The sequence below is a fragment of the Rattus norvegicus genome, chromosome 1 (assembly GCF_036323735.1).
Source record: "Rattus norvegicus strain BN/NHsdMcwi chromosome 1, GRCr8, whole genome shotgun sequence".
Taxonomy (NCBI): Eukaryota; Metazoa; Chordata; class Mammalia; order Rodentia; family Muridae; genus Rattus; species Rattus norvegicus.
The window spans coordinates 240,374,194-240,906,248 of NC_086019.1; the positions used below are offsets into that span (position 1 = coordinate 240,374,194).

At 40.0% G+C, this 532,055-nt stretch overlaps 3 protein-coding genes, 1 long non-coding RNA gene, 1 other non-coding gene and 3 pseudogenes across 20 annotated transcripts; 4 read left to right on the forward strand and 4 right to left on the reverse strand.

Annotated features, from left to right (window-relative positions):
• Positions 1–5,227: 5,227 nt before the first annotated feature.
• Positions 5,228–91,679, forward strand: LOC102548095 (uncharacterized). Of its 9 annotated transcripts, XR_010063235.1 has the most exons (10): positions 5,228–5,834; positions 6,158–6,334; positions 9,468–9,593; positions 14,107–14,231; positions 16,855–16,949; positions 39,137–39,235; positions 69,914–69,960; positions 73,878–74,021; positions 75,588–82,167; positions 90,988–91,679. It is a non-coding gene; the product is annotated as an uncharacterized LOC102548095 (long non-coding RNA). The 9 variants fall into 9 exon arrangements; XR_005499650.2 differs by lacking the exon at positions 73,878–74,021 and having other exon boundaries at positions 5,229–5,834; XR_010063237.1 differs by lacking the exons at positions 14,107–14,231; positions 16,855–16,949.
• Positions 76,509–349,279, reverse strand: Rnls (renalase, FAD-dependent amine oxidase). Of its 6 annotated transcripts, none has more exons than XM_006231294.3 (8): positions 348,513–349,279; positions 347,714–347,819; positions 347,089–347,231; positions 334,975–335,133; positions 150,204–150,377; positions 112,575–112,750; positions 80,556–80,709; positions 76,509–77,154 (listed from the first exon to the last, which is right to left on the reverse strand). In XM_006231294.3, exons 1-7 carry the CDS (start codon positions 348,628–348,630, stop codon positions 80,557–80,559), a joined length of 1,029 nt encoding a protein of 342 aa, XP_006231356.1. In that variant the 5' UTR covers positions 348,631–349,279; the 3' UTR covers positions 76,509–77,154; position 80,556. The 6 variants fall into 6 exon arrangements, 4 of the variants coding, with proteins under 4 accessions (XP_006231356.1, NP_001014189.1, NP_001386617.1 ...); NM_001014167.2 differs by having other exon boundaries at positions 80,650–80,709; positions 348,513–348,850; XR_010055152.1 differs by lacking the exon at positions 76,509–77,154 and adding an exon at positions 107,296–107,477 and having other exon boundaries at positions 80,553–80,709.
• On the forward strand, positions 137,486–137,622 carry LOC120100359 (small nucleolar RNA SNORA8). The gene has a single exon (XR_005500126.1). It is a non-coding gene; the product is annotated as a small nucleolar RNA SNORA8 (small nucleolar RNA).
• LOC120100496 (U4 spliceosomal RNA) lies at positions 236,776–236,856 on the forward strand (annotated as a pseudogene).
• Positions 249,305–250,592, forward strand: Rps4x-ps1 (ribosomal protein S4, X-linked, pseudogene 1; annotated as a pseudogene). The gene has a single exon (NR_131253.1). The product of NR_131253.1 is annotated as a ribosomal protein S4, X-linked, pseudogene 1 (transcript).
• Positions 349,280–350,323: 1,044 nt separating the features above from the next.
• Lipo1 (lipase, member O1) lies at positions 350,324–364,224 on the reverse strand. 2 transcript variants are annotated; one of them, XM_006231302.5, is made up of 10 exons: positions 364,131–364,224; positions 362,869–362,974; positions 361,110–361,227; positions 360,162–360,360; positions 358,558–358,667; positions 356,916–357,052; positions 354,996–355,139; positions 353,721–353,792; positions 352,258–352,329; positions 350,324–351,636 (listed from the first exon to the last, which is right to left on the reverse strand). In XM_006231302.5, exons 2-10 carry the CDS (start codon positions 362,965–362,967, stop codon positions 351,394–351,396), a joined length of 1,194 nt encoding a protein of 397 aa, XP_006231364.1. In that variant the 5' UTR covers positions 362,968–362,974; positions 364,131–364,224; the 3' UTR covers positions 350,324–351,393. The 2 variants fall into 2 exon arrangements, with proteins under 2 accessions (XP_006231364.1, XP_008758576.1); XM_008760354.4 differs by lacking the exon at positions 364,131–364,224 and having other exon boundaries at positions 350,346–351,636; positions 362,869–363,163.
• Positions 364,225–402,456: 38,232 nt separating this feature from the next.
• Lipj (lipase family member J) lies at positions 402,457–415,804 on the reverse strand. The gene is made up of 9 exons (XM_006231304.4): positions 415,703–415,804; positions 415,366–415,489; positions 414,103–414,301; positions 410,902–411,011; positions 408,830–408,966; positions 406,926–407,069; positions 406,402–406,473; positions 403,752–403,823; positions 402,457–402,905 (listed from the first exon to the last, which is right to left on the reverse strand). The coding sequence occupies exons 1-9, from the start codon at positions 415,802–415,804 to the stop codon at positions 402,666–402,668; spliced, it is 1,200 nt and encodes a 399-aa protein (XP_006231366.1). The 3' UTR covers positions 402,457–402,665.
• A 34,708-nt stretch (positions 415,805–450,512) lies between these two features.
• Positions 450,513–471,507, reverse strand: LOC134484831 (tear acid lipase-like protein; annotated as a pseudogene).
• Positions 471,508–532,055: the final 60,548 nt, after the last annotated feature.

A 532,055-nucleotide genomic window follows, 5' to 3' on the forward strand; every position in this document is an offset into this window, starting at 1 on the left:
TTCTAGACAGAACACATTTAGAGAAAGACTATTCTCATTATTGTTGTTAAGACGAAGTTCTTTGAGTCCCCTTGAGGTGAATGTTAGTTGGCAAGCTGAGTGAACTCTCCATTCATGGTGGGACAAAAGAGTGATTTAGCTAAAGTTTCAGAAGTCATGAGATTTACACACAACATCAGATATGGTGAATTTAAATGCATTTTAATAATAGCTGAGCCACATTTTCCAAGAAAGCTGCCAAGTGATGTTGCCTGAAACAAACTTGTCCAATCTCTCTCTCTCTCTCTCTCTCTCTCTCTCTCTCTCTCTCTCTCTCTCTCTCCCTCCTCTCTCTCTCTCCTCTCTCCTCTCTCCTCTTCTCCCTCCCCCACTCCCCCTTTATAATTTTTTCTTTATTTTGGCTGGTTTTCATAAAAATCAGACCTGAATTACTTTTTAATGTCTTCCAACATGCAAACAAAATCTTTGCTTTAGAATTCAATTTTGGATTAAGACGGGCTTCAGATCCATGATGACTGGTGTCCATCAAAAGAGAGAAGAAACACAAAGATAGAGCTGTTGCCTAAAAATGCCAGGTGATGGTGAAATACACATCGGGATGCACTGTTGGCCAAGGATAGCAAGCACTTCCGGAAAGAGCTAGGGAAGGTGGGGACACATCTTATCAGAGAGAGAGAGAGAGAGAGAGAGAGAGAGAGAGAGAGAGAATCAGAGAGACAAAGACACAGAGAGATGGAAACAGAGACAGAGAGACAGAGAGATACACACACAGAGACAGAGAAGGATACAAAGAAACACAGAGAGATAGAGACAGAGACAGAGAGACAGAGAGAAACCATGGTTTTTGTGGTTGTTTTTAAAAAATATCTAAACTACTATGACATGGTTCTTTTTGGCTGCTGTAAGGCACTTCTGTAGAAATTACGTTGGATAGCTTAGAAGTATTCGGTACAGGCAACTCTGCTGTTGTCTAGAAGCTCTGTGATCATCTTAACAAGACAGCTTTCATTCTGTAGATCAAAAGTGAACTTAAATGACACTTTTAATATGTGATGGTTGTCTTTGGTGACAAGGACCTCTTAGGCTGCCATTTTGTATTATTTCATTGATACCCAGATTACTGTTTTTCTTTTTCCCCCTCCACAAGATTATGAAAACCAACTTGAAGAGTAAATGCGGAAAGCTGCCTGGTCATGCAGATGTAATGTAATTTTTATGCTTGTCCCACTATTCCACACTGTTCCTCAGTGACTGAAGACGGCTTCCAAAAATGCTTGAGCAATCCGCATATCTCTGAACTAATTGTACCATGCCCCAAGGCCACAGATTTGCAGAACAGCTCTCTTGGACAGTGAGTTCTGGTATTTTTGTTTAAAATCTCCCCGTCAAAGCTTACGGCCACACCTTGACTATATTACACAGAACTGTTTGCCTGTTTAACTCATATCATCACTTCCCTGGGAGGGGCTGGGGCCTATTTTTCATCTTGTGGGGAGGTGAAGAAACTGCTTAGTAAGTAAGTAATCAGTATCAAGGCAGCACAGCCATCCCTACAAATTATGACCCCCGCCAGGCTCTGAAGACAAAGAAGATGTTCAGTTGTGCAATTTTCCACTCTTCTAATAATAGTGCAGGTCAACTTAGTCCTAGCTCGATGTTATAATCCAAACAATATTTCAGTCCATGTGGAGTGAAGCTTAGGACTCACCCGGGCCACTGTGTTTGGAGACAAGCCATGGTGACTCTGACCGTTTTGACCTTCCCAGCATTTGTTTCCTGTCCCTCCTGTGCCTCATGACACATAGTCACAGAGCCATAGTAGCAATATTGTATTTTTCTTTTTCTTCTTGGCTCTTCTTAAGAAGGACCAGTTCAACTTACCAGGATAGACCTGTCAAAAGGTCATCTTGTTTGACAGCAGCTCTCTAATTCAAGTAGAGTAGAATCAAGTTTCTATCTCTTCTATTTAACTAGGAATTGGCATCTTTCTGTTCCCAAACCAAAGCGATGTGGCTTCTTTCCTGTGGAAAGAGTTATTATTGAGCTCTGCGTAGAACTCTGCAGATTTTGTTTCTTTATTTTTTTAATTAAGCGAGACACCGAGAAAATACAGCAATGTGTTTTTCTGATGACCAATTTCGAATTAAATTTTTTTCAAATCCTCAAGTATTACTATAATTCTTAATGTAAATACTAATAATATCTCTAAGCGGTGTAGTGTAGACTTCATCACATCTCTTTAGAAACAGCCTTTAATTTTATAATTTTATGTGTATGAGGGTTTGTGTCTATATATGTGTATGTATATGCATCATATATATGTCTGGTGCCTACGGAAACCAGAAAAGGGCCCTGGACTCTCTGGAGCTGGACTTATGGGTGCGTATGAGCTGCCATATGGGTGATCCAAACCCAATCTGGGTCCTCCGCAAAAGCAGCAGGAACTCAAGTATACCATACTACTTGTGTTTCCTTAAAACAAACAAACAAAAACAGCAACAACAACAAACGAAATTTCTGACCAAACAGAAGCATTTTTGTGAACTTAACTTGTTGATTTTGTTCTTCTTGTGGATTCTCTTACAGATAAATCACTTATATCTGGTCTTTTTTGAACATGGTCCTTATCCCCTTCATTACACTTTGTACTTAGAACTGTTTAATCATTGAATACTTTCAAGGTAAAATTATAAAACTTTGGCTTCTCATTCCAAGCCCCCCACAATTCTTTTTCTTCCCATTTTATTTTTCCATCCCTTTGTCCACCACCCATCTACTCATCCATCCATCCATCCATCCATCCATCCATCCATCCATCCATCCATCATCCATCCATCTTATCCATCCATCCATCCATCCATCCATCCATCCATCCATCCATCATCCATCCATCTTATCCATCCATCCATCCATCCATCCCATCCATCCATCCATCCATCCATCCATCCATCCATCCAATACAATTCATGCTGTACTTTGTGCAGAGGACGTACTGTGACCCAGACAGGCCTAGTCTCTCTCCTCACAGTTTGCTGACTGGTGAATGGCAGTGAGCTGGCATACCAAACTTGCTCACATGGTACAACATGCTCTGTGAGAGCAATAGCAGGGCCTCTCTGCAGAGGAAGGAGCATGTAGTTTGAATCTGACCTGGGAGTAAGAAGTTTTCTATTCTTCTATCACTTGGTGAGTGGGATAAGAGAAGGGAAGCCCTGGGGAGAGGTAGCATGCACATTTAGAACTGAAGAAAGGTAAAGCATCTGGAGGGTAGAGTGCGGTCGGGATGGGGCAGGGAAGATTAGGATCAGGAGGAAGAAACAAGAGCCTGATCCCACTGTGAGTTAGGGCTGTCAGTGAAACACCACAGTCAGGTTTTCAATGAGGGGGACTAACAAGATTCGTGTTTTAAAAAGCTTTATTCTTTGTGTCTTATGGGCAGTGGACAAGAGAGTGAGGGAAGCTAGAAATTCAGTGACAAGCTCCAATTTTACAAGAGACGATGGCACAGACCCGTAATGTGGCAGAAGAGACATGAGATGCGGGCAGATTAGAAGGACTTAGATGTAGTCTGGTCCCCAATGTGCCACATAATTCATTTTATGTATTTATGGGTTGAAATTCTTCTTATGTTGATGTCAGTTCTACCTGAAGCCTTTGACCCTCAACCAGAAGAACCTGCCTGAGCCCTTGCAAGATGCTTGCTCTGCACCTTTTGCTTCACCCAGAGAACGGACTTAGGCTTTGTTTTTTCATGCATCCTTGTCTGATGAAAGAAATGAACGACTGAGTGCTTCCCATCCTATCTGTGAAACAAACTCTAAAATTCTAAAAGCCTTTAGAATTTTTCCAATCAATGATCAAATGGGATCTTGTCTTAGTTCTGAAAATTCTCCAGTTGTTTGTTTGGTTTTTCAGGTCTACATTGTGAAGCTATTTAACCAATCTAAGGATTCATTCCATTCCACTGCTTATAAATATAGTTATTCATTTACTAAATATATTTATTCAAAGCCTTCTGTCTTACAGGCTAGATTCTTGATTTCTTTTTCTTTCTTATTATTTTTTTTGGCTTTCTCATACATATCATTGTGGATATCATGTTTTCAACATGATAATTAAGAGTACCAGAAGTTTTTTTTCCCCTGATATAAACACACGGTACTCAAATGAGCCATCTCAGGGAACAAGAATTAACAGAGGTACAGAACGGTTCCTTTGGCTCTCTAGGTGGAATGCTAGCCTTTAATAGTTGGCACAAGCCTCGCACAAAAGACCCAAATTTGAGTATTTGAGTGTCGGCTGGATCAAGTTAATCCTGCTCTGTTTTTTGAAACAGTTCCTGCTGTTTACGCAGTAGAAGCAGAACTAAACAGTACCAGATCCTCCTCCAAAGGCACTGCTCAGAAGAGCGAGGGACACAATGGAGGACCCTTAATGTAAAGAAACATTTTGGCTCTGCTTGTCATCTCCCTAGCTCTCAGCCTGCCCTCACCCGGGACCCCACCCTGCTGGAACCGGCCGAGGACTAACCCTGGCTGGCAGGGTTGCTTTTGAGTTCCAGGATCCTTCTAAACTGTGCTTGCTGTAAATGATTTTTATGCTAACATTGCATTGAAGTCCCTTTTTTGGCAAATGAATTGCCATATAAGATTAAAAATAATTTGGAGCGCAGGATTTCTACCAGGAATTGATCAAACAATGTACTGTCGTGAGCTGGTTCCAAATTCCTAATGCATCTATCTGCTTTATACAGGCCCTGCTTTATAGAGCTACAATCCCCTGTTTGTCCGAGTTCAGTCTGCCTGTGTGTTGGAAGAATTACACCCCTTTATTTCTGGCCTGGAGGGCTTCTTTCCAAGTTTTTTTGGGGGTGGGGGATCTCTCCAATAAGAAGTCACAGAAGCTTTAAATAATACGGTTGCTACAAGCATCCTTGTTGAACATTTAGCGAGCTATCCCGTTGCCTTTCCTGATCAAGGCAGATGTTAAACAGCCGCCTCCATGCTCCTGCCAGAGCAGCCATCTTGAGTTCAGACGCTTTTTCCGAGTTTCTCTTGAAAGTTCCCAATTAAACACATCTGGTTCCCAGCAGAAACCGGATGTCTTGTTTGTTTGTTTAATTATTTTTATCTGAAGTTGCATCACGATCCAGTGGGTCTTTTTGTAGAGAGTTTTAGGCTCATCTGGATGCTGTGCTTAGCCTTTAACTATGATCCTAGACACCCCCCCCCTCAAATTGACTGTGCCTGGTCTAAGGTTTGGTATTTCTTTATTTTATTTTTGTTACTGGATTTTTATATTCTTAGGTTATTTTAATGTGCAAGTAGCAAAATCTTAAGCAGATCTTGCTTAAAGGAAAGCGAGACTCATTGCCTTTTATAAATTGAAGAGTAGAGGTAAGTGCTGTGGCCTTCAGAATTCAAAGGGACCGTGGGACCCGTGTCCGTTTCTTGGCCCCGTTTCCTGGTGGTGGCAGCTTGGTCCCATCCATCACAGGCAATAGTGTACCACATCCTCTCAGTTTCAGGTCTTGCCAGAACAAAAACTCTTGAGTTTTCTTCTTAAGGTCTCCACGAAGAACGTGAACATAGCTGTCACTGTTTCGGAAGTGATCACTGTGGCTGGCGTCCGGAAGCAAGGGCAAAGAGTGATACACATAACTGGGAAGACACACCCATCTTAGTCCTTCCCTACATCATCAGCCGGGCTATTAGAGCAACTCGTTCTCCTTCATTCACCCTATAGAAGACCCAGGCTGGGGTGGAAGGGAGATCTGAGTTGTAAAGTCGTTTATAATATAGTCATCAGGGTCTCAATGAACAAGCACCACAGAGGTGGGTGTGATGCTTTTATACTCACTGGTGTTAATTTTTCTTTTCAGCTATATGGTATTTGTGCTCACTTTAAAAAACTTTTTTTTTTATTTTATGTGCATGAGTGTTTTACCTGCATGTATGTCTTGAACCATGTACATGCCTAGTACCTGTAGAGGGGTTGGATCCCCTGAAGTTAGAGATGACTGTGAACCGCCCTGTGGGTGCTGGGAAGTGAACTTCTGGTGCTCTTAACATCGGAGCCCTCTCTCCTGTCCCTCTGCTCAGTCTCATTCTTCACCTTTATCCTTGTTTTTCTTTTTACTTTACGCCGTATCTCAAAGACTCTATCAAGAAGTGTATCTGTCTCCAGAGAACTGTGCTTCTGGTCGTCTACTGACAAGGGGAAGAAGCTGAGGAGGTGATGTTACCAGAGCTACTTTGCTGGCATTGGTGAGGATTCCCAGGAAGGCTTCAGGGTGTTGCCATGCAGTCCAGAGGCTACTGTCCTCACGTTGAGAGTAAGTGTGCTTTTCACACGGCATGGGGGGGGGGTTGTTATTAAGTAAGATGCACGGAATGCTTTCAAGGCCAGCACTGTGGTATACTTCGCTGGATATCACTCTCGAGATGTGCTATGGATGGATCCCGTACCCTGGTACTAGAGCCTGGAAAATAAGGAGAAAGCAACAGACAGCCCGAAGCAATACAGGGTAGGCAAGAGCAGGCAGGAGCGGTACAGGTGACTCTGGTGCGCTTCAGGTCCTCTAGAAGGGTTGACACATTCTGCAGAAATCATTTTTTTTCATTAATTGGGTAAAGACATTGAAATATTTTGTTTGTTTCATGATCTTAAACTAAAAGCTTAGATAGCACCCTCCCCCCTTTCCCCCCAAAATATCTTAGGTTCCCAGTGATCAGAAACAATCCTCTTTGAGGACTGAATTGTTATCAGATATATAGAAAACTCAAGAAACCTTTGGTTCAGAGCAGGAAGTCTTGAGTGTGTGTTACTGGTTAGCAGGATACATTGCAGGCTATTTAGCAAAAGTCAGTCTCAGCTCCAAAGAGAAGCTTGAGTTTCGAAGACATTCTCAGAGCAGAGCACTCACAGAGAGAGCAAAAATACTTTGCAGCTTGTCTAAACTCGGAGAAGAAATTCAGTCTACCATGAGAAGAAACTCTTGTTGTCTTCAAATAAAAGGAAGAAAAGAAAGAAGGAAGAAAAGAGGAGAGAGAGAGGAGGGGGGCTAAGCAGAGAGATATAAAGAGATATAAAGACTCTCCATTTTCTAGTTTCCAGCTGTGTGATTAGTGACTCAGGGCTGGGCTCTGGCGCTGACTGATGTGATCTGGAAGTGTGCCCTGCCCAGCCGTGGCAACCCACTTCAGCACACACTAAAGGCAGTCAGTGTTAACCCAAGCACCCAGCCTCATGTCTGTCAGAATTTAAGCTAAGTATGGCATATGGGATTAGAGAGGGATCACAGAACCTCAGATGTTTCCAAGAAAAATGAATAATATAAGGTTAGGCCCTAGATGGTCTGATTCTCATTAATTCCTTCCTTCCACAATGGTGGGCGGGCGGCTGGGGCTGTGGCCTACACATGGGAAGCACACTCTGCTGGCGTTTTGTTCTATTCTCCAGGCCCCTCTTAGGCACCAGAAATATTCGTTTTCTGGCATGAGCAGGGATTTAGAGCTTCGGTGTCCAATTTGCTCTTTTGATGGTTTGAACAGCTGGCTGAACCCTTGACTGGAGCAATAGAAACCGGCTCTTGGATGGATTCTGTGGGGCTTAGCTCCCCAGCGCTGTAGCTTTAGTTTTGCTTCTCCGGTAGAGCACACCCAGCTGACTTCTTCCTCAGTTCTCCCGTCTTCAGCTGACCTGAACATGGTGGCCAGATGCAACTTCTCAAGTCCCCATTAAAATTGATGATCTTTACCTGTGGGACCAGAGTCAGCTCTGTGGCCAGTAGAGCCTCTGAACGTTTTCGTCTTGATAGACCATGACGTATCCCATCCCCACCGTACAAACACCGCCCTCACGTGCCTACACCCAGATCTTAGCCACCCCAGTGTCTCCAACCTGGCATGTTCCCTTTGTGCTTTTCCCCATCCACCTGTCCTTGCCAGGCACTTCCGGTTGCAAGGCACCTGTAACAGATCGTTCATCTCAGCAGGTAGCTGTATCCTGCCTCTCCCTTGTTTTACAGCATGTTTTCTTTTTCTTTTTCTTTTCTTTTTTTTTTAATTAACTTGAGTATTTCTTATTTACATTTCGAGTGTTATTCCCTTTCCCGGTTTCCGGGCCAACATCCCCCTAACCCCTCCCCTCCCCTTCTTTACGGGTGTTCCCCTCTCCATCCTCCCCCCATTGCCGCCCTCCCCCCAACAATCACGTTCACTGGGGGTTCAGTCTTAGCAGGACCCAGGGCTTCCCCTTCCACTGGTGCTCTTACTAGGATATTCATTGCTACCTATGAGGTCAGAGTCCAGGGTCAGTCCATGTATAGTCTTTAGGTAGTGGCTTAGTCCCTGGAAGCTCTGGTTGCTTGGCATTGTTGTTCATATGGGGTCTCGAGCCCCTTCAAGCTCTTCCAGTTCTTTCTCTGATTCCTTCAACGGGGGTCCTATTCTCAGTTCAGTGGTTTGCTGCTGGCATTCGCCTCTGTATTTGCTGTATTCTGGCTGTGTCTCTCAGGAGCGATCTACATCCGGCTCCTGTCGGTCTGCACTTCTTTGCTTCATCCGTCTTGTCTAATTGGGTGGCTGTATATGTATGGGCCACATGTGGGGCAGGCTCTGAATGGGTGTTCCTTCAGTCTCTGTTTTAATCTTTGCCTCTCCCTTCCCTGCCAAGGGTATTCTTTTTCCTCATTTAAAGAAGGAGTGAAGCATTCACATTTTGATCATCCGTCTTGAGTTTCATTTGTTCTAGGCATCTAGGGTAATTCAAGCATTTGGGCTAATAGCCACTTATCAATGAGTGCATACCGTGTGTGTTTTTCTGTGATTGGGTTAGCTCACTCAGGATGATATTTTCCAGTTCCAACCATTTGCCTACGAATTTCATAAAGTCGTTGTTTTTGATAGCTGAGTAATATTCCATTGTGTAGATGTACCACATTTTCTGTATCCATTCCTCTGTTGAAGGGCATCTGGGTTCTTTCCAGCTTCTGGCTATTAGAAATAAGGTACAGCATGTTTTCTTAACATGCTCACCTTGATGAAGCTGTGGATGTCTTCCTCCCTCTTGTGTCTCAGAGGGATGCACACATAACATGTATTTAATAATTATTCCTCAACTAAATCGAGCACGTTGCTAAATGGTATTGAGTGTCACTGAGTTGGTTTTTTTTTTTTTTTTTTTTTTGGAAATCTGAATAAAGGACAGGTTAGAAAATACCAACCCACTCCCATCCTTGCTCGTACCAAATCTGAATTTGATTTATTAGTAGGTCAATGTGCCCTGGATACCACTTACTCTAATCTATGCTGAAAAAGATAGTAGAACCAGTTTACAGCAACAGCTCTTTTCCAAGTGCTCACCCATCCTTTGCTTAGAAGCTGACAGTGACTTCCTCCTGGCATGCACATAAGTGACCCATGGCTCCTTTTATTTCTGTGGTCTTACGATTCTTCTCTCACCAGCTCCCACCAGAGATACATCTGCCTGATTTCTCCTCATCCTGCATCATTCATGAGGCAAGACCCAGCAACCTCTGCTCACAGGACTGCTTTCCTGTCTTGTAAAGACAACACCTCCATCTTCCGAAGGTTTGTGTTTAGTGCCTTTATGAAGGCCATGGAAAAGTGCCTTTTATAAAATTTCTATTGTGATCCCCCCCGGGGGGGGGGAACCAGCGATCTGACTTACCATTCACTGTCTGTGGCCTTTGAGATTAAAAATAAATTAAATAAATAAATGAGGCGAGCATATTCAAAGCATCGGCTGCACATCGATCGCTTCCAGCTTGTGTTACTTCCTCTTGAACCCTAATCCTATGATTGTTGGTATCTCCGTGCTATTGCTCTGAGGCCTGAGCCCACCCTTTAAGAAAATCTCCTCAGGGATGAGAAAGCCAGGAAGTAAGTGTGGCCACTGAGCTGAATTAGCACCCTGATGTCTTAGCACAGACTCCCACCACCTGCCTCTTGAGCAAGCTGGGATCCATCCAAGGTTCTAGGAGATCAAAGGCAGACCGAGAATGCCGACTTTTATGGGAGTCACATAGCATAAGCTCTCTAGTTGGAAGATTGATTCACAGTTGGGAGGTTGAAATCCCAGGGAGGGGACAGAGCTAATGGTAGCCATTCCCAAGTACCACACAAGCTGGGAGCACTCTCAGGCTTCATTCACTCTTGGATCCTCCTTGGTTTAAAAGGAGGTGAGTGCTGAGGGATTCCTGGTGGGCAGGGTGAAGATGTAGGGTGTGATTTGACCTAGGGGCTGCAAAGGATAAAGGTGGTTTCCTCTGTGCTTCCCTTATGCATGGATGGCACATGTGAGGAAGCATTTATGTGGGTGCCATACAGATGTCAAAAGAACATTAGCATTAGAAGAGCCAGGAGAGACCAGTTTTCTTTAGCTGAGAAACTGAGGACTAATAGCGATATACAAAAATCCATCTTGTATTTCTTATTCATGCTTTCATCTATTTGGTAAATAGCTATTTAATACTTACTCTCTGAAATCCCCATACATTTGTAAGAGAAGAGCTGAGAGCTGAAGTCAGAGTGTCTTATTCCTGGCCCAGTATTGTTTTCCTCCATGAAGTTTATTTAGCCAGTGTGTTCACTGGGCATGACCTAGCCATTTCTTGAGGACCTACTAATCACCTACTAAGACGAATGCATGTTATCTAATATAATTATCTAAGCCACTTCTTGTACCGTCCTGATAGATAAGTGTCATTATCTCTTCTTTATGATGAGGAAGCTGAGACCCAGAGAGGTCCAGGGAAAACTCTGTTGGGATCCTACAGTTAACAAGTGGCAGAATTACCATTCAGCTGAAGGTCTACAAAGTCTAGCCTCTTCATTGTGGTGCATTTGCTTCTCGAGTCCTCCCAGACTCCATAGGCCCCTCGTCTAGCAAGCCTTTGGGTGTGCACTCCCCACCTGGCATGTCCTTCTTCCTTTTACCTCTGTATTCTCACTTGTCCTTCAGGTCTCATCTTGATTAGCTCATGCTTCAGAATGTTTAAAGATGATGAAACTGGGCCATGAAGGTTCAGTTTAGCTGAGCTTGCTATTCCGAGAACCACCATCCCTTCAAACGTCTTTTATCGGGTCTGATTTTTACTAACAAGCCCGGGTCAGGTTGGCAAACAGTACCCCTCTAAAACCCTTTGTTACAGGCCCATCACAAAAAGAATTCAGCCTTTGACCTGCCCTCCGTTCTCTTGTCTTGAATAAACCACTACTTGCCTCGGAGGTGACTGTTTACTCTTATCTAGCCAGGGAGTGCGAGCACTGAGGAGTCAGATAATCCAAGGAGGGAAGAAGCTGCATTGCACGGATCAGTGGTTTTCAAGGAATTAGAATGAAATACATTTAATATAAATACTGTACTAAGCATAATGCAGTTTTCTTGCTGGTGTGTGCTGCTGGCTTTGTGCACAGTAATTATCACTTACCAGGAGCCAAGGCATTAAGGAACCAATGACGGAAAGCCACCAGTCAGTCACCTGCCAGGTGATTTTGACCAGTACTTTTCCATTTTGGAGCATTCTCTCTTCCTCTGTAAAACAAATGCGTTCTGTCAGCTTGGTCCCAGCACAGAGTACGTCCCCTAGGCCTGAATCTGCATCAGACATCACTAATCAACTGAGGTGCATTTTTCTTTGCTCCAGGCCAACCTCAGAACTCCGCCCCCTCAACTCAACCTCTCAGTAACTACTCTCAGTGGACTGGAGTAGGCATGTGAAATGTGACCCATTTTCTGTCACTGTATCATGGCCCCAGTTTTGAGAGGTGCCTGGGTTGGATGCTTATCCAGTAGAAAGCTGAGTGGTGGAGGGTTTGGAGTAGTGTCGTGTACTAAGTGTTTCCCCATTCCATTGAGACTTGCTTCCCTTCTCCATGTGATTGACACAATGACTGAAAACTATTCGAGAACCGTATGTGAATCCTGCGTTGGGGTAGAGGTGTCCAAGTGGATGGACAAGGAAGGTTGGGCAAGTTCAGCTTTGTGTCTGAGCTTGACATCAGGCTAACTTCTCTTTGATGCTGTCTAATAGAAATATTAAAGGAGATCAAGCTCATAGTTCGTATCCTAATTCCCCAAGCTGGACAATGGCTGGGGGTGGAGGCAAGGTGATCCAGAAAACTGCTGGTGGATTATTGACTCCTCGGTGTCAAGCACACTGCTGTAGTTATCTTTTAGATCCATACCCCAATTCCACACCTAACAGGCTACTTCACCTCTGACACATCCAACTGTGTTACTATACAGATGTTTTAAGAGCTCATCTGGAATACTGTTGCCGTTCTTCTTATTGTTGTAAAATCGCAGCTTAGCGCGATGTCTGATGAACAACATATGCTAATATGCATTGATCTGGTTTTATTTATTTTTGTTTCATGGTTTATTTTGTTCCAAGAAATTGAACCCATGCTACTTGAGTTCTGCATCATTCAGCTACAGCCCTAACCCTGAATGATTTTCATTGACAAATAACTATCAGATGTACCTGCCTTTGGAGGGACCCATCCGATTGAACAGAGAAATAGATACGGTAAAATTTGTCCACAAGACGCTCAGGGATAAATAGGTCAGAGTTAGTATAACGGCTCTGAAGACACTGGAAAGAGCTGGAGTCACATGCCCCAGGAGGAAGTGCTAGTTAGTTGGTTTAGAAGGGACCACCCCATGCCCCACCCTCAGCTTTGTTTCTTTGTGTTGCCCTGGCTGTCTTGGAACTTGATAAGTAGACCAGGCTGGCCTTGAACTCAGAGAACTGTCTGTCTCTCTCCCAAATGTGGGAATCAAAGTCATGAGCCACCACACCCAACTCTTGTTTGTATCTTTAAAATAGTCACTATACTTATTTGTTTGTTTTGTTTTGAGACAGGATCTCATGCTGCTGTGCTGCAGGTGTCCTGGCCCTTGCTACGTAGTTTAAGCTGGCCTTGGACATCTGGCAATCTGCCGGTCTCTAGTTCCAGAATGCTAGAATCCTAAGTGTGGGCTTCTATGCCTGGATTCCTTAGCATGAATTTTCAAAAAAGAAAACGAAATCCAATTTATAATCTGTCATGGTGGTGCATGCCTTTAATTCCAGCACTCCGGAGGCAGAAGCAGGTGAATCTTTGTGAGTTGGAGGCCAACCTGGTCTACAGAGTGAGTTCCAGGACAACCAGGGTTACACAGAGAAACCAAACCCTGTTTCAAAAAACTGAACAACAACAACAACAAGTAAACCCCAAAACCACCAAGACAAAAATTCCCCCAGATCAAAGCACAACCCCTCAACTTATAGTAAATTACTATAATTGCTCTACTAGTCTTAATTTCTTAGTGTATCTAATATGTAAATGAGATACTATCATCTAAATCTATGCATAGGAAAACATTATATATGTCTGATCATATGTGTGCATAAATAGATTAGGTACCATCTCTAATTTTAGTCACCCATGGAGAATCTTGGGACATTCCCCTTGGGCATATAATTACCAGTCGTGGGGAAGCTTAATTTCTTCAAATTCCAGAAGTGATAGACAAAGATATATTTTCCTTAGGGAAATTCACTAACCTACATAGCATAGAACTAAAGTTCCTCTTTGTCAAAGATAGAGGTAGCTCAGCATCTCCCATTAGGCTGGGTAATTTTTTGGCCAATTTTTTTCTCCTATAAAAATTAGTATACATTATATTACTAATATAATATATTACATTAACTATATATACTAATATAATGTGTTGGTATATATTACATTATATATTAATAAGTATATACATATGTATACACATATATAGTCACACATACACACATATACAGATATACAAATTTATACATCATGTATTAGTATACAAAATAATGGATTTCATTATGGCACACATAGTTCATTTCAATCACATTCACCATCCTGTTACCTTCTCTTGTCCCCTTCCCAATTCCCACTGATCCTCTCCCCCCACCTTTCCTATTTTCAGATCGTGTGTGTGTGTGTGTGTGTGTGTGTGTGTGTGTGTGTGTGTGTGTAACTGAGTTTAATAAGAGTCAATTATGAGAGCATGTATGAGCAAGGAGTTATTTCTAGACTCATGGACAACTTACCACAGGTACTCCACTGAGGAAAATGTCTCTACATCCCCCATCATTCGTTAACTGCTCAAAGAGGGGTAGTGGGGCCTCAAGAGTCCAGCCTTGCTCTACGCCATGATGCTTCCGGCTCCATCTTGTTCAGGTAATCGCAGCTGCTGTAAGTTCAATGGCCGTGTCAGAGCACTCAGTGCTCTATGCCACTTTGCTCATTTTTCTGGTTTTCATGTCCTTCGGATATTGTCCCTGAACCCTGGGTTGGGGTGGGGGGTGATAGACATGTCCCATCCAGGGCTAAGCACTCAGCACTCACTTTCTTTGTCCTTTGACTGCTTTTGTGCCTCTGCAGTAAATGCCACCTTGTGCACAAAGAAATTCTGACTAAAGTTGACAGCAGCCCTAATCTGCAGGTATAAACAGAAATATTTAGAGGGCAGTTTGGTGGACTTAAGGAGTTCATTTAGTAAAGCAATAGTAATATCTTAAAGGGAATTCTAAAGTTTCCCACTTTTGGAAGCATATTCTCAATATACTCATATATACTTTTATATAAATACTCACTCACTTCTTTCTTTCTTTCTTTCTTTCTTTCTTTCTTTCTTTCTTTCTTCTCTCTCTCTCTCTCTCTCTTTCTTTCTTTCTTTCTTTCTTTCCTCCCTTCTTTCTTTCTTTCTTTCTTTCTTTCAGTGTCTCACTATATAGCCTTAACTGTCATGGAACCTGTTACATAGCCCAGGCTAGCCTCAAATTCAGAGAGATGTGCTTATCTCTCCCTTCCTGCTGCTGGGATCAAAGGTGTAAGCCACCACAGCCATATGGAAGCACGTTTTTATTTCATTGCTTCTTCAAACACTGTGAGTCAAGCTTAAGGGACTATCACCCAAGTATGATTAGTGGGAAACCAAGACCTAGGAAGGATATGTCTCTTGCCTAAGGGGGCACAACTTCTGGGCTAGAGCTTGAGTTAGACTTCAGGGTCACAATGTCTCCTGCCTCTCCTTCTCTCCAGACACTTATCCATATTTTAGACTTCCCAGTAGTTTCTTTCCGAACAGCATCAAGGAAAAGCAGTTTTAGCGACTCAATGAGTTGGTAAGAAACTTTTATTGTGCGCACATCCTTATGCCCTATGTCAAACATGTGACTCGTGTTGTAGCCACAAGAAAACGATGTGGAAATGAGAGCACGGATATTCCCACAAATGGTATCTGGGACATATGTGGGGTGTGACTGTGGACAGAGATGGAGGAGCAGCATGGGATACTTAATAAAACACACAGGACAGAACTGGGCTTTTAGTTGAAGCACGATCTCCAATTTGCTGCCAACTAAAATAAACAAGTAGGAAACAGGCCAAACCACTGTGAGACATGCCTCTCCAAGACGTGAACATAATGTGAAAGCAGGAATTTAGATACTGCTTTGTAAAAAACAGCTACAGGAAGCCATGCTTCCATGGAGACATGACATGCAGGCTTTCATTCTGCCATGGCATAGTTCTGTGGGAACCGTTATCAAACACTGCCCCACTTCTCCTGGGGACCAGGGTATGTGATAGATCTGTTCTCCTGGCTGCACACTACCAGGACCTATGTCAGCATCCCGAGATGCCGTATCTACATGTCCGAAAGCCTGTGCTGCTATACAAGTCTTGGCTTCTCTGTCTTGTCAAAAGGTGTCTCCTGTTTGATGAGAGGTAGCATTTTACACGACCGCGGAAACAATATCCCTTCTCACATGGGTTCTCTGTAGAATAGTGATTTTAAATTCATCAGCCTCTGCCATTGCACACACACTTGTACACACACACTCACACACACACATATCCACCCTACACACACACTCACACACACACACACACACCACATACAGGCACAGACAGAGATACAGACACACACACACATCTACCACACCATGCACACACATACATACACACCACATACAGACACAGATGACACACACACACACATATATTTACACACACACATCCACCACACACACACCCACAGAACATACACACACACACATATATATTTACACACACACACACACATCCACCACACACACACCCACAGAACACACACACATACACACACACATATCCACCCTACACACACACTCACACACACACCACATACAGGCACAGACAGAGATACAGACACACACACACACATCTACCACACCATGCACACACATACATACACACCACATACAGACACAGATGACACACACACACACACATATATTTACACACACACACACATCCACCACACACACACCCACAGAACACACACACACATACACACACACACACACACACACACACACACACGCTCGATGACAGAGTTTTCACGTGGAAGGAGATCCTTTTTACCAGCAGCTTTGTCCGTTGGCTTGGCGTTAGTTGCTAGAAAACTGAGCTAATTTTATTGTCTATTTTAGCCTCACAATTTAGGGATTTTAGCGATTCCATGAATAAAAGCATCCATTTTTTTATCTCTTTTTTATTTTAACATATCATTAAAATAATAACTGAAAACATTGGTCGAGCCTTTCTTTTCTGCCAAAAACCCAAACTGGTATGTTACAACCATTATCTCATCTAATCTCCCAACGACTCCCATGAGATCAAGCATATCATTATCGTCATTTACAGATTTAGAGGCCCCACTCTTGGTGAGGATAAAGGACGCCGAGGTCATCCAGAAGGTATCCTTTTGGAGACACCAATCGCTAAATTGCCATTGATTTGCTCCATGTTAAAACAGGCACTATGTGGGCTGGAGGAAATGCTCAGTGGATAAAAGAGCTGGCTGGGGAAACGTGAGGACTGGCGTTCGTACCCCTAGAACCCATGTACCGGGTGAGTAGAACAACCTGCCTGTAATCCCAGCATTAGGGACAATGAAGCAGCAGAAGGAAGCTCGGCTAGTCAGACAAGCTGGAATTTGTGGCCTTTGGGTTCTGGGAGAGACCCTGTCTCAATAAATAAAGGACAATTGAGAACAACTCCTGATGTCAATTTTGGGCCTGCAGTTGTACATGTGTGCACCCCCACCTCCCCACACACCAAGAATCATGTGACCAGGATATTAATGGAGTGATGAATATAAGAATATTTGTGTCGCTGTCACCATTGTAGGTTCCTGTGAGGAATGGTGGCATGCACTTCCTGACATTTTCACGGGCCACTTCTTACATATACAGCTACGATAACAAAAGACAAAACCCGAGTTTAATCTTCACATAACAGATCCTACAATGATACACTACTCTCAGAAACCTGTGGAGAAGAATTCTGCAAGGTTCTTTCCTATTTAGCTGGCGAATCAAAGGAATTGCAGTTTCAGTAATATTGTTCTCTGTTTAATTTCTCACTCATGCAACAGTAGTTATAGCTTAACACAACTAATCTAGGGTTTCTATGTTGTACAGTTTTATAAGTAACTATTTGGCTAAATAAAATTAAATGCAACGATTTAACTCAAACACCGAGAGGTTATATCGGACTAAAGGGTGGTCCTTTAAAACTAAACGCTTATACTGTTGTCCTGGTCTTTTCACCTCAGTAAGACTTCATAAATGTTATCATTAAATGTGTTTTATATATGTTTACAAGTAAAGAGACAGAAAATTTGCCCTATTTAAAAAATGTGGGGGTTTGGTAATGGTTTCGGGGATAAGGTGTTTGCTGAGCACTGTGAAGGTCTGAGTTTGGATCGTTGGTTCCCGTCTAAAAGCCAAACGTAGTGGTGAAGATCTGTAACCCAGCTGGGGAAGGAGGCAATGGCAGGGATAGGTGGACCCTGGGCAAGCAAGCTAGCTTATATGTCAACTCCTTCACATATGTGTGTGCGCGTGCGCATACACACACACACACACTCACACACACACACACACTCACACACACACACACACACTCATACACACACACATTGTTGAACCAAGTTGTGTGCAGTTTTTCTAACTTTAAAAGATATTTATTTCATTGTTGTGTGGGCATGTGTGTGCACATATGCACATACTCGTGAGTGTATCTATGTGTACCTGTGAGTACAGGAAGCTCCATAGGTCAGAAGAGGCATTGTATCCCCTGGATCGGGATTGTAAGTGGTCATACCTCTGGGTTCCAGGATCTCTGCAAGAACAGTAAGTCTCCCAACTGCTGCATGGTCTCTTCGGCTCAATTTCCCTAACCTTTAAACTGTGAAGTTTCACTTCGAGACTTGCTTAGGGGCATAAAAATTGGGAACATTCGCTCATTGCCAGACATTACTATCTAAGATATTTGTGCAATTCAATGCCAAGGACATCCAAATAGACAATTTTAGCTCATTATCTACTTCTGGTTCATGAAAAAAAAATGTGGTTATAAAATGTTAGTTTCAATCTCCAGCAAGTAGCTAAGCTTTGCGATATTAACCCTTGTAATTGATGCTTATCCTAACTGACCATGCGTCTCTGGATACAGTTGGAGGATTTCAGTTATCTAAGACTCAGGAAGTCTCTGCTTCAGCTGGGCCTTCAAATCATGTTTTCAGAACACAAAGAACATTTGATAAAGTTGGAGAGAAATATTTTTCAAAACTATGTCACCAGGCAGCTTGGGAGCAATTTCACAGAACCATCCTCCAGGGTATGAATTTAACCTTTGATCTCTGAAATGAAGGTCAACCAATTTGTTTTTACTTGAGATATCTTATAATCAATTCGATGTCTGCGTAAATCAGTTCCCAGAGAAGAGGCTGTGTTTGCGGATAAATGATGCTTTTCACCCTCCCAGTTTTAGTCATTTAACCCTCTCGTCTCTGAATTAAAGTCCACTGCTCTTCTTAACCTTTTTCTTTTCTTTTGTGTGTGGTAGAAAAAAAGGCATCTAACTTAAAATACAGCATTTTAGGAGGAGAAAACACTAGACCATTGTCCAAAGGATAAAACTAAAACCAAACCCAAAACCTGATGTTTTAGTTATTTTTCCTTTCTAAAAGACAGATATACAAAATATATTGTTTGTTAAATTTTTACTTTTATTGTTTTTTAATTTGTCAGTACACCTGAAGTGTTTCTGGCAGTCATCAACACTTATGTCCTGGTTAGCAAAGGATAGAATATAAACTAAACAAAAAACACAGACTGTGTTTATAAATAAAACTTTATTGGTACACGACTATGCCCATTCTTTCAGATATTATCCCTGTCTTCTAGTTGCTGACTAGTTGCAATAGGATGTGCACTCCACAAAGCATAGCAGTTTCTCTTCAACTCTTTACAGAAAATGCCAGCTCCAGGTTTTAACCAAAAGAGGCTTGGAGAGGTTTTGGAAAGAAATCCTTACTCCATACACTGTGATGGCTTGCAGCTAAAGGAAAGCATAGATTAATTTGAACCCAAATATTCATTTGTAGGAAGAGTCTTAGAGTGGCATCAAGAAGATGGAAGGAGGGGCTGGGGACTTAGCTCAGTGGTAGAGCGCTTGCCTAGGAAGCGCAAGGCCCTGGGTTCGGTCCCCAGCTCCGAAAAAGAAGAACCAAAAAAAAAAAAAAAAAAAAGATGGAAGGAATAACTATTTGGGAGGCATTGTAGTGACTGTAGCGAGACAAATAACTAAATTTATTCCTCGGATTTTGTAACAGCCTATCTAATAAAAATATGCCCCAGTGGAGATGGACCCCGAATTCTCAGCTAATGTTGGCCACTGGGGAATACAGGCTTTCTCTGCAACAGATGTGTGGCTTAAAGTTCACCAGGAGTGCACTGCAGAGAGAGCACAGCACATCTTGTTCTGTCAGGGGATCAGCACTGGCCTGTAAATAGAATAACTAATTTAGTTACAGGACGTAGGCAAACTGTGGGGGTTGGGGGGAGGAGAGGAGTGCTAGGACCGAGGGCGGGACTCAGTTTAACTGTTTCTGGGTAAGGGTCTACTTCTTAAATAAGGAGAAAAGTCAAACGCGGTTTGGATCAGTCTTCTCCAGTCATCCTGGATGGCTAGCTGCCAGCCATCCAACCTACAAAGGTGCTCACTGCAAATGCATTTAGTTCAGGCATGGATGCTCAACATACCTTAAAATTGCCCCACATGAAGTTCTACCCTTCCCTTATCTTAGGCATGAAGTGCCCGCACTGACGACCATACACTTCCCCAATCTCCCTCTCCGACTCACACTTTTGAGTGTTCTTCCTGGATTTTTATTTCTCCCTTAGAAGAAAAGCACATATTCTACTTTTTATGGGACATTGCTTTATCAGGGTAAGGGAGACAACTCAGTTGGTAAAGTTCTTGGTGTGCATACATGAAGGCCCGAGTTCAAACCCCAGCACCCACGTAAAAAGCTAGGTGTGGTGGTGAGTACTTGAGAGGCCAGGGCTGGGGAGGGTGAGGCAGACTGATTCCCAGGGCTTGTTGAGCAGACCCTCTAGCCTACTGGGAATCTCAGATCCTAGGTATGGATGTTGTCTCAAGAGCCAGGTGGATGGCTCTGGAGGAATGACACTTGAGATTGACCTCTGGCCACCACATGCATACACACACACACACACACACACACACACACACACACACACACACACACACACACAAACCAAAACTATTGTTTTATTATCTTAAAGACTTTCTTTCACACTGGCTCTTTCCAAATGTAATTAAATATAGAATGGAAAAGAAATATTTTTTCCTCAACTCTACTATTCTCTTTTGCCATGTTCCAAGCTTTGATGTTTGTTGGCAAGGGTAGGACTAAGTTGTGCTGCGATAAAAAATGATTTTTATACCTCATGATATGTTCACTGGACCACAGGCCCAGGGACCCTCTTTGAGAATTTCTTATCCATTCTGTGCGTGTTCCAATTGTTGGGTTTTCTCATCTAAATGCAGGCTCTCCTCCTGAACCACTGTGGGAGTCAGGAAGAAGGATGAGGACAGCGGAGAGGGGGAGGAGAAGGGAGAAGAGGAGGAGGAGAAAAGAAGTAGGGGGAGGAAAAGGACAATGGAGGAGAAGAGCAGAGGAAGGAGAAACGGAGAGAAAGAAGAGATTCAAGATTCAAGCACAGGCTTTTCACCACTTTGGTCTAGAAAGACTGCAAATGTATAACTGAACGGTAGCATGGCCTCTCCTCAAATGCAGGGGCCTTGAGAAACGGCATCTGACTCTTACCTGGAGGATGAATGATCGGCATTGGAGATGGAGCCTCGCGTAATTCAACTTCCCACCTTTGAGTTTTCTCCATGTCACCTACCTTCCTGTCAGTTCCTCTATTTTACAACGGGAGCCCTTGTCACCACCTGAAAGTGCCTTTGGTTTCATTTTTGTCTAGTATCATGGTGTCTTGGGGGTTGGTTATCTAGCCCTGTTTTCTCTGATCCTTCAGTTTTGATTCCTTTGTAAAACCTGACCCAGATGTTATCATTGATCTCTCTGAATTGCCCTCTTGGTCTGTGCTGTGTTAGGTAGGCGGCACCTAAGACCTGCCCGTTAATGGCTTGGTGTCTAGTCTTTATGCTAAGAGAAGGTAGTGAAACCTCTGAGGGGGCAGGTGAATGGCTTTAGGCTATTAAGGGCGTGCCCTTAATGCCCTTAAAAGGATTGTCTTCCCTTTTTGTCTTTTCTCTCTCTGGCCACGGGGTTGATGGTTTTACTCCCCTCTGATGTGGTAGGCATGCTACAGAATGGCAACCAAATGAGGCAACTGGTTGATCCGAGCCTGAGCCCTCCTAAACAATGATCCAGAGTAAACTCTTCTGCTCAGAAGTGGAGCGGCTCAGGCGCCTGTTACAGGGAAGCCTTCCTCCCTCCATTTATGCTTCTTTTCCCAGAATCCTTCACTAACTTCTCTTACCCTCCTTCCTGCTAATATAGATGGTCAGGCAGACCAGGCTGTTCTCTCACTTCTCCATGTGCTCTTTCTGTGAAGCTCCAGCCTTCAGTGCGAGCATCCAGCACCCAAATGTTCAGCCAACCCACCCATCCATCGCTTTCCCCAGATCTAGGATTAAACTTTGCTTTACTGAGTTTCTACTTTGTTTTTAAAATGAATATGAATACATACTCTCTGAGAAGCAGACCTTCTTTTGACCTAGCCATTTCAGTTAATGGAACTGCCTGGGAACACTCTGGACCAAAGTGAAGAGTACTCTGGCTTAAGTGGACTAAAAACATAAATTCATTACATCTAGTGGCAAGAAGGGTGCATCAGTTCTGCTTGCAAATGCGTCTCTCGGCCCTGAGTTCGCTTCTCTAGTTACAAGAACTCTGCCCATTCTTAGAGACAAGCTGACTCCTCTCAGCCCCGGCTATGTGGCAGCACCATTCTGATGCCCACTGGGACTATTTCAATGGCTACTCATCAGAGATAAAGGATATCCTAATATTATTAGTAAAGGCTGAAAAATCATCTATGCAAAATGGTTGGGACTGGAAATAATTTTGACTTCACTTTTAAATTTGATAGTATTTGTACATCTATGCAAATATCTGAACTGTAAACTTTATATCTATCTATATTTAAGATATTTGGGGAATGAGATCTAATTATAAACGAAAAGATTTATACAACTCTTGTCAGCTCTCTGTCCTTGTGATGAAATTCTTGAGACAATCCCACTTGGCTCCTAGTCCCAAAGATTTTTCTTGGTTCTATTGTTTCTGGGCCTTGGGTGAAGAGTAGCATCGTGCCAAGGAGTTAGTGGTGGAGCAAGCCTGCCTGCTTCTCAGTAGCCAAGGAAGGAGGTGGGTGGTGGTGAGAGAGAGAGAGAGATGGAGGGGGGGAGGTGAGGAGAGGAGGAGGAGGAGGAAGAGGAGGAGGAAGAAGAGGAGGAAGAGGAGGAAGAGGAGGAGGAAGAGGAGGAGGAGGAAGTAAGGAAAAGAGGAGGTAGGGAGAAAGGGAAGGAAGGAGAGATGGGAGAATACCTTCAAGGATTCATGTCCAGTGATTCACTTCCTTCGAGGCATACACGTCTCCACCACCTCACAAAAGCCATTTCAGTTCTGACTCCTTCAGTGGGTGAATTCGCTGGTGAAGGTAGAGCCCTCCAGATCCATCACCCAGAGAGGCTTGACCTTTGAAAACTGCCCTGGGGCCTAAGTTTCAACTTAGGAGCTTTGGGGAGACATTTTGGATCCAAACCATAACAAATTAAAACATATCGTCTGAAGGGAGCTTAACTCAATATTATTTTGTGTGACTGTTCTGATGGCAATCCATCAAAATAAAATCAGGTGTTAAATTTTCCACTGTGGCATCATGCCAGTCCCCAAAGTGTTTCCAGATTTTGGATTTTAAGATTAGAGATGCTCAGCCAGTGTTTCTGACGAGGAGACTGAGGCCAAGTGCGTTGCCAGGGTGACACAGCAACCAAGAGGCAAAGGCAGTGTTTCTCCTCCTGACAGTCTGACTCCTATCTGCTTCCTGAAGCCGTTTCTGATCCCTCCTCCCTGACGCCATTTTTGCCCATAACCTTCAACCTCATCCCAGCCTGCTCTGGCTTTGAACTATGCACTGTTGTCTTGCTATCTCCTCAGACTTCTCATGGACGGCTGTAAAGTCTTACAATCATCCTCTTCCTCTCTGGTCCATTCCAGCTCATATGCAGCTTCCCTTTCTTACATCCCACCCACCAGAGCTTCTTTGTGGTACTCATTGGCAGAATGGTTCCTGAGCGTCCGCTGGGGTGAGAAAATTAAAAGCAAGAATCAGAAAGAAAATTGAACTCAGAAGACAGAGAGGCCTGAGCATGAATTCTAGCTTATGTGCCCACCTGAGCCAGCTGGGGGAATTTACTTAACCTAGATATTCATAAGTTTTTCCTACACATAATCTCTTTCCACTCGAGAGAAACTTTTGTAACACTTTTATATGAAACAGACACACAAATCAAGCATTTATAAATGATAATTCATAAAGAAATTTATTTAAAAAATTCCTTGGATGCACCTAATTTTATTTATTAAAGGGGAAAGTAAATTTGCATACTAATGGGATAGATTTATTTTTACATAAAGAATTAAGTCTTGGTTTAATGTTTGATACTGCAGGATATAGAGCAGCCACATTGTTTTTCGGAGTTGATTGATATTTTGATTTTATAATCATCAACGCTGAGAATGTCACTTTGCATAAACACACAGTACAAAACAGCAGAAGTATGTTTAGGAACATGTTAGAGATTCTTGGAAATTCTACCGTCATTCCAAGCCAAAATTCATCTAATGGTGTGTGTTTGTGTGTGTGTGTGTGTGTGTGTGTGTGTAACTTAAGCCAGCAGCTCAAACTGCATTTTTTAAAACTAAATATTCTAATACAATACAAAGATACACTAACTTGATACATATTGAGGCAGGGTGTTAAATATTAAAGAACATTTAAAGTATTTTTATTTTAAATAATATTGAGAATAAATTCAAAAGTGAGATTAAGTCTTTTCCTTTCTGTAACTAAGCCATCATGTTGCTGTAAGAGCAAATGGGGTTGTATGCACAGTACAAAACACTGCGATTCATAAATGTGTAACAGTCTTACATATGAGCTGAGGGATGTCAGGCACCATTCACTGTTGCTGTGTGGTGTGTGAACATGCTCAGTGAAAAGCACTCAGATCGAGGCTGCCGTGAAGTCACATGGTATAGCATGGGTAGCCTATGCCTGAGACACCTCGGATTCATTATGCATTTGGTTCTGCAAGTTGAGTTGTTATGAGTTCAGAAAACCTTTCAGTGTTGCCATGTTTACTGTTACCTCCACCTTCAGTTATGTGACTCTATGTGGAGATCATAATTCACAGTTTACGATGCTGAAACTGGATCCATCCACGAGAAGCTGAACTGTGTCCCCTCGAAATTCATATGCAGAAGTCCCAGAATCGTAAGCACCTAATTATGTAGCTGTATTTGTAAGGCCATACAGGAAATTGAGTTTAGATGAGGTCCCTACTTGTGCCCCAAGCACAGCATCTTATCTCCTCCAAGGAGGCATTCAGACTCACGTATGGTCATGTGAAGGCACCAGAAACCAGGTAGAAGGGATACAGAAGATCTACCCAACCCACCTTTACCTGTTAACTGTAATTTCTGATTTCCACTTTCAGAGACTGTGGGGAAACAAAGCTCTGTTGTTTATAGAATCCAGCCTATGGTATATTTTTATGGAAGCCTTTGGTAATGGAGCCTCAGTTCCCTCTTCTGTATAATGGGTGTGTGGAGTGATCCCATGACTATAAATTATTAACAGGGTGGCAGGCACTCCTCTGTACAGCAATCATCAACAGAATATTCTATTTCCTAAAGGTGACACTTTAGAGTAGCAGTGCTGCCCTTGGTAATAGTTTAAGGCCAACCCCTCTAACCACTGGGAAATGAGCAAGCTGAGACCAGCTTAGAGCGACAGGAGCTACAAAGGGCAGATTCGAAGACCAAGGCACTGGCAAGACACCAAGTGATTGACAGCCATTGAGATATGTCACACTGATCAGCAAATGGCAGGAAAACCTATACAAGCAGTGAAGCGAAGGGTGGCACGCATGTGACCTGCCACCTGGCACTGTTGGGACAGATCAAGGAGCTGGAGAGACCCCACAGGACCTCATGCTTCTGCCTCCTTGTGCTTGGTCTCCTTTCCTCCCCCTTCTGTTCTTGAGTAGATTCATGTTTGTGTTCATAAGTAACCTGTAGTGGTTCCAAGACTCCCCTTTCCTTGCTCAGGTCAGAGGGTTAAGTTGAAAGTTTTTGAATCTCTTGAGTGAGACCTGGGGTTTATCTCTCCTGGTGCCACCTGCCTACCTCTACACCCATTTTAATCCAGGGATCTGATTGCCATAGGCTTGGAGCGTCAGATCTGAGGGGATCAGTGTAACTTCTAGGAGGAGACTGTCCTTGTCAGCTTAAAATGTTAACTTGACAGAGCCTAGGGTCACCAGAAAAGGGAATCTCAACCAAGGGATTTCCCAGATTAGATTGGCTGGTGGTTTTGTCTAATTGGGGATTATCTTGATTGTTAATTGGTCATGAGCCAAACCATTGTGGGCTGCACCATTCGCTAGACAGGCAGTCCTGAGTTGTTTAAGAAAACTGGCTCCGTATGAGCCAGCAAGCGGCATTCCTCCATAGTTTCTGCTTAAGATCCCTGCTTTAAATTCTTGCTCTGGCTTTCTGTATTCTATATCCTATAAGCTGAAATGAACTCTTCCCTCAAGTTGCCTTTTGTTGGTATGTTTTATCATACAAACAGAGACAAAACTAGACTGTTTGGTGGCTAGATAGCAGGTCCACACAGATGGCCACCACACCCATGTTGACAAGTAGGTAATTAGAGACAGAAACCCAAGAAACACGCCCCCCCATCCCCCCACCCCCGTTCTCTGATCATTGACTGTAGAATCAATTATCTGCATAGCAGCTGAAATGAAAAAGGAACAGAGCCCTTAAGGAGAGATGAAATCATTTTCCAATCAAGGGGTCCCTCCTTGCTGTTCCTGGACTTGATACTCTTATAGAACCCATGTTCCTACATGTGGTGGTTTGAATAAGAATGGCCCACATAGGTTCATATATTTGAATGCTTGGTCATCAGGGAGTGGTGCTACTTTAGAGGGATTTAGGAGGTGTGGCCCTGCTTTGGAGTAGGTGTAACCTTGCTAGGAGCAGATGTGGCTTTGTGGGGAGTAGGTGTGGCCTTGTAGAGGGAAGTGAGTCACTGGGAGTGGGCTTTGAGATTTCAAAAGCCCAAGCCAGGCCCAGTATCTGTCTCTTCCTGCTGCCTGCAGATCCAGTCGTAGGACTTTCAACTACTTCTCTAGCACCATGCATGCTTGCACGCATGAACTAAACCCTTGGAATTATAAGCAAGCCCCAGCTAAATGCTTTCTTTTAGAAGGTCATGGCATCTCTTCATAGCAATAGAACAATGACTAAGACAATTGCTACAATTCTAAGTTACAGGCACAGGTGGGACTTGTTAAATCTGAAGTACTAAGAGAGAGTAGTAATAACAGTGTTTACTAGAGGACAGGGTGACACTGTGTGTCAGGAAGTCTGACAAACACTAAAGAGCCTCCATTCTCCAGGTACTCTCCGCAGCTCACAAGCAATCTACATTTTAGTGATGTGGAGATCAAGGCCTAGTAAGCTGGAGATCCAGGCCTAGTAAGCAACTTGCATAACGCTTCATGGGTAGGAAGTGGCAGAGCCTGAAAATCCAAACCAGTAGCCCAGGCTACTTCCTCACTCTACCACTCAGTCCTGCCCCTCCACCTCTGCAAGTGGCAGGCCACACTGGATGGCAGTCAACAGGCCGTTAGCAAAAGCCAATCTCTAGGGAACCAGAGAGACAATTTATCGTGTTGAAGGAAGGGGACAGGCACACCAACAGGGTAAATGTCTTTCCTCTGCAACTGACAGAGGGGCACACTTTGCTACCCCCAGGCTGCCAAGGGCAGGAACGGAGCTGACCATTCATCAATGTTCAATCTGCCAGTAGTCTTCCTATAACATTGAGTTCCCACTCCAGGGGAAACCCTGCGTTGAGTGAAAGGTCTAAAACCATTCATTCAAGGCTTCTAAGGGAGCATCTGTTGGTGGAAATCTATTTACTGATCTGCCTTCTCCCAGGTTTAGAGCGAGGTGATGAAATAAAAGATCAAGCACACTTGGATGTCAGGCAAACCATTACTGTTTTAGCACAAGTATATCCCACTGCACATGTGGGACACACTTTCACTCTGCCCTCTCATTACTTACCTGAAACTCAGATTCTACTGGGCATCGTGAATTTCTATTTGCCAAATCTGACAACCCTGCCAGGCCTCTGAGAAGCCAATTAATTCCCTTCCTTCAGAATCACCAGCTCTATCCTTAACTAATGAAGGGCAGACTCTTAGGCATGGTCTACAGGCTGTTCACTCTACATTGTTCCTTTAAGAAATATTTTTAAAGGTTGTGGGCTTTGTAAATAGTAACAGCAGTGATACTAATAATCCCCTCAGGATTCAGGGAAACGTCTTGAGGGTCTGAGGGGAATCAACTTTCCACTGAAATTCCCGGAAACTCGTCAAGACAATTTGTATTCAATAGAAAGCATCAGAATCTTGCAGCCAGGGCATCTTTCAAGAGGAAGTGGGAGTCAGCCAGCCTAGACCCTGACCTCCCTGCAATGCAGGCTGCTGCTCCCTGGGGATTAGGACTGAATTCCAATCTCTGTAGCTTCATGTTGGCTGTTGGGTGCAGGGGAAGGAGAGGAAGTGCAACTGGGAAGAGGAAGGAGGAGGCTTCGGTTCCCTCTCACAGCCCTTTGGCTTCTCTCTCATCTGCATGTCTGAGAGTCCACCGCTAGCACAGAGACTTAGTTGCTTGCCCCTGTGTTTTCTCTTGGTCCCTGGCACAACAAATCCAGCCATCTACTGAAGAAATACATGGGTCTTTCTAGGTAGTGCCTGTATAAGCAGCAACAGGCCAGCTGTCAGAGGAGCCTCGGAAAAACGAAGCCACTAAGTATCTCCAATATTTGCAAGTGGCGAGCGTATGTCAGTGGGCGTGCACAGCGGTGAATACAGGGACCTATTGTGTTCTGGAGCCCTGAAGCTGGCTGAAGGCCTGGTAGCTAAGGGTGGGGCAGGATTCCACTCACCACTACAACTCAACAGATGTTTTAGTGTATGTGTGTGCACATCTGTGTGTATGTGCTTACAGGTGTACCTGTGGGAGTATATGTATATGTGGATGTGCATATATGTGGACATACATGCACATGTGGGTCTGTGTGGGTGTGCAACTTTGGAAGCCAAAGGACAACTTTGGGTTTCATCCCACAAGCACTACCTTTTAAAATTTAAGACAGGGTGCCTCACTGGCCTGAAGCTTACTAAGCCTACTGGACTGGTTGGTCAGTGGGCCTAGGAATCCACCTACTTTTACCTCCCAAGTGCTGGGATTCTAGATACATGTCACTATACATGGATTCTGGAGACCAAATTGAGTTCTCCATGCTTGCAAATCGTGCACCTTCCTGACTAAGCTATCTTCCCGGTCCTTAACACACTCTTATTGAGTTTGCAGGTTCAACAACCCCTGCTCAGTCTATAGCAGTTATAAAGATAAAACTGATTTCTCCTGTCAAAGGATTTAAAGTCTAACAGGACCAAGACACACACATAGTAAAACAATAGGCTTAACAGGTGTCCCAGAAGAGCTAAAGGTTTTAAGATGCTCAAGACGAGGACAAATGGCCCAAGGGGAGATCAGAAACAGTTAATGAGTGAGGTATGGAGGTGCAGACCTGCAATTCCAGCACTCCGAAGACAGAGGCAGTGTCAGCCGTTCATGGACATCCTCAGCTATAGTGATTGTAAAGTTAGCCTGGGTTACATGAGAACCTATCTAAAAAGGAAAAGAAAAGAAACAGTTAGTGCAGTTATACCATAAACAGCTATAATAATCAGGGTCCTATAGGAGAATAATAGCATTGGCAGAATAAACATAATTCCAAGAACAGACTTATTAGACTGTACACACACACACACACACACACGCACGCACGCACGCACGCACGCACGCACGCACACACACACACGCACGCACGCGCACGCGGTATGAGTAGTCTAATAATGGTTCTCTGCACACTGGAGAGGGTGGAAGCCCTGCAGTTTCTCAGTCCTCAATGCTGGGTATCTCAGTAATCCTATCATGCTACTACAGACCTGGAAGATTTCTGGAGAGACCCTGGTCTTTAGTCCACATTAGAAAGCTTCTGATAACTAGACCAGCAGCTACACAGTAGATGCATTTACCAGCAAGAAGGGAAGGCAGGCCACAACAAATACTGCTTTCTCCTCAGACCTCTTTATACCTGGGTCACTGCTGGAAGGTGCTACTCATGCCATGGGAGGATCTTCCACTTTAGTTAATCCTTCTAGATACATGTCCCTCTCAAAGAGGTGTCTCTTAGTTGATTTCAGATTCAAACAAGTGAACACTCAAGCTTAGCCATTACAGAGACATTCAAGACTCACCATGCAGTGCGAGTGACATTTCCCTAGGATGGCCATAGAACAGAGGCATATTTGACAACTCTGCCTTTGTAGGTCATATAAGACCAATTCAGCCTTTAAGTAGATCCAAAGTGAATTCCATAATTGGTAAGCAGATACATGTGACCAACTCTGTCCTGGGTGATGCCAATGCCTAAGAGGGAAATTAATGCAAAACAACAAAGCCATGTTGCCAGACACAGGGCTGTGTGATTTTCTCAGTATGAGTGAGTATGAATTTTCTGAATTATCATCTCAGCATCAGAAAGGTAGTCAGGACAACTGATATGACCCCATTCCCTGACCCCTCCTGACACAGGATCTGTTCCAGTTGTATGGTGGAATACCAGCACACTACAGCATTCTCCCCAGTTATTCTCTGTGAGGCACTGTTTTTCTTATCATTCAGTATAACGGTTAATTTGATCATCAACTTGATTAGAGTTGGAACAGTCTCTGAAATACGCATGTGTTCAGGTCTGTGAGGGCATTTCCATGGAGGACTGACTGAAGGGAGATCCTGCCCAGCTCTGGGTCCAGAAATGAAGATGTCTGAGGGAAAGGCAGTGCTGTTTGCCCCCTTTCGCTTCTTACTGGCCACTGGGTCCTTATTGTCACTGTTGACGCCATTCTTTGCTCATAGCAGAAGCCACCTGATGTTAATCCCAGCTCTTTCAGTCCTCTGCTGTGGCTGAAGACCAAGGTCATATAAGGAGCCTCTAAACCTTCAGCACAGATTGGGCCCTTGAGGTACGTAGCTCGAATGACTGAGTAGCTACAGGTATTCAGTCTCTCCATCATGCAGATGGCAGTGTTGGACTACCCAGCCGGTAAGCCAACCTAGGAAATCCCATGCTATTTTATTTACAGTTTTAGGTCTGCATACACTCCAGCTCCTGTGGAGAGGGAGAGCAAAGTCCTTTCTCTCCATCTGGGTGCCAGGAATTAAAGTCAGATGGAAAGGTTCCATGACACCACCTTTGCCCACTGAGCTATCCCACCACCCATCAATCCTCCCTCACAACATTCATTCATTCTATTGCTTCTATAGAACCAATATGAACTAACTGTGTGACTACTCACTCCTTTCCTCTACTTGTCTGGTTAAACAATGAAAGTCTATCATTATAGATTGCACTATAAATCAGGTTTTGCATCTGAGAGCTATGTGCCCATTGGAGATCTTGTTTTAACCACGGACTAATATATAGCCAAGGGTATCACATCCACTCTACTGAAAATGTATGCACAGCAAACAGCAAGATTTTCGTTTCTTTTCTTCTCTTTCTTTGTTATTATTTTCTTGTTGTGTTTTATTAGTTTGTTGGTTTTTGTGGTGGTATCCGGCCAATGTCTACCACCTCTTTGGGAAGTTCTGGTCTTTAAATAGAACATTAAGGTGTTGATTGATGCTAAATAACCCTATTATGTTAAGTCCTTCATATAGGGCACAGTTTCTGCAATGCTCTGGCGCTCTGTGTGTACCACTGTTTGATAACAGCTGATATGTACTTAATGGTGTCTTTAGGTTCTGAAGGAAAAAAAAGGCTCTGGCTCTTTTAAAAAAGAGGTAGGGGCTCTGGCAGCCGGGCACAATTCCAACAGAAAGGACTTTCCAAGCTGAGGAAGTCTTGGTAAAGGGGGGAAGGGATGGCCTGCCTTTTGGGGGCCCAAGCAACTGTTTCCTGATTCAGCAAAAAAAAAGATTATAGGGAGAGACGAGCCTTGATGGCTCCATTTTCTTTTCAGCTAATCCTCAAGGGATGGAAAATGTTTTCTTTAACCTGCAGGTGAAAATAAAGGGTTGTGCTGCCAACAGGGAGGAAACGCCAAGGGCCACGGAACACAAATGTTAGTCAGGGGTGGTGGTGCAGATCAGGGGCTGAGCAGGCTCTCAGACAGATCCCTCATCTCTTCCTGCTACAGTTTCCTCATACCCTGGGAAATGGTATCCAGCTATTAGTCCACAAGGCTGCTATAGCTCACTGGCTCAGCAGCTACCTTCGGGCAAGCCTCAGTGTGAACACAGCAGACTGGGCTTGCTGGTCTGGGTCAATACCACAGTGAGTCCATATGTGGTAGCCTGAGGCAATGGCTCAAGAGCAGTCAGTTGTTCCTGCAGGAGCCACCCCACTGAAGCACAGTTGAGTAGAGAGCTATCTTATCTCTAAGCTTTAATGTTTATAAGGGAGTGAGATGGAACAAGGCAAAGTAGTCATTGACAGTTGCAAGGGCTTAAAAAAGATACTCAAGTTATGCTTGCTTTTTTTTCTCTTGCATGGACTTTATTGAGATGTGTTGCTTGCCTATGTTGATAGTTTGCAAGTCATTAAATCATATATTTAGATGTTTTAACAGATTTTTAAAATTTGTTTTTCTCTTTCTCCCTCTGTCTCCACAATTGGATGTCTAAAACCATAGATAATACCAAATTCCATATACACTCTCCCCTATGTGTCCAGACCTATAATAAAGTGTGTTGCAAAAGTTAAATATAGTATGAAATTAATGATAACTAATAATAAATTAGAATCATAATAATATTTAGTAATAAAGTCTGTGAATTTATTCTTTTCTTCAAGAACTTCCATCAAATATTAGTTCTTTTAGATTATAGAAATAGCCATACCCAAGGCTGGGCACTTACCACAGAAATGACCACACCCGAGACCAGGCATCTACTACAGAAATAACCATAACCAAGGCTAGGCATCTACTACAGAAATAGCCGTACCCAAGGCTGGCATTTACCACAGAAATAACCATATCCAAGGCTGAACATCCACAACAGAAATGGCCATACTCAAGCCTGGACTTCCACAACAGAAATGACTATACTCAGACCAGTGATTCTACTACAGAAACAACCACATCCAAGGTCCCAAATCTACTAAAGAAATGACTGTCCTGGGGCCTTCTGGGAGTTAACCAACATGTGTCAAGCAACAGAAATGTCAGAGTAACATTGCAATATGTGTAGTGATAGCATCATGTTATTTCACTTCACAATGAATACTATTCCCTCTTAAATACTGAGGTCCAAGCTAATTTCAACCTATTCTAAAACAATGATTCTTTCAAAGAAGGCAGGCCTGTGAAAAAATGCAGAGTGGTGCTTTTTTGTATTGCAAATGTAACTGACATGTGGTAAAAGCCAGATTGCACTTTTAGTATTTGCCAGTGAATAAATCAAGCAGCCAACAGATAGTCACTTAGTACCTGCTTCATGCAAGAATGTGTGTAGGAACAAGAAGGCACTGCCTTCCCTTAAATGTAAATTAATGAACAAAATAGTATCTCTCTTCGAGGACGATGCAGTTGGAGCTCTCTAAAGGTTAATGGAAGGGCTGGAGAGATAGCTCAGTCAATAAAGTGCTTGCCTTATAAGTATGGGAACCTGGATTCCATTTCCAGAAACCACATGAAAATGGAGGCCAAAGTAGCCCCAAGGCTGTCCATCCCCAACAGGTGGCCACACACATTTCCATACAAGTAGGTCTACATATACTTGAACATACATATACTGCATGTGCATACACTTGATTAAAAAACAACAACAAAAAGCCAATGAACAATTTTGGCCCAAATGATACTTGCTCCCCTGAAGATAACAGAGGAGAATTTTGGGAAGACTGCAGGGAAGATTTTTCTTAGGATATAGATATGGAGGGCTGCATTGATGGCTTGGCGGTTAAGAGCACTGACTGCTCTTCCAGAGGTCCTGAGTTCAAATCCCGTCAACCACATGGTGGCTCACAACCATGTTTAATGGCATCCCATGCCCTCTTCTGGTGGGTCTACAGAGATTTTAATAAATCTCAAAAAAATATGTGTGGAGTGAGTTATTTTTTTTTAATTTATATGATGGCAGGCAGGCATAGCTTCCTAGCAAATCAGCTGCCTGCAATACAAACCAGACTGTATTTTGCATATTTATCAGCTAATGAATTCAACAGTCTATAAGCATTTCTTGAGTATCTGCACTGGACACAAACCACGCTGGATTTAAAAGTTTGATTTAGAAGAATTGGTTCTCAGTCTATGGAGTGTGGACTCTTTGGGGAGTCAAACAACCCTTTCAAAGGGGTCGCGTATCAGATGCTTAACATTATAATTCATAACAGTAGCAGGATCACAGTTATGAAATAGCATCGAAAGTAGTTTTATGGTTGGGGGTCACCACAACATGAAGAACTGTATTAAAGGGTTGCAGCATTAAGAGGGGTGAGAACCGCTGGCTTAATTGCAATCACCTGCTAACACCCAATGTGCAAAATGAACTCACTCTATGTTCACTTCCAAGTCATGGAATCAGAACCATCAATAAAGAGTTTTGGTTCCTTACGAAAGATTATTGGGTGTTCCATGGAGCTACCCAGTTTTACAAGGCTGGAAGCAAGTCATATGAAGTGCCACAGGGGAGAAAGGAAGATGTTTGGAAATACTTTTTTTCTGCTTAGGCCCTGAGATTGCAAGGGTTTTCTTGGTTCTATGGAAATTCTCCAACTGCCTTGGGGATTTCTAGGTTTCTAAGAAGCCTTAGCTGACTATTAACCCAACACACAGGTCAAGGCAGTCTTCCTGTGCCAAGTGTGTGTGGGGGAATGTCCTCATAGGAGGCTCCTCATCCTTCCTTGAACTAGGGCTTCTGAACTGGGTCATCAGCTCTGATCCTCATCGTCCGGGTTGTGGTGCTCCAAGTTCAGCATAAGCAAATAAATATCAATGAATAGCTTAATGATTTTCATAAGGTTGCATATTTTCAAGGCAAGAGGCTCTCCTGAAATGTTTGATCTGTTCTGTATGAATCTGCTCTCCAAATGGCCAGCACATGTCGAGGCCTGGTGTCCTCTGGGTTACAGGAGGATGCTTTTGATGGGTTAACCGCAGAGTAACTGAACTCTTTTTCAAGTGCCTTTCAAAAGTTCCTTTGTCCTGGTGTGGATCTTGCTACTTGGATTGGATCAGCAAAGATTGCTCCTGGCAATGGGTTCTAGTATAGTCTCCCTCTGACCTGAGTTTGGCCCTGGTTAATACCATCTGAAATCTGATGTCCCCAAAATTCTGAGTGTAAGCAACAGGCAGTTATGAAACAGTTGTCCTAACTCTAGCTGGGTCATCATTGTTCCAATGCTCTCCTCACAACCTCTTAAAGCCAAGTGACATCAGAATTTTCAGACCGAGGAAGGCTGGTCTTGTTACTAACAGAAGCATCTCAGCAACTGATGCCACCACTGGTGAGTGTCATTTACTCATTTACATGATATGTCGTGCTAAGTATTTGTGACAAGATTGCTGCAGCCACAATGCAAAGTACTAGCCAATACACAATGGCCATGAGAGCATTAACCATTATGTAATCACGGTGAGTTACTGAGTACTAACCACTGTACTAACTGCTATACAATCAGGATGAGTTACTGGGAAGCTTGTACCAAGAGCTGAAGATAGAGACTTATGCATGTTAGGCTTCACTGCTCAACACTAAACGATACCTCCCAGCCCTTACAAGAAAAAATATTTTGAGATAGGGTCTCACTAAATTACTCAAATGGGCTTTGAACTCCTTCCTCCTGCTCCAAGGAGTTGGAATTACAGAGAAGCACCATGAGTTCTAACTGAAAGCCAAAGTTTCAAGGCAAATTTCTTAACAATAGCCATCCAAAACAACAGAAGAAGTGTATTAAGGAAGAGGATTTAAGAAGATAAAGGTATCTTCCCCTTGTTTTCTGTTTTTAATATTAAAATATTTTTAATCACCAATTATATTGCTATTGGGCACAATTCTCTATATAATACTTTACGACACTTCCTCTCTTACCTGTGTGATCCCGGCATCTTGGTTTCTCGTCTCCTTTCTGATTTCTTCAGTGAGTCAGGTGCTAATAGCTGTGGGTTAGTTCTGCAAACATCTATTAAGTGGTGAGTCTTTGTCGGTCTAGTCTTTAAAAAAGCCCAGTTTGCTACCTGCCCCTTTCTGCTCACTCTTTTTCTTAACATTAGCTGAATCCTTAGCTGAATCCCATGGAAGGCAAAGTTTTATGTGTGTGTGTGACTTACTTTTTCCGGTTACTAATGCTCAGTTCTCTTCAGTGGTGATTGTGCTCCCCTTTAAGTGCCTTGCTGAGTTCAGACAAGTCTTTAAACTGTGTTTTCTATTTTGCTTTATTGAATTAGCGAGTAGCCATCCAGCCACCTCGTCCTGAAAGCTGTGAGTCCCGAGTCTTAATAGACTCCTTTCTCTTCCTTATCTTCTTCCTCCTCCAATCAACTGTCCCTCCCCATCAACCCTCCTCCTCCACCACCATCCATCCATCCATCCATCCATCCATCCATCCATCCATCCATCCATCCAATCAACTACCTCTCCCCACCCATCCTCCTCCTCCATCCGATTAACCACTCCTCTCCACCAACCGTCCTCCTCCATCAGTGTTACAGCCTGCTCTCAGTTGTGCCTCTTTTCAGCCACTGACACCTTCTTCTTTGCATCTGGGAAAGCCACGATGACGATGACCCTGTTTCAAATCTCTCTGTCTCACTCTCATTCTTCCTCAAACCTGTGCTTTCCCCTTAGACAGAATCTTCGATTTTTAAAATCTAAATTAAAATTTAATAATTAATAAATCATAGAAGCATGAGTCATACCAGCTGGTAAGGTTGTTTTTTTTTTTTCCCCATTACAAGTTGGGGTAGGATTTTCCTGACCATTTCTATATGTAATATGTTAGTTTGGTTAGCAACTCATATAGTTGATGCTTTGGTACTAAGCAACCCTCAGATGCCACCTAAAACTCATTGTATGATATTTTCATACGCACCTTGGATTGCTTGCAAATATTTGGCATTTCTGCACATATGTCCATATATGGGATTGATTCTCATTCATTCTGTCCTTACCTGACTTTGACATTATACTGTGATGGCTTTAATATATCTGGAAAAATTCCTCTATTCTCTGAAATGACGAAGGCTATTATTTCCTCTTTTAATTTCCAGAATGAACATTATGTGAGCTATCTCTGGATATAATATCCCCCTCTACCCCGCCCCCTTATGGGCTACATGTTCCCGTAGAATCAAGTTCTTTTAAATTAATTTCCATAATCTCTGCTTTCTAAAATCTGGGCAGGGCGGCTGGGCTCCGGGTGGAGCACGAGGTGATCCCAGAGCTGGGGAGGCTGAGGCAGTAGAATGTAAAACCGAGGGCAGCCTTGGCTACATAGGGAGACACTGCCTCAAGAACCAAACCCCACAGAACAACAAACAACACAGTGTATCTAAGGTTCCAACTACATTGGCCTAGAGTTGTCCCCATGACTCTGTTTGGCTTTTTAAATGTTTACCTTTTCTGTCTCGATGTCCTCTTTCATATCTAAGACCGTTTATTTCTCCCTCTTAACAAATCAACCATGCCAAGAATTTGTCTGTTTGATTACTTTAGGGGGAAGGTGTGGGGGAAACAATTAACTTTTTATTTCCTTGATCAGATGATCGGCCATTGATTCTTGACGCCACAGTGGCTGCAATCTTTGGAAACTCAAATCCACTTAAAAAACCCCACTGATGGTCTCCTGTCACATCGGAGCTCCCATGCCTTTGCAGTCAGTTTCTCCCTCTGGTTGCCCTTCCTGTTACACTCCCAACAGCATCACATTCCTCCCAGCCCTCAAATGTCAGGCAGATGTGTACTCTGTGCCTTTGTGTAGAGGTCTCATTCCTCCTCCTGTTTTCCACTCAGTTTTGAAATTCCAGCTCAAGTTTTCCTTTCCTGAGAGGGTTTTCCTGGCCCTTTCCTCCTCGCTCTCTCTATAGCGAAGACTTCCTTCTCCGTGCTTTTGCCCACGCATCTTACCTTTTCCATTGTTCATCATACTTTGGTGGTGCCTGCCCCTGGCCCCTGTGGACCAGTACATCCACTGTTAATTTCTGTATCTCTGGGACTTTAAACTAATTTTTCTCATCCCCTGTAAGTTCTCTTTTTTGAGAAGGCAATACAAATATTAGAATAAAGGTGACACCTGGCCTCTTTCTTTTATTTTAAGAAGTGTCGTCCACCAACCCTAGGTAAGATGCTATTCATTTCCTTTTGCCTGTCTTGTCAACAGGAGCTTGAATGAGGATTGCACCATTTGTATGCTAATATCGTGAACTTTACAATTTCTGAAGCAAATATCTCTTCTTATGTGGTCCAGGCTATAGATTGGGCATGACGGACATCTATAATCCCAGAACATGATAATCCTATCCGAGGCAGGAATATTATGAATTGTAGACCAAACTATGTTACTTAATGAGTGTGAAGCCAGCGCAGGCCACAGTGGACTCTGTCTCAAACCAACTGCACGTTATTCTATATCTGGACATTTTGGTGAACTTTATACAACACTCAGATCTAAGGGTTTGCTTATAAACTCACACATTATTTAAATCAGAAGGAATAACAATGTGTTATGATCAACACGAATACATTTTAAACCATCATTTGTCAAAATATTGTAGGTAAACAATGTAAAGAAAATTTTGTCACAGATTATAGGTTTTCTCAAGTAGGAAATTAAGGCCTAACAATTGACTTAGATGAGCACAAAATAAGCCACTCTTTATAAGAGACAGTGTGTGGTTGTGAAACTCAACAGTTTTATTTTATTTATTTATTCTTTGGTAGGTTTGAATATCTTATCTCTAAAGGAGTCCTCCAGTAGGGCGATAATCTGTGTAAGTCTCTGCAGCAAAATGGTCAGGGGGGTAGCTGATCGTCCAGGTTCTTGTAAGAACTGAATCACATGATGTGTGGACAACTGCCTGGATTAGTGTCAGAAACAGAACAAATACTTAGACATGATGTGCGTGACAGGAAAACACAAACACACCCATTTGGCAAATGATAAATTCACATTTGCAGGATTCTTACTGAGGCATCCAGTGTCCACCTAATTAAAGGACATCTCATTCTCCTTGAAGCTCTGCTTACTAGCTGAAGTTTTCAGAGCCTCACAAGACCCTCTCCTAATCCATTTGTATTTTCATTGTTTCAGACAAAGGACAATCAGTCACACGTTGGATTCCTGGAGTGTTGTGATATGGATTGAGCATACTCCGTTCAGAGACGCTGAATGATCAATGGAATATTTTTGGTGAGTGGAGTTTGCATTTCCCCCAAAGTTAAAACCTGAATGCCATTCTGTCGGTCTGCTCAGCAATGCTTCTTACCTGGGATCAGCACATTGACATTTAAATCATAAGAAAAATCTGCTTTTATTTAATATCTTTGTCCCTCTATGAACTGTGAGGGAAAGAGAAGTTGTCAAGCCTGTGTACAACCCAAAGCATTTGCCAAAATCCCTTTAAAGTAATAATCTTTAGGCAAGACCAGTAGCACTCTCTTGTTTCAGTTCACTGTGTGTGTGGTGGGGGGGATCTTCCCTGTGTTTTCTGCTTCCACCCAAACTGCACAGTAATTAAAAATCCTTTCATCTCTCCAGTTAGGCATCACACTACATGCCTGTCACCTGGCCACTCTGCTATCTAAATCAGGCGTTGGGGAAATAAAAGAAAAAAAAAATCAAGGTTAGTGTGAACAGCTGGCAAATGCATTTGACCAGGCCTGCTGAACTGCAGCCTGAAGCTTGGCCCAAGCCCAGACAGATAAAGCCTTAGCAGAGCTCTAGATTTCTACAGAATTTGTGTGCAGAATGTAAAGACTGGCTCCGTCTGCTGCTGGTGCTTTCAGCACCACTGGGGGCTTAACTTGCTCTGGACAGGAAGACAGTAGAGTGGGGTTAGATGGACCTCGGGGGTCCTTTCGCTTCTGGCCCACTTCAACCTATCCATCAAAATGCTGACCTATATTCCAGTGACACACATCGGATCCAAGCAGGACAAACTACCCAGGGTCTCGTCCCCCCTCCCAGTTAGGCAAACGGGCAGCCACATCTGTGTGCAGGGTTCTTTCTCCTCAGACTGGTGACATGAAGGGACTAGGAGGAGGGTTGTTCGGAGGCAAGTCCAGTGCAGCGTGAACAACACTGCCTTCTCTCCAGGAAAGCAGCAGTAAGCAACAGGGGTGGGAGGGGGTGTGTGAAAGAAAGACAGGTTTTTGGATCTCCAGACCCCCTCCCCCCAAAGCCATTGTTTTTTAAAATGCTTTCCTGTGTTTCTGGAGAGTGGGCAGATGGCAAGATCCCAGAAGTGTAAAACAGCTACAAGAAACAAGATGATTCAGACAGAGGGAGTATGTGTAAATCATCTCAATATTAATCAAGGCCTCAAGACACCATCACCCACCACCTACCGCCTTGCAAGTTTGTGTGCGTTCATACACACACACACACACACACACACACACACACACACACACACTTGCATCTGTGTAGACATGCATCTCCCTCTATTTCTGTTCCCCCGGAAGTAGGAGCTTTCACCGAACCGGTGCTGTTTTGTGTTTTGCCAAGGCTGTTGACCAACAAGCCACTGTGATCCCCTCTCTTGTCTCTGCCTCCCCTGCCTCAGCGCTGAAGTTATAGGTCCACTTGGCCACATTCAGCTTTTTATGTGTGTGCTGGGGATTGGAACTCAGGTCCTCACATTTACGAAGTAAGTGCTCCAAGCCACCTAGCCATCTCCTGGGCCCATCTTTATGTGTTCACGTCTTGTTTCACTTTTAGAAGGGTGCCATGTACAGTCAGAGCTCTTTTTGAGGCTTTGGATGGGAAGATGGCCGCCATTTTTACACTTCACTTATTTTGTGAACTGGCTCAATGGAAGACATGTGGTTGGGACCAACTCATTGTCAGTAGAAGAAGAAAGAGAACGTGGAACCCCTAGGGAGGAAGCCAGAGCTGAGACTAGCGCCACAACCAAAAGCCAGGGATGGTGCCCTCTAAAGCACAGGAACCATGCCTAAGAGAGATATTTTCAAGTGGGCCTGTGGTTTACCACAGTGTCCTCGTGATCAGTACAGTGGTCAGATGTCAGGCGTAACTGAAAGTACGTTCATTTTCCCACAGTGGAGAGAGCAGCACAAAAGAAGAAAAAAATTGCTCATATGAAACAAATACTTTTCCATTTTAGAGCTTGACTGGTGCAGGCTTGAAAATGTAGCATCACCCATGTGACCTTTCTGAGGAAAGCTGGAGAGGCAGCAACAGTTGCTGCCTTTGATTAATTAGCAGAACATTAAGGTCTCCGCCCCTTATTTTCTCCAAATAGTCTTTCACAGTGTGAGTGCTCAGGCCCCATTGTTTGCTCAGCTCAATAGATCTGGGGGCAAGGGTTGCACCTTCCTGTTTCTATGGGGCTGATGGGGCTGGTAGGGAGAAGAATTGCAGGCCAGTGATCTCAGTGTAAGCTTCAGGATCATAGCTAGCTACCAACGATAGTCCTCAGACTTTCCCAATTCAACCGGCAGTGCAGATTACGTAATCATCTCTTCACACTGCATGGGTATAGGAGGAGCTCTGGGATCCAAAGAGTTAAATTGTCATCTGCAATGGAATAAATGGTTGAACCACAAATTTATCCTGTGCTCGCCTACTGATGTGTTACCCTGTGTTCATGCATTTCCCCCCTTTCAGATATTATTATCTTTTATGATATCATATCTTAAAATGGCTCCTCTGTCATTTTGGAGCAAGGTCTCCTTGGTTCACCACCAGAAATGGAGCAGAGTGCTTTTTGTATTCACATATGTCACATAAGCCCTGGGAATACAAGGTGACAATGTACAGCAATGAACCACTCACTGCCTAGGAGACAGGAAGGAAGCAGTATGTTCTAGGCAGCCCCACATCCCACCTTAGATGCCTTTTCTTTCTGTCTGGATCCTTAGCAAAATCAAGCATCCAGACCTGATCTTTCCATCTTCCCACACCGGGAGCACCTTGAGCATCCAGTGTGAAATTTCCTGCTGACTTTGTTTTGGCTGGATTGCTAGCTACATGTGGGAGAATTTAGCTCAAACAGCACAAAGCTAATAGCCTGCTTCTGTGCAGTCAAAGGGAGATCAGTAGAAAAAAGGTGACGTCATGGATATTCCAGGGACTTCAGGTCTGCTGTGCAAAGTGGCTTCTTCACTACACGTAAGTCAGAACCTGGATTGGAGACAAAAACAACTCCCCCTTCACATAAATAGCTGCTCCGGGACTCAAAAATATTCTAAGCACAACGGCTCAGAAATAGTCCCTTTTCCTTGGAGATCCGTCTGATTTCCCGAGTCCAATCACAAACTTCTTAACAGCGTGTCATGAACCTCTCAGCGCATTCTTTTTCTTCAAAGCTCCCCGGCTCGCCAGTGTGCAGCCAGTGAAGTGCTACACCGTAAATAAGCATACACAAGACGTGCTAAAATCCACCCTCCACCGCTCCTGCCTTTTCCTCCAGGGGTACCACCACTCTGCCAGCGGCGTGGGATTTGCTGCATTACCTCTGAATCTAGCTTTTTTTTCCCTCTCTTCCTTTTCTTTGAAACTTGAACGTGTCCAGCATCTAATGTGGAGTATGTAATGGATTTATCTTGTTTATACAAATCACATTTTTGTCTCCATGCACCTTTCTTCCCACTGTCTCTCAGAGATCCCACTGTGGAAATAAGGAGGGTAGGTACATAGACAGATCCTTTCAAACAGCAAGCACAGCTTCACCTATTCAGGACTACAGAAAATCAGTGCATTAGATAATTTACCATGGCTCTAATGCCAGTGTTTCCTCTGATGCCTTTAAGTTGTGAACAGGCATCCATTTTACATGTGTAGCCAGCCATGAAGCCTAGCCTAGGAGTACAGGTTACTGCTATGATCAATAAATGTTGCACAACATGCCATGACATGTGTTTGAATTAATTTTTTTTTACTGTATGGTAATAAAGGCACGTGTGGTAAACAGTTGACTCAAGTCACTGTCCTTATTATTTCCTTACAAACCATGGTAGCAGGAGGGCTGTTTGGGAGTCAACGAGATGCTTCAGAGGGTAGAGGGCTTGTCTCCGAACCTGAGAGTCTGGATTCCGGGAAACTACATGATGGGGGCAGAGAGTTGAAGCCTTCAAGGTGTTTTCTGACTTCCACATGAAAGCTGTTGGACACACACACTCACACACACACACAAACACAGAGAGAGAGAGAGAGAGAGAGAGAGAAAGAGAGAGAGAGAGAGAGAGAGACAGAGACAGAGACAGAGACAGAGAGACAGGGAGAGAGAGACAGAGAGAGAGACAGAGAGAGAGACAGAGAGAGGATGATGATGATGATAGATGATAGATAGATAGATAGATAGATAGATAGATAGATAGATTAGGTTTATAGAGATCATGAGCAATCAACCATTAAAGGCTATACTCACACCAAAAAAGTACATGAGGTACATGAGGAATAAGGTCATGGGAACAGCTACATCCTACTCTGGGCCAGCATCCATACTCTGTAAGCCATTGATACACACACACACACACACACACACACACAGAGAGAGAGAGAGAGAGAGAGAGAGAGAGAGAGAGAGAGAGAGAGAGAGAGAGAGAGCAATAGCATGGAAAAGAACACTACTAACACCTGAGGCTGTGAAGGTACATCCCAAGGTGCGGGATGAGTAGAGATTGCCTTGACTAAGAATCCATACCATCTAGAACTAGAGTTAAATGATTCAATGCTCTCTGCTGAATGTAGTCTCTGGCCTAGCAGCAAAGGTATCAACTATAGAAATGTAGTCTTTTTTTTTTTTTTTTATTAACTTGAGTATTTCTTATATACATTTCAAGTGTTATTCCCTTTCCCGGTTTCTGGGCAAACATCCCCCTCCCCCCTCCCCTTCTCTATAGGTGTTCCCCTCCCCATCCTCCCCCCTTGATGCCCTCCCCCCAACAATCTAGTTCACTGGGGGTTCAGTCTTAGCAGGACCCAGGGCTTCCCCTTCCACTGGTGATCTTACTAGGATATTCATTGCTACCTATGAGGTCAGAGTCCAGGGTCAGTCCATGTATAGTCTTTAGGTAGTGGCTTAGTCCCTGGAAGCTCTGGTTGCTTGGCATTGTTGTACATATGGGGTCTCGAGCCCCTTCAAGCTCTTCCAGTTCTTTCTCTGATTCCTTCAACGGGGGACCTATTCTCAGTTCAGTGGTTTGCTGCTGGCATATGCCTCTGTGTTTGCTGTATTCTGGCTGTGTCTCTCAGGAGAGACCTACATCCGGCTCCTGTCGGTCTGCACTTCTTTGCTTCATGAATCTTTTCTAATTGGATGACTGTATATGCATGGGCCACATGTGGGGCAGGCTCTGAATGGGTGTTCCTTCTGTGTCTGTTTTAATCTTTGCCTCTCCCTTCCCTGCCAAGGGTATTCTTGTTCCCCTTTTAAAGAAGGAGTGAAGCATTCACATTTTGATCATCCGTCTAGAGTTTCATTTGTTCTAGGCATCTAGGGTAATTCAAGCATTTGGGCTAATAGCCACTTATCAATGAATGCATACCATGTGTGTTTTTCTGTGATTGGGTTAGCTCACTCAGGATGATATTTTCCAGTTCCAACCATTTGCCTATGAATTTCATAAAGTCATTGTTTTTGATAGCTGAGTAATATTCCATTGTGTAGATGTACCACATTTTCTGTATCCATTCCTCTGTTGAAGGGCATCTGGGTTCTTTCCAGCTTCTGGCTATTATAAATAAGGCTGCGATAAACATAGTACAGCACGTGTCTTTTTTATATGTTGGGGATCTTTTGGGTATATGCCCAAGAGAGGTATAGCTGGATCCTCAGGCAGTTCAATGTCCAATTTTCTGAGGAACTTCCAGACTGATTTCCAGAATGGTTGTACCAGTCTGCAATCCCACCAACAATGGAGGAGTGTTCCTCTTTCTCCACATCCTCGCCAGCATCTGCTGTAACCTGAGTTTTTGATCTTAGCCATTCTCACTGGTGTGAGGTGAAATCTCAGGGTTGTTTTGATTTGCTTTTCCCTTATGACTAAAGATGTTGAACATTTCTTTACGTGTTTCTCAGCCATTCGGCATTCCTCAGCTGTGAATTCTTTGTTTAGCTCTGAACCCCATTTTTTAATAGGGTTATATGTCTCCCTGTGGTCTAACTTCTTGAGTTCTTTGTATATTTTGGATATAAGGCCTCTATCTGTTGTAGGATTGGTAAAGATCTTTTTCCCAATCTGTTGGTTGCCGTTTTGTCCTAACCACAGTGTCCTTTGCCTTACAGAAGCTTTGCAGTTTTATGAGATCCCATTTGTCAATTCTTGATCTTAGAGCATAAGCCATTGGTGTTTTGTTCCAGATGCTTCACTAGTTTTTCTTCTATTAGTTTGAGTGTATCTGGTTTGATGTGGAGGTCCTTGATCCACTTGGACTTAAGCTTTGTACAGGGTGATAAGCATGGATCAATCTGCATTCTTCTACATGTTGACCTCCAGTTGAACCAGCACCATTTGCTGAAAATGCTATCTTTTTTCCATTTGATGGTTTTGGCTCCTTTGTCAAAAATCAAGTGCCCATAGGTGTGTGGGTTCATTTCTGGGTCTTCAATTCTGTTCCATTGGTCTATCTGTCTGTCTCTATACCAATACCACGCAGTTTTTATCGCTATTGCTCTGTAATACTGCTTGAGTTCAGGGATAGTGATTCCCCCTGAAGTCCTTTTATTGTTGAGGATAGTTTTAGCTATCCTGGGTTTTTTGTTATTCCAGATGAATTTGCAAATTGTTCTGTCTAACTCTTTGAAGAATTGGATTGGTATTTTGATGGGGATTGCATTGAATCTGTAGATCGCTTTTGGTAAAATGGCCATTTTTACTATATTAATCCTGTCAATCCATGAGCATGGGAGATCTTTCCATCTTCTGAGGACTTCTTCAATTTCTTTCTTCAGAGTCTTGAAGTTCTTATTGTACAAATCTTTTACTTGCTTGGTTAAAGTCACACCGAGGTACTTTATATTATTTGGGTCTATTATGAAGGGTGTCGTTTCCCTAATTTCTTTCTCGGCTTGTTTCTCTTTTGTGTAGAGGAAGGCTACTGATTTATTTGAGTTAATTTTATACCCAGCCACTTTGCTGAAGTTGTTTATCAGCTTTAGTAGTTCTCTGGTGGAACTTTTGGGATCACTTAAATATACTATCATATCATCTGCAAATAGTGATATTTTGACTTCTTCTTTTCCGATCTGTATCCCCTTGACCTCCTTTTGTTGTCTGATTGCTCTGGCTGGAACTTCAAGAACTATATTGAATAAGTAGGGAGAGAGTGGGCAGCCTTGTCTAGTCCCTGATTTTAGTGGGATTGCTTCAAGTTTCTCTCCATTTAGTTTAATGTTAGCAACTGGTTTGCTGTATATGGCTTTTACTATGTTTTGGTATGGGCCTTGAATTCCTATTCTTTCCAGGACTTTTATCATGAAGGGGTGTTGAATTTTGTCAAATGCTTTCTCAGCATCTAATGAAATGATCATGTGGTTTTGTTCTTTCAGTTTGTTTATATAATGGATCACATTGATGGTTTTCCGTATATTAAACCATCCCTGCATGCCTGGGATGAAGCCTACTTGATCATGGTGGATGATTGTTTTGATGTGCTCTTGGATTCGGTTTGCCAGAATTTTATTGAGTATTTTTGCGTCGATATTCATAAGGGAAATTGGTCTGAAGTTCTCTTTCTTTGTTGGGTCTTTGTGTGGTTTAGGTGTAAGAGTAATTGTGGCTTCATAGAAGGAATTCGGTAGTGATCCATCTGTTTCAATTTTGTGGAATAGTTTGGATAATATTGGTATGAGGTCTTCTATGAAGGTTTGATAGAATTCTGCACTAAACCCATCTGGACCTGAGCTCTTTTTGGTTCGGAGACCTTTAATGACTGCTTCTATTTCCTTAGGAGTTATGGGGTTGTTTAACTGGTTTATCTGTTCCTGATTTAACTTCAGTACCTGGTATCTGTCTAGAAAATTGTCCATTTCCTGCAGATTTTCAAGTTTTGTTGAATATAGGCTTTTATAGTAAGATCTGATGATTTTTTGAATTTCCTCTGAATCTGTAGTTATGTCTCCCTTTTCATTTCTGATTTTGTTAATTTGGATACACTCTCTGTGTCCTCTCATTAGTCTGGCTAAGGGTTTATCTATCTTGTTGATTTTCTCAAAGAACCAACTTTTGGTTCTGTTAATTCTTTCTATGGTCCTTTTTGTTTCTACTTGGTTGATTTCAGCTCTGAGTTTGATTATTTCCTGCCTTCTACTCCTCCTGGGTGTATTTGCTTCTTTTTGTTCTAGAGATTTTAGGTGTGCTCTCAAGCTGGTGACATATGCTCTTTCTTGTTTCTTTCTACAGGCACTCAGCGCTATGAGTTTTCCTCTTAGCACAGCTTTCATTGTGTCCCATAAGTTTGGGTATGTTGTATCTTCATTTTCATTTAATTCTAAAAAGTCTTTAATTTCTTTCTTTATTTCTTCCTTGACCAGGTTATCATTGAGTAGAGCATTGTTCAATTTCCACGTATGTGTGGGCATTCTTCCCTTATTGTTATTGAAGACCAGTTTTAGGCCGTGGTGGTCCGATAGCACGCATGGGATTATTTCTATCTTTCTGTACCTGTTGAGGCCCGTTTCTTGACCAATTATATGGTCAATTTTGGAGAAAGTATCATGAGGAGCTGAGAAGAAGGTATATCCTTTTGCTTTAGGGTAGAATGTTCTATAAATATCTGTTAAGTCCATTTGGCTCATGACTTTTCTTAGTCTGTCTACATCTCTGTTTAATTTCTGTTTCCATGATCTGTCCATTGATGAGAGTGGGGTGTTGAAGTCTCCTACTATTATTGTGTGAGGTGCAATGTGTGTTTTGAGCTTTAGTAAGGTTTCTTTTATGTATGTAGGTGCCCTTGTATTTGGGGCATAGATATTTAGGATTGAGAGTTCATCTTGGTGGATTTTTCCTTTGATGAATATGAAGTGTCCTTCCTTATCTTTTTTGATGAATTTTAGTTGAAAATTGATTTTATTTGATATTAGAATGGCTACTCCAGCTTGCTTCTTCCGACCATTTGCTTGGAAAGTTGTTTTCCAGCCTTTCACTCTGAGGTAGTGTCTGTCTTTGTCTCTGCGGTGTGTTTCCTGTAGGCAGCAGAATGCAGGGTCCTCGTTGCGTATCCAGTTTGTTAATCTATGTCTTTTTATTGGGGAGTTGAGGCCATTGATGTTGAGAGATATTAAGGAATAGTGATTATTGCTTCCTGTTATATTCATATTTGGATGTGAGGTTATGTTTATGTGCTTTTCTTCTCTTTGTTTTGTTGCCAAGACGATTAGTTTCTTGCTTCTTCTAGGGTATAGCTTGCCTCCTTATGTTGGGCTTTACCATTTATTATCCTTTGTAGTGCTGGATTTGTAGAAAGATATTGTGTAAATTTGGTTTTGTCATGGAATATCTTGTTTTCTCCATCTATGTTAATTGAGAGTTTTGCAGGATACAGTAACCTGGGCTGGCATTTGTGTTCTCTTAGGGTCTGTATGACATCAGTCCAGGATCTTCTGGCCTTCATAGTTTCTGGCGAAAAGTCTGGTGTAATTCTGATAGGTCTGCCTTTATATGTTACTTGACCTTTTTCCCTTACTGCTTTTAATATTCTTTCTTTATTTTGTGTGTTTGGTGTTTTGACTATTACGTGACGGGAGGTGTTTCTTTTCTGTTCCAATATATTTGGAGTTCTGTCGGCTTCTTGTATGCCTATGGGTATCTCTTTTTTAGGTTAGGGAAGTTTTCTTCTATGATTTTGTTGAAGATATTAAGTGGTCCTTTGAGCTGGGAGTCTTCACTCTCTTCTATACCTATTATCCTTAGGTTTAATCTTCTCATTGCGTCCTGGATTTCCTGTATGTTTTGGACCAGTAGCTTTTTCTGCTTTACATTATCTTTGACAGTTGAGTCAATGATATGTATGGAATCTTCTGCTCCTGAGATTCTCTCTTCCATCTCTTGTATTCTGTTGGTGAAGCTCATATCTACAGCTCCTTGTCTCTTCTTTTGGTTTTCTATATCCAGGGTTGTTTCCATGTGTTCTTCCATGATTGCTTCTATTTCCATTTTTAATTCCTTCAACTATTTGATCGTGTTTTCTTGGAATTCTTTCAGGGATTTTTGTGACTCATCTCTATGGGCTTCTACTTGTTTATTTATGATTTCCTGGAATTCTTTCAGGGATTTTGTTACTCCTCTCTATGGGCTTCTACTTGTTTATTTATGATTTCCTGGAATTCTTTCAGGGATTTTTGTGATTCCTCTCTGTAGGCTTCTACTTGTTCTCTAAGGGAGTTCTTCACATCTTTCTTGAAGTCCTCCAGCATCCTGATCAAATATGATTTTGAAAGTAGATCTTGCCTTTCTGGTTTGTTTGGATATTCCGTGTTTACTTTGGTGGGAGAATTGGGCTCCGATGATGCCATGTAGTCTTGGTTTCTGTTGCTTGGGTTCCTGCACTTGCCTTTCGCCATCAGATTGTCTCTAGTGTTACTTTGTTCTGCTATTTCTGACAGTGGCTAGAGTGTCCTATAAGCCTGTGTGTCAGGAGTGCTGTAGACCTCTTTTCCTGTTTTCTTTCAGCCAGTATGGGGACAGAGTGTTCTGCTTTCGGGCGTGTAGTTTTTCCTATCTACAGGCCCTCAGCTGTTCCTGTGGGCCTGTGTCTGGTGTTCACCAGGCAGGTCACTTGCAGCAGAAAAGTTGGTCTTACCTGTGGTCCCGAGGCTCAAGTTTGCTCGTGGGGTGCTGCCTACGAGCTCTCCGCGGAGGCAGCAACCAGGAAGATCCGCGCCGCCCTTTCTGGGAGCCTCCGTGCACCAGGGTTCCAGATGGCGTTTGGTGTTTTCCTCTGGCGTCAGAGATGTGTGCAGAGTGCAGTCTCTTCTCAGAAATGTAGTCTTAACACCCCTCACCCCTAAATCTGTTACAACCAGAACACATTACAGGATCCTTAATGGTTTCTATGACTACTTTGATTTGAGAGGCATTGTCCCACTTGGCTGGCTCTCTTCTGCTCAACTTGGGCGAGCGGGTCTCAGAGTAGTGTTGGCAGAGAGCTTACTAGAATGCAGATTCTAATGCCTTATCATGACCCTTGTGAATGAGGAACTGAGGGCACACCCCCTCAATCTGTGGGCTAAGAGGCTCTCCTGTTCACCCCAAGGCCATTATGTTGATCCATAATCTAGGTCAATATTCCCTCAGCTTTCAGATGTATTCAAATCACCTCGAAGCTTTAAACCTGTTCAGGCTATACTCCAAGAGGAGAGACACTGCAATGAATAGTTTTTAAAACTCCCGAGGGAGTTTCAATGTGCAGCCAAATTTGAAAGCAGATGTTGTTGAAACTTTAGTGAGAATTGGTGGAAACACGGAGTTCCAGAACCTCCCCTATTTCAGTAATTGTGGGCTCCAGGCAACAGGGACCAGAACCACTCATGGTGCGGCTCAAAATGTGATCCAAAGACCAGTGAGATCAGCCTCCCCCTTCCCAGACTTGCTGATCCACACAGAACTGCTGACAGTCTGTAGATGAAGCCCAGAAAAAACCCTCCCAATGACCCTAGTGCATGCCGAAGATTAAGACTCCCTAGTCTAAACTGCCTTCTCAGTTCTTTGGGGAGGGGGCAGAGGAGTAAGAGGCTGGGCCTGATAATGTTAGCCATATAGAGTGAGACACAAATGACCAGGCTGGATGTGTTAATGGAACATATCCAACACTGGTGAGGTTGAGGCATGAGTTTGAGATGAAACTGTGCTTCAGAAAACAAATACCAATAACAACAAACCAAAATAACGAAACCAATAACAAACAAAGCCAAAAAGCCATCCAACCAACCAACCAACCAACCAGTCAACCAACCAACTAAAAATACACAAATGAACTGGCACAAAAGAAATTATGGCCCTTAAAATGCAGACCTTTGTTTTTTTCCTCCTCTGGTTCATGCGGCTGTTCAGTGTGTCTGACTTTACCCACTCTTGCCCACTATGAGTGGATTGTAGTGAAGAGAAGAGAGAAGTTTAAATGTTTAAATGTACCTTTAAGGCAACCATGCATCACAAATTTCCAGTAGCCTTAAATAGAATCTTTTTTATGCCCCCAAAGCCATACCCAGGATGTGCCCTGACTCCATTATTTAACTTATTTAACCAGTAGCTACTGATACTTATTATCAGGCATACTATGGATTCAACATGGCATCAGGGATGCTAGTAAGCATCTAGACAAACCATCGCTGATTTGAATCATGATGTCATGGTAAGCACTGTTAGGGAGCCCCACAGTATATGAGAGAGAGTATTATGTAAGGCTTGTATTAGTCTTAAGTGACACGTAAGGTGGGACCTGAAGTGTGGAGGCTAATCAGGCAGAACAGTAGGAAGCCATATTAAAGGAGAAATTTGTGGGAAGCCTCCGAGGCCGGAAAGTACTTAGTGAGTACGAGCTACTCGGAGATGATGGGTGTGGAAGCTGAGGGAAATGAGGTTAGAGAGGGCAGAGGCAGGGTCATGCAGGAAATCGGTAAGGAGAGGGTGTTTCATTCTGAGCAAAGACAAAACTGCACACAAATGACATTGCCTGGTTTCATCCGTGACGTCAGAGATTGGTTGCGTCTAGTACCTCAGTAAACTCTGGTTTGCAATGTTCTGTGTGGTCTACTGATGTCTCTGAGTCCCGATATCCTAATCTATAAAATGGGAAGAATACAAGGGATGTAATGAGTAAGTAGGTTAAAGCTTGGCACATGAGTATCCGTTGTGAGTAGAATAACGTGATCCCCGAAGGATATCGACAGCCTCATTTTTAGAACCCAAGAACGCATTACACTACTTGGCAAGGAGGCCCTGCGGTTTCTGGTTGCTGAGATGACTTTAGAAAGATTATCTGGGTGCTGATTTGAGTGGTGGGGGATGGGGAGAATCTGAGGGGACTGGAGGAAGGGGAACCATAATCAGAATATTTTGTATGACAAATATTTTCAATTATAAAAAGATTATCATAATTATGTGAAAGGGGGTAGGAACATCCCAAGAATCCTTTTGAAGTTGCAGAGGGAGTCAGTGATAGAGAAATTCAAACAGAGATTGTATTCTTTTTTTTTTTTTTGGTATTAATTTCCTTTTCGCTGCTGTGATAACTCTGACAGAAGCAAATTAAGGAAAAAGTTTATTCTAGTTCACACTTCAGGGGTACAGGGTATCACAGGGGAGCTGAGGTGATGGGAGCAGGAAGCTGATGGACGTGTGTATTTACCATCAAAAGGAAGTGGATGACAGCACACACATTCTGACTGTTGTGACTTCCCTGGAACCGTGAGCCAAATCAGCTTCTTCTCCCCTAAGTCACTTTTGTCAGAGTATTTTTATCACAACAAACAGGAAATGACCTTAATATAGAAGTTGGTAATGATTGGTGAGGTTGTTACTATGCTACACCTGACTACAGGGTCCTTGGGCCTTTGGAACTGTTTTGTGGCTGGAATGTGAGAGTTTGGTGTTTTGGGTTAGAAAAAACCTTGAAAGCTGGACTCAGGGCAGAACGGGCCATTCTTGTGACATCTTGGATGACAGGAATGCCAAGAGAAACACAAGAGTAAAGGCTTCAATTCTTAGGTTCCAGAGGTGAGGAGGGACTCTGTCAGGAATTGTGGCAGGGGCCGTTCATGTGCTATTTGGCCAAGAATCTGACTGTGGTCTGCACATTTCCTTGAAAACCCAAGTGCAGCTGAAATCAAGAGGCAATGGACTCAGTTGCTTGGCATGTAGGGCCCTCAAGACAGGAGAACAGGCAGACTGCTGCTGAGAAGTCAGCTGTGGTTGCTAAAGAGATCAACGGTATTGAGGGGAAGCCTCCTGTGCTGTGCTGGGACAAGGAAGGTGTCCTAAAGGAAAAACACTGCTTAGAGATTCCATTGTATGAAGATTCAAATCTGTTTAGAAGGAAAAAGCCTCAGCTGAAGGGATTCCCTGTTCCTTAAAATGAAATGCCTAAGAAAGTATTCAAGCTGAGGTCAGGTGTGTCAGTGTCAGAGTCCCTGCAGAGTGACCCTGAGAAGCTACAGTGTAAAACTGAGAAGGTGAAGCCTCTGTCTCAGTGGAGACCCTAGGGTCTTGGAGATCCCAAGCATGGGATAGTGTAAAGAGAGTTGTAAGCACGGAATGTTAAGCAGGGACTCTATGACATGGAGGGACAGGCTATGGAAGGCCTTCGGAGGCCAGCTTATTTCATTATTCATCCCAGACGCAAGGTTTGGCATCCTCCCTTCTGGAGTTTGGTTTTCTTTGGTGTAATTATTTCTCCCCAAGTCTTCCATTTAAAAGAAAAAAAGTGTTGTATCCTGGAGGGACATAACAGTTGAGAGATTTAGGACTTTTGAAGTGTTGGAATTGTTAAAGGCTATGGGGACTTTAAAAACACGAATGTATTTCCATCAAGAGACATATATGAAATATTGGTGAGAAGGGGTAGAGGTTATGGTTTAAAAGTGATGTTTTTGGGGGTGCCAAGTTGACAAGGGGTGGAGCTGTGACATTATCAGTGATCAGCACAACACAACTTAGAATCATCTGAGGGAATGTCTCGATGAAGTTCATTGATTTGACAAGACCTCCCCACGGTGAGCTGGACCCTTCTCTGGACTGGAGATACAGTGTGAGGATGGAGAAGGGAGCTGGGCACGAGCTTGTAAGCATTCTCTGTGACCAGTTGCCTCGAGCCCCTGCCATTGGGCTCCTGCAGTGACGAGGTGTGACCTGGGACTGTGAGCCAAGTAAACCCTCTCTTCCTTAAGTTCCTTTTATCAGAATGTTTTATCACAGATCCAGGAAAAGAAACTAAGACCGACTCAACCAGCAACTGCTACTAGCTTCGCAGGCAGAAGGGGCCCCAAGGCAAGGAATGCAAGCAGCCTGTGGAAATTGGAAAAGGAAGATAGTGGATTGTCATCTGCAGCCTCCAGGGAAGTACATAGCCCTGCTCACACCTTGATGCCCGGACAACAAGATTTCTGACCCCTCACAACTGTAAGATAATAAAAGTGTGTTTAAAGCCACTAACTTTCGATGGTAAATTTTAATCAACTGCCTTAATGAATGTATTTTATAAACATGTTAATGAATGTATGCTACATAATGAATTTATGCTAACATACATGTGCGTTACATGTATGTCTAGTCTCTATAGGACATAGAGGGTCAGGTTGAACTCTGGCGAATGGTGTACGTTGGTGACATTAAATGATTCCAACTAAGAAAAACAATTACAGGAGCAGAAGGAAAGGACCCAGTGCCAGAACTTGGAATCTTTTGATGTCTGGGCCTTGAACACGCAAAGCCCTTAGGTTTCAGTGGATTTTTTTTCCTGAAGCTTTGGCCATATATAGCTTCGCTAAGGATAAAAGCAGTTTGAAGGGAACATTTGGGCAATGTCTCAGGGCAGCCAGCTTGAGCAATTTCAAAACCACCACCCTGAGGATGGGACGGTGAATGTGATTTCCCGCTGTGTCTTAGAGTCCCATTCCCATTCAGGCAAGAGTCTCAGGGCTCTGTCTCTGGGGCAGGAGTTAAGTACAGACACTGATCACAAAGTTGCTTCATAAGTCTCTGGCTTTAACATGACAGTGACCATCTGTCCTACCCAATCCCCGAGGGGTACATTAGAGGGAGCAGCACATGGACACTCAGGCTAGCACAAGCAGGGTGCCTAAGTCTAAATGGAAAGACTTTTCCCGGGTTATCCTCACTGGGCCCAGGGGTGGGAACTGGGGACAGAATGCCAGATGGGCTCAGAGGCTACAAAGAGTGGGTGTGGGATCATTTGTTTCCATAGAAACGTGTCTATGGGATGTCTGTAGGGCTTTTGGAACTTGGCACCAGTCTTGCGCTGAAAACCGCACAGTTACTTTTCACAGTATTTCTGATGCCTTTTTAGTACCCATGGAGTTTTCTAGTAGCTGTCCTGTCTCTGGCTGGAATTTACAGACGTCGTGTAAAAATCCGATGGCGGCTTTAGGTCTGAGCCAGATTTCTGCCTCTCCGCGAAGAGAGGGCCTCAGCTCTTGTGCACTGGAGAACGAGGAGCTTGGGCTCCAGCACTTAAGGCATTTTCCTGCCTCTTCCCTCCTGCTTCTGGCTGAGACTGTACCCCTGGAGGCCTGGCTCTCAGCCAGATGTAAGCTAAGCCGTGCTAAGGTGTTAGGTGGCAAAGGCTCATGGGTTATTAATCCCTGTAAGAGTTTTCCACATTCAACAAAGTTTTGTTATTAAATCAGAGAACATTAAAAAATCACCACCACAGCATAAACCAACTTCTCCATGTTCCCTATAAATCTTTATCTTTATAAGTGAGTATAGCTCATGACCGTGCTATATATGAAATTTTGTTCACACAGGACATTTTTACACCTTCTCACATTTAAAAATACTGCACTTCCTCCATTATATTAGTTTGAAAGTACCCTTTGGAACATCTGGCCATAATTTCCCTCCTAGTGATCCAGTGATTCTCCATTTCTGCCATTTCCTGGGGACCCCAGTGTCACTTGATCCCTGGCTCTAGGCATGCCTGGTCCCCTCCTGGTGAATAAGCAGTTTACGTTCAGAGTGAGTTCACTAGAGTCTGCCGTATCGCAGGCAGGAAAAGGATTCCTGTTGGTCTCTGCTGGGAAAGTAGACCCCGCAAGACGGCAGTTTAGGAGGTTGGAGACGGCTGCCCCACCCCCGGGGGATGGAGCAAAGATTCAGCCGAGGGAGGCTTGTGAAGCAGATGAGCAGAATGAAAGATTTCCCTCGAGTCCCTGAGTCCATGCACGTTACTACTCATGATTTCTGTGAGCCACCCCAGAATTTTTTTATTTTTAATATTTTGCTTAAGCTAGCGCTGTTTCATTTTTATCGCTTACAAAAAGGAAAAAAAAAAGAACCCAAACTAATTACAGTAATGATAGCAATTTTGATCTTGCTGAACATTTGCTTTGTGTCAGGAACGCTGTTTCTACTTGAGTTCAAATCTCGTCTACTCAGTGAGCTAGCTTGAAAGCTTGCTAATTTTCCCAGGATACTTTGCCTTAGTGGTCTGGGGTTTGAATCCTGATCTGCCTGATGCTTCCGTCTCTGGTTTTAACTATTCCCTAATGTATCCGCCCAACGTAAGTATGTTGCTGTAGAAGTGGACTACGGAGAGGGAGAGCCAGCATGCTCCCCAAGAGGATGCCTTAAACAGGAAGACAGTCAAGAAAGAAGAAATTGTAAAGACAAGGTTTGCCTGCTCAGTGCTCTGTGGCATCTTCTTGGTGCCCAGCTCTTAATTGGTTATAGCACCTCCGAGGAGTCTCATCTTTTCTCTAACAGCAAGGAAAACCAGTGTTGAGTCCTGTTCCAGTCCATGTGTGTGCGAGGTGCGTGTGGTTTAAGAGGGTGACTTTACGAGGCTTCTCCTCTAGCCATCAGCAGTATCCTTTGCCTTGAGACAGTATACTTTCAGGCAGTTCAAACTCACGCCTGTCACTCACGCACAGGTTCGCTGTCTCTACAATGTCATTGGCTCTCATTCTGGGCCTGTCCTAATCCCGACCAATCAAGAACCACAGTTGCCTCTTTCAAGATCCCAGTAGCGTTTGATGATTCGCCCTAATAGCATCACACATTAAAACCAGAGTAGAGACTCACACCCCTGCCTCCCTCCATAGCTCAAAAGACTTAGCGAAGGCTTAATGGGGCACTGGATCTTGGAGGCTGTGAGATTTTTGTGTGCATCTAATTGAAAAAAATGTATGTTCATCTATCGTGATACAACACCTATTGGCAGCCATACTATTTTACAAGGCTGTTTCTTCCCATGTCTCCCTTTAAGGATGCCATGGTTTCAGGAATTGATGGGATTAGTTACACACTCGGAAAGGAGCCTAACATCAAGTAGTTATTTGCTGCTGCCAAGATGTGGGCTTGCCATTTTCCTTAGCTGCAGTACATCTTGTCGGGAGCATCCGCCCAGTACAGAGAAAGGAACCATGTTATGTGTTGATCAAAGGTGGCTAGCAAGAGCCGTGCATCTGTAGAACTTCTCTTTCCTCTGGATGGGTATATAGCAGTGACAGTTTTTGCTGCATCACAAAGATGTCTCAGGATAAAGAATAGAATTTCAGGAAACCCAGATAAAACTAGCCTCTGGGGGATTAACAACAAACAAAAACACACAGGCAAATGATCGGAGAGAAAGGCAGAGCTCTCAGCAGAAAGCTTTTTCTAAGGAAATGGCCACAATTTCCCTTTTACATAATTGCCATAAATGCACAGCCAAATTAAATGTGTCATAGATAAAATTACCAACCGAAGTACCACCCGGCTGTCTCCTGTGAGCTGAGAGTTTGCGAATGCAGTGTTCTCCGGCGAGCGTCGCAAATCCACATAATGTTCCCGAGTGCTAAATTTGGAGCTCTGATTTAGCTGACAGATGTTTAAAATCACATTGGATTGGACAACTCCCCGAGGAGGACACAGCTGCAGATGTGAAAGAGAACAAGCTAAGGGCTTTAGGAACAGCTTCTCTTCCCTATCAGCCTTCTTCGATGGGGCTCTGTGGGAGAAGGATCATTTCTGTGCTGAATTCACCAACCCCCAACCTCCTGTTGAACTGACGCTGAGATGAACGCAGAGGCTGCACACTGGACAAAGTGTAGGATGCTACACTTCACCTGAGCTGGTCACACGGGGGCTGTGGGCTCCTTGAAAACAGGCAGGTAGCCACCATACCTTGGAGCCTGGCTTGCTCCTTTGGTAACATCTTATGATCAGAAATGAATGTAATTCTGAAAATCGAGACTTCTGCATCAGTATTTAACTGGCAACCTCTTCTTGGGCAAGGTTGAAATGCTCTCCCCAATTCCCCACACTTAAATCTCCAACAGCGCTTCCTTCGTTTTTTGGAAAACAACAAAATTAAAATTATTCTAGGTTTCTGTTTTTTTTTTCTTCAAAAACACATATTTTAGGCCTGTGTCGAGACTCAGACTGAAATGGATTTGTTTTTAAAAAAAATGTCTGAGTATTTGATGTGGGAGACTAGTGACCTTTGGTATTTTGTATAAAAAAAATGTTTGATGTCTCAAATTTCCCTACTGAACTTGTATTGTTGCTGTTTTTTTTCTGTGATTTTTTTCCATGCTCTACCATCCCCCACATTCAAAACAAGCTCTTTAATTACTCAACAGAGCTCATCCTCACAGCCACCTCAGATGAATGTCACTCACATCATGATGTCGAGATTGAGTAAATCTAATTCAAACCAAAAAAATGTTTAAGACAGAGCCCAAGAGACACTGTCATTGTTGGGGGAATTTACACTGGGGTAACACCGTGTACACCAATACGTCACCCAGAATGCAAGTGTCTAACAGCATGACCCTCCGAGACTACAGAACTCCCTCACAGGAAGTAGGTGGCAGGGTCGGTAGGTATGATTCAGACCCTTTGTTCCTTGGGATGAACAGATACGATGTCAAATGGCTGACAGGCTGAGAACACAGCAAATCCAGGCAAAACCGATGAATCCCTGGAGCCTTGTCTATGTTCAGCCTGTGCAGCCAAAGCTAGCACTGGGGGCAAATGTGGAGTAAACAGGGAAAGAAGAAGCAAAGTGTAAACACCGGTAAGGGAAGCTCACACAGGGTCTTGTGCTACAAATTGTGAATGCCATACTTCGTGACTCACTGAAGGAAGCCCATTTTATGCCATGATTTAATCTATGATACACTATCTTTCAAACCACGGATCTACTCAATCTGTAGCAGAAAGTTAGACACTGCGTCTTTACCAGAGTTTGAATGGGAGAAGGGGAAAGATGATTAAACTCTCATGAGGATCTGTATGTTTTGCTTTATGACAACAAATACTTATTTTTTTCACTCTAAAAAATTTTGGTAAAATAATTGAACCACATGATAATCACAAAAGTAATTCTGTTGGCTAAGGACTCTGTGGAACATATGACTCATTAGGGAAGACCTTTGGCCACTGGAGTACAGGTTTCTGGGTCTCATAAATCAAAGTATGTCCATGAGGATAAAGTGGAACAAAAGATAGCAATAATATTTTGAGAAGGCGAGAAGAGGTTCGGGGTGCAAAAACGTTGTTAGTTTCTTGACAGGACAAAAAGGGTAGGGTATTAATGTCGTTTACTCACTGTAGTTTGTGGTGATTCCTGACATAGAGCCCTTTGTGTATCTTCAGAGGACTTTGTACAGTGCAGATAAATGCATAGGACTGTGGACTCTGGATCCATTAGATAAAGTATAATTCACGTGGTTGAAAGAACAACTTTTACAGTCAGCTTTAAACTGGAATCCATTACTCATGGGCTCTGATGTCTTTGATTTAGATACTTAACTTTTCTGAGCCTCAGCCTCCATGGTTGTATGAAGTAGATCATATATCATGTTCCTCTAACACTGTTGTGGGAAGTACACCAGGTGGTATGTGGAAAGTATGCAGCCTAGGTGTCATTTTATCAGTGTCTATGGCCATTACTGGGAGGTTTCTATATGAAATTCAACCGTGACTTAATGATGATGTTCCTGTGATGCCCCAGTCATAGCTGCCAGGTAAGGAAAGGGCTTAATAGCAACAATCCTATCCCGATTAGCTGACCAGAAAGCCACAATAGGACCTGCTTGATCATCTGTGTAGAGGTATTCCCACCTTGGGAATTTTAGGAAGCTCAGACATTATATAGGAAAGAGAGGCTCATCCCTTTACTGTAACTGGGGAGCTCTGATACAGTGATGAGCCCCCACTTTACCTTTGGGTTTCAGCAAGACAGAATGTTGAGCTCTACTGTCTACAAGGAAACTGGTGGGTTTCTCCTCCACTTTTAAGGCTCCCCAGGGCTCTGGGAGAGGATCCAACCTCTCCCCCCTATTTTTATCTTCTAAGGCCAGGGTTTAGATAGGCTTCTTCTTCTTCTTGTGGCATTCCCTGGCCCAGTGGCCTTCCTCCTTACAATAAGCACACTGGTTCTTTCTTAAGTGGGGACATTATCAATCTTTAGGGACCCCTTTACCTCCTTTGGAAGCCTGTTTTCTGGTGCTGTCTGATTAATAAAGTCTAGAACTACCATTGCATTTGCTTCTGCCGATTCGGGGTCCATGGGGGTGTACTGTTGGAATGCTTGTCCTGAAGACTTGAGTTATTTTATATTTGTAAGCACTGTGCAGCAAATGTTATTACCGTCTGTTTTACACAGGCGTATTTAGCCTGTGGCCCACGGGCTGAAAGATGGCTTAACACAAAATTATAAATGTACTGAAAACATGATAAGATTAAGTTTAATCTCTACTTTCATTTTTATTAGATTCAGGGCATGGGGTCTTATTGAGGTCCTTTAGACATCTGGAGCTGAGTTTTGTGCAGGACGAGAGACATGGCTTAATTTTACTTCTCCTCTATAGCTATCTAGGTTGGCCAGAATCATTTGTCAAATATGCTGTTCTTTCTCCAGTATTCATTTTTTACTTTATTGGCAAACATCAGGTGTCCAAAGGCATGTAGACTTAGGTCAGGGTCTTCAGTTCTATTTCACTGACAAATATGTGTTTTTATGTCAATGCCATATTGTTTTTATTACTATAGAGCGATAGTACAATTCAAAACCAGGAAAGATGACATCTCCAGTAGTTATTTTATTGTTCAGGGTTGTTTAAGGTATTCTACCTTAATATGTGTGTATGTGTGTGCGTGCATGTGTGTGTGTGTGTGTGTGTGTGTGTGTGTTTGTGCGCACACGCGTGCTTGTGTGCGTGCGTGTTTCCATATGAGGTTTAAGGTTGTTTTTCGATTTCTATGGATAATTATATCGGAAATTTGACGGGGCATTGCATTGAATCTGTGGTTTGCTTCTTGTGGGATGAACATTTTCAATTTGGGGAATCATTACCCGTCTTAGCAATAGAGGTGGCGATAATCACGATGTGGCAATCACAAGTGAAGGTACAGAGGCTAATGAAGCATGGGCCCCAGCCTTGGTCCTTAAATGCATCTCTTGGAGGCCCTGGGTTGAGTTCAATGGTCATCATTTTCTAGTTTCTTGCTGAATGAATCTCATGATCTTCTTTCACCTTGTCCCCTGACTTCAGAGGCTTCAGGCTCTACAGAATCTAGGTCCGCCTCGAATATACCATTGAGAAACTGGGAATCACGGCGATAAATATGTCTAAGACTATAGACTTTGGATTCAGAAGGACTTGAGCTAAGTCTCGACTTACTTACTTAGTAACTTGGTCAATTTAAGAAAATCACATCTGCTCTCTTCACACTAGTAGCTTCATGCATCCAAGGATTAGAATGTCAGGAAGCCCTTTTCACCCCTACAGTCTGGGATTGGAAGCAGGCGTTCATACGTGCTGTCTGCGTGCTCGACTCCTAACCCACATCCCAGCCTAGCAATGCTCTCTCAACAGGGTGGTTCTAAATATAAAACCAGATCATGCAGAAAGACACACTTAATACTGATTATTATAACTGAGTTATCTTTCCATTTTTAGTAAAAGGGTGTCTGAGTTTGTTTTAAGTGTTCTAGCAAGGGAATTAGTCAGTCCTCCCCACTAGGGCAAGGACAGTTTTCTTTTATATTTCAAGATCCGGCAGGATGCAGCTTGAGGAAGACAGTTCTTGGGTAGAAGAAGCTGCTGCACTAACCAGACCCAGGGTCACTTGTGAGAGAGCCATTTCCTTCCTCTAGGGGGCAATATTTGCTATGGGTCTGCCACTGGGCCAAGCTGAGGCCATTTCCTGTTCTGTATTGGCTTTTCCTCTTTAGGCCTCCTTCCTTCTTCCTCTCTCATTGCAGGGGCCAGCTCCACTTCATTGTCTGAGCTCTCTGCCAACTCCTGCTCTCTGTCTTCTTTGTTCTTCATGGATGTTTTCTCTTCTACATCTGATTTGGTCTTGGTGTCTGCTTTCCGAGGACCCAACCTGATACACCAGACATTCTGTGTTTGATGACTCACAAATCTTTTAGGTCAGGGCTCTGATGGTTCGCAGATGTAGGATGATACATTGCTACAGACTCAATAAACAGCATATACGAGCCACAACAAAAGAGTAGCTAGATCACAGGAGAACCATCCTGCCAAAACATGCTTTAAACCTATCCAAAGAGCACATGAAGCCCACGAACTTGTAGGCAAGCTAACGAGAAAGTCGGACTTTCCTATTTCGAGTTTGGAGATGACTACAGCACAGTCAATAGTGGATGTTCTCAGAAAGGAGGCAAAAGAGGGCAAGAGGGGAGAAGGGACTCTAGGCAAGTGGTTGGGAAGGAATGTGCTCTAGGGTTTTCTTATGGAGCCAGGAGAAGAAGCCTGGCAATGCTGGGATAAATGTCATGGGAGAAACTGAATCACAGGCTGTGACGTAAGGGTTCCTAGTAAGTAGAAACTTCTGTGAATGATCAGTGATGGTCAGAGGTGCATCAAACTATCTTCTATTATATGTAATTTTTCTAGACTTTCTGAGCTTCCTCTTCATCCTTCTATCAAAACAACATTACCTGCCACCTGCCACAGATTCTGGGTTGGATTTCGGTATCAGCCATCATACTTTGAGGGCTTCTTGATGGTGCCACTACTGGCCTTTGGGACAAGATTGTCCTTTATTGTGCAGAAGAGTCACAATTTTCAGACTGCATCCTTGACCCTTGCCTAGTCAACGTTGGTGGGAGGCCCTCTCAGCCACTGTGGTTAGAAGAAAGCTCTCGACACATTTCCAGAAGCCCTCCCCACCATCGTACATGTGACTTCCTGACTGATGGAGTTAAAAAGGGAATTGAAACCAAGTAGACACAGCTTTGTTGTGCAAGGGGAAGAGTTGGGAAGCATAGAGGTTGGCTGCTTATATCATATCTCATATGTATTTTTCTCACTAGAGTGATAGTTACAAATTGGATCAAGCTCACTTAATCCTAACAACATTGATTTATTTAGCCAAAACTGCTTGGTTAGGACCCAGCCTTGGAATCAGATCTCAGTGGGGCTCCATCTCTTGGCATTAATTCTCATTGTGTTGACTTTATTAATGACCCTTCAGTGAGGTCTCAGGAACTCCAGGCTTGCTCCAAATGATGCCCAGGTTCTAGCAAATCTTACACTTAGGTCTTCTGCTCAAGTCTTGAGAGAAGCTACCACAAGGTTTCAAGCTCTGTGTCTGGCAGTGCAAGTTTCTTTCATGAGTATTTTACTGGTGACCCAGTTGTCATGACCAACAATTTCGGACGCACCAGTTTTTAGCTTAGAGATTATGCCTCGTCCCACCCTTAACCACAGGAAATAAGGGTAACGAAAGGAAGGGGACTCAAACAAAATCTCTGAAAGAAAAGGCAGTTGGTATTATAACGGTGAGAAAACATTTATCATAATCAGTGTTGAAGGTCATAAAACAAGATCATTGAAAGTTAGGGAGCTGTAACCCTTTTAGGGGAAGAATACAATACAAAATAAATTGTTTCTCATTTATCTGGTCACTTTAAAAAGTATTTAACAGCCAGAAGATTGAATTAAAGGTTTTTCATGTACAAGAGCCTAGTTTGGTATTTACAAAGAGTACATATGAACTGACTTCAAAATCAAGGGTATTTACAATGGAAATCCTATGTAAAGTGGGCATTGCATATGAAAATATTCTATTAGTTTCTCCTCCCTAATCTCCTATATTATATATATTTTTACTGCTTATTTGATGATTTGGCAGAAACACAAAGTGGCAGTGACATCATGCACAACCAATGTCATGCTGAGGCCTGGCCTGCCTCCCACCTAGAGGGAGTACATACTATAACAGGAAGCTCTGGATTTACAAGATACTTTGATACACCTTTTGGATGGCTGCCCCTCAATGGGCCAAGGACTGAAGTTATGAATGTCTGAGGGCCATCTGTACCAGGGTCACAGAGGTGGGAAACAGGGTCTGAGAAGTCCCTTTATTCATGGTTTAAGAAATCCTCACAGGGTCCAATCGGAATGTTCCGTCAATGTGAAGAATTGCTGCTATACGTGATAAATTTATGATAGACAAAGTTACTTGAATAATGACATTTTGTGTATAGTAAAGTTTGATGCCTGGCCAGCTACTTAAATTCTTTATATTTCCAATGAAGCACTAAGAAGTGGAGGTGTTTTAAAAAATTCACTTGCAAGCATATCTTCAAAATCTTTAGGTCATTTTAGTTTGAGGGAAGGATATTACCTATGAGAAGAGAAGAAAGAACAAAAGAAAAGGACGTTTCTTTGTGTTGAAGTTTCATCCAATGTGAAACTTTGCTTCCAGCAGAAAGAGGGAGGCACATGGCACTTAGGAAATAAGTGTCACACGTCTGGGAAAGCTGAAATGTGCTCTAGTCTTGAAAGCCCCTCCCCCAACATCACAGTTGTAACTGATGGGGAAGACTCTTCCCAGCGCAGGCGCACAGAGCTTTCTCTGCACTGTCACTCTGTGGTCTGCAAGGCCAGCAAAGACCACCAGGGTTGCAGTTTCCATGAGTTATTATGGGTGGCAGACAGGGCCGGTCAATGATACCGATGCTCCTGGGTTATCACCTTCTCTGTAAATACTCTCTCACCCCCATTCCTGTTAGGAACACCAATAAAAACTCCTTGGTTGGTGCAATTGTTACTTTGGTCTGTTTTAAGTTGCCTTTATTGAGTGAGTAGGGCTGTGTGTGTGTGTATGTGTGTGTGTGTGTGTGTGTGTGTGTGTGTGTGTGTGTGTGTGTAGGTCCAAGAACAATCTGTGAGAGTTCTCTCCTTTTACCATGTGTGCTGCTAGGATGGGAATCAGGCGGCAAGTGTCCCTACTGCTGAGCTATCTTGCTGGCACGACTTCTGATGGCTATGACACTGTTCTGTGAAAGAAACTCAAGCTCTGTCTATTTAGCATCCTTGGGAAACAGCTCAACATGGCCAGGTAGCAAACGTGCCATGATGCTTGCTGAGTTGAACCCATAGCTGGAATTTAATGGAGGAGGAAGTCTGTGTATTTCTAACTCGTTCCTTGCTTGTTGGAGGGAAACCACATTTTCCAAATGCTAATACTTTAACAGGAAACACAGGATGCCAACTATCAAGTGAATGGGAAGTCCTTTTCTGGATGGTTTTGTTCCGGAGGAGTTTTCTCATTTAAATACACAATGCACAGATCTCTGCTTTGGAGGACAGAACAAGCCATTCCTTTGAAATTTCTTCCCTCGTCTGCTGTAAAGTGAGACTGTGCCTGAGGTGGCCTCTGTGCTGCTGTTGGACAAGCTGCTGGTCAAGGGTTGATGGTCTATGTGACACGTTGAGGTCTAGCAAAGACTGAGCTGGAAGTGGGGAGTCACTATGAGGTTGTGGTGGAACACTATGAGGTTGTGGGGGGTCACTGGGAGATGACAGGCCTCACTATGAAGTTGTGGAGGGGTCATTTGATGTGATAGGGGTCACTATGAGATGACTTGAAAGAATGGAATACGTTGGTGCAATTGCTAGTTGGGTGTGTTTTAAGTTCTCTTTCTCGGGAAATTAACTATATCATGGGGTCACTGAGAGTTCATGGGGGTCACTATGAGGTGATGAGAATCACTAAGAGATCATAGGGGTCACTATGAAGTGGTGGTGCGCACTATGAGGTTGGGGTTACTATGAGGTATCAGGTGCACTGTGAGGATGTGGAAGTCATTGTGAGGTGAACGGGGATCGCTATGAGGTGACCAGGGTTAGTTACTATGATGCTGTGGGGGTCACTGAGAGTTCATGGAGTCACTACAAGGTAATGGGGTCACTGGAAGGTCATGGGGGTGACTATGAGGCTGTGGTCACAATTCTGTACACAGAGTTAAGCAATTGAGTGTTTTCAATTGAAGTGGAAGAAGCTTGGCTTCCAATGCTGTAGAAACCTCTGAGTCCAGATGGGGATATCTAGTTCTGTTCTCTGGTGAGCAGATGCCTGTGTGGGCTTCATGGTTTGCACATCTAAGATTTGCATCAAGGGTGGAGTCGCTTGGTAAGGACCATTTTCAGCTCAAGTAATCCCACTTTCAGTTCCCCATGAGCCACTCTTGTTGCTGCTAAACAGAGACGAATGCTGGGTGTCTCTGAACTGGAGAGTGCTCCTCTAAGTCTCCATGTATAATATATCTGGGGTAACCCTCAAAGACCTGGGGACCACTGATGCTGGGCGAGTCTTTGTTTCTCTTCTTGGTTGCAGAACACTTCTGTGCTAGCATACAAGAAAACCACAGGATCATGTCTGTGCCATTCAGTTCAGTAGGCTCTCAGGATTACGGAGTGCCTAGGAGGATCCAGCTTGTCTCATGTGGGTTTATTCATTCGATCCTGTTTCATTTCAACTTACGACAACCGGAATCTCTCGTCTGAATCACGCATGAGTTACATGCAGGTTTGATCTGGCATGAGGAAGAGTCTCAACCTAACATCCCATTTCAGCCTGAAAAGAAGGTCGCGTTATACCTGTTTCCTCAAGAATACATCTTAGCGGGTTGGGGATTTAGCTCAGTGGTAGAGCGCTTGCCTAGCAAGCGCAAGGCCCTGGGTTCGGTCCCCAGCTCCGAAAAAAAGAAAAAAAAATGAATACATCTTAGCACCTGGGCATGGTGGCACATGCATGTAATCCCAGCACTCTGAAGGCCGAGGCTGAACCAAGAGGTCAAGGTCTGAATTGGCTTGTCCCACACCAGCCTGGGCTATAGGAGAATCTGTGTTAAAAACCAAAACCCAAAGCCATAACATTCCACAAAACAAAAGAAGCAAAGAAAGGTTTTTTTAGCAAGTGAAGCTCTTGGTTCTCAGGAGTGGCTGTGGACTGCCCTCCTTCTGCCGAGGAGCCCTAAACCACACATAGTTTGCTGCACCCTGCAGTGCCTTTCAGAGAATGCGATGGATGCAGTGTGTACTGGAGATGTGCAGAGAGCTGCTCCAGGCTCAGCCCAGGAGGGAAGGAGGGACTGTTACAGCCGGGGTATTCACTGAGTCACGTTCCCAAAAGCCTGTCCCTTCTAAGGCTGATCTTTGACCCAGTATCTTCACATCTTACTATTTGGGCCAAGAGAAAGCTGTTGGGCCTGAGCTTGAAGAAGGCCTAGAGCCACGATGCATTTTATATGCATACTTTCTAGGAACGCTTTCCCACATGAGCCTGAGTGCGCCTGGGACACAGGGCATGGGAGCAAGGTTTGTGAAATGATGTTACTCCTTTCCCGTGTCATGAATCTACATTCTTACTTTCTTTAAATCATATATATATATGTATATGTGTATATATGTAAATGTGTATATGTATATGATTTTAGTTAAAAATGAAGAAGCGTTTTGGATTATTAAACGGTTGCAACAGCGTATGTGTGTTTCAAAGCCCATGTTTGAAAAACAAGAGTGCACTGTGTGTATAAGCTGTTTCCTGTGGTCCTTTATTATAATGTGACTTCCATGAACTTTCTCCTGGGTCTGATTTTAATCCAAGTAGCGTGCATTTACAGTTGCTTTTGGTACATTTTTAAAAATTTCTTTCTTGGAGGGAGTTATAATTTTAAACCTAAGATAAAAAAAAACGTTTCCAGAAATTCTGCAGAGCAGCACTTTGAACACCGTACATTTCTAGATGAATTGGGGTCCCCTTTCTGGGTTATCAGTCTTGTTGATAAAAGTATTTAAAAACAGACTCAGAAGGCGGCTCGCGGGCATCCTTGTTGGAGTTGGAAAGAAAACAACAGAGGACACGGACTGTAAATCTTGGCAGCAGCTAGGAGAAGAGAGAGCCGTGGCTTTAGGAGTTAGGTTGGTATGTTCAGTAATGGAGGACACCAGCAGCTACATGGTAGCAAGCAGCCCTAGCTTCAGAGAGGGAGGGAGGAAAGGCCACAACGCCAGAAAAACATGCGTGGGCTTGTAACTAAGAGATAGGAAATGAGAAGACACACTCTTCTGAGCTGGGACAGAAAAAGGACCCTGCTTAACGAAGCTGCATACCAGTAGCTCCTTTAGTGACCACGCTGAGGAGGGGGGGGGGGTTCTGGGAGAGAAAAGTACATTATCTCATTAAGCGGATAATGATTGCTCTCCTACCTTTAGCGTGGCTTTAGGTGAATCAGGCTTCCTGAGGGGCGGTCCCTTGGCTGGGTGATTGACAGGCCTACTTGAATTACCTCTTAAGAGAGGAGACAGTTGCACAGAATGTTCTAATCTTGGGAGAGATCAGAACATCGCGTTTCCACCCAGGGCCAGAGGTGGATTCCATTAGTGAGACAACCATCCTCAGTGGCTTTTAAAGTCTCCTTTAACACAGATATCCTTGCTTAACTTTAATCTGAATTTCTAGTTTAGTCTCTTTTACATCTCTGATCCCTTTCAATCTATCCATTTGTTTACCTGCCTTTCTATATGTCTAACTGTTTTACTTTAGAACCATCAGACAGTTAACTCTGGATAGAATTTAACTTCCTCCCTCAGTTCTGTGGCAGTTTAAAGAAAAGAGTACTTTTTTCCCTTTTTTATTCAGGCTACATCGTGAAGACCCTAGACCTAAAAGTCCAAGTTAGCAAATGGTGGGTAGACCTCTTTTCTAGTGATTCTATCTCCTTCCTTTATCCAAGCTCTGGCATCCCTGATGCTGACCTTGATTTGATATCACACAGCCAGGTCACCTCCAGACCTTCCAGTATCATGATCACTAGAACCTTCCCTCTGTCAGCAACCTTAAAAGCTGACGGAGGCGGAGGAATTCTCACCTGCAGAAACTTTTTCTCTGGCTCCCGAATTCTGTGGGGTGTGTGTGTGTGAGAGAGAGGGAGGGAGAGGGGGAGAGAGGGGAAGAAAGGAGAGGGAGAGGGAGAGGGAGAAGGAGAGAGGGAGAGGGAGAGGGAGAGGGAGAGGGAGAGGGAGAGGGAGAGGGAGAGGGAGAGGGAGAGGGAGAGGGAGAGGGGGAGGGGGAGAGGGAGAGGGAGAGGGAGAGGGAGAGGGAGAGGGAGAGGGAGAGGGAGAGGGAGAGGGAGAGGGAGAGGGAGAGGGAGAGGGAGAGGGAGAGGGAGAGGGAGAGGGATACTTTGAGGGCAATGAACCTCTGCACAGGTAACTGTGCTTCATAACCCAGGAGCCTCTACTCTGTCCTCCCATCTTTATGCTGTGGCCCAGCCAAGGAGGGAAGTGCAGTTGGAATGACCTTTTCTCACTGGCTGGTGAGCTCACACTACATTGGAAAGTTTTGCCTGAAATCTCTTTGTGGTGTATGCCCATGCCACCTGAATGCCTTTGATCTTGTCAGAAGCCAGTATCATCTTAAGAAATGTTTCTTCTGTTTCCAGTCTTCATCTCGCCTCCCAGAGTATTTTAATCACACATTACACGCACTTTATAGTTTTTAAAAATGTACTTTGATTGAAATGTAATTAAATCATCCCCCCATTTCTCTTTCCAACCTCTCCTACAAGCATGCACTCTCACATGCTTTTAGACGGAGAGCATACAGTAGTGTATTGTGAATTACTCTTAACACTATGAGGAATAAACATGCTGTCAGAGTGCATTTGAAAGTGATTGCGTTACGTTTTGTTGTTTTGATCTACCAAAATCTATTCAACTGTCTCCTGTTGGTGTTGTTTCGGTGATTTCCAGCTTTTCTTTATTATGCCTAGTTCTTAATTATGTTGTAGATAAATGATAAATCATTCTTTTAAATTTTAATATATTCTTCTCTCATACATTACATCCCAGCCACAGTTCCCCCTCCATCCCCTCCCCTCAAACCCTCACCCACTCTTTCTCCATTTCTTTTTCAGAAAAGCGCAGGCCTCCCCTGGATATCAACCGTGCATATCAAGCTCTGGTAAGACCAGGCACCTCCCCTTGTATTAAGGCTGGAAGAGGCAGCCCAGTCTGAGGAAAAGGGTCCCACAACAGATAAATGAGTCAGAGGCAGCTCCTCCTCTCGCTGTGAGGAATCCCATAAGAAGTGGAAGCTGCACAAACATAAGGAATGTGCAGAGGGCCTAGGCTGACCCAGGCAGGTTTCCTGGCTGATGTCTCACTCTCTGTGAGGCCCCTTGAGCCCAGCTTTGTTGATGTTAAGGGTTTTCTTGTGGTGTCTTTGATCTCCTCTGTCTCCTGCAATCCTATCACCCCCCACACACCCATGCTTCAACAGGGTTCCCCAAGCTCCGCCTAATGTTTAACTGTAGGTCTCTGCACCTGTCTTCATCAGCTGCTGGTCTATCCTTGGTTTAAAAAGAGAGACTTCTTAAGATATAACAGTACTGAATTAAAAGTTATTCTGTTAAATACATTGAATGGGATGAGGAACCGTAGGAAGACAGGAGAGGGATAACAACTGGACTGTAAAAAAAAAAGATAAAAGACAATAAAAAATGCAAGCAGAAAAAAAATCCTAAAGTATACATTGACAATGCAGAGCAAAGAAATGTTGTGAACACTTCTACTTCCACTAATATTTTTTCAGTTCTTCATAGCATTCCACGTTTTTAAAAAGTTATAAATATGATATGCTGAAAGTTGCATAATATTATGGTTTCTTACATGTTTTGGTTTACCCATGACTCAAACCAGGATTTTAAACACACACACACACACACACACACACACACACATATATGTAATTTTATAACTCATGAGACAAAACATGGTTTTATATATTTGTGAATCTGTATATTTACTGCAATGTTTTAGCATTTTAATTATCCTTACTAAGTGAGATACCAAGAGGAAAAGAACTAGGTTGAGTGTAACTCCTCTGCAGGAGGGCCTCACAATCTTGCTGATTCATAATGTTCTTTCCTTGAAGCACAAGTAATATGTTGTTAGGATAAAAATCACAATTTTTAAAGACAAATAGTTTGCAAAGTTTCTTCGATAACTTGCTGCACAGTTCTTTTGCTTCTCATTGGTCTTGTACCCTCCCACCATCACAGGGAGTACTACATTACAGATAATGGCTTAGGGCGGTTGTGACCACTCTTAAGCCAGCCGTAGACTAATGTATCTAGCTTGTCTTTACAGTGGACCAAAACTACATGCTTTTTACCTGGTTGTTGCTTTAACCTGTTAATAATTTCTAGATTAAATTAGAATTATGTTTTAGGGTTAAAAGAAAGCCCACCATAGAGCTCTCTATATACTTTCTTAGGTTCATTCCTTTGAATATTAATTATGTTTCTTTGTTGACATGATGTGCAAGCTGTGTTTGTATTGCTTATTATAGCATGTAGAAAACCATGGGCTGTTGAATATTTATAGCTCACCTTTATTCACTTCTCATTAGCCTCAAAGTGAAATCTCTTGTCTTCTAAGTCTAACTATGTGGACCACAGGAATCCTTGTGTCTTTTCTTTCCAACATCTTAAGTATTTTCTGTGTCTCGGTATGGGACACCCAAGTTTAGAGACTCTCGGTACCTTCTCTGTGATGCTTTTGATTTGCTCTTCGCTGGGATGTTTGCTAGTTTATAATCGTCTACTTTTCCTAAGGTGATTCATCTTTTCTAAAATTTTCACAAGGCTTTATAAATAACAAAATGAAATTTTATAATTCCAGGACCTATTGAAATAATTGTAGACCTTCACAATTTCAGCTATTAATAGATTCTTTTAGCTTTTCCCTATAATATGCAGCAAATTAGTTCTTCCAGGATGAACAGCCTGCCTCAACTGAGAAACGCATTCCACTTCCTCATCCATAATGTGTTCGCTACGTTGCCATTTTCTTTTTTCTTGATAATTTACTTCTTTTTATCTTTTTAGATTCATTGGTGTCTTGCCTGCATGGATGTCTGTATGAGTGTTGTCGGAGTTAAAGACAGTTTAAAGCTGCCATGTGGGTGCTGGGAATTGAACATGGGTCGTTTGGTAGAGCAGCCAGTGCTCTTAACGCCTGAGCCATGTCTCCAGCCCTACTAATTTCCTGTTTTCTAGCAGGATATTAGTTCATGGGAAATGGTCCTGATTACTTCAGGACAGGCCAGGTAAGCATACTTTCTACAGTGTTTAAAGCCCTTGGTGTAAGGCTGATCTGGCAATTGTCTCACTCCAGGCCTAACAGTTTTTAGAACGACTTTTTAAGAGAAAGAATAGAGAAAATAAAATATCATCCAGTGAATTCTGATTGCCCACTGCTAGATGAATTCCAGCAGCAAACTATGCCACCAAAGCACTGTGCTGATAAAAGTTTTCTAGGAGAGTCTGGGTGCCCTGCCCTCCTGCCTCTCTGGCACACATACCAAGGACACAGACAAAGCCTGTTTTGAGGATTCTGTGCCAAGGTCAGCTTCTAAAGTCGAGGTGTGCTCATCTTCAGTCTTTGGTCATTTAACGCACATTCACTGAAGGACCTACTGTGCTGCGGCTCTGCTAGGTTTAACGATGGATGTCAGTCAGCTAAGTCAGATGTGAGAGTTGTCTTTGGAGAGCTTATGTACTTACAAGTAAGACTCACTTTTAAAATATTTAATTTATTTTTAGTGTGTGTGTGTGTGTGTGTGTGTTATATGTAGAGTCGTGCATGTACTTGTGTGTGCTTCAGAAGGCAATATTAGGTCTTTTTTTTCCTCAGTGACTTCACTTTATTTTCTTTCTTTTTTTTATTGGTTATTTTATTTGTTTACATTTCAAATGCTGTCCCCCTTCCCGATTTCCCCTCTACAAGCTCCTTATCCCATTCCCATCCCTCCACCCTACCCACCCACCCATCCACTCCCACCTAATGGAAGCTGGAGCTCACCATTGGCTAGACAGGATGACTAGCAAGCCCTAGGGATGTTCTTGGTTTTTTGTTTTTTGTTTTTAAATTTCATGTATGTGTACTGTAATTACAAACTTCTTCTTGTCCCTCAAACTTCTCCCACATTCCTAATTCCCTCTCCAACTTCAAATTCACTGCTTCTTTTCTTTACAAACATGCATGTACATGCACGCGTGCACACACATACACACAGGTTCACACACATGCACACACACACACATGCACCCCCTACACACAAATAAATAGATAAACACGACATGCTAAGTCCATTTAGAATTGCCTGTGTGCACATGTTTTTAGAGCTGACCACTTGATATTGGAAAACTAATTAGAGGGTAACTGTTTTTGTTTGTTTGTTTGTTTCTTTTTTTTTTTTAATGCGGGCACTGGGAATTGAATTAAAGTCTTTGTCCTTGTATGGCAAGTACTTTGGTGATAGGGTAATCTCTCCAGATCCTCTGGTTACATTTTGTAAAAGCTCAATTACAAAGTATGGTGTCATATCCTAATTGTTGATGTCTCAATGCCTTTGACCTATTCGTTTAATGGGTGTTAGGTGCAATTCTGGACCCTGAAGATTCTAAGGTAAAAGGCAATACGTTTCTCTAGAGTGTACCACATTTGAATGAAGTGCCAATTCCTCATATTTGCAAAAACCTATTTGATTTCATTGTGTTGTCTAAACCCATAAGCAGCAAAAGAGAACAGAAAAAAAGAACCCATCATTTTATAAAGATCTTACCTTAATAGATGGCATAGTATAGAATAGTTAAAAATTACCTCAACTGAATTCTCCAGGTAACTCAATTATTTGGATTTTAAATAAGCATCAGTATATTTAATCCCAGATTTTCAAGTAGATCAGAAGGCAGACTCAGCAGGTTTCTGTACCCAGGTGCAATTTTCTGCCCACTTTTCTTGCTTCTTCTGCAGAAATCTTTAACTGGAAAGCAGCAAGGAATGGTATGAAGTACATATGTTTACTTTTCTCAGGGGTGGAACAGCTTTCTGCTTTCCCTTCTCTCACAACGATGGGCATTAGCTCACTGCAAGGACTTTCTGAAACCAAATGTCATTGATCAGATGCTCCACGAGGAGCACGTAGCTTTTGCAGTGCCATCCTTTACTGAGGACAAGGTAGGTCTGCTTTGGTTGTGTGGGGTCATTCAGCCACAATCATGCTTTCTTTTGGTGCCTTTAGACATTACAAAAAGAAATGGTGCTTGGCTGAATTCATTCACTCACTGGATAGGGAGATGTTTACTAAGCACTTTCTATGATCTGAGCCCAGCTTTGTTCATCTTTTAGCTTTGTTGACGAGTAAATACTGAACCAGTGAGTGAGTGAGTGGTGTGTGTGTGTGTGTGTGAGAGAGAGAGAGAGAGAGAGAGAGAGAGAGAGAGAGAGAGGAGAGAGAGAGAGAGAGAGAGAGAGAGAGAGAGAGAGAGAGAGAGAGAGAAGCTGGGTATGGTGTGAGCTTTTGAAATCTCCAAGTCCACCCCCAGTGAAACTTCGCCTAATCCTTCCTAGACAATTCCACCAACAGGAAATCATCCCATCCAAACCACCCAGGTTTCAAAAGAAACATGTTAATTCCAGTTCACTTTCTCTACTTTCTGCTTGTGGTTCAAGACAGAAGCCCTCAGCTCCTAGCTCCTACCGCCCGCCATGCATCTGCTCTGCCATGATGGGCTCTAACACTGCAACTGTGAGGCCAAACAATCTTTTTCCTTCTATAAGCTGATCCATGTGCTTTGTCACAGCAATATCAAAGTCACTAAAACATCCACTATTGGTGCACACACTCCTACACATCTGCCTCTCCATGGCTCAGGTAAAAACTGAGGGAAATTGACCTTTACAGCCTTCCAGACACAGCAAAGATCTACTTGATCCTTCCTCCTGCTTCCTTCCTTCATCAGGGATGTAGCATTGACTCAGTCTTCAGAGGTAAAAGGAGTCTGGTGAGATTTAGTCATTGCCTCAAGGTCATACAGTGAGGAAGGAACAAAATCCTTTCAATCATTAAAACAGATTTTACTCCAGGGGACGGTACAGGCTTGCCTGAAAGGAGGAATGGATCCATGTGTGGATGTGAGATAAACTGGTTCACTCTGGCTTCCTATCGATTATGTGATCTCCGCCCCCACCCCCCGCCCCAACAATACTATTATTCCTTATGTCACGAGACTCATGGAAGCTGATAACAAGCTTTCAGAACCGTGGACAGAAGAAATTGCTTCTCTGTACACAGCATCTAGCCTCAGGTATTTCAGATAGCACCAAAAATCTAATGGCCAGCTCCTTTGCCTTTGCCCTGAATCCTACTCCCTGGGTTTTGCTTTCCCCAGATAGACTCTTAGGGTGGGGACTGATTTATATTTTAAGTATCCACTATAGACCTGGCTATACTTTTGCCATATATGTCAGGAAAAGTAAGCCACTAGTATAAAGAAATTACCCACTTTTTGAAGTGATTAGCCCTGAGATCACTGAGAGCTACAGGCAGTTTTTAAAGCTTTATATTAGATTTCGCTTGGCTTTTGGAAATCAGAAACCAGAGCTGTGAATAATAATATTAGGTGTTTAAATTATTAGAAACAATGGTAACAACCGCCACAAAATCCTGACATGCGAAAGCAAGGAAAAACACAATGGATCACACTTTTGATACTGGATTTACACCTGGAAATTAATTTTCAGGAAGAAGCAAGAGAAACTACTGGGAAGGAAGAAACGAAAGAAGGCAGAAAAGAAGAGAATGAAGCAAGGGGGATGAATAGACAAGAGACACATGGACGGAAGGAAGGACGGACATAAAGTGAGATAAGTACTGCTGGATGGTAATTCAGGGTCATTAGGATGAAGCTATTCCCATGGCAAGTGTCTTCCTGAGCACCACCCCCTCCTCTCACCACAAAGTGATAAACCAGCCAGGGGAAATGAGAGGAGTACAAATCACTTAGCCAGTACTTATGGGATTTTACTTAGACCCCCATACGTATTATGCCAGGATTAGTGTCAGCCCTCTGAAAATGCAAAAGCAGTAAGACGACCACATGGTGTGGACTGTACCCCCCGATGACTATTTCAGCCAGCTGTAATTATCATGTTCATCTGGAAGCTGAGTGGTTCCAGTAATAGAAATGGGTCACGGGAAGTGTGGGTTATTGTCCTGGTATGTCATTATATGACCTTGGTTGGCCGAGCTCTAGGCCTTGGTTTCTTTATTTGTTAAATGTGGACATGAATTTCCTGTCCTGACTATTTCACAGGGGCACTGGGGAGATGAGGCATGGAAGGTTATGTACCCACATACTTCGATGAAGATGAAATGCCAGGAAAATGTAAAACTGACCTTGGGCCTTTTCACTTAAAAAAGTGGTGGGTAGGTGGGAGAGGGGGTTGGTAGGATGGTATTATGTGCAGAAGGCTTGGTGACTCAAAGAAGCATCTTTTTTCTCCCCAGTAATATCTAGTCTGGGATTATTACTGCTTTCTTGGTGATTTTCAGGCATTCCCTTCTCCTTCAGAAACGCCAAAGGAGCAAACACTATTCTGCTGCTGTAATTTGTCACCCTTGCAGCCTGAGCAAGATGCACAGAGACGGTTCAGTAATTAAGCTTTTCAACGGGCATCATAAAGGTTTATTCTGGCAAAGGCTATATTTATCAGCTAACAAGTATTAAATCACCCCACTGCTCAAGCCGTTTCTCACTTGAATATGCTCCTTTCAAAACACAGCAGCTTTCCCTGCCTGGCTTGACTAATAAAAGTCCTCACTTGGAAATACGGTGGCAATGTGTGGTCTTGTGAAGTAGACGTGCACCCCAGCACTGTTTTAAGCTTGGTTGACTCCCATCTTCCTGAGGGGGTAATGGTGGACTTCTTTGCCCTGCAGTCTTTTATAGCATCCTTCCAATAGCTACTAGAACATGGACTTCCTTAGCTATTTCTTCGAAAGGGGAAGAAGCAGGTGGAAGTTCAAATGCAGCAGGGGTCTTCAGCATGACTGAAACAGTGAGGTGACAATGATCTCGGTTCTGAGGAGGATGGAGTCTCTGCTCACATTGGAACATCTTAACAAAATTGTAGAATAATATGCTTAGAATGAACAGCTATGAAATATCTTAGGAATGTCTTGCAAGAATGATTCCACTACTAACCCATCTCCCTCTTTACAAGTTTTTTCCCTCCCTTGTAGGATATAAGTATTCCATTGTTCATAAAGGTTCGAGACATTTTCTGTCCAATGACTTCAGATGTATATCTGTTTAAAACAAAATAGTAAAAACAACTGAATGAATTTTTTAGGTATTTGAAGAGAAAATAAAGACAAATATTAATCAAACATGGACAAGAATCATGCAATAAATCAATTTTCATTATTTTACATCAGAAACTGCAATTTATTTATCCTTTCTATGCTTTCAAATGGAGTGACATTAGCCATATGCAGGCACTTTTGTGTTTTAGTTTTGCCCATTCATTGATAAAAGGCGAGCTATCCTCACATGCCAGAAGAACAGATCCAAATTTGTTGATAAACCAGAGGATTCTGCTAGTGCTTGTGTAGGTATGCATTTTGCATACGTAACATACACGAAAGTGAATGTAATTTAAGCACTACCAAGGGACAAACTCTTTGGATAAATGCTTCCTAGTTTAGGAGCTGAGACAATTATTTCTTTGCTTTCAAAACGAAATAGGGGCTGGAGGTGTATCTCAGTACATAGGGTACTTGCCTACCATGCAGAAAGCCCTGGGCTTAGAACCCAGCATCACATGAACGGTGCATGGTGGTTTGGATGGTTTGAATGAGAAAGGCACCCATATATTTGGGTGAAATGGCACATATAGTCAAGTGTTTGCTTCCCAGTTGGTGGAACTGTTAGGAAGGACTAGGAAGTATGTCCTTATTGGAAGAGGTTTGCCAACTCTAGGAGGGTTTTGAAGTTTCAAAAACCCATGTCAGTTAGCTCTCTACCTCTTGGTCGTGCCTCAAGATATAAGCTCTCAGATATTGTCCCAGTGCCATGCCTGCCTTCCTGCTGCTCCTCGCCATGATGGTCATGGACTCATTCTCTGAAATTGTGAGCCCCAATAAACTCTTTTTGTTCTGCAAGTTGTCTTGTTCATGCTGCTTCAATACAGCAACAGGAAAGTAACCAAGATAGTAGTATACACAGCATTTAAGAGGCACATATAGGAGGATAATAAACTCAAGGTCATCTTTGGTTAATAGCAAATTTGAGGCCAGCCTTAAATCTTTTAAAAAATTATTTAAAAATTAAAATTTCAGCTTCTTCTTTTCTTCTTCTTCTTCTTTTCTTCTTCTTCTTCTTCTTCTTCTTCTTCTTCTTCTTCTTCTTCTTCTTCTTCTTCTTCTTCTTCTTCTTCTCCTTCTCCTTCTCCTTCTCCTTCTCCTTCTCCTTCTCCTTCTCCTTCTTCTTCCTCCTCCTCCTCCTCCTCCTCTTCTTCTTCTTCATCATCATCATCAATCATCAAAAAATAAAATTACACCATTTTCCCCTTCCCCTTTCCTTCCTCAAACTCCTCTCTTATCCAATCTCCACTCTCAATTTCATGGTCTCTTGTCTTCATATATTGTTACGTGTATGTATAAATACATAAATAATACTTGCTAAGTCTGTTGTTTAGTATTGCTTTCTGGTTGTGATCTCAGAGCTGACCACTTGGAATTGATAATCAGGTAGGAGGCTTCCCTCTGGGAAATACCAATTTTCTGTCTCTCGGCATTCCTTAGTTTACTGTGGCTCAGTGTTCAGGGGTGGGGCTCCATGGGATTCCCCTATCATGTCTATTGGTGTCCTTGTTCAGGTCTCATTTAGACAGTCACACTATTGAGGTATCATGGGCATATCTTCCCTGTTATTTCTAGGAGACACAATTTCACAGCAGATTTCTTGGTCTTTTGGCTTTTACAATCTTTCTGCCTCCTCTGATGTTCCCTGAGCTTTAGGAACAGCCATTGTATTGTAGTTGTAGCCCCAGGGGCCAAGCACCTCATGATCAGTTGCTCTTAGCATTTTGGCCAGTTGTAGTTTTCAGTGGTCTCCATCTGACAAAGAAAGACTTCCTTGATGAGGGATAAATACAGTTCAGATGAAGTTATGCTATTTAGGCAGGCAATGCTACTACAAGAGCCATAGACTAACAACAAAACACCTCCAGCCATGGGAAAAATCCCATTTGAATTGTTGGCCAGGGGAATCCCTAAACACTATATCCTATTGTTGTTGCCCTTTGCTGCCTCCGGAGATTGAAGGCGAGACTCTGTTGTTGAAGACACTATACACTTTGGAAGTAGGACATAGAAGATAAGGGTAGGGTCTGGCCTGAACGTCTCCTCCGTGAGACGAGTTCTCACAGTACTGGAAGGTGCTATGTAAGCTGGCCAAAAGGAGACGGAAGGAATCACTAGTCGTCTCTGTTTGTGATACCCATGAACACAGCAATGATCAGCAAGGCACGATATCCCCAAGGCTGCAATAGAAGCAGTCCTATCGTGGTAGTAACCAACTGCTGTCTAATAGGACTCAAACCGTCTCAGCAAGATGAAACTCATGTCTAATACTGGAAACTTAGCGGACTCCCCAGATTTCATAAGGTTATAGATTTTAGAGAAGAGCCCATGACTACCACTTTACTACACGAGCATGACTTATAACAGGATTAGCAACATTTAACCTTACACCCACACAATCTATTTTTAAAAGGCAAAAATAGCATTATTTTGCTTTCCAAATTAACAACACACAGCTTGCTTGAAAATCTTAGGTTCAATTTCTCTCAAGCCAGCCATCATGGGACCAAACCCTGAAGTACATGGGTGACATGCCAAACTGCTATGTTAGGGACTATTGAGTGGTTTGAAATGTATCTATTTTCTGTTTAGGAGGGTTTTTGTTGAACAACAGGAAATTCATTATCTATGACATAGTCCGAGTACCATAACGGACAGCAGCAGCCACAGGGGACCTGGTGTTAAAGATTGATAGACTTCCTCTCAGTTTCTGTTTAACTTTTATCTCACATGTGAAGACTGGAGTTTGCCTTAAGGGTAAAAAAGCATTGTGTGACTTGAAAAATGAAGATGATTCATGTCATTTTTCTGACAACCTACAGGGGGTCCCTTTGTGGCTCGAGCAGTTCTTCAAACTGTAGTCTATGGGACTGACTACTCAGAGTCTTAATAACTCAGAAAGTAAACGAGAAACAGAAGTTATTTCATGTTTTGGAGAAATCTTGCATTTCAATTATATGTGTGAGGCTGTAAGATGAGGTTTGGTAGTGATTGTTGAAAACTGAAGTTTTCAAATGGATAATAAAGGTTTCCCATGAAAGAGAACTTTGATTTAGAATAATTCTGGAGCTGGGTTATTTGTGACTTATAAGCACCATTTTGCTTCCATAAGGCTTGATAATGAAAAGTCAGAAAATTGGGGAAGAAGTAGTCTAAGAAATTATCATTCTTTTATGGGTGGTAGCTATCAATTATAATAGTTTTTATATTTCATATTAAAAATGACAGAACATGAAGACATTTTCCCAAACAATTTCTCTCCATAGAAAGGAAAATAGAACAATTAATAATATGATTGTGAAAACAAAAATCGCAAAGTAACTGTAGAAAACAAAAACACAGACACTAAATATAACTCTTTAAAGCTTCCACGACACTCAGGGCAGAGGCAACGCAGCCATCGAAGTTGGAGTGAGTGAATCCATCCCCTCCACACACCAGGAAAGGGTTGAGATGAAGAGTCATCTGGCCGGGACTGTTGGCAGCTGAGTTTGTAACCTGAAGAAGAAAAAGAAAGAGAAAAAAATTATTGGGGCTGACATTCAGCCATGGTAATGCCCACCAGGCTTTTGCTACCTGGAGAAATTAAAACCTAGAATATCCCAGAGGTTCCTCTTGTCAAAATACTTAAAATTATTTCAATTATCAAATAACTGAAAATGTACCAATTCTCTGGATTTGTAGATACTATGGCTTGAATGCTTATTGACCATCTCCAAATTCCTGTGTGCACTCCTATGCTAGAGAGTTTTATGCCGACTTGACACAAACTAAAGTCATCTGAGAAGAAAAAAACCTCAATTAACAATAACCTGGGCTTGTGTGACAGTGACCTGGGATAAGGCAGGCACCCAAGAACCAATGGGGGTGACCTTAGTTGTGACTCACAGCATTGGGAATATGGAGCCTGAAGAGGCTACCTCCTGTATTCCAGTAGGAACCCCAGTGGAGAAATAGGGACACCAATCCACCCATAAAACTTTTGACCCAAAATTTATTCTGTCTATAAGCAATACAGGGATGGGGGATAGAGGAGAGACCGAGGGGACCAATAGCCAGCCCAACTTGAGACCTATTACAGGGGCAAACACCAATCCCTGACACTATGACACTATTAATGATACTCTGCTATGCTTGTAGACAGGAGTCTAGCATGGCTGTCCTCTGAGAGGCTCCACCCAGCAGCTGACTCAGACAGGTGCAGACACCCACAGCCAAACAGTGGATGGAGCTTGGGGACTCTTATGGAAGAATAGGGGGAAGGACTGTGGGCCCTGAAGGGTATAGGAACTTCACAGGACCAATAGAGTCAACTAACTTGGACCCTTGGGGCTCTCACAGAGTGAACCATCCAAAGAGCATACATGGGCTGGACCTAGGCTTCTCCACTCATATGTAGCAGATGTGCAACCTAACCTTCATGTGGGTCCCAAATGACTGGAGTGGGGGCTCTCCCAAAAGCTGTTGCCTATCTGTGGGATATGTTCTTCTAGCTGGGCTGCCTTGTCTGACCTTAGTGGGAGAGGGTAGGCTTAGCCATGCAGAGGCTTGAAGTGCCAGGGTGGTAGATATTTAGGGGCCCCCACCTGCTAGAGGAGAAGGGATGGATGGGGGAAGGATTATGGGAGGGGGAGGCTGGGAAGCAGGCAGTTGGTGGGATGTAAAGTGAATAAGCACAAACAAACAAACAAACAAACAAACAAGGAATAACCTGGGCTTATAGGGACCCAGAGAGATGGAACTGCAAAACAGAGAGTGTGTATGGGATGGACCTAGGCTCTTAGCACATACATAAGTTGTGCAGCTAGGTTTTTATGGGGGACTCCTAACAGCAGGAGCAGAGGCTGTATCTGACTCTGTTGCCTGCCTTTGAATCACTTTCAGCTAACTGGGCTGCCTTACTTTGCCACAATGGGAGAAGATGCACCTAATTCTACTGGAACTCAGCATGCCAAGGTGGGTTGAAATCCATCACCAAAAAGCCATATTATGTTAAAAAAGAAGAACAGAAGAAAAAGCCTTCATAAGAGCAAGCTGTAGGCAAGTCTGAAGGGCATTTTCTTATTTAGTGATGGATTGGGGAGAGCCAAGCCCATTGTGGGTTGTGAAATCCCTGGATTGCTATCCTGGATTCTACAAGAAAGCAGGCTGTGCAAGCCATGAGGAATAGTAAGTCAGTACACAGCATCCATCATGGCCTCTGCATCAGCTCCTGCCTCCAGGTTCCTGCCCTGTTTGAGTTCCTGTCCTGACTTCTTTTGATGATAAATGGTGATGTGGAAGTGTAAGCTAAATAAACCCTTTCCTTCCCAACTTTCTTTGTGCCACAGTGTTTCACAGAGCAATAGTAACCCTAGTTAGACAGTTCCTAACTACAGTGGTGATGGTATTTGAGGAAAGGACCTTTTAGAATGTGAAAGGCTTTGTGTAAGATCAGTGCCCTTATACATGCCCAACCAAGCTTGTTGACAGCTTCTAACATGGGAGCTAAATTCCACCAACTATGAAGAAGGCAGAACTTCAACAGACACTGAGCCTGCCATAGCTTTGGCCTTGGCTATCCCACCCTCTGTGAGAAACATGCTTCTTTCACAAATATGCCCTCTTCACCCAGTCTGCTACACTGTTAAGTAGGCTAAACACACCCCCACCTTTTCTTCTTTTTTTCTCATGTACTTTCTGAGTACTGTTCTCAGAAGTCTTCTCTCAGCACTGGGGAGTTGAATTTTAAAACATCACATCCCTGACATCATGACTTTGGCAGTCAAGGTTGTTCCAAGGGAAATAATAGCATATGTAACTGTCTAGTCTATAGGTCACTTTGCGTGTGTGTGTGTTCGTGCACACAGTGGGATAATATAGAGGAAGGGACATGGCAAAGAGGACAGACAGACTTTCAAATATTAAAATATAGTAACTATTACATAAATACACCCATTGAATATGTAGAACTTACTACTTAATGGGAGAAGAATAAGCTGAAGGTAGAGATTTATTTTAATAACAAGGTCTATAATATTTGAAATGATGGAGGTGGACATTATTTCCAGGAATAAGTATCCACAGGATCAGTTGGATGATGTCATTAAGCCTGTACAGCTAAGAGAATAAGTGGGAGTTAAATTTAGTATGTTGGGCACTGAGATGGTTGGCTACTGAGACATGCTAACCTCCATAGAGTACCAGCATAGACATATTTGCAACAGTAGGAACTCATTCGTCCTTCATGGCACAGCCTTTTCATACAAAGCATTACATGGTGACTCTCTCTATCCATTGGCTTCATGGAGGGTACTGCAGTAGAGGCTAGAAGGACTTGTTCTCTATAACACTAGGAAAAGAATGAACACATATAACTCATGCTATTTGGACTATGGTGTGGAGACTTTAGTTTCTAGAGCAAGGTAGAATTTATTTTGAGTGTGTACATCTGTGTGTGTATGTGGTATGTTAATGTGTACACGTGGGTATGTACATGTGGAGGCAAGAGGTTAACAGAGGAAGTCCTCTATCCTTCTCACTTTCTGTGGTTTTAGACAGGGTCTTTCCCAAATCCTGCATGGCCATTCAGGAGGGATGGTGTGACACAGTTTCTGCCCCAGGAGCAGAGCCAGCAGGGTGTGGGCCTCCACAAGTGTTGACAGTTGCTAGGTGCAGGACTTGTTTATATATTTTACTTTATGTTCTTTCAAGGGAATGTCTTCCAAGGTTAATGAATCCATGATAATCAGAAACAGCAGGAATACAGGAGGAGGGGGTGTGTCTAATGTCTTTACCAAAAGGTAAATGCTGTGACCTTCAGGATAGCCCTTAAGGCTGTGGAAAGAACTCTGAAAACACAAGTTCAAGAATATATAATTTCTCAATTATGCAAAATATAAGGACACAATATGAATTATCTGAGGGGCTTCATGTATCTAAAAGAGCAGAGGCAGCTGTAATATGAGCCATTTTGTTAAGAGATAATGAGATTTAGGGAATGGTGATCTTAGAGCTGGATCCCACCCAGCAAGCTTATTGTCTGTGCTTTCAAAGACAGGCAGATCTCTGATTTATTGCTGTGTTTAAAAAACTGTGGGGGTTGGGGATTTAGCTCAGTGGTAGAGTGCTTGCCTAGCAAGCACAAGGCCCTGGGTTCGGTCCCCAGCTCCTAAAAAAAGAAAATAAAAATAAAAATAAAAAAACTGTACTTGCTGTCTTTTTCTAAGACTTCAAGTCATTCTTTTTGCTTGTCTCAAACACCTTTTCCTCAGAACATCTCTCTAAGCTCTGAGGCTGGTTCTTAGCATTTCCCTAAACTTGTAGCTCACAAATTTGACTAGGGTGGGTGGCCCTACTCATTTAACACAAACATTACAGAATGGTCTGCTCCTGGCTTCTTATTTGTATGCTGGTGATATCAATTATGGCCTTTGTGTTTATACAGCAAGAACACTTACCAATTAAGCTACCTAGTCATCCATTAAACTCTTTTAGAACAGTGGTTCTCAACCTTCCTAATGCTATGACCCTTTAATACAGTTCCTCATGTTATGGTGACCTCTAACCATAGAATTATCTTCATTACTTCCTCATCCCTGTAATTTTTATTATTGTTATGAATAATAATTCAAATATCTGATATGTGGATGACTTGAGGTGACCCTGGTGAAAGGGTAGTTTGACCTCTAAAGGGGTTGTGACCCACATGTGACAGAAAAGCTTTATGGAGGTACCCTTGTTTATGTGCTATATTTTGTCTCCCTGTTCCCTCAGTACTGGAGATTGAGTCCACAGGCTTCAGCATCCTGGGCAAGTGTTCTATCACAAAGCCGTTTCTAACCCTTCTATTTTGTTTTAACAAGATATAAAGACCTTGAGAACCCCATGTTACCCATACACAAATACAATGCCTACAGACTCATATTCATACTTTTCTGGAGGATACTTTATAGAAACATATACACAAAGATGATAAACTTGAACCCTTTGAAATAAAGAACTTTGGGTAGCAAAGTAGCACATTTTGGGGACAGAGAAGCACAGAATTGGGTATCCAAATAGAGCTTTCAACTTGTGCTTGGGTAGGATTTTAATAAATTGAATTACTTGATTTGTCAGTGAAACCTTAGGGAAGGGAGGAAACTTCTTTTTTTTTTTTTTTTTTTTTTTTTGGAGCTGGGGACCGAACCCAGGGCCTTGCGCTTCCTAGGTAAGCGCTCTACCACTGAGCTAAATCCCCAGCCCCGGGAGGAAACTTCTAAGGTCTTAGTGGCAATATTTTCAAAATGTTTCAAGTCTGAAAGTAAGGGAATCATAATTAGCTTAGAAACAGGATATATGGTAAAGAGAACACTGGCAGGGCCTAAGACTGGCCTGGGGTAAGCTGTCTGTTATGATGTCTCTCCATTATGGGGAAGTCTTGAGAATTTTCATTTTACTCTACAGGTGGATTTAAATCATGCAGAAAAAAATCTTGCCTTTTCTGCTTTGAATTTATACATCTGACTCATCTGTGTTTATAGTCATGACACATTAGCTATCCTGAGCAGGCACGAGTCCTTTCTGGACATCCGTGTCACACATATGAAACAGAAGTCTGCATTTCCACAGGGCTGTTTCAGCCCTGACATATATTTTAAATACAACTATTGAGATGTGGTTCCTGGCTGTGGCTAAAAGCATAGCCAAAGGCTTTACCATTGTGAGAGATTGTGGTTTTCACAATGGCAAGATCCTCTCTTGCAAGGCTCTCTGCTTTCTTCATATTGGCTGAATTCACTTGCCAACACACACCCCATGCTTTCATGTTTTCCTTTCTGGGTAATTGCAGAATGGTTGATTCCACCTTCAATGCAATGGGGCTGATTTCATCCAAACTGCTGGCTGGCTAGTCAGTGGCCCACTTTTCAGCCTTGTGATCTGGCATCAGGCATTTAGTATTCAGTAAATTAAATTATACGGCACTGACCGATTACCAGCTCTCGACTGAGCATAACATTTTCCCTCAAGCTCCCTTCTGCTTACCCTTGGTAAGTCTAAGAGTTGTAGGTTCATTATGGAGATGGCGACTGGAAGGTACTACAACCAACACAAGTGGGGATTTAATGAGTGCCTATTCTTCATAGGCTCCCACCTAGGTGGATATAGATTAGTGAATTATCTCCTGTAGGTGATTTTCTGGATAAGTTTTAACTATTTAAAATGTTTTGTTTTAAAAATTATATATAGTATACTGGGTTTTGCCAACCTGACACAAACCTAGACACACCTAGGAAGAAGAAATCTTAATTGAGAAAATGTCTCCATATGATTAGCCTATAGGGAAGTCTGTGGGGGTATTTTCTTACTATTTGATTGATGTGGGAGGGCATAGCACATTTGGATGATACCATCGCTGGTCAGGTGATCTTGGGATATAAAATAAGGCAGGCTGAACAAGCCAAAAAGCAACAGTCCTCCATGACTTCTACCTCAACTCTTTCCCTGCTTGAGTTCCTGCCCTGAGTTCCCTCAGCTATTGACTATTACCTGGAAGTATAAGATGGAAAAAATTCTTTCCTTTCAAAGTTGCTTTTAGTCATGGTGGTTTGCCAAACCAATAGCAACCCTAGACAGACAGACAGATGGACGGACACACACTATTTTAATCATAATTATAAATACATCTTTTCTAAACATAAAGAGTTAATAGATATACTTGAATAAGCCTTTCCGAAGACTCAGTCATACTCAGGATCTGACTCCACTGACGCCACAGAGCTGTTCACATCTGCTGTTCACGCTCTTCTCCGGACAATCCATCCTCCCTCAGTACTGTCTAGAGCGGGTTCTCAGCCTGTATGTTATGACCCCTTCAGAGGGGAGTCAAATGACCTTTTCATAAGGGTGGCCCGGGACCATCAGAAAACTCATATATTTACATTATCATTCATAACAATAGCAAAATTACAGTTATGAAGTAGCAATGCAAATAATTTTATGATTGGGGGAGGGGTCACCACAACATGAAGAACTGTAGTAAAGGGTTACAGTTTTAGCAAGGTTGATGGGAAACATAGTTTTCTCATGAGTGTCTTTTGGGTTCTGTTGGGGTTTTCCTTTGAGCCACTGATGTCTCCTCTGCAAGTTCAGATCATACATAGTGGAAAAAGACTGTAAATGGAGTTTCTCTAGAGTGAAACAAAAGTTCCCAGGCAGCAGCCAGACTGCTTAAATAATTAAATAATTTGTGGTTCAGGGGCTGCCCACTTTAATGAGAAAATAACCAACTTCACGTGTATGAAAACTGTCTCCCAACTCCTCTATGGTATCTCGTAATTGGGGAAATAAGACAAATATTAAATAGGTTAGGAGGGGAGACATAGTGAAATGCATAAGAAGTAGCCAAAGCCCATGAGTACAAAAAAAGATAATAAAGTAGAGGAAGGACCCTTGAGGCAGGGCCTGTCCTGCACCTCATTGTCTGGGCTTTACTGCATTCGGCCATACTGGTCGAAGCTCTTCATTTTCTCAGCTCGTCTAAATGAACAGCATCGTGTAGAGCTGACAGGAATAGCTGCTGATCAGAGACTCGACCTCTTCACCTACAAAGGCAAATGCCCTGAATCCAGAACCAAGTCTGGTTTTCTCCAGACCACTCATCTGGGAAGACAAGTTTCTCCAACTGTCACAGTGTATCAGGGGTGGCATGTACAGGGACATCAGGAATCAACTGTGGCATTTTTTCCCACTGAGCTCAAGAAGTGGCTGCACCAGCTTTGCCTCAGTGCTCTAGGCAGCCACTATGAGCTGACTGGAGCTGGCAGTGGTTAGGGATCCTATACATCAACCATATGTCAGAAGCTAATGAGCAAACATGCAATCAGAAATGCAGGAATGGATCACTTGCTTCCTGCTCCCCTTTCTTCTCACTAAAGTTAGGATAGCCTCATGCTTTTCCTTCCTCCAAATTAGAGAGCTTTGAGTGTGAAGAAAAAAGATTGTAGCAGAGTCACTTTCTCATGTTAGCAGCTCAATTACAGTTCCTTCTAAAATCTTCTAACCTCCCCTACAGACTACCACCCTCCCGTAGAATGTCATGCCAGAGCTCTGACTGCACACAGAAATAAAGGTTTGTCTGCAGGTATAGTTCTGCAGAAGCACATATTACAAAGATCAGAAAGTGTGGGCAAAATAGAGTTGGAAATGATGACTCCTAACCTACGGTGCTCAGAGCCAGGGACTCACAGGGCCCTGAGTATCACTGGAGAGCCATTAGCAGCTCCATGGTCCCAGACCCTGCTTTCATCTGCAGTGACTCATTCTTTGCAGTCGAAGCCTTGGACTTTGTGTTGCACGTCCCGGAAGGTAGCTGCTTCTAAAGAGATGGTCTTGATATAAATTTAAAAAAAGTGATTGGGGATGTAGAGTTCTTTTTTTTTTTAATCAGTCCATCATGTTGGTACAGAGGGAGTGTCTTTGTGGTCTCATCGTCTGTGCCTGCACCTTTGTGAAAGAACCTATTATGGTGGAAATACAATTCTTGACCCCACTGAAAAAATTATTTGCACCAGAGGAAGGTATTTCTGTAGAATTTTCAGGTTTTTCCTTATAATACTTCAAAGCCTTTTTTTATTGTGAAAAAAATCATGTGCCAATTACTTCAAAACATAAGCAGCAGATATGAAATCTGTATGGTTCCACCAATATGTTCCTGACAGCACCCGGTAGTCCTCCTAACCCACAGGGAATGTATTCCTAGATACCCAGTGGAGAACAGTGGGCAAAGATCACTTATGGTTTTGCTTCCATAATTAATTTACCATGGGTAACTGAAGAGGAAAATTATCCCAGAAGCAAACAATTTGTACATCTAATGTGACAGGCTGCTCTGAATAGCTCAACATGATCTCATGTGTCCTCGCATCTTTCCAGAATGGGAGTCACCTCTAGTTCAATGAATCCATGCTTACAAGGTAATTTTTATATGAATTAGCACTACCTGCCTCACGGCTGTTCTTCATGTAAATTTTATTACAATACTTCAATTGCCTTACTTTAATATTATTTTTAATATTCTACTGTGTCTGTTATAGAAAAATAACATCAGTATATAGTTACAGAAAAAAACCAGTATATATAGGCAGAATTGTTATTTTCAATTTCAGTCATTCACTGGGGGTCTTTGTAAGCACTATTCATCGATAATGGAGGGAATATAGGATGAGCTATTCATATAAAAATTAACCTTGTAAGAGATTGAATAATTTTACCATTCTTATATTACATTTATTTTTACATTTACTATTCTTATATTACATTCCAGTGTGTCACATTGATTCCTTTGGACATGCATGAGTCTTGATAGCACAGATGTCTAAGCCCTCCCTTGTGATTTTAATAGTAATATGTTACCTTTCAAAACAATCTTGATTCATTCTAATAGACCTATTGATGGTGACTTAAATTTTATCTGAATCCAGGGACTCCTGTTGTTTCCTAGTTGTATGTTCACTTGCCTGAGGTGACTGACTATTAATATCCTTCTTGCCTTGCATTTCCCCTATACTATGTTTGTCTGAGGTATTGACCACATAGGCAATAGTGCAAAGCTATGAAGGTTGAGATGGATGGAATTGTTTCCACAGTTCCTTGTCTTCTCTAGCATGTGGCCGTGACACCAGACTGAGGTAGCCATGATGGTCCATGTGTAAAAGGCTTGTTCCTCAGCATATGGTGGGGCAACTATTTCTAGACGGATCTGTAGGAGGAAGTTAGCTCATTGGGCATGTTTGAACTTGTATCTTTCTTGTGCTGCTCAGTTGCTGTGAGGTGTCTTATATGGCTGTCTTAGTTTAAAGACTAAGTCTCTGTGAAGAGATACCATGACCACTGTAATTCTTATTGGGGCTGGCTTACAGTTTCAGAGGTTTATTTAGTCCATTATCATCATGGTGGGAAGGATGACAATGTGCAGGCAGACTTGGTGCTGGAGAAGGAGCTGAGAGTTTTACAAATTGATCCCAAGGCAGCTGGAGACTGTGCTAGCATGGGTGTAGCATGAAGTATATATGACCTCAAAGCTCACCTCCACAGTGACACACTTCCTCCAACAAGGCCACACCTACTCCAACAAGGCCACACTTCCTAACAGTGCCATTTCCTATGGCCAAGCATTCAAATATATGAATCTATAGGGAGCCATTCCTATTCAAACCAACACAATGGCCTTCCCACCATGAATACTATCTTTTCCAGATGACCATGGACTGGAGTTTCTTAAACCAGAAGACATTTCCCCTACAAAAGCTATTTTCTCAGGTATTTTACCACAGAGCCACAAAGTTAACTAACAGTACAAGTAAACATGTTTGTTGAATGTAAACACGTTGACCTGAATTTCGAAAGCTGGGAAACCTAATTGTTTACACTATTATTACCACATTGTAGTTACGTTTCAGTGAAGTCAAAGATTTTACAGAGTGTTGTTGAGGGTATACAAGCAACAAAAGTTTCTGGGAAAGTTTTAGGGATCAGAGAGCAAAGAGATCACTTTTTCCGGGTGATACAGCCAATCAACGCCCAGACCTTTAAAAATTCTTCCTTAAAGATTCTCTATATGCTTATGTTTTTCTGTTACACTAGCAACAATACACACATGGAGCTTAACAGCTCCATATCTCTATTTATCACCATATCATTAAAATTACCCATCAACCACACACTTATTAATATTGAAAAGTAACCCAGAACTAGAAATAATGACATTCATCATACATTTTTGTCCATTTAAAAATCTATTTCTGTTTGTTCTAGGGAAACTCAAGACGGATGATCAAAATGTGCATGCTTCACTCCTTCTTTAAATGAGGAAAAAGAATACCCTTGGCAGGGAAGGGAGAGGCAAAGATTAAAACAGAGACTGAAGGAACACCCATTCAGAGCCTGCCCCACATGTGGCCCATACATATACAGCCACCCAATTAGACAAGATGGATGAAGCAAAGAAGTGCAGACCGACAGGAGCCGGATGTAGATCGCCCCTGAGAGACACAGCCAGAATATAGCAAACACAGAGGCGAATGCCAGCAGCAAACCACTGAATTGAGAATAGGTCCCCTGTTGAAGGAATCAAAGAAAGAACTGGAAGAGCTTGAAGGGGCTCGAGACCCCAAAAGTACAACAATGCCAAGCAACCAGAGCTTCCAGGGACTAAGCCACTACCTAAAGACTATACATGGACTGACCCTGGACTCTGACCCCATAGGTAGCAATGCATATCCTAGTAAGAGCACCAGTGGAAGGGGAAGCCCTGGGTCCTGCTAAGACTGAACCCCCAGTGAACTAGTCTACGGGGGGAGGGCGGCAATGGGGGGAGGGTTGGGAGGGGAACACCCATAAGGAAGGGGAGGGGGGAGGGGGATGTTTGCCCGGAAACCGGAAAAGGGAATAACACTCGAAATGTATATAAGAAATACTCAAGTTAATAAAAAAAACAAAAAAACAAAAAAAATCTATTTCTGTGAATTCACCACATCTGACTACTGACTTCTAAGAATCCCAGTGCCATCTCCTCTCCTGCTGTATGATTTAATATTCATAAAGAGTTTTATCACCTTGCAGGCACCTTCCTGTGGAGAAGGTGAATTTTAATCGGGCTGTCTGTGTTCTGTTCGTCACCTCATCTTTCCTCTGGTCTTCTCATGTCTCTAATGTTCTATAATATTTAATGGTGATTTCATAAGCCCGTTTCTTTGTCACACCTTAGAGAACATCTTACTCATATTTCAGATGCTTGGCTGCGAAGCTTTGTGTATAGTGTGACAGAGCTGCTGCAAAATTACTTCTGGCTATAATATGTCCTCGGTGTGGAAGGGAATGGTGCGGTTTGGTCAATTCTCTGTGGGGCTGTTTACTTTATTGGTATTTGTCTATCCAATGTTAATAAAGTATTGGGCAGATGCAGGATGAATGTACCACAAATCAATGATATTATCCATGTAGTAGTAGCTTCAGTTATCACAAACTGCACAGGACATACGTTGCTGACTTCGTGAGTTTGATTGCTGAGGTCTACACTGGGTCTCTTTTAATGTTCTGAAAGTACTGGAGCAGCTCATTTGGGTAAACTCTATTCAGAAGAAACATACAATAAAGAACAGCATATGGCTTCCCCCTGCACCGTCTCAATTAGAACAGACGACACAATAGTCACAACACACATCCCTTTAGAATTTTTAATTTAGTGGAAAATTGCTGGGCCCTTCAGCAACTTTTGGTATATTAACTCATTAATTACTCAAATATTTGTCTTGTTTCTAGGTGCCGTTGGACACTGTGAAAGATGGGAAGGTACGAAAACCATTTCCCTTCTCTAGGGTGAGTTCAGAGTTTATTTTCCTCTGAATATAAATGTCCTGATGCAGTCCCCTAGCAAACCCGACTGCTTGAGCCTATAGGATGCAGAGAGGCAAAAGCATTTTCAAGTGGTGAATCCAGAGAAAGAGTGAAGACTGTTCCCAACTCATCACCCTTCCCTTGTGGGTGATCAATGCCTAATTCTCCACCCAATCAACCCTCCTGCATCCCTTCTCCCATTCCCTATCAGTTCTTCTTGATGACCCTGAAGTCTGGCCCTTGACATATCTTTCTGGTTCCCACGCATGTTGAGTGGACCCAGAAGCCTTTTGTCTGAGCTGTGAGATTAAGGTTAAAAAGGATTTGGGGTTTGTGAAATGACCTTCTTTCTACTTTTGAGTGTACGAAAATAAAAGGGTTGAGTTTGTGCTCTAAAGAGATACAATGGTAGATTATAAAAAGCAGAGGTAGTTTTAGAGACAGCTTAATTGAGGTTAAAATTAAATACGGCAAAAATGCTCTTGTTATGCAGACAACCCTGCATAACCAGTCACATAACCACTATTATGAACACTGTGGAGAACATTTCAGTCTCCGCACTCTATTCCTTCATGCTCCTTAGCAGGTAATTCTGTCCCCATGGTCATTTGTCACTATATAAGTTCCTTTACTAGAGAGACATATAAACAGACTTTGAATGTGACTTCATCCATTTAGATGAGTGTTTCTGTAATTTACTAACATCGTTAATATTTTCTTTTTATAACTGAGTCTTTCATTTATTTATGAACAATAAAATTTTACCTACTTTAGGTAATGAATATTTGGGTTATTTCTAGTTTGAGGAAATTACTAATAAAGCTGGAATGCTAATTAGAAGATGGTTTTGGTGTGAGCATGTTCATTTTTGGATTCATTGGTGTACACAGCACCCATTTAACTTTGCAAGAAGTTGCAACTTACTTCTAAGGGAAGGTATGACACCTTGCTTTTACATTAGTGGCATGCCAGAAGAACTAGAGTTCCTTCACGTCTGTTTCAGACTTTGCCAGCTTCAGATTTTTTTATATGAGGCATTTTTTTAGGTGAGTAATAATCTCTTAATTAAGGTTTTAAACTGCTTGCCCCTAAGAGCCAATGATGTTCAGTATTGTGCACATGTGTGCACATGTGTGTGTTGGCATGTGTGCGTGTGTGAACTGCACATGTGCTTACTTTCTATTTACTCTTCTGTGTATGTGGTAAACAACATAAAACTCACTGCTAGGTACACCCATTGGAAAACACGAATCCACCTTATTTTTGTAGCACTTTTATGAACATTTTAAAATTATATATATATTTTTTTTTTTATTAACTTGAGTATTTCTTATATACATTTTGAGTGTTATTCCCTTTTCCGGTTTCCGGGCAAACATCCCCCTCCCCCCTCCCCTTCCTTATGGGTGTTCCCCTCCCAACCCTCCCCCCATTGCCGCCCTCAGCCCAACAGTCTAGTTCACTGGGGGTTCAGTCTTAGCAGGACCCAGGGCTTCCCCTTCCACTGGTGCTCTTACTAGGATATTCATTGCTACCTATGAGGTCAGAGTCCAGGGTCAGTCCATGTATAGTCTTTAGGTAGTGGCTTAGTCCCTGGAAGCTCTGGTTGCTTGGCATTGTTGTTCATATGGGGTCTCGAGCCCCTTCAAGCTCTTCCAGTTCTTTCTCTGATTCCTTCAACGGGGGTCCTATTCTCAGTTCAGTGGTTTGCTGCTGCCATTCGCCTCTGTATTTGCTGTATTCTGGCTGTGTCTCTCAGGAGCGATCTACATCCGGCTCCTGTCGGTCTGCACTTCTTTGCTTCATCCATCTTGTCTAATTGGGTGGCTGTATATGTATGGGCCACATGTGGGGCAGGCTCTGAATGGGTGTTCCTTCAGTCTCTGTTTTAATCTTTGCCTCACTCTTCCCTGCCAAGGGTATTCTTGTTCCCCTTTTAAAGAAGGAGTGAAGCATTCACATTTTGATCATCCGTCTTGAGTTTCATTTGTTCTAGGCATCTAGGGTAATTCAAGCATTTGGGCTAATAGCCACTTATTAATGAGTGCATACCATGTATGTCTTTCTGTGATTGGGTTAGCTCACTCAGGATGATATAAAATTATATTTTTATTGTTAAAAATAATTTTAAATTTAAATATATTTTGATTATATTCTCCTACCCTCAAGTCCTTTCAGATCTTCTCCCCTCCCTATCCACCCAATATTTCTTAAAAAACAAAAAAAAATATGAAAACCTCCAACCCAAGAAAAAATAATAAAACAACATCCAAATAAACAAACAAAGCAAAAAATGACAAATCCGTAACCAAATAAAAACAGACAAAAGAGTGTGGAGTCCATTGAATGTTGGTCAGCTATTCCTGAACATGAGACCTACCCTAGGATGGGTACTATTCCCAGTATTGTGTCTAGATCTGCCCAGAGTAGAGAGGCCATATGAGATAGAGAGGCCAAACCTTTGTGATTCGCTTCTTCCATTTAGCATGATGCTTTTGGGCTTTTCTATGAGATAGCATCTACCAGTGGTTCATCCAGTTTTACATGTGAACTGTATTCCAGTGTGTTGTTGTAAAAATATAAAAATAAAAAAGTAAGGTGTCTTTTACCCCACTAGGTCCACACTGCGGTGCCTCAAAATATTTGCTAGATATCTTGGCAGAAACACATCCCAGCCGTGCACTTTCCTACATTCAAACCTTCACATAAAAGAACACACAACACAATAATCTTTGACCCAGTAGATAAGATGTAATTGCTCACTTAACATACAAAGCCCAGTACCATCCATCCCTTGAGAACATTAATAACAACCTGTAAATACACAGAGCAGAATCTTAACATCACCTGCCATCTTGCCCTGCCACGGCTTCTCTGCCCCTCTCTCCCTCCTGTCTCTCCTTTCTCTCTGTCTCCTCCTCCTCCTTCAAACTTCTCTCCCACCCATCCTTCCTTCTCCTCCAATGACAGGCCTCCTTCTATCCTGTACCTGCCCCTCACCTGTACTTTACAAATTCAATGGAGAGGTGGTTCTGGTGAAGTCACCAGAGTTCTGAGTCCTTGACTAGGAAGCTGTCCTTGGGGCAGTAAAATTAGCATCAAAATACAGATAACTTCAGGGCAAACCACAACACCAGTGTATGGATATTCCACATTCCATCAGCTGAAAAACATTTGGGCTGTTTATAAATTTGGCTATTTTGAACATTGCTGCCTAGAATATCTGAAGATATTCAGTTGACTTTTTTGAAAATGATGTCATCACAATTTACTTCTGTTTAACTTATTAAGGAGCCACCCACTGTTTTCTTAGGAAATAGAATCACTGCATATTTCTTACAGAAAAGCACACATATTCCACTTTTCTGCATCCTCACAAACTCATTGTTTTATATTAAGAAATTATAGTTATCCTCAATGCAAACCATTATTTTATGTAATTAATGTATGCTAATAAATTTATAGCTCTAATGGTTGTAGGTTCACTGTCTCACTGTGGTGTTGCTACGCACTTCCTTAATGGATAATGATACTGAGTATATTTTCATGTATTCATCTGTATTTCTTGGGCATTGTGTTGATTCAAGTCCTTTGTTTATTTTTAAATTGAGCTTTCCTATCCCTGTTGAGTTGTAGGAGTGAGTTCTTTATGTATCCTCCATGCAGATTCTTTTTTTTTTTTTTTTTTTTTTTTTTTGGTTCTTTTTTTCGGAGCTGGGGACCGAACCCAGGGCCTTGTGCTTCCTAGGCAAGCGCTCTGCCACTGAGCCAAATCCCCAACCCCCTCCATGCAGATTCTTATTGGGCATGTGACCCATCAATTTTTTCTCTCATTTCGTCTTTTTACTATTTTTTCTTTTTACAAATTGTTATTATTTTATTTTATTTCGTGAGTGTTTTACCTGCACACACATCTGTGCACTGAGTGTTCTAAAATAAACATTTGATTTCTGAAATAGTTAAAATCGTATTTTCTTTTATTGCTAATGTGTGTGTGTGTGTGTGTGTGAGTGATATGTACAAAACAACTGTTAAATAAAAGGTCATGAGAATTTACCCCTGTGTGATTTCCTAGCGATTTTAATATGCATCACGAAGCAGAAACCAGCTTCATTCTCTTGCCTACTTAGGTGAAACTGTTCCAGGGCCCATGCTGGTGAGACTCCTTTTTTTCTCCATTTAATGGACGTTGGAACATTGTCTGAAGTCAGCTGATCACATGTGGGTTTGCTTCAGGACTCGTGTTTATGCAGCGTCAGACACGCCCATCCTTCTGCTGGTCCTACTTTGACTTGGTAGCGACAGCTTTACAGTAGTTTTGAAACTGTAAACTGTGACTCTTCCAATTTAGTTCTTCTTTTAATAGATTGTTTTGTGTTATTTAGGGAACACTTAGAATTCTATATGAAAAAATGTTGAATCAATTTTGTAAATATAGTATTCATTTTATTTATAGGCCTGTGTGTGTGTGTGTGTGTGTGTGTGTGTGTGCGTGTGTGTGTGTGTGCGTGTGTGTGTGTGTGTGTGTGTATACACACACATAAATAGGGTGCGGGTGGAATCCAGAGGCATTGGATCCCCTGAAGTTGGAATTGCAGGTGGTTGTGAGCTACCAGACTGGGTCCTCTGTGAAAGCACCACCCACTCTTCACCTCTGACCCACCTTTGTCGCCTTGTGAATTGGGTTTTTCTCTACTCTGCTGGCAACTGGCATCTGAATACAGATAGCAGTGGATTGGAGCATCTCTTTGGTTGTATACCTCTCACCAGGATCTTCTTTTCATTATGGAATCTTTTGGTTCATGAGGTCATTGTTCCTTTCTTTCAACAATATAGTTCTTGTGTAAATTTCTCTTGACCCCATGATTAATGCAAATATCTTCTTTTAGTGTCATGTTCTTCAAATCTTTTGCCTACTTTTAAGCAACTGTACCATTTGTATTTTTTAAATTATTGATTTGTGAGAATTCCTTATACATTTGGGATACTAAACATTTATTAGACATGTGCTTCCCTAACGTTTTATTTTTCAGTTTTCTTTTTTAAAATATTTATTTATTTATTTACACTCCAGATTTTATTCCCTTTCTGGCCCCACCCACCCCCACCCCTGGGCAGTTCCACATCCCATACCACAGTTTCCTTTTTATTCTCCTTATGGTGCCTTTCAAATATATTGCTTTTAATATTCAGTAGACACAATTTATCATTTTCTTTTTTAACAGTTTGTGCTTTTTCTATTCTATCTAAAAATGCTTATGAAACCCAAGGTCATACATAGCTTCTCCTATGTTTTCAGTTAGAAATTTTATAGCTTAAGGCTGTGTGTTTAGGTCCCTGGTCCACTTTCAGCTCATCCATGAGGGGATGTAACATGAGGGGATGAATCTAAAGTGAAGTGCACCAGTTTCTGTTTCACTGCTTACTCGTTAGGTCACGAGAGGCACAGTCTGCATCAGAAACCAGCGCTTCCTCATTTAAAGCAGAGATAATATTTACTTCCTGATATCAGGACTGATGTGGAGCATCAGATAGGAACAGTGCATCAGGCATGTCTAAAATCAGAGTATAAATGCTAACTATGATCACATCTAGCTGACACCAGGAAAGAAAGAATGTGATGACAATTCACCAGCAGTTATACAGGACAGAAAAGGAATGGCTTTTAAGTAGAGTATATTTCAATTCCAACTTTCCTGCATAGATCTGTAGTTGCCCTGGGTTCTGCAACCCTTCACTCACTGACCTACACAGTCGATGAGGAGCTAAGTAAACCTCTTCGAGCCAGAAAGGAGGAGGTCCGTTATAAACAGATCTCTGTGACTTACACCAAGTAAGGGACTAAAAAGTGGGAAGGGGAGGGGAAAAGGAATGGAGAGTGGGAGGAAGGAGGGAGGAGGGGGAAAGGAAAGAGAGAAAGCAGAGGAACGAGACAGAATAAGCATTAGACTATCACAGAAGTCTGACAACAGATGACAGAAAGGAGAGGGTAGAGAGAGGGTGGAGGGTGGAGAATGGGAGAGGGGAAATGGAGCCGCTGCTGCTGCTGAAGTCTTCTGACGGTGGCAGTATGTCTCGGGGGGTGGGGGGGCAGAGCAGTAGCAGACAGGGACAGAACAGTTCCTGTGCTGAACACCCACACAGCTCAACATGGGGGCAAACCAGAGTGCTGGACTCAGCGTTTCTCTACAGCTCTTCCATATTCCAGCCACATCCTACTTTTCTGCGAAACAAACTACTAACTGTTCCTTAGGTGTGCCTTTAGCTCTGGGAAAGCTTGTGCAGTGTAGAACAGTGCGCCACTATCACGGCCTTTTCCTGTCTGAACTCTACATCTTGTAATACTCGGCTACAATTCGGTTTTAAAAAGCAGCTTCTATGGTTTTATTTCGCCAAGTCGGCTCTGTACTTCCGACTAGCACTTTGCATGCCTTTTGTGTCATGGTGTACTTCACTGTGATTCTACGCAGAGTGTACTCTTTCTGACTGACTATGTGGGACCTTGCTGAAGAATCAGAGATGCCTCAGAATCCTGTACAATGATGCACAGTTAGAACTCAACAATGTGTACTGAATGCACACATGGAGATATATATGTATATACATATATATATATACATATACACACACACTCACGCACACACACACACACCAATTTCCAATGTAGTATAAGTAGATGTTATTAACTGAACTTGTTAGTTTTATAGCATAACACTGATGTTTAGTCTAAATAGATCACATAGACATCATTTTCAAGAAATACTGCTGGAATAGGACCTACTTCTAGTGTGTCCACACCCACGTAATGGCACATAACATCCGGTATTAATACTGGGTTCAGATGAATATGCATATATGTAATATATGACATTTTCTTCTCATTAGACATTGAAACATTTCCTATGAAGTATTACCATTTAGAATAATTTAGTAATTTTGAGTACGTGTGATAATGGCCAATGGAAGGGTGAGGCCCAGTGGTGTCGGAGAAAAAAATGACTTCATTAAATGTACACGTTCAAACATTTAATAGTTCATATATTATGGAATTTTGTGAAAACTGGAGATATTTAACTGTATAAAGTTAAATTACACTGTGACTGCACATTTTAAATCAAGGGTGAGATTTCTCAGAATGATATCACAACAGGCTTTGCTGAAGGGACTGAAGTAAGAGGCCTGCCCGCTACGTGAAAGATGATTCAGTGGAATGTCTAAAAGTGACACTTGCCAGTCTTCCTGTTGTTGCTAGATTGGCTCATAGTCCATCTCTCTCAACATGCAAAAAAATCTATGAACAGATGCTGTATAAGCAAGAGTGGTTTGTGGCCATAATTTCATGCTAGGCAGTGCTGGTTCAGGGCACAGATATGTTAAATTATCAAATACCAGGTACAGGCTAGTTTAGGGGAATGGCAAAAGGGGGGCCAGTTCAGATAGGGAGGAAGTGGGGGAGAAGTACAAAGGGTCAGGAATTTGAAAGTAGGTGTGTAGCAGTGGGGAAGGGGAAATTGAGGGTAGCCACTAGAAAGTCCTAGATGCCAGGGATCCAAGAAGTTCCAAGGGCCCAACAGGGAGGACATCAGCTGAAATACCCAGCAAAGGGGAGAGAGAACCTGTAGAGACCATATCCAGTGGACAGGCACTGCCCCGGTTGAGGGATGGGGCCATCCACCCACCTCAAAAATATTAATCCAGATTTTCCTCCTGTCAAAAGGAAATTCAGGGATAAAGAGTGGAGCAGAGACTGAAGGGAAAGGCCATCTAGAGACTGCCCCACCTAGGAATCCATCCCATCTGCAGACACTAAACCCAGACACTACTGATGATGGCAAGAAGTGCTTACTGAGAGGAGCCTGGTAAGGCTGTCCCTGAGAGGCTCTGTTAGAGCCAGACCAATACAGATGCGGATGTACACAGTCAAACATTGGACTGAGCATGGGAACCCCAATGGGGAAGTTAGGGCAAGGACTGTAGGAGATGAGGGGGTTTGCAACCCCATAGGAAGAACAACAATATCAACCAACCAGACCCCAGGGACTAAATCACTAACCAAAGAGTACGCAGGGGGTACCCATGGCTATAGCTGGTTATGTAGCAGAGGATGCCTTATCTGGCATCATTGGGCAGGGAGCCCCTTGGTCCTGTGGAGGCTTGATGCCCCAGAACAGGGGAACACTGTGCTGCTGAGGCAGGAGTGGGTGGGTGGGTGAGCACACTCATAGAGACAGGTGGAGGGAGGGAGGGGAAACTGGGAAGGGGGATATAAATATATTTATATAAATATATAAATATATAATATATAAATATATAATATATACATATAAATAAATAAACTAAATAATAAATAAGTATTTATATATAAATAAATAAACTAACCAATAAAAAAAGAAAATGACAGAGTGATAAAGACAGAATTCTATTGCCGTCACATGTCCTATTCTGATGCTGTCCAAGAGCTCCTCATAGGCCCTGGCCAAATGTCAAAGTCTCTGGCACCAAATAAGTTCCGAAATATCCCGGTTTGGAACTACTTATGCATATGAAACTAGAAGAGAGAAGGTCTCAAAAGAGATGAGAATTAAATAAATGAGAGGAAGAGTAGGATGTGTTGAGAGGTGATGAAGAAGCACTGGCAGTAGCTACTCCTCTGTGGCACCTCCTCGTGTCTCACCATCATGGTCAGTGGTGATGGAGAAGTTGCTCTCTATAGTGTCTGCACCACATGTACATGGTGCTATCAGTATTCACTCTGTCAAACTCTATGGGGAAGGTTTCCCTACTGATTTGCTCCTGTGAGGACTCTGAGGCTAAAAGGTGCAATCTCTTTGACCAATGTTACTCTGATTTCAGAGTTTCAAGATCATAACTGTAACACATTATTACCAATGTAGAAATCATAAAGACCTCATACCAATACTATCCAAAATATTCCACAAAATTGAAACAGACAGAGGACTACCTAATTCCTTCTATGAAGCCACAATTACTCTTCTACTTAAACCACACAAAGACCCAACAAAGAAAGAGAACTTCAGACCAATTTCCCTTATGAATATCGACGCAAAAATACTCAATAAAATTCTGGCAAACCGAATCCAAGAGCACATCAAAACAATCATCCATCATGATCAAGTAGGCTTCATCCCAGGCATGCAGGGATGGTTTAATATACGGAAAACCATCAACGTGATCCATTATATAAACAAACTGAAAGAACAAAACCACATGATCATTTCATTAGATGCTGAGAAAGCATTTGACAAAATTCAACACCCCTTCATGATAAAAGTCCTGGAAAGAATAGGAATTCAAGGCCCATACCTGAACATGGTAAAAGCCATATACAGCAAACCAGTTGCTAACATTAAACTAAATGGAGAGAAACTTGAAGCAATCCCACTAAAATCAGGGACTAGACAAGGCTGCCCACTCTCTCCCTACTTATTCAATATAGTTCTTGAAGTTCTAGCCAGAGCAATCAGACAACAAAAGGAGATTAAAGGGATACAGATTTGAAAGGAAGAAGTCAAAATACCACTATTTGCAGATGATATGATAGTATATTTAAGTGATCCCAAAAGTTCCACCAGAGAACTACTAAAGCTGATAAACAACTTCAGCAAAGTGGCTGGGCATAAAATTAACTCAAATAAATTAGTAGCCTTCCTCTACACAAAAGAGAAACAAGCCAAGAAAAAATTAGAGAAATGACACCCTTCATAATAGACCCAAATAATATAAAATACCTTGGTGTGACTTTAACCAAGCAAGTGAAAGATCTGTACGATAAGAACTTCAAGCCTCTGAAGAAAGAAATTGAAGAAGACCTCAGAAGATGGAAAGATCTCCCATGCTCATGGATTGGCAGGATTAATATAGTAAAAATGGCCATTTTACGAAAAGCGATCTACAGATTCAATGCAATCCCCATCAAAATTCCAATCCAATTCTTCATAGAGTTAGACAGAACAATTTGCAAATTCATCTGGAATAAAAAAAACTCCCCAGGATAGCTAAAACTATCCTCAACAATAAAAGGACTTTGGGGGGAATCACTATCCCTGTACTCAAGCAGTCTTACAGAGCAATAGTGATAAAAACTGTATGGTATTGGTACAGAGACAGGCAGATAGACCAGTGGAATATAATTGGAGACCCAGAAATGAACCCATACACCTGTGGTCACTTGATTTTTGACAAAGGAGCCAAAACCATCCAATGGAAAAAGATAGCATTTTTAGCAAATGACACTGGTTCAACTGGAGGTCAGCATGTAGAAGAATGCAGATCGATCTATTTTTATCACCCTGTACAAAGCTTAAGTTCAAGTGCATCAAGGACCATCAAGGATCAAGGATCATCAAACCAGATACACTCAAACTAATAGAAGAAAAAGTGGGGAAGAATCTCGAACACATGGACACTGGAGAAAATTTCCTGAACAAAACATCAGGGGCTTATGCTCTATCAAGAATCAACAAATGGGATCTCATAAAACTACAAAGCTTCTGTAAGGCAAAGGACACTGTTTTTAGGACAAAATGGCAACCAACAGATTGGGAAAAGATCTTTACCAATCCTACAACTGATAGAGGGCTTATATCTAAAATATACAAAGAACTCATGAAGTTAGACTGCAGGGAGACAAATAACCCTATTAAAAATGGGGTTCAGAGCTAAACGAAGAATTCACAGCTGAGGAATATCGAATGCCTGAGAAGCACCTAAAGAAATGTTCAACATCTTTAGTCATAAGGGAAATACAAATCAAAACGACCCTGAGATTCCACCTCACACCAGCCAGAATGGCTAAGATCAAAAACTCTGGCGACAGCAGATGCTGGCGAGGATGTGGAGAAAGAGGAACACTCCTCCATTGTTGGTGTGATTGCAGACTGGTACAACTACTCTGGAAATCAGTCTGGAGGTTCCTCAGAAAATTGGACATTGAACTACCTGAGGATCCAGCTATACCTCTCCTGGGCATATACCCAAAAGATACTCCAACATATAACAAAGACACATGCTCCACTATGTTCATAGCAGCCTTATTTATAATAGCCAGAAGCTGGAAAGAACCCAGATGCCCTTCAACAGAGGAATGGATACAGAAAATGTGGTACATCTACACAATGGAATATTACTCAGCTATCAAAAACAATGATTTTATGAAATTCAGAGGCAAATGGATGGAACTGGAAAATATCATCCTGAGTGAGGTAACCCAATCACAGAAAAACACACATGGTATGCACTCATTGATAAGTGGCTATTAGCCCAAATGCTCGAATTACCCTAGATGCACAGAACCCATGAAACTCAAGAAGGATGACCAGAATGCGAATGCTTCACTCCTTTAAAAGGGGAACAAGAATACCCTTGGGAGGGAATAGGGAGGCAAAGTTTAGAACAGAGGCTGAAAGAACACCCATTCAGAGCCTACCCCACATGTGGCCCATACATATACAGCTATCAAACTAGATAAGATGGATGAAGCAAAGAAGTGCAGGCTGACAGGAACCGGATGTAGATCTCTCCTGAAAGACACAGTCAGAATACAGCAAATATATAGGCGAATGCCAGCAGCAAACCACTGAACTGAAAACGGGACCCCCATTGAAGGAATCAAAGAAAGGACTGAAAGAGCTGAAGGGGCTTGAGACCCCATATGAACAACAATGCCAACCAACCAGAGCTTCCAGGGACTAAGCCACTACCCAAAGACTATACATGGACTGACCCTGGGCTCCAAGTTAATAGGCAGCAATGAATAGCCTAGTAGGGGCACCAGTGGAAGGGCAAGCCCTTGGTCCTGCCAAGGCTGGACCCCCAGTGAACTTGATTGTTCGGGGGAGGGCGGCAATGGGGGGAGGATGGGGAGGGGAACACCCATACAGAAGGGGAGGTGTAGGGGATAGGGGGATGTTGGCCTGGAAACTGGGAAAGGGAATAACATTTGAAATGTAAATAAGAAATACCCAATTTAATGAAGATAGAAAAAATAAAAAAGATTAAAAAATTAATAAAGTTATCAAGTTCACAGTCTATTTCACTCAAAAGGTCAAATGCCTTTTGTGGTTTGTAAAATATCAAATGCAATGCCTAGCCTAATTTCAGCGATTCAATCCAACAGATGATAGTGTGGATATGTGACATGCTTGGAACATGTAATAGATTGGATCTTAAATGTCCTCCAAAGACCCATGAGTGAAAGAATTGACAGAATGGATTTGTTGAGAAGTGGCAGACACTTTAAGATGTAAGGTCATGAGGTGATCAGAAATGTGCTGTTGGAGTGAACAGTGATTCCCCAGACGTTCCTCCATCCTTCCTTTCTGCGCTCTTGGATTCATGGTTATGTTCTGACACATGCTCCTGCCATGACATGATATTCACCTTGAATCTAAAATAGTAAAACCAATCTTGCACTGGACTCTCCACAGCTATAAAAGTTGACCTTTTCTCCTCATACCTTGATTCTGTGTGGTACCTTGTTACAGACATGAAAAGCTGATACAAAGAAAGGCCCCATCTATTTGAAAAGTGTATGCACCTTGTCTAGGGACTCTGGAGGAAAAACACTCCATATGACATGGTACCGCCTTGCATCTCAATTTTCTAAAAAGAAGAAATGGAAGATAACAAAAGAAAACGCACATGAAAGAGAAAAATAAACGTCAATTGCCTTTTGCACGTTCAGTCTTGAAATTCAGTACAATCACCTCCCAGAAATTATCCTCATGAGAGGATAAATGTACTCAGTCTTGTCCTTCCAAATAAAAATCTGTAAGGAATATTCTAGCATCGCATTCGTCCAGATTTCTTCTTTTCTCTTGTATTCGTCTAATAAGGGTGTTCTATAGAAATAGGCAAACACTTCCTTGTCTGAGGAGACAAACGGCCAGTGCCAAGTGAGGAACGTGAATGGAAGGGTGAGGAGAAAAGAAGATGGATGTGCCTACATATTGGGATGTTTCTGTGAAGAACTGAGTCAGGGATACAGAGAGAAAAATCCGAGTTGCTTTTAGACAAATGGTGTCTTAAGGTTTCTCTTGGTGAGATGAACTACCATGACCAAAAATCAAATTGGGGAGGAAAGGGTTTATTTTGTTTATGCTTCCAAGTCTTAGTCCATCAATGAAGGAAGCCAGGACTGTAACTCAAGCAGGGTAAGAACATGGAGGCAGGAGCTGATGCAGAGGCCATGGAGGGGTGCTGCCTACTGGCTTCTTCCCCATGCCTTGCTCAGCTTGCTTTCTTATAGAACCCAGGACCTTGTGCCCACTTCCCCTTCTCCATGCTAGAATTTTGTCTAGTTTGAATTCGTTCAGGTCTTGTGTATGCTGTTGTAGTCTCTGAGAGTTCATATGTGCATCAGCTCGTTAGTGTCTGCAAGGTGTTTTCAAGGAGTAACCCATCTATCTGCTCTGGCACTTACGATCTTTCTGCCTCCTCTTCTGTATGGAAACCCAAGGCTTGAGGAGAACAGTGTGATACAGACAATCCATTTAAGGCTTAGTGTTCCAAAGTCCTTTACTCTGTGCATATTGTCTAGTTGTGGCTCTGTGTGGCAATTCCCATTGACTTCAAGAAGGTACTTTTCTGATGAGGGTTGGGTGTAGTACTGATCTGTTTGTATAGCAGTATATCATTGGGAATTGCTTTTGTTGCTATATTCCTTTAGAAGAACAATAGTAGTAGTTTTTCACTTCAGAGCCTATGACCTATTTAGTCCCAGGTTCTTGGTCTCATGTAATAGTGTCAGATGTGGGTTTCCCTCATGGAGTAGGCCTAAAATTCCATTTTAAAATGTGGTTGGTTACTTCTGCAACATTTGTGCCTTTTTTGCTCCAGTGTGTCTTGTAGGCAGGTCACTTGTGTAGGCTAAAAGCTGGGAGATATCGATGATTACCTTTGTCTTCTCACAGCATGCAGACTACCTTCTGGTACCATGACAGCTAATTGGTAGGGGTAAAGATTCCAGGTGGGCATCAGCTCAATGTTCTTGGGAGTTCAATGACACAGATAAGTGGTATATTCAGAAATATAGCTTTACTATCATGTTGTGAAAGACAAGCAGTTGTATTGGCAATAACTTGTAATGTTTGGGAAGTCTATGGGATCCTTTCAGCCAACGACTCAACAGGATGTAACCCCTTCCTGGTATCAGAGATTTCACTTGGTAGCATATGATATCTAGTTAACTTTTTGTCTCAATCATTTTATGGAAACATCATTTAGATTCCTTTCATATAATGTCAGCCAGCTGCCTCCATTCTCCTGAGAATGCCATGATTTCTCTTTAGGACTGAACAAAATTACATTGGGTATATGTGTCAAAGTTCATTTATTCATCTGTTGATGGACACCTATGCTGGTTCTTTTCTTTTAAAGCAGTAATGAATAGTTCAGCAGTAAACATGGTGTATGAGCATTTCTGTAGTATTTTGTCTTAGAGTCTTCTGGCATATACTTTTGTGGAATGGCTTCTGTTTTCCCTTTTCTGAGGTGCTTTCACACTGCCTTCCACAGTGGCTGTGCAGTCTACGTTCCCCTGAGCAGTGTGTAAGAAAGGGCTCATCTTCTCCACTTCCTCACCAGGGATTTGCCATTTGTTTCCTTCAGGACAGCCATGCTGACTTGTGCCAAACAACCTGTAAGCAGTTTTAATTTGTATTTCCTAGGTGGCTTAGGGATGTTAAGAACACCTTTTCCGATACTCACCAGCCATCTGCATTTCTTTTGTGGAGAACTGTCCAGTTAAGATGCTCATTTATTGATTGGTGTGTAATTTTTGAGGTTCTTTGTAGAGTATATATATTAGCCTTCTGTCAGATACGTAGCTAGAAAAGGCTACTTTCTCCATTCTCTCTGTCATCTCTCCAGTCTGGAGGTCGTTCTCCATTCTGTGCAGAGGAGGCACGGCATCTGAGTAAGTGACTACTTTGGCTGTGTAAACTTAACAGGCTAGTTCATTCATTCACTTTGCCAAATGTGCTAACATGTCAACATGTTGCCTTTGTATGCTCTAAATTTCTTCTCCTGATCCCTCTGGTGTTTGACAATTTTTAAAAATAAGTAGTGGCACATGCCTTTAATGTTCCTCCAATGCCTTAGTACTTGGGAGGTAGAGACAGGCGGGTCTCTGAGTTCAAGGCCAGCCTGGTCTACAGAATGAGTTTCAGGGAAGCCAGGGCTATACAGAGAAACACTGTCTACAACAACAGCAGCAACAGCAACAGCAACAGCAACAGCAACAGCAACAACAACAATAACAACAGTCATAAAGCAACTCAGGAGTGCTCAAAGTAAGATGGCAGAAAAACTCACTTAAAAAAATTGAAAGTGGGGAAGCCAGAAAAAAAAAACAAACAAAAGCAAAACAAAAACCCACCATATTTCAGGAAAAAAAAACAAACACATAAAATAGAGAGGGCCAAAAGCTTCAATTTCATTAAGTAGAACACCACCCTGAATGCTTGGAAGCTAAGCAGGGCCAGGCCTGTTAGTTACTTGGATGGGAAACCACTTTTTTTTTTTTACACCAAGGAACAGCAGGGAAAATCACAGTTACACCCCAGCACCAATCCATTCCCAGGGATGGTTCGAGGAGTGTCTGAGGCAGACACTGAAGCAAAGGAAAGCAGAGGAACATGGCACTGTGGCAGCAGGCAGCAGGGCCAGCAGCACCACTGGGTGCCCTGTGTCAGGTTATGTGCAAAGCTATCTTTAGTGAGCAGTTTTTTGCTGAAAGTATTAAAATAACCAACTTATGAATCCTTAATGAAATGCTATGGGGAATAGGCAAAATTACATCAACTGGATAAACATTTAAATTATGGAGGGGAAATCGGTTTAAAACGGAAGAACTGAGAACCATTAAAAAAACAAACAAACAAACAAACAAACAAACAAACAAAAAAAACTGTCACTGCTTTCTTAAGTTAAACCCATACTCAGCAGTTGAAGAATTTTATCCAAACCCTAGACGAGAGTGCAGAAACAGTTGCCAAGTTGCTCAAAGACATTTTCCCCTTAATTTGCAGCACCCACAAAAATGTACCACTATGTCATTTAAGACAAAATTCAATTTAGAGTCTTAGAGCCCTCAGCAAATATTAGTCTCTATGGTTTCAGAACAGAAACTGGTGACATTGTGGACATTCCTTAGTGAATAGGGGAATGAACATGTTCACCCTCCTCATGCCTTTGTGGATGTGTGGGGGATGGCACTGGGCATGGGGATCAACAGGAGAATGAGAAACTGTTCTCCACATACAAATAACCCCCAAGTTCTTTATGACAGTAGCTAGAGCCCAAACATGCTGATCTTAGAGGGCTCTGCCAAGGAGATCTGAGGAAAGAGGGTATGATGGAGAGAAGCCAGGCCATTACCAAAGGTGCACACCCTCGTCTTTCCAACCTGTGAATGATCAGTTGCCCAGAAGGGAAGAACACTCATCAGATGACCCTATAGCCTGCTATGCCATTAGTATCCAGAGGAGGGTAAGGAAGTTACTTTATTTTTCCTCCTTGAGCCTTTGTGTCTTCTTATTAGTATGGTTTGCTAACACTGGCACACTCAAGATTCTTTTAAAGCACAATGTTTATATGATTCAGCAGATTGTAAAAAATCTGCATGCACATTATTTTTATGATCCCTTTTAAGGTAACTGTGATGGTGTGGACATGGTTGTGGGTATCTTCCCAGGGTCCATGTTGCTGGAAGTTAGATTCCCTGTGTGGCAGTAGCCGGGTGTTGAAGGGAAGGGGCTTGGTGGGTTGTGTTGCTGGGGATAGCTGGACTTATCGGACTTGGAACCACTTCTTGTGAGTCAGTTGTCATAACAACTCCTCCAACTCTGGCTATGGCTTTGCAGCTCACCACGTAATCTCTCGTGCTTGCTCTGCTCTAAATGCTGCCATGCACCATGAGGTGACTTAGCCAATGCAGCCTTCACTAGGGCCAGTGCCATGTTGTTTGGACTTTTAGCTTTCAAATCCACGAGCTAATGAAACTGATGACTCTAAATTGACACATCCTATCACCCTATGATGGTTAATCTTTCAGTGTCTTGATTTAGGACTTCTGACGAGATGTATCACTGAGGGTGCCCTGAAGGTTTTACCAGAGAGGTTTAATTGAGCAGAAGAGACACACCCTCAGTGTGGGAAGGACTCTCAAAGGGACTGATGTTCTAGATCGCATAAGTGGGTGGAGAGAAAGTGCTCTGAGAATCAGTGTCCATATCCTTTTCTGCTTCCTGGCTGGGGGATCAACAATGTAATTAGTTGCTTTGTGTCCCTATAGGCATAGCTGCTGAGCTGTGATGGGCCGTAATCCCTTAACCCACGGTCCTGTTCCCCACATTCCTCTTCTTTACTTGACTGCATCTATCTATTTGTCCTAGCAGTGAGGGAAATAAAAGACCCCAACTCTACAGCTGATTAGGGTTCATCTGTAATTTTCTATATCCTATGGACTAGGACAAATGTATAACGTAATTTACTGTTATACAGGCAAAATACTTTCAGTACCTTAAAAACCTTTGCTAGCCAAGCCATTCTTCTATCCTTCCTGTTGGGTTTTCTAGAAGGTCACTCACCTGCCTACTTATGCCTCTACTAGTTCGCATCCCCAGCAGGCATTAGTGAGAGTTACTGCCACTCTGCCCTCCTCAGTACCCCATGTTATTTGGATTTTGCAGCTGTGTGTCTGCTTTCGGCATTAAATAGATCATGCCTTGGAGTTGCCCAGCTTCGAGCCCAGGCCCTCCACCCATCTGTAGCATTTAGTGTAAAGATTCAGTTGAAATGTCACAGAAGAAAAGAAAAAGAAGAAACAGAACTAATGGAGGGAAAGAAAGTTTTGATCGTGCAGGGTTTGGAAAAGAGAATCCACACCACATAACACTGTTTGGGACAGGATATTAGCTCTGTGCTCTATTGAAACTTTTATAATATAAAAGCGTGCGGAGCTCTGGCTTTTTTTTTTTTTCAGAGACCAAGCAGAAAAAAAAATGAGATGGTGTGCGGAGAACAGAAGAGACAAGAGGAGAGACAAAAGGGATGGAACATGGGCTAGACAGAGATTCTTCTGGGGTTTCCTCCTTAAGAGCACTGTCTCTGCTCTGAATTGTGGGATGGGGGAAGCACCAAAAACAGCCCCCTGCTCCTCTTACTTTTGTGTCTCTCATTTAGATTACTTTTCTTATCAGTTCAGTGCTGTATTATATCCAACATTCACACAAATGTACATTGATTGATTAACTGAGACAAGGCCATGATGGCACGGTACAGAGCACGCCCTTCTCCACCAAGTCCCAGAGGTTACGGTGGGCTACTGAACACGGGGGCTGTACTGCTGAGGAGACTAGCTGAAGGCAAGTACATTATTTCAAACCACTTGACTTTCCACTGGTTAGTCCCTTTTCTAATGGCTGTCAAGGGGCGAGGTGCTCACCACAAATGACACTGTAACTCTTTGTAGACTAGTGTTGAAGATGTTAGAGAAGTGTGTCGCCAGTGGGAAATGCATGCTTTGAAGAGGACAACAGCTCTTGTGCTATCAGGCTCTGCAGCCAGTGTAGCACCTATGTCTGCAGAGTTATAAACGCGGCGGAATGATTTTGGCGTCCAAATTGCAATGAAAACCATTCTTAGAGTTTGGTATACATTGTATCAAATAATCTTTGAAACTGTTTCATCCATATTTGAATAGGTCACTTTATAGTTAGGACAAGGTTATTTTTAGACTATATAAAATTGTAAGATATATAATGAGTAAGTTTAAACTTATAAATGAGTAGATTGAAAAATTATTTTTTAGTCTATTAGTAACTCGCTATGAGAAAGCTCTTGCACACATGCAGACACACACAGGAATGTCATAATCTGCTGTTCTTTTATAAAGGAGTTTTTACAACAGGCAAAATGACTTATATATAAGACACCCAGCTTCAAATTATAACGAGATTCTTGTTCTGGCTTCCTTTTGAAGTCAGCTTAAAATTGAGATAAATATCATTTAGAGACATTAGCTATTGAGATTTTTTAATGCTTTTAAAAGGAAAGAGCAAAGTCTTCTAAAGTGACTACGACATGCTTAAGTAAATATTTCCTCCAGAGGTTCCCTGTATAATTTAACTTGAGAAGATATGGGTAAACACAGACCTGCTGCGATATTTTAGCGAGTAATTTACTATTTCCTCTGATTTGGAAAGCCCTTTAAAACATACAAAATCTGCTGCAATTTCCCGTAACACCACTTTTGCTGAAGGCTTTACAGCTTGGATAACCAATAGTGTTCACAAATGTGTTAATCAGCGGACTCAGAAAGGGGAGAAAACACAGGTCTCTGCGGCTTTCTGTCTTCAGTCTGTCTGACCTTTGCTTCACTGACCCCCAAATGACTTCACAACCGAGTATACAGATCCAGAGCTGTTTCCACGAACAGGATTCCAGCTCTAGTAAAAGTGTGCGTGTTTAAGTCAAGATTTACTCAGTATTAAGAGCTTTACGGCTAACCTAGAAGAATGATAAGCAGGGTTATCTTACCCTGAAAGGCAGCTTGGTTCAGTAGTACAGCGTTACTCATGAAAGACCTCTGCTGTCACCACTCAAACTGAAGTAGAAACTCCGTAAAAATGAAAACTGTGGTAACTGGATACGCACACAGTGCTAGTGTGACCTACAGCAAAGCTCCCGGTAGTTAAAGTGGCTACCATGTAGCCACAATGTCAATCTAGAAAATCCCTGGAGGAACAGCTGCATTTGGATGTAAAACTTCTCTTGTCTGTATGAGAAACCCTAGAATTTCAGAGTGTGCTGAGATGTGGACAAAACTGGTAAAAATGACACGCACATCTCATTGAGCAATAGCATGACAATGACACCTATAGAAATGACATATACATATGACAAACCCATGTAAACTCCAAGGATCCTGGCATTCATTTCCTCTACTAGACGATTTAGAAGATCCTACTATGTTTTCTGATTACCTGTGAATATCTCCACTTCCAGCATTTGGTAGCAACTGGCGGCGGCAAGCCCGGCAGAATGGTTTCCAGTTGCTGGGTGATTAACTCCTGCACATCCTCCTCACTGTGCTCCAAGTGTGTGACTCCAAATGGGACGGTGGTATGGACCACCAGCAATGGGCCACATTCTGATGACTCTGTAGGAACAGGAAGATACATCTTAAAGTGGGGGACCCGAGGGCACAGCCCAGAGTTGGAATCCAATGTAGAACGTGATCATAATGATCAGGCAGTAATGGAGGCAAAAGAGGCCCATGTCTGCTGCGGAGTGTGGGCTGTTTCTGAACCAACTCCAGCTCTCCTGGGGAGGAAGGAGGCTGAAGATGTACTTTAGAAAACAAGTCATCAGTTCTTGATTAAGAACTGGGAGGGACACTAAGCACCCTTAATACTTATTACTCTGGGCACAGTTAAATTTATCAGTGAGTTATTTTCTCTTATTAAATCGTAAGCCTTTTATATGTTATATTACAAATACCCTATTTTCTTAAGTTCTGAGATTGAAACAGATGTTTATGTTAGGAAGTTTGCAAACATTTTACTAAAATCATAACAATTCTACATTATGTTTAACGTCTGGAAAAATAAATTATCTCTTTGAAACCAGAATATCCCTTCTAATATTATTTCTTATATCTTTTGTAGGTGAGACAAGGTATTGTATAGCTCAAGCTGACCTTAAACTTGAGATCACCTCCTTCTCCCTCCTCAGCAATGAAAGAACAGTTGTACCACCACTCTTCTCTATGCTCCAGTCAACAACACAGACAAGAGTCTGTCCCATCTGTAACACCTCATTTTTATTTGTCACTCAATTTATTTTTGCTGAATTTTCATGATTACAAAAAAAATGAGTGCTTGGCTGACTCTTTCAATATTTAGAGGAACACAAGGTAAACAATAAAGCATGAAGTTAAAGGCATTTAGGTAACTAAGACACTGAAAAATATAATCTGTCAAAGAACATTAACGTGAGGTTGGTTTAAATAATGTTGAGGAGAAAGCTAGGAAGAATATATTAATGTATGTAGTAAGGCATTGATGGGTTGGCAACTTGGCTCTAAAATGTCTCTAATTTTGTATTATAGAATGTCATATTATTTGAGGTATATTGATCCAATTTTAGAAACAAAAATAAAAAACTGAGTGTCATAACCATATGCCCAGTTAGCCTGTCTACATTTTAGAGATTTATTTGTTTTTATTTTTTGTAAACTCATAATAAACCCACCTAGGTTTATAACATAGCTGAAACAACATATCAAGTAGATGCTTTGTAAAAGTCAGAGTTAGGAAGAAGACAATAAGTCAGTAAAAGGACGACGTTTCTAGGTGTTGTTCAAATTATCCCCATGAGTTATTTTTAATAAAAGTACTTCCCTTCCCCATTTCATTCAGTCCACAGAACCATGGCTTATGAGTTTCAAAAATAAACACAAGGGAATAGTCTCAAAATGCCACAAGCCTTCAAAAACAGAGTCAGTGCTGCCACATAACCTCATACGTTGGGATAGGAATGGGAGCACAGTGCTGGAAGTGCCATGGTGAATCAGATTGTCCAGCGCTCAGCTCACCGTAACTGGAACCACCTTACTAAGCAGCTTGGGAAGGCCGAGTCTTTACCCTGTGAGTGTGCACCTCTGTGGCACAACACAGAGGTGCAGCTCATCAATCCAAAATTGCACATTATTTCAGGGAATGCTCCCATAGTGAGAAATCCTTTTTACCATGCCACCACTGCGGTGTGGTCATTTAAAAGGTGAAAGCTAGCTGCTTACCTGCATTTACTGTTCTTTGCTTCCTGCCGCAGATGCAACACGACTAGGGGCTTAAACTTCTCCTGCCAAGACACCTCAAGCATGATGGACTGTACTCCAAACTGTGAGCCATGATAACCCCTTCCTTAGTTCATTTGCTATATTATCATAGCTACAGGAAATGTACTTAAGACAGAGGCATTATTGACAGTCAGTTAATACATTTGTTATGTATCAGTTAAAAAGTTCATGAAGCTTGCTCACACTGGAGGGGTGCAAAGCCATCCTCCACTTGTGAGGTGCCAAGTCTTTCTAGAGACAGAAGTTATCACATCAGTGGAGCAGGAGAACAGAGCAGTGTTCGCCATCACTGGCAGGCTTTAAAGAGACATAGAGACTAGCTATGTGCAGAGCATCAAGAGGTACTCTTTTCCAGTCACTAAGACTAGCAACGGAACCTGACAAGCTTTCCCCACTTACCTTAACTGTCTCCTCCTAGAAGAGCAATACAAAATGGAATCTTAAGACTCAATCTGAAATGGCTCTTGAGTAATAATGAGACAACTGAGAACAACCTGATTACTTCTTATGCTTGAGATTAAACACATTTTGAGAATTTATATTAAAATTTAGACTAAAGAAGAAGTTTTAAAAAACACGACTTCAACTCTCAAACTAAAAGGCACTTTTAGAAGCTACAATGAAATACACATACACACGCGCACACACACACACACACACACACACACACACACATACACACACACGAAGAGTCAACTAGAGTTTAAATACAACTAAGATTTGGAAGACACACAAATTTACAAGAAGCCACAAATATGTTACTAGGATTTAGGTCTCAAGGGGAGACAAGAGATGGCATTAGAGGAAAAGACAAAATATATTTTCCTTCATATAGAGATTGTAGGCGTGGATATACAAATGTATATGTTACTAGAAAGCATATGAGGGACCTCACTGGGGTATGGCAGAGAACTTGGAGGAATGGAGTAGAAGGGACAGAGGAAGGCAATGTCAGGGCCAGGAAAAGCTCTGCCGGGATACCCATATGTATATGTGGTCCTATCAGTGTGAAACCTTTGTTTTGCACGCTACTTAAGAGGCTAACAAAGAAAGCAAAGTTTGAAATATATTGTGCTGGGAAATGCAGTCTAGATGATGCATTAAGATCTGTTGAATGGCTAAGTGCAGTCTATTCTCTCAAATGGCTCACTTGATTTTGAATCTGAGTCTTTAGATGTTGAATTAGCTTTTGTGTATGTGTGTTTGTGTACGTGTGCCCATGCATGTACATGTGTCGCCAAAAGCAGTCTTAGATGTTGGTCTTCAGATGTCTTCTGCTTTTTTTTTTCAGTTTTGTAGATCAAAGCTCTTCAATATCAATAGGTAATGCTAAGAATAATAGGAAACTGAGAAAGGAAATAATTTTTGATAGAAAAACATGATTCTGCTCATAATTCTAATTGCTAAATTTTGCATAGAAGAAAGAGTTGTTATGCAAAAGTGATAAAAATCACATTTAGTTTTCCAGGAGTAGGCTAGCATAACAGGGTTTGAACAAGATGATCTTTGGGTTAAGTCTCTGAGCGCTTTTAACAGTATCTAAGAACATTAGTGTGTGAAAGTGCTTCAGACTTCCTACTTTGGAAATTTTAACTGAATGAAGATTAAGAGACTTGAGTTTCTGGATATTTATATAAACGCGTGGGGAAAGATAGATCATTGCCAGCCAGGGAGGCAGGGAAAAAAATCTCTTTATCCAACTTCTGTCATGGGAATTTCAAGGTTGCCATCTCAGCACAACTTAGCTTTCACAGGACTGCAGGCTGCGGCCCTTGAACCTGCAATGGCACAATTCAAGTTGTAAATGCTCTGGTAAGGAAGCCTGGGCCTGCTCAGCACACTTCCATCCGAGTTGTAAGGATTGTAGCAACTGGAATCTTCAAAGAAAATGACAGTCTTGCAATCAACTCACTGGAGCTCTCTGTAAGCAGCTATTTAACCTTACGAGCAATATCCTCCCTCTTGACTTTTAGAAGCCCTGCCATCCTTCAGATGATTGAAACTCCTTTTGTTCTCATAAAACCCCGTGTGTGTCATCAACCTCCCACCTTTTATTGAAGACATTCTCTCTCATTGTCTTGGAACTTTGGCAGATAGGTCTGGCTTGCTGGCCATAAGTTTACTGGGATCTGGATGTCTTGTCAGTGGTGGGGCTAAAGGTCCCAGCTTTTTAGGTGGGTCCTGGGTGTTCAAGAGCAGTCTTCATGCTTGTACAGCATGTGCTTTACCCAAAGCCATCTCCTATGTAACATTTTACATTAGTACAATATAATTAATTTTGAGATTCTTATCAACTAAGTTCTGACAACAATTGACTGCTTGACCAATCAATGAAAGAAATGTTCGATGGCACATTTGCCAACTTCTCTTGTCATTTAAAAAACTAATTTTTGTTTTCTATTGATGTTTCATTAATAGTTTCCTGATATTTGAACATTTTAATAACATATTTGAAACTTCTAAGTGTCTAGAATGTTTGTGAGTTGAAATTTTATTTTTTCTTAGTATTTTTTTTCAGTGTAGGTTGATATTTGAAAATTATGAAAAGATTATCCTTTTGTTATACAGCTTTACGTTTTGTGTGTGGTGTGAGAGTGTCTCCGTGTATGGAGACAACAGGTGGTGTCAGGAGTCGTTTTCAGTCACTCTCAGTTTTTGAGACTAAGTTTTGAGAAACCTGGAACTCAGGTTGTTAGACTGACTAGTCAACAGGCCCCTAGGATCCAGTTGTCTCTAAGTCCCCAGCGCTGCCATTAGGTGCCCAGCATTTGATGTGGGTGCTGGGACTGTGACTTCAGGTCCTTACGTTTGGGTAGCAAGCTGCTGTTGGCGATCTCTCTCCCTCTCTGTCTCTCTCTGTCTCTCTCTCTCTCTCTCCCCCTTCTCCCTCTCTCTCTTCTTCCTCTTCCTCTTCTTCCTCCCTCCTCCCGCTCCTTTTTCCCAACTGAAGTGTTCTCTCTATCCCCACTTATTCTATTTCCCCCTAGTTTGGAAGTTTACATGCTTACCTGCAACTGCAAAAGATATTTTTACACCTAAATATTCATATTACCTTTAATGTCAAAAGCAAGTCAGCATCTTTATCCTTTACTGAACAACACTAGAATCTCAAAATACTTCGGCTCAGCTCTGACTTATTTGCTCCAATTGTCTAGGATTAATTCTATTCTTCAGTTTTTTTCTTACACTGACATTGTTTGCTCATATCCATCTGAGCTTCCTTCTTGAATATCAGATATTATCACTGTGAATATCTTCTCTTTCCAAAGTTTCTTATTTTAAAGTTTTTTAAATGATGGCCCCATAGAAATAGTCACTCTCAGGTTTTGACTTCACAGAAGCGTAATCACCCTCACTTGTGAAATATAAGTTTTGTTGGTATGTGACAATACATTTAGAGTGCTGTCATTATGATTTTTAAAGATGTGATTCCAATGTAAGCTAGCTTCTAGAACCCAATCTAATTTGATTTCAGGCCATTGCAGGTAAATTTTCTTTTATGGCCTTAGCGTTTTGAAGTTTTACCTGTATCTCTGGAAGTTTGGATTTGTTTGCATTTTTATGCACCCACTGGAATTTTAGAATACAAGGACTCAGCAGTGTTGGTAGCCCTGGAAACCGTCAGCTCCTGGTTCTCCCAGCATTCCCCTAACAGTGCTTTCTACTCATCTCTCTTGGAAATCCAACTTAGTATGATTGAAGTCCTTGTCCCAGCCTCATGACTCGACTCCATTTTAAATGTTTCCTATTTTGATCTCTCCATGCTAAGTTCCAAATACACTTTTATTGATTTATCCATCCATTCACCATTTCCCCATATCGATTTAGTTTTGTGTTTAACCTGCCCTTTGCATTTCAGACTTACATCATTTGTCACTGGCAAATGCTTTATTTGGGTCCTCTTGAAGCCATGATCAATTGGAGCGGTCTCTTTCTTCTTGGGCTCACTATCAGTGCCCTTTCATTTTTAAAAAGCATATTCAATAGGTTATTTTATATCATGGCATAGATTACTCCAAAATCTTCAGGCATTATAAAATTTGTTACTATTTTTAAATTTAGAATGACTATTGATCAAAGAGGTATATATCTTTGTGGGTATATTGTTTTTAATGGATAGATACATATAATATTTCTATATTTGCATATCATATACACACATTTACATACATAAGCATCATTTTGAGGGAGGTTCCTGGGCATTTTGTCTTACCATTTCTTTTAGCCTGAGCTTAAAATGTTCCTTCATAGATCTGTTTTTATTTTTGCTAGATATGTGTGGGCAATATTGCCTATGACCAGTTTAACTAGATTTATGCAGTATGCTGGCAGAATGAATTCTGGCACCAGATCTGCCTCAGGGTTGATTTGTGGTTTTGGCAGCTCGGGGGAGATATGTTCTTTCTTTCTTTTCCTGTGTTTTTCCATTCTACTTGAAGACAGGCACACATCCCAGAAGTGTTGTTCTGACAGACAGGTCATATCAAACATGGAGAAACTCTTAAGGACATAAAAATGGAAGACTTAAGCTAGATGCTTTTAAATCATAAAATAAGGAAGACAATTGTTCTTGAAAATAAAAGTTATCAAAATCTGTTCAGCCAAAAAGAAACAGAATGTCAACAAGGAAACACACAGGAAACTGAAAATACAGTCAATACATTAACTGGAAAAAAAAAAAAACCCTTGATCCCAACTTTGGGACCTGGTTGTTTTACTTGTGATTTCTTTCAAATGATCAAATTACTGGAATGTTGATTTTACACACACACACACACACACACACACACACACACCACATTTACAGAAACAAATATAGACCATTCTTCCATAAGATTATAGAGAAAATTTACTAAGTTCACCAATCATACTTATTAAAAAAAATCATCACTGGGTCTTAGATGGCCCAGCCACTTTGGAAGCTGAAGCAGGAAGACTGGTCTTAAGACAAGTCCAGATGACTGAATGAGACTGACTGTCATTAAGGAAAGATGCTGAGTGGATTCAGTGGCAGAGTACCTACCTAGCATGAATGAGATCACCAATACTGAGCAAATTCCACCAAGAATCATACAGATTTTCCAATGATTTATCTACCATAATGTATCATGCTAATAGGTTCAATTAAGTAAAGTGTGATGACCTCAATTTATATTAGAGACATGCATTGTCACTTAATGTAAATTCATGAGAGATAAGAGATAACATATAAAAAGAATTAGATATCAAGATAAGATAGAATATCTTGTTTATTGTCTGAATGATGTAGACTCTTATAGTGACATTAAAAACAAAGGTTCCTTGAAGCACCAATAGTATCTTTCACATCAGTCTGATTATTGCAATGGGATAAAAATGGAAAAGCAATATACAAAGAGGAAGAGAAGACTACCTGACTAAAAACAGTGAATGGCTTAAAAATTGATCAAATTAAAACATCTTGATATTAAGTTGATTTCTCTATAAGGATAGTTCTTAAGAAATTAATAAATTAATTTTACAATATTACTTGGGATCTGTCAACTAGGTTCAAAGAGAAAATTCAACAATGACAGTTTAATATATTTTGTGAAAAAGAATCAAGTGAAGCCTTTGTATTTAAATATGTATTTATTTATGTAAATATGTATGTATGTATTTGTATTTAAATATGATCTACGGCCACAGGAATTAAAATAGCTTAGCATTATTTGATAGTAATATGCAGTTAATGGGACTGATTATCATCCACAAACTCCTAGTCTGTATTAGGCCTACGGTGTAGTCACAGGAACTCAAAGGGATGTGAAAGGGTGAGTTTAGAGTTATCTAGAAACCTGGACGCATGGGAAAATTAACTCTGCAGGCTCTTCCTACTTCTTTTCATTTCTGGTTTCCTATTTTGAAATCTATGTGGGATGTTCAACCTCAGGACATACAGGATTCCTGTCCCTAGATTTTTCTCTCATTACTTTGCACTAGAAGTCAAATTTCATTTATTTATTTATTTATTTATTTATTTATTTATTTATTTATTTATTTATTTATTCTTTTTTTACAGTCCAGATTTTATTCCACCTCCAGGCCCACCTTCTGACTATTCCACATCCCACACCTCCCCGCCCCCTTCCCGTTTCAAGAGGATGTTGCTATTCCCCTCCACTCCACCAGACATTCCCACTCCTTGGGGACCTCCTTTGCCTCAGACTCCTCCATTTTTGTTCCTGGGGCCCTAGGTCTTTCAAGGGTTAGGTGCATCTTCTCTGAGTCCAGACCCGCAAGTCCTCTGCTGTAGGTGTGTTGGGGGCCTCATATCAGCTGCTGTATGCTGCCTGGTTGATGGCTCAGTGTCTGAGAGATCCTGGGGGTCAAGGTTAGCTGAGACTTCTGGTCTTCCAATAGGGTCACTGTCCTCCTCAGTTTCCGCCAGCTTTTGCCTAATTCAACCACAGGGGTCACCATTTTCTGTCCATTGGTTGGGTGTAAATATCTGCATTTGACTCTTTCAGCTGCTTGTTGGGCCCTTCTGAGGGCAGCCTTGATAGGTCTGTTTGTAAGAACACCATAGCGTCAGTAATAGTGTCAGGCCTTGGGGCTTCCTCTGGAGCTGGATCCCAATTTGGACCCGACACTGGACCTCCTTTACCTCAGGCTTTTCTCCATTTTTGTTCCTGCAATTTTTTTTTTCAGACAGGAACAATTATGGGTCTGAGTTTTTGACTGTAGGATGGCAACTCCATCCCTCCACTTGATGGGGTCTTTCTACTGGAGGTGGACTGTATGAGTTCCCTCTCCTTACTGTAGGGCATTTCATCTAAGGTTCCTCCCAAAAGTCAAATTTCTTACTTGCATGCAAATGATTTTGCATCTGGTAGACTTCATGTTTGCCAGCTGCAAGGGACAGTGGTTGAGTTCCCCAAAAGCCAACTGTAAATTTCTTCTCTGGCAGAAAAACAGAAGACTAAAGCAACCTAGGGATGGTGGACACAGCTGTGGACCAAGAGGAATAGGAAACAGGATCTTCCTGGCATAGCAGATGGGCACATTCATGTTCACGGCAGTGTCTGGCAACAGGAGGCACATGCATGAGGCATTTCAGGATGGCTTATTTCAGTGAGTAAGGGATAAAGCAGGGCAGTGTTATCACGGAACCATCATCCACTAAATGGAATTCATCAGTGGTGTGAGTGAGCGAGGCTTGGGAGACACCCATGTGAACTTGTTGGAGCACTACCCAGCAAACCAAGAGTCACCCAGTGGTAATTTTCCCTCTCTCCACTTGAGTGGAACTGTCAGTTACACTCATCCTCTTGCCAGGACTTTTCTTAACAATGTAGCTCTCTTCTACTCAGCCCAGGGACCCAGCACCAACTCTGGCAGAGAGGAAGCCAATCAGATCAGTAGATTCCGTGTATGCTCTACTTCCTCCTTGAGGGTATGACAGAGGAAGAGGGAGAAGAGTAGGGCAGGGACAAAGACCTCAGAAGGCTGACACAGGCTTCTGAGCCTCCTTTCCTTCCTCCCTTTTCTAGCAGGCCACAGATGCACAGAGCATTCTGTCTTAGCATCCCATATCTTGGCAACAGGCTGGTATTCTGTGCCTGTTGGTCCAAAATCAGGAACAGAGGGAACAATTTCAGGGTTTGCTTTAAAAAGTATCAACCAAATACTAAAATTTGGCTCACTCTCTGCAAGTCACATCGCAGACAAGTTCCGTATGTCCAGCCTTGTCTACTGCACAGATTTCTCTGGCAAGGATTTCTATCAATCCAACACAGGCTTATGGTTTTAACAGAAGTGCAAAGTTCAGGGAATAAGTGCTTCACCAAAGGACAAGGCATAGAGAAAAGATGGTTTTAAAGGTTTCCCTTTTACTTATTACATTCTTGTTGCACTATCTTTTGGGAGAAAATATTGACTTTTCCCTTTCCACGTTGCTTCTCTGGAGGTGGAATCTAGCCACATTAATCGATAACCGTACTCAGTTTAAATCGATAACCATACTCAGTTTAAATCGATAACCATACTCAGTTTAAATGTCCAGTGAAAACAGGAAGAGACTGAAACAGAGAGCTTCATCTGGGAGACAAACAACAACTTCTAAAGAAGTGCTAGGAGAAAGAAAATAGCCCAGAAAAGATTCTGAAAGATAAATGAATAGGGAAATTGTGTTCTTCCTGGCAGGCAATCAGACATGAAGATTACCTGACAAATCCTTACTTCTCGCTTAAAGATGAAATGCCCATCAGAAAAGGGGAAATGATAAGGCTCCAAATGGCAGTCTTCAATTACAGGAAATATAACTGAGCTTCGCTGTCATTTTCCTCCCGTCACTGCAGAGGATGGTAGCTAACATTTATTAGGGAACTATGCTACGCCAGGTAAGGTTTGCAGAAAGTCCTGGACTATGACTTTCTATCTTAAGAAACAATGTATGATTCATCTGGCAGGGACACCTTGGGTCCTTCCTTCCACTATCCAGAGCTGAGGGACATTAGCTGAAATTCCATCAGAAATACTGTCCCCTCAGATGGCCACGATGCTTCTGTTTGCCCACATGGGTATTCAATATGATGCACTAATCTTTAAGAGAGAAAACAATGGCAAAATTGTGTAGGTCAGCATATTTTTCAAATGCCATTTTTTAGCAAAATCAAAAAGTCTCTGATATGTCTGTGAGCAAGGGAAGATAGGATGGGGACGTCTTTGTTTTTAAAGTGCCTTTGTGATAAAGAGTGGTGACCCTATAACCACAAAGAGGGAAGGAGTCACCTTCTTCCTCAAGACCCGGCACCTCCATCATCCAAAGATAGCTGTGTTCAAAGGCTCCTCAGAAATATACTGCATATGTGCCTAAGTACTTACTCTTAACATTAAAGTGGAAATGTAAGCCAACTATAGCCAGTGTTTTTTGAACTGGATTTGTATACTTAAAAACTATTACAGAGCTCTCTATCAGTTCACTGGCATCTACCTTGTTTAATAAGATTGGGGCTGCCAGAGTTAATGATTTAATCTTTTACAGCTGGACGGTTTTTTCACAGCTCACTACTGTTACAAACAAATTTGCAATGAACATGTTTATTCTTCCAGAGACGGAATGTCTGTCCTTAAATTCATGTGTGGAAATCTAGTTGCCACTGTGACAGCTTTGAGGGGTGTGACTTTTCAGGAGGTGATGAGGCCATAGAGCAGAGTCCTTGCTACAACTTCCAATATCTTGTGTCTGAATCTCACACTTCTCAGCCTCCAGAACTGGAAGCAATTAGTTAATAAAATGTTATATACAAGTCTAAGACTGTTTGTCACAGGAGCCCAAACAGTTTAATTCCTATCTATTTGTAACATTTTTGTTTAACTATCTGTAGGGCATATTTCCCTGTAGGGTTGAATCAAAGAGTTGAATGGGGCTGGAGAGATGGTTCAGTGGTTAAGAATATTGGCTGATTTTCCAGAGGACTAAGGTTCTATTCCAACCATCCACACAGTAACAACCAAAACAAACATGTAACTCAAGTTCTAGGGGATCCAATGCCCTCGTCTGACCTCTGAGGCATCAGGCACATGGTGGACAGACATACTACAGATAAAGCATCCACACACATAAATGAAGATGAAAGAAAGTTAAGAGTAAAAAACATTAGAACCATTTTAGACACAACCAACTGACTTCCTCTCATAGCACACTGGGGATCTCCATGAATCCGCATTCTTTCCAGTTCTGGTCCTCCTGCTCACATGCCTGGTACATCTGTGTTAGTTTCAATTCGGCTAGCTACTTGTGAATAGTGCTTTCACATGCAAACTGAATTTGCATACTTTTCCCCCCTAGTGATCATTCTTTTCTTTTCCTTAGTGACAGAGTCCTGGATTACTACAAAAGTTAGAGCCATTTAAAGTGAGGAGTTTGGGGTTTGGCACACAGTAAATGCTACAAACAAACAAACAGACAAACAAACAGCACACCCACTCACTTCATTTCAGAGAACTGGAATTACTGAGGGGCTTTCATTCCTTTCTAAATATAGGACATTGATGATGAAAGGGGAGGTGCTTTCTAACAATATTTGTCCATATTTCCTTCTCTGTATTCTAAGAGGTATGTGAATTTATAGGTCAAGACCTACTTGTTTTACATTTTTTATTATTATTGTAGTTGAAATCTGGATTTTATTGAGTTGGGTGCACTTATCAATTGGGAATCAGTACAATATAAATCTCCTCACAGCCCAACAATATCCAAGGCAAAATTTTCTCTATAGTTTTATATTCATGTGTTGACATTCTTGTCCCAAAGGAAAAAATTACAATTCTTTAAGACCACATCTTACTAGCTGGCACCCGAACCTTGCTGACCCCGGTCCACAGCTCCCTGCTCCCAAACCCCGTGGGAGAGAGAGTTCATTGCACAGACCTGTGGGCACTCCTGAGACTACAGGGCAGAAGAGACCACCACTTCTGACCACCTTTGCCCACATCCCTGGCCCAAGAGGAAACTGTATAGGGCCTCTGGGAACAGGAAGATAGGGGCACTCAAGCTGCAGGAGCCCTGCAGTCCAGACTGGTCCCAGATCTGAAGGGACCCAGTCAAACAACTCCTTGCACCCAAATCCCGTGGGAGGGAGACCTAGATCTTCAGAGAGGCAGACTCGCCCAGGAAACCAAGGAGACTACTCTCTGCCCATATTTCTGACTCTAGAGAAAAACACCTAGTGCCATTAGGGCCCCCTGTGCACAGGGATCCAGAAGTAGCGGCAGGCCCTTCTGGTCGCTGCCCTCACAGAGAGCTGAAATCCAGTCCTGAGGAGTGACTTCAGGCCCAAGACTAGAGGTAAGACCAACTTTTCTGCTCCAAGTGACCTGCTTGGTGGACTCAGGACACATGCCCACAGAAACAGCTGAAGACCAGTAGACAGGAAGGACTACACGCCTACTCTGTTCCCATAACTGACTGAAAGAAAAGAGGAAAACAGGTCTACAACACTCCTGACACACAGGCCTATAGGACAGTCAAGCCACTGCCAGAAATAGCAGAACAAGGTAACACCAGAGACAACTTGATGGCGAGAGGCAAAACAGGAACCAAACAACAGAAACCAAGACTACATGGCATCATCGGAGCCCAATTCTCCTACCAAAGCAAACACTGAATATCCAAACACACCAGACAAGCAAGATTTAGATTTAAAATCACATTTGATCATGATGATGGAGGACTTTAAGAAAGACATAAAGAATTCCCTTAGAGAAATGCAGGAAAACACAAGTAAACAAGTAGAAGCCCTTACAGAGGAAACACAAAAATCCCTGAAAGAATTCCAGGAAAATACAGTGAAACAGGTGAAGGAATTGAAAATGGAAATAGAAACAATAAAGAAAGCACAAAGGGAGAAAACCCTGGAGATAGAAAACCAAAGGAAGAGACAGGGAGCCATAGATACAAGCATCACCAAAAGAATACAGAGATAAAAGAGAGAATCTCAGAAGCAGACGATTCCATAGAAATCATCGACACAACTGTCAAAGGTCATGTAAAACTGAAAAAGCTACTGGCCCAAAACATACAGGAAGTCCAGGATACAATGAGAAGATCAAACCTAAGGATAATAGGTATAGAAGACTCAAAGGACCAGTAAATATCTTCAATAAAATCTTGGAAGAAAACTTCCCTAACCTAAAGAAAGAGACGCCCATAAACATACAAGAAGCCTACAGAACTCCAAATAGATTGGACCAAAAAAGAAACTCCTCCCGTCATATAATAGTCAAAACACCAAATGCACAAAACAAAGAAAGAATATTAAAAGCAGTAAGGGAAAATGGTCAAGTAACATATAAAGGCAGACCTATCAGAATCACACCAGATTTCTCACCAGAGACTATGAAAGCCAGAAGATCCTGGACAGATGTAATACAGAGTCTAGGAAAACACAAATGCCAGCCCAAGTTACTGTATTCTGCAAAACTCTCAATTAACATAGATGGAGAAACCAAGATATTCCATGACAAAACCAAATTCATACAATATCTTTCTACAAGTCCAGCCCTACAAAGGATAATAAGTGGTAAAACCCAATATAAGGAGGCAAGCTGCACCCTAGAAAAAGCAAGAAACTAATTGTTTTGCAACAAAACAAAGAGAAGACAAACACAAAAACATAATCTCCCATCCAAATACGAAGATAACAGGAAGCAACAATCACTACTCCTTAATATCTCTCAACATCAATGGACTCAATTCCCCAACAAAAAGACACACATTAACAAACTGGATACATAATGTGGACCCAGCATTTTGTTGCCTACAGGAAACACATCTTAGAGACAAAGACAGACACTACCTCAGAGTAAAAAGCTGGAAAACAACTTTCCAAGGAAATGGTCTGAAGAAGCAAGCTGGAGTAGCCATTCCAATATCGAATAAAATCAATTTTCAACCAAAAGTCATCAAAAAAGATAAGGAAGGACACTTCATATTCATCAAAGGAAAAATCCACCAAGATGAACTCTCAATCCTAAATATCTATGCTCCAAATACAAAGGCACCTACATACATAAAAGAAACCTTATTACAGCTCAAAACACACATTGCACCTCACACAATAATAGTAGGAGATTTCAACACCCTACTCTCATCAATGGACAGATCATGGAAACAGAAATTAAACAGAGACATAGACAGACTAACAGAAGCCATGAACCAAATGGACTTAACAGCTATTTATAGAACATTCTATCCTAAAACAAAAGGATATACCTTTTTCTCACAACCTCATGGTACTTTCTCCAAAATTGACCATATAATTGGTCAAAAAATGGGCCTCAACAGGTACAGAAAGATAGAAATAATCCCATGCGTGCTATTGGACCACCACGGCCTAAAACTGGTCTTCAATAACAATAAGGGAAGAATGCCCACATATACGTGGAAATTGAACAATGCTCTACTCAATGATAACCTGGTCAAGGAAGAAATAAAGAAAGAAATTAAAGACTTCTTAGAATTTAATGAGAACGAAGGTACAACACATCCAAATTTATGGGACACAATGAAAGCTGTGCTAAGAGGAAAACTCATAGCTCTGAGTGCCTGAGGAAAGAAACAGCACACCTAAAAGCTCTAGAACAAAAAGAAGCAAACACACCCAGGAGGAGTAGAAGGCAGAAATAATCAAATTCAGAGCTGAAATCAACCAAGTCGAAACAAAAAGGACTATACAAAGAATCACCAGAACCAAAAGCTGGTTCTTTGAGAAAATCAACAAGATAGATAAACCCTTAGCCAGACTAACCAGAGGACACAGAGAGTGTGTCCAAATTAACAAAATCAGAAATGAAAAGGGAGACATAACAATAGAATCAGAGGAAATTCAAAAAAATCATTAGATCCTACTACAAAAGCCTATATTCAACAAAACTTGAAAATCTTCAGGAAATGGACAATTTCCTAGACAGATACCAGGTACCGAAGTTAAATCAGGAACAGATAAACCATTTAAACAACCCTATAACTCCTAAAGAAATAAAAGCAGTCATTAAAAGTCTTCCAACCAAAGAGAGCCCAGGTCCAGATGGGTTCAGTGCAGAATTCTATCAGACCTTCATAGAAGACCTCATACCAATACTATCCAAACTATTCCACAAAATTGAAACGGATGGATCACTACCGAATACCTTCTACGAAGCCACAATTACTCTTTTACCTAAACCACACAAAGACCGAACAAAGAAAGAGAACCTCAGACCAATTTCCCTTATGAATATCGATGCAAAAATACTCAATAAAATTCTGGCAAACCGAATCTAAGAGCACATCAAAACAATCATCCACGTGATCAAGTAAGCTTCATCCCAGGTATGCCGGGATGGTTTAATAAACAGAAAACCATCACTGTAATCCACTATATAAACAAACTGAAAGATAAAAACCACATGATTACTTCATTAGATGCTGAGAAAGCATTTGACAAAATTCAACACCCCTTCATGATAAAAGACCTGGAAAGAATAGGAATTCAAGGCCCATACCTAAACATAGTAAAAGCCATATACAGCAGACCAGTAGCTAACATTAAACTAAATGGAGAGAAACTTGAAGCAATCCCACTAAAATCAGGGACTAGACAAGGCTGCCCACTCTCTCCCTACTTATTCAATATAGTTCTTGAAGTGAGCAATCAGACAACAAAAGGAGATCAAAGAGATACAGATTGGAAATGAAGAAGTCAGAATATCACTATTTGCAGATGATATGATAGTATATTTAAGTGATCCCAAAAGTTCCACCAGAGTACTACCAAATCTGATAAACACCTTCATCAAAGTGGCTGGGTATAAAATTAACTCAAATAAATCAGTAGCCTTCCTCTACACAAAAGAGAAACAACCCGAGAAAGAAATTAGGGAAACGACACCCTTCATAATAGACCCAAATAATATAAAATACCTTGGTGTGACTTTAACCAAGGAAGTGAAATATCTGTATGATAAGAACTTCAAGCCTCTGAAGAAAGAAATTGAAGAAGATCTTAGAAGATGGAAAGATCTCCCATGCTCATGGATTGGCAGGATTAATATAGTAAAAATGGCCATTTTACCAAAAGCGATCTACAGATTCAATGCAATCCCCATCAAAATTCCAATCCAATTCTTCATAGAGTTAGACAATAAAATTTGCAAATTCATCTGAAATAACAAAACACGCAGGATAGGTAAAACTATTCTATCCCTGAACTCAAGCAGTATTACAGAGCAATAGTGATAAAAACTGCATGGTATTGGTACAGAGACAGGCAGATCGACCAGTGGAATAGAATTGAAGACCTAGAAATGAACCCACACACCTATGGTCACTTGATTTGTGACAAAGGAGCCAAAACCATCCAATGGAAAAAAGATAGCATTTTCAGCAAATGGTGCTGGTTTAACTGGAGGTCAGCATGTAGAAGAATGCAGATCGATCCATGCTTATCACCCTGTACAAAGCTTAAGTCCAAGTGGATCAAGGACCTCCACATCATACCTGATACACTCAAACTAATAGAAGAAAAAGTGGGGAAGCATCTAGAACACATGGGCACTGGAGAAAATTTCCTGAACAAAATACCAACAATGGCTTATGCTCTAAGATCAAGAATTCATAAATGGGATCTCATAAAACTGCAAAGCTTCTGTAAGACAAAGGACACTGTTGTTAGGACAAAACGGCAACCAACAGATTGGGAAAAGATCTTTACCAATCCTACAACCAATAGAGGGCTTATATCCAAAATATACAAAGAACACACGAAGTTAGACTGCAGGGAGACAAATAATCCTATTAGAAAATGGGGTTCAGAGCTAAACAAAGAATTCACAGCTGAGAAATGTCGAATGTCTGAGAAGCACCTAACGAAATGTTCAACATCTTTAGTCATAAGGGAAATGCAAATCAAAACAACCCTGAGATTTCACCTCACACCAGCCAGAATGGCTAAGATCAAAAACTCTGGCGACAGCAGATGCTGGCGAGGATGTGGAGAAAGAGGAACACTCCTCCATTGTTGGTGTGATTGCAGACTGGTACAACCATTCTGGAAATCAGTCTGGAGGTTCCTCAGAAAATTGGACATTGCACTACCTGGGACGCAGCTGTACCTCTCTTGGACATATACCCAAAAGATGCCCCAACATATAACAAAGACACGTGCTCCACTATGTTCATAGCAGCCTTATTTATAATAGCTAGAAGCTGGAAAGAGCCCAGATGCCTTTCAACAGAAGAATGGATACAGAAAATGTGGTACATCAACACAATGGAATTCTACTAAGCTCTCAAAAACAATGACTTTATGAAATTCATAGGCAAATGGATGGAACTGGAAAATATCATCCTGAGTGAAGTAACCCAATCACAGAAAAACACACATGGTATGGACTCATTGATAAGTGGAAATTAGCCTAAATGCTTGAATTACCCTAGGTACACAGAACACATGAAACTCAAGAAGGATGACCAAAATGTTGATGCTTCACTCCTACTTTAAAAGGGGAACAAGAATACCACTAGGAAGGGTTAGGGAGGCAAAGTTTAGAACAGAGACTGAAGGAACGCCCATTCAGAGCCTGCCCCACATGTGGCCCATACATATACAGTCACCAAACTAGATAAGATGGATGAAGCAAAACAGTGCAGGCTGAAAGAAACCAGATGTAGATCTCTCCTGAGAGACATAGCAAGTATATGGCAAATACACAGGCGAATGCCAGCAGCAAACCACTGATCTGAGAACGGGACCCCCATTGAAGGAATCAGAGAAAGGACTGAAAGAGCTTAAGGGGCTTGAAACCCCATATGAACAATGGTGCTAACAACCAGAGCTTCCAGGGACTAAGCCACTACCCAAAGACTATACATGGACTGACCCTGGGCTCCAAGTTAATAGGTAGCAATGAATAGCCTAGTAGGGGCACCAATGGAAGGGGAAGCCCTTGATTCTGCCAAAGCTGGACCCCCATTGAATGGGATTGTTGGGGCGAGGGCGGTAATGTGGGGAGGATTGGGAGGAGAACACCCATATAGAAGGGGAGGGGGAGGGGTTCTATGTTGGCCTGGAAACCAGGAAAGGGAATAACAATAGAAATGTAAATAAGAAATACCCAATTTAATAAAGATGGAAAAAAAACACATCTTAACACTTTACGTTAACTAAGCAATCAATTCATTTGAGTACTAGATAGGGAGACATTTTTTAACTATTTATTATAAACTATAATTTTTACAATCATCTTTTAATCCCCTCCTCTACAGTAAAAATATAAAAATGCTTGTTTTTAAAATGTCAAATCCTGCAGTGATTTGCACACTTAAAACACAAGCCTCCACATCCAGAATATGCAGGAAGGCTGAAACCCTGGCCTGTGGGTTCCAGCTTTTCTAAACATAGGCCCAACAGTTTCTACTCTCTCTTCATGTAAAGGGAACCCATTGGATGTATGGGTTTGTAAAACAAAGGCCATTTACTGAAAACAGGAAGGAGTGGGGATACAGTGGTGATACAGTTTACAACTGTCCGGAGAACTTTACCTGGGGCCTATGGTGGAGTTTGCCCAGTGTTCTTCTCCAATACCCAAAACTCTGCAGGGGCTACGCTTCTGCAATGAAAGCAAGTTCTCCATAAAACTGGGATGACTGTTATTCAAGTGCTCTCTTATGTTTGAGAATTTGTTTGTTTGTTTCACATTTATCTTCAACATTTCTGATGCCTCTCACAGTGGCTGGCAAACAGTGAGTACTTGATATTTGTTGAGTGTTTGGATGGTCAATGAATGAATGAAGGGATAATATATTCCTCATCTTCTAAGGAGTGTGGATAGATAAAGCAAGCTTTCCCCACTTACTGAGTAAATGTTCCGGATCAGCAGCACCGGACTGAGCAGAGCACATTTAAAATGCGTGCGGTCAGTCACTGGCCCAGTGTCACCTGGGCCACAGGGTGGGGCTTGTCTATCATGAAGCAGGAAAGGCTAGCCTTTTTTTATTGTAATGTAAATTACATCATTTCTCCTTCCCTTTCCTCCCTCCAAACCCTCCCAAGTTTGCTCTTTTCCAAATCCATGGCCTCTTTTTCTTCAGTTGTTGTTATATGTATATATCTTTTATGAAAGCTAACATACCTACTAGTTTCTCTTCTGTAAAAACTTTTAGGGATCTTTAACTTGTTTATTCTATGTCAGCAAACACTAACAAATCTGTGGATATGTGCATTTGCCAATTTAAATAAAGGCTTCTAGGAAGGGAAGTTTTAAAACTAACGCACATGTATGTTTGTAATCCTTGTTAGCCGAAGCTACATATGTTTGGATAGATTATGTTTAACAAGGCACATGGACATCCTCTAAACAGCTCTGCATAAGATAATCATTCTGATGGGCATCTAGTTAAATATAAACATGCTGGAAAACCCCACACGATGAAATGAAATAGAGCTCAGACTTCCAGTTTCAGATGTTTTCCTGAAGCGCCCATGTATGAAAATGTATACAAATTTGGGAAACAATTTTACAGTAAATAATGGAAACTAATCACAGAGCATGCAGCCAGCTAAGAAAGTAAATGGTAACATTTTCCAGTAACTCAGCCTTTTTGAGTTGTAACATAAACATGTTATTTCCCCCACATCTGTGAGCACTGGAGAGAGGTATGGCAAAGGAGCAGGAAGGAGGAAGGACATGGGAGCTGGATTGAAAAAGTGGGGGTGATTTTCTACATTATAACTGGGCATCTGCAAGCCCTACCGTTAGGCAGTACTTTGAGATAAAACATTCTATGTTAGAGGGAAGCTCGTTAGGACCCAAGATGTTCTAAAGCGGGGTAGAATAGTTTTTCATTACATTTTATAAGGAAGCATCTTAAAAATCAGAAAGCAAACAATTCAAAAGCTTCAGGAAATCCCTGAAACAGATCAGATACACTATGGCCCTCAGTCCCCAAGCTTATATAGCCAGTAAGGACTGCTGAGAGACACTCTCAAAACATCTGAGTTGTCTAGCAGAGGTTAAGACCACCTGAGCTCATTAGAAGAGACACTTTCCCACCTGTTGAACTACCTGAAAGCTATGGACTGCAGCTTTTTTTTTGTAGGTTTAATTTAATTTTATCTTACTTATTCACTTTACATGCTGGGGTAGGCTTTCAGTGATACATCTGTCTTCAAGTCATTTCTGCCCTTAAAGTAACCTTCACTCATTTTCTTAAGCGTATCCCCAATAAAACTCATTGGTTCACCCAATTGGACTTTAGTGGCATATTTTGATTTGACAGTTTTCCCCAATCTTTGGCAATAAGGTTTTTGTTCACAACTCCTCAGGAGTACTGTCCCATGACACCTATGACATAAGATTAAGGAATTTAGTAGTTGCTTACAGACCTGATTGCCAGGTTGTCCATTTCTGGTTTTCTAATTCAGAGTGCATTAACCTCCACCCCCCTTTATATCTCCCTTTTCAGACGTGGTCAAAGTCCTAAGCCAAGTGGCCCCGACATGCTGGGCATTCTTTCTATCTGGAGACAACTGCTCTCTGCAGCACCCAGACTTCCACTGTTGAGCTGCCTGCTTTCTCAGCTCTGAACTCTGGAAATACGTCTTTCTCCCTTTCCCTTGTCCACTTCTCTCACTCAGTAGCCGTTCAGGTCCTTAGTTTGCCCCATTGTGTGAGAGAACTCTGACGTTCCAATAAAATTATCCTGGAGCGCCTCCATTTTCAATTCTCTTACCTGTGAGACTAATTAGACCTGTGATCAATCCCACTAACATTCACACTTTCCTTGAGTTTTACTTTATGTTTTTAGCATGTTATAGAAACTTAGATCTGACCATTTTCTTTAGGAAGTCTGAGACTTCCTCTTCTGGGCCTCATTTTCTTCATGTATAAAGTAAAGGGATTTAAGAAAAGTCCATTCTCTTAAGATCCTTTCAGCTTTAGCTTTCTAGAAGTCTGTGGAATGAGGTTGTGTTTTCTTCATATGCAGATTCTGCTTTATTAATAGAGAAATATCTGTAAGAGAATGGATGCAACTAAGGACAATCATCTTAAGTAACTTAAGTCAGCCTCAGGACAGATACTGTATGCTTTCTCATTGGTGGACCTTGGATTTTACAAATCCATAAAACCATGTATGTAGCATTACATAAAAAGTAGAATTGAACTGTCTAGAGAATGAGGGGAACTATTGTGGGTGTATATTAAGAAAAGAGGGGGATGAAGAAAAGGAGGATCTGTACAAAGTATAGTCTATTCTTCTATGAAAGTGTTTTACGTAACTCAGTACCATGGGAAAGTGACTTATGCCAATGGCACACACACACACACACACACACACACACACATACACACACACACACACACACACATACATACACACACACATACACACACACACACACACACTGGAGTAAGGAAACTCATCTTTTCTCTGACTGTCCTATACTGTCCCCAGTGTGGAGATTTCTGGTGCATGGGGACAACGTGACAAATACTTTCATCTGAGCTTTCTCAACCCTTCAGCTTTCCCTGGGATTTTAATCTTAGCCCCCCAGACCACTTCTGAGGTCAATTGAGCTATTTTCTATTATGGTGAGAAAAAGCACTATACTGTGTAAGAAAGTCTTGGTTTATTTTCAGCCCATTGATTACTTAGAAGAGTTGTTGATATACCACAGCTACTTCATCTATGTACTAAGAATGGATAGAAAATTCACAGGTATCACAGCTCTGTGGAAAGCATATGTAAGAGGCAATAGCTCCATTAATGCACATGAACTCAAAGTTACCTCTAGAAAATGATTTTGGGTCTAAATGGTCTTGTGTGAGGGAGTGCTGGGCCTCCTGAGGTTCCTGATTAGTTATCTTCATGATTCCCAGCATAATTCACAGGAGGAGAACTAGGCTTCCTAGTCCTTCACTTTCCATGCTGGGGCTGTGACTGGAGTGGAGTAGGAGGGGCGTAACAGCTGAGGACATAATGAATCCCAATGTGAGAGAAGGGTGGAGAGAGAGATTAGAAAGAATGTTTGGGGTCATACACTAACCTTTTAGGGGATGAACTTCAAAATTCACTATTTTCAGTATACAAACGATAAAAATATTAAAGAGGAATATTAAAAAGAAGGGTTCAGTTTCTAGATTTCAGTCAGTCTCAGTATGGCTCAAGGTAGGTAGTGGGGGCACTAAATCTCCATGGGAAGTTTTTGTTAGGCCCCGTGGGACAGAAATTTTTATTTTTATTTTTATTTTATTGAAAATTATACACTGAAGACAAACTTCAGGCTGATGTCATGTTTTTACTTAATTTCTCAACTTTAGTCCCCCCCCATCATCATCATCACCACCACCACCACCACCACCACCATCATCATCATAAGTTATAGGGTTGTTATAAGGATAAAATAAAGCATCTAGAGTTTAGCACACTGACTGTTTCAGAGACTATTCTAGTAAGATGATGAGTATGGACTTTAAAAGAGTAAGCAACATCTCTGTCTGTCTGTCTGTCTCTCCCCCTCTCTGTATGTGTTTCTGTTTGGGCACATGTGTTTGTGTGCACAGATGTAGAGTCCAGGTGTCAGCATTAGGTGTTATTCTTTAGGTTCGGTCCCCATTTCAGTGCATAAAATTTAAAATACATATCCTCAAAATTCCTTTGAAATAAAAGAATAAGATAGATAAGACTTTGTTTACAAGGAATTTGAGTTTTTAATTCTCCCTGTAGGGGTATATTCAAGTAATCCTTGTTAAATATAAGCTCTAGTTGAGTGGAAAATTGGGCGTAGATGCCCAGGACAATGTCTGGCCTACAGCAACAGTGTAATAAAGACTCAGTAAATATATGTATGACTGGTGACTTCCTTATGGAATTATAAATTTGGGAGCTAAAAGAACACAGATATTTCTATCCTTATAAAGATCAGTTCCCTAATGGTTTATAGATTTTGCTCTTTAACTTCAAAAAGTGACATATAATTCTTTTAAAATAATTAGACTATTATAGACCACATAATAAAGTCATGGTCATAACACGAAATCATTTTGAAAATGATCATTTTGCTCTATTATAGTAAAGGTCTGTAGTAAAGGATCTGAGAGATTGGTGACAGTAAGACACTAATAATCTAATGTATAATGATACTTAGGCAATATGTGGGGTTTATAGTGCCTTCTAATGGCCAAGTTTGTTTTAAGACTTGGAAATATCTTTGGAGTGATTTTTTTGTATTCTCTGTCAGCAATCATATTTCACTAAACATCCCATGCTCTGTCAGAACCTCCTTCTATTTGGCAATAAGTTGGAGGCAACTTCGATCAGTTAAACATGAGGACAAGAGACGTGCTTTACATTGAGGCCAAGAACAATGAAAGTGGTTGAATTTCCTGTGTTCCCCTTTTCATTCTATTCACCCCAATTTTCTGGGCTTATATTTCGGATGACAGAGCTGTCAGCTGTAGCATATTTGCCCACCCGACATCAGATTGCATAAGCCTCAGGGTGCTGCATGAGCCATGGCATCTGTATACTCTTAAAGTTTTGAGAAATGTCCACTAATTGCTATGACTAGCATTCAAGTATATAAATTTTAAAGTGATGTACTTTGGGAAAGAATGGACTTCAAGGAAAGCCTTTTATATTTCATATCAGTGATAAGCAAGTTATATTTTTCATTTTCTTCTCTCATTCTTTGACTCCATTTTATTAATTGACTAGCATGTTGCTGAGAAATACTATGTGGTAAATATATTAGGGCTAAACAGACAGATCCATCTATGGACCCTTAAAAATTTAAAGATAAATTACATATTAAGCAAAAAATCTCACGGACATACGTATAGTTATTATCATAGTTACTTCTCTTGTAGTTATGATTGATAAAATATCCCAACAAAGGAAACGTAAGGGATAAAGGGTTTATTTCAGCTCACATTTCAGGTACAACAACAGGGACGACAAGATAGCATGAGCTTGAAAGTCATATTACATCCTCAGCCTAGGGAATGGTCACGCCCACAATGAGCCAGTCATCTCATCTCAAGTAACCTAATAAGGATAATCATTTACCGGCATGCTCAGAGATATGTCTCCCAGGTACATGTCATCAAGTTGGCAATTGGGATTACTCACAATTACTGAAAATTAAGATATAGGCAGCTATTTAAGAGTACAGAAGGAAACTGAATTAAATAAAGAATTTATAAATGGCCTCTGTCCAGAAATAGTGATATACACCTAATCCTAAGACTGGGTAGTACTAGTACTGCCAAAGGCAAAATGATTACTGAAAGTTCGAGGCCAGCCTAGTCTACATAGTCCAGCCAAGTTCCAGTTCAGCCAAGACTATATTATGACACCCTGTCTCAACAACAACAACAACAGCAGCAGCAACAACAACAATGATGACAATGAAAGAAAAGAAAAGAAATAAGAAGAAGTAATTCTGTAAAAGGAGTAATTCAACTTTAGCAGTCTACAGAGGAAATTATTGAAATGGGAAAATTCACAACTGGTTAAAAAGTGTGTGACATTGCACTGCATGGTATCTGCACCCAGCAGTTCTTTCCTGTTGGGTGTTCAAAAGACAGTGCGATAGAAATTCATTATCTGGCATCGTTGGTTTCTTGGCTTTGTGCGTGTTAAACCTGGTATTTCTAATGATACAGTTTATTTCATATGTACATATTTCTGGATGTGGGTTCTGGGGAATAACTGGTCTTTAAAACTTGGTTGCCTGCTGAATGAACCATTCCTTTTCTTCCTAGGGTGTTACAAGGGAAACCTACCTTAAAATGGGCTAAAAAGCACAACTGGATGCCCTTGAGAAAGGGCTATTTTCAGAGTGCCTGGATGGACAGCAAAGAAATCAAACCAACCACTTAAATAAAAATTTATTGACAATAAATAATTTTATACATTAAAAAAGAACCCTTAACACACACACACACACACACACACACACACACACACAAGTGTGTGACAGGGCAGCTAGATTGGCTAAGAGTGACAAACTGGTGGAGTAGGCACATGCTGAGGTAGACAAAGTATGATGTCAACACCAGATCCTTTCCACACTTGTGGAATTTACTGAGGCATGGTCATACCATGCCATTGCATAGTATATATAGCTTTAATTACACCAGTGGTTTCGAGGAGATGCTTCTTAGGCTGTACGGCTCACAAAATCCAAAGTATTTATCATCTGGCCGTTGTAGGAAAAGTTTTGTTCTAGATCACTTAATCCAGTGTAGGATCTGAGGTTTAATCTTATATGCAAAACAAGGTACTGGAGAGATTTCAGTGGGAAGCGAGTGAGTGGCACGTGGGCAGATGTGGGCTCGGGGAAGAGACTTCTGGCTACGTGAGGAAGGAACTGGAGAAGGTAAGTATCTCGAGGATTCTGGGGAGAAAACAAGGTGTGGCAATGTCAAGCACAACGAAGAGATGAGCTCCAGGCGACTTTGGGACTGGTCAGTACAATTTCATTGACATAAAGGAAGAAACAAAGATATTTCCCAAGTTTGGCTTTTGAGAGTGAGAAAAGTGGTTTCATCTTTGTTAAATAAAGAAGACTGTCAAAGGCCACGCCACAGGGCTGTGGAGCTAGACACTGGGTAGGCAGCATGGAAGAACAGTTGGATATCGATGAAAAAGAGTGAAGAAAGCAATTTTCACAAGAATTTCTGATTCCTACTTTTGTCCAGGGATGGAATAATTTTTCTAGCATCAATTCTTCTTAAACTTCCATAGATTCTGCTCATTTAGAAAAAAAGCCATATTTAGCGAGACTGTATATATTTCTGGATCTGTTTAACAGAAGCTTTGTCCTTTGGCTAAGACCCCCCAAGCTTTATGAAAACATCTATTTATCCTGGGACAACGGGAGTTTTCAGTTTGTTACAGCTTTTACTTGGGCTGCCAAAAGGAAGAAACAGAAGGATTCAATGGTCTTTTAATTGGACCTCACTCAGCTCCCTAGGGCAGAGGGCTTAACCTAACTCACATTTGGATTTTAGGCTCTTGCTGGCTGCAGTTCTCTTTCCACAATATGTAAAAAAAATCCTAGGTTTTCTATGATGTCAGTCCACTAAAATCTCTATCCTCAATACTCCCCATTCCTGTGAAGTCAGTCTTTATTATACATTGCTATTTTGTTCTAGTCAGCACTGTGCCCTATGTGAAACTTTGTATCTTAAGTGACATTATCATTGGCCTATTTTCCTGAATCAGGCAAGATTTGTTTGCCCTAAGAATATCATGTTGTCACCATAGTAGCTGCATGGTTGAGTTTAGCTTTAGATCTGTAACTGTTGAAAGGATTCTGTAAAAAGATGAAATATATCTCTTGGCTATAATTGACCGAAATCTTTGCTTTAGTCCATTTGGTTCATTAAGGTGAAGATTTTTGCTTTGATATTATAACATTTTGAAATTTAAGATCTGAGACCAATCAGACAATGAAGTTATTTAAGTTAGTGTTAACATATTCCTGTCCCCTTTTGTAGAGAAAATCAACCAGGCCACTTTGGGCATTCTTATTCTTTCCTAATGAGATGAGTGGAATTATTTTTCCTGTTATATTTTGACTTTTGATTAAAGATTAGATCTAGGTACTTGGGCAAGATTCTTCAATTAAAGAAGAAATTCTTTGAGAAGCCATTATTCTGAAAATAGGAGGGAAAGGAAACAAACAGGGATTTTGTTTTTAATGAAGAGAATCAGGCTCAGCTGAACTCGGGTTTCAAGGTCACCTTGCTGACCCTATTAAGTAGTATAAAGGCATATAATAACAGCAACAAAGAATTCACTAGTAATACATAGAACAGAAATCCACTTCAGTGGAAAACTATATTTTAATTTCAAGGATGCTACATTGTTATAATCGTGAATTTGAAATATTTTATATTATACTAAAGATGTCTCTAGTCCCACAGATCAGCTATAAATATTAATGGGATTTCAGCAGATTCTTTTCAAATTCTGGTGGTTAATATTTATTCCCATTATACAGGGGATTCAATGTCTTCTATGGTATATGTGAATTCTCATTATATAGGTAAGCACATAGATGAAGTCTATCGGGACAATCACCATTAAAAATCCCATGGTCTGCATGTGATCTTAGAGAATATATCAAAGTCTTCCTAGCTTACTGAAGACTAAGCACATCACTAGTAATAATTTGAGGGGCCCTTTAGGCTGAACTGTATCAATAATGTCACAAATGACTAGAGGGCGGGCTAGTGATTCTGGGCAGTTAAATGCTACCTGACTCAAAGTTTTTATGTCATACTGAGGTGATTTCCTATGGTGAGACTGTGTAGTTAGACTTTGAAACTTGCTCTTGAAGTAGTCTTAGTCATTGGAGCCAAATCTCCTCAGAGAATACCCCTGTGATCATCAGTACGTCATGTTAAAAACAAAAGTCTTATTGAAATGGGATCTGAGATTTCATAAGCAGGAAGAATTCCATCTAACTTCTGCTCTGAATTTAACAGTTGAGACATTGTTTAGTCTTAGTATGTGTAAGAGCTTTAACGAAGATAGTATTTGAAACGCTTATTAGCATTTCTGTCTCATTTTCAAAATGGATGTGTTTATGTAAATGAAAGATAAGTAGTAAAACATGCTGTTTGTGACAATTAAAAAATAGCATTTAGTATGAACATTTCTGGTGCTATACTAGGGATTTTGCATATACTATTTTATTCAACTCCTATAACATTTTAGAGAGACAATATACTTGTCCTACAGCACTTTGAAACTCAAAGCAACTAAGAAACGCAGTTACAGACTGGTTATTTAAGTCACATGAAGTTGCTGGCACTCAATACATTTTACTCTACGGAGAGGAGCAGCATCACATGGGTCAACCTATTGGCTCATACATTTAAATGTTTAGTGAACCATTAGGCAGTGGCATTAGAGGTGTGTCACGGGGTGGGCTTTGAATGTGCCAGGTCCTTCCTTCCTGTCTGTCTGTCTGTCTGTCTGTCTGTCTGTCTGTCTGTCTGTCTGTCTGTGTCTGTCTGTCTCTCCCTCCTTCCCTCCCTCTCCCCTCCTCTCTCCTGTCTGAGGTTCAGTGTGCAGAGCTCTCAGCTGCTGCCCCAGTGCCAAGCCTGTCTATTTCCCACCATGATGATCACGGACTGACACTCTGAAAGTGTAAGCAAGGCCCCCAGTGAAATGCTTCCTCTTTGAAGATTTGTCGCAGTGGTAGTGTCTCTTCACAGAAGTGGAACAGCAAGACACTATCCAAGATACCATTTTAAACTTATTTTGATATTCAAACACAAAACTGCTAGAGTAAAGCAGGGAGACGTCAACTTTGCTGGGTTTATTGCACGTTTTCTAAGTTAAATATCTCAGCTGGAACACAGTTGCTTTTCAACCAAGTATTACAAAGAAATACATTTCCCAAAGAGAACAGCAGGATTCTTTGAAGTGTAACTTTGGAAATTAAGGTCTACATTATAGGGCACCGTTGAAAACAGATGTCTATTCCCCAGGGACCTGGGAAAATGGTTACTGAGCATACCTCTCTGAGAAAAGCTTTCAATAAAACTTCCTGATCTCACCGATGATACCTCACAGTCCAGTCATCCCAATATTATAGTCACTGGGCATCTAAAAGGAGGCAACTCAGAGATAATCACATATATTCTTCACTGGTGTTCATATCAATGTAAATGGAAAGTTTGTTCATTTCCTATAATTTAGGGTTAACAGCTACTAGTGTGCCGAAGGGATACATACTCGCTGCCCAGCCACTTCTTTTCCTACCCAGCTAAGTGGGTAGCCAGTGCTAAGTTACTAATTCTCAAATGTTGTGTCAGGGTTAGAGAAGGGCTCTCCGGACTTACATATGTAATATAGCTGACTCAGAAAACATTTGTTAGGCACTGGATACCCACCCCTATGATTCGTGATGATAATGTCTACCTCTTATTTTCAGTAGTGATCAAGACAAAAGGACCAGTGGATGTATAGCATGTATGATGAGTGATGACATTTATTTACTAAAAGACGGAATCGCTAATTCTGGCGAGAGCAGCAGGCTCTGAAGTCAGGACTCATCAATTCTGTAGCCCATGAGACGTTTAGATTGATCTGAGATGAAATTCTTGACAGTAAGGGAAGTGGTAAAATTGTTTTCTGAAGAGCCTTTAGGTAAAGGAATGATCCCATCTCTTTTGGTTAGTGTTGTCATGGTCACAGATAAAAATGGACCACAATGAAGACTTGTCAAGCTTTCATCCAGCTCAAGCCTTTGCTGATTCCCAGGACCCGAGGCTCACAAGCTGTCTGAGTTTTACACAATTTCACAATACCATTCTCAACGTGCAAAGGTTTTGAGATGCCTGACCAGGCACTTGTATGGGAAACTGAGCAGCACACATTATTTTGAGCCCTGGCTTACAACTTGGAGTGCTGACAGCCTTATTTCAGAGTGCAATAAGGACGTAACTTGAAGAGCTTTCAAAACAGCCCAGGCTCACAGACACAGCCTTCGTTCAGTTTCTGCCTCTTCTAACAGCTGACAGGGTTGCAGGTACTATGGAAACATCAACTGGAGCTGTCTAGATTTGAATCCAGAGGATGAATTCCATCTTAATTCAAAATAAGGTTCCTGACCAGATGTGAGGGTTGCCATATTAACTCAGCTGACAGGAAATTCTGCAAAGGAACTGACTTAAACATTCTTACCTAATTTTAGCAAAGCATTGCAAAAAATTGCCTTGGCTTTAATTTTTGCCACCAGTCCTCCACCCGGCAAAGAAGAAGCAAGGACATAAAACGATTGCTCAGATCAGGATCATTTTTGAGACAGTAGGAGGTTATGGGAAGGTGCAGGGCAACTTAAATGTAAACAACTTAGAAATCTATATATGCCTCAGACATATCTGATATTTCCTCACCTAAAAAAATTATTTGGTATGGCATGACAAAAGCTTCTAAGTATTCTTCCAAAAGCCCATAATGTTTACACGCTGTATTGTGTAGATCCTTACATGAATTTACACTTTTTAGAAGTCTCAATGAACCAAACACAATGGTACCTTTTACCTTCAGAAGCTTCCATTTCATCAAACTTCATGAAATGATATTGAGGGCTTTGGAATCTTCAGTTCTTTGTGCAGTGACTGGCACAAAGAGAGCATTCAAAACTCATTTGTGCATATTTCTCCAGTTGAAGAACTTGAAAATGGAAAACATACAAGTAAAAATTTGGGACTTTAACTTAGATGAAAGAAACTGTCATTCTATGTGTGCATGTATGTATGACACCGACACAAACACACAGATAGGTGTACCAGTAATATACTTCATATTTTAGACTATTTTTGCTGTAAACATTTAGCTGATATTCTATTTCCTTCCAACTCTGGCACTAATTATCATACTGAAACAAATTGCTTGGCAAGTGGGTGGACAAGTGTTATCTTAGATGTAATCTCCTGTTGAGGACCAATTGACAGGAAAGCCAGAGGCTAAAAGGGGTCTGTTGTTTAGTCTGACTTTGTATGCAAATGTTCTCCTTACAAAAAAGGCTGAATTATTTCATTCTCTAATGAAAGATCATTTCTGTTTTTAACTGTAGGAAATATATGTGAAATGAGAGGATTTTACACTCTGGACTTAATACTTTAAAAATATATATGCATATATGACATGTACTTTTATCTAAGTGTTTACCTAAGTTATGTATGAGTATATGTATACATTTTTTACTCTAAAAGGTAACTCAATATCTATTACTCAGATATAAAACTTTTTCTTGTAAGTCATTACTCCAAGGTTTGGTATTATCATCAATAATTACCTATATCATCTATATATCTATATCTATTATGATATAACTATCACAATACCTATTTGTAATTAGAATTTGACTTCTCTTAATTAAAATGACCTACTTGATTTATGTGAGAAGTATCTGTTTTATAACTAAAAGCTGTTCTTTCTATAAACCAGCCTTGGTAAGTTGTTAGTGCCCGCTATGTTAGCAAGGTGGTTATTTTCTCTGATAACTCAGATGTGAAAGCAGAAACCTGAGCTGGAAACATGACAGACTTTTATGATTATGGTTATTTCCCTTTCTTCCTTCCTGTCTTTCCCTTTTCTTTTTTCTTTTTGTGTTTTCTTTATAATATTTTTACCTCTTTAGACTTCATGTTCTGCAGTTTCAAATAATTCCACATTATTCAAAGCTCAAAGCAGGTCATTTCATGCTGTCATATCACTTATGGTCCACTTAGTTGGAATAATCAAGAAAATCCACTAGGTGATCACAAGCAGACTGGACTTTTTCTTGGATATATTACAATTATTTATTGCTTCTTGTATTTCACGATGAAAAAAGTTTATGCAATAAACAGCCCATGAAGAACATTTCCAGATATTGTGGGGAATTGTAATTAAAGGAAGTATATAATGCTATTATTTGCTATTAAATTATCCCAACAAAACTTTTGCAATGATAAGTCCCATGTGATAAAGATAGGTTTTCCAAATTTGTTTATCTTCTTTTTAAACAAGTTAAAGGGGTATCTTTGATTAGATGTTGAAAAGTATTCAATTATGTGCATTGGTCATTATGATTCTAGAGTTGCAAATTGCATTAATTGCTTTAGATGGCTATCCATTGTTCACTCATTGATCATCAATATCTTGCATCTGTGAAAAGGAATGCAAGATAAAAATGTGATTAATTATTTTCAAGATCATTAATATGTTCTATTTACCTAATTTGTCCAGAATCCTAAATGTACTGATAACAGAAGACCGATTCATTTAACTTGGACCTTTGCTTACACACTCTGCTTTAGAGAATATAATATCTAAGTTGAGCATTAGAGTCTTTAGATAGTAAGTCAGACACACTGACTTATTATTTGCTAAGTGCCATGTGAAGTTCTTACTTGCACTGTTTATTCCTCAATAAGTCTTTAGGATTATTATTTCCTCTGAGTACTGAGGGGAATACAGAGGTGTTAAGTAATTTATTGTTATACAAGTAGTAAGTATTTGGGGTAAGTTGACTATGAACAACTTAACTCCTGGCTTAGTTTAACACCAAGGACAAGTTGAGGGACTTCAGCTACCTCAGAGGGCAGACACATACTGATGTGGCTGGTTCCTGCTCTTCTACGTGAACAACATTGCTAATTATTTTCAGAATCTTTGTCTATGAGCCTACAGTCTTCCTTGGAATTACTCAGTTTTTGCCCTCTGTGGTAACTACAAGGTAATGGATTTGTACTTGTATTTGAACTAATTTACCATCCATACAAGGCTACTCAGGTGTCTATAGAATACATAAGTACCACATATCAAAGCAAGAACTGGCAATACGTTCACCAAAACCACTTTTCTTCTTTCTATATGCGTAAGTAAAAGATAGGGTCAATTTGCCCTCAAAGTCAGTGTTCCTCACTTAATTGTGTATTAATGCAGGAAGGGAGCACACCGTAGTATAGCTGCTGACCTCATGACTGGGAAACAAAATAGAGAGAAAAAGAGGTACTGGGGCCCCAGAGTCCCCTTCAAGGTCATATGCCCAGTAACTAGGTCTCACTTACTAAGTCTTAAACACATTAGCCTCTGGGAGACAGTCAAGATCCAAACTATTAATATGGCAAAGGATTTTTTTATTTAAGCCTACACAATCCTCGAGTCCAATTCCAACACCCTGAATGCTTTCAGGGACAGACCAATCTTGCTTGATGTTCCTGCCACATAGGAAGCATAAAAGATGACATCAAGTCTGGTTTCTCAAGTGGGTCCTGAGGTACTGACATAGGCTTGGTTTACCTTCCAATGATCCATGATCGAGTGCGGTCGATCAAATACATCAATTATTGAAGAAACGGAGATGTCTTTTCTGTAGAAATTTCTTGTAACGAGCTATTTTTGAACTCTCTAAACCAGGCATAAATATGTCTGGTTTGATAACAGAGCTCACAGAAGAGTCCCCGAAGAACAAGTGTCCCACACAGCCACTGGGAACAGAAGCTAACTGATGCACACTCAAAGTGTTGGCCCCTGAGGCTGGGTCTGGTACACGTTGGACCTTCCATCCTTTGCCTGATGGGAAAGTTGGTTCTGGCTGTGGCTTTCTGCACTTCCTGCCTATTTCTGGCATGTGACAAATGAGTAGGCCCTGACCTTCATTTGGTTTGGGTCACTGCATCCTCTGTCCCTGGAGATTCATTAACAGACTGCATTTGTGGTCGCAGTCCTGGTAAATTTTGTGTGTCTTATGTACACCTACATTTTCTACTCCAACAAAACACAAACGTCCCTTCCAGTGTATGTGTGTGTGTGTGTGTGTGTGTGTGTGTGTGTGTGTGTGTGTGTGTGTGTGTTACGGTGCTAGGTTTTGATTCAAGGAAATAACCCAAAGGCTAGATATGGGGTGGGGCCACAGAAAGAACAACATGTCTCTTACTTGCCCATTTAGACGCCAGTATTACTAAAATATGGGAATTATGTTATAAACACATTAATATCATGGTAAATTAGCTTGACACAGTGCTCTGGGCTCTGATAGAAAAAATTAAACTGCTTAGGTGAAGACAGTAAGGCTTTATGTTAAGAGAAGTTATTACTTGAGACTTTGCACGGCTAATGCATGTACAGTAGGTTTCCATATAATTGACAGAAGAGGTGGGTATTTCCCGGTGCCTTGAGAGACCTTGACAACAGGCAGATAACAAACATAACTTCTGACTCCTCTGGCTCTTCGGCTTTAAAATTGTGTGGTTGTTGATATTAAGAGAAATTTAACTATATATTATTAAAATGTTGATAACCACGAGAGATTCGTGATATTATGCTTCAGTTTTTCAGATCCATTCAGTTTTATAAATTGTTACTTCAGTGTTGTGTGGGTGCTTTCCCATGCTCCCCCACCTCATTGTAGAGAAAATTGAGTTTGTTCATGGGTAGGACTATTTCTTTCTTTCTTGTCTGACTTTCCTGGTAGAAAGCATCACTGTTTCCCATGCACACAATCCAGCTTTTTAATCTAACCTCTCCCAGGGAAACAGAAATCTAGCCAAAAGGTGAAAAATGTTTGTATTAAGTTTACTGAATATATTTTTTTGCCATTTTCAAAGGTGTAATGTAATTTTTATAGATCTTAAAGGGTATATATGAATATATATGATTCTTTTCTTTTCATAATAAATTTAGATGTTTACCTCCTACACAAGATTTAATTCTGCTGGAAGATAGTGGGAAGTATGGAGGGCCGCACAGCCACCAGGTTGCCTTCTTCCTTTCTCTGTAACAAAACTTTCCTTTATTCAGGCAGTGTTCCTTCTCATGGCTAACGGCTGTGACAGCAGCTCCAGGAGTACACTCGATGTAGGTTTGTGATAATCCCACCTGCCTCACATTCATGTTACTCTCATTTGCTTCACTAGTGGTTATGAGAATTGGCAGATTAAAGAACTATTGGACAGACTGTCTGGAAGCTGCAGTCACTGGTGGTTCTTTTAAAGTGTGCTGCTAGACTTTAATGTGCTTCAATATCTGGAAATAAATAAATAAATAAATAAATAAATAAATAAATAAATAAATAAATAAATAAATGGATGGATGGGAGTGAGGCCTTAAGGAGACTCTGTAGTTCACATAAATGGAGTTATTTCTCTCAGTTTTCGAGTCAGAGAACCCCACGACCCAGGCATTAGCTGAACTGGTTCCTGGTGAGGGTTTGCTTCCTGATATCTTTCTATATCCCTGCCACACATTTCCCTTGCTATACGAAAGTAGCAGGAGAGAGAAGGGAGGCTTTTCTCTTTGGTTTGTATAAGGTTGCTGTCCTATTGGGCTAAGTCCTTAGGACTCCAGGTAATCAATACGACCTGAGCTGAATCTCCAAATATCATCTCATTGTGATGGGTGATGTTGTTAGTCAATTTCATTGGACTGAGAATTGCCTGGGAGTTTAGTGTCGATGTCCTGTGCATGTGTCTGTGAGGATGCTTCCGGAGATGGATTACTGAGTGGCAAGACATCTACTAGACTGAAAAATCAGAAGTAATGAGGAGGGATGAAAAAGCCAGCCAATTCCTTATTTTAGCATCTTGCTCTCGACGAGGTGAATAGTTTTGCTCTGCCATTCACTTTTCAAAAAAACTTTGAGACAAAATATTAGGTATCCATAGGACATTTTCATCCACATTGTGCTGACCCTCTGTCCCTGACTGCTCTTTTTTCACTGAGCCCTTCTGTACCCGGTAATTCCGACTTTCATGTCTCACACATTGTATGGCTCCTCCCATGGCTCCTTCTCAAATCCTGTGTTGTTTTGTTTTTCTCTCTCAGTTTCTGGTTTCATGTCCTATATCCACAACTACTCCTACATAAATTCATGGATATAAAACTTGAAGATAGGTTGGGTGTGGCCGTAGAGGCTGTGATTCAGCACGCAGGATGCAGACAGGCAGGTATCGATGGACTTCCTGGTTAGTCTGTTCTACATAGTGAGTTCTGGGCCACCTCGGTTCTATATTGAGACTCTTGTCTCTAAACATGTGTGTCTATATTTATATGGGAGAACATAGGCTATGACACTCAGCCTCCTTGGAAGTTGAACTCTTGGGTATTTGTAATAAAAATATTGATCAGCACAGTGTTCAATCTATGAATTTTTTCATTTTATTTTGTGTTAAGGATTGAACCTAGCTTTGCATGTGTCAGACAAATGCTCTACCACTGAGAGGCACCCTATATTTCCAACATATCAATCTAAAAAACAGATCAAGTTTTCATAGTGGATTATCAAGTGACCTCATGTTGTTTAAACATGCCTATTTTTTCTGTTATGTATAGCTAAATATATACCCTGATACATATCCTGTCTTATGAAGGAACACACCAAAGATAATGTTGTATTCATGGTATATAACTTGAGAGGATCAGGGATTATTTTCATTTCCTCAGAACAAAGCAGCTATAGCGTTGTTGACGGTTACATGTAACAGCTAACGTCCATAGCTGTCCCAGAGCATTTCATGAGCTGCTGATCGTATATAGATGTGGTATCATGTTAACATAAGCAGTCCAGCCCTTGGGGAGTTTTAAGTTATAAAAGAAACATTTTTCTTAGATTGTGTGCTCTGATAGAAAAAGCAGCCTAGGTCTATCATGAAATTCTGGCAAGCCAAGAGACATTAGTTGGTGATTTTATCAGGCAAGACTTCTAACTAATGGGCTGACGAAAGCATTGCTGTGCATTGAGGCACTGTAACAAACTCCACTGCAATTCCTCCTGCGAGTTTTGTCATCTTAGATCATTGCCGTTTATTTATGAAAAACATTACCCTAGGCAGCACCACAATCCCACAGCTATGAATACACACTCATGTTTCTTTTCTGAAATGAATCAGTTACCTTTTTCTTGTGACTCAATCTTTCATTTTCCCTCCCTCCTCTTTTTCTTTCTTACTCTCATCCTTCTTACTTTTCATCTTTCTCTCCCTCTCTCTCTGCCCCTTCCTCTCTCTTTCTCTTTCTTTTTCTCTTTCTCTTCCCTCCCTCTGCTTCTTCCCCGTTCCTTCCTTCTGAAGGCCAGGCTGACCTGAAACTCTCAGAGGTCTGCCTGCTTCTGTCTCTAAAACACATGGTTTTATAAATCAAATTTAAGCTTTCATTTTTTTTAACCAAAAGGTAAAGTGTAGAGTGGATACTAGGACGGTTCTCACCAAACATTTCATGTAGACTAATTTTTGTCTCACTTAAAAAAGATGAAATGTACACAGATATCAAAATAATATGGAAGTGATGGATTTAATAGCATGGTAAAATTCACTTTTTAATCTAGCCAGGGAAGCTCAGCAATCACTAAATTAAAAAAAAAAAAACAAAAAAAAAACAGACAAACAAAAAACCCAAATAACTCAAAGGACCCCCACCAAGAAGCAGACAATGAGAAAACATCTGCATGTACATCAATCCAGATTAAGGCAATAGAACAGAGGGCATTCTGAAATCTTAAACTTCTGGACACTATTTTTATGAACTCAACAATACAATCCACGTGATGAATGATTTTCTGAGAAACCTTTCTGGTTGCACTGTGTATTTCATAACTGAGCAAATGAGACATTAAGTTTTGTCCCCTGTGGCTTGGCGTTAAACACTTGTTCTGCTCACAATGGGAACACTGAACCACCATTTTTCTCCGTCTATACCCACCGTTGTCCCACGTTCAAGGGAAATCCTAAGAATACTAACCTGTGTTGCGCTTCTTACTGTCAATGGAGATGAAGCGTATGCAGGGATTACTGGTGATGTACTGGCCAGCCCAAGGGACATCAATCTTCATGCCTGCTTCATAAAAGAGGCCCAGAGCATAGCGAGAGGAGTAGCTCACAGATGCCAGTTGCTGCCTCTGGCGTTCACTAATTACTATGGAAGAAAAAACAAAAACAACCTCAAAAATACCATCTTTCCTTGAGTCATCAAATCCAAAGCTCCTTTAAACAAGTCCCAACTGTCTACAGCAGTCCCATCTTACTGGCCATGACTTCTGAGGGGAACGTGAAGTGCTCTTTGCTCTTATTTCTTCCCAGAATGTTTATGAATGTTGGCACAGTTGCTTTCAGGGAGCTGAAGAGTCGAGTTCGTTAGATACCGATGAAGTCTCTCAAACTCTGGCTCAGTGGATGCTTTAGCCTCAAATCCCTTTTGCTGTCACAGACTGTCTGCCACCACTGTAGGTTTTGTTTACTGTCCATTTAACTACGTGTTGACTGTTTTTGTTAATTATCAGCATGACGTTTCACATGAATATAACCATAGTCTTATGAGGCTGAATATTATTTCCATATCACAGGTGAGAGGACTGACTCTTCACTTCTTATGGCCCCCATCAATACTTCTATGCCATTTACTCCCTGTCTGTCACCTTTCCATTGCTGCATGGTAGTCGTTTTCTAAGCAGATGGCCATGCCTCAGTCATCAGTCTGATGGGACAGCCCTGCTACACCACCACAGCAAGGCGGCAAGGTTTATGGAGCACACTTAGGATGCAGAATATGTGGAAAATACTCATGCTGAGAAATATCCGAGTCTAAAGGAACTAGTTATTATCAAGGATCTTAGGTCAGCCCTCAGAGAAATGGCTTTAGGAGAATACAGAGGTGGGAAGAATATTGAATACATCACTGAAGCACAATAACAGCCCCACACATCAGCAAAAACTACAGATATTGTTAGAGTCATACTTGGCCACACAGTTTTAGAATTATGGTGTTGACTTTCATAAAGTCTTGGTATGATACACGTTATATATTTTTAAATATTATTATTTCACATTTCCAGAAAACTACAATTTGGAGAGGTTTAATCATGCAGACTGGCCTCAATGAAGCTGGAATTCTCACCTTGGTGAATGGAGTTCCAGGATGAATTCAGACATTGACTTTTCTTATTTTACACTCAGAAGAAAATGCTATTGGGGCTGGAGAGATGGCTCAGGGGTTAAGAGCACTGACTGCTCTTCCAGAGGTCCTGAGTTCAATTCCCAGCAATCACATGGTGGCTCACAACTATCTGTAATGGGATCTGATGCCCTCTTCTGGTGTGTCTGAAGACAGTGACAGTGTACTCATATACATCAAATAAATATTATTTTAAGAAAAGAAAATGCTATCACTTCCTCAAGGCATCATTTTCTGCCTTTTAAAGAAGCTTTACTTGCTTAATAAATACTCATTGACATTAGCCCCATTATATTCAGAAAATGAAGGGCCTCAGTTTTATTAATTTAATGCACTTTTCAAGTTATGCCTTGAGTTATGTTTTCTGCTTTCTGAAAGAGAAGAGGTGAGAGCTGAAATTCCAGAAATTAAGCTTATTTCCCCAAACTGTCCATCTGTGGAATTAAAAACACAACCAAACGATCTCTAAATTAAGAAAACTGGAAACAAAGCAATCAACTAACCAAACAAAATCATGAGCTATTGAGTGCATATGAAGGCTTGAAACACTTTTTTTAAAAACTGAAACTAAAGGGTCAAGTAGGTCGACAGCCAAATTGGATCTCACCTCCACCATATTTGTACATTTAGCTGAGGTTTAAACAAACTGTCAAGTGGTAAATCCCTTTGGGTAGCCCTTTGAAAAGGTAATTGGCATCTACAGAGAAAAAGCAACTAACCGTAACACCTTGTCTGATGGGGCGTGGGAGGTTAGGCTTCTGACTGAAACGATCCAATTTTCAACAGACTCACTTATCAAAAATGTCATCTGTAGGATGTGAAGATTCTGATTTTTGAAATACAGGTTAGACCTAAAAGCAGTCCCATTTCATTTGAAAGAAATTCCTTAGGCTGAAGCAATTAACTTTGAAGGATCTCATTTATATAGGTAAATGTGTGTGTGTGTTTGTATGTGTGCGTGTGTGTGTATGTGTGTGTATTGTGTGTGTATGTATATATATATATATTTCAGTATTTCAGAAAGGAAAGTACTAACTTATTAAGTATCATGGTATAGAAAAAAGATACATGAAGGCTAGGAGTAGTGGGGCACACCTATAATCCTAGAACTCTGGAGGCAGAGGCAGGCAGATATCTGAGTTTGTGGCCATTGTAACCTACATAATAAGTTTCAGGACAGCATAGGGTTACATAATGAGGCCCTGTCTCATTTTACACACACACACACACACACACACACACACACACACACACACACGATCATAAAGCAAGGCTCAAATGCAAGTACATAATCTGTGTAATCACCTTTTACTTGAATGCCACCATCTGACGTCTTCATCTAACTGTGAGCGAATGGGATTGCATAGCATTTCTAATTAGTGCAATATGTATTTTAATAGTACACAATATTTAATTCATCTATCGTTTTATACATGTATGCATGATATATATGTATGCATATGTAAAGTATAAGAGACATTTTGTGATTATCATGGGAGTAAAAGGTCTAAAAGGTGAGAGAAGAATTCATGAGGGACCTGCTCCTACTGTGTGATACTTCAAGCATGTCTTCATGCACATTTGTGCACATGTGGTGACAGGAAAGGAGAGGAGGAGAAGGCAAGGACAGAAGCTTGGCCCGTATGTCTAAGTAACATCAGTAATTTAACTTTCTTAGTTTCCTACTGTGCCTCAGTCCTCTGCGTTTGTACTCTATTTTAAAAGGCAGATACTGTGTACTCTTCCTGTTTTCTGGTTTTGGTGACACAATATTCATCCATCAGAATTGCTTACCTTATGCCAGGTTCTCATGCTGACCTGAGGGGCTTAAAGCATATGGAGGAAACGGGTTTTCTCATTCCACTCTCATTATTGGCTAGAGAGTAAGAAGTAGAGAAAATAAAGCAGTTTAAGGGGACGCTTTAGAGGTGAGGACAGTGTGGCTGTTTTATTTCAGCTGACAGAAATATGTCTCCTCAGAGGATTTTATTTTGATTCCTATTGGAAGCTACTACTGCTTTGTCAGTTTAAGATGCACATGACTTGCTTTTTGTTGTAATAACTGTAAATTTGGGTAAAGGAGAAGACTATAGGCATGTAATTAAGAAATCAGGCTAGATGGCTATTGCAATTATAATAATTTGATTTTATATAACAGGGAAAACCATAAACAGTTTCATTTTAAGATAGATATATATGTCTACACATCTAATATGCATCTAATATATATGATATTACATGCTCATCCATGTAAGCATACACACACACACACACATATATATATATATATACATATATATATATACATATATATATATATACATATATATATACACACACACTCTGAGCACCCATCCATTTGGACTGAGTTCTTCGGGCAGGCCCTAATGTTTTCATTTGGGGTTGTCTGACTTTTTCTTTCATGGTGTAGTAGTTCCTTATATGAATGTTCTGGATGTGAATCTTGTCAGTGGAAGGCAAAGGCTTTCTCCCCAGAGGCTTCCTCCTTTACTCTTTATCAGTGTGGTTTTGTGTAAAGATTTTCTAAAAGTTTATCATTTTTCAGTGACAGCAGTCTTATGTCTCTGGTTACGTCTTTACCTACCATCCTACTTCAGAGTTATGAAACACGAAACTGAGATTTTTGAAGATTTTAACGAGTTACCACTGTTCGTGAGGTTTGGATACTGTGTTGAAGGTAAGTCTGATAGGGCTACTACTACTGGCTTGGGAAGTTGCCACAAGGGAAGAAGATCAATTGAATATATAGAGTGCTTCTTCATTTTATATATCCTAATTAAAGAAGCGATTACTTTATTATTAAATAATCACAACAGAAAATCAATAACTAGATTATAAATTATGTGTGGTTAAAAACTATATCTCATGAACTTTGAATGCCCAGGTTCTGTGACTTGTTCTTATGTGGGTGTTACCAACTATCAGTGAAGACATCCCCATGTTAGATTTGGTAAATTCATGAGAGTATAATATTGAAACAAATCGCTGTGTTATCAGTACCCTGAGAGACAACAATTAATAATTTTCCTTTCTATCTCCCTGGCTGGGACCTTGGGTAAAACTGTATGAAGTACATGCTCTTCTGGTCTCCTCTAGGAAGGCAGCCAAGCAACGTCCAATAACGTTCTCCTCTCATGAGTAGCAGAGATGAACAACTTAAGATCAAACTCATGGGCTATGCAATATGCTGGGTGGAAGTTCTGTGCTCATTCCCAATATGGTAGTCAAAAGCAACACTGTTCATGCTAACGTTTTGCTCAAGCTCAACTTTCTACCACAAGTTCGTTGCTTGAAGCAAATTACAGAGCACTGCTTCTCCCTGGTTTGCCACCGTGTCGCTTGCAGTGGAGGTTAGGAGGGCAACTTGTAACTGTTTAGGCTTTGATCAAGGGAAAACGTCCTTGACTTACTTATTGCTTTTACTTTTATGTTGAATTCAAGAGAGAGTTCACGCACTGTACTGATGTAACTCCTAAGGCTAGGCCTTCCAGCTCTGTGATACACAAGGATAAAGCTGTATTAACCAGAATAGCCGGTCTTGCTGCACTTAAAAGGGATGTAGGAATAGAACCGAAAGACCAAGATTTTATAAATGGTTCCCACAGGAAGCCAGGACGGAGCTTGACAATTCTGTCATTCCTTTTGTGTAATAGCGTCGTCACAGGAGCCGTCTTCCTTCACTTCACCTGGAATAAATTGAGTGCGCACTTGGACTCCATAGGCATAGCTGTCATTAAGCTGGGAAGCACAGTTTTCAGAAGTCCTTCTGGCAAGCAATAAATCTAGAGTTTATTGATGACAGACTGCAGCAGTTATAGCTACGTAGGAGTTCCCCGGGGAAATATTTCTTTTATCCTGAGAGGCATCTCCGGAGCCAGAAAAATCTGGGTCTGAATTTGGTTCTGACATCTGTATGACCTTCCTCAAGTTACTTAATCTCCCTCAGCATCTGCTTGCCTGTAAAATGAGAGTAATAACAGCCCCTGCCTTAAAGCGCTGCTAAAACATGAGATTAGGTGATAGAAAGAACTTCACACAATACCTAGCATATAAAAGAGAGCTGCAAAATCACAATAGGAATTGGGCTGTAAAGGCTTTTGAGCTATCACTAGCATATCTTTTGTGTTTGTGTGTAATTATATATCTGTACACACACGCACACTCGCACACATGCACGCATGCACGCACACACACGGGAATTCAACCATGAGCCTTTTACTTGCTAACCATTTGCTTCACCACTGAGTTACATTCCTGCCTGGATACATCAGGATAGTATCACACTATGACATCTTCTGACTTGGTGTTTCGGAGCAGAAGATAAAAATAAAACAAGAAAATACTTAGTGGATCACTAGGCAAGCCAAAGTGTTTTATTTGAGGATGTGTGTATTTTTGAAATCCTAATGCAAATTATGAATTTTTTTCCAGAAAGAAATCTGCTTTAGGAGGCTGAAAATTTAGACATTTGTCTTTGAGAATGAATAAAACCCTGCCATTTTGGATATTTTTTCCTATCACCTAGGATAGTCTCAAACTAGTGATCTTCCTGATTCGGCTTCCTAAGTGCTGGAGTTGTAGACATGTACCACTAAATTGGCTACTTTTCTTAATATTAACTCTAATCCAGAATTAAATATACATGTTATTAAAAATGAATGTCGCTATGATCTCTTGAGGTTGTAATTTGTTGAAAATTTTAGGATTAAGCTATTTTTATACTAACCTGCTTGGTGAGAATACTATTACCCAAATATAAACATTTAGTATGTAAGCTATCTGTAGTTAATATGCATAGATTTCTTTTAAGTCTATGCGATGAATTTCAGAAGTATTGGTGTTCAAGGGAAATAAAGTTTCCGCTGAGCGGGACCAACTGATCGTCATACTTCCCAGTTCTGGGGCCTACCAGTCAGTGCACTGCACAGGAGTACCTCTAGCTTATTAGCAGAATACCTTAACTGATCATGGCTTCATCTTAGTTTGCTCCTAGTGGAGATGCAAATAACCGAGGCAGAGTTTTAGGAGCAAGTCCTTAGGCTCTCGTGGTTGAACAGTGATCCTTCCCACACAGGACCATCCTACTCCAAAGGCCTTGGCACTGGGAAGGCCCAGTGAGCCAGTGATGAGCATGCGCAGTGAGTGGGTCCTCCTTTTTCTTCCCAGACTTCAGAGAGGTGGTTTTGTGTCTTTTGTTTCTTCCCCCACCTCTCTCTCTCCTTTTCTGACTCCCTACCTATGTAATTATAAAGAACAATCTGCCAGGGTGAAAAGATGTCTACATTTCCGGATTCTGCTTCTATTACCTCTTTGCCTCTCCTCTCTTTTCCCCTTGTGACCAAAGTCAGAGTCAGGCTCCTCAAAACCTTAGGACTTACAATCACGGCATCGCAAACTTGCCCCTCAGTCTTCTCTATCTGAAGGTTCTTTGAAGCTGAAGCAACATTTGATTGTTTCTATAGCAACAAGTTCTAACCACACCATTATGAAAAAAAAACAAACAGAACCCAGCACTTTCAGCTTGTATAAACTGCTTTCTGATATAATGAAGGGTTAGTTAATTTAGGATTTGTTTACTGCAAGCCCACTATGTGCTATGTTGGGCACGATAAATACCTCTCCACTAGACATTTACTAGAGTGGAGGATGGATTTTGAACAAAGATATAAAATAGTTTCATTCTGGTTACCGACAACTTCGTCCTCAGGAATTTTCATTTGGGGGTTTCAGCATCTAAATGCGGTTGGCTTTCTGGTTCTCCTTTTAGAACATATATTGTAAGTCAGCAAACCGCAGTGAAGTGATTGGAAGATGTCTTCTTTCTTTCCACACATTCTAAACTTTTTAGACCATTATACCATCATTCTTTCTGCCGGAAAAGTGCTGAGAATATGAAAATACAGCATTGTGTCTGCTATTATAGAAAATGTCACAGAATAGCATGCATATTTTACAGTTGTTCTTCCTAGCCCAGCCACTTAATTACCTCAGAACATGCCATTCATGAACAATATAGTTGCTCTAAAATTCACAACAATAAAAATTTTATTACATGTCGCCTCTTATTTTTATACACACACACACACACACACACACACACACACACACACACACCCCTATATTATATTCCTGTATATAGGGGCAGAGTCACTTTGTACTGAGACTTAAGAGAATATTTCAATTCAAAGCTTTCACAGCTTTGGAAATCATAAGACATTGTTTGCCAGGACCTGGAGTCTGAAGTGTTAAGGTAAAATGTTGGAATCCGCTGGAATGAGCTACATATATATATATATATATATATATATATATATATATATATATATATATATATATATATATATATGTTCATTTTGGCATTTGCAGACCCACAAGCTGCTTTTCTATTTACAAAATAACCTACCCACAATGCTCAGCTAAAGCCAAACCAAATAAAATGAGATAGGGCACAAAAATGATAAGAGGTACTAGCCTTCATTTAATGTAATCCCATAGGATTTTGTGATTCAATAATTGTACTTTCACAAACAACACATTTTCCAATCTGATGAAAGCACAATTATTTTGGGGTTTCAGATCAATCTTCTCTCTTCACTGTTTTAAAAACATTATTAATACACATTAGGGGATACTATTCTTTTCTTGTTCCTTTTGTTTTGTTTCCCTTTTATTCATGATATTGAACTGTAAATATTTACTGTAAGGTTTTGATTATCTTCCTCAATTTCTCATCTAGGGCAATGAGATCAGGTTGCTGTTTAAACAGAATGTGCAAAATAAGTAATTGTTTCGTATTCTGAGTTCATGAGGTCAAAGATGTTTGGGGTGAAAACTGATTTATACTCTGGTTTTTCACTCAGTAACGATTTCACTGTGCAAGCTTCCCTTTTGCATAAAGACTCATGTGCAAAGGGAGAAAGTCTGAGCATGATCCCATGAAAACATCATCTTGCTCCTATTCCAAGTGATGCCGACTGAGACACTGGGCGACAGCACAGATAGGTCCAGTGGGAGGGATTTAGGTAGCATTTGTAGACCTAGTGTTTGTATTCCATTAGCATTTTCAAGTTAATAGGCTTGTATGAGTGTCAAAGTGCAATAGCAGGAAGAGCAGATCTGGAAAGACATGGTGTTTTACCAGGGGTCCCATCCTCTCTTTCAATAACGTCAGGTGCTAAACTCAGAGTGAGGCTGTGAGACTCACAGAACAGTCCATACAGCAATCCAACTGTGTAAGATATATGAGATCTCCTGTCATATGTTATGTAACTAGCAATAAAATTGGCATGGCATGAATAGTATTAGGACAGTAAGTAAGCACAAACTCACTCATATTTACAACATGGTGGTTGGCTTTGGTAAATAACAAAAAAAAATAGAAGAATTTTCTTTTGTGAAAATACAAACTGTTCTAACAGATTCAGTAAGAATATTGCCTCTTCTCATATAAATAAGTTTCAATATCTACCATCACTAAAAATCATCATGGAAGGGAATTTTGTGTATTGGAAAATCCTATTTAAGTAAAACATCTCTTTGGCTTTTTAAGATCAGAAAAGTTTCCTGCTCCGTCCCACCCAACACGTCTTCCACCTTTCTTGTCCAACTCCCAGTTGAAGACGGCATGAGTACAGGAAAAAACAAAACAAAACAAAAACGTGCTACCGTGTGCTTGGTAACATATGCACCCTCATACCAAAGAGCGAGCTGGATCAAGGACATGAGACTTTGTGCTCATATGGCTATGAGATTAGGTTGCTATTAAAGTACAACGAGCAAAGTTAGTAATTGTTTCATATACTAGTAAGCTGAATGTTTTTCTTCAATTTATTATCATATTTTTATTATTTAATAGTAAACATCAAATATTTGATGAGTATTTATTTATGCATAAAATTTATTATTACATATAACTTATACTATTTATTTATTATTTATTATATTCATAACTATAAATGATATTTATTATCATTTGCCCAAATGGTATTTTTATTGTATAATCCTAAGGATTATTTTAAAGTCAGAAAATTTGAATTTTGTGTTTTATTGTCCTGTATTCACTGTAGATAGTGAGGACTGTCATAAAGATATTTTCATGAATATATATCATTTTTTTTGACCATGTCCATACCCCACCCTCTTCTTGTTCCCTTCTCCCAGTATTTCCATTCACTCTCTCAGGCACTCTCACTTTGATATTTATGTCATTTGTGTACCTACATATGTGTGCGGTGTATGAGAGAAAGCATGAGATATTTTTCTGAATCTTATTTTACTTAATGTGATCATTTTGTTTTACTTACTTTATTACAGACAATATAAGTTCATCTCTCTTTATGGCTGAATAAAACTCTATGGAGTATATATTTCTAAAATTTATTTGTCCATTAATTTTTTGACAGACACTGAGACTGAAGCTGTAACTTTGCAACTGTGAATAGTGCTGCGATAAACACAGATGGACAAGCTTCTGTTCTGCTGATTTGGGGTTCAGTGAGTGTTTACCCAGGAGTAGTGTAGACTGGCCTTATAGTAGTTCTACTTTTTGCTTGCTGATTTTCAGAGTAGCTGAATTAATTTACAACCTATCTAGCAGTGTACTATGTGATCTCACTCCCACCTCCACGTCCTGTCCAGCACTTATTGCTCTTCCTCTCTTAATATGTGGTTATTGTGACTAGGTTGAATGGACTCTTAATTGTGTTTCTTCTTTGAGAACTGCTCATTTTATTAGTCCATATGCTGATTTGATTGTTTGATTTTCAGATATTTAATTTTTAAGTTATATATATATATTAGTTTTTAAACCTCTGTCAGATAGACACTTAGAAAATATTTTCCAATTCATGTACTATCTTTTCACTCAATAAATGGTTTCTCTATTGTGCAGAAGTTCTCCAATATCTGTAATCTCTTTAGTCAATGCTGTTTCATTTGTGAGCTATTGGAAACCTTTTTGATTTACTGTATCTTAAGGCATGTCACTTCAGGGGACTTGTAACCAGGCCAGCCTCTGTTCTCAAAGTGTGCTGGATGGTCCTCTTCTCTCCACAAGGATGTCAACATCCAAGGATCTGATGCCGTCCTCCCCTGAGTCGTGTTTACCTTTGGAGATCGATCTTTTTATCTTTAGAACCACTGTACCCTTGGCCTTAGCATGAGTATTTCTTCCTGTTTTAGCTTGGGCAGTCCCCATCCTGGGGTTCCTGTAGTTCTCTGAGTCTACGGCTTTAAAGGATGAGGTGGGAGCTTTGGAGTTTGGAGACAGAGTTGTGACAGTATTTGGTACATTTTATAGCAGAGCAGTTTTAATTGGAGAGTTCCTCGTGGAATTTGCTCCTTCCTTGCCTAGTGTTATAGGCAGTGCCACAGGAAGGTGGCTCTGGGTAAATTCTCAGTATCTGTCTCGTGTAGCTTGTTTGTTACTTTACTGTTGAAAATTTAAGTTTTTCAGTCTTTGCTTCTGGAGAGTTTTATTTTGTGCAAAGTTGAATGTGGGGACAGACCCTCTCCCTTCCCGTTGACTTCTGTCCAGTGTGGCAGGCTATTGTCTGCTATGCCCCTTACAATCTCCTGTTGAGAATGTCTGTGTTTTACCTCATCTCTCACAGTGTTTTCTGTGACGCTCCACTGCTGCTTTTCTATGATTCTCACCTCCTTCTGAAGTTGCAAATTGGATGTTTTGTCTAGATTTGCAGAAACACATGAAGGGGCTGGTTGCTACTACTTCATGATTGTTAACAATTAAAACAGTCAAGTTTAACAACATTTTGAGCAGAAAGAAGTTCTTTGGAGATCATATTTTTTCATAGTTAAAAATGATGCTGGTTTTCATACTGTTTCTGTTATTTTCAACTTCTTTCTTCCTCCTCCTCTCTACCAAGGAATGAACAAATTGAAAAGAATTATGAATCTTGTATATGATAAAAAATTTTTGTTATTTAATTTCCAAAATAGCTTAATGTTAATGCCTATCCACCTTCTTTGCTCAAGAGTGACTTTAACATCTCTGCCAAGAGGCTTGCACTGTATATTCCTTTGCTTTGGACTCAGAAAGTTTTTTCATTAAGGCAAAACTGACAATATGTAACTTTTATGCTAGATCATAAAAACCACAATTTCGGCCTCGTTCTCTTGAGAGATTTAATTTTTGGAACGCAGACATGCTCTTCTGGAGACTCTCCCATCATTTGCAGAGGCTAACATGGGTGTTTGGCCAAGACCTCCAGCCTGCACCGCCATCAAACCAAAACCTTGTGAGTGAAGATGCTTCAGGAAGACTTTAGAACTTTCTGGCTGTCATTTGGCTTTGGAGTCTATCCAGCTGAGATTTCAGACACTGAAATTTCAAGTATCAAGAGACAAGCTGTCCATCACATACATAACCTGTCCAGTTTCCTGAGCCTCTGAGTTCTTGACCTGGTAGGCCCAGTGATTGTATTGATACTAAGGTTGGATGGTGAACCACACCATAATAACCAGGGAAGTGGTCTCCTGTATGTTTGCCGACAACTAGGATTTCTTCTATGTACTGCATATTAATGAACTCTGCCCATCTGACTCTTGTCTCATTCTCACATGCTCTTCCAATCAATCCTTCTGGTACATATGTTGCAAACATATTGACCCTGGTACTCCCTATGTGAGAGAAGGCTCATGCTATTCTGTAATGCACTGAGTGCTTACTGAGATCATCACCCCATATCCATTATATCAAAGAAGAAGAGCAGATTTCAAGTGGTATGTACAGTTGAGTGTGAATGACTTATTATTTGAGATGTAAAACATTAAAAATGCCAGATATATCTTTAGTACTAGTTTAAAAACGCTCATCACATTATTCCCACTGGTGAGCCATAGTCTAAAGCTTTCAAAAGGTAAACTTCATCCCTCCCTTTTTTTTGGATTTTAGTCACAGAAAAAAAAAGAGAAAATAATCTTGTAACTAAAATAAATTTCTGAATAGCTCATTTACTTCTTAAGCGATGAAAGCTGTATATTGATAATGAATAAATTAAATTTCATTTGATTATAGATGTTGAAGAAATTATCCAGAGAAAAGAAAATTATTTAATACTGTTAGCTCTTTGACACAATAATTGTTGGAAAAAACCAAGAATATTGGAAATGGCGTCAAGTGTAAACTCACAGTTCAGGCAAGTGGCTGTGAGTGGCTACCATGACTCTGGATTTGTTGAGAGGTGGAACTAATAGAGTAGTTATTACTGAGTTGAAGAATCAATCCTGCACTTGAACTAACTGAAGTATTAGCCTCTATGAACAAGCTGTATTTTAAGACTACAGGTGATAATATTTCCAGAAAAGCTACGAGGACATTAATTACAACCCGGAGAACTGTCAACAAAGAGTTGTAAAAACACCTGCTTCGAGGTAGAAAAAAAATATTAGTTGTAAAAATTTATATAGCTCGTGAAAATGTACGGCCCTAAACCAATGACTGTGTGCTGTGTCATTCACAGCAGGTGTTCTGGGGAAAATATTTGGATCGAGCATATTTTACTGAAGTAGCCTTGTTGATGGTGAGACCCTTTTGCCTTTGAGGCTTTAAACAGCATTAGATCCATGCATTTTTTTTTTCAGAACAGAATCTGAATGTTTTTATTTTCTACCACATAGCAGGCTGATTGCTAAGGTATGGTAATAAATTATTATGATTTTTTTTTTTAGTTCAGGGCCAAGACTAAATTTGGTTTGAATGACACAGACTACCACCCACTATTAGAATTGCACACTAAATAGTTTCAAAACTGAACTTTCTTACAGACTTGATAATGGTTCTTAATGAACTCAACCAAAATTAAAAGAAAAAATTGGCATTTCAGTATAATTTATACTTCGGCAAAGTCAACACTAATGTTTCTGACATGCGATGTCAAGCTATTTTCCCTACTTCTGCCTCTGACAGAAGTTGAAATAAGAAGCAAGACCTCAACTGTCCAGGGCTCTGTTTTCTGAGCTGAAATTTCAGATCCAGCTGCATATTTCATGGGCCTCGATGCAAGTCAAGTACAATCTTCACATTTCAAAACTGATTTAACTGCACCATGGGTGCTCCTACCTACCCTTGAGTTGTAAGAAGCAAATGTAACAGCGCACCGAAGGCAAAGCAGGAGAAGAACTGAACGGGATTCGGTGACCACCTTGCAAGCAATGAGTATTCTCAATAAAACTCAGATGCTCGTGGACACACGTTAGCATTTGGCAGTACCTCTCCGTGTGAAAAGACATTTCAAAGATGAAATACGCAAGGTCTCATTATGAATGAGCATTAGCAGATGGACATGTACAGTCGATTCTGATGATAGGAAACACTATGAATCCCAATTAATTAAAACATTTCCCCTTTTCCCAAGCAAACTCATTCTGTTTTTGCCAGTAGCCATGCATTATGGACAACTACTAAATCAAGGATTAGTTTGAATTCTTCTCTCTTTTAAAAAGATTGCCTACATGATATCCTTGATTTTACCTCTTAGACTGCAAAATCTAAAATAATTGTAACCAATCTTTAACCCAGAATATTCGTTGATGACACTCATTGTCAAAGGTGTTAGTTTTTTATTACCATGACAACATGTCTGAGAAAGTGCAGGAGGGAGGGGGCTTTCTGTGCATCATAATGTCAAGGGTTTCAGTCCCAGTTACTGGCCTCATTGCTCTGGGGCCTTTGTGCACTGAGGCAGAATATCATGCAGTGAGTGTGATGGAACAAAGCCTCTCCTGGCAGATAAGAAGCAGAGAGAAAGCTGAAGCCGGAGCAAGATACGACCTTCAGAGAGGTGCTTCTCCACCTCTAATGCTTCGACCCTTTAATGCGCTTTCTCTTGTTGTGGCGACTCCTAACCATGAAATTATTCTCATTGCTACGTCATAACTGCCATTTTGATATTGTTATGAATCGTAATGTAATGATCTAATAGGCAGGATATCTGATATGTGACCTGAATGAGAGCATCTTTCAACCCCCAAAGGGGTTATGACTTACAGGTAGACAATCACTGTGTCAGAGTATGGCTACCCTCATAGTACCAATTCCCTAAAACTAAGACTAGTCTACTGGTGACGTTGGCACTTCCTGATCCAATCACTCCTCAAGGCAACACTATTGGAGACTAAGCCTTCATCAGAAAGGCATTTGGGACTTGTTTTTTATCTTTATTAACTTGAGTATTTCTTATTTACATTTCGATTGTTATTCCCCTTCCCGGTTTCCAGGCCAACATCCCCCTAACCCCTCCTCCTCCCCTTCTATATGGGCTTCCCCTCCCCATCCTCCCCCCATTATTGTTCTCCCCCCAACAATCACGTTCACTAGGGGTTCAATCTTGGCAGGACCAAGGGCTTCCCCTTCCACTGGTGCTCTTACTAGGCTATTCATTGCTACCTATGCACTTGGAGTCCAGGGTCAGTCCATGTATATAGTCTTTCAGTAGTGGCTTAGTCCTGGAAGCTCTGGTTGGTTGGCATTGTTGTTCATAAGGGGTCTCGAGCCCCTTCAAGCTCTTCTGGTCCTTTCTCTGATTCATTTGGGACTTTTTATATCCAAACTACAATACCCAGTAGAAGATCATTTTCAAAACTACCATCTCAGCCTTCATTTGTCAAGTGCTCACTATGTGGCCAGCTCTTCCTCTACATGAGAGAAGTCCTCATGCATAATTAGCCATTTATAATGACCTAGTAGGGAAATGGAAGTTCACAGTCTTTCCTAACGTTGTATACTGATAAGTCAATCAATTCCGACTTAAATCTGAACTTCTTAGGTGCCAAGTATAGGATGTGTGGCTTTCAATAAATGCTCGACACCTAGGAGCCATGGCTTTTGAATCCCTCAGTAGGAAATTGTAATCACTATTCCTACAGCCTCAGTACCACTTAAGAGACCACATAGCCACATCATATAGATCATAACATACAACATGCAGAGAGCACTTAGAGCTACTCCAGGGAAGAGCGATCAGAAGTATGCTGGAGGTACGCTGACAGAAAAGAGACAAACACGGTGGTTTGTCTAAGTTGAGGGAGAACAGTCCTAGTTCAGCTGGCAGGTGGTGTCTTTCGCTTATGAAGTGTGAAGCACTAGGGAGAGCCTAGTGTGAACTAACCACCAAAGCCACACTTAACAGCGCTGGTGCCATGGCAACCGAGTCAGCAGCTTAGTTAGCGTCCGTCTCGCCTGGCTTTGGTGCTTGTTAGCTGTGTGACCTTGGTCAGGTCACATGCTCTTTCTGTAGACTCTAAGTAGCCTATCACACAGAAGGTTGTGCTAGTTAAACAGACCATTCAGCCTATGGTTAGACATTCCTTTAGTCCCTGCACTTGGGAGGCAGAGATAAGTAAATCTCTGTGAGTTCAAGGCCAAACTGGCAAGATCCAGGACAGCCAGAGACACCCCCTCCAAAAGACCATTCACTGGGCAGGAGAGAAGGCCCAGTAGGTAGGGGCATTGCAAAGGCGGTTTCAGAGGACCTATCTTCTATTCCCAGCACCGTCAGGACCTCTCACAGCTACCTCACTCCTGTTCCAGGGGATCTGATGCCCTCCTTGGGCCCCTGCTGGCACGAGACACATACACGGTGCACAGGCATACAAGCAGGCAAGGCACCCCCGCACATAAAATGAAATATTACAAAAACATTGCATGCATCAAAAGCACACACACTAAGATGAGACAGAGCTTAGCAGTTGCTACTTCATGTCCTCACCTCTGGGTCTGTAAAGCCACCCGAGGTCTGAGAGGCAGGGTAAAGCAAAACCAAACAAAACCAAAACAAGCCGAAGGGAAAGGCCTTAAGCAAACAGTACAGTCCAGGCTCTCGGAGGTGAGAAGTCTACGGAAGAAGCCCAGAGGATTTTACTGGAGTTACCAGGTAGAACACACAACACCCAGATCTGAATTTCAGATGAACAAGGAATGTCTTCAATGTCCCAAATATTGCACCAGACATTCTTTTACTAAATAAATTATTCATTGTTTATCTGAAATTCTAGTATAAACGGGTGTCAGTGGTTTCATTTACCAAGTCATGCAACCTTGACAGACTGATTTTTGTAAGAAATCTCTTAACCCTGTAAGGAGACTTAGAGCTCAGAGGAACCTGCCTGACCTGGGCAACTGCAAAGCCATCCAGGGAAAGGTCACACCCTCCACCACCCTTTGTTCTGTGAAGCGAGGGCCTCTCGGATAAAAAACCTCAAGTGAGCAATTTTACCTTCCCTGCACCCTCTATCTGAGTCTCCGCAGAGAGTGCTGGGAAAACTGCTGTAGCCTCCTTACCCGCTTGGGTCTCTGCGACCCACGTTTTTCCTTGGGTGAGGCCCTGTGGTCACGCTATAGTGACTGAACCCCTGCCACACCCTGCTTGGTTGCTGTGGGTGGGAGCAGAAGAGGTAGAGACAGGGAGAGGAGAATGCGTAGACATTTGGATCAGCTGGGTTGCGCTCTGTCGGATGGTCTCACGAAACTTTAATTGCTGCTTTGATGCCGAGTGGCAGTGCACCGTCCTTGCCAGGCCTGACTCGAGAGGCTGCTTGCACGGAGTCAGACGTGGCTCTTGTTGCACTTTCGAGCACCTCATGGCAGCGGCTCTTTTACGTTAAGGAGGAAACTCTGTGGTTAAACTGTAGCCTAGGTATTTTTAGAGCCGTTACCATGTTAACCAAATTTCATACATTTCACCTGCAGGATATGCACTAACACCAAGGCCTTCCTTAAAGGCTACCTCCCCAAATAAATAATTAAAATATGTGAACAATTAATACTGTTTTTAGGACTAAGACCATGCTGTCTGAGAACACATTCCCTAGTACTGACACCTTTTCTCTTCTATATTTTTTTCTTTTTTGAATGGATGGACGGTAATGTCTTTAGGAAGTACCTTTTTCTTTGATACAAGTGACTTGAAGGGCTAGAACCAAAAGCTTAAAGCTGGTTAGTTCTAAAGGTCAGAGCCCGAAGGCAGCGACTCCTTTGTTAATCATTAAGCTTTTCTAAGCTTCTTCTGACAGAATTCTGGCTTTGTGCCCCCTGTCTTGGGTCATTTTACACTGTGAATCCTTATGCTGCTCCAGCTCTTAAGAATGCAGCAAAGGTTAGGAGAAAGACATAGCTCTTGTTGCTGTTTTCTCCTAGTCAATCTGGCATCGCCCTTATGCTTTCGGGAGGCAGAGGCAGTTTGTGTCGAGGGCATCTTCACTCGCCCAGCTGGAGAGCATTTAAAGAGGACCCATGGGTCCAGATGTGATGGAAGGAACACCCACTTAGCCATAAAGTGAGAGTCCCCATCGTTGCTGACCAGTGACTTTCACCACTAATCCCATCACTGAAAGTTCAAGATAGAACAGAACAACTGAGTGCTATCAAATATTATCTTCCACCATCAGCTTTGACATACTTAGAATCCGCTGTGTTAGCCCAATGAGGTTCAAATGACAAGATGTCTCACTGCCAAGTTCAATGCCAGTTTATCTTCTAGTCATCTGAATAAAAGTCACTCCGCACCAAAAAAATTCCCTTAAACACAACTAAATTCGGTTTTATGGACCAAGGGACATTAAGCTGCTAAAACACATGCTTTCAAAGTCGAATGTGGAAAAGCTGCCCTGTTTCTCAAGGGAAAAAATACACAGTTAAACCTTGCTTATTCATAATAACCCAAACTTCCGGAAGGCTTAAGCATTTGGAATTGCTCCAAACCCAAAAGAGGGGAGGAGGGAAAGGGAAGGGTTTGGAGAGCAAGGGGATGGGGAGGGGGGTTGGAGGAAGAGAGGGACAGAATGAACCAGCAGCAAGCAAGCCAGTTTTTAGAAGTAGACCTGAAACCCTAGCAACACTGAAAGGAGACCTGGAGCTTGCATCTGATTGGCTTACCAGCCAGAAGGAATGCTGAGCTCTGATTGGCTAGTGATGATGTCTCCAAATAATCAGCCTTTTGCAGGGAAGCAAATTTATCTGGCAGAAAAGACAGGAGGTAGAAGAAGCAGGCAAGAAGCAAAGGGAGGGGGACAGGGCAAAATGAATGGCAGGTTATTTGTAACAAAGGTGGCAGCTGAGATGACAAGGAGGACAAAAATAACTATTTATGTAACTGTTTACAGTTTTTACAAAATGGGCTCCGTATAATCACTGATATTGTCTTCAGAAGGACCTTCAAGGATTGCAGAAGTGAAATGACATTCCCTAGGTTACACAGCTAGTAAGAAAAAAGCTGAGCTCATCCAGCTCTAATCCAGGGCTGTTGACACCACAGTCTCTGGAGAGAACAATTTGGAGTTCTTCTGAGGAACAGAGAGCTAATCCTCTGATCACAGACCACCAGCAGCCACATGAGCTACAGTTTAGTGGGAGATGCAGAAAGGGTGAAGGGCTCCCTGCCCTTCGCTACACAGAGCTTGAAAACATCGCCCAAGGAACATCTCCATGCACGTTAGGAAGAACAGCCCCCCCCCCCGTTGTCCCAGCTAAAAACATGCAGATCACTTATATCTCAACTTTCTTTCCATATGCAATGCCTCCGTAAGGCCTGCGGATGCCACGTCTAAACCACTGAAGTCAGGTGCTTATGTCATACCGCTGGTTGCCATGTTCTCCTCTGAGCCACTGTACTCTGTACTGGGGCCTCAGTTCGCTGCTCCAGTTTTGTTTTGTGCTTCCCTTGCTCCCCTAACTTCATCTTTGTCCTGCTCAATCGATACTTTGGAACATGCTACACTATAAATGAAATTCAAGGTTCCTAGCAGGGTCCAGCCTGAGTTCACTGTGAGTGCCTCTGCCTAGGGCATATTGCTCTGCACATGGAGGCCTCCTTTGTGTACCTAGAGCAGAACTTCTCACCCCAGCAGAGGAGCCTTTAGCCAGGCTGCTCTTGTCGTCACGTCATCAGACTGCAGGCTCCCAGGGCCTTTCCTACGAGCTGGTCTAAGTTCCCTGCTATTTCTTTCATGAATTCCTTTTATTGGCTTCCTGTTGATTTCTTGACCGAAGAATTGTTTTTATTTGACTGCTTAGCCCTTCTTTTATATGTTTCTCTACTAGTCATGTTCTATTAAGTCAAAATCTAGTATTTCATATACTATTACTAGCCTAGAAGCCCAGGAAAGTAGTGCGTAATGGGTCCTTAATAGTTGTACTGATGAATAATGAATGAATGAATGAATGAATGAATGAATGAATGAATGAATAATGAATGAACGAGCACCTGAGCTTTAGCTTTACTGGTGTTCCATGTCACCTCTCCACTAACAACTATGCACAGGGCTCCTGCAGGGTGGCCTGTTGTCTTGTGGTTCTTTTCAAAGTCGTGATTGGTAGTAAAATGCCATCATTTAGAAAGTTTTGTAGAATTCCTAACAAAATTTCTGAAAAGGGGAGGAAAATCTTATTTAGATTGAAGCTTGGGGTATGGTAACAATGTATGGGTATCACTCTTTGGGAATGTAAGTTGTTAATTTTTTTTTTTTTTGCCAAAATTGTGTCTCTAAGGGATGAACATATCTTTAGCAAAATGAATCAACCTATGGGGTTGTAAAGTCATAACTGAACCAATGTCTTGGTCAAAGTATTGCTGTTTTAATTATGCTCATTTATTTCAACATTCCAAATCTGGAAAATTTTTAGCTGCCCCATTACAGTTTCTTTTGCAAGTGAAAATTGTCATGATGCCCTCTGGTGGAATTAAATTTTTTCTTCCTTCCTTCCTTCCTTCCTTCCTTCCTTCCTTCCTTCCTTCCTTTCTTCCTTCCTTCCTTCCTTCCCTCCCTCCCCCTGCTCCCTCGCTCCCTCTCTCCATCGTCCCTTATCTATTTATCTTTTTACCTATTTAGAATGAAACACAGGGGACATAGGATTTATATTTCCTTGCAATGCTGACTATCTAGGCAGTATATCAAAGGTCACAGAAGATGATGGTAATTACAACATCCAAAGCTATATTTACAAACACGATCAGAACAGAGGAGTAAGACGTGGTTGTGGCTCACTAAGAATAAGCAGGACTTTTGTCGTTATATTTGCCACTCAAGCTGAACATCTGACAGAATGGCAAGGGTTTCAAAACTGGTTCTGTGCACCAGTCACAAGGTCAGTACTTCTTTGTAGAGCCATCTCTTCTTTTCTTTTCTTTTCTTTTCTTTTCTTTTCTTTTCTTTTCTTTTCTTTTCTTTTCTTCCTTCCTTCCTTCCTTCCTTCCTTCCTTCCTTCCTTCCTTCCTTCCTTCCTTTGTTTCTTTCTCAGGCAATCTGGATTACACACCAAAAAGAATCCTGCTAAAAATATCGACTTTTAGGCCATCCGGCCCCTGGAAGATGTCAGGGCTGTTCTTTAAGCAACCATGGTCTTAAAACAGAGGGAGTTAATACTTATCTGAGTAGATTAGTTTCCATATTTGTTTATCTCAATGAAGTAAAAAATATTTTAAAAAGTTGAAAAGAAGACAAATGAGTATTTAAACATCTACCAACATGTCGTCAGATGATTTAATGATTGTTATTAGATTTCCGAAAAGGCAGAATGTAGTTAATAGAAATAAGCTATGGAATGTAGCAGGGCTGCAGTCAGTCAGCTGAGCGCTTCACAATTGAAAACTCGTCTTTGAATTTGGTGCACCTTAAATTAAAACACAAGAAAAAGAAAATACAAAACAAAACAAACAAAACAAAACAAAAAAAGGACCAACCGCTGCTCTAAAGCGGGCCGATGTAAATCTCTCAAGGAGTAGTACTGCCCCCTAGCGGGCATTTGGGAAGTTTCCGAGGACCAGGTGTGAGGAGTTTGTCTCAGGAATATTCAGGAGATGATATGATAATTCAACACTATGCTGCTGCTCTAGCAATCATTCACGCAGTCAAAAAAAAAAAAACCTGTCTGCAATGCCTTGAGCCCAGGACCAAATTCAGTTTTACATCAAGGTAAACCAGACAAACAAAAATGCAATTACTCTCCAGTTATTTTTTAAGAAATGTGAATCTGACATAAACGGAGGGTAGACTGCTCATTGTTCCAGTAGCACTAGCATTCTGGGAACGTCAGTGGCAGGATCTCTGCCGAGCACAACTGTAGTCAGGTCACTTGGAATGTCAAAATTCAAAGTGAGCCCACAGAAAGGACCGACCTCTTTCTTTCTTTACAATTAGACAATTACATCAATCATTTTGAAAATGTGTGTCTGCCTTGGTAATATTATCAGTGAATTTCATGTTAGTACAGTAGAGACTGTTGTCAAGATGCTTGCTATAATAACAGCAGCGAATGAAACCGGCAGAGACAAATGCTAGATGCTTTTCTTGCACGGAACAATTAGCTACTGAAACCAAACCAAAACCAAAACCAAAACCAAAGAAAATGGCCAGAAGGGACTTTTCAGAACCCACACGGGGAACTGCACTCTTGCAGCAATTAGAGAGCGTTGATCAGGGGACACAGATGAATCTGTGTGTATGAAAACCCGTGGGTGATGGTAGGTTTCTACTGTCTTACTGTCAGCACGGCACTGCCAGCTTTATAATAACCTTGAAAAGTACCATTCTGCAGTCATGGCAGCCCAGCGGCCGCAGGAAAGCAGAACGAGGCGAGAAGTCCTTTTAAACTCCATTCCCACAGAACTGTCATCTTCTGACCTGCTTGACAGCTCCCTGAAAACAGTCCACGAACAGCACTGTCTGTTTGACTTGACTTAGAACTCACTGAGTCTGAGTGTTCCCCATAGAAATGATTTTCAATCAATTGTAGGAAAGATGCACAGAGATGAAGATCCCAGCTACCTGAGGTAGTTAGTGATGACGGATGCACATCAGGGCTTTGCAAAAGTTACAGGAAAAGATGGGGAAAGATGGCCAGAGGAGAACGGAAAAAGCACGAGCAGATATGAAAGTCCACAGCCACTCATAAGGAGGTGAACATGCCTCCCTACTGTCGTGTGAATCATCAGGGAGAAGCCGAAACTTTGTCTTTTGTCTAATGTTATGGTTCTATGAAAGCAGAAAAGGAAGGCTAAGCAAATTTTCCTTCTGACACGGAGTATTCAGGGTGTGCTCCAAACGCACACAGAATTCCTTGGAAAGTACTGTGGTATTAATGAGCTCCTGGCCTAACCATTAGCTGAATGCTAAGGTAAGCATCAGAGACCATGGTGGCTACCTATGGCAGTGACAGCTAACATGAAGTAATCATCAACAACAAACAGAAACATTAGCCATGCTGGAGTGAGAGACTCAAATGTCAAGAGACACCATGTGATATTATTCTAAATGTATGGTTTCAACAAAATTAGTTATTATTCCCAGAAAATTAAAACACTGCACCATCAATATGAAAGCAGTCAATACAAACTGCCCCAAAGGGGTCAGGATGTAGGTACTAGAAAGAGATTTAAATCTGTTTTACCTATGTTCAAAGAGCTAACTAAGACCACATGTAAAGAGAATATGAAAACAGTCTCTTAATAAGTCGAGATCAGCACAGAGAAATGATTTAAAGGTCAAATATGAAGTGTAGAGCTGAGATGCGAAGTACGGAGTGAAGAGTTCATTAAGACCTCAGCAGCAGACCTGGGCAGTTATACACAGACCGCACAAGCAGCCAACCCCAGGAAAGGTCAGTTAGCCTCACTGACACTGAGGATAAGAAAGAGCCAATGAAGAAGGCTGAACAGTGTCTCAGAGTCAGGGAGTACAGTCTAGTCCATCTGAAAGGAAGTCACAGAAAGACAGGAGAGAGAGGGGAGCAAGGGGAATAATGAAGAAATGCCAGGAAGTTTCTAAATGCAGTGAAAACTGTTAGTGTGTGAATCTAATCTGCCCAAAACAGTAAGGAGGAAGAAGGCCTCAGAGAGTCACAGGCAGACACACTAATTTAACTACTAAGAAAGAGCCAAAGGGTCTGGGAGGAAAGTGGTTCATGCTCAAAGTTCCTCACCGCATTTCCCATCAGGAGCTGCCGGGATAGAATGTAGGGGTCTGTGATATTTAAAATGGTGAAATAAAAATAATAAAAACCTACCAACGAAGAAATCTATGTGCAGCAAAACTATCTTTCGAGGTGAGGAAGAAACCAAGACAAACTTAGGTTAATACAACTAAGAGGCAGCTCATTGACAGTAGGCCAATTTTGCAAACAATGCTAGAAGAATTTTTTAGGCACATATGAAAGGCTGAAAGATAGTAAGTTGAGGCCAGGTGAAGGAACAACAACAACAACAACAACAACAACAACAACAACAACAGCAACAACAGCAACAAATCCAGTTATTTTTATCACTACCCACCAGCAAATATAAACTTAGGTAAATATAAAAGAAAGGATAAATAGAGGACCGAAAAGACAGCTCAGCAGTTAAGAGTGTGTGCTGTTCCTGAAGTCCTGAGTTTGATTCCCAGCACATATGTCAGGTGGCTCACAACTGCCTCTAATTCTATCCTGTCAGCTCAAGAGGGATCGGGCCTCCATGGCTTTGCTCCCAGGGGAACTTAACACCCCCCACCCCAACATACACATAATTAAAAATAAAATAAATCTTAAGGCAGCTCTGTAGTGTAGTAGGCAGCATGTCAGTCTCATAAAAATAAAATAAATCCTAAAAAGAAAGTATATTGGTAATTGTTTTATTTAAAAGATGGATTAACAAAGCAATAATTATAAACTTGCATTGGTATGTATATAACATATTAAGTATGTGGTTTTAATGACCATAAAAGCACCAGGGAAGGGGCAGAGAATAAATAGAGTTTGTATAATATTAAGTTAATGTAAACCCAAAGTGAACTGCTATACACACACAACATTAAGATGTTAACATAAGCCCAGGAAAACTGCACTACATTATTATTATTATTATTCATTATTATTAATTACTATTGCATATGGTATATGTGTATGTGCATTTGCCACAGCATACATGTGAAATCAGAGTTGGCTCTCCCCTTCTACTGTTTGTGTCCTTGGAATCAAACTTAGCTTGATTAGAATTAATTAATCAGAATTAATAAATTTAAACTTACGGATGGGGAAAACATGACTCAAGCATTATGGGGATAGTCTAAAGAGTATACCAAAGCAGAAAAGGAAGGCTAAGCAAATTTTCCTTCTGACACGGAGTATTCAGGGTGTGCTCCAAACGCACACAGAATTCCTTGGAAAGTACTGTGATATTAATGAGCTCCTGGCCTAACCATTAGCTGAATACTAAGGTAAGCATCAGAGACCATGGTGGCTACCTATGACAGTGACAGCTAACATGAAGTAATCATCAACAACAAACAGAAACATTAGCCATGCTGGAGTGAGAGACTCAAATGTCAAGAGTATACCATCGTGCGCACGTGTGCGCGCGCGCACACACACACACACACACACCGTAAACTGTGGCCAACACAAGCCTAGCTACTGGATGTTCAGATCACTGCAACAAGGGAAACCTGAGTTGGCCCGGTGACTGGGTGCAGCACTGGCCAAAGACTACTGTGTTTATTATTTGTTAATTTATCCCTCACGCCATCTACTTGAGGAACATCAGAAAGGCATATGAACATTCTGAGTTACAAATTAGGAAATGCTAAGAGAACTAAAATTTCGTGGCCAACAGAATGCTAGAGCGGAGGGATACTGTAATAACAATCTTCAAATAGGCAGAGAAATATAATCCAGATGAAGATAAGGAGCTGTTTCAGTCAGCCGGGTAGGGTCAGGGCTAATATCACTGAGAAAGAATTATAGTTAGGCTCAGAAAAAAACCTTCCTGGCACCCGGAAAATTGAAACTGTGTTTTCTCTGGGAACCCCTAAGCATGGAGAAGATGACTGTGTAGAGATGGCATCAGCAGTTTCCTTGAAGTTTTTTTTTCTTTCTTTTCTTTTTTTTTTTCCGGAGCTGGGGACGGAAACCCAGGGCCTTGCGCTTGCTAGGCAAGCGCTCTACCACTGAGCTAAGTCCCCAAACCCCTTCCTTGAAATTTTAAGGACAACAAAATGCTGCATATCCAGTGATTTATGTTCAAATCTCAGAGGTGTGGGTACAAACAATTGCTTTGTGGTGGACTTGACATACAAATCTGCCAGACAAGGATCAGAATTCATTTCTTCTCCAGCTCTTTCAATTTCCTGCTCCCTTGAACCATCATAATCGTCAGCATCAAGAATTCTTCTTAAAGTCTAGATGCACGTGTTATCTGGGAGACCACACAACGTTGGCCCTCTCAAGTGTGAGAACTTTCTCCTCAGAGGCAGGGATGCAACGAGGAAGGACTATTGAGTGCTTTAGGGCTCAGTACAGTCGGGATTTAGCTTTCTCCAGCTACACTTTTGTAGTTCCTTTCTTCTTTCTTTCTTAGTGAGGGGAAGAGAAAGAGAGAGGTGGCATGTCATTCACGGATGGCTTCCTGCAGAGATGACTGGCATAAAGGGGAAGGAGAATTAAACAGGTAGAACTGCAAGAGGAAAAGCAAGTGGGGGGGGCACCTTTAGCTCCACCAGCAGCCTAAGAACCAAGTACTAAGCACTAAGAACATAGTGGTGAACGGGGAGCAATCATGTTCCCAGTGCCTACCGCCACCCAACCACAGCTGCTGCGGCAGCAGGATGGTCCTTCTCTGAAAGCTATTTGGACTCTCTAATTTCAGTCCGAGTATTTGTTCTATGACACACGAAATCTGTTTTTTACTACAACGCAAGGATGATACTGGTGATCTCACTTGCAGACTAGGTTAACATATGGCGCGCGCGCACACACACACACACACACACACACACACACACACACACACAACAAACCAACAAAAAAAACCCCCTTCCTTCAGGGGAAATCATTAATATTATGAACTTTGACCCTGCGTCCTCTCCACTGTTTTGCTGGAGTTTTTAAACGTCTCTGTTTTTACCCTCACTTCCACCCCAGCAGTGTGATGATGAAGACAGAAGGGGCTTTCGTAAGGAGACTCTGTGCATAAGATGTTTGTTTATATTTTCCTCATCTCGGCTAAGGCTTTGTGAAGTGGGAACAAAATATCTTGTAAACAGATAAATGTGGTGGCCTTTTAAAAGTGTTCACTATGATGTGAAAGCTTTGCTTTTGTCTCTTTGTTTAATCTGTAAGCATCGTTTTGGGAGATGGTATGATGGTATGAACACTTAGGGTTCTATAGAGAGACCCTCACAACCGAGATGAACGCCCCTGTCCAGAAAGCTGAGTCAGGCTGCACTGCTCTCCCCATTTGTGAGGACGAAGAAAGAGGTACCAGCTGCGGGCACAGGAGCTCATCAGACAGGGAACTTCCTAGCTTCTTGAGCTCCAAGTTCCTGGTGCTCAGATGTCTAAACAATGCGTTCTATTGCCTATATAAAACACCTACCGTAAGGTAGTGCGTTAGGGCAGAGATGTAGACTAAGACAATTGTCCTTTCAATCTGTTTGCAGAGTGTCATTTTTAACTTAGGGACAGTTTTGCTTACCGTCTATTATGTTTTACAACTCCCCTTAATCAAAAAAGGATTTCCAGTGGGCTTACTAGGAAATTGTATTTTTCTCTGAGAATTTATTTTAATCCAAGGGTATATTTTTTCTTGAATAATGTGCCGAGAATAAAACTTTAGCAGACAGCTATTTAGTAAAATTCAGCTTAAATAAATAGGAAGATGGAACTCACTTCACAAAATTGTTACTTTATACAAAATTGTCCAACTTGAGGAAACCATCTGTTGTGAGATTTTCAGTGCATGTGGTCCTGCAGATACGAGCAAATAATCCTTTATATATAATACCCGGTGGACACTAACCAAATGTACCCCGAGAGCACCAGGTCCTGTCAGTGACTTCACACTTCAGAGTCACACGTGAGTGTGACTACCCTCACAGCAGAGCCATTAGGAAGCTAATTTAATTAGCTGTGTTTTCCATTTGGGATCCCAGATCTGGAAGGGAACTTGTGCAAGAACGTACATCATAAAGAAAGAGAAATGTACATCTCCTCTCTGCCTCAGGAACAAAGCTCATGACCTCGTATTAGATGAATCACAACTCCTTCCTTACTTCTGGTAGAGCCATCACACATCTGAATCATTCATTTCCATGTCAGATGACTTAGACAGAGCCCAGGAAGAGTCTCTGAGTCATCAGCTTTTCTGACTTAAGATGGCAATAGCCCATGTTCTCCGTTTCTCTGTAAGAAATCAGTTACAGATCACAGGTCATTCTCACTACATCAACAAAAGGTATGTTATTTCCTTCAGGGGCTAAATAAAGCAGGAAAATAATTCATCTTTTTCATTTCATTTCATGCCCATAAATATCTGTCATGTTAAGCTTTCAAACAGGGAAATTAAGTCATTTTAATAATTACTGTTTGATTTAAATTCATTATTGTTGATTGACTTTTATTCTTATAAAAATCTCTTAATTTTTAAAAAGAAAACCTATGTCAAAGTTGCCATCTCTGGGTCCCAGATTCTAAAGATCTGATTTTATTTGACATGATGTCCACTGCTGAAGGCGAAGGTCAAGAAGGTTATTATTTTAAAGGATTAGATAGTAAATACTTTAGATGATGGACAGAACAGTGTTAACTACTAAGTTTGACATTAAATCGTGAGAAAGCAATATAGATGGTATATAAATAAATGTGCAGCTATGTTTCAATAAACCTTTATAAAATTGCAAGTCAGACTGGTTTTGGCCCATTGAACTGTGTAGTTTATATCTTTTGATAACAACATTCATAAAATAGTAAAGAATTCAAGAATTGGGGCTGGCAAGATGGCTCAGCTATTAGAAGCACTTGCTGCTCTTGCAGAACCTGAACTGGGTTCCCAGCACTCATTCACAAACATTTGTAACTTCATTTGCAGGGGTACAAGGCGTTCACCGGCCTCTGAGCATCAAGCACAGAAATGGTAACACAAACACATGCAGGGAAATACTCATTCACATAAAGTAAGGACATAAAACTCTTTTTTAAAAGATAATGGCATGAGCTTTCTGTATTGCAAACTTAGGCTAATAGTTTTGTGCATTCTTTTCATTATCAATTGTGGAGTTTTTCATTTGATCTTCAATATAAATTAGGTAATTTGCCTAGAAGAAAATAAAACAATTCAAAAAATGTTTTATGCCAAGTTTAGTAAGGGAGAAAAAAAATACAATGGGTTTCTTGTTGTTTGTAAGGTTTGTTGGTGAGGTAGACGAAAAAATCTTTTAATGAGTTCACAAACATATTTATATTTCTAGTAAGTCTGATTTTGATATTTAATCATAATTTATCATAATTAATTCTTAACAATTGTTAAGTTAATTATTTCACCCTATGTTAGCTTTATCATTTCTCATATCATTCCTTTTTGATGGTGGATTCAGAAAATAAAAATTGAGTTTTGACCAAGTACCATAGAGCTCTAGAGAAGTCCAGCTACAGAGTCACCACCTCCTCTCTACATCTTAACTATATTCAAAGAAGAAATCTTCTGTGGCAACTGAAGCTAAATTATAATTTCAATTCCAAATTGTTACAAAAGAAACCAATCCCTTTAAAAATATCATGAGGTCTAAGAATTACATTCTGTGGTTTGTGTTAAAATTTGACAGGTTGAGGGACTTAAGAACACAGCACTACAGCCCTCTCTAGGACAGTGCAAGGAGCACTCCACCTGGACATAGTCAAGAACCTAAGAATCAATTCAAAAGAATCTTTCAGAAGAGATTAAAAACGTGAAAATGCACATAAAGATACATGCTTTTCATATTTTTCTCCTGGAGTTGAGTCGTGACTTGACTTAGACTTGTAAAGTCCTGCTGCAGAGCAGGCTAAATTTGTATGATTCTGAAAGACAGAGCTCTTTACTGTAAAGGCCTCTGCTGTTTCTCATCTGTCAGTGAGCTGTATAGGAGTTGAGCACGGCATAGTCTATTAGCCAACCGCATATCAATCCTTGTGGATTTACCTCACTCTTCATGCTCCAAGTGACTTATGTGTAATCATTCCTCCATGTTTTAGTGCTTACATCTACACTGAGACATTTCTTAGCTTTTCAAAAAGTAAGATATGTTTTCTCAGTGGATCATGAGAAAGACAGACATGTGAGGTAAACTCTAAGGCTGTTTTACATTGCTTTCATGATTGACTTTTCAATCTGTCCACCTAATTCTTTGTTCCTTTTATATTCAGACTGGCTTGAATCATACATTCTAATTTTTCTTCAACAAAGCACTAGAATTCATGGATTATCAAGCTAGATCAACACAAATGTATTATGTGCACTGTGGTTCAAGCCTGATGAAAAGAACTGATGGCCAAAGATGTATTCCCTCTTTAAGAAGATCTTTAATTGGGAAGACAGTTAGACAACTAATAGACAACTCTTAACTGTAAGTCATATGCTGTTATCACTTTAGAGTGGGAGTTGTATTTGTTTTAGGAAGAATCTCAAAAGATGTGCTGCTGATGTTAGTCTTGAAGATGCACAGAGAACTTCTGGGCAGAATTAATGATAAAATTTGTTCCAAGTAGAGCAAGGATTATGTGCGAAGACATGGAGGTGTGTGAGTACACAGAACACTCAAGAATGACATTCTACTCAGCCAATGATAAGGATGTGAGAAGTTGTAAATAATGAGGTTGGAGAGATGGAACTATGCATATATATACATATATATATGTATATATATATGTAGTAATGTACAATTTTATGTGTGTGTTCATGTGTGTATCTGTATATAGTTACAACATAATTAGATGTCTGATCTCTGTTTATTCTACAATTCACTTTGTTACAAAGGGCGATGTTTATAAAGGACGATGATATGAAACATTATATTTAACATTATTTTCCTGTAGAGAATGGAACCCTGAGAGACAGGAGGAAGAAGTATAAATGAGATGACCAATGTAATCGTTCAGAGAGGGAATGAGGAGAGCTGAAAGCAGTGCGGTGTGGCTGGAGGAAAGGGGACAGACGCCACAGTAACAATTTCCATGTTCATCCTATTGTTTTACTAGGTGCCAGGTGCCAGGTCTTCTCCTCATGAAATCCTCACTCCAGGATGGGTACTGAATGAAGCTATGTTCAGCTTATGATGCAGATGGAGAGAATGAGTTTGTTTGAGTCATTCACTTAGGGTCATAATGAATGGGAGAGTGGTATTCACATATCTGTGGTTCTAAGTTCATTCTATAAACTTTATAAACTTTTCGATCAGGTGCCTTAGTGCAATTTTGGTTGTGAAAATAGAACCTGAGATTGGTAACTTATAAGGAACGGTAGTTTATTTTGGCTTCCAATTCTGGAGTCCAGAAAAGCCTGAAAGTTCCAGATGAGTGGCTGAATCTGTTTGGTTTTGGGGAAGACCCCATTGGCTAAAGATCCATGGCAAAAATGGAAGCAAGAGAAGAGGAAGCAAAAGGAAGCCAAGGCTAGGGTATCTTTTATAACACTCCACTCTAAATGTATATGGTTTAGCCACATAAAGGTGAGAGGTTACTCTCTTCTGAAATGCATCAGTCAGTTACGAAGTTCTGTCTTCATGACCTAAGCCCTTGCCATGATGTCCGCCTTCAAACACTATTGATCAACACACCCAAATGCAATCCAAGTTTAACAAAAGTGTCAGGTGGCACAAACCTAGTTCTAAGCACAGCAGCAGGGGAAGTGGCAGGTTTTGATAGTGTCAATAACATCGAGTGTGAGAGGAAACATTCTGAAAAGGAAACATGGACCAATTAGGAAGGGGTGGTCACGAGTGGCCTTAGGAGAAAGCACTAGATGAAAGACACATGAGAAGGGTACAGCAGCGACGACCAGGAGGCAGGGACGCACTGGCAATACTGAGAACAAAGTGATCCTAAATATTTCACAGCTTTCCAATTGCTTTTCACAGATTATGCCTCAAACTACTTTATTAACACACGGAAAATTTTACCCACGTCTACTATACTACCCGTCAGAAAGCGGCACTTTCTAAACAAAGGCCGGATGCACAGTGTTTACCCGAGCGGTGATTTCAGAGAAAGTGGAAACACCTAACTATCACATGTCTTTTGACAGGGCTTGATTTTCAGCTCTCAGGAAAAAAATTCATTCGCTATTTATTTGATAAATTTCTTATGTCCCGAAGAAGTGAGAGAAAATATCGATAAGAAATAGTCAGATTTTTAGACTGAGGTCACATAATGGGTCAAAGTTGGGGCCAGAGTCACTTTCCTCACTCCAAGCTGCTTCCAGATGTCACAGTCCCCACTCTGTGCTCCAGCACCGAATGACTCTTTTTTTTTCCTTTAATTACACTATTTCTTCTTCCCACTCCTCCCTCTCACTCCTTCCACACACGCCTTTCCTCTCTCTTTCAAGTTAATGGCCTCTTTTTTCACTCTCTCTTATTGCAAGCATGCATTTATATGTACATACATACACATACAACCTGTTCAGCCCATATGTTAGTTACTTGTATGTCTGTTTTCAGGGCTGACCGTTTTGTAGGTTGGGCAACATTTTCTGCTCTTGATCTTTTTCTTTCTCCTGCTTCTCCCTCTGTTCTCGACCAGATGTTCCAGCTGTTAGCTGGTGCTGACTCCCTTCATTCATGTTACTTGCAAACTGGAACTTAATTCCCACTATCACCTGACGTTCTCTCATTTATCCCACCAATGCTAACAGTGAAGCCTGCATGTGCCAGTACTGCTTTTGGCGTGGGAACAGGCAGGAATGGCAAGGGTTTCCTTCCCTGATAAAGCAGTATACTTTGAAGGACCCATCACAACTTGGCAGTGTAAGAACTTGAGTTTTGACATTAGTTTAATCTTCAAACATTTTTGAAATTGTCATAAATGAACACTGTTTACGTTATTTACATGCCTCCCTCCAACTCCTTCCATGGTCTCACGATTTCCTCAACTTCTTCTCAAATTCACGACCTCATCTCCATGTGTTGTATTATATACATAATCATTACTTACACCCACATATGTGTGTAACATACTGAGTCCTCTTGAATGGTGCTCATATGCATGTTTATGGGGCTGGTCACTTGCAATTGGATAGTCTATTATAGAGCTCATCTCAGGTGAAAACTGCCTCTCTCAGTGGCCACTGACTCACTGTTACTCATTAGGGTGTGGCTCTGTGAAATTTTCCCCATTCACATTATCATATCAGATGATGTGGTCTTCATGCCATTATGGAGGCCTTGTCAACTTAAACCTTTTTAATCATAAAAGGTTTCATTTTATTATTTGTTTATTATTTCTTTTACTTTTGAGATTAAAGTATAATGACATAATTTTGCTCTCCTCCAAAATTTTCCATATACCCCTCTTTGCACTCTTTCAAATGTATGGCCTGTTTTTCCTATTCACTGTTCATACATATATTCACATGTACATACATACATACATACATACATACATACATACATACATACATGTGTCTGTTCCTAAACTTTTGTCAATTTATCTTACAGTATGGCTGCTTTGTACTGATAACTATTTGCCAAGATGCTAACAAATGTTCTCTGTTTTAATTTTTAGTTTGTCCTAAAATATTAAAGGCTCATTCTTTGTCTTTAACTCCCGTGACTGACTATGTTTCAAAAAAGTTCTCTGAGCCACTATCTCCTCCGTTCCTCTGCAGAGACAGTGACAAGGTTTCCTGTTGTCTGTGCCTTCTACCCTCCTTTTAGTTTACTAGACACACTCCTCTGGACCATGGTTTCAATTTGGTTACCCAATTTTATATTTCATGGAAATAAAAGTCTCCACTGGTATGTCTGTATGAAAATGGGATAATAGAAACCATTCCTGAAGTCATTAACACAACACCACGAGTCATTGTCTTACTTAGGCTGGACTATGAAACACATCTTCCACTTTAAAGGAACTATAAGGAGTTCGTTATTCATTTATTTTTGACACCTCAACTTTTCATAGAAATACATAGAAGGTTTATCGCTTGGCCTTTACTCATTGGAGTTTGCCCTCAAGAGAAGTACTATTAGCACAGTGGTAAACCTTCCATGAGCATTAGATAAAAGTGGTCAACAATGCCCAAGTCTGAAGTGAGAGCAGAAATAAGGAAGTTTACACAGCTTAATTTTAGGGCTGAGGAAATTTATGGATGTCAGAGTGAAGAGGCTGTTTTAGGTCCTCTCCACTATTTTAGGGCCTGCTTTCTTTTCCTTTTCTTGATTATTTGATGGCCTATATTATGATCTCACACAGTATGTTTGTTTGTACAAATCACTTTTCAAAGTCTTCATGTATGAGAACTCTGGGATTTAGATTATTCATAGTCTTGGCTTTACAGGTTTATCTCTGACTATAATTCCTTCTCATATGAAATCTTAAAATATATGTTTAGATTTCTTGCACGGGAAAAATAACAAAAGCAGAATGATTCTTTTAAAGTTTATAGGTAATTTTTTCACTAGCTGCCTTTTGGTCATAACTCTTCCTTTGAAAAGTACTATAAACATTTCCATAATTCTTTTGTATGTGAATGACGCCTCCCAGCAAGGGATTCAGTCAGTTAACCACACTTGGTTTTTAAATTGATTGTAATGACTTTCCCAGATTGCCTCTGCAGTCTCACGTCTACTGCAGTGAAAGAGTAGAAGACTGATTGTGAGCAGGGTGGAATAGGTTTTGAGACAGATAGGGAGAAAGTCGGGGTGTGGATACCTAGAGCACTGGAAGAGATGAGTAGAGGGAAGGCTAAAAACCACCCACATCTTCTAGGTTTAAATACTTTCTCCAACCAAAGTACTATTTGGCTCAGATGGGAAGCAAATGGATGCTAGATAGAATGTGTGAGCTTGTGGGCAGACCATCATTCTTCGGGTCCATTTTTTTTTCTTTTTGACATTGTCTCATTCTGTAGGTCAGGGACCCATGGTTATCCTCCTGTCTCAGTATGAAAAGCACTGGAATTATACTTCTGAGCCACTATACCTGTTGGAACAAAGATACTCTGGCAGGTTGGAAAAGTGATTTCACCAAGAGGGATGAAATTCTTTAGGCATATGGGCAAAGCAGCCTAAAAATACTTGAAACAGCTTACACCTCTCCCCATATAAACCATCCATGCTGTAGTTGGAGCTCGTGATGAAGCACAGGAGCCATATGGCTCAGAAAAGAACTAAAATTCAAAAGCACAGTGAGGCTGTGGTTTTAGCCAAAAATAGATTACTAATTTTGACTTCATTGATTAAACAGAAATTTCACTTACCAAACTTCAGACATAATTTATTAGAGTGTGTTAACTGGTACATCGTCAATTGTTTTCTCAGTGGATCTGTATGGTGACTACAGTATCTTTGGTTGTGTGTCTGTAGAGTAAGAAGTTGGCTTTATACACATTTATTAGTTGTATAACTAAGCAAGTTACTTGGGGCTGGAAGTTAAAGAGCACTGGATACTCTCAGAAAACCAGGTTTTGATTCCCAGCACCCACATGGATGCCTTCAACCATCTGTAACTCAAGTTCCAAGGGATCTGGTGCCATCTTCTGGCCTCTATGGACATTGCATGCACATGTTGCACAGACATATGTGTAGGCAAAACAACCTCACACGAAATAAAAATAAATAAGCCAAAAAGGGGCAAGTTACTTTTTTTTTTTACCGTGTGCTATTGTTCTACCTGCTAACTGCCCACAACAGTAATGCTGTTCTTTTTAAGATGTGATTTGGTTTATGTTGAGGTATACAGTCCTTAGTTTTGTATGTAAGTATAGCAAGAATAGTCCTTAGATTAGAAGCTTGACACACAGTAATTACATGGGGATAACCATCACCCTCTGGAAAGGAGTCTGTTCTATCTCCTAGACTAGAAGTGTTTATAGATTTCTTGACAAAAAGTCAAGAAGCAGAGGAGAGGACACATTGGAGAGGTTTCTAGGTGCCCTTCTCCTTTTGTCTGATCCATACTGCTGTGGGAGTGACTTATACAGTAAGTAACTTCTTTTATGCTTTCTTGCTGCTTTTGGTTTTGACAAAAGTTAACATGACCACATTTGCTTTGAGCTTCTAGGATCCCTCCTGCCATTTCTCATCCCTGAAAAATCTGCCTTATCATTTGAAGCACATTAAAAACATTCCTTCTCCTTTGCTTAGAGAAAATGATTTCAGTGAATCCTAAGTGCAGGTTTCGAAATTATTCAACCAGGACCTGATAACTTGACCTAATTTTCTCTCTTTCTCCTCACAAAGGGAAACGTGTGAATTGTGCTCATCAGAAAAAGCCTACTAGCTGTTTTTATGGGCATTCATTTTGTATTTTTCAAATGTTTTACAACAAGCATATGCAATTTTTTGTCCTTAAAATTCTCACTTGCATAAATGATATTGGACTTCTGCTTAAATTTGATTTTCCTTATGTGTCCCAGCTCTAACCATATTGAAAACTGGATAAAAATGATATTGCAATTTTACAAATAAAGTTACACCCTTTGATGGCAATGCAGTCAGTTGTTGAGTGGCCCACTAAGTTCTTGAGAACCCAGAAAACATGGTTATTGGAGCCCCAAGAGTATTTTTTCTCAGTTAACATCTGGAACTTCATGGAAGGCCAGGATCAAACCTTAAAGAATTTAATGTTTATTGTTTATAAACCAGATTCTCATCCTATGTAGCTCATTGAGAATTTCCACCAGGGACATTACTGAATTCTTTCATATACTTCCATATGGCAATTCTCCGTAATATAAGATGGGAATCTGGCCTTCCCAGTCTTCATGAAATGTTTGGTGAGGGGAGTGTGAGGTCAGCTAAGTTATTTTACTTTTATTTTTCTGAAATCATCTGGGGAATGTTGTTCTATTTTAGGCAAAATTTTATATGTTTTAAAATTATAGATGTTCTTAAATAGCAGGGTCAAAAACTACAGTATTGGCATTTAATGTGATGGATTTGCAACGGGCATGAGAAGATAGTTCTCAAAGCTTTTAAATTACTGTGTCCTTTTATATGCTTCCAACAATGATAGAATCTTGGTATCAAATGTCAGGTGTAAGGTGGAGTTTAGATTTAAAGGCCTTTGACTAACAAAGAGGTTCTTTTATAACTGGTAGAAATATACATTTATGAGGAATTTTCATCAGCAATACTTTGCATAGGACAGCTGTAAAGAGTCCACTTTGTTTCACAGACACATTAGAAAGTGCTGTACTGATGTGAAATACAGCATGTTTCCTCAAAAGGCCAAAGTACTGACAGTGCTGATTAAAACGGTAAAGGTCAGCTCCTGAAATAGGAGCCACAGCCCTTCCAACACATGTTAGTAAGACAAGGACAAGATCTTAATATTCTGCCCATAAGATGATGACAAAATCAGTTCATTATAGTAGCCTTCATGTTGACTTGATGAAATTGCAAACTTCAGATACTATCAGGACATTTCTTATGGGACTTTTATGATTCGAGTTTTTGGTTGATCATGTTTCATAATTTTCTATACCACAGAGACATTCTGTTTTTTAAAAATATTTTATTATTTTATTATACATTTGCATTTTCCTGTATGCATGTATGCACATGCCTTGTGACTACAGAGGACAGAAGAGACCCCAAGAACTGGAGTTACAAACGGTTACAACCCACTGTGTGGGTGCTGTCAACCAAGCTCAGGTTCTCTCCTTTTTTTTTTTTTTTCTTTTTTTCGGAGCTGGGGACCGAACCCAGGGCCTTGCGCTTCCTAGGTAAGCGCTCTGCCACTGAGCCAAATCCCCAACCCCTTCAGGTTCTCTCAATAACCAACTAAAGTGTTCTCATCAGAAAGCAAATACCGATACTGCACTTTTTTTGTGGTCATGTTGATTGTTCTGAGTCACTATAAAGTTATATGACTGCTCTCAGGGAGTTAATGTTCTGAAACGGAGTCCCATGGGATTTATAACAACACAAAATATTCAGTTTAAATTATGACAAGGTTATTAAACATTCAGTAAATCCAGAATATAAATGATGAAATCCTGCCTCACAGATAGACATTCTTTGATGAACATTGCACAACCATGCTTGGACCTGATTTCGAAAGCTGAAGAATCAACTAAACTCTGTTTTAAAAATTGCAAACCTGAAGGTGGCGGATGCTTTTTCCTGTTATTGCTTCTTACAAGAGCTCTGATACGCAGAGCTAGTAAATTCTAGTTTATAGCTGAGGAAGTAAAAGCTCAGACGTACCCTGGCGTTACACAGGTCAAGCAGCTAGTGTGGGATGTGTGGGATCCTCACACAGCCTCGCTCACTCTAGCACAGTGAATCCTCAGGAGCATGTGCACGTGCTGGGTCATTTGGCAGGTGTGCATTATTAACTTATGTTATATTGTACTTAAGGCCACATCGTGCTGTGATGTTATTAAAATTAAAGGTGGTTTCTTTAGTTTTGGCTATTCATTTGTTGGTGGTTTATGTCATCAAAGGTTTATGTAAACGGACAAAAGGTATCTCTTGAATGAGTGTCTAAAAGGCACTGTTTGACAGAGATCAAATATGCACCCTCTGCCTCCTGTGTCAGTAGAGTTCTCAGAACATTGTACAAATGGATCAAGAGACTGGAATGTTCAACAGTTCCATCTCTCAATACTGAATATTTACAATGTAGAATGTAAGTTACCCATAATATTTATGTGCCTGGTATAAGAAGTCTTTTCACATGTCATAGAGAACCCCGAGAATAATAAAATAAGGTAAACCTGTGAGATCAGAGTCTTTGTAGAAAGAACTGTGTTCTTGAGCATATTACAAACATCCCTTCAAAGCAATTTTAAAATGATTTTACTCCTTCCTCATTGACAACTTCTATTGCAACCATGAGGAAGAATGTGAGTTAGGAAGGCTCAGAGTCTCAGTAGCCTAAGCCTGACATTTGCTTACCAAGGTTACAGTACCTTCGATGTGGCCCAAGGGAGGCTTGGAGATTCTCCTCAGGCACAGACAAGGGACATCTAAAGACAGTGCCCTTTGTCACAGAAATACTACTGCCAGGATGTCTCTTAACTCTTGCAAAATCTCTAGCCCTAGACCTGACTCTGGCTTAGGAACAGAATGCAAAACCTGTGTCATAGAGCTATTCACACAGAGACTGCCAGAAGACACTCCACTGGCTGTTAGAGGTCTCCTGTGATGTAAGCGTTTTTGTGTCCATACAAAAGTCTCCCTGACTTCCTCGTGGGAGGAAAGAGATGAGGAAAACAAATGAAAACAAGACTGAAGGCATGCTTTCTTTAATCCCCTCCAAGATAGTCCATTTTTATACTTCAGCATTTTGAAAGAACTCTTGGAGGGGGGACTGGGAAAGAGGGCAACATTTGGGATGTAAATAAATAAAACAATTAACAAAAGAGAAAGATACATCATTAGTATGTCAAAATGAAACAAAACAAACATTAAAAACAATTGAATATTCAAATTTCTTTAGGGAAGGGGGAGGGGAAAAGGGAAACAGATCAGGTATTGGAGGTATGGGGATAGGCAAGAAGTTCTGAGGGACAGCAGAGTTAATGGAAATATGCACTCAGTGGGGGGAGAGATGGGAAGAGGGGGGACCCTCCAGAATGTACCAAAGACCTGGGAGGTGAAGGACTCTCAGTCCTCAAAGGGAAGGACTTTAGATGATGAAATGCCCTACAATGGGGAGAGGAAACTTGTAGAGCCCACCTGCAGCAGAAAGATAAGGCATCAAGTGGAGGGATGGGGTTGCCATCCCATAGTCAAAAACTCTGACCAAGAATTGTTCCTGTCTGAAAGAACTGCAGGGACAAAAATGGACAAGAGCCCAAGGGAAAGGACAGGCCCAAATTGGGATCCAGCTCAAGGGGAGGCTCCAAGGCCTGATACTATTACTGATGCTATGGTGTGCTTACACATAGGAGCCTCTGAGAGGCTCAACAAGCAACTGACTGACACAGATGTAGATACACCCAATTAATGGACTACAGTTGGGGACCCTTGTAATTGAATTAGGGAAAAGTTGGAAGAAGTTGAGGAAGAGGGCGACCCCATAGGAAGACCAGCAGTCTCAACTAAACTGGACCCTGGAGATGCTGGGCCACCAACCAGGCAGCATACACTAGTTGTTCCAAAGCCTCCAACACATATACAGCAGAAGACTTCCTGGTCAGGCTTCAGTGAGAGAAGATGTGCCTAACCCTTGAGACTTGAGGCCCCCAGAGGGTGGGGAGGCCTGATGGGGTGTGGGGTAGGGAGTTGGGGACATCCTTTTGGAGACAGGGGAAGGAGGAATGATATGAGGAACCTTGGGAGGGTGGACCAGGAGGTGGGTAATGACTGGACTGTAAAAAATAAAATTAATTAAAAAAAAGAAAATGAAGAAAAAAATCAAATATCTTATTTTTAGATTTGGATTTTAAGAGTATTTTCTTTTCCATATTCTCCTTTGCTGGTGCTATCTAGTATTTTATAGAGAACACTTAATTTAGGGTCAGAAGACACAATCTTTTCCATGAAAGGGAGTTTACTCCTGACACTGTCTGTTGGGCCAGGAACTAGAGGCCAGATAGCTCAAAGACCTAGGATAGAACCAAACATGGTTGGAAAAAAATAAGTCAATGAAATGGTTCTTAATGGTATTCTGCTTACTCATAGATTGGTGCCTAGCCTGGTGGTCATCAGAGAGGCTTCATCCAACGTGCGATAGAAAGAGATGCAGAGACCCACAGGTAAATAATAGGCAGAGTTCAGGGAATCTTTAGGAAGAGGGGAGGAAGGAGCCAGAGGGGTCAAGGACATCACAAGAAAACCACAGAATCAACTAACGTGGGCCCATAGCATCTCAAAAAGATGGAGTAAACAACCAGGGAGCCTGAGTAGACAGCCCCTCTACATGTTTGTCACAGCTGTGTAGCTTGGTTTTCTTGTAGGACTCATAAAGTGGGAGCAGGAGCTGTTTCTGACTTTTTCAGGTCTTTTGGAAACCTTTCCCTCTTACTGAGTTGCCTCTTCTAGCCTTAATACAAGGGAGGTGCCTAGTCTTACTGCAACTTGGTATGCCATGTTTGGTTGATATCTATGGGTTGGTTGATATCTATTGGTTGATATTTTATGAAGAGAAACAGAGGGGGAGTGGATGGGAGGGGGCAAAGAGGAGGTGGGGAGAGAGAGTGGGAGGAGAGGAGGGAGGAGAAAACAGGATTTTAACAAACATTAAAAGCATAATATCGTGTACATATCAAATTTTCTTATCAGTTACACATTAGTTACTTTTCTTACTGCTGTGACAAAATGCTTGAAAGGGAGAGAGGATTTGTTTTGCCTCAGTTTGAGGACACAGTCCATCATGGTGGGAAAGAAATGGAAAGGGGAGCGTGATGTGGTTCATCATATTGTATCGCACATAGGAAGTAGAGAAAGACCATGAAATGATACACCAGGGTCTCCTTGCAGAGAATCAAACATGGTCTGACTTTAGTGGCTTTCTGGAAACTTGGTACATGAACACCTCACTTTTGCATGTTTTGTCCAATACCAAATGAATGACAGTGCTATGTCCTGCTGCCAAGTTGCAGTCTGACCCCTTGGATGACAGTAGCAACAGCCTCTGTGTGCACTGGAGGTCAACTCTGGAAAAACACTTTCCTTAGCAGTCATTTTTAAGTAGGATACCTGCTGGTGGAAACCTCAGTTTGCAGCTCCAGACTGTTCTGGAAGTCTTGTGTTTGCTTGTTTTAATGTCATCTTATCACAGGCTAGAGTCATTTGGGAAGAGGGAAACAGATTGAGAAAATGCCCCTAGTAGACTGGCACGTGGGCAACAATGTAGGACACTTTATTAAAGACTGATGTTGCTGTGCCAGTACTACAGCTAAGGGTGGTATAAGAAAGCAGGATCAGGGCTGGAGAGATGGCTCAGTGATTAAGAGCACTGACTGCTCTTCTAGAGGTCCTGAGTTCAAATCCCAGCAACCACATGATGACTTACAACCATCTGTAATGAGAACTGATGCCCTCTTCTGGTACATCTGAGGACAGCTACAGTGTACTTACATATAATGAATGAATGAATGAATGAATGAATGAATGAATAAATAAATAAAGAGAAAGCAGGATGAATAAGCCATTGAGGGAAAGAGAGTCAACAGTGTTCCTCCTTGGCCTCTGCATCAGCGCCTACCTTCAGGTCTTGCCTTGACTTCTCATTGATGGTCTTTGTGGTAGAACTGTACGACAAAGCTAAAATAAATCCTTTCCTCCCCAAGTTGCTTTTGGTCATGGCATTTTATTGCAGCAGAAACCTTAAAGCAGGCCTCCAGCTGTGTGGTAACACTTCTTATGACAGTGGCTCCACTCTTTGGTACTCATTTTCTGTGTTAGCTATAATTCTTGTTGCTGGGACAAAATGCCTGACACCAGCAACATGAGGAAGGTAGTGATTGTTTTGACTGATGGTTTGAAGGGATCATCCTTCACAGTGTAGCAGGCATAAAGGTAGGAGTTTAGTGTGGCGGCCTCATTGTATCTGCAGTCACGAAGAAGAGGAGTTAAGTATTGGTACTCAGTGCCCCCGCCCCTTTTTCTAAGGAAGTACTACCCATTCCAGGTGGGTCTTCCTTCAGCCACGTGACCTCTTGAGCACTTCTCTCAAAGACAAACTGATGTTTGTTTCTCAGGTGATCCCAAAAGCTATCGACAGTCCAGATTAAGTATCACAAGAAATGTAAGTACCATACAAACTATTAAGACTTGTATACCATGAAATAAATGCCCAGTGATAATTGATTTTCATTATAGCTATCTAAATTTTCTAGGTCCGCTATACAATTGTCACAAAATTAATGGATTCACACAAGAGAAATGTATTTGTCCACAGTTCCAGGAGTCAAATGTCACAATTCAAGGTGTTGGTAGTATTCAAGGTGTCTACATTATTCAAGTTTCTGCCTGACTGTATTTTCCTCTCCTCTTTATGACTATTTTATGAGGACATATTTTAAATGGATCTAGAACCCATCTAGATAACCAGAATGTTCTTTCTCAAGACTCTTATTTTATTTTCCTCTGCAAAGACCAGTGTTCCAAATGATGGCATGTTTATGGGTTTCAGTGATTAATGTGTGAACATTTTGGCCAAGGAGCACCACTCAATCTATTAGAGCAGCATTAATCACTATTACCATTTGAAATAGGAGTATGACTGGTTCTGAAAAGTTACATGTGTTTGATTGGCCTCTTGGAATTAGATGAAGTCCTTACCAGCAACCCAAATAGAATGGGCCCACCCATGTCTTCACAAAGTGTCTTACATGCCAGATCACTGCCATCTCTTTAGTCTTTCTCCACATATCTGGACTCCATAATTGGTTCCTTAACTAGATCATCTTCAACCATCAACTTTCAAATACGTATTGTATTCCACTGCTGGATTAATTGTACCCAATATCCCTTTGTCATTTATGCATTGATCACTCAAAACCCTTTGATAGCTGTTTTATTGTATGCAAGAAAAAAAAAGAATCAATTTCATAGCCCAGCATAGAAGGCTTTAGGTAGCCAAGACACAATGTTCTATTCCAACCAGTTGGCTTGCCGGAATGTCCTTATCTGTGTTTCTGAAATTCATCTTCATAGTATATTCTTTATTTCTACTCCTTTTCTTTTAAAAAGCTCCTTGTTGCCACTCATAAAGGCCATTCTAGTTTATAATTCCTCTCTGATGTGCTTATATCCTTATCTTGTCTTGACCCGGCTCCTCAATGACAGGATTTTACAAAAATATTTCTCAAACCAAAATTTCTACCATCTACATTCATAAGTAGCTGACTCCTGATAAGGCTTACTCCTTTAAAGAGAAAAGTCCTTTCTTTTTATTAATATGTGCTCTGTTTTGAAAGGATCACTTAAATTTTAAATGACTGCCTCACAGAATATTTAGCACAGGCTTCCTATGAAAGGAGAGTGTCCTGTTTTCTTATGCTTCATTCTGTAGTTAACATTTTCTTCTCAATGTTTTATTTTGGATAGTTTTTAAATACTATATTATACAGAAGAATGGAGGCTATATACTGGGAGCCTTGAAGAAAATCCATTTCCACAAAGATTTTATCCTGGTAGTTATTATCTCAAAACCAAGCTATTGCACATAGCAAATTACTTAAAACTACATTTGGACTTTCCTTTCTTTCAAGGAGTGAAAAATGGATTTTTTTTAATAGCCCAACTTTCCATCAGTGAACATTGCCTGTTGGGCTGTTATTTCTTCTAGAGACCTAGAGATTATGATGGTTATCTATTTACGTTTCTTCAGACTTAGCTGTCTCTTAATTGTGACTAATTCTCCAAGCAATTTTCTGAACTCTTGTTTGAAAGTGTTCCAGTTGTTTTTTATTATGAGATTTTTACGAGTACTGAAAGGCCTTGGTAATAGGCCTAAAATCACTGTATATCCTCTTTGATGGCAAGATATTCTGTTATTCTCTCTTTCTAAATCCGTTTCCATGGAATCTAATTCCTACTTTCTCTAGTAGCGTTGCTCATGATTCCAAGCTACATTCGCTTGCCTTCTCTGCAGATATGCTACACATTCACTGACACATGCACGGCCCGTCAACATTTCACATCTCTTATATCATAAGCCATGCTATTCATTTCATCCCTGGGATATTATTAATAGACACCATAACAGAGTCAATGTTCTTAATATTTCTTTAGAAACTAATTTTTATAGAAATAGACACCAGACTGACCTTGCTACAGTATGTTTCTAAGGATTCGCCACATCTAAAGGAATACTGCCTTTATCGAATTTTTTTTTATTTAAAGAAAATACTTTATTGAACAAAGAGTGATAATGAGCTTATGGATTTAAGAGACTCCTGAAATTAACAATGCTTACAACAGATTTGAGTTATATGGAAAAATTTCCACAGAGATTTTAGGTAAATGCTTACAAATCTTGCTGATTGACTTTTAAAAAACTAAGCCAACTATTCTGGCCATCTTGGTTTTTATCAGCTAAGCCTTGTTTGTTTTCAATTGCTAGGACTACACATTGGTATGACACATCCTCCTGGGTGTCTTGGGGTCTGATATAGCTTAAACTCTTACAGTAATTGTGGTGATGCTGAGAGCAAGTGTGGGCCCTCCCATGAGAATGCTCTTCAGTATGGGATGACATAGGTTAAGAACACAACTTGGTATAGTGCTGAAGAGCATGGGATCTTGAGGTAAGCATCTGGGTTCTGACTCCGGTTCAGCCACTTACTAGGTATATGACTTGAGGCCCATTCAGTTTGTCACCTTTGTATCTTACCTTTCTCATCTGGCATGCAAAAACTTGTTTTATCACTTCATCTGTACCTCTCCTTCATCTTCTTCTATTTTCCTGCACAACTTACTATATCCTGGTATGAGGTATGTTTGTCCATTTGTTCCTTCATTCTCAACTTGTCTCTCAGTGCACAGAACAAACTGAGCACATCTGTATACATTGACAGAGGAATGAGTGAGTGAGTGAGTGGATGAGAAGCAGAGATGGGTGCACACTGCAGTTAGCTCTGCAGGATGCTCTGGAAGACTGGCGAGATAAAGCAGGGGCAATCTGGAATGCTACCACTGGAATAAATGAAATAAGGCGGGGACAAGCTTGGAGACCTGTTGTCTAGAATTGGGCAGGTGTGTTTTAGAAGTACTTCTGTAAAAGCTGGTGGCCTGTGACTATCTGAGAAGCGGAACATAGGAAAAGGAGTCTGGCAACCTTCACTGAAGTAGGAACAGCCGTAAGGGATGGCTCTGTGCTAGCTGGTGACTTCCAGTGGCCCTGACTGTCCTCATGTTGTGCTGTTAAAATGTCCATCCAAGTCAGGCATTATTCTCCCTTGTGGATATATGGTTACAGGCAATTGCTTGTTCATAAGGTAAAGAAAGCTTCTCAGAGATGCTGGCAGATTACTCAGCTGCCTTATTTACACATTGAATAGATGCAAACGATTTTAATACATGGATTCAGGTTAAAGAACACGCGCAACACCAGATGCTCTCAGTCACTGGAGTGGAGGAGGTGCCCAGAGTCAAAGACCATCTTGGTCTAGGGAACAAGCTTCACCATCCTGTGACTGTTCTAGACTCATTCACCAGAATTTAATCAGAACCCTCATGGCCTTTCAGAGTCCTGCTCTGTTATAACCTTTTAGACAGCTTTGGGTTTGCCTACACTGATAGTCAGAGTCCTCAAGCATATTGCTGCGCACTGTAAAAATATGGGCGATTTCCACACCACACTCATTAGCACTATATTCCTGAAAAGCTTGAAGAGGAGGGAGAGAGCTGCACATAACACCTCATCCCCGTGCACTCCTTCCCTACACTTCATCAGAACAGATGGCCCGGTTGCCGTAGCTGTCTCTTGCTTTGTTTTGAAGTTCTTTTTGTGAAATAAACAATCCTGCAGTAGCATTTTTGCTACTGCGTGCAATTAGATGAAGAGTTAAGTGCTCTTATGTCAATTGCCTATCTCCAAAGCATGAATCCAGCAAAAACTAAAAACAAGACGTGTCAAATCATTAAAAGCAAAGGACACATTGGATAGGAACGAATGAATAGAGGTGAAACTCTGTTGGCACCTCCCACTTCACTCCACCGTATTGTAGCATGTGAACTGTGTACCCGCAGGTTACCATTTCCAGTGTGCTGCACTTAGTTTTATTTTGATGTGATGTATGCCTAAGGTGGTTTGGAGCAAGTCATTTCATCAAGCATGGTTTCAGATTATTGTTCCAAGGTCTAAGGCTGGATGTGAAAGTGTAAGGCACAGTGTGGTTAAGGAGTTTACAACCTGGTTAAGCACATTTCTTGTAAATTAGTAACTAAAGGCACAGAACAGTGTTATGTAAGCCTTTCAGATGATAGCTGATATAGAAAATAAACCAAACATTATTTCTGAAGTGTGTCTATTAAGCATTCAGGTAAGTAAAGAGGAAGATAATGCATTCCAACACGAAAGGATGATTAGAATGAAGAGGGGAGTGTTTGGGTTGGGGGGATGGTGACCTACAGCAGAAATGATGACACTGTAGAAAAGGCAGGGTGTCCCAGAAAAGAGTACATGACAGAACCGCCCCCCCCAAGTGTAAATGATTATGGAGTATTACAAGACTAATTCATATGTTTATTTCTAAACAGAAGACTAGAAAACAAATATACTTAATATCACTGAATTCATGTGCTCATGCATTCCTTATGCTCCTCTGTTCTCAAGAAGATAGTAGTTATCACAGAACACAGAGAAGAACACAAGAATTAAATCATAGGGGAAAGTCGGAGCTATGTTAAAAATAAGAATTACCGTCAGGCTGCTACAGTCCTGTTTCAGGCTCATGTAAACAGACATCACTGACGTTGTCAATAGCAGTAGAAATTATTGAATTGCCAACCAGGGGGGCTGTGTGTTGTCTAAAAGTACTACTCTCACCCTTTCTTTTACTTTAGAGAAAAGAAATCGCATGTGAAAATCTTCACAATACGAAACTGTAAGCTCTGAATGGCTTTAAGGACTGAAGTGATTGGGGAAATGAGGGAATGAACAAAGGAAGGACACACAGACCCACATACAGAAAAAAGCTCGGATAGGGTGGGCCATGTGCAAACCAAACAGAGGAGGTAAGTTTACTCTACACAGTTGAATAATAAGGGAAGTTTTATACACAGTTGAACAAGGGCAGGTTAACGAACCTGGGCTTGGGCTATAAATACCCGGGAGGAGAAAGCTGGAGTTGACATTTCCTATCATTTCTTGAGCCTAGTGGGTGATGATGGTGGATTTGCCATTCTCACAAGTCAGAGGCCTTAGAGCCCTCGACCCAGCTGTGTTTATGTCAACAGCACACGTTCACACAGGACTTTATCCTCTCTCCACGGGAAATGAAAGCCCCTGAGCAAACAGCTGAATCCAGAGCACAGATGAATATGTTTTCCTAGCCTTCACTGTGGAGAGTTAATCTAGCAGCATTCGAGAGGATGCACTCCTGCATAGGACTACTCAAGATACTCTGTGTGTATGAGCTCAACTATCGTAGTCCAGTGCATCAGAAAACACTTTTGAGACCATTACAGGTACCAAGTGGCTGATGTGGAGTCACACTGGCCTCTGGTTTTGACTGCTATGCAGCATGGATTTCTTTCATGTAGGAAGATCACATAGAATCACATAGGATCACATAGGATTGTGGTACTGCCAGGGAGCCAGGGATTAGGGAGAGCTTCAGAATGATATGGAATAAAGCTGAGGTACAGCTCAGAAAAATATAAGTAGCCAGAGAAGATGGAGGCAAAGAGGCTCCGATTTTTCAATTTATAACACGTTTGTTGGAATTAATTATCAGCAGAGAAAGGTGTCGTTCACACAGCTAATAAGATAGCACCTCAGTATTGATTACCTATACTGCTTATGTTCCTGACCGGCAGTCTCACGAGCCCCATTTAAAAAGGAAGCTTAAAGGGACTGGGTTAAATGCAGGTTGGCTGTGTCTTTATCACGGCCGTATGTGGTAAGGTGGGCATGTCTAATCCATCTTTGCCATCATTCAATACATTAACTATACCTACAATCACTTGTGGGTCCTCTGGATTGATCCTCTTCCTGCTGCTCTGTTGGGGCACCAAAATTACTCCTAGTTGAAATGGGATCAAGGTGGTACTGAAGAAAAGCATCCATACTTCTCTGATGGGGTGGCTGGCTCTTTATGGCCTTTTAAAGTCCGAATTATTTGATAATCTATAACTGGAAACTTCTTATCATTACATCTGAAAATTTAATTTCAAGGTAATATCTAATATAAATCATGGTAACTCCATGAGGTCTCACAGAGACCCATAGATTAGAACCTTATGTCACATGTGAAGCAACTGCATCCCAACCTGTGTAAAGATTTATTACAGGTCAAATAGGCAACACATAGCAAAAGTAGCTAGACACATAGGAGTTTTGAACTTCTTTTTTTAACCCCTGGAAGATTGTTAGAAAAGGAACTTAACTTTTGTTAGCAGAATTGTTCCATGGCTAGAATACACCAAAAAACAGGGAGAGGTAGTGTCAGAGATAAAGCAAATTGCAAAGGACTAGATGGTGTTACGGTTAACCACTGGACGGTATGCAGCACTCAAAGTAAGTTCGTTCCCTTCCTCTGCTTCTTAAACTTCATGTTTCATTTCTATGTCTTGGGATAATGTGCTAACATGATAATGAATTTATTTTCCAAGGAAGGAAACTAGGACTATTACTAGCAAGAAAATAGAATTTGTATTTCTCTGGATAATTCTGTAAAGTGTCTGTTTCCTTCTTGTTAATTGGTTGGTAAGGGGTCCACTTTTATTCATTTGTCTTCCTCAATATCTTTTGCAATAAAAATACTAGTATAAATGTATTTCCTCAAAAGGCACCACACTTAGGCCTCTGAACAGCCTAACTGTGCACAGCACAATAATCTGACAGAGACTTACAAGGTGGTCCATGTGGCTTTGATGTTTAGAGAGAATGGTGGAAGGATGTTATCTTTTCTGCTTTATGCCATTCTCAGAGGACAATCACAAACACGTAAACACATGTCAAAGAGAAGTAAATAGGACAGCCAGATTGCCAGAGATCCATTACTCTGCCTCTGGGTATAGGGCCATTACAGAACTGGGCCAAACGCCAAGAGTACTGAATTCAAAGGTAGGCTCCCTGAAGTGAGACACTATTTACATAGCATCTGAAAAATAGCAAGTCAGACAAAGAAGTTACACTATTGACAGTGGATAGTCACTTTGGGAATTACATTAATTGACAGTAGCCTGAGTCCAGAAAGCCAGAGTGTCACTCAAGTCTAAGGCAGAATTTATATCTCATCACGGTGGAGAGGCTAGTTAGTCATGCATTTTCCCCTTTGGGAATACGTGCAAACATGCATGTTAGCCATGATAGACTGGACAGACAAAAATTTACTAAGGACTATCTTGGTGTGATCAAAGATTTAATTCATTAAGTCTTTCTTTTCTTTCTTTCTTTCTTTCTTTCTTTCTTTCTTTCTTTCTTTCTTTCTTTCTCCCTTCCTTCCTTCCTTTCTTTCTTTCTTTTTTTTTTTAGAACTGGCTTAAAGAAGATTCCCTTTAAAAACCTGGGATTAACTGTATATGTATAGACAGAGTGAGACAGGGTAAATCACCCAAGGTCTGCAGTCTGTCTTGAAGAATGCGTCCTGAAGCCAGCCACCACCACTTTCTAGCAGTGCAGTTCTGGCCAAGGAACCTGAAACTCACAGAAGATCGGTTTACTCAGATAGAGGGTGGGAACTGAGCTGTTTAATTTAGAAGCTGATGAAAATTAAGTTGACATATAGAAAATCTATCTGTGGCTTAAACTTTAGTACACATTAGTTATTAACTGCTAAAGAGCAAGAAGAGGAGGAAGAAAAAATCACTAGGCAATACATACATTTTAGTTTCCAGAATAGAAATGTTGAATGACCTGGAATTCAACCTGGTCAGTCTTAAAGCACGAGGAAGGACAAGGGAGCTGGAGTCATTTCCTGAGACCAGCTCATCCCCCCATCTATTCTTTTACAGACTGCATTTTTTGGTATTATATCTATGAAATATTTGATACTTCAGCCACTCTGGCTTTATTTTGATTATGTTGTAGTATGATAATTTCTTACTTTTATTTTAATCAAGTTTTATCTTTATATTTGAACTATGTTTCTTTTGGAAGTATAATTATGTCTTCTTCTATTGGGCTATTTGTTTACATTTAATTCCATCATTTGATGGCTGTGGCTAGGTCTATAACTATTTTTGGTCTATTCCACAGCTACACTTTGTTCCAGTTTCCCTCATTTTCTTTTACTAGGTTTTGGTTTTTATGACTTATATTATTCCCTCTTTGTTAATTTATGGGTTGTAACCCTGACTTTGTTATTTTCTAAAGATGAAGTTTTCAAATACAGTATTCATGATGGACGAAGACATGGCTTAGTGGTTAGAGTGCAGTGACTGCTCTTGCCAACAACTCAAGTTCAATCCCCACCACCACACACCACTGTAATTGCGGTTCCAGGGGCTCTGACAACCTCTTCTGGCCTTCATGGATACTATACTCACATGGTACACAGAAATACATGCAGGCAAAATACCCCTATGTACTAAAAATAAAATAAATATTAAAATTACCAATGAGGATCCAAATCTGACCACCCATGATTATGTATTTTAGCTCTAATTTTTGGAGAGGTAGTAAATTGAAGAGCCTGGAAGAGTAGGGTGAAATAAATATTTACAATTCATAATGTTTTAAATGGAATGCAAATACCAGAATCTGTCAGATTTAATCAATAAAACAAAGCAGTCCAGAAACTCTTATATCCTATAGGGTTTTTTCCTATTAATATGTACTACATTGAGTTGGGAGGCAGAGAAGAAACACTCCAAGGTATTGGTGAATCCTAAGACACACTATTTGAATGGCCAAGGTCTCCATTTGATGGATGGACATAGCACAAACCCCCCAATGGTTTAGTTGTTCCAAGCATCACTAGACATGCGAGGCCATGTGGCATAGACGTGGGGATTCTAAAAAGGCGACTCAAGTTTCAGTTTTGATTTTATCATGTTATCATTTTCAAAGGTGTGCTGCCTACTCACTTTCCTTAACAGTATCTTTCCTTCCCCCATTAGTTATCATAATTTTGTATTATCACATATTATTGAGACATGGGACATGGTAACATTTCTTTTAAAATATTCTGAGAAGGGCAAAAAACCAGTTATCCAATTACCTACAGTTACTGAAAAACAATGGAATTTCACTGCTCCTATCGTGTACTTCCTTTCCTTTGTGTTAATGTAACAAGAAACATTAGGTAGTACAGGAGAGACGAAGACTCCAGCCCTGGAAAGCTGTGTGAATTATTCAGTGAGTATCATTACTGGTGTTATTGACAATAATGCCTGGAGAAGAGTAACTAAGGCTTTAGATCATGCTCCTTTTATTCAGGAGAGGTCGCAGATTCTTTAAGTCCCTCTCCTCAGCCATGCCATTGAGGAATTTCTGACACTGTCTTCTCCCACTCAGAGAGTCAGAATCCCGATCAGCCTAACACAGCACAACTGCCTTATCATAGGTCTGCTATTTTGTCTCTAACACTGAAGTCTTCAGAAATCTGAAATTCAATAGAGTTGCTTTACAATTTAGTATTGCCTAAATTAGATGGCAAGGTTTTCATTTGCCAACATTTTCTCCTGGACAGTTGTTTTATTCTCTTTTATTTCCAACCACAGCTATCTTAAAAGCAGAGATGTATAATTTTTTGAACACTGAGGCCATCTTGGGAATCTTTTTCAAACTTTTTCAGAGGCTTGTTCACTGTTGTGTCTCTAAGACACAATGATGTATTACTGGATATATTTATAGCAAAACCAAGCTAGGTTTGCCACTTGAAATCTCTGAAAAGAGTAAGAACGTGTGCATATTACAGCAAAAAAGAAATGAAAGATAACAGTAGACCAAGGCTTAGATGACAGACAGACAGACTTAGAATGGTGGCAGGTAAGAAATTTGAGTTCCTCTTCATGTCTTATGCAGTGAGGCCTTCAAGCAACAAAGACTGGGTCAGAATAGCTAGAACTCAGGTCTATAAAACAGTCTTTAAGTTTCCTTTAGGAATTCACTTATTTCTGGATAACATTAGGAACCTTCACATGCACAGTTCTGGGATCTGAACATGTTAGGCAAGTACTCATAGTATCTAGTCTGGAGAATGGAAGGAAAGATTTGATCAAAATGGCTGACTAGATAGAGGAATTTCAGCCCCTGCCCATTTAAAATCTCTTGAAAGTATAGAAGAAGGTGAATGATTTTAAAATATGCATGTAGCAGTGATAAAGGAATATTTATTTTGGTTTAGGAGCTGCAGATTTAGAATCACTCTTGAAAATTAAAGTCCAGATGAAGACACAGGTCAGAGGAAATCAGACAGCCAAGCGCACACAGCAGGGTACGCTACGATAGGATGAGGCAGGTGAGCAATGCCCAGGGCAAGCCTGAACAGGAGCCATTTGGGGGTAAAGCAAAGTAACATGGAGAATATAAATGCAAATCAACAAACTGTAAGAAAACAGAATTGTTATAACTAATAGAATACTTTAAACAATCACCACAACCTAAGAAAAATCTTGGGTATAACAAAGGCATAAAATAGAGAAATTATTTTGACAAAGAAGTACTTAAGAAACTGAAACTAGAGACAGGATAAAGAGTTCTCTGCACCCAAATCCCGTGGGAGGGAGAGTTAAACCTTCAGAGAGGCAGACACGCCTGGGAAACCAGAAGAGAATGCACTCTGCACACATCTCGGACGCCAGAGGAAAACACCAAACGCCATCTGGAACCCTGGTGCACTGAAGCTCCCGGAAACGGCGGTGCAGATCTTCCTGGTTGCTGCCGCCACAGAGAGCTCAAGGGCAGCACCCCGCGAGCGAACTTGAGCCTGGGGACCACAGGTAAGACCAACTTTTCTGCTGCAAGTGACCTGCCTGGTGAACTCAAGACACAGGCCCACAGGAACAGCTGAAGACCTGTAGAGAGGAAAAACTACACGCCCGAAAGCAGAACACTCTGTCCCCATAACTGGCTGAAAGAAAACAGGAAAACAGGTCTACAGCACTCTTGACACACAGGCTTATAGGACAGTCTAGCCACTGTCAGAAATAGCAGAACAAAGTAACACTAGAGATAATCTGATGGCGAGAGGCAAGCGCAGGAACCCAAGCAACAGAAACCAAGACTACATGGCATCATCGGAGCTCAATTCTCCCACCAAAGCAAACACGGAATTACCAAACACACCAGAAAAGCAAGATCTAGTTTCAAAATCATATTTGATCATGATGCTGGAGGACTTCAAGAAAGACATGAAGAACTCCCTTAGAGAACAAGTAGAAGCCTACAGAGAGGAATCGCAAAAATCCCTGAAAGAATTCCAGGAAATCATAAATAAACAAGTAGAAGCCCATAGAGAGGAGACACAAAAATCCCTGAAAGAATTCCAGGAAAACACAATCAAACAGTTGAAGGAATTAAAAATGGAAATAGAAGCAATCAAGAAAGAACACATGGAAACAACCCTGGATATAGAAAACCAAAAGAAGAGACAAGGAGCTGTAGATACGAGCTTCACCAACAGAATACAAGAGATGGAAGAGAGAATCTCAGGAGCAGAAGATTCCATAGAAATCATTGACTCAACTGTCAAAGATAATGTAAAGCGGAAAAAGCTACTGGTCCAAAACATACAGGAAATCCAGAACTCAATGAGAAGATCAAACCAAAGGATAATGGGTATAGAAGAGAGTGAAGACTCCCAGCTCAAAGGACCAGTAAATATCTTCAACAAAATCATAGAAGAAAACTTCCCTAACCTAAAAAAATAAAAAAAGAGATACCCATAGGCATACAAGAAGCCTACAGAACTCCAAATAGATTGGACCAGAAAAGAAACACCTCCTGTCACAATAGTCAAAACACCAAATGCACAAAATAAAGAAAGAATATTAAAAGCAGTAAGGGAAAAAGGTCAAGTAACATATAAAGGCAGACCTATCAGAATTACACCAGACTTTTCGCCAGAAACTATGAAGGCCAGAAGATCCTGGACTGATGTCATACAGACCCTAAGAGAACACAAATGCCAGCCCAGGTTACTGTATCCTGCAAAACTCTCAATTAACATAGATGGAGAAACCAAGATATTCCATGACAAAACCAAATTTACACAATATCTTTCTACAAATCCAGCACTACAAAGGATAATAAATGGTAAAGCCCAACATAAGGAGGCAAGCTATACCCTAGATGAAGCAAGAAACTAATCGTCTTGGCAACAAAACAAAGAGAAGAAAAGCACAGAAACATAATCTCCCATCCAAATACGAATATAGCAGGAAGCAATAATCACTATTCCTTAATATCTCTCAACATCAATGGCCTCAACTCCCCAATAAAAAGACATAGATTAACAAACTGGATACGCAACGAGGACCCTGCATTCTGCTGCCTAGAGGAAACACAACTCAGAGACAAAGACAGACACTACCTCAGAGTGAAAGGCTGGAAAACAACTTTCCAAACAAATGGTCGCAAGAAGCAAGCTGGAGTAGCCATTCTAATATCAAATAAAATCAATTTCCAACTAAAAGTCATCAAAAAAGATAAGGAAGGACACTTCATATTCATGAAAGGAAAAATCCACCAAGATGAACTCTCAATCCTAAATATCTATGCCCCAAATACAAGGGCACCTACATACGTAAAAGAAACCTTACTAAAGCTCAAAACACACATTGCACCTCACACAATAATAGTAGGAGATTTCAACACCCCACTCTCATCAATGGACAGATCATGGAAACAGAAATTAAACAGAGACGTAGACAGACTAAGAGAAGTCATGAGCCAAATGGACTTAACAGATATTTATAGAACATTCTACCCTAAAGCAAAAGGTTATACCTTCTTCTCAGCTCCTCATGGTACTTTCTCCAAAATTGACCATATAATTGGTCAAAAAACAGGCCTCAACAGGTACAGAAAGATAGAAATAATCCCATGCGTGCTATCAGACCACAATGGCCTAAAACTGGTCTTCAATAACAATAAGGGAAGAATGCCCACATATACGTGGAAATTGAACAATGCTCTACTCAATGATAACCTGGTCAAGGAAGAAATAAAGAAAGAAATTAAAAACTTTTTAGAATTTAATGAAAATGAAGATACAACATACCCATACTTATGGGACACAATGAAAGCTGTGCTAAGAGGAAAACTCATAGCGCTGAGTGCCTGCAGAAAGAAACAGGAAAGAGCATATGTCAGCAGCTTGACAGCACACCTAAGAGCTCTAGAACAAAAAGAAGCAAATACATCCAGGAGGAGTAGAAGGCTGGAAATAATCAAACTCAGAGCTGAAATCAACCAAGTAGAAACAAAAAGGACCATAGAAAGAATCAACAGAACCAAAAGTTGGTTCTTTGAGAAAATCAATAAGATAGATAAACCCTTAGCCAGACTAACGAGAGGACACAGAGAGTGTGTCCAAATTAACAAAATCAGAAATGAAAAGGGAGACATAACTACAGATTCAGAGGAAATTCAAAAAATCATCAGATCTTACTATAAAAGCCTATATTCAACAAAACTTGAAAATCTACAGGAAATGGACAATTTCCTAGACAGATACCAGGTACCGAAGTTAAATCAGGAACAGATAAACCAGTTAAACAACCCCATAACTCCTAAGGAAATAGAAGCAGTCATTAAAGGTTTCCCAATCAAAAAGAGCCCAGGTCCAGACGGGTTTAGTGCAGAATTCTATCAGACCTTCATAGAAGACCTCATACCAATATTATCCAAACTATTCCACAAAATTGAAACAGATGGAGCACTACCGAATTCCTTCTATGAAGCCACAATTACTCTTATACCTAAACCACACAAAGAGCCAACAAAGAAAGAGAACTTCAGACCAATTTCCCTTATGGATATCGACGCAAAAATACTCAATAAAATTCTGGCAAACCAAATCCAAGAGCACATCAAAACAATCATCCACCATGATCAAGTAGCCTTCATCCCAGGCATGCAGGGATGGTTTAATATATGGAAAACCATCAACGTGATCCATTATTTAAACAAACTGAAAGAACAAAACCACATGATCATTTCATTAGATGCTGAGAAAGGATTTGACAAAATTCAACACCCCTTCATGATAAAAGTCCTGGAAAGAATAGGAATTCAAGGCCCATACCTAAACATAGTAAAAGCCATATACAGCAATCCAGTTGCTAACATTAAACTAAATGGAGAGATACTTGAAGCAATCCCACTAAAATCAGGGACTAGACAAGGCTGCCCACTCTCTCCCTACTTATTCAATATAGTTCTTGAAGTTCTAGCCAGAGCAATCAGACAACAAAAGGAGGTCAAGGGGATACAGATCGGAAAAGAAGAAGTCAAAATATCACTATTTGCAGATGATATGATAGTATGTTTAAGTGATCCCAAAAGTTCCACCAGAGAACTACTAAAGCTGATAAACAACTTCAGCAAAGTGGCTGGGTATAAAATTAACTCAAATAAATCAGTAGCCTTCCTCTACACAAAAGAGAAACAAGCCGAGAAAGAAATTAGGGAAACGACACCCTTCTTAATAGACCCAAATAATATAAAGTACCTCGGTGTGACTTTAACCAAGCAAGTAAAAGATCTGTACAATAAGAACTTCAAGACACTGAAGAAAGAAATTGAAGAAGACCTCAGAAGATGGAAAGATCTCCCATGCTCATGGATTGGCAGGATTAATATAGTAAAAATGGCCATTTTACCAAAAGCGATCTACAGATTCAATGCAATCCCCATGAGAATACCAATCCAATTCTTCAAAGAGTTAGACAGAACAATTTGCAAATTCATCTGGAATAACAAAAAACCCAGGATAGCTAAAACTATCCTCAACAATAAAAGGACTTCAGGGGGAATCACTATCCCTGAACTCAAGCAGTATTACAGAGCAATAGTGATAAAAACTGCATGGTATTGGTACAGAGACAGACAGATAGACCAATGGAATAGAACTGAAGACCCAGAAATGAACCCACACACATGGTCAATTGATTTTTGACAAAGGAGCCAAAACCATCCAATGGAAAAAAGATAGCATTTTCAGCAAATGGTGCTGGTTCAACTGGAGGGCAACATGTAGAAGAATGCAGATCGATCCATGCTTATCACCCTGTACAAAGCTTAAGTCCAAGTGGATCAAGGACCTCCACATCAAACCAGACACACTCAAACTAATAGAAGAAAAACTAGGGAAGCATCTGGAACACATGGGCACTGGAAAAAATTTCCTGAACAAAACACCAATGGCTTATGCTCTAAGATCAAGAATCGACAAATGGGATCTCATAAAACTGCAGAGCTTCTGTAAGGCAAAGGACACTGTGGTTAGGACAAAATGGCAACCAACAGATTGGGAAAAGATCTTTACCAATCCTACAACAGATAGAGGCCTTATATCCAAAATATACAAAGAACTCAAGAAGTTAGACCGCAGGGAGACAAATAACCCTATTAAAAAATGGGGTTCAGAGCTAAACAAACAATTCACAGCTGAGGAATGCCAAATGGCTGAGAAACACCTAAAGAAATGTTCAACATCTTTAGTCATAAGGGAAATGCAAATCAAAACAACCCTGAGATTTCACCTCAGGCCAGTGAGAATGGCTAAGGTCAAAAAGTCAGGTGACAGCAAATGCTGGCGAGGATTCGGAGAAAGAGGAACACTCCTCCATTGTTGTTGGGGTTGCAGACTGGTACAACCATTCTGGAAATCAGTCTGGAGGTTCCTCAGAAAATTGGACATTGAACTGCCTGAGGATCCAGCTATACCTCTCTTGGGCATATACCCAAAAGATGCCCCAACACATAAAAAAGACACGTGCTCCACTATGTTCATCGCAGCCTTATTTATAATAGCCAGAAGCTGGAAAGAACCCAGATGCCCTTCAACAGAGGAATGGATACAGAAAATGTGGTACATCTACACAATGGAATATTACTGAGCTATCAAAAACAATGACTTTATGAAATTCGTGGGCAAATGGTTGGAACTGGAAAATATCATCCTGAGTGAGCTAACCCAATCACAGAAAGACATACATGGTATGCATTCATTGATACGTGGCTATTAGCCCAAATGCTTGAATTACCCTAGATGCCTAGAACAAATGAAACTCAAGACGGATGATCAAAATGTGAATGCTTCACTCCTTCTTTAAAAGGGGAACAAGAATACCCTTGGCAGGGAAGAGAGAGGCAAAGATTAAAACAGAGACTGAAGGAACACCCATTCAGAGCCTGCCCCACATGTGGCCCATACATATACAGCACCCAATTAGACAAGATGGATGAAGCAAAGAAGTGCAGACCGACAGGAGCCGGATGTAGATCGCTCCTGAGAGACACAGCCAGAATACAGCAAATACAGAAGCGAATGCCAGCAGCAAACCACTGAACTGAGAATAGGACCCCCGTTGAAGGAATCAGAGAAAGAACTGGAAGAGCTTGAAGGGGCTCGAGACCCCATATGTACAACAATGCCAAGCAACCAGAGCTTCCAGGGACTAAGCCACTACCTAAAGACTATACATGGACTGACCCTGGACTCTGACCTCATCGGTAGCAATGAATATCCTAGTAAGAGCACCAGTGGAAGGGGAAGCCCTGGGTCCTGCTAAGACTGAACCCCCAGTGAACTAGACTGTTGGGGGGAGGGCGGCAATGGTGGGAGGGTTGGGAGGGGAACACCCATAAGGAAGGGGAGGGGGGATTTCTGTCATGGGTCCCCAAAACAGGCCTAAAGAGAAGAATTCAGGATACCTGGGGAACCGTTTCTAGATTTTATAAAGAACTCATCCAACTAAAGGTCACACTTCATTAACATTAAGAGACTAATAAAAAGTCACTTTGTGGATACTATCTACATTTCCATATATTATTTATACAAGGTAGAGACTTATAGTGTCAAGACGAAAATGCTGATGGGATGTGTATATCCTTGAAAGGCATGATTTATGACGAGTACACAAATAACAGAGGTGGTGCTGACAGCAGTTTTGAGGCTAATATATAATTTACAACACTGCACAACTTCACAAACAAGAGCAAGAATTGAACATTAGGTCCTGTCTGAGGAAACACTTGCTTTCAGTAAGATATGAAGTGTTCTCCTTTATAACACGGATCTTTGGGTGGGAGTGCTGTTAGCTGTCCTCCGTGACTAGCCTGAAGAAGCATCAGTCTACATGAGGGAGGCTGCCTGCCTCTCCGACTTTACCTTAGCATTTTGATGCAGAAAAATATCAATAAAAGATTGATTTTAAAGCTCAAAACAGAAAGGCACCAAGCTAAGCTAAATTTAGAGCTGAAAATAATTTATTTAAAACCCAAACACTTATATTATAATAAGAATTACAATAATTATTGTTCCTAATGTTTGTATTTTATAAGGAAGCACAACTCAGAAACCCATTTGAAAAGTTTTCTGCAAAGGATTTCTAGATCCGGGCTGTCATGGATACTGTTGGAAGACTTCCCAATTATTCCTACATCCTACTTTCTAATAAAACTTGTATCTATTACAGCATCCCATTACCCTCCATATGAGGTTATAAAAGGCAAAGTTGCTCCTGGCTTTCCGGAATTGAGCGAAGGTGTAATTAAGTTCAATTCAACCATAAAAGTAACATTCCCAGTGGTTACAGATTCTCCTCTGGCCCAGTCTCAGCAACAAGATGTATGAGAAGGCCTTCTGGAATGATTATGTGCATCTATGTGCATGTTTGTGCACGTGGAGGCCAGAAGAGGGCATCAGATCCCCTGGAGATTCAGATGGTGGTGAGCCACCCGACGTGGGTGATGAGAAGTGAATATGGTCTCCTCTGTGGAGTCTTACTTGCTGAACCATCTCTCCAGCTCCTTATTTAAGTAATTTTAAACAGAAATGTGTGCTACTTATTAATGATGACCTTATAGTTTATTTATGGGCCATTTGTCAATTTTCTGGAGCCTAACATCTGTTCTGTCATTCAGATACCACCCCATGAGGATTTGTTTATTGCTGATAGCAGAAGGTAATTGTGGTGAGCATATAAACTCCTGACATGACCGTTCCTTGATGTGGTTAGGGGGAAGGTTTTTAATGTAGATAAGGGAGAGATAACAGCTAGAGGCATCTGAAAGAGTTCAGAACAGAGACAGAAAGTAGACTAAACATGGCCAGGGCTACCTGTGAGAGAGAGGAGAACAGCAGACATAGAGAGCAGAGAAAAGACAGCAAAAGCAGCAGGAGCAGAGCTTAGACAGAACATAGTGAAAACAGCAGGGTTATGAGGAGAGGGAGTAGCTGTGGGGAGGGAAGTCCATGAGTGGGAGAGAGTTTAGAGTAGGAGAGGAGGTAAGAAGGCTAAGATGCTAGCGTAGCATAACATCCATAGGTGTAACTTTTGATACTGAGGGAACCTGGAGGTCCCCATGAGCTTTGATATGCTACTAGCCACCACAGGTAGCCATGTGACCTTTCTGCTAGAGGTAGGGGACTGACTCCTTTTGGCACAGGGTAACCAGCTTCAGAGGAATGGTGGCCTTTATCTAACCATCAGAATTCCTCCTATAGGTTTGGTTGAGCTCATTTCTGGATATTGGACTGCCTTTTGGGGCTTGAGAAATTCGAGTTTCCTTTGGACCTGACAGTAAGAGTGCTTCTTAGCTCAGAAGCAGTCATGGACAGATCCCACCTTTGTCTCCTCCCTAGAACACTATGGGGCTGGCAGGTAACCATAGATTAGCCCAGTGTGTTTAACCCTTGTTAAACTTAGACTAATTGGTATAGGAATCTTACCACTAATCTTAGACTGCTGGTGTGGGAATGAAAAGGATATATGTGATATTCACTGCAGTAGGATGGGTGAATGGAGGCCAACGGAGAGTAGGGCTTTCTTTCTTCCTTGGCTGGTTTCAGGTCCCTCAGTTTCTACCCATTCTGAAGCCCAGCCACAAGTCTCCTTTTGTGTACATCACTGGATGCAGTGATACACATAGTCATTTTTTTTTGTAAGTTACAACAACTTGCCGTTCGATCACCAGGAGACTGTATTCTCATTAGTGAGCTAATACTGATAAACATAGGTCAATCCAACATATACTTTCAACAAGTTAGTTTTTCTCCTTGCTGTAGTTTATTTTGTTTCCACTTTCTCATATATCAAAGCCATTTTAACATGAAAGAAACAACACCCAACTTCAAAGTCTTTCAAACATAAAAGAATAGGTAGTTGTGTTGCCATGGCTCCTGTCAATGGATCTGACAGGCTGCTTGCTGGTAGATCCAGGACCAACACAGGGCCAGGTCTTGGTGCCACTGCTGTCATTTTACTTAAGCTCCTAGTTACTGCTGAAATACAGGCTCCACAGTTCCAGGGGAGATCACCAAGTACTACAAAGCCTAGTAATGCATTTTGGGTTTCCTCAGAGCAGTTTTAGATTCTGACACCAACAAAAAAGATTTCCTATCCCCAATGACTTATGGATGACAAAAGTATTTTTGTGAGTTAAGATAGTTTTTAGACCCATTTAAACAAAAAAGATTTTAAGAAATATATATGTACAATTAGGGTCAACTTCTGCCTAAACAAAAGTACATGAAATTAGTGGTTTAAAAAGAAATTAGCAGTTTGATGGTGTATCCAGCACTTGGTGGATCTCTGAGTTCTATGACAGCCTGGCCTACATGTGAAATGCTCTCATTAACACACTGGGAGGTATGCCTCATTATCCTAGGTGATTCTAATCCAGTCAAGCTGACAAGATAAACCATCATGGAAGAAATTTCATGAAGTGCCTAAAATCTCCAGTGCATCCTGTAAGAATTAATCCAGTCTTCCCTCAAGGCTCTCTATCCCATCACTGTTCCCTCCATTAACTGTTTGTTATGTTGCTGTTTACATGACACTCTTGCTGGCTTACAAATTTCATGAAGGTAAAGACTGTTTTTTTCATCTTTAATTTTATTCTACACAGATACTAGTATGTATATGGCAATTAAACACATGTACTTACTGGAGAGGAGTCAACATTTTCTTCTCTCAAATATTTGTCGGGCAATTCAAAGTTTAAGTATTACCTAGGGCAATGCTTTAGATGCAGTCATTAAGTGACTTGAGGTCTGGACTTATGACGGAAGAGATAACCCATGACAGGTAGTATTCTAATCTAAGCATGGAGGCATCCATGACTTCATTTAGTTAGCTTTGCTCAGGCAAGATTATGAGACAAGTATAATAATGTATCATCCAGGATGTTCAGGCACAAAGAAAGAAGAGCCTCACTTTGACTTCAATATGAGAAAATGGGGTCTGTGGAGTAATTGTAAACGCACAGCATGGCTGTTTAGGTGGGATGATAATTACCTTGTCTCTGTAACTATTATTATTTCTCACCAATGTTTGTATCCCTTCTAAGTTATTAGGCATCTTCTGGTAGCAATATACTATATACTTTCTTATATTTGCCAAGCTAGAGGGAAAAACCCCATCATATTACACAACAAAAATTCTTCCCCTTTGTCTGCTCCTATATCATATTACCAACAAAAGAACAATTACAGTCACTTTAGGAAAGTTAGTGCATATCCTGATATCTGGACTGTGACTAGACCTAATTAGTTTCATCTCAGTCTCCCGGGATGCTTCAGGGAGATGTTTCAAAAAAATGCAACTTCAGTTCAATGGGATGAGGTAGGATAATTTCTGAATAGGAATTCATAGGTCTACAATAAGAATGACAATTCTTTAAGAGGTAAATTTGCATAAACAGCACCCTTTATGGAATCCTGACTTGTGACAATAGAAAGAAAATTAGTTTTTAAAAATAGTTTATAGTGGATGGTATAAGCAATAATTTCAGTGTTTTTTCCATTGGCCCTAAGATTGTATGTGTACACACACACATACACACACACACACACACACACACACACACACACACACACACACACACACACAGAGAGAGAGAGAGAGAGAGAGAGAGAGAGAGAGAGAGAGAGAGCGCTAATTTTCCCTTCTAATTTTGCTGCATTGGGGGGCATATTTCCTGAGAAATTCACTTCTGAAGCATTAGAATATCAAACACTCATCTACACTGGGCCAAAGATGTAATGACTACTTTCTAATGTTAGGAAGCTTATTCTGTGCACCTTAAGAGAGGATATCTTAATGGGACTTCATTGGAGGGCAGCTCCTAGCAGTGATGCATTCATTTACTTCCTCGGCCAACTCAAAGCTTCATGTGTGCAAGGAAAGAAACGACCTCTCGCAGAAGAGGCAGAAAGGTTGATATACTTTGTGGTGACACCTTCCCGAAAGCTCTGGCAGCAGTAACAAGCTTGCATAATGACAGGAGATGGGAGCATTTCCTTGGACTGGAGATCCTGTTGAGAAGCTTTTTTCTAGAGGGAACATCCTCATGGGTTGTCAGAAAAAATAACATGTAAATTGAAAGGGGGCTAGTATTTGTTTATACATAGAATGTAGAATTTTGTTGTTTAACATGCCAAAACTTGACTCTGAAAGTGAAATTAGTTTCTCTTTAATTCAGGTTTAGAAATTGGATATTCACCTGAATAAAAGTTTAATACTTACAATCTTGTTGGAATTGAGAAAAGAGTCTATTGCTCCAGTCCCTCTACATTCCTTTCTTCTCAATCTGAAACAATTAGAATTCCTGACCTAGTTTTCCTTACACTGTAGTTCTATGGCTGCGTTCTTTGCGCTCTTCTTTTGGACTTTGTTACTTCCGAGGTTTTTCTTATCCCGGCCTCTCACTGTCTTACAGCGCTCTTTTGCTTTTTATTCTCCCATGAGCCGTTCCTTTTCTTTTGATTCTGGGGCTTTCTTTTCACAGCCTGCTCTGCATTTCACATGACTCTGCACTCTCCTTTTAATTTTTCTATGTTTTTATGCTCCCCCTTTTATTTTTATCATGCATGCTATCAGCAATTATTTTCATGTTTGCTCACACCAATAACCACCTCCAACACTTAGTTAAGACCCTAATATCAGGTTCTCCAGTATAAGTTTCTACATTATATAACTTAGGTTTGCTACAGGTAAACTTGGCATTTGCCATAGCATTGGTGTTGTCCCTTAAATATCAATTGTTTTGAGGAATAAAAGTACACCAATAGTACTGTGTACTAGTATCTTAGTTATTAAGGACACAAATGGGAAACGTAAAGAGGAAAAAAGTCAGAGCAGGATTGGTGACCACTATTAGGTGGCTAAATAGGAAACAGAAAAGAGGGATACACTAGAAGGAGGAATGGTGGTAGAGAAAACAGGTGGGGGTCAAGATGTGAGAGTTTTGCTTAAAGGTAGACTGAAAAGAAACTGGTAAAGATATGCACTCAAATCGTATAGAGCAGTCTCCTCTCTCTGGAGGTTGAGTAATAGAAACCTGTAATTAGGATAGAGTGTTCTTAGGGAGAAGTATAAGGAAGACACTAGATATAGAAAAAAAGCAAGAGAAAAAGGAGCCGGATCAGACAAGGACCATGGAGGTCTGTGATGTTGACCTTGGGTATTAACAGTAAGGAAGAGTGTGAAGAGGGTCAAGGCTTGAGTGGAGACCAGTGAGGCCAGATTCTCTGCAGACTCCGTGACTGTGACGATGGCCTGGGGTGGGAGCTGACGTCTCAGTGTGTTCTCAAACCTCAAATGGAGACCCAATGTTAGAAGTGAAGTATGGGTACACTCCTTAACTTCTAAGGTGAACTGAAGCTGGAGACAAGTATGGGGACGTTTCCCAATCTCCAATGGTGAACGAGAACTGGGGCCAAGTATAGGCGGGTTCCCTAACCAAAAATGGGAGGATAGAACGGGGATCAATACATAGACATGGGCTTACTTTCTACTGGAAAAGACAGATCATAGCTGGTGCAGAATCAAGCTTTTCCTCAGCTTCCTGAGTATAACATTTTGTAACTGGTAGCCTGGTGATAAGGCTGAAAGAGTCCAAATTCCAGGGCAGGTGTAAATAATGAATTTCACTATGTGTGACACCGGCAAAGAACAAACTCTGGAGACTCAAATTCTCCATCTGTATAGATGAAATGAGTTTTCCAAGTAACTGCCTCATTGCTGGGGTTTAAAATTAGGATCTGTGGTTATGCACCATACCCAGTATACTTCCCTCCACCTCATAGGCCTTGAATAAATAAGGCTTACTAATGTTAGTTTGATTTCTACATACTCTAAGAGTTGCCTGGCTACATGACAAATCAGTCCATGGATAGTATAATTGTGGTATGATTTCCATGGGGCTTTTCTGTCAGGAAAGGGTGCTGTATCCCAGGTTAGTCTATATTCTAAATGAGTATGTAATCATGGGAACCAAGGGTTAGATGTGTGAGAAATCCCACCTTTATCCCTCCCAAGTTGTTCCCATAATTCTAGGGTCTGTGATTTAGAAATCTTGGTTTCTGAGCAGGAACTGCTTCCTCTAAATGATACAGTAAAGGTCCCATGAGCCCCTAAGCCTGACTACTGCCATTGAATCTTTGGTGGCAGAGTCACACAGAAATTTCAAAGCATTTGTGGCAAAGCAGAATGTTACCCTATAGGCAGGAGTCAAGATGAGGAATGGGAAGGAGTTTGGTTCCTAAAATTTCCTGCAGAGCATGCTGTCAATAACCTAAAGACTTTTCCTTAGGCCTCATCTACTAATAGTTCTACACTGGGGAGCAAACCTTTAAAATAAGAGCTTTTGGGAGATATTAACTATCCAAACTACAGCAGAAATCTTTGTTGACCCTTTTCTGTGTGAAATTTGGGTGGCATGGTTGGAAGAAATACATACTGAGTTGATTTTGTAGATCTAGTGTTTTCTGTGGGTAGTTTTTTTTAGTATATCTGGAGAAGTAATAGAAAGTTCCAACTTTAAAGCTATGTTCTCACATGCATTTCAGCAGCGATATTATTCTTTAGCAGTCTATTGAGGATCCATTAAGAATGCTGTAACAGTCCCATGACCCTTTGTGTTTGTTTTCAATGGTTAGAATGAAGAGAGGTCAGGTATATGATTAACCTGCAAACTTCCCCCAAGGTCAACTAACTCCTTAATGAAAGTTATAAAACCCAACCATGAATCACCCAGAACTCAAATAAACAGAGGAGATTAGGTCACTCAGGGGAAACATAATAAAGTCGATTACATCTCAGTATGGGTAGGTTTACCAGATTTTTCTCCCTCATGAACAAAGAAGCAAGGAGTGTCTGTTTAAAAGTGTGGGAATGAAAAGGGTGTGCAGGAGTGGCCGAGAACCAAGGAACAGAGACATTCTGTGCTTGACTGTCTAAAATTTACCCAGGTCTGCACATACTTCTTGTACTTGAATGATATCATCTATATAAATAGTCATTTTATTGCAGTTTAATAGATACTTATTGTCTTAGTTAGGGTTTCTATTGATGTGATAAAATACCATGACCAACAGGAACTTTGGAAGAAGGATTTTTATTACAGTTTACAACTCTCTGATCACAATCACTAAGGGAAGTCAGAGTAGGAACATGGAGGCAGGAACTCAAGCAGAAGCCACAGGGGGACACTGCTTTCTGGTTTGCTCTTCCTGACTTGCTCAGTCTCTTTTCTTATAGCACCCAGGACAACCTGCCCATTATTGGCTCTATCCCCAAATGCTCTTACATCAATTACATTAATGAAGAAAATGCCCTACAAACTTATCTCCAGGCAAACATTTTGATGGCATTTTCTTAATTGAGATTCAGTCTTTCCAGCTAACTCTTGCTTATGTCCAGTGGATAAAAAGCTAACCAGGACATATTGAGTGCTGCCATCTACTAAGCACCATGGGACGTTCTTGTGGGGAAAATAATGATAAACATAAAAATAAGCAAAATATCTTCTATCTTCAAGGATTTTACCTATCAGTGACAAGAGGCACACATAAAATTATCACATATCTTCAAAGGCATTGGAACAATGCTTATAATAGCACCACAGTGACACAGAACAGGTATGGTCCAGTGCTCAGTGGATGGATATTGCACTCGGATGATGCAAATGTGTAAATAAGCTCTGAAATGTTCAGCACTATGCTGGCATGTAAAACAGAATCGGTACATCTGATGTTTTCTAGGCAATTTACAGAAATAAAATTTCTTAACTGAAAGTTAAGCCTTTCTCCCTTCATCTTCTCTTTAGAGAAAACACTGGAACAAATAGCCCAACATGTTATTTACATTTATATTACAAAATCCCCTCCTAATAACTGTTGCTATTTTATAGAAAACAAATAAAACACAAAACATCAAGTCACTCTATTATACCATGCAACAAGTCTTCACTGAGTCTTTTTGTTTGTTTGAAACTGAACACCAATCCACCTCTAGTAAAAGCTGGCCCAAGCGATGTAAGTTTTAGTAAATTCAGGGGATTAAGGTATGGATGATTTACTCTGTGTGATATCACTAATTAGACTCGTTGGTAAAACATGTTCTCAGAATAATTCTTAATATTTGGGAAGGGAGTCCTAGTTGTCTTGCTGTTGGAGACCTCTTTTCTGTTTCAGCCAAGTGAGAGACAAACAGTCCACGGTGGTTCGTCCAACATTGAGCATGACAGCTAAGGTGTTTCAGACTGTTCCCACAGGGCTTAGGTAAACAGCTGAGGTTCTTAGGCTTTCCTGATGTATACATATACTTGCTTTTGTTTCTTTCATTGGTAATATATATTACATATTTATTTGTATTTGATAATATATGTTTTCTCTTACATGTACTATGAAGTCTGTATCCAGAATTTGTAATATAATATCAAGGAGGAGTATATTTAAAAAAAAACAACATAAACCAAATGTGTGGTAACTTTAGAAACTGAAGGAATCATGAAGATTATTTATAGATAAGGCAAAACTGAGGTTTGTAAGTGCCCAAGGTCAAGTACAATTTCACTGCTGAGCTGAGAATAGGATCCAGATGAGGGGACAAGCACCTCTGCCTCCCAGGCAGGGCCACCTACTCCACAACTCAAAAGCAACATTCATAACAGAATGGGCAACACACCCTGCAAACACAGGAAGCACAGGTTTGAGTCAAACCCTAGTGGATATCTAACAAGTTCTGTACTGCAGCCACTCCAGGGCCTCTAGCAAACTATCAATGTTTCATTGTTCTCATGTTCAAGGTGGGAGGTATTCTACAGTCTTGGCTCCTCCAGCATGCTGGTTTCCTCAGAACTGGGAAGCTTTGTGGCTTACCACTAAAATTCACAATAATAATTGTTCAGATTTAAGACATTTTCTTTCCTTCCTTCTCCTTCCTTCTTCCACACCATCAGTGGCTTTTGGAAGGAGTCCACTAAGTCATACTTGGCAAAATTTATGTAGCATAATCTTTCTAAATGATCTGGTAAGGGGGAACAGGATATAAATACAGCTTCCTTCTGCTGTTCATGTTCTAAAGCACAACTGCATGTTTTAGGAAAGAGATCAGGTCTAGCTAAAATCCACAGGTTTCCTCTGAAGCTTAAGAGTTTTCCCAATAAAATACCTGGAAATAGCATTTGGTGGTACAGTCATGGGGGAATTTGGATTCTAAGTAGTCCTCCCCATTTCTGCCAATGTTTAGGTGTCATGGTCAACAATACATGCCAGTTTCTACATCCACAAAGCATGAAGATACAATGGTCGATTTGCAGAGTTCGGGGAATTTTTGTCTAACAAAATTATACGAAGTGTAGCTCATTATCTGTAGCATTGATCCACCCCAGTGAGAAAAATACCAGCGGGGGCAGGAACAATGAAGATGCTGCTGCTAATTATTAAAGAAAACCATCTTCAGCCAAAACTGCTCAACAGAGCCTGTGTAGCGTACTGAAGTACCACAAGCCTAGTAGATCTTCTGCTGTATGAATGCAAGGACATTCAAGCCAAAACAAAGGGCTTTATCTGGTAGAGGTATATTATAAGGAAAAGGCTGTATGGTCTCTGGATTTCCATTGATAGACTGAAACTTTTAGTAGGCCATCTGGGACTTAACCCAGGCTCAGGAGGGACATTTTCTTAGAATGTCTAATCTTTCTCAGAAAGCATTGTGAAATCTCTCTCCCAAACTGGCTCACTATTTAGTCACCCTTCAATATCTAGATGAGTCCATTAAATCAACCTTTGGAACTCTCAGGCAGACCTCCAACAGAAGGCCTGGCAGTCTTGAAGCCAGGTTTGACTTGTGAGGTAGCAAGGGGATGTGACAATTGTGCAGCAAGATTCTATCTTGTTGAGTGTGGGGCCAAATGGGCTCCATGAGAACAATGCCCTCCTAGCCCCAACCCCACATTCAAAGGTAGAAAGGGGGGAGGAGGGAGGGAGAAGAAGAGGGAGAGAGAGAAACTGAAAGAGAGAGGGAGAGGGAGAGGGGATGGGGAAGTGGGGAGGGAGAGGGAAAGGGGAAGTAGGGAGGGAGAGGGAGAGGGAAAGGGGAAGTGGGGAGGGAGAGGGAGAGGGAGAGGAAGATATGAGGGTGGTGTCTAGAGAAGCCCATGATGTCAGATAATCCTCAGCTGGAGTTATAGGCAGTTGCAAACTTCCCATTATGAGTGCTGGGAATTCAATTTAGGTGCTCTGAAGGAAGAGCATGTTCACTTAACCACTGAACTACCTCTAGAGCCCCTCACACAGAATCTTTACTCCATGACTATTAGAAGTATGCATCATGAAATAGTTATAAAAGCCAGAAGTTTTGGGCTAGATTTGACTTATGTTAGCCAAATGGATCTCAAACTGTTTTTATTGGTCACTCATCATAATTCTCCAACTAGGTACTAGCACATCTATTCTAAAGATGTGGACACATGTATCAGACGCATAAAAAGGCTACTGTATGTTAAAATTCCATACTATTGGGTACACTCAAAATAGAGCATCATTTTCAGTGAGACAAGGACAGCAGCAATAGTCCTTTTCTCATTTGTTAAGGTGTTGCCTCTCAAATGTGGTCCGTCTTCATCTTCCTTCTCAATACTTGGCATCTTTCAGAGCCCAGTACCACTCAGAAATTTGTCCCATCTTTTTCTAGCTGCCATCATCCTGAGAAGTTCTTTCTGTACTTTGAGTGTTACTAGCTCTTCTGGCATAACTATTTTAAAGGGCCTACCATTTGGAGTGATTAAACTTTTCTGTGTAGATGTTTCGAGCTTACCCTGCTATAATCTCTAAAATATATATGTAAGCTCTAAAATATTTGATGTGTTTTGCTTTACCTATAAGGTCTAGATCAGTGCTTCATAACCTTCCTAATGCTGTGACCCTTTAATACAGTTCCTCATGTTGTGGTGACTCCTAACCATAAAAATATTTTGATGTTCCTTTATTACTGTAATTTTGTTACTGTTAAAAATCATAATATAAATAATATGTTAGAATTCTAATATGTGACACCCCCCCATAGGGGTTGCAACCTACAGGTTGAGAACTGCTGGTCTAGAAGAGCACCGCTATTTGTTGGTGGATTATGAGAGTTAGAAAGAAATGAAGCAGTGTTCAACAAGGCTTGGGAAAGAGCAAGTGTGCTCCTCAATGCTCATCTTGCCCTGGTTGACATTTTAAATGAGTGCCTCAGGTGAGAAGCTAAAGGGCACATTCCCTAGGAAACACGTGGAGACAGCTTATAAAAATGGATGGCTAGAAAATTCTCTAAAGATGAAAAGAAGGAAGAAAAACAGGAGAGCAGGTACTGGTACTGTAGACACTGTAGGAACTGACAGTGTTTCCATTTTTTCTTTCAAATTTGAATTTGATTTTGTTTTGTAATGCAGAAATGTACTGTTAAATGGGAACATATGGTGTGAGGCTTTCATTCATTCTTTGGCTGATGGCGATGTAGGGAGGAGAGATCTGGCAGTAGATAGGTGGGAGGAAAGGGGGTGATCGCTTGCAAAAAAGCATTGAGAGAGGTAAGGGCAGTTTTGCATTTTTTATTTTGACATTAAACTGAATTATAACTCTTATATTGTATATTTACCAGAAGGAATGCTCATTAATGGAGGCATGTTTAGAAGTTTATAGTGATTAAGTCTATTGCTGGTATTCAACATTCAACCTAGAGTCTATGCCACAAGACCAAACCTCTATATTTTACTGGAAGTGTCAGGAAGAGAAAGGGAGGCATTTTATAAAGGCACACCTATAAGATGCGATTAGCTCTTTCTGTTTGTGTGGTATCTGCATACCACATGCATATCATGCAGTACGAGGTGCATGCATCCCTGGGATCTTGCTGATCAGCTTTGGACGGAGGCAACAGAACTCCAGGCTACTCAGGAAATTCAAGGTTTTCAGCGATAGGAAAAAAAAATCACCTGGCTCGCTTCTTTCTTCATTTTGCTGATTGACAAAGGACAAATGTTGCCCGTTGTTGGTGGAGGATGCAAGCCTTGTTGATGACCCCAGTCAGGTCAGTCCCTGCTCAGTGAGAGACACTTATGTTGCTGCATAACTGTGCTTCCGATATTAAAGGGCACTGGGTCACTCTAGACCTTTAACAGCACTAAATGGACTATTAGGCAGAATTGAAATGGAAGTGACCTCTACAATTTACAGCTCAGAAGTACACAGCTACCAAATAATTACCTCACATCCTAGACACTTCATGTTGCCTTTCAGCCTGCTACGGAAAATGAAAACAAGAAGCAAGCAAGCTAGAAATGCTGGCACGTTTACTGAATGCGTCGTGGTGCTAAGCTGCCTATTAGTTTATTTAATACCACCAGATCACTCTGAAGGGTGGTTCTTTGTGTCTCTGATATAGGAGGAAGCTAAAGTTTAGACAGTTAAAATAATTTTATCCCTCTTTGAGGAAGTCACATGGTAAGGCGGAATGGAAAAACTCACTTCTCTATGGCTATCTGCCTATTAGTACACAATTTAAAAACCTAATAATTATATAACTTTTCCTTTCCTTCTTGCATCTTCTTGCTACTTAAATGGAGTGTGGCATCTACATAAAGGAATTACTGTGAGATAGAAATAAAATAGCTTGGGGGCTGGAAGGACGGCCTGTCAGGGAAGTGTACTCTCTTATCTTGTAGAGGACACAGGGTGGGTTCCCAGCACCCACACTGGCTCAAAGTATCTTTAACTCCAGTACCAGAGGGTGTGATGCCCTCTTCTGGATGCTCCAGGAAGTACACATAGTACACATATGTACATGTATGTAAGTACTCAGAAAAATAAATAAATCTTTAAAAACTAGCCCTTGCTACATTTACACCAGATCTAAAGTCTCCTCAACTTACAAACTTGCTGTCACTTCTCATTTGACCCTGTTAGAGCACCAGTCATAAGATAGAATCTTCCAAATATTTTTCTTCCTCCACAAAGTGCACGCAGCCCTGTGCCAAAAGGACTGCATTTGTTTAGCTTGTGTTGTATGACTAGCAGTGTGCTGTTCTACAGGACGCTACTCAAACTAGTTCAGTGAGTGACCTTGCATGGCTGAAGAGGAATGGTGGAAAGACACTACATTTATAACTTCAGAGATAATTAATATAAGCTTCCCTTTTACCCCTCTGGCTTCTTTAGGATTATTTCCCCTTGACCTTACTAGTGATCCTATATCATGCTACAATGAACTTCAGTTGACACAGGACTAGGAAGCCAAGTTTGCCTCTGTTCTGTAATAGAAAGTCTTGTGCTATTTTTCTATACTTATTGGGACAAGGATTGGCTATGTGGAGTCTGAGTTGGGGCCCAGTGGTAAACACATGGGCACAAAGAAAGGTCTAGTGGCTCTCTGAGTCAATATCTGATATGGTGGAGATATTTAATGAGAAGGAAAAAAATGGCTTCTTTGGCATATAGAAACTTGCCCTAACCATCTTCCACCCTCCCAGGAATCTGAGAATGATCAAAATTCCTCCTTGGATTCTGAACTTACAGCAAGTTTCCTTGTCTTTTTCTTGTGGTAGGGATGGAACACAGAGTTCTGTGTATATTAAGCAACTGCTCTACCCTTCCCTATCCCTGTGCATTCTGAACTAAAATCGGGTCCTACACTCAGCAGTCATGATCTCCTCAGAGCTTAGGGATGAAGGAAGGCTGTAGTTCTTTGGTGCTGAGATTAGAAGTTTCAGTTGGACTCTCTCCCTCTTCCATGACATAGTTGACCTTCCAGATGTCAGTTCAAAGGCAAGCAGGAGTGGCAATCTGGCCGCTCCTTTAGAATCTCCCAAAGTCAGCGGCAGGCCTTTCCATGAAAGACAGCTTTTTTTTTTTCACTATCCAGTCACCATAGCTCAAAGTCCAGACCAAATCCCTGTGAAACTTTCTCTGGTTTTCTAAATCAAGGAGGAACATGCACTATTGTGCCTCTGACTAACATAGCTTGTGTAACAGACATTTCCATGCATCTTGGAACTGTGTATTGAATCTAGTCCCAGAATACATCTCATCCTTTTTGAATATGCAAGTAATGGTGAGTATGTGACACAAGGTTAGACATATACAACGTGCTCACTGTATCACCTTGGAATAGATATTTGAGCAATCTGATTTTGTAGTTAAATGAGACTTGAACTGAGGTTGTGATGTTGGATAAATACCAAAGAAGACAAAATTGCTGTTGGTGTTTGCAAAATAGCAGATAAAATATTCTCAGATAAATATTATCCATTATTTATTTCTTAGAATAATATTATCATGGTAAAGATTTCCCAGGTTGATTTATCTGATTATAATGCTAAAACTTATTTGAAACTATGTGGAAGGATTGATTAGACCATATGTTTTATATTATTGAGACTTTGTGAATGATTATGCTATAAATACATGTTGGCTTTTCTAATATCCTATTATCTTCTCTGTAAACACTATTTCAGTTTGTTGTTTGCCAATTGATGTAGATTAACAAATAATTGACAAACAGTTGGTATGATGATCGCTACATAAAACGTGATGCGAGGCCTGTTCTAGTTTTAAAATGACATGCCACTGTGAACTCTTCTGTGCTGATTTTAGCTTTAATGACCTTCTTTGCATATCTAAAGCATCCTGAGCATTATGTGACAGTCACTATGCTGGGTACCGAGAAAATACATAGCATTCTGTCTCCCGAATGAGGGAGAGCATATGTGTTCCAGTTAGTCATAGTCAGAAGAGTCAGCTATACAAACAAAGGTGCTTTAGCATATGAAAATGCTACAGTAGAAGCACGCACTTAATAGTTCTGAAGTACAGCAAAGAGAATAGCCTGACCTCAGGTGACGGAATGCCACCTTTTAAAGAGGAATGTTGTATGACAATGACTGCAAGCAAGGTAACGCTTCCAGGTGACAAAGGGCACTAAAGATGCTCAGCAGCCAACACACGCTTGTTGGATGTAAGTAGAACAGATCTCTCCTCAAAACTCTCAGATAGGGACTCACCTGCCGACGCCCTAATTCTAGCCTCCCTGCTTGCAAACTGTCAGTCAATAGATTCCAGCAGAAGACACTCAGTGACACCTTGTTAAGGTAACCTTAGTACACTGATGATACTCAATTTTTCTTGGGGACAACAAAGGAGAAGAGTAATTCAGTCTGGTTTCTATATAGCACTTAAAGGTTAATTCCACTAAGAAAAAGATAAACCTGAAGGAATAATGAAGTTTCCTTTTCTTTTAAATATTCCCAGAGAAGAATTCAAATGCACATATTTTTATTCATCCTCAACTTTAAGTCAGTGTAGGGCTTGTCAAGAATACATAGTTTTTGTATCTGTTATCCTGGGTTCTTGAAAGGTATTTGTAGGGTGTGTGTGTGTGTGTGTGTGTGTGTGTGTGTGTGCGCGCACATTATTCTTTGAGAACTTAAATCTGTGAAGACTTGGAGTCACAAAGTAACTAACTTTTACAGAGTAAATATTACTTTGATCTCTCTCCCAAAATTTATATTTACCATTCTCTCAAACGATTTTGAGCATGTGAAACAATACAAAATTACTTTAAACTAGATGTCTGGAGAGTAGCTTCACTCAGGCGGCCGACAGACTGTATGGTCTTGGACATGTAAATAACTTCCATATATCTATCATTTCATGGGAAAAATAGCAGATTTCCATATTGGCCATCAGCTCTTGCCTGCAGAGTCTGTGAATGCCAGTGCTTTAAGACGAGAAGTGCTCAGAGACAACATATCAGAGCAGACTGCCATTCAGTAACATCAGCCAGGGAAGGAAGTGACAAGACGAGATCATTTTTCACCCTCATTTTCGCAGGGGATTGCCTGTTATCATTTTAGCTCTCTCCATGTACAAAGACAGCCTTAAGACAGGAGTTAGCAAAAATAAATGATTCCAAGTTAATGTTTTGTTATCCTTAAAGCAGCATCACATGGCTTTCTAGCCACAGGGGTCAGAAAATCCTGTGGCAATAGTACATGTACCTACAGGAGCAATTTCTACTTCATAAAGAAGCAAACGATCTTAGACGATTACAGAAATCTTTATGTCCTTATCAGTACCCTGGAGACAAGTGATAACGATCACATATTCTGCTAAAACTGTCAGCAATAAGATGTGAGGAAAACGCAAACCAGAACTTCTAACAAATTATGAGGTTCTAAAATGAAGCAGAAATTGCTGGGGCAATGGCTTATACACATAACACAGCTGCCTCTTCATGATCCCCAAACCATAAAACACAAATATTAAAGACCAAAAAGAGAAATACACACTATGAGCAAATGGTCCCCAAGGAATAGCGTGACTATGACTTCAAATGCTGTGATGTGAGATCAGTCACATGGAAAAGGAAGGCGTCGGTGGGGTAGGGCGTATGCTCATCATATACAGAGAGCATGGTGTCCAAGGCAGTTCCAGTGCGAACGACTGACTGTCACTGTGGCTTGAGCCAGCAGTTCCGTTTCTGAATCTGTAAAATGCAATAGCAGCATCAGGGCCTCCGTGTTAGAGGAAGCGCCGTTAAGTGAAACACTTCACATAGTGCTTGGAGATTGGTCTCAGAGGAAGTGATAGCTGCCATTACTACTCCTACTTGCACTATTAGTTAAGGGGACTTACTTCACTCAATCCAAATCATTTTTCAAATCACTTAACCGTAACTAGAATGCATTAAGGGATAGTGGTAAATGGATCCAAAAGTTGCTATTTATGCAAAGATAACTGTATTTCTATGCTGTTGGTGTGTTTATTCATTATTTGTTTATACGATAACTAATTATTGAGTGTAGTGCTAGAGTATTGTTATAACACAGTTGTCCCAACAATTATATACATGGTCTCTGAACCAAAGGGCTAAGAGTCAGACTTCTTTTTTTTTGTTTTTTTCCGGAGCTGAGGAACGAACCCAGGGCCTTGCGCTTGCTAGGCAAGCGCTCTACCACTGAGCTAAATCCCCAACCCCTAATCTTTTCTTCTAAGCCATGACTTCTCATATAATAGAATCTCTTGGGGGACATCCCTTTGGGGCATTTGACAACTAGGTCTGAGTCCCAACTCGGATTTAATCATCAATGTCCGAAGATTTTACAACTTTTCTACAGAATTTAACGGTGGGCTGAGATCAGAGCTGGGGTTCTATGCTATTTTACTGAAGTGGGGACTGTGGGCATGCAGCAACAGGCATAGTCTAGAAGGATTTTAGGATAGAAATGCGGGCCCCACCTAAAACCTGTCAAACCAGAATCTGTACTTAACAAGGTCTTCAGAGGCTCCGCCCCCATGTTAAAATCTGGAAAGCTTTGCCCATTGCCACAGCCATTCCACAGTCTCTGGACAGTGTTAGAGGCACCAAGGAGCCCACCAGAGGCGTGCTGTACCTTACAACCCATGCAGTAAAAGCTGAGAATTTCTCTTGCATCTGATTAAGAGCTGGAAAAGAGACATCTTGGTGGCACTGATATAGCTGCCGCCTTTGGAGCTGCTTTTGCTCCAGATCCAGGGCAGACTCAGAGATGGGACGTGAGCGTGTTGACTGGAGGGGTGGTAGGTAGAAAACAGAGACAACGCTGAACTGAGTCATAACTCATTAATGTTTACACACCAATTACTAAACATGTTTGGAAATCATCTTACTCTACGCACACTACAGGGTATAGTATTTCCTCTTTTGGGCCTTTGGTGACTCTTGAGAAAAAAAAATCTAAATCTACTATATGATATCTAAAGAGGTGGAGGTTAAATGCTTCTGAGTTTACCTGGAACTCACCAGCCTCTGTCTACTGCAGTCAGCACTAGGTCTTGCATGCACCATGACCACCCTTCCCTGTAGATTTGTCTTGTCAGTTCCTATGCATGCAGGCTTCAACTCGTTACATCCACACGAAAACCTCTCTTGACCACCTCACAGACAACATACAACATATGATGGCTTTATTGTTGTTTTATTATTTCTCTGCCTTTAAATTTTGTAATTCCCGAGAACCTGGGCTTTGTCTTATATAGTGTTGTGTCGGTATTCACTCACATATTCTACCAGGATACACTGACCGTAGATTATATATGATTATATATGACTAGTTTACGATGGTGATCTTAGGTATGATAATAGTATGTAGCCAAGAGACCACTTGGAATGCTCTGAACTGGAGAATCACACAGACCATCTCTAGCTTTAGATAGTTCACGCTTCTAGTGTGAAGAACAGACACACACTCATCCAACAACGGATGTCCAGAGCAGCTCTGAAGCAGTTAGCGGAACCAAATGCAAAAGGCATTGAGGAACCAAAAATCAGTGCGTTAAAAATTTGAGTTGGTTCAGCATTATGGAAAGCCATGGCTAACGATCATTTCAGCGTGATACTTCATTTCTGTGTACTCTAACATAATGTAGATGGTGTCATACAGAAAAACCGAGGGAAGAACATTCTATTTGGAAGATATGGATAGGCAAAGGTCGTTAAAGTAACTGGAACATGTGGGATATAAAGAGGCTACTGGGGCTGTTCAGCCACTAGCTATATCCTAGTACAGAGGGACAGAAATGATCTCAGAAATTAGGTGACCACCCAGCTAAGAAAAGTATACTGCCAAATATTTTTTAACTTGGATACCTTCCTAAAAAATTATATGTTTATGCATCAGGGGCTTCTAAAGTACACATATTTTTGAATTAATAAAACTTTGGGGAATTCATTTTAATAAAAATAGTTGTAAGCATATTATTAGTTGTTAAGTGAATGATAACCAAGCTATAATCAATCCATAGACCCAGAGAAGTTAGGTATTGAGGACAGGACAAGGCAGGGGTGACGGGGACAGGAATCTTCTTGAGAGGGGAAAATGCCAGATTTTATGAATGGACTGTGGTGTGGAGGGGATCAGATGGGGAGGGGGAGGATAGATGGGGTTGAGGAAGGGAATGAGGACGAGAGACAGCTAGAATTGAGGGGCACTTGAGAAGTGGTATGGAAACCTAGTGTAGTGGAAACTTAAATATATAAATGCTATTCTAATGAAATCTCTAAATAATGAGGTAGACAGAGTCCCAACTAGCCATTTCTTGTCACCAAATGAAGCTTCCAGTACTAGGACTGGGTTAAATTTAACTAGGTTATTGGCCAAAGGGTCCCATGAAAATCTCCAACCAACAGAAGTTGTTGTCAAGACAATAATCCATAAACTGACAGCAAGTCCCCATTGCCGAAGACAAGAGCCACACAAGTCACTGAGCATGGAGAGGGTGAGCTGGTGCTTATCTACGAGCTTCACTTCAATGTTCTAGTGTCTTTGGTATTGGAAGTTACTCTGTAGGCTACCAAATCACCTGCAAAACCTTTGTTCTACAGGCTGTCTCATTTGCAAAATATGCTAGGGCAATAGCGGTACAAAAATTTGTGGGAGTAACCAAGCAATGTCTGATTTGACTTAAGGCATACTCTATAAGATGGAACCCATATCTAATACTTCTTGAGTGACCAAGTACCAGAGACTAGATACCCCAGGAACTTAGGGTAAAACCAGGTACTAGTGGTCTTCGATAAAATTAACAGTAAAATCTGACGCACATGGAAACAAATACAGAGACCCACACTCAGGCATTATGCACAGGGTGGGCCTTGGAACACAGAGCTTTAAGTGGACTGTCTCCATCAAATCTCTCACATTAGAGTTCAGGGAACTCTGTGGAAGATGAGGTAGAAGTAATGTCAGAGCCAGAGGGGATGGAGGACGCAAAGGGAGCGAGGGTCTCTAAATCAACAAAGCAAAGTTCATATAAACTCACGGAGCCCGAGGCAGCAATCACAGGGCTGACATGGGTCATCCCCAGATCCTCTGTGCATATAGTAAAGCTTTCAACTTAGTATTTCATGGGACTCCTGACTGTGAGAATGAATGTGTCTCGGTTTCTTGTGATTTTTCTTGAGCTCTTTCTCTTCTGTTGGTTTGCCTTGTCCAACCTCAATGCTATAGCTTATATTAGACTGATCTTATATCTTATATTAGATTGATTATCTCTTAGAAGCCTAGTCTTTTCTAATGAGGGAGAATAAAGAAGGGGATTCAGATGGGAGATGAAATGGGGAAGAACTAGGAGGAATAAAGGGAAGGAAAACTGTAATCTTATACACTGTATGAGAAAAGAATCTATTTTTAACAAAAGGCAAAAGATCAATTAAAATAATCCTATAGATGCATAGAGACTTGTCTTTAGAGATGTTTGTGGCTACCAAAATTATCCATATTTCTGACTAAGATTTTTACTTTCAAGATTTTTACTACCTGATAAAGGAGAATGTTGACTAGGTTTGCAATAACTCAACACGACAAAACTGACCTTGGATTGGTAAATAGTACCTATACTAGAAGGATTTAAAAAATGACAAAAACCTGTGGCTTTCTGCTCCCTTGAGGATGATTCACTTGTAACTGTATATAACTGTGGCAAGGACCTTAAAGTTGCCCACAAAGAACTGCTGAAAGCACCATTACCTTTTTTAGGGAAAGAGGTCTAATTCAAAGCAACCAACATGTGTGCAATGTAACTCACTTGTACATGAGTTTCTATAGACAATACACGGGATTCCATGGTCTACAGATAGAAATGAGAGGGTTACAGGAAATGCATGAGCACGGATGTCTTCCTGGAAGGCTTGAGCATTTACACCCTCCAGTGTAGCATTATACAGAATGGTCCTGTATATAAAAACAGTTGCTACCATTGGTCTCTAAGAGAGGAAGCAATATCCTTGTGGGCTTCTTAGGGACAGGCTGTTGGAGTCAGAGTTAAGTATAGTTATGTATTTAATTATATAGTTAAACAACTTTAATTTGAATGGTAGAAAGTGTTTTATTGGAAGTCTTTAATCTACATATCTCCACTACAATAAGGAGAACAGGGGTAACTCAGTGTTAATCAAATTTATTTAAATTCTGGATACCCCCTTCCCAACTTTCCCTCCCTTTCCTTTCTTTGAGAAAACTTACCGCATCTCTGCTTATAGAATTGTTCTTAGAATACAGCAGAGATTTGCTACTCTAAGGAATAATGTCATTGCTTTCCTCTGTGCATTTTTCCATTTTCTAATTTTTCTGTAAGTGAGATTATGTACAATATGCACTGAACTAGATCCATGCATATAGTCTTACATATATTTAAAACACCATTTCTGTGAAACTGATCTGTAACAGAACCCAAGCACTCTTACCTATCACAAATGTATTTAGAATTTCCTCTCACAAATGTAATAGAATTATATATATATATATATATATACACACACACATATATATAAATATATGTAAACATACATTATTATTGCCTTAAACTGTTTGAAACTTCTCTCCTCATTTACCTGTGCATACATATAGTATTTATTTTTAATTTCAGATCTATTATTTTCTGTTTTATATTTCTTTCATGACCAAACAAATTCACCATTTCATCATTGCTTAATGTACTAGGAGGAAAAGGTACTTACTAGTTCCATAAATTAATAAATATCCCTATAGTGTATTTCCTTGTGTGTATACATATGTGCTAAAAATTTTACCACACTATAAAATGGTTTTAGGACTTAACTTTAACTTTTAAACATGCATATTTTCCATGACAGCATACATATTTCTATCATTCTTTATGCACTATTGTCTGGTGCTAAGTATATGGATGGAGCCCTGCAAATTATTACCATGTGCCTTAGTGTTTGTCTAAGGGAACGAACCTAGCTACATAGAAAGTCTGCTGAACACGTAAGGGTAATATGTAAATAAAGTAATTAGTACAGAGTTGCATAGAATGTATTGAGTAATGGTGATTTTATTATTAAGGGATCATTATATTACAACTGTCATTAGTAGCTAATTAGCCACTAATTAGATTATTAGCTAATTAGATTATTTTCATTTTTTCTTCAATAAGACAGAAATACACTCACTACACCCGTCTATGAAATATTACAGTATGAACTAAAAAAGAAAAAGAGCAATAGTACCGAAAGCTATGCTCATTTTAAATTTTGCTAACACAGACAACCTTTTTTTTGTGTAAAACCTTTCCAGCAGGCAGTCTTACCAGAAGGGGGCTCTGCTTGCCGGCTCCCTTCTGAGAAAGCTACATAGCAGCCTCTTGAGGACTGGACACCAGGCTCTCTCTTATGTGTAGGGGATCCACCCAAGACATCTCATGGTCAAAGGGCTAAAGTGTACTGTTTTGTTTCCTATACACACATCTTTAATAAAGTCTAATTAGGCACAAGAGATTGATAACTTTGAACAAAATAGAACGATATAACAGTACCCTATAATAAACCTTATGTTAATGTTTCTTCAACCCTACCACTATATCATGTATACCTTTCTTGTGATAGTATAAGATAATACAATGCCTACACAATAAGAAGCAGAAGGCAAATGGCATAACCATTGTGACACAGTGCCAGGCTTCTACTGACCTTCTGATATGATTTATTTTAGAATGAGGATCATCAATGTGTGATGACACCAGTTGACCATGGATAATTGAAACCATGGTAAGCGATGGCTACTGCTGTGTGTACTGTGAAGCTTACCTGAGGCTCAGGGCCCAAGGTTGCTTTGGGGAATCAGTTGTTATGGGTGAGCAGAGCTTACAGGACTGATCTCATCTATTCAGACGCCAGCCTTTGCTTTATTACCCCAATCTCAAAGCCTCCAAATTTCTTTGTGTGCGTGCGTGTGTGTGCGTGTGTGTGTGCGCGCGCGCGCGCGCGCGCGCGCGCGTGTGTGTGTGTGTGTGTGTGTGCGTGCGCGCACGCGCACATGCAGGACAGTACACACAGAGGACATTTTGGGGTAGTTTGTGCTCTCTTTCTACTGTGTGAGTCTCAGGGGTCAGACTAAGGTCATCTTACTGACCCCAACCTGGCTGTTACCACAGATCATTGTCATGATTTTCTCATAGTAGGATAGTATGGCCTGAGGCTACAGGCATACAAAAATCCTAATCAGGAAGAAGATTTCAAGAGTTCAGAGGTTATCTCTCAGAAGCTGACCAAGGGCTAGTCTTGAAGACAGGGCTTCTTTGAAATTTGCAAACTTTGGAATAACTCAAGCCTGCTGAGTTAACCCTTCCTTGCCCAAGGGAGAGTGAAATTGCAGGAGAAAAGTCAAGGGTATAGGAATGCATAAAGCATAATTATGAACAAGAATAGTACATTTGCTGAGAAGACAAAAGAGGACAATTAGGCAGACAAATGGACAAAAGCCATCACAAAAAGTGTTACATGAATAAAAGCATAGGTTTAAGAATGATGACTCTGGTGCCTATTTTAAAGACGAATTGAAGAGGCCTCTGTACAGAAGCAGTGTGATAACAAGCCAGGAGACAGGTTGTCTTGGAACAGTATGATGACCATGAAAATGAAGCCCTGTCCATGGTAAGACTTCAAAATAGATGCTGAAAATAGATGAAGGGAGGAGCAGATGAAAAACCTTTCCAATGGTAAGCCTGTGTTTTATAAACTAAAGCCTCTGTGGACAGAAATAGACATCTCAGATCAGGTTTCACACATACCCATATATTCGACAACTATTTATTAAGGAGATTGAGTACCAAAATAACTTGAAAGTATGGTCCATGAGCCCCACGTACTCCACTACATGCTGATGCTGAAAAAGCTCCCCCTGTCACTTACAGTGCTAGCATGTAATAGAGGGTTTGGAAATCTTCATTTTAAATAAGATCCCAAGATACTATAAATGTTTAAGTTTGTGATTTCTGGTCTCTCTCTGATCCATAAAATTATCCACACAGGATTTTAATATATCTCAAGTTATAAAAGTAGGAAGGAAAAACTAATATAAAGAAACACCTTTTCTCCTGTAGGCAGCATGGGTGGCAGTTTCTCTGACATGTGTTTTTTTCATGTGCTCTAGGCTGCAGCCACTGTGCATTTTCCTAGGGAACAAAACAATGGGACTAGGTCTTAACGTCAGGGAAGGATGACTGCACTTTGCAGTCTCAGATGATAGACCACCGACAACCATGTAACGCATAACCATTCTTCCCAAGAGAAATGATGCCTTTGTCAGGCCAATTTAATGGATGCTGCCCAAAAGCATGGCATACACTTTGGAACAACCACGTTCAGGAGGTGCCTTTATATATAGGATGTTGGTCACCTTGTTTAAATTTGGGGAACCTTTAGGCCATAAAATGTTTGTGATGGAGTTTTATAAAATGAGGTTTTAGAAGAAGCAAACTGTAGTCAACACACAGACTCGCCACAGATGTGTACTAACTAAATTGCCAAGTGAAAATGTCCTCTCTCTCATCATGGTCTTCATTCAGCCCCCACCCCCTTTTATTTCCTTTCCTAAGTGAGTCCTTTTCACTCCTGGTTAATGGTTGAGAAGACTGCATGTTCCAGAATATGCTGCCTTCTTTGTTTAATATAATTTTAATGGTTTCTTTCATTAAGTTTTAGCATTCCTCTGAAAATCTGGCAAACGCTCAGATACATGCTAGCTCCATTAAACATATTAAAAGAACATTCAATCAGGAAATTAGTTAACTGTTCTCTAAATAAATTATGTTTCAGATGCTGCATGTAAAATATGATAATTCTATGAGCAAATCGAATTACACATACTATTTTAATGTTCTGTCGGATGGAGCTGATCCAGTGAAGTAAGCCCAGGCTTTGCAGTTAGATGGAGCTCAGCTTGATGGATGGCTCCTGATTCAGGGAAGTTCTTTAGCCTTTCAGAATCCATTATTAGATTCCCATCCATTATCATTGTTTCTAAATGGGGCATTATTGGCATTTGAGGCAGGGTAATTTTTTGTTGTGTGTGGCAGTTCTCAGAATTGCAAGACAGTTTTTACTGCTACATCGCTCCTGTTTCTCACTACTAAATACTAATAAATCCCGCTTCCAGTATTCCCACAAAATGCCCCTGCAGATTTTAAATGTCTCGCAGAAGGCGGTGACACTGCTAGTTAACAAAAGCACTGAATGGATTACAACAATAGTACTTCCAGCAAGGAAGGCCAAATAGAACATTCTGGCAGATTCGAGTAAACAGAGAGGTAGTTAAGAGAATGTGTTGAGGTCAGGCAGACCTGGGCTCCACCCCAGCCCTATAAATGGTCTCTCTTTGTAGTAAATTGCTCCATCTGAGCCTTTAGTGTCTCATGTATAAAATCTTGATAGGAGTAAGACTGGCTCAGAGAATTGTTCTAGGATTCTATGAAGTTCTGAGTGCCAAGTACTAAGCACCAATCCCGAGGCAGACCGGCTTTCAGTCAAACAGGCACTGTTGCTGACATCATTATCATCAAAGCCAGATGTCTGGGACTAAGGAAGTCAGATGCCCCATCCAACAACTTCGGAAAAAATATGAAAACAGGAAAGGCAAAAACAAAAAGCAAATAGAGTAGAGTAGTCGGCTATTGTTACACTGAAATAGTGGACTACTCTATATGTCCTAAAGGCTGAGGGAGGACAGACAATGGGAAACTGAGGCGAATAAGTGAGGACACAGAAAGGGTGGATCTGTATGATTTGTAAGAAAGGCTTGGACATACAGGAGTGGAAAACTGTCACTGGCCTTCTGCTGCAGCTTCTGCATGGCTTGTGTGCACTGTGTGCCCAATCTCAGTGTTTTTTTTTTTATTTGCTGTCACTTTATAAGTACCCTACTCTGAAACCGTGTCCTATGCCCACTGAAGCCAGTTCAGTGTTCTCCACCTAAGGGAAAGCTAACTGTAAGTAAGTCCATTGGCTAACACAAAGCAGGATTAGCCTTCGAAATTAAGCAGTCTTGATTGATTAATCAAGGTTTCAGGGGCCTGGCATCTCAGCACACATCTAGGGCCACTTTTCCTTTTACTTACACATCTTTTTAGTGATTAAAAAAACCCAATCAGTTCTTTCATCCCTTCTGCTTCCTCTGAGGGACACTAAAAATAGTTCACCAGTTCAGACGCACTGCAGTTGTGAATCCCACCTTTCTCTGTCAAGAATTTCACTACTCTGGCTCTCAAGATATCCATCATATGAATGTTAGAAATTCTCTTTTTTTAATGATGATCAAGGAGTCATAGAAAGGCCATGGATCCTCAGGTAAGACTTTCCCCCTTACTGTGCACTACTCAATTGTTTTCATTATCCCTAAAATAATAAAGAACCATGAAATTGAAATCATGGCAGCAGTTGTTACAGTAGTAACATTGTAAGTCATGTTTAATCACTGGCAATTAAAGGAAAAATTAAGGTTAAAAATGATAGCACAGCTGGGTATGGAGGTTCATGCTAATAATCCCAACACGGGGAAGAATGATGTGGCAGAATCATAAATTTAATGTCAGTTTTGACTGTGAATTAAAGACCCATGCGGGACATATAAGACAATCCATCCATCCATCCATCCATCCATCCATCCATCCATCCATCCATCCAATAAATCAACAACCAAATGAATGTTTGGTGTTATACTAAAGCAGTAAGGAATGGCACTTTTTGGTAGATGTATCACAAATTTAGAGTTTTATAATGCTTCCCTCAATATACCTGTAAGTTCACAAGGCAGTCCTTAAAGAGTCCTCTGAATTTCTGATTTCTCTAAGAATAGAGTATGTTTGTTATAAAATACCTACTAATCTCCTGTAGAACTAGTATTCTTCTAAATTGGTGTAGGAAAGGACTAGAATTTACTCCATTTGCTTTAGATGTTTTAATTAAAAAATTCAAATCAAATACTGTCTAATTTTTACGGTGTACAAAAATCATATAGCTAATATAGGTAATATCAAATTACCTATAGGTAATATCAAATTACTAATCCAACAACTCATCCTTACTAGCTGACTCACACATCACAGCTGGCTGATAGGCATGGTCAAGGGTGCTGAAGAGCAGCTCCCTAATGCACTGTGCACTCCCCTTAACCTAAGCGGAATGGGGAGCACTAGAAGGGAACAGTGAAGAACACAAATAAGGCCTTTCCCTTTCCCTAATCTGGGTACACGACCCACTGGGAAGCAGAATTCCTTGAGTAATGTTCATTAAGGATTGTGGGAGGGGCTGATGGGGAGTGGGGCACTGAGCAGGATGTAAAATGAATAAAAAAATAAAATTAAGTTTAAAAAGCTACTTTCTAAATAAACAATGTTAGAATATTTCAAAGTAGAATGAGCATAGCGTATAAATCACCTCACTAAATTGTTTTAAAACAATTCTCTTCCTACTAACGTAGGTACTCAGTAATTATGAAGAGGTAGACAAAGTCTGTCACTCATCTAGTATTCAAAAACTAGATGATAGCTTTGCGCAGTGGCAGTATCGTAGCCAATGAGGTTTATCCGAGGTGCGATTATTGCTAATTGAAAAAAAAAACTAGATGATGTTTTTGAAACACCAAAGCACCCCCTCCTTAGTCTCTCCTTCCTCTTCACATCTCCTTCATTCTCCAATTGTATACATTGCCTATTTGTGTTTGGCAAACCGGCAACTCTCTACTCAGATTATAATTTATATGTTCCAAAGGGTTGAAAGCTCAGTCACACCCCCTGTGCTCCAGGGAGAAGTCTTAGTGGCTCAACTTTATCTCTAACATCATTATCCTAAGGAGGAAAAAGACTATTCTACTTTAAGAATGTCTCCTTATCAATTGGTAAATTGAACTCTATATTAGGAATATGATGAGCCAAGGGTCGAATGTATATTCTAGGGATCCTTTTGCTGCTCATAAGCAAATATTAAAAAAATCTTATCTTTGCCCAGGTGATTGCATTTATACCATTCATAGATTGAGTCAATTTATTTATCAATGGTGCATTATATTCTGCACAAATAGAGTCAGAATTATAAATAGTACTTGTGTGTGCTGACGCCTTTGAGTGGCACTGACAGCCAGCTCAGATTCATATTTCCATTTCAACTTACTCATAGGAAGACATTTACATTTTAATGTGTAATTTTTGACCTACATGAATGTTCTATTGAAAAATTAAAACTTCATTTTCTAGCCTAAAACCATAAGAAGCAATGGTCTTGTGGAGAACCTGTGGAGGGAAGGATAGAAGAGACATTTTTTTCTTTAATTTACCAAAATTTGAGCTTGCATGTTTGATTTTTATGAGGACAATCAATTTTTTCATCAATTTTGTCACAGTTATCTATTTTCTTATATCAACAATATGAAACACAACTAAAGAACATTAAAAAATCCCTGGAGGACAGAATTAGAAAGTTTACAGCTTTGTTCGCTTCCAGTTGCTCTCTCTGCTTTGCGTGTAACTGAAGACAATGTCTTAGCTTCTCCATGTAGCCACTGCTGTCATACCTTCCCAGCCATTACTGATATGCCGGCTAACAGACATTAGAAGCTCAGGAAATGGTAAGAATAACTGGAAAGGAGGAACGTCTTCACATGCTCACGGCCCCACATACATGCTTGGCTCTTCATATTCCGAATTCGGCAACAATTTTCATTCTGCTTTTGTGAGTAACCAGTAAAAAAGTGTGGGTGAAACACTAAACCCCAGTAACCTGCCTTGATCATGGTGTTATATTACTTCAGAACACTGAGTGATACAAAGACACAAACAAAAAGCCAGGGTGCGCTTCCTTGTGACCTTCTCTGAACGACTGGCCTCTCTCCATTGCCTGGCACAGGCATCTGTGCTTAGCACGCTCTTTGCTGGTGTCTCGTATGCTATTTGTTAGTACAGTGAGTAGCTTGCAGGAGGGCTTACTACTTTCCCACTGACTGAGAAAATTAACAAATACACTGTTCACACCAGCAAGCTGTGTTCATCCCTATACAGACCATTTATCATGAACTCCATTTTTAACTCTAGAAGATCTCTATCTGAACTACCGCAGGCAAAGGTCTTCTCCCGTTCTGCAGGTTGTCACTTCCCTCTGCCAACACTGCAGGAGTTTTTTAATTTCATGTAATCTCATTTCCCAATTTTTGGCTTACTATTTTTCATGACAATTTGCGTTTCGTTCTTGTTGATTGTTGCTGATTGTTCTTAATACTCCCTTCCAGAACAATCAATAACCTCATATCTCATATTAAAGGGAAACCCTTTACATTTTGTACTATGCAAGCAATTTTACTCTAGATTAATTTACATAAAAGCCTTTCAATTGATAACAAAATCAATCTGAGTATTTTACAGTCCACAGAACTTTACATACTGGTAGTAAAATGTGGATATTTTACAAAGTACTTAATTTTGAAAAGTAATGATTAATGGAATATAACTAGAAAACTATATTACAAAATGCATTTTATTTGCTTACTGCATCCACATTAACATCTATATAACTTAGAATACTGTTATGAACAATTGTGACCTGTCTTGTCATGACATAATGGCTTCAACATGATTATATTAAGTTTGTGACTAAATAAGCGTATTAAGCAAATTTCTATAAAAAGTTATAAATTAAGGGTGAGGGATAAATAAAAGCTCATATAGAAAAGTAAAGGTTTGTGCTAATCTCAATATCTAGCACATCGATTTGATAATGTAGCCAATTTCAAGAGTAAATCTTTGTTGTTATGATAAATTCTGCCCAGAAAAGATAGCCTTCTCTCTTGAGAGATGCAGTTCAAATGTATTCTCAATGTTCACTGAAAAAGCACATGAATAAATTTAGAAAGCATCATTTCATAACTAAATTATGTATTTGTTCTTTGCAACTATCGCCCATCCTCATCCATCTACAGCAACAGGGGCACAGAATGGGGACAAGAAAGATAAGTGAAATCACTATATATAGCATTGAATTTAGTTTTTCATAAAGGCCTTTAATAACAGAGCAATATAATCAAGTTCAGATCAGTTCCTCCTTCCACTTCTATGGAGCACAGAATGTGATCATGGGCAGTGCAAGTGCCAAAGACAGATAGAGAAATAGAGAAATAGAGAGATAGATAGATAGATAGATAGATAGATAGATAGACAGACAGACAGACAGATAGAGGTAGAGAGACAGAGACAGAGAGACACACAGAGAGAAAGATACTAGGACAGAAAGACAGACTGTTGGACTAAAGAGTCCATGAATAATTTATTTTCTAGCAATTGTGTTTTTAATTTGTCATCAAGGCCAATAGAACATACTTAAGGTTATACCTCTCCCAACCCCCGCTACCGCCGAGGTCAAATGGGTGAACAGAGATGGATAAAAAGAAAAGCATAGCAAAATGGAAAAAAATTTGGATCGGAAGGATCTATCTTCATATATTATATCTTTATTTTATTAACAATGCTTTGTAATTTAATTGTTTGAATCTCAAATTTTATTATAAATATCCCTAAATACATTATATTTGTTTCTGTAACAGAATTTCCCAATTTTTAAGAGATGTTTATGTATAACTGATCTAGATATTTTTCTACTAAGTTCCCATTTTTAACAGGTTTTCTTTCTTTGAGGATAACTTCACATGATGCATAGGCATACTATTAAATGAGGTTGCCTATTCCAAGTAAGACAAATGCTCCATGTTCTCTCTCATCTACAGTTCCTAGCACCAAATCTTAAGATATACAAAATACGTAAGTCTTAACAATGAAAGAACAGCTGGGGGGAATCACCATCCCTGACTCAAGCTCTACTACAGAGCAATAGTGATAAAAACTGCATGGTATTGGTACAGAGACAGACAGGTTAATCAATGGAATAGAATTGAAGATCCAGAAATAAAACCATACACTTACGATACTTGATTTTTGACAAAGAAGCCAAAAATATACAATGGAAAAAAACAAAGCGCCTTCAATAAATGTTGGTGATCTAACTGGCTGTCTGTATGTAGAAAAATGAAAATAGACCCATATTTGTCACCTTGCACAAAGTTCAAGTCCAAGTGTACCAAGGACCTCAACATAATACACCAAATACACTGAATCTAATAGAAAAGAAAGTGGGGAAGAGTCTTGAACTGGGAAATTTCCTAAACAGAACTCTAATGGCTAACGCTCTAAGATCAAGAATTGATAAATGGGAACTCATGAAACAGGAGAGTTTCTGTAAGGCAAAGGACATAGTCAATAAGACAAATCAGCAACCTACAGATTGGGAAAACATTTTCAATAACCCCACATCTGATAGAGGGCTAATATACAAAAGTTATAAAGAACTCAGTAAGCTAACCATCAAAAAAACCAAAGAACCCAATCAAAATATGGCTTTAGAACTAAACTGAGAATTCACAATAGAGGAATCTCAGATGGCTGAGAAGCACCTAAAGAAATGTTCAAAGTCCATAGTGATCAGAGAAATGCAAATCAAAACGACCCTGATTCCACCTTACACCAATCAGAATGGCTCAGATCAAAACATCAGGTAACAACACATGTTAGTGAGGATGTGGAGAAAGAGAAACACTTTCCTCCATTGCTGGTGGGACTGCAAACTGGTACAATTACTTTGGAAATCAATTTGGAGGTTCCTCAGAAAATTGCAAATAGATCTACCTGAAGGCCCAGCAAAACCACTCTTGGGAATATACCCAAAAGATGCCCCACCATGCCACAGGGGCACGTGTTGCATTATGTTTATAGTGGCTTTATTTGTGATAGCCAGAACAGCCCAGATGTTTCACGACAGAAGAATGGATACAGAAAATGTGCATTCACACAACTGAATACTATTCAGCTATTAAGAACAAGGACATCTTGAGTTTTATAGGCAAATGGATGGAACTAGAAAATATCATCCTGAGTGAGGTAACTCAGACCCAAAAGGACATGCATGGTATGTACTTACTAAATGGATATTAGCCAAGAAAAAAAAGTACAGAATACCCAAGATACAGTTAACAGAATTCAAAAAGGTCAACAAGCTGAAGGACCCAAATGAGGACACATCAGTCCCACTTGAGAGGGAGAAGAAAGTAACACCAGGGGGGAGGGAGAGAGGGACAGGGGACAGGGGAAGGAAAGGGGATGGGGCGGTTGAGGGGAACATGATCTAGTATTGGGTGGGGCAAAGTACGGAAGCCCTGAGGGGCAGCAGAAAGAATAAAAACAGGCAACCTTGGGAAGTAGGAGGTTGGGAGGACACTCTAGAATGTACCAGAGAACTGGGAAGTAAAAGATCATTAGGGATCAAAGAGGGGGCCCCTATATGAAATGCCCTACAGTGGGGAGAGAGAACTTGTAGAGCCCACCTCCAGCAGAAAGACAGGGCATCAAGTGAGGGATGAGGTTGCTATACCACAGTCAAAACTCTGACCCATAATTGTTCCTGTCTGAGAGGACTGCAGGGATAGAAATGGAAAAGAGCCTGAGAAAAAGAAGGTCCAGTGACAGGCCCAAAGTGGGATCCAGCTCAAGTGAAGGCCCCAAGGCCTGACACTATTATTGAGGCTATGGAGCACTCACAAAAAGGGACCTTTCATGACTGTCCTCTGAAAGATCCAACAAGCAGCTGAAAGAGTCAGATGCAGATATTTGCACCCAACCAATGAACAGAAGCTGCTGACCCCTGTGGTTGTATTAGGGAAAAGCTGGAAGAAGCTGAGGAGGAGGGCAAGCCTGTAGGAGGACCAGCAGTCTCAATTAACCTGAACTCCTGAGATCTCTCAGACACTGGATCACCAACCAGGCAGCATATACTAGCTGAATATGAGGCCCCCATATACAGCAGAGGACTCCCGGGTCTGGGTTCAGTCAGAGAAGATACACCTAACCCTCCAGAGACTAGAGGCTCCAGGGAGTTAGAGGTCTGGTGGAGTGGGTGGGGTGGGGACATCCTTGTGGAGTCTGGGGCTGGGGAGGAGGTATGGGATGCAGAGTAGTCAGAGGGTGAACAGGGAGCAGAATAAAATCTGGAGTATAAAAAAAATAAATAAAACCCCAAATATATAGGTATTAATACCACCCATCATGAAACTTCTCTTTACGCAAATGAAGAACATCACAGAAAAACACACCTTAACACAATACAGAGGCCAGTGGATCTTCGGGAGCCCAGACCTAATGGATACATCTTCATCACAGCCCCTCCAGGGAATATTGTGGAAGAGGGGTTGGAAAGATTGTAAGTCAGAATACTAGGGCGTCTTCTGTGAAATGCAAACTCCTAGAAATGGCTGCCTAAAAATGACCAGAATTATGTTAATATCAGTAGACATGGTAACTTGGGAGGGGAAATTTCATGTGACCCCATCCCTAGATGAAGCTCTATAGGCAACTAACGATTGCAGGAAGAGGAAGAACTAGGCTCTCCCAGGATGAGCCCCTTACTTGTTATCTGACCCAAAGTGATCAGCACTGGAACCATATACGCAGATACAACAAAGATGGACCAGTAGGTTTTATTCACATTTTCAATATACACATATGTAATAATAATTATTAAAGACAAAGAGGCTATCAATTTGAGAGTGGGAAGTATGCGATGGATTGAAAGGAGTGTATCTATGAGGGATGCGAGAGGAAAAGAAGGGGAAATGCTGTAATTCTATTTTAAATTGAAAAACATAAAAATAAAAGTCCTTCAGTGTAATAAATAAATAAAACAAAATATAGACACAGTAATTTTAAAATAACTGTGTGCACAGATGTTGCTATCACAATTTTCTAAATACAAGTATTTTCTAAAAACAAATAATATGGTACTACATGAAATGTAGTTTGAAATAACCAAGCCATCTTCCAGTAAAATATTGTGAAGAAAATAACAAGTTCCTAAATTGGAAGTCTTCAAAATCAAAACCTTGCAGTGTTTAAAGGATTCGTAGGAAAGGAAAAGTCAAGCATAGACTGCAGGAAGGTTTGCAATACATGTAAGAGGAAGGACTTAGATCTTGAGAGTAGATACTTCACTAAAGAAAGTATGTGAATAGATGGTAAACAGGTGCACAGGGGATGACTTTCATCACTAGTAATTCGGGAAATTTAGACATAACCCACAATGAAATTCCCCTGTACGCCTATTGGAATGGTTGCATCACATGTCGCCATTTTTTTGGACATTTAAAGTGATAAATCTATTTGTACAATAACTTGACTTTTCTTCAAATTAGCAAGCATCTAACATATGATCTAGATTTTCAATCTAAAGTGTTTCCCGAAGGGAAAAGGAAATGCCTGTTCACACAAAGGTTTGCCAACAAATGGTCTCAAGACTTTGTTATAATCCCAAACTGAGTGCATCTTTTACCATGGATGGATGAATAATAGTGTTCAGAATCTTACACAGAGAATACTAGTGAGAAAGAGAGAAAGAGAAAGAGAAAAAGGGGGGGTTGTATAGGTGTAGTATGATGCATAAAATAGTATGGATAGGTCTCTAATTATGATAAATAGGGCATAAAAGGATGTGTGTTATGATTCCATTTACATAAAATTCTAGACAATGCAAACCTGTCTACAGAGAGAAAGCATGGTGGTCAAGGGTTGAAGAGTTTAAAGATGAAAGGAAATACAGATCACAAAAAATTCTGAGGAAACTGGGATGTAGGAGGGCAACATATACACGTATGGTCTCAAATGGGTCTATAAGCATCTATATATCATATCTACAAACATCACAATGTAATAATTATACTACTAAAATATAAAGAATAATAATGAACTATTAAGGAGTGTGAAGAGAGGTTGAAGGTTAATAAAGCAAAAGTATAGGAAGCTAGATCTTCAATGATTTCTGACACAGCAAAGAGCTACACTACATTATTAGATCAAAGCACAAAGTAAAGTCATTTAACTTTAATTAAAACATTGGAAGAAGAAACTTGGGTCATAGTTCTGAAAGGCAAAGCTGCCATCATAAAAAATGAAATGTATGTTATCAATTTAAAAACATTCTTCACAGTCATTTTTAGACAGCAGGTATCTTTTAAACTACAATGTGCTTTTTTAGACACCACATGTGGATAATTATTTGTAATAACATAGACTGAACACAGTGAGCTTATCTCAAAATTCAAGAGTCTGAAGCCAGCTTGAAACCAAATGATTTGCCTTTTAAAAATGCCTTTGATGCATTTCAAGCTCTTCCCCACTTTCTCTTTTATTAGATTCAGTGTATCTGGTTCTATGTGGAGGTCTTTGATCCCCTTGGACTTGAGCTTTGTACAAGGAGATAAGAATGGGTCAATCTGCATTCTTGTCCATGACAACCACCATGTAGGCTAGCACCATTTGTTGAATATGCTGCCTTTTTCCCACTGGATGGTTTTAGTTTCTTTGTCAAAGACCAAGTGACCATAGATGTGTGGTTTCATTTCGGGGTCTTCAGTTCTATCCCACTGATCTACAATTCTGTTTCTGTACCAATACCATGCGGTTTTTTATCACTATTATTTTGTAGTATAGCTTGAGGTCAGGGATGGTGATTCCCTCAGAAGTTCTCTTATTGTTGAGAATAGTTTTCACTACCCTGGGTTTTTTGTTGTTCCAAATGAATTTGAGAATTGCTTTTTCCATGTCTTTGAGGAATTGTATTGGGACTTTGATGGGGATTGCACTGAATCTGTAGATTGCCTTTGGAAGGATGGCCATTTTTACTATGTTAATTCTGCCAATCCATGAGCCTGGGAGATCTCTCCATTTCTGAGATCCTTGATTTCTTTCTTCAGAGACTTGAAGTTCTTGTCATAAAGACCTTTCACTTGCTTGGTAAGAGTTACACTGTTATTTGTGACTATTGTGAATGGTATCATTTCCCTAATTTCTTCCTCAGCCTGTTTATCATTTGAGTAGAGGAAGGCTACTAATTTGAGTTAATTTTATATCCAGCCACTTTGCTGAAGTTGTTTATCAGCTGTAGGAGTTCTCTGGTAGAACTTTTGGGGTCACTTAAGTATATTATTATATCATCTGCAAATAGTGATATTTTGACCTCTTCCTTTCCAATTTGTATTCCTTTGACCTCCTTTTGTTGGCTAATTGCTTTGGATAGGTCTTTGAGTACTGTATTGAATAGATAGGGAGAGAGAAAGGGCAGCCTCATCTAGTCCCTGATTTTAGTGGGATTGCTTCAAGTTTCTCTCCATTTAGTCTGATGTTGGCTACTGGTTTGCTGTACATTGCTTTTACTATGCTTAGCTATATGCCTTGAATTCTTGATCTCTCAAACACTTTTTAACATAAAGGGGTGTTGAATTTTGTCAAATGCTTTTTCAGCATCTAATGAGATGTTCATGTGTTTTTTTTTCTTTGAGTTTGTTTATATAGTGGATTACGTTGATGGATTTCCATATATTGAACCATCTCTTAGATGAAGCCTACTTGATCACGATGAATGATCATTTTGATGTGTTATCATATTTGGTTTGTGAGAATTTTAATGAGTATTTTTGAATCAATATACATAGGGGAAATTGGTCTGAAGTTCTCTTTCTTTATTGGGTCTTTGTGTGGTTTTAGTGTCAGTGTAACTGTTGCTTCATAGAATGATTTAGGTAGTGTTCCTTCTGTTTATATTTTGTGGAATAGTTTGAAGATTATTGGTATTAGGTATTCTTTGAAGGTCTGGTAGAATTCTGTACTAAAACCATCTGGCCTTGGGATCTTTCTGGTTGGGAGACTTTTAGTGACTCCTTCTATTTCTTTAGGAGTTATGGGGTTGTTTAGATGGCTATCTGATCCTGATTTAACTTTGGTACCTGATACATGTCTAGAAAAATTATTCATTTCATCCAGATTTTCTTATGCTCCAAAATCAACTATTGACAAATGGGACCTCATAAAATTGAAAAGCTTCTGCAAGACAAAAGTCACTATCGATGGGACAAAATGGCAACCCACAGATTGGGAAAAGATCTTTACCAACCCCATATCCTATAGAGGGCTATTATCCAAAATATACATAGAACTCAAGAAATTAGACTCCAGAGAACCAAATAACCCTATTAAAATATGGAGTACAAAGAATTCTCAACTGAGGAATCTCACATGGCTGAAAAGCACGTAAAACAAATGTTCAACATTCTTAGTCATCAGGGGAATGCAAATCAAAATGACCCTGAGATTCCACCTCACACCAGTCAGAATGGCTAAGATAAAAAACTCAGGTGATAGCAGATAGTGGTGAGGTTGTGGAGAGAGAGGACCACTCCTCCATTGCTGGTGGGATTGCAAACTGGTACAACCACTCTGGAAATCAGTCTGGCAGTTCCTCAGATAATTGGGCATAGTACTTCCTAAGGACCCACTATATTACTCCTGGGCTTATACCCAAAATATGCTCCAACGTACAACAAAGACACATGCTCTACTATGTTTATATCAGTCTTATTCATAAAAGCCAGAAGCTAGAAACAACCCAGATGTCCCTCAACAGAGGAATGGATACAAAAAATGCGGTATATTAAATAATAGAGTAATACTATTAAAAACAACGACTTCATGAATTTTGCTGGGAAATGGATGGAACTAGAAAATATCATCCTGAATGAGGTAACATCCAGTCACAAAAAACACACATGGTATGCACTCACTGATAAGTGGATATTAGGAACAAAGCTTGGAATACCCATGATATGAATTACAGATTATATGACTCTCAAGAAGGAAGACCAAAGTGCACATGCCTCGGTCCTACTTAGAAGGGGGAACAAAATAATCAAGGAAGGAAGAGGTGGGAGAACCTTGGGAAGAAGACACGGGGCTAGAGGAAACAATAGGGGGCAGGATCAGGTGTGGGAGGAGACAGGGAAAATGTACAGAGTGTCCCAAAATTGAACAGAGGTGTTTAGCAATGGTGATGGGGAACGGACGGAAAGTCCCAGATGTCAGAAAAATAAGAGGCTCCCAGGACCCAACGAGGATGACATTAGCTGAAATACCCAACAAAGGTGAGAGAGAACCTGTAGAGGCAATATCTAGAGGTCAGGCATGGCCCCCGGTTGAGGGATAGAGCCTCCCACTCTTCTCAAAATATTAATCTAGAATTTCTCCTGCCTAAAGGAAATACAGGGACAAAGAGTGGAGCAGAAACTGAAGGAAAGGCCATCCAAAGCCTGCCCAGCCTGGGGGATCCCACATGCAGCTACCAAACCCAGACACTACTGCTGATGCCAAGAAGTGCATGCTGACAGGAGTGTGATATGGATCTTCCTTGAGAGGCTCAGCCAGAGCCTTACCAATACAGATGCAGATGCTCGCAGCCAAACATTGGACTGAGCAAGGGGACCCCAATGGAGGAGTTAGGGCAAGGGCTGAATGAGCTGAAGGGATTTGCAACCCCATAGTAAGAACAACAATATCAACCAACCAGACCCTCCAGAGCTCCCAGGGTCTAAACCACCAACCGAAGAGTACACATGGAGAGCCCATGGCTCTAGCTGCATATGTAGCAGAAGATGGCCTTATCTGGGTAAAGCCTTGATGTCCCAGCAGAGGGGAATGCTAGGTTTGTAAGGCTGGAGTGAGTGGGTGGGTGGGGAAGTAACGTCATAGAAGCAGAGAACAGGGGGTATGATGGGGGCGGGTTTAGAGGGGAAACCAGGAAGAGGCATAACATTTGAAATATAAATAAACAAAATGACCATTAAAAATTTTTAGAAATGCCTTATAATTTAAACAAAGAAAAAATGAGAATACAGAGAATTCAATTAGACTTTTCTATACTTTAGTTTCAGAGACAGTCCTTACCCTAGAAAAGTCATTAATTAAACGGCATCTTTGCCTTTATCATTACTGTCCTCATGAAATAAATGGTACGTGTCCTCTTATCCCCATTGCTTCTGAGAGAACTGCCTTTGTTCAGCAAAGGAAAGAAAACACTCGGCTCCCCAGCAGGTCACCTGTGTATTTCACACTCGGCTCTCCAGCACTCCGGCAGGTCACCTGTGTATTTCAGTAGGACTTTATCACCATGGTATCCAGGACCTCGGATCCTGGCAATGAATTGGGAACATCAAGCCGCAGCTCTGTGAGAGGAGGCCAGGGTGAATATCACAGAATGGAGACTTTGATGCTGCTCCACTTGTGTAAACACAGGCAAGGCCAAAAACGGATGTAGAGCCTGTTTCCTAATGAAAACTTAATGGGTGAGCTTCATCAGTTTGGAATCACCATTTTTTTTTTTATAAAACAGGTATTCCTTACAGAAAGGGTTATGCATATACACCAGTCCTGACACAAAGATGCACATGTCAGCTATTCCCACCAGACAGGCCTGCTGCAACTATGATGCCCCGTCTACACGTGTGGTATAAGCTGCTTTCAGCCATCAGTTTGTACACCAGAGATTTACTGCATCAGAAGAAATATTCTTGAAAAGTTTATAGCATGCTATATGTTTATTAAAGATCTTTTATTTGAAATTAAATCTTTAGGTACATGATGATTCACTATTTGAGGAGAGCTTTGAAGGGGAAGTACTGTTGATAAATTATGAGGCTGTTGATTCTGTAGGAAGATACTGCTACTGATTGGACATACAGTACATAATCCAGTCTATTTTACATTTCTTCTGCTCACAATATTTAGGCACGTGGTATTTTCTGCTTTCTTTTTTCTTCGTTATTTTATTTATTTATTTTTCAAATGTTATCCACCTTCCCAGTTTCCCCACCACAAGCCCCGTATCCCTTACTCCCTCCCTCTGCCTCTATGAGGGTGCTCCTCCTGCCATCCACCCACCCCTGCCTCAGCGGCCTAGCATTTCTGATCCTCTATCCTGGGTCAGCAAGACTCCCAGTGATGCCAGATAAGGCCATCGCCTGCTACATATGCAGCTGGAGCCATGGGTATTCCTTGTGTACTCTTTGGTCGGTGGTTTAGTGCTTGGGAGCATTGGAGCACCTGGCATATTTAACTGCATTTTCAATTATATACTATGATTTTTATTTGTTAAAATGTATACATTTCCTCTTTCTGTTCCCAGCACAGCCATCGTTTGTGGTCCCAAGAGACATCTGAAGTGCGTATCCGCTCCAAAACATTTGATGTTGGATAATTTGACTGCCGCGTTTGCTCCTCGTCCATCCATTGGTCCACACGAGCTGAGGGAATGCCTGCCTCTGATCAGTTCCCTAAGGAACAGACTCAAGTATCCCCTGACTGGAGATGAAGTAAAAAAGTTTTGCATGCAGAGATTCATTAAGATTGATGGGAAAGTCAGAACCGATATAACCTACCCTGCTGGGTTTATGGTTGTCATCAGAATTGACAAGACTGGAGAGAACTTCCATCTCATCTGTGACACAAAGGGTCGCTTTGCTGTTCATCAAACTACACCTGAGGAGGACACATACAAGTTGTGCAAAGTGAAAAGATCTTTGTGGGCACAAAAGGAATTCCACATCTGGTAACCCATGATGCTTGTACTTTTGATACCATAATCCCCTCATCAAGGTGAATGACACCATTCAGATTGATTTGGAAACAGGCAAAATAATTGACTTCATCAAGTTCGACACTGGGAACCTGTGTATGGTAGCTGGAGGTACTTACTTGGGGAGAAGTGGTAATCACCAATATAGAGATGCATCCCGGCTCTTTTGATGTGGTTTGTATGAAAGACACCAATGGCAGCAGCTTTACCACTCGGCTCTCCAACATTTTTATTATTGGCAAGGGTAACAAACCATGGGTCTCTCTTCCCCAAGGAAAAGGAATTCGCCTCACCATTGCTGAAGAGAGACAAGAGGCTAGCGGCCAAACAGAGCAGTGGGTGAAATGGTTTCTAGGAGACATGCTGGAGAAGTATTTGTACTCTAGCTACTACAAGCCTTTCTAGGCAACATGCTAGATTAAACAGCATGATGAAACATGTGTGTGTGTGTGTGTGTGTGTGTGTGTGTGTGCATTTCAGAAGTACATTGGATTTCTAAAGTGAGCATGCACATTTAATATAACAAAACTGTTGATAATGAGCAGGGTATTATATCTCACTAGCACATTTATATAGTATGTTATACTTTGTAGCATTAAGATTATAAACCTATTTACAGTGTGGAACATGCATCTGATATGTACTCTTCTGTTTATAGTAATAAAATAGTTGTAGATGAGGGTATTATATTTTCATTATAGAAATATTTTTAAGTGCTGTTAATATGCTTTGTATAATGTCAAACTATAGCTGAAAAACTGATTTTAAAAGACAACATATTTCCTGTATAGAAAACAAAATTAAAATCACTATAAAACCAAATCATAGTCAGAGTGCACTTTTTTTTTAGTAAGGCAAGAAGGGAAATTGAGAAATTGAGTAGTCTGGTTTTAAGTAAAGCACCGTATTTTTAAGAGTTACTAGTTTTCTATGCTGACCAACTAGAAATGAATACAGGCTAGCTAGTAGGATCAGCTGTAGTGGAAGCCTGTTTAGAATTACAGAAAAAGAATTTGAAAATTATTTTAAAATCCAACTTTTTCTACAGATTTTTCATGAGGTGACATAGTGAAAAATATATTACAGAAGTCTAGTTTCAATCAGCGTACCTAACAATTACCTAAATGACAAAAGATAAATTGTTATCAGCGAAAATGTATCAAAACATTTATTCTTTAGATACTAATGAAGCTAATTTGATATCTTTCTAGGTTAATTCTCTCATATATAATTTGTGATTTTATAAATAACAAGAAGGAAAGTATTGAAGGAACACACATAGCATGCAGTTAGTTCAATTATAGATGAACTTTCAGTCTCAGGCATTTCAACTGGAAGATTTTCTTTTCATTTCTGAACCCCTTAAGCTTATGAGTAGAAGCTTCTACAGTCCAAACACAAAGGAACTGTGTACACACACACACACACACACACACACACACACACACACAGAGAGAGAGAGAGAGAGAGAGAGAAAGAGAGAGACAGAGAGACACAGAGAGAGACACAGAGAGACATACACACAGAGATAGAAAGACACACACACAGAGAAAGACACACACACACACACACACACACACACACACACACACAGTGAATGCTAGCAACGCCTGCTGCTGTACACCATAGAACAAGGTCACTTAATATAGAAAGGTGTTTATTTTTCAAAAAAATTCCTCTGTATTGCTAACCAGCACACATTTGTTAACAATGTGAGCTTCAATAACCTGGTTTAAGAATGTAATTTACAGACATTTCAACTTTCATTCATTCAATCATTCTTAGCATATTCAGATTTCAAGACTTTTGGGGTTGAACTATCCAAAGGTCATTCTCTTGATAGCTAAACTGGGATTTTTGAAATAAAATGCATTTTTCTTATGACACTCCCTTATATTGATGTCTAAGCCATAGCTTTTACCACTTAGGGGTTGTAGCATATTAAATCCTAAAGCAGAATGGCATTATACACACAAATCCTTGAAATGTCCTAGGACATTTCAAACATAGAAACATTTGGTCTGATTGTGTACCACAGACTCTAACGGCATATACAGATAAAGCATTCACAAACTGATATCTGCAAGACTGTATGTAACTTCATACAAAACAGCTCTGCAACTCTATGTTTATGCTCATAGCATCCTGTGCAGTACGGCCCAGGACATGTTAATTTTCTTTACCTCTAACAAAGCACAAACTGCCACATGCATGGTAGATCTATAAAACTATTTGGTTATGCTAAGTATGTAGCTGATGAATCTCATTATCTCCATGTTTTGACAAAACTCGTCTGCTTCCCATACTCCACATGAGGTTTACTTAAAGAATCTGCAGGCTTGCGAAACACAAGGGGAAAGTGGCACCAGACATACAATTTCCAATAAGATGCACTAACTTTAGCACAATATAGGCCTACATGCACCTGATTTTCATTTGATACTGCAAGGGTAACTGGGCCTGATTCCTGGCTGGTACTAGATAGGAATATCCAGAGAGAGGCTCAAAATGCTGCCTTTTCAGGAAATTGAAAAACTATAAATGCTAGGCCTGAAAATATGGAGAGCTAATTCCAGGGTTCATTTCTGAACTATGTTAAAAGTTTCCATTATCGCTCAAATATCTAAAACCAAACCAATGACCTAATTAAATAGGAAGTCTGTTTAATACTCTAACTTATATTACAGGATGGTATTGAATGTCTGTTAAACTTCTTACTAGACTGTTGTTAATGTCTGTCATCATGGCATTACATTAAACATCTGCCACTATAGTCACATAAGTCTAGGTACTCTAATACACCCAAGTCACCTGTGAAGTATGTATGGGGTGTTGAATTAATACTTTTTAATAATTCTGATTGGTATGAGCCTGTGAAGAAGGTGGTCATGATGCAAAGAACCTGCAAGAAGGACCGAAGAAGTGAAAATCTGAAATGGCTTCGGACCAGTGTTTTCCAATTAAGATTATCAGTTGAAGGATATTGGGACAAAAAAGTTTTTATAAGCAGATAAAAATAAATCACAATAAAGGTTAAAATGGTGAGAAGCTGATTTGAGAACATCTGGGGTAAGTGGAGGCACATGAGTTGCTGGGTAGCAACACATGCAAGATGAACTGTGTGCTTCCAAAGGAAAGTGAGAGTTCTAAATTTTTTTTTCTGTTAATTTGACCCCAAGGCTCCTTGTTTTGCATTCTACAGAGCATCTCCTGGGATTCACTCTGGGAAACAATGTTTGAAGTACTGAGAGATGTGACTCATCATATGAAGAAACATCTGAAGTCGGAAAGCTATGCTGTGGTAGCTCTGAGAACAAGAACATGAACTGGTGGTATTTGATAAGGGGACACATATAAATTATTTTATGCGTTTTAATTTCTTATACACTTTTCCTACATACTTTTGAGCACTTTGAGTCACTAAATTCTTCTTCCTTTTGTATTGTCCTCAAGTATTTTAGTAGAAGAAGATGGTTTGTAGATGGCTCCTGACAGTGGGGAAGAAGAGAGCTTCAACTGGAAGGCACTGGTTTTCTTCTCTTTCACTATTTACAGAAGGCCATTTTACATCTTAGACAAAATTACAAGTAAAAGTTTTAAATGTTCAAAAATAAAGATGGGTGGAACTACTTGTGTCTATTTTACAAGTTAGAGCACTCTTTATCTCATACACTAACTTTTGGCCAGCTTGTTGAACACTAGTCAACTTTACCTTCTCTATGAGCAATTACATCAATATGATAGATTCTTATTTTTAATGATCCTATCACCATGCATCATCTCTGGACCTGGCATGTGTTTATTTGTAAACCAGCATTAAATGAACCATTATGAAAATCTGGTGTAGGGTTATAATAAACGTATACTTAATAGGGGTTACATGTATCATAACGTTTTTCCATCAGTGATGGATACTGTGATATGCTGGCAAGACAGATAATAAATGCAGCAAATGGGTATTTAATGGGGGCTTAAGTAGGTCATAATCTGGTTTCCTATCTCATCTGGAGCATCTTCCAGTGTTAACAGGAATTATACAAGCGAACAGCAGGCAGCATGCAGGTCAAGCATGAGCAGTTGGTTGATGAATATCTACAACATGGCATTGATTGCTTTATGATCACTCCTAAAACACCCAGGAAATTATCCTCTCTGGGATTATTTTTTCCTAATTTGAAAGCTTTTCTCTTTCTGAACTTTTGTTTTTATACAAACAATTCTCCTGGTTCCATCACCTTGATCAGTTCGAAATGCCATCTTGTCACAGAAATATATATCTGAATTCTGAGTGTTTAATGTGGGATAATACCATTCCCCTCCTTTTTCTGTCTCTTCTGTCCCTTCCTTCTCCTGAATCTTCCATTTCCGTCTTAAAGCCAACACCTTAAGATCACAAATACCATGGCCTCACAGCTCTCTTCTTAGGTACAATGGTGGACGTGAAGCTCCTCAGAGCTGTAGGTATTCTAACCACTGCTTACACTAGGTAATAAACATCCCTGAATGACTCTGAACAGTCACAGAATAAATAATAACGACATTTAAAAGACAATGTCTTGATTTTGACACTGAGATTAAACTGTCAAGATACAAGATGAATGCCAAGAGCCAGGCATAATTTGCCGAGCAGTCATACTGGGAAAAGCAGGGTGAGAAAAGTGGACAGCACCCGGATGCTGGTAAGGCACGTGCATGGGCAGAGCAGGCTTTGAAAGGAGCAGTAAAGGCAGGGTCAGGACCTGCAGACTTTGGACAGTGCTGCGCTTTGCTTCAAAGTCTACATGACAAAATAATGAAGACTGCCAGTAAAAAGGTGAAAATAGAAAAAGGTTAGTAGTGGTTGCTTTGCAGATAATCAGTTTACAAGAGGATATCTGCTCCAATATCTACTCAGTTGTCTTAGTTAGGGTTTTAATTCTGTGAAGAGACACCATGACTAAGGCAACTCTTATAAAGGCCATTTAATTGGGACTGGTTTACGGGTTCAGAGGTTCAGTCCAATATCATCAAGGCAGGAGCATGGCAGCATCTAGGCAGGTATAGTGCTGGTGGAGCTGAGAGTTCTATATCCTGTTCCAAAGGCAAATAGAAGACTGACTCTTCTGCACTGTCGGGAGCTTCAAGGACCCCTCCCAACCCCCCCCCCCCCACCACACACACACAGTGACATACTTCCTTCAACAAGGCCACACCTACTCCAACAGGGCCACACCTCTTAATAGTGCCACTTCCCATGAGTCAAGCACATTCAAACCACATCAGTAAAACATTATTTTTAGTCATGCTGTATACAGACTCTGTAGGATAAATAAGGAACTTAATTGACAAAATCAAATTAATAAAAGTCTATAGGGTAACGGAACAGATTGCACTTTTCTTTGCATTTAATTAAAGTATTTAAAGTTCAACATACCTTTTTTAATAAAATATTCATTATATTGTTTTTAAGCTGACTCAAAATTTATGTTTCTAAATATGAGTGGTTCATATTCAAAGACTATTGTTGGAGAGATGGTTTTCAGAGAGCTATAACAGAAGAGCATTTGGTCTGGAGACACTGGCCCAGTGCTGGTCCAATTTCCTTACTGAAACTGAGGCAATTTTGATCAGTACTTGTCAAATAAAACATGATTTCTGTCTGCAGGAAAGGCTTAAATTCTGATTCCTTTTCATCAAAATGTAGTATAAATTTAAATTCACCATCCAACAGTTTACTTTGCTATCTTTATATCAAGAAAATAATAAATAGCACTCCAATGCCACTACTTCCTATTTCTGAACAAACACAGACACCACACGCCCCCAACTTCTACACGGTCAACAGTTTGTGAAGATTTGCCTTCAACTCATTTACTGTGAAGGGGAAGGAATTTTCTTTCTTATAGCTGCTTCTATAATATCCAATTCCTAGTGATTGCAGCAATTGTCATTTAAAAAATCATATCCACACCTCCTTCCCTCCTCCCATATTCATTCTCTTTTCCTTACTTATCTTACGATGGACTTTTTCAAGACAGAATTTCTCTGTGTGGTGCTGGTTGTCCTGGAGCTTGCTCTGTAGACCAGGATGGTCTTGAACACAGAGATCTGCCTGACTCTGCCTTCCCAGTCCTGTGGTTAAATCACCACTGCCCAGCTTATTATATATTTTATTTTATTATTTATTTTTGTTTTCCTGAGACAGGGTTTCTCTGTGTAGCCCTGGCAGTTCTGCTGTTCTGTAGACTGGGAAGGTCTAGAAATCAGAGATCCACTAATGAGTCATCAAATATCCTTTGGGCTGCCCATATACTCATGAACATTAATATTTACTGAAGAGTGGCACGCCACCAAGGAATATACTTTTTAAAAAAAATGACTCTTTCTATCCCATAGCTATGAACAAATATAGTTCCTTGGCTAGGGGCAGACTTCATGCTTAGATCCCCTCTCTATGGCTGAATTTAGTCTGGTTCAAATCTGTGAAGGTCTTGTGAAAGCTGTCTCAACTGCTGGTAATTCCTATGTTCCAGAAAAACAGTTTTTTGTAGTTGTCTACTACCTAATGCTCTTTTTTTTTATCTTTATTAACTTGAGTATTTCTTATTTACATTTCGGTTGTTATTCCCCTTCCCGGTTTCCGGGACAACATCCCCCTAACCCCTCCCCTTCTATATGGGCTTCCCCTCCCCATCCTCCCCCCATTACCACCCTCCCCCCAACAATCACGTTCACTGGGGGTTCAGTCTTGGCAGGACCAAGGGCTTCCCCTTCCACTGGTGCTCTTACTAGGCTATTCATTGCTACCTATGAAGTTGGAGCCCAGGGTCAGCCCATGTATAGTCTTTGGGTAGTGGCTTAGTCCCTAACTCTTTCTGTTCCCTCTTCTACCATGATCCCTTGGGAAGAGGAAGGAGGTTACAGATGTTCCCTTTGGGGCTGAGTACTCCATAGTCTCTTATGTACTATAGTAGATGTTAATTGCCATCTACTACAAATAGAATCTTCTCTGAGGAGGGCTGGAAAATGCAATACTCTATGGGTACAGTGCTAAATCACTAAGAGTTGGTTTAGCATTATGTTAAAATTTAAGAAACACACACACACACACACACACACACACAACACACACACACACCTACCTCCAGGGACACACTTCTTTCGATAAAGCCACTTCTTTCAAACTGTCTCAAATAGTGCTACTGTCTGGTGACTAAGCATACAAGTATACGAGCCTTTGGGGGCCATTCTTATTCAAACCACCACATATACCTGAAGATTAAAAAGTAACACCTGCAAATAACATAGATGAAATTTACAATGTGTATTTCGGGGTCTAGGTTACTTCATTCAGGATGACTGTTTCCAGCTCCATCCATTTACTTGTGAACTTTATCATTCTATTTTCTTAGCAGCTCATTAATATTTCATGTACCATGTTTTCATTATCCACTCAACAGTTTATGAACATCCAGGCTGTTTCCATTGTTTAAATGTTATGAATAGAGCAGCCTGGAGAACAGAGGAAGCCCTGAGTATATGAAGTCCTGAATGGAAGTATGTTGTTGACATGAGTTGGCCATGTCAAGGACCTTAGATCCACAGGAAATTGGAAAAGCTCCCCGTCCTGAAATGTTCAGAATGATGGGAAAGCCTTCTTCTGGTCCAAGTGATAGCATGTGCAAAAAATGTCCACCACAGCTTTCTACTCCTGGGTATTTATGGTCAAGACTGCTTCCATACAGAGAACATTCCTACCTGTAATTTATCTAAACCTGCCTTCTGGGTTGAGCTGTGTACCATAAACCCTTCCTCCTTGTTCAGTTATATGCAATATCTCTGACTCCCTGCTCCCTGTATAGAATAAAACCTCTGAGCTCTGCGTGTTGAGGCTTCTATAGTTCACATGATCCCAACTCTTCTGTGTATCCCCGTGTTTATCTTTTCTTCATTCTCCAACTCTAACAGTCACGTCAATCTCTGATGTGTTTATATAGGGCAGAGCAGAGCAGCAATGGACATGGATGAACAGATGTCTCTATAGTAGGATATAGTCCTTGGGTGGTGTAGCTGGGCCATGTGGTATATTTATTCTATATTTTAAGGGAATTTCTAGAGTGGCTGTACCAGTTGGCATTTCCACCAGCACTGACTAACTTTTCCTTTATCCTTACATATATACCAGTCATTTGACTATCATTAATTTTGGATATGTGCTATTCTACATGTGGTAACATAAAATCTCAAAGTAGTTTTGATTTGAATTCTCTTGATAGTAGGAATGCTGAACACTTTTAAAAACTGTTTCTCAGCCATTTTTATTTTGAAAACTCTCTGCTTAGTTCCATGTCCTATTTATTTAAAGTGGGTTGCTCTGGGATCTTTCATTGGCCTGAGGCTAGTTGATTAGGCCAGGCTGGTTGGCCAGAGAATGTCAGAAATCCCCCCATCTCTCTCTCCCTCCCCCAACCCTCCAGGGGTGGCTATTAGAAATGTAGTTCGTCATGCCTGCCTTCCCATGTTGATTTTGGTGACCACACTCTGGTCCTCATGCTTCCATAGCAAATAATTCACCAACTGAGTGATCTCCATGACCCCAACCCTGGTGTGTTTTCATGAAGCAGTGTTATATAATAAACTGGTACCAGCTTTTGGACAAAGATTTTATATAACAACTTCAGGAACTACATGTTTTACTGGTAGGAAAAAGGTAAAATTTATCTTTCTGAGAAGGATGCACACAAATGTTGGATTGACTTAAGAAAAAACAGTGAATGAAGTCATGTTTTTAATCTATCTTTAATTCAAAGGTGAAAGGGGAATCATTAGATAAACAGCATGGCAAGGCAGTTCCAGGGCGTGTATGGCAAATGACTGCTAGACTTTCAAGTTAAACTTTGCATATTTATTCATTATCTTTGTAAGATTATGGATATATTGGATCTTACACCACTGCAGAGGTTGTATCAAAATAAATAATCTCCATTTAAGTGAAGGAAACATACTGAAAAATAAAAAAGGAAATCAAGGGGACTATTCATGTGGAGGGTGAGAGAGGAGGAAGATTTTAGGAGCAGGAAGACGATGTAGAGATGAACGGAGAAGTGGGAGTACTGTGATGAATGGGCGGGGTGGAAAGAGAAATGAAAGGAAACGGCTGCGATTTAGCTAGGGCAATACCTAACTAACGGACATCGCAAGATGCAGGTCTACAGGAGCAAGGTGAGGCCTTAGATATGAAAATCTCAGAAGTGTTTTCTTGGCTCAAGAGTTTGATGAGTGTCAAGTGTCAGCTTCAAGTGAGAACTCTGAAAGGAACGACAGAGCACATTTGTAAAACTGGGGCAGGATAGAGGACGCTGGCTTCAAAAAAGTTGTGGTGGGGCATGCCAACGACAGAAAGGGAAGGAGGCAAACATTTTTAACTCATGTGTTTGCCTTCCATATGGGTTGCAGAAGGCAAAGGGGACAGAACAGTGAGCCGGAAAGAACATTTATGCAGCTTCTGGAAGAAAGAAGTGCCCAGAAGGACACGTGTGAGTGAAAGAATCAAAGGGCAGTAGCCTAGAGAGGAGTGGGAGAGGAAAGACAACACAGAAGACCTTCGGGTCAGGAAGAACTCCAGGAGAGGGAGTGCACTAAGTGAGCAGACGCTCACACTTCAGGAGTGGTATACAGAGGGGACACTCACGCTCCTGGTGATTTATTTCTTCGGACACTACATGAATATACCAGAATATACCAGAAGTCGCCTGGTTGGCTTCTGTACTAGAGAATATGCACTTATGCCAGAACTTGTTAAAAGAGAGGCAGAATGCTTCACAGAATTTGAGGAACCAAAAACCACCTCTCAAGATGAAAACTCCAAAGCCTGTCCACAATTTCAACAACTCTGAGGCTTTGAGCAGTCATGTGCTTTATCCTCGATGGAACTCTCATAAAGTAGATGACTTCCTGGAAGGCAGGGTTAAGGGTGGGATAGGAAAGTTATGTGATCTTGCCCAACAAGCAGTGAGTAAGAAAACCAAGAGAGCATCTCCCTGTGATATGACATGGCAACTATCCCTTAGTGTTTCATACAAGAGTAAGTTGGAGGAACTTGAGGAGAACAAACGTAGCTATGGAGATGGTCACAGGGAGGGAAGAATAAGAATAGACTCACTAAATTTAAAAAGCTCTAATGAATGCAATGTTACATTAAGAATTATATTAAGATGAAAATGACATAAAAACCAGTAGTGAGCAAGCTTGTCAGGGAACCAGTAAGAATTACCAGGGTTCTGACAGCAATACTCAGAGGTAGAGGATACAGAATCTAAAGGAAATAGAAAACAAACAAAGTAGTTTTGAAAAATGGGCTCAAACTGTTTTGGATAATCTATACTTATTGAGGATATCAGAGAAATAAAGCTAAAATAAAAAAAAGAAGATTAGGCCCCAGTCAGATCTTGGCAAGCACAGGTCTAGACAGGAATAGTGCAGAGTTAACTTGTTAGTTTTATTTTATAATGTCTGAGGACAGCTGTTGGGAAGCAGGCTTCAAACTCCTATAGCTATTTTGAAAAAGAGTTTAAAAAGCTTGGTGAAGGTGATTTTCAGACATTAAAGTTGGAAATATAAAAAGGGGCAATAAAGAAGATGGAAAATTTGGAAAATAAGAACCAGGTATTTAAAATGACAAGAACTGGAGAGAATGGTACATGCCTTAGTGCCAGCTACTCAGGAAGCCGAGGTGAAAGGATTTGCTTAAACCCTTTGAGTCATCCAGGACAATGTAGGAAGAGCCTCCATTTAGGCAAAACAAAAACGAATCAAGTAAACAACAACCAAAAGAAGTTTTTTAAGCATGAAATAAAACAAACAAACAAATAGGGGGAAAGCCACTTGCAAAGAAACATACAAAAGGTCTAAACTTAGGAAATAAATATATCTGAAGAGGGGGTGGAGGAGACAAAAAGACAGAGAGCCAGAAAGCCAGAGAGAGACTACACCAGGAATAGGCAGAAGAAAAACTAGGACAAAGAAAAAACGTCACACAAGATAGCTTACATAAGGAGCTGACGGCTTGAGCCAACAGGAGTTCTGGGAAGGGAGAAGCACCTGTCCAGAGAGAAAGTGTGAGGAGGAAGAGACACAACAACACCTGGCCTCAGAATATATTAGAGAAAGATTTTGTGAGCCAAGGAAAGTTCTGAAAGGAACTTTGAGTAAAGTATATTTATAAAGTAGTGGTAGTGAGATCATATAGGATAGAAAAGCAGAGAATCTTGGTAAAGAATATACAATGTGTTTGGATATGATTTGGAGAAGAATTGATGGATTTTGAAACTAGTAGGTGAAGAGTTTGATGAGAACCAGAATGATCACAGTCCCAAAGTATCTCCCTACCTACTAAGCATGAAGGAAATACAGTACTGAAGAAAGGGGGACACATTATCCAATATCACCCCAGTCAGCATCCCTGAACTAACAGCATGATGGGACCAATCAAAATAACAGGCTGTCTCTCAAAGCCATGACATTTTCATATAAACAAACAGTGCAAAACCCCAATCCACCAAGGGCATTCAGACAAATCCAAATTAAAAGACATTTTCCATATCATTGTACAAATATTTTTTAATGTTATTCAGATCAGGAAAGACAGACATGCAGGAATTATTCCAGTTAAAGGAACATTATAGAAACAAGAAAAATAATAGTAAAGTGGGGTTCCAAATAGAATTATGTAGCAAAAAATTGCATTTTATTGCTCAATACAGGCAACTGGTAAAGTCTGAATAAGGTTTGGTAAACATGTTTATGCTTATTTCCTAATTTTGATTACTGATCTATTGCCACATGATATATTTAAAGATGTACACTGTGACACTCAAGGAAATGAGTCATAACTGATAAAAATAACTTCCAAAAATGTAGAAGAAGTAGTAATGTGCATTTATGTAGAGGCTGATAAAATGAATGGTATGGATGTTTGGCAAGGAGAACCCTCACACATGGCTGCTGGCAGTGTAAACTTGAAAAATCAATATTGAGATTCCTCAACACCTGGAAATAGGTCTATTATATGACTCAGCCATATCCTTCCTGGACATATATTTTACCTTAAGGAATGTAAAATCTTCCTCCAGAAAGACTATGCCACAGTACTCTTTCATATGAAGATCCTAGCCACAATATTTTCAGTTTCTGTGTTTAATTTGGAGTGCTTCCAGAATTCAGACAATAAGAGGGACAGTAAAAAGAGAGTGCCTAATATAAGAAGGTTGTTAGTACACACACACACACACACACACACACACACACACACACACACACACACACGAAGACTGGGAAGGGAAAAATGGGGTGGAAAGGCCAAAACAAAGGGGATATAAGATCACTAGGAAACCTACTGTCTGGTAACCCAATTAAAAAACATAAAAGAGAGTTTAAAGGCTGGTATTGCACAGAACTAGGGCAATCTCAGTCCTAGAAGTCACTGAATGAGTCATTAAACAAAAACCCCTGTGCCATGTGTATAATACTTCTATAGGAGTTGTTGTTTAATGAGGGTCCAACAGCCATCCAAATAATACAGGTTCTTACCATTCTTATTTGCCCAACAAAACTAGTTGTTAAGATCCCATTTAAGCATGTATCTTAAGATATCATGTGCTGTAGATGAAGTATAGAGAGAAATCCAAGTGGAACTGAGCTGGAAGCTTTCTCTCCACTGGCTAGTTTACATATTGCTCCGTGGTGCTATGCAGGCTGCTGGGGAAGTAAAAGCATCAATGAGCTGACCCAAATGCGAACTCTTAAGAACCATAATTCCAATTAGCCATGCAAGATGAGCCCAGTGGTACACGGTGGCACAACTGTTACAGTATAATCAACTCTTTACTGTTTGGTTTTGAGGATCATCCCAATTCAAAAGAAAGGTAGTCTTAGGTCCTAGTGGCGAAACTTAATACTGCTACTTTGCTCAACTAATATAAGCATCAAATCACCCTTTATACACCTGTGTTTACACTCACAGGAAAAAGCTACACTGAGCCTTAATCAGAGAAGCTTCTTGTAGTGAATGCAGGTGATTTCAGAAACCGTTAGCTGCACAAGTTGCTCAGAATAAAGAGTTGAGGACTTAGTCCCAAACAAGGCATTTATAGAACTCCCTTAAGTCTCAAGGAATATTGCTGAGGAAGGGATATGCTGATGTAAGACACAGAAAGATGGGAAGAGGAAAACTACCATCTCCTAACCAGCATATGGTTGTAGCAATCATGAACTCAAGCAGTTGTGTCTACTGGTAATGACTCTATATATGTTGGTTCCTCCTGACAGTCAGCTGTGGACTGGAAAAGGGCTCCCTGGGTCCTACCACTTTCTGATGATCTACTATCACATAAGTGGTTCCTGGAAATAAATGTGGTGTGTGTGTGTGTGTGTGTGTGTGTGTGTGTGTGTGTGTGTGTGTCTGTGTGTGTGTGTGTGTGTGTGTGTTGGTTTAGTATCCTGTTATAAACACACTAATGAGCCCACCAGACTCTAATGCATATTTCTAAAGCCATGGTCCCCAGACTTCTCTAGTTAAGTTCTATGGGAAACAAACAAAAAGAAAAATGTGTTATTGTGACACCTTAAATAGAATTTTCTTATCGTTAGATGATACATGATAAAATATTTAGGGATTAGGTCTTAAATGCCTGTAACATAGCAGCTTGCTTTCCAGTGACTCCAAAAAGAATCAAAAATAAAGAAAAAAGGGCTCACAGTTGTAGTTCATGGTAGAACACTTGCCTAGCAAGCATATGAGGTCCTCAGTTTCTTTCCCAGAATATCTTCCCACAAAAGTACTCCAAAAGAAAAATATCTAACAAGAATTTGTTTTAAAAGATTTATCTTTACGATTTTAAACTTGTATGTATATTTGTGTTTCTGAGTCTATCTATATGCACATGAGTGCAGATGACTACCAGAGGCCTCAGATAACCATAGGGCTAGACTTACAGGTGGTTCTGAGCTGCTCAACATGGGTGCTGGCAGCAGAACCTGGGTTCTATCAGAGCTGCACAAGCTCTTAGTCACTGAGCTATTCCACCAGACGAGAGAGAGAGAGAGAGAGAGAGAGATCTGAACTATGACAACAATTGCTACAATCAGATGAAGAGTAGGTAGGTGTAATATTTCAAGATTTCTGAGATTCTGATCACTTTGATAAGAAATTCATCAAACGCTCATGCTCAGAAACTTTATAATAGTAAAGTGTTCTAAATCATCCCAAAGAATAGTGCCCACATGCACATCAATTCTGTGAAGTGAAATGCTGAAGCATTTGAAGCAACTCAGATGTTTAGTAATTGCCATGGCTGACTTTAGACAGTTGGGGTAGTGACTGCTGAGTTCTGACAGTTTTTATTTCCATATTTTAGAACTCCTAGTGTGTAAATTATATTTTAAAATGCTTGATGCTGTAAAAATGGCCAGCCACCAGTATTTTTAGGTCATGGATCTTGGAAGAAAATGATCTACTACCACTTTCCCATACCAATACAATTTTAAACTGCATTCTAAATGCTTATACCCACAGAGAGGTGTAGCTCCTAACATCCCTCGAACAGGCAAACCCACAACTGATCAAAACGCAGAGTTATGGAGCAAACTCACAATGGACCTTGCACCTAACACTGAAGGAACATTTCAGAAAAGTGGGCAGAAAGATTGTAGAAGTCATAGCAAGGGAGTTTGTGTGCCTCTTAATAATGTCAGCAGCTAATTCCATAAAGTCTTACCAACAAGAATACCTAAATATGTTCTGAATATGGACAACAATAATAGATATAATAAAGTAAATGGAAGAAAGCCCACAGGCCTAAACCTACATAAAGTACTATAGGCAACTACGAAATGGCGAGAGTGGGAGAAAGTCTTCCACATGGAAGAGCACACCCATTGGTTACCCAGTATCAAGTGGATAGCTGGAAACACACATACAAGTAGCACTATACAGACTGAGCAGGCTGAATTTATGTCTTTTGGAATACATATATATCTTCCTATGACAGCAGCCATTCAGGAAGGGCTAAGGGTATGGAAATAACTTTCCTAAAGATGGCCCACCATTTTGCATGGTCTGCTATGGGTGAGTTCTGAGGCAAGGTCCCAAGAGACTTCCCAGGATTGGTTCTCGCTGGTGATATGTCTTTTCCTGTCACTACTACGTAGCCTAATGATTCCTGGGCATTAGCCCACAATATTGGGAAGATTTTTGGCAGATTAAATGAAGTATACTCTCATGTAATTATAATGTGTAGACAAATTGATGATTTCATAATTCCTAATGAAGATTTTATAAAATTTCTAAATTTATACCAGCCCTTTAAAAGCTGCAAATAAGGCTCTGTAAACCTTCATGTGTCATGGACTATTTGCACTAGGATAAGAAAGAAGGCTTGGGTTAAATTTACAATCAGGCAAAATGTTCCTTCTAGGTTAGCTGTGAGACCATTATCTGGTAACTAAAAGTCATTAACTGGGAATGGACAATTTATTGTAGTTCAAGGACAGAAAATAAAATATTGACTATATATATATATATGCATATATATATATATGTGTGTGTGTGTGTGTGTGTGTGTAAATAATATAGACAATAGGTAGATGATTTGTCTATTGACAAAACCATGCTGACTTATGACATAAAAATTATTGCCTTAAACTTATAATGAACTTATGGGCCTAAAAGATAGATAATGACTATTTGGTCAAGTACTAGTCTTAATGGAAAGATACATTTTTTTTTCTTTTTTTTGGAGCTGGGGACTGAACCCAGGGCCTTGTGCTTGCTAGGCAAGCGCTCTACCACTGAGCTAAATCCCCAACCCGGAAAGATACATTTTTGATATAATTCTTTGTCATTTTATGTCATGAACTGTTGTCTTGAACTTGCTGTGAACTTATGAAATGTGAAGATGCTTATAAAACCATGTGATCATTTATCCTGAGAAAGTATAAAAACTAAGAACAACAATAAAATGTTGGTGTGATTTTCTTCAGCTTCATCCAGAGTGTTTTCTGCATGTGTAAATTTTTTCTTTTCTTTCATTCTTTCTTTCTCTTCTTTTCCTTTCTCCCTGGTTCATGGAGAGTTAATGAGTTTCAAGCCTATTGTATGGCCAGCAAGGGAGGTCCTTGAGCCAGAGAGACTAGAACCCTAGCAATTAAGCCTATTTTCTTCTTAATCTTCTGCTGTTGTCAACAGGGGTTGGTAAAAGAGTTACAGACAGAAGAATCACCAAAGATAAAGCAGCTTTGGCTCTAATTGCTGACTACATACCCCATTACTGCCTTCCCTGTGAAAAATCCCTGTAATCCTGGGCTGGCCACTGGCATTCCTAAAAGTATAAATATAATGCTCAGTATAATGCTATATGCTTGTGTATATATGTGATTATGTTCATATGTATGTAGTCAAAAAAAGACCATGAATTTGAAAGAGAGCAAGAAGGGGTGAATGAGAGTATTTGCAGGTAGGAAAAGAAAAGGGGGAAAGATGATGCAATTATGATCTAAAAAAAAAATCAAAACAAAACAAAACAGAAGACTTCTGAGAGAGGGAGAATTAGTCTTCCCCAAGAACAAGTGCTGAATGGTTTTCCATAACCAACTAATCATTCCTGAAATCATATACACAGGTAATACTAAGTGAACTCAGCAGGTTGTATTTATATATTTATCCACAAACATATAGGATTAACAATACTAATTACATAAAAAATTGGCCATGAGTTGAGAAAGAGGTATGTGAGAGGTTGAAGGGAAGAAAGGGAGGGATGAGTAATCGTATTTAATTAAATTTGAAAGAACATTGAGAAGTACTAAAAATTGAACTACACAGTGAGTTCTAAGGCAGGTTGGAATACGAGGGACTGTCTTAGAACAGAACAAGCCCCTGCAAGTGTCAGATGCAGAGACCAGCACCCAACCCATGGACTGAGGGTAGGGACCCTTTGGTGAATTGGGGAAAAGCTGGAAGAAGCTGGAGGACAGTGACCCCCTGGGAGGACCAGCTGTCTCAACTGACCTGGACCCTTGGGATCTCTCAGACATTGGGTCACCAACCAGGTAGCATAGAGCAGCAGACAGACCAGTCCTGACACATACAGCAGAGGACTGCCTGGTCTGGTCTCAGTGAGAGAACATGCACCTAACCCCTGAGAGACTTGAGGCCCCAGGGAGTGGGGAGGCCTCTGGGGTGGGTGTGGTAGAGAGTGGACATCCTCATGGAAAAGAGCGTGGGGTGGGGTGGGGGAGGAGGTGTGGGATAGGGAGCAGTCAGGGGGCAGACTGGGAGGGGGATGAAGTTTGGACTGTAAAAAAGGATTAAAGAGTAAAAATAAATAAACTAAAGAAAAAGAACAAAGCAGAATTGCATGTCTGCTTCTCCTTCACTTCACAGCCGAAGCAGAGAGACTTAATAGCACCATAGACCACATGCTTTTAAGGTTCCTTAGCCTTGATGGTGAATCTGGACTTTCATCCTCAGCTGTGAAATTACCACCATGGAAATCACTGCCAGTGGCCAAGTTGCATGAAATAATAATTATGTGTTTACTGTTAACCATCAGTCAAGTTTAAGTACTTTGAGGTGAAATACGAAATATGAATGCAGAGTCTGTAGACCTACTTACCCCAAAATACACACACACACACACACACACACACACACACACACACACACACACACACATCAATCTTTAATCTTTTCTGAATATTGTTCTTGGCAATTAAAATAACTGGAAAATACAAAACAGTCTCAAAAGATACCTCTAAAAGAGTCCACTCAGCAGCAAACCGATCCATAAGACAGTGTTTCAGGTATGTTAATGAAAGTCTTGTACCTATCCTTTTACAATCATTTGTCAATGAAAATGACCCTGGTCTACAAGGCACTGTCCCCAGATTTAAAATTCATGATTTATGGCTGACAGTTCTCCACATCTTTATCAGAAAGCAGTTCTTAGCTGTCCCACGCTAGTTGCTAACATCTGCACCACAAAGGAATTGTAAAGAGCAAATGCACAAAAGATTACTATTATCACATTTCTTACAAGAGAAGCAATACATTATAATTTGATATACTGATAGTTTTTGAAGCACTTTCCAATGTAAACTTCAAAAGATCATCATGAATATTTAATTTCAATGGAGCGCACATCAAGTATTCAAAATTATCAGCTGCTAGGAAACGGAATCCACTGATAAAAGAATGTAACCACTTATTAAAGCCACAAGCATGATTTTGAGCTGTGATTATATGTAAATCTGATGTCATTGCAGTTGATAACTGTGGGATTAACTGGATATTTCTGCAACTTTAAAATATGGTAAACAGTCAATAGTGAGAGGAGAGGTTAATCAGTTAATGGTTTAGCGGTTGCAGCTGCAAAATGAGTCACCGTCTTTTGAAACTCTGAATTTTAATCCTGCAAGCTCTCTATCCGATAAGTAAGCACTATCTGGAAGCCTTTTATTATTAGGTCTCTTATCCTGTCTTCAGTTGCCAGCTGTGCGTATTTCAGATTCTAAGAAAATAACAAATTCCAACCGATGAATAGCTTGAAATACGTTGTTGAATAAGGCGAAAGGTTAGGAGAAGAATTGTGGGTGTAATTATGATCAGGTTTCCAGGCAATTATAAAGGCTGAATGATCCTACCACTCACATACTCTAATAAGATTTGCCTAACTTTTTCAGGACTTTATCTTTTACTCTGTAAAATGGGAATTTTGATAGCAGTCTCCCACATGGGTATGCTGTGAAAAATCAGTGGGATAATGTCCATCAAAGCTGTGCTTGTCACAGTCATGACACATACTTACAAGTGTGTGCCAAGTGAGTGAGCCAAGCATGACACTGTAGTTATTATTCAGGACTATTATTATTCAGACTTAGACAGTGTCCTCACAGTCTTTAACAGTGTTTTGCCATCAGTATTTAGTGAGTTACTGTTGGGAATGGTGGTAAAGTTGATGATAGTGGCTTTAGTTGCTAATAGTCAAGATAGGACATATCAGTTCTAACTTTAAAATACAAATTTGCATAGATCAGTGGAGGTTTAAAGGACCCAGTGTCTTAATAGGAATTCTATTGTTGTGATAAAACACCATGACCAAAAGCAACTTGGGGAGGAAAGGTTTATTTCAGCTTGTAGTGCATCATCTAGGGAAGTCAGGGCAGGAACTGAAGGTAAGAACTTAAGAGCAGAAACTCATGGAGGAGTGGAGTGTAGTTCTGGCTTACTTAGCCTGCTTTGCCATACCGTCCAGGATTACCCACCCTGCAGTGGCAAAGGCCCCTGTGAGTTAGCCCCTCAAATACTCAAGACAGTACCCTATAGGCCAAATAATCCTATGCAAGTCTTTTCTTAATTGAGTCTTTCTCTATCCAAATGATTTTACTTTGTGTGTCAAGTCCTGCCAACGTGTTTTCGTGTTTTTGTTTGTTTGTTTTTTGTTTGGTTTGTTGTTGTTTTAGTGGAAACCTGTTTTCCACTACCCCTGACTCTCACAGTGACCATGTTGGTGTCAGCCACTTCCATTCCAAGCTTAACACTCAGGGACAGCTGACCATCGGGTGTCACTCGATCATTTTCAAAAATACCATGCAAGTCTCTATATGCAGTAGTTTTACAATTAATCACATTCCTTCAGCAAAAATTCACTTTTATTTAAGTATGATCTGTTTCTTTTCAGTTCTTAAACTTTATGTTAAATCTTGTCCAAGGTCTTCCTAGTGCATCCCTGAATGGAACCCCTCAGTAGCTGCTGTGTGGCGCCCAGTAACATGGTGTGTAATGCAGTGCAGAGCTCTAAGGCTCAGCCTTAATGTCTAGGATTGATACTTAGACTACATGTATGTACTGAGTTTGATTTGGCAATTTCCGATTTGGGAAGACTGGGGGAAGAACACATTTGTGAAGGGAAAATCCTGATGTTTAGCTGGCGTTTGTGTGTAGAGACTCTGCATGTGAGATTAGGCACCTCGTAGAATAAAATCTATTTCCTTAAGAAAAAGCCAGAAAAAATATAATTTTTGTTCTTTGACAAGGTTTTGCCAAATTCACAGGTTTTGGCTTGATACCCCTAAGTCCCCTGCCTGAGTGTCTTAGGTTCTGGGATTCCAGGTGTTCTTTAACTTGTCCAGTCCAAATATAAGTTGATTTTCATCTTCATGTTTAAACAAATCTTGTTCATTGTGGAAACTAGTTATTTTGTATCCTTTAAACCATTTTGTCCATTTCTTGTACCCTATTCATCATCATTAAAATTCCTCTCTCAGTTTCTGTGTGTTGAAGGCTTTTAAAAATACATTTCACATGTAAGTGTGTTGAATTCTTTAAAACATTCCTCACAGGAGTGAGAAAATAAAATATGCTTTCTGTTTCTGGCTTTATGCTTCTCACGTTCATCCACACAGTAAAAAAAGACACCATCTCTACTTTAAAATCTGAATGTGAAATATTAAATCTCATTCTGCTTCCATACATGTCATGTTTTCATTATCTGTTCCACTGATGGACACTTAGGTTGCTTTCATACCTTGGCTGTGGTGAATAACCTTGCAAAGAACATAAGGGTACAGATATCTCATTTAAATTCTGATCTAAGTGTGTGCACGCACACACACACACACACGATGGTGCACACAATAAGAGAACTGCTAGGGGAAATCACCATCCCTGACCTCAAGTACTATTACAGAGCAATAATGATGAAACACATGATACTGACAGAACCTATGGACACTTGATCATTGACAAGGAAGTCAAAAACATACAGTGGAAAAAAGAAAGCATCTTCAGCAAATGGACCTGGTCTAACTAGCCGTCTATATGTAGAAGAATGAAAATAGATCCATATTTATTATTTTGCACAAAGCTCAAGTACAAGTGTGTGATGTTTTGTATATGTTCAGTCCGGGGAGTAGCACTTTTAGAAGGTATGGCCCTGTTGGAATAGGTATGCCCTTCTTGGGTAGGTGTGTCACTGTGGGTGTAAGCTTTAAAACCCTCATTCCAACAGCCTGGACTGAGTCTTCCACTAGATGCCTTCAGATGAAAATGTTGAACTCTCAGCTCCTCCTGCACTATGCCTGCCTGGATGCTGTAGTATTCCAGTCTTGATGATAATGGACTGAAACTCTGAACCTGCACGCTAGCCTCAATTAAATTCTGTCCTTATAAGAGTTGACTTTGTCATGGTGTCTGTTCACAGCAGTAAAGCCCTAACTAAGTGGATAAATGACCTCAACATAAAACCAGATACACTGAATCTAATAGAAGAGAAAGTAGGAAAGATCCTCGAACTCATTGGCTCAGGGGAAGATTTCCTAAACAGAACACCAGTGGCTTAGACTCTAAGCTCAACAATTGATAAATGGGACCTCACGAAACTGAAAACTTCTGTAAGGCAAAAAACACTATCAATAGGACAAATTGGCAACCTACAGATTGGCAACAGAAACCCAGTGGAGACACAGAGAAACCAACCCACCCACAAGTCTTTCAACACAAAATTTATCCTGTCTATAAGTAATGCAGGTATGAGAAGGGAGCAGAGACTGAGGCAATGGTCAATCAATAACCGGTCCAATTTGTGACCCATCCCCTGGACAAACATCAATCCCTCATAATATTAATGATTCTCTGTTATGCTTGCAGAGAGAAGCATGTTGTCCTCTGACAGGCTCTGTTAAGCAGCTGCCTCAGACAGATACAGACACCCACAACCAAACAATGGATGGAGCTTGGGAAATCTTACAGAAGAATAGGAGGAATGATTGAGGGTCCTGGAGGGGATAGGAACTCCACAGGAAGACCAACAAAGTCAACCAACCTGGACTCTTAGGATTCTCAGAGTCTTAACCACCAACCAAAAAACATACCACGGGCTGGACCTAGGCCTCCCTGCACATATGTAGCAGATGTGCAGCTTGACCTTCACATGGGTCCTGAATAACTGGAGCAGGGGCTCTCCCTAAAGCTGTTGCTTGTACATGGAATATGTTCTACTGTCTGGGCTACTTTGTCTGGCCTCAGTGGGAGAAAATTATACTTGCAGAAACTTGAAGTACCAGGGTTGGGGGGATACCTAGGGAAGCCTCACCTGCCCAGCGGGACGCGATAGCCGGGAGGGAGGCAGTAAGCAAGATGTAAAGTAAATAAGTAAAAAACAAATAATTAAAATATTTAAAAAGTTACCAAAAAATCTTCACTAACTCTACATCTGACAGAGGGCTAATATCTAAAATATATAACAAACTTAAGAAGCTAATCTCCAAAACCCCAAATAACCCAATTAAAAATGGGGTACAGAGCTAAACAGTGAATTTACAACAGAAGACTCTTGAATAGCTGAGAAGCACTTAAAGAAATGTTTGAAGTCTGTAGTCATCAGAGAAATACAAATCAGAATGACCCTGAGATTCCACCTTACACCAATCAGAATGCTTAGATCAAAAACTCAAGTGACAGCGGATGCTGGTGAGGATGTGGAGAAAGAAGAACACTTTCCATTGCTGTTGAGATTATAAACTGGTACAACCACTCTGAAAATCAATCTGGAGGTTCTTCAGAAAATTGGAAATAGTTCTACCTGAAGACCCAGCTACACCACTCTTGGGCGTATACCCAAAAGCCATCCCAACCTACCAGAAGGACAAGTGCTCCACCATGTTCATAGCAGCCTTATTTGTAACAGCCAGAACAGCATTCTAAAATGCAATTAATTACTCATTTTCTTTGTCCTCCAGATCTGCTAAAAAGGGCTCCATTTTTGACATTAATCTTTGATTTTTCAGCCTCTAGTCCACCATGTGCTGTTCTAGTAGACACCAAATAAATGTTTAGATGGAGGGAAAAATAGTGAAAGTAATTCATAGTTAGTGTTAGAGACTGAAGTATGTTCCTCTCAAATGCAGATGCTAAAGTCCTTATCCCTAGGACTTCAGAGGTGACACTGTTTGGAGATAAAATCTTTAAAGATGTGATTTGTGAAATGTGGTTATTTCATGGGCTCTTAGCCAATCTAAATGGGATCCTTACAAGTAAGAAATGTTGGGATGCTAATGTGCACACATTAAAAAAAGACCGCATGAATACACAGAGATAAGGTAGCTATCCACAGCTTAAAGAGAAAGGTATCAGAAAAGGCAAATTTTGCAAGCACCTCAATTTTGGATCCAAAAATTTCAGAATAGTTCTTCTATTAAATCAACAAGCCTATAGTATATTGTATGGGGACATAAGGAACTATAGAGGGCTAACAATGGCTGGCTTAGGGTCTTCCTAAATGTGGATTATTATAGGCATATGGGAGTACTATGTGTACTGGTAAACATGTTGTAATAAGAAATAAAAGATTCTTATTTTCCACTCTAGACAAAGAAATGACACTCACTTTTTCCCCAAACTTCTGTTCTCTAGATTACAAAGTAAGCATATAATTAAATTTAATTTTGATTAGACAAGGCTCTCAGTTATAATTCTCATGGATTTAAATCATAAACTATAATGGACTTACATGGATGGAGGATTTAATCTGATTATAATAAGCTACTTAAGCTGATAAAGGCACATGCATCGGCAGCAATATTTCATTGTTGGGACTCTTGAGCAAGCCCTGTAATTTTTAGTCTGCCTAAAAAGCTGGTGCTTTTCTGAGTTAATGTCATACTGTTTACTACTGTGGTAGTGGGTTTCAATGAGATGGTACTCTTAGAAAATGAAATTTAACACAATAGAATACTCAATGATATTATGAAAAAAATTCACCATGAAACATGAAGGTCTTCCTTAAGAGTGATCTTTTGGTGTTGTGTTTCATCTTGACTGGTGGTTTTATTTTTATAGTAAAAACAAAATGACTTTAACAAATGGCTTATTTCTGGTAAGATTTAAGAGAAGCCAATAGAACCATGATACTACATTAATCAGTCAATGAAATAAAATAATTTCTAGTTTTCATTTTAAAGTAGTTTCATTTCATTTAAAACATATTTTCATTAAAATATGTAACTATATTATGATAGTTGTGATCTGGAAGTGACATGGTTAATTCTCTGACTGACTATAAAATCACCCAGCTAGAGATGGCAAAAGCTATTAATCAGGAAGATAACCTCTGAAACCCTTACTCCTTTCACGAATGATTGCTAGTTAAATATGAACATCTGGGAAACCACTATAAATTCATTGTGCATAAATCCATTGCCCTGTGCAGAAAACTCCTTTTAGTACAGACAGATTTTTACATAATAAGGAGTGAATAAATGTATCAACATGTTTTACACTACACACAGATTTGATGGACCATTTATTAACAAAATTGACATTGTCCTTGGATTTCAGGCACTGGCTATAAAGAGGAGATAATAATATTTAGTTGAAGACATATCTAAATGATTTGTGTTTTAGCAGTGCTTTGAAAATCCAATTGGCTTGAATTTGTTGATTTTATGATGTTGTCTCAGAGCTTCACTTTGATATTTATTTTTATGCACTAAATAATATAAACACAAAGAAACTCTATCACATTTTATTCATACAAACATGCATTAAAGCTGATAAATTTAAAAAGTATTTTATATAAACCATTTTATTCACCTAACATTTTTCAGTTGTGCCTTAAAAATCTGTTAAAATCTACAAATCTGGCCCTTGGGTCATTGAGTTGAGAATTATTTTCATATTTTCTATTAACACAAATTCCCAAAGGTTATGAAAAGTAAAAAAAAATGAACAAACAAAAACTAAAGAGAGTTATCTAATCTAAAAGAAAAACCAAGAAAAAGAAAGGAAGGGAAGAAAGGAGGAAGGAAGAAAGAAATAGAAAGAAAAGCTTTAGGATAGGATTAAATTGAGAGAGTGTACTGCTCTTCCAGAGAATCAAAACTTGATTCTAGGACCCATGCTAAGCAGCTCACAGTTGCCCATAACTACAGTTCCAGGGGATCCAATGACTCTAGTCTCTACAGGAACCTTCATGCACATTTCATACACCCACAGTGCCACGCTTAGCTCCATGTACACATAATTAAAAATAAAATTAAAAAGAAAAGGAACACTGTGTTTATAAAATAGAGAAAAGTTAATAAATTATAGCTCTGCCTAATGGGATTATAAGAATGGATGGGAGCAGGGCTGTTCATGAAGACTCATCCTGAGAAAGCTTGGCAATTGATGGCTTCTGGAGAGAAAAAGGCATCTTTCTGTAGGTGTGTGGCGCCTGAAGGGGACCCATGCTCTGGTAGTTGGTGCTCCGCCCACTCACTTAGAGGCAATGCTAAGTGGACTCAGTAAGTTTACAAAAGAGCATGAGGATGGGAAGGGAGGTGACCTGGAAGATAGGGATGGATTGGAGGAAATGGATTTGATCAAAATACCTTAAGTGGATGTACAAAATTCTTAACAATAAAAAGCACAAACAATTTTTTTGTAACAAATCTAAATTTTCTGAATGGGTAACTAGGATAAACTTTAATCCAGAATAAAACTCAATGGAATAATTGGTTTTAGAAACAAGGTCGAGCGATATTTCACTTTTAAGTATTGCCAAATAGAAAGACTGGATGCTTGCCAAGTTGGATCACAGTGAGAGCAATCCCTTAATCTATGAGATTATGTAATTTATAAATTATGCTGCTGCTGCTGCTGCTGCTGCTGGTGATGTGGGAGATGGGCATGGTGCATATGAAGATCAGTGGCTAATCCTTCGGCTGTCTCACCAGGGAGCCCAAGCTTACAGAAAATTTAGTAGCAGGATTCTTTACTATACCACATAAAGGGTTTTAAAAGATCCTGACATTAAGAACACATATTTATGCATAATAGTAATATGGATATGTACAATGTAATCACAAGTATCTTTATTTATGGTAGGGATAAAGGATTTTTATAACTTACTATAAGCTTCCTACTTCAATGCTGGAGAGAAACTATCAATACATCAAAATGAAAGTACATAGCTAAAATAAAACAAATATAATCATGAACATTAGGATAGACAGTCTTACTATAGAGCCTTATGAAACATAACTTATCTCTGTGACATCGCTAGATTAGGAATGAGTAAACAATGACAAACTTTTATTCATCTTTACCATCAGGACTATAAAAGAGGCCTGGCATATGGTTCAGCAAACAAGAGGAATTGCCACCATCACCATCCTGATGACTTGAGATGGATACTCAGAACACATGTGACAGAAGGAGAGCACCTCCTACAATTGTCCTCTGACCTTCTGTGACCTCTACCTACATGTACCTGCATGCAGGTTTGCATTACACACATATACATGTACACACACGCACACACACACACACACACACACACGCACACACACACACACACACTCCTTTCTAAATAAATGTAAAGAAAATTGAAGCTGAGTATACACAGAATTGTGGTTAGCTCATAGCTGATACTCAACAATAAAATGTAGGTAGAAAGATAAATTTCAGCATAAACCTGAGATGCTAAGACATTTGTGTTAAAGAATCACTGTTCACTGAAAGGGGAAAAGGGGGAACAAGCAACATTTATTACCATCTGCTACTGCTGAATTCGTATGCCACAGAAGCATCATTATGTCTATACTAGATTCCACTCCAGTATTCTTCATCTGACCATGCCATATCCTTAAGAAAGAAGTGACAGCTGTGCACCTTTGTTTGCACATAAGCAGAAAAATCAATACTTTTTATATAACTCAGTCACTCAAAAACTTACCTGCTCATCAGAATTATCTGAAGAGCATTCTGAAGGTACCTTGGAAGTTGCTGTTGTCATTAACACCTATAATGTCAGCATTTGGAAGCCTCAGACAGGAGGATTATGAGTTGAGGATTAGCCTGGGCCAGTCAGCTCATAACTACAAAAATGTATCTTGGCCCTATAGCCACAGATCATGATTCAGAAGGTCTGGGTCCTCCTTGACCCTCTTTGTAGTCAAGTCTCCAGTTGGACGTGGGTGCATATGCCTGTGATGCTAATACTAAGGAGACCAATGCAGGAGGGCTGTAATATCAAGATTCGCCTGGCCCGTATAGCATGAAGAGTTAGGAACATAGCTCAGTAGAAGAGTACTTGATTAGCATGTACATATGACTAGATATGTTCTCCAGTATCCTCATCCCTACAATAACAAGTCTCTACAGGAGAAGATGATTTAGGCTTCACGTGCTGTTCTTTGGAAGGCCTAGCAAAGGTTCCACCTGTATCCTTCCCTAAATTATAAAACATCTTCCAGCTTGAAAGAAAAAGATGAGAAATGTGTGCACACCAATATTAATGAACATCAGATATTTGGTAAAGTCCCACATGGAATTTCATTTATGATCCATTACATCAGTGGTTTTATAAGCACAGTTATCATTATGTTAATCTTATGAAAATAATGTATAATTTCTAAAACCTAATTTATATCTCTTTATAAGGTCAACTATCACCATTGAGTTTGAGTCTTCCTCAACAAATAGAAAAGAAGTTTTCCTCTAGGCAGAAAAGAAGAACTTAGATTGCTGCCTTCAGACCCTATTAAAATAACAAAGGTCCTCATAATATTTACTGATCTCAGAGTGTCATCTCATGTAGCATCTTGAATAAGCCTTGCCAGACACAATGCATATTTGACATTTCCTTCTGCTTCAAAGGGTTGGCTCCATCCTCATGATGCTGGAACTTTCTGAAATTCAGCCTCTGAGACCTTATATGACATCTAATTGTGTTTATCTGGGACCTTTGGCTGACAGACCACTGATTTATCACCATAATAACAGGATGCTGCTTCCCTTGTCAATCATACTCATTTCTTGTGGATTCCAGATTTCCTGTTGCTTTTTTGCTAATTGCCCAGAATGCCTAAATAGATTTAGTGGCTTCTCATTTTGTAAAATATGCAAAAGTACACTTATATAGAGATAGTGCCTTATCCCTTGATTTACTGCTGCATTATTTCACATAGTTACTAAAGCAGTATTGTTTTGAAAGTTTCTGGGGCTTTAGAGAGATTATGATTATCTCTTTCAACAGTTTTTGCTTATATCTCTACATGATTCATAAGATATTTTAAGGAGGGGCTGGTGAAACAGGCAATATTCTCAGAAGTGGAATTTTCCAAATAATTATGTGACAGTTGTCCAAGTTGACCTAACTTCACCTTCCTTGTGAAGGTGCTCTCTCTTTCCAGAAATGCTGCCTGGTCTCTCCTATAGATTGTCATCTGGTAGGCCAGATTCAGTGAAACAAAAGCTAAACCTATGGAAAATTTGAAGATGCTCATATAAGTGGGAACAGCTTCCCTAAGGTATGAGGCAAGGAAAAGAAATGGTTGAAGTAACAGCAGAGGGGAGAGTCTATATATGGCCTTCTTTTTAACCACTTTCTATCTCCTACACACATTGCAAATGAGTCATGTCTCTGAGTAAATGTCTTACACAACAAATACAGAAAAACTTCCCCTGGGAAAAAATTCTAAATCCATAATCCGAGTTATGTATCCAGAATGCTGTTATTAAAAATAAACTTGAAGTAATTATGAGGGAGACTTTCTTGGTTACCTTTCCATTGCTGTGACAAAACACTATGACTTAGGAAACTTAAAAAGAAAGCATTTAATTGGGCTAACCATTTCAGAGGGTTAGAGTCCCTGACATTAGAGCATGCATGTGAGGAAACACTGAGAGCTCACATATTGATCCACAAGGAGGAGGTACAGAGTGAACTCAAAACAGTCTTTTGGAATCCCAAGCCCACATCCGGTGACATACTTCCTCCAATAAGCCCACACCTCTAAACACCCACCAACTGGAGATCAATATTAAAACCCACGAACCTATGGAAGCCATTCTCATTCAAACCTCACTGGGGGGCAGGTAAATTATCAGGTGCTAAGATTCTATGTATACATTATCCTAATTTCCCAGCTCCCCGGACGGACGAATCTATCCCTCTTTTCTTCTTCTGTTTTTTCACCCCCACTCCCACCACATACTTTGCCCACTTGTTTTGTGTACTTCAGGTCCTTCAGGGAAACATGCCTAAAAATATCTAGTCATATTATCCTGAATCAGTTTTTCAAGTTCATTTGTTCCAACTTGAAGAGACAGTGCCTTTAAGAGAGTTTCTGAAAATCTTGTTGTCTTAGAACTCTTAAGACACCGTGAAGATGAACTAGATACAGGTATTGTCAGACCCTATAATGCTAAAGCCTGCATTGCTGTTTCTGCAACTTATCACACTTAACAAGGTTTCTGTTGTTCTGACAGTCTGTGGTTTGACAGAATGACTGGGTAACTTTGAAGGAAGTTGGAGCCAGAGGCAAAAGCAGAGCTCTATTGTCTGGAGCAATTGTGCCCATCTTCTGATGTTTCTGCTCCCAGATTTAAGACAATGATGGATATTTTGCTTGCAGATGAGTGGTTCTCAGTCTGTGGTCACAGTCCCTTTGTGAGTGTCAACCAACTCTTTCACAGGGTCGTATGTCAGATATTCTGCAAATCCGATGATTACATTATGATTCTTAAGAGTAGCAAAATTGCAGTAATGGAGTAAGCAATGAAAATAATTTTATGGTTGGGGTCACTACAACACAGGGAACTGTATTATAGGGTCACAGCATCAGGAAGGCTGAGAACTCTATTGGAGAGGACAAGAAACTACTATGAGTTTTAGTGAGACATGATAAAATCCAGCTTATCCATAATGGGCAATGTGAATGAGAACGATGAATATTAACGATTTTGGTTAATAAGATATAATAAAAGAATACCACCAAGTATGCTAACAATTGGAGCATACAGAAAGTATATCCAAAAGAACAAAAAGGAGAGAAAGAGAGAGGGGGAGGGATGGAGGGAGGGAGGTAGGGAGGGAGATGGACAGACAGACAGACTTGTGGCCAGGATCACAACAGCAAAGAAAAGGGCATAAAGAAGAGAATATTGGGAACTAAGCAAACCCTGGGAAAACTCACCAGGGCAAGTGGAATCTGCGTTTTAGACAGTGTTTGGGCTTATTTCCATCATTACTCTTGCTAAATGATATTACTCAAGACACAGTAACTCTTGCTTTACTTCCACCCTGGAGCAAATGCTTAAACAAGTTCTGGCAGGCTTAAGTTTCTGGCTAGTGCTATTCTAGACCATCACATTAACACATTTTGAAGACTCAACTTCTAAAGAGGACTTTTCAACACTCATTACACTTCGCTGAAATGGGGCCAATTTACAGTTTGGCCTGAACCAACCTTTACAGTGTGATTTCAAAATACTTATTATTTATTGACACATCATCAAATTGTGTGGTAGTGCCTGAAATACAGAGGTTCAGTAAATGTATACTGAAAGAACACATGGCTGACGAGTGTGCGGAAATTAATCCTGCTCAAACTGGGTAGAACTAACTGGGTGTGGACACACACTCAGAATCCTAGCACCAAGGAAGCAGGAGCAAGAGGTTCCTGAGCTCCAACATTCTGGGTCACTCTGAATAACACTGTGAAATCCTGACCCAAACCCTAAGAGATGGTGTGACAGTGGCAGAATGTCTGTCTGCTATACCAGGGACCCTAGGTTCAGTGCAGGGTACCTAGAAGAATAAGCAAAACAAACAAAAAGAGGAGTACTAAGCAAAATGAAAATTTTAATGTCAATGATATTATAGAGCTTTCTCTAAAATCATCCTGGTCCAGTAAGAATTTAACAAGCTTAATCTGTGCATCCTTGACACAAAACCACAATCCTACGAAAACTATATGCCAATTTTAAGCAGATGGTGTTATTCTATAAGAATCAAAGTTGTATACAAAAACTTTCAGTGTAATAGAAATTGCAGTCCTCTGATCCTACACAAACTTGCCTTTATCAAGGTACTTCTTAGTTTCTAGGTAGGTCCACAAACTGAAAATATCTATAGATTAAGAAGGAATCTCAAGCAAATAAATAAAATTAAAGGAAAAAGATGAGGAAAGTTGAAGAGGCAGGGCTGGACACAAAACAAAATATAGGAAAACAAAGGAAAAAAACCTGTGTGATATAAGAAAGCAAAGCTGATAAATAATCATATCAAATATCTTTTGCCAAGGGAGCCAGCAGTGTTCGTCCTGTGTAAAAGAAATGCAGGGACAAAGATGGAGCAGAGACTGGAGGAGTGGCTGACCGGCGACCAGTCAGAGACTGGAGGAGTGGCTGACCGGCGACCAGTCAGAGACTGGAGGAGTGGCTGACCGGCGACCAGTCAGAGACTGGAGGAGTGGCTGACCGGCGACCAGTCAGAGACTGGAGGAGTGGCTGACCGGCGACCAGTCAGAGACTGGAGGAGTGGCTGACCGGCGACCAGCCCATTTTGAGACCCTTCCTATGTGCAGGGTCACCAATCCCGCACACTACTGAGGCTATGTTGTGCTTGCAGACCAGAGTCTATACTACAGCAGCCCTCTGGGAGGCTCTATCCAGCAGCTGACTGAGACAGATGCAGATACTCACAGGCAAACACTGGATGGAGGTCTGGGACCCCAACTGAAGAGTTAGGAGAAGGACTGAAGGCCTCGAGGAAATGGCAACCCCACAGGAAGATCAACAGTATCAACTTATGTGAACCACCAAGAGTATCAACTTATGTGAGACTGAGCCACCAGCCAAAAAGCATACACACAGGTTGGTCTGAGGTCCCTTGCATATAAGTAGCAGAGGACTGCCATGTCTGGCCTCAGTGGGGGAGGATGAATCTAATCTTGAATCTTGGTGCAGAGACTTGATGCACCAAGGTGAGTATATAGGGAAATTGCCCTCTCAGAGGTGAAGGGAAGAAGGGAGGAGCTCTTTGAAGGGAGACTAGGATGGGGGGGATCATTTGGAATGTAAATAAATAAATTTTTTTTAAAAAAGAAGCAAATGTTCAGATCAGAGATGGTGAGCTGGGATATGGTTCAGGGGCAGATTTTTGTCTAACACAGCCATGGCCCAGCTCTGATCTCTCCCTTGGTAGAACAGACAAACAGAAAGTTCAGAAGCAGTAGAGCCCCGATGTATGGCTCACTCTTTCCCGAAGGAGTGTCTTGCTCCAGGGCCTGGGGTATACTTTACAGGATGCTAAGAGGCAATGACACCCAAGAAGGTAGGGTAATTATGCAACAAAAATGTAATTTTTCTTGTTTATTTGCAGTTGTCAAAATCATCACATCAGTAAGAGGCATGAGAATGAACCTTTAAGAGTCACTTCTTAAGAGTCTTAAAAAGGTGGAGGTGTAGTCTGATCCTTCTTCTTAAACAACAATGACAATGTCAGCAACAACAACAACAACAACAACAACAAAATGATGTCAGACACAATGGTGCACACCTTTAATCCAGCACACAGGAAGCAGAGGCAGAAAAACTGTAAATTCAAAGCCAGCCTGGTCTACATAGTGAGTTCAGGGCAGTCATAGCTACACAGCAATAACCTGTTTCAAAAAAATTGTTTTTCTTTTATACCACAAATTAATGCTACTGATTCTCTCCTAGTCCCTGTGTATCTGCCCCACAGTGACCTGCAGAAAGGTAAATTGCTTCTGTTATCTGTATTTCTGGCCTAATGTATAAGTAATTTCTATTATTAAAAATGAAACACTTTAGATTCTTAAACAGTGATTCTCAAACCACTCATTGTGAGGTCGATAACAAGCCTACAGGATTCAGTGACTCCATGGCATCGCCACGACCGTCCCAGTTGCTATGACTGTCCCACCAAATGACTTCATGGCATCAACATAATTGTTCCACGAAGTGACTCCATCATATCACCATGACTAACCTGCACCTCTTCACTTTGTATCAGGTTCCAAACTCAGATCATCTGGATACAACCCACCTTTCCCTATGAACTTAGAAAACAGCAAAGAACAATAAAAGTCAAAACTCTCCTTTTTCTTTGTTGTATTAAAAAATGTCCTTAGGGTCCAAGAAAGAATCATTATAGCCTTTACATAGATTTTTAAAGAAGCCAAGGAAGGGCCTTTGTGGAAATGCAAATACAAAACCATCTGGACTCTCAATCTCCATGGTTTCAGGCTCATCTACATATTAGAGTCACTGCTCAAATTCCAAACTCACTCCCTCAGCCCCTTCCCACAAAGCCAAGTGGACATTTCTTAGGGGGCACAGGTTGAAACCTCGTTCTTCTTACCAATGCACAGCACTCACTGGTTGGATGGGTTTCATCTAGGGTTTGCTGTCATGCAGCTACTTTGAAGAACAGCACTTGTATCTTAGCTACACATCGTGGGATGTGTCAGTCACCCTGCTACACTCGAAGTAACTCCAATTGCTTTTCACCTGGCTTCTAGTATAATTTTTAGAATTGTATGTTCTAGTAGCTTCTAATTGATTCATTCCTTTAATGCTATGAGGCAAATGTCCTAATGTTATTAGGACAGTCAAAACTAAGGAGAGGCTGCTTTCCTGAGCAGCTCCCTAGGCGTCTGTGGTGGTGTAAGACTGCACTTATAACACATGCAGATACATATTGTACACAAACTTATCCAGTACAAAAGGAAGAGGGAGGGGGGCTCATAGCCTCCAAATCACAAACCCTACAAAACTAGACAGTCACACTTGTTATGTAGGCCTTATAAACAGAAATTCACTCACAAAGAAGACTATTTCCGGTCATAGGAAGTAGTAAAGAATATCACATTTATTTGGTTAGAATATCACTGCAGGGCAACTGCAGTTAGTAAAAACAGTGTGATTTGGTGCCCTTCTGAGAGCTTTAGCAACACCAAATCACAGTGTTAGTAGACACTAGGGATTAATATCACCAAGTAATAATATAAGCAGGTTTTATCTGCCAAGATCTCTTTGTCCTTATGAATTTTATGTTATGGATCATGGAAAACACTAGTCTAGTGCCACAAAAAACAGTCAAGATTGTATGATAATGTCAAGTCCAATTGAATTGGCTTCTGAGGGGCACCGAATAAAGTAAGCCTACAGCTTTACTCTGGTTTGCACTTCATCTTCACAGCTTTGGGAAGGCCATAGCAACTCAACAACTGCCAATGAAAACTAAGGCAAGAGTTGGTGAATAGAGCTTTTGAATATATGTGTATACACATCAAACAACAGACAAACACCAAGACTGAGAGCCATGTAGCAACTGCCACCTTCAGCAAAATATAGCAAGTCCTTAATGAGTACGTTAGGAATCCTATTTAAAAGTTTATGTACATACGTATAACCTCTGTCCAAAATGATAAAAAAGGCGGGAGCATAGGTGAATCAGGAAGAATTGGCATTTTGTTTATTTGTGTAAATTCCATAGTATTTCTTGGAAGCTATGTAGTACATTGTGGAATGTGGTGGTCCTCTATTCTCAATAGGTGAAGTCCAAACATGTGAAGAAGATAGCCATCAAGAAGCCAGCAGAGCTACGCAGTTACAGAAAGCTTCAAGAATTGGAGCACTAGAGACAAAGGTAGAAAAGGGACTTGGATTCCAACAGTCTGCATCTCAGTCCAACCAAATCGGGCATGGAAATTCTGATTTCCAAAGGCTTGAAATTAGATTGTATGGTGATTTAAATGATAATGCCCCCATGGAATCATATATTTGAATTGGTCCTCAGCTGATAGAATCTTTTGGAGGGCACTAGTGGAATGGCCATGTTGGAGGAGGTGTGTCACTAAGAGTGGGCATTGAGATTTCAAAAGCTCACGCCATTCCCAGTTAGCTCTTCCTCTCCTTGACTCCCACTGTAAATAAGTATGTAAGCTCTTGGCTATTACTCAGACACCATGCCTGCCTGCTCGCTGCCACGATCCCCAATACGATGGTGCTGAACTCTAACCCTTGGAACTGTAAGCCAGAGTAAATACTTTATGTTGCATAGACTGCCTTGGTCATGGTGTCTTTTTATACCATGACAGATAGGATGGCAATGTGAGGGCATCTTATTCTCCTTAGTGAAACTGAGACGTGAAAGCTCATATCTCCTTCCTAGCTACCTATCTTGTTGGGGCTTCCCAAACTATAGCAATCATAGTGTCAGCTCCTCCCCATACCCAGCACCTTCAGTCCCTCCGCAGGCAGGACACTATCAGTCTGTCTCTGAGAAATAGATATGTTTAGATAAGGCCTAAGGTGACTACTATTCAGGAGTATCCCTTCACAGATTTCTCAGGGAGCACTTTTACCTCAGAATGAGGAACCATTTTTTCCTAAATATCATAAGATCTTTAACTTTGAAATCCGCACACTTAAACTGGGGGATAGTTTTACATAACTCTCATGATGCTATTACTAACTTAACTGTATCACTATCGAGAGATCCACTGTAAATGTTTTTTTTAATTTTTTTTTTCGGAGCTGGGGACCGAACCCACTGTATATGTTTTTAACTTTACTGTATTTATTGTCCTCAGTGAAATGTACCAGCCCACAGAAAGCCATTTTCATACACACAGCTGATGAAAGGTAGTGTGGTACCACTCAGTCCAAATTGGATCTGACAAAAGGACATGGGTGACAAAGAGATTGTCAAACATCCAAGGGAAACCCAACAAATCCAAAAATGAGAGAACTAAGAGTCAAGACCCAATTTAAAGGGAAAAGTCTCCAATTGCATCTGACATACAGTATTGCACCTTTATCACAGATTTTTATAAGAGTGCCTAAGGATATTTGGCAAAACGTCCATTTCTAAGTGATGACTCTGCCCTGATTACTACTGCACTGAACTGATTTCTAACACCTTACGTGGGTTGTCAGGTTCTTTCATTCCTTTGGATGATTTTTGAGTCGGCATTTCCCAAATTCTAAGGTTTTTGCTTGGTTGGTTTCTTTTTGCTACCATCACATCAGAAGATGTAATTTCATTTACCTTTTATTTTAGAACTGTAAAGTTTGTTACATGTCAGACACACACACACACACACACACACACACATTTTAGTTTAAAAATCATGAAAAAGACATTTGTTTATGACAATTGATCAAGGGTTAAATGTTTCTACAAATCTGACTTCATGTACCATTGCTCCTCATGTATAACATTTAATAAATCTTATAGTGGCTGCATATAGATGATAATAACCCTTTGGCCTTTACATAACTAAATTTTTAGAAGGCATGGCCTTGAATCTGAGTGAATATAATAACTTGTTCAGAAAAATCTTCTTTCCTATATGAACCGAGTGGGCACTCCAAGGTAGGATCACCAAAGAAGGTTTGAAGTATCACATGGCTCCCAGAAATGCATGGTGGTCGATTCCTTAATAAAGAACAAAATGAGAATTTGCTTATAAATGTTTGGTGAAAAGAAAAAAAAGCATCATTTAATAGAAAGCAACTTGAGGAGGTTCCAGTAAATGTTCCTAAAGCCACTGGTCCCAATGTTTGATGAAAAATTTAAAAATATTTATGAAAGCAGATAAGTCATTGCATTCAAGTAGTGGGGACCTGAGAACAATATCTGATTTCGGTTGTCCTGAATACATGAGGGACAGAAGTACATCAGAGGTCAGCTCCTTTTATCAATGTTCCTGAAAGTTAATAAGCACGGCAGGGCCACAAAGAGAACCACGAAATCACAAGGTCATGCGAGAGCACAGCAAGAGAGAGGAGCACAAAGGGATGCTTTCTAAGCTCAGCTTTTTGGTAAGTTGTTTGTATTTTATCTTGATGATGAATTGAATTCATCAGAGCATTTTAAAAACCCATGTTGCATTAGGTGCACTACAATTCCATTTAGTCCAGATAAAAGCTGCCTGGAGAGAGCAAGGGCATTCCAAGTACAAAATTAATGCTTTCTTTCCTAGGATGACTTCAGCAATGTAAGTGGTCTTCATACCTGGTGACATCACAGATTTCTGTGCTGCTCAATAAAAGCTATGTACTTTTACTTTTTAACCAGTGTTGAATTTTTGCCATCTTTATTAATTTAACTAAATTTCATATGACCACACAATAAGCCATTACAGAGCTTACGCCAAACATCCATCCAATTTACAAGCCTGTTCCAATGTGCTGATAATACTTTTCATGGTTCTCCAATGGTGTGTGAAGTACTCTCACAACTAGATATTAAATAGAATGGAATAAGTACGTTTTGCTTTTGGGTATAATCTATTTGTACTGCATGGATTTACACTGGATAAATAGGTGGTGAAGTCAGCTCTTCAGTAACAGAACAAAAGCATAACTATCTCCAAAGTCAAGCAATTTGCATGCTGTGCAAGCAGACTTGGACAGACCAAAGCTACATGGGGTTGCTTTTGTCTTCCAACTGCTATCTCTCTTTAAGAATAACAACATTTTACAACCTTCAGTGGAGATATTTTAAAGGATTAGGTTACAAATATCACTCACCAAAGTCCCTTAAATGTCTGCAGGCAAAGAGAATTTGTTGTCAATAGAGTTCATAAATATGATTACCTTTACACTTCTATTAACTACACAATCTGATTTTACATTTTATCATACCTTCACAGATGATATTGTAAATGATGTAAAACAAGGACTTTATCAGAGGTACAATATGACTTAATTTGGGTTATAATAGAATATTTTAGTTGCTATATACCATATTTGATGATATGCCATTAGTTATAGCTGAAAATGAATCTTTCATTAGGAATAGAAGTACTTAATACATTGCTCCTGTGGGAATAATAAATCTTTCTTTTTTCATAATCTGTTTCATGGTATTATTTTTAATAATTTGTTCTTTGGGGATCAAAAGTAGAATTTAGGAATTACTTATTAAGCTTTTACTTCCTACAAGTTATTTGCATGAATTCTAAAGAGGATACAAAAAGAACAAGATCTAATTATAGCCTTAAGAATCGTCAAACATGTTACAAAAAAGAAATACTCTAATAGAGCAAACACCACAGAAAACCCAAGGAAAAGCGTGCACTAGCTGAAATCAGTTGGCCAGCATAAGGATCTTGAAAATGAGGACAGTTCTGAAACACCAACAGATACTTGAAATCCTCACTCGGCTTCCTGGAAGTTCAAACCTCCGAACCCCACAGTTAGGAAATTCACTGACATTCACAGGGAGAATGTTGGAAACAGTACCTACAGTTATTTTATGTAGTCCTTCCAGAAGAGGGCCGTAGGGCAGATGTGGAAGTCAGAGGGGTTGATTCTTGTCTACTGATGAGGTGAGCACCTAGCCAGCCCAGAAACCGCCCTCTTTATAAAGTACAGGGCACACATGCTGCACTGCATAGACGCAAAGAAGCTAAACACTCAAATGACGATGCTTGAATCTTACGTAGAAGGGGGAATAAAATAGTCACAGGAGGCAGATGGAGGGAGGAACTGGGCAGGAGAAGGGAGGGGAATCGGGGGTTTCAGGATCAGGTGTGGGGAGAGACAAAAGAGAGGGCCAGAGAGACAGGAGAATGAATGGAAATCTTCAACTGGAGGGGTTTGGGGTTTGAGGGGCATCTCAAGGATGTGTCAGAGACTTGGGATGGGGAAGGCTCCCAGGAACCAATTGGGGTGACCTTATCTGAGACTCATCAGTAGGAATATGTAACTGAAGAAGGAGGCCACTACCTCTTCGGGTTATATATTCTGAAGAGGCAGGAACCCCATTAGAGTAATTAGGGACACCAACCTGCCCACAAAACTTTTGGCCCAAAATATATTTTGTCTACAAGTGATGTAGGCACAAAGGATAGAGCAGAGACAAAGGGAGTAGCCAACCAATAACCAGCCCGATAGGAGACTAATCCCATGGTCAAGCATTAATCCTGACAAGATTAACAATACTGTTATGACTGCAGACAGGAGCATAGCATAACTGCCCTCTGAGGGGCTCAACGCAGCAGCAGGCTGAAACAGATGCAGAGACCCATAGCCTAAAATTGGATGGAGTTCAGGGAGTCTTATGGAAGACCTAAAGGAAGACTTGTGGGCCCTGAAGGGCATAGGAACTCCACAGGAAGCCCAATAGCATCAACTAACCTGAACTCTTGGGGCTCTCAGAGACTGAACCACCAACCAAAGAGCATAAACAGACTGGACCTAGCTCCCCTTCCCACCACACATATGTAACAGATGTGCAGCTTGGTCTTCATATGGGTCATTCAACAACTGGAGTGGGGGCCACCCACTGGTGCCTGTCAATAGAATATGTTCCCCTAACCGGGCTGTCTTGGTCTGGCCTCAATGGGAGAGGTTGTGCCTAGCCTGCAGAGACTTGATGTACCAGGGTCAGGGGATACCCTAGAGCAAGCTCCACATTCTCAGAGGAGAAGGGGAGAGGGATGGAGGAGTAAATGTGTAAGGAGAAGACCAGGAGGGAGTGCAGCAATCAGGATGTAAAGTGAATAAATAAAATTAAACAAAACAACAAAACAAACAAAACCCAAAAGACAAACAAACAAAAACCATGACTATAGCTCCTTTCAGCTGGTCTTAGAGTAAATCTAAACTTCTCAGTACTTAAACACTTCCAGTCTATAAATATGGACACCAATACCATTTAATCTAACTCATGATCAGAGGAGAAGGAAACCTTCATGCTAGGAACGCATGCTGACATTCAAATCAAAAGACTGGTTACCTGATCCACAGCTGTCATCTGAGGGAGCATCCAGGATGTTGCCAGTGTTTTGAGAGCAAGTCTGAAAGGACTCATGTGCAATTTGCTATGAGAAAATATGAGTGTGCTTTATTTCTGTGTGAAAACAAAAAAGGGAAAGATTTCTGTGCAAATAAAATCGAACAAATTCATTTCTTACTTGTACCCAGTTGTGCATCCCTGACCAGCAATTAAAGTTTTCCGCTGCTGAAACTCTCCAGAGCTTTGTAGAGTACAAAGGGGTTCTAAGAGGCGCCATCCTTTGTTTCTCTTCCAAAGACTCCTGGGGACTGTATATTTGAACGAGTGTACTATAAAATTATCATTAATAACATCTTTCCCCCAGACTTTTAAGCCTTTGGTTGAAATATAGTATTCATGTGGAAAACCCCCATGCTTGGTTAAATACACACCTTGATGGATTTGTTTAAGAGATTTCTCCCACTGGCTTACCAACACTACCAGTGTCACTGTCACTGACAACTGAGTTCTAGTCAAACAGGAAGGGGAATGTGTCTGGCTGCTAAGAAGACCAGGCATGGTCTAGACTCCAGGACATGACACTGACATAGGGGCCTAGTTGGTCTGAATTTGAGTAGTGTCTTTGCAAAGAGCTTCAGAAACGCATCTGTCATGAAGATCTCTGAGGACGGTTACCACTTGACTGGGGATGTTTTCTAGTTCTGCCTCTTCTGAACTGTTAGAACTTTGCTTTAACAAGCACTTACAGTATCAAGAAGACAATGCAAAGAGTTCGCTGGATGGGTGGGCTGTTTGGGTAACAGTATTATTATTTATTAAACAACCAAAGGCTGTATTCAGTGCAACCCTCAAGCCAGAGGGTACCTATTTCTTTTTTTTTCTTAATGTCCAGCATTATCTAGATGTATATTTGGGGCCATTTAAAAACAGCTTCTTTATACTTATCAATTAACACACTATCCTGGTTATGAGTCTATCTCTAGTACTTTTATTTTGAATTCTCCTAGGCCATCCTGGATTCTACACACAGTTTTCCAGGTGGGTCAGATTGTCAGTCTTACTAGCAGCTAACACATTCTGAACATGTTCAAGTCCACTTTAGGAGTATCTGCTCACTTAGCCAGGCTGACTCACTTCAAGTGCTTTCCAGAAGGTGAAAGACCAGTCTCTCCACCGTTCCTCAGACAAGCCTCTCCTTTTCTACATATTCAGCAACCAGAATTTGGTGCAGAAATCAGATCTCTCTCTGGTGTATAAACTTTCCATGTCACCTAACATTTGCAATTCAAAGGGTTCTTTATACACTAAAATGTAGGTCCCTTTGCAAATGCATGTTCCGCATTCACTCCAGTTTCATATAAATGATACGACTAATCAGTCTGGGCTTGACTTTCACCATTTCTTGCTTTTCAAACAGTTTTTAGGCAGCATGTGCTATCTGTTTACTCAATAGCCTAAAAAGACAACATTTCTAAGTCACCAATGCAAATAAATGGATTCTACTCCATCTGTCCTTGGTCACCTTGGTGATGAACCTAAGGTGTACTGAGGTAGGCACAGACTGCACTCTGCACTTTGCTGAAGAAATAGAACTCTTCCCATCCCCAAGTGCACAAATTCGGTACACCAAATCCATCAGATCTTCTCTGTCCATAATACTGGTTATGCTAATCTTCAAATTTTTCTTAAGTTATTTATACAATTCCAAACTAGCAAGCTAAGCTCACCACTCTTCATTTCTTTTCTTTTTTCTTTCTTTCGTTTAACTTGGAAGGAAGCCTGCCACCTTCCCCATGTCCCATGCTTAGGGAGACCTGGTGCACTAGTACAGTAGGTATAAACATGAGTGTAGGGTTTCATTCATGTGGACTGCACCACACTGTATCTAGTGTACACGGGATGGCTCCCTGCTCTGAGGTCATACCAGATCTGGTCAGGTCTGACCCAGTCTGAGAGGATTCTGAGCTTGTGTGGTGATGTTATGCACTCTGAAGCTCTCTGGTGTACCCATCCTTGACCCAGACACAGCTAACTCTTTGTTACTTGAAGTATATTTATCATTTCAGATTTATTCACAGCAGTTCAGAAAGAAAGTTCTTTAAGTGTAGGGACATGGCCTTGCAGGCCAGCTACCATGGGCAGCTAGGGAAGAGTAGTTCGCCCTAGAAATCTTGGTAAGGGAGAGGCCTGAAACTACCTACTTCTTAGACCAACATCCAACACTGACCACACAAACGGACACACACACACACACACACACACACACACACACACACACAGAGAGAGAGACAGAGACAGAGACAGAGACAGAGAGACAGAGAGATACATGGGCATGCACAGAGAGAGAGAGAGAGAGAGAGAAAGAGAGACAGAGAGAGAGAGAGAGAGAGAGAGAGAGAGAGAGAGAGAGAATATATAAAGATGAGCCTCAGACATTCAGAGAAAGATGAAGGTTTTTATTTGCCCAGCTACAAGTCTACAGGAAGTAAACTGTCTTTGGAGGTTACCATGACTCCCACAAACACATGAATATGAAAATAGGCATATAAGGAAAAGTCGATGCTCAGCCCAAAAATTTGCTAAGTTTTAAATTCTTATAACTAAGAAAGAGCTCTATTTCAAAGGCATGACTAGAAATAGCTGTGGTTAGTCTTCTGAATTAAAATTGCAAGCCTTAAAAATCAACACAAAACCCAAAATGACTCAGTAATCCTCAAGAAGAGAAGACATTTTTAACGTAGTTGGTTTTGATCAGCATTCACCTCTCTGCAAAAACCGAATTGAAATTAAAGAACAAGAACAACAAACCACCCAAATCCAAAGAAATAATAGCAAGAAAGCCCCAAGCGTGCGGCCCCCGAATCGTAGACATAAGAGTTTAAGGGAAGCAGGACTTGAAGGGAAGGAGAAAGGAATCACGCATCCATTCCTAGTGAACCACATTAATCGTGAACAGCAATTTATTTTTTTCCTTTCTTTGTGAGTTCTGAATATTCCCAGTTGCATCGACATCTTCAAAAGGCTTAACTACAGGTTGAGGTAGTAAAAGTAAGACAACGAAGTAATTATGGAAGACTTAGGAGAGATGTGACACTCTGACATTTGTCACATTCTGACACTCACACTCAGAAACCCACTTCTGACCTAGACTGCTGCCTTAGGTTGCTGACAGAAGTTGTCTATTTCCTTTATGGAAAGTGCTTATGAAGAACACCGAGTGTTTGCGGTGCTTTTTAGTTATGTGGAGTTCCTTTTTCCAAAAGGAGGCAACCATACTGGCTACACCAATTTCCTAAACAAGATATTGAATATCTCTCTTTAATGGGGTGACATTTTCTGGGCCCATCACAAAAAAATCAACCCTTAGACCACAAGTAACACAAACTATGGTTTCTGCAAACACTCAGTGAGGTGGGTGATAGATTAATCACTTAAGGCAGAAAAAAATCTCTGATTTTTGATCAGAGAAAAGGCCTTATAATTAGCTTTTTTAAAAGATTAATTTATTTTTATTTGATATATATGGGTGCTTTGCTCACTTGTATTTCTGTGCACCATGTGCATGCAGTACCCACAGAGGCCAGAAGAGGGCATCAGATTCCCAGGAACTAAAGTTACAGAAGTTATGTGGGTCCTCTGGAAGAGCAGCCAGTGCTCTTAACCACTGGGCAATCTTTCCCCAGCTTCTTATTATCTGCTCACCTTCAGAAGTCTCTATTATTTTGTACTTTCCTCACATATATGTACTTTCCTTTTTTTTCTTTCCGGTTAAACAATTCTTATAGCTTATAAAATACTTTGACGTATAATATATCCTACAATAACAATACTAAGAATTTAAGGCCTCGTTCTACTTCACTGAAGGTGATAGTAAAAAATTCAGAAAATGATAGCATACCACTCTGGTGTAGAGGGATATTAGAGACTATAGCCCAGTTCACTCTTTCTAAGTTTTGCAGGACCCAGCCTTTCTGAGAGTGCTACGTGTCTCATGGTGCTTTCTCTCAGCAGCCGCACAGGAGCTGCGGTGCAGGACTGTAAGGAGGGTGCCCCTCCCCTCTACCTCATCGCCTTCAGCATTTAGTGAAGGCCACGTGCTACCTGAAAGCCCAGAAATGCTCAGCACACAGAAGCTATGAGGTAATCGCTGTAAATACCAAGCTTGCTTTCAACATAGCTTATCAAATATATCCTCATATCTCATTACGGGCTCATGATTTTAGAGTCAACGCAATATACTAAAAATTAAGTTTTCAAAATAATATTCATAAAATTAAATTTGTATTTATTTTAAATAATGATCAGAACAACTTTTAAATATAAAAACTAGCCCCAACAGATCATCTTCAACAAATTCCTTCACCTGAGCTTCACAAACCATCACATAAAAGGGTGTGGAAGCAAAACATTCTATGAGCCAGAGGACCAGGACATCTGCTGAAAGACTGTGCCTCCCATACATTTCAGGCAAGCTACAGTCATGCTACCTCAACAATATGGCTGTCTAAACATGAACCATGCATGACTAACACCAGCAGACATGCTAATGCGGAAGCAGTAAATCTCATGGGCCACCATCCCTAAACAAAGAACTATACACAACTCCTAACTACAGAGAGAAGGAGAATTCGTCATCCCCAGGGATGATGCTCCTAATTGGTCACTCAATACCAAGTGACCAGTCCTGAAATCATACACATAAAAGAAAAACTATCAGACCCAGCAAGATGTATTTATGTATTTATGCATGTGTGAGCACAATCGTAAGATTAAAAAAGGAGAGATTATGAATTTGAGAGGGAGTAGGGGGTCATGAGAAGGGATGAATAGAAGGCACAGAAGGGGGATTGGAGGAAAAAAATGGACAGAGGGGAAGGCTGTAATGATATTTTAATCAATCAATAGTTAAAATATTTTAAATGAAAATTTCATTTATTTCATTAATAGATTTTAAAAATTTACAGACAAGACATTGTACTATAAGTTTTGTAAGTTATAAACTAAAAGATATACCATACCATAATGCACACTAATATAGTTTCCTTGCTGCCCTTGAAATATTAGGCTAATAGTAAAAAACAATACTTAAATTTTCCACAAAGATCCCCATGCTAAAGGCTTGGCTGCTAGCCTGTGGTACCGCTGGAAGGTGGAAGGCTTAAGAGGTGGGCCTACCCACTACCCAAAGACTATACATGGACTGACCCTGGGCTCCAACCTCATAGGTAGCAATGAATAGCCTAGTAAGAGCACCAGTGGAAGGGGAAGCCCTTGGTCCTGCCAAGACTGAACCCCTAGTGAACATGATTGTTGGGGGGAGGGTGATAATGGGGGAAGGATGGGGAGGGGAACACCCATAAAGAAGGGGAGGGGTTAGGGGGATGTTGGCCTGGAAACTGGGAAAGGGAATAACAATCGAAATGTAAATATGAAATACTCAAGTTAATAAAGAAAAAGAAAAGAAAAAAAGAAAGAAAAAAAAAAGAACAAAAAGAGGTGGGTCTACCGGCAAAAGTTAGGTTACTGAAGGAAACATCCTTAAAAGAGCATTGGACTCCTACTACCTTCTTTCACCTCTTCTTACTTCCCAGCCACCAAAAGATGTGTCATTTTGTTTCAATATTGACTGCCCATCATATAATGATATTCAGATTTGTCCAAGCCCAAAGTAACAGAGCTGTATTAGTAATGCTGGAAATGCGTGAGATTGTGAACTCAAATATAATCTTTTCCATTAAGTTAATTTTCTCAGCCAATTAATCACAGAGTTAGAAAGTGGGCACAAGGGCTGGAGAGATGGCTCAGCGGTTAAGAGCACTGACTGCTCTTCCAAAGGTCCTGAGTTCAATTCCCAGCAACCACATGGTGGCTCACAACCATCTGTAATGAGATCTGATTCCCTCTTCTGGTGTGTCTGAAGACAGCTACACTGTACTCATATAAATAAAAATTAATTTAAAAAAAAAAAGAAAGTGGGCACAATATGCTATGCTGTCCTGCAAAATTACAAGAGCCCACATACTCTCCAAAGATCAATGACAAGGATGCTATAAACTAAAGATGATTAGAGAAGCAGCTATGTTGGTACACAAGTAAAGGAAATATGCAATCCTTGACCTTGTCCTTAGAGGTGTGACTATCAAAGTATTAAAGCAAACTCATAAAGACTAAGTCATCCTGGTAACTGCATTATTTCTAAAATAATATTCCTCAAAAGATGATTGCTACTATATTAGCATTTTAAGTATTTTGAAAAGTTCCTTTCTAGAATTGCTTTTAACAAATATAGTTTATTCTTTTGGATATCTACCAGCAAATTGAAATTTTCTCCCTTTGAAAATCAGTCTCAGTAGGGTAGAAAAATATTTGAATCACTACTGTGATAGTCAGGTGTGCACCTCAAAGCATATGTAACAATGGTAATTTGAAGAATTTTTAGAGTATCTCCAGATCCCCAAATCTATTCTTATGTAGTTTAAAAAAAATTTGGTCATGACAGGACTGTTATACTCGTGAACTCCTAGTAGCCAGAGTTCAAGACCTGCACTAGATCAAACCAGTTAATCCTTAGTATGGAGGGAAGAAAAGTTCATGAACTCTTGCAACTAAGGAACCACTGACAGGTGATGGCCCCTGGGGAAGAGGGAGTCAATTCTCTTTAGTGGACTGACCATGCTCCAGGGAATGGCTATGAGTTACAGGGCTGGCTCAATTTGGACTCAGTAGATTATTAAGAAAAAGAATTTGGGGGTGTGGGCATGTATTTAGGCAAATAGAAGGAGGAGTAGAGTGTGAATATGATCAAAATATAGACAAATACATTGTATTTATGTATGAAATTCTTGATGCATTAAAATATTATATTTTTAAAGTTAAAAATATATTTTAAGAATTGTGGGATGGATGTAAATTACCCAAAAGCACACATTTTGATAAAATCCTTATGAATAATAGAAAAGCCAAGTCTTTATTTATCAGTATGCTGCACATAATTTCTTCATACGTCGCAAACTTGATTAAGTGCTGCATGTAGTGATTGGCTGGAAGGAAGGGTAATCTACTGTTCCAAATCAAAATTGAGTTCTGTGTACCCAGATTTCTTTCACGTTTGAGTCAGGCCTAATGTAGCCCAGGTGCTGTCTTTTAGAGAGTGGCCAGATTATGGGTCTATTATTATTACCTCTACCACCACAGCTTAGACCAAACCCCAGCTGAGGATCAAGCCCAGGGCTGCTAGTGTGCTAAGCCAGCACTCTGTCCACTGAGCTACATCCACAGTGAAACCCTCGGCTTCAATCTCAGCACGATCACATCTGATATAATGGAGTGACTGTATATCTCTCCTTATTTCACAAAGAAGGTAATTTTTTTTCAGTAGCTTGAAAACAACACTCTAAAATATGGCTTGCGTTTTAGAAATGTCAGTTTTACAGGATGAAAACAATAGCCTGGACACTTCTATATGCATGGAGAAAATAACTGAGATCTGTGTGTTTCAGAATGGGATAAAAAGCAATGCATAAATTGAATTCTCCAAGGTTTTTTTTTTCTAAAGTTCCAACTAAATGTCCAAGCTTGAAGAGGACAACAACACTAGTTGGAGGATGAAAAGGGACAATGTCCGAGAACACATTCTAACTCCTTTTCCTTGCCCGGGAATTCATTCACGTTGTGTTTTTGGTCCCACATTCTGGCTGTCCTCGGTGACTGGAAATCAAGGGCCGAAACCGGATGCTGCATACCGGGCACCACTGAATTCCTACACATCCTACAGCATCTGACGAGGTACTGTCCTCTTCCAACACACACAGGAGGGCCTTCCTGGGCGGCTCCAAGCACTAGGCTTGAGAACATTCTGTACTGCACTGCATACTGATGCCAGCAAATCAAGGCTAGATGATTAGGGTTTTAAAGAGAAATATCTCTGACCTTCTATATCTGGTGGAGACAAACGGTTTTTCACAATTAGCCTCTAAAGTTAAGCGTCTGGATTCTTGTCAGATCCAGGTCCAGGTCAGACTGACCCTTCAGGCAAAGAGAACTATTTTTGTTGTGCTATGAATGAATATAGGGGGCAAACACAGATTTCCTGCTTTTAGCGTTCATTTGAGGGTTTTTAATGAGTCAGAAGTGCTGTGAGAGTCGGGCATCCCTGGAGGGTGGCTGAGGGACAGAGGGAGAGGGAAGGAGGAAGGAGCATCTTTACAGCTCGCTCCAAGGATACGATGAAGCCCCTCTAGGATACAGGAGACACAGGGGACGACAGCTTGGTATTGCACATGGAGGTGCAGTTATGCGCCTATTGGATTCTCCTTCGGTGAATTTCTGCTTAATGACATGGCTTGATTTTAAGCAGATCCCTGAGATTTAGAAATTCCCAGTTGCAATGGAGAACCATCACTCACAGTAGAGGAGGATCCAAAGTGATTGGACCTAACGGTTTATAACCAGTTCTAATCGACTCAGAATGAGGCAGAGGGGAAGCATGGGTGTTGGGCCCAGATAGAGTTTCAGTGACAACAGAAAAACCAGGGAGCTTAGACTATGCATAGGAATAAACAGCATAGAATTCGCTTTTGAATTCTACTACAGATTCAGTAAGCATCACTGGAAAATATAGTATTTGCCTTTTTTTTTTTAAATCTACAAAGACTGAATGGAATTCTTCTTTCTTTTTTTCTACACATTCACAATTCTAGACCAGAGTTTTTTGTCAAGATGAAGTGACACTTGACAAGACACTAATAACCCCACAATAAGGCTTGTGCATGGAGCAGAAAAAGTTAAGTGATAAATTTGCCAAATTTAATTGCTAGGAAAAGATAGGACCATTCAAGTCAGTATAAATCAACAAAGCGTTTAAAAACTATTTTCAGGAGCATCAGACAACAGTGCTGGAGAGTCTGAAAACCACAAGTGATATCAAAGCTGGGGGCTGCGGGGCTTCCAGGGCCTGTGAGCACGGACAATAGGTGCTAATGCTACTGCGGAAGAGGCGTATTTAATTATGAGGGGACCGAGAACAGGGGAGTCCTTGGAAGGCTTCCTCGGAGTTTTACAAGAAATAAGATAGGCAGTGTCTTCAAATGTAATCACAAAATACAAAAAAGATGTTCAGTCGTCCCGAGGGACTTCGGAGTACATCTCCCTAGAATAATATGAAATCATTTGTTTGCCTGGAGGCACAGGCCAATCTCAGCTAATGGGGGTGTTGAGGCAGGAAGATTACAGGCTGACAAACTCAGTGAGACTTTATAACAAAAAACAAACAAACAAAACAACAAACGAACAAAGAGGTAAGGGTATGGCTCAGAAGTAGAGAACTTGTTTACTGTGAGTAAGGACCTGGGTTCAATGCCCAGTAAGAAAAAGATAAAACTAAAATATCTATAAGAGCCTTTCTGGAAATTTGTATTTAAATAGTGGTTCTATAGTGTTCCTGAGAACAAAGCCTACCACTCCTTTCTCCTCCTGGGTTGCCTTGTCCAGCCTTGATATGAGTGCTTGTGTCTATTTTTATTGTATCTTGTTTGGCTGATATCCTGGGAGGTCAGTTGTTTTCTAAAGGAAAACAGGAGGAGTGGATACATAGGAGCAGAATGGGTATGTGTGGGAGGAGTTGAAGGAGAGAAAACTGTGGTTGAGATGTATTGGAGACAAGAAATAAATAAAAGTAAAAAGGAGGTATGCTATCCCAACTTCCTTATGGCCCTTTGTTCGTGCATATCAATCATACAGCCCTTCTGCTGAGTTTTTCCGGCCAGACCCCGCCCACTATTTGCTGACATGATAAACCAGTCTCTCCCTTGAGCCCTAGGATCGCTCTAACCTATCCCCATCCCACTTTCTTTCCCAGCTTCCAGCATTCCAAGTTCTCTTTGTTCTCATTTGTGAAGTGCACTATAGAAATATGGGTAAATCTCAAAAACGAGTACCTATGTGTGAGAACATGTATTTGATACGGTTTCGAGTTTTTTAATCTCTAAGTCCTCAGCTTTCTGAAACTTCTATTTTATACAGGTTTTTTTCCTTTCTCATTATATAATTTATGATACAAAATAAGCATCTTTTCAACATCTTAGCAAATTTTCACACTTTGAAATGTGTGCGCACTACCACAAGATTTTTGTTTATATTTTTCCTTTCTCTGTTTTTCTTTTATTAAAATGTTTGTTTACTTAAAATTTGATTCATATGATAGCCAGTAAAGACCAACCATTTAGGTAAGGTGTGTGAACACATGGAAAACTTAATACACAGGGTATAGAGTTGTGGCACTGTCTTAGTTTGTTTCTTATTGTTTACTGCTGTATTAAACACAGCAATGTAATTTTAATGTAATTGCAATTAAGGAAAGCTATTTGCTCTCTCTTGGCTATTAAGACATAGACAGTGAGTGTTTCTTGTTTGTTTGCTTTTTTATCTTTAAAAACATTTTAAATGAAAAGAATTATATCATTTTCTTCCTTCCATTTCCTCCCTCCCACTCCTCCCATGTACTCACCCTCCAAACTCTCATGGCCCCACCCACTCTCAAACTGAGAGCATCTTTTTCTTTGATGATGATGATGATGATGATTACATGCATACATATCTATGTGCACAAATATATAAATACAGCCCAGTAAATCCCTTTTCCTTATTTGTATGTGTATGATTTCAGAGCTGACCATTTGTCTAAAGGCAGTCCCCCCACTCCAGCTCAGTGTGTGTACTGATACTGGAACTGCCGCATTCTAAACCTTATGCCTCTAAGCACAAACACGTGTGGCTGCTATCTATCATCAGAGAAGCTTCTCTTTACAGAAAGCAAATGGATCAACCACAGAAAACCTCACGTGAACACGACAGAGACCAGCAGACCCTGCAAAGCCCAGCGCTGATGGCTGCACCTATATCATAGCGCCTGCACCATGGCTCAGGGAACGTTACAGAAGAAGGGGTGGAAAGAGTGTAAGAGTCAGGTACCAGAAAGTCCCATAGGAAGCAATCTCTGCTAGAAATGGTTACATAAACAAAATCTTATACTTTCCTGTTATATAGTTTACAATTTAGACGCATCAATAGGATATCTGGTAATTGAATTCACAATAAAAATTTATTATTTTAAAAATGACTTGTTGTTACAGAAAGTAGAAAAGATTGATAAATGCCAATTTTCCAAACTGGTAGGACTTGGATGGAGAAGCTACTTATGATACATATCCCATTCTGCAGTGTATCTAGATGAATGATATATTCCAGGCACACTACAGAATGCTCATTATCTAACAGATATGACTTTATATTCAGTTTTATACCTATTAATAAAGTCAACTGTAAATGCATGAAAATATTTTTAACATTGTCGCCCATTGGAGACACTTTCCAACAACTGTAAACATTTGTAACTGTTTTGCTGGACTTTTCACTGGGTTGAACCAGAAACTAGAAGTCTAAGATTCTAAGCTTATGGCTGCTAACACTTCTGAATAGTTAACATAAGGACAGTTCGCTGATGTATGCTGCAAGCCCCGAAGTGCAGGATGAGGTTCTGCCCTTTTCCCTCACTGGGAAGAGATGCTGTTTCCTGGCTTTCCTTTGTAAGCCATGGTTCAGCCACTGCAGACAGCAGCACGGAGGCCCTGCTTCTAATGGAAAGGGTTAAAAATAGTCCCAATTACTGGCTTCAGGTAAGAAAAGAGAAATTGTGTGCTCTAATTTATGGTTCATAAAATTCCGTGATGTCAGTGATAAATGGGAACTAAGTGGGAAATGTTGAAAATCTTCCTTAATTATGTCATGTTATTATAGAGTATGTTAAATAAAATTTCTTGCTGTTAGCTGTAAGAAAACCCAACAAAACTGCTTTAAACTGTAAAGGCTTTAAGTACTGATTTAATTAACTTCTTACCAAGAAACCAAAACAATGGTTAGATTAGAGAGAGGACCAGGCAAACAACAAGAGCAGCAGCAGCAGCAACAACAACAACAACAAGATGCATGCCAGACCTACAGTGCACTCGGTGCTGGTGTGCAGCGAATGCTCGCAGAACTAGATTCATGCCTCACATCTGTGCCTATTATTGTGTTGAAATGAAAGGTTACGGAGAAAGGAAGACCAAAGTGTGGATGCTTCAGTCCTACCTTGAAGGGGGAACAAATTAATCATGGGAGGTAGAGGGTGGGAGGGACTTGGGAGGAAGAGAGGAAGGGAGAGGGAAAAGAGAGAGGCAGGATCAGGTGTGGGAGGAGATGGTGGGGGGTAGATGTACAGAGGGTCAGGAAATTGAACAGAGGTGTGTAGCAATGGGGGATGGGGAACTGAGGGTAGCCACCAGAAAGTCCCAGATGCCAGGAAAACAAGAGGCTCCCAGGATTTAAAAGGGATGACATTAGCTGAAACACCCAACAAAGGGGAGAGAGAACCTGTAGAGACCATATCCAGGGGTTAGGCAAGACCCCCGGTTGAGGGATAGGACCGCCCACCCTTCTCAAAATTTTAACCCAGAATTGCTCCTATCTAAAGGAAATGCAGGGACAAACAGCGGAGCAGACACCGAAGGAAAGGCCATCCAGAGACTGCCCCACCTGTGGACCCATCCCTTCTGCAGACACCAAACCCAGACACTATTGCTGATGCCAAGAAGTGCTAGGCAAACACTGTACTGAGCTACGACACCTTTGGTATATTTTTCTATGAAACACTGCCATTTCAGGAGGTTTTAGCACTGTAGATCATAGTGGTTTGTTTTGCTTATGCTGACGATATAGAATGTCTTGAGAAGTGCCTATATAGGACACCAGCATTATCACCCAATTTCAGTTGCAATTTACCAATAACTATTATACTTTTTATGGATTCCAATAATGGAAGCAATAGATTTAAATGAAAATATGCACAGCTATAATCTTGGCACTTGGTATAGACTCACTCAGGTAGCTTGCTGTGAATTTGAGGCCAGTCTTGTCTTCATAAATGAGTTCAAGCCAGCCTACTTGGTAAGATGCTACATCAAAAGAATATAAAGAAATAATCAAAGTAGTAGTAATGATAATAGTAAATAAAATTAATTGAGAAGCTTAATTGGAGAGTGATATTTATTTTCTTACTTCAATACTTTTAGCATAATACAGCTACAATGCTCTTCAAACTGACCGTGTTGTCTTCTAACGCATTTGAAAGAACAGTGGCTGTAAGGAAGACTTTGCTAAGACCTCATTACTGTTCACACAGTTCTGATTAATCGCATCTTGTTGATCTAGTCTCCATTGGTTCTGTATTGTCTGCACGGTTCTGTTTTTAGGACAGACACTGTACCTAAATAAATAATATACCATGTGCTTCAGATGCAGGGCTTTTAACAGATACTAAATATTACATCAGTTTCCCCTGCTGAGAAGCTTATGCAGTGAATGTTATCATAACTTTTAAATTTTTTTTCTGGCTAAGCTACTATAGACAATGTGGAAATAAAAATCTGATCCTTTAAAAATGTCTCCCAAAGCTAACATGTATTTTTCAATATCTTCCTTAATTTCAGCATACTCTAACACTGCTGGAAATTATTCATGTGGCTTCCATTTCAGTTCAAGAGGCATCAAGTAAAATTATCTGTATTTTCTAATTATCTTATAATTTCACTCATGGCCCTAAAACAGTTTCATCTGGTTTTGTCTCCACTTTACTTTGTCACGTGTCTGAATGGATGTTTCCAGATACAAACAGGTGATTATTTGCTATATTGATATGAGCAGGCCAATCTCCAAATGTAGAACAAGCATTTGAGGTCAAGAATTTGAGGACTTGGTGTCATTTCGTAAATATAGGCTATTCAAACAGTTAGCTAAAGCAAGTTTAAAACACAGTAAACTTGGTGAGATAACCAGCTGTGTTCACTTTTAAAGAATTACACATATAATCAATCACACCACACACACACACACACACACACACACACACACACACACACACACACACCCACCCCTATGTATTGGGTTTTGTAGGAAGAGTCTTACTATGTAGCCCAGGCTAGCCTTGAACTAATAGCACTCTTGCTCAATGTCCTAAATGCTAAATAACAGGAAAGTCACTTGATGGCAACTTACACATTGTTCTCTATAACACGCACGGAAAGAACAACAGATTACAGAACTGCATTCATTACATAAGCATGTAGTATCTATCATTCTGCTGGTAGATAGAAATGCAAACTTGAAAGACGGTTCCCTGATGTCAAAGTTCGATTGTCACCAGTGGTCTCTCCACTATTGATCCTATTCCTGGACTGGTGCTTCTAGGACCGATTCAAGCTCACTTGTCTGTGTTTGCTTTTGTTGTCTGTGCCTTTGGAATTCTAGCCAAGAAACTCTCCAGACTGACATCATAGGGTTTAAGTATTTCAAGTATTTTAACTGTTCTGAATTAGTGTCTATTTATGGATGAAGACAAAGAAGCAAAAGCAGCAGCAAACCTGGAGAAAATCCCTACCCTGCTTTCTCCTATGTTTCTTAAGTGACTTTATTGAATAATAGTAACTGTATAGAAATGAAGGTTGTGCTGATAACACTTCAAAAATCACTCTGTCAGTCACCACAAAAGCAAACAGAACAACTTCGTTTCTTTTTCCCCCCATCTTTATTAACTTGGGTATTTATTATTTATATTTCGATTGTTATTCCCTTTCCAGGTTTCCAGACCAACATCCCCCTAACCCCCCCCCTCCCCTTCTATATGGGTGTTCCCCTCCCCATCCTCCCCCCATTACCGCCCTCCCCACAACAATCACGTTCACTGGGGGTTCAGTCTTGGCAGGACCAAGGGATTCCCCTTTCACTGGTGCTGTTACTAGGCTATTCATTGCTACCTATGCAGTTGGAGCCCAGGGTCAGTCCATGTATAGTCTTTGGGTAGTGGCTTAGTCCCTGGAAGCTCTGGTTGGTTGGCATTGTTGTTCATATGGGGTCTCAAGCCCCTTCAAGCTCTTCCAGTTCTTTCTCTGATTACTTCAACGGGGGTCCCATTCTCAGATCAGTGGTTTGCTGCTGGCATTTGCCTATGTATTTGCTGTATTCTGGGTGTGTCTCTCAGGCGAGATCTACATCCTGTTCCTGTCGGCCTGCACTTCTTTACTTCATTCATCTTATCTATTTTGGTGGCTTTATATGTAAGGGCAGGCTCTGAATGGGTGTTCCTTCTGCCTCTGTTCTACACTTTGCCTCCCTATTCCCTGCCAAGGGTATTCTTGTTCCCCTTTTAAAGAAGGAGTGAAGCATTCACATTTTGATCATCTGTCTTGAGTTTCATGTGTTCTATACATCTAGGATAATTCGGCCATTTGGGCTAATATCCACTTATCATTGAGTACATACCATGTGTGTTTTTCTGTGATTGGGTTACCTCACTCAGGATGATATTTTCCAGTTCCATCCATTTCCCTATGAATTTCATAAGTCATTGTTTTTGATAGCTGAGTAGTATTCCATTGTGTAGATGTACCACATTTATTGTATCCATTCCTCTGTTGAAGGGCATCTGGGTTCTTTCCAGCTTCTGGCTATTATAAATAAGGCTGCTATGAACATAGTGGATCAGGTGTCTTTGTTATATGTTGGGGCATCTTTTGGGGATATGCCCAAGAGAGGTATAACTGGCTCCTCAGGTAGTTCAATGCCCAATTTTCTGAGGAACCTCCAGAATGATTTCCAGAATGGCTGTACCAGTCTGGAATCCCACCAACAATGGAGGAGTGTTCCTCTTTCTCCACATCCTGGCCAGCAAATGCTGTCACCTGAGTTTTTAATCTTAGCCATTCTCACTGGTGTGAGGTGGAAACTCAGGGTTGTTTTGATTTGCATTTCCCTTATGACTAAAGATGTTGAACATTTCTTTAGGTGTTTCTCAGCCATTCGGCATTTCTCGACTATGAATTCTTTGTTTAGCTCTGAACCGATTTTTTAATAGGGTTATTTGTCTCCCTGCATCTAATTTCTTGAGTTCTTTGTATATTTTGGATATAAGCCCTCTATCAGTTGTAGGATTGGTAAAAATCTTTTCCCAATCTGTTGGTTGCTGTTTTGTCCTAACAACAGTGTCCTTTGCCCTACAGAAGCTTTGTAGTTTTATGAGATCCCATTTGTCGATTCTTGATCTTAGAGCATAAGCCATTGGTGTTTTGTTCAGGAAATTTTCTTGAGTGCCCATGTATTCAAGATTCTTCCCCACTTTTTCCTTCTAATAGTTTGAGTGTATCTGGTTTGATGTGGAGGTCCTTGATCCACTTGGACTTAAGCTTTGTACAGGGTGATAAGCATGGATCAATCTGCATTCTTCTACATGTTGACCTCCATTTGAACCAGCATCATTTGCTGAAAATGCTCTCTTTTTTCCATTGGATGGTTTTGGCTCCTTTGTCAAAAATCAAGTGTGTGGGTTCATTTCTGGGTCTTCAATTCTATTCCACTGGTCTATCTGTCTGTCTCTGTACCAATACCATGCAGTTTTTATCACTGTTGCTCTGTAATACTGCTTGAGTTCAGGGATAGTGATTCCCCCTGAAGTCCTTTTATTGTTGAGGATAGTTTTAGCTATCCTGGGTTTTTTGTTATTCCAGATGAATTTGCAAGTTGTTCTGTCTAACTCTCTGAAGAATTGGATTGGTATTTCGATGGGGATTGCATTGAATCTGTAGATCGCTTTAGGTAAAATGGCCATTTTTACTATATTAATCCTGCCAATCCATGAGCATGGGAGATCTGTCAATCTTCTGAGATCTTCTTCAGTTTCTTTCTTCAGAGGCTTGAAGTTCTTATTGTACAGATCTTTTACTTGCTTGGTTAAAGTCACTCCGAGGTACTTTATATTATTTGGGTCTATTATAAAGGGTGTCGTTTCCCTAATTTCTTTCTCGGCTTGTTTCTCTTTTGTATAGAGGAAGGCAACTGATTTATTTGAGTTAATTTTATACCCAGCCACTTTGCTGAAGGTGTTTATCAGCTTTAGTAGTTCTCTGGTGGAACTTTTGGGATCACTTAAATAAACTATCATATCATCTGCAAATAGTGATATTTTGACCTCTTCTTTTCCGATCTGTATCCCCTTGACCTCCTTTTGTTGTCTCATTGCTATGGCTAGAACTTCAAGAACTATATTGAATAAGTAGGGAGAGAGTGGGCAGCCTTGTCTAGTCCCTGATTTTAGTGGGATTGCTTCAAGTTTCTCTCCATTTAGTTTAATGTTAGCTACTGGTTTGCTGTATATGGCTTTTACTATGGTTAGATATGGGCCTTGAATTCCTTTTCTTTCCAGAACTTTTAACATGAAGGGGTGTTGAATTTTGTCAAATGCTTTCTCAGCATCTAATGAAATGGTCATGTGGTTTTTATCTTTCCGTGTGTTTATATAGTGGATCATGTTGATGGTTTTCTGTATATTAAACCATCCCTGCATGCCTGGGATGAAGCCTACTTGATCATGATGGATGATTGTTTTGTTGTGCTCTCGGATTCTGTTTGAAAGAATTTTATTGAGTATTTTTGCGTCAATATTCATAAGGGAAATTGGTCTGAAGTTCTCTTTCTTTGTTGGGTCTTTGTGTGGTTTAGGTATAAGAGTAATTGTGGCTTCATAGGAGGAATTCGGTAGTGCTCCATCTGTTTCAATTTTGGGGAATAGTTTGGATAGTATTGGTATGAGGTCTTCTATGAAGGTCTGATAGAATTCTGCACTGGACCTGGGCTCTTTTTGGTTGGAAGACTTTTAATGACTGCTTCTAATTTCTTTAAGAGTTATGCGGTTGTTTAAATGGTTTATCTTTTCTGATTTAACTTTGGTACCTGGTATCTGTCTAGGAAATTGTCCATTTCCTCCAGATTTTCAAGTTTTTTTGAATATAGGCTTTTGTAGTAGGATCTGATGAGTTTTTGAATTTCCTCTGATTCTGAAGTTATGTCTCCCTTTTCATTTCTGATTTTGTTAATTTTGACACAATCTCTGTGTCCTCTCGTTAGACTGGCTAAGGGTTTATCTATCTTGTTGATTTTCTCAAAGAACCAACTTTTGGTTCTGTTGATTCTTTCTATGGTCCTTTTTGTTTCTACTTGGTTGATTTCAGCTCTGAGTTTGATTATTTCCTGCCTTATTCTCCTCCTGGGTGTATTTGGTTCTTTTTGTTCTAGAGCTTTTAGGTGTGCTGTCAAGCTGCTGACATATGCTCTCTCCTGTTTCTTTCTGCACGCACTCAGAGCTCTGAGTTTTCCTCTTAGCACAGCTTTCATTGTGTCCCATAAGTTTGGTTATGTTGTGCCTTCATTTTCATTAAATTCTAAGAAGTCTTTAATTTACTTCTTTATTTCTTCCTTGACCAGGTTATCATTGAGTAGAGCATTTTTCAAGTTCCATGTGTATGTGGGCATTCTTCACTTATTGTTATTGAAGAGCAGCTTTAGCCTGTGGTGGTCTGATAGGGCGCATGGGATTATTTCTATCTTTATGTATCTGCTGAGGCCTGTTTTATGAGCGAGTATATGGTCAATTTTGGAGAAAGTACCATGAGGTGGTGAGAAGACGGTACATCCTTTTGTTTTAGGATAGAATGTTCTATAAATATCTGTTAAGTCCACTTGATTCATGACTTCTCTTAGTCTGTCTATGTCTCTGTTTATTTTCTGTTTCTATGATCTGTCCAGTGATGAGAGTGGGGTGTTGAAATCTCCTACTATTATTGTGTGAGGTGCAATGTGTGCTTTGAGCTTTAGTAAGTTTTCTTTTATGTATGTAGGTGCCCTTGTATTTGGAGCATAGATATTTAGGATTGAGAGTTCATCTTGGTGGATTTTTCCTTTGAAGAATATGAAGTGTCCTTCCTTATATTTTTGATGGCTATTGGTTGAAAATCGATTTCATTCAATATTAGAATGGCTACTCCAGCTTGCTTCTTCAGACCATTTCCTTGGAAAGTTGTTTTCCAGCTTTTTACTCTGAGGTAGTGTCTGTCTTTGTCTCTGAGGTGTGTTTCCTGTAGGCAGCAGAATGCAGGATCCTCATTGCGTATCCAGTTTGTTAATGTGTGTCTTTTTATTGGGGAATTGAGTCCATTGACGTTCAGAGATATTAAGGTACAGTGATTGTTGCTTCCTGCTATATTCGTATTTGGATGGGAGATTATGTTTCTGTGCTTTTCTTCTCTTTGTTTTGTTGCAAGTCGATTAGTTTCTTGCTTTTTCTAGGGTGTAGCTTGTCTCATTGTGTTGGGCTTTCCCATTTATTATCCTTTTTAGGGCTGGATTTGTAGAAAGATATTGTGTAAATTTGGTTTTGTCATGGAATATCTTGGTTTCTCCATCAATGTTAATTGAGAATTTTGCTGGATACAGTAACCTGGGCTGGCATTTGTGTTTTCTTAGGGTCTGTATGACATTGGTCTAGGATCTTTTGGCTTTCATAGTTTCTGGCGAGAAGTCTGGTGTGATTCTGATAGGTCTGCCTTTATATGTTACTTGACCTTTTTCCCTTACTGCTTTTAATATTCTTTTTTGTTTTGTACATTTGGTGTTTTTACTATTATATGACGGGAGGAGTTTCTTTTCTGGTCCAATCTATTTGGTGTTCTGTAGGCTTCTCGTATGTTTATGGGCATCTCTTTCTTTAGGTTAGGGAAGTTTTCTTCCAAGATTTTGTTGAAGATATTTACTGGTCCTTTGAGCTGGGAGTCTTCACTCTTTTCTATACCTATTATCCTTAGGTTTGATCTTCTCATTGTGTCCTGGATTTCCTGTATGTTTTGGACCAGTAGCTTTTTCTGTTTCACATTATCTTTAACAGTTGTGTCGATGATTTCTGTGGAATCTTCTGCTCCTGATGTTCGCTCTTCTATCTCTTGTATTCTGTTGGTGATGCTTGTATCTACAGCTCCTTGTCTCTTCTTTTGGTTTTCTATATCCAGGGTTGTCTCCCTTTGTGCTTTCTTTATTGCTTCTATTTCCATTTTTAATTCCTTCACCTGTTTGATTGTGTTTTCCTGCAATTCTTTCAAGGATTTTTGTGATTCCTCTCTATAGGCTTTTATTTGTTTATTTGTTTTCCTGCTTTTCTCTAAGGGAGTTCTTTATGTCTTTCTTGAAGTCCTCCAGCATCATGATCAAATGTGACTTAAAATCAAGATCTTTTTTTTTTTTTGGTGTGTTTGGATATTCAGTGTTTCCTTTGGTGGGAGAATTGGGCTCCGATGATGCCATGTAGTCTTGGTTTCTGTTGCTTGGGTTCCGGTGCTTTCCTCTTGCCATCAGGTTGTCTCTGGTATTACCTTGTTCTGCTATTTCTGACAGTGGGTAGACCGTCCTATAGGGCTGTGAGTCAGGAGTGCTGTAGACCTGTTTTCCTGTTTTCTTTCAGGCAGTTATGGGAGCAGAGTGTTCTGCTTTTGGGCGTGCAGTCTTTCCTGTCTACTGGTCTTCAGCTGTTCCTGTGGGTGTGTGACCTGAGTCCACCAGGCAGGTCACTTCAAGCAGAAAAGTTGGTCTTACCACTGGTCTCAGGCCTGAAGTCGCTCCTCGGGGCCCCCGTTTCAGCTCTCTGTGAGGGCAGCAACCAGAAGGGCCTGCCCTGTCTTTTCTCGGGTCTTTGTGCACAGGTGTCCCAGATGGTGCTAGGTGTTTTCCTCTAGAGTCAGAAATCTGGGCAGAGTGTAGTCTCTTCTGGCTTCCGAGGCCTGTCTGCCCCTCTGAAGGTTTAACTCTCCCTCCCATGAGATTTGGGTGCAGGGAGCTGTTGACCAGGTCCCTTCAGATCCGGTCGGTGTCTGGACTGCAGGGGACCTGCTGCTTGAGTGCCCCTATCTTCCTGTTCCCAGAGGCTCTATACACTTTCCTCTTGGGCCAGGTATGTGTGCAAGGCTGGGCAGTATTGGCGTTCTCTCCCGCCCTGTAGTCTCAGGAGTGCCCACCTGTCTGGGTGGTGAGCTCTCTCTCCCATGGAGTTTGGGAGCAGGGAGCTGTGGGCCGGGATCAGCAAGGTTCAGGCTCCAGTTAAAAACCGGAAGTGTTCGGTCAATTTAGTTTCTTTTTTAAAATAAGATCTCTTATTTTTTTATGGATGTGTGTGAGTGTTGTGCCTGTGCACATGTATGTGCACTGCCCATGTGCTTGATGCCTCCAGAAGCCAAAAGAGTATATGGCATTCCCTGAAACTGGAGTTCCAGATGGTTGTAGGACACCTTGTGTGTACTGGCGACAGATCAGAGATCCTCTGCAAGAGAATGTGTGCTCTTAACTGTTGAGCCATCTCTCCAGCCATCACTGAGAGGTGAGTGAGGGCAGAATAAGAGGCTTGTTTCCTGGTTTGGCTCTTCTTCAACACAGTGTAAGTAAATGCTGGGTATGTGGTAGTCCAAAATAGAGGAAACACTATTTTCTCTGTTTTCTGACAACATGTAATATTAAAAGTTTTGCTATTTAAATAAAAAATCATCTAAGAAATGTTTACTTAGGGCACTACCAGATAATAGGAATTCAAGAAACTCACATTTAGTGGATTAAAGAAACAGGATAATAATTATTTAAAAAATTCCAACTAAATCCTAATTTTGCTTCATCCTTCCAAACTTAGTTTTATCAAGAAAGGTATAAGTTTATAACTAATGTGCTTATAATAACAATAAAATGTCTTCATCTACCTGATTGCAAACTGGTACAACCACTCTGGAAATCAATCTGGAGGTTCCTCAGAAAAACTGGACATAGTGCTACCTGAGGACCCAGCTATACCTCTCCTGGGCATATACCCAAAATATGCTCCAACATACAACAAAGACACATGTTCCACTATGTTCATAGCAGCCTTATTTATAATAGCCAGAAGCTGGAAAGAACTCAGATGCCCTTTAACGAAGGAATGGATTCAAAATATGTGGCATATCTACACAATCTGCTCGGCTATCAAAAACAATGACTCCATGAAATTCATAGGCAAATGGAATGAACTAGAAAATATCATCCTGAGTGTGGTAACTCAATCACAGAAAAACACACTCTGTATGTACTCACTGATTAGTGAATATTAGCCCAAAAGCTCGAATTACCGAAGATGCAATCCACAGACCACAGGAAGCTCAAGAAGAAGGATGACCAAAATGCAGATGCTCCCACTCCTTCTTAAAAGGGAAAATATATGCATAGGAGGGTATATGGAAGCAAAGTTTAGACCAGTGACTCAAGGAATGACTATTCAGAGCCTGCCCCACATGTGGCCCATATATATACAACCACCAAAACTAGATAAGATTGATGAAGCTAAAAAATGCATGCTGAAAGGGACCGGATATAGATCTCTCCTGAGAGACACATCCAGAGCATGTCCAATACAGAGGTCAATGCTAGCAGCAAACCACCAAACTGAGAACAGGTCCCCCTTGGAAATGAATTAGAGGAAGTATTGAAAGAGTTAAAGGAGCTTGTAACCCTGTAAAAAAAATGCCAACCAACCAGTGGTTCCAGGGACTAAACCACTACTGAAAGACTATACATGAACTTATCCAGGGCTCCAACTGCATATGTAGCAGAGAATAGCCTTGTTGGGGCACCAGTGGTAGGGGAAGCCCTTGGTCCTGCCAAGGTTGGACCCCCAGTGCAGGGGAATATGTGGGGGGCAATAAGGGGATATATGGGGGGAATACCCGTATGGGGGATGGGGATGGGGGCTTATGAACAGGATTCCGGGAAGGGGAATAACATTTGAAATGTAAGTAAAGAAATACATCTAGTAAAAAATATTAAAAAGTACTTTTATGAATACACTTTCTCAACTTGTTGCTCAAGTAACTCAATTATAATACTGATTACATGTGTGCGCGCGTGCACACAGACACAGACACACACACACACACACACACACACTTTAATTATTGCTCCTGAGCCATTCCATAGTTCAGATGTTCATAACTGCTCCTGTAATATACTCACGTTCTGAATTCCTATCTGACCATATAAGAATGGATAGCACCAATGGAGCAAATGGAACCAATTTGCTTCTAAGTAATTCAGTAGTGGGTGTTTGTGATCACAGCGAATATAAAAAACAGAGGAGTAGAAAAAAGCACTTATATGTAGAAACATAGAGCCTCAGGTGAGAAATTGCTCCCCACATGGGCTTTCTTATAAGAGCTACTGAATTCCTAGCGTTTTCCCCAGCATGCCAGTACATGAAATTCCAAAACCAGAATGATTTTACCTCAAAACCTGATGGTCAATGACAAGAATACATACACACGCACACAAACATACAATATTTACATACATACATACATACATACATACATACATACATATACACACATTCATACACACATGTATATACAAAATATACCCATGCATATATAAGTAGGCACACACGCACACATAACATTTGTATGGCTTAAGTATCCTTCTGTTGTCTTTCCTAGGTAGAGGAACTACACAGAAAGTTTCTCTATAGAAGTTGCTGGATATTGCCTCATTTTATTCAAATGATATCTGACGGTAAAAATCATAGAAAAATCAACCCACAGATTACTGAGTTTAATAGATGTAATGCTATGTATACACTGGAACCTTGGCAACTTGGCAGCTTACTTTTTTGGGGGTGGAATAATTATGAAAACAAACAGAGCCTTGATTTATCAGATTAAAAAACACTAACATTTGTCCAGCCAAAGTTCCCCATAGCAACAATCTACAGAGACAAACCATTAGCTAATTGTGTTGCTGCTTCTTGAGCAATGGAGTTTATTCTGACAATCTGACTGCTAAGAACTGAATTAGCAAACTGCTTATTCAGTCTCTGTATCTTGTTTGGCAAACAAAGCATGGCAAATAGCAATCTAAAGGGAAAACAGAATCCTGGGATGCACCTGCAGCCTTTGCAGGGAACCACTGTAAAGTGTCTGACGCATGAGGGACTGGCTTTCAAAAGAACATGCTAGTGGTGCCACCTGCTGGTCAGCACTGGGTCATGCAGTCTAAAAGGACTGAGTTCTAGCCTGGAAGGATGGACTAGGATGCCAGATTTATGGAGCTGTTTATCTCCTCACAGCATCGATTGATCTTGCAAAAAAGCAGGACAATTGTAATAATCTAATTACTTCTAATTTTAATTCTACGAAGTACACAATCACATCAATGACAGAGCAGACCGTATGAGCAAACTGTCTATTAAAAACACAAATGCTCTATCCAGAAGATTTTCATATATTTTATGCTGAGTTTATCATGTTTTAGCTCTTATTGCAAAACATTCTGTATTTTAAGTCATAGTTTATGTGATGTCATATAGGAACCTAGTTTTCTAAAACATATTGAGTATATATTTATATATTCTAAAGAAAATTGTATGTCTCCTCTAAAATGACTTCCAGATGACTACAAAAGAACCTATAGGTAAGAGCCTTTCTTCACTTTGTCCCTCCTGTGACTGGGAAGAGACGGTAATCTAAGAATAAGCTGAGTAAATATAACAGACTTATGAGTGATTAAAGCTCAGAATGTTATAAATATATAAAGAATGAATGTCACATTCTCCAAGAAGTTAACACTTTTTTTTGTTTCATTTACATGAATATATATGCATATATGGAAATGTTCAATACTCAGCTTCAGTTTTGCCTCAGAATGAACAATATCACCAATCCAAAAAGGGCACTCAGAGCATTGTTGATATTAATTATTGATCACAAGAACTACAGGAACACAAGTAGTGCTTTGTATAAAGCATTCCAACTAAAACCACATAAGTAGTAAATGGAAAAACATCTCAGCCTCAAGCAGCACAAACAGCAATGATTTGCGTCTTGATTCTCCTATTTGTTCATTCAAACAGTTAAAGCATCTAAAGGCTAGAGAATAAAAAGGGATTCAGGACCTAGTCTGACACTGAGCTTAAACTCACAAGCGGGTTTTGTGTTGCCAATTATCCCAGTTCCATTCAGCTCATAGTGTGGACACACACACACACACACACACACACACACACACACACACACACACACAATGCCTCTCTTCTCTCCACAAGCCTCACTATCTGCAGCCCCTCTTCAAGCTCAGCTAGTGGTTTTAGAAAACAAAGTAATCAGTACAGGACTTCTACAGGCCTCAGGTCTCCTCTCCTGTGCTCATGTCTCCTTTGCTTCCTGTTACCCAGCTTTCAGCAGAGATCCATTCCTTGGTTTCTCGAGAACAGGTTGGTTGTCTGTGGCTCCTCAAGTTTGCTACTATATGATATATTTCCCCCTTTTAATAGATTGTCTCCATTGACACACAAGCAACACATCCATCTTAAAAATACTAGACAAGGCAAAGAGAGCAGGTACCACTGCACTTGCTAAGAACCAACCAAAGTCTGTGCCCACGTTTGTGGGCACAGATGCCTCTAAAGAGCCATGCATAGCACGCCCTTCTCAGTAGGACTGGATGTCTCCCATGTCTCCCATACAATGCAAAATTCAGTTCCTGCAGGTAAAGTGGTCTTACTGTTTTACATACAAGGAATTCATATGTATTCAGTATGTGTTGATAACAAAATTATGTCTGTGACAGAATTTTATAACAGAGCAAGGGTTATAAAAAGTTTAAAAATTGGGATATATTATGATTTGATCATTCTATAATGTGAGTATATATTAAAGTGCTACACTGGACCCATAATTTTAGTAATTACAGCAATACCTTCTAATTTTAGGTTAAACACATCTTATTTGAATCATCAGAGACTTGCGCCAGAAAGCCAACATCTTAGCTCTCAAATTTGGCCTATCTTTAAAATGTCTTCGCCAATTCAGATAGGAAAAATGTTTAATTTGATTCAATGACTCAGTTGGTGGTAATGATGCAATTCACTGAATTATAGCTCTCCCTTCTTCCTTCTCACATTCACTCTAGTTTTGATAGCTTAAGGTCTTTTGTTATTTAAAAAAAATCTCTGACTGAAAAAAACAGAGTTTTGAATTGTAAGAAAAATATGCGGCAAGGTGGCACCAAGGGCCTCTTCTTCTGTTAGGTAGTAGCTGGGTGTCCTAGTTTAAACCATCCTACGGCATTAACAGAAGGGACATTAAGAATGCAGGTGTGAACATACTGCATCACAGATGCAGACATCTCAAGCAAGGGCCATTCCCACACATCAGTGCTGGATCAAAAGGCACACAGGTGAACCGATGCACTTACCAAAGCCTGGAGCAAAACTGGATGCAAACTTTCCAACAGCTATGCTAACTTGATTTCTCTACATATCTCTTTCCCCTGTCAAATGGGGACAGTACTTTTTACTGAGGTGGTTGTTAAAGAGTGACACAATGTACACAGTTTTGCCTCATATTCCAAAAATGTGTTTGATGTTAGAACCATCACAGCCTTCCAGTCAGTCTCAGAGAGAACTTATGAAGGAAAGCTTCCTGTGTTCACTGGGACCAGGGAGGGGATTGAGTATAAGCAATGGTAAGTTGGGTCACCTGCAATGCTAAAATGAGGACAGTGTTATGTACTCTGTGGCTGTACCTGATGAGAGGTGAGCCTGAGAGAAAGGACTTATTTTGTTTGTGCTTGGAATGTACATTCCATCATAGCGAGGAAGGTATGGTGACAGGGCCTCTATGACTGGGAGCATAGTGCAGAACAGACTAAAATTGTAACATCTCAGTGTGAAGGAAAAGAGAACAGACTGGAAACAACTTGTCCAGAAACCTGAAGATTTGTCTCTGTGGGGCACTGGACCCAGAGAAACTCTATCCCCTACAAGTGTCACCAGCTGCCCAATATCTCCACCAGCTGAGGACCTCCATATCAAATTCATTAGCATTCAGCTGACATTTCACATTCAAACCATCCTTAACCACAACAATGGGCATCTCCTCTGGTTTCTGGTGACTCCTGTGTTTGCAGAGTGTAGCAGAAAGAAAAAGTTAAACTTGGTTTATTTCTCATTTAGAGATAGAAAAGTAAGTAGAAATGTATCCAAATCTGTTGTTTTGTAAACAATGTATTTTAAAAGAGTATAAAATGTAAAAGTCAAATGGGATTACTGGTTAATGCTTGCTTCTTGTAAAATTGAGACCTCAGTTCAGAAGCTTCTAGGCAGCTAGGCACAGTAATTCACACCCACTGAGAAACTGAATTACTTTCCTTCCCATGGAGACCTTCAGGCAAAAATAGGAATGAAAAACATTGCTGGGTCAACAAAAGTTCATGCTGAGTAGCTCTTTCCACCAGATTGAAGCATTTACTTCTGGTGGGACAGTTAAACAGGAGACTCATAAAACAAAGAAAGCTAGGGAAACATGGAAGGCACAGGAAGTTCAGAAAATTACAAGATTACAAGGCTCTCCTCAAGGTTATAAATGCAGTTAACAACAGCAAGGTGAAGGCTCTGGTAAAACTGCCTGCAAGTTGGAAGAGGAGCTCCAGGAATGCAGCTTAGGGACAGTTGTCAGCCATGCTGAGATGGGCTTTGGACAAGACAGCTGATTTCAGTCACTCATGCTCAAATAAATCAATCCATGAAGGTCTTGAGTTCACCAAGCTATGTTTAGGGGAATGCACTCATTTGGTATGTCGTCAATGTCAATCTTACGGGAAAAGACATTTGTTCATCTCTCTCCAGGAAAAGTCACACAACAGCACCTGGACACCAAGGTCACAGATTCTGCAGTATATCTTACTAATGGTTCAGGTAATTACCATCCAATGTGCCTAATCAAGTTTTCAAAGATAGATTCAATATTCCTGATGAACTAAGATTTCTGCTTTTTTTCAACAAATGTTAAGATTCAAAGCTCACCATGCACTCCTCCAAATCCATATTTACTTTCATTTCCTAAAATTCCCACTACAAAGTCCTTCCTGCCACACAATCTATTTCCAGTCAGTAGGTTTAAAAGGCATCTCTATTTCTAACTTCTTTTGCTAAGAACTGGTGCTCTTCAGAGCAGCCATTCTCTTCACCATTGATTGCCCTTTGTGTTGAAATTCCTAATTCCTTTTTACTTGTTTAGTCATTAAATATGGACTACTAGCCATGGTGTGCATGGTTCAGAGGAGAACCATAGAAAAATACAAGTGGGGAACACTCAGCAAGCAAACGATTTTTATGTTGTTTTTAATTCTACCTAGATACACAGTACAGCTAAGGTAGACATTGTGTACTATATTCAGCCATTAGTAAATCACTGTAACTTATGTGCTAAAATTATCATACAGAGAAAACACATAATGCAAGAAAATAGACTTGGAAGTAGGGAGACTTCCTTGAGGAAATAATTTTCGATTGAGTTTTGGTGATAAATAAAAACCTAAACTAAGGTAGAAGGGATCAATAAGTCAATTTTCTTCAATGGGTCACAATTGTTACTAAATTATGATATATTAATAATGATATCATTTGAAATGTAAATGAATAAAATGATTAATTAAAAAGCAATATACTAGGAAAAAAGTCTTTCCATCCAGACAGTTAAACTCACCTAAGCTGGGTATAATGGTACATGTCACTTTGTATACCTACTACTATAGGGTTGCAATAAATGGACTGCTTGAGTTTATGAGTTCCTTAAGCAGCCTGGACAACATGGTAGGAGAAAAGCACTGAAGCCCTGAGGGCCAAAAGGAAGAATGGATACAGGTAACCTCAGGGGTAGGAGGTGCTGGGACCCTATAGAATGTACCAGAGGCCTAGGAGGTGAGAGACTGTAAGGACTCAAATGGAGGGACCTTAGATAAAATGCCCTACAGTGGGGAGAGGGAACTTGTACAGCCCACTTCCAACAGAAAGACAGGGCATCAAGTGAGGGATGGGGTTGCTATCTCACAGTCAAAACTCAGACCCATAATTCTTCCTGTCTGAAAGAACTTCAGGGAAAGAAATAAAGAAGGGCCCGAGGGAAAGAAGGTCCAGCAACAGGCCCAAAGTAGAATCCAGCTCAAGGGGAAGGCCCTAGACCTGACACCATTACTGAAGCCCTACAAAGGATAATAGATGGAAAACTCCAACAGAAGGAGGGAAACTACACCCTACAAAAAGCAAGAAAACAATCTTCTTGCAACAAATCCAAAAGAAGAGAGCCACACAAAAAATAACAGGAAAGAACAATCACTATTCCTTAATATCTCTTAATATCAATGGAATCAATTCCCCCAATAAAAAGACAGACTAACAGACTAGAGACATAAACAGGACCCAGTATTTTGCTGCATACAGGAAACGCACCTCAGTGACAAAGACAGACACTACCTAAGAGTAAATGGCTGGAAAAAAAAGTCCAAGCAAATGGTTCCAAGAAACAGGCTAGAGTAACCATTCTAATATCAAATAAAAACAACTTTCAACCAAAAGTTATCATAAAGGATAAGGAAGGACACTTCATACTCATCAAAGGAAAAATCTACTAAGATGAACTCTCAATTCTGAACATCTATGCTCCAATTGCAAGGGCACCTACATTCATAAAAATAAAGTTTACTAAAGCTCAACGCATACATTGCACCACACTTAAAAATAGTAGATTTCAACACCCCACTCTCATGAATGGACAGATCATGGAAACAGAAACTAAACAGAGACACAGAGAAACTAGCAGAAGGTATGAACCAAATGGATTTAACAGACATCTATAGAACATTTCATCCTAAAACAAAAGAATATACCTTCTTCTCAACACCTCATGGTACCTTCTCCAAAACTGATGATATAATCGGTCACAAAGCAGGCCTCAACAGATACAGAAAGATAGAAATAATCTCATGCATCCTATCAGATCACCACGGATTAAGGCTGGTCTTCAATAACAACAAAAAACAACAGAAAGGCCACATACACATGGAAGTTGAACAGCACTTTACTCAATGATAACCTGGTCAAGTAAAAAATAAAGAAAGAAATTAAAGATTTTTTAGAATTTAATGAAAACGAAGGTACAACATACCCAAACTTATGGGACACAATGAAAGCAGTGTACAAGGGAAAACTCATAGCTCTGAGTGCCTCCAAAAAGAAACTGAAGACAGCATACACTAGCAGCTTGAGAGCTCATCTGAAAGCTCCAGAACAGAAAGAAGCAAATACACCCAGGAGGAGTAGAAGGCAGGAAATAATCAAACTCAGGGCTGAAATCAACCAAGTAGAAACAAAAAGAACTATACAAAGAATCAACAAAACCAGGAGCTGGTTCTTTGAGAAAAACAATAAGATAGATAAACCCTTAGCCAGATTAACCAGAAGGCATAGAGAGTGTGTCCAAATTAACAAAATCAGAAATGAAAAAGAGAGAGACTTAACAACAGAAACTGAAGAAATTTTAAAAAATATTGAATCCTACTGCAAAAGCATATACTCAACAAAACCGGAAAATCTGGATGAAATGTACATTGTTTTTTAGACAGATACCAGGTACCAAAGTTAAATCAGGATCAGATAAACCATCTTAACAGTCACGCAATCCCTAAAGAAATAGAAGCAGTCATTAAAAGTCTTCCAACAACAACAACAACAACAACAACAACAACAACAACAACAAAAGCAAAGAAAATACCTGGACCAAATGGGTTTAGTGCAGAATTCTATCAGACCTTCAAAGAAGACCTACTACCAATACTCCTCAAACTACTCTACAGAATTGAAACAGAAGGAATACTACCTAATTTCTTCTATGAAGCCACAATTACACTTATACCTAAACCACACAAAGACCTAACAAAGAAAGAGAACTTCAGACCTATTTCTGTTATACATAACAATGCAAAAAATACTCAATAAAATTCTTGTAAACTGAAACTAAGAACACATGAAAATGATCATCCATCATGATCAAGTAGGCTTCATCCTATGGATACAGGGATAGTTCAATATTTTGAAATCCATCAATGTAATCCGCTATATAAACAAAGAAAAAACCATATGGTCATCTCATTAGATGCTGAGAAAGCATTTGACAAAATTCAACATCCCTTCATGGTAAAAGTCTTGGAAAGATCAGGAATTCAAGGCCCGTACCTAAGCATAGTAAAAGCCATATACAGCAACCAGTAGCCAACATCAAACAAATGGAAACCTGAAGCAATCCCACTAAAATCAGGGAGTAGAAAAGCTGCCCACTCTCTCCCTACTTATTCAATATAGTATTTGAAGCCCTAGCCAGAGCATTTAAAGCACAAAAGGAGATCAAAGGGATACAAATCGAAAAAGAAGAAGTCAAAATATCACTATTTGCAGATGATATGATAGTATACTTAACCCCCAAAATACCACCAGAGAACACCTAAATCTGATAAACAACTTCAGCAAAGTGGCTGGTTACAAAATTAACTCAAACAAATTAGTAGCCTTCCTCTACTCAAAGTATTAACAGGCTGAGAAAGAAATTAGGGAAACAACACCAACAATCTACAGATTCAATGTAATCCCATCAAAATTCCAACTCAGTTCTTCATAGAGTTAGAAAGAACAGTTTGCAAATTCATTTGGAATAACAAAAAACCCAGGATATTGAAAACTATTCTCAACAATAAAAGAACATTTGGGGGAACCACTATCTCTGACCTCAAGCTGGATTACAGAGCAATCTTGATAAAAACTGTATGGTATTGGTACAGAGACCCAGAAATGACCCAAATACCTATGGTCACTTGGTCTTTGACAAAGGTGCTAAAACCATCCAGTGGAAAAAAAGAGCATTTTCCACAAATGGTGCTGGTTCAACTGGCAGTCAGCATGTACAAGAATGCAAATTGATCCGTTCTCATCACCCTTTACAAAGATCAAGTCCAAGTGGATCAAGGACCTCCACGTCAAACTAGATACACTGAAACTAACAGAAGAGAAAGTGGGGAAGAGCCTCGAACTCATGGGCACAGGAGAAAATTTCCTAAACAGAACACCAATGGCTTATGCTCTAAGATCAAGAATCGATAAACCAGAATTCATAAAATTGCAAAGCTTCTGTAAGGCAAAGGACACTGACATTAGGAAAAATGGCAATCAACATATTGGGAAAAGATCTTTACCAATCATACATCTGATTAAAGGCTAATATCCAACATATACAAATAACAAGTTAGACTCCAGAGAATCAAATAACCCTATTAAAAAATAGGGTACTGAGTTAAACAAAGAATTCTTAACTGAGGAATATTGAATGCCCGAGAAGCACCTAAAGAAATGCTCAATATTTTTAGTCATTTGTGAAATGCAAATCAGATCAACTCTGAGATTCCACCTCACACCACTCAGAATGGCTAAGGTCAAAAACTCAGGTGACAGCAGCTGCTGGCTAGGATGTGGAGAATGAGGAACACTCCTCCATTGTTGGTGGGATTGCAAGCTGGTCCAACCACTCTGGAAATCAGTCTGGAAGTTCCTCAGAAAAACTGGACATAGTGCTACCTGAGGACCCAGCTGTACCTCTCCTGGGTATATACCCAAAAGATGCTCCAACATATAACAAGGACACATGCTCCACTATGTTCATAGCAGCCAGAAGCTGGAAAGAACCCAGATGTCCTTCAACAGAGGAATGGGTACAGGAAATGTGGCACATTTATATAATGGAATTCTACTCTCCTATTTAAAACAATGACTTCATGAAATTCTTAGGCAAATGGATGGAACTAAAAATATCATCCTGAGTGAGGTAAACCAATCACAAAAGAACACACATGGTATTCACTCATATAAGTGGATATTAGGCCAAAAGCTTGGAATACTCAAGATACAAGACCACATGCAGCTCAAGAAGAAGGAAGACCAACGTGTAGATGCTTCAGTCTTTCTTAGAAGGGGGAAGAAAATACTCACAGGAGGAAATAAGGAGAAAAAATGTGGAGTAGAGACTGAAGGAAAGGTGATCCAGAGACTGCCCCTAGACACTAACTATCGCAGATGCCGAGAAGTGCATGCTGAAAGGAGCCTGGTATAGCTCTCACCCGAAAGGTTCTGCCAAAGGCTGCCAAAACTGAGGTGGATGCTCAAAGCAGGGGGATTCCAACTGAGGAATTAGGGAAAGGACTGAAGGAGCTGAAGGAGTTTGCAACCCCATAGGAAGAACAACAGTATCAACCAACCAGACCCCCAAGAGCTTCCAGAGACTAAACCATCAACCACAGAGTACACATGGAGCGACTAATAGCTTCAGCTGCATATGTAACAGAGAATGCCTTATGGGGCATCAATGGGAGGAGAGGCCCTTGGTCCTGTGAAGGCTGGATGCCCCAGTATTGGGGAATGCTAGTGCAGGGAGAAGGGAGGAGTGGGTAGGTAGGTGGGGGGTGGGCACCCTCATAGAAGCAGGGGGAGGCGGAGGGGATGGAGGTTGCTAGTGGGGAAACTGTGAAAGGGGACAACACTTGAAATGTAATTAAAGAAAAGATCCAATGAAAGAAAAAAGAAAAAAAATGCTAGAAGAAGCTGAGAAGTACTTACAACCCTGTAGGAAGGCCAGCAGTCTCAATAAATCTGGACCCTGAGATCTCTCAGACACTGGACCACCAAGCAGGCAGCACACACAGCTGAGATGAGGCCCCCAATACAGGTACAGCAGAGGACGGCCGGGTCTGGACCTAGAGAACACGCACCTAACCCTCAAGAGACCGGAAGCCCCAGGGAGTGGGGAGGTCTGTTGGGGTGGGGGGTGGGGACATCTTCCTGGAAACTGGCAGGGGTAGAAGGTATGGGATGTGGAACAGTTAGAGGGTGGACCAGGAAGGGGATAAATTCTGGAGTGAAAAAAAAAAGATGAAACAAGATTTAAAAAAAAAGTCACCTGAAAAAGAGGCAAACCAATTCCTCACAATGAGTTCTGGAAATGACCAATCAGAGTTAGTCTTACTGTCAGAGTGCTATGGCCAGTCAAGACAAGAAGATCCAAAGAGGTGTGAAAGGCCAGGCCTCCAGGGGATACTATGCTTGTGGAAGGACACTGTATTCTCCAAACACTACAAGTGGCAAAGGGGAGAATGATTCTGAACAATGGCAGAGGGAGGAACTAAGCCTTCATTTCTGATTTGGCACTTCCTGAACTATAGAGTCCCCGAGAGCTTTGCTGACATTCTGGTTGTAGTGCTCCTAGGCTAGAAGATAGAGCTGTTGGCAAAAACTGAAAGGGTCATGTAAATTTGAGCTCCGCTCTTGAATGGCGTAGTTAAATGACACTGTCTACAGATAGACTCTCAGGAAGCAAGGTGAGGGATGAAGCCATGCCCTCACAACAATCTTAGCCAGGAGCAAATAGAAGCTCAAAGAGGTAATGAAGAGGTATCTAACTAAGAAAAGACCACTTGATCATCACAAGCAGGTCTGTGAAATTAGGGACACCAAGATGATTTCTAAGCTTTTACTAAAGTTTAAATCTAAACACAATTGAATCCTAAAAGGCAAGGTGGGACTGTCCAGTTAAAATAACTAGAAAGTGAAGTAAGTCCCAAATACATGAGCAAGCATCCCTTGCTAGAAAGATACAGGGTAAAAACATGAAGAATTTTGAGGGCAATTCTGGGTAAAATGAAGCTGTCTGCTACCCATCCTCACAGAGTTTAGACTCTAAAGTTGAGCTACGATCACCAAGTGACTATAAAGAAAACAACAAAGAGAACAGAAAATGTCAAATAAATGGAACAGACTCGACATGCAGAGGAAACATGTGCATATGAGAGACCTAACATATAGAGAGTGAGGAATCTCGACCCAGAGGGATGAACCCCATATTAAATGAATGGTGCCAATGTAGTTGACAGTCATTCTCAGGAGAAACAAATTCAGTCACCTGTTTTATTCCCTACATAAACACATATTTTAGGTGAGATGAATATTTAAACATAAAGCATAAAATTAAATTATTGGAATTAAGGATATGTGTTTGAATTCATAGTGGGGGAGTGACTTGTCATCACAGAGCCAGGAAGTCTATCATATATTACAGAAAAGAACACATCTGAGTAAATAAAAACCTCAAGAAATTATTATGACAATTGGCATAAACAAAAGCGAAAGGCAAGTGACAGTCTCCTAAACATTTGTAATAACACATGACAAACATCAGGACTCTTGTGTGCAAAATGTTCTCAGAGAACAGAGCCTGAGAAACAAAGTGAAGAGATGACCTTGTTATTCACAGAGGAGGAAATCTAGTGATGAAAAAAGGCTGAATTTTACTTTAAGTAATGGACAATACAAGTTAAAGCCAATGTTGTCTATGCTTTTATTCCTTTGGTAGAAATTTAAAAAGTGATATGAAATGAAATATATTCAGTGCTGATATATGTACAGAAAAACACATTACACAACATTAAGAAGACTAGCTACAAACATATGGCAAAGCCTACTAAGACATTGCAATACTTTAACCTACAAATTACACTCAGGAAATATTTATCACACATTATAGTAATAAAGTCATGAGGACATACACATATGTAGACAAGTATGACTATTGATACACAGCTTTCTGTAGGGAAAGGGCTGCTAACCACACGAATGCCTCTCAGTAAACAACAGACACAAAAAGTAAAGAGTGGAATTTTCAGACACTGGAAAAGTTTATGTGGCTGGTAATGATGTATCTGAAGGGATGTTGAATGACAGTCTACTCTCAGAGCAGTGCTAGAGATGATGACCAGTGCCGTGATCATGAGGGATGCAGCTTTAGCAAATGTTAAACACATTCAGTCCAGAGAGAAGGCAAGACACTTCAATCCATTTGAATATGGAAAACATTTTAATAGGAAGAATATAAAAATTGTAAAAATATGTTTATCCAATGACCACATGTACAACTCATAATGTAAACATAGGAATGTGAAAAGGAGTACAATTGTGCCCCAAATGGCCAGTTCCATAGTAGCAGCGTTCAATAAGAGTTAACTGGACCGTGGATCCTGGCCCGCAGCAGCTCTCTGCTCCCAAACCCCGTGGGAGAGAGACCTCACCACCTGGTCAGGTGGGCACTCCTGAGGCTGCAGAGCGGAAGAGACCACCAACACTGCCCACCCCTGCCCACATCCCTGGCCCAAGAGGAAACTGTATAAGGCCTCTGGGTTCCCGTAGGGGAGGGCCCAGGAGCGGCAGGACCCCTGCGCCTGAGACACCGCCGGAACCTGAAGGAAACAGACCGGATAAACAGTTCTCTGCACCCAAATCCAGTGGGAGGGAGAGCTAAACTTTCAGAGAGGCAGACACGCTTGGGAAACCAGAAGAGACTGCACTCTGCACACACATCTCGGATGCCAGAGGAAAACACCAAACGCCATCTGGAACCCTAGTGCACGGAAGCTCCCGGAAAGGGCGGCGCAGATCTTCCTGGTTGCTGCCACCGCAGAGAGCTCATGGGCAGTACCCCGCGAGCAAACTTGAGCCTCGGGACCAGAGGTAAGACCAACTTTTCTGCTGCAAGTGACCTGCCTGGTGAACTCAAGACACAGGCCCACAGGAACAGCTGAAGACCTGTAGAGAGGAAAAACTACACACCCGAAAGCAGAACACTCTGTCCCCATAACTGACTGAAAGAAAACAGGAAAACAGGTCTACAGCACTCCTGACACACAGGCTTATAGGACAGTCTAGCCACTGTCAGAAATTGCAGAACAAAGTAACACTAGAGATAATCTGATGACGAGAGGCAAGCGCAGGAATCCAAGCAACAGAAACCAAGACTACATGGCATCATCGGAGCCCAATTCTCCCACCAAAATAAACATGGAATATCCAAACACACCAGAAAAGCAAGATCTAGTTTCAAAATCATATTTGACCATGATGCTGGAGGACTTCAAGAAAGACGTGAAGAACTCCCTTAGAGAACAAGTAGAAGCCTACAGAGAGGAATCGCAAAAATCCCTGAAAGAATTCCAGGAAAACACAATCAAACAGTTGAAGGAATTAAAAATGGAAATAGAAGCAATCAAGAAAGAACACATGGAAACAACCCTGGATATAGAAAACCAAAAGAAGAGACAAGGAGCTGTAGATACAAGCTTCACCAACAGAATACAAGAGATGGAAGAGAGAATCTCAGGAGCAGAAGATTCCATAGAAATCATTGACTCAACTGTCAAAGATAATGTAAAGCAGAAAAAGCTACTGGTCCAAAACATACAGGAAATCCAGGACTCAATGAGAAGATCAAACCTAAGGATAATAGGTATAGAAGAGAGTGAAGACTCCCAGCTCAAAGGACCAGTAAATATCTTCAACAAAATCTTGGAAGAAAACTTCCCTAACCTAAAAAAAGAGATACCCATAGGCATACAAGAAGCCTACAGAACTCCAAATAGATTGGACCAGAAAAGAAACACCTCCCGTCACATAATAGTCAAAACATCAAACGCACAAAATAAAGAAAAAATATTAAAAGCAGTAAGGGAAAAAGGTCAAGTAACATATAAAGGCAGACCTATCAGAATCACACCAGACTTTTCGCCAGAAACTATGAAGGCCAGAAGATCCTGGACAGATGTCATACAGACTCTAAGAGAACACAAATGCCAGCCCAGGTTACTGTATCCTGCAAAACTCTCAATTAACATAGATGGAGAAACCAAGATATTCCATGACAAAACCAAATTTACACAATATCTTTCTACAAATCCAGCACTACAAAGGATAATAAATGGTAAAGCCCAACATAAGGAGGCAAGCTATACCCTAGAAGAAGCAAGAAACTAATCGTCTTAGCAACAAAACAAAGAGAAGAAAAGCACACAAACATAACCTCACATCCAAATATGAATATAACAGGAAGCAATAATCACTATTCCTTAATATCTCTCAACATCAATGGCCTCAACTCCCCAATAAAAAGACATAGATTAACAAACTGGATACGCAACGAGGACCCTGCATTCTGCTGCCTACAGGAAACACACCTCAGAGACAAAGACAGACACTACCTCAGAGCGAAAGGCTGGAAAACAACTTTCCAAGCAAATGGTCAGAAGAAGCAAGCTGGAGTAGCCATTCTAGTATCAAATAAAATCAATTTTCAATTAAAAGTCATCAAAAAAGATTAGGAAGGACACTTCATATTCATCAAAGGAAAAATCCACCAAGATGAACTCTCAATCCTAAATATCTATGCCCCAAATACAAGGGCACCTACATACGTAAAAGAAACCTTACTAAAGTTCAAAACACACATGGCACCTCACCCAATAATAGTGGGAGATTTCAACACTCCACTCTCATCAATGGACAGATCATGGGAACAGAAATTAAACAGAGACGTAGACAGACTAAGAGAAGTCATGAGCCAAATGGACTTAACAGATATTTATAGAACATTCTATCCTAAAGCAAAATGATATACCTTCTTCTCAGCTCCTCATGGTACTTTCTCCAAAATTGACCATATAGTTGGTCAAAAAACGGGCCTCAACAGGTACAGAAAGATAGAAATAATCCCATGCGTGCTATCAGACCACAATGGCCTAAAACTGGTCTTCAATAACAATAAGGGAAGAATGCCCACATATACGTGGAAATTGAACAATGCTCTACTCAATGATAACCTGGTCAAGGAAGAAATAAAGAAAGAAATTAAAAACTTTTTAGAATTTAATGAAAATGAAGGTACAACATACCCATACTTATGGGACACAATGAAAGCTGTGCTAAGAGGAAAACTCATAGCGCTGAGTGCCTGCAGAAAGAAACAGGAAAGAGCATATGTCAGCAGCTTGACAGCACACCTAAAAGCTCTAGAGCAAAAAGAAGCAAATACACCCAGGAGGAGTAGAAGGCTGGAAATAATCAAACTCAGAGCTGAAATCAACCAAGTAGAAACAAAAAGGACCATAGAAAGAATCAACAGAACCAAAAGTTGGTTCTTTGAGAAAATCAACAAGATAGATAAACCCTTAGCCAGACTAACGAGAGGACACAGAGAGAGTGTCCAAATTAACAAAATCAGAAATGAAAAGGGAGACATAACTACAGATTCAGAGGAAATTCAAAAAATAATCAGATCTTACTATAAAAGCCTATATTCAACAAAACTTGAAAATCTGCAGGAAATGGACAATTTCCTAGACAGATACCAGGTACCGAAGTTAAATCAGGAACAGATAAACCAGTTAAACAACCCCATAACTCCTAAGGAAATAGAAGCAGTCATTAAAGGTCTCCCAACCAAAAGGAGCCCAGGTCCAGACGGGTTTAGTGCAGAATTCTATCAAACATTCATAGAAGACCTCATACCAATATTATCCAAACTATTCCACAAAATTGAAACAGATGGATCACTCCCGAATTCCTTCTATGAAGCCACAATTACTCTTATACCTAAACCACACAAAGACCCAACAAAGAAAGAGAACTTCAGACCAATTTCCCTTATGAATATCGACGCAAAAATACTCAATAAAATTCTGGCAAACCGAATCCAAGAGCACATCAAAACAATCATCCACCATGATCAAGTAGGCTTCATCCCAGGCATGCAGGGATGGTTTAATATACGGAAAACCATCAACGTGATCCATTATATAAACAAACTGAAAGAACAAAACCACATGATCATTTCATTAGATGCTGAGAAAGCTTTTGACAAAATTCAACACCCCTTCATGATAAAAGTCCTGGAAAGAATAGGAATTCAAGGCCCATACCTAAACATAGTAAAAGCCATATACAGCAAACCAGTTGCTAACATTAAACTAAATGGAGAGAAACTTGAAGCAATCCCACTAAAATCAGGGACTAGAGAAGGCTGCCCACTCTCTCCCTACTTATTCAATATAGTTCTTGAAGTTCTAGCCAGAGCAATCAGACAACAAAAGGAGGTCAAGGGGATACAGATCGGAAAAGAAGAAGTCAAAATATCACTATTTGCAGATGATATGATAGTTTATTTAAGTGATCCCAAAAGTTCCACCAGAGAACTACTAAAGCTGATAAACACCTTCAGCAAAGTGGCTGGGTATAAAATTAACTCAAATAAATCAGTAGCCTTCCTCTACACAAAAGAGAAACAAGCCGAGAAAGAAATTAGGGAAACAACACCCTTTATAATAGACCCAAATAATATAAAGTACCTCGGTGTGACTTTAACCAAGCAAGTAAAAGATCTGTACAATAAGAACTTCAAGACACTGAAGAAAGAAATTGAAGAAGACCTCAGAAGATGGAAAGATCTCCCATGCTCATGGATTGGCAGGATTAATATAGTAAAAATGGCCATTTTACCAAAAGCAATCTACAGATTCAATGCAATCCCCATCAAAATACCAATCCAATTCTTCAAAGAGTTAGACAGAACAATTTGTAAATTCATCTGGAATAACAAAAAACCCAGGATAGCTAAAACCATCCTCAACAATAAAAGGACTTCAGGGGGAATCACTATCCCTGAACTCAAGCAGTATTACAGAGCAATAGTGATAAAAACTGCATGGTATTGGTACAGAGACAGACAGATAGACCAATGGAATAGAATTGAAGACCCAGAAATGAACCCACACACCTATGGTCACTTGATTTTTGACAAAGGAGCCAAAACCATCAAATGGAAAAAAGATAGCATTTTCAGCAAATGGTGCTGGTTCAACTGGAGGTCAACATGTAGAAGAATGCAGATTAATCCATGCTTATCACCCTGTACAAAGTAAGTCCAAGTGGATCAAGGACCTCCACATCAAACCAGACACACTCAAACTAATAGAAGAAAAACTAGGGAAGCATCTGGAACACATGGGCACTGGAAAAAATTTCCTGAACAAAACACCAATGGCTTATGCTCTAAGATCAAGAATCGACAAATGGGATCTCATAAAACTGCAAAGCTTCTGTAAGGCAAAGGACACTGTGGTTAGGACAAATCGGCAACCAACAGATTGGGAAAAGATCTTTACCAATCCTACAACAGATAGAGGCCTTATATCCAAAATATACAAAGAACTCAAGAAGTTAGACCGCAGGGAGACAAATAACCCTGTTAAAAAATGGGGTTCAGAGCTAAACAAAGAATTCACAGCTGAGGAATACCGAATGGCTGAGAAACACCTAAAGAAATGTTCAACATCTTTAGTCATAAGGGAAATGCAAATCAAAACAACCCTAAGATTTCACCTCACACCAGTGAGAATGGCTAAGATCAAAAACTCAGGTGACAGCAGATGCTGGCGAGGATGCGGAGAAAGAGGAACACTCCTCCATTGTTGGTGGGATTGCAGACTGGTACAACCATTCTGGAAATCAGTCTGGAGGTTCCTCAGAAAATTGGACATTGAACTGCCTGACGATCCAGCTATACCTCTCTTGGGCATATACCCAAAAGATGCCCCAACATATAAAAGAGACACATGCTCCACTATGTTCATCGCAGCCTTATTTATAATAGCCAGAAGCTGGAAAGAACCCAGATGCCCTTCAACAGAGGAATGGATACAGAAAATGTGGTACATCTACACAATGGAATATTACTCAGCTATCAAAACAACGGCTTTATGAAATTCGTAGGCAAATGGTTGGAACTGGAAAATATCATCCTGAGTGAGCTAACCCAATCACAGAAAGACATACATGGTATGCACTCACCGATAAGTGGCTATTAGCCCAAATGCTTGAATTACCCTAGATGCCTAGAACAAATGAAACTCAAGACGGATGATCAAAATGTGAATGCTTCACTCCTTCTTTAAAAGGGGAACAAGAATACCCTTGGCAGGGAAGAGAGAGGCAAAGATTAAAACAGAGACTGAAGGAACACCCATTCAGAGCCTGCCCCACATGTGGCCCATACATATACAGCCACCCAATTAGACAAGATGGATGAAGCAAAGAAGTGCAGACCGACAGGAGCCGGATGTAGATTGCTCCTGAGAGACACAGCCAGAATACAGCAAATACAGAGGCGAATGCCAGCAGCAAACCACTGAACTGAGAATAGGACCCCCGTTGAAGGAATCAGAGAAAGAACTGGAAGAGCTTGAAGGGGCTCGAGACCCCATATGCACAACAATGCCAAGCAACCAGAGCTTCCAGGGACTAAGCCACTACCTAAAGACTATACATGGACTGACCCTGGACTCTGACCTCATAGATAGCAATGAATATCCTAGTAAGAGCACCAGTGGAAGGGGAAGCCCTGGGTCCTGCTAAGACTGAACCCCCAGTGAACTACACTGTTGGGGGGAGGGCGGCAATGGGGGGAGGGTTGGGAGGGGAACACCCATAAGAAGGGGACGGGGGGAGGGGGATGTTTGCCCGGAAACTGGGAAAGGGAATAACACTCAAAATGTATATAAGAAATACTCAAGTTAATAAAAAAAAAGAGTTAACTGGATACAATATTAAGGAGTCAAAGAATAAAGTCAAATAGGACGGGAAGCTAAAGTTCTAGGAAACATAATAAAACTATAGCAGCAAACTCCCTTTATCTAGAGAATGAAATATCCACCTAGATATAAGCAACAGAGGGCCAAAAAATGAACTATATATGTCACATTATAGTTAAAATAAAGTAAGAATATGAAAAGCTTCAAGAAAGAAGAACCAGGTCACATACAAGGCAGAAGGACCATTAGAACAAGACCAGGTTTAAAAACAGAAGGACATGGAATGATGCATTTTAAACTCTATAAGACAGTAATTTTCCAACCCAGATTACTACATACCATTTAGCAAGAACTCTGAATGTTAACGACCTTAAGTATTCAATTAAAAATTACAGATTAATAGCATGAATTAAAACACAAGACCTACATATTTATTGCCTGTAAGAACTATACCTTGTGGGAAAAGGATGAAAATTGGCATTCCAAGCAAACGAGACACTTTTTTTTAAAAAAGAAAGTATTTGCTATACTGATATTCAGCAATTTATATCTTAAATCACTTTCACATTGATTATAGAAACAGTTCATCACAAGGATATAACAACAATATACTGGACATTAACACACCCATTGGGGCATCCAATTTCAAAAACAGCAACTTGCTGCAAAACCCTACTGGGTTCAATGGGACAGATCAACATCATCACAAGTGCAGTGGGTGTTTTCAGTACTCCACTGCTATTGGCTTTGTGGCCACACAATTCTGGGGGTTCACAAGTCACATTCCCTAAGAATGGAGTTGATAGTAATGTCTCGGTTTGCTTCCGGGTTTGTCTTAGCATGGCTATAGAGAAGTAAGCTCCAAGAGGTCAATCACATGGTCCTTGAAACTTCCCTATTCTCTCAGTTGGGAGAAGGAATAAATATAATTAATAATTTTCAGTAGACAGTACTTCTGTTTTATGAAACACAAAATAGAAAAGAAGATGATTAATTGTAATTCACACTACACTGAAATGATAGCCAAAAACTTCAGGTAAAATGTAGTATTATGCTGATTCTACAGCCTAGACATGATTTAGAGAGAGACAGAAAATGAGAAAGAAAAAATGTCATCAAGCTGCTCACAATTAATAAATATTTCATGGGTCTGGTAGCACACTCTGATTTTTGTACAAACTTTTCACATTTGGGTCTTAGTAAATGCATTCGCGTGGCTCTAGATGAAAATCTTGTGGTGAGTGATTTATACTATAGTCACAGTAGTTTTCTACATTCTAGGCATTGTCTAGCCTAATCTGGGGAACTGCAATATATACCTGTGCCAGTAGGTGGCAATATATGACTTTGAAAATAGATCTCTTACCATTTTAATATATCCAAAAAAATATTAGGTATCCAATTTTCCACAGCTACTAACGAAGGCATATAACAGTTGCCAACTAGAAAGGATATTTGCACTTAAATCACATTCCTCAGTTGCCTATTTTTAGAATAGAGTCTGGAAAAATACAGGAAATTCAATTCTATGTGCATACATATTCTATCCCTTGCACATTTTATTTTAAAAACCAAATAGCAAAGATAGCTATTTAACGTCAATAACTCTATCCCAACTCCCACACTTAAGCGCTGTTTCAAAAGAAAAAACGAGAGACTTGAACATTAAGGCTTTTCAGTAATTTGTGAAAAATCCAATAACTATAATCAGACATAACACACTCATGTACAAGCAAAGTTGGTGGTGGTGATGTGTGTGGACGTGTGTGTGTGTGTGTATTCATGCATGTGCACGTGTGTGCATGCGTGTGCGTGTGTGTGTGTGTGTGTGTGTGTGCGCGCGCGCGTGTTTGTGTGTGTAAGCCAGTACCTTACTATGTATTCCACTCAGGCCTCAGATTTGCAGTGCTCCTGATCCTGAAAGGGACACCATGATGCCTGGTTTAAAGCAGCCTATACAGTTCTGAGAAAACTTAAATGAACACCACCAATGGCAGTCCTTACTCAAAATTTATTTCAACTCCTGCATCTGTATACAGTACTTCCTATGAGTTGGTTCATGTGAAATTGCCATTTTTGACCATTTTGCTTGATAAAAATCACAATCCTGTACATGTCAACTAAACTAGCCACTTTTATTGTGGCTGAGGTAAAAATACCTGACATTTGTTTTCAGAGCAATGAAGGAGGGTTTATTTGGCTCACACTGAGGTTACTGTCTATCATGTAGTAGGAGCGTGGATCAGAAGGACAGCCAGGAGCTCAGAGTCATCTTGAGTTAGTTCCAGGAAAGCAGTCCATTCTGGTTTCCTGACCCTTCTTCCAAACACACCTGTGTGGTCTGGGAAATACTGAATTCCCCCAGCCATTTACCATCTTGTTTCTATGGAAATGGAAACTCGCAGTGTAACCTCTCTAAGAAGCAGGAAAGAGGGGCACCACGGGGACAGGCTTCAGCCCTGGAGAGAACATTTCTGAGGAGACTTCCCACTTGTCATTTCTCAGGTAGATAAAGAAAAGAAAAACTGGCCACTAAGCCAGGTGTACCAAAATTCCCCAGGTTCACAATGAATTTTTATTTTATCCAACAAAATCTTTATAATGCTTTAATAGTTTCTTTGTATATGAAAAAAGAATATAAACACAATACTGGATTTGTTTACTCAGATAGAGTATTCTGTTTATTGATGGCTCACCATAATCCTCCTTAAAATATATTAATTTTGGTTAAAAATAAAAAGGTACCTTTTCCTTTTCTTTCTTTCTTTCTTTTTTTTTTTTTTTTTTTTTTTTTTGAGCTGGGGACTGAACCCAGGGCCTTGTTCTTGCTAGGCAAGCGCTCTACCACTGAGCTAAATCCCCAACCCCACCTTTTCCTTATTCAAAGAAATGTCTTTACCATTTCTCTTTTGAAAGTATGGCTTTTTAACGTGAGTTTAGCTCCATCGGGATAAGTTATGCTCTATGACACCCACATACTCATCAGTAAGGCTAAGTAACTTCATCCAATAGCAGAAAACACTTAGCAGTAACCCAGAGAAGACAGGAAATGAGGCAGCCATGAGGAAGCCATGATGAACAGCTTTTCTTCAGGATGGCCACAAAGACACTGCTCTTTTGGGTCACACTACAGCATCAGAAACAACACTGACTTGTTTTTAAACCAAGAGCATTAAGAGAACCATTCAATTTTAACGAGTTACACACCATTCTGTGAGCTTCGTGTATGTCGTGGACTAACTTCAGGAAGTAGACCATAATCAGTTTTGAAAATTAACATCTGTAGGATTGAGAACAGGTCTTCCACTCAAAGAGAAAAGCCGATCTGCGTCCCTTCAACCCTCCCTGAGCAGGTAAACAGCAAAGCTACTCACAGTTCACAATGTCACCTTGAAGACCCAGAATCTGAGGAGCTGGCATGGTAAGGATGACAAGGTCAAACTGCTGGGTGGAGCCGGTGTCCTCAGAGACTTCCCACTTGTTATCTCTTAGATTGATCTGAGTCACACACTGCCTGAGGAAGACTTCAGCACCTGCTCCAAGGGCAAAAGAAGGCTCCTGTTATCAGGATTTCCCATGAGAATAAGGAAGAAATGAAAAGTCAACCTGGACCCATTCAAGTGAACCAAGCCTCCTCACCCTTATCTTCTGTACTGGGGTCTCCAATTCTAATCTAATCTAATCTAATCTAATCTAATCTAATCTAATCTTCCTATTCAGCAGTAATTCTTCCATCTAATACTTGTACTCCTGGGCCTCGAACAAAAGTTTTTATAAAGGAAACAATTATAAAATACTGTTATAATTACTACCCTCAAGACTACGATTAGTTCTATGTCATAGCTGTCTTTCATTAAAAATGTATTAGCTTTCTCTTAATCAACTGAGAAATGCTCATATGAACTCATAGACACTGAGGCAGCATGCACAAGACCTGCACAGGTCTGTACCATGACACACACACACACACACACACACACACACACACACACTAAGGCTTTAAGTTTACTGTATTTGTAGGACCCTTGAGTATATGAATTCAGGACATACTGAATGAGAAAAGACTATTTTCAATAAAAGGGGAAATATTTATTATCTCTCCTAGTTATTTTTTTCATTGCTGTAAAGAGACACCATGACCAGGCAACTTACAAACAAGAGCATTTCATCAGGAGGGGGCTTGTTTATAGTTTCAGAGAGTAAGTCTATACTTATCACGCTGAGCATCGTGGCAGCAGGCAGGCAGGTATAGTACTGAAGACATAGCTAAGAGCTTACATGCTGAGACCACCAAGATGCAGGGTGAGGACTAAGTGGGAATGGTGTGGTTCTGAAACTTTAGCCTACCTCCAGGGCCCACACCCTCTGACAAGGCCACACCTCCTCACTCAAGCAGTCCTACTAACTGGAGAAGCACTTAACCACATGGGTCTATATATAACACAGGGGTCAGCTGCACTCAAGCAACCACACTGGCCAGCCATTTGTTACATATTATACTAATGTATTTCAAAATTAAAGAAGAAGAGCTCAACCTGTTAAGTCATGATCTGAAACATAAACAATGACTAGGAAGCTTTTTACTTTTGCTGAATAATATGCATACATTTCAGCAAATGCATTAGAAATTGATTATCACTAGTAATATCCAAGAAGAGCCCCATAAACAATTTTAAAACATGTCTATAGGGCAGATTTAGTCCTCATTAAGAATCAGAACTAAGAGAATCACTGTCTACCTTTTCATTCTTCTTCCTTTCTTAGAATATACCACAAAATTATTATAATCATTTGCTTATTTGTTTATGTTGTATTCCTTTTAATTTCAGAGCCAGTGAATAATCTTACTGACTACTTTGTTTCTATGTATAGTATATGCCATGGTTAACATGGACTGTTAGTGATAGTATCTCCAATAACCTAGGACCCAAGCCTCTGAGCATGCTTTGAGGAATTACCTACATGACATTAAGTGAGGAAGGATGACTGTACTTAAAATAGGTGGCACCATCTCCTAGGCTAGGATTCCAAAATGCATAAAAAGAATTCTGCTGAGATCAGAATTCATTGTCTGTTTCCTGACTGCAGATGTGGTGTAACCAGTTACACAGGTTCCTGCTGCCAGGATTTCCCACCATGATGGACTGTACTTCTGAATAGCGAGCCAAAATAAACCCACTCTCTCCTAAGTTGCTTTGCCTGGGCATCTTTTTTTTTTTTTTTAAAGATTTATTCATTTATTCTATATAAGTACGCTGTAGCTATCTTCAGATACACCAGGAGAGGGCATCAGATCTCTTTACAGATGGTTGTGAGCCACCATGTGGTTGCTGGGAATTGAACTCATGACCTCTGGAAGAGCAGTCGGTGCTCTTAACCGCTGAGCCATCCCTCCAGCCCTGCCTGGGCATCTTTATACAGCAATAGGTAAAGTGACTATGACAGAATATAACATACAAATTACAGTGCTCGAAAGAACATGGTTTTAGTCATTATATAAGAGAATAAATAACTTACCAAAAACTAAAAGAAATTCCAATTGGATTATTAATTCTTAATATACTGAAATCTCAAACTTCAGATTCTGTGAAAACTTTTAGAAACAAATCTGGGGCTGGAAAGATGGCTCAGTATGAGAACAGGAGTTTGAATCTCCTAAATTAACATAAATGCAGGTAGGGAATGATGTCCTGTCTAAAATTCCAGTCCTCGGAGGGCAGAAACAAGAAGTCCTGGGGGAAAGCTGGCCAGGAAACCAGGAAACAAGGAATTAGCTGTATCCCAATCCATGAACTCTGGGTTCAAGAGAGAGACACTGGCCCAATCAGTATGGACTAAGTAGTTGAAGAAGACTCCAGATGTCAGCCTCAGGCCTACACATGCTGATATGTACATCCTCTACATAAACCAACACACGTACCAGCATGAATACATACACAGATGTACCATACTCTTATACACCAGAAAAAAGGACTTTTATCCAGTCTCGGCTATACGGAAAGATGACAACACAAGGGGAAGATTAAAAGCACAGGGAAAGTCGTTGCTCAACCTCCTGCAGACATTTCATGTTCCCAGTCACTAAAAGTCCAGCTTAAGTCCAGCTTCCCTGTGCAGTTCCAGCTCTGCAGAAGCCCAGCTCAAACTGATCCTTCTTGCCTATGACGTCCTTTAGCATCACTACCCTTGACACTGATCTAACATCGAAATGTCTGGATGCTTTGCTGTGTCTCATCTACCACTAGAACTTTTCCATCTTCATGCCACAGATCTAATTCCAAATACCTCATGTATTTCGTTGTCCCTTGAAGAACACTTCACTACAGTAAATATTGTAAGACCCCAAAGTGGTCTTACCTCAGGAGCGCAACCCACAGATCACAAATTGACCAAGGGAACAATGTAATAGCAAGAAGTTTAATAATCCATGTACGTGGGGTTGTTCATCCATGCAGAGAGAGGCAATCCTAAACCCAAAAAGCACACAACTTTTATTCTTTACAGAGGGCAGACTTCAGCAACAGGGCTAGCTGACTTATTCTCATTGGTGGGACACAGGACAAAGGATCTGGTCAGGTATTGGCTGGCCTGTTCAAGGGGCTATTCTTGGCTCAGGTAGATATTTTCATTACCCAGCCCTACACCTGGCCTTGGAGAATCACTGGGAAAGGGCTAAGTTGGCAAGTTCCTCAGAAGGGGGGAGGAACTGGGTGGTCGGGCAGGGTCAGGATGGCATCTTGTGGTTGTACTTGGAATCTACGACAGGGAGGGGTAGGGAGAACAGTTGTTTTGGCTAGTTTCCATTAAGCCTGGTCACTCTGATCACCAAGACCTTGCTCCTGTATTCCCAGAACTTCGTTCTTACAGTTTTGTTTCTTGCATCTATGAAACATTTCTTTAAAAGCAACTAAATCTTCTAAGTCAAATGTAAACGTTAGAGGGAATATGCTGCCAACTGGGTCAAGGGTCAATCTCTGCTTGAAATAGCACCATTCCTTTCAAACATGAAAGCAAGGGAGTGTCAACCATACACAATGCATAGTGTTCAAGGCCTCTGTGTAGTGTGTAATTATAAAAAAATCAATCCACGCTATGTCTGGCTATACACTGGCAATGGTGGTCTCACCACCCACATGGGGATCCACAAGCAGCTGTCTTCCCAGGTTCCCATAGTTAGCTATTGTCCTTCACACTTCCCAAGTCATCTGCCCTGCTGAGGCTTGTAATTTAGCAACCAGTTTTAGAACAGTAAATCTTCAACCCCCAAAATGCCCACACAAAGAAATCAAAACTCAATTGATAGATACAAGCTACACAACTAGATTAGCCAAATTTGCCCCACATAACTCAATCGTCCATCTGTGAGATCCCGTTACTTATGGCTCCTAGGACCATGTGATTCCAGCCCATCATCCTCTCATACAGATTCCATCTTGTCTCTCCCTTCTTCATCTCGTGTTTCTCTCCTTCTCTCCCTCTCTCTCCCCATCTCTCTCTCCCTCTCTCTCGCCCCATCTCTCTCTCCCTCTCTGTCCCCGTCTCTCAGTCTCTCACTCTCTCTCCCCACCCTTGTCTCTCACTCTTTCCCTCCCTCTCCCCTCCTCCCCTCTCTCTACCTCCCTCCCTACCTCCCTCCTTCTTTACCCCTTGACAGGCTCTAGCCTTATCTGACTAATAAGATTTCATCCGCATACAGGCACCCCTATTGAGGGGACAGAAAAAACAGACAATAATCCACAATACCTCTGCTTTGGGAAGGTACAAATGATGTTCAATTTTAATCTACACCCACCATTTATTTTACCGCGCAACAGTGCAACTCTGCTGATTCATCTGGAAAGTCTTGCTCTGCTTACTTTTTGTACCCTATGGTATCGTCCAGACCCCAATTAAAGCAACTAATTATATTTTGATTACATTTTTCCTACAAATAATCCTTTGAAAAGAGAATTGTTACTGTTTTCTCTGTCACTCTGTCTCTTTCTCTTTCCCTCCCAACCCCTCCTCCTCAGGTGTGTGTGTGTGTGTGTGTGTGTGTGTGTGTGTGTGTGTGTGTGTGTGTGTGTGTAAAGGGGGATAAAATCTACTAGCCTATAAATCTCTGCCTGCCTCAGCTAAAGTTCTTGGACATCAGTTCTGATGTCTTAAGGTTTTGCATAAGTTAAACATCAAAGTGTTGTAAGTGTGGATGGGAGATGAGCTACACCAGGAGTACACACACATATTCCAGGCTCCAAGCAAGTTACCAAACCATAAACTCCAAGGATTAGGCCTACAAAGCCTCGGTTACAGCCCCTTATTTAACAGGAAGAGTAAAGAATGAGACGTGAAAACAGGTAAAGCCACTGCAGTAGATGAGCATGCCCAAAGCTAATATGACTCCTGCAAAATCTACCACATAGTTAGGATTTACAAAGAAGTTAGGAACAATTTTCATTTCTATTGCTAGGATTAAAGTTCCCAGGAAGAGGATTTTCCTATAGAAGTAATTAATAACTCTCATAAGACATCACACATTAAAATTACGAATGCTCTGGAAACCCTACTTGAAAACAGGGAACAATAGACATTTTCTCGAGACTCTTTGAGCTTAGGAAATTTGATCATGCATAGATTTTACACACAAACTTCTCAAAGACTCCCTATTGCACTTGAGATAAAGTGTAAAATCTTCTAACACGGTGTACAAAGCACTTATTCCAGAGCCCAGGTTACTCTTGTATTCACCTTGCCACTTTCTCTCTCCTTCAAACTACTCTCCAGTCAGTGAACTTTCAATTTCTTGTCTGTGCTTTGCTGCGTCTACTTGGTGACAGCTCTGGTCCCTGCTCTCTTGAACTCTAATCACTTGGCTCCTGCCTTAATTCACATTTGTTGACTTTTAAAGTATCCATGAAATGTCATAGTCTCTGCAGCATTTTCCCTGACATATCTTTTTCAGCTCACCTCTCTGAAATCTATGCCACGTTAGGTATTTTTACCAAATATCTGTTCATGATACTCAATACTTCTTAGCATTTGCTGTATGTATTGTTATTAAAGGTAAAGTTGAATGTCTCTCTCCTTAACCACTACACTCTCTACATTAACAGGCAGGAGTTATGTCTCTGCTTTCTAGTTTCTCAAGGGGACCCTTTTCCTATTCAATCAAGAGCAGATAAGAATACACCAAGAAACAATTTGATCAAAGTCTAGGTTGGCAAACTAACGAGTTTAATTAGGGTAATTATGAGGATGGGAAACATGCAGGTAGCTACACTAACCACTTAAACATCCTCAGGGATGCTTCATGCTGTCTTTACCGTCAGTTCCATGAAGGAGTGTTACTGGGAACTGCCTTGTGCAGTGTCTTGGGCAGGTAACCATATCTTGCTAACATTTGAAAGACTGAACATCCAAGTCATGTCCAGAGGACAGAAGTCTACAACATTCTGTACATGCTATTTAGTGAGAACTTTTAATTTTGCACATAGCTATATATAAAGAAGACTAATAAGGATTAAACATTTTATAAAAGTTAATGTATAATATAGTTATTACATTTCATCCCCAGCTTCCCTTCCCGTGTGTGTGTGTGTGTGTGTGTGTGTGTGTGTGTGTGTGTGTGTGTGTGTGTGTTCAGACATACCTATTTGTGCTTAAGGATGTAGAGGCCAAAAGAGGAGTCTATCAGATGTTCTTTACCTAGTGTTTTGGGGGAAGTTCTCACTGAACTGGAAGCTGGCTATTTCAGCTGGACTGGCTGTCAAAGTGCTGAGATCTCCCTCCCTCTGCTTGGAGTACAGCCATTTGTTGCCCCATCGAGCTTTTACCTGGGCTTTGGGAATTTAAATGTAGGTCATCTTGCTTTCATGGCAAACTTCTTACCCACTAAGCTATTTCCCTATCCATTTTCCTACATTTTAAAAGGAAAATATGAGCAAATTTTTTCTTGTATGGTTTCCCAAAGATTTTCATCTAGTAAACAGCACCTAGAAATGCTTTAATGAGACCTCAAGACACAGGAAAGAAATGTAAATGTACTGATTAAAGTAGACAAATATGAATATTGATTCATATACTGTTTGTATGCTACTTTCTAGCATCCCTTGAAAGAACACTGTACTGGATAAGTAAATGTAATAACTACTCAGCAGGGAGAGCTGTGAGAAAGAACTATACAGGCTCACTAACAGTTCCTCACATCAATTTTAGAAAAGAGTAAACAAATGAACAGGAAAGAGAATGGTAAAAGTAAATATTACTATGCAAAAGCAGTTAGAACTAGGGTCTGCAAACAAAACAAACCATCTTTTAAAAGAGAAATCCTATTTCAAGAAACCAAACAAACAAAAGAAAACAGTTACTTAATAATAGCTACAGTCCTTTTGTTACTTTGAATTATCCCACTCTAGTAAGTAACAATGACAACTGAAAAAACAAAACAAAACAAAACAGAACAATAGAAAAGCAGGGCTGTGAGGGTTTTTTCAGTGTTGTAACTTGAAAAATTTGAGGTGCAGAAACAAAAGATTAATTATGTTGACAATCCTATTGCTTTCTTTCCCCCTTTTTTAATTGGATATTTATTTACATTTCAAATATTATTCCCTTTCCTGGTTTCCTATCCATAAGCCCCTGGCCCCCTTCCCCTTCCCTTCTTCTATTAGGGTGTTCCCCTCTCCACCCCCTCCCCACATTTCCTTACACTGGGAGTCCAACCTTGGCAGAACCAAGGGCTTCTCCTTCCTTTGGTGCCCAATAAGGCCTTCTTCTGCTACATATGCAGCTGGAGCCATGGGTCAGTCCATGTGTACTCTTTGAGTAGTGCTTTATAGTCCCTGGGAGCTCTGGTTGGTTGGCATTGTTGTTCTTATGGAGTTGCAAGTCTCCTGAGCTCTTTAAATCCTTTCTCTAATTCCTCCAACAGGGGTCCCATTCTCAGTTCAATGGTTTGCTACTAGCATTTGCCTCTGTATTTGACATGCTCTGACTATGTCTCTCAGGAGCGACCTATATCCGGTTCTTGTCAGCATGCACTTCTTAGCTTCATCAATCTTATCTAGTTTGGTGGCTGTGTATGTATGTATATATGTATGGGTCACATGTGGGGCAGGCTCTGAACTGCTTCTATTTCTTTAGGAGTTATGGGGCTGTTTAAATGGTTTATTTGTTCCTGATTTAACTTTGGTATGTGTTATCTGTCTAGAAAAGTATCCATTTCCTCAAGATTTTCCAGTTTTGTTGAATATAGACTTTTGTAGTAGGATCTGATGATTTTTTTCAATTTCCTCAGGCTCTGTTGTTATGTCTCCCTTTTCTGATTTTGTTAATTTGGATACTGTGTCTGTGCCATCTGGTAAGTCTGGCTAAGGGTTTATCTACTTGTTGATTTTCTCAAGAACCAGCTCCTGGTTTTGTTGATTCTTTGTATAGTCCTTTTTGTTTCTACTTGGTTGATTTCAGCCCTGAGTTCAACTATTTCCTGTATTATATACTCTTTTCAGGTGTATTTGTTTCTTTTTGTTCTAGAGCTTTTAGGTATGCTGTCAAGTTGCTAATATATGTTCTCTTCCATTTCTTTTTGGAAGTACTCAGAGCTGTGATCTTTCCTCTTAGCACTGCTATAATAGTGTCCCATAAGTTTGGGTATGTTGTGCCTTCATTTTCATTAAATTCTAAGAAGTCTTTAATTTCTTTCTTTATTTCTTCCTTGACCAAGTTATCATTGAGTAGAGCATTGTTCAACTTCCATGTATATGTGGTCTTTCTGCTGTTTTTGTCGTTATTGAAGACCAGCCTTAATTCATGGTGATCTGACAGGTTGCATGGGATTATTTCTATCTTCTATCTGTTGAGGCCTGTTTTATGTCCGATTACATGGTCAATTTTGAAGAAGGTACCATGAGGTGCTGAGAAGAAGGTATGTTCTTTTATTTTAGGATGGAATGTTCTATAAATATTTGTTAAATCCATTTGGTTCATAACTTCTGTTAGTTTCTCAATGTCTCTGTTCAATTTCTGTTTCCCTGATCTGTCCATTGATGGCAGTGGGGTGTTGAAATCTCCTACTATTATTGTGTGAGGTACAATGTGTGCTTTGCGCTTTAGTAAGCTTTCGTTAATGAATGTAGGTGCCCTTTTATTTGGAGCATAGATATTTAGGATTGAGACTTCATCTTGATGGGTTTTTCCTTTGATGAATATGAAGTGTCCTTCTTTAACTTTTTGATAACTTTTTGCTGAAAGTCAATTTTATTCAATATTACAATGGCTACTCCAGCTTGTTTCTTCGGACCATTCACTTGGAAAGTTGTGTTTCCTGTATGCAGCAAAATTCTGGATCCTCTTTACATATCCAATCTGTTAGTCTATGTCTTTTTATTAGGGAATTGAGTCCATTGATGTTGAGATATTAAGGAATAGTGATTGTTGCTTCCTTTTATTTTTGTTGTTACAGTTGTAATTCTGTCTGTCTTCTTTTGGTGTCCTTGCAAGGAGATTACTTTCTTGCATTTTCTAGGGTATAGTTTCCCTCCTTGTGTTGGAAATTTTCATCTATTATCCTTTATAGAACTGTATTTGTAGAAAGATATTGTGTAAATATTGTTTTGTCATTGAATATCTTGGTTTCGCCATCTATGTTAATGGAGAGTTTTGCTGGATATACTAGCCTGTGCTGGCATTTGTGTTCTCTCAAGGTCTTTATGACATCTGCCTGGGATCTTCTGGCTTTCAGCCTGTGGTGAGATGTCTGGTGTAATCCTGACATCTCTGCATTTATATGTTACTTGACATTTTTCCCTTGCTGCTTTTAAAATTCTTTCTTTGGTTTGGGCATTTGGTGTTTTGACTATTATGTGACTAGAGGAATTTCTCTTCTGGCCAAATCTATTTGCAGATCTGTAGGGTTCTTGTATGTTTATGGGCATCTCTTTCTTTAGGTTAGGGAAGTTTTCTTTTATAATTTTGTTGAAGATATTTACTGGCCCTTTAAGTTGGGAGTTTTCATTCTCTTCGATACCTATTATCCTTAGGTTTGATCTTCTCATTGTGTCCTGAATTTCCTGGATGTTTTGGGCGAGGAACTTTTTGCATTTTACATTATCTTTGATGGTAGTGCCGATGTTTTCTATGGTATCTCTGCCCCTGAGATTCTCTCTTCTATCTCTTGTATTCCATTTGTGATGCTTGCCTCTATGACTCCTGATCTCTTCCTTAGGTTTTCTATCTCCAGGGTTGTCTCCCTTTGTGCTTTCTTTATTGTTTCTATTTCCTTTTTTGATTCCTGGATGGTTTTGTCTATTTCCTTCACCTGTTTGTTTGTGTTTTCCTATAATTCTTTAAGGGATTCTTGGAGGGATTTTTGTGTTTCCCCTTTAAGGGCCTCTATTTGTTTACTTGTGTTGTCCTGTATTTCTTTAAGGGAATTATTTATGTCTTTCTTAAAGTCCTCCATCATCCTCATAAAATGTGATTTTAAATCCAAATCATGCTTTTCTGGTGTGGTTGGATATCCAGTATTTGCTTTGGTGGGAGACCTGGGCTCTGATGATGCCAAGTAGTCTTGGTTTCTGTTGCTTAGGTTCCTGTGCTTGCCTCTCACCATCAGGTTGTCTCTGGTCTTGGCTTGTCTTGCTGATTCTGAAAGAGGATTGGTCCTCCTGTAGGCCTGTCTGTCAGCATTCTTGTAGACCTGTTTTCTTTCAGCCGGGTCTTAGAACAGAGAGTTCTGCTCTCAGGTGTGTAGGCATTTCTGGCAACTGGCTTTCAGCTCTAGGCCCAAGCAGAAACCCAAAGGGTCCTGCCCCTGACTGCTCCTAGGTCCCTGTGCCCAGGGTTCACAGATGGCACTAGGCAATTTCCTCTTGGGTCCGGAATGTGGGCAGAAAGCTTTTGTCAATTCTAGGTTCTCAGGAGTGTATGCACTTCTGAGATTCCAGCTCTCTACAGCATAGGATTTGGGTGCAGGGAGCTGTGTTACCAGTTCAGTTCAGTTCAGGAAGCAGCCAGAAACCAGCTGGTTCCTGCTGCTGACTGTCAATCCTATTGCTTTCATTGTGTATATATACAAAATACATCTCTGATTATGAATTAACTAAATGCTTTCAAAAATAAAAATATAAAAAACAACAAAAAGCCTCCATAAAACCCAGCAATAGCTTAATTATTGATTGATGGGGGAAGAGCCCAGCCTATTTTGGGTGGTACAATATTCATGTGAGAAATGTTGTTACTCACTACTAATGAGTTGGTCTTTACATGCAGCAAAGCCTATTGGATACAATCCATCCCTACTGTTATACCAAGGTGAGGGTTAGCAAAGTGTTTTGTATACTTAAAAACCAAGACAATGTCTCAATCCACAGAATATAAATATACACAAGAAAGTTGAATAAATGATTATACACATTATACTATTTTGGATATCATTAAAGAAAAAAAAGCAAATTAAATTTGTTGATACAGAAAAACAACGCGCCAAAAGATATGAAACAAAAAGATAGTGAATAGTTTCTATAAAATAATCCCCTTTGCTCAGATTTTAAGGAAATGAGTATAAACAGATTAATATTAAATAGTCACAGAGATTTATTTTCATACATAAGAAAACAATCATTTGCAAAAGAGCACACACTCTAAACTGAAACCAAGTTTATTTGGAGGAAGGAAAGGCTGAACGAGAGATTAATTCCTTTTTCTTTTTTGTATTTCAAGACATAACATTTATTTAAGACAGTTTATTTAAAGGGATATAAACTTTAAGGTCAAATTTAAAGATTTAAGGCAGCAGGCTGCACTACCAAAAAACACAAGTCAAGCTGATCTGATCGAAAATAGAATTCCATCAAGCAGATAAGCATAACTGGTCGCATCACTGGTCATTCTCTGTGGCACACTGCTGGATGGCAACTGACATTCGCCTGTCTCTCAATCTCCCGTCATTAGTGCTCACTGCAACAATACTGTGGCCAATGAAGGGTTATGAGCAGTGTTCAAGGGACGAGACATGTAGCTCAAGAAGATGCCTGCTTTGTGTTTTGATTGGATACTTTATTTATTTACATTTCAAATGTTATTCCCTTTCCTGAAAATGTTCTATCCCATCCCCCCTCCCTGTGCTTCTACAAAGGTGCTCCCCCATCCACCAACCCACCCCTCCCACCACCACACCCTGGCATTCTCCTACACTGGGACATCAAGCCTTCACAGGACCTTCCTCCTATTGATGCAGGACAATCCACCCTCTGTTATAGATGTGGCTGGAGCTATGGGTTGCTTCATGTGTACCCTTTGGTGGTTTAGTCCCTGGAAACTCTGGGGGCAGGGGCTGGGTCTGGTTGGTTGATACTATTGATCTTCCTATGGGGTTGCAAACCCCTTCAGCTCCTTCAGTTCTTTTCCTAACTCCTCCATCGGGATCCCTGTAACTATTTTCATAGTCTATATAATACTAGCACTTAACCCACAACCTTTATTCTAAGAGCCAGAGAAAATCCAATTCCCACCTGATTCTTTCAAGTAGTACTTGATAATGGAAGAAACGCCGTGAGGTGCCACAAAGTTGCTTTCTCCTTCCTTCACTTCCATTCCTTTAATGGGAGACGTCAGAGGCTCCAAAATCCCATGAGCTAAAAGCTCCTCATAAAAACTGAAACAATCATTAAATGCAAATGTATAGTTCAGTTAGCTTTGCAACTACCTTGCCTTTTCTAACCATTAGACATTAAAAATCCAATCACACTATAAATCCCCATAAGATCAACTCAGTGTACAGGATGTTAAACAAAGCTTGAAGAACAGAAATGCTTAAAGAATCTGTAAATCTGCCGATATTAGCCAAACCCTATTTCACTCTATATACAAGAAGAGTACATCGAAAATTATTATATGCCCCATTTTAAACATGCTTAGAAATGACTTTCATTACTATCTGTCCTCTTCCACACCAACAATTAACTATAATTTATTGAGCTTCCTTCTTGTTTCATATGTACTCTTACCCAATCTTCACACAGACAATATGAACATTTCATTGTCATAAGAGGAAAAGTTTAAAATGTTTTAGAAGGGGTATTTTGTATCATTTTACACCACGTATGTATCTACTAAGACTTCTGGTGACTAACTTACTTTTGGTGCTTTTTGGCATAATGAGGAGTACAGGTGATGTACTGAGCTCCCAAGTCAGCCGTGCATCGGGGATTATGAGGACTGTTGGCAGTAGTCATTCTTCCCCCTTAAAATAATTCATGCAATTGTCAGTCATAAATGAACCTTTTGAAATTATACAACTCACCCTAGTTTGGTTGCTTTATTTTTTCTTTGTCCAAATACATTAAACACATTAACGTGAGTTAAAGACATTATATTGCTCATTGTCCTGGGAATTTGGTCATGATTTTTTTTTTTAATCTTGAATATAAAAGACTCATGAAACTCATGAATAATAAACCACAGCTTTACAATGTTACTAGTACATATCGTGTTAATCTGAACAAATGAATGAGGTAATGGATGAATAAAATGAAATGGATGGAACGCCAGAATGAGCAAAAACGTCTTCTGTCAGGATGTACAAGAAGGATTCTTATTCTAGACATCTGGAAAGTCTTGGTCTAGATGGATCTGGGGATCGAGAGACTGGAGAAAGCTGCAATGGCACTAAGCGGCCTAACCCACAGGGCTAAGGTGGGCGGACGCTTACCAGGAACAAGCCTCCCTGGGCAGTGCTGAGATCCAGCCCTCTGGCACCTCCGGGAGCGGCCTTCTGTCTGCTGCAGCCTCGAGTCACGTGACTGCGCGCACAAGCAAAGAGCTCTGCAGCGGCAAGGGAAAAGCTGCGGCTGGGCTTTTCTCCTCAGAGCGACTGGGTGGCCGGCCTACTTCACCGAGGAGAGTCCTGTCACGCTCTGGCTGACCCACAACTCACCTATGTCCCCAGCCTTGTCCCACAGGGCGAGGTACAGGGGAGCGGTTATCTCCTTCCTCAGCAGCGCGGCACACAAACTTCCGGTTAGCCCGGCGCCCACCACCAGTACCCGGAACATGGCGGCGGGCCTTCAGCTAGGCCGCTGGCAGAGGCTCAGAGAGGCGCTAGCCTACTCAGCCACCGTGTCCCCGCGAGGGTCAGGGCCGTGCCCTGGGCGGGACATCTGCTCCTGAGAGGGCGGGGAACCCTGCAGTGGTGACTCAAACCCAGAGAAGGGCCTGCCCCAGCCTCCACAGAGCAGCTTGCCTACAGGGTGAGCCCCAATCCCATCAGCCCCTGGAGGAAAATCAGAAAGTCACAGCAAGCTGGCCTCAGGAGGATGACTGAAGTGAGGAGAGGAGACAGCAGCAATGGCACAACTGGAGTTCATCTGGGGTTTTATAGGCCACTTCAGGTGGCAGGGGTTTTGAAGTGTAAAATAATACATCCTTTCCAAAGTTGTGTAGAATACAGACATTTGAGTCACCAGGAAATTTTGGATCACTTACTCTAGCCACAAATGCTAACTTCTGAGTCAAAAATGGGTTCACTGTGAACCAAGGGATATTCTGTGAAATCGAATCTGCCATCACCATTGCCGTCTTCAACTTTGTCTGAGAAGTTCTCAATAAAACAACAAAAGCAATGAAAAATGGGAGCCACTAAAAATAATTACCTGGAAAATGCCGTGGAACCTTGACAATAGTAGCCAATAATAAAAACATTTAAAAAAGTCAAGTTTTGCTTAATGTCTCCTGGTGACAAAAATTCCCATCATCAACTTTTTGCTTGATCAGTTTTTGTTTATCTAAGAGGTTGAGGAAAACCCTAAGAAGACGTGTAAGCATGGCAGTCAAAGAATAGGAAAAGCAGTGAATGCATAAAGATTATTTTTAGAGAGTCGTTCAGTTTCCATGAGTATGTGGGCTTTCTGTTGCTTTTGTTGTTATTGAAGTCCAGCTGTAGTCCCTGGGGATCTTATAGAATGCATGGGATTATAACAATCTCCTTGTGTATGTTGAAACTTGTTTTGTGTTCAAGTACATGGTCAGTTTTTGAGAAGGTTCCATGAGGTGATGAGAACAGGGTTTTATTTATTTATTTATTTTTTGGTTGTGGGATGAAATGTTCTATAGATATCTGTTAAATCCATTTGATCCAAACTTCTGTTACTTTCACTGTGTCTCTGTTTAGTTTTTATTTTAATGACCTATCCATTGGTGCAAGTGGGGTATTGAAGACCCCCACTATTATTGTATGAGGTTCAATGTGTATTTGAGCTTTAGTCAAGTTTCTTTCACGAATGTGGGTGCCCTTGCATCCAGGGCATAGATGTACAAGTTTGAGACTTGATCTTGGTGAATTTTTCCTTTGATGGGTATGAAGTGTCCTTCCCCATCTATTTTAATTAACTTTGGTTGAATGTGTATTTTATTGGATATTAGGATGGTGACTCCAGCTTGTTTCTTGGGACCCTTTTGCTTGGAAAACTTCTTTCTAGCCCCTCACTACTGAGGTAGTGTCTGTCTTTGTTGCTGAGGTATGTTTCTTGTATGCAGCAAAATAATGGATCCTGTTTGCATTGTTAGTATGTTAGCCTATGACTTTTTATTTTTGAATTTAGTCTATTGATATTGAAAGATAGTAAAGATCAATGAAAGAAAATGGAAGAGAAGTGGAATGGGGGAGAAGGGAGATGGGAGCAGGAAGAAGTATAGGGAGGGGAAACTGCAGATACTTTGTAATGTATTAAAAAGAATAAAAATACATTTAAGAAACACAGCATCACTTTTATTAATGATTTGGCTTTATTCCAGAAATATTACATGGATGATTTGACATATTCCAAACCAACAAATGTAATACATAGTCCAATAAATGAACCAAGACAGTAATCATGTGAACATAAATAGATGGGAAAAGGCCTTTCACAGAGGTCCAATATTTAATCAAGTAAAAATCCTGCAGAAACCTGGAATAGAAGGAACTTAACACACACACACACACACACACACACACACACACAAACACACACACATATCCTTATAATCATGGAAAAGATTTTAAGAAAAATACTTTTGAGACTGGCCATGGTTACTCTTTATATTGTCCAACCTATGCCCAGAATTATTACTTTATGATTAAAAATCTGAATTAGGTTGAAATTTTAACAATAAAAATAAAATTGTGTGTTGGAAATTGTGGTCACTTTGTGTTGCAAGGAAAGTTCAAAATACCATACATATTATACAAGGCATCAAGAATGATCTATCCTATGAATTACTTTTAATATCTCTGATCACTTTAAATATTTCCTCTTTCACTCATACCAGCGAATACTGACATAAGTGACTTATTCAAACAGTGCCTGGTCCACACAGGTAGTGTGACCTGGGGGCAGGGGGTGGTGTGCAATAAGACTAGTGACTAAGACTTGTGAGATTGACTAGTTGAAGCAACAAGATTAATTGCCCTTAGTTCTAATGTATGAAACCTGTTATAATCTGTTCTTCAGGTAGCATTATATGTGATATCACACTATGAGCTTGGCCCTCTTCCTTTATCAGTATATTAGGATTTCATTACTACAAGTTAAAAGTGGGTCTTTTCTTCAGGAACAATCATGTGGAAACATACATAAACTTACATTAATTGAAGACAGCCACAAGACGAAGTATTCTCTTGATGGCCATAAATTTCACTAATGCAAATGATCCAACAAATCTAACAATAGCTTAAAGAAACAAAGATAATTAAGGAGAAAAATGCTAAGCTAGAAAATATTCCACTTTTATAAGCAAGAGACTTTCAGAAAGGTTTAAAAACACGCAAAAAGCTAAAGCTAAACAGAACTGTCATATTCCCCAAGAATTGTTAAAATTTCATCAGAAACCTCAGTTTTAGCATTTAATCCCACTATAAAATCAAGGTGGCTGAACTCAGGAATAGTTTTATGGTATATGAGGTTGAAGATTTTGGGTACCAAATTTGCAACATCTTTTGGGTCAGCCAAAAAATCTTTTAAACCAGTAAACATGACAGTTGGAACCTTCATGTTTTCCACGCTGTATAACGGAGGAGTGGTCTGACGGAAAAGAGCAATGTATTAACTAAACAGTTAACAAAAGTTCAACCAAACACTAACAAAAATAGCAAACTCTTTATGGTCTATTTTCATCTGTGACAGGGTAATTGTTATTAGTGTGTCCACAGAAATCGTTGATCTTGGCCTTTGCGAGGTAAAATTTAATTTTACTTTTATATCTTTATTTAGTTTTGTCACAGCTACTGTCTATGTAACCTATGCTGCTTTCTTGCCAGAATCCTCCCCTCTCAGTATCCTTAATCCTGAGGTTACTGCTATGTGCCACCACCCTATTATAATGCCCTGTCATCCAAGCTTGAAGTCACACAAGCCCCCAGTTCTCTGACCCTGGGTCTCTACAAGTGAAATGACTGCATCAATAAATGTCTGACAAATCCCACATAACTTCATGAGGTTAAAATGATGTGTTAGACAGAACATTGTCATAGATACACCACACAAAAGATAATGCTGTTTGTTTTGACTCCTCCCAAAGTTCTGTCTGTCTTCCTAAGAAAAATCAAATATTCCAAAGTCTTATTTAAAATCAAAGGTTAGATTTCTTAGACTATGTGCCTTTTTGTAAGGGCCAGATCATTAAGTCTGGAGAAAGAGACTTACCTGATTGTAGTGTTGCATGTTCAGAGATGGACTTCCCCAGTCGTAAGCCTGAAACTCACCACTTCTAATGGCCTTAAACGCAGAGAAAACGTGCCATCAACTACAAAGTCTTATATCATGACAGGATCAACATTTGCTGAGTTCCTTTGCCTCTTTTTACAGCAGTGACACCCTAGCCCAGATAAATCCAGTACATTTTCTATTTTAATGAAATGTACTGCCTGGTCAAGTCTGGCTACTAAAGTCCTAGATAGAATATTACACACTTTATGAATATGTATGAAAAGGAACCTGAAAATATTTTTACTTTTATAACAACTCAAACAAAATTTTACAACCATTTTAATAATACTTAAACTGTATCAATTACTATGTATTCGGCAGCAAGAAAAGGCAATAAGAAGCTGAAAAATATTCATGAATGATAAAAGCTTAGATATTTTTTATGCAAAGTGATGTATCATTTTATGCTATATTTAGTTTTAGTAGTATGCAGCAAATCTCAGCTTATATTTATTTTTAATTATCAAATGTGTTTACAAGAATCTAAATTAATGCTTATAAGAAGAATAAATTGTAAAATCTCAAATTAGTACTGGTAAAAGTCACTTTACTACTCTATAACTCAAATGAATTCAAAATATTCTTCAGAAATAACTGTTGGCTCTTTGAATTAATATTTTCATAATAAAATTTGTACCCTTCATGTATAATTTCATTTATACATCTGTTCTTTAATTTTACACAACACAAGAATTTTCAAAAATATTAAGGCAATGCTAAGTTGAATTTTTTTTTTGTATCTAAAAATAGAAAAACCTAAGAAATTATAATGATCAGGAATAAATAACAGAAACCAACTTTAAGGGAGCTGCAGAATCCAGAATAGAGTTTTGTCAGCAAAGCAATATCAAGCAGAATATCTTAGGGTGAGAAATGTTATCATTTATTGATAATTGGATAATAGAATAAAAGTTTTCATATCATTAAGACACATGATAAGCATTTTATAGAATTAAGTGGTTTATCTTCTTACAGAATTTAAAAACAAAACAAAACAGTAAAACCTTCTAACATGACTTGCTCCCTGTCTAGGCACATAGGAGACTAAGTAGGTATAAAATTATCACAGTTTACTCATAGACCTGAAGGGCACCTACAATTTTCATCTTGTATCAGTTCTGTGAAGCTATTTTCTATATTTGATGCTAATTGGATGAATAAAACCTGTACCCAAAATTGCTGATTGGAATAGAAAGCCATTCTCTTTTAGAATTAAACGGCCATTCTGCCTTTTCACATTCTTTTGACAAAGCTTCTATGTACCAATAAATTGCCTGTAATCTATCACTTGTTCATTTGGGATGGATTACCCTGAGCACAAAGCCAACTGGAGAAAGATTTTCTGAAACTTACAAAGCAGAGTCTCAAAAGTAGAAGGAAGGAAAGAGGCATATTTGTACCTGTCCAGCATGTATAAGAATTTGAGTTGATGTTCCTGCTAGACTGTGTGTTATGTACACATCAATACGGCTCTAGGAGAAAATAAGATACAACATACATTAGTCGGTATTTTATTTCCTTCCACAGAAACAAATCTTTCGAAAGAGTGAGGCTGTATTACTTCCATATAAAAAGAACAGTGGTTCTTGCAAAGGACCCACATTCAATCCCAGAACCCTATTGGTGGCTCAACAGCAACCTAGAGCTCCAGTTCATGGGTATTCAATGCCCCTATGTGCATCAGACTGTGAACAAACATACATACAACTAAAACACTCATGCACACAAAATAAAAAGATACAAGCTATATATCTTCAATCATTTTGTAATGAAAGTCTTGATTTTTGACTGCAGTAAGGAATCTAAATATTCTTGTTACAACGAGAAAAGTTTCCATTTTTAATTTTTTGAAAAAAAAATACTATTACACTATTTCTCCACTTTCTCTACCCTCCATCACGCTCCCACCTACGCTCCTTTACTCTCTCTAAAATTTGTGACCCATAAAATCTTTTTTCTTTAATTTTTGTTACATATTCCTAAATACATAAACATAACATTCTCAAGACATATACTGTTACTTGCATGTCTATGATTTCAGAGCTCACCACTGAGTTTTGTTAAGAACAAATAGTGCTTACACCAAAAGTTTGGTATGAGCATCTCACAAGAGTTGACTCTAATTTTTTTTTAACAACACAAATGCATTTTGTGTGTTTTGATGTTAAATTTTTCAAAGGATGTGATGATTTGCTACGAGGGTAAAAGATTGAGCAAAGATTAGATATTATCAAAATCTAAGCCAGTTCATTTACTTCTCATGTCTTAAAGAATTTCTTTTTGTTAATGATTCATTTTTTATGTGGTAGTTTAGGTGGAACCATCCTTAGTTCTGGAACAAAAGTAGTGAACTGGGTGATCAGTTACTTAATGAATGACAGCAGATGCATGACTGGATGACTGAACCGAGTAGAAGGAAAGATAAAACTCATCCATAAACGACATCTAGCTATTCATTTATAATGGTTGACAACAGATCTGTGTTCCCATGTTGAGAACTTGGAATTATATGCAAAACATACCATGATTTTCATATGTACCATACTAAATGAATTTACCAGATACAGTTGTTATCTTAGCAACACACACACACACACACACACAAACACACACACACACACACACACACACACACACACACACACACGATGAGTTTGAAAGAGAACAAAGCCTACCGTATTTAACTGATCTTCAGAAAATCCAGTCAGTGATCCCAGTACACCAGCACATCCAGCATCAACCAACTTAATGTTGCATACATATTTAGAATACTCACTGAAAACTACGGTAGGTAAAAATTCTTTTTTGCCAAAAACAAGCTGAAATTGACAAAGGTGAAGAGCAGCTCTTAGTGTGAGAAAGTGTTTTGTCTGACAGAAGCACGAGGTTTATAGGAAGTGAGACATAAAACAAAGCTACTGTGTGTTACTAAAGGGTGGATTGGCTTAGTTCATTGATGACGACATTCATTACACGATTCGATAAACATGTGCTGGATTTATTTTCAATCAGTTTAAATTGAATGAAAAATTCTGAGAATCATGAACATCGTGGGGTGACAGCAATCTTTCTGTTTCTTTTATTGGGGAGGCTGGACTTGGTGTACTAAGCACTAGAAATGGCTATATTTGGAAGGATACTTAGCATGAAATGAAAAAAAAAAGTCCACACAGGCTTGCAAATGAGCAGGTCTGGAAAATACTGAAAACTCCGTCAGTAGTCTTATGCAGATTAATGTGTTACATTTACTGGAGAGTTATTATTCTTTCACAGAAGATGTCCCTGCAATGCTACACCTTAGATGAACCAACAACATTTCCATCAACTCAGATAGCCAAGAGAGAGTATCCCAAAGCACATGATTCCACCTAGATGAAATGATTAAGATCAACAACCTTAATAGACACACAGGTGATTAGAGATGCTGGAGGAAGGAGACAGTGTCAGCTTTATTTAGAAATGATATCAGATAGTGTTGATTGAAAACACACACAAAATACATACAAGACAAGAGTTCTCAAACACTGCATATTAGGCTGTGAGAGAGTGTAACACAAAAAAGAATGACTCTGTGTAGCTAAGTGTTCCATTGCACATATGTTGCCAAAGAGAATTCCCAGCTATGTTGTCTTTATAAGCAAATGAGATTTGGAAAAGGCCAAGGCAGCTTAGGGCTTCCATCCAAGGAGAAGGAAGTGAAATTCGAAGATCTTTATAGATTCTACTCTAAGTTTCAGATCTCTATGGACTGCACATCTAGCTGAGGAAACACACTCAAGGCCAGACAATGGAACTGAAAAGACTCAGAAGTGCTGAAGGTTTGCAAGAAGGCTGTCTCCAAGCAGCACAATAATTAAATGTTTTAGTAGTGCTTAGACTGTAACTAGCCTAGAGGGCAAAATTAGACTTTTGTAAAGCTGAAATTCTGACATTCTGTATTTATTAGTAGAATGATATGGGGATATTTTGTAGTAATGAAGCCAGTGACACAAATAAAATAGGGCCATGAATTTTAGACAAATTGTATCTTTACTAATTTAAAGATGAATGGTCTAAGTAGTTCTGTCTCTGTTTGAAGACAATGATAGAAAAACTTGAAAGTGAAATACTAGGTAAGATAAACTATATTAGGAAACACTTCAAAAGATTATCTGATACAGAGTGATTAACCTTAAAATTATGTACATACATACAGGCAACATTGAATGGTCTTAGAAGATATGTATGTGTAATGGTGATACTTAAAGAGATAGTCATGGATTTGGAAGGAAGGGGGCACAGAGGAGTTGGAAGAATATAGGGAGGGATGGGATGATGCAGACATAGTACTAATATATAAAATTATCAAAAATATAAAAGTAAATTAATATGAAGCAGATCACATACTTAAAAATATAGATAAAAGAAAAATACATCCATGCTACAAGAAATGCACAGGACAAAATGCAGGCTGCCCAACTTGGAGGTGAGATTCACTGTAGCCTTGAGGGAGGCCATGGGGGTGAGTAAGCCCTAGACTGTACTTGTAGATCTCTTCTTTCGCAATCTTATTTTGAAAAGTTTAAGTATAGTACCACTTTGAGTTAATCACAAACCTTGAAAGCCTCTGGAGAGAAATAAGCTAGAAGGCGTCCAAAACCTTTTACATATTTAACAGTACGAACTGGAGCTATTAAAATGTTGAGTTTGATCTTCTCAGCCAGTTCTTGATTTGTTGAAAATGCCCCCAGAGCTGAAAGAAATAGTAATATGTATGTATGTATATGTATGTATACATACGTACACACACACACACACATATTATAGTTGCTGTTCCAACGTCTTAATATTTTTTGCATTGCTACATTACTTTTCACAGAGATTATGTTTGCCCTTTGCCACACATTTAAACTTGTTCCTGAAGATTTTCCTTAATTTACCCATCAGAGTACTAAGATGTTAAGACCCATTCAATTTGCTTCTCCTCCTCCCGCTTACTGTGAATGATGCTGTTTATGATTTACCATTAGAAAAACGCATCTGGAATTCTGTTACTTTGGCATTTTCTTCTCTGGGCTGTTGTACCTGGTTTCCTTTTGGGGTTTTTGCTTTTTTGTTTGTTTTTATTTTTCTGACCAATGTGAATCTTGTTACAATTTTTAAGACTTACAGACAGACTTTGCATTTTTGATTGCTGTCTCACATATTTGAGTGGCCAGACTGGACATATTTAAGGATAAGCTCGGTACTTTTAAAGATTGAGATAGGTGGTTGTGAGCCTAGCCTTTAATGACTGAGGCAGGCAGCAATGTGAGGAGAAGCCCTTGTTCCTGCCAAGGCTGGAGCCTCCAGTGAAGGGGAAAGTCAGGGCAGGGAGGCAGGAAGGGGTGGGTCACTGGGTTGAGGAACACCCTCAGAGAAGAAGGGGGAGGGGGATGAGATAGGGGACTTATGGATGGGAAACTGGGAAAGGGGATAACATTTGAAATGTAAATTTAAAAAATCCAATTAAAAAAGTAAAAAGAAAAACAGAAAAAATTGAAATCTTCCCTGATTGTTGAAAAAGACACCTACCCAAAATCTCACATATTGATTTTATTGATCTCTAGTCATTTGTACCTTCACATGTCCTCCCTGCAGCATCTGCAGCCCACTCGTGCATGTGCACACCTGTACACAAATATAACTACTTACCTATTTACAATCATTCTGTCTGTCTACCAATCATCTCTCTATCATTATAAATTGGACAAACGGATGCATTAGTTAGAAATATTTTCCCTGACAGTCAGACATTGGAACCATATATCCTTGGTGACATTTGTTCTTTGAAAATATATATTTTGTACAAACCCAGACAATATCAATCAAAAAAGCTGACCAAGATGGTGGAGACAGATCCATAAAGCATTTTCTAAGAAAAATGGACTCTCCAATTTTCAACAATGTCATTTGAGAAAGAACACACACAAACACACACACACACACACACACACACACACATACAAACACACACACACAGAATGAGTTATTAGTCTCAAAGTTTTAGGTATAAAGAGCGCTAAGACTACCTCACATATGTACTTCATTTAAATATTTTTGCATTAGAGACTATGATTTCAACATTTGACATTTTAAAGCAGGCTGCAGTCGTTATCATCTGTCAGAGCTTCTCTGTGTTTTACAAAGAGCTGTAAATTATATGTATACATTTGTGTTCTTCAGGATAAAGTTTCAGCATTGTTCCTTTTCACCTACCAATAAGAGTTCCCAGAGAATGGCCAATATAGTAAATCTGCTCTTGTCCTGTTGTGTTCAGAATGAAATTAATGGTGGCCGGAAGGTCATATGCTATCATTTGATCAAAACTGCAAGAAAACGAAATGGAAAGAAGGTGATTTAGTTACTAACCAATAACTAATTCATTTCTGGTTTAAATGAGGTCTCTATGTAATCTATGTGAAGGGAGACATGGTTCACAAAGTGGGGGAAATTATCAATTACTACCCACATTCTCATTATGTTACCACCTTATGATTACGATTTCTCTGTGACCACAAATTTCCCATGACATTTGTCCACAATTACACACATTGCATAGAATTAAGCTAGCATTGTCATGTCCATAGTGAATGAATTGTTAGACATAATTCAGAGCACTTTTGCTCTAAAGCCAAATTTCCAAAAATTGTAGGTTCTCCAAGTGAGCATTAGATGATTTAAGATTTGGAAATAGGAAATCTCCACCAAGTTCCCACTGGAGGGAGAGAGGGAGATGGAGAGAGAAAGAGAGAGGGAGGAGAGAGAGAGAGAGAGAGAGAGAGAGAGAGAGAGAGAGAGAGAGAGAGAGAGAGTGCTAGAGGTACAAAGAGGAATGTATAAAGGAAGTTGATTAAACAAATTAATGAGATAATATTCTACTTCTCTGTGACATAAAGTAATCATATGTACAATTAACCTTATCTCTTCTCACATGCCTGTCAGTCCTTCCTCGATCAAAATATCAACAGAATCAGCTGAGGAGGCAGTTCATTGGAAAACATTAAGAAGTTAGTTTGATCCACCTTTAGAAAAATAAAAAAGCCAGGTATGCTGTTGTTTACCTGAAATCCCAGCGGTGCAGGAGCAGAAATAGATAATTTGGCTGTGCACTTGGCCTATCCTACTTAGAGATTCCCAAGCCAGACAGATAAATTGTGTCTATGGATGACACTTGAATTTGTGCTCTGATTTTCACATGAACATCTGTACATGAGTATATACATAATTCATACACGTGGGCATGTATTCACACACACACAATCAGAATACACACTTAAATGAAAAGTGATTGAGAGTGGTTGTATGTGAATATCTATGTTTTCCAAATCATTGATTAGAATATATTAAATTTAGTTCAGTGAAACCATTTTATGCAGACATGGGTGATCCCAGGGAGAAGACTCGGTGAGCAAATGTACTTGTTACCCACCCAGTGGTATCTCCTTTATCCCCAGGACACCAACAGGATAAAGGATATAGTCTACTTTCTTAAGTTGTTTCCTGGCCTCCAAACATATACTAAATTACACACACACACACACACACACACACACACACACACACACACACACACACAATTGGATTAATTAGAAGACTATTTAGTATTTCAAGAAGAGAAAACAGTCTGTAATGAGAATGTTATTATAATTATTATGTGTAGTAATCATAATACAAAGGACCAAACTATGTCACCCAAATCAATCTTCTAAAATCACTCTAAGTGAAATACCTTCAATGTTGCTCCACAAACTTATTTAACCATTAAGATATTTGACACTCTTTTAAGGCAAATGTAGAAATCACATGGAATTGTTCCCTACCTAAAAGCCCAGAATTCTTCAGAATCTGGGCTTAGGGTCACATGTTTCTTTGCCCAGGTACTTCCTCTGCTGTTTCCCAGCCAGACATCATACCCAGCTTCTGCTAGGATGAAAGCCAGGCTGTTGTCGGGAGGATTGGCAACCCACACACCAGGAGTTGAAAACAAGCCATGCTGACAGAACACTACCATCTTGGGGGCTGCGAAAGTAATCATGAAAATGCTTTATAACATTAGCGTCTACTGAAAATGTAAGCAACAAACTCAAATACTCACAATGGAGACAAAAGACTTTGAAACTAGCACACGGAGTTGTGCTAAGATTTCTTTGTACTTACGTCAGTCAATGTTAGTCAGTATGGAACTGTGCAGAAGAATAGTCATTTCTACAGAATCTTGGTCTCCCTTCTATCTCACCCTCCTCAACCATTTATTTCCTTAGTCCTTCTACTATTCTTTTATATTTTATCGCATGTAGTTATTTAAAAGGAATGGTTCATACCTTATAAAATCCAAGAGGCAAATGTACAGAAATACTAATGATGAAATATCCAAAGATTAATGTGCAGATTCTTCTAAAACTCATTGGACCCTAAGAACATCCAGGGTTTCTAGGTGGATATGAGGAAGGAGCCCCGTCTCATGTATTTTCATCTGGAGCATGAACTATGAATTCTCACAACAGGAAACTAAGGGATCTTCCACATGCAGTGTGCCTGAAAATTTACTTAGGGGCCCAGCACCATCTCTAGGAACACATCCTTGTCCTCATAGTGACCAATGAAAGCTAGGGTCCTTTAAGCCCCAGCTTTAGTCATGGGAGTAAGGGAGCTCCATTTGTTCTTTTGAAATTACTCAATTTGGAGGGAACTATTTAGTAAGCTGTTGCTTAGCACGGCATTGCCTCAGGTTGCTGCCAGCTTCAGTTTTTACCTCATTGGGATCTTACCTGAACTATTAGCATTATTCTTCCCATGAGGAATTCGGTTAATTGGAAGAATGTAACCATCATCAGTCACGACCTCATATTCTAAACTTGGATAGTTCCAGTATTTAATAATCTCACTCTGCAAGACAAAACACACAATGATTTTCATAATTTTTTAAATGCTTACTTATTTCTCATAATTCTTAAAATAGAATTATTTCTTCTTGATATTAAGTTATCATGCTGGTAACTATTCAGATTGTAAGAGGTGCAACAATTTAGAAAGGATGAAATTAATAGAGATAAAGCAAATGCATTTAATTTTATTAGTGGTAAGAATAGCTTAGAAAATTGGAAATAGATCTATCTGAAGGCACTGCTATATCACTCTTGGGCATATACCCAAAAGATGCCCCACCATGCCACAAAGGCACATTTCCCTATGTTCATAGCAACCTTATTTGTGTTAGGCAGAAGCTGGAAACAATCCAGATATCCCACCACTGAAGAATGCATACAGAAAATCTGGTTTGTTTATACAATGGAATACTAATCAGCTGTGAAGAACGAGGACATCATGACATTTGAGGGCAAATGGATGAAACTAGAAAATATCATCCTGAGTTAGGTAACTCAGACCCAAAAGGACATGCATGGTATGTACTCACTAATAAGTGGATATTACCCAAAATGGTACAGAATACCCAGGACATGTCGCACAGGACTCAAGAAGGTAAATAAGCCGAAGGACACAAGTGAGGTTGCCTCGATCCCAGTTGGGAGGAAGAAGAAAACTGTCATGAGGGTACAGGGAGGGAGGGACCTGAATGAGAGAAGGACAGGGAGGGGAAAGGGGAACATGATCAGGTATTGGGGGGGCAGGACTGAAACCCTAAGGGCCAGCAGATAGAATGGAAACAGGCAACCTCAGGAGGTAGGAGATGGAGGAACCCTGTAGAATGTACCAGAGACCTGGAAGGTGAAAGACTTTGGATGAAGTACTCTACAGTGGGGAGAGGGAACTTGTAGAGCCCACCTCCAGTGAAAAGATAGGATATCAAGTGGATACGTGGTGTTGCCACCCCATAGTCAAAAGCTCAGACCCAGAATTGTTCCTTTGTGAAGGGACAAAAATGGGGAAAAGCATGATTCAAAGTAGGTTCAGTGACAGTTCCAAATCGGGATCGACCTCAAGGGGAGGCGCAGTGCTCTGACACTGTTATTGACGCTGCCGTGCGCTTGCCAACAGAAGCCTAGCATGTCTGCCCTCTGAGATCCCCAACAAGCAGCTGGAAAAGCCAGATGCAGATACCAGAACCCAAACAATGCACTGGATGGAGGCCGGGGACTCCTGTGGTTGAATTGGGGGAAAGCTGGAAGAAGCCAAGGAGGAGGGCAGCTCCATGGGAAGACCATAAGTCTCAACTAACCCGGACCCCTGAGATCTCTCCAACACCAAGACACCAACAGGCAGCACACACCAGCTGGTAAGAGGTCCCTGACACATCTACAGCAGAAGTCTGCCTGGTCTGGCCTCAGTGAGAGAAGAAGCACCTAACCTTCAAGAGACTTGAGTGTCCAGGGAATGGGGAGGCCTGGTGGGTGGGGTGTGGTGGGGTGAGGGAATGGGTTAGGGTGGGGTTCGGGACATCCTCTTGAAGATGGGGAAAGGTTATGGCATGGAGAGTGATCGGGGTGCAGACCAGGAAGGGATGATATCTAGACTGTAAAGAAAAATAACTAAAGAACAAAATGTTAATAATAAAAACCAATAGCTTACAACATTCATGTGAGATTCAGGATTCTTGTTTGGCTCAAGTAAACAAAATATTTTTCCAAATACATGGATAAGGCACATTGTTCTCAGTAGCCACCACATTTTAAACCTGCAGGGAAACAGTTATTTTCATGAAGGAGCTAAAGACACAGTTCTATCTGTCTCCACATACTGCACATCTATTATCTCCACATGTAACCTTCCATAGCTGAAAATGTCATATTATTTAATAAGAATGTTAGATGAACTTCAAAACACTTTCAAATACTCCCATCAATAAACTATGGGACAAAACACAGTTTAGATATAATTAAAGATCAGCTTAGAGAAAATTAAAATTGACAATATTCTTTTTTTATAAAAATCTATCTGTCTATCCCTTAACTGTTCTGAGAAACGAAATAATTCTAACTTATTTGTTGATAAATCCTCACTGATGACTATTTGAGATTTATCCTGAAGGACTAAGATTAGTACACAATTTATTGGTTAATGATTTCAAGATGTTGCTTAATTCAAAGCCCTTCAGGCTATTGGCATCAGAATGAGGAGAAGAGGAAAGGTTAAAAAATTATAGCAGAGATGGATCAAAAGCCAGGTACATGAATTTCCACATGGAGAACGTATGCCTTCCTAGACATTTTGTCTAGCCACCATATCTTCCCTTGCCCTCTTTCATGACTACACGTAGCACATGTATTCCATCATTGCTCTTTGAATTTCTAAAATATGTGCTTTTAATAAAACACAATCATGAGCCATAAACATCTCTTTTCCATCCCCTGTAAACCTTATTTTGAAGTGCTATTTGAGCACACAGTTGTAATAATCACAAATTTGTCAATTTAGGTGGACCCCACAGATAGTGTCCTGGTTCCTGTTCCAAGCACAGGATATGACTTTCTGTCTTTCTTTCATTTTACCTTATTTTATTTTATTGTTCAATTTCCTAACATCAAGATACCAAGTAAGTAAGTTGAGAGAGAGAGAGAGAGAGAGAGAGAGAGAAAGAGAGAGAGAGAGAGAGAGAGAGAGAGAGAGAGAAAGAGAGAGAGAGAGAGAGAGAGAGAGAGAGAGAGAGAGAGAGAGAGAGAGAGAGAGGTATTGGTCAAATAGTCTTACTAATAAAATCAGGACTGTAAATGTCAGCCTTCATGTTGTGCCCGCTGTCTGAATACCATCTAATAAACACCTAACTAACATATTGCTGTTTTAATATTGAACCTAAAGCAAAACATTTTGCAATCTTAGAGTATCATACTCACTGTTACCAAATACAATTATTTTAATTTCTTGTATTCCAAATGAAATTTGAATTCTCTTTTCTTTCCATCCTGCTCACTATAAATACAGCTTGAATGTGTTTTTTGGATGACCTTTCCTAGAAATGGACAGTGCCAACTTTAAACATGAACTTGGATGCTTGTCAAATCAGATGTCAAATACTGCAAAGCTCTCAAAATTTACGTGGTTTCTCAGCTCTGGGCTCATTGCCTGGCAGTACCCTCCCTTAGTGTGAATTCTGAAGATTTCTTTAGATTTTAAGTTAGACACCAACTCATCAGGCTTTATTTTCCTCAAAACAGTAATTGTAACCATATTTCCTTACTGAATGATTTGAGAGCTGCTCTATACAGAATTACAAAACAAGTCAAGATAAATATTGCAACTGCCAACAATGCCTCTTTAAAGACATTTCCCCCTGTGATTATCTTAAGTTAAGAGCGACATGTGTATAAATTTGGGAGATGATATCCTCAGATCATAAACATGACAAAATATGTGTAGCAAGGATGTTTTAAAACGATCAGGGATACATAAAAATTTCAATATGACAAAAACAAACCACTATCACAAAAAGGTTGTGAAAACATCTGCAAGCGTATACTCACGTTACATGAGAGTAAAGTGGAATAGTATCTTGGGAACATAAATTCCATTGTCCAGCAAAATATATAAATTTGTTACTTCATAAATTTCTATCCCTATGCTCCCAGGGGAAAGAATCTGGCATATTGATAGCAGGAAATGATAGCAGGAAATGATAGCCGGAAATGATAGCTGGAAATGACAGCCAGAAGTGATAGCAGGAAACACATATGGTATGCTACTACTTGATTGTGACCTGTGACCCAGGGTCTATGGCTGGTAGGCTGGTGTTCACAGTTACAGCACAGACACAGGAATTAATTTTGAGATCTCGCATGAGGAAGACTCCTCGCATGAGGAAGAACCTTCAGAGTTCTGATATTCTTTTAAGATAAAAATATTTTCAGAAAAATAATTTCTCAGATGATAAAGGTGATTATGATGACAATTGATTCGACTTCTGCTGTAGTAACCGTCAGCTCTGCCTTTGCTCTATCTTCTTCATACACATATTGGTAGGGAGCTGTTCAGATAATGACTTACTTAATCCTGAAGAGAATTTATCTGGCTTGTAAAGTTGCTTTTCTGTCCTTTTTTTCCCCCCAGCACTTTGAGTTAATACAGTACACATCCCATCCCATGTTACAAAGAGACTGATAGTAGCTCATTATTTGATTATCAGTATTTCATGTTTAGTTTAAAGTGTTTCAGCAAACCATAGAGTTCAATAAAACTTAAAATGGGGTTGGCTGAACTAACTATATCTTTAAAATAGTATATGAAGAAATGATCATGGTAGCTCATGCCACACTCAGGAGGTAAAGATAGAGGATTACCCCTAGGTTCATTGAGGGCTTCACTATGCAGTGAGTTCCTGGGTAACTATGGTCACGTACACTTATTCCTGCAAATAAGACATAGAAGATCTGAGACCCATACTTTATTGGGCCACAGGGCTTATAGTGTTTGTTATTAAAATCAACCTTTCTTGAGTGCTTTCCAATAGTTAGATTTTTTTCCAATAGAATTTGATCATGTCTATATGATTGTGCCTAGTTCTTATATACAGACCTGTCTATGTTTTAATATATATGCCTAACTTCACCAAACACTAGTTCTATATACATATTGATAGTTAATATTTATCAAGAAAAGAATGGCATATAAGAAATATTACAGTAAGTCATGTCAAAGTTCTTTCTCCTGTTCCCATAATCTGGTTTATAAAAAAGGTTTGAAGAACGCCAAAATAAGCCATGTATTCACCCATAAAATGGCATAATCTGTCTTCCTTAGTAGAAAATCTAGTACTCTGGCCTGTCAGTATGAACATTAATCTGGTCATCATATGTGACATATTTTTAAGCTACTCTGGCCTTGGATATCTGTGGCTGTTCATGGACACTATTCATCGCAAAGGCACTTTACATAAGTGAAAATGCCATATTTTTGTGCAGTTTGGACTTTTAGACTTTCAGAATACAGCAACTGGAATTTTTATTAAAGATAAAGACTTAAGGTTTAAACAATATTAGCGATTCGATCTAATTAACAAGGTAATACTTTTTATTTCCTCCCATAAACTGTCTTACAGAATTTGTTCTATTTCTCTATATGATACCCTGCTCACACCTCAAAGATAAACACAGTGAGACTAAAATGTTTCATCCTCCCTTTGGGTTTGTCAAAACCCAACTGTCACCCTTCAAATAATCTACCAGGGTTGTAGTGAGGGAGCTCCTATGCTGCAGCACCAGAGAGAGAACATGTCTGCAAGAGCTCAGATCTAACCATAGCTGCCAGCACACTGCTCAGTGGGTGGTGGTGGGAAATATGGGACACGGGGAATGGACATCCTAATCAATGTAGTTATCACAGACTGACTTCATTCTCAATCTTCTTAATCATTTCCAAGATATTTCTATAAGTGTACATTCTAAAAACTTGTCTTTAATCTTCAATAACAGTCTAGGTAAAACAAAAAGAAATGGAAATTTTCAGTATGTAGCACAATTTTCATATTTTTCAGAAATTTAGACAGGACGGAATTATATGTCAGAAGTAATTCGCCAACTCTTTGTCTATACTGCAGATTAGAAAATGAATTCATTTTAGTATTGATCATCGTTTAGATTGTGGAGATTTACCAACATCGTCTTCTAAAATCAAAGGTTAACACACTCAAAAAAGCTTATCAACATATAGGAGAATTTTATATATGTTCAAAATAACCCCATGAGGAATGAAAGATCCTGCCACAATGCTTCTGTGGGACTATGTATCAACAGTAGTGATGCCAGAGTCTTGTATGACAGAGATAGGAATAGGGGGAATTGTGAGAAATGTGAATAATGAAATAAAATCCCCCATGTACCTTCAGACAGGGTCAGACATGGGACAATGCCATGCTCTTGGCTAACTTAGTCAAATATAACTAAAAGGAGTGAGTGATACAGGATAATGTTGCCACTCTTTTTTTTTCTTTTCTTTTCTTTTTTTCGGAGCTGGGGACCGAACCCAGGGCCTTGTGCTTCCTAGGCAAGTGCTCTACCATTGAGCTAAATCCCCAACCCCTAATGTTGCCACTCTTATAACAACTGAGATATATAGATTGATATATGTAAGACTTAAACTTATCAAAGAGCAAAGTTTACTGTCTTCAGAGCCACATGCAGAATCTAGAACTCATCATTCTCCTGCCTCGACTTTCTGAATACTGGGATGACGAGTGTGCAACAGTAGCTTGATTGCTTTTATTATGAATGTCTCCATTAAATGGAATTAATTTATTTAGTGTTGAAGTGTATTTAATATCTCCAGGTATGCATAGGTGATCAAAATGAGTTAAATGAGTAGATTAAAGAGAGCCTTCTGTGTTTTTCTCTTAAGTCTGAGAGGTCACTGTTTAGCACGGATGACACTGGAGCTAAGAATGTCCGACACCAATTTGCTAGTTTATTTTATTGATATAGAACTATAGTATGGTGAATGAAGAAGTATGTGACAAGACTGCCTTGTATGGCTTCAATGGGAGAGTTTCCTGTAAAACTTAATACCTCACGGAAGAGGAATACTATGGCGGTGAGGTGGTGAGAGAGCACCCTCTCAGAGGTGCACGGTAGCAGGAATGGGGTGAAGAACTCGGGGAGTGGGGACCAGGACGGAGGGCAACTAAATAAATAATTTAATAAATAAATAATTTAATTAAAAAAAGAGGGAAAACAATACAGTGAGATCCCATTGAGGAAGTAGCACACTGCCACTCATTCTAATGGGCAGAATATCTTAGTTTTATTTTTTTTTTAAGAACTAGGATTTCAATGTTAAGTAAGTTTGTTGTCATGAAATTATTTTTCATCTATCCAGAAAAAAAATCAAAGCAACAAGAATGTGCTTTCTATTACTGCCAGTAAACCACAGAACTCTTCTTTTGAGAAAACTTAATGTCTCCTGCCTCTTCAATAATACTAGTTTTACTGCTGACAGGTACATTTTGCTTCCTGGTTATTCTAAGAGGCAGACAGAACAGAACTGCTGCAGGGTCCAGTTCTCTGCATTTCTGATGAATGCTCTCAATTTCTCTTCTTCTTATCTTCCTTTAAACAATTATTACTCCGGTTCATGATGTTAAGATTTTCACCTGCACCTATGTTTATTTTTATGTTATGTAACAGATGGGTGATTTTCAACTAAATGAACAAATGTCATCAATTAAATGTGAGTATTTGGGTCTGGAGAGATGGCTTTGCAAGTAAAAATTCTTTGAAAGGATCTGAGTTTGGTTCCCATCATTCTCATGATGGACTCCAAATACGCATGTCTGAGTTCCAGAGTACCAAACACCTTCTTCTGGAATTAGTGAGCACCATGATTCCATGTAACTCACATACAAAGACATAGGCAAAATATTAAGACTCATAAAATAAAAACAAGTATTTAAATTATTAATAAAGTATGTGGTTCTCATATGTTATGTGCAGTTATTCATTAATGCTTATGTGGACAAGTTCATTTGTATTCTGGCATATTTTAAAACAGTTTTAAGAGAATAAAAATAGTAACATTTATTGTAAGCCAGTGAATAGAGAAAATAATAACACATGCTCAAAAACTAAAGATAATTTATTACCAACAGACAATAAGAAGTCCTGGAAGAAATGAGAAAAAGGAGAGAGAGCAAATTTTAATTAAATGGAATGATAAGAGATAATCGAGGAAGTGGACATAAAAGAAATATACGCTTCTTGCCATGTCTCCATTTCTGTTTATTTATTTATAGCAGAGGACACATTTTATGTACTTATTTAACCCATTTTGCCCAACATGTCATTTAAACATTGTCATTATATATGCTGCATACTTTTCTATCATGATTTTTAACACGAGCGTGCTTTTCCTGTAGCACATCTCAACTTGACCTTGTCATGTTTTGAGGACTTAGTAGCCGCCAACGATTAGTTTTACCAAAGACAACCATTTTTGAATTTTCAAAAGTGAGGGGAGGACACAGTAATTGAGATTCTCTGATTCTGTTTTTGCTCTGAAGAACAGGAGATAGAGTGAGGCATATGTATTTAGGTCACATGTGTCTATACAGGAAGACACGTGAGATTAAATAACCATGGTACATTTCCAAGTCCTAGAGTAAATATTGATTGTTGGGTGACATAGTTTATCATCATTTCTCATAACTTTGGAGTTGACGCAAGTGGTGTTCTTTAACGTCTGTTGGATTGTTTTCCCACCAGCCTGAGCTTCGTATTACATTTCTCCAGTTGCTGAATTGCTCATTTCACACTGCTCAGGCCAACTTGAAAGAGACTAATGTCTATTAACTTTCTCAAATATGCATACGAAAAATTTAAGTCCATTTATCAACATTGAAAATTTTAATATTATCAAAATTGTCAACCAATTCAAAACATGCTTGTCTATTCTTCAGAAAGACTGCCTAGTAGGCTATCACTGCATGAGTTGAAAGCAAAGCCAATACCCTCCTTACACTGTAACAAACTTGCTCTAATCCATCTTCAGCTCCGTCCAACATAAGCAACCTGAATGGTCCTAAGGATAAGTTCATGGCAACTATGAAAAAGAAATTCTGTCAACAAAACAGTTGCCAATACACTTTTTTAAAAGCATTGTTAATTATCCAGTTAATTAATGAAATAAACTATTTTAAATCATAAAATAGGGTTCTATTTCCCTCCCCTACTAATGTGAAGTATTCAAAATATTGAATTCTTAAATGTGAATATTCACATATTTTTTGAAATGGGTGAAATACTTATTTTCCTGAGAGTGAAAATATTTTCTCCATCACTACTGAAGGCATCACTGTCAAATCTGCAAGTTCTGATCTACCTGAAATTTTTTGAGGATATTCCTACATATTTTAAATATGCACATTTCAATGATACTAAGTACAAGATGTTATTTCTGTATAATACAACTAACTATATCAACTAATTCTATATTAGTTTGTTATTCAAATTGTCATGTAAGTGAAATAGCAAGGTTCGCATGCTGAAGCAGAGGTGTTTAATTCAATAAAGTGCTAAACAGGTAACTGGAATATTATCCAACTGTGTGCAGTTGTCTTTAATCTCATGAATCTTTCACATATCCAGGAAGGAGATATGGGGGGGTGGTAAAGTGTCATCCTTAAACATTGTTCTCCTTACTAATATTGATGATGGCAAAAGTCAGGTGAGGAACATTCGCAGAAATCTAATAGAAGGTTGTAGCTTAAGGCATTGTTGAGAAATTACTTAGGGTAATTTTTCCTGTGTGAATGTCCATCAAGTTCTGTAAAATGCATGGAAACTTCAATTCTAATTAAGTTGGAGTGAAATTAATCTCTCCCAGTATACCACAACAACTTCTGCCACTACCAACAAAACAAAGAAACATTCTTCCACTTTAATATGGAATTATCCCATTGTAACTTCTCTTTTTTGAGAGGCCTTTAATCTCTCTGCTCAAACGTATCATATATACTAACCTATTCTGATGATTTCCTTCTAATGTTCTCAATGGGCAGGGAGATATGAACTGGGAAAGAGAGTCTTCTTTTTTTTCCCCCATCATGTGGTCTGGTTAATACTGACATCTTTGATTGATAGCTTTTTACTTTCCCTCAGTCACATAAAAATATAAATACAAAAGATTATAATTCTCAGAATACATACACAAATGGCCTTTATAACCTGCAGCATAAAAAATGCATCTCATTGGCTTGAACAAACAGCTACTCGTCACAGAATCAACTGTACCAGAAAGGGTTCTCATAGACCCTATTCGGTGATTGAGAAATGTTTACCCAAATAATGTACTAGCTACTGTCATGGAATAGTTAAATGAAATAAAATTTTAGAACAATGAGAAAATTAAAAATTGAGAAGGATAAAAATAAAGAAAAGAAATATGGTCAACAAAACTAGAAATTCCTAGTCACGCACAACACAACTGCTGTGGAGTTCTGGGAAGGAGGTCACAAGGACTAGGAAGGAGCAGATGATCTGTAGAGTATGTGTTTTAGATTTAAAAACAATCTAGAACAGAAACAGAAAAAGTCACTTAAGAGACTTAATGACTTTCCATTTATTTATTTAATTTATGTTACATATAAGTTACTTATGTATATTTTAGTACATGTATATTTACTTAAAATCTATGCATGGTTAGTTTAAACTAGTGTTTCTTTTTTTTTTGCCGTTAAATAGAATTGTTTGTAATATTGTCTGTGTGGTTTTCAGACTTTTCTAGGTATTTTACTATGTTTTCTTAGATCCAAGTTTTGGTGGTTATTTTTAAAGGTCTACACCAAAATTGATGGGGAAATTTTATCTACATTGTAATAAACTAAGATGTAAGATATATACAAGTTAATTAGGTCATGGGAGTTCTACTGTCTTGAATAGACTTTTCCTATCATGTGTTAATGGATAGACTGATCAGACTTGGATTATAAACTCCAGCTGGATTCTTTCTTTGGTCTGTACCTATTTTACTGAGGAATCTGCCTTTTCTTAGAACCTGGTAAGAACTACCACCATCTGGGGACCAGTGGTATCATAGCATAAAAATGATTCTATCCTTAAATCTCTTACCAAACAGCAGCAGCAACACTAAAAACAAAATCTCTCTGTTCATCTGTCCTTTTTTTATCTCTCTCTCAGTCTGTTTCCCCCCACCCCACTCTCTCTCTCTCTCTCTCTCTCTCTCTCTCTCTCTCTCTCTCTCTCTCCCTCTGTGTGTGTGTGTGTGTGTGTGTATACACATAACAATCATAAATAAAATAGAGACTATATATTTGAAAAAGACAAAACAGTTATGTGAGTGTGTTTGGAGGTTGAAAGGGAAAGAGGGAGCAAAGTATTTATTATAATCTCAAAAGTAAAGAAAATAAATAGAAAATAATAGACTCCAATCCCTTGTGCAGACACAGGAAATCATGGTCCTTTCACCATCTGTAAAGAGAGCACATGAGTGGAATGCACTGGAGATTTTCAGCTCAGGACACAACTACTTTCTAGATCTTTCCCCTAGGCTTTCACATGAAGATAGAACTAAGGGAAACATGCTCGTGTGTAGAGTAACCCTTCCCAAACGTAAGTGTCCCTACAACCCACCAGGATCGACGCACACAAGCCTACAGTTGTCTGAGTGAAGTCAAGAGCTGAGAGCTTCTATCAGCGAAATGAGCAAGTTTTATTTCTCTCCTATTCCCACACCAGCCAGAAGCAGCTCTCTAGAGCCGAGCAGTGAACTCAAACAATGTTTTTCAAGCATCATGGGGCTCTTTCTTCTGGTTTCATTCCTGTCTTTGTCTTGAACACGGAAACTTGGAAGATGAAAAATTTTGTAATAAAAACATCAAGATTCTCTGATAAGCTCTGAGAATATTTGCCAAACACCCATAAACAAGACACTGAAGGACACGTGCAGTATCAGTCACCTGCAGATTTAGATGAAATTTTGAGCAGATATGCCATAAGACTTATCTCCAAATAATAGGATGGTTTTTAAGCTTGTTGAATGATGCAGTGTTTGATTTTATAAGATTTTCAAATTGGTAGGTTTGATTTTATTCTTTCACTTTGTTTCATGCTTAAACTGGTAATAGTTTTGCCTATTATTTCTTCAATACCATCATTAGAATGCTCGTATTAGGTTGCCCTTGATGAGTCCGTGGTCAGGTCTAGCCTTTCTGGAATCCACATTTGATTATTACATATTGGCAGCACAAAATCAAGACTATTTCCCAGAAATGTTTCCTTTCTCTCTCTCTCTCTCTCTCTCTCTCTCTCTCTCTCTCTCTCTCTATCTCTCTTTCTTTCTTTCCTTCTTTCTTTCTTTCCTTCCTTCCTTCCTTCCTTCCTTTATCATAGAAACTACTCAGAGGTTACTATCACCTATGGTTACAAAACAAAACTAAAGCAGTCTTCAAGGTTTGATTGGTTTATTCTATTCCATGATGAAATAAATTCAGGGCAAACAAAATCAAATGACTATATAGTAATGACTTGATAGCTATAAAATACTTATATCAATAGAACACTGTAACCAAGTCATTGGTGGAGAATACTGAAGGTTGCCCACTGTCTTTTCCTGTATAACCGCTTTCCACTCCATCTACACATTGTTGGGAATTAAATTCCCTAATGAGTATAAATCTATATCAACTGTCGTAAAAACATAAAGAATTTAAAAACCTTCTAGTTAATAAACTATGATAATCTTTGTATAATGAAAAGGGAAAAGATTGAAATGATTTCCACGTGGAGAGTAATCCATCTCCCTGCAAGTCATGTATCTAGAGACCTATTTTTCAGTTTGTCTAAATTTCGTTTTGTATCATTCCTATATATTCAAAGAATGCATTTAAAGCTATAAAGTAGAATACATATAACTATTTTAAATAGAATATATGTCAAAATGTCAAAATGAAATAACACAGGAGATAACACACACAGGCAGTAATCTGTTTATTGGATATTAATAAAACTGAATGACCTTTAAAGTCTCACTGAAGGGATGACTCGGGGATGCGATGACACCACTAATTATGTAATGGATATTCTCTACCATGTCGCCATTTCACAAGCTCAATTCATTCACGGTGCACAAAATATTTTTTTTCTTTCTGATTTTTCTTTCTTTCTTTTTCAATTAACTATTTTATTTATTTGGATTCCAAACATTGCTCCCCTCCTGATCCCCTTCCCAGAGTTCTTCATCAATTTCCCCTCCCCTCTGCCTTTGAGAGGCTGTTCCCCCACCCCCTCACTCTTACCACTCCTACCCCTGGCATCACTCTTTCTCGGGACATCAGGTCTCTATATGATTTGGCCCATCCTCTCCCACTGAGACAAGGCAGTTCTCTGCTACATCTGTGCCAGGGGCCATGGAAGAGCCCTTGTATGCTCGTTAGTTAGTGGCTTAGTCTCTAGGAGCTCCCAGGCATCCAGGTTAGTTGACACTTGGCCTTCCTATGGGGTTGCCATCCCCGTTATCTCCTTCAATCCCCTCCCGTAACTCTTCCACAGAGGTCCCTGACCTCAGACTAATGCTTGGCTATATCTGCATCTGTCTCAGTCAGCCGGTGGTAGAGCCTCTCAGAGAACAACCATGCTGGGCTCATGTCTGCAAGCACAGCATGGCATCAACAACAGTGAAAGGGGTTGGTGGCTTCCCATGGAATGGATCCCAAGTTTGCCCAGTCACTGGATAGCCTTTCCTTCAGTCTCTGCTCCATTTTTTGTCCTGGCATTTCTTTAATGCAGAAACAATTCTGGGTCAAAATTTGAAGGGGGCGGGGGTGCCCCATCCCTCCACTGGAGACCCTGTTACCTACTGGAGGTGGTCTCTTCAGGTTCTATCTCCCCATTGTTGGGTGTGTTGTCTCATCCCCATTGAGTCCCTGTAGACTCTCACATCTGAGGTCTTTGGGGCCCCTAGAAAAGAGGTTCCTCCCTCTGCTCCTAGCCCCCACTGCTCCTGGGCCTCGGGGCTTCCCTCCTGTCTCCCCCCATATCTAACCCTGCCCCCATTTCTTCCCACTCCATTCTCTCATCCACATCCCTCCCTCCTTCTGCCTCACATGATTATTTTGTTCCCCCTTCTAAGTGGTATTGTTGTATCCTCACTTGGGCCTTCCTTTTTGTTAAACTTCATATGGTTTGTGTGTTGTATCATGGGTATTGTGTACTTTTGGGCTCATGTCCACTTATCAGTGAGTACATACCATGCATGTCCTGGATCAGCGTTATCTCACCCAGGATGATATTTTCTACTTCCATCCATCTGCCTGCAAAACTCATGATTTCATTGTTTTTAGTAGCTGCATAGTTTTCCATTGTGAAAATGAACCACATTTTCTGTATCCATTCTTCTGTTGTGGAGACATCTGGGTTGTTTCCAGCTTCTAGCTATTATGAGTAAGGCTGCTGTGAACATAGTGGAACACGTGCTCTTTGTGGTATGGTGGGGCATCTTTAGGGTATATGCCCAGAAGTGGTATAGCTGGGTCTTCAAGTAGAACTATTTTCAATTTTTTGAAAAACTGCCAGATTGATTTCCAGAGTGATTGTACCAGCTTGCAATCCCACCAGCCATGGAGGAGTGTTCCTCTTTCTATATATCCTTACCAGCATGTGCTGTCATTTGAATTTTTTTTTATCATAGCCATTCTGATTGGTATAAGGTGGAATCTCAAGGTCCTGTGGTTCAAGTTGTTAACATTTTCAAGAGGTAGCATCTGCCTGTTTCTTTTTTTATATGATGCAGCAGATGGACGGATTTCAACTAAAGGAACAAATCTTAATTAAGATCTCTTCTGAGTTTGGGTCCCATCGTTCAGATGGTTGATTACAAACACCTGTAGTTCCAGATCCAGGGTACCAAATACCTTCTTCTCGCCTTAGTAAGCACCATGAATCCATGTGGAACGCATACAAAGATGTAGGCAAAATATTAACACAAAAAATAAGCATTTAAAATATTAATAATGTGATTCTCATATGGTATATGTAGTTCTTCATTAATGACTATGTGGGAAAGTTCATTTGTATTCCAGTATAATTTAAAACAATTTTAAAGAGAATAAAAATAATAACATAAATTTAAGTCAGCAAAATATTGAAAATGATAATTCATATGCTCAAAAACTAAAGGTATTATTATAAACACACAGTAAAAAGTACTGAAAGAAATGAGAACAAAAGTGAGAGAGAAATTTCAATTAAATGAATTGATAAAAGTAATTAAAGAAATGGACATAAAAGAAATTTAAGTTTCTTGTCATGTTTCCTTCTGTGTTCATTTAATTTATAGTTGAGGGACATATTTTATTTATTTATTTAACCAATTTTTCCAATCTATCTTTTCCATATCAATTGTTATATATTCTATATCATTTTCTATAAAATGAATTTTAATGTGAGTGTGCTTTTTCTGTAGTACATCACAACTTGACCTTGTCATGTTTTGGTAACTCAATAGCCACTGAGATTAGTTTCTACCAAAAATAATAAGTTTTGAATTTCCAAAAGTGAGGAGAGCATGTAATAATTGATTCTTTGATTCTTTTCTTGCCACCTCTGAAGAACAGAGGATACAGTGAGACACATGTAGCTTAGGTCTATGAAGGAAGACACATGAGATTACATAACCATGGTACATTTCCAAGTCTCAGAGTAAATATTGCATAACTTTGAAGCTGGCCCACTTGAACTTAGTATCCTTTCCTATCAGCTAGAGCTTACTTATACATTTCTCCGGTTGAATGAATTGTTCATTTCACACTGCTTATGACAACTTGAAAGAGACTAATGTCTATAGCTTTCTCAAATACACATCTTAAAATGTTAAGTTTGCATATCAACATTAAAACGTTACTATCTCCAACCAATAGAAAACATGTTGGACAATTCCTCAGAAAGACTGTCTGGTTGGCTATCAATGAATGTCTTGTTGAAAGCAAAACCAATATCCCCCTCTGATGGTTCGCATATGCTTGGCCCAGGGAGCTCAGAAATGCCCATCATAGACTTTGTTTTCTGGGTAAGTCTCGTGATGAGCATTTTAATGAAAAAAAAAAGGAAGTTGAAAAAGGAAAAATACAAAATACATGGTTCGAGTATTAAAGGGATACCAGGATTTGAAATGGAGCTGAATCCTGTGTTCAATGATATTAAATTGAATTAAGGGAGTAATGACCTTGGGGCAAGATCCCACACAGCTCAATTAGTTCCAGTCAATTTAGTACAAACCTTTGCTCCCAGGAGACAGGCATACAGATCTCTAAATTCAAGGTCAATCTACAGCGAGATCCAGGACAGCAAGCTTAGACAGTGAAGGAGTTAGAAAAGAGGAAGCTCGTGATAATGTAATAGAACAAGGGGACAATGTTTCAACTCCTGAAAGCAGAAGAACTCAGCAGCTTCAGTCATGTGCCTCTGACTTTAGATTCAAGAGGAGAAGGAGATGACTGGGACAATTGATGCTGGTTAGCTGGAGGTAAGAAAGAGATGAGCATCACTGAGATGAAATCTTCTGGAAAGTGTTTTTTAAAGAGCCAGAGTTGGGGGTCAATCTAAGGCCAGTGAGAAAGTTCTACCACAAACCTCCAAGCACAAAGACCCCTCTCTTCCAGGGAGTAGTTAGTTCCTGGAGCAACTGCAAATCAAACTGTCAAACATTGGTCATGGTGTCTGCTCGCAGCAAGAAGACCCTAACTAAGACACCCCCTTACATTGTAATAACCCTTTTCTATTCCGTCTTCAACCCAGTCCGACACAAGCAATCTAAATTTTCCTAAGTAAAAGCTCATGGCAATTATGAAAAAAATCTCTGTCAAGAAAACAGTTGCCAAAACCATTGCCGAAATGCAAGTTGAATTATCCATGTTATTAATGAAATAAAATATTTCAAGAGACAAAATGTTGTGCTTCAGATGAGCTCCATTATAAATTTCTTAGGTCATAAAAGGGAATTAACGATCCACACCAAGGTAAACAAGGTAGGAGCATTATGCCAAGGCTGAGAAATTAATTGGTAACACAGTATAAGTTAGCTAGTATAAAAATGAACAAAAGCATTAGGGCTCATGGTAAAATTATGCAATTAGTCTCATAGCATTCAGATGGGAAGTGATACATACAGGTTTATATTTAACAATTTTCTATTTCCCTAAATATAGAATTCAAAGTACTATCAGATGCAATGAGGAATCGTGTCTTTGGTGTCTGCTTTCGATAGGGTTTCTGGCATGGGTGGAAGGCCTGGGGAAGGACATGACTGAAGTGGGCATGAAGGAGGTGGCCTGTGTGGAAGTCTGTGTCCATGGGAGAAGCCTGAAGCTATAGAGTCTTCTAAATATCCAAACAGATTCTCCTGGAAAAACATTGATTTTTTTTAATTATCCAGTTAGTAGGACTTTATTTTATTAGAGGTATAAAAAGGCTTATATTTTGTTCTATAAAATATGACAGGGAGATGAACAATCATAATCTTATTTTGTAATTTAGATGTTTGTGACTTTTAAGGTCTGATGAGCTCATTTTATAATTGTCCCTGTGAACTACAGGGAATGCCAGTGGAGTATGGGAAATTAAAAGTCAAACACCATTTCTTTTTTTAAGATTAAACAAGGGCATTGTCTGTTAATAAAGCCCTTGGCATATCCAAGAGTATAAAATAATGAAACAAATGCTGTATCATATCTCTGAAAGCTTCTCCAGGTGAGGCAGAGGCAGAAATAACAAAGAGAAAAGAGTGTCCATACATACAAGAATAAGGGCCAACCTTCCAAAAGACAGGCCGCAATGTAGCATTTGTCTGCCTTAAGTCACAAGGAAACAAGCTCAGGAGGGATTAACTCCCAAGAGGAGACACCGGCTCTGCCAGAACGCAAGAGAGGTTTGCTGAGTGCTGTAACATTCTGCTAAGTTGTCTTTGTCAGAAAAGTAACATTTTGTCAAGGATTTAAATTTTATCCTCACTTCACCTTCATGCACAGGACCAGGAAACATAAAATGAACTTGAACATGTCCAATAGAGAAAAGGCAGTTTCTGAATTGAAACAAGATTTATAATCTTTAAACTTGGAATCATGAATCGTGAAACAGCTGTAGAAAGAACATTGAAGCGGGTTTCAAAAATGGGCTTGTCCTTGGTTTCGCAAAGACAGTAAGTACTGTCATTAGCTCTATTTGTTATGCAAAGGTTTTCTGTGTGAGGAAGATCTCTTTATGATTATTAATAGTTAAGGTAGACTATTGTAGGGGTCGTCATGAGTAAACGTTGGTGTGGCATTGCCTGTGGTTGTCTGCTGCAGCTGTCAGACAGCCCTCCATTGACTAACTGGTCACTTGAGACTGTTGAATTTCATCTATTGTTTGAGGGCCCTGGGGTAGATCCTTCACCCAATTTTTCTTGTTTGATAGTATCCCTGTATTATTAGGGATTAGAGTAGCACCAGATAAGTAGTGCCATTTTTTAAAAATTTTTTGGATATGTTTTATTTACATTTCAAATGTTATTCCCTTTCCCGGTTTCCCCAGCCATAAGCTCCCTTTTTCACCCCCCTTCCCTTCTTCTATAAGGGTGTTCCCCTTCCCCAACCATTCCTCCTTCTGTACCCCCTGACATCCCCCTGCACTGGGGTATCCAGCCTTGGGAAGACCAAGGACTTCTCCCCTTGGTGACCAACAAGGCCATCTTCTGTTACATATGCAGCTGGAGCCATGAGTCTGGCCATGTGTACTCTTTGGAAGGTGGTTTAGTATCTGGGAGCTCTGGTTGGTTGTTCTTATGGGGTTGTAAGCCCCTTCAGCTCCTTCAGTCCTTTCTCTAATTCCTCCAACAGGGACCCCGTTCTCAGTTCAATGATTTACTGCTAGCATTTGCCTCTGTATTTGTCATGCTCTGACTGAGCCTCTCAGGAGACAGCTATATCAGGCTCCTGTCCACATGCACTTCTTGGCTTCATCAATCTTATCTAGTTTTGGTATATACATATATATATATATATATGTATATACACATATATACACATACATATACATACATACATATATATATATATATATATATATATATATATATATGAGCTTTATACCCAGGTTCGGCAGTCTCTGAATGGCCATTCCTTCAGTCTCTGGTCCAAACTTTGTCTCCATATCCCCTCCTATGAGTATTTTTGTTATCCCTTTTAAGAAGACTGAAGCTTCCACACTTTATTCATCCATCTGGAGCTTCATGTGGTCTGTGGATTGTAGCTTGGATAATCTGAGCTTTGGGGCTAATACTCACTTCTTAGTGAGTGCATACCATATGCAATTTTTTATGATTGCGTTACCTCACTCAGAATTATATTTTCTAGTTCAATCCATTTGCCTGTGAATTTTTTAAAGTCATTGTTTTTGATAGCTGAGTAGTACTCCATTGTGCAAATGCACCACATTTTCTGTATCCATTCCTCTGTTGAAGGGCATCTGGGTTCTTTCCAGCTTCTGGCTATTATAAATAAGGCTGCTATGAACATAGTGGAGCATGTGTCTTTGCTATATGTTGGGGCATCTTTTGGGTATATGCCCAGAAGAGGTTTAGCTGGGTTCTCAGGTAGTGCAATGTCCAATTTTCTGAGGAACCTCCAGACTGATTTCCAGAGTGGTTATACCAGTTTGCAATCCCACCAACAATGGAGGAGTGTTCCTCTTTCTTCACATTTGCAACAGCATCTACTGTCACCTGAGCTTTTGATCTTAGCCATTCTGACTGGTGTGAGGTGGAATCTCAGGGTTGTTTTGATTTGCATTTCCCTGAGGACTAAGGGTGTTGAACATTTCTTTCAGTGCTTCTTAGCTATTCAATATTCCTCAGCTATGAATTCTTTGTTTAGCTCTGTACCCCATTTTTAATAGGGTTACTTGGCTCTCTGGAGTCTAACTTCTTGAGTTCTTTGTATATTTTGGATATTAGCCCTCTAGTGGATGTAGGGTTGGTAAAGATCTTTTTCCAATCTGTTGGTTGCTGTTTTGTCCTAATGACAGTGTCCTTTGCCTTTACAGAAGCATGGCAGTTTTATGAGGTCCCATTTGTCCATTCTTAATCTTACAGCTTAAGCCATTGATGTTCTGTTCAGGAAAATTTCCCCAGTGCCCATGTAATTGAGATTCTTCCCCACTTTTTCTTCTATTAGTGTATCTGGTTTGATGTGGAGGTCCTTGATCTACTTGGAGTTCAGCTTTGTACAGGGTGATAAAAATGGATCAATCTGCATTCTTCTACATGCTGATTTCTAGTTGAACCAGCACCATTTGTTGAAAATGCTATCCTTTTTCCATTAGATGCTTTTAGCTCCTTTGTCAAAAATCAAGTGACGATAGGTGTGGGGGTTCATTTCTGGGTCTTTAATTCTATTCCACTGATATACTTGCTTGTGTGTGTACCAATACCATATATTTTTATCACTATTGCTCTGCAATACTGCTTGAGGTCAGGGATGGGAATTCCCCCAGAAGTTCTTTTATTGATGAGGATATTTTTAGCTATCCTTTTTTTTTGTTATTCCAGATGAATTTGGAAATTGCTCTTTCTAACTCTATGAAGAATTGAATTGGAATTTTGATGGGGATTGCATTGAATCTGTAGATTGCTTTTGGTAAAATAGCCATTTTTACTATATTAACCCTGCCAATCCATGAGCATGGGAGATCTTTCCATCTTCCGAGATCTTCTTCAATTTGTGACTATAGTGAAGGGTATTGTTTCTTTAATTTCTTCCTCAATCTATTTATCCTTTGAGTAGAGGGAGACTACTGATTTTTTTGAGTTAATTTTATATCTAGTCACTTTGCTAAAGTTGTTTTTCAGCTGTAGGAGTTCTCTGGTGGAGGATGCAGGTTTCTTAATCCTTAAAAATAATCTATATGTTGGCCCGGAAACTGGGAAGGGGAATAACAATCAAAATGTAAATAAGAAATACTCAAGTTAATAAAGATAAAAAAAAGTTGTAGTGCTGGAGATAGAGCCCGGAACCTTGCAGATGCCACACAAGTGCTCTGCCACTGAGGTACATGCTCAGACTTCTTTTATTCAGTGGTCCTCAACCTTTCCAATGCTGTGACCCTTTAACACAACTATATTAACTCTTCATGTGGTGGTGATCCCAAACATAAAATTAATTCAGTGCTACTTCTTACCTGCCGTTCCACCATTGTTATAAATTGTAATGTAAATATCTGAAATGCAGGATATCTGATATGCACCCCCCAAAGGGGTTTGGACCCACAGATTGAGAACTATTTGCTTTTATTTATTAAATGAGCATTTAAGAAAGGAAAGGCATAAATACTGTCAAGGTGTTGCTAGGCATAGGACACCTACTGAATACGGCGAGGGCAAGCCAAAAGAAAAAAAATAATCTATGTGAATAACATATTTAACTTCTTTAGTTAAAATTTTCCTTTAGTGGATAATTTTGCAATTATAGGACATTTACAAATATATATTTATCAAACTATTATTAATACAAATGGCAAGAAATGCGGCATCCAAATCCCATGGGAGAGAGAGCTGGACTCTCAAAAGTTCAGACACTCCTGAGAACCCAGAGGAGACATAATTTCTGCCCACATTCCTTACCCAAGAGAAAATCGCCTAGTGCCATCTGTGCCCCATGGGCACAGGGAACTCGGAGCAGTGAGGGGCAGGACACTTGGGGTTTCTGCTCATACCAAGAGCTGAAAGCCATTCACCAGAAATGCCTATACAATGAGAGCAGATCTCTTTGTTCCATTATCTCAGTCAACAACAAGACAAGCCAACACCAGAGACAAACTGATGGCAAGAGGCAAATGCAGGAACCTAAGCAACAGAAACCAAGACTACTTGACATCATTAGAGCCCAGTTCTCCCACCAAAGCAAATACTGGATATCCAAACACACTGGAAAAGCAAGATTTCGACTTAAAATCACACTTTATGACGATGATGATGGAGGACTTTAGGAAGGACACAAATAACTCCGTTAAAGAAATACAGGACAACACAAGTAAACAAATAGAAGCCTTAAAGAGGAAACACAAAAATCCCTTAAAGAATCCCTTAAAGAACTACAGGAAAGCACAACCAAATAGGTGAAGGAAATAGACAAAACCATCCAGGATTTAAAAATGGAAATAGAAGCAATAAAGAAAGCACAAAAGGGAAACAACCCTGGATATAGAAAACCAAAGGAAGAGACAAGGAGCCGCAGATACAAGCATCACCAACAGAATACAAGAGTTCGAAGAGAGCATCTCAGGGGCAGAAGATACCATAGAAAACATCGACACAACCATCAAAGAAAATGTAAAATGCAAGAAGTTCCTAGCCTAAGACATCCAGGAATTCCAGGACTCAGTGAGATGATGAAATGTAAGGATAATAGGTATAGAAAAGAGTGAAGACTCCCAACTTAACATAGATGGAGAAACCAAGCCATTCCATGACAAAATCAAATTTACACAATATTTTTACACAAATCCAGCCCTACAATGGATAATATATGGAAAACTCCAACTCAAGGAGGGAAACTCTACCCTAGAAAAAGCAAATCTATCCATTCTTATCACCCTTTACAAAGCTCAAGTCCAAGTGGATCAAGGACCTCCACATCAAACCAGATACCCTCAAACTAATAGAAGAAAAAGTGGGGAAGAGCCTCGAACACATGGGCACTGGGGAAAATTTCCTGAATGAAACACCAATGACTAGAGCTCTAAAAATCAAGAATTGACAAATGGAATCTCATAAAACTGCAACACTTCTGTAAGGCATAGGGCACTGTCATTAGGACAGAATAGCAACCAACAGATTGGGAAAAGATCTTTAGCAATCCTACATCTAATAGAGGGCTAATATCTAAAATATACAAAGAACTCAAGAAGTTAGACTCCAGAGAGCCAAATAACCCTATTAAAATGGGGTACAGAGCTAAACAAAGAATTCACATTTGAGAAATATCGGATGGCTGAGAGTACCTAAAGAAATTTTCAACATCCTTAGTCCTCAGGGAAATGCAAATCAAAACAACCCTGAGATTCCACCTCACACCAGTCAGAATGGCTAAGACCAAAAACTCAGGTGACAGTAGATGCTGTTGCAAATGTGAAGAAAGAGGAACACTCCTCCATTGTTGGTGGGATTGCAGACTGGTACAACCACTCTGGAAATCAGTCTGGAGGTTCCTCAGAAAATTGGACATTGTACCACCTGAGGACCCAACTATACCTCTCCTGGGCATATACCCAAAACATGTTCCAACATAAAACAAGGACAAGTGCTCCACTATGTTCGTAGCAGCCTTATTTATAATAGCCAGAAGCTAGAAAGATCCCATATGCCCTTCAACAGAGGAATGGATTAAAAAAATGTGATACATCTACACAATGGAATACTACTCAGCTATCAAAAACAATGACTTCATGAAATTCATAGGCAAATGGATGGAACTGGAAAATATCATCCTGCGTGAGGTAACCCAATCACAGAAAAACACATATGGTGTGCACTCACTGATAATTGGATATTAGCCCAAAAGCTAGAGTTACTCAAGACAAAATCCACAAACTACTTGAAGCTCAAGAAGAATGATAATCAAAAACAATTCTTTACTCCTTTTCAAAGGGGGAACAGAAATATTCATAGGAGAGGATATGGAGAAAAAGTTTGGAGCAGAGACTAAGGAACGTCCATTCAGAGCCTGCCCCACATGTGGCCCATAAATATACAGCCACCAAAACTAGATAAGATTGATGAAGCTACGAAGTGCATGCTGACAGGAAATAGATATAGATGTCTTCTGAGAGACACAGGCAGAACATGTCTAAACAATTACTTCTGGTGAAGTATTGCATTTTCTCCTTGATGACAGCCTTTCTGAAGGACAAGATGGGATCTTGGGTTGTTTTGATTTGCATATTTGGCCAACGATGATGAATTCTCTTTCATGCAATTTTTAGATATTGTGCTTTTCAAATATCTTTTCATTTTGTTTGCCCATGCACTGCTTAGATCACTTGAAGTGCTATGGTGTTTTCTATGTTCTCTTGATTCTGGACAGTATCCTCACTAGGTTCTGAGCTGGCAGCAACTTCCTCCATCCTTACAATGACTTATTACTTGCCTCCTTTTTCCTTTGTTGCTGGAATCTTGCAGTTTTATGCAATCCCCTTTGTCTGTTACTCCTGATATTCCCTGAGCTATCTTCCTCCTCTAAAGGAAGCTGCTGCTTATGCCTGTACTGTAAAGCTCTCCAGTGCTTTCTTCTAGTCATTTTAGAGTTATAGCTCTTACATTAAAGTCTTTGAATTACAGGCATGAATGAAGGAGAAGTATCCCAGGATGATGGCATAGACCAGATCTTCAATAGGATCATCACAGAAAAATTTTCCCAATTAGGGAAAGACACCTATACAGATAAAAGAATCACATAGAACACCAAACACACAGAACTAAAGAAAAAACTTCTCATAACCTAATAGAGCTCAAATTCTAAAAAATAAAGAGAATAAGGAGGGGTGTTGTAAATGGAAATTATAAGTCAAATATGAAGGAAAACCTGCTGAATCAGCATTTGGACCCTTGAGCTCAACACTACTTGCCCTAGAAAGACAACCTTGCCACCCTCACAATATCTATGGCCTAGTGGACCTGGTGATCTGTGCTATTGGTGACATAATTGCATTATTTGATTGCGTGATTGAAAAAAAATCAAATTTATTTAGTGTATGTGTACTAATAGGCTGTAATGCGTCTATTAGGTACTAATAAAATTGGATGATCTTTTAAAGTCTCCCTGAAGGGATGCCTTCGGGATGTGATAACATCACTCAATTATCTTCTGCATATTCTCTGACATGTTACCTTCTTATAATCTCCGTTTCATTTGTGGAGCACAAAATATCTTGATGCAATTTTCTGTTATGCATTTTTTAAAACTGAGGAGATATTATTTACAATCATAGGCTGTGGGACAGTGGACCATGCCAGGAAACTTGGTAGCTTGAGCAGGTTCAGAGTCCCTGGCACCTGGGCACTCACCTGACATGCCAGGTGGCTCCCTGCTCCCCGCCAGGTTCCTGGTCTGGAATACAGGCTTTACTTCCCACATAAGGAAATTTGACCTGTGCTCAAGTAGCCTAAAACAATTCTCCATGCTAATGAGGTAGCTAGAGCCCCGAGAATTTAGCCAATAAGCATCCCTTCCCTACATTTCTACCTGCAAACTCTATTTAATTTGTGGTCCACCCTGAGGAGTTGAAAAGTCAACAAACTATAGATAAACATTGACTCTCTTTCAGTGTTGAACTACTGTAGGGAGCATGGAAAAGTCCTTTGCCTCAAGAGCCACAACCTAGGTCTCCGGTAGAAGGCCTCTCTGCACTTCGAGAAAATCGCAGTTTAGCTAAGGACAATCACAAAGAGCTAAGCTGGCATTGCTCATTTCCACAGCCTGGGATTGTCATTGTCCCAGCCTGTGGGTCCACAACTCTGTTCCAAATTCTTCAGGACCCAGCGGCACCTGATGTCTAGGAGTTTCAGAGTACCTGGTCTCAGTCTTGTCACAGGCCTATGGACCCCAGCCCTTCGTTTCTGACTCCTCTGGGTGGCACCCCAGTGGCGACTGGATTCCTGGAAATCTGAAAATCGCTCCCCCTTTGCTGCTCCCCCTCCCATGTTATACTGTGTTTTCCCACTCCCTGAGTGGTACAGCACTCCCCTAAAGCCCAACAGTCAACAGCAGAGATACAGGATCAGTACACTGTAGCACTCCAAACATTTGCTCACCAGCAGCTGGATGGAACATGGAACCCAGACCCACAACAACCAATTAGGTGACTGATTACGTCCCAAAGTTCTATAGTTGGAAATGTAAGACAGTATATCATGTAATATTCACTTAATGAATTTGAGAAGTTTGACATTTGTATTAGAGAAGGTCATAGAAATGTATCTAAAGTCAGTAGATGTTCAAACATGATAATGGGAAGACAGAGGGACAGAATTGATTTTTTTTGGCAGAAATTAATCATGCATAGTTGTTTCCCTCTTCACTAAAAAAAGATAGGCAGACCCATGTCAAATGAAAAAAAATGTTTATTGTAGAATTTACAAATGTCTAGAGTCATGAAGTTGTATATATGAAATGTGAACTTTTTCATTCAAATGTTCTTAGGTGGAATTATTTTCTGAAATCAGTAGGAGAATTGGCAAAATGATGATTAGATTTGGTGCAGGAATTAATATTTTACAATTATTGTCATTTATTAATTCTAATCAAAGGTAAAAATATAAGACCTTAAGCAACATTTAACTATCAATCTTTCAAAAATACTATTCAATACTTCCTTCAACTGAGTTTGATAAATGTTTTAAATGATTAAAATAAAACTAGAGTTCTTGTCATACAGATCTTTCACTTTCCTGGTTAGATTAACACCAAGATATTTTACATTATTTTTGACTATTGTGATGGGTGTCATTTCCCTAATTTCTTTCTTAGCCCGTTTATCCTTTGAGTAGAGGAAGGCTACTATATCCAGCCACCTTGCTGAAGTTGTTTATCAGATATAGGAGTTCTCTGGTAGAATTTTTGGGGTTACTTATGTACACTATCGTATCATCCTTAAATAGTGATATTTTAACTTTTTCCTTTCCAATTTTTATCTCTTTGACCACCTTTTGTTGCCTAATTGTTCTGGTTATAACTTTGAGTACTGTATTGAATAAATAGGGAGAGTGTGAGCAACCTTGTCTTGTCTCTGATTGCTTTAAGGATTGCTTTAAGTTTCTCTCCAGTTAGTATGATGTTGGCTATTGTTTTTTTGTATATTGCTTTTAATATGTTTAGGTATGTACCTTGAATTTCTGAACCATTCAATACTTTTAAAATGAAGGGGTGTTGTATTCTGACAAAGGCTTTTTTAGCATCTAATGACATGATCACGTGGTTTTTTTCTTTTAGTTTGTTTATACAGTGGATTACATTGATGGGTTTCCATATATTGAAACTTCCCTGTATCAAAAGAAGAAAGAAATTGAAGCAGATCTCCCATACTCATGGATCAGCAGGATTAACATAGTACTGGCCATCTTACCAAAAGCAATTTACAGATTCAATGCAGTCCCCATCAAATTTCCAACTCAATCCTTTATAGAGATAGAAAGGGCAATTTTCAAATTCATCTGGAATAACAAAAAACTCAGGAGAGCGAAAACTATTCTCAACAATAAAAGAACTACTGGGAACATCACCATCCCGGATCTCAAGCTGTACTACAGAGCTACAGTGATAAAAACCACATGACACTGATACAGAGACAGGCAATTAGATCAATGGACTAGAACTGAAAACCCAGAAATAAACCCACACACCTATGGTCACCTGATCTTTGACAAAGAAGCCAAAAAATAGCTGGTAGAAAAAAGACAGCATTTTCAATAGATGGTGCTGGTTCAACTGGCAGTCAGCAAGTAGAAGAATACAAATTGCTCCATTCTTATCTCCTTGTACCAAGCTCAAGGCCAAGTAGATCAAGAACCTCCACATAAAACCAGATACATGAATCAAATAGAAGAGAAAATGAGAAAGAGCCTTGAACACATACATCGGCACAGGGGAAAATTTCCTGAACAGAATACCAATGGCTCATGCTTTAAGATCAACAATTGACAAATGGAACCTCACAAAATTAAAAGGATTCTGTAAGGCAAAAAACACTGTCAATAGAACAAAATGGCAACCTAGAGGTTGGGATAAGATCTTTACCAACCCGACATCCAATAGAGGGCTAATATCTAATATATACAAAGAACTCAAGAAGTTAGACTCCAGAGAACCAAATAACCCTATTTAAAAATGGGGTACAGAGCTAAACAATTCTCATCTGAGGAATCTTGAATGGCTGAAAAGCACCTAAAGAAATAGTCAACATCCTTAGTCATCAGGGAAAGGCAAACCAAAACAACCCTGAGAGTCCACCTCACAACAATAAGAATGGCTAAGATCAAAAACTCCTATGACAGCAGAAGTTGGTGAGGATCTGGAGAAAGAGGAGCACTCCTCCATTGATGGTGGGATTGCAAGCCGGAACAACCATTTTGGAAAACCATTTGGTGGTTTTTCAGAAAATTGGAAATAGTTCTACCTGAAGACCCAGCTATACCACTATACTGGGCCTATACCCAAAAGATGCTCTAACATATAGCAAGGACACATACTCCACTATGTTTATAAAAAATGTTATTTATAATAGCCAGAAGCTGGGAACAATCTAGATGCCCTTCAATGGAATAATAGATACAGAAAATGTGGTATAAGTCAGCTATTAAAAATTAATTTCAACAAGTTTGAGCAAATGGATGGAAGTAGAAAATATCGTCCTGAGTGAGGTAACCCAGTCACAGACACACATGGTCAGGTTAGTTGTTGTCAGTGATAATTGAATATTAGCTCAAAAGCTCAAAAATACACACGATACAACTCACAGACCCTATGAAACTTAAGAAGAAGTAAGACCAAAGTGTGGATGATTTAACCCTACTTAAATGGGGGAACAAAATCATCATGGAAGATAGAGGAAGGGAGGAACATGGGAGGGAGGGAAGGATGGGAGAGGAAAAGAAGGAGGTAGGATCAGGTATGGGAAGAGACAGGACAGAAGTAGAGGATCAGGAAATTGAATAGAAATATGAGGCAGTGGGAGATGGGGAACTGAGGGTAGTCACTAGAAAGTCTCAGATATCAGGGAAACAAGAGACTCCCAGGACCCAATGGGGATCACATTAGCTGAAATACCCATCAAAGAGGACATAGAACCGATAGAGACCACCTCCAGTAGACAGGCATGGCCCCCATTTGAGGGATGGGGACAACCACCTATCTCAGAATTTTTAAACCCAGAATTGTTCCTGTCTAAAGGAAATACAGGGCAGAGGCTAAAGAAAGGTCATCCCGAGGCTGCCTTACCTAGGGATCCATTCCACTAGGTGATACCAAATCCTGACACTATTGTTGATGCCAAGAAGTACTTGCTGACGTGAGACTGGTATAGCTGTCTCCTGAGAGACTCTGCCAGCACCTGACTAATACACATGGAGATACTCACTGCCCACCATTGGACTGAGCACAGGGACCCCAATGGAAGAGTTAGGGGAAGGAATGAAGGAGCTAAAGGGGATTGCAATCCCACAGGAAGAACAATATCAACTAACCTGACCACCCAAAGCTCCCAGGAACTAAACCAATAACCAGAGTGTATACCTGGAGGGATTGATGGCTCCAGCTACATATGTAGCAGAGAATTGTCTTATCTGGCATCAATGGGAGAAGAGGCCCTTGCTCCTGTAGAGGTCTGATGCTCCAGCATATGAGGGTGCTAGAGTGGAAGGCAGGAGTGGGTGGATGGGTGGAGGAGCATCCTCCTAGATGCAGGGTGAGGGGCAACTGGATGGGGATGTTCATGGAGGAGAAATAGGGAAAGTGACATTTGAAATGTAAATAAATAAAATAACTACACACACACACACACACACACACACAAACACAAACACACACAAATCTAGGGTAAAATTTCTCTTCCTCCACTCTTCTCCAAAAGCCCAGAATTCTTTAGAATCTAGGTCTAGGCACATGCTACCTTGCATAGTTTTGACCCCTACTTGTTCCCCTACTACAATCAAAACAGAATCTACAATAAGATAGCCCAGGGTTCTGTTTGTACTAGTTTTGTAGCCAAAAATATTTATTATTATAATTTTAATTAATAAATATAATATTGTATTGGTTTCTAAGCACACAAATAAGGTTCATTATAGTATTTTATATATATGTAGAACTGAAATAGTCTTATATTCATATATATTACTCTATCTTTTACCCTACTGCTTTCCTAATAAATGTTTAATATGATTTGCAAGTAATCACTGTATAGGCGAAACTATGTTTTAACCTGAAAGGAAATGTTAACACTTTTAGCCTGCTGTCAGTATAAATCCCCCCATATTGAGAATGAGAGCATCATCACATCTATTTGGTTCTACTCCTCCTCACTTTATGTGAATAAAACATGAAGTTCCTTACTAGGCGTTCTTGATTTATAAAATTTGCAAGCTATACTTCTTTTAAAGTTTCAAAGTTATGAAAATCAAAATACACGTACAAAAATGATGTGCTGATTATTTAACAAAAAACTACTACAAACAACAGAACCTGAAACTTTAATATTACCTGTGGAGCACAAGGGTCTAGATCTATGCAACCAGGATCAGCCGTTGTCACAAGGATAATGTGGGTGAACGCTTCCTACAGTAACTGACGCACCACACAGCCCCAGGCAGCCCAATAGTCCTGGGCCTTTATTCAGACAGGGACTCTGACCTCCTGTCCAGTGCAGAGAGCTAAACTCACGAGCCAGATGCTACTCCTGTTTCCCATCACACGGACCAACCTATGGGGACTATGGAGGCCCAGCTCGAGGACTCTCAGAGGAGAATACTATTGGCAAGTGGGTTAGAGATGATGCCTGTGGTATTTTGGAAAAGAACGTGCTTACTCTCTGAATTGAGGTTAAGCTGAGAAGGAGGGAACTAATTTCCTTAGCAGAGAGGACTTCAAGACATCTCAGTCATGTGGTTCTCTCTTATGTAAGCCCCCACTGAAAAGGGGTAAGTGGGACAAAAGGGAATACCAAATGGACAATTTGAAGAGAAGAAAGCACCAGAAAATGTAATGCTGGAGACAAGGTCTTTGCTAAAATAAATGAGATTAAGGAGAAGCCTGATCCAAAATGGAATAAGGAAAGGGTCCCCTGGAAATAGATCCCACCCAGCTATGCTTCCAACTTGTGGAAAGGAAAGGTCTAAGGCATTTTCTGTTCCTTAAAAGCAAAAAAAGGCAAACGCTGCTGCAAATGTGATTCAAGAAGCCATGTTTTGTCCCTGTGTCTAGCTTTAGAGTCAGGAAGGATGTCTGAGTAAGGAATGGTGGATTCGTCCTCTGTTGTTAAGGAGAACCTCCAGAGGGCAGGCAGTGCATGGGAGGTTAGGCCTGCGTGAAGGTCCCAAGGTGGAAAGAGGCCCTGAAAGGTCATTGTGTGAAGCTGTAAAAGTGTGACTGAATGTAAAATTAACTCAAACATATCCATCCTTACTCAAAGGATAAACAGGCCAAGAAAGAAATTGGGGAAACAACGCCTTTCACAATAGTCACAAATAATATAAAATACCTTGGTGTGACTCTAACCAAGCAAGTGAAAGACCTGTATGACAAGCACTTCTGATCTCTGAGAAAAATGTTGTAGAAGATCTCAGAAGATGGAAAGATCTCCCATGCTCATGGATTAGCAGGATTAATATAGTAAAAATGGCCATCTTACCAAAGGCAATCTACAGATTCAATGCAATCCCCATCAAAATTCCAACTCAATTCTTCATAGAGATAGAATGAGCAATTTGCAAATTCATTTGGAATAGAAAAAAGCCAGGATAGTGAAAACTATCCTCAACAATAAAAGAAATTCTGGGGGAATCACTACCCTGACCTCAAGCTGTACTATAGAACAATAGTGATAAAAATTCTATGGTATTGATACAGAGGCAGGCACGTAGATCAATGGAATAGAATTGAAGATCCAGAAATGAACCCACACACCTATGGACACTTGATCTTTTATAAAGGGGCTAAAACCATCCAGTGGAAAAAGATAGCATTTTCAACAAATGGTGCTGGTTCAACTGGAGGTCAACATGTAGAAGAATGCAAATCAATCCATTCTTATCACCCTTTACAAAGCTTAAGTCCAAGTGGATCAAGGACCTCCACATCAAACCAGACACACTCAAACTAATAGAAGAAAAAGTGGGAAGAGTCTTGATCACATGAGCATTGGGGAAAATTTCCTGAACAGAAACACCAATGGCTTATGCTCTAAGATCAAGAATCAACATATGGGACCTCATAAAACTGCAAAGCTTCTGTAAGGCACTGTCATTAGGACAAAACAGCAACCAACAGATTGGGAAAATATATTTACCAATATTACATCCAACAGAGGCCTAATATCCAATATATACAAAGACCTCAAGTTAGACTCCAGAGAGTCAAATAATCCTTTTAAAAATGGGGTACAGATCTACAAAGATTCTCAGCTGAGGAATATCAAATGGCTGAGAAGCACCTAATCAACATCCTTAGTCATCATGGAAACACAAATCAAAAAAACCCTGAGATTACATCTCACACCAGTCAGAATGGCTAAGATCTCAAAAACTCAGGTGACAACAGATGCTGGTGAGAATATGGAGAAAGAGGAACACTCCTCCATTGTTGGTGGGATTGCAAGCTGGGACAATTACTCTGGAAATCAGTCTGAAGGTTCCTCAGAAAATTGGACATAGTACTAACTGATGACCCAGCTGTACCACTCCTGGGCATATACCCAAAAGATGCTTCAACATATAACAAAGACACATACTCCCTTATGTTCATAGCAGCCTTATTTATAATAGCCAGAAGCTGAAAAGAACCTAGATGCCCTTCAACAGAGGAATGGATACAGAAAATGTGGTACATCTACACAATGGAGTACTAATCAGCTATCAAAAGCAATAACTACATTAAATTCTTGGGCAAATGGATGGAACTGGAATATAACATCCTGAGTGAGGTAACCCACTCACAAAAATACACACATCGTATTCACTCACTGATAAGTGGATATTAGTCTAAAAGCTTGGATTACCCAAGATATAATCCACAGAATACTTGAAGCTGAAGGATGACCAAAATGTGGATGCTTCAGTCCTTCTTAGAAGGCAGAACAAAAATATTCATAGGAGGAGATATGGAGACAAATTTTGGAGCAGAGACTGAAGAAATGGCCATTCAGAACTTGCCCCACCTAGGATCCAGCCTGTATATATACAGTCACCAAGCCCAGACCATATTGCTGATGCCACAAATTGCATGCTGACAGGAGACTGATATAGCTGTCTCCTGAGAGGCACTGCCAGAACATGACAAATGCAGAGGCAAATGCTTATAGCCATACATTGATATGAGAATGGAGTCCCCATTGGAGGAATTAAAGAAAGGACGGAAGTAGCTGAAAGTGTTTGCAACCCCATAAGAACAACAGTACCAACCAACCAGAGCACCCAGGGACTAAAGCACCAGCCAAACAGTACACATGGAGGGACCCACGACACCAACTTCATAGGTAGCAGAAGATGGCCTTGTTGGGCACCAATGTGAGGAGAAGCCCTTGGCCCTGCCGAAGCTGGACCCTGTCCCCTAGTGTAGGAGAATGTCAGGGTGGGAAGGCAGGAAGGATTGTGTAGTTGGATGGGGAAACACCCTCATAGAAGATGGGAAGGGAGGATGGGATGGGGGTTTAGGGACGGGAAACCAGGAAAGGGGTAACATTTGAAATGTAAATAAAAATATTCAATAAAAAGAAGTTGTATTAAAAAAAGAAGGAAAAAAGTGAAGCCTGTACTCTATTCAAAATCGCAAAGGACAGTGGGCTGGAAACTTGTCCATAGTTGTGGCGCTGACTTGAAGTTGAAAGAGGTAGACTCTAGTGAAGATCATAAGGTCAAGTTCACTCTGATATTTTGTAGGTCAATGCTGTATGGTGGTACTATATCAGATCTGGTTGGGAGGAATTCTTTCATTTTATTTTATTTTATTTTTTAAATGAAGTTGCTGGCAAGGTGTCCCAACAGGTCAGATCTTACAGTACAAGCCAAACAACCTGGGTTCCATTCTTGGAACCTACTAAAAGGTATATTATCATCAAAGGTAAAAGGAGGAGGGAGGGAGGGAGAGAGAGAGAGAGAGAGAGAGAGAGAGAGAGAGAGAGAGAGAGAGAGCTAGCTGTATCTGTTGAGGCTCCCTGATCAGCTAGCAGCTAGTCCAGCCTATAAGATGAAGTTCTAGACTATATCATTGAAAAACCTTGTCTTAACAGAAAGTTTGACTACTTTCTGACAACAGAGGTTCTCCTCTGCTATCTACATGCATGTGGACATGTGGACATACATAGGTATATGTATATAAATATGCACACATATACAAAACAGAGTCAGAGATACAGAGATTGAGAGAGACAAGACAGCCAGAGATAGAGGGGCAGGTGCTTTAGAACAAACAGCACTGTGGCTGAGGAGATGTTCCTCATCCGGTAAAATATTTGTCTTATAAGCACGAGGAGGATTGGCATCCAGATATCCAAGCTCTGCACCACAAGTGTAGGATGATCATGGTGGGCCATAATTCTGTAATCAATAGGATGACATATAAGATCCCTGGAGCAAGCTGAGTAGCTATATTCCCTGGATCATCGAGCTCTGGGATAAAGTGAGAAGCAACATCATTATACAAGGTGGGAAAATCAAGGAAGATACCTGGTATTAACCTCTGTACTCCATAGCACATGGACAAGCATACATGCATATCCAAACAAGTATGTGCGACCCACATGCATTAGATCACACATGCATGTACCATACACACAAGAGAGTTAGCTCCTTGGAATCTGTCTCTGCCTCTGTCTGTCCCCGTCTTCCACCAAGGGTGTGTTGTGGAGTCACACCAATTCAGCTTGTTGAGTGCTAGGACTATTTTTGTAATGATTTTTTAAACCTCTTTACCTTACCTATAACCAGAGACACACCACACCTTCTCATTGTCTTTATTGTTTAACTCTTCTGTTTGCTTTTCTCACTTCTAATTTTTTTGCAGTTGATCAAAAGTTAATCAGTAATCTTACTTGGTTTATTTTCTTTTCCTTTGTACCCTGTGCTGGCTGGTTTTCTGTGTCAATTGGTCAAAAGTTAGAGTCATCAGAGAGGAAGAATCCTCAGTTGAGAAAATTACTTCACGAGATCCAGCTGTAAGAATTTTCTTAATTAGTAATCAATGGGGGAGGGCAAGTTTATGATGCCACACCTAGGCTGGTGTCTTGAATTCTATAAGCAGGCTGAACAATCCATGGGAATCAAGCCAATAAGTAGCAACCCTCCATGTCTTCTGCATCAGATCCTGTCTCTGGGTTTAAGCCCAGCTTGAGTTCCTGTCCTGACTTCCTGCAATGATGGACCATGACCATGAAGCCAAATAAACCCCTTTCTCCCTAACGTGTTGTTTGATTATGGTGTTTCATTGCAACAATAGAAACCCAAACCGAGACAAGTTTAACTCAACAGCCAGTATCTTAGCACAGATAATACCATTAATGTTCACCTACTCTTTCAAACATTCTGAAGTTTAAAGGATATTGTAATTTAATTATTTCTAATATATTTTCATAATGAGCTTTAAAACTTATAATTGTTTGTATAGACAGCACTGGAGTTGAAGTTGGGTGACTTGAATAAATAGTCTAAATATTACTGATTAACAGAGTCCAGAAGAGAGAAATGATACTTTAACCTAGTGGTGCACTTGAACTTGCACATCGATCCACTCAACCAACCAACCAATCAAGGATGGGCAAGTCCCACTGCAGAAACAGAGGGGAGATTGGAATTGTTAAAATGGAAAATTTTGTAATTTTACAGCAGAAGCTTAGGAATAGGGATTCCTCTTGATCAACCCAAAGGGGATTTTTCATCCCTGAATAGCAAGATGTGCTTTGAGATGTCACCTGCAGCCTCAGGGGAAATTCATGAATGTTTAATTCTTTGTGTATTTTTGATAAAGACTAGAATAAATATTAGTTCTGCCAAAGAATATGGAACATTATGACTCCCCAAAACTTTCAAGTTAGCAGAGTATGACTTTCTGCTCAGCAGGGCTTTAATTCAAATTCCGGTAGTGACCTGTTGGAAAAAGCTTGTCTTATTTCAATTTAAAAGATTTTTATTTCCATAGCCTCTTGATTCACATCTGATAATCTTAGACAGATACTGTAAAATTGAGAGCATGGTGTTTTGTTTTGGTATTTCTTTAGAGAAATTGTTAAGAGAGTGCCCACCTTCCTGAAATTTTAATATCCTTATTTATTCTACGTTGAGCTGAGTACAACACAGGAAAAGTCAGATGTTTTAAATTCTAATTTAATGACACTTATAAAAGTCTTCTTTAAGTAAATCAATTCCTCTTTTGAAGAGCAATGTGGATATTAAAAACTAGAACAGTATTCCACATGCCTCTGCTCCATGCTTTGGACTGAGCAACATATTGAATCCATGCACATTAGACCCAGCTGTACTTTGAGGGAAAGGCTTTTCTTTTCCTCCATACTCTGCTTTCCCTGGAGTATTTCCTCCTTTCTTTTAAAATATCCAATCACCAAATGTCTTCCACTCTTTTCTTTCTCCACTGTTACAGCATTTCAATATTGTTATATTTCTGTGAAATTTAAGATGATATCTATACCTACATTAAGAAACCATCATAGGTTTTTTTTTTTGTTTTTTGTTTTTTTAAAGATTTATTTACTCCATGTATATAAGTACACTGTCGCTGTCTTCAGACACACCAGAAGAGGGCATCGGATCTCTTTACAGATGGTTGTGAGCCACCATGTGGTTGCTGGGAATTGAACTCAGGACCTCTGGAAGAGCAGTCAGTGCTTTTTTTTTTTTTTTTTTTTGGCTCTTTTTTTTCCGAAGCTGGGGACCGAACCCAGGGCCTTGCGCTTCCTAGGTAAGCGCTCTACCACTGAGCTAAATCCCCAGCCCCACCATCATAGGTTTTATGAGAGGGTTTGTCTCTGCTGGAAGTCTCACCTGGTTACAGGAAGTGGCCACTTCACTCTCCATATTCCCAGCTTCTAGGAGCCTCAGCTATGGTCACTCCCAGAGATTCCCAAGGGCCTCCACTATCCCACTTCTTCAGTTAGTCCCAGAGATGCATATCACAGATTTTTATTCTCACTCCTAGCCCTCTCCTTGCCCATCCCTGTTCTCCTCCTCACCGCATCTCCCACCTGGTTGCCTCTTCCCATTCACCTCATATCTATCTTCTCTTTCTGAGCAAGATTCAAACATCCTTCCCTAACTGATGGACCATCTCTTCAACCCCTCAAAGATTTTGGAATTTTTTCCCATGTCTGTGAAAAATGAAGATGGTTACATTAAAAGCCTTATCCTACATCAGTGGCTCAGGAAATATATCGGGAGTTGTGGATGGGGGTAGATAAGAGTTGGAATATCAGGAAGGCTACTGTGAAAGAGTCTCTCCTGGCTATCCCCTGAGAGGCTTTGCTAGAACCTGATCAATACAGATGCAGATGCTTGCAACCATCCATCTGACTGAGCACAAGGACCCCAATGGAGGAGTTAGGAAAAGGACTGAAGGAGCTGAAGGGGTTTGCGGCCCCAGTGGACGAACAAAGATATGAACAAACTGGACCCCACAGAGCTCCCAGGGACTAAACCAGCACCCAAAGAGTACACATGGAGAGACCCATGGCTCCAGCCGCATGTGTAGCAAAGGATGGCCTTATCTGGCATCCATGAGAGGGGAAGTCCTTGGTCCTGTTGAGGCTTGATGCCCCAGCATAGGCGGATGCTATGGTGATGAGGTGGGAGTGGGTGGTTGGTAGGGGAGCACCCTCATAGAGGCAGGGGGGAGAGGGAATGGGATAGGGAATTAGGGGAGGGGACGACACAGTTAGAATGTATATTAAAAAAAAAGATCAATTAAAAAGACTGAGAATTTATTAAAATTAAGGCCGTAAACACTCCTTTTAGTGGTTATTAGGCTTTGAGTTTGTAGGCCGATCTAGTCCCTCACCACTGACTTCATAAACCTTTTTTTTTTTTTTCTGGTCTCTCTTTTTCTGTCTGTCTCATTCTCTCTGTCTCTCTGTCATGTAAGTGCATGATCATGGAATGTTCTACTACTATGTCTTTAATGTTCTAAAATTCAAAGTTTCGTTTTCTTTTTTATCCAAAGGAACATTTTTTTCCCACAGACAACTAACGTATAGCTATGTTTTCCAGCCTGATACCTACTAGATCCATAAGTGTAGCGGTTGTCTAGTAGAGTCATTTTATCTAGGGTAAACATGAGAACAAAGTAGATGTTTATTAGAGGTACTTAGACCTTGAAGAAATCATTGTCTAAAGCAGTGATTGCTTTCTGTGATTTACGGAATTGTTTTCCTGAAGGAGCTTTACAGCTTTTATGTGACTTTGGTCATAATATGGTCCTGCACACCTGGGATGGCTTGCATTGATGGCGAACTAAACACTGCGCAATCAGAACTAAACACTGCATAATCAGAACCAAAGGTCTCGTGGTGGTTGTTTTTCTTCATGAAATATGATCAGGGGCTTTGGTATGAGAAACTTGTTCTATCCCCAAACAACTTCTGTATAACAATCAATAAATACGCTTCTGCCCAGTTGTTCAAGGTTCAGTTCATTGAGCTTGAACCTCCCGGCAAGCTCAGAGCCTGATTATATCTTGGAGGGACCCTGTGTCTTTGCTCGTTCTGTGTAAACTCAAAATGCCAACACATAAAAATATTAAGTGCTTGGAAGCAATCTCCACATCTTCTGCTTTTAGCCTTTTCTCCAAATCTAGTTGACCAGCCTCAAACCCAGTAGTTGTTCAGTCTCATGTGTAACAGACCACTTCTTCACCCTGCCCTTCCTCTCTGACCCCATCTCCAAATACAGATCCTTTCCTATTCTCTTTCTCACAATTTCATTCCTTCACCTTACCCACCCATAAATGAACTCATTTTGTGGGAATTTTCTAGTCAAACTGGCCAGGAAAGCAGATAGGCCAGAATCAACAAGAACTGCTTATTGATAACTTCCAACGCAAATGGTCTCAATTTCTCAATAAAACAGAATGGATTTGAAAACAGGATCTGTCCTTCTGGTATGATCAAGAAACATACCTAGATGTCAAGGATGACATCACCTCAGAGTAGGATGGAAAAAGTATTCTAAACAAATGGACCTAAGAAGAAATCCAGCATATCCATTTTCATATCAGACAAAAAGACTCCAAAGCAAAACCAAACAGAGCAGATAGGGAAGAACTACGTACTAATCAAAGGAAAAAAAAATCCATCAGGAGGCCATTACAATTTTCAACATGTATATGCACCAAGCATATACATCACTCAAGGTCACTCAAGTTCATAAACACTTCTGGTACAGCTTAGATCACATATTGACCCTCACACAGTGATAGTAGAAGGATTCATATCTGACTCTTGTAAGTAGACAAACCATCCAGGAGAAAAGGAAATAAAGTTAACTGATACTATAAGCCAAATGGACCTAACAAATGTTTACAGGACATTTCACACAAACATGAAAGAATATACCTCCTCAGCACCTCATGAAATGGACCCCATATTTAGACACAAAGAAAGTCTCAACAGATATGAGAAATTGAAAAGACGCCACTTATATCAGACCATCATGAATTGTTAAACTTCTTATGATCTGTGGGTTGTATTGTGGGTATTCTGTACATTTTGGCTAATATCCACTTATCAGTGACTACATACCATGCATTTCATTTCCCATATAGGTTGCCTCACTCAAGACGACATTTCTCTAGTCCCATTCATTTGCCTGCAAAATTCATAATGTCCTCGTTTTAAATAGCTGAATAGTATTTTATTGTGTAAATGAACCACATTTTCTGTATCCATTCTTCAGGCAGTGGGCAACTGGGTTATTTTCAGCTTCTGGCTATTATGAATAAGGCTGCTAGGAACATAGTGGAGCAGAGGCAGAGGGAGGGAGGGACCTGGGTAGGAGAGAGGAGGGGGAGGAGATGGGGGACTTGGATCAGGTGTGAGGGGAAACAGGAGAGAAGTCCAGAGGACCAGGAAAATGAATGTAAATATGCAGCTGCTGAGGGTGGGGGGTGGGGAAAACCTCTAGAAAGTCCCAGAGACCTGGGATGTGAGAGGCTCCCAGGACTCATTGGAGATGACTCTAGCCAATATGCCCAACAGTAGGGAGAAGGTATCTGAAGAGACCATCCAGGGCCCCCAGTGGAGGGATTGGGTAAACCCACCTGCCTTAACATTTTTGACCCAGAATTGTTCCTGTCTAAAAGAAATGCAGGGACAAAAAATTGGAGCAGAGACTGAACGTTAGACCATACAGTGGCAGGCCCAAATTGGTATCCATTCCACGGGTGTGCACCAAACCCTGATACTATTGCTGATGCTATGTTATGCTTGCAGACAGGAGCTTAGTGTAGCTGTTTTCTGAGAGGTTTGTTTTGTTTGGGTTTATCTTATTTTATTATTACTCCTTAGATGCCTATTTATTTTCTAAAAAAATTTTCAATGAAAAAGACGATTATTAAATAAGTATTTAAATTGTCTGATAAAGCTGGATTTTTTTTCTTTTTTTCAGAGCTGGGGACTGAACCCAGGGCCTTGCGCTCACTAGGCAAGCGCTCTACCACTGAGCTAAATCCCCAACCCCTAAAGTTGGATTTTTTTTTTTATTAACTTGAGTATTTCTTATATACATTTCGAGTGTTATTCCCTTTCCCGGTTTCCGGGCAAACATCCCCCTCCCCCCTCCCCTTCCTTATGGGTGTTCCCCTCCCAACCCTCCCCCCATTGCCGCCCTCCCCCCATAGACTAGTTCACTGGGGGTTCAGTCTAAAGTTGGATTTTTAATTTAGTTGTTATCCATTCATTTAGGGATTCGAGAAAGATCTCATGGGCCAGGGTCTGTGCAGACTTCATTTTGCTATGTGGCACAAGATGCCTTGAACTTTAATGTCTGTCCATGAGCTGTGGTCCTTCGGTCTTGCATAAAGCAGGGAAGAGCTTGCTGAATGTAGCTGAGTACCCAGGTCCTCTAATTTATATATGAAAAACCAAGTGTATGTAGTTAGTGCCTATAAAATTGACTAGGATATTAGTTCCTGATTTCAAACATTTGTTGGGCACATGCTAGTCAATTTTCAATGTTTGATTCTATGACATCATAACAAAACTCAGATCCTTCAAAATAAATGCAAGGACTAAAAATGGAAAGCATAAGTAAAAAAAAAAGTATTTATGTACACCTGGAAACAGTTCAGATTAACTTAAGTAACAATGAAAACACTTCTCTGTGTAACTACGGGTTACCATAAAAACAGTAAAAAAAATGGCCTTTCTTCTGTATGATAGAATATTTGTCAAGGCATCTATTCAAAAGTGTGCCTAGTTTACATAATCATTAGGACACGAGAAGTACTGTGTTTAATCTATTCATAAGAGTTAAAAAGGCAGAACTATGTGACCAGCTCCAATGTGATACTTTTGTATCATTTCAAAAATAATATTAATAAGGGAGACATTTTTATAATCTCTAGGTTTAGCATCTAACATATAGACCACTATGTGATTTATTCTTGTATCTATTGTGAAATTTCCTTATTTCAGATAAAGTTTAGTCCTGTGGTTCAAAGATATTTCTTCTCAGTGATGTATAAATAAGTATGCCTAAATTAGAAAATGTTTGCAAGGTGAAATAAATGTTTTATTATTAGATTTTATTCATTTTGGACATAGAATTTACATAAATTATACAAGGCAATAAAACCCCACAATAATGCCAAGTGGTGGTTTTGCACACCTTTAATTCCATTTCTCAGGAGACAGAGGCAGATGGATCTCAGTGTGAGGCCAGCCCAGTCTACAGAATGAGTTCCAGGACAGCCAAGGCCACATCAAAAAAAAAATACAAAAAGAAGAGGAAATCAAGAAATGCCTTTCACTAAGGAAAAGCAAAGAACTCTCCTTTACTTTATTTTATCGATCAATTTATTTATTTATATTTCAAATGTTATCACCCTTCCCACTTAAACACCCTATTCCATCCCCTGCTTGGATGAGGCTGCCCCCTCTGAAATAAGCAGGAAAAATAAGCAGAGAACTAAAAAATCTTCACTCTGATTGATCTCTATTGATGAATTCAATGATTTTTCTGTACACTTGTACAACAGCATCTTTACCCAGTATAAAATCCATATGATTATAGTGAGGAATCTTCTTGTGGTAAATCAGATTGGGAGTTTTTGCTGCCAGGTTTTTAACATCTTTTGGATCTCCTAGAAGATCTCTCTCACCACTCCACATAGCAGTTCGAACCTTCATGTCCTCTATGTTGTATATTGGAGGAGTAGACTAAAGGAAATAGGGAATATGTTACGTTAATAGCACATCAAAGTATGAGCCATGAGTTGGAAATTCTAATCTATGAATTGATTCAGTCAGTATCTGTACCTGAACTCAGAGAGAATTTAAAAACTCTCAACACTTGTCAAGGCAGTAATGTACAACTGGGAAAGTGCCATCATGTAGCATACACAATTTTATCAGTCTAGAAACCCTCCGAAATTTATGTTCTTTTACGTTTGACATGAAGATATCAATGACCCTCTGATAGATCATACAGCCATTATGAACTTCGAATGGAAAGCTGTCTAGAAATACGTAAAGGGTTATTAAAAGAAATGTTTTCATTTTTTGAAGCCCTCTATGATATCTGTCTACCAATATCCTGGGAAGTATAAAAAATATTCAACAGTCTTTTTTTATTATTAATTTGAGTATTTCTTATATACATTTCGAGTGTTATTCCCTTTCCCGGTTTCTGGGCAAACATCCCCCTCCTCCCTCCCCTTCCTTATGGGTGTTCCCCTCCCCACCCTCCGCCCATTGCCGCCCTCCCCCCAACAGTCTAGTTCACTGGGGGTTCAGTCTTGGCAGGACCCAGGGCTTCCCCTTCCACTGGTGATCTTACTAGGATATTCATTGCTACCTATGGGGTCAGAGTCCAGGGTCAGTCCATGTATAGTCTTTAGGTAGTGGCTTAGTCCCTGGAAGCTCTGGTTGCTTGGCATTGTTGTACATATGGGGTCTCGAGCCCCTTCAAGCTCTCAACAGTCTTTAAAAATTAAGCATTTCTTTAGATCTTTCATACGCTTTCCAAACGGGAGAAATCTTTACACTTTGTAAACAGAGACTCACCTGATTGTAGTGTAGCACATTGAGAGATTCACTGCCCCAGTCATAAGCTTGGAATAAGCCTGATCTGATTCCCTAAAAGACAAAATAGACTGTTACTGACAAACCGTCCCAAAGAAGGTCGCTAAGAGCTGGGGATCTGTATTGCCTCCTTTTCCATGTGACCCTCGGGCTCAGATTCACTATAACAAGATATATGTATACTAAAATTCTGTCATCGCATCATGTGATCCTGGATGAATGGAAACTGAAATGCAAGCATAAACGTTCCATATCAGTTAGACAGATGAAATACGATTAAGAGAGTTAGTCATTGAAGTATTCTTTACCAAAAATCAATACAGTAGTAATATACTATGTGTGGTAGTGTCATACGTAGAAAGACACTGAAGTGTGAAAATGCTAGTATTGTTACAATTTTATAAGAGATCCATGTCTCTTATACAAATTTGCTATAACATTAATTTTTACTATATTTAATTTTAGACCTATAAGTAAAACTCAAGCTATAATTGATTCTTAAAGTGGAAATACTTTGGAACTGGAGAAATATCTTAGCCAGTAGGATGTTTGCTTTGAAAGCACTAAGACCTAAATTTCATACCCACAACCTAGAATAAAAAAGCAAAGATTGTTGAGGTGTATCTGAAATCCTACAGTTTAGAAGTCAGAGACAGACAGATTCCTGGAGCTTTTTAAGGGAAAGAGCCTAACATACCTGGCCAGTTTCAGAGCAGTGAGATAGCATCTCATTAAACAGTTGGATAGTGTATTAAAACAGCACTTTGGGATATGAAACACCCATTTGACAAGACACTGTCACACACATGTACACCATCATACAAGAACATTCACACACAGGTACACACACACACACACACACACACACACACACACTCACGCACACCTTTTAAATTATCTAAGTGCACATCAATGAAACCTTACATTAAGACAATAAGGTAATGTTTTTCTGGCTACAGGAAAACTTTAAAATATAAATTAGTTTGCTTTAATTGCAGATACAAAGTATCATTTGTATCAGGACTAAAATACAATTGAATTATTCTGTATTTGTATAGAATTTATTTTGTATAAAACATTTCCGATGGTTCTCATGACAAAGGCAATTCTTTCAAGTATTAGCACATTTTTGTTGAAAACCCAATTTTTTTAGAGTTGTAAAAAGTACAAAGGAATGAGGGTTCCATAGCAGTCTAATCTTCACGCATGTCTACACTGACTTTTCACAAGGTTCAAAGTCTGAGACTATGGAGCTGTGATCAACAGGCTGCTGTCGTCCAGGTAACACTATAAGACGCCTGTTGAAATGGGACACTGGTCATTCCACTGCTTCTGGAACAAGAGAGCCAAACATTTTCATCCAGTGAGTACAGAGAAAACTAAAATACCACCATAAAATTTAAAAGACAAATATCTGTGAATGAATGAAAAAATTACAAATAAGAGGATATATATATATATTTATTTGTCTTTTATTAGAAATTTTCTTTATTTACATTTCAAATGTTATCCCCTTTTCTGGTTTCCCCTCCAGAAACCCACTATTCTATCCCCCTCCTCCTGCTTCTATGAGAGAGTTTCCCCACCCTTACACTCCCCCCCACCTTGGCATTCCCCTACCCTGAGGTATCAAGCCTTCAAAGGATCAAGGGCCTCCCCTCCCTTGATGCCCAACAAGGCCATCCTCTGCTACATATGCAGCAGGAACCATGGGTCCCTCTATGTGTGCTCTTTGGTTGGTGGTTTCGTCCCTGGGAGCTCTAGCTATCAGCTTATGTCATGGCAATGGCTTTAGTAGTATGAGATCATTTTTATCTTTATCCTACATTGCTACTGTGAGAAATCTTTTTTAAATGCATGAAGAAATAGTTCATAATTTATGTCTATACTTCAAAGGCACCCAAAATTTCTGCCTTTTATTAATACCTGATACTTGCCAAAATTACTGTTAGTTTCACATAAAATACATTTATACTAGATTTCTGTGTTTTTAAATTTAAATATATTTTCTTCTATAGAAAATACAGTGTTCAACCATCCTGTCTGTGACATCCTGCTCCAACTCAAATCATTTTTACCCTCTGTGGCCAAAGGCTCTGGACTGGGCTGGGGTCATAGCCTCAGCTCTCCTGGAAGCCAGGTTCAAGCCTTATCTCCAAATAAGTCCCTCTGGATTCAACTGAGCAGGTGCCCCAGATAGCCTAGTTTTATGTGTTTTAATACAAAAGTTACTGCTTTAAAGATAGAGATGGAACAATTTTTTCATAATTATCATTTGCCTATAGAGTAGTGTTTCCTCTACGTCAGAGACAATCACTGTCATCTATCTATCTATCTATCTATCTATCTATCTATCTATCTATCTATCTTTCTATCATTTATCAATCTATCCATCCATTCATCCATCTTTCATCATCATCATCATCATCATCATCATCATCACCATCATCTCACCACCTTATCACCATCACCATCACTACCACTACCACCACCACCACCACCACCATCATCATCATCATCATCATCATCATCATCATCATCATCATCATAACCTAGAGAATTGTCAAGTCTTATCAAGGAGGGAAGATTTCAAACAAAAAAGAGAATAAATTGAAGCAGAGAAAAAGTTTACCTGAGAAAAATGAAGTATACTTCGAACTGAAGTTCCTGCTGGAATATGTTCACTATATACATCAATACGACTCTGGGAAAGAGGAAAACGTGTTACTTATATGATTCAAATCTTTCCTAAATCAATTAAAAGGAAAAACTAAATTTTTACCACAGAAAGAAGCTAAGTATTTTTGTGGTTTATATGATAGTATGTGGCAGGGATGATCTACTTGGGAAAAAGCTTTAATCTTAAAGGACAATTGAAAAAAAAGTCGGGGAAATATGTATTAAAAATTTAAATTCGTGATACCCAGGTATTCATCCACGTATGATATAGATGGATTTCTACAGCCACATTTACAACTTTGCAAACTATGCGACATTTTAAAATATGAGCTGTTCATCTCATTACATCGTTACATAGCATATTCTATAGAAGGGAAGCAAATAGTCCTCAACTTTAAGATGTGCCCAGTAAGAAACTGGTAACATCACCAACCATTATTAGAAAAACATTTTCCTGAAAACAAAAATCGCACATACCTCATTTAAGTTCCCGGGGTTGTATCCAAACAACACTATTAGAAGACTAGTACAAGCTGTTGCAATTTGTTCCCGATGGCACAAGAACCGAAGGATGTCATTCGCATTTGATTTGCTGAATATATCCTTTTCACCAAACATGGTCTGAAAATGACATATTTAAATAGTAGCTCCGAGACATTTGTCCAGTCAGAAGCAAGAATAGAAGGAATTTGAGTCACAAAGCAACATTTCAACATCCTGATAAAGTTATATGGTCTTGTTCACTATTACATTTTATGCCTTCTAAGTCATGCCATGAAAACGTACTTTTCAGCTCTATCAGAACACTTTGGTGAATAACTAATTATCTGAGGTGACAGAGATTGTCTATGTCATTGTTTAAATGAGCAAGTATTGTGGCTTTTCACATATCAAAAATTTTAAGTCTATACTTCTAATGAATGTCTTTTAATTTATGTGAGCTATAAATCCATCAAATTAATAATGAAGCTAATGTCTAAAAATTAGATATGTGGCAAACATATTGTTTAAAGTAATTATCATATACTTTAGATAATGAAAAGGCATGTCCCTAGTACATGTCAGGTAAGAGTATTCTATAACATGCATTTATGTGCACCACAGCACATGCAGGACACTTGAGGAGTCTCTCCTTGCAGTATGTGGGGATCAGAGGATGAACTCAGGTCATCAAACACAGCTACAAGTTGACACACTGCCACTACACATTGAATCATTTTACCAGTGCACTACATGACAAGAGAGTCTAGCAAAGTTACCCCCCCCCAAAAAAAAAAAAACCCAAAAAACCCTCTGACGTCACAAACCAGTTGTAGAAGCTAACTGGGAGGTAAAGAATAAAAAGCCCAAATGACCATGAACACAGGAGCTTGATAAAACAGCACAGAATGGGGGCTGGGGATTTAGCTCAGTGGTAGAGCGCTTACCTAGGAAGCGCAAGGCCCTGGGTTCGGTCCCCAGCTCCGAAAAAAAAAAAAAAGAACCAAAAAAAAAAAACCAGCACAGAATGAAACTGGTTTCTAACAAGATATCATGATATTCATGAATGCTATTCATTCATCACGCAACATTTCTAACATTCCCTCACACACATGCACATAGAACATGCGCTCACACAGACACATCCAGATACACACGAAGAAAGAGGATTTGAACTCTGCAGGAGCCACCCACTTGATCTTTAGAGAGGACATAAAGGTTTTCTCAGTGATTAACGTGCCACTAGTGTACTCTACAACTAAAACAGGACAAGAGAGTTCGAAATAAGACTTAACTCCATGTCAGAATTGTAGATGGCTCCCTATTTGAAAGAGACAAACTGAAGGCAAGAATACAGAAGAAGTGTACTCAATAGAGTGTTGATGAGGCAAGACCCTGAATCCAACTTTGCTGACTAAAGTTTCTCTGCAAACTAAAGCATTTATAATTATATTTATTTTATATTAATATATTATTCAGCACTCTGTACAAGATGCAATTAGAAGGACTTTTAAAACAATGGGGAAAATTAAATGTGTTACAGTCCAGACAATGGAAAGCAAAAATAAGTTAAAAGGGAAAAAAATCTCAGTCATTCTATTGACATCTCAGTCTGAAACCTTTAAAAAAAAATGCACACGGAACATTTTTATGATAAAATCTGTTAATAAGGTTTCAGTAGATAGGAAAAGTAGGTGAGAAAAGGGAAAACTATTCATGGTCCACTGGTAGCTGGCAGGACTCAGCACCCTAGGAAATGCATTACCAGCTATGGGAGAGCTGTGTGTGGCCACCAGGGTGCTGAGCAGGAAGGCAGTGTCTCAGCATGTTCGACGGGGTACCACCTCTAGTTTTGAAAACTGTACCTAACTGGTAAGGGGTTGTTAGAAAGAATTACAAACCTTGATCACTGTTGGGTGAATGTATGCAATTGTGCGAAAGACACCTGTCAGATACTTGGTGATCACAACAGGGCCCAGGGCAAAGTTGATTTTGATCTTCTGGGCCAGTTGTGGGTTTGTCGCAAATGCTGCATACGCTGAAAGAAAACAAAAGAACAGATCACTTCTAGGTATTTTCCCCTTGGTTCGAAGTTCTCTGAACTTTTAGTCTCCACTGAGACTGCAGGAGTATCCTTTGTCATATATTTCAGTCTTTACTCAGGTGATTCTCTGATTCATCCGGAAGCACAGCACCTGTGACTTTCAAGTCCGCTTGACGTGGCCTTCATTTTTCCAATCACTGGGAAAGGTTGTGCTTGCTTAGCTAGACATTCAGTAACTTAGTGAGTTGTTGCTATTACTGCCAAAAAGTGAAAATCTGGACAAATCAAGTATTTCCCTATTGTTAATCAATCTCTCTAACACTTTTGAAATCCAGTGTTACATTTCTATTGTATCAATCTTTTCAATACTTTTTTTCTTCTGTGGTTTGCATGGAAGACCCGCATACACCAATTGCTTTCAAGAGTTGAGTAGCCTATCTTAAAAAAATGGCTACTCCATTAAATTTCACCTTAATTTTTTTTTAACCATACAAATCTTCTCTTGTAGTTGGGTATGGACACGCCCCTCTGTGGCTGGTAAACGATGTTTATGGCTTCTCAAGAATTCTTTCCTCCAATCCCAGGCTCCATTGTGTGTGTGTGTGTGTGTGTGTGTGTGTGTGTGTGTGTGTGTGTGTGTATGTGTAATATAATGGGACTAACATAATCAAATTATAGTTTATAACTTCTAGGAAAACCCTTAGTAAATAACCATTCTATTTTTAGTGTTTTCTCATTGAGGATGTTTGCTCCCAGGGGAAATTAGGAACATGTGGAGACAATTTTGCTTGTTACAACTCAAAGAAAATGAGGGCATCTATTTCCATCTAGTAAGCACCAAGCAAAATTATCTCCACTGTGAGATTTAGGAGAAGTACATTTCTTTAGTGTACAATGTACACGTACATTGTAGCTAATAGTCAACAAAGTAGTAAGGACACTGTATTTTCAGCAAAGTAGTAAGGACATTGTATTTTCAGAAGAGAAGGGGAGGGAGGGTGTTGGGAGGGACTGTATGAGAGGGGACTAGGTAGCAGGGCTGTAAAGTGAATAAACAAATAAATTAAGGGGAAAAACACGGTATTTTTTAAAGTGGCATGAAAATTGATTAAAAATGTTTTCCCAGGTAGCATAAGGTTTGGAAACAAGTTTTTTTTTCTCCTTATATTTGCAATGAGTAAATGAGCATGCTCCAGACCAGGCCAGCACAATACTACTCAGAGCTCTGTGGATGCTCACTAGGTCCTCTGCATTTAAATATTCAGAGTGCCTACATGAATTAAATAAATACATAAAATAAATAAATAAATAAAATAAATAAATAAGATAAATAAATAAATTAAAAGCAGTGTGCGTACATCAATTTTTCTTTAAAAAATCAGTTAAAGACATAAAAGAACAAGGCGTTGAGCTTTGCTTTGGAAGGTAAAGTGAATCCCATGTGAATCTTAATACATTTACATTGTTCAACTATCTTTTATGGAGGAAATTATAATGATTAAAAATGTGTCTATTGGGGTTGGGGATTTAGCTCAGTGGTAGAGAGCTTGCCTAGCAAGCCTAAGGCCCTGAATTCGGACCTCAGCTCTGAAAAAAAGAAAAGGAAAAAAATGTGTCTATTATTATTCCTGTTATTTTGAAAAAGATTAGCCATGTACAATTGCCCACGGCTGTAATTTCAGTGGAGTCAATAGTTGCATAGTTGAGGCCAGCCTGTGCTACATAGAAGACCCTGTATCAAACAACACCAAACATGTCTGATAACAAATGAAACCATTATAACAACTGGATTTCAAAATTTCTCGCAAGTCTGAATGTTCCTAAATACTGACAAAGTGTCATTTCTAAAAACGAATTTATTGCTAAAGAATATTTGTGTGGTTTGTGATCAAAATTACTGTGTTCAGGTTTCAGTCTCTCTCCACATACCAAGATAGACGCCCTGGGAATGGCCAATATAGTAAATTTGTGTTTGTCTTGTCTCATTCAAAATGAAATAAATGATGGCTGGGAGGTCGTATTCTATTTGTTCATTAAAACTGTATAAAACAAAAACAGAGAGATTTTGTTAATTATAGTAACTGAACATCACCTTAGCAGAGACTTAAAAATAATTCCTCCAGGGCCACATACATAAGTGCTGAGACAACAATGATCAAATATCTCCTGCAGAGCCTCTACCAGGTCTCCTCCTGCTTACTACAATACCCACAGTGCCTTGGCATGGTCTCATTTGTGTACTTTGACCAGAGCCAGAGATTAGAGCCAATTAAATGACTAACTGTATCTCTAAATTCATTTTTTCTGTACCAGAGTTTATGATAAATATATCATGGTATTCCCATAACATGTTTGAATAGTTGTTATTTGTGTTTGGGCATGGTACATTAAAATGGTCAGTGAAGTTGATAGATACCAAAAAAAGGAAAATGGGAAGAGCTTTTAGACAACAGGGACACGTTTCACAAAGATCGTCTGGCATTTTGTGATAGAAATGAAACTTAAGACTCAAGCAGCAGGTCCCCTGTGGTCCAGACACCACGTGGACCTGAAGGGACCCAGTCTACAGCTCCCTGCACCCAAATCCCGTGAGAGAGAGAGAGCTAAACCTTCAGAGAAGCAGACTCGCTTGGGAAGCCAGAAGAGACTACACTCTGCCCACATTTCTGAATCCAGAGGAAAACACCTAATGCCATCTGGGACCCCGGTGCATAGGGGCCCTGGGTAAAGGTGGCTCAGGCCCTCCTGGTTGCCACCCTCATGGAGACCTCAAAAGCAGCCCCCCCAGGACCAACTTTAGAAATGGGACCACATGTAAGACCAACTTTTCTGCTCCAAGCGACCTGCCTGGTGGACTCAGGAAACATGCCCACAGGAACAGCTGATGACAAGTAGACAGGAAAGACTACATGCCTGAAAGCAGAACACTCTGTTCCCAAAACTGGCTGAAGGAAAACAGGTCTACAGCACTCTTGACATACAGGCCTATAGGATGGTCTAGCCACTATCACAAATAGCAGAATAAAGTAACACCAGAGACAACCTGATGGCGAGAGGCAAGCGCAGGAGTCCAAGCAACAGAAACCAAGACTACATGACATCATCAGAGCCCAATTCTCCCACCAAAGCAAACAATGAATATCCAAACACACCAGTAAAGCAAGATCTAGATTTAAATCACATTTGATCATGATGCTGGAGGACTTCAAGAAAGACATGAAGAACTCCCTTAGAGAAACGCAGGAAAACATAAATAAACAAGTAGAAGCTTATAGAGAGGAATCACAAAAATCCCTGAAAGAATTCCAGGAAAACACAAGCAAACAGGTAAAGGAATTAAAAATGGAAATAGAAGCAATAAAGAAAGCACAACGGGAGATAACCCTGGATATAGAAAACCAAAGGAAGAGACAAGGAGACTTGGATACAAGCATCAGCAACAGAATACAAGAGATAGAAGAGAGAATCTCAGTAGCAGAGGATTCCATAGAAATCATCGACACAACTGTCAAAGATAATGTAAAACGGAAAAAGCTACTGGTCCAAAACATACAGGAAATCCAGTACCCAATGAGAAGATCAAGGATAATAGGTATAGAAGAGAGTGAAGACTCCCAACTCAATGGACCAGTAAATATCTTCAACAAAATCATAGAAGAAAACTTCCCTAACCTAAAAAAGAGATGCCCATAAACATACAAGAAGCCTACAGAACTCCACATAGATTGGACCAGAAAAGAAACTCCTCCCATCACATAATAGACAAAACACCAAATGCACAAAACAAAGAAAGAATATTAAAAGCAGTAAGGGAGAAAGGTCAAGTAACATATAAAGGCAGACCTATCAGAATTACACCACACTTCTCACCAGAGACTAGGAAAGCCAGAAGATCCTAGACAGATGTCATACAGACCATAAGAGAACACAAATGCCAGCCAAGGTTACTGTATCCAGCAAACCTCTCAATTAACATAGATGGAGAAACCAAGATATTCCATGACAAAACCAAATTTACACAATATCTTTCTACGAATCCAGCCCTACAAAGGATAATAAATGGTAAATCCCAACACAAGGAGGTAAGCTACACCCTAGAAAAAGCAAGAAACTAATCGTTTTGCGACAAAACAAAGAGAAGACAAGCACTCAAACATAATCTCACATCTAAATACAAATATAATAGGAAGCAACAATCACTATTCCCAGAAACCGTGAAAGGGATTAACAATCGAAATGTAAATAAGAAATACCCAAGTTAATAAAGATGGAAAAAAAAGAAATGGATCTTAAATATTTTGTCTCTTTTATTCCTTCCCTATTATTTTTCATAAAAAATAGGAGAAGCCACAACAAAAGAAAAATATACCGATGTTTGGAACTGGGATTTATGCTTATCAAACAATATATACAGAACATGGGCATCTTTTCTGTTCAAATACCAATTCAAATATCAAATTCAATGAAATAGCCTCTAAAATAACAAGGTGAAGTAGCACAGTGATTAGTAGTTACAAGTCAAGAGATATAGAGAAATGATACATACATTTTAATTTTTATCTGAAACTAAATTAATAATATAAAATTTTGTCCACCTTTAAACCTATCAACCTTTAAAAATGTTATTCAAGGAGCTGGAGATGTCTCAGTGCTTCAAGACACTTACTGCTCTAAGTAACAGCTCACCACCACCCAAACTCCAGCTCCCCAGTGGGAAAGATACAAATCCTGTGACCTCAGCACTCACATACTGTAAATGTACATGCATACATAGTACACACAAAGACAAGCACATCACAGATACATACACAGACATACATTCATGCGTGCACACACACTACACATATACAGACACACAGACATACACATTGCATACACTGATACACACATACAAATATATATATATATATGCATGCACACACATAAACACACAGCTATACACACACACACTACACACAGACATACAGAGATACACACTAAAATAAATCTTAAAGACTCAAAATACTATTCATTAGTTAAGGACATTTTAATGGTGTCATTTCGGTCAAGCTGAGTAAATCTGTGACAACTTAGAACCCTTAAAGATAGTTTTAAGGAAAATGTATCGGGATAAAAGATCTTTTCTCTTACCTAAAATCCCAAAATTCTTTAGAATCTGGGTCTAGGCGCACATGTTTCCTGGCATTGTTAGTGCCCCTGCTGTTCCCCAGCCACACTTCAAAACCAGCATCTGCCAGAAGAAAGGCGAGGCAGTTGCTGGGAGGGTCAAGAATCCAGTAATCAGCAGAGACAGTCAATCCATGATGCAAATACACGACTGGCCTCCTAGCTGAAAAGAAAACAAAAAGTATTTGTTATTTATTGGTTTTTAAGAATGCAAGATCCTGGAGCCCATCATACTTTATCTATGTATGGCCCCTGTAATTTTCTCATGTTTACGTCCTCTTTATCATCTTTGACACCTATCTCCTCCTGGGAAATATTTGATTGATAATGTAATCTTGAGTCATCCTAATACTGTTTGATTTGGGGATTTTTGTTATTATTTCTGACTAGTGTTTTTTTGTTTGTTTGTTTTTGCTTTGTGGCGTTCGTCTCAGCATATAGCCCTGGCTAGCTTGGAACTTGTTATGTAGGCCAGGGTTGCCTCGAACTCACACAGATCTATCCGCTTCTGCCTTCCCGGTGCTGTGATTAAAAGCGACGATGCTTGGTTTTTTTGTTTTGTTTTGTTGTTGTTGTTTTTGTTTTTTCTTTTGTTGTTATTTTGTTTTATTGTTGTTTGGTTGTTTTGTTTTGTCAGCTTGTTTATTTACCATAGGGCAGTTGCAATCCAAATAGAGGTGTTAACAGCAGATCCTCCTCACTCAATAGCTATAACTATCACTTGTTTCCCTCAGAATAAAATAATCACTGGACTCACAGGATTACTTTCTTCTTCCTGCTCCTTATTGAGTAAATATGAATTTCCCTACTAAATGTTTTTAATTTATAAGATTTCCAAGCAAAAGACAATATCAGAATATTTAATAAATAACTTCAACAAATCCTTGAATACTTAGACATTTAGTCAGAAAGAACCCAATACCACTGTTATGAAGAACAACATAGTGAATTCTCGGAACTGTAAATCAAGTATTACAGTCAATGCTGGAAGTTCTTGCCCTTTCAGGCAGGGATTCTGAGCGTTTATTCTGCCCAGAAATCTAAAGTCTCATAACCGGTGGTGCTTTTTCTTCTAATAACATCGACTCCCATGGCAGGTATCATACAGGATGGAAGCCTAGCTTTGCGTGTGGAAGCCAGGGAGAACTGGGGGCTCCTCAGGAGCGGTTAATAATGCAAGGGTTTGCACAGCACGCCTTTCGCTCTGACCACTTTTTTGTCACTCACTGTTATGTGAGCTCTTGTTCTCATTCTTCCCATGTGGAATCCGGAAGATTAAGAGTATATAGCCATCCTCAGTCATAACCTCGTGTTCTTCACTTTCATAGCCCCAGTAGGAAATTATCTGACTCTAAATACAGAAGGGAAAACATAGTGACTTTTATTAGTTTGGTCACCTGAACATTGTTATGATTCTCCAGTAAATTTTCTTTATAGAATATAGTAGTGTGTTTCTCGTAAAGAGAAATTTCAAATTATCATAAATGCGACCATTTGGAAAAAGATGTGTGAAAGGCATAGGGAGAAATCTTTGAAAGTATGCTGATTAATGGGAATAGCTTACAACATTCATATTGGCTTCAGGATTCTTCGGTTTGGCATTCAAAAAACAAAATATGCTTCCAATCACATGGACAAAACACAATGTTCTCAGTAGCCACCACATTTAAACCTGCTGGGAAATATTTATTAGCACAATACAGTACCTGTTGCCAGGTAAGCTCATGTTATTGGAGGTACATTGTCCTTCTGTCACCTTACATACTAAAACATTGGTCACATTATCCTCTAAGACTCAGGAGTACCTCTGCATGTTTGAAAAGGCAGCTTATATACAATGCAAAGTGATTGTGCATACTATCAGAAAACCACCTTTCTGGAACTTGCCTTCATTTAATCAAGATCGTTATTTGGTTTCTTCAACAAAACTATTATGCATGTTCATCTAAAACCTTTAACAACGCTATCCTAACAGAATAAAGCTGGGAAGAATGATAGAACAACCATAACTCGTGTGAGAGAAGCAACATGGGATGACCAGCCTCAGGGAACCAGAGCATGTGGCTCCAAGGGACCTTATGTAGTCACTACTGCCAACATAGTCTTCTTTTCATGAATATTAACACAAGATGCACTCATGCCACAGATGTTTTCAGAATGTTTCATAGACATACTTTAAAGAAAGTACAAATACTGGTAACGAAATATTTTCAACACAAATTATTAACTTTCCCCTGGATATAGATCCTGCTCCAGACACCAACTTGGCTGCGTTCTGTTCTATTGCTTTTTTTCTCATAAATGATTACCGTGGAGAAAAGAAGAAAAATACAACATAGCAAACTAACTTTCTGTACAGTCGATCACAGTATTAATTTTCAATGGAAATTATGCTATATCTAAAACAGAACAAATTTCCCATATGAATATGCTGTGAACTGAAATTCTAAAAAGGTTTGAAATACCACAACTTCATACTCACTGTCACCTATGTAAAGTCTCTAGGCTCTCTGGAGTGTAAATGAAATTTTAATTCTCTCTGTCCTTTCTTCTCTGTATAAATATCAGCATGAATGTGTTCTTTGGATGGCTTCCTCTACAATGAACTGCTAGGACTGCAGTGAACTCTGACATTTGCCAAGAAACCAAACAGTTGAAAAGCTCTCTGGATGGACAACTCCTGAAATCTCTTCCTAGCATTATCATCTCTGTGATCTGTCAGGGGCTATGAAGCTTCTTCCAAAGTCTCATCTCCCCGATTGTGTAAATATCATGAAAGAACTCTTCAGTGACTAGGAAGGGGATTATTAATACATATTTTTGTCCAAACTGTAAACATCTTAAGCTGCTTTGAAGAATGAAGTGTAACTAACTTAATCAGAAGATTTTGCTGTATGATGTAAATGAAGTTGTGTGTGGAGAAATCTTGCAGATGTGAACAAAATAGAGGCTTTGTAAGCAGCTTTTCTGTCATCTAAGTAATTAGGGAGGAAGCTCTCCAATCTGGGAGGTACCAGATTCAAAGCACATAATCCTCACAAAGCCACAGTACCCGTAGTTTATGAAGACAAACAGGAATATTGTCCTAGTGTGCTTTCTTTGCTGTGATAGACATAGCCACCAAGAGCACACTGAGGAGAAAATGATTAATTTGGCTTACATGCCCTGATTGTAGTCCATACTTAACATAAATAGGCCATGGCAGGAAATCAAAGCAAGAACCAGGGAGCAGGAACTGAAGCACAGGCTTGGGAGGAATGCTGCTTACTGGCTTGCTTCCCATGGCTTGCTCAATTTCTTTCTTATACCATCTACCCAGGGGTGGCATCTTCCACAGTGGGTTGGGCCCTCCAACCTTCATCCTTAATCAAGAAAATGGTCCACATTATAGGTAGACTGGGAGTCGATGAGCATGGGAATATGAGGGATGAGATAGCAGGGGGTGGGATAGACAGAGAAAGTACTGGGAAAGATGACTGTGATTGGAGGGCATTTCAGGGGCAATATAGAAACTTAGTGCAGTAGCAACTCTCTGTAACCTACAAGAGTGACGATAATGCAGTCTCTTAGCAATGGGGAATATGGATCCTATGATGGTTTGTATGTGCTTGGCTCAGGGAATGGCACTATTAGGGGGTAGGGTGTGGTGTTGTTGGAGTAGGTGTTTCACTGTGGGTGTGGGCTTAAGATCCTCACCATGGCTGACTGGAAACCAGTCTTCTACTAGTCTTCAGATGAAGATGTAGAATTCTCAGTCTGCCTGCACCATGCCTTTTTGGATGCTGCCATACTCCCTCCTTGATAATGGACTAAATCTCTACACCTGTAAACCAGCCCCAATTAAATATTGTCCTTTATAAGACTTTCTTTGGTTGTGGTGTCTGTTCATAGCAGTAAAACTAAGATACACCCCAAACTTCTGTAACCAGGAATGACTCCTAGTGTAGGACTGGAACATTAATCTAGTCACAAAACCTTGAACCTAAGATCTGTCCTATGGCCCAGGCAATGGTTGTACAGAACTTATGGGAGTGGCCAACCCATGACTAGCCCAATGTGCAGTCCATGCCATGAGAGGGAGCCCAGGTCTCACACTTCTTGGAGGGCCAGGAACCAGAGGCAAGACAGCCCAGAGACCCTGGATAGAACCAAACACAACTGGCAAAACAAACAAACAAACAACAAACAAATACCCAAACATCAATGAAATGATTCCTAATGATATTCTGCTATACTGATAGAACAGTGAATAACCCATTGTCACTCAGCAACTGATGAGAACAGATGCAGAGAAGCACAGACATACTAAGTGAAACCAGAGGAACCCCACAGAAGAGAGGAAGGATTACAGGAGCCAGAGGGGTCAAGGACACCACAAGAACATGACCCACTGAATCAACTAAGCAGGGCTCATAGGTGTTTACAGAGACTGAAACAATAAATGTGAACTCTGTATGGGTCTGAACTAGGTCCTCTACATATACCTTATGGTTGTGTAGCTTAGTGATTTGTGAGACTCCGAACAATGGGAGTAGGGGGTGTCTCTGACCCTTTTGCCTGTCTTTAGGACCCCTTTCCCCCTACTGGGTTGCCATGTCCAGAAATGACATTAGGGTTTGTGTTCAGACTTATTATATCTTGTTAGGCTCTGTTTGATGGATATTCTTGGAAAGGCAGGTGGGGAGGGGGAGGGACCTGGAAGAGTGGAGGGAGGAGAAACTGCGGGATGTGCTGTATGAGCAAAGAATAAAAGTTAACAAAAAGAACAAAGAAAAAAAGAAAAGAAAAGAAAGGAAGATAAAGAGCAAATGCTCCGCAGACTTGCCTACAGGGCAGTCTAATGGGCTGATTCCTCTCAGATGAGGTCCCCTCCTTCTGAATGCCCTCTTTTCCGGTTTATTGTTGCAGTCTCTGTGAGCCCCATGAGCCCTGCTTTGTTGATTCAGAGGCACATGTTCTTGTGGTATCATCGACCCCTCTAACTCCTACAAACCTTCCTCTTTTCTTCCGTGGGTTTCCTCTGGCTTTGCCTAATATTTGGCTGTAGGTCTCAGCAGTGCTCCCATCAGATCCTCCCAGTCCCTTCCCTGCCTCCTCTCTCCCCCTGATCAACTCCCCCTTTGTTTCCTTTCAAACAAAAATAAAATAAACAGCAACAACAAAACAAACAAAAAACAGATCAGGCCTTCCAGATATATTCATCAAACATAGCCTAACAAGATAATATAAGTTTGGGCACAAACCGTTGTATCATGACTAGACCTGGTTTTGATTCCTCTCTCTGAAATCTGTGTAAAGGTAGAAGGAAAGAATTGACTGCACAAAGTTGTCCTCTGGCCTGCACACACACACACACACACACACACACACACACACACACACACACTTGCACGCACACATTTGCACACATTCACACATAAACATCGTGCATTCAGACACAATCATAGCTAAATAAAATAATAAAAAGAAATAATACTAAAAGTAAAATCTGGTTTGTCCTCAGTTCTTGCTTCTCAGATCACCACATGGTCTCTTCTGAATGCATCACCTTCTTCATGATGCCACCTGGTATTAAGAATTGACAAAAGTAAAGGAGGTATCATATTCTAAAATCTCCAGGAAAAGAAAGTAAAAATTAAAAAAAGAAGTGAGTCTCCTTACAATGAGTACAGTTTTTCATGTCATGTTATAACATGTCTTGTTATAGCTCAGACATTATCTGAGCAGGTTCAATGTAAAACTGATTCTGATGTAATATGGCTGAGAACAGCTTTATATAGAATATATAGAATAATAGGGTCTCTGCAAAATTTCCCGGGGGATGGCTGGAGAGGCACTATCCTAAAAGGTAGATGATGGGACAAGCACCGATTTCACTGACAAAGGAAAATGCAAAGTTTTGTAAAGGGGAACAGAATGAAAGATTCCTGAATCCATTCTATAGAAATTGGTCCTGGTAGGGGAATGTTCTTTATCCAGTGAGAGAGCCTGAACCAACAGAATGTTGGAACCACAGCTTAAGACAGGGAGAGAGGGTTAGCCTATCTTCACTGATTCTCAGTAGCTTGCTTATTTATTTACCTAGTTATTTAGATAGATAGATAGATAGATAGATAGATAGATAGATAGATAGATAGATAGATAGGTGATAGATAGACAGACAGACAGATAGACAGACAGATAAACATAAATAGATAGACAGACAGGTTTAAGACAAAGTCTCACTAGGTAGTCCTGGCAGGTCTGGAACTTACCTACTTCTAGATCAGGCTAGCCTCAAACTCAAAGAGATCCTCTGTCTCTGCCTCCTGAGTGCTGAGATTAAAGACATGTGCCACCATCCCCTGACATTTTTCTTTTGAAATTACATTTGTTGTGTGTAACAATATCTGATTTCAAGTCAAACAACACAGTAACAAAAACAGAATATATGTTATATAGACACATAGGACAGGATAGAAGAGAAGTGTAGAATAGAATAGAATAGAATAGAATAGAATAGAATAGAATAGAATAGAATAGAATAGAATAGAATAGAATAGTATAGAATGGAGTGGAGTGGAGTGGACTGGACTGGACTGGACTGGACTGGACTGGACTGGACTGGAGCAGAGTAAACTGAAGTGTACAATACAATGCAACCCAACACAACAGGATATAATAGAATTCAAAACAATACAGTGTTAATCATTTCAGTTTTACAGAAATGACACAAATGTACATTGGTGAATAGATAGCTTCTGAGTAAATGGCGATGGGAGAGCCATGCATAGCAGAATGAAGTTTGATCCTCATCTCCTAAAACTTAAAGTGTGTCATGGGTAAGAGAAACTTTGTCACAACAATCGAAACAAACAAGGGTAAAGGAAAACCACCAATGAATAAACTCGTCATGTATAAACTTTTTGTCATGTCTACTTTTGACATTCAATATTATTGAATTCATATTGGAAAATAACATTTTATGTTTTATCTGTATTATTTAGAACTCTAAGTGTTTTAGACAAATTAGTTTTTGAAACAGTACTCTAACTTACATTATTTTAATAATATAAAACATAGTTTTTTTGGTTTTTTTTCTGCAAAATTTACAGGCTATGGGTTTTTACATCCAGCACTTTCTACTAATTGCATATGTTCAGGAATGATATATGCTCATTTAATTCCTATTGTGAAGTATAATCAATGATTAGTGGAAAAGCTAAGACATTCATGAATTTATGAGAAAAAGGACTGAATTACCCTTATAATGAGTCATAAAATCTTACGCATTTTAGTTACAACTTATCAGGTGCCAGTGCTGCTTCAAGATTCTGCTTAGACTTCACACAGGCAAGAAAATGTCAATGGACCTAGAGATACCCAGACATCAGTACCATATGGCCAACAAAGATGTTTGGTTGTTAAATCAATCTGTAGATTTTTTTTAAATACTAGCAGGTTTAGACACAAGTTTATCTTGTGCCAAATACACTTTTCTTCTCTCCTGGGTCCTCTCTTCCTCTGTACCTCATCCTTTCTCTTTCACCTTTAAGTATGTTCTTCTCATCAAGCGTCGCCCAGTCCCTTCTGCCTTCAGAAGTACAGTGGTTCATTAAACTCAGAAGCAAAAGGTTCCTCCATGTGACATTTTCCTAACGGATTAGTGTCATGGAGGATGAACGTGATAGATTTCTAGATTAGCACTTCTTAAATTTGATGCGTGCAAACAACCAGGATGTAATTAAATGCAGATTCTCTGCAGACTGGCTGAGGGGTAAGGTTCTGGATTTTTCGTGTCCCCAACCACCCAAGCTGAAAGGATTATGTTCCTCTGCTGACTGTTCACAGAGAAACAGGGAGAGAAACTTTCTATTTGAGCAGAGGGAGTGTAGCTATCAAAGGATGTCTCTCATGCCCAGCCCACCAAAGACTTTCTTCCTGTTACGTTCTTGCTTCACTTCTTGGTAAGTGACTATTGTTAAACTTTCAAAAAAGGGATTAAAATAGAAAGTCCACTTTAATCACCCAGAGAAAAACATTAAGGACTATTTCTTCAATTACTATCTTTTTGTAACCCATATTGCTCTGAACAACAGTTTAGCTCTATTTATAGATGCCATTAAGTTAAACATAGCTCCATCTGCCTTTCTGACATTGAGCTATATCAGAACCAGATAACAAAATTAACCAGACTGAGAAAAGTTTTCAGGCATTTTTCTTGAGTGTATCTTCCCACATGACCCTAGTTTGTATCAATTTCACATAAACCTAGGCAGGGCACGTTGCTGAAACTTGTCCTGTTCTAGTCCATGTTGAGCTGTGTCCAATATCAGACATGACAATGGACTCGACTTTGTTTTTTCTAGTAAATTCTTCATTGTTTGAACACGATTTCTTCACGAATGTCACCTTCTCATTTTGTCACCTGTTGGGTTTAGAAATACTGTTTCCATGGTATACACAGCGTAGCCTTTCTAGTCATTCTTAGGTTTTAAGTCTGAAAATTCTCCCAAAGGCTCCTGATTGTATTTTTGATCCACAGGCAGTAGAAATATTTTTGGAGTCTGCAGAACACAGGGAATATGAGAAGTCTATTTGATGCATGTAGACTAATTCTGGTGGAGATATGAAAATTTAGGCATGACTCTCTTACCTGGTCAACACTGATGTTAGGAGTGTCCACCAGCAGTGTATGCTACCATGACCTCAGCCATGCCTTTCCCATGACAATGGACTTGACTTAGCTCTCGTAATTCACTTCTGTCAGGTATTGTGGTCAGGAAAATAAACCATATCCAGTCATTTGTCTCATATTTGGGACCATAATTCTAAATGCAAACACTTGGTAAGACTTTGATAAAATGTGTATCCCAAATGTTGTAAAATGGTGAGTGATTCACATAGATAAGAAGTCTGTGTGATATACAATGCTTCAACTGCATTTAAAATATAGAAATATCAGAGAATGAGATCATGAGGAATTTTGTCATCTGATAAGTAAAGAAGACATTGATGCTTAGGGACCATAGCCTTCTTTGAGTTGAGTGTGTGTGTGTGTGTGTGTGTGTGTGTGTGTGTGTGTGTGTAGAGGGAGAGAGAGAGAGAGAGAGAGAGAGAGAGAGAGAGAGAATGTGTGTGTGTATATGTACATGTAGGAAGAGAGAGAATTATAATTTATTTTATTTTCACAGAACCAGATAGGAAGTGTATGTGTGGGTGCACGAATGTGTGTGTGTGTATGTGTGTGTGTGTGTGTGTGTGTTATACTGCATATTTATATATAAATATTTCTATTTTGGTAAAGATAATTTTATCTTGAGATTTATAATTTGATTATATCACATGAGTGTTAACACCTTCTCATTTTTATGTTGCAATACGTGACAGAAAAGTCTTCATGCAAAGAAGGCTTGTTTGGCTCAGTTTCAGAAGTCAGAGTTCACCATTTGTTTGGAAGACATAGGGCTAGAGAATTTCAGTCCCTAGACATGGGCCCTTGGGATAAAGTTTGGCAAATAGGGTAAGGGAGCAGAACCAGACACAGTCTGGCTGAGCTTTTGAAAGCCCTATCATAGGTCATAATGTTAAAACATAGCAGGAACATTTCTGATTCAAAGAGAGCCTGAGTTATTGTGTGGTTACAGAGAAAAAAATCACAGTGTACCAGTATGCACTGTGTGCTGTAAGGTCATCTTGGTTCATTTCTGCTCAGTAGATGGAAATAAGGTGCTGCTCAAACACAAAAGATGTGCCAGTGACTGTATGAGCTTCTCTGTGCACTCATCTGCATGTGACTAACTCTTGCAGAATCAGAAGACAGGAGGCACAGAATTCAGCAGTGAGGTGTCTCTCCGATTAGGATACTGTGAGCCAAAACCATTAGAACTTTCTGTATCAGGCCAAAGCTTAGTAGTCAATGATACAAGTAAACTGGTCCCTGTTTTGGATTTCCTTAATTTTCATCCTAAGAGACATCATTCACATTTTTGAAGATGAAAGAATATCTGGTTCTATAGGTAGGCGCTTTTCTTCCAGGGATCCCACACAGCAGTGTCTACTCTTACAGAGTATAAAAATGCTACTATGCAACTTCCTCCACCTCAAATCAACTACAAATGTATAATGATGGGCTCCTCTCCTACAACACTGGAAAACCCCACTGTACTTGCCTAGGTCCAATCATGTGGCTGCCACCAACTTACTCCAAAAGCAAGAAAATAGAACCATGGTAGAAATGATGCTACTATTTCTTTAGGTGTCATGGTCAGACAGATGCAGATATTTTATTCTTTTAGAGTAATGTAAATGAAAACATTAGAACTTTAGTTAAAACATCTCACTAATATCATAGCAGAAAACAAATACTGTGAGAATTTTGCTTCAATAATATAACATGTAAAGTTTTCATATTTCCATTATTTACACTTTGGGTGAATAAACTTGGTGTATATAGTGAAAAAATCACCACTTCTGTTTTTTCTAAAGGGGCTACTTTTACATAAAATTGCTAAATGGTGTTATATCAGTACAAAGACTTTAGAACTGTATTTACTCACCAGCACTGCCTTTTTTTTTTTATTAACTTGAGTATTTCTTATTTACATTTCGAGTGTTATTCCCTTTCTCGGTTTCCGGGCGAACATCCCCCTAACCCTCCCCTCCCCTTCTATATGGATGTTCCCCTCCCCATCCTCCCCCCATTGCCGCCCTCCCCCCAACAATCACGTTCACTGGGGGTTCAGTCTTGGCAGGACCAAGGGCTTCCACTTCCACTGGTGCTCTTACTAGGCTATTCATTGCTACCTATGAGGTCAGAGTCCAGGGTCAGTCCATGTATAGTCTTTAGGTAGTGGCTTAGTCCCTGGAAGCTCTGGTTGCTTGGCTTGTTGTTCATAAGGGGTCTCGAGCTCCTTCAAGCTCTTCCAGTTCTCTGATTCCTTCAACGGGGGTCCCGTTCTCAGTTCAGTGGTTTGCTGCTGGCATTCGCCTCTGTATGTGCTGTATTCTGGCTGTGTCTCTCAGAAGCGATCTACATCCGTCTCCTGTCAGCCTGCACTTCTTCGCTTCATCCATCTTGTCTAATCGGATGGCTGTATATGTATGGGCCACATGTGGGGCAGGCTCTGAATGGGTGTTCCTTCTGTGTCTGTTTTAATTTTTGCCTCTCTATTCCCTGCCAAGGATATTTTTGTTCCCCTTTTAAAGAAGGAGTGAAGCATTCACATTTTGATCATCCATCTTGAGTTTCATTTGTTCTAGGCATCTAGGGTAATTCAAGCATTTGGACTAATAGCCACTTATCAATGAGTGCATACCATGTGTGTTTTTCTGTGATTGGGTTAGCTCACTCAGGATGATATTTTCCAGTTCCAACCATTTGCCTACGAATTTCATAAAGTCATTGTTTTTGATAGCTGAGTAATATTCCATTGTGTAGATGTACCACATTTTCTGTATCCATTCCTCTGTTGAAGGGCATCTGGGTTCTTTCCAGCTTCTGGCTATTATAAATAAGGCTGCTATGAACATAGTGGAGCACGTGTCTTTTTTATATGTTGGGGCATCTTTTGGGTATATGCCCAAGAGAGGTATAGCTGGATCCTCAGGCAATTCAATGTCCAATTTTCTGAGGAACCTCCAGACTGACTTCCAGAATGGTTGTACCAGTCTGCAATCACACCAACAATGGAGGAGTGTTCCTCTTTCTCCACATCCTCGCCAGCATTTGCTGTCACCTGAGTTTTTGATCTTAGCCGTTCTCACTGGTGTGAGGTGAAATCTCAGGGTTGTTTTGATTTGCATTTCCCTTATGACTAAATATGTTGAACATTTCTTTAGGTGTTTCTCAGCCATTCGGCAGCACTGCCTTTTAAAAGTAAAAGCATACATACAGAAACTCAGAGGAGGAATTTTCAGCTGCTCCTGCAATTCTTGAGAATGAAAGTCCCTGATAATGATGCAAACAGGGATGGATATTTGAGGATGTAGAATTCAGGAGCTACTTAAATATGGAATTTAGCATAGGGGGGAAGTAGGAGGTGATATGGCCAACCAACACAGACTACAAATGATTCAATATGCTTTTAGGGTCTAGCAAAGTCAAGTAGAATTCTCTCAAATACTTTACTTAGAATAACTGTAGTGACAGGAAACATAGATTACAATGGTGCATCTTCAGGAAGCTCATCTTTCATGGTGGGTAGGGTTTTGTGGTGATACAGTTGTTTGGGGGATCACCTATGCTCCTATAAGTAACCAATCACCTACATTCTTTAAGAAAGCAGAATGAACTCCTTGGTCTCATCAACCTAGAATGGTGAAGTCAGACTTTTGTTCTTAGTGCCCTTTTAAAGTAACTGAAATTCCTTTTTGTCTCCCTAAAACAAAACTTAATATAACAGTTATATAAAGTCTGTATTAATGTGCTTTGAACGTGAAGTTTGCAGACAAGGAAAACAAAGATGGCTTGCAGGGAGCCAAGCTGCCAGAAAGAGGAAAGTGGAGTGATCTGGGGTCGCACGATCAATTGGAAGCATTTTTTGTTATTTAACTTTAGCTAAATAGGAACCCATACTTAACGTACAAATAGAGCCATTGTTTGGTGTTGGGTTAGAAGTACAAAACACGGTGAGTAGGAGAAAGTCACATACAGAGAATGAGTACACACATTATCAGGAACACATGGATAAATCCTTGTGAAGAATCTACACTCCAGGGGTGGGGTTTTGACGTTAAGCCTTTGTGTAAATATGATCATGTGAGAGGAGGTTGTTTGTTAGTCCTCTACATGCTTATGTCTGTGGCATAACTACACTCAGGCTGGATGAGTATTTTCACAGATGAATGTATATGAATTATATTATCCTATCTATCTATATCTATCTATCTATCTATCTATCTATCTATCTATCTATATATATATATATATATCTTTATCTATATTTATATCGAAATATATATGTATATGTGTGTGTGTGTGTGTGTGTGTGTGTGTGTAGAGAGGGGGGCTTCATCTTTCCTTTTAGTCTACTTTATAGTTTGCTATAAAGTACATTATATTTTTTCCTTTTTTCTTCTTCTCTTGTATAATACATCCTGGGCACAGCCTCCACTCTATTCTCTCTTCCCAGCTGCTCACCTCTCCCCCAAATCCATTGCCTCTCCCATTTCCTTCAGAAAAGAATAGTCCTCTTAGCGATATCAACTTAACACAGCATAATAGATACATGAAGACAATAACCCTTGTTTTAATGCTGGAGGAGGCAACCCAGCGGGAAGAAATAGGTCCCACAAGCAGGCAAAAGAGCCAGAGACATTTCTATTCCCCCTGTTAAGAGTTCAAGAAATAATGCAAGCTAAACATTCAGAGCATGTATGCAGAAATCCTTGCACAGACCCTAGCAGGCTCCATGGTTGTCACTTCAGTGCCTGTGAGCCACTGTGAGCCCACCTTAGTTGATTTTGTGGGTTGTGCTCTCCTCTACCTCTCTGGCTCCTACAATCTTCACTCCTCTTCTGAAGGATTACCCTGCCATTGCCTGATGTTTGACTGTAGGGTTCTGGATCAGCTCACATTAGCTGCAGGAGGAAGCCTTGCTAAAGATGACTGGGCTTAGGCACTAATCCTATGTGTATAGCAGAATTAGGAATCATTTTATTGGCATTTTATTTTTTTTATTTTGCCAGTCATGTGTGGTTCCACTCTAGGTCTCTGAGCATCCAACTTTTGGATCCTGGCCATCCAGGTAATGTCAGGCATGGACTCTTGCTTGGTGCTTGGGCCTCAAGTTAGACCAGTTGTTGGTTGGCCACTGTCACAAGCTCTAGGCCATTATTGTGTAAGAGCACTTTGTAGGCAAGATAGGTTTCGTGGCTGGCTTGGTGTCCCAGTCCCACCCTTGCAAGCCTAGCCTGGCTATAGAAGATGGCTAGTTCAAATTCCACATCCTCCACTGCTACAAGTCCTTGGTAGGGTCACTCTCATCAGCTCAAGGAAATTTCCACAGCATTAGGTATTCACATCACCCCTTAAATTCCCACCTCTTCCAGTTGTCTCTCCTTGAACTCTCAATATCTTTTCAATTGAGTTTTATCATTATTTATAAGTTTTGTTTAATGTGTAGCAGTTATAGAGCAATTAGTCACCATCAATTTCATTGTGGTAAAGTAGGTTTGTAGGTGAAGGCTTTTCAAGTTCAGATTAATTAAGGAACATAACCCAGTCTCAGAGTAATTTTGACCATCTCATATTCCTAGAAAAAGAAGAAAGACAGCTAGTCCCACCTGCCCAGTCCCTGACACCATATTTGAGCTGCTATGCTAATCCACAAGGATGAATAAAAATGCATAGCACAAAGCAAATAAACACTTTTTTCTCTTTAAATTGCTTCTCTCAATTGTTTCATCATAGTGATGTAACTGACAAATATAAGGGATTTCCTACAATTGGTGTTAATAAAATTTATTACTTGATTATGTTGATGATTACCATATCTCTTTATTGTAATAATACATGAATTCCTTGGAAGTAAATAAAGAACCAGTAGAGTTACCTCAACCTCTTTGAAGAGCTCTTTCTAGGAAATCTTTTATATTTTGATAAAAGGATCTAGGAATTTTTAAGTTAAAAATGTAACATAGGACCCAATTATAACCTATTTGCATATCTGTCTGCAACTCTAAGACAACATAGCATTGAGACAGCTGGCCAACAATACAGCATTGGATGTAATAGAAAGTTATGGGATCATTCTAGGCATCTACCAACAGGTAAATATCAAAAAACAAAAACAAATACATAGCAACTTGATAGCACACTTGAGAGCTCTAAAATTAATGAAGCAAATGTATCCAAGAGGAGTAGAAGGGAAGAAATAGTCAAACTCAGGGTGGAAATCAACCAAATAGAAACAAAGGTAATAATTCAAATAATCAACAAAACCAAAAGCTGGTTCTTTGAGAGAATCAACAAGATAGATAAACCCCTAGCCAAACTAACTAAAAGGCACAAAGACAGTATCCAAATTAACAAAATCAGAAATGAAAAGGGAGACATAACAACAGAAAGGGAGGAAATTCAAAATATCATTAGATCCTACTACAAAAGCCTATACTCAACAAAACTAGAAAATCTAGATGAAATGGATGGCTTTTTAGACAGATACCACATACTAAAGTTAAATCAAGAGCAGGTGAACTTTCTAAACATGCCCATATCCCATAAGGAAATAGAAGTCATTAAAAACCTCCTACCCAAGAAAAGCCCAGAACCAGTTAGATTTAGTACAGAATTGTACCAGACCTTCAAAGAAGACCTGATACCAATATTCCTCAAACTATTCCATGAAACAGAAAAACAGGAACACTACCTAATTCATTCCATGAAGCCACAATTACTCTGATAACTAAACCGCACAAGGATGTAACAAAAAAGAGAACTCCAGACCAATTTTACTTCTGCATATTGATGCAAAAATGCTCAATAAAGTTCTTGCAAACTAAATCCAAGAACATATCCAAACCATCAAATAGGCAAGTAGGCTTCATCCCAGGGATTCAAGATTGATTTAATTCGAAAATTCATTAATGTAATCCACTAGATAAACAAACTTGAAGGAAAAATCACATGATCATCTTCATTGATGCTGAAAAAGCATTTGACAAAAGGCTACACCCCTTTGTGTTAAAAGATTGGAGAGATCAGGAATTTAAAGCCCATACCTAAACATAGTAAAAGCAATTTACTGCAAACCAACAGCCAATATCAAATTAAATGGAGAAATACTTGCAGCCATTCCACTAAAATTGGGGACAAAACAAGGATGTCCACTGTCCCCAAATCTATTCAATATAGTGCTCGAAGTTCTAGCTAAAACAATAAGACCACAAAAAGAGATCAAGTGGATACAAGTTGGCAAAGAAGAAATCAAAATACCACTATTTGCAGATGATATGATAATATACATAAATTAACCAAAAAATTCTACCAGACAATTTCTACAGCTGATAAGCAACTTCAGCAAGGTGGCTAGATATAAAATTAACTCAAATAAATCAGTAGCCTCCCTTTCTACACATGAGAAAGAGGCTGAGAAAGAAATTAGGGAAACAACTTCCTTCACAACAGCCATGAATTATATAAAATATCTTGGTGTGATTCTAACCAAAGAAGTGAAAGATCTGTATGAAAATAATTTCAAGTATCTCAAGAAAGAAATCAAAGAAGACCTCAGGAAATGGAAAGTTCTTCCATGCTCATGGATTGATAGAATTGGCATAGTTAAACGTGGCCATCCTACCAAAGGCTCAATGCAATCCCCACCAAAATCCCAACACAATTTTTCAAAGACAAGGAAAGAACAATTCTCAAAGCCATCTGGAATGGCAAAAAATCCAGAATAGTGAAAATAATTCTTTAAAATAAAAGAATGTCAGGGAGAATCACCGTCCCTAACATCAAGCTATATTTCAGAACAATAGTGATGAAAACTGCATGGCATTGGGAAAGAAACAGACACATTGATTGAAGGGATAGAATTGAAGACACGGAAGTAAAACCACTCACAGACACTTGATCTTTGACAAAAAAAATTAAATAAAAGAAAACAAAAACAAAAAATATACAATGGAAAAAAGAAAGCACCTTCAATAAATGGTGTTGGTCTAACTGGCTGTCTGTATGTAGAAAAATGAAAATAGATCTGTATTTGTCACCTTGCACAAAGCTCACATCCAAGTGGATCTAGGACCTCAGCATAAAACCAGATACACTGAGTCTAATAGAAGAGAATGTGGGAAAAAGTCTTGAACTCATTGACACAGGGAAAAATTTCCTAAACAGAACCCCAATGGCTCATGCTCTAGGATCAAGAATTGATAAATGGGACTTCATGAAACTGGAAAGCTTCTGAAAGGCAAAGGATACTGTCAGGAAGACAAATCAGAATAGACACTGGGAAAAAAAAATCTTTGCTAACCCCTCACCCAATAGAGGGCTGATATCTAAAATACATAAAGAACTCAAGAGGCTAACCACCAATAAATAAATAAATAAATAAATAAATAAATACATAAATAAATACATAAATAAATACATAAATACATAAATTGGGGTATAGAACTAAACAGAGAATCCATAACAGAGAAATCCTGAAAGTCTGAGAAACAAAGAAATATTCAAAGTCCTTAGTGATGAGGGAAATGAAAACAAAAACAATCCCGAGATTTCACTTTATACCAGTCAGATTGACTAAGATCAAAATATCAGGTGAAAACACGTGTTGGTAAGGATTTGGAGAAAAAGGAACACTCCTCCACTGCTGGTGGGATTGCACACTGGTAAAACCACTCTGAAAATCAATCTAGAGATCCCTTGGTAAATTAGAAATAGATCTCTCTGAAGATACAGCTATACCAATCTTGGGCATATAGCCAAAGGTTGCCACACCATGCCACAGGAGCACATGTTCGACCGTGTTCATATTGGCCTTGTTTATGATAGCCAGAAGCTGAAAACAAACCAGATGTCCCTGAACTGAAGAATGGATACAGAAAATGTGGTTTCTTTATGACATGGAATAGTACTCAGCTATTAAGAACAAGAACATCCTGAGTTTTGCAGACAAATAGATGGAACAAGAAAATATCATCATCATTTTGGGTAACTCAGACCCAAAAGGACATGTATGGTATATATTCACTAATAAGTGGATATTAGTCAAAAAAGTACAGAATATCCAGGATGCAGTCCACAAAACTCAAAAAGGTTAACAAGCTGAAGGGCCCAAGTGAGGATACCTCAATCCCACTTGGAAGGGAGAAAAAAAGCAATCACAGGAAAGGAAAGGGAGGGAGGGTCCTGGGTGGAAAAGAGGACAAGGAGGGGAAGATGGGAACAAGATCTGGTATTGGGTGGGGAAAGGACTGAAGCCCTGAGGGTCAGCAGAAAGAATGGAAACAGGCAAACTGGGGAGGTAGGAGGTGGGGAGACCCTCCAGAATGTACCAGAGACCTGAGAGAAGAGAGACTCTCATGACTCAAAGGAAGGGACCTTAGATGAAATGCCCTACAGTGGTGAGACGGAACTTTTAGAGCCCACCTCCAGCAGAAAAACAGGGCATCAAATGAGGGGTGGGGTTGATATCCCACAGTAAAAGTTCTGACCCATAATTATTCGCATCTGAAAGAACTGCAGGGACAAAAATGCAGAAGAGTCTCAAGAAAAAGAGGTCTAGCAACAGGCCTAAAGTGGGATCCAGCTCAAGGGGAGGCCCCAAGGCCTCACACTCTGGCTATGGAGCGCTCACAAAAAGGGTCCTATCATGGCTGCCTTCCAAAAGACCCAACAAGCAGCTGAAAGAGTCAGATGCAGATATGTGCTCCCAACCAATGAACAGAAGCTGCTGACCCCTCTGGTTGAATTAGGGAAAAGTTGGAGGAAGCTGAGGAGGAGGGTGACCCTGTAGAAAGACCAGCAGTCTCAACTAACCTGAACCACTGAGATCTCTCAGACCCTGGACCACCAATCAGGCAGCAAACTGATATGAGGCCCCCAACGCATATACAGCAGAGGACTGTAAGGTCTGGGTTCAGTCAGAAAGATGCACTTAACTCTCAAGAGCCTGGAGGCTCCAGAGAGTGGGGAGTTCTGGTGGAGTAGGAAGGGAGGTGTTGGGTAGGGACATGGTCTTGGAGTCAGGGAGCCAGAGGGAGAGGTATGGGATGTGGAACAGAAAGTGTGAACCAGGAAAGGAGTAAATCCAGATGGTTAAAGAAAATATTAGTTAAAATTTTAAAAAAAAATCAAAAACAAAAATAAAAACATGAACACATGAAGTTTCTATTCAAACATAAGAATGAAATTATGTTATTTGCTAAAATATGAATGCAATTGGAGACCATCTTACGGAGTGAAATAAGCTAGATTTTAAAAAGACAAATATTGCATTTTTATATTTTTTGTTGTGAGCCTAGCCATTAACGGCTGAGCCATCTCTCCAGCCCCAAATATTGCATTTTTATTCTTATTTGTGGATCCTAGATTTTTACAAGCACATAAACCACATATATGTAAGTGTGTGTGTGTGTGTGTGTGTGTGTGTGTGTGTGTGTGTGTTCCATAAGGAAATCTAAAGAAATGAATGAGAACAGTTAGAGGGAAGGAAAGGAAGGGGAGGCTATAGGGGAAATATGTTGAAAATACATAATATACAAAAATATTTAGGAAAACCAAGGTATACAAAATAAACTTACACCATGCCTGTTTTTGAGGAATGTGGAAAGTTTGTTTTTTTTAATTTGTTTTTCTATTGAGTTGTTCTTTTGGTCATCAACTCACAGGCATTTTCCTGTAGCCTGGTCACCAATGCTTTGTAATTTGTACTTTGGAGGGATGTCTTCCAGTGTTCCACAACCCTTTGACTGTTTTTTATTTTGGTAATTTCATTTTGTACATAATTGTAATATTTTGGTATGAGTAATTCTACATGCCTATCTTCAGGAACATTGAAAACCTTTGATAAAAATTGTTCACCCCCTGTAACTGAAAAGAAAGTAGAGTGTCTTGGTCATGACTTTGAAGAAAATGCACATCTTGAAATACTATGATGTTCTCCAAATATTTTAGAACATTTGGAACATGAAGCAGTCACAGAATGAAGATGTGGGAGGGAAGGTAAATCACGAGTCAATGCAGCTTTGGAGTATTTTAGGATGGCATCCTTCTGTGACATAAATCCTTATGTAATACTTGAAATTTCATTTGACAAACATGGTAGTTCACTGGAAAGATAGCCACTGCCCGTATCAGGATTAATGTCTTCATCAACTTAGACAAAATGTCATTCAAAATTTCTTCCTTTTTTTCAGACATTCTCTTTTCTTCCATTTTTTTTAAATTATGTAGCAGAGCCTGAAGACGTTCTATTATTCAAGAGATACTTATTCCTACAGAGATACACGGGTGATCCAGAGAATAAAATTATACCTTTAGAAAAATGCAATTCAGGGAAACAGTACTTAATGTCTGTGTAACATAAAAAAAAAACACACTGTTAGAGATTTTACAGGAAGCAACGCAGTTAACACATCCTAAGGCTCTTTAAAGAAAGGCTAATAAATAAAAAAAGGGCTATAATTTATAAAAAGTCACTGTATCTAATTTACAGACGATGTAATGGAAGCAAAGAAGCAAAATTTATCCCAATACAATATAGCTGAAGTGGAAAGACTTCACAGAAGCCCGGAAGTCTGACTCCAGAGTCTGGATATTTAAAGAACTTCATAAAATGATTAAGACGCATTATCCTAAACCTGGCTTCAAGGCTTTTGTTTCACATTCAGAGAACAAATTCATATTCAACGTTAAATTGTACTTCTGTAAATACCAACAAAACGTTCTCATGAATCCATCTTTGATCTATGCATGAATGCCCCAATTAGTTTTGCACTATTATAATTAAAATACCTCACAGAAATAGCAGAGGAAAAATTTATTCTGCAGTCTATCCAAGGAAAGAAGGCATCGAAGAATGGTTTATTCCATGGTGGCCAGAACCTTTGATGACAGCTCCTTCACAGCGTAGAAGATCAGGAAGCAGTGATGGCCCTTTAACCAGGAACATGGCTTGAAAGAAGTGGACATTTCTAGTAACTTACCACTGCAAGAAATGTCCCAAACCCTAAAGAATTCACAATATCCTAGCATAGTGCTACCAGTAGAGAAGTGGTTATTCAATATATGAGTTCCTGTGACACCATCATATTCAAACAGTAGTTTGTCACTGTCCCTCAAAGGCTCCCAGCTATATCATAAGGTAAAGTAAATTTAATTAAACTTCAGTCCCATTATAGGAACACTGTAAAAGTCTCTTCTGAGATTCAAAACAACTCTTAAATGTAATCACTTTAATATATAAAAGCAAAGTTTGATACCTCTAATATGAGGCATCTTCAAACCCCAGAATCCTCATCCTGAGATCAGCTGGAGTAGGACCACTTGCCCAATGCCCTGGGCCTCTGTGTCCTGGTACACATAGCCATGTGTCCCCACCTTCAACGCCTGGAGGAGGTTATGGAGGATGGTATCAGGTTAAACTTCTTCTTCCTATATACGATCACGTCTGTCAGCACTTCCTTATACAAACGAGGCATCCTGAGTCCCCTGGCCACAGCCAATGTTGTACACTCATGCTGATGACCTCTACTTGCCCTCCTAAAGGTGATGTAGCCCTTGTTCTCCCATTAAATGAGCTCTTCACTGAAGCCGCATTCTGAGAGTCAGTTCTTATCTCAATCACCACAACCCAAGGTCTCTTCTGTTCCTGGATATTCCTGCCCCACTTCCCCTCTCAGAACTTGCCTGCCACAATTGCTGGCCCAATCTGATCACACTGCTATGGGGTGGGGATGTAGAGCCTGAATGGCAGGAGAATAGCAAGAAAAGACGGAAACTCAGTAGAGCAAACATCAAATCCTATAGTATGCTCCATATTCAGCATCTGAGGAAGATAATGTTATGAACTGAGCTCTTGGGCACTTGGGTTGTTGTGGGTCTGATGCCTGCCATATGCCTGGAATCTCATTAGGGCTACCTTCCCAGTTACTTGCAGTGCTCCTAGCATGTCCAACAATAGCATATGTAGACTTGTTGCTTCCTCCAAATTGAAGAGTTAGGATTCAGACATAGTATATAAAAGGGATTTTATAGGTTGATATTCAGTTTAGAAGAGGCTTTATCATATTTGGAAAAAATCTACTATATCTGCTCTTTTTCAAGTGTATTGTCCATTTATAAATACATAGATGTATTAAGTCACTAGAAAAAACAAAGGACTCTTCATCAAAGAGTCTTGTCAAAAGATGCACATAGGTGTTAAGAGAGGCCAAACCTAGGAGTTCAACCAAGCCTTAGTCAGATGCTTCTTAAAAAATTCCCAGAATAAAATATCCTTGCTTCTGAAAGTGAAAACACACATGGTGTGCAGAGGTCCCGTACACCACAGCCGTACTCCCATACCACAAACACATGGTGTGCACTGGGTTCCTGTACACCACAGCCAGGCTTAGCTATACATAGCAGTTTTGTGCCTTTTATCCCTAGCCTCTGCCCTCCATGCTTATGTCATCCAGGTTATGGTCTCCTCATTTTGCCTGCACAACAAAACATTTCCAGTATCTCTAAGCCAATTCCTCTCTTAAGATAGGCTAGTTTCATGTATTCAATCATCAACTGGGAGACTAATTTAAGTTCTATTGTCTATCGTTCTATTAGTGGTTTTATTTCAAGTTATTTGCACTCTAAAAACTCTGAATAACTTCCTCTACTTTGATGTAGACTTATAAAGAATCATTTCACAGCACACACTAGCTATTGAGACTGTGTGCGGCAAGACGGGAAAACCTGATGAATAACTAAGTCACTTACCGAAGTCTCCTGGTGACAGGTGAAGAGGCAGGGCAGCAGAGCAGACATACTCTATGGCTGGGAACAATGGAGGCTGAAACATGATTTATTTTACTGCAGAATGGGTTTCTCCCTGGTGCTGGACAGGTAAAGGCTATGTCTGCATTCACTAATTTAGATTCCTGCTACCTTGGTTTTTTCCTCAGTGGTAGACTAATGAGCTAAGGCAGACCCCTTCTCTAAGTTGCTTTGGTCAGGATATTTTATCACAGCAGCAGAAAAAGAAAAAAAGACAATAGGATATTTAAGGGTTACTTTAAGTAATGGATGGGTTATCTAGACAAAATACAAACAGAAAAGCATTGTAGTTAAATTATATCATAGATAGCATATTTAACATGTATCTATGGAATACTCCATGAAAACACTACAGAATATCTATTTTTCCAAAAAAAACAAAACAAAACAAAACAAAACAAAAACACGAAAGTTTCTCTAATATAGAACACTTACTGGGACACAAGGCAAATCTCAACAATTACAGGAATCTGAAATAACTCCACATATTCTATCTGACCACATGAATTAAAGATTAAAATCAGTAAAAAGGAAACTTTAGAAACTATAAAACCTCACAGAGAGGAAACAGCACTCTATTGAACAAGGATATGCCACTGAGGAAATCAAGATGGAAATTTAAAGATAACTAAATGAAATGAAAATGAAACCCCAATGTATCAATGTCTCTGATATACGGTAAGAGCTATTCTGGCAGACATCTTTTTTTTTTTTTTGGTTCTTTTTTCCGGAGCTGGGGACCGAACCCAGGGCCTTGCGCTTCCTAGGTAAGTGCTCTACCACTGAGCTAAATCCCCAGCCCCTGGTAAGAGCTATTCTAAAACAGAAATTTGTACTTTTAATTGCTTATATTAAAAAGTCACAAAGATCTAAAATAAATGATTTATTGATACGCCTTAAGAGTTTGGAGAAAGAAGAATCCAAAAGTAGAGGATATGCATAAATAATTAAAATGGGCAGAAATTAATAAAATGAAAACAATAACAAAACCAATTAAAAAAATCAATGAGATAAGAATTTATCTTTAAATCTTTTGAAAGGTAAACAAATTAGAAAAATCCTTCACGAAATTAACCTAAAGCAAAAGAGAAGACCTGAATTAATAAAATTAGAGCTGAAAGGGGGAGATAAAGTAAAATAGTTTAAAGAAACTAAAAAAAAATCCAAAGGACATATTTAAAATGTAAATGTAAAATATAAATTCCATGAAAGCTGAAAAGCCCTTTTTCAAGTGCCTAATCCACGAACTTTTAATGTAGATTGCATAAATAATTTAAACAAATCCAAAACAAGCCAAGAGATAGAAACAGTAATAAAAAATTCACAGGCCTTTAAAGAACTCTGAACAATACCTCTCACGTTATCATGTAATAGTAATGGGAGAGCACTCTCCAACCGCTTTTGTGAAGTTCATGTTTCACAGTTGCCAATCCCAGATAAAGATGAAATGTGAAACCAGAACCGTTGACCTGTGTTTGCGATGGTGTAAAAACTCTCAACAGAGTACTTGCATGCCAAATGCATAAACACCTGAGAAAGATCATCTACCACGACAAAGATGGCTTCCCTCCAGAAACAATCAAGAGTTGTTCAACATAAGGGAACATAAGCAGCAAATCACATAAATGGCCTTGAAGTGAGAAATCATTCGGTCATGGCAATAGATAAATACCTTTACAAAATCCAGAATAACTCTTTTATGATCAAAGCCCTGTAAGGGTATGCTAGTGCAAACGGCTCTCAACATAGAAGCTAAAGCTGACGAATCGATAGTGAACAGCAGAGAAAATGCTGAAGGGATCCCATTGAAATCAGAAAGAAGATAACGGTGTCCCCTTTCTCAACTCCCTTTGTTAGATCTCCAAGTCTTAGCTAGACCAGTAAAATGAACGAAAGAAACTAAAGGGGGTACAGATGGGAAAAGACGTTAAATTACCCTCGTTTGTAGAAGATGTGATTGGATACTGAAGAAAGCCTAAGACTGCACCATAAAACTAGAACCAATCAGCGCTGCCATGGAAGTGGCAAGGATACAAAAGCAACACGCAAAGGTCAACAGCCTTTCTGCACGAACAACCACCGTGTTGAGAGAGAAATAAGGGAAACAAACTCATTCACAGTAACTTCACAAGATAAAATACCTCGGAGTAAACCTAGCCACAGACGGGAAGGGTCGCTACAAGAAACTTTTAAACTGAACAAGGAAATCAACACAGGCCATGGGACACAGGGCGTCCCATGTCATAGATCGAGGACATAATATTGTGAAAATAAACATTCCAGCAAAAGGAGTTACAGACTGAACAGTTTAGTCCCAGTCTAAACCCACATGCTCTTCTCATCGGAAATCAGAAAAATATATTAAAATTCATATAGAAACATACAATAATCCTGCTAGACAAAGAAATACGGAGCAAAACCAATAAATGCACACAAAGCCATAATGCTTAGTTCAAAGAGACGGCTCCAGAATTAAGTATACTTACTGACCTTGCAGAAGACCCAGGTTCAGGTCCCTGTTGCCAGTTCTAGGAGATCTGATGCCCTCTTCTGGCCTCTGAGGACAATTCAAACATTCAGTGCACTCACATGAAAGCCAAAACACAAACTATGAACAGTCAGTCAAACCAACAAACACTTCCTCAGGCCAAGTCCCCAAGACCATGAAAGGTTGCAGCAAAGTACTATGCAGCAGGATGAGAAATGAGGTCTAGCACAGGCCTCATGGGCCCAACCACAGTTCCTAACTCTGATGTTTATGTCAACTTAGCATCTTAACCTTTCAGAACTACTCTATGTAGTGCCGCAAGCTAGGGACAAAATATTCAAACAGAATGTCACATTCATATCATACCAATGTTATTGTGTGGCTTTCTAAAATAAGACAGTTTAGTTTAATTCGTGCCATCTGCTGTTAAGATCAGGGTCCTGGGCCATTACTGCTCGGTAGATGGAAATTACGCTTTTGCTCAAACATGAAAGGAGAGCCATGAATTGTGTTAACTCGTGTGTGCACTCAGATCTGCAGCTGCCTCTAACTCAGCTGGGGGCTCAGAATACAGGAGATGCAGAGCTCAGCAGTGATGTGTCTCTCAGATTAGGGTGTTCTGAGCAAAGAACACTAGAGCTTCTGTCACAGGATAAGGCTTAGTAGTCCTTGACACCATTGACCTGATTTCTTTCAGAGACTAACAGCATGGTCTCTAAAGGAGAATGCTCTCATTTTGTGCTATAGACTTTATTTCTCATCCTCAAAGAGTTTGTTAGTGTTTAAAATATGAAACAAAATCTGGATTACATAGCTGTGTACTTGAATTCCAAGTAAAATACTAAACTATCTTCTATTCTTACGCAGTGTCAAAATGTTACTAAACAATGGTCTTCAATTAAAGTACAGGCTCATAATCAGGGGTGGGATTTCTGCCACACTGCAAAATCTATCTGCACCAAACCATGCCTATTCATGTTGCTACCACCAGATAACTCCAGAAGCAGAAAAATGCAGTTATGGGGGAATTGTAAGGCTCTTGCTTGAGATGTCACAGTGACTGACATCTTTGAATTTATTCATCTTGATTTATCTTGAAATTTTATGCTCCTTTCTAGTAGAGTAGAATTAAAATACACCCAGCTTATAATTATAATTGATGTTAACATGTAAGTTAATATTTAAGTGTAATGCAAACAGAATAAATATTTTCCTACAACAATGTAACACGTGGTTCTCAGATTTCTGTAAACATCATCACAGAAAGAAGAATCATGTGTATAGAGACAAATTCATCATCTCTCTAAGGATATTTTTAATAAAAGAATGTATTATAGGGAATTAGCAAATGAATTCATAACAAAATAAAGCCTTTAGAACTATGTAAATTTATGAACATCACCTTTGGGCCCAAATATTAATATATTTATAGAAACTCATCAGAGTATTTATAGGTGTTAAAAGTATCATTGAATGAGTGATGAAAGTCCCAGCCACTGCTCCTAATGGTGGGTGCCTATTCAAGGAAATAGACTTCAGGAGATATTTTAAAATGGAAACAGACTGTGATTTAGATAGTACAAGAGATCATATACAGTTTATTATTACATATAAATTTAAGTCCACTTTCTGACCTGATTTTGATTCCTAACTTTGGATTCTTAAAATTTTTAATTGTATGTATATGACTGTTTGTCCTGTATATGCCTATGTATAACACACTCGTGAGCATGCGCACACACACATACACACACAAACACACACACACACACACCTCCCAACCCCCTAACACACATGTACCTGATACCTGGTGCCCTTGAGTGTCAAAGATGAGCACTGGGACCCCAGGAACTGGATGGTTTTAAGCTACCATGTGGATGGTGGAAAACTGAAACTGTGTTCGCTGCAAGAGCAACAAGGACACTTTACTGAGCCATCTCTCCAGCCAACCCCATTCCCCATGGTTTTAAAGTAGAAATCAATATGGGAGTATCATGGACCTAAGTACTTAGTAACGGTTTGGGCTTCTGACCATTAAGGAGGAATGTGTGTAGCCAAACAAACCATTTCTGATAGTTCTCTGCCATGCTGGTGTTTGTTGCCTGCAAACTCATTCTGACGAATTAGAAAGAAAAAGGATTATTCTTCGGAGCCTGATATTTTCGGTGGAGATTCCTCAATTATTTAATTTCAAGATTTAAAGTTTTTCTGATCCTCCCTTAGTCTTGACTGTGGTTTGTTTCCCTGCTTCTATTTTATCTTGAGAAAATCCCTGGATGTTTAAATACCTGTTATTGTGAAGCCTCAGTTGAATACTTTGCTGAGTGATTGGTTTTGATAGGGAACGTAGGATCTTGTTTGGCCAGACACCTACTCATCTTGTTTTTAGACATCCTGGTTTGGCATTTGTGTATTTAGTTTTTGCTACAACTTTCCTTTCCAGGCGTCAGCCATGACTCACCTGGGGTCACTCTGCAATGTCAGCTGATATCGAGGCCTCAGGTTAGCCACCCACTCCCACCCAGCAGCCAGGATGGGGGCCCAGTATCCTTACAGATCCATGCTACTGAGTTGACATACTGCTGTGTGTTTATAATCACATGAGGACTGCGGCTAAAGATTTCCTGTTTCTAGAGATCCACGGAGCCAAGCATTCTCTAGTGACCAGATTTGACAGTATGTCTACCCTCCCTACAGTTGTTCTCCACTTTGAAAGACTTAAAGAAAAAACTGAAACAAAAAGACAGAAGTGAAAAATCCACCTGTGGGATCCCTCCTGTTGGGTAGTTCTCATGATGACTGAGAAGAATCACAGCTCCCCGGGCTTCCCTTCCCAGGGCAGCTTATAAACCTCTTTTTCTTTTTCATAAAGCTACTGTCTGAGTGTTTCACTTATAAGAGCTGTGAGGCACAAACCTGGAGCTGGCTTCTGATGTGAGGAGCTGTGGTCACTGTTGATTTTCTAGCATCGTCGCACCAATGTCTCCAGAGGGAGACAATCAAGAGAACATCCAAGGCATTGTATGAAAAAAAGCTAACTCCTGAGTTTTTGATATTAGCCATTCTGACTGGTATGAGGTAGAATCTCAGGGTTGTTTTAATTTGCATTTCCCTGATGACTAAGGATGCTGAACATTTCTTTGGGTGCTTCTCTGCCATATGACATTCCTCAGTTGAGAATTCTTTGCTTAGCTCTGTACCCCATTTTTTAAATATGGTTATTTGGTTTACTGGAATCTAACTTCTTGAGTTCATTATATATATTGGATATTAGCCCTCTATTGAATATAGGATTAGTAAAGATCATTTCCCAATCTGTAGGTTGGTGTTTTGCCCTGATGACAGTGTCCTTTGCCTTACAGAAGCTTTTCAATTTTATGAGATCCCATATTTCTACAGTTGATCTCAAAGCCTGGGCCATAGGTGTCCTGTTCAGGAAATATTCCCCTGTGTGATGTGTTTGATGCTCTTTCCCACTTTCTCTTCAATTAGATTCAATGTATCTGGTTTTATGTGGAGGTCCATGATCCACTTGGATTCAAGTTTTGTACAAGGGGAAAAGAATGGATGAATTTGCATTCTTTTACATGCAGAATGCCAGTAGAACCAGCACCATTTGTTGAAAATGCTGCCTTTTTTTCTACTAGATATTTTTTGGATTATTTGTCAAAGAACAAGTTACCATAGGTATGTGCATTTATATCTGGGTCTTCAATTCTATTCCATTCATCTACCTGCCTGTCTCTGTACCATGCGATTTTTATCACAATAGTTCTGTAATATATTTTAAGGTCATGGATGGTGATTCCCCTAGAATTTCTCTTATTGTTGAGAATAGTTTTTGCTCTCCTGGGTTTTTTGTTATTCCAGATGAATTTGAGAATTGCTCTTTCTAGCTCTGAAGGATTGAGTTGGAATTTTGATGGCAATTGCAATGAATCTGTAGATTGCTTTTGGTAAGATGGCCATTTTTACTATGTTAATCTTGCTGATCCATGAACATGTGAGATCTTCTCATCATCTGAGGTCTTCTTCAATTCCTGTGGAGAAAGGGGAACACTCCTCCATTGCTGGTAGGATTACAAGCTGGTACAAACACTCTGTAAATCAGTCTGGAGGTTCCTCATAAAATTGGACATAGTACTACCTGAGGACCCAGCTATACCACTCCTGGGCATAAACTCAAAAAAATGCTCAAACATATAACAAGGACACATGCTCCATTATGTATATAGCAGCCTTATTTATAATAGCCAGAAGCTGGAAAGAACCCAGATGTCCCTCAACAGAGGAATAGATACAGAAAATGTGGTACATTTATCCAATGGAGTACTACTCAGCTGTTAAAAACAATGATTTCATGAAATTCATAGGCAAATGGATGGAACTAGAAAATATCCTGAGTGAGGTAACCCAACCACAAAACAAAACAAAACACAAATGGTATGTACTCATTGATAAGTGGATATTAGCCCAAAAGCTCAGAATACCCAAGATAGAATTCACAGACCACATGAAACTCAAGAATATGGAAAACCAAAGTGTGGATGCTTCTGTCCTACTTAGACAGAGGAATAAAATAATCACTAGAGGGAGAGGGAGAAAGGCACTTGGTAGGGAGTAAAGACAGGGAAGGAAAATGAGTCAGGATCAGGTGTAGAGGATATTGGAGTAGATGTACAGAGGGTCAGGAAATTGAGCAGAGGTATGTAGCAATGGGGGATGGGAAACTGGGGGTAGCCAACAGATAACCCCAGATACCAAGAAAGCAAGATGCTCCCAGGACCCAACGGGGATGACATTAGCTAAAATACCCAACAAAGAGAAAAGAGAACCTGTAGAGACCATGCCCAGAGGTGAGGCAAGGCCCCTGGTTAAGGGACGGGGCCATGCACACATCTCAAAAATATTAACCCAGAATTACACCTGTCTAAAGAAAATATAGGAACAAAAATTGAAGCAGAGACTGAAGGAAATGCCATCCAGAGACTGCCCCACCTAGGGATTCATCCCATATGCAGACAAACCCAGGCATTACTGATGACGCCAAGAAGTGCTTGCTGAAAGGAACCTGGTATAGCTGTTCCCCGAGAGGCTATTCCAGAGCCTAAACAATACGAATTCAGATGCTTGCAGCAAGCCATTGGACTGAGCAAAGGGACCCCAGTGGAGGACTTAGGGGAAGGACTGACAGAGCTGAAGGGGTTTGCAAATCCACAGGAAGAACAACCATATCAACCAACCAGACTGACTAGAGCTCCCAGGGACTAAACCACCAATCAAAGAGTACACATGGAGGGACCTATGACTCCAGCTGCTAATATAGCAGAAGATGGCCTTGTGGGACATCAATGGAAGGAGAGGTCCTTGGTCTTGTGAAGACTCAATGCACTAATGTAGGGGAAAGCCAGGGTGACTAGGCGGGAGTGGGTGGGAGGGTGGGGGAGCACCCTTATAGAATCAGGGGGAGGGAGGGTGGGATAGGGGGTTTCCAGAGGAGAACCGGGAAAGGGGATAACATTTGAAATATAAATGAATAAAATATCCAATAAAAATTATATGTCTATATTTTTTAGAAGACTGTAACATGCTTTGATAATGCTCATCTTCCTATGATTCTCCTTCAACTCCCAGGTCCTTTGGTATACTAGTCTGCTCCTTCACTAACTTTACAATCACGTATATTTTTTATAAATTAGAAAAGAACCATGTGAAAGTATGTCTCTCTTAATGTGGCTCACTCATGGATCATGATTATCTTGAGTTCCATCCATATTCTTGCAAATGATGTAATCTTAATCTTTGTGACTGAATGACATGACATTTGCTCATGAGCATTTACAGACAAACACATATGCACAAGTGCACTATCAAAATAGCATTATATTGATTAATTAGGTACTGAGGCTGATTTCATAACAAGACAGTTCTGAATAGTGGCAGGGCAAACATGGGTATTCAGATTTCTCCATTTTATATAATCCCTGTCAGGATAACCTTAAAATATATAAGTAACCCTTACATATTTATACATTTTACATTTTAATTTGTTTTGTTATATTCTTAATGATAGCCATTCCAAAGCGATAAGATTAAATCTTGATGAAGCTATAATTTTCATTTATCTTGAGGTGAACGATGATGAATATTTTTGTGTAATTATGATTTTAGTTATTATTTTAAGAATGCATATGCATTTCTTTTGTGCTTAATTTTGAGTTCTTGATATATATTATATATTAATCCCTTATCCCATGAATAGCTATCAGTTTTCTTGCTACTCTGTAAATTGCCTTTTATTCTGTTTGTTGTGAAAAAAATATTAAAAATTGTATGTACTTCTACATGCCAGTTTCTGTTGTTGTTTTACACCCTATTGCACCCTATCAGAAGAACCATAGGTTACATATGTCTTGCAGAGGACCAGTATTCAGTTCCAGACACCTGCATGGTGTCTCAGAACCATCCATAACTAGAGGTTCAAGGGATTTATGCCTCTTCTGAACTCTGTGCTCCTGGTCCCCAGTGGTTCACACATATACACCCAGATACACAAAGTCAGAATTAAATAGAGTTAAATAAATAAATGTCTTTGAAAAAAGGGAAAAATCCTCTTCTTGGTGAGAAAAAGAGAGGTGAACTAGGAAGAGTTCATAAGATTAATTAAGCAGTTTACTAGCGCTCCTACATTCAGGACAAATGCACATAATTTAGCAAAATAATTCAATGATACACAAATTGAAACTGATTAAAGATGAGGAAAATCGTGGAATTCTTCACACTGTGGAAATCAACAGCCCCTCAAAAGAAGAAAAAAAATACATAGAAAGCTAAGTCAACTTCAACCTGATTCATCTTCCTTGATGAATGTAACTATTTCATCAAATACCTATCACAAAATCCATATGACTATATATCTTCCTGTGGTAAATGAGATAGGAGATGTTGGGTTCCAACTTTTTAATGTCAGTTGGATCTGCCAGAAAATCTCGGCCGCCACTCCACATGGCAGTTTACTTCATGTCCTTTACCTTATACAGTGGAGGTGTCGGCCAAAGGAAAGGAGAAATCGTGATGTTTAGGTTAGTGCTTTACGACTTTGCGGATTGTAAGTTGATTCAGTTTTATTAAATGAAAATAGTAACTACAATGTATGACCTTAAAGTAAGTTATGAATGTCATTCTTGTCACACAGGATTAGACTAATACTAGTCAACCCTAAAATCATATAAACTGAATGAATTTACACAACAGAAGCTCTCTGAATCTGAGGTTCTTTACATGTAAAGGTACAGCATTGCTAAGTTTATAAATCAAAGAATTTTGTGGAGTTCCAGTGACAAGATAATTGGAAATAGTCACTGTGTAATATTATACAATGGAGTGTTCTTCCTGGTTTTGAGGCCAATCCGTGGCCTCCCTCTACAAGTTTCCTAGGAAGTGTAAACATACTCCACGTGTTTCAAAGATGAATAACTTACCTAATGCTTTCACACAGTCTCCAAGGGGAGGAACTATTACAATTTGTAAAAGGAAGCATAACATACTTGACTGTAGTGTACTCAGAGATGGGCTTCCCCAGTCATAAGCCTGGGATACCCCTGTCCTGATTCCCTGAGTGATGAGAGACAGACTATTATGAAGGGAAAAGGAAGTAGGCATGGTGGAGCTTCATGAGCTCATCTCATTTTTGTTTGAGCACTGACTTAGCTTCAATGACTCTGCATAAGTATGTGGTAGAACTCCGTTGCTACACCATGTGATGCTGGACTGATGGAAACTAACACATACACGTCAGTACTTCACATTAGACAGAAGCAGATCCAAATGTCTGAGAAAATAGTAACCAAAGTGCATTTCATACACACTTGAATAATAGTGAAACTTTGGTAGCTCAATGTCACATGTAGAAAAAAAATGTAAAAAAATGGAACATCTGCCTATTTTTATAATTTGATAAGGGATGATTATTTTCAAGTTACTTTGAAAAAGCAAATTCATTATAATATGAAATGTCATTAAATTAACTGTAGTGATGTAAAGTGTAATTAAATCTGTAAACGGTTATTAATAAGAAACTATTTGGAGATGAGAAAAATATCTCAGGCGGTAAAATGCTTGTCTTGCAAATACCAGGGTGTAAGTTCAGTTCTCAGATTCCATGTTTATAAACTAGGGCATAATGGTATGTATTTCTAATCAATAACTCAGAGAGGAAAAAAATAAAGCAATTGCTTTACTCTAAAGATTATCTGTCAATTGAACTAAAAGAAAACAATCATTCCAGTTAGTATAAAAAAAACACCCAAGAATATTTGCTTGTCCTGGTTGCCTCATGGGAGACATTTCACTACTATACAGAAAGCAAATGTTTTCAGTTTCATGCCTGTGCCTCTAGAAAAAAATTCCTATCTTTCACCAGCTCCTGCAGCTTGACAAAATTGGCTTTAATTTTACATATAATAAATTTATACTAACTTTCTAATTTTGTAGGAATTAACAACTTTAAAGATTAAAGGTTTATTATTCAGAAATAAATGCAAGGTACTGATTGCAAAAACAAACAGAATTGCCAAGCATCATCAGATGAGATTTTTAAACAGGAAAAAAGAACACAAACACGAATTGTACCTGGGAATAATGAAGCATGGTTTGAACTGATGTTCCTGCAGGAGCCTGTCCTGCCTACACATCAAAACGACTCTAGGAGAGAGGAAAACATAACTAGCGTCTTTCTACGAATGTGAAAGTTTAAAATAGTATTTTAAAACTGTCCTACTTCTGTGACTCAAAATGACTGAATCAACTTAAAATGTAAGTTTTTTGTGTTTCATATGATAGTATTTGATGGGTACATTTTCTGGAAAAAGTCTTAAACTGGATGAGGTGTGATTATTCATATGAGATTTTTTTAAAGAAGATATTCAAGTAAAATAATTATAATTTATTTGTATATGGTATTTACATATATGTTCATATATAATATAGATGAAATTTTGTACATAGTCCTATTTGTAACTTTATAAATTGTATGTAAATTGTCACACTTTATCACATGAGTTATTCATATTATACACAGTAGCTTCAGATATTCTATACTTAAGGGTACGGATTTGGGTGAGATGGTAAGTGGATGGACCTGTGAGGACTTGGGGAAGGGGAAACCATAATTAGAATATACTACATTAAAAAACTTATTTTTAATACAAAGAAAGCAATAATTCTATATTATGTAAAAATAGAGTTCTCACTTAAATTGTTCACCTATCAAGGTGACAGCCATATAACAGAATGATCTGAAGCAAAACTCAGTCATACCTCGTTGATATTTTTAGGATTATATACAAATAGCAAAGTAAGTAAATTATTACAAACTGGTCCAATTATCTTACGCTGACACAAAAACTGCACCAAAAATATTTCGCATCCAAACTGGAAAATACGTCTTTTTCTCCAAAGAGTACCTACAAAGAACATGAGTAAAGAACACACAGAACCTGGAGAATAAATGTTATGTACTTAACAATGAGGACAGAGGGAAGGTATGCTAATCGCAGATCAACATTTTAACGTATCAAAAAGCATTTAGGTGATTTGGTTCACTATAGCATGATTCTATACAAAGTTAAGGAAAGTTCCCACCAAAAAATAGTATGCACTTAAAACAATTCTAATCGGCTTCATCAGGTCAATCCCTTTAAAGTTCCAAATAATCAGAGACTCCTCCGTCTGACCTGTCTGTGAGGTTGAACCAATCCTGTTTGTAGGACTTGTCATTATTTGACACACTCATAACTTACTAATAAGGAAAACTCTATTACCCTCAGAGCACAATGAGACTGCATTGAATATGTTATCCCATATAAAACTGGAGAGTGGAAATAAGGAGATAAGAAATTATGTGAAGGACATTTGAAGAAAGGCCGAGAGGCTAAAAAAATTTCAAATTTGATGCCAACCTTCAAAAACCCCATGTATGAAAGAATAACCAAATTGTAAATATAGTCCTTCTAGACTTCCCAAAGCACTATACAGTCAAACACACACCAAGACACATTGCAGTCAAACCCACACGAAGACAAGTTCCAGTCAAGCCCCAACTACACCAAGATACTCTACAGCCAAATCTACATTATGCCAAGGCATACTACAGCCAAACTTACACTACACTAAGATACGCTGTGATCAAATTGTCGAAAGGCAAAGAATCCTGGGTAACTGAAGCAGCTACCCACACACTAAGCATCTCAGTGTGACTATGATCTATAATCAGGAACCACAGAGGTCCACAGACAGGAAACTGACACATTTAACTCTCTGAAATAAAATATGGTTCACCATGACCTCCAGATGCAGTAAATGACACTTAAGATACAAAACAATAACAAGATGTCCCAAGACATGCAGTAACTAACAAAATCTATGCCATTAGCATAGAAGGCCTACAAGGACGAAAACAAACAAAACAAATAAGCCACTTTAAGATAAAATAAATAACTCCAAAGGCAATAATGAGTGAAGCTTGTGTTGGTGCGGACTTGACTGTAGCAGGTGTCTCACTGTGGGTTTGACTGTAGCATGTCTTGGTGTGGGTTTGACTGTAGCATGTCTTGGTGTGGGTTTGAATGCAGCATGTCTTGGTATAGTGTGGGTTTGATTGTAACATGTCTTGCTGTGGGTTTCACTGTGCTGTGTCTTGGTGTGGATTTGACTGTAGCATGTCCTAGTGTAATGTGGGTTGGACCGCGGGGTTTCTTGCTGTTGGTTCGACTCCAGTGTGCTTCAGTGAGTCTGAAGAGACTACATTCATCCTCTTGTATAGAGAAGAATTGTAAGTGCTCTGAACCTCGTCGACATCACGCCAGCCCCTGTCCTCTTATGCGAATGGCAGGGATTGGAGGAGGGGATAGGGGTTTCTTAGAAGGGAAACTGGGAAGGGGAATAACGTTTGAAAGGTAAATAAATAAAATAACCAATAAAAATTCAATATGAAAGACAGAGAGTGGTGATGCATACCTCTAATGCCAGCACTGGGGAGGCAGAGATAGCCAGATCTCTGTGAGTTTGAGGCCAGCTTGGTTTACAGAGTGAGTTCCCAGACAGCCAGGGCTACATAGAGAAAACCTGTGTTGAAGAAAGAAAGAAAGAAAGAGAGAAAGAGAGAGAGGGGGAGAGAGGGGGGAGGGAGGGAGGAAGTAAGGAAGGAAGGAAGAAAGGAAAAAAAGAAAGGAAGGAAGGGAGGGAAAGGAAGGACGGGAAGGAAGGAAGAAATGAATGAATGAATGAATGAATGAATGAATGAATGAAAAAATACAGGAGACATATTTTCACAAGGTAAAGTATGTAAGTAAAAAAAAAAAAAAACAGGAAACTAAATGCATTTTAAAAAACTGATTAAGATGACAAGACAGAGCCTCCTAAAACTCATCTGGGCTCTGGCCGAGCTGCACTGTGGCCACGAGGGATACTGAGCTGTGAGAAGAGCAGGAGAGAACATCAGCATCTCCACTCCTCGAGCTTCTTTCTAGCTTTGAAAACTCTAAGTGCACGGTTATTTCTGGCAACATGCTATACGTTTACAAACCTTGGTCATGGCTGTTCTCATGTGTGCAATCATGCGGACAAGTCCTGATATGTATTTCACAGTTGCAACAGGACCCAGTAAAATTTTTTTTTTGATGTTCTGAGCCAATTGAGGATTTGTTGCAAATGCTCCAAAGGCTGAAAGAAAATAAGATTACATTTAATTTACTAGTGTTGTATCTAATTTCTTAAAATATAATTTAACTTTATTTCTATGCCTATAAATATTTTTCCCACAGGTATGTGTATGCAGCAAGTATGTGCATGGTGCCTGAGAAGGCCAGAATATAAGAAGGAGCATTTGTAATATGAGTTACGGACAGTTGTGAGATGCCATATGGATACCAAGTATTGAGCCTCGGTCCTCTGGAAAAGTGGACTGTGCTCTTAACCACTGAACCATTCTTCCACTTCCTGGTGTTCCTTCTAGATTCAAATCATCAAGTCATTGGCTAGTTCACAGCTATGATTAAATATGTGTACTTTCTCATATGTTACAAGGCTCTCTGGTAATTCTTGTCTAAAGTACCTACGTGTGCACCATTGAGTTAATTGTTTAATTGTTATCACAATAGTAATTGGTTTGTAGTGCTTAACTTGACATTCATGGTACTTTTAAAATAAAGAATAATTAGAAAAACAAGGACTTCATGAAATTCGCAGGCAAATGGATGGAACTTGAAAATATCATCCTGAGTGAGGTAACCCAGTCACAAAAGAACACAATGGTATGTACGCACTGATAAGTGGATATTAGCCATAAAGAAGTTCGAATTACCAACTATACAACTCACAGACCATATGATAGCCAAGAAGAAAGATCACACCAAAGTGTGAATGCTGCCATCCTACTCAGAAGAGGGAACACAGTCTCTGAGAACTAGAGGGAGAGAGGGACCTGGGACAGGGAGAGGAGAGGAAGTGGGGAAGAGTGACAGTTCAGATGTGGGAGGAGATGGGGGAGAAGTACAGAGGGTCAGGAAATTGAAGTAGGTGTGTAGAAGTGACAGAGGAGGAACTTGGAGTAGCCACTAGAAAGTCCCAGATGTCAAGGACCCAAGAGGTTCTCGGGACCCAACAGGGAGGATATTAACCTAAATACCCAGAAAAGGGGAGAGAGAACCCATAGAGACCATATCCAGTGGATAGGCATGGCCCTGGGTGAGGGATGGGACCACCCACCCACCTCAAAAATATTAATCCGGAATTGCTCCTGTCAAAAGGAGATGCAGGGTCAAAGAGTGGAGCAGAGACTGAAGGAAAGGCCACCCAGAGACTGCCCCACCTACGGATCCATCCCATCTGCTGACACCAAACCCAGACAGTATTACTGATGCCAAGAAGTGCTTATTGACAGGAGCCTGGTATAACAGTCTCTTGAGAGGCTCTGCTAGAGCCTGACCAATACAGATGTGAATGTACACAGAGAAACATAGGACTGAGTGTGGAGACCTCAATATAGAAATTAGGGCAAGGCCTGTAGAAGCTGAATGGGTTTGCAATCCCATAGGAAGAACAACTATGTCAACCAACCAGATGCCCCCTGCTTCCCAAGAGATCCCAGGGACTGAACCACCAACCAAAGAGTACACATGGAGGGACCCATGGCTCCAGCTGGAAACATAGCAGAGGATGGACTTCTTAGGCATCAATGGGAGGGGAGCCCCTTGGTCCTGTGGAGGCTCGATGACCCAGAATAAGGGAATGCTAGGGAATTGAGGCAGGTGTGGGTAGACAGGAGGGGGAGCACCCTCATAGAGGAAGGGGGAGGGGGACGGGATAGGGGGCTTGTGGAGGGGAAACTGGGATGGGGGATAATATTTGAAATGTAAATAAATAAAATAACCAATAAAAATGGGGGAGGGGGAGAAAAGGAAACCTTTTCTGCACGTATTTTCAGTACTTTTCCTGTCCTCATTTGGCTTCTCTTTCTGTGATGCAAACACTGATTAAAACCAACTTGAGAAGGAATGGGCTTATTATTTATTTATTTATTTTAATTTATTTATTTTTACAATTTAGAGCCTATTATCAAGGAAACCCCAGGAAAGATTTCAGGGCAGGAGCCTGGAGGCCAGGACTGATGACAGAGGCACGCTACTTACTGGCTTGCTTGCTGTGGCTTGCTCAGTCACCTCTCTCGTAGAGACTGGGTTCAACTGTAAAGGGATGACATCATCCATAGGGGTATGGACCCCCACCTAAGAATTTCTAAACACTGAGACAATGTTATTTCCAAAAGAGAAAACTATATCCAGAAGAATTTATGAAGGCTTTAAGATAAAAATATCAGATGATTAGAGTGTTTCCCAACATACCAAGAAGGGTGCCCTGGGAATGGCCCACATAGTAAATTTGTTTCTGTCCTGTTATATTCACAACAAAGTCAGTGGTAGCCGGAAGATCATATTTTATGTGTTGACCATAACTGTGACACAGATGAACATAGTGTATTAATTGTCCATTAAGAGTTAAAAGTTATACTTTAAAAGTTAAAACAAGAACTTAAGAAGTCTTTCACCCAGATGTAGATCTTTCCTGAGAGACACAGCCAGAATACAGCAAATACACAGGTGAATGCCAGCAGCAAACCACCAAACTGAGAACGGGACCCCCGTTGAAGGAATCAGAGAAAGGACTGGAAGAGTTTGAAGGGGCTCGAGACCCCATATGAACAACAATGTCAAGCAACCAGAGCTTCCAGGGACTAAGCCACTACCTAAAGACTATACATGGACTGACCCTGGACTCTGACCCCATAGGTAGCAATGAATAGCCTAGTAAGAGCACCAGTGGAAGGGGAAGCCCTTGGTCCTGCCAAGACTGAGCCCCCAGTGAACATGATTGTTGGGGGGAGGGTGGTAATGGGGGGAGGATGGGGAGGGGAACACCCATATGGAAGGGGAGGGGGAGGGTTAGGGAATAACAATCGAAATGTAAATAAGAAATACTCAAGTTAATAAAGATTAAAAAAAAGAAAGAAGTCTTTCACTTGAGTAATGATGATGCAAAAAGGTTCAATACAGTTTTAAGGAAAAATAAACGTAAATATTTGTGTTCCTTACCTAAAAGCCCAGAATTCTTTAGAATCTGATTCTAGGTGCACATGTTTCCTGGCATAAGTATTACCTCTGCTGTTCCCCAGCCACACATCTGCCAGAAAAAACCCAGGCTGCTGCTGGGAGGGTTGACCAGCCAAATGGAAGCAGAGAGAGCCCATCCATGCTGCAAATACACTGCAGGCTTTGGAACTAAAAACCAAAGAGAAAAAAATCCTTGTTATTTATAATTGTTTTCAAGCATACAAAATAATGGGCTTATTAGAACATTTTATAATTAAGAACTGTAATTTTAGCCTATTTAAGCCTCCATTAACACCTCTTCGATTCCTTATTTCCTTTCTGGGAAATATTTAATAACATGAATTCGAGTCACCATTATATACTGACATCCACCAAAGAAGTGTTCATGGGTCATTACACTTTTATCTGTAAGCAGATGGTTTTATTTTTTATTGTAAGGCAGTCATTACACCTGTGGGGTCCCATGTTTCCTTCTTTTCCTATCCCTTGAATAAATATGAATTTCCTTATTGGAAGTTTTCTACTTCTAAAATTAATGAATTATATTCTCTTCTAGTAGACTTTAGTCATATGAAAAGTAAAATATATACATATACAAATGCTTTGACATACAAAGATTTATGCATAGATTATTTAATATCTAACACTATGATAAAATTCTGAACTTGAACATGACCTTTGTAATCTGAGGTTCTAGATGGAGACATGAGCTGGGTGTTACTATCAGAAATAGCATGAATTCCTCCTTTCTGCAGGGTCAATGTGCTGGGCCTTTCTGATCAGGTTCTGAACTCCCACCCTGTCCAGAAAGCTAAATTCACAAAGTAAGTTTTGTTTGTCCCAGCTATCATGGCATTCAGTGTGAGTCAGTTGTCATTCAGACCCTCAGCATTGGCTATCTGCATCCCTGAGGCCCGAGAGTCCTTATAATAGGTGATTGACAAGAAAGCTTCTGCATAGAGCGTATTTGACTGAAGAGGTGAATGGTTGCAACGTTTCTTTCCTCATCCATATCTTACCTAAATTACCAGACTCATTCTTCCCCCATGGAATTCTGTAAACTGGGAGGATGTAGCCATCTTGAGTCACCACCTCATATTCCTCATATATATATAACCCTAGTAGGAAATTATCTCACTCTAAACAGAGAAGAGAAAGCACATACACTTTCACTAGTTAATAAGCCAAATTAATTTCATTAATTTGCTCATAGGCACTTTTATAATTTATTAAAGTACAAATTCTTTATAGAGCAAGGTAGCAAGTCCTATGTAAAGATAACCTTCAGATTGTGACGAGCATAAAATGAAGAGTAAATTACTAGTGACAAAATTGTTGAAACTATGTTCATTAATGCTGAAATTAACTGACAACATTCATATTGGCTTCAGGATTCCTGGGTCTTGGTTTGAATAAACAAAATATACCTCCAAATATATGGATAAGGCACATTGTTCTCAGTAGCCGCCCCATGTTAAACCTGCTGGGAAATAGTTGTTAGCAAGATTACTGTATGTCTGAGTGTGAACTTTCATTATGAGGTGCACATGATGCTTGCCAATCACCTCCCTTACAGTTGGTTATACCTTCTAAACAGCTCTTAGAAGTAACTTTATACATCTCAAATGTCAGATTAGATGGAATTAAACATAAAAGTCACCCATGTTTACTCTTGCCCTTCATGAAAATTTAAACAGATACAGGCCATTGTGCTCATTGCAAACATTAGCCAAAATGACTAGCTATGACTAGATTAGTCCTGTCTTCATCCAGAACATAGTCAAAGCCTTTTACAATTTAACAACAGAATAAGGGTAAGTGTAACAATAAACAATAAAGGGAAAACAGCGCAAGGTTAGGGAGAAAGGCAGAGTAACCATCCTCATGAAGTGGGTACTTGTAGGAACTAAGAACTTGGATTTGTCATTCCCGTCTTGCTGGTGTTCTGGTCTTTCTGACTGCACCACAGACATCACACTGATAGTTTTAGAATGTACAAAAATACACACAATTTCAGAAGGACAAATATTGATAACAAAAGAGTACATTGTTTTCAATCTCTTCTGGGTACTTTCTACAGAGAATCTTATTGAAGTATCACTCTGTGCACAGTGTGGTAAAGTAACACATTCAAAAAGTTTAAATGATTGACTCCACCATTGAAAGAGATCCTAGAGACAGCACACTCGGTATAGCCTGGTTTTCTGCCCTGAAACAAATACAGTTTAGCATAGTCTCTTCTGTTTTGTTCTTTTTAAGTTCCTTAATATTGAGGCTATCAAGAAAAGAGGAAGAAAGGCATGTTATTAAAATAAAATATATATTTCTATTTTTGATTCCATAGAGTCAAGGTAGTAAATTTCAATTGAGTGTCTTTAAGGTAGACATTTCACTTATGAATGCATTCATGGTAAATTGAAATTGGTCAGGCCTAAAATCCCAGAGCACATATTCACTGCCACCAAACGTGAAGCTTTTAGGTTTCCTAGAGCGGAAAGGGAATTACAATTCTCTTTTTCCTTAGTGGTCCAATAAATATTTGCATGAATGTGTTTTTTTGGATGACCTTTCCTTAAAATGTGTTAGCTGCTACTTTTGCAGTTAACTCAGGTAATTGTCAAATATGAAATTAAATATTACATAAGCCTGGAAGATGGTCATGGTTCTGACACATCCTCAAAGCCTCAGGGACTCCGTGACAGGCCACTTGATAAAACCCTTCTTCCTGTTATCCTGCTTCCATGAATGGTTCTCATTGTAACTACCATGAATGCTCTTTCTTCTTTTCATGGGAGAATCATAACTGATGAAGATGGATCTTTGTTGCAACCAGAAATATGATACTCTGTTGTATTTAGAAAGATTTAGCCTGAGCAATTTTAATCTAATTTAATCAAAAGCTGTTGAGGTTTGTCATAGATACAGTTATAAAATAATGCTTAAAAGTTTTGTAAACTTGAACAAAGTCAAATGCTTAGGCATTTTTCTATGACTTGACTAAATGCAAAATGCTCTTAAAATCTGGGAATCATCTTCAAAATATATGAATGACAAAGTATTAGTTGCCAACATGCATGAAGATACCCATGAATTCATTAGTTATAAACAGAACTTGAAGAATAAACTAAGAACCAGCATATCAAAGTCGCATGGAAAATGCCAACAATTGCATTTTTATTTTTAATATAAACTGACATAACTTCTTATTTTATGTCATAATGGCACTATCCACTAAAAGTAAGATAGAAAAAGCTTTCCTAAGATATTTCCACCCTTGTATTCCTAGAAAGTAATACACACACACACACACACACACACACACACACACACACACACACACATACACGTGCATGCGACAGGAAATATGTGCTCTTCTTTGGATATGGTCTGTGTCCTGGGGGTCCATTGTGCAGAAAATTTGGTCTCTTGAGTTTCGGTGAAAATTTTGTGGACCTGATAGACCCTAGGGGAAAATCATTACAAGGGTGTACCAACATTGTACCAATTAATTCTGAAAAAGTAGAAAGAATCAAGTCTAATTGGTATTTTTTACACGTGAATGCTTGTTATTTAAAATAATGATGTTAAAGACTAGCCCATACTCAACTTTTGACTCCTGGTTCATCGTGAGAAATCTTCTACATAAATATCTACTTTTTTGTGACAAGTGGCATAGTGTGCTGACACTCATGGCAATATGCTGGGGACATTGAAAAGTAATGCCTAGGGTGTGGTTGACAGTAGAAAATAATGGCTTAGTAAAAATGAAAACTGAGAAAACATGGAATAGACTAGTATGAGAGGACAGAATTCATTCTGTAGACATTACAGTTATAGGAGAATATTCGTTTACACAGAGGTTGCAACTAAAGATGGCTAGAACCATGGTTTCAGACAAGGAAATAGATTTGTCCTGGGGTTTTGGTATGAGATATTTTAAAGACTTGAAGAAAGGACAAATGGAGAACAAAAACTCTGTAACTGAACCATAGAAAAAGAGGCACAAGAGATTTTCTTAGCAATTAACTAAAGAGGCAACAAGAAATCACTTTGGTAATGTGAGGAGGACTCTCAGTAACTTAGCAACTTGCTCAATTGTTTGATTTCAAGTGTGATGACCTGAGAACTCACATTTGAACATAGTGGTCAGCAGCTTTATGTAACCTGTGGGGTGAAGGAGGTAGAGACAGAGATGCATGGACGCTTGCTGGTTGGCTATGACACCTACTTAATAAATGTTCAGGTGAATAAAAGACTGTGTCTCAAATAAAAATCAAAAGGCAGCTCAGACATTCACACCCAAATGCACAAATAGCACATGTGCATATACACACATAGAAACATAAAGAAACCAAAAAAATGTAGCTGATTCTCTCCGTGTGATGTGCGTGTGTGTGTATATATATATGTCTCTCTGACTCTCTCTCTCTCTCTCTCTCTCTCTCTCTCTCTCTCTCTCTCTCTCTCTCTCTCTCTCTCTCAGGTTTAGGGTTGGAGCTCTCCCAGTCTGAGCTACCCAAGTACCAGAACTGTGTGAGGTATAGGAAATTTTTTTTATCAATGTTGCAGGACATACCCACTGAGCACCTGAAATAGCTGGTTTTATGCATCTGTGTAACTCGGGCTTTCACTGTTGGACATCTACCTAAGAAAGCCAATTTTAAGAAGAAAGGAACTATTTAGGCTCAAGGTGTCGAGGGTTGAGTCTGCCATCTTCTGGCTCCCTTGCTTTTGAGCCACAATGAGGTATACATTTACTACTCTAACTTTTGTGAGGCTGTGCATGCTAGGCAAATGTTTCTGTACTACATGACATCTGGGCCTCATTCATGTCTTCTTTGCTACTTTATACATGAATACATTTTCAGTCCTTGGTCACAAATATTTGAATGGTGACTGGTGGTAGCAGTATCACTGTTTGATTTAATTTTAAAATAGTAAGGAATGCAGTAAAATAAATACACAAAATAGTACAGTAGAAAGAGGCAAAACATATTAATGTTTCGACTTTTCTTTTATCAAGCATTTTTACAACAGCTGATATTATAAAATAGCATATATTATGTATTTGTGAATCCTGACATAAATCCTTTGTCTTCTAAATATTATTATTTTTCTTTCTGTCTTGACTCCTTTCATTCATACACAAAATTTAGTGTCAAAATTAATTCTCCTTGGTACCAATTCCCTGTGTCAGGATTCTTTCCCAAGATACTTCCCATTTTCATAATTTTGCAAATATTTTTATATTCATTTCCTCCAACATATCTTTTCTTGTATTTATTAAATTATATTCAATAAAACAACTACAAATAGATCAAAAATATCTCAGTGACCTTTCCCATGGAATGGATGCAAATTGAAAGTTATTTTTCTACTTTTTAGTTTGTTCAGGAAGATGTTTATAGCACATGGGAATACTTAACATACTAGTCACTGCTTCAAGCAATTCTGAGAACAAGAAGGAAATCTGAACTCCGAAGATGGTTTTACTTTCTACTCATGGATGTTTCCAAAATGCATACCATTAAAGTAAATCATAGGAAAACTATTTCAGACTGATTTGGTGACTTTGAGCTCAGCATTTTGTGAGACAACCTGTGGCAAAGCCATTACTTTCATACAATACAACACACTAAACGACCGTGTTCCTCAAATAGAGCATCTAGAACACTGCCACGTATCAAAACTTCCCACGAACATCAAGTTTAGTTTTCTAGCCCACTGTAAGTTTCTTGTGTGTTTCCAAATGATTCTGATATTGGGCTGAATGGGACATTTGAAAGCAAGTGTGCTATCCTATCTAAGTTTCCACACTCCAGGCAACAGTCCCTGAGCCATCTTGAAAGCTATTTGTCTCCGAAAATGATATACGATGGCCATGAGGCTCTCTTTTTCTAACAAAGGAAAATGAAAGAGCATGGCTTTGCTCTATCTTAAATCTTTGTCATTTTGAGATGATCTGCTTAGGAAGCACATTTTCAATCCTGATGAATCCGTTGTTTCAAAGCAGACCCACAGGAAATTCCAATTACCCAGATAATCTAGGATAGCTTATTTGAAAATACTTGTTGCATGAGGACCTCAGACCTACCTTTTATTCTATGGACAATACAAAAATAAACCTGGAAGTGTAGAATAGTCGATTTGGGTGGAAGAATGACGGAAGACGATGTGAGTGCGGAAAGATCAGAAGGGGCAGAGGTAAGGAGAATAAGAACGAGGGATAGAGAACTGTGCGCATGAGGTGTCCTGATAAAACTCATTTTTGTATGTGAAACAAAAGTAAATAGAAACTCATAGAGGAACAGATAATAATGAGCATTTTTGTCATAATGAGGCAATAAGCAACCACAAATGTCTGCAGTATGAGTGGATTCTTGTGACTCTGATTCACAGACTTCATCAGGCAGCAACAGTATCCCACGAAGCGTACACAACCTTATTCGCGTCTAACAGTATCCTGTAGTGATGGGGCTCTTGGCTATGCATCTAAACGGACACTATGCAATATGCTACTGATGCCTTTGCAAAGGTTTCAGCGAGCACCTTGACTGCCCACCTGGTTGTGGTTATAATGAAGTGACAAATGGCAATGTTCGAGCTAGTCAAGGTGGTGAAAGTTTAACGCATTCTCAAAGGGGACTGAGAAACAGCTTCTCAGCCAATCGGTGTTCTGTAATTCCTCAGTCATCCTGCCCCATTCAGAAACTACTTCGCTGAACCCCACTGAGCACAGAACAATTTTATAAACAACAATGACGCTAAATAAATCGAACCACAAACTGTCGCCATCCTCCTCTGAAAAGAAGCAATGTAAGGTGAACATTCACTTGGTGACACTTTCTAATTACACTTCAGATCCCAATACTAAAACAAAACAAAGATTAACAGCTCCAAAAAGCAACTAAATTGATTAAAAGCATAACATGCTTTCCCTACCATTCTCTTTTGAAAAACAAACATTTTTTTTTTGCTTGTCACATCTCTCTGAAATGTTTCATCCTGATATTAGGAGCAAATTCTATATATACTATTTTTTTAGGAAAATAAATGGCTTTTAAGATGGCCGAATAACTGCAAACTTCTTTGCAATCCATCACAGAAACTGATCTCACTTTGGGTCTTTTAGATTAGGCATCCCATGATCCAATTCTTCCTTGAGCACTTGACAGGATATTCCTGCTCCTAGATTAACACTTGCTCCTAGAAATTCCTAAACTCCTTGACAGAGCTCTGGACACTGGAGGAGCTTTCCTGGAGGAGTAGATGAGCTGCAGTATCTGGGAAAACTCAAGAGGAGGCAGATATCACTTCTCAGACTCCATGTACTCTGTTCTTGTATATATTAATAACAACACAAACACAACGATTCTACCTTCACATGACATGTGAATAGTTAACGTTTTCTCTAGTAATTATTTATAAGGGGTACTGTATTTGGAAGATACATATATATATATATATTTTTTTTTCTAATAACCATATCCATGTTTACAAAAAAGAATCATAGGAGAAACGTACCCTAGAGAAGCAGTAGAATCCCAAATTTTCCACACTGCCTACAGATCAGTATACTGCTTATTTGTGTGTGACACTCTTCCTGGTGAGACATGAACAAATGTCTACTTTCCCTAGATAGGAAACAATGAACTGAAGTACAGATGCCACCACAGTCGAACTTGGTGAACCATTAAGTTTTATTGGGGTTATTTATAAAAGCCAAAGTGGCACAGAGTTAGCTACATCACTCAAATCCCACAGCATGGGTGACAGTTCACAAACCGGGACTGCACTGCATAACTTGCAGCAGCTCCACGGTCTTGAGAATATTTTTTTTTCTAGAATGTTCATTGGTAGGAGTTTCTTGCAGGCAGCTCAGTTGATCTCTGCCTTTGCCACATGACTCAGTCTGTGTGAAACTATGTCTTAGAGACCCTTATAGCTTATATAATTGAGAAATGAGGAACTTAGTGAATCTTTCCAGTTTTAGGGATTTTTTTTGTAGCCTTTGAGTTGTTTCTTTTCTGTGCCTGCTGCCTCTGTCTTTGTGAGTTTACAAGTACATCCATCGAGCAGTGTTTAGAAGACCTTGTTTTCTTGGTGTTCTCTATTTGTCCTGGCTTTTACATTCTTCTGAAGTTTCCTGAGCTCTGAGGGGAGGTATTTGAGAGAGACATCTGGACTCTCTCATCCAAGATCTCTCATCCTCTGCATGTTGTCTGACTGCGGGTCTCTGCATATGTTCCCATCTGCTCCAGGAGGAAGATGATGGCTGAGAAAAACACTGGTCTGCTTCCCTGGCAGGCATGACTGTCAGGTTTCCAGGGAATGCTCCAGAAGTTGACATCTGAAGCAAAGGGATTGTGTTGTGATACTGTAGAAAAAGATCTGTGTGATCTGCTGGAGATGGGTAGAGAGAGAAAGGAGAGGCTGCCTCAGGTTGTTTGCTATAGACATGGGATGAGGCTGGATGATTAGAGTTGGAGAAAGGAGGTAGGGAGAAGGCCTGAAGTTTGCCTAGTTTCTTTGTCTCTGGCTCCTCTTACATTTGTATACCGATCTGCCATAATGTTTCCTGAGCCTTGAAGTATGTGGTGTAGAAGTTGGCCTCTTCTGTCTCCAAAGTGTGGCTAGTAAAAGTCTTAATGGTATTTTTTTCTGCTCCAAAAGACAAGTAGAGTCATAACAATCTGGAAGTAGAAAACCATGTAAACAGACACTAACAATAGTCCCCATGCTGTCTTAGGGCAGCCTTGACTAGCTGTCTTAGCACTGGGATTTTTAACAGCATCATGGCTTTGAGGAGCATCCATATTTTCACAAGACGTCCGTGTTTATTCTGCAGCATTTACTTGTCCATGTTGTTTCAGGTTTTCTTAAGCATTGTGTGGGTGTCAGCTGAGCCTTACCCAACCATAAAACTCCCAGGATTTTCACAGTTGCACTGAATTTGTGTATTCTTTGGAAACTCATTTCCTATCCTTTCTCCTTCAGGTACGCTTAAGTCCCATTCAATCATTTGAGTCGCTAAATCGGTAAAACAGTTGAGGACTATACTCCAGCATTATAAATTATATATAATGAAACTTTTGACAGGGGATGGACCAGACTACAACATAATGTTCTGACACAACCATCTTATAAAAAAAAATAATGAGGTTGCAGGCATAACCTTGGTGAACCACTCTCAAAGTCTAACGTCATCGATCTCAGAAAAATGTCAGGTGATCTCAATTAAGAAGATATAGGGAACATGATAAGGTATTGGGGAGGAGGGTGCAGGACGGAAGTTGTGAGGGCCAGCAGAAAGAATTGAAACAGGAAACCTCAGAAGATAGGAGGGGAGAGACCCTCTAGAATGTGCTAGAGAACTGGGAGATGAGAGACACTCAGGACTCAAAGGGAGGGACATTAGATGAAATGTCCAACATTGGGGAGAAGGTACTTATAGAATCCACCTCCTATAAAAAGACATGGCATCAAGTGGAGGGATGTTGTCATCCCATAGTCAAAATCTCTAGTCAAAATTCCTATAAAAAAGAACTGCAAGGACAAAAATGGAGAAGAGCCTGAGGGAAGGAGGTCCAGTGACAGGCCCAAATTGGGATTCAGCTCAAAGGGAGGCTCCAAGGCCTGACACTATTACTGATGCTATGGTGTTCTTACAGACAGGAGCCTAGCATGGCTGACCTCTGAGAGGCCCAACTGAAATAGTCAGATACAGATATTTTCATCCAACCAATGGACAGAAGCCAGGGACCCCTGTAGTCGAATTAGGGAAAAACTAGAAGAAGCTGAGGAGGAGGGCAACCCCATAGGAAGACTATCAGTCTCAACTAACCTGGACTCGCAAGATCTCTGAGACACTGAGCCACCAACTAGGCAGCATACATGAGCTGGTCTGAGGCACCCAACACATATACAGCAGAGGACTACCTGGCCTCAGTGAGAGAAGATGCACCTAACCCTGGAGAGACTCGAGGCCCCAGGGAAAGGAGAGGTCTGGTAGGGTGAGGGTGGGGTATGGGCACCTCCTTTTAGAGACAGGTTGGGGGAGGGAGGAGGTATGGGATGAGGACCACCAGTCAGAGGGTGGACTGGGAGGGAGATAAAAACTGGACTATAAAAAAGGATTAAAGAATTAAAAAAAAGAACCAGAAATTAGACAGGCCAGGGACCTAGGGTATAACCAAATGTTACTGTTCCAAAACATATATACCAATAAAAGCGAAGATATTAAACTGTTATAATGTCAAATTCAGCATATGAGAGATTTTATTTGTCTTAGATTTCATGCAGTTTCCATTGTACTAGGCTTCTAACTTGCCCCCAAAGTCCCCCAAATCTAGAAGTTTCTCCCATTATTTTCTCACCTCCTCCACAGATCCCTCCTGTTCTCAACCCCCTGCCCACAGTCCACTGGAGAAATCTATGTTTTCTTCTCAGAGAGATCCTTGGGTTCCTCTCTTAAGTTCTTCTTGTCACTTAGCCTCTCTGGGTCTGTGGATTGTAGCATGGTTATCCTTTACTTTATAGCTAATAAATATCTACTTCTAAGTGGCTTCATACCATGTTTGTCTTTCTGAGTCTTACCTCACTCAGGATGACCTTTTCTAGTTTCATCCATTTGCCTGCAAAATTCATGATGTCTTTGTTTTTCATAGAGTTAATCCTACATTGTGTAAATGTACCACATATTATTTTTCCATTATTCAGTTGAAGGGCATCTAAGTTGTTTCCAGTTTCTGGCTATTGTAAATAACGCTGCAATGAACGTAAGAGCTTGTGTCCTTAATGGTAGGATGGACCAGTCTTTGGGTTTATGCCTAGGAACAGTATAGTTGGTGTAGTGGGCTTTGAGGTAGGTTGGATTGGTTACCTTTTTTTTTGAGAAACCACTATATTGGTTCCAAAATGGTTGTGCAAGTTTGTACTCCCACCAGCAATGGAGAAGTGTTCCCTTTGCCAACATGAGCTGTTGCTTGAGATTTTTATCTTAGCCATTCTGATGAATATAAGGTGAAATCTCAAGGTAGATTTGATTTGCATTTACCTGATGGCTAAGGATACTGAACATTTCTTTAAGGGTTCAGCCATTTTAGATTCCTCTGTTGAGAGTTCTGTTTAGATCCCTGCCCCATTTTTAATTGGAATATTTGGTTTGTTGATGTCTAGTTTCTAGACTTCTTTATATAGTTAGGATATTAGTCCTCTGTCAGATGCGGAGTTAGCAAAATTTTTTTCTTATTCAGTGGGCTGCCATTTTGTCATTTTGACAGTATCCTTTGCCCTACAGAAGCTTTTCAGTTTCATGACATCCCATTTATTGTTTATCTTAGTGCCTGTGATATTGGTGTTCTTTCCAGGAAGTTGCCCTCTGTGCCAATGCACTGAAGGCTATTTATAGTTACCATTCTCTCTTCTATCAGGTTAAATATATCTGGATCTATTTGCATTTGTCTACATGCAGACATCCAGTTACACCTGCAACATTTGTTGATGATTTCTTTTTTCCACTGTATATTTTTGGCTTCTTTGTAAAGAAAAAATCAAATATTCATAGGTATGTGGATTTACTTCTCGGTCTTCAATTCAATTCCATTGATTAACATGTCTGGTTCATGACAATATCATGTGGTTTTTATTACTACAGCTTTGTAGTGTAGCTTGAAATTGGGGATGGTAATACATCTGTAAGCCCTTTTATTATATGGAATTATTTACTTTTTTTTAGCTATCTGTGTTTTTCCCCCATGAAGTTGAGTATTATTCCTTCAAGGACTGAAACTCCTATTAATGAGGGACATAGAGCTGGAACTGGCCAAATTCTGTATTCAGACAAAGTCTCAAGTGGAAGGATTGGGACACTAACCCAGCCACAAAACCTTTGACCTACAGTTTGTCTGCCTGTAGAGTATTCTGGGACTGGAGCATATAATCATCATCAGAGAGACCAGAGAAACTCCATCCAGTAAGTAATGTGAGCACATGCAGAATAGCGCAGCCAAATATTAGGCAGAGCTCTGGAGTCCTGTAAAGGAGCTAGAGGAAGAATTGGAGGAAGCAGAGGGGTCATGGACATCACAAAAACATGGTCCAAGAATCTACTAACTTGGACTCATGGGGGCTCACAGAAATCAGGGAGCCTGTAGGGGTCTGATCTAGGTCTTCTGCATATATGCTATGGCTAAATAATTTTAGTGTTCTTGTGGGATTCATAAGTAGGAATAGAGACTGTCTCTGACCCTTTTGCCTGCTTATGGGACCCTATTTCTCCTACTGGGTTGTCTCAACCAGCTTTGACATGATAGTATATGTCTGGTCTTATTGTAGCTTATTATGCCCTTTTTAGTTGATGTCCCTGGGTGTCTTAGGGTTTCTATTCCTGCACAAACATCATGACCAAGAAGCAAGTTGGGGAGGAAAGGGTTTATTCCGCTTTCTTTCATGCTGTGCATCACCAAAGGAAGTCAGGACTGGAACTCAAGCAGGTCAGGAAGCGGGAGCTGATACAGAGGCCATGGAGGGATATTTCTTACTGGCTCGCTACCCCTGCCTTGCTCAGCTTGCTCTCTTATGGAACCCAAGACTACCAGCCCTCCTGCCTTGACCACTAGTTGAGAAAATGCCTTACAGCTGGGTCTCTTGGAGGCATTTCATCAATTGAGGCTCCTTTCTCTGTGATATCTCCAGCTTGTGGCAAGTTGACACACAAAACTAGCCAGTACACTGGGAGAAGGCTGAAACTGTGGGAAAGGGGAGAGGGGAACTTGAGGATATGTCCAAGCCTGTGGGGGGTTCAGCAGAGACCTGGGAGGGGGAGAAAGAATGGGGGACAGGAGGTACAAAGAAGGAGATCAAGTTGATTGCCTGATTAAGCTCTCAAATTTTATTTCTGGGCAGTGGCTTATAAAGACAAGCAAGCAGGAAGGCCATGCAGGGGCAGGGCCCAAGACCAATTCACTACCCTCACTGGTCTTCCATTGTTCTTTTGGGTCCTGTGACCCTAAACTGTGCTGATAAGAAGCAGATAACTGGCTAGGTTTCTCAGAGGGTGCATAAGTGGGCTTGACACTCCTGAAACATTCCTTAGGCAGAGGATGTGTAAGGGGGCTTGGCTCTCAACAAGGATAGAGACTAGGAGGAGGAGGGGAGGCAGAGGAAACTCTAGTCAGGATGTAATATTTAAGAGAAAATTTTTTCAAAAAATGAAAATGAGTCTCTCAAGATACTTTGGTACCACTTCCTGCTTTAAATCGTTCACTATTGATTTCTCATTGGAAAAATGTGAAACTTCACTGCAAAATTCAGCAACTGCCTATGTAATGAAAGTTTGCCCTCCACTTTACTTATGTGACTCCCTTAGCCCTGAGAGTATAAGTTGCCTGATGCTCTGAATAAAGCTTGGTATTGCATGAGATGTTAGTCCTCCTCACTTATTGGCTCCCGTCTCCCAGGTCCCATCACCTCTAGAGTGGTAAACAGCCTACCACTCCAGAACCTCTCCAAATACGGCCAGAGGGCAGAGGCAAAATGTTCAAACAGAATGCAGACACATTCAAATCATAGCAAGGTTATCATGTGAACATAGAAAGTAACCAAGTCCCATTTAATCTGTTCCACCTTCTACAAGGTTAGGGTGCTGGCTCTTTACTGCTCAAAAAATGGAAATTAAGGACTGTTAACTCATCTGTGCTCTCAGATCTGCAGCAGCCCCTAACTCTGTTGAAGGAGCAGAAGACACAAGGTACAGAACTCAGCAGTGACGTGTCTCTTCGATTGGGATGTTCTGAGCAAAGAGCACTGGAACTTCTGTCACAGGATAAGGCTTAGTAGCCAGTGACATCAGCTATCTGATTTCTTTCATCAAAGAGTAACAACATGTTCCCTGCAGAAGAACACTATCAACTTTTTGCTATGGACTTTCTTATTTTTCTACCCTGGAGACCTTATTTATGCTTTTATGAAAGATGAAGATTCAAACAACCAGTCATTTGTATTCCAGTGGATATCCCAAGATACCTTTAACTATTTTGAGGTAGAAAATATTGTTCAACAGCTGTCCCACTTAAAATAAACTGCATGCAGGTTCATAAAGAGACACTGGACAGACCCTGTCCCAAGTTGAGGCCAAGTACTTGGCTGCCACCAGTGGTCAACAACAACAACAACAGCAGCAGCAAAATGGAGACATTGGGAAATGGCAAGGATAATGGTTTAGGTGATTCAGAAAGTTCATGCTTCTTTCTAGATGGGTGAGTGGTGGGGGAGCACCCTCATAGAGGGACAGGGAGGGAGGAAAGGATAGGGGGCTTGTTGAGGGAAAAACTGAGAAGGGGAATAACATTTGAAATGTAAATAAATAACCAATAAAAAATAAATTAATTAAACCCCTAAAAATGCGTTCTTAAAGTCAAACACAGAAAATAAAATGCACTGGGAATTTCCTATCAATGTTAAACTTTAATGATTTTTAGATTTCCATAAAATGTGACCTTGAAAGAAGAAAAATGTCTACAGAGAAAAATTTTATCTCTGAGGACTTATAGCAAAACAGTAAATGAACTCCTAGTAACATGAATATGTTCTGGGGCTCTGGATATTTATTAACAGTCTGTTGGAACCAAGGATTAGTAGACTTGTCAACACAGGAAAATACGCAGCTGTTCAAACAGCTCCTGAATGAGGAGGGATAAATATCCCTGCTGATGATCTTAACTGTAGAATACATATCCAAAGAAACAAATTTCAGGAAAATTCCAAAATAGAACCTGGCACAAGGGAAATAGAAAATGGAGATAATACAGAAGCTTTCTAAAAATTCTCCAGGCCTTATGCAGATTCCAGCAAGATGAAATGAGGTTCTCTTGGCCTCTTAGATAATATAGAATAATGCTGCCAGTCATGTGATATTTGGGTTTGCCTATTCTATTTTGTTATAAACTCAGCATCGGTGGAGTTCTAATTACACGCTGTTATTAGTGAAAACAGTGTCTAAGGATATGTAATAAGTACTAAAACAAGGCTATATTTTGTGCACATATTAACGTTTATAGAAGACAAAACTAACCTTTGTGTCTCATGCAATGGAATACTGGTTAATGTAATCTAACACAAAGAGCTATTAGAAATGCTGAAGTTAAGTTTCCATATGTAATATGTTAAATATTCAGTGGAGCTCTACTATTATTGCTCAACACAGAATACAACAGTGTTCCATGGGAAAGATAGATTCCAAATATAGTGTCATTAGCTATTCATAGTTGGGTAAGTGTTCATTTTTTATTCACCAAAGGAGTTGGCTATAAGTCACATCCTTTTAGCAAGAGACAGTGGTTGGGTAGTATAGGTTACAAAATAAAAAAAGAAAGAAAAAGAAAAGAAAGAAGAGAAACAAGAACCTAGTAGGGAGAGGGGACAGGGAGGAGAAGGGAAGAACATGATCAGGTAATGGTAGGAAGGGGTGTTGTGGGGAGCAACAGGGCTGAAGCCCTGAGGGCCAGCAGGAAGAATGGAAACAGGCAACCTTGGAAGGTAAGGGATGGGGGGGACCCTCTAGAATGTACTTGAGACCTGGGAGATAAGAGGTGCTGAGAACTCAGAGGGAGGGACCTTGGATGAAGTGCTCTACAGTAGGAAGGGGACACTTGTAGAGCCCACCTTCAGTGGAGGGAAAGGGGTGCCATCCCACAGTCAAAAGCTCTGACCCATAATTGTTCCTGTCTGAAGAAACTGCAGGGACAAAAATGGAGAAGAGCATGAGAGAAAGGAGGTCCAGTGACAGGCCCAAATTGGGATCCATCTCAAGGGGAGGCCCCAGGACCTGACACTGTTACTGATGCTATGGTGTGCTTACGAACAGGAGCCCAGCATGGCTGACCTCTGAGAGACCCAACAAGCAGCTGAAAGAGTCAGATGCAGATACCAGCACCCATCCAATGGATGGAAGCCCTGTGGTTGAATTAGGAAAAAGCTGGAAGAAGTTGAAGAGGAGGGAAACCTCACAGGAAGACCAGCAGTCTCAACTAACCTGGTCCCACAAGATCTCTCAGACACTGAGCCACCAACCAGGCAGCATGCACCAGCTGAGACGAGGCCCCGGACACATATATGTCAGAGGACTGCCTAATCTGTCCTCAGTGAGAGAAGATGCACCTAACCCTGGAGAGGCGTGAGGCCCCAGAGAGTGGGAAGGCCTGGTGGGGTGGGTGTCGGGGGTGGGGACATCCTCTTGGAAAAGGGGGGTTGGGGCAGAAGGTGTGGGATGGGGAGCAGTCTTGGGGGCAGACTGGGAGGGGGAATGAATTCTGGACTGCAAAGAAGGATTATAGAATAAAATAAATAAATTTGAATATATATAATATATTAAACTAAAGAAATAAACAAAGACTCCTGAGGAAAGCACCCTGATATCCATGGTCTCCATGCTCAATGTATTTGAATGGAGAAGAAACAGCCTGTAACGAGGAAATGGTAGGTTTGCCCTTGTGCTGAAATCACAGACAGAAGCAGAAACCTCTCCCTACAGACATGTGCAGCTGGAATGGCTAGCCACCCTGAGGGGATTCAAGCGCAGCCTAGATTTTGGTAGGTTTTATTCTTTTTTTTTTTTTTTTTTTTGGTTCTTTTTTTCGGAGCTGGGGACCGAACCCAGGGCCTTGCGCTTCCTAGGTAAGCGCTCTACCACTGAGCTAAATCCTCAGCCCCGGTAGGTTTTATTCTTAAAGACAGCTTATAGTATCTTCCAGGTATGTTTGAGTATTCCTGATGGTGTTATGAGTATAGTCATCAGAGTTAGCCAGACGAACACTGGGCAGCCCAAGCAGAAACTAGTGAGAATTATTAAATGAGTGTTTTGTAAAGTTTCATAACTGTTTCCTGTTAACATCTGGTAAAGCTGGTCATTCTTGATAGTTATGTGTTTGGGGAAGATGCTTGAATTATGGTGGTCTAATATTCTGCACAAGTATAGCTCTAATAAAGGATCCTGGACAACATTTTTGAGATGTTAGTATATTACCCTCAGGATGCAGAGGAAGGCGCCCAAGTAGCCTGATCTGAGAGACACACCATCTATGCCTTTACTTGCCTCGATGAAAGTAACATGCTCATTGGTAAAGCACGGATGTGTGGACAATCCCTGCTTGTTGGAGCGCAGACTGTGACCCCATAGTCTAGTAGCAATCACCTGTCAGAACAAATATTTATTTTAGTGCTTGGCAATGGCCATGAGTAAATACTCATCAGTAATGTTCCCGTGGTGCCTCACAGTATGTACTTTATATTGACAGACGGGGGTTTTCTTTGAGGCAAGAGAGAACAAATCCCAACTTGTTTGGTTGCCTTTAATTCTTTTTCCAACCACAAAAAACTCCATCTTAGAAATTTTGTAATTCAATGGGAGGGAAATGGCTGCAAGCACAAAGACTTCTTCTGTGTTCTGTACAACAGGAAACCCAGGGATGTTAGCAAATCCATGTGACTTCTTTAAGTGCAGTAAAAGCCATTCCTCCAGTATCTCTCCATATGGTTTGCACAAGAGCAGCAGGCTTCATCTGTGCAATGTTAGGAATCCAGAATTTTCCATCTCACCCAGACATTGTAAGAATCTGCATTGAGTTAGCTCTCTTGTGCATGGTATGAGCCTATGAGAAGGGCTAATGTACATAATCATGTAGAATCCACTGGGGGGAAATGCTTCCATAAAGAGCACTTGCTTCTGTGATGAATGCATCCATGTCCTCCGCCATGTTTGTGGATTCAGTCAGTACTTCAAGACATTGTCTGAGGAGAAGGTAATAAAAGTAAAATGGAGAGGGGGTTCAGATAAGAGAAAACAGGAAGGGAGAAAATTACAATTTATTTAAAAGTTCTATGGTGAAATTTCAAAAATTTCACTTGGAAAAACATTAGCTATGTCCTAATAAAAGAAGAGTTTTGTGGCTCCTTTGTTTTGATAAGTCACAATGATATCTCTGATCTCCTCTATGACGTTATACTAACCTACAACTGTTTTACTTCCTGATCACTCTTAGAAAACAGTCATAACAAAACCAGATGAAGGGTCCGTTTCCTCCCTCATATGGTAGACGCATTACTGCTGAATCTCCTTATCAATTATAAGTGTAGCTCAAGGCTCAAGAACTCAACTTTTCATGATCAATATCTACCTATGCTCTTTGTTATATCATATAACATCAGGATGAATTTCATAAAAGGACCCCAGACAATCAATTAAAGTATTGATAATCCTACTAAGTGGTTTTGTGACGTAGTCGCCAAAGGAAAGTATTACAATAATCGTCATTGCTGAAAAGACTATTTGTGGAACAATGAATCTGTTTTCCACTTTTTACTTAAAAAATAGTCTATAAAAAGATAAATTGAATGTCACTCAGAGACATAGTGAATTTATACTTCTACAGTACAGGGAGTTTACTCCTTCCAAATTAATATTTTTCTTAGAATTTGAAAATTGTGTTTCACCCTTGAAGTTAAAATTTTAATGTATTTGTTTCCTGTCCAGACATTAAGTCTGAAGTTGAAGACAAGATTTTAGTCTCTTTATTTGTGTTGTCCTGGTAATCATCATGAAATTCTTGAGGGTCACTCACTATTCCCTATAGAGAGCCATAAGAATTCCCTCTTGTCATTTCCCTTTACTTGGAGCACTTAATAAGAGTCATGTGATTATGTCTGCACTTGTGCAGAGAGATTCTTTTCTGCCTCAGAGAGGGGCCTCCCAGTTATCATCAAGATCCCTTATCCATTGTAAAAAATTTGTTTCACAGAAAGCAGACAGGAACTTCAGGGGTCCCTTCAAAATACAAATGGAAGCCACTATGGTCCAGGATGAACAGTATTTTAGGCAGAAAGAATGGGGAAGTCTGGTGTCACTGAGGGCAGATCCAGAGGTTTTATAATCGGAACTTACTTTTCTAGCTATCTGCTTCCTCACTACAAACACAACGGGGCCATACACACGCTCCTTAATTTCAGTATACAACCCCATTTATATTGCAAAGGCAACATTCCTGTTTATACTTCTGTATGGAATCTGAATGCCTATTTGCTGACATTGGTCATTGGTCATAAATTTTTTTTTTGCTGAACATTTGCTTTTCTTTTAAGCTCAATGCCATTTTAAACTAAATTCTGGCATGTTTTCATTTAGTGTGTTGATTAAATTTTGTCCTCATGCTTTGAAAATGCTGCCGCTGAGATTTCTTTTTGTAATTAGTTCAGTTGTAGAGCAGTTCTCAAAAACTAAAAATAGAACTCCCACGTGGTCCGGCTATACTAAGGTTCTCAAGTCAACCGACTGCAGTTTTACATTCACTCTTACTGCAGCACTATTCTCGGGAGCTAAGCTTCAGACGGATGCTGATATCCAACAACAGAGGAGCTGGCAATGAAAATCCTGTATACATACGTAATAGAACACTGTTATCCTAAGAACAAAGTTGTATATATTTGCAGTAAAATAGATCTAAGCAGAAACAATCATATTAAATGAGTTATTCAGTCCTCAGATCCAAATACCACGTTTTCTGATATCTGTGGTTCCTGGATTTTATATGGTTATATGTGTTGTGTTAGAAGGCGGCTTGTATCCGGGCAGATCACACCGGACCAGCACAGCTCCAGAAAAGGATTATTGGGGGGAAGCAGGGAAGAAAAAAGGACAAAGGGGCAAAGAAGGAGAAGGGGCAAGGGGTTGGGCGTCTCTGCCTTTTTTTTCCAGGCCATGAGGTAATCACACACACCAACGTGCACAGGTGAGAGGGCATGCAGATGAAGGGCAGTGAGGTAGTGCTGGGAATGTCTGGTGGTTGCCACGGTAACCCTTGTAGCCTAGGGTTGACTTCATCGCTGAGTTCTGACCAACCATAAAGTCAGTTTCCCTACAACGGGAAACTGTATGTGTCTGCGACAGGAAACTGGAAGTACAGCTATCCAGGGGGAAAGTAGAGTGGGGGCACTAGCCGGAGGATGAAGATGTGGGAAAAGGACTTTATTTATCCTTACTGAATATTTTATGTGTTTACGTTTTCAATGTTATCCCTTTTTCCCCTTCTCCCATCCCCCCCACCGCCCCTTGCTTCTATGAAGATGCTCCCCCTCCCACCCATCCACTCCCACCTCAACACTCTGGCATTCCCCTACACTGGGGAAATGAGCCTTCAACTGGACCGAAGGCTTCTTCTTCTATTGATGCCAGACAGTGTTATCCTCTGCTACATATCCAGCTGGAGTCATAGGCCCCTCCACTGAAGATCGTATAGGGCTTTTAATTCAGTGGTATGGCCTGCAGAGAGAGTGGCTTTCCTGAAGTTCAGCGGTTGGACTATTTATTTACAGTGTGCATTGGTGTTTTGTGAGGGTGTTACACCCTAGGACTGGTGTTCCAGATGGTTATGAGCTGCCAGGTGGGTGTTGGGAATTGAATCCGAGTCCTGAAGTGCAGCCGGTGTTCTTGACCACCGAGCTATTTCTCGAGGCCCCTGAGTGAGACTATTTCCACTCTGTTTAGTCACTTCTATGGGCGAAAGTGAAGAGAGATCACGTTTTCAGAGGTGACCTTGTGTTGTCCATTCATACCACCGATATTTATAAAGTTGCTACTATTCCTTTCCTGGGTATCCAGGATGAGACCAGGTACAGTGCCACTAAAGAGAGGCTCGCAGTCTGAAGCTCGCAAAGACGTATGTCTTCTGGTATACTGGACTGGGTGGGGTGTAAAATGATGGTCCGTGTCCATTGTCCTATGGGAGCTTATTCTATAAGACATGCACCCACAATGGACACTCATCCCCTAAGTATGAAGGTCTGCCCCGCCAACCTACAGTGTATCTGTCTTATTATTAGGAGAAAAGGCAAGTTCAGAGCAGCTTTGTAAATAAACTTAATCATTATATTTAAGAAAAAAATTAAAAAAAAACTGATACAAAGAAGAGACCGCTCAGTGATTAACTGTGTACTGCTCAGATGACCCCACTTCTATTATGTCATATTTTTTAAAAAAATTATTTTATTTATTCATATTCCAGACATTGAACACCCTCCTGGTCCCCTCTTCCACAATTCTTCATCCCATTCCTTCTCCCCCTTGCCTCCTAGAGAGTGCACTTCACCGTCCACCAGGCATCTCCCTTCCCTCAAGTCTCTCAAAGGCTAGGTGCATCTTCTCCCACTGGTCAGACCAGGCCGTCCTCTGCTGTATTTGTTCTGGGGGCCTTGGACCAGTCTGTGCCTGCTGCCGGGTTGGTGGATCAGTCTCTGGGAGCCCCCATGGATCCCGGGTAGTTGAGGCTGCTGGTCTTCCTACCGGGTCACCCTCCTCTTTAGCTTCTTCAATCCTTTCCCTAATTTATCCACAGGAGACCTTGACTTCAGTCCAACAGTTGGGTGAAAGCATCTGCATCTATCTCTGTCAGCTGCTGGACGGGCTTCTCAGAGAGCAGACATGCTAGGCTCCTGTCTGTAAGCACCCTGTAGCATCAGTAATAGTGTCAGGCTTTGGTGCTTCCCCTCATCCCCACCATGCAATTGATTCGAGTTGGACCAGTCACTGGGCCACCATTCCTTCAGTCTCTTCTCCATTTTTGTTCCTGCAGTTCTTTTAGATAGGAACAATTCTGGGTCAGAAATTTTGACTGTGGATTGGTAATCTGTCTCTCTTATTAAATAAGGCTGCTTATTTCCATTCACTTTCTTGGCTCTCTAGGCTTCGTTCCTGTCCCCCGACCTGATCCTGTCCCCATTTTCCCCTTCTGCTCCCCTCTCCCACCCAGGTGCCATCCTCCCTCTTCCTCCTGTGATTATTTTGTTCCCCCTTCTAGTTGGATTGAAGCATCCTCTCTTGGGCCGTCCTGCTTGTTAAACTTCTTAAGGTCTGTGTGTTGTATCCCTGGTATTCTTTACTTTTTGGCTAATATTCACTTATCAGTGGGTACATACCACTCACATCCTTTTGGATCTGGGTTACCTCACTCAGGATGATATTTTCAAGTTCTATCCATTTGCCTGAAAATTTCAAGATGTCCTCATTTTAAAAGCTGAATAATATTCCATTGTGTAAATGAACCACACTTCCTGTATCCATTCTTCAGTTGAGGAACATCTGGGTTGTCTCCAACTTCTGGCTATTACAAATAAGATTGCTATGAACATAGAGGAGCACGTGTCCTTGTGATAGTGCATCGTCTTAATGATAAAGGAAGTCATTATACTCAGTTTGCAAACCTCACCTAGTGGTGCAATAGGGAATCAGTAGTGGGGAATCCATATAGGAGGGGCAATGTTTTAGAATTCCATCTGGCCTTGGGCTTCTTTTGGTTGGGGGACATTTGACGACTGCTTCTGTTTCCTCAGGAGTTATAGGACTATTTCAATCGTTTACCTGATCTTTAGATAAGACAGATATTTTAAGAATCTATCTTATCTATATTAAGTGTCTATTAAGTATTTATTTAGCATGTATCAAGAAAATAGTTCATTTTATTTAGATTTTCCAATTTTGTAGAGGCTTTTGAAGCAAGACCTAATGATTCTTTGGATTTCATCAGTGGCTGTTGTTATGTCTCCCTTTTCATTTCTGATGTTGTTCATTAGATACTGTCTTTCTGCCTTTTAGTTAGTCTGACTAAGGGTTTGTCTATCCTGTTGATTTTCTCAACAAAAAAAAAAAAACCGCTTTTGGTTTTGTTGGTTGTTTGTGTTGTTTTTGTTTCAATTTTATTGAGTTTAGCCTTGAAGTTGATTATTTCCTGTCGTATATTCCTCTTGGGTGTGTTTGCTTATTTTTGTTCTAGAACTTTCAGTAGTGCTGTTAAGTTGCTAGTATAGAGTCTCTCCAATTTGTTTATGAAGTCCCTTAGTGGTATAAACTTTCTTCTTAGCACTGCTGTCATTGTGTCTTATACTTTTAGATATGTTGTGTGTTCATTTTCATTGATTCTAGAAAGTCTCTTCTCTCTTTCTCTCTCTCTTTCTTTCTTCTTTCTTTCTTTCTTTCCTTCCTTCTTTCCTTCCTTCTTTCTTTCTTTCTTCCCTATCCCAGTGGTCATTGATTAGAAGACTGTTCAGTCTCTATGAGTTTGTCGGTTTTTCTGTTATTTCTGTTGTTGTAGAATTCCAAGTAAATAGGTACTGACACAGAAAAGGATTTTAGATTTTAGGAAAGACAGTGGGTACAAAAGTCATTTAGCAAGTAGAAACCACTAAACATACTGATAAACTCGACCTGAGGCCAGAAAGAAGGTTGTCTCTGAAATTATTAGATGCCTGCTCAGCAATTTAGAAATGAAGAACCATTCACAGAGAATCTTGCCCTAGGGTGATCAAGATTGGGGATAAATGGAAGATTTATTATGGAACATTTAGTTTAGAAAATTATGAGCAATCATTTTGAGCCATAGAAAAAGGCAGTTAGAGCTGTAAACCTAGCTAGAATTAGGAAGTGAGGTTTTTGCAAGAGAAATAAATGGTGAGGTCATTAATATAAGAATAGTATGTGAAGTCATGACCTAAGTATAGTATTAATGGAGATATTTAATGTAAAAAGAGAACCTGTTACTTCTCCTTAATCAGCTTTGACAAAATTTTAGAAAATGGGAGTGCAAACACACACACACACACACACACACACACACACACACACACACACAGAGAGAGAGAGAGAGAGAGAGAGAGAGAGAGAGAGAGAGAGAGAGAGAGAGAGAGAGAAATCACCACCCAAATTCAATTAGCCAATCTCCGGCTTCTTTTTCATTCATTCATTCATCATTCATTCATTCATTCATTATATCCCAATTGTAGCTCCCCTATCCTCCCACTCTTCTTCTACAACTCCTTCCTCTGCCCTTCTCCTATGAGGAAAAGGAGCACCACAAGCCTGAGGTACCAACCCATCCTGTCACATCAAATAACTGCAGGATCAGGCTCATCTTTTAATGAGGCCAGACAAAGTATCCCAGTTAGGGTAATGGGAACTACAGGCAGGCAGCAGAATCAAGGACAGCTCCTGTCCCAGTGTTTTGGAGACCCACATGAAGACCAAGCTGCAAATCTGCTACATGTGTGCAGAAGCCCAGGATCAGCCCAAGCTTGGCTTTTGGTTTGTGATTCAGTCTCTGGGCACACCCATGAGTCGAGGTTAGTTGACTCTGTTGGTCTTCTTGTAGAGTCCCTGTCCTTTTTGGGTCCTTCAATCCTTCTCCCAACTCCTGCGCAAGACTCTCTGAGCTCCATCTAATGTTTGACTATGGCTCTCTGCATCTATTTCAGTCAGCTGCTGGGTGGAGGCCTCTCGGAGGACAGTTGTGCCAAGCTCCTGTCTGCCAGCCTAAAAAAGTATCATTAATAGAGTCAGGGATTGGTTCTTGCTTACGGGATGGGCCTCAAGTTGGGCCAGTCTTTTGTCCTTATCCCTCTACTTGGAGTCTTGACTGGCTACAGGAGGTGATCACTTCAGACTACATATCTCCCACTGCTGGGAGTCTCGGCTAGAGTCATCCCCATAGACTCCCTGGAGGCTTACCTTCCTGGGTCTCTGGCATGCCCTAGAGATGACCCCCACCCCTGCCACCTATTTTGTTTTTTCTCCCCTGCTCTCCCTACACCTGATCACCCCACCCTGTCCCCAGCTTCCTTTATACACAAATAAACAATGACTTGTGAAAAATCACAAAGAACTAAACTGTTAAGTTCTGTTAAGGGTGTTATATTTAGTAATAAAGCCTTATTAATTAATATTACCCAAATATGTTTTAAAACTCATTTGTTGATGATTAGTTTCAATTAAATCATGATGAATTGGATACCACTTATAATGTTTGAGTTTAACATAAACAAAGCACAGAATATGACTAGATATTACAGAAGGAGTAGCAAGCAAGAGATTGGTCAAAGGATGATGACTGTTATAAATGAGGACAACATGTTCAGAAGTACAGAGGAAACTCTTGGGACTCAGGTCTCGATCTCTTTGAATTAGCATTTCTGCCTGGGGCTTAAGAGTTGCCTTTTATCTGATGAGCAATACTATGATTAGCCCTAGGGCACCAAGTATGTAAGCATTTAGTTCTATAGCCATGATCTCCTTGGTTACTCTCGTTTGTGCCCTGTAGCACGGATATCTAGGACAATCTTCTTTGCTCTTTCTAGGCTCTGTAAGTATGAAATAAGAATCAATTAAGACATCCATGGAGATAAATTATATTTTTACACACCTCAAATAAGGCATAATTGATGACACAGAAAAGTTGTAGAAGTGAAAGTTTCCATTCTTCTTCCCAGGTCATTGCTTGTTCTGGGAAACCAAATATCTAAATTATCTTTGTTCTTGATCAACGAACACAGAAACTAGGAAACATTCTATGTAGGATTTTGACATATAGATCCATGAAGTATAAGTATTGTCATTGCTGATTGTTTGAAAATAATTATTTTATGTTATTTTTTATCCTTAATCTATTGTCATGCAGTCTTCTATTTCAGAAAAACACCTGAGAATATTAAGAAGCACAGTGATATTCAATACTCGATATAAAATGATTATTTGATATTATGTTCGAGAATAATCAACAGACCCAAGATGTTATCCAGAGTAAACAATTTCATGTTACTTGTGTCTGAGAGACAAGAAACTTAGGGTCTGTGTGATAAAAGGCAAGAATCAGAAGATAAACCAGGGAAGGGTCAATATGGCAGATTAGAAGCCAACAGCATTCCCATCTTTACTGCAGCTTTTGAACCAAAACATCTAAGAAAAGCAAGTTTCGAGTTGAGCACATTTGCCAAAGTTCAAAGTGGACGGAGAAAGATGTGGAGAAATGCAAAAGGTTGGGTTATTACATAAGGGAATGAGAAGGAAGACAGGCAGCTCCAGGACCCCGCAATGCTGTGTTACTAGAGAGAGGGAGAGGAAGAGAGAAATCAGGGAAACTGGTGTGGAAAGAGACTCAATAGTGAACCTTAACTTAGTTACCTGGCAGCCATAGAATGAGATACCCCCGAGAAGTGCTCTTTGAGCTTCACAGCATATCAAACCTGTAACTAAAAGCTGTTTTGACAAAGGTAACACAAGAGCTTGTGTTGGGAACCACAACTTCCTTTATTTTCCTTTACTCAAGAGTGCACATGAATAATGTCATAAGATTTCAGGAGAATTAACTTGTGAGATGCACTTGAGAAACATATTTGGTAGGTCTATTAATTCCCCTTTTTCTTTTTCTTTTTTTTTTTTCGGAGCTGGGGACCGAATCCAGGGCCTTGCGCTTCCTAGGCAAGCGCTCTACCACTGAGCTAAATCCCCAACACCAATTCCCCTTTTTCTTGATGTTGTAAAATACGACAGCCTAAAACAAATTATAATGAAAGTGTTTATTTTTACTTACATTCCGGATAAGGATCAATAAACCATGGGGCACAGCATAGTAGAAAGCAGAAGACACGGCATTGAAGCAAGAACCCGAGAGATGACATTCTTATCCACATAGAAAAAGCAGAGGAAGCAACCTAAAAGTGGGAAGAGGCTACCAGCTCTCAAAGCCTTCCTCCAGCAAGGTTACACCGTTAAAGGGTCCATAAATCCTTGCAAAAGCACCATCCATTGGAAACTAACTGTTCAAATGCATGGTGGCTATCTAGAGGAGACTTTTTCTCACAGCATCACATTTAGGAATAGAGTGGAGTCGAGATAGGTTGATAGGTCCTGAGTCTAAACAGAGGTCTTCAAGTCATCTGTTACTGTATAATCAGGACAGAAGGGACTCTCTAAAGGACCCACAGTGAATGAATGTATGTGTGTGTGCATGTGCATGTGTGTGTGTGTGTGTGTGTGTGTGTGTGTGTGTGTGTACTGTTCCACATCTCTCTGCACAATTATTCCTACTCAGTCTAACTCTGTCCCTTCTGCAGCCCCACAGAACCACAGTGGCCTGGGGCTGCTTCTGTTCTTTCTCAGCAGTTTCTGCATCTCTCCAAGTCTTTCTCTGTCCAAAGTTTAACTTCATTAACTTTAACTTTTTTCTACATTATTTTAATAATATTTTTACAAAATTAATTACACTGCGTTTTAAAGTAATTTTATCTGAATGCATGAGAACCATCAATTTGAATTTCCTTCTCACAAATTCAAATGTGTTTGTTGACATTTCCGAATAAGACACTAGATGGGGCTGTCACACAGCTCGCTACAGCAGTACTCGCCCAATACTTGCATAGGTCCCTGCTTTCCAAAAGCGTTTTCATAAGGCTGGTCAATAAGAGGTTTGCAATGATGACAGGACAACAAAAACAATTCCCAACCAGAGTATGTAGAGAAATGATACCAAGCCAAAGACTGGGAGTTAAAAGGTCATGGTGGAGCATCTTTGAGTATATTCGCAGGAGTGGTATAGCTGGGTTTTCAGGTAGAACTATTCCCAATTTTCAGAGGAACTGCCAGGTTGATTTCTAGAGTGATTGTACCACTTCGCAATCCCATCAGAAATGGAGGGGTGTTCTGCTTTCTCTACATCCTCGCCAGTGTGGGCTGTCACTTGAGTTTTTATCTCAGCCATTGTGATTGGAGTGAGGTGGAATCTCATGGCCATTTTAACTTGCATTTCCCTGATGACTAGGGATGCTGAACGTTTCTTTAAAGTGCTTCTCAGCCATTCAATATTCTTCAGTTGAGAGTTCTCTCTTTAGCTATGTACTCTATTTTTTAATAGGATTTTTTGGTTTTTGCAGGTTAACTTCTTGAGCTCTTTATTTATTTTGGATATTAGCCCTCTATCAGATGTGGGGTTAGTGAAGATTTTTTCCCAATCATTAGATTACTGTTTTGTTGAATTAACTATGTCCCTTGTCTTACAGAAGCTTTTCTGTTTTATGAGGTCCCATTTATTAATTGTTGATCTTAGAGCCTGGGTCATTGGTGTTCTGTTAGGAAATTTACCTCTGTGCCAATTAGTTGAAGGTTCTTTCCCACTTTCTCTTCTGTTAGATTCAGTGTACCTGGTTTTATGTTGAGATCCTTGATCTACCTGGACTTGAACTTTGTTCAAGATGATAGATATGGATATAATTTCATTCTTCTACATGCAGATCACCAGTTAGACCATCATCATTTATTGAGGATGCTTTCTTTTTTCCACTGTATGATTTTGGCTTCTTTTTGAAAGATCGGGTGTCCATAAGTGTATAGGTTCATTGCTAGGTCTTCAGTTCTGTTCCACTGATCGACCTGTCTGTGTCTGTACCAATACCATGAGTTTTTATCTCTATTGCTTTGTAGTACAGCCTGAGGTCAGAGTTGGTGATTCTTCCAGAAGATCTTTTATTGTTGAGAATTGTTTTGTCTATTCTGATGTTCATAGCAGCCTTATTTGTAATAACCAGAAACTGGAAACAACTCAGATATCCTCAATCAAAGAATGAATATAGAAAATGTGATTCATTTACACAGAGGGATACTATTCAGCTATTAAAAACGATGACATCATGAATTTTGCAGGCAAATGGATGGAACTAGAAAATATCATCCTGAGTGAGGTAACCACTCTAAATGAGACCCAAAAGGGCATGCATGGTATGTACTCACTGAAAAATCGATAGCTTCATAGAATAGAGTCCTTTATGATAAAAATATAGAAATTGTTGTCATTCAAAAAAATCAGTGATAAATGCTTTATTTTACAATGTCGTTTGAAGTTATCTGATGTGCATTTGCAAGAGCTATGGAAAATTGGCTCTTTCAAGTCAGACTAAGCCAAGCTGTCTCAAACCAACTGTTTAACAACACAGAAAGCATAGAAAACAAAAGGCCAGTGGAATGAAGCACATGTCACTGCAAGTTCACATCAGTCCACTTGAAAAAACTAGGTAAAGTCACGATACTCAGAACCACCAGACAGAATAGGATTGATTTTATCATTTGGATCTGGTCCACAGAGAGAAGCACCTATGATGCTTCCTCGTGATTGAAGCAAGAACTGTCTCACAAAAATCCTCTTCATAACTGGCAAATATCTTTGAGGTGATCAAAGAGGAAACCTGATTTTTAATGCTTTTTAAAACTTCCAAAAAATTTCTATCTGCAATTTAGCATTCTTAATGGCATAGTTCGCAATTGCAGCATCAAAATTCAGCATTGTAATGTCAGAAGGGCACACCATGATGGAAAACTTCAGTCCCATGGTGTCAGAATTTAGCAGTGTAATGTTACAGCTCAGCCTTGTGATATTAGAAGAGGTGATTCGGACATCACAATACAAAATTAATTGTGATGGCGTGATGATGCACTGTGATGAGAAAATTGAAACACTGAAATGTCAAAATTCAGCACTGGGATGCTACAACGCAACTTTGTTAGAGCAGAATGGGAAATTGTGATGTCAAAACACTGAATGATGGTGCCAGAAATCAGCATTGCGATGTCAAAAGGGAGCACTATAATAGCATCATTGAGCAGTGTAATGTCACAGTTCAACATGGTGAGGGCACAATGTGGCATAGAGATCTTATAATGGAGCATGAGGCTGACAGCATAGCGGCACACTGTGAATCCACAGTGCAAATTCATGACGGTTTAATGGAGTATTGTGATGTCATAGTTCAGCATTGTGATGTCATAGTGCAGCCTTGTGATATCATAGTGCAGCACTGTGATGTCGTAGTATAGCATTGTGATGTCATAGTACAAAATTGTGATGTCATAGCGCAGCCTTGTGATATCATAGTGCAGCACTGTGATGTCATAGTGCAGCCTTGTGATATCATAGTGCAGCACTGTGATGTCATAGCGCAGCCTTGTGATATCATAGTGCAGCACTGTGATGTCATAGCGCAGCCTTGTGATATCATAGTGCAGCACTGTGATGTCATAGCACAGACTTGTGATATCATAGTGCAGCACTGTGATGTCATAGCGCAGTCTTGTGATATCATAGTACAGCACTGTGATGTCATAGCACAGCCTTGTGATATCATAGTGCAGCACTGTGACGTCTTATCAGTATTGTGATGGCATAATTGAGCCATAGTTTATTTTTCTTTTCAGTGTACAGTATTCCTGTACACTACATGAGGCCTCACTGTTGGTTTTTGTCATAACACCTTAGTTCATGCTTATCCTGAAGACGTTCTTCTATATTCAGTCATGGATAGCACATTGTACACCATAATCTGGGTTGGCACTTGTCTTCCACAGTGCATTTGTTGTTTGTACTTTTCCTTGGTAGTAGATGAGGTCATTTAATGGTAGACCTCATGTGTTCTATTTGTACTTTCTTATTAATTTATCTGTATTCTGTCTCAATGGTCTAATGTGTTCTCTTCAACCCCAATACTATGTCATAGCTCTACCAATTCTATTGTTGAAACTTTTAATTGAGATTTTTATCAGAGATTTAATATGTTTCATTTTTTATTTTCTTTTTGCTGTGAGTTGACAGGTTTTTTTCCCTCCTTTTGGCAAACATATATTTTTGTTGTTGCTGCTGCTACTCTTCCCCCTTTGGCAAGCACTGGAAGCTTGCACAGCTTGGACTAAATTACTATATGACATTTTATTACATATATCATTTCAGTGGTGGTATTCACTGCATTCGAGTGGGACTTGGTCTCGGTAAGTGTGAGGTATTCTCTCTCCACCAGAGTAGGAATGAATATCAACAGATATCATGGATCTGAATACATAGGTTCCTAGCACTGCCCTAACTCTTGGTACTCCATGAAGGATACAGGACTACAGAAGCAGCTGTAAACAAAGCCTAGGCTCCCCGTAAAAACACTGTACTAGTAAATTAAAAATAATTGCCTTTTGAACACCAACAAATTTTTGGAGGGAAAGCAGTTTGAGTACGGGTAATGTGTGTATACTAATATTTTAGTTACTGGTGGCCCTAAAAGAAGGGAAATGAGCAGAGTGACATCAGTTGTTAGCAGTTGGTTAGTATTGGCACAACAGAGAAGAATCAAAAGAGAAATGATTAATAGTGGTGAGCGATAAAGACAAGGAAAGATACCCTGAAACCCTTGCAGAAGGTAATGAAGAGGGATAAAGAAATGCCATCAGGAAACCTACACCAACTCTGATCCTCAGCAGCCTGAGGCTGGGAAACTCTCAACCATCTAAAGCCCAGCTCGTGTTCTCTGAAACGAACATAGGATGGGCACACATTCCTGGACCCTGTGAAGGCTCAGAGGCGCACGGACATTACAGTTTCATCCCATAACAAGTCAGGATTGGCACCAGTTACACAACTCTTCTGATGACTACCTGGAGGGGGCTAAGAACCAGTATCCAGGTAAAAATATCCATTTTTCCAAAGGAGGAAATTTATTATCGTAATTGTACTAGGTAATGCTATTTAATTCCCAGAGAAGTTATTTCAATTGATTCTTCTCTAAGGAATGTGACACTGTTAACATTTCTGGTAGGATTTGCTGCTGTTGTTGTTGTTGCTGCTGCTAATGTTGCTGTTGTTTATTTTTCCTATTGAAATTTTTTTCACCCTAATGAATTCATGGATGTTCCGGGTCAGTCTGCCTGTGAATGCTTTGTTATCTCTGTGCTCTGAAGTCATCATCTCCCAAATTTCACAGATTTTTGTGCTTGTTCAGGTGCAGAAAACTGTTTTTATAGCCTCACTGTGGAGGCTGGAGAAAGAGCTCAGTGGTTTAGAGTACTTACTGCATAGAGCCTGGTGCTGGTTCAGTCACTTGCAATCCCAGTTGCATGGAATCCAATGCACCCTGCCAACCTCTGAGGGTGCTGTACAGAGGTCATGCACCTCCATGCATTCAGGCAAAACATTCATACAGCACACAACATAATACACAAATCTGTGAAACTTATTAACTCTGTTCACATTTCCAAGGATTGAAATTATTAATTTGATTTTTTTCACTGCTTGTGTGTGTGTGTGTGTGTGTGTGTGTGTGTGTTTCTGTGTGTCCCCATCAGCCTGTATCTGTCTGTCTGTCTGCCTGTGTGTGCACATGCAGGGATGCTTGCCCTAGTATGTCTGCAGAGGCCAGTTGATATCTTTGTAGCGTGATTCTTTCTTTCCACCATGTGGGCTCTGGCGATCAAAACCAGGTCATCAGGGTTAACTAAAAATACCCCCTTCATTGCCTGAGGCATTTCATTGGCCCCATGGTTCATTTTATAATCCTACAGCAAACAGCAAACATTTTAATAAAATTGGTCACCTCTAATGCTTTGAGATACAACAAAGTTTCACATGTATGGTTTAAAAGAAAAACACGCACTGTTGTGTAATGATTTTGTAACCTAACAGCTAAAGACAGTATTTACAACTAGAAATGCTATGGGAACCAGGATGTTGAGATTAAGGATTTTTGCAAGTAAGTGAGAGTGGAATGAAATTGAAAAGATGTGCTGAAATCACTTCCGTCTGGCGAGCTCTGCGCTGTTTAACGTCTTACTTGACAAATACCAGAGTTCACTACAAAGGTAGCCACTGTTCACTTCTAGGAAAGGTTGTCTTGAAAGACAAAAAGAAGTGTTTACACGAAGGGGAAGGCAAAGAGATGTAACTCAATTTATCCACTGGAATACATATGGTGACAGGGTCACATTCTGCTAGCGTAAAGCGTTTAATTTAAAATCTTAATTGACATTTATAAGTGAAGTTTAGTTGTACCTTTGATAAAGCCCTACTCCCTGTTGAAATCCCCAGATTTGATTTTTTTCCCCACACAGAGATTAAGCTGAAGAATGTTCTTTGGGGTCTTAAAGACCTAGGAAAAGAAATGAAGCAGAACGGAACAAACCATACTCCAAATTGTGATCGAATTTGTACTTCCTGTTCTGATGGCGTCAGCAGAGATAGGGTTTGCTCTTAGTGCCTAGACTGTGAGTTTAGGGTTTGTTGTTACTGCTCCTACTCGGTAGTCTACAGATTAATCTTTGCGTTACAAACTATCCATTTATCTGTATATTTGTCTTTTCCCTTTCATAACGCCGAACCTTTTATTTAAAAGAATATAACTTACAAACTTACTAAATCCAGTAAGGAGGGCTATAGAGCTGGCTCGGGTTTCACTGCTGTTTTGGTCCAGGACCTGGGTTCCTTCCCAGTCCCACAAGTCAGGCAGCTCGCAATCAGGCTACCACGTCAGTTCCGGTGCGCCCTCTGCTGGGCTCTACTGGCAACTGAACTATACCTTACCTACCTGCACATAATTAAAACAAAACAAAACCTCCTTTTAAAATCCAGTAAAGAATTGTATGTTTATTCAGAGAGGGACAGGAAGTAAAATGAGACAATTTATTTACCATAAAGAATATTAAATAACATTTGCGCATATACCCTAAGAGCAACGGGTTAATTCATCTTTTGTAATTATAAGTCAATGGGTTTTAGATATAAAATGGTGATTTAAAAATTACATTATTGAATATTTTTCATGAGAGGAAGGGTGTTAAAAATAAGGACAGTGGAGAATGTAAATTATGAGGAAATTATGATGGTTTACATCTATTGATATAAAAATGTAATAAGGAAACAGTATTTTGTTTGCTTAAATAACAACAATAATAATAATGGCATTTTTCTATGTGTTCTTTGAAATTGAAAAGCTTGTAATTCCTGCTCTCTGTGTTGCCAATCCACTCAACACTAGCCTGGGCTTGCCTTGGCAAACACTGGTTTTCATTTGTAGATGACAAAGTAGAGGAGACACTGTACCCAAAAATGAGTTGTACAGAGTCACACATTGTCTGGAATAACTGGAATGTTGAGTAGGAAGAAATGCCTTTATTTTTTTCTAAAAATGGGTTAGTCCTGTTTATGTCATCACAGATTTACTGACTGAGATTGGTGGCACTTCACGGAAATTCCCAAATATTCAATAGCATTTTAAAAGTTGTACGTCGTAAAGTTGCTTGAAATTTTATGTTAATTGCTTAGAATCAAACAAAACAAATTAAAATGTTTCTGTTTTATCCTTCTGCTTCCCAACTACTAACAATTTGGCTGTATTTAGTATATACAATTTCATTAGTGTAGACATACACATCTATAACTCATAATTTTAGTTTTATTTCTGGTGTCATTGTTTTGGGGGAAAGGGGCAAACAAGCAAACAAAAACTCTACAAAATATAAGAGAAATTTAGTGAAATCTCCCTGTCGATTTGCAGGAACACCTTCCCAGTGGCCTCTTTGTCTTCCCAACAAGCTTCCCGGAATCTTTAGTGTTTCTTAAAATAACAATAAAAAATTCTCGCGTTTCTTACAGGTGAAGCTGTGTAAAGTGTCCATGCTTATTAGATGTGGATGCTACATAATCTACCCTCTCCGTAATCTGGCTATAGATCAAGTGAGCTCTGAACGTTAGTCACTCAACTGGCTATGATCCTTTGGCATGTTTCCTTAGTTCTGTAAAATGTGCACCATCATGTCATAAGGGTGCTATGTGCCCAATGAATGAAATCATGTCCTATAAGCTGGTAACATAATAGTGAATGCAAATTAGAGTTTGATTAATGTGATTTCTCATTATCTGGAACTCTCCTCAGAGACTTTTTAAAGTCTGTGATTCAAAATGCAGAATTTTTAATTATTAGCAGTTAGTTCAGCTTTTATCTGTTTTTGTTTCATGCAGGTATGATGAACTAAGAAGTATGATCTCGGAGAGAGAGACCCAACTGCCTGGTCAGGTGGGCACTCCTGAGGCTGCAGAGCGGAAGAGACCACCAACACTGCTCACCCCTGCCCACATCCCTGGCCCAAGAGGAAACTGTATAAGGCCTCTGGGCTCCCGTGGGGGAGGGCCCAGGAGCGGCAGGACACCTGCCTGAGACACCTCCGGAACCTGAAAGAAACAGACCAGATAAACAGTTCTCTGCACCCAAATCCTGTGGGAGGGAGAGCTAAACCTTCAGAGAGGCAGACAAGCCTGGGAAACCAGAAGAGACTGCTCCCTGCACACACATCTCAGACGCCAGAGGAAAAAGCCAAAGACCATCTGGAACCCTGGTGCACTGAAGCTCCCGGAAGGGGCGGCACAGGTCTTCCTGGTTGCTGCCGCTGCAGAGAGCCCCTGGGCAGCACCCCACGAGTGAACTTGAGCCTCAGGACCACAGGTAAGACCAAATTTTCTGCTGCAAGAAAGCTGCCTGGTGAACTCAAGACACAGGCCCACAGGAACAGCTGAAGACCTGTAGAGAGGAAAAACTACACGCCGGAAAGCAGAACACTCTGTCCCCATAACTGACTGAAAGAGAGGAAAACAGGTATACAGCACTCCTGGCACACAGGCTTATAGGACAGTCTAGCCACTGTCAGAAATAGCAGAACAAAGTAACACTAGAGATAATCTGATGGCGAGAGGCAAGCGCAGGAAACCAAGCAACAGAAACCAAGACTACATGCCATCATTGGAGCCCAATTCCCCCACCAAAACAAACATGGAATATCCAAACACACCAGAAAAGCAAGATCTAGTTTCAAAATCATATTTGATCATGATGCTGGAGGAATTCAAGAAAGACATGAACACACTTAGAGAAACACAGGAAAACATTAATAAACAAGTAGAAGCCTACAGAGAGGAATCGCAAAAATCCCTGAAAGAATTCCAGGAAAACACAATCAAACAGTTGAAGGAATTAAAAATGGAAATAGAAGCAATCAAGAAAGAACACATGGAAACAACCCTGGATATAGAAAACCAAAAGAAGAGACAAGGAGCTGTAGATACAAGCTTCACCAACAGAATACAAGAGATGGAAGAGAGAATATCAGGAGCAGAAGATTCCATAGAAATCATTGACTCAACTGTCAAAGATAATGTAAAGCGGAAAAAGCTACTGGTCCAAAACATACAGGAAATCCAGGACTCAATGAGAAGATCAAACCTAAGGATAATAGGTATAGAAGAGAGTGAAGACTCCCAGCTCAAAGGACCAGTAAATATCTTCAACAAAATCATAGAAGAAAACTTCCCTAACCTAAAAAAAGAGATACCCATAGACATACAAGAAGCCTACAGAACTCCAAATAGATTGGACCAGAAAAGAAACTCCTCCCGTCACATAATTGTCAAAACACCAAACGCACAAAATAAAGAAAGAATATTAAAAGCAGTAAGGGAAAAAGGTCAAGTAACATATAAAGGGAGACCTATCAGAATCACACCAGACTTCTCGCCAGAAACTATGAAGGCCAGAAGATCCTGGACTGATGTCACACAGACCCTAAGAGAACACAAATGCCAGCCCAGGTTACTGTATCCAGCAAAACTCTCAATTAACATTGATGGAGAAACCAAGATATTCCATGACAAAACCAAATTTACACAATATCTTTCTACAAATCCAGCACTACAAAGGATAATAAATGGTAAAGCCCAACATAAGGAGGCAAGCTATACCCTAGAAGAAGCAAGAAACTAATCGTCTTGGCAACAAAACAAAGAGAATGAAAGCACACAAACATAACCTCACATCCAAATATGAATATAAAGGGAAACAATAATCACTATTCCTTAATATCTCTCAATATCAATGGCCTCAACTCCCCAATAAAAAGACATAGATTAACAAACTGGATACGCAACGAGGACCCTGCATTCTGCTGCCTACAGGAAACACACCTCAGAGACAAAGACAGACACTACCTCAGAGTGAAAGGCTGGAAAACAACTTTCCAAGCAAATGGTCAGAAGAAGCAAGCTGGAGTAGCCATTCTAATATCAAATAAAATCAATTTCCAACTAAAAGTCATCAAAAAAGATAAGGAAGGACACTTCATATTCATCAAAGGAAAAATCCACCAAGATGAACTCTCAATCCTAAATATCTATGCCCCAAATACAAGGGCACCTACATACGTAAAAGAAACCTTACTAAAGCTCAAAACACACATTGCACCTCACACAATAATAGTGGGAGATTTCAACACCCCACTCTCATCAATGGACAGATCATGGAAACAGAAATTAAACAGTGATGTCGACAGACTAAGAGAAGTCATGAGCCAAATGGACTTAACGGATATTTATAGAACATTCTATCCTAAAGCAAAAGGATATACCTTCTTCTCAGCTCCTCATGGTACTTTCTCCAAAATTGACCATATAATTGGTCAAAAAACGGGCCTCAACAGGTACAGAAAGATAGAAATAATCCCATGCGTGCTATCGGACCACCACAGCCTAAAATTGGTCTTCAATAACAATAAGGGAAGAATGCCCACATATACGTGGAAATTGAACAATGCTCTACTCAATGATAACCTGGTCAAGGAAGAAATAAAGAAAGAAATTAAAAACTTTTTAGAATTTAATGAAAATGAAGATACAACATACTCAAACTTATGGGACACAATGAAAGCTGTGCTAAGAGGAAAACTCATAGCGCTGAGTGCCTGCAGAAAGAAACAGGAAAGAGCATATGTCAGCAGCTTGACAGCACACCTAAAAGCTCTAGAACAAAAAGAAGCAAATACACCCAGGAGGAGCAGAAGGCAGGAAATAATCAAACTCAGAGCTGAAATCAACCAAGTAGAAACAAAAAGGACCATAAAAAGAATCAACAGAACCAAAAGTTGGTTCTTTGAGAAAATCAACAAGATAGATAAACCCTTAGCCAGACTAACGAGAGGACACAGAGAGTACGTCCAAATTAACAAAATCAGAAACGAAAAGGGAGACATAACTACAGATTCAGAGGAAATTCAAAAAATCATCAGATCTTACTATAAAAACCTATATTCAACAAAATTTGAAAATCTTCAGGAAATGGACAATTTCCTAGACAGATACCAGGTATTGAAGTTAAATCAGGAACAGATAAACCAGTTAAACAACCCCATAACTCCTAAGGAAATAGAAGCAGTCATTAAAGGTCTCCCAACCAAAAAGAGTCCAGGTCCAGACGGGTTTAGTGCAGAATTCTATCAAACCTTCATAGAAGACCTCATACCAATATTATCCAAACTATTCCACAAAATTGAAACAGATGGAGCCCTACCGAATTCCTTCTACGAAGCCACAATTACTCTTATACCTAAACCACACAAAGACACAACAAAGAAAGAGAACTTCAGACCAATTTCCCTTATGAATATCGACGCAAAAATACTCAATAAAATTCTGGGAAACCGAATTCAAGAGCACATCAAAACAATCATCCACCATGATCAAGTAGGCTTCATCCCAGGCATGCAGGGATGGTTTAATATACGGAAAACCATCAACGTGATCCATTATATAAACAAACTGAAAGAACAGAACCACATGATCATTTCATTAGATGCTGAGAAAGCACTTGACAAAATTCAACACCCCTTCATGATAAAAGTCCTGGAAAGAATAGGAATTCAAGGCCCATACCTAAACATAGTAAAAGCCATATACAGCAAACCAGTTGCTAACATTAAACTAAAGGGAGAGAAACTTGAAGCAATCCCACTAAAATCAGGGACTAGACAAGGCTGCCCACTCTCTCCCTACTTATTCAATATACTTCTTGAAGTTCTAGCCAGAGCAATCAGACAACAAAAGGAGATCAAGGGGATACAGATCGGAAAAGAAGAGGTCAAAATATCACTATTTGCAGATGACATGATAGTATATTTAAGTGATCCCAAAAGTTCCACCAGAGAACTACTAAAGCTGATAAACAACTTCAGCAAAGTGGCTGGGTATAAAATTAACTCAAATAAATCAGTTGCCTTCCTCTATACAAAAGAGAAACAAGCCGAGAAAGAAATTAGGGAAACGACACCCTTCATAATAGACCCAAATAATATAAAGTACCTCGGTGTGACTTTAACCAAGCAAGTAAAAGATCTGTACAATAAGAACTTCAAGACACTGAGGAAAGAAATTGAAGAAGACCTCAGAAGATGGAAAGATCTCCCATGCTCATGGATTGGCAGGATTTATATAGTAAAAATGGCCATTTTACCAAAAGCAATCTACAGATTCAATGCAATCCCCATCAAAATACCAATCCAATTCTTCAAAGAGTTAGACAGAACAATTTGCAAAATCATCTGGAATAACAAAAAACCCAGGATAGCTAAAGCTATCCTCAACAATAAAAGGACTTCAGGGGGAATCACTATCCCTGAACTCAAGCAGTATTACAGAGCAATAATGATAAAAACTGCATGGTATTGGTACAGAGACAGACAGATAGACCAATGGAATAGAATTGAAGACCCAGAAATGAACCCACACACCTATGGTCACTTGATTTTTGACAAAGGAGCCAAAACCATCCAATGGAAAAAAGATAGCATTTTCAGCAAATGGTGCTGGTTCAACTGGAGGGCAACATGTAGAAGAATGCAGATCGATCCATGCTTATCACCCTGTACAAAGCTTAAGTCCAAGTGGATCAAGGACCTCCACATCAAACCAGACACACTCAAACTAATAGAAGAAAAACTAGTGAAGCATCTGGAACACATGGGCACTGGAAAAAATTTCCTGAACAAAACACCAATGGCTTATGCTCTAAGATCAAGAATCGACAAATGGGACCTCATAAAACTGCAAAGCTTCTGTAAGGCAAAGGACACTGTGGTTAGGACAAAACGGCAACCAACAGATTGGGAAAAGATCTTTACCAATCCTACAACAGATAGAGGCCTTATATCCAAAATATACAAAGAACTCAAGAAGTTAGACCGCAGGGAAACAAATAACCCTATTAAAAAATGGGGTTCAGAGCTGAACAAAGAATTCACAGCTGAGGAATGCCGAATGGCTGAGAAACACCTAAAGAAATGTTCAACATCTTTAGTCATAAGGGAAATGCAAATCAAAACAACCCTGAGATTTCACCTCACACCAGTGCGATTGGCTAAGATCAAAAACTCAGGTGACAGCAGATGCTGGCGAGGATGTGGAGAAAGAGGAACACTCCTCCATTGTTGGTGGGATTGCAGACTGGTAAAACCATTCTGGAAATCAGTCTGGAGGTTCCTCAGAAAATTGGACATTGAACTGCCTGAGGATCCAGCTATACCTCTCTTGGGCATATACCCAAAAGATGCCTCAACATATAAAAGAGACACGTGCTCCACTATGTTCATCGCAGCCTTATTTATAATAGCCAGAAAATGGAAAGAACCCAGATGCCCTTCAACAGAGGAATGGATACAGAAAATGTGGTACATCTACACAATGGAATATTACTCAGCTATCAAAAACAACGAGTTTATGAAATTCGTAGGCAAATGGTTGGAACTGGAAAATATCATCCTGAGTGAGCTAACCCAATCACAGAAAGACATACATGGTATGCACTCATTGATAAGTGGCTATTAGCCCAAATGCTTGAATTACCCTAGATCCCTAGAACAAACGAAACTCAAGACGGATGATCAAAATGTGAATGCTTCACTCCTTCTTTAAATGAGGAAAAAGAATACCCTTGGCAGGGAAGGGAGAGGCAAAGATTAAAACAGAGACTGAAGGAACACCCATTCAGAGCCTGCCCCACATGTGGCCCATACATATACAGCCACCCAATTAGACAAGATGGATGAAGCAAAGAAATGCAGACCGACAGGAGCCGGATGTAGATCGCTCCTGAGAGACACAGCCAGAATACAGCAAATACAGAGGCGAATGCCAGCAGCAAACCACTGAACTGAGAATAAGTCCCCTATTGAAGGAATCAGAGAAAGAACTGGAAGAGCTTGAAGGGGCTCGAGACCCCAAAAGTACAACAATGCCAAGCAACCAGAGCTTCCAGGGACTAAGCCACTACCTAAAGACTATACATGGACTGACCCTGGACTCTGACCCCATAGGTAGCAATGAATATCCTAGTAAGAGCACCAGTGGAAGGGGAAGCCCTGGGTCCTGCTAAGACTGAACCCCCAGTGAACTAGACTATTGGGGGAGGGCGGCAATGGGGGAAGGTTGGGAGGGGAACACCCATAAGGAAGGGGAGGGGGGAGGGGGATGTTTGCCCGGAAACCGGGAAAGGGAATAACACTCGAAATGTATATAAGAAATACTCAAGTTAATTAAAAAAAAAAAAAGAAGTATGATCTCTCAGACATCACTGATCATATTGAAAAGAACACAGGACAGACGCATTATAAGGACAGCTCCTAGGACATTCTTTTGATGTGCTAAGAGAGACTAAATTCTGATCGTGTTGTCATTTTTATTATAAAAAAGACAAAAACTCTTTTTTTTGCTATTGTTGCTTTTTTTCTTGTTTCTTTGTTTCCTATTTTCAAGACAGGGTTCCTCTGTGTAGTCCTGGCTGCCCCAGAACTCATGCTGTCGACTCGGCTGGTCCTGAATTCAGAGATTCTCCTGTCTCTGACTCTTCCTAAGTGCTGGGATTAAAAGCATGCACCACCACCACTGTCTGGTAAAAAGAAAGAAAAAAAAACTCTTAAAGTGACTTTATGTTAGAAACATTTCATTGTCAGTGCCCAGAAAGTTTAGATAAGTTAAAAATTTGAAAATTCATTTATGACAACTTGGTAACGGACACGCCAGCTCATTGGTGTTTGACCCAGGATCTTGCTGTGTAGTCCAGGCTGGTTTCAAACTCCTAATCCTTTTGATTCAGACATTCAGTGAGCTCATACATAGCTTTACTTGAAATTGTTCTAGCAATGTTAGTTTTCATACTCAAAAAAAAAAATCGAAGAAAGAATATGTGCCTCCAGATGTCACTGCCCAGGTAAACATTTAGCTTATCATGTACTTAAACAATGTGTTTACTAACTAAGAGATACTTCCTTTGATAGCTGCTTACAACAATGTACACGAAACAAAGCCAATTGCCCAAAGGTCAGAATCTTATAAGACAGAATGTCTCACTCTGCCCAGATCATCAATTTTAGTTAAATGTAAATCTTAATTACCCACAGAATGGCCAAAGATCAAAACATATAGTACAAAAATCTTCACTCTCACCAACCCCCTCTCCTCCATCCTGGTTTTCAGAGGGCATTGAATCATAGGTAACAATAGGTAATAGGGAGTAGTAGCATGGTATTTTTCTAAAATAATATCTTGATAACCCTTCCACAATACTCCAAGTGGCAGAAGAAAGCAGAAAAGGTAGTTACTGATTTGTGTTAAATAGGATAATTAAGGTTCACATTAATGTACCAGGGCCTGAAAAATAAAACATTATCAATGATTTACTTCAAAGTGTAAGATATATATTCATAGAAGAAATAAAATTAAGATATCAAGTGAGACCCTAATGGTAGGCTCTTTGTGAAGTTAGTGAAAAACTGGAACAGGTCAACATCTGCTGGAGGAACAGATATTGTGAAGGAAAGTCTTGAAGAAAAAGAACTCTTACCGTAATTTAGACTAAACTTCGAATAATCTTATGATGTGGCCATTCTTGTGGTCTTTTGTATATTGGGGGATTTTTCTGTTCCTGCCTTGGGTGGGCTTTCAAGACAGTGAATGTCAGCTTGGTACCTTTTTGTTGGGAAGCTTTCTTGGTTCCCCATCCCAGAGTCCTTGACTTTTTCATCTTTACAGCAAATGCCTCCCTTCTCATTCTCCCCACTTTGACACAAACCTGCCCCCTGATGGAAGATCTAATCTGTAGCCACCTCCTTCAGAGAAGGAAAATGAATGGATCATTTCCAGCAACCAACTACTAAGGCCCTACGTTTGAAAAGTATATTACAGACGAGACGCTTAACCTTTAAGTCTGTATATTATGAAAAATAAATTTTTATCTAATATTTAATACCTTGTCCATAGAAAATTTTTTATGAATTTTAGTTTTCAAAATTGTTATTCATAAGCTGTATTATTAATGGCAAACATTATTCAGTATTTCATAGAGATGTTCACAAATGTCACTTGCCTTGTTTGTCTCTCATGAAATCTAACCACTAGAAATACACATGCATGAAGTTCTGTTCTCATGGTGTCTTCAACATCACTCTTCTCAAAGCAAGAGTGAGATTACTCACCTCATGGATGGTTTTATGCCAAAGCGTAGTTGATACACTAACATAGCATAACTGGGAACTTGCATTCCTATTACAGCACCATAAACTGCCTTTACTTTAAGTAGACAGGAACATTTCATTTTTTTATTTGATTTTTTATGTATTTACATTTCAAATGTCATCCCCTTTCCCAGTTTCGCCTTCGGAACCTCCCTATCCCACCCCTGCTCATCCTGCTTCTATGAGGGTGCTCCCCCTCCCACTCACCCACTCCCTCCTCACTTCCCTGGCATTCTTCTACACTGGGGCATCAAGCTTTCACAGGACCAAGGGCCTCTCCTCTTACTGATGCCAGACAAGGCCATCCTGTGCTACATATGTGCCTGGAGCCATGGGTCCCTCCAATGAAGCTCAAGAAGCTTAGAAGGGGGAACAAAATACAGAGGTAGAGGGTGAGAGGGACTTGGGAGGAGGAGAGGAGGAGGGGGAACAGGGGGACAGGATCAGGTATGGGAGGAGACAAGATGATATACAGAGGGCCAGGAATTTGAACAGAGGTGCGTATGTGTAGCATTTCATTTTATGGAGGGACACAGATACATTTTGTTCCCTGTAAGTCAACCATTTTTCCTACCTCTGGTTCCATCCGGATGTTTGCTTCTTTACTGTGTATTTGCACACATCACCATATGGTCAGGATGCTTCCTTAAACACTTGTAATTTGTCGTACCTTGTTTGCGAGCCCCCAAAGACCATCCAGAGGCCAACTCAGATGGGACAGGACTAGGGTATCTCTTTATTCCAAGTTCGAGCTCGGGATTTACTCACCGCCTACCCTGATGCAGCAGCTTGGGTTGGTGAAGCCTCTCCCAGTCCTCAACAGGACAAGGCTTTATAGGAAATGGCGGGCAGGCACGGGGGTCTCCAGTCTGGCCAGCATCTGACTGAATGACTATTGCAAGCCGGCAGGTGGGTGCTCTGAAGCAAAACCATGAACAACCACAAACGATCTGAAAGCACATCTGAAACAATGAGACTGATCTTTGATTGACTGTTGCTAGGAAGTGGCTGGGGAGTGAGTCAAGGGTGTGGGCCAAGGACAAGCCATGGGGTCCTTCCTGGTACTGGAGTGCAGCCTGGGTTCAGCTGCACGTCAAGTCCTCAGGTTCTTCTTCTATTTTAAAATGGAGTCTGATTCCAAAATGGAGTAGGTTTGGCCTCTCAGTTGAATGGCTATAAATACCTCTTGCTTATGTGTATACATTTGTTAGTTCAAAAGACAATATTGTTTAAAAACATCCAGTGACACCCAAAAAAACTAATTGTCCAACTGTGCAACTGATATCTAATATCCTATGAAAATACTTTTTTATAAATGTTCTTTCACCATCAAGAATTTTGTGTCTATGATAAAATATTCTTATGTACCTTATGTACCTAATATTCTTATGTCCTCTTACAATTACTCTCATATTGTACCATTTTTCCTCCAAATTTATCTTTTTTACACATAATATGGTATGATTATACTAAATCTAGTTAGCACAGCCTATGTGTGCATAGGTGTGGAACACTGGAATCCTGTCTATGGCTACATCCTCAGAAAGAATGATTCTTTACCCCAGAAACTATTAATTGCCAATAGTGCCCTGTAAGGGTGGTCCCAGAGATAACCACCATGTCTAAGCTGGAGTTTTTGCTAGTGTTATCTTGTACATGTGTAATGTAGAAGACCAAGCTTCTGTGAGTTCCTAAGTGGAAAAGTCATGCCATGTTCCAGAAGACAAGCTTGTATAGCAACCCTGCCCATCCTCTAGACCCCACAACAGTCACATCGGTATCACTGCACCAGGGAGCATAACTTGTCTGGAAGGACAGTATTGCAGCATTTAGGGCCCAGGGCTGGGTAAGAGCACTGATACTTTTTCTCCCTATCTGATACTGTGAACACTTGCTAGTAGGAACGAAATTTTCTAGGTGTGAGACTGCTGTCTTTATGTCCTGCAGTGAGAGTGTTTGGAGTTTTCTGTAATAGAGTTTTACTATATAGTATGGTAACCAGGGACAATGGCAAAAGCCCATGCTGTTTTGGAGATCTCTGCAGCCCCCTAGACCAATAACTTGCAGAAATGTGTAATGACTTGCACTGTAGAAAAATTAATTCTTGAGGATATCTGGAGGCAATTCAGAAATTGAATTGTTGTACTGTCTCTGTGTGTCCCTAACAAAGCCTCTTCCTCTGTTCATTGCACAATGCCAAAAGCATCATATGGGAGAAAGTGGGATACCTCATAGAAATCTTTAACAGGATTTTACAAGGAATTCAGTCACTAACTCTAACTGACTCGAACAACAAATAGCACTAAAACTATCATTGTTTTTCAACTAATATCCACAAATAAATATTAATCTTAGAAGACAACATGCAAGAGTATATCACTTAACATTTCACCTATGTATTAGTGAAGGTTATGAAAGTTGATTCTAAGGCAAATAAAGTTAGCTGTTAATTCTCCCTTAAAAATAGGTTAAACAAACAGGCTGGGTACTCAATAGGCTAAGAGTCTTAAGAATCAAGTAATCTCAAGTATATATTATTAACTATGGCTGTGAGATCCTGCTGAAGTTCTAGTCTCTTCGAATGTAAGAATTTTCATAATACTGCATCACTGCACAGAAAATCCTAGTTTTCTTTGCATAGAAAACCCTAACATCCCAGATATGGCCACATTCATGGTGCCTTTATTATGCTAATCAACCTAGATTATGATGTCAGTTAACTATATAGCAAGATTTACAAGTAAATTAAATATATTATCTTGTCAGCTTGATAATTAGAAAGGAACTCAAACTTTTTCTACATAGAAGTCACAAGTCAGGATATTAAGCCTCCTAGAAAGTAGACTATGTGATGTGAATAATTTGTGGGTGAGATCACTTTCATAGGTTCTTGGGTTTGAACCTAGGCATGCCTGGTTGGATATTTGGAAGTATCTCTCCTCTTTCTTCCTCTCTTTCTTCTTATTCCTCTCTCCCTGTCCCTTCTTCTTCTCTGTTTATTGATATCCCAAGATATTAACAGGCCAAGCCACATCAGCTACTTTGCCCAGATCTGAACAGAATTCCTGCAAGGATCATAAGCACTCACTTCAACCATTCACTCCTCTGCTGCTGTAGTTACATAATATTCTTCTCATTGTGAAGCATTGACCCTCGTTTATAAAATAAAAAAGGTATTTTTTATAGATGTCTTAATCAGAGTTTCATCATTGTGACACATACCTGAGAGAAACAGGGTTTATTTGAATTCATGATTTCAAAGGATTCATAAACCATGATCATCAGGCTCTTGATTCAGGGTATTGGTGAGGCAGTAGGGTATGGCAGATGAGTAGGAGCAAGAGAGATAGAGAGTGAGAGATAGGGACAGAAAGAGACAGAGAGGGGCATAGAGAAAGAGAGAGTGTGCCCTCAAGGTCACAATGCAGTGACCTATTACTTACAATGAGATCTGCTATCTAAAATTCCTCAAATTTCCCCAAATGATTCAAAGTGTTAGAAACAAAGCATTCAAAACATAGTCCTGTGGTGAAACATTTCAAATTTAAGCAGTGAAAATATTTCCTATTATAATAGCTATGTTACAGAGTTCATCCCTGTTGTACAGGAAATGATCAGACAAAACTGGGATCCAAGTGTCTGGAGACTAGAAAAGTGAATATGGAAAATATGAATGAATGAATGAATGAATGAATGAACTAACGAATGAATGAGTAAATCCTATAGTCACAACATTGAGTTAATATGAGTAAGATTAACTTATTCACAAAACAATGGGTAAAACACAGAGGATATTAGGCTTTCCTGTTTTATAGAGTAAGCCAGACTTCAGAAGCAAGGATCCCTTCCAAACTATGATTTGTGTGTGTGTGTGTGTGTGTGTGTGTGTGTGTGTGTGTGTGTTGTGTATTTCTTTGGCTACATACTATTAACATTTTCTTATATTATAAAGGACTTTGTCCCAACAACTATGCCTTTTTAACTGTTTAAAAAGGACCTGGATTTTTGTATGTTTTTTAATTGTTTTATTTACATTTCAGATCTTGTCCCCATATCACAGTTTGTCTTCCCATTCCCTCTCCCCCTTACCTCCTGGATGCTGCTCCACCGCTCCCTCCACTTGGGGGGTCTCCCATTCCTGGGGTCTCAAGTCTCCATAGGATTAGACACATCCTCTCATAGTGAGACCAGACAATATATGTGCCAGGGTCCTCTTTAGACTAGGTTGTGTATGCTCCCTGGTTGGTGGCTAAGTCTCTAGGATCTTCTAGGGATTCTGGTTAGTTGAGACTGCTGATTTTTCTATTGGGTTGCCAGCTCTTTCAGCTCCTTCGATCCTTCCCCTAATTCCTCCATAGGAGTCCCTGACTTCAGTCAAATGGTTGGCTGTAAGTATCTGCATCTGTCTCAGTCAGCTGCTGGTAGGGCCTCTCAGAGGACAGCCATTCTAGGCTCCAGTCTAAAAGCACATCATAGCATCAGAATAGCATCAGGCCTTGGTGCACCATCCCACATAGTAGTTTTTATTACTATTGCTTAGTAGTACAGCTTGAGGTCAGAGATGATGATTCTCCCAAGAAGTTCTTTTATTGTTAAGAGTTGTTGAGTCAAGCTGCAGGAGCCCTGCAGTCCAGACTGCGCCCAGATCTGAACTGAACTGCTCAAACAGCACCCAAATCCCGTGGGAGGGAGAGCGAGACCTTCAGAGGGGCAGACACTCCTAGGAAACCAGAGGAGACTACTCTCTGCCCACATTTCTGACTCTAGAGGAAAACGCCTGGTGCCATCTGGGCCCCCTGCACACAGGGACCCAGGAGCAGCAGGGGCAGGGCCCTTCTGGTTGCTGCCCTCACAGAGAGCTGAAAGCCAGCCCTGAGGAGCGACTTCAGACCTGAGACCAGAGGTAAGACCAACTTTTCTGCTCCAAGTGACCTGACTGGTAGACTCAGGACACACAAAGGCAAAATTACTCTGGGACCGGACACTTCCAGTTTCTAGCTGGTGCCCGAACCTCTCTGATCCTGGCCCATAGCTCCCTGCTCCCAAACCCCGTAGGAGAGAGAGCTGATTGCCCAGAAATGTGGGAAACCTGAGACTGCAGGGCAGGAGAGACTGCCACTTCAGCCCACCTTAGCCCTCATCCCTGGCCTAAGAGGAAACTATATAGTGCCTCTGGACACAGGGAGATAGGAGCAATCAAGCTTCAGGAGCCCTGCGGTCTAGACTGTGCCTGGATCTGAATTGAACTGCTCAAACAGCACCCAAATCCTGTGGGAGGGAGAGCGAGACCTTCAGAGGGGCAGACACTCCTAGGAAACCAGAGGAGACTACTCTCTGCCCACATTTCTGACTCTAGAGGAAAACGCCTGGTGCCATCTGGGCCCCCTGCACACAGGGACCCAGGAGCAGCAGGGGCAGGGCCCTTCTGGTTGCTGCCCTCACAGAGAGCTGAAAGCCAGCCCTGAGGAGCGACTTCAGACCTGAGACCAGAGGTAAGACCAACTTTTCTGCTCCAAATGACTGGTAGACTCAGGACACACAAAGGCAAAATTACTCTGGGACCGGACACTTCCAGTTTCTAGCTGGTGCCCGAATCTCTCTGATCCTGGCCCATAGCTCCCTGCTCCCAAACCCCATAGGAGAGAGAGCTGATTGCCCAGAAATGTGGGAAACCTGAGACTGCAGGGCAGGAGAGACTGCCACTTCAGCCCACCTTAACCCTCATCCCTGGCCTAAGAGGAAACTGTATAGTGCCTCTGGACACAGGGAGATAGGAGCAATCAAGCTTCAGGAGCCCTGCGGTCTAGACTGTGCCTGGATCTGAACTGAACTGCTCAAACAGCTCCCTGCACCCAAATCCCGTGGGAGAGAGAGCTTGACTTTCAAAGTGGCAGACACTCCTGGGAAACCAGAGGAGACTACTCTCTGCCCACATTTTTGACTCTAAAGGAAAATGCCTGGCACCATCTGGGCCCCCTGTGCACAGGGACCCAGGAGCAGAAGGGGCAGGGCCTTTCTGGTTGCTGCCCTCACAGAGAGCTGAAAGCCAGCCCTGAGGAGCAGCTTCAGGCCCGAGACCAGAGGTAAGACCAACTTTTCTGCTCCAAGTGACCTACCTGGTGGACTCAGGACATACAAAGGGGAAATTCCTCTGGGACCAGACACTTCTGGTTTCTAGCTGGTGCCCGAACCTCTCTGATCCCAGGCCACAGCTCCCTGCTCCCAAACCCCATGGGAGAGAGAGAGCTGATTGCCCAGAAATGTGGGCAATCCTAAGACTGCAGGACAGGAGAGACTGCCACTTCTGCCCACCTTGGCCCAAGAGGAAACTGTATAGTGTCTTTGGACACAGGAAGATAGGAGCAGTCAAGCTGCAGGAGGGCCATGGACCAGACTGTGCCCAGATCTGAACTGAACCACTTAAACAGCTCCCTGCACCCAAATCCAGTGGAGGGAAGAGCTAGACCTTCAGACGGCAGACACTTCTGGGAAACCAGAGGAGACTACTCTCTGCCCACCTTCCTGATTCAAAAGGAAAATGCATTGTGTCATCTGGGACCCTGCGCACAGGGACCCAGGAGCAGCAGGGGCAAGCCTTTCTGGTTTCCACCCACAGGGACAGCTGAAAGCCAGTGGACAGGAATGACTACACGCCTGAGAGCAGAACACTCTGTTCCCATAACTGGCTGGAAGAAAACAAGAAAACAGGTCTACAGGACTCCTGACACAGAGGCCTTAGGATGGTCAAGCCACTGACAGAAACAGCAAGACAAGGTAACACCAGAGACAATCTGATGGTGGAGGCAAGCGCAGGAACCCAAGCAACAGAAACCAAGACTACATGGCATCATCAGAGCCCAATTCTCCTACCAAAGCAAACACTGAATATCCAAACACACCAGAATAGCAAGATCTAGATTTAAAATCACACTTTATCCTTATGATGGAGGACTTTAAAAGGTCATAAATAACTCCCTTAAGAAAATACAGGACAACACAAGTAAACAGCTAGAAGCCCTTAAAGAGGAAACACAAAAATCCCTTAAAGAACTACTAGAAAAAAACCAACAAAACAGGAGAAGGAAATGAACAAAACCATCCAGGAGATAAAAAATAGAAATAGAAACAATAAAGAAGGCACAAAGGGGTTAGGGATTTAGCTCAGTGGTAGAGTGCTTGCCTAGCAAGCGCAAGGCCCTGGGTTCGGTCCCCAGCTCCAAAAAAAAAAAAAAAAAAAGAAAAGAAAAGAAAAAGAAAAAGAAAAAAGAAAAAAAGAAAGAAGGCACAAAGGGAGACAACCCTGGAGATAGAAAACCTAGGGAAGAGATCAGGAGTCACAGATGCGAGCATCCCCAACAGAATACAAGAGATAGAAGAGAGAATCTCAGAAGCAGAAGATTCCACCACAAACATCGACACAACTGTCAAAGATAATGTAAATCAGAAAAAACTAATAGCCCAAAACATAAGGAAGTCTAGGACACAATGAGAAGACCAAACCTAAGGATAATAGGTATAGAAGAGAGTGAAGACTCCCAACTCAAAGAACCAGTAAATATCTTCAACAAAATCATAGAAGAAAACTTCCCTAACCTAAAGAAAGAGATGCCCATAAACATACAAGAAGCCTACAGAACTCCAAATAGATTGGACCAGAAAAGAAACTCCTCCCATCACATAATAGTCAAAACAACAAAAGCACAAAACAAAGAAAGAATATTAAAAGCAGTAAGGAAAAAGTCAAGTGAAATATAAAGGCAGACCTGTCAGAATTACACCACACTTTCACCAGAGATTATGAAATCCAGAAGATCCTGGACAGATGTCATACAGACACTAAGAGAACAAATATGCCAGCCCAAGTTACTGTATCCAGCAAAACTCTCAATTAACATAGATGGGGAAATCAAGATATTCTATGACAAAACCAAATTTACACAATATCTTTCTTTAAATCTAGCCCTACAAAGGATAATAAATGGTAAAGCCGAACACAAGAGGGCAAGCTACACCCCAGAAAAAGCAAGAAACTATTTTTTTTGCAACAAAATAAAGAGAAGAGAAGCACACAAACATAATCTCACTTCCAAATACAAAGATAACGGAAACTACCGATCACTATTCCTTAATATTTCTCAACATCAGTGGTCTCAATTCCCCAATAAAAAGACACAGATTAGCAAACCAGATACGAAATGAGGACCCAGCATTTTGCTGCCTACAGGAAACACACCTCAGAGAAAAAGACAGACACTACCTCAGAGTGAAAGGCTGGAAAACAACTTTCCAAGCAAATGGTCTGAAGAAGCAAGCTGGAATAGCCACTGTAATATTGAATAAAATCAATTTTCAAAAAGGCATGAAAAAAGATAAGGAAGGACACTTCATATTCATTGAAGGAAAAATCCACCAAGATGAACTCTCAATCCTAAATATCTATGCTCCAAATACAAGGGAACCTACATACATAAAAGAAACCTTACTAAAGCTCAAAACACACATTGCACCTCACACAATAATAGTAGGAGATTTCAACACCCCACTCTCATCAATGGACAGATCATGGAAACAGAAATTAAACAGAAACATAGACAGACTAAGAGAAGTCATGAACCAAATGGACTGAACAGATATTTATACAACATTCTATCCTAAACAAAAGGATATACCTTCTTCTCACCATGTCATGGTGAGAAGATTTTCTCCAAAATTGACCACACAATCGGTCACAAAACAGGCCTCAACAGATACAGAAAGATAGAAATAATCCCATGTACCCTATCAGGCCACCACGGGCTAGGGCTAGTCTTCATCAAGTTCCTTCAGTAAGGAAAGATCGCCCTCATATACATGAAAGTTGAACAATGCTCTACTCAATGATAACCTGGTCAAAGAAGAAATAAAGGAAGAAATTAAAGATTTCTTAGAATTTAATAAAAATAAAGGTACAACATACCCAAACTTGTTGGACCCAATGAAAGCCGTGCTAAGAGGAAAACTTAGACCCCTGAGTGCTTGCAGAAGGAAACAGGAGAGAGCATATACAAGCAGCTTGACAGCATGCCTAAAAGCTCTAGAACAAAAAGAAACAAATACACCCAGGAGGAGTAGAAGGCAGGAAATAATCAAACTCAGAGATGAAATCAACCAAGTAGACACAAAAAGAAACGCAGAAAGAATCAACAGAACCAAAAGCTGGTTCTTTGAGAAAATCAACAAGATAGATAAACCCTTAGCCAGTCTAACGAGAGGACACAGAGAGTGTGTCCAAATTAACAAAATCAGAAATAAAAAGGGAGACATAACAACAGAATCAGAAGGAATTTAAAAAATCTTCAAATTCTACAAAAAACTTGAATATCTTGAGGAAATGGACAATTTCCTAGACAGATAACAGGTACCAAAGTTAAATCAGGAACAGATAAACCATTGAAACAACCCATAACTCCTAAAGAAATAGAAGCAGTCATTAAAAGTCTCCCAGCCAAAAAGAACCCAGGTCCAGATAGGTTCAGTGCAGAATTCTATCAGACCTTTATAGAAGACCTCATACCAATACTGTCCAAACTATTCCACAAAATTGAAACAGACGGAATGCTACTGAATTCCTTCTATGAAGCCACAATTACCTAAACACTAAAAGACCCAACAAAGAAAGAAAACTTCAGACCAATTTCCTTTATGAATATTGATGCAAAAATACTCAATAAAATGCTTGCAAACTGAATCTAAGAACACATCAAAACAATCATCCATCATGATCAAGTAGGCTTCATCTCAGGTATACAGGGATGGTTTAATATATGGAAAGCCAGCTACATAATCCACTATATAAACAAACTGAAAGATAAAAACTACGTGATCATTTCATTAGATGCTGAGAACGCTTTTGACTAAATTCAACACCCCTTCATGACAAAAGTCCTGGAATGAATAGGAATTCAAGGCCCATACCTAAACATAGTAAAAGCCATATACACCAAACCAGTGGCTAACATTAAACTAAATGGAGAGAAACTTGAAGCAATCCCACTAAAATCAGGGACCAGACAAGGCTGCCCACTCTCTCCCTACTTATTCAATATAGTTCTCAAAGTCCTAGCCAGAGCAATCAGACAACAAAAGGAGATCAAGGGGATACAGATTGGAAAGGAAGAAGTCAAAATATCACTATTTGCAGATGATACGATAGTATATTTAAATGATCCCAAAAGTTTCACCAAAGAAGTACTAAACCTGATAAACACCTTCAGCAAAGTGGCTGGGTAGAAAATTAACTCAAATAAATCAGTAGACTTCCTCTACACAAAAGAGAAACAAGCTGAGAAAGAAATTAGGGAAGCAACACCCTTCATAATAGTCCCAAATAATATAAAATACCTCGGTGTGACTTTAACCAAGTAAGTGACAGATCTGTATGATAAGAACTTCAAGTCTCTGAAGAAATTGAAGAAGATCTCAGAAGATGGAAAGGTCTCCCATGCTCATGGATTGGCAGTATTAATATAGTAAAATTTGCCATTTTAGCAAAAGCGATCTACAGATTCAATGCAATCCCCATCAAAATTCCAACCTAATTCTTCATAGAGTTAGGCAGAACAATTTGCAAATTCATCTGGAATAACAAAAACCCAGGATAGCTAAAACTATCCTCAAGAATAAAAGGTCTTCCGGGGGAATCACTATCCCTGAACTCAAGCAGTATTACAAAGAAATAGTGATGAAAACTGCATGGTTTGGTACAGAGACAGGCAGAAAGACCAGTGGAATAGAATTGAAGACCCAGAAATGAACCCACACACTTATGGTCACTTGATTTTTGACAAAGGAGCCAAAACCATCCAATGGAAAAAAGATAGCATTTTCAACAAATGGGGCCGGTTCAATTGGAGGTCAGCATGTAGAAGAATGCAGATCGATCCATGCTTATCACCCTGTAAAAAGCTTAAGTCCAAGTGGATCAAGGACCTCCACATCAAACCAGATACACTCAAATTAATAGAAGAAAAAGTGGGGAAGAATCTCGAACACATGAGTATTGGAGAACAATTCCTGAACAAAACACCAATGGCTTATGCTCTAAGTTCAAGAATGGACAAATGGGATCTCATTAAGCTCCAAAGCCTTGTAAGGCAAAGGACACTGTTGGTAGGACAAAATGGCAACCAACAGATTGGGAAAAGATCTTTACCAACCCTACAATTGATAAAGGACAGGCAGATAGACCAGTGGAATAGAATTGAAGACCCAGAAATGAACCCACACACCTTATATCCAAAATATACAAAGAACTCATGAAGTTAGACTGCAGGGAGACAAATAACCCTATTAAAAATGGGGTTCAGAGTTAAACAATGAATTCTCAGCTGAGGAATGTCAAATGTCTGAGAAGCACCTAAAGAAATGTTCAACATCTTCAGTCATAAGGGAAATGCAAATCAAAACCAACCTGAGATTCACCTCACACCAGCCAGAATGGCTAAGATCAAAAGCTGGCGACAGCAGATGCTGGCAAGGATTTGGAGAAAGAGGAACACTCCTCCATTGTTGGTGGGATTGCAGACTGGTAAAACCATTCTGGAAATCAATCTGGAAGTTCCTCAGAAAATTGGACATTGCACAACCTGGGACCCAACTATACCTCTCTTGGGCATATACCCAAAAGATGCTCCAACATATAACAAAGACACATGCTCCACTATGTTCATAGCAGCCTTATCTATAATAGCTAGAAGCTGTAAAGATCCCAGATGCCCTTCAATAGAGGAATGGATACAGAAAATGTGGTACATCTGCACAATGGAGTACTATGCAGCTATCAAAAACAATGACTTCATCAAATTCATAGGTAAATGGATGGAACTAGAAAATATCATCTTGAGTGAGGTAACTGAATCACAGAAAAACACACATGGTATGCACTCATTGATAAGTGGATATTAGCCCAAATACTCAAATTATCCTAGATGAATAGAACACATGAAACTCAAGAAGGATGACCAAAATATGAATGCTTCACTCCTTCTTTAAAAGGGGAAAAAGAATACCCTTGGGAGGGAATAGGGAGGCAATGTTTAGAACAGATGCTGATGGAATGCCCATTCAGAGCCTGCCCCACATGTGACTGATACATATACAGCCACCAAACTAGATAAGATGGATGGAGCAAAGAACTGCAGGCCGACAGGAACCAGATGTAGATCTCTCCTGAGAGACACAGCAAGAATATAGCAAATACATAGGCGAATGCCAGCAGCAAACCACTGAACTGAGAACAGAACCCCTGTTGAAGGAATCAGAGAATGGACTGAAAGAGCTTGAAGGGGCTTGAGACCCCATACGAACAACAATGCCAACCAACCAGATCTTCCAGGGACTAAGCCACTACCCAAAGATTATACATGGACTGACCCTTGGCTCCAAATTCATAGCTAGCAATGAATAGCCTAGTAGGGGAACCAGTGGAAGGGGAGCCCTTGGTCCTGCCAAGGTTGGACCCCCAGTGAAAGGGGTTGTTGGGAGGAGGGTGGTAATAGGGGGAGGATTAGCAGAGGAACACCCATATATAAGGGGAGGGGTAGGGTCTGGGGGATATTGGTAAAGGGAATAACATTTGAAATGTAAATAAGAAATACCCAATTTAATAAAGATGGAAGGAAAAAGAAAGAAAAAAAGAAGAAAATGCTCCCCCAAAATTACCATGATGAAGTCAACATATAGAACAAAGTGTTAAATTTGGCTTAGGGTTACAGATTTGTGATCCATGAATGGTGAAAAAATTGAGAATGTATTTCATGATCCACAACCACAAGGCAGAAAGGGAGCACAGGAAATGTGTGAGTCTCTTGAAATCCCAAAGCCTGCCTAGAGGGCCATGACTCTTCCAACAAGGACACACCCACTCTATCTAAATCTCAAAACACATTGGGAGATTAATAAACGCAAATGTTGACTAAGTATAAGTTATGTAAGAGAGTAAAAATTATTAGTTACTGTTCTGAGAAGACAATAAGAGTAGATCGGTTTCTTCTGCCTTTTGAACCTCCGAGGGCCTGCAGCTAATTTCTCTCCAAATCTTTTTTCTTAATATGTGGAATATTTGGGGTTCTTAATTTTATGTTCAGGGCCTTCTGATGAATTTTTTTCAAATAAAATACTATTAATTTAATGAGAATATGTTGCAAAGTAAAAGTCTCCAGGACTGTGCCTACTTTGTCTTTGTTCTCTGGAAGTCTTAGGAAGGAAACCCTCTGTGCTTAGAAAGCAGTGTCCTCAAAGAAACATTTTAAAGATAAGAGCAAAAACATCTTGACATATGAATGAGTCATGATCGCTGTATATAAACTCTACACACAGATTATTCTATGGAATAAATATGCTAACAAGCATGGCTTAAAAGTAAACCCTAAACTCTAGACCAAGGAAACACAAAAAATTTTGTTCACTGTCAATGCAGCTCTCTTTGTGGAAAGGGAACATAGACTGTAGCCCTCGAGCACAGTGATCTGACTTGAGTATGTGCCCACACACTGAGATGAATCAGAAAAGCTACTAACTGTAAGGGTCAAATAATACAAGCTTCGACTTGATATGTAGAATACTCATAAATGATAATAAAATGGTATAATTGAATTAGTGCTTGAAGTGGTAAGACTCTGTCTGGATCATAAAAATTTGCTCCTGTTTGTATTTGTCTGGTTTTCTGGCCAGGGGAAGCTAAAAAAAGAAAAAAGAATTGTTTGGTCTGCCCTGGGTTTTTGTTCTCCCTCATGAAATTGAGAATTGCTCTTCCCATGTCTGTGAAGAATCGTGTAGCAATTTTGATGGTGATTGTGTTGAGTCTGTAGATTGATTTTGGTAAGATGGCTGTTTTCACTATGTTAATCCTACCAATCTATAAGCACAGAAGGAGATCTTCCCACTAAAATCTGAGAAAAGACAAGGTTGCATACTCTCTCCCTATCTGTCTTAGTCAGGGTTTCTATTTCTGCACAAAACATCATGACCAAGAAACTAGTCCTGGGGAGGAAAGAGTTTATTCAGCTTACACTTCCACATTGCTGTTCATCATCAAAGGAAGCAGGACTGGAACTCAAGCAGGTCAGGAAGCAGACGCTGATGCAGAGGCCACGGTGGGATGTTACTTACTGGCTTGCCTCCCCTGCTTGTTCAGCTTGCTCTCTTATAGAACCCAGTACCACCAGCAAAGGGATAGCACCACCCACAATGGGCTGGGCCCTCTCCCCTTGATCACTAGTTGAGAAAATGCCTTAGAGCTGGATCTCATGGAGGCATTTCCTCAACTTAGGCTCCTTTCTCTGTGATAATTACAGCTTGCATCAAAACCAGCCAGTACACTATCTATTCAATATAGTACTTGAAGTTCTAGCTAGAGCAATTAGAAAACAAAAGGATATCAAGGGGATACAAATTAAAAAGGAAGAAGTCAAAGTATCACTATTTGCAGATCATATCATAATATACTTAAGTGACCCCCAAAATTCCACCAGAGAACTACTACAGCTGATAAACAACTTTAGCAAAGTGGCAGAATATAAAATTAACTCAAACAAGTCAGTAGTCTTCCTTTCTATAAATGATAAACGGGCTGAGAAAGAAATTTGGGAAACAGCACCCATCACAACAGACACAAATAGTACAAAATATCTTGTTGTTACTCTTACCACGCAAGTAGAAAACCCATAGGGCCAGAACTATCATTAAAAGAGCTGAAGGGGCTTGCAACCCCATTAAAAATAACAATACCTGGGTTCGGTCCCCAGCTCCGAAAAAAAGAACCAAAAAAAAAAAATAACAATACCAACCAACCAGACCTTCCAGGGACTAAACCACTACCCAAAGACTATACATGGACTGACCCAGGGCTCCAACTGCATATGTGGCAGTTAATAGCCTTGTTGGGGCACCAGTGGAAGTGGAAGCCCTTGGTCCTGCCAAGGTTGTCCTCCCAGTGCAGGGGAATGTGGGGGTGGGGTGGGGTGGTAAGGGAGGTGGATGGGGGAAACACCCGTATTGGGAAAGGAGTGGGGATGTGGGCTTATGGACAGGAAACTGGAAAAGAGAATACTATTTGAAATGTAAGTAAAGAAATATATCTAATAAAAAATTTAAAAAAATAAAAAATATAAAATGGGAGATTTACACGTTTGTAGGCTTTTGTATCTTCAGAAGCCCTGCAATCATGTCTTTACATTTATTGAAGGATGGGTGTATATATAAATAATTAAGAATTATATACTGAAAAATTTAAATATATTATACAATTTTAATTTAGAAATTTCAAAGAAAATATAGAGAAAAGAGGTGCACTAGCGCGTAAAAGGAAGTTACAATGTTTCTGCCATTACCAAAACAAAATATCTGAGAAAAGTGTGTCAAAGGGCAAAAGTTTTTACTTTGGCTCACAGTTTCAGATACTTCAGTCTAGCCCAGCTGGTGCTTTGGTTCCCAGGCATGTTGACAGTTTGTTGATGATGAGGTTGGCTCTATCATGAGCAGGAAGTAGAGATAGATATTGCTGATGTTAGTGGGAGATTTCCTTCTCCCCCTCCGTTTTACTTGACCAGACCCCAGCTTATAGATTAGTGCAATCTTAGCCCTTTGGAGATGTCATGGACACTCACTGATAGACTTTAATTATCCGTATCTTACTCCAATCAAGTTGAAAATTAATATTAACCACCAAAGAAATGAAAACAATGTAAGAGAGACATTAAAACAATAGACCCTAAGAATTAAAATTGCCCACCAGCCCCATCCTTAGAATCAGTGATATCGAAGTAATAATTTGTACTCCGGAAAGAGTGTTCTCAGAGTTCTTGTAACAGAGACCTCACAGTGTCATCCCTAACCACATGTGCTTCTTTCTTTTTATTTCTTCTATAAAAATGTTTCACAGCCACATCAAAAATACAGAGAATCTAACATGGGTCCTTACCCCAGACTGGCAAAACCATAGATAAATTTAATCAAAATTGTTAATTTATTCTTTGTAACTTCACTTGAAATACTGGGAAGCTGAGGTAGAAGGGTCATGGAACTGAATATCCATGTAACTTGAATAACCAGTAAGAAAATAAGGGGCTAACCGTGCCTGTCCTCCTGGCTTCCTGAGTCTTAGGCACTTGTTGCTGGTAAATGTAAATTAATAAAACAGCAGAGGGAATGTTTTGCTGTTTGGAAGGTAGCTTGATCTTATTTGTGAGGAATACTCTACTCACTTGTTTCATGGAGTCAAACGGTGCTGGCCACCTCTCAGCCCAGACCTTGATAGACTTTGTATTGTGTTTCTGATACCAGATTCTCCTGAGAGGAAACCAGGTATGTTTGAAGTGATGGTCATCTTGAAGGTTGCATTGAACCATTTGCTGAATGATTACAGAGCTATGTGGGAGGAAGATTGAGATTTTTTTTTGACAGAACACCCTTTCAGCTTGTTTGCACCTCTAGGTAGACCAGTCTGACATTATGTGTTTGAATTTTGGTCTAAACTCTTTCTCCATGTTTAAGTTGTGACAGCCACTTGGAATTACCTTGGGTCACTTTGCACTGTTGATGACCTATGACGAATTAACTCTACAATCAGAGGCTTCCACAGCTATTGGGAAACCACTATAATGGAATAACAATTCAGAGAGCTGTAATTATAGGTAACTCGTCTACTTGCAAGACAAATAAACACAGTTAACAGCCCAGCAATCTGGGGCACCACAAACCTTGGGGGAAAAAATTCTGCCCTGCCTTTGGGTGGCAACACCCAGAACCTCTTCTCCTGTGGATGATTTATGTCCTGTGTAGATAAACCCTAGACCACTTCTGGATACAATCTAAGGGAAAGTCAATTCAGCATCTCATTTTTGCCAATGTCAAGCAGAAGTCTAAAGTTCTTAGAATTCTAGAATATACAGGCCACACAGGTACAGACCATTCAGTTACATGCTGGATAGGAAAAGAAAGAGAGTTAGAGTTCCCATGAAATCATGCCTGGACTTTGGTCAATATCCAAGTGAGATAGAGAGAAAAAATGGAAAAGAAATTACAGTTTTCATTATTTAGAAAAGTGGGCAGACTACAGTGCTTTAAGACTTGAGCCTTGGACTCAACATCCTGGAGGAGTCTGTGGAAGACTCTCACTAAGTGGGTAATTATTCCTTCTATCTCCTTAGCATGACTTCAAGCAAAGCAGCCCATAGACTTGAGAGCAACTAATTGGCCTCTCAATTGGACTACTCAGAAAAAGAGAGGTCAGTCGAATATAGTAGTTTATTCAATATAATAAATATTATAGTAATTATATAACAAAAATAGACAATATAATAGATATTTAATAAATATTATATTACTTATAATATATTATAATGTTAGGTCTTGAGGATGGAGGATGGCTTGAGAACGTGGACTTCTCTTCCTTAGGTCCTGGTTCAATTTCTACCATTCACATGTTGGCTCACAGTCATCTGTCACTCCAATTCCAAGGATCTGATGCCCTCTTCTGGCCTCTGCAGGCACAGGGCATGTTTGCTCCACACAGATAACATGAAGAAGAAAAAACCTAGCACATGAAACAATTTTTTAAAGTTTTTATTAGATATATTTCTTTACTTATATTTCAAAGGTTATTCCCCCTTCATGGTTTCCTGTCCGTAAGCCCACATTGCTGCTCCCCATCCCCCATACGGGTGTTTCCCCTATATATCCCCCTTATTGCCCCTTCCATATTCCCCTGCACTGGGGGTCCAACCTTGGCAGGACCAGGGGCTTTCCCTTCCTCTGGTGCCCTAACAAGGATATTCTCTGCTACATATGCATTTGGAGCCCTGGGTCAGTCCATGTATAGTCTTTGGGTAGTGGTTTAGTCCCTGGAAGCTCTGGTTGGTTGGCATTGTTGTTTTTATGGGGTTGCAAGCTCCTTCAACTCTTTCAATACTTCCTCTAATTCCCCCCAAGGGGACCCTATTTTCATTTTGGTGGTTTGCTGCTAGCATTGACCCCTGTATTGGACATGCTCTGAATGTGTCTCTCAGGAGAGATCTATATCCAGCGGCCACTTTAAGCATGCATTTTCTAGCTTCATCAAACTTATCTAGTTTTGGTGGCTGTATATATATGGGCCACATGTGTGTCAGGCTCTGAATGGCCATTTCTTGAGTCGCTGCTATAAACTTTGCTTCCATATCCCCTCCTATGGATATTTCCCCCTTTTAAGAAGGAGTGGGAGCATCCGCATTTTGGTCATTCTTCTTCTTGAGCTTCCTGTCATCTGTGGATTGCATCTTGGGTAATTCGGGCATTTTGAGTAATATACACTTATCAATGAGTGTATACCAAGTGTGTTTTTTCTGTGATTCAGTTACTTCACTCAGGATATTTTCTAGTTCATTCCATTTGCCTACGAATTTCATGAAGTCATTGTTTTTGAGTAGTACTCCATTGTGTAGATGTACCACATTTTCTGTATCCATTCCTCTGTTGAAGGGCATCTGGGTTCTTTCCAGCTTCTGGCTATTATAAATAAGGCTGCTATGAACATAGTGGAGCATGTATCTTTGTTGTATGTTGGAGCATCTTTTGGGTATATGCCCAAGAGATGTATAACTGGGTCCTCAAGCAAATTTAAACAAAGAAGGAGGAAGAGGAGGAAGAGGAGGAGGAGGAGGGGGAAGAAGGATGCCAGGTATCTTCCAAGGCTAAAGGCTGAATTTAGATTGTATTCTTTTGGCTAAGAGAAAGTATGTTTGCCTTAATGAGCCTCAACAAAACTCACAAATCTTCCTCAATCGTGTCAGCAAGGAAATGTAACTGAAAACCAAAATATACTACTGCCTCACTCCAGCTTAATGTCTATGGTCAAAAAAAAGGATAAGAATACTGGCAAGGATGTAAACAAAACAACTTTTTTTACAGTGTTGGTGGGAGTTGATACAGCAATTATAGGAAACATCATGGAGCTTGGTCAACAGACATGAGCCAGAACTATCATTTAATAGTATTGCTGGGCCATATGGCAAAGTCTCAGTCCTAGTTCTTAACAGGTCTTCATGCTGCAAGCTTCTAATAGCGTTTGTCTGGCCTCCAGAACACAAGCATGCATATTCACTTGCACTCACATTAGCATTCTCACATACAAACAGGTATACATGTATGCAAACACACACACACACACATACACACACACACACACACACACACACACACCTCACAGACTCACACATACAAGCACCTTGCTCCTGATTTTGAGACAACATGAATATAGAGTTCTAAAGAAGGATTACAGGGAGAAAAACAAAGGTTGTTTTATGAGTACAGAGATAGTCACAAAGGATTTCCAGCTGTATTGGGTCTAATTATTTTCTATATTTTGGCCCAGCAGAAAAAATGGCATCTGGAACCAGCTTTTCAAATCTAAAACAAAGTCCAGCTTGGGGACCTCTTAGGAGCTTAAAGGGACTAGAGGTTAAAAGTGCAATTCCATTTTGTTTTCCAGTGTACCATGTGAACAACAGAACACTTATGAAAATATTTTCTAAGATGATAACATAACGGTTGGGATAATTTACAATTTAAAAGGTTCATGTTCTATTGGAGAGTAAGATACAAGCAGAATTAAATGAAGAAATTAAACTGAGTCCAATTTTAAGCCCTTTAAATGCTAAGCTGGTAATTCCAGTTTTACATCACTGATAAATCCAACATACACATTTTAAGTTAGTGAATATTTTCTGCAAGTAGGGAATGGCTCCCTTGGTTCTTATTTCTCAGTCTTGCTTAGGTAGCTCATGAAATATTTTTAAGAAACTAGGTGACCATGATGGGGCCAACCATGAGCTGGCAGTGTAAAAATGGTTAAGAAAACTGTAGAGTTCACTTTGTAGGGCTGGAGAGATGGCTCAGCCATTAAAGGCTAGGCTCACAACCAAAAATAAGAGTTCACTTTGTAGACAGAATTTCAAACAGTTAAACAAATCCTAGAAGTAGAGGAGGCCTTAGAGGTGTAGACATGACCATAGTTGATGGGAAAAGGATTTATTTTAATCGGAGGAATTGCCTATGAAATGACAACTGCAAAATTCCCCATCTTCTTGTTGGAAATTTTAGAGGGTAGCAGAAAAGAGTCGCCCAGATTTATCTATCAAATTCATTACCAATATGTAGAAACACACTTGCAGGATCAGGAGAGACTCGTGGCTTATGACCCCAGTGATATAAATGACCCAGGAACAAACCTTTTAGATCTAAGTCTGGAGGGACCATGTCAGTGTAGATGCTATTATACTTAAAGCATTCTTGTGGGGTGAAGTAAGAATCCGCAGTCATCATATAAATCTTGGTTGCTAACATAGCTAATTTCAGAGGTTAATCAGAAGGCAAAGGCTGGTCACATGCAAATGACTGGACAATGAAGTTTTAATATAAAGGAGTACCTGGGGGGATGCTCTTCCTTCTTAGAGAAGAGGGGAGAGGAAATGGGGGAGTTATCTGTGTGAGTGGATACTGGGAGGAGAGGGAGACAGATATTGGGATGTTACATAAATAAAAAAAGAAAATTTAAAAATAGTTAAACAAGAGCAGATTTTAGAAGGAAAGCGTATCTGACTCGTTTTCCTCACGTAACTCTTCACAAGAGAAGTTCTGGGGCGAGGAACATGCAGCTTTTGATACCTAAAAGGAACCCTTGTGTTCAGGCCCAAACAAGGGGTTGGAGATGTTCAGTTAATTTTCAACATGTAAGTGTTTTTAGCAAGTAGAGTCTCTGTTGTTAGTAGAGCATGAACTTCCTGGGCTCAGCAACAATGAAGACATTTTGAAAGAACCTTCTGTGTGCCTCACACTTGCTTTAGAACTCATATAAAGTCACATTGATTCATCTTCCTTTTCTTTGTTTGTTTCTGATATTATTCATTGGTTTTTTTCTACATACACTTTTTTTTAGCAGCACAAACCATGAAATAGCTTGTGAGGGTCGTTCCCTACGTCCCATTCTTCAAGGCATTTGAAAGCACTTGTAAACCGGTCATTCCAGGAATGGTTGTAGTTTGCACAACCAGCAAGAGTTGTTCCCTCATGTGCTATGAAGAACTGGCCAGTCACAATCTCTAGCATGAACTGAATTTTTTAATGTGTCATCTTTTTATATTTAGTACTTCACCACATTTCTTATGCTCTAAACTAGGTTTACAATTCAATCTCAGGATTAAAGGAACAAACCTTTTTAGCACTTAAACAATGTACCAAGGATCTTACAAACTACAAAAAACAGAATTGAAATGAGGTCCCACATTAGCAGTGGAGTAGAGCATAGAACAGGTCAAGTGAAGTTAGGGGTATAGCTTAGTTGTAGAGTGCTTGCCACACATGTGTATGGTCCTAAGTTTTAGTTTCAATCAGAAGAGAAAGACAGAGACACAAAGACACACACACACACACACACACACACACACACACACACACACGGGGGGGGAATGGAGGAAGGGACAGAGAGACAGAGGGAGAAAGGGAGAGAGGGAGAGAGGAAGAGAGGGAGAGGTTAAGCTTCAATATAATAGAAGTTGATTTTTATGCACAATGGTCAAATTAATGTGTGCGAAAGTAGATGGGCAATGGAATGACATCATGAACCAAAATAATGCACACAATTCACTTATTGATAAATCTCCATGTTATGGCTTTTATTCTTTGGGATTTTGTAAGTTTTGAAGACAGCACTATGTCTGGCTAACAGATTTCTAGTCTTGACTTTTCTATTAACACATATGAGCTTCAGCAAATCACGTTTTACATAGACCCTTCCTTTTCAGATGGATTTGCACATACTCTTTTTTATGTGCCCCTAGGTAAAATTCCTCAAATAATGAGTATTGTATCTTTGTAGAATATAATAGGGGCTACAGAACTAACCCAGCTGTTAAGAGAATACACTGATATTGCAGAAGATCTGAGCTCAATTCCCAGCACCATACCCATTTCCAACACCAGCTTCAGGAGGCCTTATGACCTCTTCTGGTTTCAATGATCATATGCTCTTACATCCACATACCCACAAATAGACAAAGACAGAGGAGAGACACAGACACAGACATATATATATATATATATATATATATATATATATATATATGTACACGAAAATACACATAATTAAAAATGTATCTGTGATTGTTTGTATACGTTCATACCTTGATGATAGTGAACTAAACTTCTGAATCTGTGAACCAGTCCCAATTAAATGTTGTTCTTATAAGAGTTGTCTTGGTACCTGGTATCTGTCTAAAAAATTGTTCATTTCATTCAGATTTGTTAATTTTGTTAAATATAGGCATTTGTGATGAATTTTTTAATTTCCTCAGATTCTATTGTAATGTCTCCCTTTTCATTTCTGATTTTGTTAATTTGGATAAACTCTCTGTGCCCTCTGGTTAGTCTGGCTAAGAGTTTATCTATCTTATTGATTTTCTCAAAGAACCATCTCCTGGTTTTGTTAAGTCTTTCTATGGTCCTTTTTGTTTCTACTTGGTTGATTTCAGCCCTGAGTTTGAGTCCTGTCTTCTACTTCTTGGGTGTATTTGTTTCTTTTTGTTCTAGAGTTTTTAGGTGTGCTTTCAAACTGTTAGTGTATGCTCTCTCCATTTTTTTTTTGAGGCACTCACCGCTATGATTTTTCCTCTTAGCACTGCTTTCATTGTGTCCCATAAGTTTGGGTGTGCTGTGCCTCCATTTTCATTAAATTCTAAAAAGTCTTTAATTTTTTTCTTTATTTCTTCCTTGACCAAGTTATCATTGAGCAGAGTGGTGTTTAACTTCCATGTATATGCGGGCTTTCTGTTGTTATTGAGACAAGCCTTAGTCTGTGGTGATCTGGTAGGGTGCATGGAATTATTTCTATCTTTCTCTATCTGTTGATGTCTGTTTTGTAACTGTAATATGGTCAGTTTTGGATAAGGTACCATGAGGTGCTGAGAAGAAGGTATATTCTTTTGTTTTAGGATGAAACATTCTATAAATATCTGTTAAATCCATTTGGTTCATAACTTCTGCTAGTTTTTCTATGTCTCTGTTTAGTTTCTGTTTCCACGATCTGTCCATTGATAAGAATAGGGTATTGAAATCTCCCACTACTATTTTGTGAGGTACAATGTGTGCTTTGAGTTTCAGTAAGGTTTCCTTTTTGAATGTAGGTGCCTTGCATTTAGAGCATAGATATTCAGGTAGATTTTTCCTTTGATGAATATGAAGTGGCTTTCCTTATCTTTTTTGATAAGTTTTGGTTGAAAATCAATTTTATCCCAGGAGCGGCAGGACCCCTATGCCTGAGACACCACCACAACCAGAAGGAAACAGACCGGATAAACAGTTCTCTGCACCCAAATCCCGTGGGAGGGAGAGCTGAACCTTCAGAGAGGCAGACAAGCCTGGAAAACCAGAAGAGACTGCTCTCTGCACACACATCTCGGACGCCAGAGGAAAAAGCCAAAGACCATCTGGAACCCTGGTGCACTGAAGCTCCCGGGAACGGCGGCACAGGTCTTCCTGGTTGCTGCCGCTGCAGAGAGCCCGTGGGCAGCACCCCACGAGCGAACTTGAGCCTTGGGACCACAGGTAAGATCAACTTTTCTGCTGCAAGAAAGCTGCCTAGTGAACTCAAGACACAGGCCCACAGGAACAGCTGAAGACCTGTAGAGAGGAAAAACCACACGCCGGAAAGCAGAACACTCTGTCCCCATAACTGACTGAAAGAGAGGAAAACAGGTCTACAGCACTCCTGACACACAGGCTTATAGGACAGTCTAGCCACTGTCAGAAATAGCAGAACAAAATAACACTAGAGATAATCTGATGGCGAGAGGCAAGCGCAGGAACCCAAGCAACAGAAACCAAGACTACATGGCACCATCTGAGCCCAATTCTCCCATCAAAACAAACATGGAATATCCAAACACACCAGAAAAGCAAGATCTAGTTCCAAAATCATTTTTGATCATGATGCTGGAGGACTTCAAGAAAGACGTGAAGAACTCCCTTAGAGAACAAATAGAAGCCTACAGAGAGGAATCGCAAAAATGCCTGAAAGAATTGCAAAAATCCCTGAAAGAATTCCAGGAAAACATAAATAAACAAGTAGAAGCCCATGGAGAGGAGACACAAAAATCCCTGAAAGAATTCCAGGAAAACATAAATAAACAAGTAGAAGCCCATAGAGAGGAGACACAAAAATCCCTGAAAGAATTCCAGGAAAACACAATCAAACAGTTGAAGGAATTAAAAATGGAAATAGAAGCAATCAAGAAAGAACACATGGAAACAACCCTGGATATAGAAAACCAAAAGAAGAGACAAGGAGCTGTAGATACAAGCTTCACCAACAGAATACAAGAGATGGAAGAGAGAATCTCAGGAGCAGAAGATTCCATAGAAATCATTGACTCAACTGTCAAAGATAATGTAAAGCGGAAAAAGCTACTGGTCCAAAACATACAGGAAATCCAGGACTCAATGAGAAGATCAAACCTAAGGATAATAGGTATAGAAGAGAGTGAAGACTCCCAGCTCAAAGGACCAGTAAATATCTTCAACAAAATCATAGAAGAAAACTTCCCTAACCTAAAAAAAGAGATACCCATAGACATACAAGAAGCCTACAGAACTCCAAATAGATTGGACCAGAAAAGAAACACCTCCCGTCACATAATTGTCAAAACACAAAACGCACAAAATAAAGAAAGAATATTAAAAGCAGTAAGGGAAAAAGGTCAAGTAACATATAAAGGGAGACCTATCAGAATCACACCAGACTTCTCGCCAGAAACTATGAAGGCCAGAAGATCCTGGACTGATGTTATACAGACCCTAAGAGAATACAAATGCCAGCCCAGGTTACTGTATCCAGCAAAACTCTCAATTAACATTGATGGAGAAACCAAGATATTCCATGACAAAACCAAATTTACACAATATCTTTCTACAAATCCAGCACTACAAAGGATAATAAATGGTAAAGCCCAACATAAGGAGGCAAGCTATACCCTAGAAGAAGCAGGAAACTAATCGTCTTGGCAACAAAACAAAGAGAATGAAAGCACACAAACATAACCTCACATCCAAATATGAATATAACGGGAAGCAATAATCACTATTCCTTAATATCTCTCAATATCAATGGCCTCAACTCCCCAATAAAAAGACATAGATTAACAAACTGGATACACAACGAGGACCCTGCATTCTGCTGCCTACAGGAAACACACCTCAGAGACAAAGACAGACACTACCTCAGAGTGAAAGGCTGGAAAACAACTTTCCAAGCAAATGGTCAGAAGAAGCAAGCTGGAGTAGCCATTCTAATATCAAATAAAATCAATTTCCAACTAAAAGTCATCAAAAAAGATAAGGAAGGACACTTCATATTCATCAAAGGAAAAATCCACCAAGATGAACTCTCAATCCTAAATATCTATGCCCCAAATACAAGGGCACCTACATACGTAAAAGAAACCTTACTAAAGCTCAAAGCACATTGCACCCCACACAATAATAGTGGGAGATTTCAACACACCACTCTCATCAATGGACAGATCATGGAAACAGAAATTAAACAGTGATGTAGACAGACTAAGAGAAGTCATGAGCCAAATGGACTTAACGGATATTTATAGAACATTCTATCCTAAAGCAAAAGGATATACCTTCTTCTCAGCTCCTCATGGTACTTTCTCCAAAATTGACCATATAATTGGTCAAAAAACGGGCCTCAACAGGTACAGAAAGATAGAAATAATCCCATGCATGCTATCGGACCACCACGGCCTAAAACTGGTGTTCAATAACAATAAGGGAAGAATGCCCACATATACGTGGAAATTGAACAATGCTCTACTCAATGATAACCTGGTCAAGGAAGAAATAAAGAAAGAAATTAAAAACTTTTTAGAATTTAATGAAAATGAAGATACAACATACCCAAACTTATGGGACACAATGAAAGCTGTGCTAAGAGGAAAACTCATAGCGCTGAGTGCCTGCAGAAAGAAACAGGAAAGAGCATATGTCAGCAGCTTGACAGCACACCTAAAAGCTCTAGAACAAAAAGAAGCAAATACATCCAGGAGGAGTAGAAGGCAGGAAATAATCAAACTCAGAGCTGAAATCAACCAAGTAGAAACAAAAAGGACCATAGAAAGAATCAACAGAACCAAAAGTTGGTTCTTTGAGAAAATCAACAAGATAGATAAACCCTTAGCCAGACTAACGAGAGACACAGAGAGTGCGTCCAAATTAACAAAATCAGAAATGAAAAGGGAGACATAACTACAGATTCAGAGGAAATTCAAAAAATCATCAGATCTTACTATAAAAACCTATATTCAACAAAACTTGAAAATCTTCAGGAAATGGACAATTTCCTAGACAGATACCAGGTATCGAAGTTAAATCAGGAACAGATAAACCAGTTAAACAACCCCATAACTCCTAAGGAAATAGAAGCAGTCATGAAAGGTCTCCCAACCAAAAAGAGCCCAGGTCCAGACGGGTTTAGTGCAGAATTCTATCAAACCTTCATAGAAGACCTCATACCAATATTATCCAAACTATTCCACAAAATTGAAACAGATGGAGCACTACCGAATTCCTTCTACGAAGCCACAATTACTCTTATACCTAAACCACACAAAGACACAACAAAGAAAGAGAACTTCAGACCAATTTCCCTTATGAATATCGATGCAAAAATACTCAATAAAATTCTGGCAAACCGAATTCAAGAGCACATCAAAACAATCATCCACCATGATCAAGTAGGCTTCATCCCAGGCATGCAGGGATGGTTTAATATACGGAAAACCATCAACGTGATCCATTATATAAACAAACTGAAAGAACAGAACCACATGATTATTTCATTAGATGCTGAGAAAGCATTTGACAAAATTCAACACCCCTTCATGATAAAAGTCCTGGAATGAATAGGAATTCAAGGCCCATACCTAAACATAGTAAAAGCCATATACAGCAAACCAGTTGCTAACATTAAACTAAATGGAGAGAAACTTGAAGCAATCCCACTAAAATCAGGGACTAGACAAGGCTGCCCACTCTCTCCCTACTTATTCAGTATAGTTCTTGAAGTTCTAGCCAGAGCAATCAGACAACAAAAGGGGATACAGATCGGAAAAGAAGAGGTCAAAATATCACTATTTGCAGATGACATGATAGTATATTTAAGTGATCCCAAAAGTTCCACCAGAGAACTACTAAAGCTGATAAACAACTTCAGCAAAGTGGCTGGGTATAAAATTAACTCAAATAAATCAGTTGCCTTCCTCTATACAAAAGAGAAACAAGCCGAGAAAGAAATTAGGGAAACGACACCCTTCATAATAGACCCAAATAATATAAAGTACCTCGGTGTGACTTTAACCAAGCAAGTAAAAGATCTGTACAATAAGAACTTCAAGACACTGAGGAAAGAAATTGAAGAAGACCTCAGAAGATGGAAAGATCTCCCATGCTCATGGATTGGCAGGATTAATTTAGTAAAAATGGCCATTTTACCAAAAGCAATCTACAGATTCAATGCAATCCCCATCAAAATACCAATCCAATTCTTCAAAGAGTTAGACAGAACAATTTGCAAATTCATCTGGAATAACAAAAAACCCAGGATAGCTAAAGCTATCCTCAACAATAAAAGGACTTCAGGGGGAATCACTATCCCTGAACTCAAGCAGTATTACAGAGCAATAGTGATAAAAACTGCATGGTATTGGTACAGAGACAGACAGATAGACCAATGGAATAGAATTGAAGACCCAGAAATGAACCCACACACCTATGGTCACTTGATTTTTGACAAAGGAGCCAAAACCATCCAATGGAAAAAAGATAGCATTTTCAGCAAATGGTGCTGGTTCAACTGGAGGGTAACATGTAGAAGAATGCAGATCGATCCATGCTTATCACCCTGTACAAAGCTTAAGTCCAAGTGGATCAAGGACCTCCACATCAAACCAGACACACTCAAACTAATAGAAGAAAAACTAGGGAAGCATCTGGAACACATGGGCACTGGAAAAAATTTCCTGAACAAAACACCAATGGCTTATGCTCTAAGATCAAGAATCGACAAATGGGATCTCATAAAACTGCAAAGCTTCTGTAAGGCAAAGGACACTGTGGTTAGGACAAAACGGCAACCAACAGATTGGGAAAAGATCTTTACCAATCCTACAACAGATAGAGGCCTTATATCCAAAATATACAAAGAACTCAAGAAGTTAGACCGCAGGGAAACAAATAACCCTATTAAAAAATGGGGTTCAGAGCTAAACAAAGAATTCACAGCTGAGGAATGCCGAATGGCTGAGAAACACCTAAAGAAATGTTCAACATCTTTAGTCATAAGGGAAATGCAAATCAAAACAACCCTGAGATTTCACCTCACACCAGTGAGAATGGCTAAGATCAAAAACTCAGGTGACAGCAGATGCTGGCGAGGATGTGGAGAAAGAGGAACACTCCTCCATTGTTGGTGGGATTGCAGACTGGTAAAACCATTCTGGAAATCTGTCTGGAGGTTCCTCAGAAAATTGGACATTGAACTGCCTGAGGATCCAGCTATACCTCTCTTGGGCATATACCCAAAAGATGCCTCAACATATAAAAGAGACACGTGCTCCACTATGTTCATCGCAGCCTTATTTATAATAGCCAGAAAATGGAAAGAACCCAGATGCCCTTCAACAGAGGAATGGATACAGAAAATGTGGTACATCTACACAATGGAATATTACTCAGCTATCAAAAACAACGAGTTTATGAAATTCGTAGGCAAATGGTTGGAACTGGAAAATATCATCCTGAGTGAGCTAACCCAATCACAGAAAGACATACATGGTATGCACTCATTGATAAGTGGCTATTAGCCCAAATGCTTGAATTACCCTAGATCCCTAGAACAAACGAAACTCAAGACGGATGATCAAAATGTGAATGCTTCACTCCTTCTTTAAATGAGGAAAAAGAATACCCTTGGCTGGGAAGGGAGAGGCAAAGATTAAAACAGAGACTGAAGGAACACCCATTCAGAGCCTGCCCCACAGGTGGCCCATATATATACAGCCACCCAATTGGACAAGATGGATGAAGCAAAGAAGTGCAGACCGACAGGAGCCGGATGTAGATCGCTCCTGAGAGACACAGCCAGAATACAGCAAATACAGAGGCGAATGCCAGCAGCAAACCACTGAACTGAGAATAGGTCCCCCGTTGAAGGAATCAGAGAAAGAACTGGAAGAGCTTGAAGGGGCTCGAGACCCCAAAAGTACAACAATGTCAAGCAACCAGAGCTTCCAGGGACTAAGCCACTACCTAAATACTATACATGGACTGACCCTGGACTCTGACCCCATAGGTAGCAATGAATATCCTAGTAAGAGCACCAGTGGAAGGGGAAGCCCTGGGTCCTGCTAAGACTAGTGAACTAGACTATGGGGGGAGGGCGGCAATGGGGGGAGGGTTGGGAGGGGGACACCCATAAGGAAGGGGAGGGGGGAGGGGGATGTTTGCCCGGAAACCGGGAAAGGGAATAACACTTGAAATGTATATAAGAAATACTCAAGTTAATAAAAAAATAATAATAAAAAAAAAAAGAAAATCAATTTTATCTGATGTTAGAATGGCTGGCTACTCCAGTTTTTTTCTTGGGACCATTTGCTTGGAAAATGGTTTTCCAGGCTTTAACTCTGAGGTTGTGTCTGTCTTTGTCACTGAGGTGTGTTTCCTGTATTCAGCAAAATGCTGGGTCCTCTTTATATATCCAATAGTCTGTTAGTCTATGTCTTTTTATTGGGAATTAATTCCAATGATGTTAAGAGGTATTAAGGAATAATGATTGTTGTTTCCTGCTATTTTTGTTGTTAGAGGTGAAACTATATTTGTGTGTCTTTCTTCTTTTGGTTTTGTTGCAAGATTACTTTCCTGCTTTTCCTAGGGTGTAGTTTTCCTCCTTGTGTTGGAGTTTTCCATCTATTATCCTTTGTAGTGCTGGATTTGTAGAAAGATATTATGTAAATTTGGTGTTGTCATGGAATATCTTGGTTTCTCCATCTATGTTAATTGAGAGCTTTGCTGGATATATGTGTTCTCTTAGGGTCTGTATGACATCTGACCAGGATCTTCTGGCTTTCACAGTCCCTGGTGAGAAGTCTGGTGTAATTCTTATAGGTCTGCCTTTATATGTTACTTGACCTTTGCCCCTTACTACATTTAATATTTAAGAAAGGTATGCTAAGTGATCTATCACTGACTCTAATCCCTGCCTCCGTTTACCCTGACTTGTCAAAGCTGGTCTTCAACAAGATGTTATCCGATTCTTGTCTCTTGGACATTTTTTCTTAGGATAGTGTGTATCACACATTTCTAGGAAGTTTATCTCTATTTTTGCGAATATGATCTTGAAATTTATTAGAAGGTCAAGTGTTTTTGTTGACTTTCACCAGTGCTCTCCAAGGAGAATCATTTGTTATTAGGATTTCAGGCCTTGCTATGGTTATCTTTCTTAAACTCCCTGTTTCCTTTCTGGGTTCTCTTTAACATTGCAGGAAACCATGCTCTCTCTCTCTCTCTCTCTCTCTCTCTCTCTCTCTCTCTCTCTCTCTCTCTCTCTCCCTTTGTCAGTAACTTCCTATTTGAGAATACATTAAGAACTTCATTCTGTCACTTCCTGGAGAAAGTTACCAAATGCCTCCAATGGTTTTGATCAACCAGACTTTCAACTTCTTGCTTAATTCACTCAGGAAAAGATTTACTGGAGAGAGCGAACATATGAATGAGGAGAGGAGAGCCAGGGAAGAGGACATTCCCTAGTCTTTTATTTTCTTCATGCTTTCTTTGTTTAACTCCAAGTGGAAACTTGGAGAATTAATCTGTGTGAATTGGGCAAAATCAATTACTGATGTAGAGAAAATGAGGGCAACTGTATTCCAAAAATATTTGTTCCATCAAGTAGAGATTTAAATCCAAATGGAATAGTACTTAAAGGCATAAAGAATCATGAGAATGGGAAATGGAGAAATTGTTAGAGGAAGGTAAGTACTACTTTTCAATATCCAGAGTCCCAAATTGTTTATAAGTAGACACCTGCTACTAGTCATTACTAATCTTTGCAAATGACTGTATGCAGTTGAGACAAATAAAAATACTATCATCTTAAGGGAGAGTGAAACTTAAAAGACAAGGCCAAAAAGTACCCAAGCTGAATTTCACACGTCAGTACAAAAGTTTAGCTTATAACAAAATCCCTAGCAGTTGTAGAGAATGTGGAAGGTTGATGGGGGGGCCAATAAAAATTGTATGTGGTAGGTGTAACTCCTGAAAGCATCTATCATCACCAGTGCATAGCTGATTGGATCTGCTCAAGGTGTTTTACTTACTTGTAGATTAGAGGTGGTACCTAGTATGTTACCTTGAGAATAGCCCTAAAAATGCAATGATACATAATAATGCAAGAATTCCATATAATATGAAAAGTATATTTGTCTAATAGACTCTTAATAACCTCATTGGTGTGACTTGGATAGTGCAGGAGGCAGGAAACCTGACAAGAAAGTTCGAGTCAAGATACCTCAGACTTTTCTTTCTTCCATTTGCTTTTTCATATTTCTATCCCTGTGCATCTGAATCTTAAGAAAAGGTCTCTTCAATGTCTTTCTTATCCTTCAGTTCTCTTTACTGTATTGGAGAGTCCATCAAAATCTTTCCTACCCATATAGTAGCCAAGCCTGGGGTAGGAAGCAAACCTCAGCAGGATTAAGGCTAGAATTTGTTGATTCTGGGAGTGAGATCAGTATCCTTATCTCTCTATACTTAAGGGATTAATTCAAGACTAACTGGCCAAGTTGTAGCATAGCCAACTTCCAAAGACTAGTCTTTGTCTAAAAATTCTAAAACATACCTATCTCACTCTCTTCACAGAAGTCAACAAAAGAGATCCTGCTAGATTTTCAATAGTCTATTCTACTGTTGCCTTAAGGATTAGGAATAAAAACACTTTCCCTTCCCTGTTTCTTCCTGATGTAAAGGGGCATTGTGCTAGTCAGTTTATCTATCTCCAAAAAAAATGCCTGAGAAAATCAACTGAAGGAAGGAAAGATTTATGTTGGCTTCTGCTTTCCAGGGTTGCTTATCTCCACTGCTCTTTGTCACTATGTGTGGCAAGGCAGATTATCACCATCAGAGGATGTAGGGAAGCAAGATAGGACAGAATACAGGGAGATGGAAACAATTCAAAGATCCTTGGATAGTATACCTGTTGCCTGTTTCTGCCAAGCAAGTGATACTACCAACTAAATAGTCAGTTCAGCTATGAATTTGTCGATCGAAAGACAGGAGGGAGCTTGGAGCAATTTCCTTCTCAATTTGCTAGATCTCAGTAAGATGGTGGTTACTCCATGTCTAGATCTTAAAACTCCTGAAATTATGAAGATATCATGAACCACATACTCCCTCAAATCTCCTATCTCATCTCAGTAATACTTCCTGAAAATCCTCTGAATGAGATTAAGCCATATATATTGAAATTTTCTCTTGAAGATTCTAATAAATAACCAAAATTAAATTACTTTCCCTTGGTGATCTCATCTAATCTCAAGGTTAGTTACTTATCCATACATATTACACACACACACACACACACACACACACACACACACACACACACACACATTCATGTTTTCTATGTTGATATTTTTCTTGAATTCCAGATTCCCACCTTCTTCATGTTTTTGCCTGCATATCTCCTTTGTCGAGAATGAATTCCTTGGGTTCCAAACATCAGTGGTGGTTTTCAGTGCTTGTCTCAACATTTCAGAATCATGGAACAATTACTACACGTCTAAATAATGGATTTTTTTCGGAGGTTTATTAATTGTTTTCTAAGACAAGTTACATTTGCTCTCCTTCAGATACAGATATTTAAAAAGGTTAATCAGGATTTATAAGGGTGATAATAACTATAAGCTGAGAAGAAGTGTAGAAAGAGGTATTAGTGAGGGGTTAAACAACTGGTAACCCAAACATACGTATGTAAAAGTGAAGTTACAGTAAGTTATAGAACTCTAAATTAGAGTACATGATGCAATATCATATATTATATATGTAATGGATAAGTAGGAGAGAAAACCTGGGGCTCCACACACAAAATAATAAGAGATGGAAAGGTAATTATTTAACTGTATCAGCACATACTGTACATACATTTTGAAATATCATGAGCTAGAAGTGCCCTCAGAGGAGTAGCCCACAGATTAGAAATGGGACTACTGAATCAGCACATGAGAGATTCTGAATTTGATTCTCACACTAATAATAAAACTAGGTATATAATTTGAGAAAAATGCATTGTCTTATGTAATTAATACATGCAAATAAGTATACTATAACTAAAATAATGTTCAAATATTATATATTAGCAAGTTTGTAATATATTAGGCATATAGGAAAATTAATTTCCTGAATTTGATCATTACATATGATACACATGTATCGACTTAACAACTTGTTCATGTGTGAAGTTGCCATGCTATATATATCATAATTCTACATACGTAAAGTAAAATTTAAAAGAAAAAACTAGTTTCTGATTATTGTTGGTAAATTTTTATCAATGAGATTAGCAATAAGATAATTATATTCTATTTTAACTTTATTCACATATACTTAAGCATCTTCTTTTGTATTACATGTACATGAAAATGATTGCAAGGGTCTTTCTAATCATAGAATTAGTTACTAAAGTATATATTGCATATTTAGTTAAGCATATGCATAAATGTCTACAGAAAATTTGTAATTATTTTTCTCTCTTTAAATCTTTTCTAAATATAAATAATATATGCACATATTGATCATGTATATATTTCATTCCAGACAAATTCTAGGTATTAAGAAATAATAGTAAATAAACAAAATGCAGTAGTTGACTTAAAGAATAGGGGGTGCATGTGTGTGTCTGTGTGTATGTCTTTGTGCATATATGTGTCTATCTGTGTCTGTCTGTATATTTATGTGTCTGTATATGCGTATCTGTGTATGTGTCTTTGTATGTGTTTGTGTGCATGTGTGTGTCTGCCTATCTATATGTGTATGTTTATGTGTGTGTCCATGTGCTTTTGTATGTCTATGCATGTCTATGTATGTGTCTGTGTGGTGCATGTTTGTGTGCACGTGCATGTCTGTGTGTCTGTGTGTCTATGTGTCTGTGTAAATGTATGTCTGTCTGTGTGTCAGGTCTTTCTGTCTCTGTGTGTCTGTCTGTGTATCTCTCTCTCTCTCTCTCTCTCTCTCTCTGTGTGTGTGTGTGTGTGTGTGTGTGTGTGTGTGTGTGTGTGTGTGTGGCCTAGTGAAGAGCCATAATAAGCTATCATATAGCAAGTCCTCAAATACAGATAAGTGCAAAGTCTCACAGGGATGTAGGAATAGATTCCTAGCCCAGTGTTTAGTAAAGAACACTATAAACTTAAACCCAACATGAAGTCTGGGGGGAAAGGTAGAGGAAAGAGGATATAATGACAGTGGGCTAAGCAAACATCATGTTGGGAACTGCATTAACTGCTGCCAGAGAATCAGATTTAAGGCATTCAGAGAGAAGTGGAAATGTGTTCGCTGTTCAGCTGCTGTCTTCATGAAGATCTTTTAGCAACTAGTAGAATATGTACCTTTCCCCCAAAATCCTCTTAGATCAAAATCCTCTTCAGTTACAGTCAAAGACCAAGAGAACACACCTTACTTTCTTTTTTGCTTATTTAAGCAAATGAGTGGAGAAACATAGTTAAACAGTTTACTATTTGCTGGAGAACTGAATTCGAATAACCTTATAACAGTAAGTAGAAAACTAAAGATTTTCCTTTCTAACTTGTTCTTTATAATGAAATAACTTCTTTGCCTTTACAAATTTAGTGGCTGTCAATGACAACCAAGACACAATGGAAGTGACACCTTAGCTTGTATGAATATATAAACACACTTAGTATTTGATAATTCCCAATGTTGTCTTATATATTCATTGTACTTCTAGTTAGTTGTGTTGGGGAGCTTTGGAAAGCATTAGCCTATGGATGAACTTTTTTTCCCCAATAATGATTACTTCTTCACTATTTCTGCTATAGATTTAAGTGCTGTCATGAAAATGTAATTTACGCTGTTTAAACTGTAACCAAGAAATTTCATAAAGACTACATAGCATGGCTCATTTGTTCTTTACAATCAGGGGCCAAGTTTCATATATTAGTTGCAGGGCAAAAG

What these genes read in the sequence shown, in the direction of transcription:
- Rnls (XM_006231294.3), bottom strand. Translation starts at nt 348,630, where the DNA reads ATGTTCCGGGTACTGGTGGTGGGCGCCGGGCTAACCGGAAGTTTGTGT. An exon ending in TATGCCAAAAAGCACCAAAA is followed by an intron (nt 347,232 to 347,713) that starts GTAAGTTAGTCA and finishes TGATTGTTTCAG; the next exon opens with TTTTTATGAGGAGCTTTTAG. An exon ending in CAGTAAGAAGCGCAACACAG is followed by an intron (nt 112,751 to 150,203) that starts GTTAGTATTCTT and finishes CTGTTCCTACAG; the next exon opens with AGTCATCAGAATGTGGCCCA.
- Lipo1 (XM_006231302.5), bottom strand. Translation starts at nt 362,967, where the DNA reads ATGTGGTGGCTACTGAGAACAATGTGCCTTATCCATGTATTTGGAAAA. An exon ending in GAAGAATTCTGGGCTTTTAG is followed by an intron (nt 358,668 to 360,161) that starts GTAGGGAACAAT and finishes GTTTTCTTGCAG; the next exon opens with TTTTGATCAAATGATAGCAT. An exon ending in TTCTTATACATGCTGGACAG is followed by an intron (nt 352,330 to 353,720) that starts GTACAAATATGC and finishes TCTGCGTTTAAG; the next exon opens with GCCATTAGAAGTGGTGAGTT.
- Lipj (XM_006231304.4), bottom strand. Translation starts at nt 415,804, where the DNA reads ATGTGGTGGCTACTGAGAACATTGTGTTTTGTCCATGTGATTGGAAGC. An exon ending in GAACAAGAGCTCACATAACA is followed by an intron (nt 414,302 to 415,365) that starts GTGAGTGACAAA and finishes TTTTCTTTTCAG; the next exon opens with CTAGGAGGCCAGTCGTGTAT. An exon ending in AAAGAATTTTGGGATTTTAG is followed by an intron (nt 411,012 to 414,102) that starts GTAAGAGAAAAG and finishes TGTTTTATACAG; the next exon opens with TTTTAATGAACAAATAGAAT.